This window comes from Anomaloglossus baeobatrachus, chromosome 6 (genome assembly GCF_048569485.1).
Source record: "Anomaloglossus baeobatrachus isolate aAnoBae1 chromosome 6, aAnoBae1.hap1, whole genome shotgun sequence".
Classification (NCBI taxonomy): Eukaryota; Metazoa; Chordata; class Amphibia; order Anura; family Aromobatidae; genus Anomaloglossus; species Anomaloglossus baeobatrachus.
The window spans coordinates 433,399,241-433,953,744 of NC_134358.1; the positions used below are offsets into that span (position 1 = coordinate 433,399,241).

The following is a 554,504-nucleotide window of genomic DNA, read 5'->3' on the forward strand; positions in this document are numbered from 1 at the left end:
ACATAGGGGGTTGGTGAGGAAAAAGTGAGGAAAGTGACAGTTGAGCAGAGAGTGTGGGAGTTGAGCAGTGGAGTTGAGAGGAGGTGAAGTTACTCTCTGAGAAGGAGAGGTCACGGAGGAGAGCTCCTGTGTACTAGGTGGCAGACATTGGTCTGGGCCTGGTAGGAGCTGGAAACCCGGTCGCAGGGGACAGTGTCAAGGGGCATGGACTGTCGAGGAGGGCGGCCAGCGGCGTTGAACTATCACCGGGCAGGGGCCAGGGCATGACGGGGTACGTGGACCCCAGTCCGGGAAGTAGCTTCACGTGTTCCGGTAATTTACCCGACGGGGGTGAAGACTTCAAGTGTCATCCCCAACCCGCTCCAAAATCGGGGTACTAGTGCACCGATGGGATAGGACTTTTCCACTACAGTCCAAAGAAATCCTACGCGTGAACCCTGAGAGCAAGCTCACTTCGCTAGCCATACGGGTGAGCGGGACCCAAAGAGTTTTATACCCACGGGTCCAACAGAGACGAAGGTGCCAAGGACAGGGCCACAGGCGAACAGTAACACCAAAGGCACGGACCCAAGCATGCTCCCTACAAGCTACAATGGTGCTCAGAATTCTGGTTTATAAGCTTTCGGTGTAGTTATTCCGGGACTGAGTGAGTACATTGAAAACCCCTGTTCCTATCCCCAACGGCACCCAAATACTATCTCATCATCAACGGGCCCTGGGACACAAACCCCTTACCCATGGAGGGGTTAAACATCAGGCTGCCACACCATCGTCACCGGGATCCCCAACGGCAGTGGTGGTCTCTCACATTACCACGCACCGTCGGTGGCGTCACAAACTTTCAAAAAAAAATCTGTACATAACTCCCCCTTTTTTAATCGAGTGGCCGCGCGACCCCTGGGGTCGACCTAGAGGGGTCAGACCCCCAGTCGCAGGGGATTGAGGCTAGGTGCCTGGAATCCGTCAAGGAGGACAGTCAGCAGCCTGGTCCTATCATCGGTCCGGGACCAAGGCACGTCGGGGTACACGGATCCTAGGTCGGGGAGAAGCTTCAGGCGACCCGGCAATTAATCAAGCGGAGGACAGGGCCTTTATGGACTGTTCCCACGAAGCTCAGAGATCGGGGCACTAGCGCAACGAGGGGGATAGTGCTTTCCTAGCAAGCGGCCCACTGAAATCCCAAGCGTGAGCTCATGAGAGCAGGCTCCTTCCAAGCTAAAGGGCCACAACGGACAATCTAAATTGGTGCCAGAAGGCAGGTTACAGACCACCAGGCAGTGCTACAGGGTATGGGACCCGGACGAGCTCCCCTCAGGAAACAGCGGTAGTCAGAGACTTGGTTTACCCTGTTGTCAGCGTCTGCTTCATTACTGAGTGAGTACTCGACTGACCCCTGCACTGTACCCCCGCATCACCATCCACAGTCCCGGGGCCTACCCCTACCCGTGGAGGGTAATGTTATCTTGCTGCCCCACTCCATCACCCCGGGTACTCCCAACGGCAGCGGCGATACTCCCAATTACCGTACTCCACGGGTGGCCTCACGAACTATACCAATCCCCTGTAAATAATCCCCTTTTTCGTTTGAGTGTGGCCCCTATCCCCTGGGTCCGGAGACCCTCGAGCCACGGGGGGGAGAGGGGGCAATTAGAATTTCTGCTATGGGGCCCAATGATATCTACTGTATTTACACCCCTGCCTCTCTAGATATGTTTGCATATATATTTAGTCTGCAGAAGAATACAATACCTAAACTGTATCTCAGCAGAGAAGTCTGATAAATCCACATTGCCTTTGGGGCTAATTTAGGCTATGTTTACACAGGGCTTTTTTGGTAATTTTTTCCTGACCAAAACCTGATCTTGGGGCAGAAAATCTCCTTTGAGTCATCTGGGTTTTTGGGGCGTTTTTAGTGGCGTTTTTGGTGTGTTTTTTTAACAAAAGAATTGACATGCTCATTCTTTGAAAACTGCAGCAAAAACGCAGGTATTTGACAAAACAGTCAGGAAAAAAATCTGCAGAAGTTTGTGTGTATGTGTATGAGAATTCAGAAATCTCATAGATTTTGCTGGGACTGGTAAAAGCAGCTTTTTATTAGCATTAATTTGCATTACACCAAGGCAAACCTGCACCTAAAAAATGTAGCAAAAACTTACCCTAAATCTCCAGATCGCAAGAAATAACTGTGACGCCCTGGCCTATCAGGTTGTCACGTCACAGAGTATTGTGCAATCTGCCCTTCAGCACGGTATCCACCCTCCTTGGTTACGGGTCCTGGTCCTTTGGTGTTGCTAACAGCTGAGCCAATCAAAACCCTAGGAAAACTTTACACTGTACCCACCAGACACACCATTGGGGGGCCTGAAGGGAATAGGGCCGCCCACATGGGGGGTTGATAGGGGAGAGAGAAAGTGAGAGGAGAAGTGAAGTGGTAGTGGAAGGAGAAGGAGGTGACGTGACTCTCATGAGGAGAGGTCACAGGTGGAGCATGGCTCCCGAGTACTAGGTGACAGACGTTGGTCTGGGACTGGTAGGAGCTGGAACCCCGGTCGCAGGGGATAGTGTCAGGGGGCACGGACTGCCGAGGAGGGTGGCCGGCGGCCTTGAGCTATCATCGGGCAGGGGCCAGGGCACAACGAGGTATGTGGACCCTAGGCCAGGAAGTGGCTTCACGCGTCCTGGTAATTTACCCGACAAGGGTGAAGACTTCAAGTGTCATCCCCAATCCGCTCCAAAATCGGGGTACTAGCGCACCGATGGGATAGGACTTTCCCAATACAGTCCAAAGAAATCGTACGCGTGAACCCTGAGAGCAAGCTCACTCCGTTAGCCATACGGGTGAGCGGGACCCAAAAAGTTTCAGATTTGAGGGTCCAAAGAAGAAAACACAGGTGCCAAGGAAAGGGTCAAAGACTAACCGCAACACCAAGGGCACGGACCCAAGCGTGCTCCCTCCCAGCTGCAGTGGTGCTCAGAACTTTGGTTTACAAGCTGTCATTGTGGTTATTTCTGGACTGAGCGAGTACACTGAAAACCCTTCTCCTAATCCCCAACGGCACCCCTTCACCACCATCACCGGGCTCCCGAGGCAAAACCCCCTACCCACGGAGGGGTTAAAACACCTTGCTGCCATACCACCGCCACCAGGTGTCCCTAACAGTAGCTGTGGTACCATATCTTACCACGTACCATGGGTGGCGTCACAAACTTTCGTAATCTCTTGTATATACTCCCCCACTTCTTTTTAATTCGAGTGTCCGCGTGGACCCCCTGGGTCCGGAGACCCCTCGAGCCACCGCGGCTCCGGATCCGAGCGGCTCGGCTGCTGCTACGGGGCGGTACATAACCAGATTTTCATTTCAATTGTGCGCAGATTTCAATGTGTTTTCTAATGTAAGATTAAAAGGTTTGCAGCTCCTATTGTTTATGCTCAATGTATAGAATTGATTGTAAAATTCTGTGCACAACACAGATCCTGCCCTGCTTGACTCCATGTTTCTGAATTAGGAAACAAGTGAGAGAGAGAGAAGTAACTCACTGCTTTCATAGCTCAATGAACCATAATCTTGATTTATTCATCTTTATCACTTTAATGTGCCCTAGTTAGATCATTGAACTGTAATACAAAGCTTTAATAATGGATAAATCAGGCAACATAACATGTATTTGTAAAAATACTACATGACATATTCATTATGAGATAGGATCTACATCTGTACATGGTTTCTGTGAAGAAGTAGAATGTTTTTTATGTTTATAATCCTGATAGTGCTGCATGACTTTTCCTAGTCCGACAGCTTCTGTGGGAATGTGTATGAATGCTTTTTGTTTCCTACTTTTCTTATTAGGCTGGCCACCTAATACACTTTTCTCTTCTTGCTCTATGCTGCCAGCTAGGAACAATGTCCCAATACCAGAGAAAATTTTATATATATATATATATATATATATATATATACATCGCAAGGGTTTTTGCCAAGAGATGTAGATGTGGTGCTGAAAAATTTACACCAAATTCCTGCACCCAATCTTCACCTCCTGGCAAAAAAAAGAACAGGATTTTTTTTATGCATTTTTTGTGCTGCTGTTTTCTGCCAGGAGGTGCACATTTGGTGCAGAAATCATCTGCACCAAATTTGCATCTCTTAGTAGAAAAAAAACAAACTTTTTTTGCATTTTTGGGCCAAGAGATGCAAATTTGGTGACCACATTTTTATACCATATTCCTGCACCCAATCTACACCTGAGGTCAGGTTACCACCTGCTATCACAGGTGGAGGACCGTGGGAACTTCCAGCTGTGAGCGCATATCACCTGAGTGATGTCACCGCTGATCGCACAGCTCAGTCATTCTCTGACTGCACTCAAAGCAGGCAGTCATGCTCTCTGGCTGCTCGCTGTAACTCGCTGTAACTTGGACGTACCAGAGCTGAATCGTCGTGGGACCTCGTGTGGATTACGTCAGACTTGCAGGGGTGTTTTGGGGGTTAATAAAGTGGTGAAAGAGGGTGTTTTTTTGTATTTTATCTCAAATAAATTATTTTTTCTGTTTGTGTTTATTTACTTTCACTTGCAGATTAGTGATGTGGTTGTGTCATAGACACTTTCCCATCACTAATCTAGGGCTTAGTAGCAGCTGTGGGCTGTTATTAACCCCTGGTATTATCCTGATCGCCACCGCATCAGGGCAATCGGGAAAAGCTGGGTAAAGCGCCGAGCTTGTCGCATCTAATACGACAATCTTGGGCAGCAACAAGTTGCTATTTTTAGGCTGGGGGGTGGCCTAATAACCATAGACCTCCCCAGTCTGAGAATACCAGCCCCAGCTGTCTGACTTTATCATGGCTGGGTATCAAAACTAGGGGGACCGCACAACGTTTTTTTTTAATTATTTATTTAAATAGCTTTAAAAAAAAAAAAGCCGCATGCAGTTCCTCTTATTTTGATATACAGTTAGGTCCAGAAATATTTGGACAGTGACACAATTTTCACGAGTTGGGCTCTGCATGCCACCACATTGGATTTGAAATGAAATCTCCACAACAGAATTCAAGTGCAGATTGTAACGTTTAATTTGAAGGTTTGAACACAAATATCTGATAGAAATTGTAGGAATTGTACACATTTCTTTACAAACACTCCACATTTTAGGAGGTCAAAAGTAATTGGACAAATAAACCAAACCCAAACAAAATATTTTTATTTTCAATATTTTGTTGCGAATCCTTTGGAGGCAATCACTGCCTTAAGTCTGGAACCCATGGACATCACCAAACGCTGGGTTTCCTCCTTCTTAATGCTTTGCCAGGCCTTTATAGCCACAGCCTTCAGGTCTTGCTTGTTTGTGGGTCTTTCCGTCTTAAGTCTGGATCTGAGAAAGTGAAATGCATGCTCAATTGGGTTAAGATCTGGTGATTGACTTGGCCATTGCAGAATGTTCCACTTTTTTGCACTCATGAACTCCTGGGTAGCTTTGGCTGTATGCTTGGGGTCATTGTCCATCTGTACTATGAAGCGCCGTCCGATCAACTTTGCGGCATTTGGCTGAATCTGGGCTGAAAGTATATCCCGGTACACTTCAGAATTCATCCGGCTACTCTTGTCTGCTGTTATGTCATCAATAAACACAAGTGACCCAGTGCCATTGAAAGCCATGCATGCCCATGCCATCACGTTGCCTCCACCATGTTTTACAGAGGATGTGGTGTGCCTTGGATCATGTGCCGTTCCCTTTCTTCTCCAAACTTTTTTCTTCCCATCATTCTGGTACAGGTTGATCTTTGTCTCATCTGTCCATAGAATACTTTTCCAGAACTGAGCTGGCTTCATGAGGTGTTTTTCAGCAAATTTAACTCTGGCCTGTCTATTTTTGGAATTGATGAATGGTTTGCATCTAGATGTGAACCCTTTGTATTTACTTTCATGGAGTCTTCTCTTTACTGTTGACTTAGAGACAGATAAACCTACTTCACTGAGAGTGTTCTGGACTTCAGTTGATGTTGTGAACGGGTTCTTCTTCCCCAAAGAAAGTATGCGGCGATCATCCACCACTGTTGTCATCCGTGGACGCCCAGGCCTTTTTGAGTTCCCAAGCTCACCAGTCAATTCCTTTTTTCTCAGAATGTACCCGACTGTTGATTTTGCTACTCCAAGCATGTCTGCTAACTCTCTGATGGATTTTTTCTTTTTTTTCAGCCTCAGGATGTTCTGCTTCACCTCAATTGAGAGTTCCTTAGACCGCATGTTGTCTGGTCACAGCAACAGCTTCCAAATGCAAAACCACACACCTGTAATCAACCCCAGACCTTTTAACTACTTCATTGATTACAGGTTAATGAGGGAGACGCCTTCAGAGTTAATTGCAGCCCTTAGAGTCCCTTGTCCAATTACTTTTGGTCCCTTGAAAAAGAGGAGGCTATGCATTACAGAGCTATGATTCCTAAACCCTTTCTCCGATTTGGATGTGAAAACTCTCATATTGCAGCTGGGAGTGTGCACTTTCAGCCCATATTATATATATAATTGTATTTCTGAACATGTTTTTGTAAACAGCTAAAATAACAAAACTTGTGTCACTGTCCAAATATTTCTGGACCTAACTGTACAGCCAAGATAAGAGCATGACTGGGGGCTGCAACCTGTACCTGTCGACTTTATTTTTGCTGGTTTTTCATAATAAGGGGGGACCCTACACCAATTGTTTAATTTATTTATTTATTTTTACTGCACGATTTAGACGCACATAGCGCGTGTGAGTGAAAGCGTCAGAGATGCTAGCACTCAGCGTGTCTGACTGCAAACTATCACAGTCACCAGTGGGCGGGGAAAGCAGGGCATATTCAATTATTGGCTCCGGAACTGAATGCATGACCTGGAAGGAGTATACAGCCATTACGGAGCCTCGATGAGTATAGCGCGTGCGCTGCTATACCCCCATCCCTTTCTCCACCATTTTTAATCGCCGGATTCTGGTTCACATAGACTTATATGGGGATCGGCGTCCGGCCAGATATCCGGGATCAATTCTGGACCAGAACCCCATAGTCTTATATTGGGATCAGATTCCGGATAGGAACCAGATTTTAAAAAAATTTAACAGGGACTCGCCGGTCCCAGTTATCTGCGAGTCCGCTCATCTCTAGTCTCAATTAACAACAATCGGTGTGGATAGTTGTGAAATCTTGTTTTCTGTTCATGGTGTATGGAGCTGCAACAGCCTAATGTACAAGATTTATGTTGTACAGAACATGGACTTTTCTGCTGATATTATTTTTCTTTTGCCGAGGAACAGAATTGTCATAAAATAAACTCCTTTGGAAAATATTTGCATCCTACAGACTCATTTTGAAATCCCATGCTTCACAGTTTCTTACAGCTTTCTGTGAATTAGTGTACAGATGTCATGATTTCCTCATTACATGCAGTGCACAGGGGTTGCTATATCACAGGTGCACACTTACCTGATAAGGGCCTACACAATGACCTGATTTTCTTTTTTCACAATGTATGCTCAAGCAGTCAAATCTAAATTTTTCTCAAGGGCATGGCTTAACATTATACGCTGGGATAATATTTGCCAGGGTTAGGTCTCCTGAGGTTTTGTAAATGTGGCTTGAGGAATAATTTAACATAGTATGCAAAACATTCAAGCAAATGAAGAATGCTGCTATTGTATGCCTGGAAGTCTTATTGCGGCTTTGCACGTTGCGACATCGCACGTGCGATGTCGGTGGGGTAAAATCGAAAGTGACGCACATCCGGCGTCACTTTCGACATCGTACTGTGTAAATGCTAGATGATACGATGAACGAGCGCAAAAATGTCGTTATCGTATCATCGTTGCATTCACCGACATTTCCATAATGCCGGTGCCGCGACAGGTACGATGTTGTTCCTCGTCCCTGCGGCAGCACACATCGCTGTGTATGAAGCCGCAGGAGCGAGTAACATCTCCTTACCTGCCGCCGGCGGCTATACGGAAGGACGGAGGTGGGCGGGATGTTTACATCCTGCTCATCTCCGCCCCTCCGCCGCTATTGGCCGCCTGCCGTGTGACGTCGCTATGACGCCGCACGACCCGCCCACTTAGGAAGGAGGCGGGTTGCCGGCCAGAGCGACGGTCGCAGGGCAGGTGAGTGCATATGAAGCTGGCGTAGCGATAATTTTCGCTACGCCAGCCATCAAACGATATCGTACCTGCGACGGGGGCGGGGACTATCGCGTGCGACATCGCAGCATCGGCTTGCGATGTCGCAACGTGCAAAGCCTGCCTTAGCTCTTAAACTCAAAGGTGTAACTTGAAGTCAATGAAAAATCTGTATCAGGGCATCCTATTGTTACGGAAGAGTCTTTGCTCTTCTACTTCCACAGTCCTAAAACTGTGCCCTGCTTGAAACAGAAAACTCTGTATTTAGCTCATGGAGTACAACTCACTAACAATTCTAACCACATTACAGATGCATTTTTAGTTTCCAATCAGTGGTTGCAGTTATTGAAGAACTTTTATTTGTGAAAAATCTATTTAACTCTTATACATAGCTGGCTATCCTGCTGCTTGTGACAAATATCCAACTGCACACCCCTCCTGACTGTGTCAGTTCTTTCAAACTCCTTTTCCCTTCTATCAATGTTAAAAATAACAATACGGAAGGGAAAGAGGTTGTACATGAGAGGTCAGAGTGTAAAGAGTGAGGAAGGCATCCAGGTTTTCAGGAAGGGCAGATCCCACAGAATTAGCAAAATTAAAATTATGGAGAAAAAGATAAAATATTTTATGGAGTTTCATCTAGTTAAAGAAAGTTGTATTGCTCTCAATGAGAGTACAAGCTGAAATAATAGTCTTATAGTTATGATAATTGATAATTTATTTTACAGTATTTAACTGTTAAATGTAAGTTAACCGGCAGGTTTCTGAGACTGCTGAGATCTCCTCATCTGGCATGATGTAGAATAGTGCACACATGTCAGACTCAGCAGGGGCTGAGAGGTTGAAATCTCTTCAGCATCTTGTCAATGCAAAGTAGACTAGATCCCTAAGCTGTAGAAAGCTGATCTATGATAGCGGTCACACTTCTGTAGGCCGTGGCTGGGCCTGCGGATAAGTAGCCCAGTCGGGGGTAAGTGTTATTGCAGGGGTGGGCAATTAATTTTCCCATGGGGCCGCATGAGAAGTTGGGATGGTGTTAGAGGGCCAGACTAATATAATTAACTCGGTCCTGCTTTTTTTATATATATATATATATATATATATAATTATATATATATATATATGTATATATATATATATATATATATTTATATATATATACAGTCATATGAAAAAGTTTGGGCACCCCTATTAATGTTAACCTTTTTTCTTTATAACAATTTGGGTTTTTGCAACAGCTATTTCAGTTTCATATATCTAATAACTGATGGACTGAGTAATATTTCTGGATTGAAATGAGGTTTATTGTACTAACAGAAAATGTGCAATCCGCATTTAAACAACATTTGACTGGTGCAAAAGTATGGGCACCTCAACATAAAAGTGACATTAATATTTTGTAGATCCTCCTTTTGCAAAAATAACAGCCTCTAGTCGCTTCCTGTAGCTTTTAATGAGTTCCTGGATCCTGGATGAAGGTATATTTGACCATTCCTGTTTACAAAACAATTCCAGTTCAGTTAAGTTTGATGGTCGCTGAGCATGGACAGCACGATTCAAATCATCCCACAGATGTTCAATGATATTCAGGTCTGGGGACTGGGATGGCCATTCCAGAACATTGTAATTGTTCCTCTGCATGAATGCCTGAGTACATTTGGAGCGGTGTTTTGGATCATTTTCTTGCTGAAATATCCATCCCCTGCGTCACGTCAACTTCGTCACTGATTTTTGCACATTATTGTCAAGAATCTGCTGATACTGAGTTCAATCCATGTGACCCTCATCTTTAACAAGATTCCCGGTGACGGCATTGGCCACACAGCCCCAAAGCATGATGGAACCTCCACCAAATTTTACTGTGGGTAGCAAGTGCTTTTCTTGGAATGCCGTGTTTTTTTGCCTCCATGCATAACGCCTTTTTGTATGACCAAACAACTCAATCTTTGTTTCATCAGTCCACAGGACCTTCTTCCAAAATGTAACTGGCTTGTCCAAATGTGCTTTTGCATACCTCAGGCGACTCTGTTTGTGGCGTGCTTGCAGAAACGGCTTCTTTCGCATCACTCTCCCATACAGCTTCTCCTTGTGCAATGTGCGCTGTATTGTTGACCGATGCACATTGACACCATCTGCAGCAAGATGATGCTGCAGGTCTTTAGAGGTGGTCTGTGGTTTGTCTTTGACTGTTCTCAGCATTATTCTCTGCCTTTCTGATATTTTTCTTGGCCTGCCACTTCTGGGCTTAACAAGAACTGTACCTGTGTTCTTCCATTTCCTTACTATGTTCCTCACAGTGGAAACTGACAGTTTAAATCTCTGAGACAACTTTTTGTATCCTTCCCCTGAACAACTATGTTGAATAATCTTTTTTTTTTTCAGATCATTTGAGAGTTGTTTTGAGGAGCCCATGATGCCACTCTTCATAGGAGATTCAAATAGGAGAACAACTTGCAAGTGGCCACCTTAAATACCTTTTCTCATGATTGGATACACCTGCCTATGAAGTTCAAAGCTCAATGAGGTTACAAAACCAATTTAGTGCTTTAGTAAGTCAGTAAAAAGTAGTTAGGAGTGTTCAAATCAAGAAATTGATAAGGGTGCCCATACTTTTGCACCGGTCAAATTTTGTTTAAATGCGGATTGCACATTTTCTGTTAGTACAATAAACCTCATTTCAATCCAGAAATATGACTCAGTCCATCAGTTATTAGATATATGAAACTGAAATAGCTGTTGCAAAAACCCAAATTGTTATAAAGAAAAAAGGTTAACATTAATAGGGGTGCCCAAACTTTTTCATATGACTGTATATATATATATATATATATATATATATATATAATACACACACACGCATATATACTGTGTGTATATAATATATATACACATACACACAATGTATACATACATACACACACAATCCCCATATACTACATCACTACACCCGCCACATACTACACCTTTAATATACATCCCTATACACTACACCTGTAATAAACTACACCTCTATATACTATACCACTATACACTACATCACTACACCCCTATATACACCTGTAATATACTACATCACTATATACTACACCTGTAATAAACTGCACCACTACAACACTATATACTACACCTGTGATAACCTACATCCCTACACCTCTATATACTTCACTTGTATTATACTACAGCACTACACCCCTATATACACCTGTATTATACTACCCTCCTATATACTACACCTGTATTATACTACAGCACTACACCCCTATATACACCTGTATTATACTACACCCCTATATACACCTGTATTATACTACAACACTACACCCCTATATACACCTGTATTATACTACACCCCTATATACATCTGTATTATACTACACCCCTATATACACCTGTATTATACTACACCCCTATATACACCTGTATTATACTACACCCCTATATACACCTGTATTATACTACACCACTATATACTACACCTGTATTATACTACACTCCTATATACTACACCTGTATTATACTACACTCCTATATACTACACCTGTATTATACTACAGCACTACACCGCTATATACACCTGTATTATACAGGTGTATACAGGGGTGTAGTATAATACAGGTGTATATAGGGGTGTAGTGGTGTAGTATAATACAGGTGTATATAGGGGTGTAGTGGTGTAGTATAATACAGGTGTATATAGGGGTGTAGTGGTGTAGTATTATACAGGTGTATATAGGGGTGTAGTATTATACAGGTGTGTGTATAGGGGTGTAGTGGTGTAGTATAATACAGGTGTGTATATAGGGGTGTAGTATAATACAGGTGTCTATAGGGGTGTAGTATAATACAGATGTATATAGGGGTGTAGTATTATACAGGTGTGTATATAGGGGTGTAGTGTTGTAGTATAATACAGGTGTATATAGGGGTGTAGTATTATACAGGTGTATATAGGGGTGTAGTATGATACAGGTGTGTAAATAGGGGTGTAATGGTGTAGTATAATACAGGTGTATATAGGGGTGTAGTGGTGTAGTATAATACAGGTGTATATAGGGGTGTAGTGGTCTAGTATAATACAGGTGTATATAGGGGTGTAGTATTATACAGGTGTGTATATAGGGGTGTAGTGGTGTAGTATAATACAGGTGTATATAGGGATATAGTGGTGTAGTATAATACAGGTGTATATAGGGGTGTAGTATTATACAGGTGTATATAGGGGTGTAGTATTATACAGGTGTGTATATAGGGGTGTAGTATTATGCAGGTGTATATAGGGGTGTAGTGGTGTAGTATAATACAGGTGTATATAGGGGTGTAGTATTATACAGGTGTGTATATAGGGGTGTAGTGGTGTAGTATAATACAGGTGTATATAGGGGTGTAGTGGTCTAGTATAATACAGGTGTATATAGGGGTGTAGTATTATACAGGTGTGTATATAGGGGTGTAGTGGTGTAGTATAATACAGGTGTATATAGGGGTGTAGTGGTGTAGTATAATACAGGTGTATATAGGGGTGTAGTATTATACAGGTGTATATAGGGGTGTAGTATTATACAGGTGTGTATATAGGGGTGTAGTAGATAGTGCAGGTGTAGTATGCAGGTGTAGTATATAGTGGTATAGTGGTGTAGTATAATACAGGTGTATATAGGGGTGTAGTGGTGTAGTATAATACAGGTATATATAGGGGTGTAGTATTATACAGGTGTGTATATAGGGGTGTAGTGGTGTAGTATAATACAGGTGTATATAGGGGTGTAGTGGTGTAGTATAATACAGGTGTGTATATAGGGGTGTAGTATTATACAGGTGTATATAGGGGTGTAGTATTATACAGGTGTGTATATAGGGGTGTAGTGGTGTAGTATAATACAGGTGTATATAGGGGTGTAGTATCATACAGGTGTATATAGGGGTGTAGTATTATACAGGTGTGTATATAGTGGTGTAATATTATACAGGTGTAGTATATAGTGGTGTAGTGATGTAGTATAATACAGGTGTATATAGGGGTGTAGTGGTGTAGTATAATACAGGTGTATATAGGGGTGTAGTATAATATAGGTGTATATAGTGGTGTAGTGGTGTAGTATAATACCGGTGTATATAGGGGTGTAGTATTATACAGGTGTATATAGGGGTGTAGTATGATACAGGTGTGTATATAGGGGTGTAGTGGTGTAGTATAATACAGGTGTATATAGGGGTGTAGTGGTGTAGTATAATACAGGTGTATATAGGGGTGTAGTATTATACAGGTGTATATAGGGGTGTAGTATTATATAGGTGTGTATATAGGGGTGTAGTATTATAAAGGTGTGTATATAGGGGTGTAGTGGTGTAGTATAATACAGGTGTATATAGGGGTGTAGTGGTGTAGTATAATACAGGTGTATATAGGGGTTTAGTATTATACAGGTGTATATAGGGGTGTAGTATTATACAGGTGTGTATATAGGGGTGTAGTATTATACAAGTGTAGTATATAGTGGTATAGTGGTGTAGTATAATACAGGTGTATATAGGGGTGTAGTGGTGTAGTATAATACAGGTGTATATAGGGGTGTAGTATAATACAGGTGTATATAGGGGTGTAGTATTATACAGGTGTGTATATTGGGGTGTAGTGGTGTAGTATAATACAGGTGTATATAGGGGTGTAGTGGTGTAGTATAATACAGGTGTATATAGGGGTGTAGTATTATACAGGTGTATATAGGGGTGTAGTATTATACAGGTGTGTATATAGGGGTGTAGTGGTGTAGTATAATACAGGTGTATATAAGGGTGTAGTATTATACTACACCCCTATATTCACCTGTATTATACTACAATACTACACCCCCCCATATACCACACCTGTAAAACTACATTCCCATATACTAAACCACTACACCCAAAATTTTTGTCAACAGTTAACCCCCTCCCCCCCTCGCCTGCCCCCCATTGTCCCTGCAGGTTACTAGTAACCACTCACCTCTCTTCTTAATGTCCCCTCCTCAGGCACCTCCGTACGTGCCCCCCGCTGAGCGGCTTCTCTTTCACATGCCCAGGCTGCGCCGACGCTGTATTCCTAGCCGCTGTCTTTCTCCGTACGGGCCCCGCCGCTGCACCTTCCTCTCTTGCCGGGCGGGAACTTTTCAAATGACACATGCGCACTGTGCTGATGATATCAGGGCGCGTGTGTCACAGAGAAAAGTGCTGGACAGGGAACAGAGGAGAGATTCCTGCGTTCCGCTGCCTGCACTGACTGTGCGGCACTGCAGGATCTGTCCTCTGTTTCCTACCCAGCACGCAGCGTGTGATGAGGGCAATCTGACCACGGGCCTCCCGGAGCCTGGAGCTCCGGACAACAGGTCAGATTGCCCTCATCACTGACCGGCCAGCAAGGACGCCCTGAGCCAAGCGGGCCGGTCACAGAGAGTAGGCGGGCCGGATGTGGCCCGTGGGCCGCCCCTTGCCCAGGTCTGTGTTTTTGGTACGCCCCGACAGCGGTCGAACCGCTCGGATCCGGATGTCATTGCTCGTGGCTCGAGGGCCTCCGGACCTGCGGGCTTAGGGTCACACCCGAATGAAGAAACACCCGTGTTGTGCGGTTATAGGAAGTACCGCCGCTGCCGTTGGGGAGTACCCGGGGTGATGGAGTGGGGCAGCCGTGAGGCCCACTTCCCGGACAAACCCCCCTCCTCGGTCAGGGTCAAACCACTCTACAAGACCAAGGTACCTCGGTCCTCTGACTCGGGATGTGGCATTCCTCAGATTCTCTTTCGCTTTTTGGGTGCGGGCAGCAATCTCCCGTCGTCGCTGGTCTCGGGTCATTATCTCCAGGTGCAATTTTTGCAGTTGTCGCTCTCTTTCCCAGTTAGGCGCGTCAGCGTCCGGCCTCGCCGGCTTCACTGGTATCTCTCGTAGGTGGACCCCTGCGGCCCCAGCAGCCGCTGGGATGCCGTGTGGCGGCGGAGCTGGCAGCTGCTCAGGCTCTGCCTCCGCCATGATGAACAAAGGAACCGACTGCTCCGCAGTAGAGTCTGGGTGCTCTGTATCGGGGTACGGGTGATGCGGCCGGGTCTGGTCGGGCCGGTGTTGGGGTAACTGCTGTCGTGGCATGGTCAGATGGTAGATTCAGGGTCTCTGCAACTTGCAATTCACAAACGGGGACTGGAGATTCTGGTGTTGGGGTTGGCAGCTCAGCGTCCGCCGAGGACAAGGGTGACGGTGGCGGAGTGCTTGCAGCGGGCGGGGGCAGACAGGACCCCACAGCCGTATAGGCTGGGTCATCCGGGGTTGGTTAGCTGCTTACCCGCTCCTCGCGTGTGACTTCAATCTCACGGGTTTGCACCGCCATTTCCAGGCTCCTCATCTCTTCCCTCCAATGATCCAAGATAAAGAGGAATTGTGTCCGCATCCTACTGCAGAGTTTTTCGGTCTCCTGCTCGATCCAGGCCACAGACCCAGGAGCAGCTCCGGTGACCAGTCTCGTCTTGCCGCCATCTTGCCTCTGCGGTGCCCAGGAACTTTATCGCAGAGTCCTGGTGTCCCTGCTCCACTTCCGCTGCTACATGCCGTCACGCCCCCTTGGTTTTTGTCAGACACTCACTTTCGCGCTGGGGCACTCTGGGAACTTCCAGTTCCGGCCACACTCTCAGAATGAAGGGCGGGGCTTCGGCTTTGCGCGCTTTTGGTCTGGAAGATGGCGGAAAATGGTGGGAACGGGATTTTAACACCGCAGCTTGGATTCTAAGGTGCACGTCACCCAGGTTAGTGGGTCATGTTCGGATCCTGTTCGTGACGCGAAGATTTTTCCAGGATTGTAACGCCCCGGCAGCGGTCGAACCGCTTGGATCCAGATGTCACTGCTCGTGGCCCGAGGATCTCCGGACCCGGGGACTAAGGGTCACACCTGATTGAAGAAAGGGGGTATTTACAGGGGAGATATAGTTTGTGATGCCACCCGTGGTGTGCGGTAATTGGGAGTACCGCCACTGCCGTTGGGGAGTACTCGGGGTGATGGAGTGGGAAAGCCAGATGACGTTACCCTCCATGGGTAGGGGAAGGCCCCGGGACTCTGCGTGGTGGTATGGGGTGCAGGGGGAGCGCAGGCTTGCTGGTTGCAGGGGTTAATCTGGTACTCACTCAGCAATGAAGCAGATGCTGACAACAGGGTAAACCAAGTCTCTGGGTGCTGCTGTCCTCTTGGGGGAGCTCATCCGGGTCCCGTCCCCGCAGCACTGCCTGGTGGTCCATGACCTGCCTCTTGGCATAGTAGTTTGAAAGTGTCCTTTGTGGCCCGTCAGCTTGGAGCTTTCCGGGCCCCGCTCCCCACTGTGGCTAAGTAGAAAAACTTGCTCTCAGAGGCTCACGCTTGGGATTTCAGTCGGGGGCTTGCTTGGAAAGCACTATCCCCCTTGTTGCGCTAGTGCCCCCGATCTCTGAGCTTTGTGGGAACAGTCCATAGAGGCCCTGTCTTCTGCAGCTTAATTGACGGGTTGCCTGAAGCTTCTTCCCGACCTAGGGTCTGTGTACCCCGTCGTTCCTTCGGCCCCAGACCGGTGATTAGGCCCAGGCTGCTGACCGTCCTCCAAGACAGGTCACAGGCACCTAGCCTCAATCCCCTGCGACTGGGGGTCCGACTCCTCTAGGTTAAGACTGTCTGTGACCTAGTCTGCTTTCCCCCAGGGAGCTACAACTCCCAGCTTCCTCTGAGCTCCTAACAGCTCGAGGGCTACCACTCAACTAACTTGACACCTCCCACCTCCCTGCCTGACCCCTAGGTGGACGGCCCTATTCCAACTTAAGCAGCCACTGGTGTGCCTGACAGGGTGTGGTGCAAGGTGTTTCTAGGATTTGTGAATGCTGGTGGAGGCAGTACTGCAGGTTAGATTCCCAGAACCAGGGGGGGTTGAGCCCTGCATGGGGAGAGAAGGGTTCAGGACCCTGTGACGACCTGAGTAGTCCAGGGCGTCACATTATTTTCAAAAGGAGGTGCATTTGTACCACAAAAATGCAACTCCAGCTGCTATATAAATAGAAAAGGAGATTCTAAAAACAGTCTTTTGCACTTATTTGGATAAAAAAAAAAACTAGCGGGCATATTGATCTGTTTTGTCTAATTGCTAGGCAGTGTAAAATTAGACAAAACAGGATTAAAATGCACCAGATTCACACTTCTTGTTAAATCTGGCACATCTTTAGACCATCTATAACGTTACACACCCTGTTACTGGAATGCTTTATACTAGAAATTTGTGCCAAAAATGTTGGCAGGTTGTTTGATGCATGGTGTTTCATTTTTCACAACACCCCTTTTGTACTAAACCACCCTTTTACTGAAAAGTCATTTATAGGTAATTCAAAAATAGTATTTCAATGCAAATTACACCAGAATTCCAACATATTTAACTTGATAAATCTTCTCAAGTGTGTTTAAAAAAACACAAAATTCGAAAGCTTGCTATTATTACCATCTTTTCAGTTAGCCATTAAAAGGTATCAACCACTGAGGACTTCAGTTCTTTTAAACAATTTTTATCTCTACTGGCTAACACGGTACAAAGATATATTTTACCTGTAAAAAAAGACATTCTCTTTACAGGGGTTTTCTCAAAAACAAAACAGGGACTCTGTGTGTTTCAAGCTGCAATTTATGCATATCATTACCTGGGAGACCCACCACCAGTATACTATGCTGGTAAATGGTTCACAATGGACTTTGCTAAGTGCTTTACACAACATGAACTGGTAACAAAAGGGCTCTTAAACTTTATTGACCAAATTGAAGGTTTCCGGGCTTGTAGTGCTTCTTTGCAAAATGTTACTAGAAACTTGGGGTTGTTACACAGGGAAGAAATTGACCTCAGTCAAATATCTGGAAAAAAGTCAGGCGTATGTGACGCCCCAGGGCTGTGGGGTATTCGGTCCCGGGCGCATAGTGTGCAGTGTGGGAGATCAGTCGTGGTCGTGGCCGATGCCCGGTTCTGTGACCCTGGGGTCAGTCCGAAAAAAAGGGGTAAAAATAAAAGAAAAGGGAGAAATAAAAATAAAAAGTTTTTCGACTACGCCACTTGCGGTGTGGGGCCAGGTTATGTGAAGCCGCCACTGCAGGGTCTTGCTGGGGCTGATGGAGTAGTGCAGCTTAGGTGTTTTGGGCCCTCCACAAGCAGGGCTAGGCCCCAGCAGTGGATGATGGGGATTGTAGTGGGGAACCGACTGTGAAAGTGTACGGAGGCTATAAGGAAACAGTCCACACCAGTATTGCAGTTTAACTTGCCTTGTCTTTACTTGGTTTCAGTGCCGGTTCCAGGTGTTCCCAGTCCACTTGTTCTCCGTGCCAGTTGTGACCTGGGTTGGCTGTCCTCCATGCCCACTTGTTGTTGATGGGCTCCTGTGGCCTAGAGCTGCTTGGGAACCCCTCTGTTTCTGTCTTGGTCCTTTTGCAGGCAGCCTGGACTATTTAAGGGGCTGAATCCCCAGTCCCCTCTTTGCTGCTGATGCTTCAGACTCTTTGGTTGGTGATGGACCCTGGAGATCTTCTCGCCTGGAAGATTTAACAGTTGACCATAAAGTGGTCTGTAGTCTAAAGTGGACTTAGGCTGGACTCACACTAGTGTATGGCATCCGATGCAAGAGCTTCGGTTGCGATATGCTAATGACCCCTGGCTCAGGCTCTGCTGCGAGCGTGAACCAAGTGTCATGCGACTGTGAAGCTGAGGGGGAGCGCTGCGGAGGAGAGGGAGGGCTTAATCCCCCCATCTCCTCCATTGTCAGCCTGTGCGTATATCGCACTGCACTGGGATAACATCCGAGTGCAGTCTGATGTATCTCTCGCACCCATTCACTAGGCTAGGAGCCGCCGACAACGGTCAAATCCGAGAGTGACCAGAACCCCAGGGGTTTCCTAACATCCAAGACCCGACAGAAGGCAACCGTCCACATAGTAAAAAGCCACCGCCATAGGCTAGAGATCCAAGGGCCAGCGCCTGCGGGCAAAACGGGCTCCTTCGGTACATATACGCCGGGGAGCAGACTACCGTTGGGCAACCATCGGAGTCAATAAACACACAACGGTGCAGGGAAAGACAGCCACCATCAACCTGTCCGGGGAGAGCAAAGACACTGCAGCCGGCTGCGGGACCCGTCCATCCGGCCGTTTGGTTTACCAGAGACTCTGTGAATTTGTGCCTCAGTGAGTACCACAGTACCATCCGGCACCACGCCGCGCTGCCCCTGCAACCCTGCACCCCAGCTACCCTGCCTCCCTGTATCACTACCGGGCCCCGGGATCACCAACCCCTACCCACGGAGGGGGAACCAACATCCTAGCTGCTCCCTGTCATCGCTCCCAGGATTCCCGTCACCAGCAGCGGTGGTGCCCATTATCACCATGACCCGTGGGTGGCGTCATGGACTATCTCCCCAAACAAACCACCCCCTTTTCACTCGTGGACGAGGAGCGCTGCTCGAGTCCCCCGGGTCCGGCCCACCGCTCAAGCCACCGAGCAGCAGCAGCAGCAGCCGCGTACCCGAGCGTAGCGAGCACAGCCCCTCCGCCCGTGACAGCTTGGCGTCACGAACAGGATAGAACCAATCTACCTACCGGTAGAAGTGCGCCTTGCAGTCCCCGCCGGCGGCGTCCGGCCGCAAAATTTGAAGTTCCGCCATCTTTGGCGCGAAGATTTCCTGCTTGAGCATCTTCCCCGAGCAGGAAAGGCGCGAAAGTGAAGCCCCGCCCCCAGAATAAGGAAGTGCTAGAAAGAACCAAGGGGGGACGGGAAAAAGATGTCTGCGCCCGACGGAGCCGTTGGAGGAGCGGCGGTCGCAGCCGCAGCGGTACCCGCAGATGGAAATGGGGCAGCCCTTGCTCCGGCCGCAAGAGCGGGGGAGGCCGCGGGTCCAGCAGTCGCCCAGGTAATGCCGATCTCCCTGCCCTATGTACCTGGTGCTGCCTGGCTACCGCAATACGATGGGAAGCCTGATGCTTTGCAGACGTTCTGTAAAAATATTAGCCCGGTCCTCGATTTGTATGCCCTGACTGGCAGGCAACGGGCGGCGGTAGTGCTAGGGCAGCTAACCGGCGCGGCTCAGCAGAAGACGGAGACCTGGACCGACGCGGACCGGGCCTCGGTGACTACCATTTTTGAGAAACTCCAAACCGCTTTTGAGACCCGCACGGAAGCAGAATTGCTGATGCAGTTTTATCAGTGCCGACAGCGGCCTGCGGACAATATAAGAGACTATGCCTTGCGCTTGCAAATAGCTTTCCGTGCGCTGAAGTGGGTGGACACTATTAACGATGTGGACAGCAATAAGATGCTAGTAGAACAATTCCTGCAAGGGCTGGGGTCCACGGAAGACCACAAGCAGCTGCGGCTGTGTGCCCTGGAACACCCCGATCTGGACTTTTCAGTATTGAAAGAGCGGGCCATCAAGGCCCTGCAAGCCCCAAAACCAGACGTTCCTTAGGTGGCCCCATGGCCGGCTGAAACCGCTCCCATCTCGGTGTCACCTCCTCTCCCGGCTCTACCGGCCACTGCAGCGCCCGTCGGGATGATGGAGGAGCTGGCTGCCCAGGTCCGCCGCATGGATGGAGACCTAGCCAAGATCCTCGCCGCACTCCAGCTTCCGACGAGAGTCAAGCCCCCAGGGCAGATCCAGCTCGCCGACAGCCCGGAGGACGTCCCCTGGATGCAGAGGAGAAGGACCAATGACTCGCGGTATGGGCCTCCTATTTGTTACAGGTGCAGCAAGCCTGGCCACTACTCCAGGCGATGCCCGTTAAACGAGCAACCCCTGGGGCCAAGGGACAATCCTCAGGAGTAGACCCCAATGGCCCCCCTGATTGGCGAGACCGGTACGTTGGAGCTCACCCCATCATTCCTCTGGCAGTGGACGGCATCCTGCTCATGGCTCTATTGGACACTGGATCACAGGTAACCACTATGCCCTATACATTGTACCAGCAGTATTGGGATAATGGTGAATTTGCCCCCCCTGATGGTAGCCTGACCCTCGTCACGGCCAATGGACTCCCTCTGACCCAGGTGGGATATAAACAAGTGGCCCTGACAGTGGGACGTGCGGAGCTAAAACACCAAGGAATGATTGTGGTGCTGAATGAACCCAGTGACCATAACCCAAAAGTAATTCTCGGGACTAATGTGATGGAGCATTGTATGGGTGAGGTGCTGAGTCTGTTGCAGCAGTTGGCCGCCACTGCAGGAGGAGGCCGACAGAGGGCGGTACAGCGTGAGATCCGGGCCCTCCTACATCGGCAGCAAGTGAACTTGACGGGTGGAGAGATTAGTGGAGTAAGGGTGATGGATATGGCCCCCTTGGTGGTGCCACCAAGAAGCGAGATGATGATTTGGTGCAGGGCAGCAGTAGGTCCCCAGGGGCGCGACTACCCGGCGATGGTGGAACCCATGCCTTCTGAGCACTGACCTACGGTGATGGCGGCCAGAGGGGTGGTTGACGTCAGGAAGGGGAGAGTGCCTGTGAGAGTGCTGAATTGTGGGGAGGAAGAAGTTAGACTTCCCCGTTACTCTACCTTGGCCAAGCTGCTTACCCTAGACCCTCACACCATTCATGAGACCGCCCCTCCTACCTCTGCACCCCCTGCCAGTGACCATATACCCCCCGAACAGTTAGCGGAGTGGTGCCAGGAACTGCATATAGGCACTGAAGCTACACCCACGCATCACAAAAAGGGAGTGTACAGGGTAGTATAGGAGTATGAGCAGGTTTTCAGCAAGCACCCACTAGATTTCGGGAAGATTAAAGGGGTTCAACACCATATCCCTACAGGCATACATCCACCCATTAAAGAAAGGTATAGGCCCATCCCACCAGCAGGCTATCAATGCGCTAAGGACATGTTGAGGAACATGAAGGAGGCAGGGGTCATTCGGGATAGTTGCAGTCCCTGGGCAGCCCCACAGGTACTGCTGAAGAAGAAGGATGGCACCATGCGAATGTGCGTGGATTACCGGAAGATCAACCAGATAATGCATAAAGATGCCTATCCTCTCCCCCGTATCGAGGAGTCGCTGGCTGCGCTGAAAACTGCTAACTTCTTCTCTACCCTTGACCTTACCAGAGGATACTGGCAGGTGGCGGTCGCACCAGAGGACCGGGAGAAAACTGCATTTGCCACTCCCATTGGACTCTGCGAGTTCAATAGCATGCCATTTGGGCTGTGCAATGCCCCTGGAACCTTCCAATGGCTCATGGAGTGCTGCCTGGGATATCTCAATTTCAAAACTGTCTTGCTGTATCTAGATGATGTAATCGTATACTCCCAGACGTACGAGGCTCACCTGGAGCACCTGGCTGAAGTGCTCGCGTCCCTTGCCAGGTATGGGATGAAGCTGAAGCCCTCCAAATGCCACCTGCTGAAGCCCAGGGCACAGTACCTTGGACACGTGGTGAGCGCAGAAGGTGTTGCCCCAGATCCCGAGAAGATCACTGCTATCCAGGACTGGCCGAGGCCAACCACAGTGAGAGAGGTGAGACAGTTCCTGGGCCTGGTGGGCTATTATCGCCGCTTCATCAAGGGGTACACGAAGATGGCTGCACCTATGCAAGATCTCCTCGTGGGACAGACCAAGGGTGGCAGAGCCCCTGGACTCCCGTTTGTGTGGGAAGCAAAGCATGAAGAGTCCTTTCACCAGCTGAAGACAGCCTTAACAGGAGAGGAAATCCTGGTGTACCCCGACTACAACCTCCCATTCGTCCTCTACACCGATGTCAGCAATGTGGGCCTGGGGGCAGTCTTCTCCCAGGTCCAGGACCGGAAGGAAAAGGTGATCGCCTACGCCAGCCGAAAACTCCAGCCCATGGAGAGGAACCCCGAAAATTACAGCTCCTTCAAGCTTGAGTTCCTAGCCCTAGTGTGGGCAATCACCAAGAGGTTCCGACATTACCTTGCGGCAGCAAGATTTACCACCTACACGGACAATAATCCGTTGACCCATCTGGACACGGCCAAGCTAGGTGCTCTGGAGCAACAGTGGGTGGCTAGGCTATCTAACTATGACTTCACTATCAAGTACAGGGACGGCCGCAAGAACACCAACGCAGATGCGTTATCCCGGATGCCCCACCTGCCGGATGGAGGGTCGGAAGACGATGAACTCGAAGAAATCGAGTTGCCCGCGTTCCATTGGCCGCCGGTCGAGAAACTTTATGTCAAACAGCAACAGGTGAACCTGGACCCGCTACCTAGCCAGGGGTGGCAAGAAGCCCAAGACCAGGCGCCTGCCATCCAGTTGGTCAAGACCATGATTGAGCGGGGCTCCTCCAGAATGGATCCTGCAGCTCCCTCTGAAGCCCAGCGGCTGTGTAAAGAAAAAGCCCGGCTGTACCTGCACCAAGGGAAGCTGTATCGGGAGCTGATCAACCCGAAGACTCACAAGAAGGTTCGCCAGCTGGTGGTTCCTCAGGCCAGCATGCCCAAAGTCCTACAGGCATATCACGATAGCGCCGGGCACTTCGGCTGGAAGAAGCTGGAGATGTTGCTGAGAGAGCGGTTCTATTGGAGTGGGATGCGGGAGTCTGTAGAGGCCTGGTGCCGAGAGTGTGGTCCCAGTACACTGAGAAGAAGGGACGAAACCAGCCAGAAAGCCCCTCTACGACCAATCATTACCCATCAACCACTGGAGTTGGTCGCCCTGGACCACGTCAAGCACACACCTAGCCAAAGTGGGTACACCTATGCCTTGACCATCATGGACCACTACTCAAAATTCATGGTGGTTGTTCCAGTCAAAGATCTGACCGGCCGTACTGCAGCTAGAGCATTCCAGGCCTACTTTTGTCGACCGCACGGATATCCAGAGAGGGTGCTTACGGGCCAGGGTTCGGCCTTCGAAGCAGAGGTGTTTCAAGAGTTTTGCCAATTATACGGTTGTAAGAAGATCAGGACCACGCCATACCATGCCCAGACTAATGGGATGTGTGAGAAGATGAACCATCTGGTTCTGTATCTCCTCAAGATACTACCGTTAGAAGAACGGAACCTGTGGCCGGAGAAGCTGCCTGACTTGATAGACATGTACAATAACATCCCCTGTGGTTCTACCAAATGCACATCGGCGTATCTGATGAGAGCCCGACCGGGCCGGCTGCCGGTGGACCTGGAAATGGACCTGGAAGTTCCAGAGGCCCTCCCTTCGACTGCAGACTGGGATACTCGGCGGCAAGCGCAGTACCGACGGATCCAAGAATATGTATAGAAGAATCTGCGTCAGAGCCGAGAAAAAAAACAACAGTGGTTCAACAGGCGGGCTCCAGCCGTTCCCTTTGAGCCCGGAGATGTAGTGCTGAAACGGAAGAGAAGAACCCATAAGCTTGATGATCAGTGGGAGAAGACCCCGTACGTCATACAGCCCACCGAATGGGAGAACGAGAAGACTTATCTAATTAGCTGTGATCAGGGGAAGACCTCGGCTACAGTTTCCAAGGACCACCTGAAGAGGTGCCCACCCCCATTGAGGCTGGCAAACGAAGTTCCGGTTCCCATACTGAACGGGGAGAAAGAAAAAGAGGTGATCCACACAGTGATGGGTGACTTTCCAGCAGACTGGCCTATGCAGAACGGCGCGGTGATTGTTCCGGTGATAATGTTCCCACAACCCGTGGAAGAAATGGAAACGGAAATAACAACCAGTGAACCAAATCCGAAAGTGACCGGAACCCCAGGGGTTTACTAACAACCAAGACCCGACAGAAGGCAACAGTCCACACCGTGAGGATACACAGCCACCGCCATAGGCTAGAGATCCAAGGGCCAGTGCCTGCGGGCAAAACAGGCTCCTCCAGTACCTATACGCCAGGGAGCGGACTACCGTTGGGAAACCATCGGAGTCAACACATATTACACAGGTGCAGGGAAAGACAGCCACCATCACCCTGTCCGGGGAGAGCACAAACACTGCAGCCGGCTGCGGGACCCGTCCATCCAGCCGTTTGGTTTACCAGAGACTCTGTGCATCTGTGTCTGAGTGAGTACCACAGTGCCATCCGGCACCGCGCCGCACTGCCCCTGGAACCCTGCACCCCAGCCATCCAGCCTCCCCGTTACACCACCGGGCCCCGGGATCACCAACCCCTACCCACGGAGGGGACAACATCCTAGCTGCTCCCTACCATCGCTCCCAGGATCCCTGTCACCAGCAGCGGTGATGCCCATCATCACCACGACCCGTGGGTGGCGTCACGAACTATCTCCCAAAACAAACCACCCCCTTTTCACTCGTGGGTGAGGAGTGCAGCTCGAGTTCCCGGGTCCGGCCCACCGCTCGAACCACCGAGCAGCAGCAGCCGCGGACCCGACCGTAGCGAGCGCGGCCCCTCCGACCGTGAGATGTGCACTGTTCAGTTCATCCAATTCCAGTCCCCAGATTGAAAGTAGCCTTATTGCATCACAAGAGAGGAATATAGCAGCCACACAGACATAAGCTTACAGGAACAGGGCAGGTAATAGAAGTATATAAGAAAAATTATTATTAGGATGAGTTAGTTTATATGAGAAGGGGTTAAATTAGTAGTGGAAAACCTCTTTAGGCTTTCAGCCTAATACTCTAAAATAATTTTTAATAACACACCATTTATCTCTACTTTGCCATTGCCAGTGTATGCCATGACCGCTGAGGCCTCATTAGTCTCACCTACTAATCTGTCAAACTGATCCTTGGTGTACCAAATTTTAGTGCCAGAAAAATAACACACCGTTCGGTGATCCTTGTCTTAGTGACAGGTTGCCCTTTCTGTTCCACTAATAATGGAGTCCCTCAATACATGCTTTTCTCTCTGGCCTGCCCTATGCTCCTATTTTCCCCAGTTAAAGGAGCAGATACTCCCCCGACTTTCAGAAGATGTGTTTTTCTGCAGCAATGCTACCTATATACTTACAACCCCCTCATCTGCCAACTTAGAAAACTGGTTGTGGTGTGCCAGAACAGGACTACCCTCCCTCAAACTCTTCCCTCTACCACGCTTTATGTTACCAGACAAGCCAGCTGCATCATTGTCCTACAGCTCCATGCTACCATCCTCTCCCACATTTACCCCAGTAAGTGCTGCTCAGTGAGCAGCAAACTTCATTCCATATTGTCAATGGATTGCCATGTTGCCAGATGTTCATTTAGATGCAGTACCTGCGCTTCCAAATACTCAACATACTTACATCTCACACAGCAGTATGCATCCTCCAATGACTGGTCAAGGATTGAATATATGTGACAAGATGTACACTGGATGACATTGTAAAATATGGAGCACATTTTATTAACGGGCATTGGACAGGACAGAAATAAAATTAGTACGTATAAACAGTGAATTAGTACAAGTCCCTCCCATCTAAGTGAAACGTGTAGAACAAACCACTCGCAAGCTCGTTCACCCGCTATTTCAGATGCTTTAAATACAGATGCTTTTCCTTAGGCTGCTTTCACACTACGTTTTTTTAACATGCGTCATGAACGTTATTTTAACGCAAAAACGGATCCAGTGCAAATGCGTTTTCATTTCAGTGCATTTGCAATGGACTCGTGTCAACATGCGTTCACATGCGTTTGCGTGCGTTATAGTGAGGATCCAGCGACTTGCAGTTTTTTAACTTTTTTCAAAAATGCTACTTGTAGCGTTTTTGAGCTGCGTCCAAATACTGTTTTTCAGTGGATCCTGACTATACTGCACGCAAACGCATGTGAACGCTATCATGCTGATAGACAGGATCCTGCTTGCTCTACTGAGCATCCCCAGAAACCAGCCTGGCGTGATCAGTCTCTCTATCCCCCTCCCTCTCTCCCCCTCCATCTCTCCCCCTCCCTCTCTCCCCCTCCATCTCTCCCCCTCCCTCTCTCCCAATCCCTCTCTCCCCCGCCTGAGAGCTGCGGACACTCGTAACCAAGCAAATATCAGGTAACCAAGCAAAGCGCTTCGCTTAGTTACCCGATGTTTACCTTGGTTACGTGTGCAGGGAGCAGGCAGCCCGGCTCCTAGCAGCTACAGACGCTCGTAACCAAGGTAAATATCGGGTATCCAAGCAAAGCACTTTGCATAGTTACCCGATGTTTACCTTGGTTACCAGCGTCCGTAGCTGTTAGATGCCGGCTCCCAGTCTATCACGTTCAGTTCCCCTCACTCCTGAACACATGACTTCAATGCCTGCCATAAACTTCAAGAGGCAGGATCCTGCAAAATAACACATGCGTTTTTCTTTGTAAAAACAGGATGCACTTTTACACCAAAAAAACGTTCATGACGCATGTTAAAAAAACGTAGTGTGAAAGCAGCCTTAGCTGCAATACAACCTCAAAATCCAAAATTAGTCATGTTTTCTTGCAGGCAATTGGTTCTTAAAAAGAAAAATATGTGAACATGCACATTGACTATAATGGTTATATCTCGAATTTACGAAAAACATGGAAAAAAACATGAATGTCTTAATAAGGGGATACATTTTGAACATTTACTGTAGATACTTCTAGAACTTTTTACTGTAGATAAAGATAGAAACCTATGCAGATTTGTAGTTCCAAGGGAAAAATCAGAGAAGTTAAAAAAAAAAAACAGCCAACGCTAAAAATTTAAAAATACTATAAGAAATAAAAAGCCCACAGCAGTACTTTTGATGATTGTTTTATAGACACAATGTTGTATTGAATTCATGACAATATTTAACATTAACAGATGAAGTGATCAGATAATCCTTCATAACATATCATCATGTTATAAAGGATTTCACATTTGATGGGAGTTCATACAGTCACATCAGAATGCAATACAATTATTTACATGCACTGTTACATGTTAGACACCTCAATGCCATACTTTCAACAAATATATTTTTAAATAGTTCACATTTTTTATTTTCTGTGGGCATAAACATGTATATACACATTTTTTTATAAAATAAAAACATAATAAACAAAAAAGAGACTTGATAAAGTAACCATACAATAGTCACATATTAGCCACAAGAACAACTGCTTGTAAATAATGATGGGAGAACCCGAACTGTAAAGTTCGGGGTTCGGAATAGACAGTTAGTATTTCTGCACGGACCCCGAACACTGACTTCTCATGGAAGCCCGTGTTACAGTTAAGGCTCGGCTACCCGCATAATGATAAAAAAATAAAAAAAGGAAAAGGAAAGAAAATAAGGAATAAAGCAGGACCATTATACGTACCTTCCCCGTGGCTGTAACCCTACTTCCAGGTCTGATCTTTAGCTCCAATTCATATTCACTGCTTCCCCCACCCATAGTCAGGTTCTGGCGTCTGCAACTGGTTGCAGTCAGACCACGCCCCCACCCTGTGTGACAGCGTCTATGATTGGCTGGAATCACAAACGCAGTCTGTGTCCCTATAGTGGGGTAAAATGTAAATAAATAAATAAAAATGCCATAGGGTCCCCCCATATTGTGATACCTACCACATATAAAGCAGAAGGTATTTTGATGTGGTTTTTTTTCCAGGATATGCAGTATTAGTGCAGGAATTTGGTGTACAAATTGCAGCACAAAATATGCATCTCTTGGCAAAAGAAATGCAGTTTTCTGCCAGGAGATGCAGGTCTCATTAAACTCAATGAGTTCACCTGAGGTGAGTTACTGAGTTCAATGAGTTCACCTGAGGTGAGTTCACCTGTGGTCACAGGTGGGGTACGATGGAAACCTCCAGCTGTGACCACAGGTAAATTCCATGATGTCGTCACTCACATCTGTGACTCAGTCATTGTCTGCCTGAAGCCGCAGCGGGTGGTCATGTTCTGTAATATGCTCGCACACTGCGACTTCAGTATGTAGCAAAGCTGGGCCATTGTGTGGATTACATCAGACATGGGTGTTTGCGGTTTAATAAATTGGAGAAAGGAGATACTTTTTTGTATTTTATTTCAAATAAATGATTTTATCAGTGTTTGTGTTCACGTCTTTTCACTTGTAGTGTTAGTAATGGAGGGGTCTCATACATCCCTATCCATTACTAATCTATAGCTTATTGACAGTTGTGAGTTGTCATTAACCCCTTATATTACCCTTATTGCCAGTGCAACAGGGCAATCAGGATGAGCCGGGTAAAGAACCAGAATTGTCGCATCAACAATTTTGAGGCAACTGCAGGCTCATATTTTTAGTTTGGGGGGCCCAATTACCATGGGCCTCCCCAAAAATACCATTCCTCAGCTGTTGGCTTTATCATGGCTGGGTATCAAAATTGGGGGGAAACGCACTGCGGGGTTTTTTTTTCATTATTTTTTTGATCAATTTTTAAAAAGCCGTGATGGGTTCCTCTTATTTTTAAACACAGCCAAGATATGCACATGGCTGGGGCTGCAGCCTGTAGCTATCTGCTTTATCTGTACTGGGTATCCCAATATGGGGGGACCCTATGCCAATTTTTAAATTTATTTATTTATTTTTACACCACTACACGTGGACAGAGTATGATGCCAACCAATCACAGACGCTGTCACTCAGAATGGGGGCACAGTCTAACCAATCACAGATGCCGGGACTGATGGTGAGTGGGGAACGCAGTGAACATGTATGACAGATAACGAGCGGACCTAGAAGCAGTGTGACAGCCGTGCGGTAGACTTGGTATGTGTAACTGTCCTGCCTGCTTTGCAGCCCCCACCTAGCCCTTTCCACCATCATTTTACAGCACAATGTTTAGGTATCCATGTATTTATATGGGGTTCAGCGTTCAGACATATGTTTGGGTTCAAGTCCAGTCCCTAACTGGCCTTTTCTTTTTTTTTATTTTTTGTGTTTAAGACCAGCCGGACCCGCCAAACCCGAACATCTGCTGGTTTACCCATTTCTATTTGTAATGTTTGTCAGGTTATTTCATTGATGACATCAGGGGGCCTTAATAAGTGGCCTGAGGTGCTAATGATGCTGGGCTAAGTATGCCAGCTGACACGAAAAACTAGACTGGATGCCGAACCAGTGCAGCGTGAATCAGTGTGCTCATCTCTTATAGACTCATATAACATAGACATCTTGTGACTTAGTACCACAAAATCATGTTTATTTTAATAGCTGGTCATCTCATGCGATACATTTTGGGTTATATTTGGACAATTGTAAAGCACTCAAATGTACAGTTTTGTGCCATACCACTGTCATAAACAGGCTGGCGATCAGACTGGCTACATGTCAGTGATCCTGACAATATAATGGAAATAAGGGGACCCCAACTGTTCCCCAGTGACTGCCTCCAAAGAAAGAATGATTGGAGATTGGATTTAAATAAATAATATATATATATATATATATATATATATATATATATATATATATATATATATATATATATATATATAAACACTTAGGGAGATCACTTTGTCCTCCCTAAGTATATGCATTTAGAGAGTTGCATGGCAGCAGCTTGTTTTGCTCTCCCTATTAAATACTGCTGAAAATATGGCTGATCCAGGTCTTGTTTCTGGACACTCAGGGTCTTAAACACATAAAATATACATAGAAACACTTGGATTTTAATCATTGTCCCATATAAACATACTCAAAAATTAGCCAATAAACAAGCAAATGGATGATTGCATATCTACTGCAGGCATAAAAATCACTAATAGCTTCTAATACATCCACACTTTTAAAGGGAATCTGTCAGCAGTTTTCTTTGCTATTTAATCTAAGACTAGAATGAGATGACAAGAGCCTGATTCCAGGGATGTGTCACTACTGTCACTACTGTCCACTTCAGAATTTGACTTTCTAGCAACAGTTGGGTCCAAACTTATGGATTTTAGGATCCCAGGAAGCTAAGTGGGATAATACAGTCCTCCAGGGCCCTGTAAAGTGGTGACATCATTAGAGTGGTCACTGTTCGGTAAAGTATGAGGTAGCGCTGAGTTAGGCTGCTTTCACATTGCATTTTTACCTACGTTCACTGGGCCCATCGGGGCATCCATGTTTAGTAGACTACGTTCGGGTGTCTGCCTGCAGAAAGCATATATGCCCGAAAATGGTGCAAGACAGAGCAGCACACGCTGACTCAATCTGTTCCACTATAGTCAATGGCCCCGTCGGTGTATGCGTCCGAAATCCATTTGCGGGGTGGGTGGGAGGGGGCTTCGAACGGATGCCCCGACGGGACCAGTGAGCATTGGTAAAAATGCAATGTGAAAGCGACCTTAGTTCCAAGAGTGATATTTCACAATGACACACGAGATCTTAAGGGTACTTTACACGCTGAATACACCGCCGCTCCTGTCAGCTCCACGCAGCAACTGAAGACAGCCGCGCGATCAGCTGAGCTGTCACTGAGGTTACCTGCGGCCACCGCTGTATCCAGTGACAGCGGGTAACCTTAGTGACAGCTCAGCTCATCACGCTATTCCCTTCATTAGCTGCGTGGAGCTGACAGGAGTGGCGGTGTATTCTGCAGCTCCGGTCACCTTCATGCAGCAGAGCTGGAAGCAACACTGGACCATCCTGGATTACGCCGGACATGGAGGGCTTTTTCGGGCTTATTAAAGTGGTGAACGAGGGTATATGTTTGTGTTTTTTATTTCTAATAAAGGATTTTTTCGTGTGTGTGTGTTTATTTACTGTCACTTACAGATTAATCATGGAAGGTATCTCGGGGAGACGCCTGCCTGACATGATTAATCTAGGAGTTATTGGCAGCTATGGGCTGCCATTAACTCTTTATTACCCTGATTGCCAAAATACCAGGGCAAATCGGGAAGAGCCGGGTACAGTCCCAGAACTGTCGCATCTAATGTATGCGGCAATTCTGGGCGGCTGCTGACTGATATTGTTAGGCTGGGGGGCTCCCCATAACGTGGAGCTCCCCATCCTGAGAATACCAGCCTTCAGCCGTATGGCTTTATCTGGCTGGTTTTAAAATTGGGGGGGACCGCACGCCGTTTTTTTTTAATTATTTAATTATTTATTTCACTGCACAGTATAGACACGCCCACCGGCTGCTGTGATTGGGTGCAGTGAGACACCTGTCACTCAGCGTGGGGGCGTGTCTCACTGCAACCAATCATAGGCGCCGGTGGGCGGGGAAAGCAGGGAATACGAGATTGTTTAATGAACGGCCGGCTTTTTCAAAATTGTACAAGCCGCCGGAGCAGTGTGAATGCCGTGCAGCGCCGCGCAGGTGATCGGGGATCGGTGAGTATAAGAGAGGGGGTAAGAGGGATAGACTGACATGGACAGAAAGAGAGGGACAGAGATAGTGACCGACTGACAGAGATTAGTGAATGACAGACATTGTGAGGTGCTTCAGAACGCAGCTTTTCAGCTGCGCTCTGAAGCGGACCTTTTTTACGCTGCGGTGCAGAGCGCACACCTGCGCACATAGCCTCAGACATCAAAATCGTATGAGGGATGTCACACGTTTCAATTGACTAGGTTCGTACAACAAAACGTCCAATGTATGAGGAATAAACGAAGTGTATGCGATCACCGTATTTGCGTTCAATCTTGATCGCACGTAGGTGTCACACGCAAATACGTCACGAACAATGCCGGATGTGCGTCACATACAACTTTATCCCAACGACGGATTGTGAGATATATTGAAGCGTGTAAAGCGGGCTTAAGAGGGCGGTTCGTGCGGCATCACAGCGATGTCACACTGCAACCATCCAATAGCAGAGGAGGGGAGGAGATGAGCGGCCGGAACATGCCGCCCACCTCCTTCCTTCCTCATTGCCGGTGGATGAAGGTAAGGAAATGTTCGTCATTCCTGCAGTGTCACACATAGTGATGTGTGCTGCAGCAGGAACAACGAACAACATCGTACCTGCAGCAGCAACGATATTTGGAAAAGGAGCGAGTGTCAACGGGCAATGATTTTTCACGTTTTTCGCTCGTTGATCGTCGCTCCTTGGTGTCAGACGCTGCGATGTTGCTAACGGCGTTGGATGTGCGTCACTAACGACGTGACCCCGACGATATATCGTTAGCGATGTTGCAGCATGTAAAGCACTCTTTACTCTTTCACAGCCCTGAATGCCGGGATTCCACAACCGGGAGGTTTGAAGCTGACTTTTTCTACAAAGTTGGGTCCTTCAGCAAGGTCCTTCAATGACCAGTGTAAAGCCTGCTTTACACACTTCAATAGATCTTTCAATCCGTCGTCGGGGTCAAGTTGTAAGTGACGCACATCCGGCATCGTTCGTGATGTATTTGCGTGTGAAACCTACATGCGATCAATATTGAACGAAAATACGGTGATCGCATACACGTCGTTTATTCCTCATACATTGGACGTTTGGTAGTATGAAACTAGTCAATTGTAACGTGTGACATCCCTCATACGATTTTGATGTCTGAGGCTATGTGCGCAGGTGTGCGCTCTGCACCGCAGCTTAAAAAAGGTCTGCTTCAGAGCGCAGCTGAAAAGCTGCGTTCTGAAGCGCCTCACAATGTCTGTCATGCACTAATCTCTGTCAGTCCGTCACTATCTCTGTCCCTCTCTCTCTGTCCATGTCAGTCTATCCCCCTCTCTCATATACTCACCGATCCCCGATCCCCGGCGCTGCACGGCATTCACACTGCTCCGGCGGCTTTTACTGTTTTGAAAAAGCCGGCCGCCCATTAAACAATCTCGTATTCCCTGCTTACCCCGCCCACCGGCGCCTATGATTGGTTACAGTGAGACACGCCCCCCCACGCTGAGTGACAGGTGTCACACTGCACCCAATCACAGCAGCCGGTGGGCGTGTCTATACTGTGTAGTGAAATAAATAATTAAATAATTAAAAAAAACGGCGTGCGGTCCCCCCCAATTTTAAAACCAGCCAGATAAAGCCATACGGCTGAAGGCTGGTATTCTCAGGATGGGGAGCTCCACGTTATGGGGAGCCCCCCAGCCTAACAATATCAGCCAACAGCCGCCCAGAATTGCCGCATACATTATATGTGACAGTTCTGGGACAGTACCCGGCTCTTCCCGATTTGCCCTGGTGCGTTGGCAAATCGGGGTAATAAGGAGTTATTGGCAGCCCATAGCTGCCAATAAGTCCTAGATTAATCATGTCAGGCGTCTATGAGACACCCTCCATGATTAATCTGTAAATTACAGTAAATAAACACACGCCCGAAAAATCCTTTATTAGAAATAAAAAACACACACACATTCCCTGGTTCACCACTTTAATCAGCCCCAAAAAGCCCTCCATGTCCGGCGTAATCCAGGATGCTCCAGCGTCGCATCCAGCGCTGCTGCATGGAGGTGACCGGAGCTGCAGCAGACACAGCCGCTCCGGTCACCTCCACGCAGCTAATGAAGACAGCCGCGCGATCAGCTGAGCTGTCACTGAGGTTACCCGCTGTCACTGGATCCAGCGGTGGATGCAGCGGTGGCCGCGGGTAACCTCAGTGACAGCTCAGCTGATCGCGCTACTCACCTCAGTTGCTGACTGGAGCTGACCGGAGCGGCGGTGAGTAGCGCGATCAGCTGAGCTGTCACTGAGGTTACCCGCGGCCACCGCTGCATCCACCGCTGGATCCAGTGACAGCGGGTAACCTCAGTGACAGATCAGCTGATCGCACGGCTGTCTTCATTAGCTGCGTGGAGGTGACCGGAGCGGCTGTGTCTGCTGCAGCTCCGGTCACCTCCATGCAGCAGCGCTGGATGCGACGCTGGAGCATCCTGGATTACGCCGGACATGGAGGGCTTTTTGGGGCTGATTAAAGTGGTGAACCAGGGAATGTGTGTGTGTTTTTTATTTCTAATAAAGGATTTTTCGGGCGTGTGTTTATTTACTGTAATTTACAGATTAATCATGGAGGGTGTCTCATAGACGCCTGACATGATTAATCTAGGACTTATTGGCAGCTATGGGCTGCCAATAACTCCTTATTACCCCGATTTGCCAACGCACCAGGGCAAATCGGGAAGAGCCGGGTACTGTCCCAGAACTGTCGCATATAATGTATGCGGCAATTCTGGGCGGCTGTTGGCTGATATTGTTAGGCTGGGGGGCTCCCCATAACGTGGAGCTCCCCATCCTGAGAATACCAGCCTTCAGCCGTATGGCTTTATCTGGCTGGTTTTAAAATTGGGGGGGACCGCACGCCGTTTTTTTTTAATTATTTAATTATTTATTTCACTACACAGTATAGACACGCCCACCAGCTGCTGTGATTGGGTGCAGTGTGACACCTGTCACTCAGCGTGGGGGGCGTGTCTCACTGTAACCAATCATAGGCGCCGGTGGCCGGGGTAAGCAGGGAATACGAGATTGTTTAATGGGCGGCTGGCTTTTTCAAAACAGTAAAAGCCGCTGGAGCAGTGTGAACGCCATGCAGCGTCGGGGATCGGTGAGTATATGAGAGAGGGCTGCTCAATTCAGTCACTCAGGAGTTTAGCGGTCACCGGTGATTCTTCACTGGTGACCGCTAATCAGGGCGCGACACAGACAGAGCCGCAGCATGACAATGAAGTCGGGTGAAGTTCACCCGAGTTCATTCTGACAGTGCGGCTCTGTCTGTGTCTGCTGTCATCTGCCATTCACCGCTGCTACATGGCTGTCTGTGTCTGCTGTCAGCGGCCATGTAGCAGAGCTGAATGGCAGATGACATAGTAAAAACGCATCCCTACACATTACACACGCTTGTCAAGTCAATAAATAAAAAAAAAAAAGGTGACCAATGCATACGTCCCAGAACACATGATCTAAAGGATCGCACACAAAATTGACCAATTTAACATAGGCTACTAACGCACGTGTGACAGCAAATGAACGACCTACGTGCAATCTCATTCAATCGCATATGCGACCTGGGCGTGTCACATCGCATACGAGATCGCACACCTAATTGTAAGGTGTAAAGCTGGCTTAAGGCTGCTCACTTTTTTCTTAAATAAAAAGGGCAGCCCTAGTCTGGTGAAAGGTACTCTTTAAGAGAAAACTGATCCAACAATGACTTAAAAATTGTTGGGTCAATGGACTTTTATACAGATACTGTACGTTAACATAGACAATCTGGTACATGAATGAAGTTTGGAAAATGACCTTTTTGTATAGACACCGCCCGTAGCTATGGACTAGAACAGCTGTTGCAGCTCAGTCTTATTACAATGTTTACACATAAGCTTCAATACCTGTTGCAGTCCATAGATATGAGCGGTGCCTTTCTTTTCAGTTAAAAAGAGAAAACTTGCCCCTTTTGGTAATCTCATTCACCACTAATGGAAGCTGACAATATACTGTACAGTTCTGACCACTGACGGACACAGAAATGGACCCCTGTGCAAGAACAATATACAGGCCCTTTGCAGTCTTATAGCTCAACATGAAGCACAATTTCACCTGTTTTGCAGGTGGAATTTGACCCCCCTTAACACTTAAGCGCAGGTTCCACCAATGATATTTCCGCCCCTATGTCTGACAATCAACTGCACACATGACAAGTCCCCATTACCTAATACAGTATACGCTATTTAACTGTAATGTTATGTAATACTGTTGTATCCAGTCAACTAAAACAACATGTAAGTACATTTCAATATGTTCCTTGCCAGAAATTCTCTGTCGAATAGAAGAATATCTGACAGCCAAAGACGTGCAGCTGTAATGTGCCATGCAATCTGTAGCATGTGGAGATGGAGCGTAGTAACACATGCCTGAAAATGACTTTATTCCTCCAGGGGCTATTAGTATCAGCATTTGTCTTGTCTTGATGATGCTGCTGAGAGCTCTTCTTCAAAGTATAGAATCTGGTCCACCAGGAAACACTCACTTGCCCTAGAAACAAGGGTCTCCAGATGCTTCTTCACTTCTTTTTCACTGGTGTTATTTTGACGTGCCTTTTGGAGGTAATTGTAAACTTTTTCAAAGCATTTTTCTCCCATACTTTGAATAGCAGACCTACAAGACAAATCAAAGACGAACATATTATAATGCTAAACCAGACAATCACATTGTATGATTTCTAAATCATCAATTAGTATTTTATTGCATGAAATAAGCATTTGATCACCTACAAACCAGCAAGAACTCTAAAATTGTTTTACAATTTAAAATGACCTCGAAATATGATTCTCCTCATCACTATGATTATGGTGATACCAAACATGTCCAGTTTCTTTTGTTATATTAATGGCAAAAAAACCCCAGAAGTTTTGAAAAAAATATTGGGGGGGGGCTGTGTCGCCACTGTCCATAGCCCATAACATTTTCATGTTTCTGTAGTTGGAGCTGTTTGATGGCTTATCTTTTTTTGAGGCGAGACATTTTTATTGATACCATTTTTGGATAGATATGACGTTTTGATCGCTTGTTACCACATTTTTTGTGGTATTGCAGAGATCAAAAAAATGTAATTTTGGCTTTCTAGAATTTTTTTTTTTGTTTACAGCATTTACAGATCGTGTTAACTATTTTTATATTATGTTAGATCAGACTTTTCTGATCAAGGAGATATCACGTGTATTTTTTTATTATCTTTATTTTTAATGAAGTAAAAGAGGTGATTTCAATTTGTATGGGTTTTTTCATATTTTTAAAATATTTTCTTTTTTACTTTTCAATGTTTTTAATAGCCCCTATATTACCTACAATCATCTGATCGCTTTCGCTATATTAATTGCTTTATATAGCAGAAATTACAATCTCCTTTGAAGTCCGGCCACAGGCAGTGTTTCGAAGGAGCGCTGCTATGACAAGCACAGAAGTTTTTAGCACACACCCTGCTGTCACATCAACTTATCGGTGACCCGCAATCATGTCATGTTTTGGCCGATAGGCACTTAAAATTGTCTGCCCCCATGTCAGCGCACATTAAATCTCACTGTCAGGATTTTACAGCAGGATATAACAGGTTAACAATAACATGTTAACAATAACGGGCAGTGTTCTGCTCAACCCGTGATTGTTAGCGACCCATGATAGGTCCTGGCTGTGACACATACCTGCTGTGCTGCGTATTTAGCAAGCTCACCCTGCAGTGTCAGTTATTAGCAGACACAACTGAACAATGCACACAAAGACTGCTGTATATACATCACAGGAGATATGGGGGCTACAGTATTTACATTAGAAGAGGGGCTTTGGGCAAATACATCACTGGGGGGTACAGACATTACAAGGGAGAGTGGGGGCATAGACATCACAGGGGGCTTAGACATCCCTGGGGTAGAATAGATATTACTGGGAGGGCATAGACATTATTGGGACATAGACGTTACTGGGGAGCATACACAATACTGAGGGGCATATCCATTACTGGGAGCATATAAAGCACTGAGGAACACTGGGGCAGACTTTCTTTATACACATCACATGCTAACTTTGCCCACTGATGAACTCCATCCTTTAATTCATGTGTACACAGCGCGCGTCTGCTCGCAATGAAAGTATGGGTTTAAACGGCCAGCAGGCAGCAAAATACAGCTACCAGCCTGAGCACTGCAGTTCCCAGGAATATGCCGCAGAAAAGGTTACTGCCAGGGGCATTCATAGAAATCATGTGACCCTATAGCAAAAGTTTGAATGAGGTTCACTCAAAAAATGTTCACTAATTAACAGGTATTCTTAAATCCAGGCATGCATGTATTAGTTAGAGGCCAAACACTGTCTAAGAAAGAGCTTGCCCTGAAATAGAAGTTCCATAATACATCATGCCATGTGCCAATATACATCAAGGCATAGCACATCGTGTCATATTTCATTTTGCCATAATACAAGGTTCCATTATATATCATGCCATAATACTGTCACACAATAAGCATTGCGAGCGTGTTCATACCTAAAAGAGTCTGACTAACAACAAAAAAAATCATGAAAACAACACCACAAGCAAGGGGGGACACAAGGGACACAATAACAATGGTGGGCCCTGGTGCTAGTGAGAGGGTAGATAGACACCTCCTATCCTCACCTGTAGCTGTTCCTACTCTCCTAACCAGTTTCATTACAGTCGCAACTGTCGCTGAGCAGCACCTTGAGACCCTGAGAAGACCCCATAGATGCTCTGACTACGGTAGTGAGAGGCTGGTGAGGTAAAACAAAACCCATCACTGCACTAATAGGACAAGAGGGTATGGGAGACAAACAGGGGATAAACAGCAACACAAAAGGATAAAGTCCGGCTTCTGGAACGCTCCAGCTCAGCTCCTTCCACCAAGGGGGCCAGTATACAAATGGATTTGTTTTTTCAGCAGGGATTGCTGGGTGACACCTTTATTAAAACCTGAAGGGCGAGACTACAAATTAATTGCAGCTGCAACACTCTCAGCTAGGAATTGCTAGAAAAGCTGCCAGCAGCAAAACTGACATTACTAGTGATGAGCGAGTACTAAAAAGCTCGGGTGCTCGAAGCTCGGGCCGAGCCTCCCAAGATACTCGTGTACTCGGGCCGAGCAACGAGCCCAATGTTATCCTATGGGAGACCCGAGTATTTTTGTGAAATGACCCCCCGGCAGCATGGAGAAACCCTAAAAATGGCACAAAAGTCTCAGAAGAGTGCTCAAATGACATGGCAACAGCATGGGGAAGACCCCTTGAAGCATTTATCACTGAAAAGTCACAGCTGTGAACAATTTTGTCCGCGTTTTACGCCATTTTTACGGACTCACCAGAAAACCTTCCAAAATGACCCCAAAATGATTTTTCATGGCGGAAATGTTAAGGGCACATACCCAATAGTGAGATAGAGCTGGTGTATGTTACTTTTTGAGATTAATACATGAAAGATTTTACGTGAAAACATTGTGTGGCACTCCGATGTCCCTGAGAAGAGACGTACATGAAGGCCTCTTGAGTCTAATGTGCCCATTTTGAGGAAGTGAGTCTTTGTAGTATTTTCCTTTGCCAGGGCAGTCCAAAATTGTGAGGTTCACCAATGCCCCTGCATACAGACGTGCATGAGGGCCTTAAAACATTAAGTGTCCATTGTCAGGAAGTGGGTGTATTATAGTATAGCCCTTAGGCAGGGCAGCCAAAAATTGGGAGGCTCCACGTTGTCCCTGGATAGAGACGTGCATGAGGGCCTGTAAACCTGAAGTGCCCATTGGAAGGAAGTGGGTGTATTATAGTATAGCCCTTAGGCAGGGCAGCCAAAAATTGGGAGGCTCCACGTTGTCCCTGGATAGAGACGTGCATGAGGGCCTGTAAACCTGAAGTGCCCATTGTAAGGAAGTGGGTGTATTATAGTATAGCCCTTAGGCAGGGCAGCCAAAAATTGGGAGGCTCCACGTTGTCCCTGGATAGAGACGTGCATGAGGGCCTGTAAACCTGAAGTGCCCATTGTAAGGAAGTGGGTGTATTATAGTATAGCCCTTAGGCAGGGCAGCCAAAAATTGGGAGGCTCCACGTTGTCCCTGGATAGAGACGTGCATGAGGGCCTGTAAACCTGAAGTTCCCATTGGAAGGAAGTGGGTGTATTATAGTATAGCCCTTAGGCAGGGCAGCCAAAAATTGGGAGGCTCCACGTTGTCCCTGGATAGAGACGTGCATGAGGGCCTGTAAACCTGAAGTGCCCATTGTAAGGAAGTGGGTGTATTATAGTATAGCCCTTAGGCAGGGCAACCAAAAATTGGGAGGCTCCACGTTGTCCCTGGATAGAGACGTGCATGAGGGCCTGTAAACCTGAAGTGCCCATTGTAAGGAAGTGGGTGTATTATAGTATAGCCCTTAGGCAGGGCAGCCAAAAATTGGGAGGCTCCACGTTGTCCCTGGATAGAGACGTGCATGAGGGCCTGTAAACCTGAAGTGCCCATTGTAAGGAAGTGGGTGTATTATAGTATAGCCCTTAGGCAGGGCAGCCAAAAATTGGGAGGCTCCACATTGTCCCTGGATAGAGACGTGCATGAGGGCCTGTAAACCTGAAGTGCCCATTGTAAGGAAGTGGGTGTATTATAGTATAGCCCTTAGGCAGGGCAGCCAAAAATTGGGAGGCTCCACGTTGTCCCTGGATAGAGACGTGCATGATGGCCTGTAAACCTGAAGTGCCCATTGTAAGGAAGTGGGTGTATTATAGTATAGCCCTTAGGCAGGGCAGCCAAAAATTGGGAGGCTCCACGTTGTCCCTGGATAGAGACGTGCATGATGGCCTGTAAACCTGAAGTGCCCATTGTAAGGAAGTGGGTCTATTGTAGTATAGCCCTTAGGCAGGGCAGCCAAAAATTGGGAGGCTCCACGTTGTCCCTGGATAGAGACGTGCATGATGGCCTGTAAACCTGAAGTGCCCATTGTAAGGAAGTGGGTGTATTATAGTATAGCCCTTAGGCAGGGCAGCCAAAAATTGGGAGGCTCCACATTGTCCCTGGATAGAGACGTGCATGATGGCCTGTAAACCTGAAGTGCCCATTGTAAGGAAGTGGGTCTATTGTAGTATAGCCCTTAGGCAGGGCAGCCAAAAATTGGGAGGCTCCACGTTGTCCCTGGATAGAGACCTGTTAGGTTCTTAGTGCCTCCGTGCTTGCATTTAAAAAACGCACGTGTGTGCCTGTTGGTGGCAGCTTTCCGCTGCATTTGTGTGAGTTTTGCAAAAACTTGGATATAACGCACAAGTCTAGTGAATACACATCAGCACAGCATTGCAAAATGCGCAAGGGCGTTGTCAACGAACAAGGAAGTGGACGTGATGGTGGTGCAGGCAGAGACCGAGGTTGTGTGCAAGCTCTAATTTCGCCACAACAAAGGGCCACATCTAGTCGCTCGCACGTCCTGTCCCAAATTCTTGGGGACCGCAGCAGTACACCGCTCTTGAACCAAGACCAGTGTCAACAGGTTGTTAGTTGGATAGCGGATAATGCTTCCAGTCAGATTGGCACCACCACAAACACTCTGTCTTCCACACGGTCAAGTGTCAGTAGCCGTGATACTGCACCGCACATTTCAGAACCTGATCCTCCTTCCTACCACCAGCCCGAGTACACGTCCACGGACATTACTGATCCCACACTTGGACACTCGGAAGAGCTGTTCGTTCACGTTTCCATTCACAAATTCTGGCCTCTCGCCAGCTCCTGTTGAAGTGGGCCATGACGAGATTGTATGTACAGATGCCCAAATATTTGAGCAGCCACGTTCTCACGAAGTTGGCAACGTGTCTCAACAAGGGGTGGACGATGATGAGACACAATTGTCAGGAAGTCAGGAGGAGGAGCAGGGTGCGGAAGAGGAAGACGACGTGGTGGATGATCCAGTAAATGACCCAACCTGGCAGGAGGATATGCAGAGCGAGGACAGCAGTACACAGGGGGAGGGAGGCGTAGCATCACAACAGGCAGTAAGAAGCAGAGTGGTGGCCCCAGGCAGACGTCAGGCAACTGTTCCCCGGAACAACACGACACAAGGTGCCTGTACAAATGTTAGGTCTTCCCGAGTCTGGCTGTAATACTATTGTATGTATTGAGGATTTCGATTGCGTTAGGGCAATGACAACCAGAGACGAGTTCTTGGTGCAAGACGTTTATAATATGCAACCAGCAAATATGTACATAAACGGAACAAAAACACAGTAGAACATAAATACAGGAAATACCTTCCAGGGACGGAGCGAAAGGGAATTCCCGGGACCGCGCACCGGACTCCCCCAGGGAGACCACCAAGAGCGAACCCCTATACAGGGACTGTCTGGCAATCACCCCAGAAGCCCTAAATGCGCAGCAGCCGGGACACAAAAGGGCAATAGGTAAGTCCAAAAATGTCCGTACGTGATGTGAGTCCAGAGTGGTATTAAACGGAAGGAACCGGGCAGAAGTGCCGACCAAAGACGGCAAACGGAGTCCGGGCACAGCTAGATGATACCAGATGAAGTCCAGAGTCGGTGTCGGTTGTTTTCCAAGAGGATCCGAATAACAATCAGGAACCAAAAGCAGCAGGGCAGGAGCACACAGGAAGCAGTATACTCAGGCACTGGACTAAGCTTTAGGGGCGGCTTTTAAACAGATGGACAGGAAGTAGGGCAACAGAACAGAAAACTCCATGTTAACAAAGGGCAAGCTCTTTCAAAAGAAAACTGGAAAACCCGGAACTCTGACACTGGCAGTTTTTTAAGTTGGCTCCAGATGATTCTAAAAAGGCCATTTGCAACACCTGCCATGCCAGCATCAGCAGGGGTACCAAAACTAGCAGCCTGACCACCAGCAGCATGATCAGGCACATGTCAGCCAAGCACCCGACTTTGTGGGAAGTACAACAGAGTCCAGGAGCAGTGCTTGCTGATGTCACTGCTACGTCTTCGCTGGTTGTGCATGCGAGCCAATCCCTGTCCATGCTGCCTGCGAACAAGCCTCCTCCACTCCTGCACCTGCAGTTGCCTACGCAGAAAGAACACCATCATCAAGCACGTCCTTGTCCCAGCGCAACGTTCAGTTATCCATTCAGCAAACCTTTGAACGCAGGCGCAAATACACTGCCAACACCCCACATGCCACAGTTCTAAATGCTAACATTTCGCGACTGCTTGCGCTGGAAATGTTGCCTTTTAGGCTGGTTGAGACAGAAGCATTCCGTGACCTGATGGTGGCAGCTGTCCCACGTTACTCGGTGCACAGCCGCCACTATTTCTCCCGGTGTGCCGTCCCCGCATTGCATAACCACGTGTCACAAAACATCACACGTGCCCTGAACAACGCTGTTTCAGCCAAAGTCCACCTAACCACAGACACGTGGACAAGTGCATGTGGGCAAGGCCGCTACATCTCGTTGACGTCACACTGGGTTAATATTGTGCAAGCTGGGACCCAGTCTGAGCGAGGGACGGAACACGTCCTTCACACACCAAGTTTTGCAGGCCCTACCTCAGTCAGGGTTTCACACACACTCTACAGCTCCGGAATGTCATGCTCCTCAGCCTCCTCCTCCTCCTGCGCATCCTGATCCACTTTACCCTCCACACCAGTCCCAAGCTGGAAGTGTCGCGGGCGGAGGAGGGGACGGTGCGCTCTCCCACTGCTCGGGTCCGGCTGACGCTGCTCTACGGCTGCTGCTGCTCGTTGGCTCGAGCGATGGCCGGATCCCGGGGACTCGAGCGGCGCTACTCGCCCGTGAGTGAAAAGGGGTGGTTTGGGTTTTGGGGATATTGTCCGTGACGCCACCCACGGTTGTGGTGATTGTGTGGACACCACCGCTGCTCTGGACGGGGATCCCGGGAGCCTGTGACAGGGAGCAGCTTTGTTGTTATTTCTCCCCTCCGTGGGTAGGGGGGTTGGTTGTCCCGGGGCCTGGTGATGGGGTAGACATGGATGACAGGCGGGTTGCGGGGCCTGATGAGGTGCAGGGTCGCAGGGGCAGCGCTGTGCCGCACGGCACGGAGGTACTCACTCAGCCCAATGATGATGACACAGTTCACGGTTAAACAAGTGGCTGGATGGACGGGTCACTCGGACGGCTGCGGTTGTTCCTCCCTGCAGGTTAGTGATGACTGTCTCTCCCTGCACCTAAGTTAAGTGTTGGTAGTGATGGTTTCCCAACGGTAACCCGCTCCCCGACCTGGATATGGGCCGGAGGAGCCCCTTTTGCCCACAGGCGCTGGCCCTGGGAGACGGTTGCCCTTGGCGGTGGCTGTGTCTTCCCTTCACGGTTGTACGGTTGCCTTCTATCTGGACTTGGCTGTTTGGAAACCCTGAGGTTCCCTTCACTAACGGATTTGGCAAATTCACGGCGACACCAAGCCTTGCCGGGATCCGAAAGTCCTCTGCCAATGGTGCTGGCTTCTCTTTGTATACCGGTCCGGTACGGCCGGGTCACCACCCGTCCACGGTCCTTACGGCAGACTCCAATCGGCCTCCACTGCAGACGGTCACCACATCCTGCCAACCTTGCTGTCCTGTCCGGGCCACACACCCGGACCAACTTCAGGCTCTTTGCTGTCACTTTTCTCCTCTCTACTACTTTCCTCCTTCCACTTCCTTTGCTTAACTCTCACTGCCTGTGTTTTCCCTCCTCCTCGGTGGGTGGAGACCAACCGCCTGGCTCCACACCCTGGTGTGGACAACAGCCCCTGGGGAAGGCAACAAGGATTTTGTGTTTTGACTATGATATGCCTGCAGGGAGTGTGGGGTGTTTAAGTGTTGTGCTCTGTGGCCCCTGGCTTGTCCAGGGCGACACAGAAGCACTGCAGCACTGCCTCGGCGAAGCGGCAACAGGCAGTGCTGAAGCTAATCTGCATAGGTGACAACAAACCCCACAATGCAGAAGAGGTGTGGACAGCTCTGAAACAGAAGGCAGATCACTGGCTCACAACTCTGAACCTAAAGCCAGGAAAGGTCGTGTGTGACAATGGCCGGAACCTGGTGTCGGCCTTGAGGCGAGGCCAGCTGACACATGTTCCATGCGTGGCCCATGTGCTCAACCTCGTGGTTCAGCGGTTTCTAAAGTCATACTCAGAGCTGTCTGATCTGCTGGTAAAAGTTCGCCGCCTGTCTGCACATTTTCGAAAGTCACCTACTGCTTCAGCCGGCCTTGCCGGCTTAAGACGCCGTTTGCATCTTCCGGCACACAGACTGGTGTGTGATGTCCCCACGCGTTGGAATTCAACTCTGCACAAGTTGGTCAGGATATGTGAGCAGAAGAGGGCAGTTGTTGAGTACCTGCATCACCTAAGCCGTCGGGAAATGGGTCAAACTCCACACATAACACCTGAGGAGTGGAGATGGATGTCCGACCTATGCACCATCCGCCAAAACTTTGAGGACTCCACCAAGATGGTGAGCGGCGATGACGACATTATTAGCGTCACCATACCGCTTCTCTGCCTTCTAAAATGGTCTCTGCTCAAAAAACAACCATGATGCATTGCAGGCGGAGCGCAATGAGTTTGAGCAAGAAACAGTAGTGGGTGTGGGTGATAACACACAGCCCAACCTCGTCTCATCACAACGTGCAGTGGAGGACTATGACGAGGAGGAGGATGAAGACATGGAGCAACTCTCTGGCCAAATTGAGGATATGACATGCAGTCATATCCTCGGTTCAGCGTGGCTGGCCAGAGGACAGGGTAGATGATGATGAGGAGGAGGAGGAGGACAGCATGTTCAGTCATCGTGTTGGTCAGGATACTGAAGTGATGGCTGTTAAGAGTCTGGCACACATGGCTGACTTTATGGTAAGCTGCCTGTCTCGTGACCCTCGCGTTAAGAACATCTTGGCCGACAATCATTACTGGTTGGTAACACTGTTAGACCCACGCTACAAGGAGAACTTTTTGTCTCTTATTCCCGTGGAGGAGAGGTCAACCAAAATGCAGCAGTTCCGGAAGGCCATAGTCACGGAAGTAGGCAAAGCATTCCCCTCACAAAACGCTAGCGGCATAGGTCAGGAATCAGTGGACAACCGAGGCGTACAGCCGAGAGAGGCACAAGTCCAATCCGCCAGAGGTAGGGGAACAGTCTTTAAGATGTGGGACAGTTTTCTGAGCCCCTCACGTACCACAGCCCCTGAGGTGCGGGGTAGTGCCACAAGAAATCCTAAGTTTGCCCAGATGCTGAAGGAGTACCTTGCAGATCGAACAACTGTACTCCGACATTCCTCTGTGCCTTACAATTATTGGGTATCCAAGCTGGACACGTGACATGAATTGGCTCTCTACGCCTTGGAAGTCCTGGCCTGCCCTGCTGCTAGCGTTTTGTCAGAGCGTGTTTTTAGTGCCGCAGGTGGAATCATTACAGATAAACGCACCCGCCTGTCAACTGAAAATGCTGACAGGCTGACTCTGATCAAGATGAACAAGGGTTGGATTGTGCCAGACTTCACCACACCACCAGCAAATGAGAGCGGAATTTAAAGTTTGCCATGTACGTCCACTCACCCATGGGTACACACTTCTGGACTTTGGATAATCGCTGGACTGCTCCTCCTTCTCCTCAGGCGCCACCATGATGATGACCGTTACAAATTGCAATACTTAGGCCTTTGTTTCAGGTATACCCCCAGTGGTAAATTTTTTCGCCCATTCTTTGCAGAATGGACATTACAACGACAGGAGACCCGCTCCTTTGCAATGGGAACAATGTTTTGAGGCCCTCATGCACGTCTCTACTCAGGGACAACGTGGAGCCTCCCAATTTTTGGCTGCCCTGCCTAAGGGCTATACTACAATAGACCCACTTCCTTCCAATGGGCACTTCAGGTTTACAGGCCCTCATGCACGTCTCTATCCAGGGACAACGTGGAGCCTCCCAATTTTTGGCTGCCCTGCCTAAGGGCTATACTACAATAGACCCACTTCCTTCCAATGGGCACTTCATGTTTACAGGCCCTCATGCACGTCTCTATCCAGGGACAATATGGAGCCTGACGCTGCCACCGACTGCCACACACATGCTGTTTTTAAATGCAAGCACGGACGCAATAAGAACCTAACTGGTTTTTAGGAGCGACAATTACTGAGAAGTCTGACACTATCAGACACTGCTGACTGACGTGTATTATACACTAGACTTGTGCGTTATATAATAGTTTGTGCAAAACGCGCACCTGTCCCCTGCCACCGACTGCCACACACGTGCTGTTTTTAAATGCAACCACGGACGCAATAAGAACCTAACTGGTTTTTAGGAGCGACAATTACTGAGAAGTCTGACACTATCAGACACTGCTGACTGACGTGTATTATACACTAGACTTGTGCGTTATATAATAGTTTGTGCAAAACGCGCACCTGTCCCCTGCCACACACGTGCTGTTTTTAAATGCAACCACGGACGCAATAAGAACCTAACTGGTTTTTAGGAGCGACAATTACTGAGAAGTCTGACACTATCAGACACTGCTGACTGACGTGTATTATTATACACTAGACTTGTGCGTTATATAATAGTTTGTGCAAAACGCGCACCTGTCCCCTGCCACCGACTGCCACACACGTGCTGTTTTTAAATGCAACCACGGACGCAATAAGAACCTAACTGGTTTTTAGGAGCGACAATTACTGAGAAGTCTGACACTATCAGACACTGCTGACTGACGTGTATTATACACTAGACTTGTGCGTTATATAATAGTTTGTGCAAAACGCGCACCTGTCCCCTGCCACCGACTGCCACACACGTGCTGTTTTTAAATGCAACCACGGACGCAATAAGAACCTAACTGGTTTTTAGGAGCGACAATTACTGAGAAGTCTGACACTATCAGACACTGCTGACTGACGTGTATTATTATACACTAGACTTGTGCGTTATATAATAGTTTGTGCAAAACGCGCACCTGTCCCCTGCCACCGACTGCCACACACGTGCTGTTTTTAAATGCAAGCACGGACGCAATAAGAACCTAACTGGTTTTTAGGAGCGACAATTACTGAGAAGTCTGACACTATCAGACACTGCTGACTGACGTGTATTATACACTAGACTTATGCGTTATATAATAGTTTGTGCAAAACGCGCACCTGTCCCCTGCCACCGACTGCCACACACGTGCTGTTTTTAAATGCAAGCACGGACGCAATAAGAACCTAACTGGTTTTTAGGAGCGACAATTACTGAGAAGTCTGACACTATCAGACACTGCTGACTGACGTGTATTATACACTAGACTTGTGCGTTATATAATAGTTTGTGCAAAACGCGCACCTGTACGCTGCCACTGACTGCCACACACGTGCTGTTTTTAAATGCAAGCACGGACGCAATAAGAACCTAACTGGTTTTTAGGAGCGACAATTACTGAGAAGTCTGACACTATCAGACACTGCTGACTGACGTGTATTATACACTAGACTTGTGCGTTATATAATAGTTTGTGCAAAACGCGCACCTGTCCCCTGCCACCGACTGCCACACACGTGCTGTTTTTAAATGCAAGCACGGACGCAATAAGAACCTAACTGGTTTTTAGGAGCGACAATTACTGAGAAGTCTGACACTATCAGACACTGCTGACTGACGTGTATTATACACTAGACTTGTGCGTTATACAATAGTTTGTGCAAAACGCGCACCTGTACGCTGCCACTGACTGCCACACACGTGCTGTTTTTAAATGCAAGCACGGACGCAATAAGAACCTAACTGTTTTTTAGGAGCGACAATTACTGAGAAGTCTGACACTATCAGACACTGCTGACTGACGTGTATTATACACTAGACTTGTGCGTTATATAATAGTTTGTGCAAAACGCGCACCTGTACGCTGCCACTGACTGCCACACACGTGCTGTTTTTAAATGCAAGCACGGACGCAATAAGAACCTAACTGGTTTTTAGGAGCGACAATTACTGAGAAGTCTGACACTATCAGACACTGCTGACTGACGTGTATTATACACTAGACTTGTGCGTTATATAATAGTTTGTGCAAAACGCGCACCTGTACGCTGCCACTGACTGCCACACACGTGCTGTTTTTAAATGCAAGCACGGACGCAATAAGAACCTAACTGGTTTTTAGGAGCGACAATTACTGAGAAGTCTGACACTATCTGGACTGTTTTACACTGTGTACACCAGCCCCAGATATGATGAAGGCTGGTATACGGTCACCACTACCCTGCCTGCCTGCCTGTATACTGCTACAATAGTCCTGACAAGGACTCTTCTGGTCACTAGCCTGTATTCCGACCTGGCTATACCCTGCCTGTATATAGCAACAATAGTCCTGAGAAGGACTCTGCTACTGTACTCCGACCTGGCTATACCCTGCCTGCCTGTATACAACTAGAATAGTCCTGAGAAGGACTTCTGGTCACACTGTTTGCAGCCCTGCTCCGGAACTAACTATAAAGGGCCGCAAAGCTTTCCCTGAATCAGCGACACTCTCCCTGCACTGACTGTCTGGATAGTTGTGAGCAGAGCACAGCGCGCCGGCCGGTATAAAGGCTCGGTCACGCTGTGCAGGCCGGCCAATCACTGCAATTCCACAACTAACAGGGCTGTGGCATTGCAGTGGTCTGCCAGCCAATCCCTGCATGAGGGCTGGCTCTCAAAAGAGCGCCAACATGCAGAAATGAAGACCACGAGTACAGCACGAGTATCGCGAGATTACTCGGTCCCCGCCGAGCAGCCCGAGTACAGCGATACTCGTGCGAGTACCGAGTAGTGACAAGCATGCTCGCTCATCACTAGACATTACCCATTTCAGTACTAAAAGAAATGAAACACATTTAAATGTAGAGCACCAGGTGGAGATGAGAGGCTCCAGTCCAAAGGCTGTCACTAGTCTCCAACAACAGGAAGACAGTAGTAACAAATACATTGTGCCATAATAGATCGTGTCATGTGCCATTATATACATCAAACCATAATACATTGTGTTATGAAACATTGTGCCATATGCCATAGTACATCGTGCCATGTGCAATAATAAACAATGCCATGTGCCATAATACATCATGTCATAAAACATCATACCTTAAAACATTGTACCATAATAGATTGTGCCATGTGCCATTACACATCAAGTCAAAATACATTGTGTCATAAACCATTGTGCCATGTGCCATAATACGCGGTGCCATAACATATAGTGCCACGTATCAAACTACATTGTGTAATGTGTCATTATACATCCTGCCATAATACATTGTGCCATAATACATTTTGCGATGTGCCATAATACACAGTGCCATGTGCTATAATACACGGTGCCGTAATACATGGTGCCATAAAACAATATGCCATAATACATTGTACCATGTGCCATTATGCATCATGTATAATACATTGGGCTATAAAACATTGTTTCATGTGCCATAATACATGGTGCAGCTTGTATATATATTGTTTATATGGCCAGATCCTGGTATATATGGCTCCCTCATGGTATATATGGCCCCCTGCTGGTATATATGGCCCCATCCTAGTGTATATGGGCCCATACTGGTATACATGGCCCTATCCTGGTACATATTTCTCTCATCATGGGCCCATCCTGGTATATATAGCCCCAATCTTGGTATAAATGGCCCCATCTTACTATGTATGGCCCAAACCTCATATATATGGCCCCATCCTGGTACATATGTCCCTCATCTTGGGCCTACCCTGGTATATATGGCCCCACCACACCGCACATTATAAAAAAATAAACAATTATACTCATCTTCTCTCTACTCTCCTGATGCGCGGTGTCCTCCTCTGATGCCGGCAACTTACTTCAGCGTGTAAGCAGTGCAGTGGATGACATCTCGGCCTTGCTTGCCCTCTTACACTGACGTCAGCTGCCGGCATATTCACTGCTCGCCATGTCTGGGATTATGGGCATTCTAGCAGTGACTATTCCTTCTCTTTAATAGCAGGCACATGTGATCACCCAACAGCTGCCAAGAGGTGGGCAGGATTATGGGCATGGAAAGCAGTCAATATTCATTTCCTTAAACAGAGGATATATTTGCAGTGCAGGGACCAGATGAGGCTCTCTGCCGTAATGCATTTCAGCTCGCTGTGCGCCCTCGGACGCACATTGCGCTGAAGCAGATGCTGGGGTCGATGGGCCACTTCAGCTCTTTACATCAGTGACCAGATTAATAAAAGTTAATTTCCCAAAGGAGAAGAAGCGAAAAAGTAAAAAAAAGCTCTAAGGCTATGTGCCCATGTGTGTGCGCTCTGCACCGCAGCGTAAAAGTCACTGCATGTCCGCTTCAGAGCGCAGCTGAAAAGCTCCGTTCTGAAACTTTGGTGACTGCAGAATTCGTGCGCTCTGGATGCTGCCTCTCCCTATAGACAGAATGGAGACAGCATGCAAAGCGCACAAAAGAAGTGACATGTTGCTTTTTAGAACGCAGTGATTTGGCAGCATGCAAATCACTGCGTTCTAAATCGCAACGTGGGCATGGATTATGCACAATCTTCATAGATTATGCAGGGGACGCAGGACGCATGCAGCGTAACTGCATGCAAATACGCAACGTGGGCACATAGCCTTAAAATGTTTTTAAAAAATAAATTACAAAAATATGAAAAAATATAAACCCAATAAACATGCATATTTATGTCAAAACAAAAAATAAACAAAAAAAAAGTACTCATATTTAGTATCACCACATCCGGAACAACCTGATCTATAAGACTGCTATACTAGTGAACAAGATTGAAAAATAAAAGCTGTTTTTGTTTCTTCTGTCTCCCAAAACCTAGAATAAAAAGTGATCAAAAAATGTTATGTACAATAAAAACATCAACTCATGCTGCAAAACCAAGCTCTGACATGATTCTGTTGGCTGAAAATGAAAAAATTGCAGTGCTCAAAATAGGGTCATGCTAACATTTTATTAAAGCGTTGTTTTAGTGTTTAATAGTAGCCAAACATAAAATTCTGATAAAAACCTGGTAACGCTATAATAAAACCGTCTTATCATTTATACTGTATGGTGAATGGCATAATAAATAAATAAAATACATTTTGACCTGCTGTTGATTTGTTTATTCTACCTCCAAAAGATCACAGTAAGGCCGGATTTGCACATTACGACATCGCATGCCGATGCTGCGATGTCGAGTGTGATAGTCCCCGCCCCCGTCGTACGTGCGATATCTTGTGATAGCTGCCGTAGCGAATATTATCGCTACGGCAGCTTCACACGCACTCACCTGTCCTGCGACGTCGATCTGGCCGACGAACCGACTCCTTCCTAAGGGGGCGGACCGTGCGGCATCACAGCGACGTCATACAGCAGGCGGCCAATAGCAACGGAGGGGCGGAGATGAGCAGGATGTAGACATCCCGCCCACCTCCTTCCTTCTCATAGCAGCCGGGACGCAGGTAAGGTGATGTTCCTCGCTCCTGCGGCTTTACACACAGTGATGTGTGCTGCCGCAGGAACGAGGAACAACATCGTACCTGGCGCTGCACCGGTATTATGGAAATGTCGGAGACTACACCGATGATATGATAACGACGCTTTTGCGCTCGTTCATCGTATCAAAAAGGTTTTACACTCTACGACATCGCAAGTGACGCCAGATGTGCGTCACTTTCGATTTGACCCCACTGACATCGCACCTGCGATGTCATAGTGTGCAAAGCCGGCCTAAGGCTCAGACCATTTATCCTGTGCTCTATGCTGAGCACTTACACAGGGGTTTCCATGTAAATCTTTGAAATAAGTAATTCAGATAGCACCCCTGCTGGAACATTCACTATAATGAGGTAGATGGAGACACTGTGAACTCTTTCTGTCCTATAATCTAGTGGTGTCCAGCTTTTTTAAGTGTTCATAAAAGTGCGGTAGGCCACTGTTTTGTGCACTTCTGAAAAGGCAGACAAAACTGAACAGAGGACAGAGTAATTCTGCTGCCTGAATATAGTGAATGGGTGACTCGGGGTGTCATCTGAATTATGTCATTCGGAAATTTAGATGTAAACCCCAAATTGCCCAGCGTAGAGCATAGAATAAAAGTGATCTCAAATGTGATGTAAAATATTCCCAATAAAAGCTTAAATTCAGTCCAAACAAACAATGGGGTATCGGTATACCCATGAAAAATTCCTCAACAAATTGTATGCTGCATTTCTCCTTTTACCCTTGTGAAAAAAAATTATAGGGCTAAAGCAACAATTTTGTTATAAAAATTCAAATTTTCATTTTTTTCCTTCCACATTGCTTCAATTCCTGTGAAACATGTAAAGTGTTATACTTCTTGAATGTGGTTATGAGTACTTCGAGGGATGCAGTTTTTAAAATGACTTTCACTTTTGGGTTTCTGTCACCTAAGCTTCTCAAAGTCACTTGAAATGTGAAGTGGTACTTAAACATATTGGCTTCATAAATTTAGTTTGTGCAATACAGGATAATGTTTTTGTAATTTTCCTGAAGAAGGAGCCTCTGTGCTCTGAAAGCTTGCGAATATAATTTTTCTGGTTAGCCTATAAAGGTATCACTCCTAAAATACTTTTGTCATCCTTGGGACATAGTATTTCAATAAATTTAGTTTGAAAACATTAGAAATTGCTGATAATCTTTTAACCCTTCTAACTTCGTAAAAGAAAAAGAAAAAATTTTCTTTCAAAAATTTTGCTGATGTAAAGTAGATATGTGTGGGAAATGTTATTTATTATTTTGTGTGACATAACTCTCAAGTTTAAGAACATAAAAATAAAAGTTTGAAAATGGCAACATTTTCTAAATTTTTGCCAAAATTCCGATATTTTCACAAATCTCATAATCACTGAGATCTCTTGAAGCGTTCAAGGGTTATTACGACATAAAGTGACAGTGGTCAGAATTGTACAGGCTTTGGTGGTAAACAATTAAACCTAAAAGTCTACACTTCGCTTGCATCTCAGTTGTTTCATTTTCAATCCAAAATTGTGGTCTGCAGAGCTGAAATCACAAATATTCAGTCACTCACCAAATTTTTCTGGACCTAAATATAGATACAGGCACACGTTGCCTGCTCGGCCCCGCCCCCCACACACATTGGCTGATTGGCCCCACCCCCTGCATACATTGGGCACCTATACACCTCACCTCAGGATTACTCCACCTATTAGACATCTCCCCCCAGGACTACTCCACCTATTAGAAACCTCCCCTCAGGACTACTCCTCCTGTTAGACACCTCCCCCCAGGACTACTCCTCCTATTAGACTCCTCTCCCCCCAGGACTACTCCTCCTATTATACTCCTCTCTCCCCAGGACTCCTCCTTCTATTAAACTCCTCTTCCCCAGGACTACTCTCCCTATTATCCTCCTCTCCCCCCAGGACTACTCCCCCTATTATCCTCCTCTCCCCCCAGGACTACTCCTCCTATTATACTCCTCTCCCCCCAGGACTACTCCTCCTATTATACTCCTCTCCCCCCAGGACTACTCCTCCTATTATACTCCTCTCCCCCCAGGACTACTCCTATTATACTCCTCTCCCCCAGGACTACTCCTCTTATTATACTCCTCTCTCCCCAGGACTACTCTTCCTATTATACTCCTCTCCCCCCAGGACTACTCCTCCTATTATACTCCTCCTATTATAGTCCTCCTATTATACTCCTGTCTGAGGGCTGCGCAGCATGGGGGATGAAGCACGATGGGGGGTGCGCAGGATGAGGGGATGAAGCACGATGGGGGTGCAGCATGGGGGATGGAGCATGATGGAGGTGCGCTGCATGGAGGATGGAGCATGATGGGGGTGCGCGGCATGGGGAATGGAGCACGATGGGGGTGCACAGCATTGGGGATGGAGCACGATGGGCGGTGCGCAGCATGGGGGATGGAGCATGATGAGGGTGCACACCTCCCCCCAAAACACACACACACCGCCACACACGCACCGCACAACACACCACACACACACTGGGAACCACAAACACCGCCCTACACTGACACCCACACACAGACAAGGCCACACACACCCAACACCCAACACACAAACACCGCGGCACACACAAATATTCGCACACAACATGCAACAAACACACTTTGCACAAAACATACCTCACCCAAGACACACACACGCACCCCACCCCCACACAAACCGCGCAACACACAAAGCATCACACACACAATGCTGCAGACACACAGCGCTCCACAAACACACACAATGCATTACACAAACAACACCGCTCTCACACACCCCCACACCCAGACAACACCCAGAACATTTACAGCGCCCTACACAAACACTTGGCAACTACACACAACAACATCTATATATATATATATATATATATAACAAAAATCATACATTAACTACACAATAAATTCTAGAATACCCGATGCGTTAGAATTGGGCCACCTTCTAGTATATATATATATATATATATATATATATATATAAAACAATGAAAATATTACTTAACAGATGGTGATTTTCTTTTACAACGAACAGTTTTGTAGCCAAGAATTTCTGTACAGATGTAGCCTATCATACTATCATGCAAGAATGCTAGCACAATGCAGAAGGTTAAGTCTTAAAGGGAATCTGTCACCAGGTTTTTGGTACTTCAACTGGGATCAGTATAATGTAGGAAATGAGACCCTGATTTCAACGATGTATCACTTAGTTTACTCGATGCAACAGTTGTGACACAATCAGCATTCTAAAGGGCGCTTCACACGCAGCGACATCGCTAGCGATGTTGCTCATGAAAGCACCCACCCCCGTCGTTTGTGCGTCACGGGCAAATCGCTGCCCGTGGCGCGCAATATCGCTAGGACGCGTAACACGTACGTACCTTCCTAGCGACGTCGCTGTGGGCGGCGAACAACATCTTTTTTAAGGGGGAGGTTCTTGCGCCGACACAGCGACCTGCCAATAAAAGCGGAGAGGCGGAGACCAGCCGCATTAACAACACGCCCACCTCATTGCCAGAGGACGCAGGTACGTTGTTGTTCGTCATTCCCGGGGTGTCACACGTAGCGATGTGTGCTGCCTCAGGAACGACAAACAACCTGCGTCCAGAACCAGCAATGATTTTTTGAAAATGAACGACGTGCCAACAATCAAAGATTTGGTCAGTATTTTTGATCGTTAACACTCGCTCATAGGTATCACACGCAACGACGTCGCTAACGACGCCGGATGTGCATCACGAATTCATTGACCCTGACGATATATTGTTTGCGATATTGTTGCGTGTAAAGCCCCCTTTAGATGTAACATGAAGCAGAGCTGAGAAAGCTAACCCCGCCCACACCACAGCTGTCTATGTACATTGCCTATTGACAGTGAGCTGCTTCTCATAAGGAGGGGGGTGTCACTAGCCAGCTTGTCACAGCAGGGATAAGGTCCTAGGGGAAATACCATCATTATAAGTAAACAACAGCACACAACTTGATGTAAGACATAGTTGAATTCAGTGTTTAACCCTTAAATTGTGATGTTCTGAGATACATAGCAAAAACCAGCTAACAAATCCTATTTGAAGCCTGCTTTACACGCTGCAATGTATCTTACAATGTGTCGGCGGGGTCACGTCGTTAGTGACGCACATCCGGCATCGTAAGGTACATTGCAGTGTGTGACAGGTACGTGCGATTGCGATTGAACACTAAAACGTTCATCACATACATATCGTACCTTTCTCTAGAATTGAAAAAAAGAGAGAAACTTTCAGCTCACCCATTCCATGTGCTCAGATTTCCTTCTGCTGCTCGGGCTGCAGGTGCTGTTACCTGTGTATAATGAAGAGGGAAGAGTTCTGCCCAGCGCAAGAAGGAGAAATACGTCAGTAAATTTCCAGGTGCTTTATTCTGCTTGGTTTCCAATAAAAACGGTCATATAAACATATGAACAGTTAAGACATAGTCCTCCATGGATAATGACACAACAGCGACGCGTTTCGGCTACTGGAGTGTAGCCTTTGTCAAGTGGCCACTTGACAAATGCTACACTCCAGTAGCTGAAACGCGTCGCTGTTGTGTCATTATCCATGGAGGACTATGTCTTAACTGTTCATATGTTTATATGACCGTTTTTATTGGAAACCAAGCAGAATAAAGCACCTGGAAATTTACTGACGTATTTCTCCTTCTTGCGCTGGGCAGAACTCTTCCCTTTTCTCTAGAATTGCATGTCAGATTGTTCATCATACCCGGGGTAGCACACATTGCAGTGTGTGACACCCCGGGAATGATGAACAGATCTTACCAGCGTCCTGCGGCACCCGGCCCACAATGCGGAAGGAAGGAGGTGGGCGGGATGTTTACGTCCTGCTCATCTCCGCCCCTCCGCTTCTATTGGCCGGCTGCCGCGTGACGTCGATGTGATGCCGAACGTCCCTCCCACTCCAGGAAGTGGACGTTCGCTGCCCACATCGAGGTCTTATGGAAGGTAAGTACGTGTGACGGGGGTTAATCATTTGTGCGGCACGTTCAACAAATTGAACGTGCCACACATACGATGGGGGCGTTGCAAATCGCATACGATATCGTATGCGAAATTGCAACGTGTAAAGCAGGCTTAACACATCAATAGCCAATGAATCTGTAGAGTTAGGTGTTGAGTTACACACTTCTGCATTACGATATCTTTTTGACAACTTTTTCATTTAAGGAAAGGCTACATTTGTAAGTGAAATTAATTAACATCTAAGTCTTGGACCTGGGTTATGCAGCTATGTATAGAAAAATAAGTTTTATAATTGTAGAAATGGAGAGGCTGTTTTATGCTTTAGCAATGGAGACATATTATAATGAAGGAAACAGGATAACAACAAACAACAAAAGTATAAACAAGCAAAACATATACCATAGCACCTATAAATTGTTTGTGCTAGTACTTATATAAGAAGCAGTTTCATTGACATTTGGCAAAGCTGAGTGGGCAAAGCCCTTAAGATTTCTCATCCGGCTCTAAGCATACCTTAGGCAAATTATGTTCTCTTTCAGTAAGTAACTACCATCACTATACAAGCCAAGAACAGTTGGCAGCTGAGATGGATTTGATGTACTAGAGAGTTAAAAGGTAAATGCAGATCACCAACCCTATAAAGAAAGAATTATGCATGTAATGTCCAGAATCATCAAGATATTTCATTCCCAAAGGACACTACGAAGCAGATTGTACTTAGATAATGAGCATATGCTATGGACTACAAAGACATGAAATTAAACAGCAGAGGATGCAAGGACAACGAATAATTTCCATCTGTAAGAAGAATCATCATAGTTTAACAAATGATTCCACATATTCCACATGCGACATAAATGATTATTAAGTTAAAAATAAAGTAATACATAAATATCACCAATAAAATACTCTATATAGGCACACTGCATTAAATGACTGTGAAAATTCCACTATTACTACAATTATTATTACTATTTTTAGTGGCATTTTTGCATTTATTTTTTACAGTATGCCAATGTGTAGTGTTTTTATTTTATGTATGGTTCTTAACAATTAATTTACATATTAGAAAAAAAAGTGGATTACCCTGAAGTAAAACATTGGATCGCAGATATTCAGGTATCATTTATTTCAACTTTCTATCACCTTACATGCCGATATAAGTGGCTTAGGAGAGTTGATTCTACTGACAGATTCCCTTTCAAATATCTTTAGCAAAGAACAGAGATTTCAGTAATCTCAAATGGATCAGTACATAGAGGATATCAAAATTGTCCTTTTTTGTATATTTAGTAGTATGTTAAAAAGGACCTGTTACCTTTTTATTCCCACTGATCCCCTAAGTACTCAGTTTATTTATGTTTTTAAAATCCCCTATCCAGCTTTCAGAGATATCGGCCTTTTTATTTAGCATTCATTTTTGTGACCTTTAGGCCCCCTTCACACGTCCATATAAACAAGGACACGTGTAGAGTCATTGAAATCAATGGGTTTGCTTGCAAGTCCATGTTTTGACATAGTCCGTGTGGAGCACATGTAACATGTCCGTTTTTGGCCAGTAGCACTGATGTCACACGGACCAGACACTGATGTGATCCGTGTGACATCAGTGTGACATGTCCCGGAGGACACCCATTGACTAAAATTAAATGGATTTTTATACTTACCTGTCTCTGGCGCTGCTGTCTCCGGCAGTGGTGTTGCTTCCGGGTCCTGCTTATTATGTGTCATGAATATTCACTGCACTGACTGCGGACCCGGAAGCCAGTGTGACAGCAGTATGGGAGATAGCAGTGCCAGGAACAGGTAAGTATAGAAGTTCATGCTGTCAGTGTGCTATCCGGATGTCACATGGATAGCACACAAACAATACACGAGAACACACAGGGACAAATGGATGGCCATACAGACCTGCACCACGGACCAACACACAAGTGTTTAATGCTTTGCTTAATGTTTTGGCAGCCTGGTTACAGGTCTTCTCTAATATAAATATAAAAAGAGGATCTTTAATCAAATTTTCCATGTTGAACAGAACATACAATGCAATAAAACATTGGGTGTTTTTCATTCACTTCTGCTTTGTAGAGATATTAGCAATCAAGGAATAGATAAGTAAAGATCCATCAGCAGGACTCATAAATCTTTTTTACTGTAGATCAGTAAAACAACTTGGAATAAATCATACAAGAGTTTAAAGCCGCAAATGTCTTTCAGCGCCATGTCCTTAATCATTACATATTAGCAAAGAAAGTATTTGGCACACAATGTATTAATTTTTAAGTCCAAGTGGGAATTTTCACAGGGACTGTGTATTTCTTCCCTCTGTTTAACATGGATCACTTTGTTATGAGTAGGTAGCCAAATTCAGGAGAAAAGAGAACCCCCCCATCACCACCACTACAGCTTAGAGCAGGTTTATCACTGTGAGGCATACAGTGACATACAGACGGATCTCACTACAAAGGGATTACATGTTGCTGTCAGCACAGCACACCTGAGTGTTATTATTTACACCTTTAAGATTTCATCTCTTGGCAGTCCATGTGGTGAGAGGGGTAGTACAGCTGAGTTTAGCTGTGTCACACAACAAACCCCTCTATCAACTCTCCTCCTATAGTGCTGCCAGCTCAGCTGTACTGTCCCTGCCCATACACTGACTACTAGGTGATGAAAGCTAAAACGTGTCAGCAATAACATTCAGTTCTGCTGTGCTCATTTGCCAATATCTTAATATCTGCAATGGAGAATTAAAATTTAATAAATATATATTTTTTAATTTGCTCTGTAGCCATGATTATATTGTTTGACCAATTCAACATAAAAATGTGGTGAAAGATCCTCTTTAATGTCCTATTTGAACAATATAAAACAAAACACGGAGCTTGGAAATCATTCCAAAGACACCTCGGTCTTAAAGAAATATTCCACAAATTGATATACATCTGTATTACATGAATTCTTACTGGTTCAGTGGATCACAAACATGGTGTATTGAAGAATTGGAAATATCACCTATAGCAACAAATCAAATTTCAGATGACAAAGGAACTTTCAGGATGAAATCTAGAATCTGGTTGGTTGCTATGGTTACTGTTCCATTTTAAATTGGCATTAGATTTGATACATCTAATAAGTTGTAGATAGTTTTGATGAGAAAGAATCACAGGACCCTGGTCCAGTGGCCAGGTTAGGAGTCAGTGGCTACTGGACCAATGCACTGTTATCTTTCTACTGTCTGCCATTGACATTGTGTTGTGGTGCGGTGTACACAAGATGTGGCAGGTTCCTAATTAACAGAAAATGCAGAGGGCGTGATGCAGAGAGTATAACATTCAAAGTGCTTGGGTATGGTAGGCTCGGACTACCAAAGTGGCTAATGGACCAGGATCCATGCAATCCTTTTGCTTAAAGGCCCCGTTATACGCATCGACATCGCTAACGAGATGTCGTTGGGGTCACGGAATTTGTGACGCACATCCGGCCTCGTTAGCGACGTCGTTGCGTGTGACACGTACGAGCGACCGCTAACGATGTAAAATACTCACCAAATTGTTGATTGTTGACACGTCGTCCATTTCCCAAATGTTGTTCCTCGTGCAGGACACAGGTTGTTCGTCGTTCCTGAGGCAGCACACATCGCTACGTGTGACACCCCAGGAATGACGAACAACACCGTACCTGCGTCCTCCGGCAATGACGTGCGCGTGACTTCCATGAGGCTGCTCTCCGCCCCTCCGCTTCAATTGGACGCCTGCCGTGTGACGTCGCTATGACGCCGCACTAACTGCCCCCTTAGAAAAGAAGCTGTTCGCTGGCCACAGACACGTCGCTAGAAAGGTAAATACGTGTAGTGGGTACTAGCAATATTGTACGCCATGGGCAGCGATTTTCCCGTGATGCACAAATGACGGGGACGGGTGCTTTCACAAGTGACATCGCTAGCGATGTTGCTGCATGTAAAGCCCCCTTTACTCTAGTTGTAACTATGTATTCTCTAATGAATCAGGATATTGAAGTCATCATTCCTCCTTCTCTTATAAAACAATGGACATGAAAACAATACGCCATTATGGTGATTGGTAACAATATCGTACTTTCCAATAATAAACTTTGTTTTTATTGTGGAATGATACTAATAGTCAATATTCCTGCCATGTGTCTTACAAGTAGGCTAATGCCATAATCGGGGAATAAAATGACCTGAAATCGAGGCAGGACAACTATTAAAATGAAAAGTTAAAAGTGACTGAAGTGAAAATGTAACCATACCATACCAATAATTAATATATGGATATACTTAGATGTAAATCATACAAATTATGCTGGTTCTTAATATTAGGGTTTCACAGTGTTATTTTCATAAACACATTGAGCACTTGGAAAGATTATCTGCTTTCCTTTAAAGTCACTTTCAAAGCCAGTAATTAAGCTGTGACCTCAGAGGCAAATGTTGATTTAATATGCACACGGAAATTACAATTCTGACAGCTAATCAGTGCCAAGAGACGCCCAGGCTCAACGGCAGCCAGCAGCAAAGCAGGTGTTATAGATATAAACATCTGCCATATTGGTAGTAGAAGTGACATTTAGGCTAGCAAGACCTTGTTCTGCTAAAAATGTAGATGGTGTTTAAGAGTTGAAGGCAATCTGTATGTTTTAAAAAAGGTATTTATTAAAAAGAAAAAAAGAAAATAATATAAAGTAATAAATATACTAAGTCATGAGCACTAAAATAATTGAGTGCTCTGTACAGAAATTCAGCAGGTCGGATGCTAGGAGCTCAATTCGAGTAACGAGTGTAATAGAAGTCAATGGGAAACTGGAGTATTTTTATGGAAGACCCCCCCAGGATGGCTAGAGGGGGGGGGAGCAGGAATATCGCAGAAATGGATGGAAACAGCACTGACTCCTAGGTTGTTGCTGGGAACAATGTTGTCAAAGTATTACTTCACTCTTATGGGCTGACATTAAAACATAAAACACCGAAGATAAAATGGATTTCACAGGAAAAAATGTTAGGAAACATTCTTTCCTATATAATAGTTTGTATATAAGGAAAAGTTTTTTAAAAAACACATCCTCCACACCTTAATACTAAGGCCATTTCTCACCATATTTCTCTGTGACCTATGATTAACCCCTTCAGCTCCCGGGTGCTTTCCGTTTTTTCGTTTTTGTTTATTGCTACCCTTCTTCCGAAAGCCGTAACTTTTTTTTTTTTGTATGTCAATCTTGCCATATGAGGGCTTGTTTTTTGAGGGACGAGTTGTACTTTTAATTGAAACCATAAGTTTTACCATATAGTGTACTGTAAAACAGCAAAAAAATTCCAAGTGTGGAAAAACGGCAAAAAAGTGTGATCGCACAATACTTTTTGGGATGTTTTATTCACCGTGTTCACTATATGGTAAAACTGATGTGTTGCTGTGATGCCTGAGGTTGGTGCGAGTTTGTAGACACCAAACATGAATAGGTTTACTTGTATCTAAGGGGTTAAAAAAATTCACAAGCTTGTCCAATAAAAGTGGTGTACGTTTTGCGCCATTTTCCAAAACCCTTAGCGTTCTCATTTTTTGGGATCTATGGCTCAGTGATGGCTTATTTTTTGTGTCTCGAGCTGACATTTTTAATGGTACCATTTTTGCGCAGATGCTACGTTTTGATCGCCTCTTATTGCATTTTGCATAAAACTTGCAGCAACCAAAAAACGTAATTTTGGCATTTGGAATTTTTTTGCCGCTACAGAGTTTACCAATCAGATTAATTGATTTTATATTTTGACAGATCGGGCATTTCTGAACGCGGCGATACCAAATATGTGTATATTTTATTTTTTTTAACCCTTTAATTTTCAATGGGGTGAAAGGGGGCTGATTTGAACTTTTAGGCTGAGACCGCACCTTGCGTTTCCACCTGCGTTTCAGGTGCTTTTTAGGTCCGTTTTGAGAAGCACCTTTTCCATGCCAAAAGGCATGCGTTTTGATTTTACAGCAAAGTCTATGGAAATTGGGGATTTCTAGACCGCACTTTGCGTTTCTAAACGCTGCGTTTAATTTGCATATTTTGTGGCAAAAACCATGCGGTCAAAGAAGCATCATGTCAAGTGTTTTTGCCATTTTGGGTGCGTTTTGCTAACATTGAAGTCAATGAGAAGGAGCAAAAACCAAGATTACTTCAATTTCCTGCGCTTTATCTGCTTTTTATGTGCAGAAAACATGCGTTTTGGACTACCAAAACGCATGCTTTTTGGACATTAAAATAATGATTTCATATGTCCCTTTACACACACACATAGTCCGACAATTAAATTAAAAAAAAATTAAATTTATTGCTATTTTTGCAATAAATAGTATATTACTGCTAGAATTTTATTCAATATTTCTATTTTCTTTATTTCTAAAAATCTATGTGTTCCTTTTTTTCTCTTTTTTTCATTGTGTTTGACAGATTAAACTTTATTTAGCAGTGTCTTGATGTTCAAAACGCATCTATCAAAACGCAGGTGAAAAAGCATGTTAAAAGCGCTGAAAACGCATCTAAAACGCGGTAAATACGCATGCGTTTTCAGCGCTAAATTTCTCAAAAAGGCAACTTTGGTCAAATCAATTAAGCCCAAAATGTGCGTTTAGAACTGCAAGTAGGTGAACGCAAAGTGGGGTCTTAGCCTTAGGTTTTTTTTTTTTGTTTTGTTTTTTTAAACTTTTTTTACTTTTTTATTTTACTAGTCCCTTTAGGGGGCTATAGCGATCAGCAATGCGATCACTCTGCCCTATCTGCTGATCACAGCTACAGAGCTGTAAACAGCAGATATGATCACTTCCTGATTCACTCTGCTCTCTGTGTACACTGTACATTGACAAAAAGCTGCTAATCAATGGTGGGGGCAGGGATATACAGAGCAGTTAACAAGGAGGTAGGAGACACCTAGTCCTGTAGGGATAACCTCCTGCTGATAAAGCAAATATTTTATTGACACAACACAGATCCTAGTAAGTGATACCTCCCTGGAATCAGACTCTCAGCTCAAACATAATGCTCTTCTCAGAGTACAAAAATCTGCTGACTGATTCCTATTAACATTTTTTACTTTTACTATAATTTATTAAAAGTAAAAAGTGACTTATTGGACTGCCTGCAGGACCTGTACAAAAGCATGACAGGTTTTTTTTCTATTCTTTTTAAGATTTCTCTTTGGGTACACCAGCTTCTTTCACAGAAAAAATGTTGTTTTTTTGATAAATTAACACTGTATAAAATTGGGCCTAGTGCTTTTAAAAGAGCTAGAATGGATACCGGAAATAATGTGATTAACCTCTTCATGACGTATATTTACGGTAAAGGTCGTGTCCCTGCTTTTGATATGAGCTCAAACACTGAGCCTGCACATAATGGCTGATCTGATCAGCTGTCATGTGCCTCTAACAGCCACGGGTGGATCCTCTTAGGCTATGTCCGCACGTTGCTTTTTACCTGCTTTTTACCTGCTTTTTTGCTGCTTTTTCAACTGCAGCGTTTAATGCCAAAATGGTTGTGTTCTGCTTTTCAAGCAAAGTCTATGGGAATTTGGGTTTCTTGTCCGCACTATGCAGTTCAAACTGCAGCCTGTTTGTTGCAGAACTTTGGTCAAAAACTCAGCTTTGCAGTGCAAAACCCAAATGGCAAAAACAATTCACATGTCAGTTGTTTTTGCCATTTGGGTTTTGCACTGCAAAGCTGAGTTTTTGACCAAAGTTCTGCAACAAAAAGGCTGCAGTTTGAACTGCATAGTGCGGACAAGAAACCCAAATTCCCATAGACTTTGCTTGAAAAGCAGAACACAACCATTTTGGCATTAAACGCTGCAGTTGAAAAAGCAGCAAAAAAGCAGGTAAAAAGCAGGTAAAAAGCAACGTGCGCACATACCCTTAATCAGTTAAATCTCGCTGTCATTGTCCGACAGTGGGATTTAACACGAGCCGGTGGTGAGTATGTCCTTCTCCTCTTCTTCAGTGACATCATCACAGGGCTTCGACAAGTTGCCATGACAGCTAGGGGTCACCTGATGACCCCTGCCTGTAATGATGATCTTCCTGTGAACGCTGACTGCAATATGAAAAAACAATTTTTTTTGGCTACCAGCCGGCAATTCATAGGATATCATGATTTCAGCTATACAGAGCACTGCCAATGCACTGGTCTGTACAGCAGAAGCAATCAGACGATCACAGCTTCAAGTCCCCTAAGAAAACTAGGAAATACAATTAAAGTAAAAAAAAAGTATTTAACGCTATGAAAAAAATAAGAAAAACACAAAAGTTCAAATCACCCTCTTTTGCATCAAAAATAAAACAATAAAACAATATAAAAGAAGATAAATATTTGGTATAGCTGCTTTCAGAAATGTCTGATCTATCGAAATATAAAATAAATTAATCTGATTGGTAAACAATGTCACAGAAAAATAATAAAAGGAATTAGGTTTTTTTTTTTGTCCGCTGCAACATTGTAATAAAATACAATAAGAAGTGATCAAAACATGACGTCTACCCAAAAATGGTATCAGTAAAAATGTCAGCTCAGGGTGCAAAAAATGAGCCGTCACACAGTCCCAGATGCCGAAAGATGAAAGGTTTTCTGAAGTTGGTGTCAAAAGCAATTTTTATTTTTACAAATGTCTGAATTTTTTATTTACAATTTAAATTAAAAGGAAACTATACATGTTTGGTATCTACAAACTCGTAAGGACCTGGAGAATCATACTGCTAGATCAGTTGTATTATATAGTAAACATGGTAAACAAAACACCCCAAAAACAATTGTGAAATTGCACATTTTTAGCAATTTTATGGTTCTTGGAATTTTTTTTTACAGTTTTCCAGTACATTATATATACATACAAAAGAACAACTCGTCCAAGATAAAAACAAGCCCTATATTAAAGGAAAAGTAAACAAGGGGAGGAATAAATGAAAATGAAAAAAAAAAAACCCCAGAAAATAACAAGGGCATGAAGGGGTTAACGATTTGTATAACCCTATAGAATTTGCAAGCACTATAGAAATGATGGAAAAATTCACAGATATTAATTATATTAATTCACACAATCTCTTCTCTTACTATCAGCTTCTACTTTTGCTGAGCAAAAAATCTCATGATGGGAATACATTTCTAATGGAAGAAGCAAAACGACATTTTAGTTATATAGTAAAAGCCAAGAGTAAAGCCGATATTTGCACTCATGGCCGGTAGAATAATTCTGCGGACAAACTGCTATCTGTGGAAATAATAGAGGCTGTCAAAGGAAAGTAGGCCACATTTCATCTGATCACACTCTCCTGCCTTGGTCTAGTTTATAGTTCCTCGTAAACTGTGTAGTGTTTTAGAATATCTATTAATTTCACATTTTAACTAAGCATTAGGGCTTTCCATTATACCTTTCCAAAGAAAACATAAAAGGGTATGCAAAATAAATGATATAAAAATAGGGTAACAAAGGGAATAAGCATTATGATCAGTTCCATTTTAATTCCATTACCAATTCCTTCCTGCTTTATTTTACATATATTAGCATAACTATACACAGCGCACATCATTCAGGTATCCCTAAAGGGATTAGGATGTAGGTCAAATATACCTGGAATCTTAAAATGTCTTCTCAGAACCTGGATTAAATACTTTGTTGTCCTCCTTAAAATACTTTGGGGAATTTTTCAATAAAAGGAGGTGATATTATAAATCAGGTTGGTCTATACTGATAAACAATAGTGGCTAAAAAGGTAACAAAGAACAAAAGCACATAGATATAGTTAATGGTTGTATTCTGTGTACGTTATTTTTCAATACGCCCCCGTAAAAAACAATTTTTTACAAGTCTAAAGGCCGCTTTACATGCAGCGACATCGCTAACGAGATATCGTTGGGGTCATGGAATTCGTGACCCACATCTGGCCTCGTTAGCGACATCGTTGCGTGTGACACTTACCAGCGACCGCTAACAATCAAAAATACTCACCTAATCGGTGATCGTTGACACTTCGTTCATTTTCAAAATATCGTTGCTCGTTTGGTATGCAGGTTGTTCGTCGTTCCTGAGGCAGCACAAATTGCTACGTGTGACACTCCAGGAACGACGAACAGCGTTCCTGTGTCCTCCGGCAACAGGGTGGGAGTGACTTCCATGCGGCTGCTCTCCGCCCCTCCGCTTCTATTGGTTGCCTGCTGTGTGACATCGCTGTGACGCCACACAAACCGCCCCCTTAGAAAAGAGATTGTTCGCCGGTCACAGCGACGTCGTTAGGCAGGTAAGTATGTGTGACGCGTACCAGCGATTTTGTTCGCCACAGGCAGCGATTTGCCCGTGACGCACAAATGACGGGGGTGTAATCGCTAGTGACATTGCTAGTGATGTCGCAGCGTGTAAATCGCCCTTAATAGTCATGTGCAAAAAGTTGCATAGTGGCACATGGAGTTCTTTGTGAATTTGAGGTCATAGGTAGTCCATATTCTCTTGAAGATGTTTTCCTGTAAAGGGAATATGTCATCAGGTTTTTGCTATCTCATTTGAGAGCAACATGATATAGGGCAGACCCTGATTCCAGTAATGTGACACTAAAGGGGTACTTTGCACACTACGACATCGCAGGTGCGATGTCGGTGGGGTCAAATTGAAAGTGACGCACATCCGGCATCGCAGGCGACATCGTAGTGTGTAAAGCCTAGATGATACGATTAACGAGCGCAAAAGCGTCGTAATCGTATCATCGGTGTAGCGTCGGCGTAATCCATAATTACGCTGACGCGATGGTCCGATGTTGTTCCTCGTTCCTGCGGCAGCACACATCACTGTGTGTGAAGCCGCAGGAGCGAGGAACATCTCCTACCGGCGTCACCGCGGCTCCCATAGGCTTTGCGGAACGGAGAAGGTGGGTGGGATGTTTACATCCCGCTCATCTCCGCCCCTCCGCTCCTATTGGCCGCCTGCCGTGTGACGTCGCTGTGACGCCGTACAACCCGTCCCCTTAATAAGGAGGTGGGTCGCCAGCCAGAGCGACGTCCCAGGACAGGTGAGTCCATGTGAAGCTGCCGTAGCGATAATGATCGCTACGGCAGCTATCACAAGGATATCGCAGCTGCAACGGGGGCGGGGACTATCGCGCTCGGCATCGCAGCATCGGCTTGCGATGTCGCAGCGTGCAAAGTACCCCTTACTGGGCTGCTTTGTGCACTTTTAATAAAATCCCTATTATATTTCCTTCCAATTCTCTGAATTCTGAGCTCTATATAACTCCCCTACAACAATGACTGTGTTTTATGTGCACACTGTGCATAGGCAGAAAGCTGCCAATCAGTGGTTGGATGCAAGGTTATGAATATGAAGGACTAAATGGCAGCAGGTTTACTAGTCCTCTGTAAATAATTTCCTGTTGATAAAACAATGATATTGTTTTCAAAACTACAGCAAGTACCCAGTAAATGAAAAATAGCTGGACTTAGGGTCTTAAGCCTGCTTTACACGTTGCAATTTCGCATACGATATCGTATGCGATTTGCAACGCCCCCATCGTATGTGTGGCACATTCAATTTGTTGAACGTGCCGCACAAACTATTAACCCCCGTCACACATACTTACCTGTCCATACGACCTCGCTGTGGGCGGCGAATGTCCACTTCCTGGAGTGGGAGGGACGTTTGGCGTCACAGCGACGTCACGCGGCAGCCGGCCAATAGAAGCGGAGGGGCGGAGCTGAACGGGACGTAAACATCCTGCCCACCTCCTTCCTTCCGCATTGTGGGCCGGGAGCCGCAGGACGTAGGTAAGATTTGTTCATCGTTCCCGGGGTGTCACACACTGCAATGTGTGCTACCCCGGGTACGATGAACAATCTGACGTTTAATTCTAGAGACAAGTACGATGTGTATGCGATGAACGTTTTAACGTTCAATCTCAATCGCACGTACCTGTGACACACTGTAATGTAACTTACGATGCCGGATGTGCGTCACTTACGACGTGACCCCGCCAACACATTGTAACATACATTGCAGCGTGTAAAGCGGGCTTTAGTCTGTTTGTCTGATTTGTACAATTTTGACCACCATAACATCCCTTTTTTAAAATCAGAGACTTTTATAAATACATCAGGGCTCTATGGGAATCTATATATACCCCATCACAGCTCCGTACAAGCTGACATTTGTACGAGGCCATAATATGGCCATGTAGGAGGGGCTGCTGATAAGTCTTTGGCTTTGTGATCTTTTTTTGTTTCTATGGTAACAAATGTTACATAACATGAAAGCCATATGTGTCTAATATATGCTTTCAAAATTTTCTGTTTGTTGCTTATGCCAACAGTGTTCTAAGCACGCGGGAAAACAAAATGGTGGAGTCTAATGTGATATTCACAGTAACTGAGAGCAGAGGAGTGATAAAATTCTTGTTTCTGCAAGGAAGGTTTGCAAAGGATATTCATGGTGATATGTCGAAGACATTGGGGGATCAATGCTCTTCATATTACACGGTTAAGAACTGTGTTGCCAAATTTAAAATGGGACATTTCAGCACCAATGATGAGGAACGACCTGGATGACCGCTAGTGGTTGTTGTTCCGGAGATCGTTGATGCTGTGCACAACCTCATACTGGAGAATCGATGAATTTCAGCTAAAGCAATAGCAGACATCATGGGGATTTCCCGTGAATCTGTTTGTGTCATTATCCATGAACATTTGGACATGAGGAAGCTATCTGCAAAGTGGGTCCCCAAATGTTTGACAACAGATCAGAGAAGCATGCGAGTGAAGACTCCCGGTCCATTTGTCAGCATTTCCAGACTGACAAGAACTTCCTAGATCGACAGGTCACTATGGATGAGACCTGGATTTATTTGTATGACTCTGAAATCAAGAAGCAGTCAAAAGACTGGTGGCACAGTGGTTGTCCTCGTCCAAAGAAGTTCAGGATGCAAAAATCAGCCACTAAGTTGATGGCATCTGTGTTCTGGGATAAGCGAGCATGCTGCTAGTGGACTACCTTCAAAAGGGTTCCACCATCAATGCAAAGTATTACATTGAACTTTTGGACCAATTGAAGGCAGTTCTGAAGGCCAAAGGAGCGTCCAAAGGAATCTTGTTCCTGCAAGACAACGTCTCTGCCCACTCTGCACAAGTGACCACGGCAAAACTGGCAGAGCTGTGCTTCCAGTTGGTTGAACACCCACCTTATTCACCAGATCTAGCTCCCTCCAACTATCATCTGTTTCCATACCTGAGGAAACACCTCAAGGATACCAAATTTCACACCATTTCTGATGCCATGGCTGCTATAGATGCCTGCTTTGAGGCACAACCAAAATCCTTCTTTTTGCTAGGTGTACAGAACTTGGAATACCAATGTAAAAAGTGCGTTGATATCAGTGGAGAGTATGTGGAATAAATGTAAAGTTTCATCATCCTATCTCGTTTCTTTCTGGGGAAAGCCAAAGACTTATCAGCAGCCCCTCGTACATCATCCAATTGGCAGTAGTTAAAGGAAAAGAAATGAAGATTAATTTAGCTTTTTTTAAAATATCTGCTGAAAGATACTATTTCCTTCTATTATTACTGAGAAAATAGAAAGCATGAAAAGAGCCCCACAACAATGAGTATTTTACACACATAAATGTTTATTATTACATCAAAATGTAAAATATACAAATGTCATACAATTTATTCACAAGAATAGAATATGAAGTAGAAAAAGACAGTGTTGTAATAACTGCATTGGGGGCACAACTACTGATACACCATGCATCCTTTACAAGAAGACTGGTATATACAGTTAGGTCCAGAAATATTTGGACAGTGACACAATTTTCGCGAGTTGGGCTCTGCATGCCACCACATTGGATTTGAAATGAAACCTCTACAACAGAATTCAAGTGCAGATTGTAACGTTTAATTTGAAGGTTTGAACAAAAATATCTGATAGAAATTGTAGGAATTGTACACATTTCTTTACAAACACTCCACATTTTAGGAGGTCAAAAGTAATTGGACAAATAAACCAAACCCAAACAAAATATTTTTATTTTCAATATTTTGTTGCGAATCCTTTGGAGGCAATCACTGCCTTAAGTCTGGAACCCATGGACATCACCAAACGCTGGGTTTCCTCCTTCTTAATGCTTTGCCAGGCCTTTACAGCCGCAGCATTCAGGTCTTGCTTGTTTGTGGGTCTTTCCGTCTTAAGTCTGGATTTGAGCAAGTGAAATGCATGCTCAATTGGGTTAAGATCTGGTGATTGACTTGGCCATTGCAGAATGTTCCACTTTTTTGCACTCATGAACTCCTGGGTAGCTTTGGCTGTATGCTTGGGGTAATTGTCCATCTGTACTATGAAGCGCCGTCCGATCAACTTTGCGGCATTTGGCTGAATCTGGGCTGAAAGTATATCCCGGTACACTTCAGAATTCATCCGGCTACTCTTGTCTGCTGTTATGTCATCAATAAACACAAGTGACCCAGTGCCATTGAAAGCCATGCATGCCCATGCCATCACGTTGCCTCCACCATGTTTTACAGAGGATGTGGTGTGCCTTGGATCATGTGCCGTTCCCTTTCTTCTCCAAACTTTTTTCTTCCCATCATTCTGGTACAGGTTGATCTTTGTCTCATCTGTCCATAGAATACTTTTCCAGAACTGAGCTGGCTTCATGAGGTGTTTTTCAGCAAATTTAACTCTGGCCTGTCTATTTTTGGAATTGATGAATGGTTTGCATCTAGATGTGAACCCTTTGTATTTACTTTCATGGAGTCTTCGCTTTACTGTTGACTTAGAGACAGATACACCTACTTCACTGAGAGTGTTCTGGACTTCAGTTGATGTTGTGAACGGGTTCTTCTTCACCAAAGAAAGTATGCGGCGATCATCCACCACTGTTGTCATCCGTGGATGCTCAGGCATTTTTGAGTTCCCAAGCTCACCAGTCAATTCCTTTTTTCTCAGAATGTACCCGACTGTTGATTTTGCTACTCCAAGCATGTCTGCTATCTCTCTGATGGATTTTTTCTTTTTTTTCAGCCTCAGGATGTTCTGCTTCACCTCAATTGAGAGTTCCTTAGACCGCATGTTGTCTGGTCACAGCAACAGCTTCCAAATGCAAAACCACACACCTGTAATCAACCCCAGACCTTTTAACTACTTCATTGATTACAGGTTAACGAGGGAGACGCCTTCAGAGTTAATTGCAGCCCTTAGAGTCCCTTGTCCAATTACTTTTGGTCCCTTGAAAAAGAGGAGACTATGCATTACAGAGCTATGATTCCTAAACCCTTTCTCCGATTTGGATGTGAAAACTCTCATATTGCAGCTGGGAGTGTGCACTTTCAGCCCATATTATATATATAATTGTATTTCTGAACATGTTTTTGTAAACAGCTAATATAACAAAACTTGTGTCACTGTCCAAATATTTCTGGACCTAACTGTATATAACATGCACCTACACAATATAAAATCTTAAAAAAAACTCCTGACATCTGACAAAAAAGGGTGAAACATGCGTTGGGGTGAAGTAAATACACACAACACCCAAACTACAAGTTTGGCCAAACCATCGCTTGTTCAATTATTTAGTGCTACACTTGACTTTGCACAGGAATCTTTTCCTAATTTTATATTGTGTAGGCACATGTTATATACAATGGGGCTCTTTTCATGCTTTCTAGTTTTTCAGTAATATTATTTATCTAGACTAGAGTTGTATATCCGATATTACTAATGAAGCATCTTTTCTTTGGGAGAATTTTCATGTTTATTTTCTTCTATTATCCGAATATGATTATGGAGATAACCATCCTCTCTTAAATACGGCAAAAGACGTTTTAGAGATTTTCTATAAATGGTGGTTCAGTGGTTAGCACTGCAGTCTTGCAGCACTAGGGTGCTGGGTTCAAATTCCACCAAGGACACCATCTGCAAGGAGTTTGTATGTTCTCCCTGTGTTTGTGTGGGTTTCCTCCAGGTTCTCTGGTTTCCTTCCACACTCCAAAGACATACTGATAGGGAATTTTGATTGTGAGCCTCAATGGGGACAGTGATGATCACGTGGAATTAATAAGTAAATAAGTGAGAAAATAAATAAATAAAAAGTAATAGATTAGTACAAGCAAAAATAAAACAAATTGTAATATATTTAAAGAAATATGCTTTGTCCCCCACTATGAATCCTCCTATTGCCGATTATGGTTAAAACAAGATGAACTGCCAGATTACTGAGGGAACAGATTACAGCCACCTATTGAGGTCCACTGAGAGGGGATGGGGAGCAAGAGCAGACTGAGAGACATAGAAAGTGGCACAGGGTATACTGCTGCTTTCCAGTAACACTGCTCAATACTGCTGTAAAATATCCTCCATGCAGCTGCGCTATTGAAGGTAGGCTAAATAGACACAGGAGAGCAGAAATTCCTCATGGCTCTGTGTACTCTGTATGGGAGACATCATAATACTAGTTTCCACCCTCAAGCACTGAGAGAAATGAAAATTAGAAAAAGAGCCTGAAGAGCAGAAATCTGATGAAAAATGCAGTATATACGTCATGTAATGACCAAAAATAGTCATATACACAAATATAGCAGCTTATTATGAAAAGGTACATAAAACCAAACATAGGAAAGCTCGGTCAGAAAATGACTAATTGCTTTCTATGGGACACTTTTTTAGGTGTGCTGTATGAGAGGTGCAGATGTTACTGTGCTGAAAGGGGAAGATATGAGCTGTGACCACCAATTAATATCAATGTTGTGATCCTAGGCTATCTGCCTCCAGCTTCCTAACACAGGTGTTACCTTATATTGCCTGTGATACTACAAAATGACTGCTTACCCTGCTCCCAGCGTACACATCACAAGCTGAAAAGTGATTGCTCTCAGTGGGAGAAACAAAATAATAATATTGCAGTTATGATACCTTTTAATGACTAACAACAGTAAAATAAATGATGTTATAAAGCAAGCTTTCGAGACTCATTAGTAGAGATGCGTGGACTCGCAGATAACTGGGACCGGTGGGTCCCTGTTATCTTTTTTTATAATCTGAGTCGAGTCCAGAATCTGGTCCCCATATACAGTGGGAGAAAAAAGTATTTAGTCAGACATGAATTGTGCAAGTTCTTCCACTTAAAAAGATGTGGGAGGCCTGTAATTGACATCATAGGTAGACCACAACTATGAGACACAAAATGAGAAAACAAATCCAGAAAATCACTCTGATTTGGCAAGATTTTATTTGCAAATGTGGTGGAAAATAAGTACTTAGTCATCCATAAACATGCAATATTTCCGGCACTCACATACCTCTAACTCCTTCTTTTACAGTCTCCTCTGTCCTCCATTCATTACCTGTATTAATGGCACCTGTTTAGACTTGTTATCAGTATAAAAGACACCTGTCCACAACCTCAAACAGTCAAACCTCAAACTCCACTATGGTGAAGACCAAAGAGTTGTCGAAGGACACCAGAAACAAAATTGTAGCCCTGCACCAGCCTGGGAAGCCTGAATATGGAATAGGCAAGCAGTTTGGTGTCATCAAATCAACTGTGAGAGCAATAATAAGAAAATGGAAGACATACAAGACCACTGATAATTTCCCTCGATCTGGTGCTCCATGCAAGATCTCACCCTTTGGGGTCAAAATCATCACAAGAACGGTGAGCAACAATACCAGAACCACATGGGGGACCTAGTGAATGACGTGCATAGAGCTGGGACCACCATAACAAAGGCTACCATCAGTAACACACTATGCCGCCAGGGACTCAGATCCTGCAGTGCCAGATGTGTTTTCCTGCTTAAGCTAGTACATATCTGGGCTCATTTGACGTTTGCTAGACAGCATCTGGATTATCCAGAAGAGTTTTGGGAGAATGTCATATGCTCTAATGAAACCAAAGTAGAACTGTTTGGTAGAAACACAACTCGTCGTGTTTGGATCAGACCGAATGCTGAGTTGCATCCAAAGAACACCATACCTAAAGTGAACCATGGGGCTGGCAACATCATGCTTTGGGGTTGTTTCTCTGCAAAGGGACCAGGACGACTGATCTATGTACATTAAAGAACAAATGGGGTCATGTATCATGAGGTTTTAAGTGCAAACCTCCTTCCATCAGCAAGAGCATTGAAGATGAAATGTGGCTGGGTCTTTCAGCATGATAATGATCCCAAGCACACCACTAGGGCAACAAAGGTGTGGCTTCGTAAGAAGCATATTAAGGTCCTGGAGTGGCCTAGCCAGTCTCCAGATCTCAACCCCATTGAAAACCTTTGGAGGGAGTTGAAGTCCGTGTTGCCCAGCGACAGGCCAAATTATCACTGCTCTAGAGGAGATCTGCATGGAGGAATGGGCCAACATACCACCAACAGTGTGTGTCAACCTTGTTAAGATGTACAGAAAACGTTTGACCTCTGTCATTGTCAACAAAGCAAATATAACAAAATATTGAGATGAACTTTTGTTATTGACCAAATACTTATTTTCCACCACAATTGTAAAAAAAATCTTGCCAAATCAGACAAGGTGATTTTCTGGATTTGTTTTCTCATTTTGTCTCTCATAGTTGGGGTCTACCTATGATGTCAATTACAGGCCTCTCTAATCTTTCTAAGTGGGAGAACTTGCACAATTGGTGGCTGACTAAATACTTCTTTTCCCCACTGTAAGTCTATGGGGACCAGAATTCGTAGATTAAAAATGTTGGTAGAAGGAATAGGGAGACAGGAGTGCGGGCGCTGTACTTACCGAGGATGTGTCATGGTGTTACATTGCTTCCAGGTCACACATTCACTTCTGCTGCCATGCATTAGGCTCCTCGCATATGCACTGCTTTCCCCACCTACCAGCCGTCCTGGCATCTGTGATTGGTTGCAGTCAGACACCCCCAGCCTGTGTGACAGCGTCTGACTGCAACCACTCACAGGCGCTCTCTGCGGGTCAACATTGTGGTATAAAATTAAATAAATAAAGCAATTGGTGTAGGGTCATCCCGTATTATGATTACACAACACAGATAAAGCCCATGGCTACAGGCTGCATCCTCCAGCCCGGCGCTTATCTTGGCTGTGCATCAAAATAAGAGGAACCCCATGCAGTGCTTTTTTTTTTTAATTACCTAAATAAATAATTTAAAAAAACAACGTAAGGCCCCCAATTTTGATACCCAGCCAAGATAAAGCCAGACAGCTGGGGGCTGGCATTCTCAGACTGGGAGGTGCATGCTTAGTGGACCACGCCCCAGCCTAAAAATAGCAACCTGCAGCTGTCCAAGATTGTCACATCTATTAGATGCGACAAGCTGCACGCTTTACCCAGCTCTTCCCAATTACCCTGGTGCAGTGGCAAACAGGGTAATGAGGGGGTTAATGGCAGCCAACAGCAGCCATTAATGCCGGCGTCACACGGGACGATCTATCGTGCGATTGCATTAGCGATCGTACCCGCCCCCGTCGTTTATGCGTCACAGGCAATTAGTTGCCCGTGGCGCACAAAGTCGTGAACCCCCGTCACACGCACTTACCTCCCGGATGACCTCGCTGTTGGTGGCGAACATCCTCTTCCTGAAGAGGGAGGGATGTTCGGCGTCACAGCGACGTCACACAGCGGCTGGCCAATAAAAGCGGAGAGGCGGAGATGAGTGGGACTTAAACATCCCGCCCACCTTCTTTCTTCCGCATTGCCGGTGAGACGCAGGTAGCTGTGTTCGTTGTTCCCGCGGTGTCACATGGAGCGATGTGTGCTGCCACGGGAACGATGAACAACCGAAGCACAGAAGAAGGACCGACTTTTTGAAAATGAACAACGTGTCAACGAGCAACGATAAGGTGAGTATTTTTGCTCGTTCACAGTCGTTCGTAGCTGTCACACGGTACGATATGTCTAACGATGCCAGATGTGCGTCACTAACGACGTGACCCCGACGACATATCGCCCGATATATCGTACCGTGTGACGCCGTCATAAGTCATAATATGTAAGTGAAAGTAAATAAACACAAACACCAAAAAAATCCTTTATTTGGAATTAAATACAAAAACACCCTCTTTCACCACTTTATAAATCCTAAAACACCTCTGCAGGTCTGATGTAATCCTCACGAGGTCCCATGATAATTCAGCTCTGCTACATGTAAGTCACAGAAAGCGGCCATAGAGCATGACTGCCCGCAGAAGTAAAACACAGTCAAGGATAAGGAGCAAAACAAGAGCAGGGAGGAAACAACAAGATAATGGGTAAACTCCACAACCACTCCACGCAGAAAGCAACACTTTCCAGATAGTCTGGGACACCAAAACATACAGATCAACACAGTATAATCTATGAACAAGAATTTAGCCATATTAAATATAAACCCCATGGAAACACTCAGTAGTGGCCCATAGGGGAATGCCTACTCCGAGGAATATGCAAGACCGGAGGAATTGGAGAATGAGGCAACAGACATATGCAAAAATTATCATTTTATTCATTAAAATACATACAAATTGACATAAAGATTATATTGCATGGGTGGAAGAAGTCAACCCAGCAGTGAGACATAAAAGTAGGGGTAAGAAGAGAAAAGGGAGGGGGGAAAATGGTGGGGCAACCTGCCGACCAGGACCAACCAAGTTGTGGTTAAAGAATGTTATAGTGCCACCACTCACAAAATTGTCATGTGGTGAATTATGACAAGGAGAGCAGACCGGGCAGTATGATGGAATTCAAAAATAATCTGCAGAGTGCATGTACCTGTGTTAATGTATTCCCTAGGGACACGCCGCAGTCCTAGGGAGGTCAACTGGGTCGCCGCACGGAACCACAGGCGAGGATAACCAAAATGAGGTTGTGTCAACAACAATATATGTATATTAATAAATCCAAGCCTGGTGTACCGCGCTATCGACGCAGTATGGAGGGAACAAGGGCTCCTATAGTAAGAGTGCGGCAATGTGATACTGGGAGGACTGCAGAACCATGCACCTGTATATATGCATCATCAGTATACAAGGTGATGTAATTAATCCAAATGCCCATCAGGACTGGTCAACAAAAATGTGGCATATGTGCTGACAGCGTGAAGCTACAGGGAGCCGCAGAGCAGACAGTGAAGATCAATATAGGTAAGATCACTGTGCAGCAACCCGGAGCAGCACGCAGCCAGACAGTGCCTTTCCCATGGTGGAATAATGAAAATAAAAATACCTGTTGGTTGGTACTGGGGGCAGGGAAAACAGCCTCCTGACAGCTGTTTCGCAGCGTTGCTTTTTCGGAAGGAGGTAGGGATGTAAAGTGTATGCAAGACTTTATAGGAAATAAATAAGGTGTGTGGAATTAAACACTGATCGCGATCATGCGTCTGCGCATGCGCCGGCGTCCGAGTACGGAAAGCGAGGGAGAGCAAAAACACCGCTGTGTGTGGCGCACGTGATCTTGTCGTGATCAAGGCAGCGGACAAGGGGGGCAACATAGTAATCTGGCCAACAGAGAAATATGAGAAAGAGGCATTAAGGCAGCTGAGGGACAAATCAACTTACCTCCGTCTCACTCATAATCCTTTGACCGCTTTCTCTGTTGCTCTGAGGAAGATTCTTACACAGGCCCATCACCAGGGGATTATTGACGAGAAGATGCTTCGGGGGTTGCTCACTAGCTGTCCACGTGTTCCCACTTTTTATCTTCTACCCAAAATCCATAAAGATGCCCTCAACCCCCCGGGACGTCCGATTGTGTCCGGCATAGGAGGGTTATGTGAACCTATTTGTAAATTTATTGATTTTTATTTAAAACCCTTAGTTGAAAATTTACCCTCCTATGTCAAGGACACCACGGACGTCCTGAGGCATCTTGATGGCATCTTTATGGATTCGGACATGATCATGGTTTGTGCCGACGTGGAGTCTCTCTATACCTGCATCGGACATGCTGACGGCCTGGAGGCAGCCCGCTTCTACCTCTCAACCTCCGGTCTCGATGGCGCCATGGTCTCACTTGTGATGGAGCTGCTCGACTTTGCCCTGACTCATAATTTTTTCGTTTTCAAAGATGTATTTTATTTACAGCGGCGCGGCACTGCCATGGGCGCTTCCTGCGCACCTGCCTACGCCAACCTCTTCCTAGGATACTGGGAGAGGTTGGTGTTTGGTGACGGTGGTGCTGTGGGGAGCTCCCATGTGCAGTGCTGGCTCCGCTATATTGATGATATTTTTGTCATTTGGCAGGGCACAGTCGGGCAGCTCGATCAATTTATGGATGACCTTAACATCAATCCTTTTAACATCAAGTTGACTTATAGATCCAGTAATACCAGCTTGGATTTCCTTGATATTAATATTTATACGGATGCGGCAGGGGGGATCCAGACTGATGTTTTCCGCAAGGATACGTCGGTCAATGCCCTCCTACACGCATCCTCGGGTCATACCATTTCAACCATACGCGCCATCCCGACCGGACAGTTTTTGAGGATGAAGCGGATCTGTTCTTCTTCTTCCACCTTTGAAACCCAGTCGTCCGATCTCCGATGCAGGTTTAGAGAGAGGGGGTATAGCAATAGATGTATCAAGAAAGGCTATCTACGTGCAAAAAATACCCCCAGGGAACACCTGCTCCAATATAAACAACGTCGGCCAACCATGGACAATCAGATCCGTTTTATTGGGACTTTCAATCACGAGTGGGACACGATGAGGGGAATCCTGGAGAAGCACTGGTCTGTACTTTTTACGGAGCCAACATTGGCTGCAGTGCTTCCTAGGAGACCTCTCATGACGGCTAGGCGGGCAAAAAACCTGGGGGATCTTCTCGTCAAGAGCCACTATGTCCCTCCCAGACAGAACCCCTTTAGTTCCAGGGGCCCACTTCGGGGCTGTTTTCCATGCGGCCATTGTGCCGCATGTGCTAACATCATCAGGGTGTCCTCTTTCACTTCGTCTGATGGCAAAAAAACGTTTTCTATCAACGACTACATCACTTGCAGTACTACACATGTAGTTTATTATGCAACATGCTCGTGCTCCCTGATTTATGTGGGGCTCACGTCCCGTGAGCTCCGCATTAGAGTCAGGGAGCACGTGAGAGATATTATTGCTGCCGCCACTGTGGAAGACGTCACCCTTTTGAAAACCTTGCCCCGCCATTTTAGGGCTGTTCACAAGTGTAGCCCTAAATCTTTGCAGGTCAGGGGCATTGATGTTATTCACGGGGGTGTTCGGGGGGGCGATCTACGGAAGAGTCTTGCGCAGCGGGAGTCGAAGTGGATCGTCTCCCTGAACACCCTCGTTCCTTTCGGTTTAAACGAGGTAGTCAGTTACGCCCCTTTCCTGTAATTATACGGCCCAATCTTTCTCCTGTGTTTGGTTAGGATACCTTGCGGTTGTCTGCTCATGCAATAAAATCCTAATCCCGGATTTTATCCATCCAATTTGTCTTATCCTTCTGTGCTTCCTTTATACCGTCCCCTCCTCCTCTTCCTTTCGGGTCGCTATGCTAATAATGTTTTGCTACTGATACATATATTACTGATATTATATTATTTGTCATATGGGGTGTTCTTGTGGGGCTCTTATTATTTTTTGTATGCTTTACATCATTTTAATAATTGTTTTTATCCTCCCTTCTTTTCTATTCTTATAGGTCTTGTACATATTATCTATTGATTATACAAGTTTTTTATGAATCTCTTCGCTGAACGTGTGGTCCTTTATACAGCAACTCCCTGCTCGCCTCTCATGTGTATTTTCATGTACATTGTCACGTGTTGTATTATTATCCACTTCCTGTCACTCACCCTTGAGCGGTCACGCGCGTCCTCCGGCGTTCTGACTGCGGGTGGCGACGGAGAGCGGGCACGTTGGTGCGCACGCGCGGGTACCATGGTGACGCGTCCCATGGCCCCGCGCGTGCGCCACACACAGCGGTGTTTTTGCTCTCCCTCGCTTTCCGTACTCGGACGCCGGCGCATGCGCAGACGCATGATCGCGATCAGTGTTTAATTCCACACACCTTATTTATTTCCTATAAAGTCTTGCATACACTTTACATCCCTACCTCCTTCCGAAAAAGCAACGCTGCGAAACAGCTGTCAGGAGGCTGTTTTCCCTGCCCCCAGTACCAACCAACAGGTATTTTTATTTTCATTATTCCACCATGGGAAAGGCACTGTCTGGCTGCGTGCTGCTCCGGGTTGCTGCACAGTGATCTTACCTATATTGATCTTCACTGTCTGCTCTGCGGCTCCCTGTAGCTTCACGCTGTCAGCACATATGCCACATTTTTGTTGACCAGTCCTGATGGGCATTTGGATTAATTACATCACCTTGTATACTGATGATGCATATATACAGGTGCATGGTTCTGCAGTCCTCCCAGTATCACATTGCCGCACTCTTACTATAGGAGCCCTTGTTCCCTCCATACTGCGTCGATAGCGCGGTACACCAGGCTTGGATTTATTAATATACATATATTGTTGTTGACACAACCTCATTTTGGTTATCCTCGCCTGTGGTTCCGTGCGGCGACCCAGTTGACCTCCCTAGGACTGCGGCGTGTCCCTAGGGAATACATTAACACAGGTACATGCACTCTGCAGATTATTTTTGAATTCCATCATACTGCCCGGTCTGCTCTCCTTGTCATAATTCACCACATGACAATTTTGTGAGTGGTGGCACTATAACATTCTTTAACCACAACTTGGTTGGTCCTGGTCGGCAGGTTGCCCCACCATTTTCCCCCCTCCCTTTTCTCTTCTTACCCCTACTTTTATGTCTCACTGCTGGGTTGACTTCTTCCACCCATGCAATATAATCTTTATGTCAATTTGTATGTATTTTAATGAATAAAATGATAATTTTTGCATATGTCTGTTGCCTCATTCTCCAATTCCTCCGGTCTTACAGTATAATCTATAGCTGGCATAGGTAGAAGATTTCATCCAGGTTAAATATGAGAGGAGCAGATGTGATTGGCTTCCTCACAACATGTAATCAAAGGAGCCTAACAAGCAGGCTAGCAGAGGTTAACTCTTACTAGCCTGACTATGACTGAGCACACAGCAGGTTGACGCCCAAGTCTGCTTATGTAGATCAAAGACAACAGAGAAACCATTGCGTGGAGTGTCAGAATCTGCAATGTGAACAGAGCCTAACGCCACCATGACAATCTGTGAAGTTGGTGCAAAACTCCATGTGACAAGGACTTCCCACTTTGCAATGCAAATTGTGACATCAGCAGCAAAATGATCACATAACACATGCAACATTTTACTGCAGATATTATGAAAAGAATATTAAAATGTATCATTTTCTTTTTTATTATTCTCAAACTAACACAGAAAATGTAAAAACTGACAGTCTGTAGTGCTCCAGACGTTTGTGCAGAAGAGAACTGGAGAACCAAATTATGATTTGCATCACTTGGATTTTTCTTTTATTTTCTTCATTTTCAGTCTTTCCAACATTAAGCAAAACGTAATTAGAATTGTCCCAAATGCTGAAGCTTCAGTAACACGATAAAAACCTGAATATGATTAACTATGTGACTCAAATAGGAGGCCATTATTACAGTAGGAAGACTAAAATTGCATTAGTCATGCTGCCATGGTTCTTTTTATTAAATACTATTTCTGAGTTATGAAACAATACTAAAGCTCACAACACAAATACGTTAATATCACATTCAGCTAATATTCTTTCTCTATTTTGTACAATGTTAAATGCAATAATATTTATACTTTTTTTTCTATTTCTTAAGTAGAATACTAAAAAATCAACACATTTCTGAAATTGAAGCATAATGTTCTGTCCATAATGACATTTTCATTTTGTACAGAATTTGTATTTTAGTAGCTTCAGACTAGCAAAGCTTTAGGTTCACTGAGGAAAATCATTCTGAGCCCATACAGAAAATATGTTCTCATTTATTTTATTTCCCTAAACTCCATCACAATTAGTCTGGTCCTTAAACTAGAGAACCTTTCATAGTGTGTTTTTATTCTCCGTTTATATTTTGAGCATTAAGACTTCACTAGTGTTCACTATTTGCAATGTGTTGTAGCTTTTTTTTTAAGGTAGCATAATTGTGTGTTTTTTAGTTACACAGTTAAATAGGTTGAAAAAAGACCTGAGTCCATCTAGTTCAACCTTCCTCCACAAATTATAGATTTTGTCATTAAATGATTTATAACCAACAATGTTGTGTGTACTGAGGAAATCATCCAGCCCTTTTTAAAAGCTGTTATGGTATCTGCCATTACTACCTCTTGTGGTAGGGCATTCCACAGTCTGACTGCTCTAACTGTAAAGAACCCTTTCCTATTTAGCTGCCGGAATTGCCTTTCTTCCACCACCAGTGAGCCCTGGTCCTTAGTATTGTCCTTGGAAGGAATAAGGCTAGTTTCACACTTGCGCTATTTTGACGCAAACGGAATCCGTCACTAATGTAGTACAGTTAATTTATTTACAGTGGAAGCGCGTTACTATGGCGCGTGTGTGTGTCATGCAGTACCCGCTTGTGTCCACATGATGTCGCACTTCCACTGTAAATAAATGAACTGTACTACATTAGTGACGGATTCCGTTTGTGTCAAAATAGCGCAAGTGTGAGAGAGCCCTAAGTCATGTGCCAGTCCTTTTCAAGCTCCCGGTCCGACCGCGCCGCCCACCACCCATCGCTCCAACTCCTGGGGCCCCCACTCCCCGCCGAGCCCGCTCTCCTGCTACCCCATCCATACCTTTTCCCTGTCAGTCCCGCCTCCGCGCCGCACACTCACTGCAGCCACCTGTACTCCAGTGTCTTGCCTCTTCTCCTGTGGTCTCAGCTCTGACTTCCAGGTTGTGATCATCACACATGCACACAAGAGGGCGCGCGCGTGCACTCACCTAGACTTAAAGGGCCAGCACTGCTGTCCGGGATTTGACTACTAATTAACCTTGGGTATTTAAGACTTCCTATTCCCCATGGCCAGTGCTTGTTCAACGCGTCCCTGTAGCTTGTCTCTTGTACTAGTTGTTCAGGTCCCTCTATGCCTGTGCTTTGTGTAACTCTGTCTTTGCTTGCAGATCCTGAGTACCGTTCTGAGCACACACTTCAGTCTGATCCCGTTAACCTGCACCAGTCTCTGCTCCTGGACCTCAGCCTAATCCCTGTGACCTGCACCAGTCTTTGGTTCTGGACTTCTGCCTGATCCCGTTAACCTGTACCTGGTTCAGATCGGATCCTGTATCTATAAGACTCTATCCAGTGATTCTTGCTGATCCCGGCTTCTGTGCATATAGGCCCTCTGCGGTTAAGCCTGACCGTCCCTGTATAGGGGTTCGCTCGGACCAGCTTCACAGGGGAGTCCGGTGTACGGTCCAGTGGATCCACTCCCAGGACTATCCTTACAGTTCTTTATATCATGTATTTATACATATAAATAAGGTCTCCTCTGAGACGTCTTTTTTCTAAGCTAAACATATTCATCTTTTTCAACCTTTCATCATATGTGAGGCCTTCCATTCTTTGTAATAATCTAGTTGGCCGCCTTTGAACTGACTCTAACTTCTGAATGTCCTTTTTAAAATGTGAAGCCAAAAACTGGATCCCACATTCCAGATGTGGCCTTTATAGTGGGGTAACAATACACTGGGATCACGGGATCTAATCTCTCTTTTTATACACCCTAAACTCTTGTTTGCTTTAGCAGCTGCTGCTTGGCATTGAGTACTGCTGCTCAGCTTATTTGTAATGAAAATACCCAAGTCTTTCTAATGTTCTGTGGTCCCGAGTTTACTTCCAATTCATGTATATGCAAGAATAGGATTACCCCGACTTAGTTGCATTACTCTTTAAGGATGTTCTGGCCAAAATGTTAATTTCCAATTTTTACAAATGCCATCAATGTAAGACCTTTGAGAATTCGAGAACAATATCGCAACAAAAATGGTGTGAATGAGATAGTGTCGTATTCCAAAATACATTTTTGCGCACAAATCACTGATGCACATGATGAAGCAGTATGTTTAGTGTTTCATGTTTTACAAACTGTATAATAAAGTACCGGTATGTGTCAGATTGACAGTTCATTATATATTATGTCATCCTTATGAGACTATTGATAAATGTACCCTATTTTAATTTGAGAAGGACTTTTTTTAGATGGTGCATACAATTTGTTGCTTCTTTATATTCTAAGCATTTTCTACATTTTTTTATATTCTTAGTATAAGCATTTTTAAAAAAATTTTTAGTATTAGTATTTTTTACTTTACTTTATTTTCTTAGCTGTACCATTTTATTTATTTTTTCATATATATGGTTTGCTATTCTGGAAATTTGATTACTTTGAATAAGAAGAAAAAATGGAAAACCAATAGATTACTGATGTAAACTGTTAACTAAGATTAATAGATAAACACAAACTCTTAAGAACACAGCAGAAGATAGAGCTGATTTCAACGTTTGATCATCGGCCATAGCCTTGATTAAATGAGTCAACCACATAAGATTTTGCCATTATTCTTTTCCTTGAAGTCATCTCAGCAATTAATTCTAGAACTATTTTCCTTTCTTTGACAGTATCAATAAACCACTCCAACTCCCCACATTTCTGAGAATGTGGCATCTAACTTATTGCTGTCACTATTAAACAAGCCACAGTAATGCTTTAATGATTTTTCAGACTCTTTAAAGAAGGCACACAGGCCTTATGTGATTGATCTATACTACTCGTGTTCTCACTTTGAAAAGTGTGGTAATGGTCTCAATCTACACTGAAGACTTCATGTTCTCTAAAACACCATAAGATGGACAAGGCAGAAGCAATATTAAACCAAAATGAAAAATATGTCCCATATGTATTAATATGTCATAGATCAGAAATATTAACCTGGAAAAATTATCATTTTAAATTAATTCGTTTTTAAATAAAAGGGTGGTCCAAGTCTATTTTTTTTTTACTATGTGCCTAAAAATGAAGAGGCAGGTAGATGCTAACAAAGGCAACTATCTGGCTGTTGTACCCTTCACTGAGACACAGCAGTCATTGAGCACTGCTGCCAACAATTTCACTACCCCAAGTCAACAGAGCAGCTCTTCTTCTTCCGCTCTGCTTTGTCAACAGGGCGTGACTGCTGACTCCCCTCAATTAAGCGGCAGGGAGCCGGCTGTTAATCAGCATTATGTCAGAAGTCATGCCCCGTTGACAGAGCAGAGTGGAAAAGATGCTGCCACCTGTCAATGTGACATCGGTGCAAGCCGCTAAATCACTGGCAGGAGCTTTCTGTGATCACTTGTACTTGTGGAGAATGGTGCCAAATAGCACCAACCTGCCTGTTAGCAACTACCTGCCTGTTAGTTCCTAGGTGCAACGTAAAAAAAAATACTGGACAGCCCCTTTAATTAGTGATACATTGTAGCAAACTAGAAGAAAGATTTGTGCTGTTAATAATGTATTTAGTTCACGTTGGTCTGCCTAGGATGGATACAATTATACCTACTCTCCAGCTGTGATGTTTTCAGTCTCTAGATATAAGCAAGAATGCTCTCATTTACTGACAGCAAACAGATATTAGGAAATTCAGAGAAATTGTGATTTTTTTATTATAAAGTGATTGTACTTTTAGGCAACCTGAGCACATTTAACAGTGTATTAAATAGGCAATCTCCAAATTACCCAAATTAATCCAATACCCATAGCACTGGTAGAATGTTAATGCATAGTAACTGCTAAAAAGAGTGGATGACAATTAGGACAGCTCATTGGCGTATTGTATTGGTATCTGCACTAAAAGCAATACCTGCTTTTTGTGGATAATAGGGGAACAAGACCATGCTCTTTTACAGGTTTCACGTCAAAAGACTCATGCTTTCAGCTTTATTTCTATAAAATGGTAAAGACCTACTATACAGCAACTTGTAATCATGAATAGATGAAATGCGTTAACCATTTTAAGAACAAAATGCTGTCAGGGCAGTATACAGTGCCTACAAGTAGTCTTCAACCCCCTGCAGATTTACACATTCGGAATTAACTTGGCATTGTGACATTTGGACTGTAGATCAGCCTGGAAGTGTGAAATGCACTGCAGCAAAAAAGAATGTTATATCTTTTTTTTTTTTTTAAATTGTGAAAAGTTTATTCAGAGGGTCATTTATTATTCAACCCCTCAAACCACCAGAATTCTGTTTGGTTCCCCAAAAGTATTAAGAAGTATTTCAGGCACAAAGAACAATGAGCTTCACATGTTTGGATTAATTATCTCTTTTTCCAGCCTTTTCTGACTAATTAAGACCCTCCCCAAACTTGTGAACAGCACTCATACATGGTCAACATGGGAAAGACAAAGGAGCATTCCAAGGCCATCAGAGACAAGATCGTGGAGGGTCACAAGGCTGGCAAGGGGTACAAAACCCTTTCCAAAGAGTTGGGCCTACCTGTCTCCACTGTTGGGAGCATCATCCGGAAGTGGAAGGCTTATGGAACTACTGTTAGCCTTCCACGGCCTGGACAGCCTTTGAAAGTTTCCTCCCGTGCCGAGGCCAGGCTTGTCCGAAGAGTCAAGGCTAACCCAAGGACAACAAGGAAGGAGCTCCGGGAAGATCTCATGGCAGTGAGGATGTTGGTTTCAGTCAATACGATAAGTAACGTACTCCACCGCAATTGTCTCCGTTCCAGACGAGCCCGTAAGGTACCTTTACTTTCAAAGCGTCATGTCAAGGCTCGTCTACTGTTTGCTCATGATCACTTGGAGGACTCTGAGACAGACTGGTTCAAGGTTCTCTGGTCTGATGAGACCAAGATCAAGATCTTTGGTGCCAACCACACACGTGACGTTTGGAGACTGGATGGCACTGCATACGACCCCAAGAATACCATCCCTACAGTCAAGCATGGTGGTGGCAGCATCATGCTGTGGGGCTGTTTCTCAGCCAAGGGGCCTGGCCATCTGGTCCGCATCCATGGGAAGATGGATAGCACGGCCTACCTGGAGATTTTGGCCAAGAACCTCCGCTCCTCCATCAAGGATCTTAAGATGGGTCGTCATTTCATCTTCCAACAAGACAACGACCCAAAGCACACAGCCAAGAAAACCAAGGCCTGGTTCAAGAGGGAGAAAATCAAGGTGTTGCAGTGGCCTAGTCAGTCTCCTGACCTTAACCCAATTGAAAACTTGTGGAAGGAGCTCAAGATTAAAGTCCACATGAGACACCCAAAGAACCTAGATAACTTGGAGAAGATCTGCATGGAGGAGTGGGCCAAGATAACTCCAGAGACCTGTGCCGGCCTGATCAGGTCTTATAAAAGACGATTATTAGCTGTAATTGCAAACAAGGGTTATTCCACAAAATATTAAACCTAGGGGTTGAATAATAATTGACCCACACTTTTATGTTGAAAATTTATTAAAATTTAACTGAGCAACATAACTTGTTGGTTTGTAAGATTTATGCATCTGTTAATAAATCCTGCTCTTGTTTGAAGTTTGCAGGCTCTAACTTATTTGCTTCTTATCAAACCTGCTAAATCTGCAGGGGGTTGAAGACTACTTGTAGGCACTGTATATACTCTGAGGGTGTTATATACTAATGGGCGCAGAGTCTGCTAAAGTGGTGTGTAATACAGAGACAAACATTTTAAAAAGTTTTAATGCAAAACTGTCACCAGGTTTTCTCCATATAAACTATAGCCACCACCTGTTTGCCCTCATATACAGCATTGTAGAGTATTGTATATATGACCCCAAGCCGATCTGTATGACATTTAAAAGACCTTTTAATATACTCACATGTGGGGCGGTCTAGTCCGATGGGCGTGTCACAGGTGACAGGGGAACACAGGGAAACCTATACTGGCCCTAAGACTGGGGCCCCTGCACTTACTCTAACACCCAGAGGTACCCTTAAAGGTAGGGAGGTCCGGGCCTCCAACCTAGGCTCTATCTCCTGTCCTTGTCCCTGATGATAAGACCCCCCCTGCACAACCCACCACCTGGGGGGGAATGGAGAAGAACCAAAGTCAACCACCCCACCAACAAATATAGACAGGACAGGGGAAATTACTACAACAACTACTCGTACACACGATATCCACACACAAAGGAGCCAGTAAGAGTGCATGAGGGGAAACAACATAAAAGGGGGGAGAAAAACTACTGGGGAACAGCCATACCATTCAACCAGCACGCTTAGAAGTGCTGCAGCAACAACCAATTCTGTAGCCCACAACGAAAGTCTCAGAGAGAGGGTTTCTCCAGCTCCTGGCAAAGCTACCAAATGTATGAAAATAACCGGCACCGTCTGATGAAAGTAGAGGGTGTTTATAAAACCTGGGCATGGTCCCAACTGGAAACACCTGACCAGGAGTCAGGAGCTGCTGGAAGGTAAACTGACATTAACCCTCTCATCACCAAAGGAAAGGGAATCCATTAAATCAGCAGAATCTCACAAGACAAAGTGAGATTCTGACCCAGAACCTGTCACAAAACTCTGCAACAGTGGAAAGACTTGGTCTGGCGTCTCCTATCTTCTTGTGATCAATATTCTCTTCCCCTGCTCCATGTGGATGACGCATCCTACATCATCTACACAGTGTCCTCCATTGTGCTTTTGCGCACGCGCACTTCTCTCTGCCCTGCTGTGGGCAGAGCAAAGTATTCTAATGCGCATGCGCGGGCAGTCTTTGACCTTTCCCCGCACATGCGCATTAAAGTTATCTGCTCTGCCATCAGCACTGCAGAGAGAAGTGCATGTGTGCAAGAGCGCAATGGAGGACACTGTGTAGATGATGTAGGATGTGTCATCCACATGGAGCAGGGAAGGAGGACGGTGATGGCAAAAAGAGAGGAGGCGCTGGCTCAAGACTAGCCATGCTCATCGGACCCGACCGCCCCATATGTGAGTATAATAAAAGGTTTTTGTTATGTCTTGTATGGTCTTATGTTATACAGATCGGTGTGGGAACTTTTCTGCAGTAGTCTAGAATACTGTATATAAGAGCTTACTGGTGGTGACTGCAGCTTATATAGGAAAAACCTGGTGACAGGTTCCCTTTAAAGATAAAGAGGAACAATTTGGCACTTGAATATGAACTTAAAATTATTTACAGTCCCTACGTTTCAAGGGGTTGAAGAAAACGTGACAAGAACTCTATCTGTGCCTTGTAGCGTATCAGAGAGCAGCGTCAATTTTATTTACGTGTTGTATGAAGTGTAATAACCTGAGCTAGTATATATCACTCACATTTACCGCATATTACACTTATTGGCTTCATAAACAATCCTGTCATTTGCATGCTGTTTGTGGCTTTTAGTTAACAAAACAACACTCCGGGGCACAGAAATGATAAGAAGCAATTGAAATCTGAAATATGTGCTTTGATTTAATTACATTACAGAAGTACATTGAGATATTGCTTCTACATCGCAGAAAACCAAGAAATGTAATAATATGCCTGTTTAAATCTTAAGCCTGTTGAATTAATTATGACCCTAATTTTACCATGACGGAAAGACATTGCCACAGGTCATTTTGGAAGAAGGAAAAGTCGATATAATTTGATTAAATGAGGATCAAATAAAAGAAGAGGTCATCTTAGGGCAAAAAAGCACTTAATTATACAGATAAACATTTGTACTGCAGAAAGTGGTGACAATATTTTGCAATTCTTACAAGTATTCAAACCAATAAGGGCAAAGGAACACAGAACGAGGTCTTGTTTTGACATTTAGCTGAGAGAACAGAGGCAAAAATGCAGCTTTTTTCCTTTATTTGTTTTATTCCAATCTCATGTCTGGAAAAGCAGTAGAATGGTAACTATTCTTTAGTAACTCCTCAAAATTTATATTAAGTCCTCAGACCTTGGACTTAAAGTGTAGTCATCATTTAATTTTTATTTCATAAATCAACAGTATACATGAAAATAAGCAACTTTGTACTATATCCTATCAGACATATTTGCTTTTTTTCTCTGCCAGAATTGATCAGTCCTTATCAAAATTCTCAGTTCTGGGGTAAAATCTGTATTCAGTGAAGACTTTCCCATTACAGAGATAGGAGATGGCAGTTGTTACTGATTAAATTCTATGATTAAGGAAAGAGGAAGGCACTAGCGTTCCCCCTCTTCTCTCTACTTTGAATTTTTTGGTGGGTAAAATATATTTTATTTTCTCACCTCATTGTTATAAAACTTGAGGGCTCAAGATGCACACCACACATGTAGATAAATTCATTGAGTAGTCTCATTGCTAAAATGGGGTCAGTTGTGGGTGTTTTCCATTTTTTAGACACATCTGGGATTCTCCAAATGCGACATGGTGCCCACTAACAATTACAGACAATTTTGCGCTCCATAAGTCAAATGGCACTCCTACTATGCGTCCAAACAGTAGATTTCCACCACATAAGGAGTATTGGTGTATTCAGGAGAAGTTGCACAATCTGTGTCCCTTTTCTATGTCATCTTGTACCCATGGAGACCTTTTTCCTCTTTGAGTGCTCACATGGCCTGAGGGTGGTGACATGTCCCCCCTTCTGGCCACTCTGTTTGCGCTTGGAGATGTCCGGTCTCCATGGCGAAGGTTGGGAGCGCTCTCAGAGCTGCAAAATGCTTGCATGCAGTGCCTGATCGCATCCCTAAGGGCACATGCATGGCCTGTTGCCTGCTTGCTGAGATGTGTGCGGCCCCATTCAGCGGGTCCGGATATTCACACTGATGTGTGCTGTGTCTGGTGGCTGCTTTCGGGGGTGCAAGTGCAGTCGGCGTCCACGGCTCTTCCAGGTACATGACGCAATCATGTGACCGATCGTAAGGTCCTTAAAAAGTCCTGGCAGAAGTTGGGGTAGTCATTCTTTCCTCCCAGAAGAAGTGGGCGGTGTCCCACAAAACGGCCGTCAGAGGTCATGTTCTGCCTGAATCTCTGAATCACCAATTGCAATGGGCTAAGCTTACTTAGAGGTGCTAACACTACCTTGGGCTTTGGCACTTCTCACTTTATAAACAATTATATGCATGGTTGGATATTACTCCTGCCCCTTCAACAGCCATCTTATTATTGCTGCTTTATCTTTGGTGATTCTCTGGATCAGTGTGTTAGTCGTTTACAGGCTATGCATTTTTGTCCTTATGTGAGGTCTTTATATCATATATCTAATAAACTGTATTTTTATATGCACTGAAAACTCTAAAGGCCACTTTACACGCAACGACATCGCTAACGAGATGTTGTTGGGGTCACGGAATTCGTGACGCACATCCGGCCTTGTTAGTGAAGTCGTTGCGTGTGAAACACAGGAACAACCGTTAAGGATCAAAAATACTCACCATATAGTTGATCGTTGACACGTCGTTCTAATCTCAAATATCGTTGCTGCTGCAGGTATGAAGTTGTTCGTCATTCCTGCGGCAGCACACATCGCTATGTTTGACACCGCAGGAACGAGGAACAACATCGTACCTGCGGCCGCCGCCAATGAGGAAGGAAGGAGGTGGGCGGGATGTTACGGCCGCTCATCTCCGCCCCTCTGCTTCTATTGGGCGGCCACTTAGTGAGGTCGCTGTGACACCAAATGAACCACCCCCTAGAAAGGAGGAGGTTCGCTGGCTACAGCAACATCGCTAGACAGGTAAGTATGTGTGACGGATTTTAGAGATGTTGTGTGCCACGGGCAGCAATTTGCCCGGGATGCACAACCGACGGGGGCGGGTGCTTTCACTAGAGACATCGCTAGCGATGTCACTGTGTGTAAAGTGGCCTTTACTTTCTTTTCCTTTTGTATTGATTTGTTCCCTGGGAGTGTGCTGTCTTGTGGCCAGACTTTGGGGCCTCCTTGTGCACTTTATTAAGTATGACCACATTAAGGCATATTATTTAGACCATGAGTCTTTTGTGTAGGATGCATGTTAAAGGTATATTACAAATGGAAAATGTATGCAGCACAGTAAATGCCCATAGGGTGCATGGGAGTCATGCTGCTGGGCATTACGTGTAGATTACATATGGAGAACTCATTCAGCACAGTAAAGGCTGAGCTCATTCTAATGTGCTATTTTTCAGCATATTGAAGTGTCAGACATATCCCACTCTCTGCTTTCATCGAGCCCCGCTGCTACTTATTAAATGTTCATTAAAGCATCAGAGAAGTTCCTTGTGCAATGTTATGCTGCTTATTAATGGGGAAACTATTTTCGCCGCTATTTTTGTTATAGTGGGATTCTCTTCTTATCCATGTCTTTTTCAGCGCCTGCTCGGTGCTGTGCCCATCTTCCAGCTAGTAGCATCACTTACTGGGCACATATGTAGTCACTTTAAAGTGCAGAATTCATCAATGTTTTTCATTGCTGTAATAAGGTTTGTGACACAATAAATTCAGTAATACAATGTATGTGTTATTACCATTTGTGTAATATTACTTGGAGTAGCACTTAAAAAAAAAGCATGTCTGAGCTGACTAAATACTTATCGTATGTGCCTGGTAGCCAGAACTATGAACTTTAGGATATATGACTGCTTAAAGGACCTATAAGTAATCTGCTGAGCCTATTCCTAATGATTACCTTTGTTTTCCACATGTCAAATTGCTATAAGGTTATGTGTGCACGTTGCATCTTTGTGGTGTCCACAAAGATGTACGTTTTTAGTCCCAAAAAACACTCCCTCGGCATGCATTTCTTGCAGCGTTTTACTGCGTTTTTGCCCAGTACGTTTTTCAAGTCAAATCTATTGAATGGAAGGGCTCAAAAACGCTGGCAAAGACGCATAAAGAATTGACATGCTGCATCTTTGTGGTCACGACAAAGACACAGCCAAAAGAAAGCTGCAACGTGCGGACAGCATAAATGAAATCTCATAGACTTTGCTAGGGAAGGAAATATATGCAGTTTTTTGACCAAAACTACACCCAAGAAACGCACAAAACCGCTGCAAAAAACGCAGCGTGCGCACATAGCCTAAAAGGAACTTTCTGAAAAGAGGAAGAAAACTAACACAAACTGTGTTCACTTCCTGGTTATTCAGCAGCTCAGTATCTCTTATTAACCTACATTTCCACCTGCATCCCCTGTAGCAGATCTCCCTAATTATTCAGCAACTCACTCATTACCTACTGCAGATACATCTGTGTTGTTTTACATTTAGGGTACAGTTCCTCTTGCGATAAGCTAATGAACCTCTGCTGCAAGGGTCATGCTACTGTGATGTGATCTTGTGATCATATCACAGCTGCAGAGAAGAGGGAGGGAGCACTTTCTCCCCACCTCCTCCGCTCCCTGTCTCTGCGTACATCGCACTGTACTTGGATTACATGCGAGTGCAGTGCGATGTTTCACACGCTCCCATAGACGTGTATGTGGGTGCGTGAGCATTGGACAAAACAAACCAAGCTTATCAGAGTGTAATTTTTTTTTCAACTGAGGAAACAAGTCATTGAATATACTGATGCTTCAATCGCATATTAGAGATCCCATTCATGTAGCAGTTATTGAGCGTCTGCTCTAAAATAGAAAATATTCATTCATCTTGAGACGTGAAGGATATAAAACTTAAAATCTTGCACTTTATAAATCAAGTAGGAGAAGGTCTGATGAGAATCTGCAGTTTTTTAATTCAACAAACAAGCAAGCATGATAAGTCTAACCTTATCATGAAAATGCAAGACAATCCTAAATTAGATAAAGTGAAATCTACAGGACTAAAATATACAGCATTTAAGAGACAGATCTTCAAGTAAGGGCTCGGTTCCACTTGCTCATAACTTTTGATGCGAGAGCATCGGAAGCAATATGCTAATGACCCTCTTCTGCGATCGTGAGCCGAGGTCATGCGATTGTTATCTGATCTTGCGATCGGGTCCAAGCTGCGAAGAAGAGGGAGGGAACACTTTCTCCCATCTACCCGCTGCCTGTATATTACAAATACAACTTGGGAGGAAGATGAGGAGTGCGTCTTAAAATCCGAATATAGCTTACCGGGAGGTGGAGAATTGGCGCAGGGTCTGTCCAGGAGCTATCTGTGTGGCCGGCTGTCAGCGCGGGCAGCTATCCGGGCACGCGGCAAACTGCCTCTTTGTGGGCTCTCTGTGCGGCTAGCTGGCTGTGCCAGCGGCCGGCTGGCTGCCTCTCTGTGCGAGTGGCCGGCTAGCTGCCTCTCTGTTCGAGCGGCCAGCTAGCTGCCTCTTTCTGCGGGTAGCCGGCTGGCTGCCAGTCTGTGCGAGCGAACGCCTGGCTGTGCTGGTGGCTGGCTGTCTGTCTGTGCAGTTGGCAGGCCAGCTGTTTGCCTGTCTGTCTGTGCGGGCTACGGTGGCTGTGTGGGGCAGGGCGGTGCTGTAGGTGTCCCAGATGCTCTGGTTTTAAATGATGGTGCCCGGAGTTGGCGCATGCGCAGATGGAGCTCTTGGCTCAAGATCTTGTCATTGAGCTGAGAGCTCAATCTGCGCCGTCGCCACTCCGAGCGCCATTTCTTTGAAGCCCACACTGCCGACAAAGCATCTGGGACACCGGCCTGCTACACACAGCCAGCACAGCTTCTGCTGCCAGCACAGTCCGCCCGCTACCAGCACAGCCCCCACCGCCCACCGAAGTATGACGGACCCCATTTTTTTTCTTTATCTTTTTTATCTCTAAATTTGGGATGCGTCTTATAATCTGATGTGTCGTATAAAACGAAAAATTCAGTACTTGGCTGTACCACTGAATTTTCTACAATATGATCTCACAGTTGAGAATCCCGCAACCATTGTTTATGGTCATCTAGTTGGATGTATTCTCTCAGAAATTAATCTCTCCATACTTATTCATGGTTATTACTGTATTAATATATACAATGTGCATAATGCTATCCTTTGATTTATAGTATGCATATAATGATGAGAAAAAGGGTAACAATGTTTTGAACTTTTGACTTTCAGGCTTCCTATCTCACCATCCACTTCAGCTTTAAATGAGAAACTACCTTCATATTATAGGCAACCATCTTGGCTATCTCATACATACAATTGACTTGCTTTCTCTTCAACTCTAGCCATAAGTGTTCGATTGGGTTGAGGTCTGGGGGCCAATCCAGTACTTCTACTTTTTTTCATTGAACCATTACTTCGCCAATCTTGACATATGCTTTGGGTGATTGTGCTGCTGAAACTCTATGTTGTCCTTTTCATACCCATAGTATTTGAGTGTAGAAAATAACTCATCTTGTAGATAACTCACATATTGCTCAGCATTGAGACCACCATCATTCGTGCTCAAGTATCCAATGTGTTTGGCTGTGAAACAACCCCATATCATCAGGCTTCCTCCACCGAACTTAATGGTTCCATCAATTTCTCAATCCATTAGCCCCTTTTTCCCTTGTTTATTTCAGACCCATTTCCACTCAGAGCCTATTCTATTGACTATTGTCTCATTTCGCCAAATCACCCTTTTCTAATCTTCTACTGTCCAGTTTTCATAAGGCTTCTTCACCTTTTAATGAGCTACCACTTCAGAATTGCGTAAAGGGCTTGGCATAGTATTTCCATGGATGTCTGTGATTATTACGAAACATACGAGCCACCTCAAGTGCTGTGTTTGTCACTCTAAAACTAATAGACCTTGTGATGAGTTGACTTGTTCGCGCGGATATTTCTCCTGGACACCCACCTCTTGCCTTTTGAATAAATGGCTGGACTTCATTTTGTATTCTTCCAACTGTCATGGCACTCACATGATGCAGTTTGGCAATTTTTTTGGCTTAGAGACTGCTATAGATGACCTGGAAGATGCTGTTTCTTGTTTCTCGGGAAATCTTCTTCATGGCTGCTAATCATTTCAAACCTTCCACTTGGGAATCAACCTAAAAACACACTGAGCTATTAGGAACTCTGCAAAAAGGTTGTAATTTGTAATATACAGGAAGAAAAAGATTTTTCCACAACCAGGAGCAAAACAGTAACAATGCAAAACTACTGTAATCAAATGCTAAATAGTTGCAAGTCAAATTTATGCATGAGGTAGCCAAGATGATTGTCTGTAAAATGAAGGTAGTCTCACACTCAAAGCTGTAGTGGATGGTGAGATATGGAGCTTAAAATTCTAAAGTTCAAAACATTGTTACTAGTGCTGGTCGAACTCACATTAAAAACCGGGACCGTCGGGTCCCTGTTAAATTTAAAAAAAACCCCGATCAGCTCCGGAATCTATGGGGACCAGAGATTAAAAACGTTGGTTGAAAGGATAGGGGGTAGAAGTGCGCGTGGTGTACTCAATGAGGCTGTGTCATGGCGGCACGTTCCTTCCGGGTCAGGTTTTCCTTTCCGGAGCCGACCATTAAATATTCACTGCTTTGCCCGCCCACCGGGGCGTGTAATTGGTTGCAGTTAGACGCGCCCCCACCCTGAGTGGCAGCATGCCAGCTGACTGCAACCAATCTCAGGCGCCAGGACGGCCAGTGGGCGGGGAAAGCAGTGTAAGTGTCTGCGGGTCAGTATAGTGGTATAAAAATAAATTAATAAATAAAATAATAGGCGCAGGGTCCCTCTATTCTCATACCAGCACAGATAAGCCCACAGCTGCATCCCCCAGCTGTCGGGCTTTAACTGTGCTGTGTATCAAAATAAGCCCAGAGTCCTACGTGGGAGGGACTCGCATCACATCACCCAGCAGCTGGATATTCTCCTGACAGGAGCGTGCAGGTACATAGAAACACATGCTGCCGACCCGCTCCTGTCAGGAGAGTAGGCAGCTGTGCCGGGTGATGCGATGCGAGACTTGTGCAAGTCTGGCATCACATCCCCGGCATGGCCTACCGCTCCCCAAACATGAGCGTGCAGATACATAGAAACACAACGGCCGACCCACTCCTGTTAGGAGAGTATGTGGCTGTGCCGAGTGATGCGACGCAAGACCCGTGCGAGTATCTCACAGGTGTAGTTCTGGCTTAAGAGAAACCGCATGAAGCTTTTTTTTTTTTAATTTAAATAAATAATAATAAAACAATACGACGCTCCCCCCCCTCCCCCCCATTTTGACACCCAGCCAAGATAAAGCCAGCTGGTGGCTGGTATTCTCAGCCCGCAGCTGCCCGGTAGTTTAGCATCCATTAGAAGTGACAATCCCGATGCTTTACTGGCTCTTCCCATTTGCCCTGGTGTGGTGGCAATCAGGGTAATAGCAGGGGTTAATAACAGCGCACAGCTGCAACTAAACCCAAGGCTATTAATGGCACAGGCATCTATGAGATACCTGTATCACTAATCTGTAAATTAAAGTAAATAAGTACAAACACAGAGAAAAAATCCTTTATTTGGAATAAAATACAAAAACACACCCTCTTTCACCACTTTGTCCGGTGTAATCCCCACGAGGTCCCATGCTGCTTTTAGCTCTGCTACCTCTCACAGCAAGCAGCCATAGAACAAGACTATTCTTGTTTGTGAGTGCAGAAAATGACTGAGCCACAATGAACGATGACTGCAGGCAGACAGTGTCACAGGCTGGGGGTGCGTCTCACTGCAGCCAATCACAGACGAGAGGACGGCCAGTGGGCGGGGAAAGCACAGAAGGCTGTGTGTATGCGATGAGCCTAATGCGCAGTACAGGAATTAAATGTGTGACCCGAAAGCAGTTTGCTGCCATGACAGCGAGTCTCCGTAAGTATGAAATGCTCGCTTAATTCTTTTTTTTCTCTATTTTTCCTTTCATTTTCCCAGTGCCGAATCCGGATCGTACACCCGGGCATCTTTGCAACTGCGCGGATCCGGACTATAACAGTCCGGGTCCGCTCAGCCCTAATTGTTACCCTTTTGCTCATCAGTGTACATGTATTGTAAATACTTCTTTTTTGTTATACACAATTTTTGTTAGAATTTCTTATTTTTATTTTATACTAGCTGTACTACCCAGCTTCACCCGGGTTAATAACTGTTGTTAACAAAATAGAATGTATTAACAAAAATTTATTCTGCACCCAAATACCACAAAACAAATAGATAGAAATGTAATTATTAAAAGGCAAAAACTAAGCTAATAGAAGCATTTCACAACATATATTTCAACACCCCAGATATTCCACACAGATTTAACTAAATTGGCGAAGTAATGTGCTCCGTCTGTCTCATTCCAGGTCTGACTCTTTCCAGGTCTGTCTCTTTCCCCATCTGTCTCTTTCCCTGTCTGTCTCTTTCCCTGTCTGTCTCTTTCCCCGTCTATCTCTTTCCCCGTCTGTCTCTTTCCCCGTCTGCCTGTCTCTGTCTGTCTTTTTTTGTCTGTCTCTATCTCTCTGTTTCTTTCCCCATCTGTCTCTTTCTAGGTCTGTCTCTTTCCCAGGTCTGTCTCTTTCCCCGTCTGTCTCCCCGTATCTTTGTCTGTGTTTTTTCCTGTCTGTCTCTTTCTCCATCTGCCTGTCTCTGTCTGTCTCTTTCCTTGTCTGTCTCTATTTCTCTGTCTCTTTCCCCGTCTGTCTCTATCAAGGTCTGTGTCTTTCCCCATCTATCTTTGTCTGTCTCTCTGGCTTTCTCCTTCTTCCCTGCCTGCCTGTCTCTGTCCTTGTCTGCATGTCTGTCTATCTCTTTCCCCATCTGTCTCTTTCCCCATCTGTCTCTTTCCTCATCTGTCTCTTTCCCAATCTGTCTCTTTCCCCGTCTGTCTCTTTCCAGGTCTGTCTATTTCCCGGTCTGTCTATTTCCCGGTCTTTCTCTTTCCAGGTCTGTCTCTTTCCAGGTATGTCTCTTTCCATCTCTCGGTCTCTTTCCAGGTCTGTCTCTGTCTGTCTCTCTGTCTGTCTCTGTGTCTGTCTCTCTGTCTGTCTCTGTGTCTGTCTCTCTGTCTGTCTCTCTGTCTGTCTCTCTGTCTGTCTCTGTGTCTCTCTCTGTGTCTCTCTCTGTGTCTCTCTCTGTGTCTCTCTCTGTCTCTCTCCATCTCTCTCTGTCTCTCTCTATCCGTCTCCCCACCGACATCTTATTACCTCATATATAAGCTTTCTATACTATGAATGTCTTTTGTTCCTATAGCAACCAATCACAGCTCCTACTAATAACCTGTAGTTCCAGGCTCCATTTACTTTAATGGAGGCATGTTTTTTGGAGAGTAACTGTAAAGCGTGGGGTTAAATTTTCCTGTCAAAACATAGTCTACGACATTCCCTGGGTCACATGAGGTGTCTGTGAAAAATTTTGTGATTGTAAATGCGACGGTGCGGATACACTTTTCGTTTCACTTTTTCACCATTATGTAGATAGGGTCAAAATTGATTGGTAAATTGGAACGCGTAGGGTTAAAATTTTGCCTCACAACATAGCCTATGTGTCACGCTCCCCGGGTCCCCTGCCACGCTCCCCGGCTCACCTGCCACGCTCCCCGGCTTCCCTGCCTCGCTCCCCGGCTCCTCTGTCAGGCGTCCCCCGCTCCACAGCCTCCAGGCCCCATCACCGGCGGTCCCCAGGCGGCCCGGTCCCCGCTCCCGGCGCCCGTCGGCAGCTCTGCTCCAGGCCGGCTCTCCTACCTCCTGTTCACCGCTCCCTGCCCTGGCTTCTGGCACCCGGGCCTCGCGCATGCGCATTAGGGCGCGCGCGCGGTCATTGACCCTTTCTTAAAGGGCCAGTGTCCTCCAACAGGATATTGAAGGATCAGGTACTGGGTATATAGGGGGATCCTTTCCAAGTGGGCGGGGCCTGTTCTTTGTGTTTTCTAAGCTAGGAGTCAGGTCTCCTTGTGTCTGTGATATATTCACCTATCTCTCTCGTAGAGCCGCTCCTGCCTCGCCAACCGGTCCTGACGATACCCGAACCCCGAACGGTGACGGCCTGCCATCCCGTCAGTTCCGGCCATCTCCGATCCCTGTGGTGACCCGCCTTCTCGCTCCATTGGTTCCGGACTCTGCCTGACGACATCTCGGCCTCCGAACCTGAGCTCCGTCACCCGGACTACCATCAGAGACCCCATGGTCCCAGGGACTTCTTTACTCCACTCCTCTAAACGGACTGTCCTACTAGTGCTCCGGCTACCGGGCACCTTGCCCTCGGTGAGGTGTTCAGCCCAGTGGATCCACCTCCTGGGTCTGCCCGTCCACCTGGCCCTAACAGTTAGAACAGGCCATGGATCCCGCCGAAGCACTAGCGGCCTTGCAGCAGGAACTCACACGCCAGCGCGAGACCCAGACCCGCATGCTGAACTTCATGTCTTCTGTGGATACCCGCCTGAACACGCTACAAGCGACAGCCACATCCTTGGCATCTCAGGTTTCCACTGTACAATCCATGGCCACAGCTCCCGTGGCAGCCTCCTCGGATGCTTCCAGACTTCGTTTGGCCTCACCACCCCGGTACGCCGGAGATCCCAAGACCTGCAGGGGATTCCTAAACCAGTGCTCCCTTCATTTCAAGCTGCTTCCGCACTTGTTTGCCTCCGACCAAGCCAAGGTGGCGTTTGTGATGTCCCATCTAGAGGGTGAGGCACTGGCCTGGATGAACCCCTTGTGGGAAAAGGAGGACCCTGTGACTACCAACATCCAGGACTTCCTGCAGGCATTTAGAAACACCTTTGACGAACCTGGACGTGCCGCTGCATCCGCCTCATCACTCCTCAGGCTACGTCAGGGGACTATGACGGTAGGGCAGTATGCCATTCGCTTCCGCACTTTGGCCTCAGAATTGGGATGGAACAATGAAGCCCTCACCGCCGCCTTCTGGGAAGGACTCTCCAGCCGTATTAAGGACGAGCTGGCAGGCCGCGATGTTCCTTCCACCCTGGATGCCCTGATCGCACTAGCCACCCGCGTGGACCTCAGATTCCAGGAACGATCCAAAGAGGTGTCCCGTGAGAGACGTCCGATACGGCATTCCTCTCCTCCGCAGAAGCCCGCCGTACTTCAGTCAGCGTCGTCTGGTGTCTCTGTCCACGAGCCCATGCAGATTGACCGTTTGCGGCAGTCCGAACAACGCCGAGCAGAACGGCTCGCCAAGGGCCTCTGCTTCTACTGCGGAGAGGGCACACACCTTCTACGCTCCTGTCCAGAGAGGCCGGGAAACTCCAAAGCCTAGGGTTGGTAGGAGAGGCCACCCTAGGTGCTGGGACTCTCTCAGACCCGGTTACGTGGACTGTTCAAGTGACGACGGGAGAGACGCGGTTCACGGCCGAGGCGTACCTCAATTCCGGGGCAGCAGGCAATTTCATCCAGCAGGCCACGGTGGACAAGTACCAGGTGCCTGTTACTCCACTCGACAAACCCCTCGTGATTGCCTCTGTAGATGGGAGACCCCTCTCTGACACCATCTCGTGGATCACCAAGCCGGTGGAACTACGTATTGGTGCCCTGCACACCGAGAACATCGCTCTCTACGTCCTCCCACACATGTCCCATCAAATTCTGCTGGAACTCCCCTGGTTACGGACACACGAACTGTCAGTCAGCTGGGGTACTGGTGACATCACCCGATGGGGCTCCTCTTGCCACGAGAACTGCCTGAAGACCATACAGCCCATCCGACGACCTCCGGTTCCGAAGTCCCTACCGGGATTGCCCTCGGCCTATTGGTCCTTCGCTGACGTCTTTGTTAAAAAGGAATCAGAGGTACTTCCGCCACATCGTCCTTATGACTGTGCCATCGACCTACTCCCGGGAACTACACCCCCTCGAGGATGGATATATCCACTGTCTCCTGCTGAAACAAGGGCCATGTCTGCCTACATCACGGAGAACCTGGCAAGGGGATTCATTCGGAGGTCCTCCTCTCCTGCAGGAGCAGGCTTCTTCTTCGTTAAGAAGAAAGAGGGCGATCTACGCCCATGCATTGACTACCGGGGTTTGAACCAAATCACCGTGAAAAATAAATACCCCCTGCCGCTCATCCCCGAATTGTTTGATTGGCTTAGAGGAGCTCGTGTGTTTACCAAGTTGGATCTTCGGGGTGCCTACAACCTGGTCCGCATCCGCTCTGGGAACGAATGGAAGACCGCATTCAATACTCGCGATGGGCACTATGAATACTGTGTGATGCCCTTCGGCCTCTGTAACGCACCAGCAGTGTTTCAGGAATTGGTGAACGATGTGTTCCGGGACCTTCTCTACGTCTGTGTAGTGGTGTATCTTGACGATATCCTGGTATTCTCTCCGGACCTCCAGACCCACAGAGAGAACGTGCAGCTGGTACTACAAAGACTGAGAGAGAATCGTCTGTACGCCAAGTACGAAAAGTGTGTATTCGAGCAGTCTTCTCTTCCCTTCTTGGGTTACGTGATCTCCGATACCGGTCTGCAGATGGACCCGGAGAAGGTCTCTTCCATTCTCAACTGGCCCCCTCCTTCCGGACAGAAGGCAATCCAACGCTTTCTGGGATTCGCAAACTATTACCGTCAGTTCATCCCTCACTTCTCTGCTCTGACTGCACCTCTCTCCGCCTTGACCAAGAAGGGGGCTAATCCAAAGGACTGGTCACCTGCGGCCGACGCCGCGTTTGGCTCCCTGAAACAGGCATTTGCTTCTTCCCCTGTGCTCCACCGTCCTGAGTTAAACCGACAGTTTACCTTGGAGGTGGATGCCTCCTCCTCGGGAGCCGGAGCAGTGCTCATGCAGAAGTCCTCCTCCGGGAAGATGGTTACTTGCGGTTTCTTCTCCAAGAGCTTCTCAGCGCCTGAACGAAACTACACCATCGGTGACCGAGAGCTATTGGCAGTCAAACTGGCTCTGGAAGAATGGCGCTACCTTCTGGAGGGAGCAGTGTACCCCGTGATCATTTACACGGACCACAAGAACCTGGAATACCTGCGGTCCGCTCAGCGGCTGAACCCACGGCAGGCCAGGTGGTCCTTGTTCTTTGCCAGGTTCGATTTTCAGCTCCATTTTCGACCCGCGGACAAGAATGTACGAGCAGATGCTTTGTCCAGGTCATTCATGCCCATGGAGCAGGAGGAGGAGACATCCCAGCCCATCATCTGTCCAAGTAAGATTATTCCGGTGGCTCCTGTCACCCTGGCCCAGATACCGCCTGGGAAGACCTATGTCTCTGAGACTGACAGGCAAAAAGTGTTGCACTGGGGCCATGCCTCGAAAATAGCCGGCCATGCTGGTCAGAAGAAAACATGGAGTACAATTGTACGTCACTACTGGTGGCCATCCCTTCGCACGGACGTCGCTTCTTTTGTCTCAGCCTGCTCCTCTTGTGCCAGGAACAAGACGCCCAAACACCTGCCATATGGTCGTCTTCTACCTCTGCCTATACCCTCCGTTCCGTGGCAACACATTGCAATGGACTTTATTACGGACTTGCCCCTGTCCTCCGGACACACAGTCATATGGGTCGTGGTGGATCGGTTCTCCAAAATGGCTCATTTCGTCCCTATGGCTGGACTGCCCTCTGCCCAGGAACTCGCTGACGCTTACATACAGCACATCTTCCGGTTGCATGGCTTTCCATCACACATTGTGTCCGACAGAGGAACTCAGTTTACCTCCCGCTTCTGGAGGGCTCTCTGCAAACATCTGGGAGTGACTCTGGACTTTTCTTCAGCCTACTATCCTCAATCTAATGGCCAAGTGGAACGAGTCAATCAGATCTTGACCTCCTTCTTACGTCACTACGTCAACGCCCATCACGACGACTGCTCCACGCTTCTTCCTTGGGCTGAATTCTCCCATAACCACCACGTCAGTGAGTCCTCCTCCAGCTCTCCCTTCCATGTCGTTTACGGACTTCAGCCTTCCGTCCCGTTACCTGTATCCTCTTCCTCGGATGTCCCTGCTGCTGATGCTGTAGTCCGTGACTTTGCAACCATTTGGGACACTGTCAAGGCGTCCCTTGGACGTGCTTCCCTGCGGATGAAGAGACACGCAGACAAGAGGCGTCTGGATCCTCCGTGTTTCTCTTCAGGAGATCTGGTCTGGCTTGCTTCCAAGTACGTCCGATTGATGCTAGCATCGTACAAGCTGGGTCCTCGCTACATCGGGCCGTTTAAAGTCATTGGCAAGATCAATGAGGTCTCCTACAAGCTGCAGCTCCCGGCCACGATGAGGATACCCAACTCCTTCCACGTCTCCCTGCTCAAGCCGGTTGTCCTTGGTCCCTTCTCCGCTGCTGCCAGTTCTGCTCCTCCTTCTATTGCTGATGATGACATCTATGCGGTAAGGGATATCATGGCCATGAAGACCGTACGGGGCCGACAGTTCTTCCTGGTGGACTGGGCAGTGTATGGTCCTGAGGATAGGTCCTGGGAGCCTCGGGAGAATGTGGGTACTCCTCTGATTCGTGCCTTCCTGACCCGGTTGCGGGGAAGGGGGCGTGGGGGGGGTACTGTCACGCTCCCTGGGTCCCCTGCCTTGCTTCCCGGCTCCCCTGCCACGCTCCCCGGCTCACCTGCCATGCTCCCCGGTTTCCCTGCCTCGCTCCCCGGCTCCTCTGTCAGGCATCCCCCGCTCCACAGCCTCCAGGCCCCATCACCGGCGGTCCCCAGGCGGCCCGGTCCCCGCTCCCGGCGCCCGTCGGCAGCTCTGCTCCAGGCCAGCTCTCCTACCTCCTGTTCACCGCTCCCTGCCCTGGCTTCTGGCACCCGGGCCTCGCGCATGCGCATTAGGGCGCTTGCGCGGTCATTGACCCTTTCTTAAAGGGCCAGTGTCCTCCAACAGGATATTGAAGGATCAGGTACTGGGTATATAGGGGGATCCTTTCCAAGTGGGCGGGGCCTGTTCTTCGTGTTTTCTAAGCTAGGAGTCAGGTCTCCTTGTGTCTGTGATATACTCACCTATCTCTCTCGTAGAGCCGCTCATGCCTCGCCAACCGGTCCTGACGATACCCGAACCCCGAACGGTGACGGCCTGCCATCCCGTCAGTTCCGGCCATCTCCGATCCCTGTGGTGACCCGCCTTCTCGCTCCATTGGTTCCGGACTCTGCCTGACGACATCTCGGCCTCCGAACCTGAGCTCCGTCACCCGGACTACCATCAGAGACCCCATGGTCCCAGGGACTTCTTTACTCCACTCCTCTAAACGGACTGTCCTACTAGTGCTCCGGCTACTGGGCACCTTGCCCTCGGTGAGGTGTTCAGCCCAGTGGATCCACCTCCTGGGTCTGCCCGTCCACCTGGCCCTAACACTATGACGCTCTCGGGGTCCAGATGTGTGAGTGTGCAAAATTTTGTGGCTGTAGCTGTGGCGGTGCAGATGCCAATCCCGGACATACACACACACATACATACATACACACGCACACATTCAGCTTTATATATTAGATTTAGAAAACCTTGAAAAAGGCCTTAAGGTTATAAAGCTAAAACGTTGGTCCTATCTCTGTTCTACATGGGTCACATTTAAGTATAAAAACAGATTCAACACAACATATCTTCATCATTCGTGTGCCAACGTATTTTCTTATTATTATGTAAGATTCTAGTAGCCCTGTTCGGTTCCAGGGGCATAGATACATTTATGCAGCAGAGAATATTAAAATCTTCTTCATCACTAAGTTCTACTCCAGACAGTCTGTTTTATCCCAATCTAAACAAACTGCTTTTCTTTGTTTGGAGGATGAAAAATTCATCTCTCTCTCAAAAAATCAACACCTTAGTATTCTTGAAAGACTTCTAGTAATAGTCAGATGTCTGGAAGAAATTCTGTTTTTATTGTGCTTGAATTTCTGCAATATGGTTTCCATAAGCATCTCAGAACCACGACACTTCTAGCACTCGTTACTGCCAACAACTTATAGATGGGGACTTTTACTGTCAGAAATCCTTGAATAACCTCCTTATCTGAACCTCTTTACTGAAGTTGACATTTTATTTTGTTCTTTAACCTCTTTACCCTGTTTTTGTTTTTTTTTTTATTATTTTTGTATTTTCTTCCCCATTTTCTAAGACCCATAACTTTTTTTCATTTTTTCCTCCACATAACCGTATGATGGTTTGTTTTTTGCGGGATGAGTTGAATGACTCCATTCGTAAACAGGAAAAAAAATTCAAGTGCTTTGAAATTGCAAAAAAAGTACAATTGTTTATTTTTTATTAACCATAAAGTACATGTTGTTCACAACTGTATACAGTAAAATTGGCTTGACATTATGATTCCCCAGGTCAGTATGAGGACGCAGGTACCAAACATGTATAGGTTTTTTTTTAATGTGGTGAAAAATTTTTCAGAAATTTATAAAAAAAAAAAAAATAATAATAATAACTTGCTTTTGTAGAAGTCCCATGCTTCGTGATGGCTGGCTACCCTGTCTGCCCTAGTCCAACCCCCCTGTGAGTAAGCACCTGCTGTTGTTTGTGTGTGTTTCGTGAAGGCACCGGCAGGTTAACCCTCTCCTGACCCGGGATAGATATTACCACTGAAAAGTGGTGTAATACCCTGTGGAGCCTGAAGCCCAAGTGTGCCACACATGTCCATACATTTAGGGAGGTGGAGCTTACAGATTCTTGTTAAGATTTTTTTTTTTTATTCAGAGAAGATACACTTTGGGACAGAATACTGTTTTACAATTAAAGAGGTTGTCCACCATTGGATAATTTCCCTTAATAAAGGTTTGAAAAAAATAAAAAAAAATATAGTAACCGACTGGACCAGTGCTATTCCTCAATACCTAGCACTGCATCATCCATGGGTCTGCTGGAATCAACATCCCACACTGCTATCATGGGAGAACTTAAGCTGATTGGTAGCCACTGATTGGCTGCAGCGCTCATGTGAATCCGTATCTCTCACATCCATACATTATATCAGTTTTCTGTTTCCCAATAAGCTCTTGAGTTCACTGTATGTAGCTCACCAGTTATTAACTCTAGAAACTACTGTCGATAAATGGCATCAAGTTTTTCATTGTATAATAACAACTTAGAGCTAAAATGGAATTGATATCACTCTGGCAAAGGCTACTGTTCAGTGCAGCTAGCACCATCTTTCGTAAGTGAACAGGAACATATAACATTATGGTTTGGTGAATTACAAAATTGGAGATCTATTTAATGATTAGACGAAAGCTCTTTATTCTGGCTATCAACCATGGGATATCCTAATAGAGCATCTAGATAATGCAACATTCTCACCATAAGGAAACCTATGTGGAAATGGACAGTGTGCTATGATTTATATATACTTATCATATACTACCTATTGGGTAGAGACATTGTAGTCTGATACTATATGAATTGTGTTGTAACAGACAATGTGTGATTTGTACATTTATTTCATACTTTGTTTATAGAGTTTTAAAGGGAATCTGTCAACTACTAATCTTCGGGGTGGTCCGTTCCAATGGGCGTTGCTGGTCTTAACCCGACACCTCCTCTATCCTTGCGATCTCCGTCTCCTTCTTGCCTTGTGTGGTTGACATGTCCTACATCATCCCCACAGTGTCCTTCATTGCACTTTTGCGCACGCGCACTTCTCTCTGACCTGCTGAGGGCAGATCAAAGTATTGTAGTGAGCAACCATAGGTGCTTTTTGACCTTTCCCTGCGTCTGCACATTACAGTACTTGCTCTGCTCGCAACAGGGCACAGAAGCGCAAAGGAGGACACTGTGTGGATGACGTAGGACACATTATCCACACAAATCAAGAAGGAGGACAGCGGTCACAAGCAGAAAGGAGGCACGGGATCAAGATTAGCAATGCCCAGTAGAGCGGTGAACCCTGCAGGTGAGTAGATGACAGGTCCCTCTAAGGTAGCCTAGGTGTAGTTGGACCATGGCTAGTTCAATTCATATAAACTTCCAGCGGTGGCCGACCAATATACTCCACGAATATCTGATACACTGATGTCATGTTACCATCCGTAGTTATAATATCCAGTGATTCAGGCCTGTTACTGGCTGTATTGTAAATTCATGTTTTGTACGGTCTGCTGTGGCTGCAGCTGATTCATTACAATTTGTAAAGTAAGAGTCCTGTTTTATGGTTTTTCATATGTAGGTTGTACTTATTGACTGTATAGAATTTCTTGGCTGCTTGATTATTAAGCTTCTTTTTTTTTATAATGATAAACTATTAAATTTACTTTTTCTTTCATCTTATATATGTAACTTCTCACTTTGCTTGGTGCAGCAAATTCCAGTGAAATGAAATTATTTTTTCTTTATATCATGAAACCTGACACAATGTAAAAAAAAATATTCATATAAACGGACATGACTGATAACTAATCAAGAAAACTGATAACCTTGAAGGATTTATAAAGACAATAGGGAGATGACAGTCTACAAACCAAGGAAAATGGTAATTATTCTGCGAACATTCTCCAAATGCATCTTTCCTAATCCCTCTACATATGATTTCATATTTTACTTCGTAGTGTACAAGGCAAGATTGTATAGGAATAGACTACAATAACCTGTCCTGCACACAACAAAAAATAAGCCTCTAAGAATTCAGACTGACATATACCTTGGCTTTCCAATTATCCCAACAAAATGGTAATAACACTTACTCTCTCATGCGCTTCAGCTTAGTCTGTGCCATAGTGTCGTTGATATCACTTGATGGCCTGGGAATTGATGGAGACACTTTGGTGGCAGTCTGAGTATCTACAAATCAATGTGTAGAGAGACAATGCAATTCAATGTTCATTTTAATGGCATTATGGCGCACTGGAAGCCTAGCAGAAAATATAATGAGAAATTGCCTTGTTAGAGTGGTACATAAAAGCAGATTACAGGCAATGTGTAAAGTGTCTGGAGGACAGGAATTCCACCACAAGATGTTCATTCATTAAAGAGAGGAAACTTGAGCACTTGGAAAAAAACAAAATAGAAGTAAAAAGCAGCATATCAAGTAAGATATATATCCAACAGGCAACCTAAACAGTCATTTATTTCAATGATTAAAACAAGATCTAAAAAATATGAATTAAAGAAAATGTGTGAAATACTTGAGCTGTTTACTTTTATGATTTTTTCTAATATTCTTTACAGTTATTTTTGATTTATACATAGGTCACACATAAGAAGCGATAAAAATTAATGGCCATTACCGTGCTCATAGGAATTTTTTATTGCAAAACATTAAAGAAACTAGATAAACGACAATGAAAAAGGAATTGGATAAAGGAATGTTAGCGAATGGTGTCAGGCAGCTGCTAATAAAGGCAAATATGAGCATAGGATGTATCAAATGCTTAGATGCACCAGACTAGAATAGTGTGACAATGCAATCATATATAGAATTTTTTGGTGTAGTTATTGTGGCAGTTTTTAAAAGAAGTGGATTAAAAAAAAGTAATATTAATTAATAATATTTGCGAGTAGCAAATAGTGCTGAATTCAGGTTACTCGTTACTTTGCGAATTTTCCCCATTGCACACGCTATTAGGAATGAATACGCGAGTAGTAGACAGTACTCATTATGAGTATACTGAATACGAATAGTTAGGTACTCGCTCAAATGTAAATATGACCTGTCATCAATATCAGAGCAGTCACAGTGGGGGTCCATCACCCCCACCAAACAGTTGTTATTTTCCTTGGTCGCCATGGGTTATAAACCTTTTGAACAGATAAATCTTCAGTTGTCCTCGACTTAGGAAAAATACACTATTTAAAATACAGTATATCACAAAAGTGAGTACACACCTCACATTTTTGTAATATTTTATTATATCTGGGACAACACTCAAGATCTCACACTTTGATGCAATGTAAAGTAGTCAATGTACAGCTTATATAACAGTGTAATTTTGGTGTGCCCTGTAAATAACTCAACAACCAGCTATTAATATCTAAAACACAGGCAACAAATGTGAATACACCCTCAAGTGGAAATGGCCAACTTGTTCCCAATTAGCAATTTTCAATCCCTGGTGTCATGTGACTCATTAGTAGTGATGTCAGTGCTCAGACCATACGCCGCACACAGCATCAAATTGGTCTGTATGGCTTTCGCCATGGAGGCCGATTCTAAAGATAATGCCCAAGAAAACACAAACAGTTTGATGAAGAAAAACATACTAAGGACATGGATTACTGGAACCAGGTCCTGTGGTCTGGTGATACCAAGCATGTGGGGTGGCATCCAGGTGAGGAGTACAAAGACAAGTGTGTCTTGCCTACGGTTTGGGGCTGCATAAGTGCTGCCAGCTTTGGGGAGCGACAGTTCCTTAAGGGAACCATGAATGCCAACATGTACTGTGACATACTGAAGCAGAGTTTGATCCCCTCCCTTTGGAAACTGGGATGTAGAACAGTATTCCAACATGATCGCGACCCCAAACACTAATTCAAGACGACCACTGCCTTGCTAAAGAAACTGAGGGTAAAGGTGCTGGACTGGCCAAACATGTCTCCAGATCTAAACCCTATTGAGCATCTGTGAGGCATCCTCAAAAGGAAGGTGGAAGAGGGCAAGGTCTCTAACATCTACCTGCTCTATGATACTGTCATGGAGGAGTCGAAGACTATTCCAGTGGCTCCTTTGAAACTCTAGTGGACTCCATACTCAAGAGGGTTAAAGCTGCACTTAAAAATAATGGTGGCAACTGGCCACACAAAATATTGACACTTTGGAAACAATTTGGCCATTTTCATTTAAGGGTGTACTCACTTATTCACCATTGGTTTTGACATTAATGGCTGTGTGTTGAGTTATTTAGAGGGCACACTAAATTTACACTGTTATACAAGCAAAACAAGCACACTGACTACAAAGTGTGTTCAATGTGTCATATCTTCAATGTTGTCCCATGAAAAGATAAAACAAAATATTTAAAAAATGTGACAGGTGTGTTCACTTTTGTGATATACTGTAAATCCCATCATACATTACCACTTTTATAATCTACTACAGTTGCTTAGAAAGACAATGGCTGTCACAAAGTTGTTTGCTTTACCTTACTATTAGTGATGAGCAAGAATTAAAGTGATCGAGTGCTCATTAATTGAATTGAGTGGGTCCAAAGCTCTTAACCACTGGATTAGAGTAATGAGAATAATGGAAGTCTATGGTGAACTTGAGCATTTTGTCGGCAGACGCCGCTAGAGGGCAGGGGAAGCCGGAAAAATGCATGGGGAAGTTATTTGGACGCATCTTTGATTCCAAGATCACTGCTAGGAAGTAAAAAATTAAATAATTGAAAAAGAAGCATGGGGTCCCCCCTATTTTTGGTAACCAGCCAAGCTAAAGCAGACAGCTGCAGGCTGGCATTATCATGCTAGGAAGGTCCATGGTTATTAGGCCCTTCTCAGCCTAAAATTAGCAGCACGCGCCGTCCCAGAATTGGCACATCACATTAAATGTACCAATTCTGACGCTTTGCCCAATTGCCCTGATGCGTTGGCAACCAGCATTATACATTAATGGGGTTGATGCCAGCTGTGTAATGTCAACTGGCATCAAGGCCATTGGTAAATAATGGAGAGGTGTCTATCAAACAGCCCCCCATTACTAACCTTGTAAGTGTAAAGTAAAAAAAATGCAAAGGAAAAAAAAATAGATTATTTGAATAGATACTCCCCACACTTTCCATCATTCACCAATTTGTTAAAAAAAATCCTCAAAAAGCTCCAAAGTAATCTAGGACTAAAACGCTGTCTATTAACAGACACCAGGTAACGATAACTCTCTTTTCTTTTCAATATTATTTTTATTATAGTGAAAAATAGCATATGAAACACAATGCACACCTTCCAAGTAATGTTCAGAACAAAAAAATTAATATAACGTAACATAAAACAATGATTAAATGTGAGAAAATATAAGGCACTCGAATCTTGGAGGGAAGGATTTAGATCCAAAGTTCGGGCCACAGTTCTGGATAATTTTTCTTCCCTTGTCGGAAGTACCTCAGTTAGGTGTGTTTACCATTGCAGTCCATGTGAAATCAACAATAAACGTTTGTGAATAATTAACATTAGTGAAATGAACATATGTAAAACATGTCAATAGTATGATGGGGGGTGTAAAGAAAGGTAAGGATGGTTTCAAGAAGATATTGAGAGACAGGAGGTGTGAGTGGGGTTTAATCTAGATGAGAAATATATCATGGCTGGTTCAGGGGAGGGGGGTGGGAGCAGGTCAAGATGCCACCAATTCAAAGTACTCAGAGGATTCTCGAAAATTCAACCAGGGGGCCCAGATGAGTCTAAATTTATTTTGAGAGTGATAAGCTAAAGCTGCCAGCTCTTCAATATGATATAACTGGTCAATTTTGAGCATCCAATTTTGGATAGTAGGTATACTTGTCGAGCGCCAAAGGGGGGGATGAGCAGTTTGGCCGCCGCTAGTAGGAATAGGAGGAGAGTTTTGTTCGGAGTGTTTTGTAGGTTGCTGATCAAGTTCATGAAGATTAGGCTGGGTTGGGGGTTAAAGGACAGTTTACAGATCCGCTTGGTGTAGGTAATTACATTTTCCCAGAAGGACTGCAACTAATCGCACTGCCACCAAATGTGGAAGTATGTACCTCGTTCTCTTTTGCACCTCCAACATGACTCTGATGAGGAAGGGAACCATGTGCTAATTTGAGAAGGTGATACATACCATCTGGTAACTAATTTGTATGAGTTTTCCTGTACCTTCACACAATGTGATGGGCCAAAGGATCTCTTATAAATTTGGATCAAATCTCCTTCTGTAAAATTCCTGCCTAGATCTTTTTCCCATAATGATATGAATGCCCTTTTCTGCGGGAGCTATTTAAGACCAATATTTGATATAATTTAGACAGCACTTTTTGAGGGCATTTTGTTTGCGTAATCATAGATTCAAAAGTGGAAAGGTCCCTTCAGGGCAGCCCATTTGGTAAGTGATCCCGTACCGCTAACTTTAGTCTTTCATATTGAAGGAAGTTGAGTGAGTTTGGGGCTATGATCTTATTAAGCTGAGTCAGGGGTGTTAATGTTCTATCCTCTAACACTAGTTCCACTGGCGTAGTGAGTGTATGAAGCTGATCAGGAGTGCGTGATTGTGTGCTGTCTGAGTACAGCCCCGGCAAATCCATTATTCAGATTATCAGGGAAGGTGGAGGAATAAGATAATCTGCATGTTTTGTCCAAGTTTGAAGCGCATTCTTAAAGATTAAATTACCCGTCGTCGAGTCTCGAAGAAAATGTTTTGCCGAGTGAAGGATGGGTCTGAAGTTCATCGGACTGATGGAGTCTGCGATCAAGGTCCAAAGTTTGTTTGGAGATTTGCGAGTCCAATCTATTATCATTGATAGTATTGCTGCTGTGTGATATTTTTCTGGGTCTGGTGTCCCCATTCCTCCTTTGGACCTAGGTAGTACTAGGGTATTATAATTCAACCTCGGGCGCCTACCCTTCCAAATATAGTTGATGAAGAGGGTTATAGCTTTATCGAAAAAGGTCTGTGGTACCTGAATTGGTAACATCTGTGACACATAACTAAATTTTGGTAACACAAAGCTTTTTAATAGTTTTTACGTCCCATCCATGAGACAAATGGGGCTGACCATGAGGCTATTACTTTTAACAAAGATTTTAATAACGGGAAAAAGTTTAAAGAGACTAAAGAAGGCCAATGTGAGCATATCTTTATTCCCAGGTAGGTAATAAACTTGGGGGGGCCACTTAAAGGGGTATTTATTTTTTAGGGTATTAATTGTTGCTTGAGGGAGCTGTATACCCAAAGCCTCCGATTTGTCCAAATTAATTTTGAAATTTGACAGTGAGCCAAAATGTTCGAAGATTTCCAAGATAGCCGGAAATTCTTTGAGGGGTTCCGTCAACAGGAGAAGAAGGTCGTCGGTGAAGGCTGCCGCTTTATGTGTAGTTCCAGCTTTGGAAGCCCCTTTTATGTCCGGATGCTGTCGGATTCGTTGAATGAGGGTCTCCTTCACTAAAGCTGGTGTCACACACAGCGACAACGACAATGACGTCGCTGCTACGTCACCATTTTCTGTGACGTTGCAGCGACGTCCCGTCGCTGTCGCTGTGTGTGACATCCAGCAACGACCTGGCCCCTGCTGTGAGGTCGCCGGTCGTTGCTGAATGTCCAGCTTCATTTTTTGGTCGTCACTCTCCCGCTGTGACACACACATCGCTGTGTGTGACAGCGAGAGAGCGACGAAATGAAGCGAGCAGGGAGCAGGAGCCGGCGTCTGGCAGCTGCGGAAAGCTGTAACCAGTGTAAACATCGGGTAACCAAGGGAAGACCTTTCCCTGGTTACCCGATATTTACCTTCGTTACCAGCCTCCGCCCTTGCTGCCAGCGCCGGCTCCTGCTCTGTGCACATGTGGTTGTAGTACACATCGGGTAATTAACCCGATGTATACTGTAGCAAGGAGAGCAAGGAGCCAGCGCTAAGCAGTGTGCGCGGCTCCCTGCTCTCTGCACTGTGACATGTAGCTGCAGTATACATCGGGTTAATTAACCCGATGTGTACTGTACCTAGGAGAGCAAGGAGCCAGCGCTAAGCGCGGCTCCCTGCTCTCTGCACATGTAGCACAGCGACGTTATGATCGCTGCTGCGTCGTTGTGTTTGACAGCTAAGCAGCGATCATAACAGCGACTTACAAGGTCGCTGTTACGTCACAGAAAATGGTGACGTAACAGCGACGTCGTTGTCGCTGTCGCTTAGTGTGAACCCAGCTTTAGATGAACAGAGATGGAGAAAGCGGGCAGCCCTGCCGAGTTCCATTGTTAATGTTGAATGGGCTAGAAAGATCCCCATTTATCCTAATACGCGCTGTCGGGTGTGTATACATCTGAAAAATTGCCTCTATGAATGGGGTAGGAAAGGCGAAGCGCCGTAGTGTTTCTCTCATAAATATCCAATCGATCCTGTCAAAAGCCTTTTCCGCATCAGTGCCTAATAGCACTAAGGGTCTGCTGTGAGTAAGGGCATGCTGCATTAGATGGAGTATGCATATGGAGTTATCTCGTCCCTCTCTTCCCTTCACAAAACTCACTTGTTTGGGCGAGATAAGTGTAGGTAGAATGGTACTTAAACGGTCTGCTAAAAGGCTCGCAAATAATTTCAAATCATTATTCAGCAGTGAAATCGGTCTGTAGTTGCTACAGATTTCAGGGTCTTTTCCCTCCTTATGTATGAGGGTAATATGTGCTTCTGATTGTTTTGGAAAAGGGGAGCCCTGTAGCATAGCATTAAAGAGGTGAAGGAGATGAGGTAGTAGAGTTTCTTTAAAGGTCTTGTAATAAGAGATCGGTAGGCCATCTGGGCCAGGGCTTTTCCCTGTGGGGCACTTTGACAGGATCGACTGGAGCTCCTCAATAGAAAATGGCCTGTTCAGATTTGTTATATGGGTTGTGTTGAGCGTTGGAAGACGTAGTTCTGACAGAAAAGAGATTATGTCCTGTTGTCTCTTATCTGCTTGTTCTGGTGTCTCATGCTCTCAAATGTGATACAAGGAGGAACAATATTTGCTAAAGGCATCAGCAATAGCTTCAGTGTCTGCAAGTTTTTTTTATTTGAATCTTTTAAAGAATAAATGTACGTACGTGCTTTCCTTTTTTTGATCAGGGAAACCATAAGCTTAGATACTTTGTCTCCATGTACAAAGAGGCGATTCCTCCAGTTCATGTAGAACTTTGCAGACTGTTTGTTTAAGATATCTCTGAGCCTTTGTCTTAATTGTGTTAAGGGACTGAGGCTATGTGCGCACGTTGCGTAAATACATGCAGTTACGCTGCGCTTTGTAGCGCAGCGTAACTGCATGCGTCCTGCGTCCCCTGCACAGTCTATGGAGAGATTGTGCAGGGGCCGTGCGCACGTGGCGTTTTAGAGCGCAGCGCTTCGGCTACTGCCGAAGCGCTGCGTTCTAAGAAGTGACATGTCACTTCTTCCGTGCGCTTTGCCGGCAGCTCCTGCTCTGTCTATGGCAGGAGCTGCAGGCAGAGCGCATGGAATCGGCTTTTTTTTTTTTCACTACGGACATTTCTGCAGCGATTTAAAGAGCACATGTGCTCTTCAGATCGCTGCAAAAATGTCTGCAGTGACTGTATGCAACGTGCGCACATAGCCTGAGGATGTTTGGTGACTGAGAGGTTTTATGTTGCAGTTCCATTTTTTGTATCTCGGAATACAATGATGCCACCTCATCTTTTCTGGATTTATTTAAGAACGAGGATATGGAGATAAAGTCTCATATTACTGCCTTGTGCGCTTCCTACACTGTAGGAAAAGGGACTGTATCTTGAGTGTTAATATCAAAGTAATTTTTCAGGGCTTTCGTAACACGTGTTTTATACTAAGATTGAGACAAGAGAGATTCATTCAATCTCCATGTCCTGTTCCGGACCCTCTCCCCAAGTGTGATTTCCAGTTTTAAGATACAATGGTCCGAGTGGATGCTAGTAATAAGTTTGGCATGTTGTATCATGGACAGAGCTAAGAAAGGAACAAATATGTAGTAATGAGAGTAATCTCTTTCTGTTGGGTGGAGGTGTCTCCAGGCATCGACCAGTTGGGCCGAATGCAAGGATTTATGTATACGCATCAGCGCCGTTTTAGGATTAAAGGATCTGTTTGTGGAGGAATCAAGTTCCGGATTAAGGGCCACATTTATATCACCTCCCAGGATGAACGTACCCTCAATAAAATATTTAGCTTCCCTCAAAACCTTCGATGTCCAGACATCCTGCTTAGTGTTCGGGGCGTAGATATTTCCTATTGTTACTAGTGTATGTGCTATTTTCCCTTTGATAAATACAAATCAGCCCATATTGTCTGAAAAGGTATCCAGCAATTGAAAGGGTGTGTGCTTTGAGAAGACAATGGCTACTCCCCTGGCTTTTTTCGTAGTTGAGTATGAGTGAAACCATGTGTTGTAAAATGCTTTATCAAAGTTCGGTGACGTCTCTAGCATTAAGTGCGTTTCTTGTAGCAGAAGTATGTCTATCTTTTCTTTTTTAAGGTGGGCTAGAATTTGTGAGCGCTTGATGGGAGAGTTAAGGCCTCTTACATTGTAAGAGGCGAGTGTCAGCAGGTTGTGTTGTTTAGCCATAGTTAAACTGTGTGGATGCCCAGCTCAACCCACTCCAACCTTAGATCTCGAGCCAATGTAAAAGTGATACACAGAGAAAGGCAAGAGAGAGAGTATTAAGAGAAGGGGTATAGAGGGGGGAAGGTGTGACATAGAAGGAGAGGAGAATGGTGTGTATAGCAATCTTGTCCTTGTGAACCGTAACCATGGGGGATTTGTTGGGGTTTGTTGGGGTTCATTCAAATAAGCGGACAATTTTGGTCTGCCAGGGAGAACCCAATAATTAAATATAACAATATATGCAGAAGTTCAACCTAAATGAAAAACATTTTAAATCTGTAGCATGATAAGAGGGAGAGAACAAGAGACAACAGGTCAAATATTAAAATTTGTCAGAGGTATACTCATCACATATGCAGTCTTTATTCAGATGGAACAGGCGCCTTCCGTCAAACAGCCTCATGTCTGGTTTCAGACAGAGGTGGCTTGGTAGGTCTTGGTCTGGGGCGTTGATTTTTCGGATATTCCACGGTTTCCCATGGCTGCTGCGTGGGGAGTGGTGGAAGATGTAGAGCAGGTTGGAGGAGATTCAGATATGGAGTAGATCCTGGTGGGATGTCCAGTTCCGCGCAAAGGTTGGAGAAGTCCTTGGCAGATCTTGCAGTGAACTTCTTCCCCTTGGCCGAAACCAAAGTACCGAAGGGGAACAGCCAACGGAATTGGAATTGTTGTTTCCTCAGTTCGTCCGTGAGAGGTTCAAGGAGGCGCCTCTTGGCTAATGTAGAAGGGGCTATGTCTTGGAAGATTGCAATGTTAGATCCTTCATGTTGGATGTTAGGGTCTGATCTGGATTTTTGGAAGATTTTGTCCTTAAGGCGGAAATCTAGAATTCGGCAGATAACATCTCTGGGAGGATCGTTGGGATTGGGTTTTGGGCGTAGTGCTCTGTGTGCCCTCTCTATGATTAACTGGTGTTTTCTTCAGCATCCAAATAGTTTGAGAAGAGGGCAGTTAGTGTTTTAGAGATGTCCTCCGTGATTACCGTTTCCGGAAGACCCCGTATCCGGAGATTGTTTTGTCTGTTCCGGTTTTCCAGGTCCCCCATTGCGGCATATATTTTCTAGATGTGATCATCATGTATATGAAGGTTGGTTTCCAGCTCTTGGGCATGGGATATGATGGCCGTCTGAGACTGCTCCAGCTCCTCCACTCTGTGACCCAGTTGGTGAATGTCTCTTTTAATGTCAGATAGATCTTTTGCCAGAGGTGCTAAGGCTGTTTTGAGTATTCTGGTAATAAATGCCCTGGAGATTGGCTTGTCTGGGCTATCAAGCAGTTCTGTTTCTGTGTCAGACATCTGAATTGTGGTCAGGTGTATGTTGTCCTCCTTTGTTCTGCTCTGTTTGTTGTTTATTTTTCTGTTGCTTGTTAACGAATTTGTCCATCTCTTTCTTGTGGGGTTTGGATGCGTGATATACCTCTGTTGATGCGGATTTCTGGCCAAACGTAACCATGTTATATCCTGTTCATCTGTAGGTTGAGCTGGGGTTCTCCCAGGTAGCAGAGAGATTGATTTATTGCATTCCTCTAAGACCCAGTACCTGCTAGTCCGTTTAAGTTAGGTGCTTGGTTCTGGTGAATGTATGACCCTGGTGTCCCAGGGGGTATGTTCAGTGACCAGGCTTCCTGAGACAAGCAGTAAAGAGATCTACGTATGGGGATATCTTCTTATGATCTACTTGCTAGGATGTAGATCGTTTCCCCTTCACAATATAATCAGGTGTGTTCCCTTTAAGAGTCACTGAGTACTGGACCTTATCTGGTTAATATTTGTTTAAGCTGCTCCAAGGAGGAAAAGGGGGGGAGGTGTATGCCTGTATATCTGCTCCTCAGTGTCTCAAAGTGCAGGACAGCATTTTCCTGCTTCCAGTCACCATCTACTGGACCCAATCACATACGGTAGATAAGTCACTACAGGGGGGAGGATTGACAAGGCCCTGTCTGCTACGGCCTCAGCAGCCGCTCTCACTAGGTGATGATAACTCTCATCAGAACTGCTGGGTCTCGCTGAGCTTAGTGTTGAGGCGACTGCTCTCATGAGCATTGTTGTCATACCTAGAGTTTGGAAATTGCTGTACTTTACTGCTATTTATAGATGCTGGGTGACAATAACTTTCATCAATGCTGCCATCTCAACATTGCACTCAGCGAGACCAGGCAGTTCCCATGAAAGTTATCATCACCCCGTGACTGTGAATAGCTGTACTTTACTGTTGCGCACAGTCACCAGAGTTGAAGTTCTGGATCATGGATTACGTCAGAGCTTCTTGGGAAATATTTTTGTAAAGAATTAGTGAACGAGAAAAAGTGTGGAGGGAGTCTTTATTCAAATAATCTATTTGTTTTCCTGTGACTGTGTGTTTTTATTCTTTACACTTACTGGGTTAGTAATGGGGGTGTCTGATAGACACCTCTCCATTACTAACCCAGGAGCTTGATGTCAGTTGACATTACATCAACCTTATTAGTTATTAACGTATTAACCCAATTGCCAATATACCAGGGCAATTGGGAAGAGCCGGGCAAAGCACCAGAATTGGCAAATCTAATGTGATGTGCCAATTCTGGTGCGGCTGCGTGCTGCTATTTTTAGCCTTGGAAGAGTCAAAAACCATGGGCCTTCTCAGCCTGATAATACCAGCACACAGCTGTCTACTTTGCCTTAGCTGGTGATCACAAATGGGGGGATCTTATGCTATTTTGCTAAATTGTTTATTTATTTGGTTAAACCAGGTTAAACATTGTTTATCTAGGATTAAACCTAATAAATAAATAAATGAATGAATTAAAACATGGCATGGGGTTCTCCCTATTTTTGAGTACCAGCCAAGGTAAAGCAGACAGCTTCGATCTGCATATTACTTCATTTAAGACCTGATGATGCAATGCGACCAGCCAATCACAGTAATGCCAGTAGGCAAAATGTATATGACATTTTGACAGGAAAACCCCACATGTTTAGTAGCAGAAAATCAGCCACAAAACATGTGGTGCAGGGACACGAGCATGGCGATTGAGCACCCCTGATACTTGGCCGAGTAATGAGCAATGCTGTGCACGCTCGCTCAACACTATGTACTATATAATTCCAGCTACAAAAATAAGGTTTTAATTACAAGCTAAGCCTGATTTTCTTTTATTTCCCCAGTTCAGATGAGCCCTGGTTTGGCACATGGAGAGGTAAGACATTAGTGAAAGGGACCTTCCATATTTAGGTAGACCTTGACAAGATTGGATGGCTTTAGCACTCTTTGATGCACCTGCACATTAATTTAATACTAAAGGTATTTGGGTCCCATATTGTCTTTTTTGTACTACATATTGGGGAAGGTGGCTCCTTCTAGGGCTCCGCACCCTTATCCACTCATCTTTCTCACATACAACTTTAACTGCAAGCTTATTAGCCTGTTTTTCTTTCAGTATCCCAATTCAGATAAAGCCTAGGTTGGCACATAGAGAAATTAAACATTAGTGAATAGGGACAATCCATATAAAATGTAACCCTTGAAGTGGTTGTATGAGTTTTTACACTCTTTTAAAAAAAAATAAATAAAAAATTAATTAATTGCAGTGTGCTGCTTCATAGTGTATGTAAGAGTTACTATTTTATCAATAGTTTGATGACAACTCATAAGAACATTATACAACCCTAATTCCAAAAAAAGATGGGATGCTGCATAAAATGTAAAGAAAACAAGAATGTAATGATTTGGAAATCTGTTATCGCCACATTTTCACAACAAAACATAATAGGGCACAATCAGAAGTTGATTTTAATTTAATTAAATAATTTATGGCAACAACCCAACTCAGAAAAGTTGGGACAGGGTTAACAAATGGCTTAAAACGCAAATGGTACTAATAAAAAAAGCCAGGCCAGAGGGTCAGTTTTCTACTAACTCACTGCGTATAAAAAGAGCATGTTAGAGAGGCAGGGTCTCTCAGAAGCAAAGATGGTCAGAAATGCACTAATCTGTGAACAACTGTCTAAAACTTATGGAATAATTTTAGAAATATTGGATGTTAGTGATCTAGGGGCCCTTACATGGCACTCTAATAAAAACAGGCCTATTTGGTCATGAATGCTGGAGTTGTAATTACTATTAGAAATTGCTACCAATACTACTTTTTTAAGACTATTTAAGGTTACAGGAATAAAGGAAGCCGAACACTTTCATATAGACACATATACAGATTTGCAAGCATAAGCATTAAAAATGTGTCAGGTCATAACTGACAGTAAGGAGTGTCAGTGTAATTGTACCATCTTTTACTATCTTACCATTATGCTTTTGTTTGAGATATATAGCAATATAAAAATATATCTCATACTTGAAGTAAAGCATTGTGTGCAAATGGGAAATCATTATATATTGTAAGCCTCCAAAGCAGTCAACTTTGACCACAAATACATTAAAAATGTATGATACTACTACAGAGTATTTATCTTAAACATATGATCCAATAAATTCCCGTTATTAGATTAAAAGTATTTCATTATAGATTTCATCTCATTTCCATTCAGGCCACCGGCACTTACCTTGGTATATCCTAGGTAATTCCTTCCTAATTCAATTTGTATTACATTTTCTAAGTAGATCTTATATCTTATATAATACATTAGGTGAGCTGCAGCAGAGAAAATACTATAGCCTGGAATATACCTCTTGGTCTTTTTTGCCTATTGTTATTCTCGCAGACAATTTTAATAATTTTATATGGCATTTTGATCACTATCTTGATTCCAAGAACGACAAGCCAATTGTACTGACAACATACTGTACATTATAGCCTCTACAGTCTAAGTGGTCTCACCCAAACAACTGGAAGCCAGTACGTTTTGCAGATGAAGCATCATGTCCTTCATGTCTGTATCCTGTTCAATGTTGGAAAAAAAAAAGAAAAAAAAAAAAAAAAGAGGTCAATTTTGCTACAATTAAGTCACTCTAAATTCGCCGGATTATATGAAAAATAAGGTTTTCATCCACCTCCCCCAAAATTGACACTTTCTCATCATTATGGTCTTATATGTACCATTTTTACCCCATATGCAATCTGTATTGCATCCGTATGCCCATTTTTATATCTGACATCTGTATGGTCTCAGTTTTATACGTCAGCAGTTAATAGAAAAATACTAAATACAGTTTACTATATTAACCCTTTACTTCCAAAGCCTGTTTTCACCTTCCTGACAAGGCCAATTTTTTCAATTCTGATCAATTTATGAGGTAATAACTCTGAAACGCTTCAATGGATCCCAGTAATTCTGAGATTTTTTTTGTGACATATTGTACTTTATGTTAGTGGCAAACTTAGGTAGAATTTTTTTGCATCTATTTGTGAAAATATCGAAATTTTGGCAAATATTTTGAAAATGTTGCGCAGTTATCAAACTTTGAATTTGTATGCCCTTAAACCAGAGAGTTATATCACACAAAATAGTTGATAAATTAAATTAATTTCCCACATGTCTATTGTACATGAGCATCATACTTGAAACATATTTTTTTTGTTAGGAAGTTAGAGGGGTTAAAAGTTTATAAGCAATTTCTCATTTTTCCACCAAACTTTACAAAACCAATTTTTTGAGGGACCACATCACATTTGAAGTAACTTTGAGGAGCATATATGACAGGAAATACTGAAAAGTGACACTACTTTAAAAACTTCACCCCTTAAAGCACTCAAAATCACATTCAACAAGTTTATTAACCCTTTAGGTGCATCACAGGAACTGAAGCAGTGTGGAAAGAAAAAAATGAAAATTTTACTTTTTTCCACAATAATGTTGCTTTAGCTCCAAAATCTGCATTTTCACAAGGGTAGCAGGAAAAAATGGACCATAAAATTTGTTGTGCAATTTCTCCTCAGTTTATATATAACCTATATGTGGTGTAAAATTACTGTTTGGGTGCACAGCAGGGTTTGGAAGGGAAAGAGCATCATTTGACTTCAGAAGAGCAAAATTGGCTGAAATAGGCAGTGGGTGCCATGTCACATTTGGAGAGCCCATGATGTGACTAAACAGAGGAAACGTCTCACAATTGACCCAATTTTGGAAACTAGACCACTTAGGAAATATATCTATATGTGTGGTGAGCACCATAAACCCCCAGGTGCTTCACAGAATTTTGTCTTTTTTTTTACAATGGTAACAGGAGAAAATGCACAAAATAATTTAATTGTGCAATTTCTCCTTAGTGTGCCGATACCCCGTATGCGGTGGAAAACTACTGCTTGGGCACATGGCAGGGCTCAGTAGGGAATAAGCATCATTTTACTACTGGAATGCAAAATTGACCAGAATTGATAAGGAATGCTATATCACGACTGGAGAGATGTTCATGTGGCTACAAAGTGGAAATGCCTCCACAAGTCACCCCATTTTGCAAAAATATACTACTAAATTAATTTATCTAGATGTGTGGTGAGCACTTTTTACTCCACAGGTGCTTCACTGAATTTTACAACACTGAGCCATCTTACCACAGAAATGTTGCTTTAACCACAATTTCTCTATTTTCACAAGAGTAACAGAAGAATTTTGTTGTGCAATTTCTCCATCTGTTTGGGTGTATAGCAGGGCTAGGAAGGTAAGGAGCACTGTTTGATTTTTGGAGCGCAAAATTAGCTGTAAAAGATAGCGGATGCCATGTCACGTTTGCAGAGCCCCTGATGCACCAAAACTGTGGAAACCCCCCAGAAATTACCTCGTTTTAGAAACTACATCTCTTAAGGGATATATCCAGTCATGATGAGCACCTTGAGCCCACAGGTGTTTCACAGAATTTTATAAGGATGAGCCATGAGAATGAAAAAATACAATTTTACCACAAAAATGTTTCTTTAATTCCAAACTATTTCATTTTCACAAGAGTAAGTGTGACGCCCTGGCCAGCCAGGTAGTCACAGATAGGGCTCCGCATTACACCGTTCCCTAACAAGGTGACAGGAGCCAAACATATAAAACCCTAGTCACTCCCCTCAGTGCTTGATGGACACACCAGGGGGGCGGAACCAGGCAGTTGGAAGATGCCCACCAAGGAGTCACAGACAGCCTGGGGCAGGAAAGTTTAGTCGAGTCGTAAAGTTCAAGTCTAGAGGTCAAGAGGAGAGGTGTGTGGGCTGGAGCTGTGTGCAGCTCCAGCAAAGGAAAGACCCAAACTGAACCGGTGCCAGGGTAGGAGCCCTGGTACTGCTGGCTAGGAGGCAGATGGAGGCCTCTGTCTGCAGGAGCCGGGAAGACGGCGCGGTGGAAGCGTGGTGGACCGGGACAGGGCAGTGGCCCGCCAGTACCAACCTGGGGAACCGACCCGGAAACCGCACAAAGGGGGGTACTCAGACCCTGAAGCTAGGGCTACTGGGGGCTAGCTAATTAACTGATTGCGGCCAGGACTAGAGGTCCTGTCCCACCCAAAGTCCCGACTGAAGGCAACAGCCCAACAAGGTGGATAGAAAGCCACCGCCATGGCACAGAGATCCCACGGGCCAGCGTCTACGGGCAAAGGGCTCCTCAAGCAACCAAAAGCCGGGAGCGGACTCCTGAAGTTGCAAGCGCAGGTAGTCCACCATCACAAACAGGTGCAGGAGAAAGGCAGAGACCACCAACCGGGTGGGGGACCAGACTGCGGCCGGCTGCGGCACCGACCACCATCACCTTGGTTTACCAGAGACTCGTGTGTTTACTAATCATGAGTACATCAGTGCCCTCCGGCCGCCCACCTCCCTGCACCGCCAAACACCCCCAACGGGTCCCGGGGCCACCATCCCTGCCCACGGAGGGGTTAACAACTTGCTGCGCAACATCTCCCCCGGGCGCCCCGTAACTGCAGCAGTGGTGTCTACCTTCACCACATCCCGTGGGTGGCGTCATGAACTTAAACACGGCTCCGGCCGTACACATACATCCCCAAACCGCAAACCCCTTTATGATCGACGTGACCGCAGGACCCCCGGGTCCGGAGACCCTCGAGCCACCCACTGAAGGTCTGGATCCGAGCGGCTCGGCTGCCGAGCACGGGGCGGTATATAAGAAGAGAAAATGGATCACAAAATTTGTTGTGCAATTTCTCATGAGTACAGTGATGCCCCACATGTGGTGAAAAGCTACTATTTGGGCATACGGCAGAGCTCGGAAGGGAAGGAGTGCTCTCTTGGCTGAAATATTGGAATTTGCTGGAATGGTTTGCGGGTGCCATGTCCCATCAGCAAAGCCCCTGAGGTGCCAGAACAGGAGAACTCCCCCACAAGTGACTCCATTTTACAAAGTGCACCCCTCAATTAATTAATGCAGGGGTACAGTGAACATATTGACACCATAGGTGTGTCACAAAATGTAATACTATTGGACGATGAAGAAAAAAATAATTTAATTTTTACCACTAAAATGCTGTTTTAGCCCCAGATTTCCAATTTTTACAAGGGAAATAGGTAAAAAAATGCCCCATAATGTGTTGAACAATTTATCCTAAATGTGGAAATATACAACAATTCACTGTACAGTACTGTTTTGCTGACGTACAAGCATGGGAGGGAAGGAGTGTCACTTGATTTTTGGACCACAGATTTTCCTAGTGCCAGAACAGAATTAATCCCGTCAGTTGACCAAATTTTGGAAATTACATCCTTCTGGGAATTCATCTATGGGTGTCGCGACGATTTAGTCACTGAAAAACACCCATGGACTCAAATACAGTGAATGTTACAGAATTAAGAAATTTAAAAAAGCCCTTGTAATGCCCAGTACATTGTAGTGCCCGTCCAGGGTGCCCAGCTCATGCTTCTGGAGACACACACAATGTAAATTAAGCTGGCTTTCCTTCTACAATAATGCTAAACACGTGTACTTTAACTATGGTTTAGACACATTGTGGTGCTGAGAAGGGATTGGGGCATTTGGATTTGAGAGGGCAGATTTTGCTGAATTTCTTTTTTTGGGGGAGCCATAGCGCTTTTTCAAAGCTTTTGTGCTACCAATAACGTGGACGCCCCATATATTTCCATTAACAGATGACAGACCTGAGTAGGGAATTGTTTTTTTGTGGCTTGAGTTGTATGCTATAGGTGGCAATTTGGGGTGCATAACACTTTGGATCAGCTCACATTTATCCTATGCTCTATATTGAAGACTTACATCGGTGTTTCCATCAACATGTTTGAAATACGTGATTTAGGTGAAACCCCCGATGGATCCATTCGCTATAATGAAACAGCATAGCTCCATTAGACACTGTTTGGCTTCTGTTCAGCTGTGTTCTTCTTTTCAAAAGGTGCATAAAACTGTTGCTGACCGCACTTTTTTGAATGCCTAAAAAGACAAGTAAAAATATGGACACTACAGGATCACAGGCCAAACGGGAGTTTAAAATGACTCCATCAGCCTCATTACAGTGAATTTTTCATTGGGAATTTTGAATTACGTTTTTCTGAGATTTACATCTAAACCCCGGTGTAAGCGCTCAACATAGAGCACAGGATTAATGTGATTTACATCATACTGCGATCATTGGGAGAGGCAGAATGAACAAATCAACAGCAGTTGAAGAATTTGCTTTATTTATGTGTTACAAGTAATAAGGCAGCTGTATTCCTTAGTTCAGTACAATTACAGAAATACCAGATTTATAATTTTTTTTTACTTTTGGCTACTATCACATTAAAAAAATGCTTTTTTTTTTACAAAATAAAGGTTTATTGCAAATACCGAATTTTGAAGGCTATAGTTTTTTATGTTTCTGCTGAGTCATGTGAAATCTTGGTGCGGGATGAGGTAACATTTTTATTGGTTCTATTTTGGGCCACATAATATTTTTTTTTATTACTTTCTATTATGCTTTTTGTGAGGCAGACTCAATAAGAGACAACAATTCAAGAATTTTTTTTATTATTATTTTTTTTGTGTCATTCACCATGTCGTAAAAGTGATAAGAAAGCTTTATTATTTGGCTCAGTAAGATCACAGCAATACTACATTTACATTTTTATGTGTGTTTTGCCAGTTTTACACAATAAAACAATTTTATAGCAAAAAAATAGTTTTTCCATTGCTGTATTCTGAGATTTATAGCTTTTTTATTTTTTTTCACATACAGAGCTATATGGTGGCTTGTTTTATGAAGGACAAGATAACATTTTCAGATAAATGTTTTTTTATTTACATATAACTTTTCGATCACGTTTTATTCCACTTTTTTGTCAGCTATATGATGAAAACGTTGCTTATGATGCTACGTTTCTTATTAATATTTTTACAGTGTTCACTGAAGGGGTTAACTAGTGTGCCAATTTTATAGATCAGGTTGTTCTGAACACCGAAATACCAAATACAGTATGTGTACTTTTCTTGTTTATTTGTATTTCTACATAAATATATGTATTTATAGGTATAATTTTTTTTCATTTTTTAATTCTTTATTTTCTGATTTATTTTTTTTTAGATCTTTACATTTTTTTCACTCTTTTTTTACTAAGTCTCTATATAAAACATTAATTTTTATTAATCTGATCGCTGGTATAAGCTATTGCAATGCACAAACATTGCAATGCATTATACATGTGTGTGTGGCCCTGACAGATCGCCTCTTAGACCATCCTCCTGGCATGGTCTAACAGGCCGTCCGTCATAGCCAGGTATCCTGTATGTCGTCATCTGATCTTGGGTTGCCATGGAAATGATGAAGCCCTTGTGATCACGTTGTGGGGTTCCCAAATGGGTGGTAAAGATAGAGCACTCCCTCTCCTAAATGTTGCGATCGATATCGATTGTGGAATCTAGGGGGTTGAACGGCTGTGAGAGCTGGGTTTCAGCTGTCATGTAAGTCGAGCTCCCGGCGGGGATTGGGCAGACACAGCTCCTGTGCCAGCATAATCACCAGGATGTACATTCATTTGCAGGAATGCACTGCAATTTAGGACGTACCAGTACATACAATGTCAGGAAGAAGTTAATAATTGCAAAATGTCCGTAAAAATTGGATTTAACCCCTTCACGACCGCGGGCAGTAAAATTACGTCCTATTTTAACGTGACTTAACGACCAGGGACGTAATTTTACTGCCTAAACTTCATTTGATTGCCGTGGCCATAGCAACGGCTTTCAAATGATGTCCCCTGCTGTTTCTTACAGCAGGGGACCTTTGCTTGACCCCAGGGGGGGTGGCATCGCCACCCCCTATCGACGATCGATGTGATTGGCTGTTCAAATCTGAACCGCCAACCACATCGATCGCACTAATTTCGGCAAAAATAATGCCCGAATTAGTGCGATCCTGTGAGATCCAGCTATGAGATGCCGCAGCTGCTGCAGCATATCATAGGTGGACCTCAAACATGCCGCCCCCAGCCCCTGCAGCACTGATTGGAGCGATCGTGCTATGACGCGCAATCGCTCCAATCAGTGTGCAGTGGGGCGGTCTGATCTGCCGGTGGCCGCCCTCCCCAGGCCTGTACTGCTCTGGGGACCCTCCCCCAACATGGCTGCAGCGTGGAGTGGCTGGTACTTTTGGTACCACGCCACCGCTGCTGCCGCCGCAGACGCCGCCTCTGCTGTCACCGCGCCAGCTCCAAAGGTAAGTATTGCGCTCCGGCGATGGCCCCTGTGCGCTCCCGTGAAGGCCCCTGCGCGCTCCCGTGAAGGCCCCTGCCCGTGCCCCCCCAGATCTGCCCCCCTACGCCCCGATCTGCCCCCCTACGCCCCGATCTGCCCCCCGGCATCCCGATCTGCTCCCCACGCGATCTGCCTGCCTCCTCTGTCATCTGCTTCCAAGGTTCCTTCCTTCTGCCTTTGCTTCTCCGCCCCCTCTGCTCTCCCTCTAACCCCCCCCCATCTGCCCCCCCTCTGCCCCCCCCTCTCCCCATCCCCCCCTGCCCCCCCCGACGTCCTCTTACCTGCCTTCACGGGTCGTCCGAGGTCTTCACTGGCCCGATCACATCTGCCTCCATCTGGGTCCTTCTGCCTTCTGCTGATCTGTCCAACGTCCTGCCTGCTGCTGGTGTAAAGCTGTCTATCTCACTGCCTTCTTGTTCCTCTGCAACTCTTCTGGTCAGTGATCCTCTTGGTACTGTGAGTATAACTTTTTTTTTTTTTTTTTTTTATTGTATCCTGTCCATTTTTACACTTCATCTGTCCGTGCGTCCCGCCAAGCGCTGATCAGGGATGCAGATAACGGATCTGCATCCGTGGTCAGTTTTTGGCATGACTTTTTTCCGTATTCGCGACGCTTTTTGTATCGCGTCCGTCCGTGCGTCCCGCCGAGCAGGGATGCAGATAACGGATCGGCATCCCTGCTCAATTTTTGGCGTGACTTTTTTCCGTATTCCCGACGCTTTTTGTATCGCATCCGTCCGTGCGTCCCGCCGAGCGCTGATCAGGGATGCAGATAACGGATCGGCATCCCTGCTCAATTTTTGGCGTGACTTTTTTCCGTATTCGCGACAATTTTTGTATGGCATCTGTCTGTGCGTCCCGCCGAGCGCTGATCAGGGATGCACATAACATATCTGCATCCATGGTCAATTTTTGGCGTGACTTTTTTTTTTATGTATCCCCGACGCTTTTTTTATCGCATCCGACCGTGCGTCCTGCAGCGACCGATCAGTGCACTGCGTCTGTGCGTTTGAAAAGTCAAATGGCGCTCCTTCTCTTCTGAGCCCCGCCATGCGCCCAAACAATTACTTTCCACCACATATGAGGTATCTGCGTACTCAGGAGAAAATGCACAATACGTTTTATGGTGCATTTTTTCCTGATAGCCTTGTGAAAAAAAAAGCTACCTAGTTGAAGCAACCGTTTTGTGGTAAAAAAAAATTTTTTCTTTTCACGGCTCAACGCTATAAACTTCTGTGAAGCCCCCAGGTGTTCAAAGTGCTCACCAAACATCTAGAAAAATTATTTGAGGGCTCTAGTTTCCAAAATGGTGTCACTTGTGGGGGAGCTCCACTGTTTAGGCACCATAGGGGGTCTCCAAACGTGACATGGCGTCCGCTAATGATTCCAACCAATTTTGCTGTCAAATGGCGCTCCTTCTCTTCTGAGCCCCGCCATGCGCCCAAACAATTACTTTCCACCACATATGATGTATCTGCGTACTCAGGAGAAAATGCACAATACATTTTATGGTGCATTTTTTCCTGTTACCCTTGTGAAAAAAAAAGCTACCTAATTGAAGCAACCGTTTTGTGGTAAAAAATTTTTTTTTTCTTTTCACGGCTCAACGCTATAAACTTCTGTGAAGCCCCCAGGTGTTCAAAGTGCTCACCAAACATCTAGAAAAATTATTTGAGGGCTCTAGTTTCCAAAATGGGGTCACTTGTGGGGGAGCTCCATTGTTTAGGCACCTCAGGGGGTCTTCAAACCTGACATGGCGTCCGCTAATGAGTGCAGCTAATTTTGCATTTAAATGGCGCTCCTTGCCTTCCGAGCACTGCCGTGTGTCCAAACATTTGATTTCCACCACATATGAGGTATCTGCGTACTCAGGAGAAAATGGACAATACATTTTATGTTGCATTTTTTCCCGATACCCTTGTGAAAAAAAAAGCTACCTAGTTGAAGCAACAGTTTTGTGGTAAAAAAAAATTTTTTTTCTTTTCACGGCTCAACGTTATAAACTTCTGTGAAGCCCCCAGGTGTTCAAAGTGCTCATCAAACATCTAGAAAAAATATTTGAGGGCTCTAGTTTCCAAAATGGGGTCACTTGTGGGGGAGCTCCATTGTTTAGGCACCTCAGGGGGTCTTCAAACCCGACATGGCGTCCGCTAATTAGTGCAGCTAATTTTGCGTTCAAAAATTCAAATGGCGCTCCTTGCATTCCGAGCACTGCCGTGTGTCCAAACATTTGATTTCCACCACATATGAGGTATCTGCGTACTCAGGAGAAAATGGACAATATATTTTATGTTGCATTTTTTCCCAATACCCTTGTGAAAAAAAAAGCTACCTAGTTGAAGCAACAGTTTTGTGGTAAAAAAAAATTTTTTTCTTTTCACGGCTCAACGTTATAAACTTCTGTGAAGCCCCCAGGTGTTCAAAGTGCTCATCAAACATCTAGAAAAAATATTTGAGGGCTCTAGTTTCCAAAATGGGGTCACTTGTGGGGGAGCTCCATTGTTTAGGCACCTCAGGGGGTCTTCAAACCCGACATGGCGTCCGCTAATGAGTGCAGCTAATTTTGCGTTCAAAAATTCAAATGGCGCTCCTTCCCTTCCGAGCTCCGCTGTGCACCCAAACAATTGATTTTTACCACATATGGGGTATCGGCGTACTCAGGAGAAAATGCACAATAAATTGTAGGGTGCACTTTCTCTTTTCTCCCTTGTGAAAATGAAAATTTTATGGCTAAAGTAACATTTTTGTGTTAAAAAGTAAAATTTTCATTTTTTCCTTCCACATTGCTTTGGTTCCTGTGAAGCACCTAAAGGGTTAATAAACTTTTTGGATGTGGTTTTGAGCAGAGTGAGGGGTGCAGTTTTTAGAATGGGGTCACTTTTGGGTATTTTCTGTCACCTCGGTCTCTCAAAGTCACCTCAAATGTGATGTGGTCCCTAAAAAAAATTATTTTCTAAATTTTGTTGGAAAAATGAGAAATTGCTGATGAACTTTGACCCCTTCTAACTTCCTAACGAAAAAAAAATTTGTTTCGAAAATTGCGCTGATGTAAAGTAGACAAGTGGGAAATGTTATTTAGTAACTATTTTGTGTGACATATTTCTCAGATTTATGGGCATAAATTTTCAAAGTTTGAAAATTGCGAAATTTTCAAAATTTTCGCCAAATTTCCTAAATTTTCACAAATAAACGCAAAAAATATCGGCCTAAATTTACCACTGACATGAAGTACAATATGTCACGAAAAAACAATCTCAGAATCGCCAGGATCCGTTGAAGCGTTCCAGAGTTATAACCTGTCAAAGTGACACTGGTCAGAATTGCAAAAAATGGCCCGGTCATTAGGGTGTTTTAGTGGCCGGGGGTGAAGGGGTTAATACAGTCAAACCAATTTTTTTTTTGTGTACCAGAAACATGAAGACCAGTACACATCCCTTCTGTTTGCACTGCTGATGTGGCAGTCCTGTTTAATTCTTGGTATTTTTGGTGTTGCTCAGCCAGGAAACTAAGGAGATAATTCCTGGCTGTTGTTCCTTTCTGGGCAGGGCAGTCTTCTAGTTAGAGAGAACCAGCAGGATTTTCATATGTAAAGTAAAGTCAGTGCTATACTGGTGCTAGGAGGCTGAATGTAAGCATGCCTTCTGTTCAGAGAGTGAATGTTTTATTTCAGGAATATGTGCAAGTAAAGTTCCAGCAATGCACTGCTTTATAATTGACAGATGCACAGAAAGGGAATACGTGGGTTGGGTCTTGCCATCTATTCCCGCCCCCTTCTGTTTGTGTGTGCTGAAATTAATGTCTATGATGGCAACAGGGGAAGTAAGGCCAGACAGGCAGACAGGGGCGGGAAAAGATAGCAAAATCCGGCCCACAAATTCCCTTCCTGTTGCACCTGTCAATCAAATAGCAGTGCATTGCTGGAACTTTACTTGCACATATTTCTAAAATAAAACATCCAATCTAAGAACAAAAGCTAAGCTTACATTCAGCATCCTAATGCCAGTATAGCGCTGGCTTTACTTTATATATTAAAATCCTGCTGGCTGGTTGCCTTTAAATATCTTAATCTCTGACTCCAATTCCAGTTAAAAATGTATCTTCTCTTGTTCAGTCCTTTGCTTTCAAATCGTGCTTAGCTTGTTGGTATTTCTGAGATTTGTTTCTCGACACCTCCTTTGCCTTCTGATTTCTATCATGGTTCTGACCTGGCTACCTGGTGTAATGCTGCCACCAGGGAGAGCCAGAGCTCTGTAGCATAATACACTACACAGAGCTATGAGAACCAGGAAGTGAATTCACAGCGTTCTCATGCATTACCTCAAAGCACAGGCTTTCCAGGATACTTTCGGTGGAAAGCCGTAATTAACCGATCGGCCCGCACGGATTGAGCCGGCACCCAGGACCGGTCCTCCGGACCGTAACCCTTCCAATGAATCAGATACTGGAGGGAACTACGAACCCAACGAGAGTCGATAATACGCTGAATTTCGTACTCCTCCTCGCCGTCCAGCAGTATCGGAGCCAGAGAGGTCTGAGAATCCACCACCGAAGAAACAAATGGAGGTAAGCAAGGAGGTATGAAACACATTGGGAATATGCAAGGTCTGGGGCAGTTGCAACCGAAAGGCCACCGGGTTGATCACTTCGATGATCTCATAGGGCCCTATAAACTTAGGACCCAACTTAGCAGACGGAACCCTGAGCCTGATATTCCGAGTGGACAACCACACTTTGTCCCCCACGTGAAAGGGGGGTCCCAGAGAACGGCGTTTGTCCGCTTGGCGTTTCTGAGACTGTTGAGCCGTCACGATGCACCGCCGTACCTCCTTCCACACCTCCCCCAGATGCTGAACGATGGAGTCGGCCCCTGGACACCCCGAATCCACTCTAGAGAAGGTCCCGAAGTGAGGGTGAAACCCGTAATTACAGAAGAAGGGAGAAGTTCCCGTAGACTGATGGACTCTGCTATTGAATGCAAACTCAGCAAGGGGCAAAAACGTACACCAATCCTCCTGTTGAGCAGAAACCAAGCACCGCAGGATTTGCTCAAGGGTCTGATTTGTCCTTTCCGTCTGCCCATTGGACTCGGGATGATAGGCGGACGAGAAAGACAACTCAATTCCCAACCGCCTGCACAAGGCCCTCGAAAAACCGAGAAATGAATTGTACCCCCCTGTCAGACACAATATTCAGGGGCAACCCATGTAACCGAACCACCTGGTCAATAAAGTGGTTGGCAAGGGCCGCAGCAAAAGGTAGACCGGAGAGGGGAACAAAATGTGCCTGTTTACTAAAACGATTCACCACCACCCAGATCACAGTCATACCATTTGAGACAGGGAGGTCCGTAATGAAATCCATGGACAAGTGGGTCCATGGTCTTTCAGGAACAGGTAATGGAACCAGTAACCTGGCCGGCCGGTTACGACATACCTTAGCACGGGCACATGTAGCACAGTCAGACACAAACCGAGCAACATCTGAGTGAAGAGATGGCCACCAAAACAGTCGAGCAACAGCCCTGCGAGTGGCTGTAACTCCAGGATGGCCACTAAGTACGGACTCATGGAACTCTTGAAGTACCCGTAACCGGAGGTGCAAAGGGACAAACAGTTTAGTGTCTGGAGCGGAAGATGGCGCTAAGGACTGGGCCTCCCTGACCTCAGCTTCCAAATCGGATGACAAGGCAGCGACCACCACCCCTCGCGGAAGAATGGAGGAAGGAGGCTCTGGAGGTGACACCGGGTCCAAACTACGAGACAGTGCATCTGCCCTCACGTTTTTAGACCCCGGCCTAGGAATCTAGAAAAGAAAAGAGCCCACCTTGCTTGTCGAGGCGTCAATTTCTTGGCGGACTCGATATACGCGAGGTTTTTATGATCAGTGATGACAGTAATACGGTGAACAGCACCCTCCAAAAAATGCCTCCATTCTTCGAATGCCAACTTTACCGCCAATAATTCACGGTTACCCACATCATAGTTCCTCTCAGCCGGAGTGAATTTCTTGGAAAAGAACGCACATGGTCGCAGATTAGTCAGAGTAGCAGGGCCCTGAGAGAGAACAGCTCCCACCCACACCTCTGAGGCGTCCACCTCCACAATAAATGGCGCCTCGAGGTCAGGCTGTACCAGGACCGGTGCGGACATGAACCGGTCCTTTAACTCAAGAAAGGCCTGGACAGCCGTTTGCGACCAGTTCTGCAGATCTGCCCCTTTCCGTGCAAGGTCAGTCAATGGCTTGGCAATTTGAGACAACCCCTTAATGAACCTTCGATAATAATTTGCGAAACCCAAAAAGCATTGTAGCGCCTTGATATCCCTGGGTTGCACCCAATCCACGATAGCCTGCACCTTTCCTGGGTCCATTTTAAACCCATCACGAGAAAGGAGTAACCCAAGAAAGGCTATTTCCTGAACAGAGAAAACACATTTTTCAAGCTTGGCAAACAGATGGTTATCACGTAATCTCTGTAATACTGAGCGAACATGCATAATATGCGTATCTCTATAGGCAGAATAAATCAAAATGTCATCGAGATAGATGACCACAAAACGACCAAGAAAATCAGAGAAGATATCGTTGATGAAATTTTGAAACACCGCAGGGGCATTTGTTAGACCAAAAGGCATCACCAAATTCTCGAATAACCCCTCTGATGTCAGAAAGGCCGTTTTCCACTCATCCCCTTCTCTAATACGGATAAGATTATAGGCCCCCCTGAGATCTAGTTTAGTAAACTACCGGGCTTCAGAGAGTTGGTTGTAGAGATCAGGGATGAGTGGAAGCGGATACGTGTTTTTCACAGTAATTTTGTTTAATTCTCGGAAATCGAGACATGGCCTTAATCCTCCGTCCTTCTTCTTTACAAAAAAGAACCCAGCAGCCACAGGGGAAGAAGAAGGACGGATATGCCCTTTACGTATACTATCAGATATGTATGATTTCATAGCAGCCCTTTCTGGACCCGAGAGGTGATATAAACGGGCCTTGGGCAATTTGGTATTGGGAAGTAAATCGATGGCACAGTCATATGGGCGATGAGGCGGCAAAACCTCGGCCTCTGTTTCCGAGAATACGTCTCCGTAGTCCCTCAGGTATTCCGGAAGACCCTCAGGACTTACGGAGAACACAGGTACAGATTGTAAACACCTTTTATGACAAGCAGGACTCCATTTGACTATGGTACGACACTCCCAATCAATAACGGGATTATGTAACCTTAACCATGGATACCCCAACACTAATCCAGCAGGGAGATTGGCCATTACAAAACAAGAAATAGTTTCAGAATGCAGAGACCCAATCACAAGAGTAAATTTTTTAGTAGCAAACCGAATGAGGTTTTGAGGCAGCGGTGTTTTATCAATTGCCAGGAGTTGAATGGGTCCTTCTAACCTCACTGTCCCTAACTCTAATCTTTGGACCAACTCAAAGTAAATGAAGTTCATAGCGGACCCACAGTCAACAAAGGCAGTAGCAGACCAGACCGACTCCTTGACCCGGAGGTCGACATTCAGAAGTATCTTATTGGAGGAGAGGAAAGGTACCTGATAGTCTGGGCAACCTCCTAGACCGTTACCCAGACTTAGAAGTTTCCTGACGACTGTTTAGCGGAGGGGCAAGCCGGGCAGTCTTTCCTCCAGTGTCCATGGTGTCCACAATAGAAGCACAGCTTGAGATCCCGGCGTCTTCTCCTCTCCTTCTCATCCGGACTGATGGCTCCAACTTCCATCTGTTCCATAGCCGGCAAAGAAGGTGCCCTAGGTAGAGGGGGCAGAATCTCACACATGGTGCCCCTTCTTTCCCGTAATCTGCGGTCCATACGAACTGCCTCAGTCATCGCATCATCCAAGGTGCTGGGAGGAGGGTGCAGAGCCAAAGTGTCTTTCAGGGAGTCCGAAAGACCTCTCCGGAATTGGCACCTGAGTGCAGAATCATTCCATCGTACCTCAGTGGACCACTGCCGAAACTCTGAACAATATAGCTCAGCAGTGTGATTTCCCTGAGTGAGACACATGATCCTGTCCTCAGCCACCCATACACGGTCTGGTTCGTCATATATCACCCCGAGGGAGTCAAGGAAGAGGTCAACCGAATGCTGTTCCGGGGCCGAAGGGGGTAGGGAAAACGCCCAGGTCTGGGGACCCCCTCTAAGTAACGACATGATGATCCCCACCCGCTGGGTCTCATTCCCCGAGGACCGAGGCCGGAGAGTGAAGAGAAGCCTGCAACTCTCCCTAAATGTCTGAAATAGGTTTTTCTCCCCCGAGAATTTATCGGGGAGCATCACCGTGGGTTCGGGGGAGGTCAGTTGGACATCAGTGGGACTATGCTGTCCTATGGTTTGTGAGGTAGCTGCCACTGAGGTGGCCCTCGCAGAAGCGCAGACCTCACTCTGCAGCATATTGTGTGAAGCTACCAGGGTGCGATGCTCTGCAGCCAAATCCTGCACCAGCTGCGTAAGGTTGGCTACTTGCTCGCACAAGGTACTGAGTGGATCCATTACAGTTTTTTATGCTGTAAAGTTGGATCCCACTACCAAGAAATAAATGTCTTTTTTTTTTTTTTCTCTATGGGAGATAAAGCCTATAAAGGCCGGCTATACTGTAATGCTGCCACCAGGGGGAGCCAGAGCTCTGTAGCATAATATACTACACAGAGCTATGAGAACCAGGAAGTGAATTCACAGCGTTCTCATGCATTACCTCAAAGCACAGTTGACAAGCAGAGCTGCAGACCATGCAAGGGAATAGTCACACAGGCTGGGTCAAACACCGTACGGGCAGAAGCAGGACCGGAGGGACGAGCAAAAGCGGAGTCAAAGTCAGGCCAAGATCAGTACCGAGGAAGCAACCGAGTGGGGAAATAGGAGAGGGGACAGAGGACAGGAGGGACGACCAGGGGATGGAACACAGACAAGGGCACGGAGGCACAGGAACAGACAGATCAGGATATCACTCACAGGACCAGCAATCACAGGCAAAGCAGTGCTAAGCTTATAGCCGGCACTGGTTCACTGGAAATGCTAGCTTTTAAGGCATCCAGGGTCTGGAAGTGAGGCTCGAGAGAAGGCTCCGCCCCCTAGCCATGTGGACAGGGAGGCGAACCATAACACCTGGCTTATCCTTCCAGCCTGCCCCATTGGCAAGCAGCTGACTCCATAGTCCCAAACTATGAGCCCCTGGGATCTGGTAAATAGAGTGACATGTGCCAAATCTGTCTGTGGTAGCCATTTTTTAGAGCTGCCAGGTGACCACTGACTGAGATGGCAGTAAAAGCATCTATTGACCTGAATAGACAAGGCTCATCTGAAATACAGAAGAGACTAGCGCATGCTGCAATTTTTGTTGCATGGATATTTGGCTGAATGAAAACATTGTCATCTGTATAGATCGAATGAATATGGGGTACTTTGAACGCTGCGACATCGCAAGCCGATGCTGCGATGCTGAGCGCGATAGTCCCCACCCCCGTCGCAGCTGCGATATCATTGTGATAGCTGTCGTAGCGAATATTATCGCTACGGCTGCTTCACATGCACTCACCTACCGTGTGATGTCACTCTGGCCGGCGAACCGCCTCCTTATTAAGAGGGCGGGTTGTGCGGCGTCACTGCGACGTCACACGGCAGGCGGCCAATAGGAGCGGAGGGGTGGAGATGAGCGGGATGTAAACATCCCGCCCACCTCCTTCCTTACGCATAGCCACCGGGAGCCGTGGTGACACAGGTAGGAGATGTTCCTCGCTCCTGCGACTTCACACACAGCGATGTGTGCTGCCGCAGGAGCGAAGAACAACATCGGACCTTCACGTCAGCGTAATTATGGAATTTGCCAACGCTACACCGATGATACGATTACGACGCTTTTGTGCTCGTTAATCGTATCATCTAGGATTTACACACTACGATGTTGTCACGCTCCTCGGGTCCCCTGCCTTGCTTCCCGGCTCCCCTGCCTCGCTCCCCGGCTCACCTGCCACGCTCCCCGGCTTCCCTGCCTCGCTCCCCGGCTCCTCTGTCAGGCGTCCCCCGCTCCACAGCCGCCAGCCCCCATCACCTGCGGTCCCCAGGCGGCCCGGTCCCCGCTCCCGGCGCCCGTCGGCAGCTCTGCTCCAGGCCGGCTCCCCTGCCTCCTGTTCACCGCTCCCTGCCTTGGCTTCTGGCACCCGGGCCTCGCGCATGCGCATTAGGGCGCGCGCGCGGTCATTGACCCTTTCTTAAAGGGCCAGTGTCCTCCAACAGGATATTGAAGGATCAGGTACTGGGTATATAGGGGGATCCTTTCCAAGTGGGCGGGGCCTGTTCTTCGTGTTTTCTAAGCTAGGAGTCAGGTCTCCTTGTGTCTGTGATATAGTCACCTATCTCTCTCGTAGAGCCGCTCCTGCCTCGCCAACCGGTCCTGACGATACACGAACCCTGAACGGTGACGGCCTGCCATCCCGTCAGTTCCTGCCATCTCCGATCCCTGTGGTGACCCGTCTTCTCGCTCCATTGGTTCCGGACTCTGCCTGACGACATCTCGGCCTCCGAACCTGAGCTCCGTCACCCGGACTACCATCAGAGACCCCGTGGTCCCAGGGACTTCTTTACTCCACTCCTCTAAACGGACTGTCCTGCTAGTGCTCTGGCTACCGGGCACCTTGCCCTCGGTGAGGTGTTCAGCCCAGTGGATCCACCTCCTGGGTCTGCCCGTCCACCTGGCCCTAACAGATGTCGAGAGTGACGCAGGAAGTGCGTCACTTTCGACATGACCCCACCGACATCGCACCTGCGATGTCGTAGTGTGCAAAGCCCGCCTAACACTGATCTGTGTGCTGTGTGTCAGGTTTGTTTATTATAAGGACAACACTCTCACTAAAGATACATTAATGTGAACATACTCTAAGGCCACGTGCACACGCTGAGTATTTGGTGAGTTTTTTTCTCAGTATTCGTAGCCAAAACCATGATTGGGCGGAGGGCTTATTTTTGCATGGCAAGATATCATTTTTATTGATCACATTTTGGGGTTAAAATCACTTTTTATTACACTTATTAGGCTGTGTGGCCACTATGAGTTTTTGATGCTGTGTATTTTCGTTGTTCAGCAGAGTGGATGGGATTTATAGAAATCTCCTGCCCTCTCTGCTTCTTATTTTCACTCAGTATAAACTGTCCTGTGGTGCGTGTTTCAATTCTGCAACATGTCAGTTTCTCTTACGCATTCACTTAAGGTCACTTTACACACAGAGATAAATCTTTCGCAGATCTGTGGTTGCAGTGAAATCATGGACATATTGTTCCATTTGTACACAGCCACAAACCTGGCACTGATTGTCCACAATTTCACTGTAAACACAGATCTGCCGCAGATTTATCTCTGTGTGTAAAGTGGCCTTTAGTTTTCTGTGCAGATTTTCCCCATAGGGTTGGCTGAGGTGTGGAAAATCCGCAGGTAAAATTGCATATGCACTTTTAGTGCTTTTCCACTGCAGAAACACACAGAAAGCTCATGTAATTCGTATATAACTTTATCAATAAAATTTTGACAAAGCCAGATACCAGGAAGTATATAAAACAAAACAGCTTTATTTAAAGCATGACAAAACAAAAACAGACAAAAGAGGTAGTGTGCCGCACCCGTGCCAGCAGCCGGTGCTGCTCAGATCCGGATCTACGGTGCGGCTCGAGGGGTCCTCCGGACCCGGGGGTCGCGCGGACACTCTGAATATTAGGGGGACGTATTTATATGAGATTGTTTGTAGAATGTCTGTGACACCACCCTCGGTGTGTGGTGAGATGTAGCACCACCACTGCCGTTGCGGGGCTCCCGGGGACATTGGGCTGGCAGCTGGATGTCAACCCCTCCGTGGGTAGGGATTGATGTCCTGGGGGCCCAGTGTCTCTATGCTGAGGATGGTGATTGCAAGGGCCGGCGCACCCGGCCAGACCGGGGATGTTACTCACGGTCGAATAAAGCACACAAGTCCTGTGGTAAACCAAGGTGATGGTGGCAAGCTGCCGCAGATGGGTGTATCTGATCCCACACCAGGGCTGGTAGTCAAAGTCTATCTCCTATGCACTCAGTGTGTTGTAGGTAGGACTTCCCGGTGTGAAACACGGGAGTCCACTCCCGGTCCTTTGGTTGGGAGCCGTGCCCATCTGACACTGACCCTTGGGATCTACGGGCCCTGGCGGTTACCCTATCCCTTTCTGTGGGTGGTTTTCTACTTTTCGGGACTTAGGTTGGGACAGGACCTAAAATCCTGCCCTCAATTGGTTAATTAGCTAGGCCGTTGGTGCCGGTCCTGGCTTCAGGGTCCAAGTACCCCCTCTGTGCACATGGTTTCCGGGTCGGTTCTCCGGTGTCGGTAGCGGTGGGCTACAACCCTGTCCCGGTCCACCTTGGATCTCTGCAGCCATCTTCCCGTCTCCTGCAGACTCTGGCTACCGTCTGCCACCTAACCAAGGTGTCAGGGCTCCGACCCTGGCACCTGCCAGACTTCACTCCTCACTTGAACTCTACCTTACTGATCTGCTCTGTTTTCCCGCCCGAGGCTCTCCAGACCCCTAAGTGAGCGTTTCCTAACCACCTGGTCCCGCCCACTGGTGTGTCCGTCCTTCCCTGAGGGGGGTGACTAGGATTTCAGGTTGGCTGATTTAACCCTTCGTGGGATAGGTGTTGTGCGGGGGCCTACATGTACAACTATCTGGGTTTCCAGGGCACTACATTAGCGTCACAAATGCAGTTCAAATACATGTGAAAAAATGCAAGTAACCGTATTTATATAATAGGTGTGTAAATGATGCTGAAATTCCGCAACATCAAAAACTCACCAAAAGCTCATTGTGGGAACATTATGGAGGAATTTCTAATAAGAGTTAATTTGTGATTTGTTTTTACAAGCAATTTGCAATAATACTCATTTAATAAGGTGAGAACACTCAATTAACCAAGGAAAGAGTGGCCCCCTGTCTGGCAGACCAGTCTAACCATGTATTACATGAACAACATTAGTTTGTAAATAATTAAATAATAAAATGTATAGTCCTCAGGAGACTCCACGATTTGGCTGGAGTATGGAGAAAGTGTTTATTTTCATGAAACATCCTTTCATTAGGCATGTCCACTACCAGTAAATCACTTTTTTTAATGTACCAGGGGTAAAAAATAACAGTATTTCTTATGGCCCATTAAAAAAAAAAAGTTTAAAAGTAAATCATAACCCCTTTAAAGGGAATCTGTCAGCAGGTTTTTGGTATGTAAGCTGAAGCCAGCTGCAAGATTTAACACAGAATTCAGGAATGCCTGTCTTGTCAAGGTCTAATCTGTTTTTCATTTGCCATATTTGTTTAAGCAGGGCCCTTATCATTGCTCAAGTCTGGCACACAGCAGTCCAACATGCCCCATCCTCTGACTGACATCCTACTGTCAATGTACAGTCTCTATAGAGAGCCTGCAGTGGATGGAACAACTCTCTCAGCTCTGCTACATGACTAAATCTAAAAATTCTGAATGTGTCAGAACAGCTGCACCCAGTAATCTAAGTGATACATCATTGGATTTAGGATCTCTTTGCCTACATCATGCTGCTCTCAGATAAGATTCACTTTACAGACAGAACTGCAAAAAGGATTGTGCTTAAATGTCTACATATTTTTATGCAGTTATTACAGTTACAATGGACATATGGATGGACTTTTTCATTTCCTATAAACGTAAAAACTGTTAAGTCTCATTTTTTGTCTATTTTTACATTGTGTTTAACAAATCAGAAAACATTCAACATGACAACTATGCTATAACAGATGACATCCGGAGGGGGTTAATATTTTTTCACAGCACGGTATGTGTGGGGCATACTGTATAATTCAGTGGACTGTCTAAGCATCTCTACTTCATCTATCTTTCCCATTACAGCACAACCAATATATTCTGTACTAGGAACATAAATAGGTCATGGTCAAGAGTCTTCACTTCCAGCAGTCATCCGAATACACCTCTTTATACATCACATTATACTTCGTGTCATCCCTTATATGCCAATTTTTTTTCTAGTTCATATATTATATATGTCGGCATTCACATTTATCGGTACAGGGTATACACGAGGCAGTTATCCGTTCTGCACCAACATTAAGACCACCCTTTGTTGTCCACATCTAAGGCTACCATATTTGTGAAAGGTACAAAGATACTGCTGCAAAAGTCCAGTCATTGGGCAGGAAAGATTTGTAATATTTAGGATATCAGAAAGCAATTTTAATTGTATTAAACTGCACCCTGATCCACCTATCAACCATCCAAAACTAAGGTACATCTATTTGGATTTTTTTTTCATTTGTTGATAAAAAAAAAATGACATTGGCTTATGTGATATTCCTACTGGGCTTTATAAGGGTTGTTCACTACCTGGACACCCTCCTTTTAAAGAGAACCTGTCAGGTGTATTTCTAAAGATCCTTTATGATATGCTAATGAGGGCAGGGACTAGTCACAAGGCGTTATTTCACCTGACTAGTCTGCCCTCTTAGCATGTTAACATATGTATAGGGTGTGCGAACATGCCATTTAATGCCCCTTGCCCAACGTACCTATGTCCCTTGTCACCGCTTCAGAACACCGGGTTTTGGGTCAGTGAGTATGATCAGAATGCCGCCACTTCCGGTCATGGGTACTAGACCTCTCTGAAGTTAGGACACATACACCCAGCTTCATAGTGCGCATGACCTGCCGTTTTGAGCATTCTGGTCATGCACACTGACCCTAAACCAGGTATTCTGAAGTGATGACAATGGACACAGGTACATGCGTTACCACTGATGACGCTGATTGCCCATTGAATTTGCATTCAATAGTATTGAATAGCATGTTAGTACGCCCCTGTGGGCATGCTAACATGCTAAGAGGGCGGACTAGTCGGGGGAAATAACTCCCTTGCGACTAGTCACTAGCTTCATTAGCTTATCATAAAGTATGTTTAGAAATACTTTTTCTAAAGATCTCTTTATGTATTGTCCCTTACAAAACAAGGATTAAGCCAGAACACATATGTAGGCATAGGATATACTATACTAGAGACTGTACGTAAAGTCTATTTACTAACCTGAAGTGACATATGCACCCAATCTAAGCAGCATCTGTATGCAAAAGAATGCATTGAAGTGATATGTCACATCGAATCAAAATGTAATGGCTCCTTGCCGCTATCACTTTTACGGGAACATGTTATGTATGTTTTCAAAGAAACTTATCTGTGTTATAAATGGTCCCCATACAATCACAAAACTTGATCTCATTTCATAGCTTACGTGCAAAATAAGCTACAAACAATTAAAGGGGTTATCCACTACTAGGACAGCCCTTCTCATTCCTCATGTTTGGCCCCATTAAAATAAAAAAGCTTATACCAACCTTGTCTGCCGACACCTTTCCAGCGCCTGTTCTCAGGCTCCTAAGCGCGTACTCAGTAAAGCATCAGGAATTACCGTATATAAGAGCAAAAATTGTCCACTTTGGACATAGTGACAGGTCCCTTTTAAGCAGGTATGTCAGGTAGTTTTTAGATTTCTGAACTCTCGTAATGGTTTCATGTTGCTGTATGTATTTATAATGTTGACTCCATGTCTTCCACTAGTTGGTTAAGTACTAACTGTGCTGGTATCTACATTGTAGAAAATGAATTATGACGGTTTTACGTAGTTTCTCTCAGCTCTGCTAAAATGGTCAGGGCTGGAGCATGATGGGGGCGCAGCGAGGAGTGACGCCAGTTTGTTTAATTCATGACAAGCTTTGGTGTTCCTTAGGCCACAAATCTTACTCTAGTTAAGGATCGGAGTACGTTTTCTGGCGAGGCGCACGTAGGCACATGTCACTCGCAAAGATTACAGTTTCTCAACAAAGATGTTAGAGGTAAGCTTTTCAGCAAAGTATTGCTGTTAAATGATAAAGAGTAAAGGCTGCTTTACACACAACGATATCGCTAGCGATCTCGTTAGCGATGTGACATGCCCAGATCGTTGTTACAATGTGCCGAGATCGCTCATAGGTCTTTTTGTAGCGGACACACGTACACATCTCACAAACGACGGTACATCGTTCAGCGATATATTGTTTGACCAAGGCGGTCGTGTGGATGTTGTTCGTCGTTGGCAGGGTGTCAAACGTAGCAATATGTCTGCTGCGTTCCAAACGACGAACAATATTTTGAAACTGAACGACGTGTCAATGATCAACGATTTTCACCCTATTTGCGATCGTTCGGAGTCGCACATAGGTGTCACACGCAACGACGTCGCTTACGATGACGGAAGTGCGTCACGAAAACCGAGACCCCGACGACATATCGTCAGATAAATCGTAGCGTGTAAAGCAGCCTTTACTCTCCGTTTCTTAAAGGCTAAAATTGTAAAGAGCTTGTATAAACAATTTAGCTATTAAAAATCCTCTCTGTTCAATAGAATGTTTTTTTCTCATTTTATTGTTTACTGCTCATTTCTAAGGTTACCGGCCACTGCTGCAATCCAACAGCAGTGGTTGAACATGGATAGTACTTACATACTGTTTCCCACAGAATAGAAGAAAAAGTGGTAATCCAGCGCCACAAAATTAGTAAAAAAGACAACCTTTATTCCATAATTGTCTCCATGCAGAATAAAAATTCTATAGTGAACAATAAAAGGCTTTCACACATTTCAAACTTCTCAGAGTTCTTACTCATACAAATGATCACTTCATAAGATTAAGAACTCTGAGAAGTTTGAAACGTGTGAAAGCCTTTTCTTGTTCACTTTGTAATTTTTATTCTGGATGGAGACAATTATGGAATAAATATCGTCTTTTTAACTAATTTTGTGATGCTGGGTTTCCATTTGTTTTCTATTTTTACTATTTCCCAAGGAGCAGGTCTGGGCACCCTGTTCATAACTACTTTTATTGGGATTCCTGCATCTGTGGTGAGCTGATAAATTCCCTTTTCCTTGTTTTCCACACAGCTTATAAACGATGCTCTGAAGCTGGGTGGATGGCTGGATTGGATTGTTAGCTCCTAATCCATACAGTTTCAGTGCCCCTGTTCTCTTCCAAACCTGCCTCAACTTGCAGCATTGGAGAACACACAATTGGAACTGCACTGTCAATCAAGTAGGAGCGCTCCACCCCAAGTGCAAGCAGGAAGCCTGGGGCGCTCTGGGTTTACATGAAACAACCCCTTTCCGTAACAACCATTAGAATTTAGAACATAAATGGTAACTTGTATCCAAACCTGCTGATATGTTCTTTGGGTGATCAGTGTCTCCTCGTCATTGTCTTCTTCTTCGTCTATGGATTCTATATCACTTTCTTCTGAGCAAGATTCAAAACCATCTTCATAATATTCTTCTGCTACTTGTGGGTCTTCTGGAATATCTTCAAAATCAAAATACAAACTATTAAACATCTATACTGATTAAAGCCATTATAACTCCTAACATATGTGTTGCAGCATATGTGAATTCATGCCCTGCCAACTTCATTCAGACTAAAATGGTAATGTAGCAGATTTTTAACAGAATGGCATGTGGGTGAAGGTAGCGTATGGTGGCATAATGGAGGAAAATTGTGTCTTGGGGGCTTATAAGGTCAAAACAATATCAGCATCATTCAGACATGCGTGATTTTTCAAGTACGCAAAAAATAATACTAGTGACATCAGTGTTTTGGATCCGAATTTCATCAGATTGGTCTGTGTGTCAGGTTTTACCATCAGTATTTAATCTATGATTTTCACGTATGAAAAAAAAAATTACAAAGCTTTTCCTATATATTGTAATCTTAAATAATCACAAACTGCATTCTGATGTCATCTGCTGTGTACTGTCTGTGATTTTCATGGACCCCGTAGTCTTGTACTGCTCTTTTTTCTGCCCTTAACCTAATATGCGTCGATCCAGGCTTCAAGCCTACAATTTAATGGGTAGACAGGAACCTACTTAAATTAAAATTGAAAACTCTCTCAAGATTGTGGGAGGAGCGCTTAGTCAGAAAGAAATGAACTACAACATGAATCTCGTCATTTTATGAGCTAGGTATCTCATTTTTAAAACTTATTTTCAATAGCAGTAATACAGTTCCAAAATTCCTATATTCGATGTTGGCATACTTTAGCGTTTCAGAGTGCAGCTGTATATTTTAAGCAGTACATTCTGTGACGCCCCTGGACTATTCAGGTCGTCACAGGGTACTGCACAAACTGCCCTCCCCATGCAGTATTCAACCCCCATGGTTCTGGGTCTCTATCCTGCAGTACTGCCTCCACCAGCATTCATAAACCCTAGATACACTTTGCACCACACCTGTCAGGCACACCAGTGGGCTGCTTCAGCAGGAATAGGGCTGCCCACCTAGGGGTCAGACAGGGAGGTGGGAGGTGTCGAGTTCAGTTCAGTGGTTGCCCTCGAGCTGTGAGGAGCTCTGAGGAAGCTGGGAGTTGGAGCTTCCAGGGGAGAAGTAAACTAAGTTGCAGACTGTAGTCTGGACCTAGAGGAGTCAGACCCCCGGTCGTAGGGGATTGAGGCTAGGTGCCTGGAACCCGTCAAGGAGGATGGTCAGCAGCCTGGCCCTATCACCAGTCCAGGACTGAAGGCACGTCGGTGTACACGGACCCTAGGTCGGGGAGAAGCTTCAGGCGACCTGGCAATTAACCTGCGGAGTACAGGGCCTTTATGGACCCAGCTCAGAGATCGGGGGCACTACGCGCAACGAGGGGGATAGAGCTTTCCTAGCAAGCAGCCCACTGAAATCCCAAGCGTGAGCTCCTGAGAGCAGGCTCCTTCACTTAGCCATAGTGGGGAGCGGGGCCCGGAAAGCTCCAAGCTACTGGGCCACAACAGACAATATAAACTTTTGTGCCAGGAGGCAGGTTACGGACCACCATGCAGTGCTGCAGAGGTACGGGACCCGGACGCGCTCCCCTCGAGAGGCAACGGCAGTCAGAAACTTGGTTTACCCTTTTGTCAGCGTCTGCTTCATTGCTGAGTGAGTACCCGACTGACCCCTGCACTGCGTCCCCGCATGACCATCCAAAGTCCCGGGGCCTACCCCTACCCATGGAGGGTAAAGTCATCTAGCTGCCCCACTCCATCACCCTGGGTACTCCCAACGGCAGTGGTGGTACACCCAATTACCGTACACCACGGGTGGCGTCACAAACTATACCAAATCCCCTGTAAATACTCCCTTTTCCATTTGAGTAGGGCCCCTAGCCCCCGGGTCCGGAGACCCTCCAGCCACGAGTAAGCACCACCCCTGGATCCGAGCGGTTCGATCCGCTGCAGGGGGCGGCACACCTCTATTTTTAGTTTGCACCTGTTCACATTTGTCTGTTTGGATGTGCTTGTCAGTTTTTTCTTTCATGTTGTAGTTCATTTCTTTTTCTTGGTGACTGAGAAATAGAAAAAAGCCAGCTCATCGTGGTTGCTCAGTTCAGAATATATCACAGTGCTCGATTGGAGATGCCCTGGCCAGGGCTGAAGACACTCCAATAAGAAACAGTAGGAATCCAGCAAAAATAGCAGGCAAGGAATATATAAAACTTGACTTTATTAAACTTGTTAAAATAACAACCGCACTTCCACCAACAGATTTGAAAAGATGGTTAAAACCAACACGTTTTGGCACAAAACTATGCCTTAAGCGGGCTTTACACGCTACGACATCGCTAATGCGGAGTCGTTGGGGTCACGGAATTCGTGACGCACATCCGGCCGCATTAGCGATGCAGTTGCGTGTGACATCGATAAGCGATTTTGCATCGTTGCAAAAACGTGCAAAATCGCTAATCGGCGACACGGGGGTCCATTCTCAAATCTCGTTACTGCAGCAGTAACGAGGTTGTTCCTCGTTCCTGCGGCAGCACACATCGCTGCGTGTGACGCCGCAGGAACGAGGAAGCTCCCCTTACCTGCCTCCCGGCCGCTATGCGGAAGGAAGGAGGTGGGCGGGATGTTACGTCCCGCTCATCTCCGCCCCTCCGCTGCTATTGGGCGGCGGTTCAGTGACGTTTCAGTGACGTCGCTGTGACGCCGCACGGACCGCCCCCTTAGAAAGGAGGCGGTTCGCCGGTCACAGCGACGTCGCTGGACAGGTAAGTATGTGTGACGGCTGTGGGCGATGTTGTGCGGCACGGGCAGCGATATGCCCGTGTCGCGCAACAGATGGGGGCGGGTACCCACACTAGCGATATCGGGACCGAGATCGCAGTGTGTAAAGTAGCCTTAATTCATAGACTAGTGAAGTCAGTTTTTTGCTGAAACACATTGGTTTAACCATCTTTTCAGATCTGTTAGTGTCAGTGCAGTTGTTATTTTAACAAGTTTCATAAATTCAAGTTTTATACATTCCTTAACGGCTATTTTTGCTGGATTTCTATTGTTTCCTTTTTGGTTGAGCACTCCTTCAATCAGCTTGAATCGGTTTTAAATTTGAATTTAAGTAAGCTCCTGCCTGTCCATAAAATTGTAGGCTTTCAGCCCTGCAACACAGTGAAGGGTGTGGTGCTGGATAGAACTTACATTTCTCCCAGCAAGTGTCTTTCACACTGGTAGCAGCAGGAGGTAAAGTCTGGGGCAACACCTAAGTTGCTCAGATGTAGGCGTTAAGACTACATAAAGGCAGCCAGAGTGGATCAGTATGGCTGGAGTCACACTTGCGAGAGACTCGCTCGAGTCTCGCATCGCATCACCTGGCATGGCCTGACAGGAGTGGTTCGGCTGCATGTATATCTATGAAACTGAGACGCTCTAGTCCAGAGAGATGCAGGCCGTGCCGGGTGATGCGACGCAAGACTAGTGCGAGTCTCTTGCTAGTGTGACTCCGGCCTATGAGTGTATTAGGGATGAGGGAAGTTGGAGAGTTCTATACTTCTGTTGACCTAGAGTTAACCTGCCTGTGGCTGACCTCATCCGCTCAGCCGTCGCATACCCCAGGAGCTGCCCTGGGAGTTGCACCTGGAAGCTATCTGTGGCCCAAGTCTATCCACACCTTCAGTAGCTCTAGCAAACAACCAGCCATTTAGTTATGCCCCTCCCATGACAGGTTAAGCTCGACCTCTGTGGCCCCATGGTACTGTTTACATTTGTAACAGTGAATGTATCTAAGTTTGTGTTTTTGTTTATACCAGTGCCTTTGCTTACCACAGCTGATCCCTACAGCCAAGATAAAGGCTTAATAGGTTAGGAACTAGTGATGGGCGGAGCCGGACTATAAAAGTGCTTGCATTCAAAGGTAACCAGGTGCCGGGCGCGGGCCTGGGATTCCGGGTGTTTGATCCGGATCCGACACTACAGAAATTTAAAAAAATAAAGGAAAAATATGGAAAATAAGAATGAAGCAAGCGTTTAATACTTACCAAGGCTCCGGCGTGGCTGTACACTGCTCCCGTAGCCTCTCATTCCCTTACTAGACCACTCATTAGGCTCATCCATATGCACTGCTTTCCCCAGCCACTGGCTGACCTAGCGTCTGTGATTGGTTGCAGTCAGATACGCCCCCAGCCCCCAGCCAGTGTGACAGTGTGACTGCAACCAATCATAGGCACTGTCTGCACATCAGTATCGTGGTATAATAATATACCACGTTGTTAGTTTAATTATTTATTTAAACAATTAAAAAAAAAAAAGAGCCGCATGTGGTTCCTTTTATTTTAAAACACAGCCAAAATGAGGACACGGCCAAATATTTTATTTATTTATTTTTACTGTACGATATAGACAGACACAGCACCTGTGATTGGAAGCAGTCAGCTGACATGCTGCCACTCAGGGTGGGGGCGCGTCTGACTGCAACCAATCACAGGCGCCAGTGGGTGGGGAAAGCAGTGAATATTCAATGAAGGTTAATTAACGGCCCAGGAAATGACCAATGCTCGGTAAGTAGAGCACACATGCTCCTATTCCCCTATCCCTTCTACTAACATTTTTAATAGCCAAATTCTGGTCCCAATAGACTTATCCGGGATCCGTACTGGAACCGGATTTTAAAAAAAACAGATAACGGGGACCGATCATTCCCGGTTATCCCGGTTATCTGCGAATCCACCCATTACTATTAGGGACCCAACAAAAAGATATGCCTTGTTGCTAGCTGTTGGGGTCTCATAAACTGAATATTTTTTCATGGAACTATATGTAATAAGTATACTATATCTAATTGTTCCGATATTTCGTTAAACAAATGATGTAGACAAGCTTCACTTTCAGTACCTAAGCACAAGAGTATCTATGTGTACATTCCAGTTATCACAGTGTTTTAGTACATCATTTAAAGGTTATTTGTAATTGATTTTTTTTATTACTAATGGCCACATTGCTCTGCTGATATCATGAGAATTCACTAGAAAAGTGAATTGAGAGCCCCAATATAGATTTTACATTACAGCATACCTGTTGTTTCAGGTAATTTTTCAGAATAAGTGGTTGTGTACGTACATGATGAATAACACTAATTCTAGACATTATATGATATGTGTGCTGCATTTTTCCTGGGTTTTCCCTCTGCAGGCTTTATGTAATTTTCATATATATCTCAAAAAAAGCTTAAGGTATAAGAAAAAAATTCACAACCAAGTATATTGTGCCCAAAAATATTATTTATTGTAACAAAACATTTAATTACTTCACAAACTTATTAAAAATATATATATATATTAAACGCTTAAGGGCACTTTACACACAGCGACATCGCTAGCGATGTCGCTGGTGAAAGCACCCGGCCCCGTCGGTTGTGCTTCATGGGCAAATCGCTGCCCGTGGCACACAACATCGCTAACAGCCGATACATGTACCTTCCTAGCGAGGTCGCTGTTGCCGGCAAACCGCCTCCTTTCTAAGGGGGTGGTCCGTGCGGTGTCACAGCGGCCTCACTAAGCGGCCGCCCAATTGAAGCGTAGCGGCGGAGATGAGCGGCCAAAACATCCCGCTCACCTCCTGCCTTCCTCATTGCTGAAGGACGCAGGTAAGGTGATGTTCCTCGTGCCTACGGTGTCACACATAGCGATGTGTGCTGCCCCAGGAACGACGAACAACATCGTACCTGCAGCAGCAACGATATTTGTGATTAGAGCGACGTGTCAACGATCAACGATATGGTGAGTATTTTTGATCGTTAACGGTCGTTCCTGCGTTTCACACGCAACAACGTCGCTAACGAGACCGGATGTGCGTCACGAATTCCGTGACCCCAATGACATCTCGTTAGCAATGTCATTGCGTGTAAAGTGGCCTTTAGTGCCACAAATTTGCTTTTATAAGAAGACACAAGAGAGTATACAAAACCCTTTATAAGTATGCATAAGCTTCCCACAGTGGTATGCCACACTATATGCTTAGTGAAGGTAAAAATCCCATATAAGAGCGTGATAGGTAGGTAATTATCCAATGGATTATATTCTAAGTGAATAAAATTACATATGGGTCGGTATTCTTCGTGTCCGTATCGCATCAACACGTTTAGCCCTTTTTTATACTAGTTTCTGTCCTGATGAAGGAGTTTACACTTCGGAACGCGCAGACTTAATAAACTACTTATGTTATACTTACCTGACTTGTTCTCTTCACATCCATCAGCAGCGCGGATTTGAACCCTTCAATTCCTGTCTCCTTAGCTCTATTATCTGAGAGCCTGCAGCAGCCATGATATTAAGCAATTCTCTGTGGGTGTGCATACAACTCCTACCTCCTGGTGAGCACTCTCCCTTCAATACCACTAACATTATATGAGGGGTTGCTGATAAGTCTTTGGCTTTACCAAGAAAGAAACGATATAGGGTGATGAAACTTTATATTTATCCCACATACTCTCCACTGATGTCAACACACATCGATATTTCAAGTTCTGTAAGCCGAGCAAAAATAAAGATTCCGGTTGTGCCTCAAACCAGGCATCCGTAGCAGCCATGCCATCAGAAATGGTGTGCAATTTGATACCATTGAGGTGTTTCTTCAGGTTTGGAAACAGATGAGAGTCGGAGGGAGCTAGATCTGGTGAATAAGGTGAGTGGTCAACGAGCTCTGCCAGTTTTGCCGTGGTCGCTTGTGCAGTGTGAGTCGAGGCGTTGTCTTGTAGGAACAAGATTCCTTTAGACAGATTTCCGAGCCTTTTGGCCTTCAGACCTGCCTCCAATTAGTCCAAAAGTTCAATGTAATACTTTGCATTGATGGTGGGACCCTTTTGAAGGTAGTCCACTAGCAGCACACCCTCCTTATGCCAATACACAGATGCTATCACTTTAGTAGCTGATATTTGCACCCTGAACTTCTTTGGATGAGGAGAACCACTGTGCCTCCACTCTTTTGACTGCTCCTTGTTTTCAGGGTCATACAAATAAATCTAGGTCACATCCATAGTGACCAGTGGATCCAAGAAGTTCTTATCAGTCTGTAAATGCTGACAAATGGACCAGGAAGTTTTCACTCGCATGCTTCTCTGATCTCTTGTCAAACATTTGGGAACCCGCTTTGCAGATAGCTTCCTCATGTCCAAATGTTCATGAATAGTGACACAAACACATTCACGGGAAATCCCCATGATGTCTGCTATTGCTTTAGCTGAAATTTGTTGATTCTCCAGTATGACGTTGTGCACAGCATCGATGATCTCCGGAACAACAACCACTCTCAGTTGTCCACGACGTTCCTCATCATTGGTGCTGAAGTGGTCCATTTTAAATTTGCCAACCCAGTTCTTAACTGTGGAATATGAAGGGCATTGATCCTCCAATGTCTGCGACATATCACCATGAATATCCTTTGTGGCTTTCCTTGAAGAAACAAGAATTTTATCACTCCTCTGCTCTCAGTTGCTGTGAATGTTGCATTAGACTAGGCCATTTTGTTTTCCCTCATGCGTATAACACTGTTGCCAAAAGCAACAAAAACAAAATTTTGAAAATATATATTAGATACAGTGCTGGCCAAAAGTATTGGCACCCCTGCAATTCTGTCAGATAATACTCAGTTTCTTCTTGAAAATGATTGCAATCACAAATTCTTTGGTATTATTATCTTCATTTAATTTGTCTTCAGTGAAAAAAAATAAAAAAAATTGTCATAAAGCCAAATTGGATATAATTTCACACCAAACATAAAAAAGGGGGTGGACAAAAGTATTGGCACTGTTTGAAAAATCATGTGATGCTTCTCCAATTTGTGTAATTAACAGCACCTGTAACTTTCCTGTGGCACCTAAAAGGTGTTGGCAATAACTAAATCACACTTTCAGCCAGTTGACATGGATTAAAGTTGACTCAACCTCTGTCCTGTGTCCTTGTGTGTAGCACATTGAGCATGGAGAAAAGAAAGAAGAACAAAGAACTGTCTGATGACTTGAGAATCCAAATTGTGAGGAAGCATGAGCAATATCAAGGCTACAAGTCCATCTCCAAAGACCTGAAAGTTCCTGTGTTTACGGTGCGCAGTGTCATCAAGAAGTTTAAAGCCCATGGCACTGTGGCTAACCTCACTAGATGTAGAAGGAAAAGAAAAATTGATGAGAGATTTCAACGCAAAATTGTGCGGATGGTGGATAAAGAACCTCGACTAACATCCAAACAAGTTCAAGCTGCCCTGCAGTCCAAGGGTACAACAGTGTCAACCCGTACTATCCGTTGGTGTCTGAATGAAAAGGAACTGTATGGTAGGATGCCCAGGAAGACCCCCCTTCTTACCCCGAGCCATAAAAAAGCCAGGCTGGAGTTTGCCAAAACTTACCTGAGAGAGCCTAAAACGTTTTGGAAGAATGTTCTCTGGTCAGATGAGACAAAAGTAGAGCTTTTTGGGAAAAGCCATCAACATAGAGTTTACAGGAAAAAAAAGAGGCATTCAAAGACAAGAACACGGTCCCTACAGTCAAACATGGTGGAGGTTCCCTGATGTTTTGGGGTTGCTTTGCTGCCTCTGGCACTGGACTGCTTGACCGTGTGCATAGTATGAAGTCTGAAGACTACCAACAAATTTTGATGCATAATGTAGGGCCCAGTGTGAGAAAGCTGGGTCTCCCTCAGAGGTCATGGGTCTTCCAGCAGGACAATGACCCAAAACAGACTTCAATAAGCACTAGAAAATGGTTTGAGAGAAAGCACTGGAGACTACTAAAGTGGCCAGCAATGAGTCCAGACCTGAATCCCATAGAACACCTGTGGAGAGATCTCAAAATGGCAGTTTGGAGAAGGCACCCTTCAAATCTCAGGAACCTGGAGTAGTTTGCCGAAGAAGAATGATCTAAAATTCCAGCAGAGCATTGTAAGAAACTCATTGATGGTTACCGGAAGCGGTTGTTCGCAGTTATTTTGGCTAAAGGTTGTGCAACCAAGTATTAGGCTAAGGGTGTCAATAATTTTGTCTGGCCAATTTTTGGAGTTTTGTGTGAAATGATCAATAATTTGATTTTTGTTTCATTCTCTTTTGTATTTTTTCATTGCAAGCAAAATAAATCAAGATAATAATACCAAAGAATTTGTGATTGCAATAATTTTCAAGAAGAAACTGAGTATTATCTGACAGAATTGCAGGGGTGCCAATACTTTTGGCCAGCACTGTACATGTGATATAACATTCGTTACCATAGAAACAAAAAAAAGATGACAAAGCCAAAGACTTATCAGCAGCTCTTCATATAGTTAAAGGGAATCTGTCAGGTGATTTTGTAGTACAATACTAATGTTATCTTTAAATAGGGTTTAAGGAAACCTTTTCAGGATTAGTAATTTTTATAGCTGTATATTATCTTGTTATCTTATTTTGAGATCCATAGAATTCAGTGTGACATCATAGCTAGTCAAGAATAAATGTAAATACAATTTGCGTATTCACTGCTCCCCCCTCCCACTTCTCAGTGCATTCACTATAACTGCTGAGAGATAGGAGGAGGGAGCAGTGATTATGCAGTTTGTATTTACATATGCTTTACCAGCTAATATGTCACACTAAATTCTATGAAGCTTAAAATAAGATAACAAGATAACGTACAGCTATAAAATTTACTGATCCTGAAAGGTCTTCTTAAGCCCTATTGGAAGATAACATTAGTATTGTGCTACGAAATCACCTGACAGATTCCCTTTAAGACCATACTGCCCTTGTTTCCCTCTTTGGTTGGAGTCACACTTGCGTGTGACTCGCTCAAGGATCGCATCGCATTGCCCGGACTGGTCGCCTCTACCAACAGGAGCTTGCCAGCTTCATGCATTTCTATGCAGCAGACATGCTCCTGTTAGGAGAGCCGTGGCCAGTCCTGGTTAGGCGATGCTCGCACGAGTCACATGCAAGTGTGATTCCAACCAAAAATGGAAACAAGCGCTGTAGGCTTAACTGTATAATGATAGTGGTAGTTTAATAGGGTGTGTCAGCAGTCTAAGATGGGTTTGAACTGTTTTTCAGAATGGATCAAGAGTTGAGGAGGCAGGGGGAGAGATAGAAATGGCTTATAAATGGAAAAACAAGCACATTTCTCTAATAAGATATATTACAAAGTTTCTGATATTTGCTTGTACTATTTGACTTCTTTAGCGGACACTCAATAAGTGCAACTTTATTGCATATAGTGCCCATTGGATTTCCATTGGAGTAGGACAGTAGGAGATAAAGGGATAATATTTTTGAGGTAAGCACTGCATTTTTTTATGTTTACCGATACGTGAAGGCTAAATTTAATTTGACTAAATACATTATAAGCAAAGCTCAAGGGTAAATCTTTGAATATATACTTTCAATACAATATAGTCCTGATCAGATGTGCAGTACAGAAATGTAAGGAAACAATTCTAAGAAATGTGTCAATGATTACATCCGGATGCATCCCTACACAGTCAACGTCAACTCTGACTGACAGGAATATAACTAGGGTGGGCAAAAGGCGAATGTGCCTTAAGGTGCAGGAGGCTCTTAGGAGCTCAAACAAGCCATTGATAAAGTATGTGCATGCATGTGTGCCTTGGGTGAAGACATGCCTATGTACACATCTACTGGTTGGACAATTTGAATTTATTTCTAAATTTCTAGGTGGAATAATGGAAGAGCTGTAGCGTTATTTCTTATTACACGTAATTCTTTCTTAAAAGTAGACAAGTCAGGAGACCCCCAGAATCTTTTTAAACTGTTTTAACATCTAGCGAGAATATTTACATATATTGATTGGAGCGGTTTCCATATCTTATGTGATGCTTCTTCCCTTACAACGCTCTGTGTGCAGTAGATACACACTCCATAGTAAGGAGCAAACATTTTCTTGCAGTAGCTGCAGGTGACAGAGTTACTGTGTGATAAATAGTTTTAATTTCCCCTTTACCCCTGAGTCTGGTTTATAATAAACGTGTTAATATACTGAGCTTCCTACAGACCCAGATGGAAATGTGGAATATATTTGAGGAATAATGCCGCACTTGCATCATTTCACAGATCACACAGCCTGTAGGTAACTATCAAACGTGTCAAGTAAAAGAATTGCAAGAGTTTAGATTAACAACTTTTCACATTCTAAATCAGATAGAAGCCTTTGATATGTACTGCAGGGTGGCAGGATGAGTTCATTTCAAAGATTCGCTTACTGAGAATATTCTGAAGAAAGGAAATTATTTTTAGCATATATCACATTTTACGAAATATTTGCTTTCAGAAGATTGTTTTATATGCCTTTAAATTAGGTTACTCCAAAGTCGTAAACAAGTTTAAATATTATATTGTCATTTTTGGCAACAAAATAGAAAAAAAAATTGTTTATAGCATCCATCACACCGCTTATAATATTATTTGTTTTTTGACCTCAGATAAACCAGAATATAAAATATAGAAGCAACAATCTAGTGCTACAAATATAGGGAGATATGGAACAGGCAGCAGAGGAGCAAGTGGTGCATACAGGATTGTTAGCAAAGCTAATAGATACTGCGGATCAACAGAGAGGCAAAAAGCAGTGATTATGAGCACTGTACACACATGCATACATACAGTGCTCAGCATTAACCCCTGTATCCCAGGACGATTTTACATTTTTCTTTTTTGCTCCCCTTCTTCCGAGAGCCGTAACTGTTTTATTTTTCCATCAATCTTGCCATATGAGGGCTCAATTTTTGTGGGACGAGTTGTAATTTTGAATGAATCCATTAATTTAACCATTTAGTGTACTGAAAACAGGAAAAAAATCCAAGGTCGGGTAAATTGCAAAAAAATTGTTTTGGGATATTTTATTCACGATATTCACTATATGGTAAAACTGATGAGCCGGAATGATGCCTCAGGTCGGTAGAGTTCATAGATACCAAACATGTATACTTTTACTTTTATCTAAAGGGTTAAAAAAATTCAGAGGTTTGTCCCAAAAAATTGCACTTTTTGGGCCATTTTCTGAGACCAGTAGCATTCTCATTTTTCGGGATCTGGGGCTTAGTAATGGCTTATTTTTTGCATCTTGAGTTGATATTTTTAATTATACCATTTTTGAGCAGATGCTACGTTTTCATCGCCTGTTATTACATTTTAAAAAATCTTTGCAGCGACCAAAAACCATAATTTTGGTGTTTGGATTTTTTTCTCGCCATGCAGTATGCTGATCAAATTATTGGATTTTATATTTTGATAGATTGGGTATTTCTGAATGCAGCGATAGTAAATATGTGTATATTTTATATTTTATATTTTTTAACAGTATTATTTTCAATGGGGCAAATGGTGGGGTGATTTCAACTTTTAGGTTTTTTTATTTTTTCATATTTTTAAAAACTATTTTTATTATTTATTTTACTAGTCTCCCTAGTGGACTTTATGGTTCAGCAGTCTGGTCGCATGCTCATTTCTGTTGATCAGACCTGCACTGCTCTCATCAGCAGAATTGTTGCTTTCCTGTTAGAGCCGCCGCTTTGTCGGCTTTAACAGGAAATACGTCATGATAGCAACAGTGGTCATCCCATAATCCGTTGCTACCATGACAACCATCGGTCCCCCGTGATCACGTCATGGGGCCGCCGATGATGGCGGGGAATGGCACAATCTCCGCTGCATACATTTATATTGCACCGTCAGTATTTGACAGCGCGATCTAAGTGACAAGCAGGCACGGGTGAATAGCAGATCCACCTGTGCCTGTTTGCCCCAAATGTCTGATGATCAAATCAGCAGACATTTGCAGGGATCACCTCCGACTCACTACAGCAGCTGGCAGTGATTACCCAGACATGACCAAGGATGTATCAGTACATCCTTAATTGTAAAGGGGTTAATGAATACAGTCACTTTGAAAGTAAGAATTTAATCAATATCACACTGAACACAAAAATAATATTCAAAATTTTTCATAGAACATTGCAACATCTATCTTTTTCCATTCTTTAAAAATGACCCCTTTTATATGCTGAATGGTCGGTGATGTTCATCTTGTCTCTTCAGAATTCTGCACAAGTGTTCGGTTGGGTTTGGATCAGGAGACATACTTGGCCACTGAATCCCTTTAACCCTGTTTAACCCTAAATTCATGGTGATTACAGTTAAATATGACTGCTGGCATCGGGGAACTACATTTCATTGATGGTATCATGAATTCAGAGACGTACTGCTCTATATTGAAAGAGAAAATGCTACCATCACTCCATGGCCTTGGTAGATGTGCACTTTTTTCCAACGTGAAAATGATCCAAAACACACTTCTGTTACATTATTGAAGAAGAACATGGGAAAGTGAATCAGTGACCAAGTATGTCTCCAGATCTCAATACGACTGAAACATATAAGGAGTTCTGAAGAGAGAAGTTGAGCATCACTGACCAACCAACATGTACGCAAGAAGTTGTCTTTGAAGGATGCAAAAAGATGTTGCAATAAGTCACCAATTTGTTCATTCCATGCCTAGAAGACTTGGTGCTATCCTTAAAAATCATGGTGGTCATACAAAATACAAGATGTAGTACTTTTTTATGTGGGGTGTATTGATTTTTGAATTCAACAAATTTGAGTAAAACTGAAGATTTTGGAATGAAAATTATATTATTAACCTTACTTTCTTATTATGGGTTACAAAAAAATTGATCTTATGTAAATGATAAAGCTTACTTTTCAAAAAGCACTAACATTAAACAGGTTTGCTACAGGTTTATACAGAAAAGGCAGCAGACTCACAAGCCTAATGGTACCATGTGAAATACCAGTGGCATAAAGTACATCACTACTGGTCTCAAAAGCAGTAGAAATGTGTTCTCTGAAGTTGGTACCTGGAGAATGCTTGCTACCAAAATGCATAGCGCCTCTTGTAAATAGTGATGGAGCTGCAATGATGGTTTAGTTCTGTTTTTTAGGGTTTGGGATAGATGTCTTATTTCCAGTGAGGGGTAATGTAAATTCTATACCATAATAGGACATTTAGATATTTAATTGCTTCCAAGCCCATAAAGACAATTAGAGAAAGGCCCTGTTTCCCCCACGACTATCTAGGGCACACTCCAAGACATTATTTGATTAGTTTGATGTGAAGGAACACAACTTTGAGCCAAACCTTCTCACCCAACATTATTGCAGATCATATAAATACTTTTTTTGGTTATTGTGCACACATTGTCCCAGGCTACACTATAAAATCCTGAAAAAAGTAAGTGTTCCAAAAAAGTAGTAAAAAAGGGGCCATATTCCATTTTACCATCCATTTGGAATAAGATGTCAAACATGTTCATGTAAATATCACATAGATATTATGGTAAGGTATCCATTTACTTTTGATATAAAGCCTCTGATTCATTAAAGTGTTTTCACCACTTTTCATTAGTGCCTGGATCATTAAGGATCATGCCCTTCTTAAAGGGATTATCCGGTGGAAGTCCATTAGCCTGAAGTCACTCTATGTGACTGCAGACTTATGAATCCTCACCCGCATTCACTGGTTTCAAAGCTGGGAATGACGGACACGTAGCCATGAGTATGCGATATACATACACCCAGCCACATTCCGACTAGAGGGGCGCAGCCTCTCTCAATACACTTGTATTACTCAGAATGTGACCACGAGCATGCATAGCTCTTTGGTTACTCCACTGCTCACAATCTATTCCTCTTCTTCCACCATCATGCACTGCCCTTCTAAGACTTATGGCCACGCCCAGGCCCTGGAGTTCTCACACTATGTCATATGCTAGCGATGCTGATGGTGCAACCTTATAACACGCAATAATGTCCGAGGTCAGGACATGGCCAGAAGTCCTGGTCTATAATGAAAAGGATGGAGATGCAGCACACCAAGTTGGAAAGAAGAGGACCAGATGGTGGGCAGTGAGTAATGGGGTGGCTACAGTGGTCAGTGGTGAGGTATTTATTTATCTTTTTTCCAGCCCTGTTCCAACTTACATACAGTGCCTACAAGTAGTATTCAACCCCCTGCAGATTTAGCAGGTTTACACATTCGGAATTGTGACATTTGGACTGTAGATCAGCCTGGAAGTGTGAAATGCACTGCAGCAAAAAAGAATGTTATTTCTTTTTTTATTTTATTTTTTAAATTGTGAAAAGTTTATTCAGAGGGTCATTTATTATTCAATATTATTCAACCCCTCAAACCACAAGAATTCTGTTTGGTTCCCCTAAAGTATTAAGAAGTATTTCAGGCACAAAGAACAATGAGCTTCACATGTTTGGATTAATTATCTCTTTTTCCAGCCTTTTCTGACTAATTAAGACTCTCATATAGAAATAGCAAATGTGAACAGGAATGATTACGCCTAAAACTTAGCCTTTAATCTAATAATTTATAAAAATCCAAGAGTGGACCTATAAAAGGACAATCAGACCAATAAAACAGCCAATACACTCAAACAAGGTAGAGGACCAATTGGCTGATCACACAAATTGATATGTGGACAATGATATTCATATATGTAGTTGTCAAAAATGTACCGCAAAATGTATCAGCAGTATAAATCATGTCATGAAAGATACATACTATGCAGCCACAAGAAACACCTGCCAGAACCGCAGCTGGCGGTGAGTAAAAGGTGGAAAAAGGAACGGTCTTACCCCGTCTGCCGTGTCACCCTTTCCCTGTACCAAATGGAGCACTTATTGCCGGATGTTTTTGGTAACCATAACACATGAGATCGCCTGGTCCTTTATCTGGATGACTCAGGGTCTCCACAGGTTCCAATTATATGTCCAGCAGTCGTGCAAGATTCTCCCAACGCGTTTTCTTTACATCATCAGGGGAGGATAGAAATCCAGTATTCAGGTCACAATAAGACCCATGCAAAACGGCATAGATTACTCCATCGATACCAGGAAAACTCCTGGGCAGAGTGCACTCTGCCCAGGAGTTTTCCTGGTATCGATGGAGTAATCTATGCCGTTTTGCATGGGTCTTATTGTGACCTGAATACTGGATTTCTATCCTCCCCTGATGATGTAAAGAAAACGCGTTGGGAGAATCTTGCACGACTGCTGGACATATAATTGGAACCTGTGGAGACCCTGAGTCATCCAGATAAAGGACCAGGCGATCTCATGTGTTATGGTTACCAAAAACATCCGGCAATAAGTGCTCCATTTGGTACAGGGAAAGGGTGACACGGCAGACGGGGTAAGACCGTTCCTTTTTCCACCTTTTACTCACCGCCAGCTGCGGTTCTGGCAGGTGTTTCTTGTGGCTGCATAGTATGTATCTTTCATGACATGATTTATACTGCTGATACATTTTGCGGTACATTTTTGACAACTACATATGTGAATATCATTGTCCACATATCAATTTGTGTGATCAGCCAATTGGTCCTCTACCTTGTTTGAGTGTATTGGCTGTTTTATTGGTCTGATTGTCCTTTTATAGGTCCACTCTTGGATTTTTATAAATTATTAGATTAAAGGCTAAGTTTTAGGCGTAATCATTCCTGTTCACATTTGCTATTTCTATATACTTACCAGTGAATTGATACCCAGTAGCTATTCTACTAATTAAGACTCTCCCCAAACTTGTGAACAGCACTCATACTTGGTCAACATGGGAAAGACAAAGGAGCATTCCAAGGCCATCAGAGACAAGATCGTGGAGGGTCACAAGGCTGGCAAGGGGTACAAAACCCTTTCCAAGGAGTTGGGCCTACCTGTCTCCACTGTTGGGAGCATCATCCGGAAGTGGAAGGCTTATGGAACTACTGTTAGCCTTCCAAGGCCTGGACAGGCTTTGAAAGTTTCCACCCGTGCCGATGCCAGGCTTGTCCGAAGAGTCAAGGCTAACCCAAGGACAACAAGGAAGGAGCTCTGGGAAGATCTCATGGCAGTGGGGACATTGGTTTCAGTCAATACCATAAGTAACGTACTCCACCGCAATCGTCTCCATTCCAGACGAGCCCGTGAGGTACCTTTACTTTCAAAGCGTCATGTCAAGGCTCGTCTACAGTTTGCTCATGATCACTTGGAGGACTCTGAGACAGACTGGTTCAAGGTTCTCTGATCTGATGAGACCAAGATCGAGATCTTTGGTGCCAACCACACACGTGACGTCTGGAGACTGGATGGCACTGCATACGACCCCAAGAATACCATGCCTACAGTCAAGCATGGTGGTGGCAGCATCATGCTGTGGGGCTGTTTCTCAGCCAAGGGGCCTGGCCATCTGGTCCGCATCCATGGGAAGATGGATAGCACATCCTACCTGGAGATTTTGGCCAAGAATCTCCGCTCCTCCATCAAGGATCTTAAGATGGGTCGTCATTTCATCTTCCAACAAGACAATGACCCAAAGCACACAGCCAAGAAAACCAAGGCCTGGTTCAAGAGGGAAAAAATCAAGGTGTTGCAGTGGCCTAGTCAGTCTCCTGACCTTAACCCAATTGAAAACTTGTGGAAGGATCTCAAGATTAAAGTCCACATGAGACACCCAAAGAACCTAGATAACTTGGAGAAGATCTGCATGGAGGAGTGGGCCAAGATAACTCCAGAGACCTGTGCCGGCCTGATCAGGTCTTATAAAAGACGATTATTAGCTGTAATTGCAAACAAGGGTTATTCCACAAAATATTAAACCTAGGGGTTGAATAATAATTGACCCACACTTTTATGTTGAAAATTTATTAAAATTTAACTGAGCAACATAACTTGTTGGTTTGTAAGATTTATGCATCTGTTAATAAATCCTGCTCTTGTTTGAAGTTTGCAGGCTCTAACTTATTTGCATCTTATCAAACCTGCTAAATCTGCAGGGGGGTTGAATACTTCTTGTAGGCACTGTACATATCCGGGTTACAAACAAAGCTACAGAAGGTATCCAGTTCATAACCCAGGGACTGCCTGTATGTCAATAGAGTCTAAGCCAATATTTCCTATGCAGACCGCAGTGTATATACCACTGTGTGTATTTACAAGCAAAAATTAGAGCCACGATTTTTGTTGAGTGAGATGTCCAGAAGTAAATGAATACACTTAATCTAAAGATTTATGGTTTTACTTTATGTCTGTGTTGTTATGTCTTTGGGTCTATTCTATCTATATCATTAAATGCTTATTCTCATCAACATAAATAATTAAAACAGCAAAATGCATGGTATTTTTTTGCACTTTGCTTGTAATTAAAAATCCTCTCTTTCATGAAAGGATGGAGTTTTAATTTGATTGTTTACTGCTTATTGCCTTGGTTATCGGACACCAGCGCAGTCTATCAGAGGTGGACTCTTCTCAAGGAAAGGAGCACGGGTTTTTTCCAACAGATGTGCAATCACTGCTCTGAACCTGGCAAGACTGGCCCAGCTTTAGTGCGATCCTTTGCTCCTGCAGAGAAAAAGCTTCTTATGCTTACAGTATTGGAGAATGCATAGTTTAAATCAGTGGTATCATGATGCTGGTCTGACCTGTCTATGAAGCAGAAGCAGGAAGCCGGTAGCCAGGGAAGCGGAGTGCTCCTGCAGAACATGATGAGGAAACACCTTTACGCTTAATAACATCATGAAAGGTCTGAATCATGGGGACAAAATATTGGAATTCTACCTAACTAATAAACCATCTGCCAAACACCGTTAACTGACATGATGTTATATAATGAAATACTCTCTTTCTTAGCTGTGGCTGACTTCCCATACTGTACATAAATAGGCCAGGAATCCTGAGTTGCTGCTGTGGAAATGCTACCATGTGTTATGAAAACCACTTTACTATCTATAGGCATGGCTCATTTTCATATCATTTTAACACTTTATTTTGTCATCTATTTGCAGCAAAGCTTTTTAAATGACTAATTAAATGAAATCAGTGGTAAGATTCTACATCTGGCAATATGAGGAACACATTTTAATTGCAGAATAGATTCCTCCAGTAAGTCAGCTGTATACTTTACATAATGCATTTCTGTTACTTTTTTCGTTTTTTCCCTATATTGGAGCTTCTAAATGAAATTATGCATGGCTGCATAAATAAATTGAACATTAAGTCACGAATGGCTTGTTGTGAATGCCTAGAAAACGAGGGCTCGGCTGTTGTTCTGTCTACATTTCAAGTAAACACAGCAAAAATGATTACTGAAATGTTGAAAGCCAATCTAGCGATAATAGATTCTCATTTCTAGTGTCTACACAGCTTTTTACCTCCATTTAAAGCATTCACATTCTGTACACTGGCCTCTCTCTCTGTTAGCCCAATCTCTTTAAAGAGGTAATTGGCAATCAACAGATATAATACAGCACATATGTCAAAGGCTGAAACTGTAAACCCACACATGGGAGTAGTTGCCAGACACGTAGACCATTAAGATGGTGAATAAAAATGTCTCCCATTTACTTAATGTATGTAATAGTATTCTTACCAAGAATTCCCCATAAACAGTGGCTTGTAGATGCATTTATTAGAGTATGTCATATTACAATACATAATCATATGAACAGCCATTTATGGAGGGCAAGAAGTTTACAAAAATGTAATAAAGTTGAAATATTCTTCTCAAGGGTCTGGTTTCTTTGGAGCAACTGAAAGATATTAGTTAAACCAATGGGCTCCATTATGGGTTTTTTTTTTCAATTTGTTACTAAGGGAGGCATTTGAGAATTTTTATATAACAACTGTATACCTGTTTATTGCTTTTTTTCTTATTATTGTTTTTCCTATTATTACCATTTCATAGTTTGATCTTCACTTCTAGTATATATAGAATCGGTCTATTAATTAAATTATAGGCTTCTAATGAGCAAAGTTTTCTAGGGTCAAACAACTTCCTTCAAGAATGAATTTAGCAAGCTTTTTAGCCATCTCATAAGACATACAGAAAAACATACATCGGAGAAAGGGCCCCATAGAAAATGTTTAAAGCTCTAGTCGTGCTCTAACTTCCATTTTGCCTCCAGTCCTACGACTTAAAGATTTGGTCAGTTGAATCTGATACTGTAAACTGTATGGGGAAGAGGATGTATAACTGGCAAATAGTGAGGCGGGGTACTGATAATACTTCTTTTTATTCAATGTCACAAAATTTCCCTATGGGAGAACCTGAGAAGTTCTAAAACACTTCTAAACTAGTTTTATGACCACAGAGTCATTCAGGGATATCTCCACAAGAAAAGATCTCGAGCCTATTTGGATTAAAATGTCGTGAAATATATTTCAACAGCTTTAACCAAGTACATTAAAATGTGGCAATAAGACACACCAATGCGTTTTGGACAAAGAACTGTCCTTTGTCATGTTATATGCTCCCATGCTACAAAAATGTTTTAAATAGAATAAGTAATCCCTTATGTTTCATGATTTATTCTTCAAAATGGAGCTTTGTTGATTATGTATGCATTTTTGTTATACAATACATACTTTTTGTGCCTGGATGAGTCTGGACTTTGAAATCCATAGAGTTAACCTTATCACGTGTGATTTATTTGTCTTTAGCGTAGGGCTTCTATAACACCAGCATTCCCTGCACTCACCACGCTGCTCTTCTGCTCAGCTGTTCCTCTTCCTGCAGCTCCCAGGCCCTGCGCTCTCCACATGGGTTCCCCTGCCATGTGTGCTCCCTATTTCTTAAAGGGTCAGCGCACATACACCTGATGTGTTCCCAGCCTAGTGCTGGGAAGTACCAGGTAAGTCCAATCATCAACTAACTGATGGCTAGAGTACAACACCCCGAAAGTCAAAGTAAAAAAACTGAACACACAGGTCAACTCACTTTGCATGCTTTTTTTTCATGGCAACTCTTAAAGTTATTGAGTAATGTGTATGACACCCAAATGTCTGTACGCACTCCTGACAAAATCAGATCATGCTTCAGCTCTCGTTTAGAGAACTGGTGAGTTCCTGAACAGTCTGTGGTGGTCTTGTATCATGGTCTGACTCAGAGGCTCGATCTGGTGACTTCTGATTGTGTGGTCAGGTTCCCTCTCTATTGGACCCCAGCCTGTATTGTCTCAATCCAACTGCTGTTAGCTCTCTTGTCTTTCCTTGCCTTTCTGTTCTATTTCTACTTAGGTGTGTTCAGTTCCTTGTTTTATTTGCCCTATCACATCTTGGCAGGGGTTATTTAAACTTGTCTGCATATGCCTTTAGTGCTGACTATATTCCAAGTTGGATGGTTGTTTGGAGTCCCAGCTCCTCAGTTTAGGATAATATTGCTGAGTAATCTCTTTTGCTATTCTCTGTGGTTTGTTTATGTATTTCCATTTCCAGCATTTTTCCATTCTGTTTCATTTAGGGTTTGGAGGGGTTCCACTCATTTAGTAAGTCATTTTGGTTTCAGTTTCTTCTGCCTTCCCTGTATGACTGTGTGAACATGTCTTTAGCCCTGTGTCTCACCCTCTTCTTTTATGTTTATTGGTGTTTTGTGTTACACTTTTATAGTTTAGGGCACAGTTTGTGTTACTTTAGGGTGCCATCATCCGCGGTCAGGCAGGGACAAAACAAGATCAGGATAAAGTTATGTCTAGTCTACATAAGGACCTGTGATTAAAATCTCCTCTGGTTTATTCATCCCTATGTGTGTGGAAGGGCTCAGTCATAACACTTGACTATGTTGGATGCACGAATACATATCTTATAGGTGGGTAATGTAAGTGTCAGTCAGTGGCATCAATGTATTTGTGATCTAGGAACTGCTTACACACTGCCTCAGGATCAGAGGAAACTGAGGGCCCAGTGCGCCAGAACTGATATTTTAATTATCATGGTTCAGGACTTCTCTAATAATGACTAATGTCTTATGTCCATTGGTGACCTGCAGGCGCCTATATAATCCTAAAAGTCGCAATTCACTACTGTGGAGGTGTGCCGCCCCTGCAGCGGACCAAACCGCTCGGATCCGGGGGTGGTGATTACTCGTGGCTCGAGGGTCTCTGGACCCAGGGGCTAGGGGTCACACTCAAATGAAAAAGGGGACTATTTACAGGGGACAAATATAGTTTGTGACGCCATCCGTGGTGTACGGTAATTAGAAGTACCGCCACTGCCGTTGGGAGTACCCGGGGTGATGGTGTGGGGCAGCAAGATGATGCTACTCTCCATGGGTAGGGGTAGGCCCCGTGACTCTGGATGGTGATGCGGGGACACAGTGCAGGGGTCAGTCGGGTACTCACTCAGCGATGAAGCAGACGCTGACAACAGGGTAAACCAAGTCTCTGACTACCGTTGCCTCTCAAGGGGAGCTCATATGGGTTCCTTCTCCTGCAGCACTGCCGTTGGTCCGTAACCTGCCTCCTGGCACAAATTTAGATAGTCCGTTGTGGACCAGTAGCCTGGAGCTTTCCAGGCCCCGCTCCTTACTATGGCTAAGTGAAGGAGCCTGCATTCAGGATCTCACGCTTGAGATTTCAGTAGGCCCCTTGTTTGGAAAGCCCTATCCCTCTCATTGCTCTAGTGCCCCCGATCTCTGAGCTGGTGGGAACAGTCCATCCTCCGCAGGTTAATTGCCGGGTCGCCTGAAGCTTCTCCCCGACCTAGGGTCCGTGTACCCGAATGTGCCTTCGGTCCCGGACTGGTGATAGGATCAGGCTGCTGACCGTCCTCCAAGACAGGTCCCAGGCACTTAGCCTCAATCCCTGCGACCGGGGGTCCGACTCCTCTAAGTCCGGACCACCATCTGCGACTTAGTTTACTTCTCCCCTGGGAGCTACAACTCCCAGCTTCCTCAGAGCTCCTCACGGCTTGAGGGCTACCACTCAACTAACTTGACACCTCCCACCTCCCTGCCTGACCCCTAGGTGGGTGGCCCTATTCCTGCTTAAGCAGCCCACTGGTGTACCTGACAGGTGTGGTGCAAAGTGTATCTGTAGCGCCCCTGAGACTGGTCGCTACAGGGTATATCATTATATCCTTCCCTGGAAGGTCAAGATGTTAATCTAATCTAGTAAATTCTACACACACCTCACACCACCATACAGCAGGGAGAAGCAGTTACTAGGAAAGGGTTAACAATGTTTCTACAAACATAGTCAGGAAGTGACTCAGCTAGAATCTAGCTGGCCCATGTTGTCATAGCAACTTGGGAAAGTGGTGGGGGCAGGAGCAGTTAGGTGTAGAAAACAGATAGTTTCACTTTAGCCAGGCAGAACAGCTTGGACACATGACAGAGCAGATGTGTGCAGCTCCTTGAAGGGAAGCTATCAGGCCTTCAGGGAGGCAGTGCAGAGCTGTCTGGATGTAACACCGAGCAGTAAGTACCACCAAGCTGGGGCCAGTAACATCTATAGAGACGGGACCCGGTACCTGTAATCGTGGACCAGAAGAGAGTAGTCGCCAGAGAATGGGACTGAGTACAAGAGAGAGGTACAGAGTCCTAGTCACGGTGGCCGTGGCGACAGCAGAGAAGGAGCCTAGGGAAAGGGATAGGAGTCCAACCCACGAGAGGCTCAGGCTGCCGGCCGTTCGGGTCAGGACCGGGGGAGAGTACAGAGTTGTGCATGGAGGAGAGAAGTCATAGATTATCAAACCGGATCCAGCCTCTGACCTGTCCGGGAAGCAACCGGAGTCTCTGATGGCGAGGACCAGCACCCGGGGTGCGATACCACCTGAGCCAGTAAATAAAGTGACTGGAACCCGCACCTGGTGACTCTGTGAGTAACTCCCGCCGCCCTGCACTCCGGCGCTCCTATGGACTGCCGCCCCCATTCTCACCAACCTCCTGGGGTACCCCACTCCGCCCGTGGGGAGCGATACCATCCCAACTGCACATAACACCTTCCCTGGAGAGAGAGACTGTGCAGTGGCGGCTAGTTCCTGGCCGCATACCATGGGTGGCGCTGTGAAGCATCCCCACTCCCCATCCAGTACTGCCCTTGGGAGAGGAATAGTCGCAGAAAGGGTCAGCGGTGGAGGAGGCCGAGACGCCAGTCACCGCTGCAACTGGTGACATGCTTCCCAGGGGCCCGTCACCCTCCTTCCATCCCCATCTGTATTGGACACTTGTCCATTTGCTGTTCTTATTTAACATATAGCCGACGGGGTCATGAAACCAAGTCAGGCCAGCCACAGCTACCCCAAGGAAGCACTGGCCCGGTGATGAGTACCCTAAGGCCCCATGGACGCTACATATCTAGGATTTGTGAATGCTGGTGGAGGCAGAACTGCAGGATGGAGACCCAGAACCATGGGGGTTTGAGTCCTGCACGGGTAGGGCAGATTGTGCAGAACCCTGAAACGACCCGAATAGTCGAGGGCGTCAAAAAAGGCTATAGAGCATACCCATTTATGCTAGAATGAGATATAACTCCGGAACCCTGTTAATTTTAATGCTTCCTAAACATTGTAATGAATGTCCAATAAAGGTTAAGTTTTATAATACAAATAATAAAGTGATTTTTTAAATTGGGTTTTAAGTTGCCTAAAGGGGGCTTTACACGGAATGACATCACTAACGAGATGTCGTTAGGGTCACGGAATTCGTGACGCACATCTGGCCTCGTTAGCGACGTTGTTGCATGTGAAACTTACGAATGACCGCTAACGATCAAAAATACTCACCTAATCGTTGATCGTTGACACATCGTTCAAATCCCAAATATCGTTGCTGGGGCAGGACGCAGGTTGTTCGTCGTTCCTGAGGCAGCACACATCGCTACGTGTGACACCCCAGGAACGACGAACAACACCGTACCTGCGTCCTCCGGCAATGAGGTGGGCATGACTTTCCTTCAGCTGCTCTCCGCCCCTCCGCTTCTATTGGCCGCCTTCCGTGTGACGTCACTGTGACGCCGCACGAACCACCCCCTTAGAAGAGAGGCAGTTCGCCGCCCACAGTGACGTCTCTAGGAAGGTAAGTATAGTGTGACGGGTCCTAGCGATGTTGTGCGCCACGGGCAGTGATTTGCCCGTGACGCACAAATGACGGGGGAGGGTGCTTTCACGAGGAACATCATTAGCGATGTCGCTGCGTGTAAAGCAGCCTTTAGTCAAAACAGTGATTGACTATAGATTCATTAACCCTCCAGATGTCATTGTGACTTCCTCCTGTTTTTCCTTGCATGGATACTGAACCTTCAGCTGGGTTAATGCCCTTCCTGTCCAGCTCCATCTGATCTATACTCATGATGAGATTGTGCTGGAACACAGCAAACCTTTTCTGGAATGGATGTGCCATTCTCTAGGAGCTGGACTACCTTTGCTACCTGCATGGCCTGCAAGTACCACCTCATGCTACCTGTAGGGACAAGAAAACTATCAAAAAGCACAACTACAGAAGAATAATCAGTCAGGAATGATAAAGAGAAAGTAAAGGGTGCTTTACACGCTGCGACATTGCTAACGATATATCGTCGGGGTCGCGGTGTTTGTGACGCACATCCGGCATTGTTAGCGACATCGCAGCGTGTGACAGCTAGGAGCGATGATCAACGATGGCAAAAATGTCATAAATGGTTGATCATTGACACGTTGCTCCTTTTCATAACATCGTTGGTGGTGCATGCCGCTGGTTGTTCGTCGTTCCCGAGGCAGCACACATCGCTATGTGTGACACCGCAGGAACGACGAACATCTTCTTACCTGCGTCCAGCGGCAATGAGGAAGGAAGGAGGTGGGCAGCATGTTCCGGCCGCTCATCTCCGCCCCTCCTCTGCTATTGGGCGGCTGCTTAGTGATGCCGCTGTGATGCCGAACAAACCTCCCCCTTAAAAGAGAGATTGTTCGGTGTCTCCAGCGACGTCGCTAAGCAGGTATGTGTGTGTGACGCTGCCGTAGCAATATTGTTCGCTACGGCAGTGATCACCACATGTCGCACGAACGACGTGGGCGGGTGCTATCGCACACGACATCGCTGGCAACCGCTAACGATGTTGCAGCCTGTAAAGCACCCTTTACTGTCTGTGGTGCCAATCTGCAAAATCATTCCCTTTTCAGGGGTAACCTGTTACCTCTCTAGTGCACCTATTGTCATTTCATTTGCACCAAAGCAGGTGAAACTGATTCACAAATTTTATACTCCTAACCGGATGAAGTTAGGATGAAGTTTAACTTGGGGTTATACAGTTTTTTTTGAGAAGTGAATATTGATTGTCAGTGCTGGGATTTTGCTGTGCTACATGCAATTTTTATTGATTTTATCTGTATTAAAAAAATATGTAAATCAACCATGCACAGGCTTTTATATCTTTTGATATAGGATTATTTATTTATTTTTTTTTTTAAATTGGTACTTTTATTACTAGTAGGATCCTTTTTACTAACTTTCCTACCTTATGATGCTACATTACGTAGTGCCACACCATATTGACCACAATGTGATATCCAGTTGTCAGTTTATCTCTACAATTCCAATAGAAATAACAAAGCATAACAAATTTCTAAGAAATTTTTTTAGATCACTAAAATTGGGTTAGATCATCCACCACACCTGCAATTTATATATTATTTTTCTATAGCACTTATATTTTGTTACCCTTAATTCTCATTCACTATTTTACTTTTATTAAGCCACGGATGTTGCTGTTTACAAGAGTCCAGGCTGCTCTCTTCTGTCATCTCGGCAGATTTAATATTTAACGCGCTCCAGGTATCCTTGGCCTAAAAAGCAGCAGCCGCGATTACAGGATTTTTACTAGCTTACGAGTTAAAAGAGATAATTCTTTTTATTGAGCGTCCTCTCTGAAGAAATGCTGAGAACCCATAAGTAAATTACATCCATACCCATAAACAATTAAATATAGAGATAAGTGTTCACTGGAAGTATTACGTTCTGCCTTCTGCTGCACAGAGGATTTTCAAAAGCATTAAAGTATGTGAAAACCGGGTCTTAAATGGCTTCTCCCTTCCGGGGATATGCCAATTAGGCTTTATAAAAAGAATAACTTGTTGTTACTTCATAAACTTAGTTTTTCCTTCTTAACTTTTTAATAAGAAGCATTATTAGCCAATAAAGATATAATGTCATTTTTTCATTTCTTTTTGTGACTTTGCACATTACAATATTGCAGTTATAAAATTTAATTTTATAATATTCAAGGTCTTTTCATGAGAATCTTTTCGGCAACTGAATCTCTAGAGGCAATAAATGACATATTTTGTAAGCTTCAGATCAGAAAGCTTCATAACATTATATTCAGAACTTTTGGAAGTAGCAGCTCTTAAAAAAACTGGAATCAATTCATTCTAAATCAGAAATGATGTGTTTCTTAAATAGCTATTTTTTTGTATTTCAGAAAAGTTTCTACTTTTTAACAAATAAGGCGCATAGTAAGTGTTATACTGAGCTTACTGACTGATGTTAATATTGTCAAAGAGTGAAAAATTTCTTTTGCGGATTGTGTTGATTCCTAGTCCTCACGGGACATCACGACAGCAACTTCAAAGTATGCTAGGCCAAAGATGCCAGATGAAGACCGACAGCCAAGGGGGAGCAGACTAAACACCAGACTGGTGCAAGGAGAATCAAATTGTTCATTTATAGTTACTATATTTTATTAATTTTATTCTTCTTCTTGGACTTTATGAGGAATCTGGCAAGTCTAAAGAGGGCTTCCATAGATAGTCTTTGCACTAGCCACTCCACTTAGCAGGTTCCAGAGGTCATATATAGACGGAGGAGAAGTTTGCTTCCAATGAGAAGATATGAAATATCATGCAGCCATAACAAATTTGTAGAAGTTTAACAGTCCTCTTAGATAAATTCTCTGGAAATACATTAAGTTAAAAAGACTTAGGTTCTAGGTATAAGTCCAAATCAAAGACCTGTCTAACCACAGTTTGAACTTTTGTCCAAAATGGTCTTATCAAACAGCATTCCCAAAAAAGATGGAAGATAGATCCCCTCGACGAAGCACATCTCCAACACAAAGGAGATATTGCTGAATTTAACTTATGTAGGAACTCAGAAGTGTGATATAAAAAAATGGAGGATCTTTTATTAATTTTCCTTATAGGGTATAGAAGATGCCAAAATGGATACTCTGGGCCAAACGAACCTCCAGTGAGCGTTACTTAGGGTTCCACCCAAACATTTTTTCCACCTGAGCATGTATGGTTGCCTAGTCAAAGAGTCTGTCGGGATTTTGCATGATATTATAGACATCAGAGATTAATCCTTTCGTTGAAGAACTGTTTCTATATAGTCTTTCAAATGGCATTAGGACAGAAAACCGTAAACTGTGAAATAAGGATGGGGCAAAATGCCTAATCTTATTGTAGTAGAATAACAGGAACAGATATTTTTTATCTCATCATAGAGGAATACAGTCCTTGTTTTATAATCAGTCATGTCTGCAAAATTAATCAGACCAGTGTGAGCCTATATTCGCATTACTGAGGAAGTCAGAATTTCAGGGAAAATTGGATGAAATAGGAAGGAGGTAAGGGGGAGTTTTTAAATAACTTACATTTTTTACAGCAGGTCCTCCATATGTCTCTAGAAAGGTTTATTGGGCCTAGAAGTTCATTTGACAGATGATTATAAGAACCATAACAAGTCAGAGAGTTAGGGTGAGCCGGGGCAAGCCAAAGTTTTTCAATTTTCATCCATTTTGTATAGGTAGGTTTAGATGTCCAGGCAGATATTCTGCGTAGTTGGGTAGCCCATAATAATGGCTGAAATGAGAGATCCCAAGACCTCCCATATTCTTACTATTTAACAAAATTAACTTTGTGAGTTTGTGATGTTTACCTGCCAATATGAATTTTTCAGGGTAGTCACCTAGAGTGACCGCAAGTCTCTAAGTGATATGTCTATGAGTAGAGTTTCAAACAAATATAGTAATTTAGGAAGACTAGACAGGAAAACCCCTTCTAATTCCACATTTCCCCCAAGTAAAATAATAAAGCCTAAACTCACTCTCCCTACCTGTCCCATTCCAATTTGTGGTGTCGGGGGTCACAAGGGGTTGTGACATCATGCGAACCCACGTCCAATCAATGCTGGCTTTTGTCTCCACGCCTTCAAAGCAAACTAGTTTATCAACAGAAATTTAGCACTGAGGCTGCGCTCACTTCCTGTTGATTGTACGCCTGGTCCGAAGGACGGGAGACAGAAGCCGGCTAATTGGACGCGGGGCTGACATGATGTCACAACCCAAAGTGAGCTGTGGCACCGCTGGAACGATGCAAGTACGGGAGGTGAATATAAGCTATACTATTTTACTTGGGGAAAAAAAGTGGCATCAGAAGGGTTTGTCCTAGTAGTAGACAACCCCTTTAATTGCTGAGATATAGCCAAATAGAGATAAGGGTAGAGACATTGATGGCAATTTGTATTTTTGATTAATATTTTTATTATTAAAGAACTACAGTGCTACCGGTCAATCCAAAAAGTTAATAAACTTGAAACCAGAGTATTTAAAGCATAATCGTCATTTTAACTTTTATTTAATGAATCAATGGTACGCATGAAAATAAGCAACTTTGTAATATATCTTATCAGAGAAATTTGCTCCTTTTTAGTCCTGGGGTCATCTTGCAGTCTCAAAATTCTCAATTTCCAGCTAAAATCTGTCTTTAGTGAATTCAAATTTTTATATTACCAAGATAGGAGATGGGAAGGGAGAAGGAGGAAGAAGGAGCTCTGCCTTTCGCGCCTCACTCTGCCTCTTGCGCCTCACTCTTCCTCTTGCGCCTCACTCTGCCTCTTGCTCCTCACTCGGCCTCTTGCTCCTCACTCTGCCTCTTGCTCCTCACTCTGCCTCTTGCTCCTCACTCTGCCTCTTGCTCCTCACTCTGCCTCTTGCTCCTCTGTCCTCCCTGCCCCTCCCTTTTACAATAACATTTTGTCAGTAGCACCTGCCATTTTACTTGGGAAGTGAGAATTTTGAAAATGAAAGTTAAGTCCAGGAGGAGAAAGAAGCTAAATGGTAAGATATATTACAAAGTTGCTTATTTTCATATGAATATTGGTTATGAAATAAAAATTAAAATCACGATTACGATTTAAAAACAGAAAAGTTTTGTCTTTCTTTGGAGAATATTTATGTATGCAGAATGTACTGGACAACTAATACTGCATAGTTATTATTCAACTGAGTGAAAAACACATTTTACCATCTCAATTATTTAATTTCATTTGTTAAAGTGAGAATAGCAAAACAAACAAATTAAAATGTACAAAAATACATTTCTGACATGTAATATAAATATACGTAAAAAAGAGAGAAAAAAAGAAGGGGGGCTATATTGTATTGGATATATATATTTGATACAATATCTTCCCCCTTCTTTTCAATAACTACAATGTCTTCCATTCATGGAGTCTGTCAGGTTCCTAATTTGTTAAAAAGCAACTTTTTGGGCAGCAACAACCACAGCCTCCCAGACACTGCTCAGGAAGGTGTACTGTTTTTTTTTTTATTTCACTGAAAAATTTAAGACTGGCACACAAGTTCTTAATAAAGTTTAGGTCAGTTGAGTTCATGTAAGCAAGGGGGGGGGGACATTCTTTCATCTTTAAAGCCTGTAATGGCAGGAAAAGTGGATGCGATGGAGCATTATTCTTCATAAAAATCATGGTTTTCTTGGAAGATGTAGACTTTTTTCTGTATCATTGCTTGAAGAAAGAGTCTTCTGGCAGCAGGTGTCGGAGTTAATTTTCAGATCATGTTCAACCTGAAAACGACTAACTAGCTCATCTTTAATAATACTAGCCAATAGCAGTATCCTCCTCCACCTTTTTAGTGTCTGAGTCAAAGTGGAGGTGTGTGCTCGTCACTGATCCAGTCATCTGGTCCATCAAGAGTCACTCTACTCTCATCATTGCGTAAAACCTTTGAAAAATCTGCCTTCATGCGTTTTTTCGCCCACTCTTGACATTTCAAGTTATGTGTCTTGTTTAGTACTGATTGGTTTCAGCTTACCTTACCCTGACCATGTTTGTGAGCACATTGTACTTCTGGGCACTGCTGGGAGGTTGCAGTTCTGGAACATGACACTCTAGGATAATGGGTTCCAGGTTGCTTCACATTTGATTCTTCTCAAATCTTAGGCAGCAATGTGTGGCTTTTTTTCTCATCAAGTTTTTTGGTACCCTGTTGGCTAAGTATTTGCAACAAAACTTTTTATAGTTCTGTGATCACACTCCAATATTTTAGTGATTTCAAATCTGCTGCATACCCCTGTAAGACTTTTATCACATATTTGAATTTCAAGGTCAGTTAAATCTCTTTTTTTGGCACATTCTGCCTGAGCAAAACTAGCTGTCTAATAATTCTGAACACCTTGATAAAGGTTATTGATATCCTTAGGCTACAGCCTCCCTTATTACACAAATATATATAACCTGATCTGCTTCATCCAACAAGTATTGAAGTTTATACACCTTGACATGGAAAAGCTACATAAAAAGATGATGAGGTCAAAATACTAGGCTGCCTAATAATTGTGCACACAGGGTAGGCAGCAATCATTACTCTAAATTAACGACAATATGGGAGGTGAACACTCCACCCATGTATTGATGTGGATGCCACCCCAACATTATCAATATCAATCAGAGGTGCCCGATAGTAGAGGAGACAACACAGGAGCAAGGTAAGGTGGTTAAATGACAATTAGTGATTAAATATTCTGCTGAAGACATGTAATAGTAGTGCAATAGGTCATCATATCAAAATATGTAGCTGATCTTTCATCACTGGTGTTTTGTAGGTCCCATTTGTGCTGTTGAGGTAAAATCTATGACAAAAGCTGTAATCATCATGCAGGCTGAGGTTAAGAACAAAAGTATATGTGCGATGGTAGACACTTTGCCTTCATTAAGACGTTAGTCATTTTCTATATAATGCAACTAATTGATTCTAAGGCGGGCTTTGCACACTACGACATCGCAGGTGTGATGTCGATGGGGTCAAATTGAAAATGATGTACTTCCGGCATCGCATGCGACATCGTAGTGTGTAAAGGTTCGATGATACAATTAACGAGCGCAAAAGCGTCGTAATCGTATCATCGGTGCAGCGTCGGCGTAATCCATACTTACGCTGACGCGACGGTCTGCTGTTGTTCCTCGCTACTGCGGCAGCACACATCGCTGTGTGTGAAGTCGCAGGAGCGAGGAACATCTCCTACCGGCGTCACCGCGGCTTCCGTAGGATATGTGGAAGGAAGGAGGTGGGCAGGATGTTTACATCCCGCTCATCTCCGCCCCTCCGCTCCTATTGGCCGCCTGCCGTGTGACGTCGCAGTGACGCCGCACGACCCGTCCCCTTAATAAGGAGGCGGGTCGCCGGCCAGAGCGATGTCGCAGGGCGGGTGAGTCCATGTGAAGCTTCCGTAGCAATAATGTTCACTACGGCAGCTATCACAATGATATCGCAGCTGCGACGGGGCGGGGACTATCGCGCTCGGCATCGCAGCATCGGCTTGCGATGTCGCAGCGTGCAAAGTACCCCTAAGTCTACCCATGGTAACGGTTAAGGATGACCTATCAGAATACATGTTAATCTGTTGAGTATCCAGTATTGACCTTGACTACTTACCATGACATGGAGGTTCTGATTCACAAAGTCTATCTGGTATTTCATTACTTTCTTCACTGTGGTCATGAGAGTTGTATTTTCTTGCACTTATTGGCTCTGACTGTATAAGGTGCTTTGGGGTGGCATCAACTTGCTGTATTACAAAAGAAAATAAAAAAAAAAGAATAATATACATAAAAAACATAATCAGAAATTTACTACTGCCATTCCAGCTTAGTGAGCGGTGGAGCTCTGAGGTCAGACTTCTCTTGTAACATATCTAATTGATGGGACATATACAGTTAGGTCCAGAAATATTTGGACAGTGACACAATTTTCGTGAGTTGGGCTCTGCATGCCACCACATTGGATTTGAAATGAAACCTCTACAACAGAATTCAAGTGCAGATTGTAACGTTTAATTTGAAGGTTTGAACAAAAATATCTGATAGAAATTGTAGGAATTGTACACATTTGTTTACAAACACTCCACATTTTAGGAGGTCAAAAGTAATTGGACAAATAAACCAAACCCAAACAAAATATTTTTATTTTCAATATTTTGTTGCGAATCCTTTGGAGGCAATCACAGCCTTAAGTCTTGAACCCATGGACATCACCAAACGCTGGGTTTCCTCCTTCTTAATGCTTTGCCAGGCCTTTACAGCCGCAGCCTTCAGGTCTTGCTTGTTTGTGGGTCTTTCCGTCTTAAGTCTGGATTTGAGCAAGTGAAATGCATGCTCAATTGGGTTAAGATCTGGTGATTGACTTGGCCATTGCAGAATGTTCCACTTTTTTGCACTCATGAACTCCTGGGTAGCTTTGGCTGTATGCTTGGGGTCATTGTCCATCTGTACTATGAAGCGCCGTCCGATCAACTTTGCGGCATTTGGCTGAATCTGGGCTGAAAGTATATCCCGGTACACTTCAGAATTCATCCGGCTACTCTTGTCTGCTGTTATGTCATCAATAAACACAAGTGACCCAGTGCCATTGAAAGCCATGCATGCCCATGCCATCACGTTGCCTCCCCCATGTTTTACAGAGGATGTGGTGTGCCTTGGATCATGTGCCGTTCCCTTTCTTCTCCAAACTTTTTTCTTCCCATCATTCTGGTACAGGTTGATCTTTGTCTCATCTGTCCATAGAATACTTTTCCAGAACTGAGCTGGCTTCATGAGGTGTTTTTCAGCAAATTTAACTCTGGCCTGTTTATTTTTGGAATTGATGAATGGTTTGCATCTAGATGTGAACCCTTTGTATTTATTTTCATGGAGTCTTCTCTTTACTGTTGACTTAGAGACAGATACACCTACTTCACTGAGAGTGTTCTGGACTTCAGTTGATGTTGTGAACGGGTTCTTCTTCACCAAAGAAAGTATGCGGCGATCATCCACCACTGTTGTCATCCGTGGACGCCCAGGCCTTTTTGAGTTCCCAAGCTCACCAGTCAATTCCTTTTTTCTCAGAATGTACCCGACTGTTGATTTTGCTACTCCAAGCATGTCTGCTATCTCTCTGATGGATTTTTTCTTTTTTTTCAGCCTCAGGATGTTCTGCTTCAACTCAATTGAGAGTTCCTTAGACCGCATGTTGTCTGGTCACAGCAACAGCTTCCAAATGCAAAACCACACACCTGTAATCAACCCCAGACCTTTTAACTACTTCATTGATTACAGGTTAATGAGGGAGACGCCTTCAGAGTTAATTGCAGCCCTTAGAGTCCCTTGTCCAATTACTTTTGGTCCCTTTAAAAAGAGGAGGCTATGCATTACAGAGCTATGATTCCTAAACCCTTTCTCCGATTTGGATGTGAAAACTCTCATATTGCAGCTGGGAGTGTGCACTTTCAGCCCATATTATATATATAATTGTATTTCTGAACATGTTTTTGTAAACAGCTAAAACAACAAAACTTGTGTCACTGTCCAAATATTTCTGGACCTAACTGTATGTATCTGGTAGAAAAATAAACTTTAGATCATATGTTGAATTTGTAACATTTTTCTATAATAATTAAAGGGAACCTATCAGTTGATTAATGCTGACTGAACCACTGGCAGCATAAATCAGAACTTGGCAGAACTTGGAGCTTTGGAGTCTTCACCTTTTACCGATGCCACTCCAGTCCCGCAGTGACATTTTGTAACCACTAGTTCTGAACGGAAGTCACAAGTTACACTACAAGTTCTCAATGCAAGTCTATAAGAGCCAAAACAACCACAGAACAATGCTATCATAGACATATTAAGTTGTGACCTTTGACTCGCTCCATGAGCCACTGGAGCAATAAGCAGGTCACAAACTGCAGAAGACCTATCGAAGCAGTGGTGGTAACACATGAAGATGCTGGAGGTTGAGTATAAGTCTAGGGGCAGGGGACTTAGATTTAAAGCACTACTTCAGTGGTGAAATAAAAAAAAACGCTGAAGAGGGACTTTTAAGATCTAGTTGATTGACATGTTTTCACGTCTCCACCAGAGTCCACTCCTGCAACTTTTGCTTTGATCACCAGATGCCAACGTATTCCCACCGTGGGCAGTGCTGGTGATGGGGGAGGAGTCAGTGGCTCTGGTTGGCACAGGCTCTGCTCATCCATTAAGCTGGGCTTTACTAGGACCTGCAGTACCACTAACTGACTGTGGTGGAGTGTGCCTTCCAGCTGAAGTCACCACCTTTCAGCCATGGCCAATTGGAAGGCACCACACCCTTCTTATTCCTCCTCCAGTCTGCTAGTAGCTGCCAGATAGTCTTATAGTTTACTGCTGCTGCCTGGTTCGCATCCTGCTTTTGTACTATTGATACCTGTGTTTTCACTTCTGCCTGTTCTTTGACCACTCGCCTGCTTGTACTTCGCTGCCATCTCCGGTTTGACCTTAACTTATTTAACTGACCACTCTCTTGGCTGCCGATTTTGTCCCTTTTGTATCTCCTGGTTTTGACCCTGCCTGGCAACTACTCTTCTCTTCTCTCTAGTATTTACTATTTTAAGCACAGAAATATAGACATACTATAGCTTTTTTTGTTGTTAATTTTCATAGAAATTAATACACTAACAATCTAAACCAAAAATTCATATTTCTAATAAGTTGTGGGTGTATTTATCTTCTTTAGATTTTCACTAATCTAAATAAAATTATATTAAATCGAATGAAAAATGTATAGTGTATAGTATAAAAGTTATTTATAGGAGCTGGAACACCAATGCTCACACAAAGCATTAGGAAACCACAATTCAGTATATATATCTATTGAGTGGTTGAAGCTAAAAGAATGAAAGATTTGTTAGGCAATATTCCTAGCACGGCACAAAAACGAAATAATCTATAAAACTATTTGCATGTTGGCTTTGTGTCATGCTGCCTTGAGACCGGGACGGGATGTATCTAAACATCTGATGGATGTAGATACAATAGTTGCTGATGTTGGAGAAGATATATTGTACAATAAGCAACTGATCTGTATCAATGAACAGATCTGCAGTTCTGTGATAGAGCAATTTAGCGCTGTTTCTTCATCCCTAATTGAATACGGTATGTTAACATCCAATTTGGGAAGTTAAGAAAAACAACAAAAGAAATAGCATGATTAATAGAAAATTTTAATAAATAGCAATATGGTTAAAAAACACTATCCCCTTATTGCTCCCCTGTTCTAAGTTGATAATTTATTGCATCTTCATATAGGAGAACGGGAATAGGTAACAAGCAATATCACTGTTCTCACGGACCCTCTATGCAGTTGTGTAGCTAAAAGGGGCAATCAGAGCATTAGCATTAGGTATTGGATGTCAGTAACGGGGCCAGGCAGTTCCATTGCCAGCGCAAGGTAGTGTTAATAGCTCATGTTTATCAATAACAAAATGCAAAGTAAATGAACCAAAGGGGCAAAATTAAAATCAATATGTGATGTAAGAACCCTGTGCCTTCCAAAGAGCATCAATTCATCTAGGTACAATCGCAAACAGTTTAAAGGGAATCTGTCAGCAGGTTTTTGCTATGTAATCTGAAGCCAGCATGCTGAAAGGGTTAAAATTCAGGGATACCTGTGTTGTCAAGGTCCACTCTGTGGTTTATTTGCTATGTTTGTTAAAGCAGCAGGATTTATCTTTGCTCGGCCTACAATGTCACACCGTCACTAGGAGTTTTGCACAAAAATGACCGATTGTCATGGTGCCATCAGGCGCTGTTCACTCTACAGACCCTGAAACTTCACCCTATGGATTCTCTGCTGCTTCTAAGCTACACAGGCAAGATCAAGCATTGACCAGCTGTGGACTCATTCACGACCAGGCTGGCAAGAGTTATCCTCTGCTAGCCTGCTTGTTACTTCTTGGATCACAAGTTATTGGAAGCCTATCACATTGGTTCCCTTCCTTTCTAAGATGGTGGAACCTGTCCTCTCACACCGACTATAGTTTACTGCTGTGTTGCTCTGTGTGCTGTTGTGTCTCAGTCCTGCTGGTTATTGTATTGCTCGTGTATTGTATTGTTATGCTGAAGATAGTTCTTAATGACATTGCCTATCTGTTTGGGATCGTCCTGTTGCAGAATAATTGGTAGTCAGATAGGTCCATGTTGGTACTGCATGACGGATAAATATCTGCCTCTATTTCCCAGCATTCAGTACTTCATTAATACTGACGAACTCCCCAACTCCAATTTCTGAAATGCAGGTCCATGTTGGTACTGCATGACGGATAAATATCTGCCTCTATTTCCCAGCATTCAGTACTTCATTAATACTGACGAAATCCCCAACTCCAATTTCTGAAATGCAGCCACAAACTTGCAAGGAACTTGCACCATGCTGTACTGTTGCCTGCAGACTCTCATTTTTGTACCATTCTCCAGACTTTTGCGGATTAACTGTCTTCTGTTACAGTCAAATATTTAACATTTTAACTCATCACTCTAGAGAACCTGCTGCCATTTTGTTTTCTACAAGCTAGTTCCTAGGTGTTTGTGCATAGTTGATTCACTTGGCTTTGTTTCCATGAAAAAGAAATGCCTTGTTGTCCACAATTCTTCAATGAAGATCAGTTGTGGCCAGTCTAAAACGTAGAGTGCAGCTGGAAGCTGCTAGTTCTAAGCTAATGTTACTGTTGGACATCTGATTTTGAAGGTTGAAGGGGGTAAGCATATTGTGTCTTTCATTCCCAGTCTAAGTTGCCTTGGTCAACCACTATGTCTATGGTTCTCAACATGGTACAGGCAGATACTTATCCATCATGCAATATCATCAGAGAGGTGTTTGGTATTTTGTCAGAACAGTCCCAAACATTCGGTTATTAAGGACTACCTTCAGCATCAAGAACAAGTAGACTCGCAAGTAACAATATGACCTCCACTGTTTCCAACATCAAATCTGTCTGGGATTACATGAAGAGACAGATAGATTTGCACAAGCCTCATACACAGAAGATCTGTGGTTAGTTCCCCAGGATATCTGGAACAACATCCCTGCCAAGTTTCTTCAAAATCCATTTGCAAGTGTACTTAGAAGATTTGATGCTGTATTACTATTTTGAAGACCAAGAGGGAGGGGGGTCACATGAAATATTAATTTGATTTAGATTTCTCTTTTATTTATTCACTTTGCATTTTGTTGTTTGATAAAATTAAACTATTAACACTTCAATTTTTTAATTGCATTCTTACTTTGCAGGAATTTTTCCATACTCGTCTAAAACAGTATTGTATATATATATATATATATATATATATATATATATTTGTAGATATACAATCATGGCCGAAATTTGGCATCCTTGAAATTGTTACAGAAAATGAAGTATTTCTTCCAGACAATTTCTGCAATTATGCATGCTTTGTTATATACATTTTTATTTCCTTTGTGTGTATTGAAACAACAACAAAAAAAACAAACAGAGAAAAGGTAAATTGGACATAATTTCACACAAAACTCCCAAAATAGGCCAGACAAAATTGTTGTCCCGTTTTCAAAATTGTGGGTAAACAACTTTGTTTCAACCATGTGATTCTTGTTCAAAATCAGCAGTGGCAAATAACAGGTGTGGGCAATATGAAAATCACACCTGATGAATATGAAAATCCCACTTGGGTATGCTATGGCAGGAAACCCAGAAGGACTCCACTGTTGACATAGAGAAATAAAAAAGCTAGACTGTAGCTTGCCAACTTGTATGTGAGTAAGCCAAAATCCTTGTGGGAAAGGATCTAGTGGACAGATGAGACCAAGGTAGAGCTTTTTGGTAAAGCACATCATTTTACCATTTACCGAAAACGGAATGAGGCGTACACAGAAAAGGACACAATACCTACAGTAAAATGTGATGGCGGTTCAAAGATAATTTTGGGTTGTTTGCTGCTTCTGACACTGGGTGCAAGGCATCATGAAATCTAAAGATTTTGTAGCAAAACAAACTGTCATGATCCAGGCCAGCTTTTTCCTGCTGCTGGTTACACCCAGCTCTGGCCTGGTCATGTCAGGGGTTAACTTCCCTTGCCTCGTTCTAGATCCCAGGACGCTATATATTGCCTCTCTACCTAGGGCTCAGTGCCAGTGATATTTCTGCCTTGCAGCATGTATACTGACTCTGGTGAGTGGTCCCGATCTGTCCTGCCTCCCTGCTACTGTGTCCTGACTTTGACCCTCCCCCGTTTGTCTGCCTGTCCCAGCCACTGACTTCCCTCTCCTGTCTGTTGTTTGTGTTTCTGCATACCTGATTTCCCGGCTTCTGACTCGGTTCTGCTTTCTGACTTTGATATTGATCCTCTCTTTGCAGTGACTCAACTTTCCTGGATAGACCCTGACTGTTTGACTACTCTTTTTCTCCCTGGTGATTCGCCTGGTAACATTGCTGAAGTTACTCTGCTGTACTTCAGCTGCCTTTCCATTACAGTGTTTCTTTGTTTCTCATTCACTACCCTGCTGCCATCTAGTGGGGATTACGCTATACTGCATCTTACTAGCCTTTGTACACATTGACACAAAGAAACTATAGTTCCAGCACTGTTATTAAAACTTTAAATTTATTAGAAAACTTGAAAATAGAGGACATCTACACATGATATTTGCAGAACCCAAACCTATGCATTTGAGCGAGGTGCCTTAATCATGGTAAATACAATCATAAAGGCACTTAACTGAGATGCATAGGTTGGGTTCTGTAAATATCAGTTTTGGATGTCCTCTATTTTTAATTTTTCTACTAAATGTGAAATGTTAATGACTGCTGGAGCAACATTTTTTTCATTTTGCTACATTGGCTACTGCAGCTTCTGACTAGCGTGGCGCCAAGCACAAGTCTACTCATTACTGAAGGAGTGCTGGACCGGAAGAGCTGATCTGCCTTTTCCCTTCCCTGGCTGAGCATAGCAAACAATTTTGGTTCGCAAGGTAGTGCCCAGTGTCAGAAAGTTGGTCATGGGTCTTCCAGCAGGACAATGATCCCAAACATACTTCAAGAAGCAATGAGAAATGGATAGAAACAAAGAGCTGGAGAGTTCTGAAGTAGCAGAAATGAGTCTGGATCTAAAGCTCATTGAAAACCTGTGGAGAGATCTTAAAATTGCTGTTGGGAGAAGGCGTCCTTCAAATATGAAAGACCCGGAGCAGTTTGCAACAGAACAGTGATCCAAAATTGCAGTTGAGAGGTGTAAAGGCCCATTTACACGCTACGATATCGCTAGCGATATTGCTAGCGAGCGTACCCGCCCCCGTCGTTTGTGTGTCACGGGCAAATCGCTGCCCATGGCGCACAATATCGCTAACACCCGTCACACATACTTACCTTCCTAGCGACGTCGCTGTGGGCGGCGAACAACCTCTTTGTTAAGGGGGAGGTTCGTGCGCCATCACAGCGACGTCACACAGCGGCCAACCAATAGAAGTGGAGGGGCGGAGACCAGCCGCATTAACGACACGCCCACCTGTTTGCCAGAGGACGCAGGTAAGCTGTTGTTCCTAGTTCCTGTGTCACACGTAGCGATGTGTGCTGCCTCAGGAACGACGAACAACCTACGTCCACAACGACCAACGAGATTTTGAAAATGAACGACGTGTCAACGATCAACGATTAGGTGAGTATTTTTGATCGTTAACACTTGCTCGGAGCTGTTACACGCAGCGACGTCGCCAACGACGCCGGATGTGCATCACGAATTCCGTGACCCTGATGACATATCGTTAGCGATATCGTTGTGTGTAAATGCGCCTTAAGAAGCTAGTTGATGGTTATAGGAAGTGATTGCAGGTATTTATTCCAAAGGTTGTGCAACCAAATATTTTGTTGAGGGTGCCAACAATTTTGTCTGGTCCATTTTTGGGGCTTTTATGTGAAATTATGTCCAATTTGCCTTTTTTTCAGTTTTGCTTTTTTGTATTATTCCAATACACACAATGGAAATAAATATGTATATAACAAAACATGTAATTACAATAACTTTCTGGGAGAAATACTTAATTTTCTGGAACAATTTCAGGGGTGCTAACACTTTCGGCCATGACTGTATAGATTTATAGTGCATTTGAAGAGAGTAAAGATGAACATAATACATACATGAAGGACATCGATGTTAAGACGTTGAAAGTTTCGAGACCTGAGTTCCTGCATTCGTTTCTGATTTTCTTCATATTTTTCTTCTGCAAGTCGTCTGAAATGCATAATAACACTGTCGAAATTCCATTTCAGACATATATTATTGATTTTTATTATAAAGATGCTACAGTACTGCCTGAAAATTGCAACTCGCTTACACCACTTAACTGAAAAGGTGATCTAAATATTAAAGGTAATGTGTCGCATTTTATTATTTTTGTATTAAAAATAGTGATTATGAAGTCAAGTATTTTTAATACAAAATGAAAATCGCAGCTTATTTTGTTTTTATGTAATTCTAATTTTACTGGAGGCACTGGGGGCTGCCATGGATTTGCTGTGTGTATAACGACAGTTACTCACTCCTTTATGGCAGCCCCTATGTATAGAGAACAGTGGTTGGGATCCGACTCCTTCAGTAACGTTACAGTGGGCGTCTGCTGTGAACTGGACGCACCCCCTGGGCTGTCCAGATCACAGCAGAGGGAGGAGATCAGCGCCATCATTGTGGAGCTCACAGCCATGCTGTTTGCTCCACTTTACACCTGTCACCCGCCGGGATGTGTGAGTACGAGCCGCCTCCACTCCCCTCCCTCCGTTATTGTATCCGATGACACCCCCTCCCTCCCTCCACTCTCCGCAGCCCCCGCTTTGTCCCTGCTACTGCCACCAAAAGTTACCGTCTCTAATGACACCCCCTACTTCCGCTCTACCCAGCCCCCACTCTGCCCGCAGCCGCTGCTGTGTGTGCGTGTGTGTTTGTGTGCCACTGCATGTGAGTACCGCCGCTGCTACTGTCTCCAAAAACACCCCTCGTTCAACCCTCCCCCCTTCCGCCTGCCACCTGTCGGCCTGTGTGTACCGGTAATACTGTCTGCAGGGTTGTGTATCTAATCCTCCTGTGTGAAACTGTGGAGCCGTGTATCTAATCCTATCCTGTGTGATACTGTCTGCTGAGCCATGTATCTAATCCTATCGCGTGATACTGTCTGTAGAGCTGTGTATCTAATCCTATCCTGTGTGATACTGTCTGCTGAGCTGTGTATCTAATCCTATCGTGTGATACTGCCTGCACGGCTGTGTATCTAATCCTCTCCTGTGTGATACTGTCTGCACGGCTGTGTATCTAATCCTATCCTGTGTGATACTGTCTGCACGGCTGTGTATCTAATCCTATCTTGTGATACTGTCTGCATGGCTGTGTATCTAATCCTATCCTGTGTGATACTGTCTGCACGGCTGTGTATCTAATCCTATCCTGTGTAATACTGTCTGCTGAGCCATTTATCTAATCCTATCGTGTGATACTGTCTGCAGGGCTGTGTATCTAATCCTATCCTGTGTGATACTGTCTGCACGGCTGTGTATCTAATCCTCTCCTGTGTGATACTGTCTGCACGGCTGTTTTTCTAATTCTATCGTGTGATACTGTCTGCATGGCTGTGTATCTAATCCTATCCTGTGATACTTTCTGCACGGCTGTGTATCTAATCCTATCCTGTGTGATACTGTCTGCTGAGCCATGTATCTAATCCTATCGTGTAATACTGTCTGCAGGGATGTGTATCTAATCCTCTCCTGTGTGATACTGTCTGCTGAGCCGTGTATCTAATGCTATCCTGTGGGATACTGTCTGCACAGCTGTGTATCTAATCCTCTCATGTGTGATACTGTCGGCACGGCTGTGTATCTAATTCTATCGTGTGATACTGTCTTCACGGCTGTGTATCTAATCCTATCCTGTGTGATACTGTCTGCAAGGCTGTGTATCTAATCCTATTCTGTGTGATACTGTCTGCTGAGCCGTGTATCTAATCCTATCGTGTGATACTGTCTGCAGGGCTGTGTATCTAATCCTATCCTGTGTGATACTGTCTGCATGGCTGTGTATCTAATCCTCTCCTGTGTGATACTGTCTGCTGAGCCGTGTATCTAATGCTATCCTGTGTGATACTGTCTGCACAGCTGTGTCTCTAATCCTCTCCTGTGTGATACTGTCTGCACGGCTGTGTACCTAATCCTATCGTGTGATACTGTCTGCACGGCTGTGTATCTAATCCTCTCCTGTGTGATACTGTCTGCACGGCTGTTTTTCTAATTCTATCGTGTGATACTGTCTGCATGGCTGTGTATCTAATCCTATCCTGTGATACTTTCTGCACGGCTGTGTATCTAATCCTATCCTGTGTGATACTGTCTGCTGAGCCATGTATCTAATCCTATCGTGTAATACTGTCTGCAGGGATGTGTATCTAATCCTCTCCTGTGTGATACTGTCTGCTGAGCCGTGTATCTAATGCTATCCTGTGGGATACTGTCTGCACATCTGTGTATCTAATCCTCTCATGTGTGATACTGTCGGCACGGCTGTGTATCTAATTCTATCGTGTGATACTGTCTTCACGGCTGTGTATCTAATCCTATCCTGTGTGATACTGTCTGCAAGGCTGTGTATCTAATCCTATTCTGTGTGATACTGTCTGCTGAGCCGTGTATCTAATCCTATCGTGTGATACTGTCTGCAGGGCTGTGTATCTAATCCTATCCTGTGTGATACTGTCTGCATGGCTGTGTATCTAATCCTCTCCTGTGTGATACTGTCTGCTGAGCCGTGTATCTAATGCTATCCTGTGTGATACTGTCTGCACAGCTGTGTCTCTAATCCTCTCCTGTGTGATACTGTCTGCACGGCTGTGTACCTAATCCTATCGTGTGATACTGTCTGCACGGCTGTGTATCTAATCCTATCCTGTGTGATACTGTCTGCATGGCTGTGTATCTAATCCTCTCCTGTGTGATACTGTCTGCTGAGCCGTGTATCTAATGCTATCCTGTGTGATACTGTCTGCACAGCTGTGTCTCTAATCCTCTCCTGTGTGATACTGTCTGCACGGCTGTGTACCTAATCCTATCGTGTGATACTGTCTGCACGGCTGTGTATCTAATCCTATCGTGTGATACTGTCTGCACAGCTGTGTATCTAATCCTATCCTGTGTGATACTATCTGCTGAGCCGTGTATCTAATCCTATCATGTGATACTGTCTGCAGGGCTGTGTATCTAATCCTAACCTGTGTGATACTGTCTGCACTGCTGTGTATCTAATCCTGTCCTGGGTGATATTCCTGCTGTCCTTGGTGACACTTTAGACATTTCTGGTCACCTCTGCACTATGTGCCTACATGTCATTCTCTGTTATCTGTTGTAAACACTCAGATTAGGAGGGGGAAGACATGCCATCACACACAGGAGAGCAGACTCTGCCCACTTTACTGCAGCTGTAATCTGAGTTTTTTCTACAGTTGGATTTCTGTAGGATTTCAAAAGCTGCTACCCTAGTGTTTAACAGTGGAAACAGTGGAACATATCAAACTTTTTATTTTTTTTTTATGTGTTGCTCAATTAAAAAAAATAATAATATTTAAACAAAACATTAAAACATTATTTCTTTACATTTTTTTCAGTTATTGAATTTTTTTTTCTTCTGACAATACATTCCCTTTAAGGATAAATAGGTGGTGACTAAAGTGGTTGTGACCACTGAGGTCAGTGATTAACTGCAGTAGTCACATCACATGTGTAGATGGGATATCATTGCTACAGCAAAGTAAACACAAACCTTTGGGGAGCACAGGAGTGTCAGATTTCACAATTAAAGGGGTTATCCACTGCATTTTATTAATGTATAAATGGACCCGTGATATTAGTAACATACAGTGCCTACAAGTAGTATTCAACCCCCTGCAGATTTAGCAGGTTTACACATTCGGAATTAACTTGGCATTGTGACATTTGGACTAGCCTAGATCAGCCTGGAAGTGTGAAATGCACTGCAGCAAAAAAGAATGTTATTTCTTTTTTTATTTTTTTTTTCAAATTGTGAAAAGTTTATTCAGAGGGTCATTTATTATTCAACCCCTCAAACCACAAGAATTCTGTTTGGTTCCCCTAAAGTATTAAGAAGTATTTCAGGCACAAAGAACAATGAGCTTCACATGTTTGGATTAATTATCTCTTTTTCCCGCCTTTTCTGACTAATTAAGACCCTCCCCAAACTTGTGAACAGCATTCATACTTGGTCAACATGGGAAAGACAAAGGAGCATTCCAAGGCCATCAGAGACAAGATCGTGGAGGGTCACAAGGCTGGCAAGGGGTACAAAACCCTTTCCAAGGAGTTGGGTCTACCTGTCTCCACTGTTGGGAGCATCATCCGGAAGTGGAAGGCTTATGGAACTACTGTTAGCCTTCCACGGCCTGGACAGCCTTTGAAAGTTTCCACCCGTGCCGAGGCCAGGCTTGTCCGAAGAGTCAAGGCTAACCCAAGGACAACAAGGAAGGACCTCCGGGAAGATCTCATGGCAGTGGGGACATTGGTTTCAGTCAATACCATAAGTAACGTACTCCACCGCAATGGTCTCCGTTCCAGACGAGCCCGTAAGGTACCTTTACTTTCAAAGCGTCATGGCAAGGCTCGTCTACAGTTTGCTCATGATCACTTGGAGGACTCTGAGACAGACTGGTTCAAGGTTCTCTGGTCTGATGAGACCAAGATCGAGATCTTTGGTGCCAACCACACACGTGACGTTTGGAGACTGGATGGCACTGCATACGACCCCAAGAATACCATCCCTACAGTCAAGCATGGTGGTGGCAGCATCATGCTGTGGGGCTGTTTCTCAGCCAAGGGGCCTGGCCATCTGGTCCGCATCCATGGGAAGATGGATAGCATGGCTTACCTGGAGATTTTGGCCAAGAACCTCCGCTCTTCCATCAAGGATCTTAAGATGGGTCGTCATTTCATCTTCCAACAAGACAACTACCCAAAGCACACAGCCAAGAAAACCAAGGCCTGGTTCAAGAGGGAAAAAAATCAAGGTGTTGCAGTGGCCTAGTCAGTCTCCTGACCTTAACCCAATTGAAAACTTGTGGAAGGAGCTCAAGATTAAAGTCCACATGAGACACCCAAAGAACCTAGATAACTTGGAGAAGATCTGCATGGAGGAGTGGGCCAAGATAACTCCAGAGACCTGTGCCGGCCTGATCAGGTCTTATAAAAGACGATTATTAGCTGTAATTGCAAACAAGGGTTATTCCACAAAATATTAAACCTAGGGGTTGAATAATAATTGACCCACACTTTTATGTTGAAAATTTATTAAAATTTAACTGAGCAACATAACTTGTTGGTTTGTAAGATTTATGCATCTGTTAATAAATCCTGCTCTTGTTTGAAGTTTGCAGGCTCTAACTTATTTGCATCTTATCAAACCTGCTAAATCTGCAGGGGGTTGAATACTACTTGTAGGCACTGTAAAAAACCTTGCATACTCAACTACGGGATCAGCATTGTTGCTAAATATTCAACCCAAGGAGCCGCGCCTCTCTCCTGAATGTTTCTTCTGACTTGGACCACAGCATCTAATCAGTACATGACCACTACATTTGATCAGGTTACACTTTGCATGCTATGTCAAGTGTATGCTATGCTATGGAGAGAAAGCCAGGAGACACCTTGTGAAGAATAAAAAAAAATTTTCAGCTCACCCCAATGATTATTGCTGCAGCTGGCTCCTTGATCCAGGACGGTGCAAGGAATTAGACTCCGTGTCCAGGAGTGCAACGCAAGAAACTGTAGGAATGTGTTCCAATCCAGCAACACGTCCAGGAAAATTCTTTATAAATAAAACTTCATTTTATTGAAAATCTTTTAAAACTAACATACGTTAGCAGGACATCCAAGATAAAAAACAGCGTCTTACGCGTTTCAGGCCATGTGGCCCTTAGTCATAGACATAAGTTAACCAAATGAAACACATCATATATAGGAAAAAATACCAAGTCACTCCCTGTGATTCTGCATCCGGTTGAAATTACACAGGTTCATCTAATTAAGACATTTCAGAGACAGCCTCAGTTTTAACACAAGTAAGGGTGGTGTCACACACAGCGACGACGACAACGACGTCGCTGCTACGTCACCATTTTCTGTGACGTTGCAGCGACGTCCCGTCGCTGTCACTGTGTGTGACATCCAGCAATGAGCTGGCCCCTGCTGTGAGGTCGCCGGTCGTTGCTGAATGTCCAGCTTCATTTTTTGGTCGTCGCTCACCCGCTGTGACGCACACATCGCTGTGTGTGACAGTGAGAGAGCGACGAAATGAAGCGAGCAGGGAGCAGGAGCCGGCTTCTGGAAGCCTGCGGTAAGCTGTAACCACGGTAAACATCGGGTAACCAAGGGAAGACCTTTCCCTGGTTACCCGATATTTACCTTCGTTACCAGCATCCGCCACTCTAGCTGCCAGTGCCGGCTCCTGCTCTCTGCAGATGTAGCTGCAGTACACATCGGGTAATTAACCCGATGTGTACTGTAGCTAGGAGTGCAGGGAGCCAGCACTAAGCAGTGTGCGCGGCTCCCTGCTCTCTGCACATGTAGCTGCAGTACACATTGGGTAATTAACCCGATGTGTACTGTAGCTAGGAGTGCAGGGAGCCAGCGCTAAGCAGTGTGCGCGGCTCCCTGCTCTCTGCACATGTAGCACAGCGACGCGTGTCGTTATGATCGCTGCTGCTTCTGCTGTGTTTGACTGCTAAGCAGTGATCATAACAGCGACTTACAAGGTCGCTGTTGCGTCACAGAAAATAGTGATGTAACAGCAACGTCGTTGTCATTGTCGCTATGTGTGAACCTAGCTTTAGCTTTCACAATCTATTTAACCCATCAAAACACAGCTGTGTTTTGATGGGTTAAATAGATTGTGAAGGCTTACTTGTGTTAAAACTGAGGCTGTCTCTGAAATGTCTTAATTAGATGAACCTGTGTAGTTTCAACCGGATGCAGAATCACAGGGAGTGACTTGGTATTTTTTCCTATATATGATGGGTTTCATTTGGTTAACATATGTCTATGACTAAGGGCCACATGGCCTGAAACGCGTAAGACGCTTTTTTTTATCTTGGATGTCCTTCTAACGCATGTTAGTTTTAAAAGATTTTCAATAAAATTAAGTTTTATTTATAAATAATTTTCCTGGACGTGTTGCTGGATTGAAACACATTCCTACAGTTTCTTACCTTGTGAAGAATGCAGGAGCAGTGCCAGATGGGTAGGGGTGTATATAGTTTTTTTTCGTATGTAGCCTGTTTTTTCCTTAATAAAGACGACCCTTTTAGAGGATATTCAGGATCAAAAATGCTTTCAGATCTTTGTCTTAAATCAATTTTATGTCATTTTGTGGAGATATTTTGAAGTACAAAAATATGTGTATTTTCTATTCTTCAGAAAATGTAAAAAATGTGCAAAATGTACAGTATATTTTATCATTTAAAAGGTTGTTCCAATATCATAGAATCATAGAATATTAGAGTTGGAAGGGACCTCCTGGGTCATCTAGTCCAACCCCCTGCTCAAAGCAGGATTCACTAAATCATCCCAGACAGATGTCCGTCCAACCTCTTTTTAAAGACTTCCATTGAAGGAGAACTGATCACCTCTCATGGCAGCCTGTTCCATTGGTTGATCACCCTCACTGTCAAAACATTTTTTCTAATCTCTAATCTGTGTCTCCTCCCCATCAGTTTCATCCCATTGCTTCTAGTATTTCCTTGTGAAAATGAGAATAAAACTGATCCCTCTATAGTGTGACAGCCTTTAAGATATTTGTAGACATCTATTAAGTCTCCTCTCAGTCTTCTCTTTTGCAAGCTAAACAATCCTAAACCTGTAACCGTTCCTCATAGGACATGGTTTGCAGACCAGTTACCATTCTGGTCACTCTTCTCTGAGCTTGCTCCAGTTTGTTGATGTCTTTTTTAAAATGTGGTGCCCAGAACTGGACACAATATTCCAGATGAGGTCTGACCAAAGAGGAGTAAAGGGGGATAATGACTTCACGTGATCTAGACTGTATGCTTCTGTTAATACATCCTAGAATGGTGTTTGCCTTTTTTGCTGCTGCGTCACACTGTTGACTCATGTTCAGTCTGTGATCTATTAGTATACCTAAGTCTTTTTCACACATGCTTTTGGATAGCTCTATTCCTCCTATGCTGTATATGCTCATTTCATTATTCTTGCCAAGATGTATGACTTTGCATTTCTCTCTGTTAAAAACCATTATATTAGTTACTGCCCATTGTTCCAGCTTATTTAGATCTTGTTGAATCCTCTCTCTCTTCTCTAGTATTAGCTATTTCTCCTAGCTTTGTGTCATCAGCAAATTTAATCAGTTTACCTTTAATACCTTCATCTAAATCATTGATAAAGATGTTGAACAACACAGGGCCCAGGACAGAGCCCTGTGGTACCCCACTTGAGACAGTCTTCCAACTGGATGTGCAGTCATTTATGACCACTCTTTGACTCCGATCACTAAGCCAGTTACGAATCCATATACATATAAAGCCCTTAGAAATTCCTATCTTTAAGCCCTAAATTCCCTACACTTGACTCTATTCTGCTATTTCCTTTATGTGTTTTTTTTTCTTGAAATACTGTGATGTTTTGTTTGAGAGGAGTCTCAAACAGGAAGTCACAGGAGGCTGGGGCTGCACTCACTTCTCTGCAGCGTCTATCACCCTTCCTGGAGCAAGATGTCATCATGAGGCAGCGCTGCGGTCACTTACCACAGTTAATGCCACTGCCACCCCCTGATGAAATACTGGTTCAGTAGAAATTATCAAGAAGTATTGTAAATATTTATCTAATAGTATGTATACGATTGCCGTGGTTGCACTATATAGAGTTGCCATATTTGTTATATCTTACCACTTTCTTGTTGCAGTTTAAATTCTTCTTTACTTTAATTTTACTTAATTACAGATATTACATTATATTAATCAAGATATAGAATACTCTATACCAGAAAGGACCGCCAGTGACTAGTACTAGGTCTCATGATGTATCATGGAGTTAAATCCTGGTCACTGCCTGCCATTTATTAAATCCAAGGAATGACAGTGATTGTCCTTTCTACCAAGCTTCTTCTGATGAGCATCTTGTAACAGTTTGGCTGTGTAGCAACCTTACCAGCATCCTCCCTCTTTCCTGCCCCTCTCTCTTGGTGGGGACGCTGGCAATCTTACCTTCCCCACTGTACTGTTATGTCCCCAGTCCTTGCTGCTGTCTCCTGGGACCTGTGCATGCAGTACAGGCCTCCTGGGAGTGTTCTTAGTGCACGTGTGTGCGCACCTCTTTTATTAAAAAGACAGTACGCCCTAACCCGGAACAGAAGTATCTCAGCCTATCACTAAGAGACATCAGGTATTTAAGGCACCCTCCTCTTAAGTGAGGTGCCTGAGCAATGTGGTCTAGCCATTGCTAGTTGTCAGATCCCTTGATGCTTCTGTTACTGTGCTGTACATCTAATTCATATCTGTGTTCTAGTGCATGTCAAATCTGCTGCTGCTATTATCCATAATGCCTGCTGCTTCCAACCACCCAGATTGGCTGCACCCCCGATACCAGCCATTGCTGCTGCAATTACCCACACTGGCCGCACCTATGATACTGGCCCCAGCTGCTGCAATTATCCACACCGGCCGCTCCCATGATACTGCTATCCAGTTCAGCTGCTGCTACTACGTCCATCCATCTCGGCTGAACCTACGATACCAGCTGTTGCTCTTATTAACAGAGACTGTTGTGTCCATACATGTGGCGCCAGCTGCTGAGGTACCGTGATCCTCTGGGGCTGCCCTTGTCAGCTATCTGGCAGTGTGTTAGCCTATCTCCACCATCTGTGACTTTGGTAAAGACTCGGTAGCTATTTACGTACGTCCTCCAGTTCAGTGATTGTTGCATTGGACCAGTGGATCCACTAACCCCTTGCTCACCCTGCGAGCCTTACAGGCTTAACATGACATCTGAAACTCCTGTGTTATTACAATGGGCACAGTCATAGCACAGGTAACAGATTTACACCATGTTGTGGTGTAAAAAGTAAACCAGCGAAAAGAGGAACACATACATCCATTTGCTCAGAGGGTTTAAAAATTCAAATCTTTATTTGTGACAAATGACAACAGGGAAGTCAGGTATTTTAAAGTTAAAAGTAAAGTATAGAACACCTTCTGTCTACATGGATCAATTATTAACCACAAAAAGATCTAGGGACTGCGAGTCAAGAATATGACAAACTGCCACATAGTAGAATAAGGAAGAAGATATAGAAAGACCTTCAGTTATAATAGTGTGTCTAGAACTAAAAATCAGCTTCAAAACTTTTCTCGCCTAAATCTTTTTTGTGGTAGTGAAAGGTGGGTAGACCCAATTCGGAGATTATGTGCTTGATAAGAATATCTGAACTGTGCACTGCAATATGTTGCCAATATATTAGGAACAGAAAATAAAATACAAGGCTGATGATTTAGTTTCCTTAAAGAAGAGGAGGAATATTTGGAGAATACACTATATGATCATGGTCAAACTTGTAAGTATAGTATTCGCTTTTTGCAAGGTGAATAAAGTGATCGGCCAGGACAGAGTGGCATGTACAAGTGATAGTGACATTTTTTTCCCCTGTTCCTTTCCTAAATGTCCAAGTGTCCTTTCCACAGTGCTGCAGTATGTGCACACAATGTCTTTGAGACATAAGTGTACTGCATTGCTTTTAAAGCAGTAACGGTGTTTTCCATGAATTATCTAGATTTCCAGTTTTATGTCCTTATAATGTTGTGCCCGGAAAAAGTCATACCCTGCGAATGTTTCCACAGTTTTTCACGTTACACCCACAAACTTAAATGTAATTTATTGGGATTTTATATGATATACCAACACTAAGTAGCAAGTATTTGTGAAGTGTAAAGGAAATGACACTAGGTTTTCTAAATATTTTAAAAATATAAATTTGCAAATTGTAACATGCATTTGTATTCAGCCCCCTGTAGTCTGATACCCTTAAATAAAATCCTGAGTGACCAATTGACTGCAAATATCAAATAATTAGTAAAAATTTGTCTGCCTCTCTGTAATTTATTCTCAGTATAACTTCAGTTGTTCTGTAAAAGCCTCAGAGGTTTGTTTGAGAACATTAGGGATCAAACAACATTATGAAAACCAAGGAACACACCAGACAGGTCAGAGATAAAGTTCTGGAGAAGAGTAAAGCTGGATTAGACTATAGACAAATAACCCAAGCTCTGAATATCTCACAGAGCACTGTTCAATCCATCATCAAAAATTGGAAGGAGTATGGCACAACTGCAAACCTACCAAGACATGGTCGTCCACCTAAACTGACATCCTAAGCAAGGAGCTAATTAGAGAAGCAGCCAAGAGGCCCATAGCCACTATAGAGGAGCTGAAGAGATCCACAGGTCGGAGAATCTGACAACTATTAATCATACACACCACAATTCTTGACCTTTATGGAAGACTGGCAAGAAAGGCATTTTTGAAAGCAGGTCATAATAAGAAGCATTTGCAATTTACAAAAATCCATATAAGGGGCCTGCTAGCATGTAGAAGAAAGTGCTGTGGTCAGATGTAACCTAAGTAGAAATTTTGGGCTAAAAGCAAAAAACGATTTGTGTTGTTTGAAAGTTAACACTGCACATGACCTTGAAAGCACTATTTCTACCGTCAATCATAGTGGTGGCAGCATCATGCTGAGGGTATGCTTTCCTTCAGCAGGGACAGGAAAGCTGGTGAGAGTTGAAGGGAAAATGGATGAAGCTAAATGCAGTGCAATTCTGGGGAAAATCTGTTAGAGCCTACAAGAGATTTGAGACTGGGGTGTAGGTTCACCTTCCAGCAGGACAACAAGACTAAACATAGCCTCTGGATATGCAAAACAGGTAAACAGATATCCCAAAAAACTTGCAGCAGTAATTGCAGTGAAAGGTGGTCCTACAAAGTGCTGATTTGATTGGAGCTGAATACAAATTCATGTCACAATTTTCAGACTTACATTTTCAAAATATTTTTTTAAAAATACAACGTATCATTTTCTTTACGCTTCATAAATCTATGCAACTTTACATTGGTATATCACATAAGAACCTAATAAAATACAACTTGAAAAAATGTGTAAAAGTTCATGAGGTATCATACTTTTTCAAGGCACTGTATACTATATATATAGGTGAATTTGTATGGACTGAGTGTCTGTCCTTCTGAATAATATAAGTAATAAAGAAATTGCCAGATACCTAAAGCAATGTTTTCCTGTTGTGTTTGTCTGCATATTTTACGCAGGTATCTACACCACAAAAGAAAATAAAAGTCTACTAATTTTACTGCTTTTTTGTTGACATTTTTGATGAGTTTTTCCTTTTTAGGCCACATGCACAGGAGTGTTTGGTGAGTTTTTTACATCAGTATTTACATGTCTTTTCCATATGGCAAATAGAAATGTATAGTTGGGATACATTTTAGAGGTTTTGGAAGGAAGCATAGAGACCTGAAATCTGTTAGAATTTGCCTTTTTTTATTTAAACTGACTAAAAAGGGTTTGAGTCAAGTCCTGAAAAAGGCAAAAATCACACAGCATTTTCATCATGGTTACAGTTACCTGAATCGCTCTACACTTGTTCCATTAATTTGATTTATAGCGACCGGCAGGGGTCCTGTTAACTATAGAGTGCGCGCCTTTGAACAAACACTGAAAGCAAGGTTTATATTTAATCTGTACCTTCTATACTTGGAAGCATTTTAAAAGTCAAAGACACAGTAAAAAAAAAAAAGTTCTACAAGAATTAGTTAAGTGTTCAAGGACATGAGAATATATATATAAGGAACTGTTCCTGGTGGAGATCAATATTTGTTTCCAAATGCAAAATCAGTGCATTTTGTACAGAACATCTCTTGCTTAAATTGAAATAAAAATGGTCTAAACGTGATCAAGATTGATTTAGCTTTAGGTCACCTTCGAAAGGAAAAAAATGTTATTTTTGGTCTAGACAAAGTAAGCTATACTGTAAGCCCATGTCAAAAGAAGTAAAAAAAAATCTAAGAAACGAGCAAACAGTATACATACACCAACTAAGGATATATACCTGCAGACTGGCTTATGATTTCCATACAAAAATCATAGTGTTGTTTGACTATGTAAGAGGCCACATTAACTGGTCAATGCCCTTTGCAAAAATATGGAGGGGTGGCCATACGTCACCAGATGCTGGAAAATACAAAGGAACATTTTTGGAGAGATGATAAGGTACATCTTAATGACATTGGCATTGATATATGGATGTTGGGAATACAAGAAGGAGTAGAACGAGCCATTAAGTTGTGGAGGAACTCACTCTTGTAAGGTGTCACAAGAGCGAGTCTTGGCGGGATGTGGTTGTTTAAACCCCCTCTTTGTTGGTTGGAGAATTATGTTTTTAATGGGGTCCCTGGGCCAGAGCTCAGCGGACAGTGGAATATGGGTCCCTGGGGAGGAGCTCAGTGGACAGTGGAATAGATGGGTCCCTGGGGAGGAGCTCAGCGGACACAAGGAAAATGATCAAGGGGTATACCCAGATTCCCCCTTGAGCTAGGTGTACACGGCGGAGGGGGATATGGGGCTGGGATTTATAACAACCACATCTCTGGGCCGATAATCTTGTTTTTCTTGTTGATGTTTTTTCTTATAAAATAAAGGGCTGCTGTGGCCAAAATTTTAATCCATGTCACGCAGTGTGTGGTGTCTTATTTATTAGGTTACCAGGAGCGCAATTCACTAGTCCATCAGTCAAGCAGAGTGAAGGCAGATAGCCGTAACGTACATGACTGAGGCAGTGATAGATCCAGGAAAGGGTTAAGGAGTAAGGGATGGGGTTTTTACCTAAGGAATGTGGTGGTGGTCAGCAAGCAGGAGGAGAGATGGGGGCAGGGGCCATATAAGAAATAGGTCCCATGTTAAGGTGTCATTCCTTTGTCCTGGACTCAAAGACTGAACCAGCAGTTCAGACTCCAGTTCAAAACATTAACCATGACATACAAAGCCATGCACAACCTGTCTCCTCCCTACATCTGTGACCTAGTCTCCCAGTACCTACCTGCACGCAACCTTAGATCCTCACAAGATCTCCTTCTCTGCTCCTCTCTTATCTCCTCTTCCCACAATCGTGTACAAGATTTCTCCCGTGCATCCCCCATACTCTGGAACGCTCTACCTCAGCACATCAGACTCTCCCCTACCGTGGAAAGCTTCAAGAGGAACCTCAAGACCCACCTCTTCCAACAAGCCTACAACCTACAATAGCCCTCAGCCCAGTAGACCACTGCGCAACCAGTTCTGTCCTCACCTATTGTACCCTCACCCATTCCCTGTAGACTGTGAGCCCTCGCGGGCAGGGTCCTCTCTCCTCCTATACCAGTCTGTCTTGTACTGTTAATGATTGTTGTACGTATACCCTCTTTCACTTGTAAAGCGCCATGGAATAAATGGCGCTATAATAATAAATAATAATAATAATAATAATAATAATAATAATAAAATATGCAACTACTTCTCCATAGCCACGTCACACGTTGAAAATTTTGTTGTTTTTTTCCTCAGTATTTACAGCCCAAACCATGGATGGATCAATCTGGGGAAAAGTATAATAAACACACAGGCACCACTTCTGCATTTTTTACCCACTCGTGGTTTGGGCTTATAAATACTAAGGTAAAAAACTCACCGAATACTCAACGTGTGCATGCGGCCTTAAGGGAGAAAGTCCCACTAATATCTCAAAAGGGGTACTTTTTGGTGTACCATGTCCAACTGAAACAGGTGTATCTACTACTAAGGTCACATGAGAATGTACAAAAAGTGTCCAATTTTCATCCAGAAAACGTTGGCAATTTTGTTTCCTCCTTTTTTCATCTACTTACAATCTGTTTTTATACAGCAGCAGTTATTACAAATTTACAAGACTAAATACAGTTTCCTGTGTTAAAGAATAGCAATGTATCTGTAAAATCTGGATGTTATACTGTCGCTTCGTATGGAATCCAATGTGTTTTTGTGCACCCATAGACTGGAATGGCGGAGTCTCATCCGCAATATTATTTTCATGTACAAATTCAGTCTGTGAAAAAAAAATCGCTGATCTGAACTGCCCATTGAGAAACATTGGTCTGAGTGCTGTTCGTTTTTGTCACAGACAGCACAGATAATACACTTGTATGAACTTGCCTTAAAGCAGCACTCCAGTGGTTTTATTTTTATTGCACCGCTGGAGTGGTGCTTTAATTTTAAGTCCTCTGACTGCTGTCTTAGGGTATGTACCCTCCATTAGGACCCGCTGTGTCCTGGACGTGGTGGGTCCTGACCTGAGGGGCCATGAGACTCCTTCATAGGAGACCGCAGTTGCTCGTACCCACGATCAGGGCTCAGGCAGCTGCAGTCTCTCACTTGTGTTCTCCCTATGGAGTACGCTTGCAACTCCGCAGCAAAGAATTGAAATGCTTGCGGCTCAAAAAGTCGCACTGCGGGTCAGTTTTAGCTGCGAGCTGGACACGCACAGTGGCCATGGGAGTTCTAGAAATTCCATCTACTGTGCTTGTACTATACAACACAGTGTTTTGGACGCAGAGAAAACACGCTGTATCCAGAATGCTGCAAACACTGATCGTGGGCACACACCCTTATACTCACTCCCCGGCAGCTTCATCTTCTAACACCGCCGATCCAGCCAGTCTCTGGCGATTTGTGTATGCTGGAGCGCACCACAGGTCATAAATCAATACAACTCTATGAGTGCCTAATTCTGGCTCTCATAGAGTTGTATTGAGAGCTTGTGGCATAATTTATGACTTTCGGCCAGTCAGATGTTACAGTCACAAGATGGTGCCGTGGGACCAGAAAGATGTCGAAAAAGCTAAAAATGCCAGAGGGTGAGAATAAGACAGTGGGCAGGGGGCTTACATTTAAAGCTCCACTCAAGTGGTGGAAAAAAATGGAAATAAATGCTGGAGTGGTGCTTTAAGAGGACAACTATTACATGTATCATATACTGTATATTATTAGCTCTCCTCACGCAAGACTCCCGTATTTTACCACATGGTAGTTCTGGTTTTCTCCTTATCTTTATATTTAATGCTTTGTGCACTGGTGGATTGCCAGCACCCATCGGTGGGATTACTCAGAGCCATATCTTTATAGCAACAGCAAGGGATGGTAAGCTATTTCCCCAGACAGTTATAAGTTCCCCGTTGCAAGACAAGGAGGGTACACATTTCTGATAATACCAATTTAGTTGCCATCCAGTAAACTGTTGTGCTGAAATTTGCATATGACTAAAGCATAAAAGTCAACATCCTCAGTTCCTCTTCACTTTACCGTCCCCGCTTCTGATTGACAGTGAAGATAAGAGGCTCTTCAACAGGACACCTCCCCAGCTCTGCATGCCTAATAATGAAGAGGGGGGCAGAGCCAAGGAATGATAGGTTCACGTCCACCAGTGCACTTGCGAGTCTAATTTGCAAATGAATAAAACATTAATTTTGGTGTGATGGATGGCAATGAAATAGGTAACATTGGAGATGTTTTTCTCAGCCCCATCCTGCAGTACTTCAGTTTTCAAAGTCTTTAGGTACAAAAGTTTCATATAACAATGGACATCTCATTTGGATTAATGTTGGGACTGAGTGCTTGGACCTCCACTCTTTTGGCAATTTTACTAGAAACCTTGTCAGATAGTGAACACACATAATCAAGGTATTTATGGTAGACCTCATCTCCATCTCATCTCTCTCTGGATGACCTCATCTCCAGAATCAGGAGAAACCGCTATCTCCACTATCGCACTTCCACTATCAGTGGTGTTTGAAGATATGGGTAACTGTTAATGCCATTTAGAATTATTTTCTTACTTTAGTCTTTTTGCTTTCTCATCTGCGGCGTTCAGCTTTCTCAGTCTCATTCTTTCTCTGGGGGTCATTTTCTGCACTTCTGATAATTCCCGAAGTGTCTGAAGGTGTAATTTCCTCTGACTATAAGAACACAGAAATATATAGTGATAAACTTGTAATCTTTTCCAAATTATTGATCACCATTCCCCAAATCACTGCTCGCATGACTCCAGAATATTATACCTTACTTCACAGCTTAGTCTGCATATTATGAGGCTTAGCCGACAAAGACACCAAGCATTAATAATGACACTGCAGGTGAACCATGAATAATGCGCAAGTATCATTTACATGGAAAACTTACATTTCATTCTAACCAGTTTAAATCCTACTTTGAAAATCACATTGTGTAAAAATAATTATGGTAAAATCAAGTTAAATCTGAATAATGACAGTCCCGTAACAAGTCTGTAAGTCAGTAAAATGTAATATTTACACATGTTAGCAGTTTTCTTAGGATCCTGGTCATTTCTATACATGATAGTGACCCTGCAAAAACTATTATAGAGGGAGATCATAATGTAATCTAATATATAAAGCTGAGTGTGTGTGTGTGTGTGTATGTGTGTGTGTGTGTGTGTGTGTGTGTGTGTGTGTGTGTGTGTGTGTGTGTGTATGTCCGGGATTGGCATCTGCACCGTCGCCGCTACAGCCACAAAATTTTGCACACTCACACGTCTGGACCCCGAGAGCATCATAGGCTATATTGTGAGGTGAAATTTTAACCCCGCGAGTTCCAATTTGTCAATCAATTTTGCCCCTATCTACATAATGGGGAAAAAGTGAAACGAAAAGTGTATCCGCACCGTCGCATTTACAATCACGAAATTTTGCACAGACACCTCATGTGACCCAGGGAACGTTGTAGACTATGATTTGACAGGAAAATTTAACCCCGCGCTTTACAGTTACTCTCCAAAAAACATGCCCCATTAAAGTAAATCGAGTCTGGAACTACAGGTTATTAGTAGGAGCTGTGATTGGTTGCTATAGGAACAAAAGACATTCATAGTATAAGAATCTTATATGTGAGGTAATAAGATGTCGGTGGGGAGACAGATAGAGAGAGACAGACAGAGAGACAGACAGACAGAGAGACAGACAGGGAAAGAGACAGAGATAGAGACAGACAGGGAAAGAGACAGACAGAGTCAAACGATGAAAGAGACAGACAGAGACAGACGGTGAAAGAGACAGACAGAGACAGACGGTGAAAGAGACAGACAGAGACAGACCTGGAAAGAGACAGACAGAGACAGACCTGGAAAGAGACTGACCTGGAAAGAGACTGACCTGGAAAGAGACAGACCTGGAAAGAGACAGACCTGGAAAGAGACAGACCTGGAAAGAGACAGATGGGGAAAGAGACAGACAGACATGCAGACAGGGACAGAGACAGGCAGACAGGGAAGGAGGAGACAGCCAGAAATACAGATAAAGATAGATGGGGAAAGACACAGACCTTGATAGAGACAGACGGGGAAAGAGACAGAGAAATAGAGACAGACAAGGAAAGAGACAGACAGAGACAGGCAGACAGGGAAAGAGACAGACAGGAAAAGACACAAAGAGACGGTGAGACAGACCTGGGAAAGAGACAGACCTAGAAAGAGACAGATGGGGAAAGAAACAGAGAGATAGAGACAGACAAAAAAAGAGACAGACAGAGACAGGCAGACGGGGAAAGAGACAGACGGGGAAAGAGACAGACGGGAAAAGAGACAGACGGGGAAAGAGATAGACGGGGAAAGAGACAGACGGAGAAAGAGACAGACCTGGAAAGAGGCAGACCTGGAATGAGACACCTCAAAAGAGACAGACGGGGAAAGAGACAGACGGGGAAAGAGACAGGCGGGGAAAGAGACAGACGGGGAAAGAGACAGACGGGGAAAGAGACAGACGGGGAAAGAGACAGATGGGAAAAGAGACAGGCAGGAAAAGAGACAGACCTGGAAAGAGGCAGACCTGGAAAGAGACAGACGGGGAAAGAGACAGACGGGGAAAGAGACAGATGGGGAAAGAGACAGACCGGGAAAGAGACAGACCGGGAAAGAGACAGACCGGGAAAGAGACAGACCGGGAAAGAGACAGACCCCGAAAGAGACAGACCTGGAAAGAGACAGACGGAGCACATTACTTGGCCAATTTAGTTAAATCTGTGTGGAATATCTGGGGCATTGAAATATATGTTGTGAAATGCTTCTATTAGCTTAGTTTTTGCCTTTTAATAATTACATTTCTATTTGTTTTGTGGTTTATGTGTGCAGAATAAATTTTTGTTAATACATTCTGTTTTGTTAACAGCAGTTATTAACCCGGGCGCTTCCGGGCAGTACAGCTAGTAATACTATAATTATAATGATGAAAAATTTTAAGGGATTAGACAAGATTAAAAAACATGGTGGATTTCTTCCAAAAACATTGCCACAACTGTCTCCAACACATTTGTAAAAATAAATATAAAGTGACCAACCCCTTAAAGTATGCTTTAAGGGTCTCCCCTTCAGTGAACAATAAAATGACTTAATTATACATTATTCACTAAGCCTAGCTAACCCATCAAGGTTGTAGTGAATGAGTAAATGTATATTACCCTCTTGGACTGTCTGTGATGCCACACCTTAAAGAGGTGGCCCACTACAAAGCAAAGTGGCCACATCAAACTAAAGCTGTGACAAAATGCTTTTTTTAAATACCTTCTCTTGTCAATTCTGCCTGTGAGCAGTGCTATTGCTATCTGCTCATCCCATCACATGACCCAGGCTGCAGTGACCTCTGATGTCTGGTGATGTCATGTCAACTTCCATAATTGGAAGTTGACCCGGTATCACCAAGGTGGGACCCAGTCTCCGTGAGTGACTGGGCTGTGGGCGGAATTTCATCGCACATCACAGCCCAGCGTCACTTGTGCTAGCGGCGCTCTGAAGTGAAAAAGAGAGAGCGCGAGATGCTGGGCTGTGATGTGCGGTGAAACTCCACCCACAGACCAGCCACTCACGGAGACTGGGTTCCGCTTTGTTAATGGCAGGTCTACTTCCAATTCCGGAAGTTCACGTGACATCACGGGACATCAGAGGTCACTGCAGCCCGGGTTACGTGATGGAGATTAGAGAACAGCGATAGCGCCACTCACAGGCAGAATGGGCAAAAGAAGGTATTTAGAAAAAGCCTTCTATCTTTACATCGATGTGACTGCTATGCTTTGTAGTGGACCACTGCTTTAAATGCAGATTTCTGGCATAAGATTTGAGATTGTCCAATTATTCTCTCCTTCTGGTAAAGTATAATCAGTAATTACATTTCAATCTTCCTTAATATCTATTCCCACTCCACTAGAAGCTAAAATATGTTTATTTGGGCTACTAGAGGAGGTAATATGGAGTCATTATACCAGAATCCTTCTTAGAGAAACTTTATTTCTTGCCAGGAGATTGATAGCTACAAAATGGATGGGTAATTCTCCCTCAACATTAAGGGCCTGGGTTGATTCCAGAAACACAATAATCTCATATAAAAAACTGTGTATCATAATTGAGGATGTTCTCAGAAATTTGATAAGGAATGGAACTCATCGCCACATACGGTCTTTCACAATTGAAATATAATTTATACTACCAGTTAAAGGTTACATATTGTTTTGAGATGTAAAGGGGCATCTTCCATTGGGCATCAAAAGGTTTATAGTTAGATACACTACATTTGAGCCTATGACTAGCGGTAAACCATATGCCGTTGCTCAGACTCAGATATGTGTACCTTAAGGCACAACGGATTCACAGTAATTTCATGTAGGACAACACTTTTTCATTCGTATTATCTAATATATAAAGCTGAGTGTATGTGTGTGTGTATGTATGTTTGTATGTATGTCCGCTAAAGGAATCCGCACCGTCACATTTACAATCACGAAATTTTGCACAGACGAGTCATGTGACCCAGGGAGCGTCATAGACTATGTTTTGACAGAAAAATGTAACCCTGTGCTTTACAGTTAGTCTCTAAAATCCTGCCGCCATTAAACTGAATGGAGGTGGGAGCTATAGGTTATTAATAGCAACTGTCAGTGGCTGCTATAGGAACAAAATAATCTGTTAGTTGAAGCCTATGCGTGAGGTTATATGATGTCTTTGGAGAGATGGATAGAGAGACAGAAAAAGACAGACGGACAGAGACACAGACAGAGACAGATGGGGAAAGAGACAGGTCTGGAAAGAGACAGCTCTGGAAAGAGACAGCCCTGGAAAGAGACAGACAAGCAAAGAGACAAACGGGCAAAGAGACAGCCCTGGAAAGAGACAGACCTGGAAAGAGACAGCCCTGGAAAGAGACAGACAAGCAAAGAGACAAACGGGCAAAGACAGACAGGCAAAGAGACAGCCCTGGAAAGAGACAGCCCTGGAAAGAGACAGCCCTGGAAAGAGACAGACCTGGAAAGAGACAGCCCTGGAAAGAGACAGCCAGGGAAAGACACAGACCTGGAAAGTCACAGACCTGGAAAGACACAGACCTGGAAAGAGACAGACCTGGAAAGAGACAGACGGGGAAAGAAAGAAACAGATGGGGAAAGAAACAGACGGGGAAAGGGACAGATGGGGATAGAGACAGCCCGGGAAAGAGACAGCCGGGGAAAGAGACAGACCTGGAAAGAGACAGACCTGGAAAGAGACAGCCCTGGAAAGAGACAGCTGGGGAAAGAGACAGCCGGGCAAAGAGACAGCCGGGCAAAGAAACAGCCGGGCAAAGAGACAGCCCTGGAAAGAGTCAGCCAGGCAAAGAAACAGCCCTGGAAAGAGAGAGCCCTGGAAAGAGAGAGCCAGGGAAAGAGACAGACAGGGAAAGAGACAGACAGGGAAAGAGACAGACAGACACATACCTAGAGACAGACACAGAGATAGAGAGAGACAGACAGACACAGAGATGGAGACCGATAGACTGATACAAATACAGACAGAGATAAAATAGTCAGACAGAGACATAGATACAGACAGACACGAAAAGAGACAGACAGAGAGACAGACAGACAGTGACTGGGAGAGAGACAGAGAGACAGTTACTATCCCGGGCAACGCCCGGGTACTACAGCTAGTATGAACTAAAAGGGAACCTGTCACATTGGACATGTGGACGTTTCTCTGGGCAGCATGTTGTACAGAAGGAGAAGCTGAGTAGTTTATAGTTTATTATACAGTTTTGTGCCAGGAGAAGTTGTATTTTATTAATTCTAGGCTTAGAGGTCCATAGGGTGGTCCCAGTTAAATTTCTGTAATTAGTCACACAGGAATAGCTGTGAATTACCGACTAGAACTGCCCACTGGACTGCTAGGCAAAGATTTACATAAGTAAAATGTAATTAATAAAAATATTTTTCCCTATAAACCTACATATTATTTTCCTCTGATTCTACATGTCTATAACTTGCTTTCAGCAGATTAGACACCATGTTCAACATGATACGTTCCTTATAACTAAGTTGTTAGAAGTTTGTCAAACTTGTTGACTGTTTTCAAAATCAGATCTGGACTATAACACTTTAAGTTATCTAAGTGATACCCTAATGAAATATTAGTGAGTGTAATAACATCCACTAAACAGCTACTAATAAGGTGACTGAAAAGAAAGCTCATGTATCGGCACAGTCACATTAAGCATCAGAAAACATATACTCCACAAATTCTCAAGAAAACAAGCTCTTCAGTTTGATCTTTCTCAAAGCTCTGGCAGGTTGAGAATTATTAGTTCTTTTTTTTAATAGGTATGTCATAATGACAAGCTCTCATTACATGAATTGAAAAAGGTGCTAAACCTTTTATGTAACATACCTGATAATAATTGAGCAAAGTTAAATAGGTAAAACCCAGGAAAATAATTTATTGAAATAAGCAAAAAATATCAAGAGAGCCCAATGGCCCCACTAGCCTTTCTCTAATGGGTATTCAAGATTTACATATTTACATACTGTATATTTGCAATATTAAAGGGAATCTGTGAGCAGGTTTTTGCTATGTAAGCTGACAGCATGCAGTAAGAGTTGAAAAACAAAAATCAACTGTGCTTCTCTTATCAGTGTGAGTACAATTCTTTACATAAACTAAAGGGTTTATTAGCCTGTGATTACCTTTACTAGATTAGAAACTCATGCACTTGTCAGTCTGACACGCTCCCTGCTGTGATTGACACCTCACAGTAAATGCACAATCTCTATTGAGAGCCTGGTGTGCACAGGACAGCTCCCTGCTGTGTTCCTGAATCTAAACTCTTTAATTGTTTCAGAAGGGCTTCAGCCAGTAATTTATGTAATACACCATTGGATTCAGAATCTCCTTGCCTACATTGTGTTGCTGTCAGATGAAATAGCAAAAATCTGTTGACAGATTCCCTTTAACAGTGAATTTTGTCAAAATATAATGGGTTAAAATTATTTTGTCTTGTGTGATTAGCTTTATATACTGTTTTATAGTGTGCACAATTTTTAGGCAATTTGTTTTTGATGAATATTTTTTTTATTAAAAACTACAGTGCTGTCAGTGAATCCAAAAGGTCAATAAACCTGAAATATTTTAGAAAATAATTGAGGTGTTATCTTTCTCAGGAGAATATCTATGTGCACAGAATTATAGGGCAACTATTAGTGTACATAATTACTATGCAACTAAATGAAAAACATAAATTGTCCCATCTAAATTGTTTTTTTTTAATCTGTTAAACTGAGAATAATAACCAAACAACTCAAAATGTAGAAATTTAAATATCTGATATTTCAATAAAATATCAGTGACCAATATTGGCACTTACCCCTATTTTCTCTTCTAATTGAATAAAATTCATGCACGTTCTATGGATCTATGGAGCTTGTCAGTTTCTTGATCTGTTGCTGATCAACTTATTGGGCAGCACCAACCACAGCCTCCCAACACTATCCAGAGAGGCGACTGTTTTCCTTCACCATAAATCTCCCATTTAAGAAGGGCCTGTGACGACCTGGACTCTGTCAATGCTTAGCATGGGTTAACTTTCTTAACATTCAGCCAGACATGAAGACAGTTTGTCTATAGCCGGGTATAAGCCCTCATTGTTTTTACAAGACTCTTGTTGAGTCATGTAATTGTTTTGGCCACTGAAGGCCAGACACCCAGATATCTCAATTATGCGAACTTCCCATTGTATTACTAAGTGAATTGCTAGATGTGATGTAATTTACCTGTCTCACCCTTATCTCTGGATATTTGAATATAGCTTGAAATTCATCCAATAAGAGAAGCAACCTTGCACAACCAATCCGATAAGGGCACAGTATTTACTAAGGGAAGGCTATGGCTATAAAAGGTGACTTCTTGGAGTCACCAGGTTGTTGATGGATGTTGCATGATCCAGTGTAAGCTCTTAGGAGCTGGCTAGGGGATCAGAACCAGGATGCTTTGTGGACTCAATCTAGGGACTTTGGCTTCGACTTCAGGATCACTTGGCTATATAGCTTCAATCTAAGGACTTCGATTCCGATTGGAGACCATATTCACAGTCTAGGGATTTCGACTCCGGCTGCCAGGATTATATCACATTATCACACAAGAGACTACTTAAGGAAGAAACCCAGGTTGGGACAATTTGGTCACCTGGCTAAAGACTTTGCAGACCTAAGCCAGCTTCCTAAATCTGGCGCTATTCCAGTCTCGGTGGGTGCCTGCCGAAAGCGGGGTGCTGCTGGATTGGAGTAAGTAGCCCTGGAAGCTCTGAGGCACGGACATTCTAATCCCTGGGGAGCCAGCGGAAGGGTGAGACTGTTGCCTGTTACATTTGTGTGTTTTGCTGGTTATGTGTTATGTGCCGTTAATTGTTTGGGGATCCAATAAAGTCTTAATATTGTGATTCCCTCATCCTGTATTGTCTGAGTAGTGTTCGGCCCATGGTTAAGGAGGTCGGCGGTCAGTTGGGATGAGCCCTGGGCCAAGCTGTCTTTCTAAAGGCGGCCAGGCAAGCGGACAAGAGCACCCACTGACCACAAGTTCTCAATTGGGTTTCAGTCAGGTGCGGAATGGACCATGTCATTATTCTTTCATCTGTAAGGCCTTTCTGGCTAGAAAAGCAGTGAAGGACTTTGATGCATGCAATCAAGCCTTGTTCTGCTCAAAAAAATGAAAGTTTTCTTGAAAGATATATATTTTTTTCCTCTACCACTGTTAGAAGAGAGTGTCTTCTAGAAACTGGCAGTAGGTTTGGGAGTTGATTTTGAGTCAATCTTCAGCACAAAATAGTCCAACTGGCACAACCAGTCCGTAGCAACACCTCACCTCCAACTTGCTGGCATCTGAGTTTAAGTGGCCCATTACTGATCCAGCCAGTGACCCATTCTTCTAGTCTGTTAAGAGTCACCCTCTTCTCATCATAAAACCTTTGAAAAATCTGTCTTCAGATATTTCTTGTCTCAGTATTGACATTGAAACTTCTATGTCTTGTTCAGTGCTGGTCAGTTTCAGCGCCTTCCTTACCTTAGCCATGTCTCTGAGCACTGAACATCTTATACTTCTGAGCACTGATGGGAAGTTGTAGTTCTGGAATATGACAGCTCTGGAGGATAAAGGGTTCCTGGTCGCTTCACGTTTGATTCTTCTCAAATCTTTGCCAGTTAATATGCATCTTTTTTTCCTCAAAACATTTTTTTTGCAAGCTTGTGGACTATTTATAACAAACATTTGATGGTTCCGTGATCATGCCTCAATAGTTTAGCAATTGAAGAGTGCTGCATCCCTCTGTAAGAGTTATAACAATTATGACTTTTCAGAATCAGTTAAATCTAATTTCTGGCCCATTTTGCCTGAGGGAAAAAAAGCTGCCTAATAATTCTGAACACCTCCGTCTGCACCATTACACCATTATAGTCAATGGCCTCGTCGGCACATGTGTCCAAAACATGTTCTGTGGGGGATTCGGACGGAGGCCCCGACGGGACCAATGAAGAGAGGTCAGAACGCAATGTGAAAGGGGCCTAAGGATTAGGAATGAAAAGTGTTTCAGGTGATCGGGAGCATCTCAGCATGTATGACATATATACTTATTGTGTAGATACTGTGCATATACTGATAACATAAATTTTCTTCTGAACTCAACTTGATCTTGTCAGAATTTTAATATATCTATTGTGTAAAAGAAAGCAAAATAATGTCATCCAGTTTGTACTTACACAGCATTTCTAATTTGGTCGGCTTCTTTTTGGCAGATTATAGTTTTGTCGTCTTGCAGAACAGAACCATAGAGTCTTAAATTTACTTTCTGAAAGCAAAGCACAGAAGACAATAAATGACCTGAAAATCACCTATCATTTAGACCATGTTCTTACTTTGAACAGTGCTGCTTATTTAATTTCTGAATTAAAAAAAACCTAGAAATATTCCTGATTTTTTATAACTATTGCTTGTATATGAACCTCTGAATTGTAAAGCGCTGGGGAATATGTTGGCGCTGTAGAAATAAAGATTATTATTATTTATTATTATTATGGTCACAAAAGCAGCCAACAATGAGCCAGCACTGCTTTTCTGTAGCTCGCTTAATAGATTTGCTGTATAGCCCAGGACAAAATGAGCAGGGTTGTCTCATTATGACTAGAAGGTAGAAAAGTTATTGACATCTCAAATGTATTGCTAGAGGTCTAAACAGACAGCGCCAAAATACACACAGAGGGGGTTCTGTGCACATCTTTGCTGTTAAGTGATTACTTTACACTGTATAATCTATGTTATCAATTAACTCCTATTAACTGCATCTGGTATAAAGCACATATATCCTACTGTACTGTCTATACAGAAAATGTAATAGTAGCAATGAATCCAGGTCACTATTTCTATATCCACTCTCTGTTCAGAGCCCAGAGAAAGGCCCTGCCATGGCCTGATAATCCAACACCTAAGACTGGAAATTGTGACAAGGATCTGTATCCAGCTCTCTGTGTCAATAATTTGTAGGACCACCTTTCACTGCAATTACTGAGGCAAGTTTTTTGTGGTATATCTCTACCAGCTTGGCCCATCTACAGGTTGAAATTATTTCCAATTTTCTTTTTGCATACTAGCTCTAGCTCAGTGAGATTGGATGGATGTGTCTGTGAACAGCAATTTTCAAGTCTTGTCACAGATTCTCAATGGGATTTAGGTCTGGGCTGTGACTGGCCACTCACACACATGAGTACGCTTTGATTTAAACCATCCATTGTAGCTCTTACAGTATGTTCATAGTCGTTGTCCTGCTAGAAAGAGAACCTGTGCCCTAGTCTCAAGGCTTTTGCAGCCTCTAACAGTTTTTCCTCAAGGATTACCTTGTATTTAGCTCCATACATCTTTCCATCAACTCTGGCCTGCATCTCTGTCCCTGCTAGTGTTTTCAGGTTGATGTACAATGTAAGTTTTCAGCCACACATAGCATTTTGAATGTAGCAATGTCTGATATGTCCAGAGCACCTTCTTCCACACTCTAGCTGTGTATTCTACATGGCATTTGTAAACTACAAATGGGACTTTGTATAGCTTGTTTTCAAAAGTGTCTGTCTTCTTTTCACTCTCCAATAAAGGCCAGATTTGAGGAGTATATGACTAATAATTGTCCTGTAGACAGATTTTCCCACCTGAACTGTGGACCTCTGCGGCTCCACCATAGTGTACATGGGCCTCTTGGCTGCTTCTATAATTAGTGTTCTCCTTGCTCTAGATGTCAGTTTAGGGGCATGGCCATGTTCATGTGTAGGTTTGCAGTTGTGCCATACTTCTTCCATTTTTGGATGATGCTCCGTGAAATATTCAGAGTTGGGCTACATATTTTTAGAACCTAAACCTAATCTATCTTTACTCTTCCCCACAACCCTGACCTGTCTGGTGTGTTCCATGGTTTTCATGATACTGTTTGATCCGTAATGATCTCAAACAAACCTGTGTAGCCTTCAAAGAACAGCTGTAGTTATACTGAGAATAAATTACACACAGGTAGACTCATTTTACTAATTACGTGACTTTTTGAGGCAATTGGTCACTCAGAATGACTGCAGCAGTAATTGCAGTAAAAAATAGTCCTTAAAAGTACTGACTTAGGGGGAACGCAAAAAAGGAGGGGAGCCAGCACTACTTATGAGTGGCATGCAACAATGAGAAAATAAAAAGTGCAATATTCACAAATTCATTCCTACTGTAACAATTCAATGAGATTTTTTGCAAATAATTGATCAATGATTTGAGCACCCCTGCCCCGTCATGGCAAATCTCTATAGGGGGGTCCCTACACTATATTTATAATGTAAAAAACAGCTTTATTTATCATACTATTAAAATCAATGACAAAACAGTATACAAATATCTGACATGCAATAAAAGCTGCAAACATGGAATGACATGTGAGGAGAGGTGAAAAAAGCCTGTGCCAGTGCTGGCAATATACCGAGTGAAATGCACCCAAAATTACCTCCTGACAATGGGGTCAGCCCGAGGGCGGACAATAAATCCCAGCAGGAAAGAGGGGAACAGACCGGGGGTCTGTGGTTACCAACTCCCAAAAATGACCTCCTAAAAATCAGATCAGCCCAGTGGCGAACAATGAGTCCCAGCAGGAGGGAGGGAGGGAAACCATAGGGTCTATAATTACCAGTCAGGGGTGGCACTGGAACAGGCAGGCGGTAGGCAAGGGAAACCCCCCAAGGCATCCGACGTACGTTTCGCTGTCGCTATACTATTTGCTTAATCATGGATGATCATAGACCCTATGGTTTCCCTCCCTCCCTCCTGCTGGGACTCATTGTTCGCCACTGGGCTGATCTGATTTTTAGGAGGTCATTTTTGGGAGTTGGTAACCACAGACCCCCGGTCTGTTCCCCTCTTTCCTGCTGGGATTTATTGTCCGCCCTCGGGCTGACCCCATTGTCAGGAGGTAATTTTGGGTGCATTTCACTCGGTATATTGCCAGCACTGGCACAGGCTTTTTTCACCTCTCCTCACATGTCATTCCATGTTTGCAGCTTTTATTGCATGTCAGATATTTGTATACTGTTTTGTCATTGATTTTAATAGTATGATAAATAAAGCTGTTTTTTACCTTTTTTGAAAACTACTCCTTTCTCCTCTGGTTCCTCAATTCAATGGAGTAAACAGTGAGCCTTTGCTCTCATGGTATTGCAGGGCCACTGTCACTTTGCATTATGTGTCATAAGTTTTTCGTTTTACTATATTTATAATGTATATACGTACCATAAGGTCTCGTGTAATGCGCAGGACCATATAAGAACACCACCTACCTGAGAAATTTCTGAACCGCTCCCATGCTGCAAGGACTGACAACTGCGAGTAAAAGGGTAGCTCAGGTTCCAGTGTGTGTGGCATAACCACACACACCAGCACAATGTCAGAACTGGCCCCCACAGTGCCAGACCAGCAAACATGGATGAGGGCAGAACAGCCTCAGGCAGGTGGTGCCTAAGTAATAATGCCTATCGAACAGGGGGCGGTGGCTGTATGTGAACAGGCACCAACATAAATTTTGATGGCAACAGAAGGAATTTGCAAACCCCACTGGGCGTGCACCACCTGCCTGAGGCTGTTCTGCCCTTCATCCATGTTTGCTGGTCTGGCACTGTGGGGGCCAGAACAAGAGTGGTTAATCCAAGGTTCTACCATATTAAAAAGGGCGGACATCACTAGGATAGGTCTCCTGCAACATGTGACTCCAGCAGCAATCCCCAGGCTAGCAGAAATTAACTCCTGCAAGCCCAATTATTAACAATAGGACAGCTGGTCGATGACCAAGCCTGTCTGTGCAACTCAAAAGCAGCATCATGTGGAGTGTCCAATTCTGCCTCGTGAACAGTGTCAGATGTAGTCCTGACACTTGATGAGATGTGAGCCATACACTGTGTGACAAAACATTCACAGGGTATGAGTAATTTTTCAAGGCACTGTATATCAATACTTTGCCTTGAAAAATTACTCATACCCTGTGAATATCAATACTTCATGTAAAAAAAGTGCAATATATTTCTATGTACCTGCAGCTGTTGTGCTATATATGGAATGTGCAGAATTTCTCCAGCTGCTGGACGATCAGAGGGGTCTTTACTGAGCAACCTGAAATATGAAATTCGCAATGCAGCTATATAAATCATGTATGAAAACTAAAGCAATCATTAATACAACACTTGGAATGTATGAGATTCACCATACCTATTCATCAGTAAATTAAGATCAGTAGAGTAACGGTCAGGTAAAGATGGTGTTGGACCTTCTACAATTTTCAGAACAACAGCTAAGAAACTGTAGCCAGTGAAAGCATGTTCCAAGCAGCACATTTCATGAAGAATGCAACCCACAGACCTATAAAACACATAAAGAGTGAGCTGCAGCTTTCATTAGATGATACATGTGTATAGGAACATCTTTTAGGATGTATAAATTATTACAAAATATTACAGTGTGAGCATATAAAATGTAGTTGATGTTTTGGAGTTTTTACAAAGTTTTAATTGGTATACCTATCTTCAAAAGATGTCTTTATGGTGGAATTTTTGGAAGCAAGAACGGTAAAACGTAAATGTGTAATGATTGCAGCAACATGACAAAAGCCAAATTGTGGTTGCCAAATGACGGGTTGAGAACATCTTCAAAAAGACAGGTCTCGTGGCATTTACCTGATTGAAAATGATGAGTGCAAGCAAACAGTTGCAAGAAGGATAGCCTTAGAATAAGCAACAGGATCAAGGGTGACCAAGGTTCAATGATATGCATAGATTGGATCTTGGCCCATCTGGTCCAATCATACTACAAAGCTGTTGCAGCTAGTGATGGGCGGACCTGTAGATACCCGGGATCAGCAGATCCAACCGAGTTTAATGGAAAAACCAGTTCCGGCCCGGAATTCATTCAGGGTCGGTTCTCATATAAGTCAAAGGGGATCAGAATCCAGCTCTTTAAAATGGTGGTAGAGGGGATAGGGGAATTAGAGCAGGAGTGGTATACTTACTAGTCTCAGGGAACTACGGGAGCCTATATGGATCCGGCAACCTGGGTAATTAAAAAAATTGGCATGAGCTGGGTAAAGTTCTGGGATTGTCACATCTAATGGATGTGACAATCCTGGGTGGCTGCAAGCTGCTATTTTTAGGTGGGGGGGGAGTTATCATTTTATAATGGCTGGGTATCAAAATTGGGGGGACAATACGCCATTTTTTTAAATTATTTATTTAAATAATTTAAAAAAAAGCCGCATGCAGGGCCTCTTATTTTAACATACACCCAATAAGATAAGTGCCCGGTTGGGGGCTGCAGCCTGTAGCTGCATGCTTTATCTGTACTGGGTATCATAATATGGAAGAACCCTACTCAAATTTATATATTTATTTTTACACTATACATAAGCACACAGTGTCAGGGTGGGTGCGCATCTAACTGCAATCAGAGACGCCGGGACAGCTGGTAGGCGAGCGAAGCAGTGCATATGTATGTAGGATAAAGAGCAGCCCCAGAAGTAGTATGAGCGCCTCGGTAATTATAATGCGCCTGCTTTTCCCTTGTTTTCTTTATTTTTCCTTTATTTTTTTAATTACCCTAGTTGCAGGATCTGTTAGGCACCTGGAGTTCCTGGAGGGGTCGGTGCTCAGGTACTTTTGAACCAGCAAGGATCTGGACTTTTACAGTCCGGGTCCACCCAACATTAATTGTAGCACAAAAATCTTAAAAAGTTCATGCTGATGTTGGAACACACAGCTTGTTATGTAACCAAAGACCAGACAGAGTGCTGTACAAGAGGGACCTCCACCATATTAGACCCATGGTTCCCTTTTCAATTGCCAGATTTAATTTGGGACGTTAGATTGTAAGCAATTAAATGCATAGGTATAGAGAGGCTCAAGATTTTATAGTACAGGCAATAAAAAGTCTAAAGGAGTTGTCCTATGGCACAAAAATACTGTTAATTGTATATGAAAAAAGATGACAATACTGATATACTTTCTTATCAGACCTGCTTAGATCGTGCCATTTGGGACTCTTGTTTCTGCATTTGTTCTGGCATGGCTGTGTGTACAAGGTACTTGAAGAGAGCTGTCTATTTGGAGAAGGAGCCTAGCTACTGAAATAAGCTGGAAAGCCAGCCCCCTTCTAACTACTCACCAACACAGACTGCGTCAAAACTAAAGTAAAAGTAGAGGTTCCAAACCTCGGAGAAGGGGCTGAAATAGCACATTCCAAGGATAATTGATTAATAAAGTATATTTCTTACATTTTTGTTACCTTTGACTAACAATAAACACTAAATAATAGTTTTGCAACTGGGTAAACACTTTTTGGGTGGTATAGATTGTGGAGTTTAAATTCAGAAGGTCACTATCCTATAAACACCTGTATATATTCGGCGGGTCAATACAGATGTTGGTTAATAGTGCTGTCCTAAAAAAGTTACTGAGTCTGCAAACATAGAAGAGCTAATCAAAATCAAATGACTATCATTGGGCAGTAATGAAGGCATAGACTCCTGTTGTGCCCATGCCAGCTCCCCTGCTATTAACATATTCTTTGAGGTTTCCTTTGAGTTATTTAATGTTACACGCATAGCAAGCTTTTGTACCTGCATTTAGTTGGCTGTGTAGAAAAACTGACTGTCAATTGTTCCTTCGAGTTTAGAATGAGCAAGCATAGTGCAATCTACTACATTACTATGAGGGATACTGACCTAAATATCTCTGTAATAATAGAGCATTGGAGGTAATATCAAATTCTTGCTAACAGCTAAAAGCTGTGGAGGCTAACAGTTTATATGCAGTGCTTTGGGTATAGAGATTGCGGTCATAGCAGGACGCCTCAGGTGGTCCATATTAGCAGATCACACTATTAAAGACCCATGATAGTTGGTGCCATGTTGATTGGTATTGGAGCCCATGAGCTTTAAGTTATATCACTGCTTTGGGTCCTCTTTATTATAGCATTGTGCAATGCTCACGTGTTATGAAGGGCTTTTTAATATTATAAAGCTGTATCAATGGTGTAATTTAATCAGTAATTATAGTCCACTGATTTACCATAGCATGAACAAGAAATCCGAAATATCGACCCTCATGTAATGAAACGCTATGCTAAAACGGGAAAGAGATAGGCACCTACTGCATCTACATACAATAGCATTGATTAAATACATCTATAATAATAATAGCATGTGCAAAAATATAGAAAGAATGATATGCAATTTACATTATAGCATATATAAGCATTACTAAGATATCTTACTAAACAGCGCTATAGTGTTTATAGCCAAGTAAAACATTTGAGAAAAACTATAAGGACCGCTTTACATAACCCTGTTAACAACACACTTGCCATACTAAACATTATTACTGTATAATATTCATATAGTTAGATAGACTGCATGAAAATAAGCAAGTTATAAATTGACTTGCTTTTTCTATCAGATGTGGATCTCCTGTTGCAAGAACCTTTATCTTACATTGTTTACAGCTTGTTGCCCAGCAGATCGACCACCAAAGCTTGGCTGAGTATGTGCTGTAGTTACATTCCAGGCTGAGGAGTCAACTTACTAGATTCCAGTCAGTGCTTTCTGTCCATACATTTCTATACACCAGTTAGACAACAGCTCACCTCCCCCTTTTTGTCAGCTCCTGATCCAGAGTTGTCATTTTTAGTCCTGCAAAATCACACTCTCTCCAATCATCAGCTGATCTCCTATTCATTGTTCAAGTGAGTTCTGTGCTTGTTATATCTACATGCAAGTATAAGGAAAAAAATTAAGGAGGCAGCACTTCATAGATTGTAAAAGAGAGAGACCTTTATTGGCCCATAATTTGTGGTAGCAAGGTTTCGGTTCCTAAAAACTGAAACATTGCTACCACAGCTCATGGGCCAATAAAGGTCTCTCTTTTTTGCACTCTATGGAGTGCTTCCTGCTTCATTTTTACCTTATATGTTGTCAATTGAATTGTTTCTTGTAGGCCTTGCACCCACAACAAAAGGAATATTTTGTGCTGCTCTTATTTTTTTCATGTCTACTGTATATATGCAATTATAGTGATAACTAGAGATGAGCGAACATTTGGAAGTTTGGTTCGGCAGGTATGGTTGAACCTTTAAACAGTTTGTTTTTTGACCCCAACTTGATCTGAACCTCAATGGTAGTCTGTAATTGGCCAGTCCGTGGCATACTGCCAGCCATAAGTAGATCACTTCTGGGGGAGGGTGGGTGGAGTTTTCATTTTTTTTATTGTGTGTGCACTCTACATCTGGTGACGCTGATTTTACCCCCAGTGCGAGCCATTCAAACACTCATTCTGCACTTAGTAAACTTGTTCACTTTTTGCAGTCAGCAAGTGTTTTGTTGTCGTCCATTTAAATTCTGGATTTCCAGTGTATTTATGGTCAAGCTGTGCCCTATTTCCCATAAATTTTGTGTGCCATTTGTCTATTTATATATGGGTGGTAGCACGCTTCCATTTTAATTTGGGTGGTGCCATCTCTAATAGGTTGTATTCAACCATTCAAACACTGCACGTGGCTCACACAGAGCTGAGAATCACTCATACCCAAGCACAGCGCTTGAGTGGCTGCACTTGTAACTCACTCGAACTTCGAACCCAAACTTTGTTTTCTTTTGGAAGATGGTTTCGAAACCTGAACTATGAACATCAAACCTCAGGTTCACTCATCTCTCGTGATAACAGTGTAAGCTTCAGAACAAGCCCACAACAGAAAGTTAATGTGTAGCCTGATAAGCTCCCTTAGGCCGGTTTCACACATCAGTTTTTTGCCATCAGGCACAACCCGCTGAAAAAACTGATGCGACGGATCCGGGGAAAAAAGGATCAGTCGCATCAGTTTTTTCCATCCGTGTTTTCCGTTTTTTGACGGATCCATTTTGATACTGAGCATGCTCAGTGTAAAAAAACAGAATTTGGCACCGGATTCCGGCATATGACAGATGACGCCGGATTCGGCGTCCATAGGCTTCCATTATAAAAAACGCCGGCGCGATCTGTTTTTTCGCCGGAGACAAAAAAACGTTCACTTCAACATTCCATCCGGCCACCGGACGGCGCAATCCGGCGATAATAGACGTCTATAGGGGAAAAAACGCATCCGGTGGTAATAGACGCCGGATGCGTTTTTTCAGGTTTTTGCCAGATTGTGCCTGATGGAAAAAAATTGATGTGTGAAACCAGCCTTAATGAGTTGTTCTTGACTCCCCAGCAACAAAAAAGTGAAAGAGACTGTAGAGCAGTGTGCTGTTGAAGACACATTAAACAAATTATAGTAAATCCAATTACATAAAACAACACTAAGCAAAATATTTTGGCCACTAAACACTACACCTCATATCGTAATAATAAGTATAAAGAATAGGTACATAGAAATGAATGCACAAAACAGACTTACTACTAAGAGACCCAATTGTCAATGGTACACAGAGTGCAAAACACATCAGCACATACGCAAAACTAAATCATGAATATTTAGCAATCACATTCTTACCTATTTAAGTGTATTTTGGTAGTTGCTAACAAAGTGTAACACTGGCATTCAGCCCCAACATACATTTCACATACATAGATTTTGTTTCCTCAGGGGGATGTGGTATACTAAAATGTCCCTCATGGCATTAAATAAACTAAAATCTAAGGGCGTGGCTAACTATGGAAGTGTGAGGAGGCACTTTCTGGAGCTCCTGCAGCACAGAAACTAATCCATCGGCATCCACAAGAACCATGGGCAAAACAAACAAGAAAACTAAGGCTAGAGCATCCTCTCAGCCCCCTGCTACTAAAGGGAACATTGCACAGCTGCTCACCCGCTCAAATCCTCCCGGGATTTCCAGCAGGCGACACCGGGAGATCAGACTCAGGACATCCACACAGCGGAGCATGCGTCTCCTGGAGTCGGCTGCCTACCTAACATACCGGGCCAAACAGTGCTGAATCCACCGACCCCATCTGATGTAGAAACCAGTCGGCAGCCGCCCATGAGACCGGAGGATGGAGGAACAGCAGCATGGCAAGATGGCGACTCCCCATGCGGCGACGCAGATGGCGACGTAAATGGGAACGCACCTGCGTTCCCAAAGAAGGTAACGGCCGGCGGAATCGGAGAGGGAGCCCTCCAGGGAGACCGCAGTTGCGCTGGTGACGGAGGGGGGAGCGGACGGGCTGCGTCGGCCCTCGATGAGGTGAGAAGCAGGGGGGAGGGGAATGGCGGCGCTTCCCCCATCCACGATGCGGGAGACGGCGACGCTGCACACACCCCCCCAGCAGGCCCACAAACACCGATAAAACCGCAGGGAAGCGGAGAAACCCATGTGATAACGAGTCCCCCCCCCTCACCCGACATACATGAGATGGAGCCACAGGGGAAAGAAGGAGCTGATGGGAGGCGGCGTTCCCATGCTGTCCTGCACTCACCTGCAGAGATAACCATAACACCTCATAAGTTGTCAGGCGCAGTAATGGGATCGCCTGTGAGACCCACAATGGAGCACACTACACAGGGGCTGTGGTCTGACCCCCCCCGTCACGCATTCCTCTGGGTCCTCAGCCAAATGGTCACCTGGCTCTTCCTGGCTCTCGGCCTCCCCCAGAGATGGTGGTACATTAGAGGCCGAGCTAAAAGCACCTTCACCTCGAAAAGAGGCACTGGGAGATAGAATGACACCAGAATGCATAGGCACCCCCATGGAATTGTCAGACAGAATCACGGCCACCACCAGACCTGACCACCAACTACCTGAGAATAAGCAACTGTTTATGCACACTCCTATAGAGGAAGACAGATCAACCACTCTGGCAGATATACGTAGACTACTAGAATCAATTCCCACCAAACAGGACATAACTAACCTAACAACTAAGATTGTCTCTGAATGCAAGCAAGAATTCTCCCAGTTCCGCTCGGAGTTAACAGATCTTTCATCAAAAGTGGGCTCCCTATCTCAAGCTCATGACTCCACGACGAAAACCATACAAACACTGACGGATACCGTTAAACGCCACTCCTAACTAATACAAAATCTTCAATCTTCATTGGATGATCTTGAAAACAGAAATAAGAGAAATAATTTGAGAATTAGAGGCCTCCCTGAATCCATTACCACTACAGATATTCCATCAACACTGACTACCATCTTTAATGGATTGCTAAGACGCCCACCGGACACTTTCATTGAACTTGATAGGGCCCATAGAGCACTACAGCCCCCAGACCCAAATAACCCCCAACCAAGAGACATAATCTGCCGGATTCACTTCTACCAACTTAAGGAATCAATTCTGCAGGCGGCACGCAAGAAACAAACCATCTCCCACCAAGGTCACCCCATCCGAATCATGCCAGATTTATCACGATTTACACTGGCCCAAAGAGCGACCCTCAAACCCCTAACGAGCCTTCTACAGGAAAGGGAGATCCCCTTTAGATGGGGGTTCCCCTTTTCTTTATCGGTTCGGAGGGGCCTAAAAACCTTCACAATAAGAACCCCGGGAGACATACGAGGTTTCCTGTCCGGATTGGGACTACCGAACATTAATTTGCCTGAGTGGGTGAAGCTAATTGAAAATGGCACGGTTTTAACTGGGAGACCCCCAAAATCCCGAGATCACCCCCTTGTAGGCCCTCCCTCCAGAGAAACACTGAAGGGAGGTGACAAAAGAGGACCGACTGCGAGCCGTCGCATTACACCCTAGCGACCGAATCCAGTTAACTTGTCTGTAAAACGGTAACTATCGAGGGAATTGTTTCCCATTTGGACACTCCAGCTTCCCAACAAGAACCCGGGACTCCGTGACTTTCATATGTTGCAGAGATGCTCTTGAAAGAATAGTTAAACACTATTAGTTTATAACTAAAATTTGCCTCACGCCCAGAGACTTATTACCTTATCCAATAGCCGATGGATACTCAGTTACTTCAAGTTATATGGTTAAACCAGTTAAAGTGTTACGCAGGCTCCTGTGCCACCTTGCCACTTGCTGGACCAGACTTCGCCCCACATAGGGTGGGAGCCTCTGTCCGGCCTACCAAGGTTGCACAAGCTCCTGTTTCACATTAGTACCTCTCCTAGGTTGTTTGTTGCACAGAGGCTATACCTCTGAGCCTTTAAGTTTGCTGAATCTCTATTTCTCTATCCCCTTTCTACATTCTAATCTTTCTATCTTTACTTATTTCACGGCATTGCACGAAGCTTCCCACTCACCGGTGTTGCACTATCGTTTACCCTGAATGACGGAATTAAGAATCGCCTCCTTCAACGCTAAGGGTCTGAACACTCCGGAGAAACGGGTGCAGGTCCTGCACCATTTCCATCGACATAAGGTACAGATAATCTGCTTCCAAGAAACACACTTTAAAGAAAACCACACTCCTATCATCAACCATAAACAATACACATACGCATTTTGCCAACAATCCTAGCAACAAATCTAAGGGGGTTGCAGTCGCCATACATAAATCCCTCCCCCACCAAATTCTTAGCTGTACAATAGATAAAGAGGCGAGATATATTATTCTTTCCCTAAAGGTCGAGGGTCAGATATTAACCCTATTAAATGTATACGCCCCTAACCAGGACCAAGCTAACTACATCTCAAATCTGATAGACGAGTCCTCCCCCTTGGTACAGGGGTCGGTAATTTTATGCACTGACCTCCACCTTACTTTAAACCCGGTATTGGACAACTCAAAGAAAAAGTCTCACTTATCATACAAAGCTATCAAATATGTTAAAAAAGCTCTCCTCAGGTTACAGTTATGTGACGTGTGGAGACTACAACATCCCGAGGTCAGAGACTATACCTTTTACTCAACACCGCACGATTCCTATAGTAGGATTGATTATATCATGGTCCAACACTCAGCTCTCCCCTGGGTGTCCTCTACGGCAATCGGTAACATACTGTGGTCCGACCACGCTCCAGTTTACTGCTCTTTAACGATCCCTTCCATTTCTAAAACGGTGCGCCCATGGCGGTTGAATGAGAGCTTGCTGGAGGACCCGGTGTGTGTGGCGGATGTACGGGAATCCATAGGACACTTTCTCTCAGACCACATTACTGACACGACTGCCCCAATTCTCAAATGGGAAGCACTTAAATGTGTTTTGAGAGGGGTCCTTATTAAACATGGCTCCCGTTTGAAGAAGGCCAAAGCCCAAGCCCTTGGTTCTGCCCTACAAACAGTTACCAAATTGGAATTAGCCCATAAAAATGCACTCTCGACAGAAACACTAAGACATCTCCTCAAAGCAAGACAAGACGTAAAACATTTGCTAGACGAATCTTATAAGCGGTATCTCCAAATTGGGCGCAGCAGATTCTATGAATTTGGTAACAAACCGGGGAGAATGGTTGCGAGAGCCCTTCGCGCTCAGTGCACCCAGAATTTTATCCCCTGTATCAAGGGGGTCAACGACTCCTTGGTCCACACAACGGCAGAGATCTCCGACACGTTCCACTCATACTACGAAGCTTATATAATCTCCCCAAACCAGTGAGCCAGCCACTCCCAATCACGTCCCCTTTCAACGCCCCTAGACCAGAAATCATAGCCGAACTAGACAACCCATTTGCCCACACTGAACTGTTAAATGTAATAAAGAACCTACCAAATAACAAAAGCCCAGGACCAGATGGGTTCACAGGGAAATTCTACAAAACACTGGTAGACCTTCTATCCCCTGTGATGCTGGTCGCATTTAATTCCATCTCCGAGTCCTGTCTGTTCCCTGCCCAATCGACGGCTGTGTTTGTCACCGTGATCCCTAAACCGGGAAAAGACCCAAATGTTTGCAAAAGCTACCGCCCAATTTCCCTCCTGAACACGGACCTAAAAATTTTTGCAAAATTAATAGCAAATAGATTGAGCCCACTACTCCCCTCGCTGATCCACCCTGACCAAGTGGGCTTTGTCCCAGGGAGAGAGGCGCGGGACAACACCCTAAAAACCTTAGATATTATACATCACACTAAAACCCACAAAATACCGATGATGGTCCTTTCCCTTGACGCCGAGAAGGCATTCGATAGAATTTCTTGGTCCTCTCTCGTGCAAACCCTTGCACATATTGGCTTCGGTCCCTCCTTCCTTGCTAAAATTCTTTCTCTATATAACCACCAATTCGCTAACCTAAAAATTAATGGCTCATTATCAAACCCCTTCACCATCCACAACGGTACCCGACAGGGATGCCCACTATCCCCTCTTCTCTACATACTTATCATGGAACACCTCCTGGTGGCCATTCGTAACCACACTGAGATTCGCGGAATTAAATTAGCTGGCAAAGAATATAAATGGTCAGCGTTCGCAGATGATGTACTAATTTATATAACAAATCCGGTGACTTCACTCCCTAATTTACTGGATCTGTTGGAGAGATTCGGTAGGTGGTCCAACTTTAAGATCAATATGGACAAATCCGAGGCTCTCAATGTAACTCTCACTGATGAGATGGTGCACGATCTGAAGTCGCACTACCCATTTAGGTGGCCCCCGGGCAATGTCATTACCTATTTGGGCATCCGTCTACCCTCGGATAGCTCCAGATTGTTTGCGTTGAACTTTCAGCCATTTCTCTCCAAATTAGAAAATAACTTAACCACCTGGGAGCGGGTGAGTTTCTCCTGGTTCGGGCGCATTAATATATTAAAAATGACAATCCTCCCCAGGCTGTTATACCTATTACACACAATTCCAACTCACATCCCAACGACATTTTGGGAGGGAATCAGGCGACAATTTAAGAACTTTGTATGGGCGTCAAAACACCCGAGACTATGATGGGAGACTCTAACGCGTCCTAAGGAGGCTGGAGGAACGGACTTACCAGACTGCCGTCGTTATTATTTCGCGGCAGCACATGCTCGAATACTGGACTTAATACATAGCTATAAGACGAAGTTATGGGTGCGCCTGGCAACTGACATATGTCCGTTCCCGGCTGGAACCCTGCCTTGGTTACGCCCGTCCATAGTTCCAAAGAATCTGGAAATATCCTACACAACAACTAACACGTTAAAGACCTTAAGCGCTCCTTCTCTGAAAAAAGGACTGGTAGATGGGATTGGCCCCTTGTTTCCCATATCGGGTAACCCTAAGTTCAAACCGGGATGTGGAGCCCCGGCATTTTTAAGTAGCTCCAAGTCCCGCCCTCTATGTTTTCACCAGGTGGCCCCAAGCGGTGTACTATTGCCACTCAGTGCGATCCTGGGAGAAACCCCCACCACTCCACGTCATGAATATGAATACACCCAACTCCAGCACTTTTTTATATCAATCCCTGAGAAACCAGCTTTGACACGCCCCCCTTCAACGTTTGAAACGCTGTGCCTCGCTAAAACTATTATACCGCATGCGACTTCGGTGGTGTACAAATTGCTCTCGGAAAAAGATCTGCTCTCCCTCCCCTCATACTGTAAGGCCTGGGAGTCAGAACTAAACAAAACTTTGACAAAATCCCAATGGAACAAATGTTTTTTGCTTTCACACAAATCAATCATAGCATCTAAGTCGCAAGAAACAAGCTACAAGATAATATCAAGATGGTACAGGGTCCCAGTCACAATAAATAAATGGTTTCCAGGGGGTTCCGGATACGTGCTGGCGCTGCGGTGCAGAATTGGGATCGATGACTCACATATGGTGGTCCTGCCCGACACTGAGCGCCTTTTGGAACGGAGTCCTCAGGACGGTGTTGGAAGTAACAGGGATCTCAATACCACAGACCCCAGAAGCAATCTTGCTCTATATGTTCCCCATATCCGCTTCCAGATTTAAAAAATCCCTGCTCAGACACCTACTACAGGCTGCGAAAACTGTAATCCCCAGACACTGGAGATCCATGGATCCCCCGTCTTTGGAGGAGTGGTTTGCAGAGGTGGACCTAGTGCACCGTATGGAGTCCCTGGTGGCTTACTCACAACAAGAAAGAGACACAGTTGCCCGGACGTGGTTTCACTGGGAGGCGTTCCGGTCCTCTCCTCTTTACCGCCAGATCTTGAAATAAAGTGCAATGCTCTAAACTTCTTTTTCTGTTTTTCCTTCCTTCCTTTACAGCTTAATTTTTTCTTCCCCCCTCACACGTTCTTTTCCTTTTCATTCATGGTAGAGAGATCCCCGAATTGAGGGGATGAGGTTGAAAAATTTATAGGATTCTATATATGATTGTTATAACCTTGACTACCTTTTCACCCTAAAGATAGATGATGGGTGCTGTTGATAGTATTAGTTCTGGTTAATGTGATTTGACTGGACTGCTTTCATTATTAATTCTTAACATATAGTCATATCAAAGATTTATGAAAACACCCAACATCTAAGGGATTTTATATATTTTCTTGAATGTCTATGTTTTCTTTTGTTTGTGAATATCTTGAAAATCAATAAAAATCTATTGTTTAAATAAACTGAAATCTGGTCATGTGACCGGAAAACAGCTGGTGCGTTCAGCGAAAGTGGCGCAAGCAAACTGCCGGGCGTGTCAACCACCTAGTCCATGGCTGTCAAGGCATACCACGCATGACAGGCAACCAGGGACGCATCATGTACCTATTCTTTATATCTAATATTATTATATGATGTGTACGGTTCAGTTGCTAAAACATTCTGCTTGTTGTCTTATATAATTGGATTTACCATAATTGCTATGCATGTTTCTTTAATAAAGCAAAAAAAAAATCTACAAAACCTCCCTTTTTCTTTTTGCTTCATGCTGAAGACACATGTACAAAAAAATCCTTTAAATCATTGCAACATTTAAAAAAAAAAAAAATTTGTATACAATTCCTATGCAGAGCTCAATGATATAACCTACTAAAGCAACCCTCTGATTTTTGACCCTGGCACTATGTTTATTCTTTCCACTAATCTTTGCTTAACAACTAAATACACTTTAGGAAAAATAGAAGGCCTGAAAGAAAGGAATATGGCTCCCGGATCAGACTACGCAGATCGTTTGTAGTCTGTCACCATGGAGACAAGAGTTGTGGATATTAGTAATGTTTTTATCTCATGTTTAGATTTAGAGACATAGATAAAACTCTAATCCTCAATGTCTTGGAATACATTTTCTTTTTCACATAAGACAAATATATGCTGAAGTAAAACATGAATAAACATTTAAACAAATTTGGGAAAACTACACATTTAATAAAACTGCATAGAATATCCCATTTGACACATCAGTTGAAAATATTATGTATTATGTGACGGCCTGAGCCTGTAGAGTTCCCAAAGAAATCAAATCTGATTTGGAACTACAACAATTATAATGAGACCCAGGGGGAAGATGTTGTCACTGTCTTCTTTATCAATGTTTGGGGTTGGAAGTATAGTGTCATTTTTGTATTTATTCCCAAACACCAAGAAAAATGTAACTGTAGGGTCTTTTGTGCCAAATAAATGCTACCATATTGAATAGGATATGTTGTATCTCGTAAGGAATTTCCACTCTAATATCGATAGATGTGCTCTCATTATTTATATCCTCTTATATATTAAGAAGGATTACCACTGAGGTTTGAAGGCCCTGAAGCAACACAATGTCAAATTCCTCTATAAAAGTATAGACAAGTAAATGAAGAAATATTCATTACTTATAGTACTGTGGTACCATAGCTATACATAATTTACTATAAAAATGTGACTTGAATGCACCATTATATGCTTAAAAATCAGGACAATATTTGCAAAAACTTTGTCCCAAAGTTTACCAATAGAAATAAGTAATGGAAAGATGGATGAAAGGAAACAGAATTATCTAAAAGTCTCAAGTCCAAAATAATGGGATTGAAACAGAACCCCATCATAACAAAGACATTAACAATAACAAGACAAATGTAGTTAATGAGTCTAAGGGGTACTTTACACGCTGCGACATCGCTAGCAATTGCTAGCAATGTCGAGTGCGATAGCACCCGCCACGTAGCACAGCCGATATGTGGTGATCGCTGCCGTAGCGAACATTATCGCTACGGCAGCGTCACACGCACATACCTGCTCTGCGACGTCGCTCTGACCGGCGAACTGCCTCCTTTCTAAGGGGGCAGTTCATTCAGCGTCACAGCGACGTCACAGCAGCGTCACTGAACCGCCGCCCAATAGAAAAGGAGGGGCGGAGATGAGCGGCCGGAACATGCCGCCCACCTCCTTCCTTCCTCCTTTTCCAGTGGACGGAGGTAAGGTGATGGTTGTCGCTCCTACGGTGTCACACACAGCGATGTGTGGTGCCGCAGAAGCGACGAACCACATTGCTACTGAGCAGAAAATGATATTTTGTTTTAGGACAACCTCTCCATGACCACCGATTTTTCCCTCTTTTGCGATCGTTTACAGTCTCTCAGAGGAGTCACACGCTGCAATCTCGCTAACGAGGCCGGATGTGCGTCACAACCACCGTGCCCCCGACAATATCTCCTTAGCAATATCGCAGCGTGTAAAGCACCCTTAAGACACCATAGCATAGTTTTCTGCACAAGAAAATGAATCAAACTGATTCCAGAATTTCAGACTTTGGCCTCTATTTGCCGCATTATACTCAATGGATTGCTCGGAACCAGCCATAGTCTTAATGCACCCCTCGTTTTTCATGTTTAAGCTGTTGTGATGGAATAAAGAATAAATTTCCATGAGTGCCATTTATGCCCTTTGAAACATTTTACAAGGCTAAGTTTATTTCTGGAATAAACTAATAGCATGACACCCTAAATCTTACAGGGCAGTATTCCAACAAGATAATAACCCCAAACACATCTCCAAGATGACCACTGCCTTGCTAACGAAACTGAGGGTAAAGGTGCTGGATTGGCCAAGCATGTCTTTGCAATGCTTTTTTGGTGCATTTTCCTGTGAGGAGATGCAGATTTTCTGCAACCAAATCCACAATGAGTGCACATAGCTTAAGCCAGTAATCTGCCATTGAGTTCACCTCAGGTGAGTACATAGTGCTGAAATTTGTACACCGTATTAATGCACCAAATCTGCATTTCCTAGCAAAAAATAGCATCACAATTGCATCAAAATCGCATTGTCTTTTGATGCGGTTTTTGCGAGAACATGCAGATTTGGTGCAGGAATATGGTGCATAACTTTCAGCACCAAATCTGCACCTCTTGCATAAAAACATGGTTTTCTCCTGGGAGATGCAGGTCTATGAACTCAGTGACCTCACCTGAGGTGAGGTCACTGAGTTTAATGAAGTCACGTGAGGTCAGTTTACCTGTGGTCAAAGCTGGGGTACCATGGGAACCTCTAGCTGTGACCACAAATAAACTGAGTGACGTCACCCCTCATCAGTGTGGCTCAGTCAGCCTCAGCCTGAAGCCACAGTGCCCGGGCATGTTCTGTGCCCACGTGCTGTGCCTTCAGAGCTGGAATTGTTGTGAGACCTCATGTAGATTATGTCAGAACTGGGTGTCGGTCACGGTTATTACTGATTACAAAAATCTGATGTATCTTGAGTTAGCCAAAAGACTTACTGTAATTCTAGGCAAGGTAGACGGGTCATGTTCTTCTCTAGGTTTGATTTTCTAGTGACAAAAAGCATGCACACCTTTGCTCTATTCATTTTTTACGGGAGCCAGAGATAGCGGAATGCTATTCTTGGCTGTCTTCTGCATGCATTAGGAGGGCGTTCTCTGGATTGATAGAGATTGCAGCAGTTGGAACCCCTATGGAAAGCCACACAGAACTCTCACTCATTGCTTGAGTATTGTGTCTAGCATTTAGTTTAGTTCCAGTCTCCATCTCTTGAGAATTGTTACTCAGACCATTCCCACTCCTCTTCGGATTGTTTCTACTATTCCTAGTGCGACTTTCAATAACTCCAACGACTACTTGCTGTGCCTTGCTCATGCTCATGCTCCTTCAGCCACTGGTTTCCAGGTGTACTCCACCAGTATCATAAGACAGAAATGTATCCCTATGCTGTGGATACACACTTTCAGAACAAAAATTCAAATAACCAAGGACTTTAGATACAGCAGATTGGCATTGGAGTTTATATTTAATTACAGGATTAAAGGGAATCTGTCAGCAGGTTTTTGTTACCTCATCTGAAAGCAGCATGAAGTAGGCAAAAAGAGCCTGAATCCAACAATGTATAACTTAGTTTACTGGGTACAGTGGTTCTGACAATGAGAAGAATTTTCAGATTTAGCATGTAGCAGAACTCAGAACGCTAACCTCACCGACATCACAGCTGTATGTGTACAATGTAAGGCAATGTAGACAATAAGCTGTTTGCCACTCGAGTGGGCATGTTGGACTACCAGGCACAAGGCAACAAGTCTGAGCAATGATAAGGTCCTGGTGCTAAAACAATCACTAATAAGAGACGAATTGCTGAATTTTGTGTTCTAACTCCTACAGAATGCGGTCTTCAGATTACATAGTAAAATGTTGCTGACAGATTTATTTTAAAGTGATTGTACAGCAAGTAAGTAATTAGTTTCAGAATGACAGATATAAAAACAAATATTTTGCTTTTGTACAAAAATTTAAAATGTTTGTTTTTTTTACCCTTGTATGTTTAGTTTAGGGTGAAACAGGTTTTGTTATAGGAGAAATATTTTGGCTCATATAATGACCTAAACACTGCGAAGCTTGATGTCTATAAATCCACAGAAAGCTCTTCTAATACCAATTTAATCAGGTACAAACAAGATAAAAAGTAATGGTCCTAGTATAGATTTTCATGTTTCAATATGAGACATTTCCAGTCTTGTTGATTGGGCATGTTGGAATCAGAGACACCCAATTCATAAGGAGGTGCAAGCCTGTTAATTAATCAGGTGGGTCAAAAAAGTGGCATGTGTCTCCTTGCGCCTCACCACAAATCTACCTCCTGTTAGAAACTGGAGAAAAATTGATGGCTTAACCCCTTAAAGAACAGGTAATTTTTTGGTTTTGGGCTGTCCTTTTTTCCTCCCCTTATTCTAAGAGCCATAACTTTTTTATTTTTCTATGGGCTTGTTTTTTGCGGGATGAGTTCTACTTTTGAAAGACACCATTCATTTTATCATATGATGTAATGGTTAGCGGAAAATAATTCCAAGTGTGGCATAATAGCAAAAAAATTGAACTTCTGCAATTATTTTGTTTTTTTTATTTGCAGCATTAATTTTACCATAAAATGACCTTGCAATATGATTCTCCAATGTTTAGTTTTTATTTAATTTAAGTGGTGAAATTTTTTTTGAAATTTTGAAAAAAAAATCTTGCTTGTATCACGACTTTCTAAGAGCTGCATCGTTTTCAATTTTTTGGATCTGGAGCAGTGTAGGGATTGTTTTTGTGGCTCGAGCTGATGTTTTATTGCTACTATTTGGGATATTATGTTTTGATCTTTTGTTGTAATAAAAACTGCAATTCTGTGGTTTTGATGTTATTTCTCATTACGCACTTTACCGATGGTTTAATTTATTTTATATTTTGGTAGATTGGATTTTTACAAATGCAGCGATACTAACTATGTGTATTTATTATTTACTTTTTTATTCCTTAATTTTTAATGTGGTAAAAGGGGATGATCTAAGCTTTTATATATCTATTTATTTTTATGTTTTTTAAAACATTTTTTTCTCCTTTATACTGCATTTAATAGTCTCTTTAGGGGCCTTGAACCTGCAATACTCTGATCACTTGTTCTATGTACTCCAATGTCACAGTCTCGTATGAACTCCAGTCACAGGCTAGTTTTCCCAGGAGCACTGTGATGACAAACCTAGGGGTCATCAGCTGACTCCTGGCTGTCATAGCAACTCATCAATATTCCGCGATTGCTTTGGGGGGGCAACGATGAGGGCTCAGAACAGCGTGCCACTGTCAGAGATTGCATATAAAGGGAACCTGTCACCGGATGTTTATAATACTCACCTCCTCTTTTGTCCATCTTTATCCTCCTGCTGAAGCTAGTGTGGATGACACATTCTACGTCATACACACAAGCGGAAATGATGTAGAACGCGTTATCCACACTAGCTTCAGAAGAAGGAGGATAAAGATGGCCAAAAGAGGAGATGCAGACGCAGAGAACAGAGACGCCCATCCGACCAGTCTGCTCTGCACCGACCGTTAGGTAAGTATTATAAACATCCAGTGACAGGTTCCCTTTAACAGGTTAACAGCCACGGGTGGAGAGCTGATCCACTCATGTTGGAGCTGTTGGAGGCAGATGAAAGCTGGATGATTCAGCATTCATCTGCAGGGAAATATGTCGGTTCAGCATGTGAGCCCACACCAAAGGCAGGGAAACAACTCATGACGTACGTTGCACATCATGAGTTGGGAAGAGGTTAAAGTGCTCCACATTTCGCCATGAATTAGATGAGCAGAGGTCACCATGCCACATCCTCCTACCATCCCACCCCAGGTCCACCTATTTTGATGGAGCTGACCAAAAAGGTCAAAAGTTGCAACACGCTAGCTCAGACTTTCATTGTGAAAAATGTTACTGACTTTCTTTCACCATGTTTCTGATGTAAACACTTGAATCAAGGGCCTAAAGCCTGCTTTACACGCTGCAATATATCTTACAATGTGTCGGCGGGCTCACGTTGTAAGTGACGCACATCCGGCATTGTGAGTTACATTGCAGTGTGTGACAGGTACGTGCGATTGCGATTGAACGTTAAAACGTTCATCGCATACACATCGTACCTGTCTCTAGAATTGCACGTCAGATTGTTCATCGTACCCGGGGTAGCACACATTGCAGTGTGTGACACCCCGGGAACGATGAACAGATCTTACCAGCGTCCTGCGGTTCCCGGCCCACAATGCGGAATGAAGGAGGTGGGCGGGATGTTTACGTCCCGCTCAGCTCCGCCCCTCCGCTTCTATTGGCCGGCTTCCGCGTGATGTCAATGTGACGCCGAACTTCCCTCCCACTCCAGGAAGTGGACGTTCGCCGCCCACATCGAGGTCGTATGGACGGGTAAGTACGTGTGACGAGGGGTTACTCGTATGTGCGGCACGTTCAACAAATTGAACGTGCCACACATACGATGGGGGCGTTGGAAATCGCATACGAAATCGTATGTGAAATTGCAACATGTAAAGCAGGCTTTAGTCTTTTAACCAACTTGTCTATTTTTTTCAAATTGCACTAATGCCAATTTTATTTTTTCTTTCATATAATTGTGTGGGGTTTTTTTGCATATGAATGTCGTGCTTTATTATTATAACTCATCTTTATTTGTACAATGTAATTAGCCATAAATCAGTGCCATTGCAGAGCATTAATGTTGGCGATTTTTGTTTTTAATGGACTATTGATTAGCAGTTTTGTGCCAGTTTAACATCTGCTGGATAAGGCTTTCATTTTTGAAAATTCTACACAATTATAAATAAATGCTAGCATCTCCACACATAATTACAGTGTGCCACAAAAAAATAATATATGGAAATTAAGTAGATCTTCAAAAAGAGAAGTTTATCCTTGGTCACTTGTGCTTGGTTTAGGTCCACAACCTCCTCCCAATCATCTTTTATGTTTTAAAATGTCAATTTTAATTAGAAAACATCTCCGAGCTGAAGAAACCTGATTAGATGTTCAGCAAGGACTTAATGAATACATTGCTGTAATTTAGAAGTTTGCTTTAAATAACTGTTTTATAAAAGCAGATTGTAATAACATATGCATGGTTAAATCTAGGACTACAGAAATAAGGCTGCAATGTGCATCTGTCTTTCTACATAGAACGGAGTTTTCACTGTTGATGTTTCAGGCATCAGTGAAAGTTAATTTAGTTATTAGGGTAATAGTTTATTTTAGGTTACTAATTTACTTGCTAAGTTTTTGAACTGTAAAGGCAAAAACTATAAGCATATTATACACACTAGCAATTAGTGGGTTCAATAATTCCAGCATTGCTATATATTTATATCAAGTGCAGAAAAATCCAGTGTTTAGGCAAACTGTGTATTCTAATATTAGCAGTAAAATGTGTTATGTGACATCTCACTATTGTAAATTGCTACCTTACCAAGTTTTTTCACTAGAGATGGGCGACTAGTGAAATATTTGGGTTCGGATTATGCTATCCGTATATTAAGTACTATTCCAGTATTCATCACTAATAACTAATCTGATGCAAGTCAATGGGGAACCCGAGCATTCTTCTTGAAGATTTCCCAGAAAAACCCTTGCGTTCCCTATTGTACTTGATATACGAATGTCTTAATCCAAATCCGAATATTTCACTTTTCGCCCATCTTTATTGTTCACTAAATGTTTGCTATAACAATACTGTAGTTAAGGCTGGGGCCACACGGGGATTACTGCGATCCCCTTGCATGAGACTCGGCTCGTGCTGGCAGTACAGCAGAGCCGAGTCTCATGCTTGTGTCCTTGCAACTGAGGTCCGTTCGTGCGAGCAGACCTCAGCTGCGGGGGGCGGGCCGGCACTCAGGAGGGGAGGGAGGGATTTCTCTCCCTCTCTCCTGCGTAGTCAGCTATAGCCATTCTCGCATTGCACTGGCAGTACACCGGTGTACCGCGAGTGCAGTGCGATTTTTCTCTCGCCCCATTCACTTGAATGGGTGCGAGAGAAAGAGTCTCGGATTACAATCGCAGCATGCTGCGATTGTTTTCTCAGTCCGATTAGGGCTGAGAAAATAATCGCCCATGTGTGCTGACACACAGGCTAGAATTGGTCCGAGTGGAATGCGATGTTTTATCGCACTCCACTCGCACCGATTTTCTCGCCGTGTGGCTTAGCCCTTATAAGCACTCTAATTTAAAGGAACCTATCACCAGGTTTTCCCAATATACACTAATGAGCAAAAAGGTAATAATGTTTTGAACATTTGACTTTCAGGCTCCATGTTTCACCATCCACTACAGTTTCGAACATGAGACTACCTTTATTTTGTAAACAATCATCTTGGCTGTTCCATACATAGTTTTGACTTACAAATGTTTAGTATATGATTAGTTATGCAGATTCTTGTCATATCACTACATTGTTACTGTTTTGCTCCTAAAAATCTAAATTTACATTTTTTCTTATTTTGTTACTATTTTGTAAATTCAACTTTGGCTTTCAATACTGCCTGAATTCTTCTGGGCATGCTCTCAATCAGATTCAAGCCTGTCTCACCCACAATGCAAGTTCTCTTTTACAATGTTATGGTATACTGGCTGACTCACTTGGGTATGTATACAGCTTTTTTTTCAACACTACTCACAAGTGTTTCAATTGGGTTGAAGCCTAAGGGACTGTGGGAGCCAATCCAACACCTCTACTTCATTGTGATTGAATCATTTCTTTGCCAATCTCTACATATGGTTCGGGTCATTGTCCTGCTGGAACACTATGTCGTTCTTTTCATACCTATATTACTCGAGTGGATGAAATAACTCTTCATGTAGGATTTTCACATATACCTCATTATTGAGACCACCAACGATCCTGGTCACGCCTTTCGTTGTGAAACAACCCCATATATTCAGACTTCCTCCACCTAACTTGACAGTTCCTTCAAATATTGTTAGCCCCCTTTTCCCTTGTTTCTTCCAGACTCATTTGCACCAATCAAAGCCTAGTCTATTGACTTTTGTCTTATCACTCCAAATCACACGTTTCCAATCTTCTACTGTCCACTTTTCATTCTCTTTTGCAAACTTGAGCAGACGCTTCTTATAGCAATATCTTTTTTCAGGCCACCATTCCAGATTTGTGTAACGTGCATTACACGGTGCTTGCTTCAATGTCTGTGATGTCACTATAATGAAGTTTACAAGCCACCCCACTGCCGTGTTTGTTGCGCCAGAACTGATAGACCTTGTGAGGAGCCAACTTGTTGACTCCAATATTTTGCCTGGACGTCCACCTCTTGGATTTTAAATGGATTGTTTCAACTGTCATGGCGCTCACATGATGCAGTTTGGCAAGTTTCTTGGCACAGAGACCACTATTGATGAGCTAAATGATGGTGCTCTCATTTTTTGGAAAATCTTCTTCATGGCTGCTTCTCGATTTGAACTAGTGACCTTTCACTTGGGAGTCAACCTAATAACACACTGAGCTATTAGGGAATGTGAGAACAGGTTTTAATTTGTAGTATACAGGAAGGAAAACATTTTTCCACCATCAGGAGCAAAACAGTAACAATGCAGTGATATAACAAGAATCTGCATAGCTATTTGTATGTTTAATAGTTGCAAGTCAAATTTATGTCTGAGATAGCCAAGATGATTATCTATAAAAAAAAAAGGGTAGTCTAATGTTTAAAGCTGTAGTGGATGGTGAGATATGGAGACTGAAAGTCAAAGTTCAAACTGTTGTAACCCTTTTGATCATTGGTGGAAATTAAAGCCACCATCTGTGATGCTTCTTTTCAAGAGATGTACAACCTTATATACAGATTGCTAAGCTACTATCCAAGAGATATTAAAGGTGGTGGCCTTAGTTTATATCGGGAAAACCTAGTTACAGGTTTCATTTAAACCTTTTTTCACATTCTTGAGCATGCCAAATTCTGAACAATGTGGTACATTATGAGGTAATGACTCGGGTCGCCTCAACATATCCTAGTGATTCCGAGATTATTTTTTTGTGCACATTGTACTAACCACATATTAGTGGTTAATTTAGGTTGATATGATTTGCATTTATGTATGAAAAAAAATCAACATTTTATGAAACATTCATAATTTTTTTACTTTGAATTTTTATGCCCTTATAACAGTCATACCACTAAAAATAATTAATAAATAACACTTCCCACTTGCCTACTTTACATAGACAATTTTTTATACATATATTTTTTGTTAGAAATGTAAAATATTATTATTGTTAGGCACCTCTGCATTCCATTGTGACGCATGCGCATTTTAACAACGGGGCACATGCGAAACACAAAATATTTCTTGTCAAACATCAAGGGCATGATATTGCGAATGTGAGTGATTTCTCTGTTTAATACTACAATTTGGGCCTTTGTATTGCTTTGCTTATAGCAGTGGCTCCATTTTTTTTTAGGTCACATGATGTGTTGCATGCCTTAATTTTATCATCTGGGTCACATGATGTGATTCAAGCCTCAATCTTCATCATTTGAGGTCACATGATGTGTTGCAAGCCTCATTCTAATCATCTGGGTCACATGATGTGGTGCGAGCCTCAATTTTCATTATTTGAGGTCACATGATGTGTTGCAAGTTTTAGTTTCATCATCTGGGTCATATGATGTGGTGCAAGCCTCAATTTCAACATTTGAGGGCTATAAATGGTGCCTATATTTGGACACATTTACGGATTGTCCTCTCTCTGTCTGGGATGCTATATTGCTGACTCTGGACAATATTTTCAGTTGTTCCCTGATGAACCCAATATACCCCATATATCGTGGGGGGAAACGCATCAGGACGTGGGACTAAAGATGAGTAACTGATTTTATATTTATTTACTTTATTGCTAATTTGTCACGTGTTCTGCTGCGGTTAGACTAGACACTTAATGGGGCTATTCAGGGAGTCTAGTTAGTAAATGGGGTCACCGGTCACCACAAACCTTTAGGGCAGGGGTGGGGAACTTTTTTTCTGCCGGGGGCCATTTGGAAATTTCTACCAACCTTCGGGGGCAACACCAAATTATCAGCTTGAAAATTACCCTAATATATTTTGTCAAACAATAAATTAATTCACCCCTACATGCCTATGGTGGTGGCTGGAGCTGCTTCTCTTTGGTGCAGCTGTGATGTTTGGTGATATTGATCATGTTACTTCTCACAACTGCTTTTCCAGGTTTGTCTCAGTCTGGAGCACAGTCAACAAATTGGTAGATCATATACATCATGTACGAGACGCTGGAGGCACATACATCACAGGAGGGGCTGGTGGCATGTATATATATATATATATATATATATATACACACACACATCACTGGAGGGGCTGGGGGCATATATATATATATATATATATATATACATCCCAGGAGGGGCTGTGGACATATATATATACATCACGGGAGGGGCTGGGAACATATATATACATCACAGGAGGGGCTGGGGGCATATATATACATCACAGGAAGGGCTGGGGACATATATACATCACAGGAGGGGATGGGGCATATACACATCACAGGAGGGACTGGGGGCATATACACATCACAGAAGGGGATGGGACATATACACATCACAGGAGTTGCTAGAGACATATACACATCACAGGAGTGGCTGGGGGCATATACACATCACAGGAGGGGTTGGGGCTCGGACATACCTGGGGGGCACAGACAGTACTGCTGGGCACAGACTGCACTGGTGGTGGCACGGACAGCACTAGAGGGCTGCGAATAGGACTGGGGGACACGGACAGGACTAAGGGGGCATAAACATCACCAAGGGGGCACAGACAACATTTGGGGGGTGGCACACAGCACTGAGGGGTGGCACACAGCACTGGGAGGAAGGCACATAGCACTTGTCGGCATTCACAGTACTAGGGAGGTACACAACACTGGGTGGAGGGCTAACAGCAGCAGGAAGCAGGACATTCACAGCAGCGGAGGCAGGAGGCTCACAGCACCGTGGGAGGCAGGAGGCTCACAGCACTGTGGGAGGAAAAAGGCAGGATGCTCACAGCACCATGGGAGGCAGGAGGCTCACAGCACCTCAGGAGGCAGGAGGCTCACAGCACCACGGGAGGCAGGAGGCTCACATCTACGCAGGAGGCTCACATCACCGCGGGAGGCAGGATGCAGAAGGATCTCAGCACCGTAGGAGGCAGGAGGCTTATATCATCACAGGAGGTTCACAGCACCACGGGAGGCAGGAGGCTCACATCACCGTGCGAGGCAGGACGGTCACATCACCGTGGGAGGCAGGAGGCTCACATCACTATGGGAGGCAGGAGGCTCACATCACTGTGGGAGGCCGGAGGCTCACATCACCGTGGGAGGCAGGAGGCTAACATCAATGCAGGAGGCTCACGTCACCGCAGGAGGCAAGAGTCACACAGCACCATGGGAGGCAGGAGGCTCACAGAACCGCAGGAGGTAGGAGTCTCACTTCACTGTGGGAGGCAGGAGTTTCACTGCAGAGTCTTTTTGATTGCTATGCATTTTTTTCTGTCTGAGAACCCAGTCCCATCCTTTAGTCATGTGTATTCGATTTCCTATATAGTCAGGTCCCTGGCTTCCCATACACAAGCAGGTTTCAACTGCATATAGAGGTAACATTTGGTTAGGGACCCATACACACCAGCAGGTTTTAACCGCATATAGAGGTAACATTTGATTAGGGACCCCATTAATAAGAGATTACCGTGAAGTGGTTATGGGGCAGTAATGAATTGATCAATACATTAGCTAAATATCTCTTTTTTCAAATAATCCTCAGCAGTTATGCAATGTCACATTTTACTTTATTCAATTTTTCATATGGCTAACTGTGTTTTTCATTCCTTATGTATTATTAAGCAGTCATGCTTGTTCATATTTCTCTGAATTTGGTGTACAGCTCTTACTTCATATAGATTGTGTATATTTTGCCTAGCACCCTGTTCACTTTACAATGGTGTTCCAGCAGTCTTTTTGATTGTTATGCAGTTTTTTCTGTCTGAGAACCCAGTCCCGCCCTTTAGTCATGTTTATTCAATTTTCTATATAGCCAGGTCCCTGGCTTCCTATACACAAGCAGGTTTCAACTGCACATAGAGGTAACTTTTGGTTAGGGGCCCATACACACAAGCAGGTTTTAACTGCATATAGAGGTAACATTTGGTTAGGGACCCCATAAATAAGAGATTACCATCAAGTGGTTATGCGCAGTAATGAATTGATCAATACATTACCTAAATATCTCTTTTTTTTTTTCAAATAATTCTCAGCAGTTATGCAATGTCAAATTTCAATTTTTTCAATTTTTTATATGGCTAATTGTATTTTTCATTCCTTATGTATTATAAAGCAGTCATGCTTGTTCATATTTCTCTGAATTTGGGGTGCAGCTTTTACTTTATATAGCACTGTGGGAGGCGGGAGGCCGGATGCTCACAGCACCGTGGGAGGCAGGAGGCTCATAGCACCTCGGGAGGCAGGAGGCTCACATCACCGCAGGAGGCTCACAGCACCCCGGGAGGCAGGAGGCTCACATCACCATGGGAAGCAGGAGGCTGACATCACCGTGGGAGGCAGGAGGCTCACATCACCGCAGGAGGAAGGAGGTTAACATCAATGCAGGAGGCTCACGTCACCGTAAGAGGCAAGAGTCACACATCACCACGGGAGGCAGGAGGCTCACAGAACTGGGGGAGGTAGGAGTCTCACTTCACTGCGGGAGGCAGGACTTTCACTGCAGAGCAGGAGGCAGGAGGCTCAGTGCACCTCGGGAGGCAGGAGGCTCATAGCACCACAGGAGGCATGAGGCTCACATCTATGCAGGAGGCTCACATCACCGCGGGAGGCAGGATGCAGGAGGATCTCAGCACCGCGGGACGCAGGAGTCTCACAGCAGTGGGAGGCAGAAGGCTTACATCATCGCAGGACGGTCACATCACCGTGGGAGGCAGGAAGCTCACATCACCGTGGGAGGCAGGAGGCTCACATCACCGCAGGAGGCAGGAGGCTAACATCAATGCAGGAGGCTCACGTCACCGCAGGAGGCAAGAGTCACACAGCACCATGGGAAGCAGGAGGCTCACAGAACCGCGGGAGGTAGGAATCTCACTTCACTGCGGGAGGCAGGAGTTTCACTGCAGAGTCTTTTTGATTGCTATGCAGTTTTTTCTGTCGGAGAACCACACATAGAGGTAACATTTGGTTAGGGACACTTTACTGCGGGAGGCAGGAGTTTCACTGCAGAGCAGGAAACAGGAGGCTCAGTACACCATGGGAGGCAGGAGGCTCACATCAACGCAGGAAGCTCACATCACCACGGGAGGCAGGAGGCAGGAGGCTCACATCACTGTAGGAGGAAGGAAGCAGGAGGCTCACAGCACCGTGGGAGGTAGGAGTCTCACTTCATTGCGGGAGGCAGGAGTTTCACTGCAGAGCAGGAGGCAAGAGGCTCAGTGCACCACGGGAGGCAGGAGGCTCATATCAACGCAGGAAGCTCACATCACCACAGGAGAAATAGAGCAAGTGACAAAACCTCTTAACTGCAAACCAAAAAGATAGAAGCAAAGGTAAAAGACAATCAGAATTGGTCAGGGACCGACCAGGCTGTGGCTCAACAGGGAAGGAAACTAACCACGCAGCACAAGGTCACCAAATCGACTCCTGAACCCAAGGCATGACAAATAGCTAGACAAACTGTGCAATTTCACTTTGTGCAATTTCACTTTGGGTACATGGAAGAGAAGGAGTGTTATTTAAATTTTGGAGCACCAATTTGGCTGCAATTGTGTCATGTACACAATGTTAGTAGTCACCTCATAGCTCCAAAATGACTACCATGAATAGGCTTGGCGCAAGATACTCCATTTCCCAGTATCCAAGAGTTGCCCTGGCCTTCACCCTTTACCCTCTGTACAGGGATCTAGATCTAAGCAGGGCTCCCATGGTAAAGGCCACAGAGTCAGGTGCTGTTGGGTAGCACAAGCTGGCAAAAAGGATAATAAGGAAGCCAGGTCATATCCAGGAGATCATGTCAGGGATAGTTTCAAAAACAAGCGAGTAGTCAAATATCAAGGTGAGATCAATGACCAGTTATTAACAGGTTAAAACACAGGACAGAGGCACAAACCAGGATATAATTTTAAATAGCAGTGGGAGCTGGGTTTAAATAGAACAGACCCACCCAGTGCTGACAGCAGACAGAAACCAAAACAACAAATAACCCCATAGCTTCCAGACTGGACACCACCACAAGTCCCATGAATAAAATAGGATTGATTTTATCAAGTATCACCTATAACAACAGCGTGGAGCTATCTAGCGGCTGAAGCAGAAACTGCACAGATGTTACAGTATCCCCCCCTCTCTTATGAGCGGCCTCTGGACACGTAGGACGAGGCTTACCAGGGAAAGAATGATGGAACTTTCTCATTAGATTGTCAGTATTAATGTCAGTAGCTCACACCCACGATCTTTCTTCTGGTTTAAAGCTTTTCCAATGATCAAGTTACTGCAACGATTGCCTTCCTATCCTGGAATCAAGGATTTTTTTCCACTTTATACTTAAAGCTGCTTCCAACCAACATAGGTAGAGAGTGTTATCAACAGGGTGCACAGGTAAATAATATCTGTTAAGCAAAAATTTGTGAAAGACATTGGGAATCCGGAATAAGGGGGGGATTTTCAAATGGAAAGCTATTGGATTGACCACCTCAATAATTTCATAGGACCAATGATACTGGGACCCAACTTAGCAGACGGAATCTTGAATTTGCTATTGGGGACAAGCTGTGGTTATCTACTAGAAATATCAAAGCTCGGCCAGTCAGTCCACCTCTTATTAGGATCTGTGCATTCCATGCACTTTTCAAGTTTTCTCTGACTTCAGCCCAGACAAGGTTCAATTAGTCTATACATTTATAAGTCACTGGAGTGACAACTTCAAAGGTCACAAATAGAAATGAGCACACCTAAGGTTCGAGTTCAGAAACCGACTTCCAAAAAAACAAGCCTTGGGTTCGAAGTTCGAGTGAGTTACGAGTGCAAATCACTCAAGCGAGCAGCTCTGTGCTTGCGTATGAGTGATGCTCAGCCCTGTACCAGTCACGTGCAGTGTTTGAACATCTCCCATTTGGGGTAAAATCAACTTGATTAGATGCAGTGTGCACACACAAACAAACAAAAAAAATTGAAAAACCCCGCCCACCTTCCTTGGGACGTGTTTTGCTTATGGCTGGCTGCATGTGGGTGGAGACACAAACTCCACAATTAGTGACTGCCATTGAGGTTCGGTTCAGGTCATAGTCACAAACCGAACCTTGTCTAAGGTTTAAATGTACCTGGCGAACCAAACCTCCAAAGGTTCATTCATCTCTACTCACAAAGGAACCAAACTGTGGATGATACCCATGATTACAGAAGAATGGAGATGTCTTATTGGATTTTTTACATTATAGCAAACTCAGCTAAAAGCAAATGTTCTACCCAGGCAGACAGATGGTCAGAGACATAACACAGAAGAAATTGCTGAAGTGTTGACTGACACTGATTGGTTGACAGTGTTTCAGTCTAACCGTTAATCTCTGGGTAAAAAGTTGATGAAAAGGACAATTCAATATTAATTTTACTACAGAAAGCCCTATAGAGTTTAGAATCAAACTGAGTTCTATCGAAACAATATTTTCTCGAATCTCATGAAAAAGTTCAATGTGTTTGATAAACAACTTAAAGTTTCACAGTTTGGCAACCCAGACAAGAAAACAAAATTATACTGCTTGTTAAAATTGTCCACCACTATTCAAATTATAGTTTTTCCCTCTGAAGGTGGAAGATCAGTAATGAAAATCCATGGAGAGGTTGGTCTATAGACTTATTGGAATGGGTAAAGACTGAAGAAGGCCTGCTTGGCAGGTTTGGGGAGTTTTCGTTTGGGCAAAATTATGCATGCGTTAAGTTATTATTCACAATCTCGAAGAATGGTTGGCCACAAAAATTACTGCTTATTAGTCAGACAGTATTGCTAATGCCAGGGTGAGTTGGAAGGACAGAATCATGAGACTCTAGGAGTACTTGCAGACAAAACTGGGGAAGAACAAATAATTTTTGTGAAGGAGTAATGTCAGGGGCTAATTCTTCACTTTTACTAATCTCTTCAACAAGCTTTAGAGAGACCTCGGACACAACTATACCCTCAACTAGAGTGGGAACTTGTCCTGAGTCTGTAGTTTGGAATGGGCAGAAACCTTAGGAGAGAGCATCGGCTTTCATGGTTTTTGTCTCAGCCCCCACTCCACTGAGAAATCTCTGAGTAGTACCAATAGTGTATGATTGCTCCATGGAGCCCAGAGATGGTCCAAGAACACTAATTTACCAAGGTGATCTTTATTCACATATCTAGAATTTATCAAAGGATCAGTTTAATCCATTATTATTGAAAATATCTTCCTTCGTTCTCCCTTTAATAATCAGTCAACATAACAGTCATTATAGTTTATAGATGCAAATTGTTATATATGAAAGCAAGCAATCATTTATAAACTAATATCACAAACAGCAAAATCTATTAGTAGTCAGACAAATATATGGATTTGGAAAGAACTGCATATGAGAAAGCATCAGGTGCATAGGGATCTCACTACTGTATACCTGAACTCCAGACTTACCATCTGCTGTATCACCCTGAGGCTCTACGCAGTGAATACGCATGGATGATGATTAATTGCATCTGCAACTGGGACATCAAACCTAGCACTCGTTGAGTAAACTTGATTTTCCAATATAACTTCTGTATGCTGACTTATTATTTCTAAATAACTGTAAGCTATTTTTTTCAATTTTGAATCTTTTATATCAGGAAAACAGAAAACTAATAAAAAAAAGAATAAATGAAGTCTGAGGAAGTAATACGTAATAGTATATTTGCAATTACATAATGCCTATAAAAGAAATCTCACAAGGTCTCATAATTTTCTGGCAAATACTTTGAATATACAGTATATATTATTTTAGACGACTTCATACCTACTCTTGCCACTCCCAGCAAAGCCTTACCTCAATAATGCAATGTTTTATTTCGTGGATATGTATAAATAAGTAACAGTTTACAATAGATCACATTCATAGAAATGTCAATTAGTGGACAGTTTTGGTGCATAAAACTTAATATGTCATTCCTTGATTTTTCTTTTCAACTTTACTGCTTCTTCGTCACAGGTGGTCCTGCATTATTGTCAATTTAGGCCTACACCATTTTCGCACCGCTGGCCCAAACTGTGCCCTCTCTAATGCTGCAAGTAGAGTCAGCTTTGTCTCTACAGCATCGGAAGAGCACAGTGGTACTGAAGCTAGCCAGATTCAACAATCCAGCTTTAGAGCAATGTGTACAAGTTCTGCAGTCTACGACCACCACTGATAGACTGCAGAAGTGGTAACTTAGGCAAAGAGTAGTACATGAGTACATGTAGTAGAATGAAATTAAAAATCCCTGAAAGGAAATGATTAGAGATGAGTAGCGATGAGCGGACCCGTGGAAGTTCCGGTTCTGCAGGTTCAGTCCGACTTTAGATAAGGTTCTGTTCTGGACCTCAACTTGACCCAAAGCTCATTGGAAGTTACTGATTGGGCAGTTCAGGTCTCCGCCCAAATAGAGCCAGGCATAAACAGAACCTTTTTGACCGTGGGCGGGGTTTTTTAATTTTTTTTTTTTGGTGCACATTATATCCGATAACGCTGTTGTTTTCCCCAGTGAGATCCATTCAAACACTGAAAGCGTCTCGCACTGGTCCGAGCACTAAGTGTACCCAATCACAACGATGCTCAATCGAGTGGTTTGCATATGTAAAGCACTCGAACTCTGAGCTCGAATACTGATTTTTCTGTAATGTTGGTGTTTGGTATGAAAATAAAAATTTAAATTTCTGGTTCGCTCATCTCTAGAGATGAGCTGACCCATGGAAGTTTGTGTTTACCAGAATCAGCTGAACTTTAGATAAAGTTCAGTTCGGGCTTTGACCTGAACCCCAATGGCAGCTAATGATTAGGTAGTTTGGCTTCCTGCCCCCATGCAGCCAGCATAAACAGAACAATTCCGTGGGAGGGCAGGTTTTTTTGACACATTACATCCCAAAACATTATTTTCAGCCCCAGTGAGAGCCATTCAGGGACTGCATGGGACTCGCACTGGGCCGAGCACCGAACGTACCCGAGCACACCGATCCTTGATCGAGTGGTTAGCATACGTAATATGTAAAGCACCCAAACTCAGAACTCGGATCCTGATTTTTTTTATTTTTTTTTTAAAAAAAAAACCTGTGTTCAGTATGAACTCCGAACTTTACAACTGGGTTCGCTCATCTCTAGAAAGGATTTTTAATAACAAGTAAATAGCACATTGACTTGTGCAATTTTACTGATTTAACATAATGAAAAAAAATTGAATTGAGGTTGCAAAATGCCCAGAAGATCTACTGGAGGATAGAAATGACAAAAAAAAATAATTTATAACAACAGATTTATCAAAATGTCCTCCATCAGACAGCTATTACAGTGTAGTTCTTATTTGACAGCAGTTTGACCCTTTAAGAATTAGGCAATTTATTTTGTCCCCTTTTTTCAACTGCCATAACATTGTATTTTTCTATTGACATAGCTATAAAAGGGCTTGATATTTTTACAGGACAAAGTGTAGTTTTGAATGCCATCATTCATTTTACCATATAACAACCAAAACCACTAATTGTTGCGTTTTGATTTTATCGCCATTCAGCGTTTACCATGCAGCATTAATGTGTTTAGACTTTATTAGCTTGGGCCATTATGTGTGTGGCAATACAAAATATGTTAGTAATTTTTATGATTTACATTTAAGTAAAAGCGGAGATTTAAACTTCTATATTTTTATTATATTTTGTTTTATACAGTATATTGTACTGGGAAAAAAATTTAGGCAGGTGTAAGTAAAAATATTCCAAGTAAAATGCTTTAAAAAACCAGAAGTGTTAATAGTTTACTTTTATCAACTAACAGAATAAAAAGTGAATAAACAAAAGAGAAATCTAAATCAAATCAATATTTTGTGTGACAGCCTTTCCCTTCAAAATAGATTCTTCTAGGTACACTTGCTCACAGTTTTTGAAGGAATTCAGCAGGAAGGGGCTCCAAACATCTTGGAGAAGTAACCAAAGATTATCTGAGGATGTAGGCTTGTTGAAATCCTTTATTCTCTTCTTGTAACCCCACACAGACTCGATAATAGCAAGATGAGGGCTAAAGGGTGCTTTACACGCTGCGACATCGCTAACGATATATCGTCGGGGTCACGTTGTTAGTGACGCACATCCGGCGTCGTTAGCGACATCGCAGTGTGTGACACCAAGGAGCGATGATCAACAAGTGCAAAAACGTGAAAAATCGTTGCTCGTTGACACGTCGCTCCTTTTCCAAATATTGTTGTTGCTGCAGGTACGATGTTGTTCGTCGTTCATGCGGTAGCACACATCGCTATGTGTGACACCGCTGGAACGACGAACATCTCCTTACCTGCGTCCACCGGCAATGAGGAAGGAAGGAGGTGGGCGGCATGTTCCGGCCGCTCATCTCCGCCCCTCCCCTGCTATTGGACGGCTGCCGTGTGACGTTGCTGTGACACTGCACAAACCGCCCCCTTAAAAAGGAGGCGGATCACCGGCCAGAGAAACGTCGCAGGGAAGGTAAGTCAGTGTGACGGGTGTAAGCGATGTTGTACGCCATGGACAGTGTTTTGCCTGTGAAGCACAACCGACGGGGGCGGGTACGCTCGCTAGCGATATCGGTACCGATATTGCAGCGTGTAAAGTACCCTTAAGTGGGGGCTATATCATGACCTAATTTGCAGTGCCTTCAAAAACCTTTTCGTACCACTTGACCTTTAACCATTTTTAATGTTACATCCACAAATGTTAGTGTATTTTCTTGGGTTTTTTTGTAATATCCCAATACTAAGTAGGGCTCATTTGTAAAGTGTATAGGAAATGATACTGGGTTTTCTAAATATTTGAAAATAGAAATCTGAAAATTGTAATGTGTATTTGTATTCAGCCCCCCTGTAGGACTTTGTAGGACCACCTGCAGTTACTGCTGTAAATCTTTTGGGCTAGGTCTCTACCAGCTCTGCACATCTAGAGGCTGAAATTATTGCCCATTCTTCTTTGCAAAATAGCTCTAGCTCAGTGACATTGGATTCAGGCATCTGTGATCAGCAATTTTCAAGTCTTACCACAGAATCTCAATGGGATTTAGGTCTGAACTGTGACTGGGCCATTCACACACATGAATATTCTTTGATCTAAACCATTTACTGTAGCTCTGGCAGTATGTTTAGGGTCATTTTCCTGCTGGAAGATAAACCAAAGCTTTAGTCCTAAGTATGTTGCAGCCTTTAATAAGTTTTCCTCCAGGATTTCCCTGTATTGAGCTCCAACCATCTTCCCATCAACTCTGACCAGCTTCCTTGTGCCTGCTGAAGAAAAGTATCCCCACAGCATGATGCTACCACCATATTTGATACTGGAGATTGTGTTTTTAGGGTGATGCGTAGTTTTTGTCTTCCACCACACATAGCATTTTGCATTTAGTCCAAAAAATCTTTTTGAGATCATCTAATCATAGCACCTTCTTCCACATGCTAGCTGCATCCCCTTTTTGAAAACTGCAAACAGTATTTCTCATGGCTTGCTTTCAAAAATGGCTTGTTCTTGCCACTTTTCCATAAAGGCCAGATTTGTGGTGCATATGACTAATTGACCAATAGTAGTCTTGTGGACAGATTCTCCCACCTGAGCTGTGGATCTCTGCAGATCCTCCAGAGCATGGGTCCCCAATTCCAGTCCACAAGGGCCGCCAACAGTGCATGTTTTCAGGATTTCCTTAGTATTGCACATGGGATAATTTAATCACCTGCACAGTTGATGATTCCAACACCCATGCAATGCTAAGGAAATCCTGAAAATATGCACTGTTGGCGGCTCTCGAGGACTGGAGTTGGGGAACCCTGCTCCAGAGTGACCATGGGACTTTTGGCTGCTTCTCTAATCTATGCTCTCCTTGCTTGAGATGTAATTTTAGGTGAGCATCCATGCCTTAGGAGGTTTGCAGTTGTTCCAAACTCCCTCCATTTTTGTATGATGGATTGTTGAACAGTGTTCCTTGAGATGTTCAGAGTTTGGGCAATTTTTTTATTTTTTTTTTTAATAACCTAACCCTGCTTTATTTTTTTCCATAACTTTATCCCTGACCTGTCTGGTGTGTTCTTTGCTTTTCATGATGCTGTTTGATCCCTAATGTTCTCAAATAAACCTCTGAAGCCTTTACAGAATAGCTATAGTTATACTAAGAAAAAATTACACACAGATGGATTTAAGGGTACTTTACATGCTGCAACATCGCTAGCGATCTCGTTAGCGATGTGAAATTCTAGATAGCAAGTGCGATCTTTTGAGATCGCACATGCGTAAAATGACTTATGTGTGATCTCTATAGATCACACTTGCGATCTAGAATTTCACATCGCTAATGAGATCGCTAGCGATTTCGCAGCATGTAAAGTACCCTTTAGTTTACTAATTAGGTGACTTCTGGAGGCAATTTGCCACTCGGATTTTTATTTAGGGGTATCAAACTACAGGGGGCTGAAAACAAATGTACATCCCAATATTCAGATTAAAATTTTTAAAATATTTAGAAAACCATGTATCATTTCCTTTACACTTTTAAATGTGAAATATTTGCTACTTAGAGTTGATAAATCACATAAAACCAATAAAATAAATTTAAGTTTGTAGGTATAATGTGAAGAAATGTGGGTATGAATACTTTTGCAAGGCACTGTAGCTGTTAATGACATTGGTTGTATGTTTGGGGTCATTGTCCTGTTAGCAGAATAAATTTAGGGCTACTCAAACACCTCACTGGTGATATTGCATAATGAATAAGTATCTGCTTATGTATCTCAGCATTGAGGACTCTTCATTTTCATTTTTTTTGCACTCACCGGGCTGCTGTGAAGAATCTTATTTAATCCAACATGAAATTACAGGTGATATAAAACCCTGTGGGGGAGAGAGGTGCAAGGAGCACGCGGGACGACGGCCGTTTCGTGGCTATACAGCCCTTCGACAGGTGAGGATTTGAACAATATTGATCCAGCAACAACCCCTTTAGACCAAGAATACGAAGAGGCCGGGGCAAGCGCAGGCGCAGGTGTTCCAGGCAAGAGGAAACAGGTTTCTTGGAGGGCATAAATGACTCTACTAACCAAAAAATCTTTAATTTAACCGATCATGTACTTGATGTAAATACGCTTGCAGATCAGATTCAATATGCTCTTTACCCATGTCTTTGATACTGAATCAATTGAGGTTTTGGATGTAAAATTTTCTGCTAGAAAAGGCAAGATCGTACGTGAGTTGTATAGAAAACCAACGGCAGTTAATATGCTCCTTCATCATGACAGTACGCACCCATGGCATATAAAGAAATCTGTTCCATACAGTCAATTCATGCAATTAAATAGAATAATAAATGATCCGATCAAATTACAAGAGCAAACAGCTGATTTAAAAAAAACTATTCAAAGAACGCGGCTACCCTGATAAGAGTATAGAGGAAGCACATAAAAAAGCATTAATAGTTTGTCCCCCTAGTGGTCAAATGAGGAGAGAAAGAAAAAAAGAAAACCCAAATAGGTTTGTATTTAATTTTAGATTTGGCCCACTAGAGAACACAATTCGAATGGTTATCAATAAGAATTGGTTCTTGATTGAAAAAGATAAAGATTTAATGGAATTGGGAAAATATAAACCTATTAGAGCTTGCAGAAGATGCAAAAATTTGGGAGGCGTACTGGTCAGAAAACGATATACACCACCTCAGACATGGTTGCATAGGTCAAGTCCCAAGGGAAATTACAGGTGTCGCAATTGCTCATTTTGTAATTTTCATTATATTGAGAAAGCAATAAAAATTGGACACAAATGACATGTTACTAAACAACTAAACACTTGTAAAACAAAAATGGTGGTGTATATCGTTTTCTGTCCGTGTGGCATGTTTTATATAGGAAAAACTATTCGCCCACTTTTTATTAGATTTAGCGAGCATCGCAACTCTATTGAAACCGGCATAGGAGCTACTAAAATAATTGCTCATGTCAAAGAAGTTCATAAGGCAGATAAGAATGTTTTAAAATTTGCCGGATTAGAACGAGTAGAGCCCATGGCAGAAGGAGGAGATCCCCATAAAATTTTATTACAGAAGGAATAGCAGTATATATTTAAATATAATGCTATAATCCCCTAGGTTTCAATGAGAAAAATGATCTCATAGTGTTCTTGTACAAAATATAATTGTTGATTGCTGCTAATACATCGTTTTCAATATAATGCTGAATGTTGCTATCCATATTTTGTTTTTTAATTGTTTTTACCATGATTAACATTTATTAACCAAGTGTAGTGCCTATAAAAAATAGGAACTGATGGCATGAGTTGTGGCCCTGTCGAAGGGCCGTATAGGCACGAAACGGCCGTCGTTCCGCATGCTCCGTGCATCTCCCTCCCCCACAGGCTTTTATATCACCTGTAATTTCATGTTGGATTAAATAAGATTCTTCACAACAGCCCAGGGAGTGCCTTTCTTTTTCTTTTTTGGATTGTTCATGAATCTCTCAAGCTTTGAAGTGAGCACCACACGATACGGTTGTTTATTTTACTGCCTTGCTAAGCGGGACTGTCTGGCAGTTGGAGATAGCTTGACTAACGGAATTGCTCTATTGATAGAAACAGTGAAGAGGACTGAATAGTGCCCAGTGTTCTGTCTTTGTTTTTGTTATATGTTTTGTGCATAGTTGAGTCATTTGGCTATAGGCTAGTTTCACACTTCCATTGAATGGCATGCATTGCATTGCGTTGTGTGACGGATGCAATGGATGTGTTGCATATAGTGGCACAACGGATGCAACAGATCGTACAAAACAACGGAATCTGCTTTTTTTTTTTTACAGTTTTAATGGCGGCAGACTATTGTGAACGATCAGCTGATCTCCCGGCCGCCGGGGGATCAGCTGATCGTTCAGAATAGTCTGCCGCTGGGTGATCAGCTGATCGCTCACAGCAACCAGCCGCCGGGTGATTGTAACGCCTGCCTGGATCCACAGACTCAGACTCAGGCTGTAAGGGGGAGGCTAGAGGGAAGCCACTCACCAAGCAGGACACCCAGAACCCTGAAACCCTTTAACCCCTATACAGGGATTTGGAATTACAGAGGGCCCTGGAGATCACTACCTGTGGAAGGCTGCAGTCCGATGAGAGTAGTAGTCAGGCAGGGTCAAACTAGGAATTGCGGAACAGGGACATAATCGGCAGGCAATGACGTAGTCAGCAAACGTAGCAGAGTTCAAATCCGGATCGGGCAGCGAGGTACAAAAACAGTAGGCAGGAGGGTAGTCAGAAAACACGCAGAAGTCAACACACAGGAATCACCAAACAGAATAGGACGTAACAGGAGCCAGGAAAATCAGAACTATCTCTGGCAGTGATCATGTGACAGGAGGGGGAATAAGAAGGGTGCGGTGTCTTCCCATTGGCTGTAGCTGAACGCTGGTAACTTCAGCTGGAAGACACATGCCACCCACAGTCAGCCAGCAGTACTGCAGATCCCAAGATAACCCAGCCCAGTGGAAGATCGGAGCCTGCGCCCACCGGTGCCGCTGGCATCGACTCCTCTCCCATCACCAGTACCATCCACGGCAGGAACACGGCGTCGCCTGGCGATCGGAGCAGAAGTCGCTGGAGCAGACTCTGGCGGTGACGTAACAGTGATCAGCTGATTGTTCGGCCGCCGAAAATGTGTGCGGGGGGCGGAGTGCGGGGGGCGAAGTGCTGGGTGGGTGGAGCCGAGCGGGGCCATGGCGCTGAAGACGTCAGTGCAGCGAGGAATACATGGGGACAGGTGAGTGTGAGTACATGCATAGTGGAGTGCGGGAGGGGGCGGAGCCAAGCGGGGAAGTGTCGGCCTTCACACGTAGCTAGGGTAAATATCGGGTAACTAAGCAAAGCCCTTTGCTTGGTTACCCGATATTTACCTTGGTTACCAGTGTACACCGCTTAGCGCTAGCTCCTTGCACACGTAGCCAGGGTAAATATCGGGTTTCTAAGCAAAGCGCTTTGCTTACTAACCTGATGTGTACCTTGGTTATGTGTGCAAGGAGCCAGAGAGAGCATGCACAGCGAAATCCTAAGGATTCCGCTGCTCAAAAAACGTTACATGCTGCATTCCTTCCGCCCAGCGGAAGCAACGCAGCGTCGGTCAGTGGAAGCAACGCAGGTACTTCTGTCACAATCCGTCGTCCATACAAGTCTATGGGAAGCAGGGGAATACGTTAACGAATTCCGCTGTTTTCCAAAACGGCGTATTGCGACTGAAGGAAAACAACGCGAGTGTGAAACTAGCTTTATTTCCATGCTGAAAGTATGATTTTTTGTCACCATTCATCCATGAAGACCGCTTAGGCCAGACTTCTCCAAACGGAAGATGGGTATAGCTTGGTTCCAGTGATTGTTGTCAGTTCTGTGCTGATGGCACTGAACGACATCTTCCGATTTCGAGGGGAAGTAAGCATGATGTGCAGATGTGCAGGGTGCAGCCAAACCCATCTATATTGTCCTTGTAAATTAGGGTGTCTATCTCAATGGGGTTCACTTATATAGTGTAGGGCGTCAATGATAGGCTGTAAGCCAGACACTGTGCACTACATGTGTGTGACCAGCGCCCTATGAAAGCTCAATAAGGAGTAGTGGAAGTGATGATACAACCCAAACAGAGCTCTGATCTCAACATCATCTATTTTGTATGGAACTACATGAAAACACAAAAGGATTTGCACAAGCCTACATCCACAGAGATTTGTGGCTGGTTCTTCAACATGTATGGAAAACCTCCCTGCCGAGTTCCTTGAAAAAATGTCTTCAAATGTACTTACAAGAATTGGTGCTTTGACGATGTTTCGAAGGCAAAGGATGCTCACACCAAATATTGGTTTGATTTGAGCTTTCTCTTTGTTCATTCACTTTGTAATTTGTTGATTCATAAAAAATATTTTTACTTTGCAGCATTTTTACACACCTGCCCAGAATATATAGATAAATGTATATGTGTATATAATTTTTTGTCTTGTTTTTTTCATATATACATATATTCATATAGGACGAAGGCTAGCGCCGAAACGTGAGTAGGCGGGACTTGGCGTCATCTCAGCGGTGAGTAAAGTGAACTCCGGCTTTGTACTTCTCTATATTATATACATGCCACTCTGGGTTTTCTCAACTACCACGGGGTTATATACTTTGACCGATTTCTGTGGTTTAGATGTCTTCCCTGAGGCTGTATTGAGCTTCATTGTGTAGTAACCGGACACTATGTTATTTCCTTCACCGCTCAGGTACGCCACCTTGTGCACTATCTTGTAATTACACCCCTTGTTTTATCTTTTACTTTGGTTTCAATAAAGATTTACCTTTACACTTTGTTTTCTGATTCGTTTTGTGTGTGAATTGGTGGTATATCAATCGTTGAATCAGCTCTATATCCATCTACTACAACCATGGGGTGGTGGTACTATCTCTTATTTGAGTGACCACTGAACCTTCTCTCTTTGGTTTTGCTAATTGAATGTTGGCTGAAAATTTGATTGACATATATTCATATATACACTATAGTTCAATACGTTCAATACAGTATAAAACAAAATATAATAAAAATATAGAAGTTTAAATCTCAGCTTTTACTGAAATGTATATCTATCTATATATATATATATATATATATATATATATATATATATATATATCTCGATAGATATATAATATGCACACACACTACAGTTCAAAACTATAGGGTCACTTAGATATTTCCTTATTTTTGAAAGGAAAGCACATTTTTTTTCAATGAAGCTAACATTAAATGAAACAGAAATACATTCTATACATTGTTAATGTGGTAAATGACTATTCTAGCTTCAAACATCCGGTTTTTAATGCAATATCTACATAGGTGTATAGTGTGTCCACCGCCATTAACTTGAGAACGGCGGCAGCTATAAGCATAGAAGTGGTGTCTAGGTATAGTAAAGTAGCCATGCGCTACGCAATGAAACCACCTATAGCGCCACCTGGTAGAAAACAACAGAGTTAGCATTTTTATCTCGAAAACGGAACGAGAGAGAGAAAAAAAGTGAATTAAAAAATTGTAGGGCATCCTCAATTCATTACGAATCGACACCTTGCATACAGAAATGCTATGATATGAAGCCCATGACACCCCCAAAACATTGAATGCTGGTCACGCCTATGGCGCTCATTTAACTTTGATGCTCAAAGTGGCCACCGTCAGCTGCAATGCACATCTGGACTCTGGACAGCATACTGTATCTTACTACAGTGTTTACTAAGTACCCTATGCACTATGCTTTTATTTAGTTACAGCAGGGTATGTTTTCACAATTTTTTCCTTGGTTTCTCTTTGTCTCATGGCCAGTGTGAACATGGTCTCACAAGTTCCATGTATACCATCTCATACTCCGGCTCACTTTTTTGTTTTTATGTAGTTTTTTTGTATTCAGTACAAACAGAGAGTGGCCCCCTTCTCAGCGAGCTGGACATTTCATTCTGTGAATCCCCCTGACTGTGTGTGTCCTGTTGGGACCCGGTCGCTCTCAGCCCTTAGCCACATTGAGGCCTATTTTAGACCCATGGTAAGGTTTTAATATTAGAGAGTGTAGGTACTATCCCAACTGGGTACACCTTGACGTTTGGTGGGATAGCTTTATGCTTTTTTTGATCAAAAACCGTGTTTACTAAGTACCCTATGTTTATATGCACTATGCTTTTATTTAGTTACAGCAGGGTATGTTTTCACAATTTTTTCCTTGGTTTCTCTTTGTCTCATGGCCAGTGTGAACATGGTCTCACAAGTTCCATGTATACCATCTCATACTCCGGCTCACTTTTTTGTTTTTATGTAGTTTTTTTGTATTCAGTACAAACAGGGAGTGGCCCCCTTCTCAGCGAGCTGGACATTTCATTCTGTGAATCCCCCTGACTGTGTGTGTCCTCTTGGGACCCGGTCGCTCTCAGCCCTTAGCCACATTGAGGCCTATTTTAGACCCAAGGTAAGGTTTTAATATTAGAGAGTGTAGGTACTATCCCAACTGGGTACACCTTGATGTTTGGTGGGATAGCTTTATGCTTTTTTTGATCAAAAACAGTGTTTACTAAGTACCCTATGTTTATATGCACTATGCTTTTATTTAGTTACAGCAGGGTATGTTTTCACAATTTTTTCCTTGGTTTCTCTTTGTCTCATGGCCAGTGTGAACATGGTCTCACAAGTTCCATGTATACCATCTCATACTCCGGCTCACTTTTTTGTTTTTATGTATCTTACTGCACGTTGTGCAATATGGTAGGTAACACATTTGCACAAGCATCTGTGATACGTCGTCGTAGGTCCTGTAATGTTGGTGGAGGGGTCGCATACACCTGCTGTTTGATGTGACCTCACAGAAAGAAGTCCAATGGGGTCAGGTCAGGTGAGCTTGGAGGCCACTCCATGCAGCCACCATGCCCAATGACTTGTAGGAAGGTCTCCATGAGGTATTGCTTCACGTCCGCAGCCTTGTGAGTTTTACACATTCTAATCATAACATTTCTGTATGCAAGGTGTCGATTCATATTGAATTGATGATGCCCTACAACTTTGTACTTCACTTTTTTCTCTATCTCGTTCCGTTTTCGAGATAAAAATGCTAACTCCGTTGCTTTCCACCAGGTGGCGCTATAGGTGGAGATTTGCCGTGACGTGGCGGGGTAGCTCAAGAAATTGCAATTTTTTTGCCAAAAATATTAAATTTTATTAACAAGTACAGTTTGGAATTTTTAGTGCAGTAGTGCACATTTAGTGTTGGCTATCTTGTTTTTTTCATTGAATTGGTCGGTGGCTGACCCCCACCTTGCCGTGCCCCCAATTTGGGTTGTATTCCATCTGTCTTGATTTTGGCAATTGGTGGCTGTTTACATTCAGTCATCATGCCCTGTCCACAGGCTATTTACTTCCAGCAGCATTTGCTTGGGCCTGTCCCGCCCACAGCCATGATTCAGTCATGGGTACGGGATTGAAAAGCACCAAGTAAGTGCTGCTAAAAACAGTTCTACTTTTCATATGTGAGGCCGTATGGCACATTTTATATAAAAATATTTTTAGAGTAGGACTGCCCTAATGAGATTTGCCGTGACGTGGCGGCTCAAGAAATTGCAATTTTTTGCCAAAAATCTCAAATTTTATAAATAAGTACAGTTTGGAATTTTTAGTGCAGTAGTGCACATTTATTGCTGGCTATCTTGTTTTTTTCAGGTGGTTTCATTGCGTAGCGCATGGATACTTTATTATACCTAGACACCACCTCTATGCCTATAGCTGCAGCCGTTCTCAAGTTAATGGCGGTGGACAGGATATGGGTGGACACACTTTATAGAGGCCCATTTCCCACAACCACCACTCCAGTGTTCTAATGGTACATTGAGTTTGCTAACTGTGCTAGAAGGCTAATGGATGTTTAGAAATCCCTTGAAAACCAGCTGATTAGAGAAGTTATAAAACTGACCTTCCTTTGAGCTAGTTGAGAATCTAAAGAATTACATTTGTTGGTTCCATTAAACTCTCAAAATGGCCATAAAAAGAGAACTTTCAAGTGAAACTCGACAGTCTATTATTGTTCTTAGAAATGAAGGATATTTCATGCGAGAAATTGCCAAGAAACTGAAGATTTCCTACAATGGTTTGTACGACTCCCTTCAGAGGAGAGCACTAACAGGCTCTAACCAGAGTCTTTAGTTTGAGAAATCAACGCCTCACAGGTCTTCAACTGGCAGCTTCATTATATAGTACCCGCAAAACTCCAGTGTCAACATCTACAGTGAAGAGGCGACTCTGGGATGCTGGCCTTCAGGGCAGAGTGGCAAAGAAAAAGCCATATCTGAGACTGGCTAATAAAAGGAAAAGATTAATATGGGCAAAAGAACACAGACACTGGACAGAGGGAGATTGGAAAAAGTGTTATGGCCAGGCGAATCAAGGTTTGAGGTGTTTTGATCACACAGAACAACATTTGTGAGATGCAGAACAACTGAAAAGATGCTGGAAGAGTGCCTGATGCCATCTGTCAAGCATTGTGGAGGTAATGTGATGGTCTGGGGTTGCTTTGGTGCTGGTAAAGAGATTTGTACAAGGTAAAAGGGATTTTGAATAAGGAAGGCTATCACTCCACTTTGCAACACCATGCCACACCCTGTGGACAGTGCTTGATTGGAGCCAATTTCATCCTACAACAGGACAATGACTAACGCACACCTCCAAATTCTGCATAAATTATTTAGGGAAGAAACAGGCAGCTGGTATTCAATCTGTAATGGAGTGGCCAGCCCAGTCACCAGATCTCAACCCTATTGAGCTGTTGTGGGAGGAGCTTGACCATATGGTACGCAAAAAGTGCCCATCAAGCCAATCCAATTTGTGGAAGGCACTTCTGGAAGCATGGGGTGAAATATCTCCAGATTACATCAGCAAATTAAAAGCTAGAATGCCAAATGTCTGCAAAGCTGTAATTGCTGCAAAGTAGCATTCTGTGACGAAAGCAAAGTCTGAAGGAGAAAATTATTATTTCAAGTAAAAATCATTACTTCTAACCTAGTCAATGTCTGGACTATATTTTCTATTCATTTTTGCAACTCATTTGATAAATAAAATTATGATTTTTCATGGAAAAGACAAAATTGTCTGGGTGACCCCAAACATTTGAACTATAGTGTATATATATATATATATATATATATATATATATATATATATATATATTCATACAGTACAGACCAAAGGTTTGGATACACCTTCACATTCAAAGAGTTTTCTTTATTTTCATGACTCTTAAAACTGTAGATTAACATTGAGGGCTTCAAAACTATGAATTAACACATGTGGAATGAAATACAGTCAGGTCCAGAAATATTTGGACAGTGACACAAGTTTTGTTATTTTAGCTGTTTACAAAAACATGTTCAGAAATACAATTATATATATAATATGGGCTGAAAGTGCACACTCCCAGCTGCAATATGAGAGTTTTCACATCCAAGTCGGAGAAAGGGTTTAGGAATCATAGCTCTGTAATGCATAGCCTCCTCTTTTTCAAGGGACCAAAAGTAATTGGACAAGGGACTCTAAGGGCTGCAATTAACTCTGAAGGCGTCTCCCTCGTTAACCTGTAATCAATGAAGTAGTTAAAAGGTCTGGGGTTGATTACAGGTGTGTTGTTTTGCATTTGGAAGCTGTTGCTGTGACCAGACAACATGCGGTCTAAGGAACTCTCAATTGAGGTGAAGCAGAACATCCTGAGGCTGAAAAAAAAGAAAAAATCCATCAGAGAGATAGCAGACATGCTTGGAGTAGCAAAATCAACAGTCGGGTACATTCTGAGAAAAAAGGAATTGACTGGTGAGCTTGGGAACTCAAAAAGGCCTGGGCGTCCACGGATGACAACAGTGGTGGATGATCACCGCATACTTTCTTTGGTGAAGAAGAACCCATTCACAACATCAACTGAAGTCCAGAACACTCTCAGTGAAGTAGGTGTATCTGTCTCTAAGTCAACAGTAAAGAGAAGACTCCATGAAAGTAAATACAAAGGGTTCACATCTAGATGCAAACCATACATCAATTCCAAAAATAGACAGGCCAGAGTTAAATTTGCTGAAAAACACCTCATGAAGCCAGCTCAGTTCTGGAAAAGTATTCTATGGACAGATGAGACCAAGATCAACCTGTACCAGAATGATGGGAAGAAAAAAGTTTGGAGAAGAAAGGGAACGGCACATGATCCAAGGCACACCACATCCTCTGTAAAACATGGTGGAGGCAACGTGATGGCATGGGCATGCATGGCTTTCAATGGCACTGGGTCACTTGTGTTTATTGATGACATAACAGCAGACAAGAGTAGCCGGATGAATTCTGAAGTGTACCGGGATATACTTTCAGCCCAGATTCAGCCAAATGCCGCAAAGTTGATCGGATGGCGCTTCATAGTACAGATGGACAATGACCCCAAGCATACAGCCAAAGCTACCCAGGAGTTCATGAGTGCAAAAAAGTGGAACATTCTGCAATGGCCAAGTCAATCACCAGATCTTAACCCAATTGAGCATGCATTTCACTTGCTCAAATCCAGACTTAAGACGGAAAGACCCACAAACAAGCAAGACCTGAAGGCTGCGGCTGTAAAGGCCTGGCAAAGCATTAAGAAGGAGGAAACCCAGCGTTTGGTGATGTCCATGGGTTCCAGACTTAAGGCAGTGATTGCCTCCAAAGGATTCGCAACAAAATATTGAAAATAAAAAATGTTTGTTTGGGTTTGGTTTATTTGTCCAATTACTTTTGACCTCCTAAAATATGGAGTGTTTGTAAAGAAATGTGTACAATTCCTACAATTTCTATCACATATTTTTGTTCAAACCTTCAAATTAAACGTTACAATCTGCACTTGAATTCTGTTGTAGATGTTTCATTTCAAATCCAATGTGGTGGCATGCAGAGCCCAACTCGCGAAAATTGTGTCACTGTCCAAATATTTCTGGACCTAACTGTACTTAAAAAAAAGTGTGAAACAACTGAAAATATGTCTTATATTCTAGGTTCTTCAAAGTAGCCACCTTTTGCTTTGATTACTGCTTTGCACACTCTTGGCATTGTCTTGATGAGCTTCAAGAGGTAGTCACTGGAAATGGTTTTCACTTCACAGGTGTGCCCTGTAAGGTTTAATAAGTGGGATTTCTTCCCTTATAAATGGCGTTGGGACCATCAGTTGTGTTGTGCAGAAGTCTGGTGGATACACAGCTGATAGTCCTACTGAATAGACTGTTAGAATGTGTATTATGGCAAGAAGAAAGCAGCTGAGTGAAGAAAAACGAGTGGCCATTATTACTTTAAGAAATGAAGGTCAGTCAGTCCGAAAAATTGGGAAAACTTTGAAAGTTTCCCCAAGTGCAGTGGCAAAAACCATCAAACGCTACAAAGAAACTGGCTTTTATAAGGACCGCCCCAGGAAAGGAAAATCAAGAGTCACCTCTGCTGCAGAGGATAAGTTTATCCAAGTCACCAGCCTCAGAAATCGCAGGTTAACAGCAGCTCAAATTAGAGACCAAGTCAATGCCACACAGAGTTCTAGCAGCAGACACATCTCTAGAACAACTGTTAAGAGGAGATTTTGTGAAACAACTGAAAATATGTCTTATATTCTAGGTTCTTCAAAGTAGCCACCTTTTGCTTTGATTACTGCTTTGCACACTCTTGGCATTCTCTTGATGAGCTTCAAGAGGTAGTCAACACCACAAATTCTAACAGTCTATTCAGTAGGACTATCAGCTGTGTACCCACCAGACTTCTGCACAACACAACTGATGGTCCCAACACCATTTATAAGGCAAGAAATCCCACTTATTAAACCTGACAGGGCACACCTGTGAAGTGAAAACCATTTCCAGTGACTACCTCTTGAGTACAAACTTATGATGACCTTTGACACATTCAGAGAAGGAATGAATGTGTCTCATGGATTCATGTCTTTTTACATCAGTTAAAAGATGTGCTCCTCTGACCATCCGAGCGTGTCCCAGCCCTAGACCAGACACTTATCAGAGGACAATAAAACTTTCACACTGAACTGCAGCAGTATTTATGGCTAGAACAGCTTGTCCCCCTGCCATAGAGATAGTTCTGTTTCATATAACTTGTTCTTTTTTTTTTTTTTTTTTTTTTTACTGCACTATTCTAAGTCCTGTTGTGTATAAATACGTGACTCTTCAGATTTTGTGTTATACCATGCCTGATGAAGAGACCTGAGTAGTCTCGAAAGCTTGCAATTATTACCATCTTTTCAGTTAGCCATTAAAAGGTATCAACCACTGAGGACTCTCTGTTCTTTTAAACAATTTTTTTTGGTGACAATTTATGGAAGTTATTCTAATCCATCACCTTTTTAAGGTGATATTTCAAAAGATTGCTGCACTATGCAATCTACAAGACCAATATCCAGGCTGTGGCTAATATACTTGGTGATCAAACCTTAGCGAGATACCAATAAATTACGTTTCCGATCATGGAAAACACCATTTACTATCAGCCCATCTGATGTTGCTTTATAATGTCAGTAGTGGGGTTAAGATCCCCAAGTCATTGCCTGATGGATTGCCTATCAGTGCAGAACATACTACCATGTATTTAAAAGCAGTTTAGAAGTAATCAATTGTAAAGCCATTAAAATTATTTTTTTTAATAGAGTTTTATGTAGAAAAACAAAAAAAAACATCCACCTTTACCCAAGAAAATGAAAGAACTAAAAAATATCATTCTTTTTTAATAATTCACCATTAGTGATGGGAACCCGAACTGTAAAATCCAGGATCTGTACCGAATACCTACTCTGTATAGATGCACCGGCTGCAAACATGGAGTTCTCAGGGAACTCTGTATAACCATCTAGACTCAGCCACCTGAATAATTAAAAAAAAGAAAGAAAATAGGGAAAAAACAACGTTATACTTACTGAGTCTCCCACGATGCTGTAACACTACTTCCATGGCCGCTTATTAACCTCATACATATTCCTGCTTCCCCCCTCGTCCAAGGGCTGTCCCGGCAACTCTGATTGGTTGCAGTCAGACCACTCCCCTAAGCTGTGTGACAGCATGTGCGATTGCTTGGAATCACATACACTGTCTGCGTTTATTTAGTGGTGTAAAAATAAATAAGTAAAAAAATTGTTGTAGAGTCCCCAGGCTACAACCCCGAGCTGTGTCCATATTTTGGCTGTGTATCGAAATAAGAGGGACCACATGCAGCTTTTTTTTATTAATTATTTAAATAAATAATTTAAAAAAATTACATGCGGTCGCCCACAATTTTGATACCCAGCCATGATAAAACCGACAGCTAGTGGCTGGTATTCTCAGGTTGGGGAGAAACATGGTTATTGTGCTCTCCCCAGTCTAAAAATAGCAGCCTGTAGTTGCCCAGAATTGTCGCATCCATTAGATGCGACAATTCCAGCACTTTACCCGGCTCATCACGATAGCCTTGGTGCGGTGGCAATATGGCTAGTATTAATGGTTAATGACAGCTCACAGCTGCCTCTAAGTTAAATTAGTAATAGGAGGCGTCTATGAGAACCCCCAAAATTACTAATCTGTAAGAGAATGGAAAAAACACAAACACCAAAAAAATTCTTTATTTAAAATAAAATACAAAAAAACACCCTATGCACTGTTGTCAATCTAATCAGGAGCTGTGTTCACTCCAACACTGATCCTCAAGGCTTACGTGGTGCCTATGTCTAGGTGACATAGAGTATATATATACAAAAGTGCAAACCTTTTGCAAAGAAGTAAACTCACTCTTCAACATTAATATGCCAACAAATAGGTTAGGTCAGGTTTTGCATGATGTCGACAGTCGATTTGCACACTAAGGCACTAAGAAGTGTCTTAATGTATTAAATGGCCTTCGCCATGAGATAACTAGGGCTGAGGGGATCTGAACTGTAAAAGTCCGAATCCGCGCAGTTTCAAAGATTTCCAGGTGCCTGATCCAGATCCGGGATTCTGGGTGCACAATCCGGATACGGCACTGGGGAAAATAATTGAAAAATAAAGAAAAACAGAAAGAAAACAGCGTTTCACAGGTATCGAGACTCGGTGTCATGGCGGCACACTTCTTCTGGGTCGCACATTAACTTCCTGTACAGTGCATTGTATAAACACAGCTTTCCGAGTTTTCCCGCCCACCGGATGTCCTCTCGTCTGTGATTGGTTGCAGGCAGACTCACCCCCAGCCTGTGACAGTATCTGCATGCCGTGCAGTCATCGAAGCTCAGTCATTGTCTGCACAGCCAATGGTTGTGCTCTATGGCCGCTGGCTGTGTTATGTAGAGAGCAGAAGCAGCGTGGGACCTCGTGTGGATTACGTCAGACCTGCAGGGTGTTGGGGGTTAATAAAGAGTTGAAGGAGGGTGTGTGTTTTGTACTTTATTCCAAATAAAGGATTTTTCTCTGTGTTTGTGCTTATTTACTTTCATTTACAGGTTAGTGTGATGCAGGTATCACATAAACACCTGTTCCATCACTAACCTAGGGCTTAGTAGCAGCTATGCGCTGCTATTAATCTCTTATTACCCCGATTGCCACCGCTCCAATGCAATCGAGAAGAGGCGGTAAGGCACCGGGATTGTAAAATCTAATAGATGCGGCAATACCAGGTGGCTGCGGGCTAAGAATACCAGTCCCCAGCTGGCTTTATCTTGGCTGGGGATGAAAATTAGGGGGGAACGCAAATCAATTTTTTAAAAAATGTATTTAAATAATAAAAAAAGCTGCACCACCGGCACAGCCGCGCACACTTCTGACAGGAACGTGCATGTATTTCTAGGTACATGCACGCTCATGTTCAGAGAGTGGCAAGCCATGCCGGGTGCTGTCATGGCAGCCACACACACTTCTGACAGGAGCGTGCATGTGTTTCTAAAACATATGCAAGGTCACCATACTGACCCGCAGACACTTGCACTGCTTTCTCCGTCCACCGGCTGTCCTGCCGCCTGTGATTGGTTGCAGTCAGCTGACATGCTGCCACTCAGGGTAGGGGCATGTCTAACTGCACCCAATTACACGCGCCAGTGGGTGGGCAAAACAATGAATATTGAATTGTCGGATCCTGAAGAGAAAAGCGTGACGCGGAAGGAGTGTGCTGCCATGACACATCCTCAGGTGAGTGCACATCACACGCTCCTACCCCTCTATCCTCTCCACAAATGTTTTTAATCTCTGTATTCTGGTCCCCATAGACTTATATGGGCACCGAAATCCAGAGCGGATCCAGATTTTTTTTTGTCAATCCGTCAGTGATCCGCCGGTCCCGGATTTTGGCGGATTCGATCAACTGTAGAGATAACCCATGAGCTCCCACTTAGTCTGTTTATTTGTATTGTCATGTTAAAAAATAAATGAATGAAATTTTAAGACGAATGGTGCTGCTTCTTCAGAAAGACTTTTTTTGTACTTATGTGCAAAATATAAAAAAAAATAATAGATGCGGCAATACCAGGTGGCTGCGGGCTAAAGTACATTTTTTATTTTACTCCACAGTAGTGGAATAAAGTGAATCAGGAAAACAAAACCCAATAGTGATTTTTTTTTTCTTACAACCAACCACTTAAAAAAAAAAAGCAAAACATAATATATACCATAACAACTAAAACTATGCAAAATGATTTGTCTTTAACTTATAAAACCTACAAAATGTCACTTTAGAATTTCTGTCCAAATTGTTCAACTGAAAATAAACGAAAAAACGGATGTAAAAAAATTGTGATCGATCCATTTTCATTTACTGCGAGTTTTAAAACTATATTTTGTGTGAATTCACTATTAAGTGTTCTATCACAGCAAAAAAACAATGTTTAAAGATGCAGGATTTAAAATAAATGTTATAAGATACTATTTATGTTCCGTCATTAGTTACCTAAATGAATCATGCAAATAGATTCAGTATACAGCTTTTTCCAAATTCTTTAAAGATTAAAATTTGAAAAATGTGTTATTTTCAATCATTTGCTGCTTTTCTAATTATTTTACAAAAAGTCAGAAAACCCCTTTAAGTATACAGCCAGAGATGTGAAAAAAGGACACTTGTACACAGGAGAATTAGTTGATATATCTGAATGAACATAATGTCTACTCACCAAATGTCGGACTTTGAGTCATATCCCTGGTGCTTTAATGCTTCAGGACTCATATAGTAAGGCGTCCCAGTAAATGTCGTTGCTAGGTCACACGAGCCCATCAAGAGACGTGAAACCCCAAAATCCCCTGGAAACAGTTGGAAGAAATATTTATATAATGAACACGTTCTCCAGTAATTTGGCATTAAACATTGTAGAATCTCAACAAAGTCAACCTGTTTTTTTATTTGGAAGGGACCATGTGTTTATTTTGCTGTTGAGGTTTAAAAGGAATTTAGCAGGATTACAACTACACTGTCTAAAATCATTTATATATGCAAGTCTGGATATACCTTTACATGGTCAATGCACTCCTCCGTTACTGAGAAATCAATATTTAAATTGATATGTAAATGATGATGGAGATCTGAAGCCTCTGTCACTCCAGCTCTATTCCTCCACTCAGCACTACCTTCTCCTGTTCCATAAACAATTCACTTGCCTGAAGTCACACAGCATAGAAACTCTCAGACAAGCAGGGGGAGGTGGCGCTGGGTGGGAAATAGAGCTGGAGTGACAACACTGGTGATAGAAAGTGATAACTGTTCAGCCTACTTTGTATATCAATTCAGACATTGATTTCTCAGTAAGGGAGATGTAAACTGGCCATGTAAAGGTATTGCTAGACTTGCAATTGAAAGACCTATGTGTATATGAGCATTTAAATAGTATGGGGTAGGGGGGAAATTCTGCTGACAGAGTAAAGGGTGCTTTACATGCTGCGATATCGCTAACGATATATCGTCGGGGTCACGTCGTTAGTCACGCACATCTGGCGCCGTTAGCGACATCACAGCGTGTGACACCAAGGAGTGACAATCAACGATCGCAAAAACGTCAAAAAACGTTTATCGTTGACAAGTCGCTCCTTTTCAAAATATAATTGGTGGTACATGCCGCTGGTTGTTCGTCGTTCCTGCGGCATCACACATCGCTATGTGTGACGCCGCAGGAACGACGAACATCTCCTTACCTTCGTCCACCGTGAATGCGGAAAGAAGGAGGTGGGCGGCATATTCTGTCCTCTCATCTTCGCCCCTCCTCTGCTATTAGCCGGCCGCTTAGTGACGCTGCAGTGACATCGCTATGACGCCGAACGCACCTCCCCCTTGAAGGAGAGATTGTTCGGCGGTCACAGCGACGTCGCTAAAAAGGTATGTGCATGTGACGCTGGCGTAGCGATAATGTTCGCTATGGCAGCGATCACCAAATGTCGTACGAACGACGGGGGCGGGTGCTATCGGGCATGACATAGCTAGCGATGTCGCACTGTGTAAAGTACCCTTATGGCCCTTTGCGCACACTGCGTTTTTACCCATTTTTTTTGTGGCGTTTTTGCTGCAGAAATTTCTTGAGAAAATGGTTGTAACCTTTCTGCAGACATCCCCCAGTAAAAGCTATGAAAAAAAAAATAGCTGTGTGCACACTGCGTTTTTTTCTCAAGAACATTCTTAGTGCAGAATTTCTTGAAAAAGAATGGGCATGTCACTTCTTTTCTGCAGGTACCTGCGTTTTTTGCCATAGATAATGGTAAAAAATCGCAGGGACCAACCTGTGGGAAAAAACACATCAACCACGCGTCAAAAAGCGTCAAAAACGTTGTAAAAATAAGTTTTCGGTGCGTTATTGGTGCGTTTTTTGAACGCAAGTGCGCTAATCTTTCAGACTCTCAAGAAATTTCTTGTGAAAAATCCTTTTTCTAGTGCGCACAGGGCCTAAGGACTATTCATTGGGAAAACCTTATCAATAACAGCTCTTTTACTACATAACAGAACATCTACAACAACTATTTCTCATCAGTTATGAATATTTACTTGTTATCAATTTACCATAGAGTGATTTAAAAAAGTATTCATATCTCATGAACTTTTCCACATTTTTTCATATTACACCAACAACTTATGTTATTGGGATTTTATGTGATATATCAACACAAAGTAGCAAGTGTTTTTGTGATTTTCTAAATATTTTAAAAATATAAATCTGAAAATTGTGACAAGCATTTGTATTCAACCACCTGTAGTTTGAAATCCCTAAAAAAATCCTGATTGCCTAGTTGCCTCCACACGTCACCTAATAGTAAAATTAGTAAATTGAGTCCAAATGTGTGTAATTTATTCTTAGTATAACTACAGCTGTTTTGTGAAGACCTCAGAGGTTTGTTTGAGAATATTAGGGATCAAACAGCAGCATGAAAATCAAGGAACAAAAAAGACAGGTCTGGGATAAAGTTGTGGAGAAGAGTAAAGCAGGGTTAGGTTATTAAAAATAGCCTCAGCTCTAAACATCTTAAGGAGCACTGTTCAATCTGTCATCCAAAAATGGAAGGAGTATGGCACAACCGCAAATCTACCAAGACATGGCTGTCCTGCTCAAATGATATTCCAAGCAAGGAGAGAACTAATTAGAGAAGCAGCCAAGAGGCCTATGGTCATTCTGGAGGAGCTGCAGAGATCCACAGCTCAGGTGGGAGAACCTGTCCACAGGACAACTTATCTGAACTCCACAAATCTGGCTTTTAAGGAAGACTGGCAACAAAAAAGCAATTTTTGAAAGCAAGCCATAAGAAGTCCCATTTGCATCTTGCATAACGTCAAGTAGGGGACACAGCTACCATGTGGAAGAAGGTGCTCTGGTCAGATGAGGCCAAAGTATTTGCATTTGGGCTAAATGCAAAATGTTATATATAGCGGAAATCTAATACTGCACATTACCCTGAAAACACCATGGCAGTATCATGATCTGGAGATGTTTTATTTTCACAGGAAGAGGGAAACTGGTCAGAATTGATGGGAAGATGGACAGAGCTAAATACAGGGCAATCTTGGAGGAAAACCTGAGAGGCTGCAAAAGACTCAAGACTGGGACATGGGTTCACCTTCCAGTAGGACAACAAACCTAAACATACTGCCAGAGCTAGAATGCAATGGTTTAGGTAAAATTGTATTCATGTGTGCTAAATGGAATCTGTCACCAGGTTTTTGCTGCCTCGTGTGAAAGCAGCATGATGTAGGGGCAGAGACCCTGATTCCAGCGATGTCACTGAGCTGTTTGCTGTCATTTTGATAAAAATCAATGTTTTCTCTGCTGCAGATCTAGCAGTTATACAAAACTCATGAATATGCTGGACTACCTGGCAGCAGGTCAAGTAGTCCTCCAATGATAATCTACTGCTGAATAAACAGTGATTGTATCAAAACTGCACTAAGCAGCCCAGTACGGTAAGTTACACATCGCTGGAAACAAGATCTCTGCCCCCACGTTATGCTGCTCTCAGATTAGGGGGCCAAAACCTGGTGAGAGACTACCTTTAATGTCACAGTCATAATCCAGATCTAAATCCTATTGAGAATCTGTGGCAAAACTTGAAAATTGCTGTTCACGGACGCCTCCATCACTGCAGCAATTTTGCAAAGAAGAATGGCAATAATTTAAGAATCTAGATGTGCAAAGCTGATAGAGACATAGCCCAAAAGATTTGCAGCAGTAAGTTAAGTGAAAAATGGTCCTACAAAGTACTGACAAAGTAGGGCTGCATACAAATGCATATCACAACTTTCACATTTATATTTTTAAAATATTTACCATATATAAGTTCCACTTTACATTTACCCCCAAAAAAGCAGACCCCCCTTCCCAGGATCGTCATACTTACCAGACCCGGACGTTTGTGTGGCTCCTAGGTCCTCCCTGTGATCTCCAAAGGAGGCTGCACGTCGTCCTCCCCTGCTGCTGACTCGCTGACATACACACACACAACAGATCGCACATACATCACATCACATTACATCCAGCGCTTCCCGACGCAGTCAGGGAATGATGGGAGGAAGTCACGTGTGTCTGCAGCTCCTGTTGCGGCAGATCCTTGCGCTCCACTGCCTCTCAGGATTCTGCCGGCAAGAAGAGACCGGTGTCACTGGATGTGGTATGTGTGCGATCCGATGTGTGTGTGTGATGGGATGTTTGTGTGTTCGATCTGATGTTAAGGCTACATGCACACGCTGCTTTTTTTGCTGCTTTTTTGCTGCTTTTTTGGCTGCAGTTTTGTCAGCAAAACTTTCTGACATCTGACTTCCCAGCAAAGTCTATGAGAAGTCAGATTTGTCATGTGCACATTGCAGTTTATTTGTCAGCGTTTTCTTTGTCAAAAGTTTGTGACAAAAAAAATGCAGCATGTTCATTCTTCCTGCGTTTTTGTCAACATTTGTCACCCATTGAAATCAATGAGGGCATCAAAAACACAGGAAAAATGCATGCTAATCAAAAGTGGTGCATTTTACCTGCCTTTTACCTGCGTTTTTGGCACCAAAAACGCAGGTGATTTGTCAGGAAGTGAGGTCAGGCAAGTGGTCCCGTCCTGTCCTCCACGTGTTCCCCAAAGTACCGCTGTCCCCAGGGGAGATGATGTGGAGGACGGGGACTATCAGCGGCGGCGGCAGCGAGAGGGAAAAATCAATGTTTTCAGCTGCCAATGTCCATCCCCCTCTCGCTGCCGCCGTCGCTAATAGTCCCGTCCTCCACATCATCTCCCCTGTGCGTGCACGCTGGGGACAGCGGTACTTCGGGGAACACGTGGAGGACGGGACTATCAGCGGCGGCAGCGAGAGGGGGATGGACATTGGCAGCTGAAAACATTGATTTTTCCCTCTCGCTGCCACCGCCGCTGATAGTCCCATCCTTCACATGTTCCCCGAAGTACCGCTGTCCCCAGCGTGCACGCACAGGGGAGATGATGTGGAGGACGGGATTATAAGCGGCGGTGGCAGCGAGAGGGAAAAATCAATGTTTTCAGCTGCCAATGTCCATCCCCCTCTCGCTGCCGCCACTGATAGTCCCATCCTCCACGTGTTCCCCGAAGTACCGCTGTCCCCAGCGTGCACGCACAGGGGAGATGATGGACCCCTCTCGCTGCCACCGCCGCCGCTGATAGTCCCGTCCTCCACGCTCCTGTCAGCTCCACGCAGTAGCGCGGTCAGCTGAGCTGTCACTGAGGTTACTCACGGCCACCGCTGGATTCAGCGGTGGCCGCGGGTAACCTCAGTGACAGCTCAGCTGATCGCGCGGCTCTCTTCAGTTGCTGCGTGGAGCTGACCGGAGTGGCGGTGTCTGCTGCTTCTCCGGTCACCTCCATGCAGCAGAGCTGGAAGCGACGCTGGACCATCCTGGATTACGCCGGACATGGAGGGCTTTGTCGGGCTTATTAAATGGGAGAACGAGGGAATTTGTTAGTGTTTTTTATTTCTAATAAAGGATTTTTTCAGGTGGGTGTTTATTTACTGTAACTTAAAGATTAATCATGGAAGGTATCTCATAGACGCCTGACATGATTAATCTAGGACTTATTGGAAGCTATGGGCTGCCAATAACTCCTTATTACCCCGATTTGCCAACGCACCAGGGCCAATCGGGAAGAGCCGGGTACTGTCCGAGAACAGCCGCATCTAATGGATGCGGCCATTCTGGGCGGCTGCTGACTGATATTGTTAGGCTGGGGGGTTCCCCATAACGTGGAGCTCCCCATCCTGAGAATACCAGCCTTCAGCCGTATGGCTTTATCTGGCTGGCATTAAAATTGGGGGGGACCGCACGCCAGTTTTTTTTAATTATTTATTTCTAATTTTTTTTTTTTTTCAATTCAACAAGCTTTATGGGCTTGTTTGAACTGAAAAATACATGAAACAATTGTTGACAAAACTGCAGCCAAAAACGCACCAAAAAAGCAGCAAAAACGCACCAAAAAAGCACCTACATTTTTTGTGACATTTCCAGGCTCTCTCTGACAAGGTGCAGTTTTGGCTGCAGTTTTGGCTGCAGTTTGTGAACACGAAAAAGAAGCAGCGTGCGCATGTAGCCTTATGTGTATGATCCAATGTTTGTGTGTGTGATCTGATTGTGTCTGCGATCTGATTGTGTGTGTGATCTGATTGTGTTTGCGATCTGATTGTGTGTGTGATCGGATGTGTGTGTGTGAGATAGGATGTGTGTGTATGAGAGCTGATGTGTGCGGGGGTGCGATCACTGCAGGTCCTGCCGCTCAACGTCGGGTGAGTGTGATTGTGGGTGCCCGCTGTCTATAATGAAGTGTCCTGCAGTATCTGTAACTTTTTTAGCTGCACGGACACTTCATTATTGATCCACGACTAGGGCTTAATTTCAGGGGAGGGCTTATATTTAAGCCTTGCTCCGAAAATGCTGAAAATCCTTGCTAGGGCTTATTTTTGGGGGAGGGCTTATTTTTGGAAAAACACAGTGTTCCTTTACAAATAAGTTTTACTTTGTGTTGTTATATCACATAAAACCCCCAAAAAATATATTTATGTTTGTAGGTGTAACATGAAATAATGTGAAGTTCACATACGTAAATTTTGGCACTTTTCCGGGCTCTTCTCAATTGCCCTGGTGCGTTGGCAATAGCGGTAATACTTACTGGGTTGATGTCACCTGTGAACTGACAGGTGACATAAAGCCCAGGGGTTAGTAATGGAGAGGCATCTATCAGACACCCCCATTATTAACCCAATAAGTATAGCGTTAAAAAAAATACACACAGGGAAAAAAAAGATTATTTGAATAAACACTCCCCAACATACCCTTGTTCACCAATTTATTGAATTAAAAAAATCATTGACGTTTCGATGTAATTCAATTGGTGAATAAAGATTCCCACACAATCCGATATTTAACAATTTATTAATTGAAAAGAAATCCTGGACGTGCCGACTTAATCCAATGTAGTAATTCCCCATGTGAGAGAATAAAAGCCATTTTGTATTGTACAGAAACCATCTTGTCTTATAACTGAATGATGCCATAGGGTTCAGCAAACACTGATGGGCGGGGAAGAGTCAAATTTATACACCCCTGCAGCTCTCATTGTTGCACAGTAATTTCTTTGTTTGGGATACTATATAAGCTGGTCACATGATGTAATAAAGCAGAAACTCTCAGTACACCATGCTAGGCTGTGCTATATTGATTTCTCCATTTGCTTGTAAAACAAATCTTATTAATTTGGAGTTCCAAGAGCATAGAAGGAGTGGATTTTGCTCACAAAGACGACTCCCATCGATTCCTATGTAGCTCCGTTTGTAACAACCATATAGTAAAGAGTTGTGGTTTAAAGTGAACTGTTGGTTCTCTTGGTCAGTGCGAGTCAATATTCGGTCTTGGCTAGCTGACGTCAGCGGCAGTATGTGGCCTCCATTGGTTCCCAGGCTGCATGGCAAAAGTCCACACACCCAGCTAAGACTAGGTATTTCATGTAGCGTGCTGGGGTGTCCGGAGTCAATCTCTTGCCTGCGATTAAAGCCCCATGCCACTCTCCATACTTACAAGAATTGATGCTGTTGAAGTCAAAGGATAGTCACCCCATATATTGATTTGATTTAGATTTCTCTTTTCTTAATTTACATTGCATTTTGTTAACTGACAAAAATAAGCTATTAACACGACTATTTTTTAATGCATTCTTACTTTGCTTTTTCAAAACCTGGCTAAAACTTTTGCACAGTGGTGTATACAGTATTTTAAAATCATATATTCACTTTGATTTGGTAGGACGTTATCAAGGACAGGATTCTTGCTCAGCTATCTTTGGAACTATTACAGAAGTGAGTGGCGACAGCGGTAGATGCATGACCGCCTATGCATTCCTGTTATGTGAGATGGGGCTCTGTTCACAAGACAGGTGCTGGTACTTGAGATGTGACGCACATCTATCAGACATTTATGGTATATGCTGTGAACAGACCGTACATTATTGATAATGGTAATAACTCATTAAAAATAAAATTTAATAAAAAATTTTACAAAGTTATGATGCTTGTTTACAAAGCAATTCATACTATGAAGGAAGCAGGAAAAATAACCTAAATCATATACAAATCTTACCAATTTTAAGAAGATTGTTTTTCAAAAAGATATTCTTTGCTTTCAAATCTCTGTGAAGTATTCTCCTAGAAATGCAAATAAAAGGAGGTCACATTAAATTACTAACACAAATCTGTTTTGTTAAATGCTTATGTCTCAGTGTAAAGCACACATGAACCTGCGCCAGGAATCTTGTCAAGCTAATAATCAGGTGATCGGGTCACGAGGAAACATGATGAATAGGAAACAAATCTATATAATTAAACAGACACTGGAAAACAAGGACAAGAAAAAGCCGCAGCTAGCAATGAGCTCCGTGACCTAAAAAGAAAAATCAACAAATAATCCAAGGAATTTATGCTGCACGATAGGGCTTAGTAGTGGATTTGAGAAACACAATATAAGCCATATATACAAAGATGATTAATGTCTGATGTAAATTTATACAAAATCTTTGGAGCATTTAAATTCAATGATAAAGCTAATCCAAAACACATACAATAAATCCAAAATCAAAACTAACGCTACATTAATTAAAATCTAAAAATACATTTTCATGTTACATGCAAAGTTTTCTTTGTCTTAGATTTCTCCACTGTGGTCTGTGGTTTACCAGTGTATGTACAGTAAATACTCATGGTCCACATGCTGGTAGAATAATACTACCAATATTAGCCGGTAAAACATCACACAGTGCTCAAATAACAGCGCCATATGGCATGATATACAGCCAAATATCTATCCTCATCAATGTCCACCTGATGACTGATTTGAATAAAAGCATACAGAATGTTCCATTTCATCCATTTAGTACACTTAAAAGGGTTTTCCATTTTCAATTCTATTTCACCCAGAGATGTGGACAACGGTGATGTATTCCTTTAGCTCCCATCATTGTTGATTGGTTTCAATAGTGACTTCAGATCTACAATGCACATTTTTCCTGCAGCCAATCACTGAGCTCAGCGGTTGTCACAAGTGTCTCCCATCCTTAGGAGAATTGTGACAGCTCTGGTATTTGAGCTCCACATGAACTTGTGAGACTCTGGATTTTAAATCTATTTGCTTTCTGTTGGTGCAGCAATGGTTAATGACACTTTCCTTGCTGGTAGCTCCTGGTTAGTTTATCTCAGCAGCAGTGAGTTTCTGACCATTCCCCTTCCCTTTAAATAGTCTCATGATCCATCACCTGATGTCAGTAATAGATTCAGTCTGTAGTGACCACCTTGAAGGAAGGAAGTCTTTAGTAGCTGCTAGAGTTCTACACTGGAGTTCCACTATTGGAGCCATGTCGTTGGCAGTCCTGATGTTTGGCTGCAACAGTGAAGTTTTGTTAAATATCCTTAGTCTGTTCTGATTCCGATGTGTATTATTACAGTAGTGGTGACATCTAGTGTACTCATTGGCCTTGGCACTATTCAGGGCGAGTGGAGGGACATATAGGGACTAGGCACGTAACGACGACAAGGGGCAGGCTTTTTTAGGGAAGTTTGGGGAGCTTAGGGTTCACTACCCCAGTTTCCTATCATTAGGGTCTTCTTCTCCCTTTCCATCCCCGCTGTACCTCTGTGTTGCACCATGCACTGGACATTCCCTTATCCGAGCATCACAGCAGTTCTGTCAATGTAGATGGCATGAGCAATTCAGCTCATTCATTGGCTGTAGTGATGATGTACAATGTAGTCATGATGGCACTGCTGTCGTCAATCAACAAAGATAAAAGGAAACTCTAGACCCTGTGAGGTTGAGTATATCAATGTTTGTTATTTTACACCTGTGTACATTTATAACACAAAACAAATTGGAAAAATACCACCCCTTAAAGACTATACAGGTATGTGGCAGTTCAAGGTGAGAATGGTGAAAATATGTGCTTGGGAGATGGCAATAACGCTGGATGAGTAAAAGCTTTGTAGTCCTAAATCTTCATACAAGTTTGTTGTGGTCCAAGGCTCCAGGGTTATACTGAGCCAGAGGATCTTCCAGTGAGCAAGGGCTCTAACATTATTTTTGTATTAATGTACATCTCACATCTACACATACTGACAAACTAAAGAAAATAATGAACATTTACCCAAAAACACAAAGATAACTCATAATCGGAACAATCTTCACATGTAAAAATCATTCTGGTCTTACACAAGATGGATTACACTTAAAGGGATTGCTCTGGTTTATGGTTTTACCAACTTCGAATTGTGTCCAAAAATATTTTCAATCTGACCTCATCAATTTCATATGAGTTTTTCAATTTGTGATATACACTGAGCAAAAATATAAACACAACACTTTTGTTTTTGCTCCCATTTTCAATGAGCTGAACTTGAAGATCTAAAGGCTGCTTCACATGTGTCGATTACTCGTGCGATCGCATTTGCGATCGCACCCGCCCCTTTCATTTGTGCGGCAGGGGCAATTTCTTGCTCGTGTCGCACAATGTTGTAACTCCCCGTCACACGTACTTACCTTCCAAACGAGCTCGCTGTGGGCGGCGAACATTCACTTCCTGAAGGGCGAGGGACGTTTGGCGTCACAGCGACGTCACACAGCGGCCGGCCAATAGAAGCGGAGGGGCGGAGATGAGTGGGACGTAAACATCCCGCCCACCTCCTTCCTTCAGCATTGCCGGCGGGACGCAGGTAAGCTGCAGTTCATCGTTCCCGGGGTGTCACATGGAGCAATGTGTGCTGCCTCGGGAACAATGAACAACAGGACGTTAGATTTTTTGAAAATGAGCAACGTGTCAACGATGAACGAGAAGGTGAGTATTTCTGCTCGTTTATAGCTGTCACATGCTACGATATCACTAACGATGCCAGATGTGCATCCCTTACGACGTGACCCCGCCGACATCTCGTTAGATATATCGTAGCGTGTAAAGCCCGCTTAAGACTTTTCTATGTACACAAAAGTTTTTTTCTCTCAAATATTGCTCACAAACTTGTCTAATTCTGTGTCAGTGAGCACTGCTCCTTTGCCGGGATAATTCATTCACCTCAACAGTCAAACTTGTAACATCTGTGGTTTTCTGCTGTGTGATAAAACTGCACATTTTGGAGTGGCCTTTTATTGTGGCCAGCCTAAGGCACCCCTGTGAAATAATTATGCTGTGTAATCAGCATCTTGATATGCCACACCTGTGGGGTGGATGGATTTTCTGGATGGAGAAGTGCTCACTAACACAAATTAGATAAACTTGGAACAATATTTGAGAGAAAAAAAGGTATTTTGTGTACATAGAAAAAGTCTTAAGGCCACTTTACACAAAGCGACATCGCTAGCGATGTCGCTGCCGATTACACCCGCCCCGTCGTTTGTGCGTCACGGGCAAATCGCTGGCCGTGGCGCTTGTGTATCGTTAGTCCCTGTCACACATACTTACCTGCCTAGCGACGTCGCTGTGGTCGGCGAGCTGCCTCTTTTCTAAGGGGGCGGATCGTGTGGTGTCACAGCGACGTCACACAGCAGGCGGCCAATAGAAGCGGAGGGGCGTAGAGCAGCTGAAGGAAAGACACGCCCACCTCGTTTCCGGAGGACGCAGGTACGGTGTTGTTCGTCATTCCTGGGGTATACACGTAGCGATGTGTGCTGCCTCAGGAACGACGAACAACCTGCGTTCTGCACCAGCAACGATATTTGGGATTTGAACGACGTGTCAACGATCAATAATTAGGTGAGAATTTTTGATCGTTAGCGGTCGTTCGTACGTTTCACACGCAAAGATCTTTAGATCTTAAGGGGGCTTTACACACAACGACATCGCTAACGAGATGTCGTTGGGGGTCACGGAATTCATGACGCACATCTGGCTTCGTTAATGACATCTTTGCGTGTGAAACATACGAACGACCGCTAACGATCAAAATTACTCACCTAATCGATCGTTGACACGTTGTTCAAATCCCAAATATCGTTGCTGGTGCAGGACGCAGGTTGTTCGTCGTTCCTGAGGCAGCACTGTTCTGTCCCCACTTAAAGGCGATGGAAGGTGCGTAGTTGTGAGAGGTTGTGAGAATCTTACCTTCGTTTTTCCTATAGGTGGAGCAGACAGGACCAGAGCGCTCCAGAGTGAAACATGCACATGCTGAGATGAAACAATGGTGGTTTATTTTCTCCAAAGGTTAGGACATGCAGAGTGCAGTAATCCAAGTACTTGGCATTGTAATTCTCCCGCGATGCTTGCCTCTGAAGCTACTACGTGGTCAGAAGACTTTGCTCCTAGTAGCTCCAATAAGGGATGTTGTTCTCACAAGCTCTGGTTTTGAATGCACATGCCAGGATGTGATGCAAGAGGGTCACCAGACACTCCCATGGGCTGGACAAAAGAAACAGAGGAGCCGAAAGGTCTGACCAGTAGATGGCAGCAGAGACAAGCATGAAAAACATTAAATAACAGTTTTAACTAAGACAAATAGAAACAGCACACTCCCCGTCTGAAATTCACTTTGGGGATTTCACTATTGAGTCCATAATACAACCTGAAAGGAAAGGCATGTTAAATGCAAAAACAAGCTCAATTGAGTCCAAAACAAGAAGGATGGCTCAAAGTTCAGGTCCGGTAGCGTTCATCCTGTAGGGATGCTCTCTATGGGCAAAAGCAGAACAAGTTCATGGATTGGCCTTGCAAAGGTCTTCGTCTCACCTTTCCTGATGACCTTTAGCTCCACCTTCCGAACATTGCTGTCCTGACTAGGCAGTATCCTAGTAATTAGTCCCATAAGCCAGTCAGTCCTTTCTGTGGTCTGATCTTTCATGAGGACTAGGTCTCCTTCCTTGAGGTTCGGCTTGGGATGTCGCCACTTCTTTCTTCCTTGAAGAATGGTGAGGTATTCCTTCCTCCATCGGTTCCAGAAGTAGTCAGTCAAGTATTGAACCCGTTTCCAGTGTTTTTGATAAGTGTTCGCGTGGGTGAACTCTCTGCTGGGCATTACCGCGTTGTCAGTTTTTTGGTTAATGAGAATAGTAGGAGTTAATATGGTAGGTGTTTCTGGATCCATGGTCACCGGCACAAGGGGTCTTGAATTGATAATGGCTGAGACTTCAGCTAAAAGAGTGACTACAGTCTCATGTGTGAGTCTTGAGGAATTAACGTCCATTAGCATGGAGTTCAAGATGTTGCGTGAAATCCCGATCATCCTCTCCCAGGAGCCTCCCATGTGAGAACTGTGAGGGGGATTGAAGATCCAGGTGCAACCTTTCTCTGCCAGCTGATCTTGGATAGGCTTAGTGTCGATGTTCAGTTCTCTACATGCACCGACGAAGTTGCTTCCACGGTCAGACCTCAGCTGTTTCACTGGTCCTCTGATGGCAAGGAACCTTCTCAAGGCGTTGATTAGGCTGGAGGTATCCATGGACTCTAACACCTCAATGTGAACGGCTCGAACACTCATGCAGGTGAATAACACAGCCCACCGCTTGCTGTTTGCTTGGCCTCCGCGAGTTCTGCGTGTGGACACCATCCATGGTCCGAAAACGTCTAGGCCCACGTAGGTGAAAGGTGGCTCTGTAGAAAGTCTGTCTGTAGGCAAGTCAGCCATTTGCTGGTACAGTTGTTTTCCTCTCGCTTTATGACAGTGCACACAATCGTGTAGTATTTGTGCTACACGTCTCTTCATTCCAAGAATCCAGAGGCCTCCAGACCGTAAAGCACCTTCTGTAATTTGCCTGCCTTGGTGTTCAGTCTTTTCATGGTGGTGTCGGATCAGCAAGACTGTAACATGGTGTTTGTTGGGAATGATGAGAGGATTTTGTTCTGCAACTCCAAGATGAGCCTGATTCAAACGACCGCCAACTCTCAGTAAGCCGAAACTGTCGATGACTGGGTTTAAATTGGCGAGAGGACTTCTTAATGGAATCTGCTGTTTGTTGTATAAACACTTCCATTCTATGGCGAATTCACTCTGTTGGAGGTGGCGTATTATGAGGGACTCGCTATAGGAGATGTCCTCAGCAGTAAGGGGTTTGTGGCAGACATGCCAGCGATGACAGTCTTTGTTTTTAAGGTCCGTATGATAGCATCTGGCGATGTGCACTAACCTAGCGACAGTCCTGACGAGCCTCATCCAGCTGGAGAAACGTTCAAAACGTTGGCAACCGAGGTTGGAAGTTTTTTCTGCACTGGTGGCCAGGGTATTGTCTTCAGCTCGGACATCTGGATCGTTGTCTGGATCTAGGATGCTGAAGGCTTCCTGGACACCTTCTTCTGACTGTCTCAGCAGGAACTCTGGACCTGTAAGCCAAGAAGAGTTAGCGAAAGAACTTATAGACATAGGTCTGGTTGCGTGATCTGCTGTATTCAGTTCAGTTGGTACAGGTTCTGCTAGGTTGTTACAGACTTCCTTGTCCATAAAGGCAACAATATGTTCTCTCATTTCAGGTTTGCTGTTCATAGAACGCTGAAGAGAGTTAAATCTGGTCTGAGCTTGATCTCGGTTGTTTGGGAGTCTTACCCTGGTAGATCGGAAGGGTAATGGAGAGACCCAATGGTTGGTTTTGTCTTTAGAAAACTCACAGTCCATTATTCCGATGAATTCTCTGTCCTCTACTGACAAGGCTACTTTATCGTCATCCTTGGTTGTGTGAAAGACTGATCTTCCCAAGTTGTCGATATGCAGAGAAGAAGTGATGTCAGGTAGCTGTATTGTGTCTGGATACTTCTCTTTCACTCCATAGTGATGAGGACATGGCTTTAAGCAGGTTGTGCGCCCATCTCCATGCACATAAGTCTTGAAGGAATCAATTTCTGATCGATCAACGCACACATTTCCTATGACTACCCATCCCAAGTCCAGTCTCTGGGCGTATGGTGCATAGTCAGGCCCATTACACTGCTGTCGCAGCTTGTGTACCCTTAGATTGTCTCTGCCGAGCAGGAGTAGAATCTCTGTGCTATTGTCCAGAGGTGGGAAAACACTAGCGAGGTGTCTTAGGTGTGGTTGATGAAATGCAGCTTCTGGGGTAGGAATTTCATTCCTGTGGCTGGGTATTTGGTCACATTCAACGAGCGTTGGTAGAGGTATTTCAGTCTTCCCATTGATAGGAGAAGCAATGAATCCCTGGGCTCTTCTGCCGCTAGTCTCTATGCGACCCGAGCAGGTGTTCAAGGTGTAGGGTTCTGATGGTCCATTAATTCCGAAGGCTTCAAAGAATTTGGTTCCTGCTAGGGACCGGTTGCTTTGGTCATCTATGATGGCATACACCTTCATTGCCTTTTCTGGATGTCCTTCGGGATAAACCTTGATGAGGCATATTCGGGCACAACATTTCTGTGTTTGGCCCTCTCCACATACCTCTGAGCATGAGCAGGAGACGGCTGTGGTGGTGTCAGTCTGATTCTTGGGCTCCCCGCCATGACTTGGAGTAGGAGTGGTGGTGACTGCAGCCGGTGTGTCTCTAGCTAGCTGGGTTGGGTGCATGGCTGAAATGTGTTTTTCACTATGACACTCCTCACACTTGACGATGGATTTACAGTCCTTGGCCATGTGCTCAAGTGATGTGCAGCATTTGAAACAAATCCCAAGCTCTTTGAGGACTTTTTTGCGCTCCTGTAGGGTTTTGGATCTAAACCCTCTGCAGTTGTTCAGTGAATGCGTTTTTTTATGGATGGGACATTCTTGATTGAAAGACTTATCTCGTGATGAGATGGTGTTCTGTTTATCTGTGCGTGCTGAAGGTGATGGTAGCTCAGTCTTCCTAACTCTCACAGTGTTCTTAATGTCTCTGCGTTTGTGTATGGCACCTTCATACCTTGATGATGATGTTGCAGCTGCCGAAGTGTTGAACTCTAGGAAGTCGAGGCTGGGGTCGTTCCTCATCTGGGCCTGCTCGTCGATGAACTTGCAGAACTGAATAAATGGGGGAAAGGTGACGTCATGCATTCTTTTGTACCTTGAGACTGACGTTGCCCATTTCTCCTGCAGACTGTATGGCAGCTTCACCACGATTGGATTCACTCCATGGGCTGTATCCAGGTAGCACAGCCCAGACAGACGAGGATCTCTTTTGGCGAGCTCCAGCTCCATGAGCAAATCACTTAGGTCTTGAAGCTTGTGGACTTCTTTAAGGTTGATCTTTGGGATGTCCTGCAGTCTCTTGAATAGGGCTTTCTCTATTGCTTCTGCGCTGCCAAAGGTGCGTTCCAGTCTCTGCCATGCAGCAGCGAGACCTGCTTCTGCTTGTCCCACAAAGACGGTTCTGAGGCTCTTGATACGGTTTGTAGAGCCTGGGGACAACCACTTGATCAGGAGGTCGAGCTCCTGTTCTGCAGTGAAGTTGAGATTGGCGATGGCTGCCTTGAAAGTTGCTTTCCAGGCCCTGTAGCTCTCTGCACGATCATCAAATTTCGTGAGACTAGTGTTGATTAGCTCTCTGCTCACCATGAACGTGGCAAACTCAGACATATCTGATTTCTCACCACTTGTTGCCACGACGACTCGTGATGCCCCTGGGGCGTATGGGCTGCCTGGCGTGAATGGATGAGATGTTCCCGGGTAAAATGACGTTGCTGCAGGGTTGAGCTGTGGTTTAGCCTCTGTAGATTCTGATGACCGCTGCTTGAGCTGTGGAAGTGGGTCAGGAAACACTTGGTTGCCATCTTGCCATGGTGACTGTGTTTGAGAGGGCACCTCTTGGTGACTGTTATTAATTTGCTCGGGTGCTTTAGGTGGCACTGGCACTGGTAGAGGTAAGTTGGAGGTTTCGGTGTTGTCGGCTTGGACGGTACTGCAAACTGGGGTTGCTACAGGTAACTGATTCAGTACATAGTCTCTTGTGCGATCAACTGGATTGTCTGCTTCCAGTGGTGGCGAGTCAGCTGGATCAGGACCTTGGATCAATGCTTGCTCAAGTAGTCTCACTTTAGCTAGCGCAACTTCCTCTTCCATCTGTGACCGAAGAATCTTTATCCGAGCCTCCGCTCCTGCCCTTGTGGCTTCTGCTTTAGCGGCTTCTGCTTTTGCAAGGGCTTCTGCTTCTGCCCTTTTGGCTTCCACTTTAGCAGCTTCTGCTTTTGCAAGGGCTTCTGCTTCTGCCCTTTTGGCTTCCACTTTAGCAGCTTCTGCTTTTGCAAGGTCTTCTGCTTCTGTCCTTTTGGCTTCTGCTTCTGCCCTTTTGGCTTCTTCTTCTACTTCTCTTTCTGTGAAGGAACGTCTCACCTTGGACTCCTCTGCTCTTATGCGGGCCTCTAGTATCCTGTCGCTCAGGGCTGAGCTTCTTGAGGATGATGACCCGGATGACCGAGAGGAACGTCTAGATGAGGTTGATCAGTGTGATCTGGTTTCTTGCTGGTGAGAGATACGGTGTTCGGCCTTGTCTATGGCATCTTGCACCTTGGCATCTCTTTCCTTGTCTACCTCTTCTGCCTTGCTCAGGTCTGAAAGAGCTTCATCAATTTTAGAGTCTTTTAGAAAGGTAATGTACCTTGTTGACAGTCTCTTGTATCTTTCATGAGCTGTGTTCAGCTGTTCCAGAGCGGCTTGTAAGCATGCGGCATCACCTGATGAGGATTCAAGTCTTGACATGTAATAGGTGACTCATTCCCACTGTTCTTCCAGGTGTTCACATGACTCATCTTTCATAGTGTGATAGTTTTCAGTGACTTTTATCATAGGTTTGGAAGAGTGCTTCGGTCGGACAACTTGGTCTGCTGAAAGCGTGGGCTCTGCCTCCTGGGCTTCATAATGGACAGTATCAGGTTGTATTTGCTCTGTTTCAGCAGTGGGGGACTGTCCAAGGTCTTTTTCGGCCATTTTGATTTAAGGTGTACTGTCTCTTTAAGAAACTTGACTTTTGAATAGGGGTCCCAAAATCGTTGTGCAGCTCTGCAAGGACTCCCTGATGAGATTCCCAAGGTGTCTTTAGCAAAACTTGGGGTTCGCAGTGCAGCGATGTGCAGTAATGAGGTATAATGTACTGCAAGTCTATAGGTATAATGTACTGCAAGTCTAGGTATGGCTAGAGGGAAACAGCAGGTGCATAAACTGTCCCTTTACAATGCAAGCAGAGGTGACACAGGATGTGGCAGATGGGAGAGCTTCCCCTTAGGCTTGTCCAGGCATGCACTGTGCAGGCAGACTAGTGCACAAGGCTTGTTGCTAGGCAGATTACATGGGACGTTACAGGGTTCTTAGGGATCTGTAGCCGGGGTATTGAGCTCTTAAGCAGTCTTCTGACTGTTCTGTCCCCACTTAAAGGCGATGGAAGGTGCGTAGTTGTGAGAGGTTGTGAGAATCTTACCTTCGTTTTTCCTATAGGTGGGGCAGACAGGACCAGAGCGCTCCAGAGTGAAACATGCAGATGCTGAGATGAAACAATGGTGGTTTATTTTCTCCAAAGGTTAGGACATGCAGAGTGCAGTAATCCAAGTACTTGGCATTGTAATTCTCCCGCGATGCTTGCCTCTGAAGCTACTATGTGGTCAGAAGACTTTACTCCTAGTAGCTCCAATAAGGGATGTTGGTCTCACAAGCTCTGGTTTTGAATGCACATGCCAGGATGTGATGCAAGAGGGTCACCAGACACTTCCATGGGCTGGACAAAAGAAACAGAGGAGCCGAAAGGTCTGACCAGTAGATGGCAGCAGAGACAAGCATGAAAAACATTAAATAACAGTTTTAACTAAGACAAATAGAAACAGCACAAGCACACATCGCTACGTGTGACAACCCAGGAATAAGGAACAACACCTTACCTACGTCCTCCGGCAAAGAGGTGGGCGTCACTTTCTTTCGGCTGCTCTCCGCCCCTCCGCTTCTATTGGACGGCTGCCGTGTGACGTCGCTGTGACGCCGCACGAACCGCCCCCTTAGAAAGGAGGCGGTTCGCCGGCCACAGCGACGTCGCTAGGCAGGTAAGTAGTGTGACGTGTCCTAGCGATGTTGTGTGCCACGGGCAGTGATTTGCCCGTGACGCACAAACGACAGGGGAGGTTGCTGTCACTAGCGACATCGCTAGCGATGTTGCTGCGTGTAAAACAGCCTTTAGAGTTCAGTTCAGCAAAAATGGGAGCAAAAACAAAAGTGTTACGTTTATATTTTTGTTTAGTGTACTTTAAGTGAACATATATTTAAGCGCAACACATTAGAGGACAGAATGGTCTGGTTTTAAATGCAATTATCACTTTCTTTAAAGATGAACTATTAAAATTGTAGCAATGAGAAACAGGAACTAACTGGCCATAAACTATAGTATATTTTTCAAATGTAATGTGATACTACAAAAAAGAAATATTGGATTCTCAACCTTCACCGAATGGATTGTTTGTATTCAAAGGCCTAACAATGCATCATAGAGAACAGTGAAAAATTCTCCTTATAGTATTCTATCATTCCTATGCAAGTTCCTTGTCCATGGTGCTGGAATACTGCGCTATATAGCACTGTGTAGGAAGATTCCAATTGTACAGCTGCATGATCACATAATGAATACTGACTTAGGAATAGCTTTATCTAGCTATATATTTTACTGTGTTAATTATTAAATATTACAAAAAATACAACCTCATTTTGTGCATGCAGAATAAAATTGAAAAGATAAAGGGGTTGTCCGATACCTACTGTATAATGCCCTTTATAAATATCTTATCTTTAAGACCTAACCACTCTTTAATTAATTAATTTAATTAATTGTAAAATTACCTACTATTCTCCCTATACAGCGAATCCCTATATCTGTCATTTTTTTCTTTACTTCCGGTGACGTTTTGTTTGAGGAGAGTCTCAATCAAAAGGGAAGAGGATGTCCCTGCAGACACTTCCCTGCAGCTTCTATACCCCATCTATGAAACATGATGTCATCAGGAGGCGACGCTGTGATCCCTTACCACAGGTACTGTCACTGCCGTTTCCTGATTATATCCTGTTTCAGGGATTGATGGAGAAGTTACCACAGCTTCTTTTGTGCCCCACTATCTGCATCTTCAATGGCTGCAGACACACTTTATCTGTGCTCTTCGACTGCATCTTCATTGGCAGCCACAGTCTCTGCTTCTATCACTGCAATTTCTCAAAATAGAGGCAGGGTGAATGACAGCAGCACTGCCTCACAGCCTGTATCACCACCCTCAAACAATTTGTCATGAGGTACCGATGCTGGTGTCACTCACCCTGCTCCTATCAGGGACAGTGGTGGGGCCACTGAATATGTGGACGGTGGCAAAGGAGTATGGTGGTGGCCACTGAATCTGCGGTCACTTCTCTATCATCCCCACAAAACAGAAAATAATCAGGGGATGGTGGTGACAGTAGATGTGGTAAGTCACCACAGTGCTGCACCATGATGTCTTTTTTGAGGACGAGGTGATAGAAGCAGTGTGGAAGTGACTGCAGGGCTGGCTTTCTGTAATATTAAGTTTGAGACTCCCCCCAAACAAAACATCACAGGGAATAAAGAAAAATATGACAAATATTGGGAACAGCAGGATAAAGAGAATGATAGGGATTATTATAATAAAGTAATTTACAAAAGTAGTTAGGTAATAAACATAGATATTTATAAAGGCCATTATGAATATTGGATCAACCTTTTAAATTAAAAAAAAAGAATGTATAAATAAATATATATATATATATATATATATATTTAAGACTAGTAACACTTGAAGAAAAATATATAATAAATTTACATATTTACCTCTCATGCATATAATGTACCCCAAGAAGTAGCTGAATAAACCATTCTGTCACTTGATCTTCAGAGATTACTTCATCGTTATTCTTTATTTCTTTTATTTTACAATCAAGGTCGCTGCCCTAAAAGTCACAAACAACAACATATCAAAAAGTAAGAGACAATAAGTCTACAAAAAAAAGTATACACTGTCGAAAATCTGTTACACAACATTGATGAAAATAGGTAAATGTTTTACACATTAGTCTAAATGAGGTCCAAATCGCAGGCTTTTAAACCAAAGAAATAAGTTCGAGTCTTCATTAGTTTTCATTCAGTTTTCATTAGTACTATATTAAGTCTTTTAACAAACCTCTTAAATAATTTTTATCTCTATATAGCAGCCACATGCAATTGTTTGCATATGTCATCTTTGTTACTGTACAGTAAAAAGTATTGTGATATATCTTTTATTGTGACCCTAAAGACCGCTTTACACGCTGCGTACCCGCCCCCATCGGTTGTGCAACACGGGCAAATCGTAGCTCGAGGAGCTCAACATCGCACGGACCCGTCATACTACTTACCTGCCTAGCGACGTCGCTGTGACCGGCGAACCGCCTCTTTTCTAAGGGGGCGGTTCGTTCAGCGTCACAACGACGTCACAGCAGCGTTACTGAACCGCCGCCCAATAGAAGACGAGGGGCGGAGATGAGCGGGACGTAACATCCCGCCCACCTCCTTCCTTCCTCATTGCGGGCGGGCGCAGGTAAGGTGAGGTTCCTCAATCCTGCGGTGTCACACGTAGCGATGTGACAGCAGCAACGAGAAACTACATCGCTAGCTGCAGCAGCGATAATCGAGAATAGGGGGGCATGTCACCAATGTGCGATTTTGAACGTTTTTGCGACGATTCAAAATCGCTCATAGGTGTCACACGCAACGACATCTCTAAAGCGGCCGGATGTGCGTCACAAATTCCGTGACCCCCAACGAGATCGCTTGAGCGATGTTGCACCGTGCAAAGCGGCTTTTAGAGATCTATGAATACATTCAGAGTATATCGCGAGGTACTTTGCATTGCACATTTGTACACACTGAACATGGTTCAAATAGTCTGCTCTTGTTAAAGGGAAACCATCACAAGTAGTGATGGGCGAACGCAAGCTGTAAAGTTCAGGGTTTGAACCGGATACCTAGTGTCCGTGCATGGACCCAGATCATTGACTTCTCAGGGAAGTCAGTGTTACTATTCGGGTTCGGCCACCTACCCCTGGAACTGTTCATTTTATGGCTGGTTGCATGTGGGCGGAGAGACGAAATGCCCAATTAGTGACTTTGATTAGAGTTCAGATAAAGTCCGGGTCACAAACCGAACTATATCTAAAGCGAGGATGAAGTTAACAATTCAAACTTTAACGGGTCTGCTCATCTCTACTCATGAATATTCACCGCTTCCCCTGCCCACCCTCTGTGACAGCTTCTGTGATTGGTTGCTGTCAGACTGTGCCGCTGCCCTCTGTGCCGGCATCTGTGATTGATTGCCCTCACACTAGCTGTCTGTCTCCCCGAAGTGGAGTGTAAAACTAAACAACTGGAAAAAATGTCTTAAGGTTCCCCCAGCTGCGGAGCTTCATGTTGGCTGTATATCAAAATACGAGGAACTTCCTGCTGATTTTTAGTAATTATTTAAATAAATAATTTAAAAAACAGTGTGCAGTCCCCCTGAATTTTGATACCCAGCGCAGATAAAGTAGACAGCTGGGGGCTGGTATTTTCAGGCTGAGGATGCCCATAGTTATTGGACCCAACCCCAGCCTAAATTTAGCAATCTGCAGCTCTTTCAGAATTGGCCCATCCATTAGATGCACCAATCCTGGTACTTACCAGGCTCATCACGATTGCCCTGGAGTAGTGGCAATCGGTCTAATATAAGGGGTTAATGACAGCTGGGATTTGTCAAAAAATCATAGCTGTCATAAAGCCCAAGGTTAGTAATGAGGAGGGTCTATGAGATTCCCCCCATTACTAATAGTGTAAGTTAAAATAAATACATGCAAACCACAGAAGAAAAAAAAGCTGGGACCTCAGTTGAACTCAATCCCAGATTACCGGAATGTGTGTGCATTCCAGTAATTCAGCATTCAGTTCAATGCTGCCAGATTATTGACTTCAATGGTGTAAGGTTATCAGGTAATCCGGCACCATTTAAGTCAATAATCCGGTAATCCTTGACCATTGAACTTAATGCCAAATTACTGGAATTTAGTTCACCTGAGGTCACAGCTGGGACACCGAGGTAAACTAACTTATGTCACCGAGCTCACAGCGGCAGCTCCGTCAGTGTGTCCTGTCGGTCACAGTGATTGGTCACATTTTGTAATGTGACCTTGCATTGTGACATCAGGATGTGGCAGTACCGGTATCATTCTGGGATGTCGTGTCTGTGGATTATGTTGGACCTGCATGGGTGTTGGAGGTTAATAAATTGGAGAAAGAGGGGTTTTTGGGTTGTTGTTTTTAATAAAGGATATTTCTTTGCTTTGTGTTTTTGTTGTTTTTTTGTACTTACACGATTAGTAAATGTGGAGTCTCATAGACCCTTCCGCATTACTAACCTCGGGTGTGATGACAGCTGTAATATTTTGGGGTGGCTGTGGGCTGCTCTTTTTAGGCTGGGAAAGGCCCAATAACCATGGATCTCCCCACCCTGATAATATCAGCCCCCAGCAGGAAATTTCAACTACAAATAATTTAAGATACATTTCCTTCAACTAGATTCTCTTAGATTCTCTACATTAACCTGTTCCTATATTATTCTTGTATTCTCTATTCAAAAATAATACGTTACCATAAACTACCATACATTTACCCATTTTCTCTCATTTCTTAGCAATAGGCTTTCTTTTTTATAACTGATTACTTTTGTTTGGTTAAGCACGGACAACCGAATGTAACATACATTAATTAAATTCATTGATTTCAGAACAAATCATTTCATAATGTCTATTTAAATGTGCAATGTCAAGTTCACATTAGACCTAGGTGTGGTTTTTGTATTCTGCCATAAGCCTAGTGCTCTAATACCAATATACAATTTAATATTTCTGCATTGACATAACAGCTAGACTAAAAGTTTAAAACATAAAGGTAGAAAACCTTCTGAAAGACCAAAAGAAAATCTTAAGACAGAATATTTAATTATAAACATGCGTTTTTTGTAAATCCAAAGTCTTGTGCTTCTAGTCTTATCATCTTATCAGATTTGACAATCTATTGCAGCAGTATTAGATTTTCTATGTTATCTGAAGCTGCATTCAAAGACTTTCATTTTAGTGGCATTGTAAATAAAGATTATAGGCGCATTTCTATGCTTAAAGAGGTTTTCCAGCAAAAAAATGATCAGGCTGTACCTGTAATAAGCCTCCAAACTCCCTCTCTCTTACCTTTATTTCCCTCAGCCCTCCTTGTAAGTTATTGTTTACATTTTGAACTTCCTTTCAATTCTTCCTTTTGTGTTTCTAGTTTTCCAAAAAGAGAGATGTATCTGTCCAACAGCTCATTCACTCCCACCCTCAGTACTTGCCCACTTCACCTGCAAAGCACCATCCTGAGACTGGTATACAGTCTCAAGATGGATAAATCAGTGCCTATTGTTTATCCTTAATGTCATCTCTCGGATGCACTGTCTTGAGGTTCTCTCACGGACAATAATGTTACAGATGCTGACAATGGCACTACACAGGCTCAGTGTACTGTTGGGGAGCAAAGAGTCAGATAACGTATACATTCATTATTAGGAATAGAAAAATCCAGCATCCGCAAGCTGAATGAAGTAGTTAAATCTTGACTGAATCGCCATAAAAATAGGGGTGGTACAAAGGTTATAAAAACATGGGGAAAAGTAGACAATAGATGTTTCAAGCAGACAACTCTGCTCTTACTCATGACCAAGATTGATTGACCATGATTAAAAGCAGGGTTGTCTGCTCGAAACGCGTAGACCATTGTCTAGTTTTCCCCATGTTTTTAAAACCTTGTATCACCCCTATTTTTATGGCGATTCATTAAAGTCAAGTTTTAACTACTTCATTGAATTTGCAGATGCTGGACGTTTTTATTTTTGATTGAGCTATCACCTGGATGCTGGCCCAGAGCTTCCGTGCACTGCACTACAATTATCCCTGTGTCTGGTGAGTTGTCTGTTGTTCTCTTACTCATATATTCACTATACTGTAATCTAGCACTCTGGAATGCCAATCACCATGCCCTTTAGTCAACAGATTTAAGATTATTTGCTTTTTGTGGAGTTTTCACTTTTTATGAAGCTTCTCTTCTTTTCTCTCTAGAAAACTTCCAATTCCCCCCATAACATCACCGTTCAGAGCAAACTGCAGGCTAAGTCTAAACTACTCTCCATTCAAAGCACAGATAAGAACTCTATTACTAGATATGAGCGATCCTGATCGGCAAAGATCGCAAAATGTTAAAATCGTATGATCTTTGGCCAGATCAGACATTCGAGCATTTACCGCAAAAGTCGACGATCCTGCCAAAGATCGGTAAATGATCGGATGGCGAAAATCATCCTCTCGCTGCCCATCACAGTCATGTCATCTATTTGCATGGCTGTGATTGGCCACGGTAAAAAAAAAGGAAGCAAAACGGTTAAAGCAGTACATACTTACCGAGTTCCCATGGCTACAGCGCTACTTCCGGGTCCGACAATTATCACTAATGCATATTCACTGCTTTCCACTTCCACCAGTGTCTCTTATTGGCTGCCATTGGACCACGCCTCCACCCTCTGAGACAGCATTGGTGATTGGTTGGAATCACACACACTGTGTCCTTATACTGTTGATAAAAAATAAATAAAACAATTGCTGTAGGGTCCCCCATCTATTGATACCAGCACAGATACAGCATACAGCTATACACAGCAGTGCCCAGCTATGTGCTTATCTTGTCTGTGTATCAAACCAAGAGGAACTGCATGCAGCTTTTTTTTTTTTTTTAAATAAAAAAAATAAAATATTTAAATAAATAATTTCCAAAAACCGAGGTACGGTGCCCTCCAATTTTGATACTCAGCTATGATAAAGCCCTTCATCTGGGGGCTGGTATTCTCAAACTGGGGAGATCCATGCTTATTGTGAGCCCCCCAGTCTAAACATAGCAGCCTGCAGCCTTCCAAGATTGTCGCATCCATTAGATGTGATGATCCCGGCACTTTACTCAGCTCTTCCTGATTGCCCTGGTGCAGTGGCAATCAGGGTATTAAGGGGTTAGTGGCAGCCCAAAGCTGCTACTAAGCAATGGATTAGTGATGAGGAGGGTCTATGAGATCCCCACCACTTTTCTGATAAGTAAAAAGAAATAAACACAAATACACAGAAAAATCCTTTATTTAAAAAAATATAAAAAAAATAAAAAACCTGTTTCACCAATTTATTAACCCCCAAAAAACGCAGGTCTGATGTAATCCACACTACGAGATCCCACAACGCTTCCATCTCTGCTACATCTGAATTCCTTATTATGAAAAATGATGAGCCCATGGGGTAAAATTTAGAAAAGATGCTAGCAAAGACGGTCCTAAGGCCCCAATGTACTAATGTCCAAAAATTTGCATCATACTTTATATGGAATGCAGAAAAATTATAGATTTATTTAGAGTGGTGAGATAACAAAAAATAGAACAATTGGTATATATATCATGGGCGACATGAATTGACGTTTCTAACTAGCCGGACTTACTCATAAAGTCACTCCCTAGGTTCAAAATAATGTAGAACATGTATCTAGATACCAATATGAGAAGAGACTCAAGGCCAAGTCAAAGGTAGTTTATGAAATAGCAAGTGGGTGCCTGGTGGGACCCATGGGTCTCCCCAGTCTGAGAATACCGGCCCCCAGCTGTAGGGCTTTATCTTGGCTGGGTATCAAAATTGTCGGGAACTGCACGCTGTTTTTTTTTATATTATTTATTTATTTAAACAATTTAAAAAAAAATAAAAAAAAAAGCTGCTTGCGGTTCCTCTTAATTTGATACACAGCCAAGATAAGTGCACGGCTGTCAGCTGCAGCCTGTAGCCGTATGCTTTATCTATGCTGGTATCAATACGGCGGGACCCTACGCTGATTGTTTTATTTATTCATCACCAGTATAAGGACTCAGAGAGCATGTGTGATTCTAACTAATCACAGACGCTGTCTCAGAGGGTGGGGCGTGCTCCAATGGCAGCCTGTGACACCAGTGTAAGGGGAAAGCAGTGAATATGCATTAGTGTTAATTGCTGGACCCGGAAGTAGCGTTGCAGCTGTGGGGACTCGGTAAGTCTTTACTGCTTTAACCCTTTATTTTATTTCTTTTATAGCTCCCTACACCATTTTCCAACATATTACTTTTGCCTCCCATTGAATTTAATGGGTTTGGCTAGGATCAACAATCGAATCGGCTAGGATCGTCGATCTGATCATGATCTCAGGAGGGATTGGCAATCCTTAACTAATCCAATCGTTGGCAGGATCACTCATCTCTAACTATGACTGTTGTTTTGAATGGACTGTAGCAGTAAGTCTGCAACCGGTGGTCCCATCACCACATGTGACAGCTCAGCAACAGAGCAAAATTTTAACAACAAATAATTACATTTCTTCAATTCATGTAAGTTTCACAATGTTTTAATAATCTGTGTGCCTGGAAAGCCCCTTTAAGTGTCTCTTCATTAAAGCTGAGCAACCCTCTTGCGGTTCTGTTTGCTGAACCGAACAAGAGCTGCGTTCGCCGAACCTTTATCAAACTGAACCTTGAACTTTTAGTGAACCTGTCCGAGCCCCACTGGATTTAAAGGAAGGCAAAACGTAAGGTACAGAAAACACCTTTAGGGGGGGTCGAAAAGCTTCCAAAAGAACAAATATATGTTTTACAGCCCAGCAACACTGTTTTGGCATAGCCATTAGCTTCCTAGGCTATTAACAGAAGAAATATAGAGGTGGATGAGAGACAGGTGTATGGCTGGTGCTCCCACACCCCTGCCAGTACAGACAAGACACAACTTGGAGACCTATGTAGTAGTCTCGACATTAAAAATCCTTTCAGGAACACAGCGGTACAGTAGCATCAATTGCTCCCCCTCCCCCATAGTCGTTAAAAGAGCAGGGAAAAACAGTCCATGCAACACACATGCATGTTGTCTGGCATTAGAAATAGAAAAAGGAAGACATGCTACAGTGACCGGTCTATGCCTCTTGGTCACAGAAGCATGGCATTACTCACAAGACTTAAGTTTCACCACCATTTTGTAGCCTGGACATTAAAAATCCTTCCAGGGACACAGCGGTACAATACCATCAATTGGCCCCCTCTACATGCTACAATGACCGGTCTAAGCCTCTTTGTCACAGAATCCTGATACTACCCACAAGACATAAGTTTCCCCCCTTTTTGTAGTCTGGACATTACAAATCCTTCCAGGGACACAGAGGTACAATACCATCAATTGCCCCCCTCCCCATGGGGCTTAAAAAGAGCAGGGAGGTACGGTCCATGCAACACAGCAACACAGTCTGCTAATGTTTTTTGTTTGTTTGTTTTCTAAATGTACACATGCATTAGGGGCAGGCGTAGGCCTCTGTTTTCTGTTTCCAAGAACACTGGCAGTAACCTCTACACAATATATGGAGACATATCTCTTAGTCTCTGCCTTCCAAACCAGCAGTACATTACCATCAATTGCCCCCTCCCCATAGGGCTTGAAAACACCAGGGAGTTACGGTTCATGCAACATACAGGCTGTGGGCCGGTACTTATTTATTTATTTTTAAAATCAAGATATGCATTAGTGGGCCAGTGGCAGGCATAGACCTCTGTTTCCAACAACACTGGCAGTAACCTCTACACAACATTTGGAGACACATCTTTTAGTCTCTGTCTTCCAAAATAGCAGTACATTACCATCAATTGCCCCCTCCCCATAGGGAATTGCCCCCCTCCCCATAGGGCTTTAAAATACCAGGGAGTTATGGTCCATACAAAACAGGCTGTGGACCGTTTGGGTTTTTTTTTAATCAAGACATGCATTAGTGGGGTAGCTATGTCGCAACGTGTAAAGTACCCCTTACGGTCCATGCAACACAGACTGTGGGCTGGCATTTTAATTTGAAAAAGTGATCACACACTGACCATGCCTTCTGCAGCAATGCATCTAGGACATAATACTGGTCTAGAGATTGCTGTACAACCAGGTTGATCCATGCAGTGCATATGTGATGTTGCCCAAATGTAGTGTCGCCCAGACTTAGTGCTGCCACTAGGTTTGCACTCTTATCGCACATGGCCTTCCCTATCTCTATGTTCTGTGGAGCCAGCTATTTATCAAAGTCGGTCAACAATGTACCGAGAGAGGTCCATGTAACACACAGGTCTATGGTCCAGCATTAGAAATAAAAAAGTAAGACATGCTACAGTGACCGGTCTACGCCTCTTGGTCACAGAAGCCTGGCACTACCTACAAGACATAAGTTTCACACCCATTTTGCAGTCTGGACATTAAAAATCCTTCCAGGGACAAAGCGGTACAATACCATCAATTGTCCCCCTCCCCATAGGGCTTTAAAAGAGCACAGAGGTCAGAACGTGAACCATGCAAGGCACATGTTTGATGTTGTCCAGGTGTAGGGCCGCTAACAGGTTTGCACCATTGTCGCACATCGTCTTCCCTGGCTCTAGGTTCAGTAGAGCCATCCATTGATCAAACACGACCCGGATAGCAGTCCACAACTCTACAGCTGTGCAGATTAGTTTCAGCACTGCCTAACTGCGTTAAGCCCTGGCTAAGTTGTACGGAGGTGGGGGGAAATTCTCTTTGCACTCTTGGAACGCGTGTTACATTAAGGGAGAGGTTGATGGAGCAGATGGAGGCCCTAGAGAGGGTGGAGGAAGCAAAAGAGGAAGAAATAGATCCAGAACTTTTGCCCGCAAGCCTTGTGGATTTCAACACTTGGGAAGCAGCCTCTTCCACACCTGCCCCGCAGCCACCAGAGTAACTTAGTCCCCAGTCAGTGAAATGTAATGACCCTGTCCATTCTTGCTCATCCAGGTGTCAGTGGTGACATGTAATCTTGGCTGCGACTTGATGGTGTAGCACAGGCACAGCTTTATTAGAGAAGTAATGGTGACTGGGCAACTAGTACTGGGGGACTGCAATGGCAAGGAGGATCGGAAACCATCTGTATCCACCAGCCAGAAAGGCAGATTTTTCATGGACAACAGTTTCGATATGGTGAGGTTCAAGCACTTTGCTTTCTCATGTGTGGGAGGAAATGCTCTATTACGTGACCAAAACTGCATGACCGTGGGCTGGCTGCTATGCTGAGAGAGGGTGGAGGAAGGTGTGCAGGACCGACTGGTGGACTGTGCTGGAAGTGTAGGGGTAGATCTAATGCTGGATTCAGAACCATGTGATGTGCTCAATGTCTCACATGGATCTAAAACACCAGACATAGTCACTTACATAAAACCAACCTGATGGTCCCTCACTCACCCCCACTGTAGCAGGTACAGAAGAGGAAGTTCTGCAGTCGAGACCTGTGTTACAATAGTTTTGCCGGTGATGCAGGAGGAGGAAGAAGTGTCAGACAATGTTAATTTGGCGGCCAGTGGCTGGGTAGGCTCATTAGTCTGCATTTTAGTGCAGTGAGATTCCCACAGTAATGCATGTTGGTTCACCATGTGCTTGTTCATGCATGTAGTAGTCAAAGTATAACTATTTCTGCCTTTACTTAGTCATTCTTTACAAAGCTGGCAGATGACGGAAGTTTGGTTACCTTTTGTGGTCTCAAAAAATGCCCAGGCTAGGCAAACTTTCCTGTAAACTGCAGACCCTCAACTGCTGCTGGCCACAGCCAGAGCTGTGGCTGATAATGCAGTGATTCTCATGGTTGCACCACTACGTGTTTGTGTGGAAATCGTCACTGTAACATCCTCAGCTTCCTCCTCCTCGTCATCTGCTAATCTATTCAGCTGCAAACCTGTGAATTAAGAGTAATTGGGATCTCCAACTTCGTTGTCATGCTCTATGTTGTCCCTCTCCTCCTCTTCTTGACCTGACATCACAGCACAGTATGCGTGCACCTCAGTTACAGGTATCTGAGTCTCGTCATGATCACCTCCATCCCCGGAGCTTAATGTCAGTTGACGAGGGTCGGGATCCTGCTGGGACCTTACTTCGCCTGAGCCAGGATCCAACTCACAAAGATTTTGGGCATTGGTGCAAATGCTTTCCTCCTCAAGGGTCTGGGAATCTTTGGAGTGGATCTGTGATTCCCATGGGATAGAATGCGTGAACAGCTCTGCACACCCGCATATGTGGTTCCCCACAGTCAGTTTGCCGGTTGGACATTTGTGACGTGGCCACAAACAAGTGTAATTGAGGTGGCACCTCTAGGGAATGAAGTGTGTGTCATGTTGAGGTGGAAAGGCCACTTGATACAGTACTTGCCATCCACTCTAGCACCTGCTGTTTATCAGCCTCAAGTTGAAGCGATGTGCGGCTGTCAAAGAAATCAAGTTGTATAGACTGCCCACTAACAGAAGTTGTTCTCATTTCTCTTGGGATAGGATGAGCTGATGTTTGCTCACTAGACCTTTCACTAACAGAACATCCCACACGTACACCTCCAACACCTCTGCCGCCTATTCCTCTTTGTACAACAACCTCGTCGTGATTTAACACTCATGGTTAATGTACTTTTTCCCTTTGAAACAGATGTTTCACAAACCTATCCCCACACTTGTCAGACACCTGACACAAAAAATAAATTATTTAGTTACTAAAAGTTTGAAGAACACTGTTTTATCTTGTTCAATAGCAATTTCTTAGCAGGCACCGCTACCAATACTTATAAATTTATTTCAGTGCGTCATTTAGAGCGGACCCAGAAAAGTGGCAATAACCACTTTTTAGATACTGCACAAATAAATTTATTTGGCCCGCCAATAATACACGGTTATTCCCAGAGAGGTGTTTTTACAATTTTCTAAAGGCAATTTATGTTGCCAAGATGTAGTGTGTAGATACTGCACTAAAAATTTTTTTTACGACCAACAATAATACGTGGTTATACCCAGAGTGCTGTTTTTAAAATTTTCGAAAGGCAATTTAAATTGCGAAGATGTAGTGTGTAGATACTGCACTAACAATTTTTTTAAGACCACCAATAATACGTGCTGATAATACCCAGAACGGTGTTTCTAAATTTTTGTAAAGGAAATTAAAATTGCCAAGATGCAGTGTGTAGATACTCCACTAACAATACCTATTAATGTGTTGGCCTGTGTATTTTGGAGCCGGCAGCAATACCTATTTGGATGCCTCACTGGTAATTGTTTTTCACGCACTACAAGTACCTGCAAGCCCTATTTCTATAATTTAATGTGCTGATTTGTGGAACAACAACACCTCTCCCTACAGTGCATGTCCCTAGTCTAAACTATCGCTGGCCTATGTAGTTGAACTACCTAGCATTAAACCCCTAATCTCACTGTCTAGCAGCACCTTCCAGGATGAGCAACATTCTATTTATATGCACACTGACATGTGATTTTGCAAGCCAATCACAGAAGCCCTTCTGTCTCCACCTTGAGAATGTTTGCTGCGCCGTGATTTGCTGCAGGAACATCCGCAAATAAAGATAAGAAAAAAAAACATGGCGCCGCGCGCATCTGGCTTCTCCCGTCTCCTCCACTGATTTTACACATCCCCACATCAAACAGCACCGCAATCCTATCCAAAATCAGAATATGCTATTAAAAAAGCATTTTTGGAAACGTGGCCAGCGTTCGGGGCGCAAAAAGAACTTAAACGAACATTACCGACTTTTGGTGGAGGGACTTGGGTTTTTCCGAGCCCGAACTAATAAGCTTAGGCTTGTACCGAATTTGAAATTGGCAAACCTTTATCGAATAGGTTCGCTCATCTGTATTCTTCATTTTACACTATGGGAAACATAATGCAAATACAATGTTACATATGCTATACTAAACTGTATTATATGAAGGGTTAATTTAAAATAATTGACACAGCCCATGGTGAAACATAACTCTGTTCTTGGTAAAAAAAAAATAATAATTTTTTTAAACCTGGAACAATCCCTTTATTTAAACCTTCATTGTATATAGACTAAATATGTAAAAAAAAATCTTAATTGGAGCAATGGGCCTATTTACTATTATTTTATTGTGATCGAATAGTCAAGATGAAATTTATCTATCAAATACATATATTGTTCTATTGTCATGACCCTGAAAAATGTATTAAAAATCAACCTTGAAAATAGACACATCTTGTGGATTTTTGACAGCTTAATCAGGTTAAAGCAATACTATTCATAAATCATGCTTAAATATGATTAATAGTCTGTAAGTGTCAAAAGACTGTATTGGACTTCTCATTTTGCCACTCATGCATCTGAAGAAACTGCTGACAATGATTACGTATCAGAAAATAGCAGAATTGTTTTTACTTTTACGCACTTATTTTCTTATTTTCTGTTACTTTGCTTTCTGAGAGTGATATTCTTATTTAACACTATGACCATTGGTTTTTAGCAATGGTGACCACAGATAGATGACCCATTAACAAAAATGCGCAATCATTTTCTATTCCTAAATTATTTATTTATATTTTTTTTTTTTTACAATTATATGCTATAATCATCTATTATAGTAAAAGAAACGTGTGGATTATGCCCTGATAAGAATCTTTGCCCACTCTCTATTCTTTATATTGTTCCAGTCTAGCCTTGACCTGAAGACTAGTGGAATCTGAGATGCAAGATTTGTTGTTTTTTGACCAGCATTAAAAAAAAATGTTATAGAGTTGGTTCACCCCTTTTCATTACAGGCCACATCGATATTGTGTTGAGAAACAAGGTTTCTCGCAAATACCTTGTGTTGCCAATAGTGCCTGTGAAAGGCGCTATTGCGGTCCACTGACCCTCTTTGTGTGACCCCCGGGCTCCATGACCTCTGATGTCTGGTGAGGTCACGTCAACTTCCTGTTGACCTGATATCACCGCAGCAGGCCCCAGTCTCCATGAGTCACTGGGCTGTGGGCAGCATTTCACTGCTTATCACAGCCCAGTGTTGCTTCTGCTTGCAGCGTTCTGCAGTGAAAGAGAGGGCAGGGAGATGCTGGGCTGTGGTGAAACATCGCCCACAGCTCAGTCACTCAGGTAGACTGCGGCCCACCTCATTTGACGTGACATCACCAGACATGAGAGGTTGGGGGTCAAACAAAGGGGGTGTGTGGACTTCAATAGCGCTGCTCACAGGCACTATTGGCAACACAAGGTATTTGAGAGCAACCTTGTTTCTCAACATAATATCGATGTGGCCTGTAATGAAAAGGAGTGAACCACTCCTTTAAGGCGCTGTATACCTAGAAACCAGACTGCCCAACATTTCCACTTCAGTAGCCAAGGGAGGATAGTTGGTACTCAATAGAACGAATGGTGACCACTGAGTACAAGACTGCTTTAAAGGGAATGTCAGCAGTATTTCAACACCCAAACTATTGATGTATACTTGTAGCGCTTTCAAAAACAAGTCCAGCAATCCCTTTGCATTACCATTTCATTCCTCCGTTACTGAGAAATCAGTATTTTAATTTATATGTAAATGAGGCTGAAGAGGTATTTGCAGCTCTGAAGCCTCTGTCAATCCAGCTCTATTCCCCACCCAGGTCTCTATGCTGTGTGACTTCAGGCAAAGGAGCTGTCAATCAAGCAGGAGGAGGCAGAGCTGGTAGGAGAAAAGCGCTGGAGTGACAGAAGCTTCAGATCTACCATTACCATTTGAATATCAATTCAAACGTTGATTTCTCAGTAACGGGAACTGGCCATGCAAAGGTATTGCAGGACTTGTCTTTCAATAGCTACATGGATATATAAATAGTTTGGGTTGTGAAATCCTGCTGACAGCTTTTAATCACAGCTATGGTCAAATAATGACAGATTAACCCCTTCAGCCCCCGGGCACTTTCCGTTTTTGCGTTTTTGTTTTTTGCTCCCCTTCTTCCGAGAGGCATAACATTTTTACTTTTCCATCAATCTTGCCATATGAGGGCTTGTTTTTTGCGGGACGAGTTGTACTTTTAAATGAAACCATAAGTTTTACCATATAGTGTACTGGAAAACGTCAAAAAAATTCCAAGTGCGGAAAAATTGCTAAAAAAGTGTGATCATACAATCGTTTTTGGGATATTTTATTCACTGTGTTCACTATATGGTAAAACTGAGGTATCTATGTGATGCCTCAGGTCAGGGCGAATTTGTAGACACCAAACATGTATAGGTTTACTTGTATCTAAGGGGTTAAAAAAATTCACAAGCCTGTCCAAAAAAAGTGGCGCACGTTTTGCGCCATTTTCCAAAACCCGTAGCGTTCTCATTTTTCGGGATCTGAGGCTCAGTGATGGCTTATTTTTTGCGTCTTACCTGACGTTTTTAACGGTACCATTTTTGCGCAGATGCTACGTTTTGATCGCCTGTTATTGCATTCTGCGCAAAATTTGCGGCGACCAAAAATCGTAATTTTGGCGTTTGGATTTTTTTTGCCGCTACGCCGTTTACTGATCAGATTCATTGATTTTATATTTTGATATATCGGGCATTTATGAACGCGGCGATACCAAATATGTGTGTATTTTTATTTTTTTAACCCTTTAATTTTCAATGGGGTGAAAGAGGGGTGATTTGAACTTTTAGGTTTTTTTATTTTTTTTAATTTTTTAAAACTTTTTTTTTACTTTATTTTTATTTTCCTAGTCCCCCTAGAGGGCTATAGCGATCAGCAATCTGATCGCTCTGCACTATCTGCAGATCTCAGCTACAGAGCTGAGAACTGCAGATTTGGTGCTTTACTTTCAATGCCGGCTGTATTCCGGCATTGAGAGGAAGTGCGTCATGTTAGCTACAGGCGTCATCACATGACCCTGTGCTACCATGGCAACCACCGAAAGTCACGTGATCATGTCACGTGACTTCCGTTGGGGGCGGGGTAAGTGACTGTCATGGCGGCGCCCATATACATATCACTGCCAGATTTTGGCAGTGAAATGTAAGGGGTTAATGGCCGCGGGTGGAAGCGATTCCACCCGCGGCTAGCAGGCACACATGTCAGCTGTTGATAACAGCTGATATGTGCGTGGATCGCCGCCGCCTGCCGGCGGCAGGGGGCGGGGCTTACCGGCACACGGTCCATGACGTACCCAGTACGTCATGGGTTTTTAAGGGGTTAATTAATTCAAGTTTTTGTGTTACATGAATTATTCAAAAAATGTTAGCAGTTTTTATTTTACATTACAATCTTTATTAAAAAAAAATAAATAAATAAATTATAAATCTTGGAAATTTCACATTTGTCAATGGTGATTTTTTAGATTCATCTTAACTCTCCTCTCAGGAAGAGTTTTCAATAAGGCACCTTAAAAGCAGAGGCAGGATTACAATTATAGGTAACCTCTATACAGAGCTAATAACAAAGGATCTACTATTCACAATAGGTGATGTCACAGATGACTCCTCTTCCCCTCACTGTACAGTGACATTTGCATTAGCTCATTAAACATTTAAAAAAATAGAGTTTGGATGTGATCATTGCGGCTATGTACATGTGTTGTTTCCTGAAACAATAGGAAGTCTAAACAATTCCCAATGGGCAATGTAAAAATTATAATATTAAATTTTTTATTTTTAATACAGATTGTGATATGTAAAAAAAAACACACCAAACATTTCATACAGAAACTTGATTAAACTATAGGTTATTTTCTGATGATTAGAGATGAACAGACCCATGGAAATTCGGTTTGGCGCTGTCAGCCGAACTTTAAGTTTGGTTTGGGACCCGAACTTGACCTGAACCCCAATGGAAGTCAATAATTGGGCAGTTCGGGTCTCCGCCCACATGCAGCCAGCCATAAACAGATCACTTCCGAGGGTGGGTGTATGAGGTTTTTCCTTTTCTTTTGGGAAGCTGCACACTACATCTGACCATGCTGTTGTTACCCCCAGTGCGAGCCGTTCAAACATTTATATTGGGCTGTGCACCAAGCGTAGTGGTGTTCATATGTAAAGCACTCGAACTTCAAAAAGTCCGAACACTGAACCTTATCTCTACTGATGATAGCTTTCCTTTAAAGTATGACTTTAGTTTCATATGACTTTTTTGAATAATACGTCATATGTGTGTACTTGAGTTATAACACTATTTCAGGTTATTGTATGTCTTGACTCCTGCATTTTTTATCAGTCTTCTCTTTATGTCTCTATCTAAAGTTTCATCTTTCTCTTCCCCTCTCCATAGACATCTTAATGCAGCAACTGTAGTCAGATCAATCAGTAAGCTGATAGTGGCCAGTTAAATCAGAAAAGAAAAATCTAAGATACATTATAAAGTTTCTTATTTTTACTAGTATTTTACATTTATTTATTATTTATTTATTAAAAAAAAAAAAGTTAAACAATGATGGCTTTAAAGTTTTTTGATACATACCCCATCCAAAAAAATGTGGTATGAATTAGAAATCAAATACAAGCATGTTCTAGACACCTTAGTGCTCTTCCTTGAACACAGTGCCTACCTTAAGGCCTCTTTCACACGTTCGTGAAAATCACGCACGTTTTTCACGGACGTGTCAACGGTGCGTATTGCCCTGCGTGAGTCGTGTTTATGGCACACCTGTGTTCTCCGTGTGTTATCCATGATAATACCCGGAGAACGGGAACTTTCTGCTCACCTGTCCTTGGCATCGCTGTCCGTGGTGCTGATCTTCGGTCTCCAGTCCTGCCGACTCCCCGATGCTGCTGCTTCCGGCCGCAATGATGTGAATATTAAATGAGCATAATGAGCGGCGGTCGGAAGCAAGTGACAGCAGCGGCAGAGACAGGAGGGCTGGAGAAGGTGAGTAAAGGTTTTTTTTTTTCCTCAAACACGTGTGTTTTTTCCGGCGCGTGTCACACGGAACACCTCCGTGTGGTCCGTTTGCGTTCAGTGTGACACCCGTGATGCTGGAGAAAAACGAACATGTTGACGTGTGGAGCACACGGACACACGTATGCTCCACACGTACACACGGTCCATGGCAGAACATGCACGTGAGCGCAGACCCATTGATTTTAATGGGTCTACGTGTGCCCATGTCTCCGTTACGTGAGGAAAAGGACCAAACACGTACCGGAGACACGGACGTGTGAAAGAGGCCTAAAGCATAGGTGTGAAAAATTATAAACTGAGATTTGGTGTAGGTTGGAAAGTTGCTTATTGCTGTCTGTAGATACAGAACCTCTTTAATGCAGTATGGTGTCTGAGACATTATTATATTAATACTTATTTTGGCATAAAGAAAATACAGTGATTATGGGTTTCCATTATATATCATAAATACTGCAAATTGGCAGCTCTGCTAAGTGCAGGGTATAGTGGTGTAGTCATAAACAGAGCTTTATTAATTTTATCTATATGAAAATTGCAGTTTACATAACATTTTGCAAAATATGTCACTCCCATACTGGATTCATGTGAATGCTTAGCGAAATTAGGTAGAATCATAACATTCGATACAGTAATGTCGACAAGCAATGGGCATTCCATTAAATGATAAGGAATTCTAATTCAAAATTGGGGGTCTCACATTCAAGACCTCAAGATGGGGGGAGATGTTGATAGGGCATGTCCTATTTTTGACTGCTGATCGCTTTGTCCTCCTAGAGATACAATAAGTAGCCGACACAAATGTCTGTTGGCATATGACAACACTGGAACACTTGGCTGAGAGCACGCTTCTATGTACCGAAGCATCGTTTGGTAGTTAGTCATCTAGTGTGTATGGCTGACTTTACACCATCTCCCGAGATCCTACTTTGATGTAACTGTAACTCACGCAGTCCATACAAAGGAGAAGTGACAAGTGGTTTGTAGGCAAGCCTGGAGCTCATGCTTCCCCTTATACACTTTCGGATATGATCCAATTTTCCTGGTGCAGATGTGGCACCCCAGAGGCTTCAGTCGCCACAGAGTATTGCATCTGTTTTAAGATTGTAATTCTCTCCTGGGTGAGAAGAGGTTAATCACTGGTTTGTTTCACTTACACTAAATCCTGAGCTCATAACTTACATAAACACCCAGATAGTGAGCCAGTCACCACACACAGGAAACCAGCTGGGAAATCCCCCAGCACTGCTGAGTCATTCCTGAGGTGGGGGAAGCTCTCAGTGAGTAGAAAGACAAGCAGTTTCATTTTCTAAGTCAGAAAACCCCAGGACAGAGAACCGAGCAGACAGCCTTGAGAGAGGAGCGTATAACAGGCTGGCCCTGGGACGGGAGATAGGTGGAGATAGTCCCAGGGCCAGGGGCCACAACACCGCACTGAGTCTGCAGGAATGAGACTGAAAGACGGCGAGAGACAGAGGCAGCTGGTGGAGATGTTGGAACAAGAGGAGATGGTAGCTGAGGTCGAGCCTAAATGTTCCCACAGTGCCAGCACAAGTCAGGGTGCAGGACCCTCAGTTGGGGACACCTTCACAGACTCCAAAAAATCTGCAGGAGATGGGGATTTCAAGTCCCATCGTCCACTACCCACTTTCCCGGAGCACAGTGACATATAGGATCTGGGGTCAGGGCTACGGTCGGACACCATGGCGAGGACCCGCGTCACCTGCATACGGGACGGGACACTTAACACCAACAGCGGGGTTCATAAATTGCTTCAAGCTACAGGGTACTGTGTGTCAGAGCAAGGAGGAAGGTCTCACACATTTCCACAGACACGGGTGATTGCCTCTGATTCACCCGGGACCGGCTGGAGTTTATCCATGGCGGTGGAGAGCGGCACCTCTGGGGCACCTTAGGAACTGTGAGTAAACAGAACTTTGAACTGTAGCCCCCTGTGTCTTCCTTGTCATTGCCAGTGCCACTGCCCTGCGCTTTGATGCCATCAGCCGTCCCCATCTTCCTCATCCTCCCTGAGGCTCGCTCCACCTGTGGGGAGCTGAACTATCTGGGCTGCGTTAACATCAGGCCCAGAGGAGAGCAACATCTCACAGCAGCAGCCGATTCCTGGCCACACACCACGGGTGGCACTGCAAAGCATCCCCCATGGGAATCCAACACCACCCCTGGAAGAGGAAAAGTCGCAGGTAGGGTCGGCGGCGGAGGAGGCCGAGACCCCAGTCACCGCTGCAACCAATAACACGCTTCCCAGGGACCCTTCACCCTCCTTCCATCCCCCTCTACACCTTGCACCTGTTTGTTTGTCATTTACATGTAGCCGACGGGGCCATGGAGTCGGATCAGGACAGTCACAGCAACCCCACAAAACCGCTGGCCCGGTGACGAGTAACCCCTTTGGCCCCGTGGGGCTCTACATAGACAGAATACTGCTGTGTTCCTTGATTTAGACTGTTGGGACTTCTGTCACCACACATTGTGACATCAAACAGTAATCTCTCATGAGTGTTAATGATACATAAAGAGTCAGAAAGGCTCATGATCACTCCCCACACCACAAGCAATAATGGCTGTCAGTTTTAGCATTAGGGGGACATGTCATCACCTCTGTGAACCCTTAAGTATTGGGAGATTTTACATTTTTAAGCTTCCATTTTCTTATTCCTAGACCCATGATTATATTTTCCTGTCAACATAGCCATATGACGTCTTGTACTTTTGAAGGATGAGTTGACATTTTTAATGGCTTTATACAATTCCAAATGTGGTAAAATGGTGAATAACACTTCCACATTTATTTACATCCGTCATGGAGCATAGTTAATGAATAAAACAAGTTGGAAATGTCAGTGTAAAAAACTGCGAGTGCCACTAATGCGGGCTTCACACAAGATGATCTATCGTGCGATTGCACGAGCGATCGCACCCGCCCCCGTCGTTCGTGCGTCATGGGCAATTAGTTGCTCGTGGCGCACAAAGTCATTAAACCCCTGTCACACGCACTTACCTGCTGAGCGACGTCGCTGTGGGCGGCGAACATCCACTTCCTGAAGGGGGTGGGACGTTCAGCGTCACAGTGACGTCACACAGCGGCCGGCCAATAGAAGCGGAGGGGCAGAGATGAGCGGGACGTAAACATCCCGCCCACCTCCTTCCTTCAGCATTGCCGGCGGGACGCAGGTAAGCTGTGTTCATCGTTCCCGGGGTGTCACACGGAGTGATGTGTGCTAACCCGGGTACGATGAACAAAAGAGAATAAACGACTTTTTAAAAATGAACGACGTGTCAACGATACACGATTTGTAACAGATTTGTGAACGTTCTGAGTCGCTCGGAGGTGTCACACGCAACAACGTTGCAAATGATGCCGGATGTGCGTCACAAAAACCGTGACCCTGACGACATATCGCATGATAGATCATCTCGTGTGACGCCCGCATAAGACATCTCTAGTATAATTAGTACAAATTAGTATCTGCTGCTTGCCAGCAGCAAGAAACCCTAAAAGAGTCCAAGTAACGTCTTAAAGAGAATATGTCATCAGAAAATGATTCATTTAATCAAATTACATTTTTATGTGTAAAAAACATTTTTTTTTTATTTTTCTGAATCACTATCTATCTTGAAAAATGCTCAAATCTTGCAATTTTCAATGTGGTCATCAAGCATAAAGGGTAATCGTACTTTCAAGTAACTTTCAGAATAAGCTGTCATATGTACTTTTTCAAGTAACTTTTCAGAAGCTGTTCTGTGTGTGTATACATGAGAAATAACTAACTATGGCCATTAGACTTATATCCTGCCTTTCCACCAGTTTCCCCTCTGCATGCTCTCTCTCTTAGGCTATGTACCCACAGGGAAAGTGTCCTGCGGATATATCCGCAGGACATTCCGCAGGTGCTCCCAGAAAACCGCAGCACAACTTTGTCTGTTTACATGCTGCGGATGTATTGCGGAATGTCCTGCGGGTATGCTGTGGTCATTCTGCATTGAGGATACAGTACCATGGCTTCGGCACTGCATTCTCAATGCAGAACAAGTGCTGGAGTGATCGGGGCGTTCATACTTACCTCCATCACTCAGCACTTCACTTTCTGGCCGTGTCTGTCTGCACTCTGCAGGAGAAGTTTGGCGGGCCTGAACTAGCTCTGGTTGTCACATGACCAGAGTTCGTGCAGGCCCCGCCCACCTCCTGCTTCCCGCTTCTGGCTCCACTGCACTCCTCTGCACCAAAGGATGTGACTCCGGTGTTTCCAATCAAGGCAGGTAAGTATGGGATCGTGCGGAAAAATTCGCAGGAATAATTCACATGCTGTAGATTTTTCCGCAAGGAAATCTGCACTATTTCCGCTGCGGAAAAATCCGTAGCATGGGCACAACACTTCCAAAATGCCATAGAAATAGCTGGGGACACACTGTACTGCGGATTTAAGAGAAATCCACGGCAATTACGCGAAAAAATCGCCGCAAATTCCACAAAAATTCCACAGCGTGGGCACATAACCTTAATGTGCATTTGACTCTAAGTTGGTGGGAGGAGACTAACTGCTATGATATATCTTATACACAGCACAACACACAAAGAGGGAATTCTGCTCTTCATTTTTTATAGCACACAAAGACAAACAACAGCAATGTGGAGGAAATTATACAGCAGTCCTTAGCTATCTGGATGTGAATCATCTCCGGGGTGAGGTAAATGACTTGAGGTAAATGACTCTCCATGATCATTGTTTCCCCAAGTTTCTTATATTCGCCTGTCCTATTAATTTATGCAAAGTTTGTTGAAAGTTCAGTTCAGTTTTACTATTAGGTTGAAACCTACAGTTCTGAACAGATTGTTTCTCTGCGGTCAACTCAGTATTATTATAAATAGGATAACACAGGATCCACCATTCCCAATAGATTATAGTCAAAGCTCACCTGTTCTCCCCTCGCTGCATTATGACCTCTCTCCAGATCAGAGCATACTGAGAAAGCTCTCTTATATTTGTCAGTAAATTCAGAACCAGTGTATTGTTGTTGATGGTTCATGTAGCTGCCATGAAGACTATTTTCTAATGCTGCTAACCAAAGCTCAGGCAAAATGTCTGCCCCCATTATCACAGGATGAAAATATTCTACAATCTAATATATAAAGCTCAGTGTATGTGTATGTGTGTGTGTGTGTCTGTGTGTGTGTGTGTGTGTGTCCTCTAAAGGAATCCGCACCGTCGCATTTACAATCACGAAATTTTGCACAGACGCCTCATGTGACCCAGGGAACGTCATAGACTATGTTTTGACAGGAAAATGTAACCCCGAGCATTACAGTTACTTTCCAAAAAACATGCCTCCATTAAAGTAAATGGAGCCTGGAACTACTGGTTTTAATAGCAGCTGTGATTGGTTGCTATAGGAACAAAAGACATTGTTAGTATAACAAGCTTATGTGTGAGGTAATATGATGTCGGTGGGGAGACAGATAGAGAGAGAAAGAGACACAGACACAGACAGAGACAGACAGGGAAAGAGACAGAGAGATAGAGACAGACAGACGGATGGTGAAAGAGGCAGACCGAGACAGACGGGGAAAGAGACAGACGAGGAATGAGACAGACTGGGAAAGAGACAGACCTGGAAAGAGACAGATGGGGAAAGAGACACATATAAATACAAAAAAATTTATAAGAAAATCAAATACCGGTGTTTAGCTAGCAGATCACGCCGCGCGTTCAGCGTATCAGATGATGTGCTTCTCTCTTATGTTGTACTACCTTCCCCTGATGAAGCCCTTGTCATAGGGCGACACGCGTTGGGTCGGTGCTTACCTGTTTGACGCCTTATCATGGCCTAATCTTGCCTTCATTCTTGTAAGCTTTCCCCTTGGACCCTCTTAATTGGTGGCGTATTTCAGGTTTCTGCATTTGTAGGACTATTGTCCTCCTTAGGTAACTGACTTGGGTTACCTTAGGCCTTACTACCCATTTTTGTCTTTTACATTGTGTATGATCATGCATGTATGTATATGCCCCTTGCATTAGCACTTTATTTTGGGGTCCATGGGACAGGTGTCTGTGTTTTTAAGTGTTTTTAATGGTGGTTTTGCACTGTTATGTGTTTAATAAATCTTGTGTTATTTTTTGAAATCAATTGATGAGTTGAGTGCTCCATGCCTACACTTTTTCTCCTTGTTCTACACATGAGAGAGGTAGAAACAGACAGACAGAGACATAGAAACAGACAGACAAGGAAAGAGACAGACAGAGAGACAGACAGCAACAGAGACAGAGACTGGGAGAGAAAAAGAGTGGCAGTTACTATCCCGGGCAACGCCCTGGGTACTACAGCTAGTCAGTATATAAATCAGATTAAGAAAATAAAAAGAATATATATCACTATCTGGGATCACATTGTCTCTTCAGGGAGGAAGTAGACGAACTCTAGTGCCACCTACTGGAAGTAGAAATCCTAAAAGTCAAAAGTGACCGTTTAACGCGCTTACTTGCAATAGGTGGCACTAGAGTTTGTCTCCTTCCTTCCTGAAGAGACAATTTGAATATTTCCCAGGGAAGCATTGCAGCTATAAGACTCCTTACTGGCAGCCAGATTGGTTTGTCAGTCTCTGCAAGGAGAAAAGTTTTGCCCTATCTGGGTTCAAGTATTCTAAAATGATATATTTGATGCATTCCCTTTAAGTGTCATCTGAACCACTGGTTAAAGAACAGTAATACGCAGCCTTGGGTGAATTATATAAGCACTATTGTGTTGGGTATACTACACCATTCAGATGAATAAAGCAAAATAATTTCTTCCCTTTTTTTCTATAAAAATCTTTGCTCTGCCATTATATACCTGACATGTCACTGGAAAAAAAATGGTGCATGTTCTAATAAATATAAATTCTATAGGTCTATTAATATAAAGAATTCGATCTGTATTAACTTTGGGAGATAACCTTGTCACAGAACAGCTTGACCATGTACCCCATGAATAAGTGAGTCAAACGTCTAAAGTGAGGTTATTAATCTTGCATGTCAGCCGTCATGGTATATAGAATAGTACATACAAGTGCGCATATTCATTTAAATGCTGAAGTTATAGTTAGATTTTCTTCTATTATTACTAGACTAATCTGAGTTTTATACCTAATTACTGTATTCATTTATATGTACATTTCTGTAAATATTTATTGAATTATATAAATCACCTTTTCTTAGGCTACTTTCACACATCAGTTTTCTGTATTCAGGCACAGTCCTTTTTTTTGCCGTATCCAACGTTTCCGTTTTTGTTGTGCAAACCGGAGCCAACCGGACCCACCGGATCCGTTTTTTTGCGGATCCGTTTAGGACGGATCCGTTAAAAAACGGATCCGGTGGGTCCGGTTTGCATCCGTTTTGCATCCGTTATGTCCGTTTTTTAACGGATCCGTTTTTTTAACACTAAACAAACAATTAACGAGTTCCGTATTCTGATTGGCTATTGGGAACATATAGTATATATACAGTATTTTGAAGCATATATTACAGAATGAAGACAGAGACAAGCAGAAACCATGGATGCTATTCTTGCAAATTACACAAAGATCGCTGCAGATTTTATATTTGAGGCAAATCGCTTGGCTATCATCGTCAGAGAAAAGGAGCGACAGCGACTGAGGCGTCAGCGACATCGACGCTTTTGGATCCATCCCCTGACTGCCCAGAGACTGACACGTGGGGTGTTTTCAACCCTATACCTGGAGCTCCGTGGAAACCATGAAAAATTCACAAGCTATGTCCGGATGGCAGTGAATAATTTTGACGTCCTCCTTGGCCTTGTTGCGGACAACATCCGTAAAACGGACACCTACAGCCGGTTCTCTATAACACCCGAGGAGCGTTTGCTGGTTACGCTTAGGTAAGTTTTTTTTTTTTTAAATTGTATCCTCCTGTAAATTGACTTTTAACTGTAATGTGTTTGCTATTATTTTTTTATAATTATTGTCTTTCCTTTACAGATTCCTTGCAACTGGAGAGTCGCTTTCATCCCTCCACTACCAGTTTCGACTAGGAATTTCCACCATCTCGGGAATCATTAGAGACACTTGCCAAGCCTTGTGGGATTGCCTCCATGAGGATTTCATCCCCCAGCCCACCAGGGAAAGATGGCTTGCAATTGCTGAACAATACTATAACATTTGTCAGTTTCCAAATTGCCTTGGCTCAGTGGACGGCAAACATATCAGAATTGTGAAACCTGCTGCTTCGGGGTCAGAATACTACAATTATAAAAAGTATTTTTCAATTGTCCTAATGGCAATAACGGATGCGGAATACAAATTCATCTCAGTGGACATTGGCGCATATGGGAGATCCAATGACTCTCAGGTCTTTAAAATGTCCCCAATGGGGCGGCGAATCTATGGGAATACTTTTGATTTCCCTCCTGCAAGACCTCTTCCTGGCACATGTGAGCCCCCAATGCCCTTTGTTTTTGTGGCCGACGAAGCCTTTCAACTATCCCAACATCTATTGAAGCCATATGCAAGCCGTGGATTGACGCAAACACAAAAAATATATAATTACAGATTATCCAGAGCCAGAAGAATGGTGGAATGCTCCTTTGGGATACTAACCAGCAAATGGCGAGTCTTGTTAACAGCCATTAATTTAAACATTGAAACTGTTGATGAAATAGTGAAAGCATGTGTGGTACTGCACAATTTTGTTTTAACAAAGGAACCTTTGTCGTTGGATGACCAGAGTTTGGAATCCACCTCTTTGTCAGACTACACCAGTCCTGGATTTAGGAGTAGTGTTGCCTGTTCAACAATCCGTGACATATATGCTAACTATTTTGTGTCCCCAGAAGGTAGAGTAGATTGGCAAGATCAAATGGTGTAAGATTTTTCTTCAGTTTTATAACAAATAAAAATAATTATAAATAAATTAAATAATATCTTGTTAACCTTGTTAATTTTAATCTTTCACTCGCTTTAAAAATTTGTAATTTTTACCCCGTCAAATTACAACATGTTATGTTTTTGTATTACCTTATTATTAACTTAACTTGCTAAATAATATTCACACCAAAAAAAACAAGAACAAATAAATACTTTTCAACCAAAAACTTTTATTTTTTATTACATAGATAAATAAATTATAAATTTGTAAATCTTGGGCTTGGGGTGGAGATAGTACTGGAGGGGCTGACAGGTGGGAACACACGCACAGTTGGAGTATTGAGGGTGGAAAGTGGTGTTGGTGGTGGTGGTGGGGAAGTAACAGAAGATGAAGGTGTGGTAGAGAAACCAAGAGGGAAACCAGGAGATGGGATGGGATTTGGTAAGGATTGAGGGGTGGAGTGGAGGGATTGGGAGACAGAAGAGGTGGCGGGTGAATTAGTGGTTTGAGTTGGGGTCATGATGGTTGTGGAAGGCGAGATGTGGTAGTGGGTAGGAAGTGTAGGGGCAGATGTGGTTGGGAGCTGGTACTGGCCCGCAGGCTGGTACTGGGCCGCAGGCTGGTACTGGGCCGCAGGCTGGTACTGGGCAGCAGGCTGGTACTGGGCAGCAGGCTGGTACTGGGCAGCAGGCTGGTACTGGGCAGCAGGCTGGTACTGGGCTGCAGGCTGGTACTGGGCTGCAGGCTGGTACTGGGCAGCAGGCTGGTACTGGGCAGCAGGGGGAGTAGGGACAATGGCTGGAGGGGGGGCAGGTGGTCTTGTAGGGGTGGGTGGAGGTGGTTGGGAGTCAACCTGCCCCAGAGCCTTCCGTGTGGCTTGCATTACATGCATCTGCTGGTCAAGAGATAGCTTTTCCATGCGCTCTAGTACGGCTTGAAAAAAACAATGATTGGGAGATTTACTTGCATCTAAATGCAGCCTGTCCAGACGCGTGCACAATTCGTGTGTATTTTTTTCCATATTTGCATTTAGGAAGCTAAAAGATGCACGATTTTGTTCGGATAATAATTGAATGGCGTTCTGGAAGGCTGCATTTAGATGCAAGAACTCTGGCGCATAGCTCTTTTCCTGACCCCTATGACGCTGACGCCCAGAACCCAAAGGTGTTCTACTGAGGGCAGCAGTGTCAGAGGGGTGGGGTAGGGGAAAAGCTATCTCATCACCAGCAGCTTCAGGTAATGAAGTCTCACGGGAAGCTCCAGCGCAGGTGGATGGGACAGATGTAGATGGAAGGGAAGGTTCAGATGGGTGGGGTCTGTGCGTGTGTTCACCAGTGGCGGACTGTTCAGGGATCGCTCCTGTCGGGTTCGATGCAGGCTCCTGAGTGCTGCAGACGGTGCTGTTAAAAAGAGGAAAAACAAAACAATAATTAATTTAATTGCTATACATTGGCCCTGACTAAAAAAAAAAAGCAAAAAAAAACAGACATAAAATATTATACTTTGTACATATTGTGTGGAATATTTACCTTCTGCACACCATAGTTGTCCGGAGGAACGACAACGCTCTAAAGTAACGGTACTTCGATCTGCGTCCTCCGGATCCACTCGGGGCCTGCATCTCTTGATTTAACTCCTTTTTGAAGCGATCCCTGATAGACCGCCACCGCTTCTGAAGTTTGTCACCTGAAAGTGGAAAGCAGAAAGTGGTTATTATACAACACATTACATCATGCAGCATAACCTACTGAACTGTGAATACTTACGCTGTTTCTTCTGGCCACGAGAATTGAGCTCCCCCCAACCTTCTACCGCTGCGTGGCATACCTCGTCCCAGAGTCGACGGGTTACGATCGAATCAGCGTGGCGGCGGTCAGCCATGTTCCACAGCGGCTCCCTCTCTCTAACTTCATCGATGAGGAGGTCGATGTTGATAAATCCGGCCTCCTCACCGTCAGAATCGGGAGCACGCTGGGATGCCTGTTCAAAGAAAGAAAAAAGAAATTAAAAAAAAAAATAGACAAAAATTCACACTGACATGAAAAAAAAAAAAAATAAAAAAAAAAAAAAACCTTACACTATGACCACCGCCACCTCGACGACGACCCTGGGACGGTCTTGGGGGAGCTCTATCATGAGCCCTAGAAGTTGAAGCCTTTAGTGAAGAAAACAAAAAAAAATTATTTACTTATATGTTTGGTGTGCTGTGGTAAACAATTCCTGTATGAAACTTACACTATGATCGCCCGCTCCGTGTCTTTCTCCACCCCTTCCGTCCTCTTCTGGCAGCATCTCCTGTGATGTTTCGGCCACCTGTGTAAATGTCGTTGATTTAAAAAAATGTTTTTTTTTGTATTTTTTACAAAAAAACCAAAAAAAAAAAAATACCTCAGTTTGTGAACCGAAGGGCGGGCTACCAGAAGACGACATTTTTTTGATTACAGGCCACGCACAACAGGACCTCAACCTCAGGAACACTCTTGCACTGCCACGGAAGATAAAAGGACCCAGCAACAGGCTGCCCAGAAATGTACCGCAACACTGCACCTGCAAAAAAAGAAAAAAAAATGTCTAAGTACATGTACGCAGCTCACAGCAGTGATCTGTGGACAGTACTGTGGACATTACCTCAGGAACACTCTTGCACTGCCACGGAAGATAAAAGGACCCAGCAACAGGCTGCCCAGAAATGTACCGCAACACTGCACCTGCAAAAAAAGAAAAAAAAATGTCTAAGTACATGTACGCAGCTCACAGCAGTGATCTGTGGACAGTACTGTGGACATTACCTCAGGAACACTCTTGCACTGCCACGGAAGATAAAAGGACCCAGCAACAGGCTGCCCAGAAATGTACCGCAACACTGCACCTGCAAAAAAAGAAAAAAAAATGTCTAAGTACATGTACGCAGCTCACAGCAGTGATCTGTGGACAGTACTGTGGACATTACCTCAGGAACACTCTTGCACTGCCACGGAAGATAAAAGGACCCAGCAACAGGATGCCCAGAAATGTACCGCAACACTGCACCTGCAAAAAAAGAAAAAAAAATGTCTAAGTACATGTACGCAGCTCACAGCAGTGATCTGTGGACAGTACTGTGGACATTACCTCAGGAACACTCTTGCACTGCCACGGAAGATAAAAGGACCCAGCAACAGGATGCCCAGAAATGTACCGCAACACTGCACCTGCAAAAAAAGAAAAAAAAATGTCTAAGTACATGTACGCAGCTCACAGCAGTGATCTGTGGACAGTACTGTGGACATTACCTCAGGAACACTCTTGCACTGCCACGGAAGATAAAAGGACCCAGCAACAGGATGCCCAGAAATGTACCGCAACACTGCACCTGCAAAAAAAGAAAAAAAAATGTCTAAGTACATGTACGCAGCTCACAGCAGTGATCTGTGGACAGTACTGTGGACATACCTCTTCCCTGGAGCACTGGACTGGAGGACAGCAGAAGTTGAAGTCAGGAGCCGGCAGGAAGTGTGTAGAATGTGCTGGATCCTTTTATAAGTTTTGTGATGAGGAAAAAAAAAAATTTGCGCATGCTCTGTTTAACAAACCGGATGCGGTCACCGCATCCGGTTTAAACCGCATTGCGCCGGATCCGGCATGCATAGACACCCATTGTATACAATGCCGTATTGCGCCGGATCCGGCAGAATGCGTTTTTTTTAAGGGGACAAAAAACGTTACATGATACGTTCTATCCGGCCGCCGCATTCAATTATTTTGCCGCATCCGGAAAAAAACGGATGCAACGCAAAGCCATCAGGTACAATCCGGCAACAATGCAAGTCTATGGGGGATAAACGGATGCGGTACCGGATCCGTTTTACCCGTTTTTTTCCGGATTGAACCTGATGGCAAAAAACTGATGTGTGAAAGTAGCCTTAGTCCATGTATTAATGGTTGTGTCTCCGCTTCCTCTATGTTCTAGGTTTTTTATGTGTTCCACCTTGCTTGCATGATGAAGCCTTTTGACGCACCAAGGCTGTATATTATGGAATAATTACTTGCTAAGCAGCTAAAACTATTTATGTTTAACAAAAGTAAGAGTAACACAACCATTAAGAAAAAGAAGTATATTACATAGTAGCCTACTATTAACAAAGCTATTAATGTACTTTTATGCTAAAACCCAGGCAAGATATAATAATAGATGCCAAAGAACTTCACAAATCTGCTGGAGAAATTCTTTTCTTCTGAATAGTTAATAACACCCGGAGCACAAGCGTTTTAATGAGCAAAGGGACAGTAACTCTTAATAACTGCTGCTGTCATTGTAAAATGTGCATGACACGGAAATAACAGAATAGCTGGTTGTATAGAAAATATTTATCTGATTCATGAGATTGTAAAGACAAAAGTTTTAGGACACTTACACCTACAGCTGCTTTTAAGACATCCCATTTTAAATTTTTATAGAGATGGTCCTCCCTTTGCAGTTAAAACAGCTCCTGCTCTTCTAGGAAGGCTTTTTGCAAGATTTTCAAGGCGTTTGTGGGAATTTGTGCCCCTTCATCTAGAAACAAATTTGTAAGTTTAGATAATGATGTTGGACAATAGGGCCTGGCTCACAATTTCCATTCGTATGCATCCCATAAGTGTTCAAAACCATTCCTTTAAAGGAACTCTGTCACCAGGTTTTTTCCCCCTAATCTGAGAGCAGAGATCCTGATTCCAGCGATGTGTCACTTACTGGGCTGCTTAGTGTAGTTTTGATAAAATCATTGTGTAATGCCTGATTGGAGCCACAGACTCAGACTGGCTGTAAGGGGAGTCTAGAGAAAAGCCGCTCACAAAGCAGGACCCCAAGAACTCTGCAACCCTTTAACCCCTATACAGGGGTTTGGAATTACACAGAGCCCCAGAGATCACTACCTGTGGTAGGCTGTAGTCAGTTGTCGTCAGGCAGGGTCAAAAACCAGGAGATGCTAAATAGGAACAGAATCGGCAGGCAAGGGCGTAGTGAGGAGACAAAGCAGAGGTCAAATCCGGAACTGGCAGCGAGGTACAAAAACGATAGGTAGGAGGGTAGTCAAACAAAAAGCAAAGGTCAGCGAACAGGACTCAAAATACTAACAGCACATGAACCAGGAGTACAGAACTATCTCTGGCAGTGGTCATGTGACAGGAGGGGGAATAAGAAGGGTGTGGTGTCTTCCCATTGGCTGCAGGTGAATGTTGGCAATTTCAGCTGGAAGACACACGCCACCTACAGTCAGCCAGTGGTACTGCAGGTTCCAGGGAAACCCAGCCTAGTGGATGAGCGGAACCTGTCCTCCGCAGAGCCACGGGCACCGACTCCTCTCCCATCACCAGCACTATCCATGGTGGGAACATGGCGTCGTCTGGCGATTGGAGCAGAAGTCGCAGGAGCGGACTCCGGTGGGGACGTGACACATTGTTTAATCAGCAGTAGATTGTCATTATAGGACTACGTGGCGTGCTGCCAGGTAGTCCAGCATATTCATGAACTCTGTATAACTGCTAGATCTGCAGCAGAGAAAACATTGATTTGATCAAAATTACAGCAAACTGCACAGTAACTGACACATCGCTGGAATCAGAGTCTCTGTCTCTACATTATGATGATCTCAGATGAGGGAGCAAAAACCTGGTGAATAGGGCTGGGAGGACCTGGACTGTACAAGTCCGTATCCACGCGGTTTCAAAGATGTCCGGGTGCTGGGCCCGGGATTCCGGTTGTTTGATCCGGATTCAGCACTGGGGAAATTAAAAAGAAAATAAAGAAAACAAGAATGAAGCAAGCGCTTCATACTTATCGAGGCTTTGTGTCTTGGCGGCACACTGCTTCCAGGTTGGGCATTCACTTTCTGTGCCACGCATTAGGCTCATCACATACACACAGCTTTCCCCGCCCACCCGCCCACCTGCCATCCTGTCATCTGTGATTGGTTCCAGTCAGTTGCGCCCCAAGCCTGTGACAGTGTCTGCCTGAAATCACTGGCTGACGCTGTATGTGGGTCAGTACAGAGGTATAAAAATAAATAAATAAAACAATTGGTGCAGGGTCCCCCTGGTATTCTGATACCCAGCACAGATAAAGCCCATGACTACAGGCTACCAACCTAGTCCTGCGCTTATCTTGGGTGTGTATCAAAAGAAGAGGAACCGCATGCGGCTTTTTTTTCAAGTACTTATAATTTAAAAAACTGATGTGCAGTCCCCCCAATTTTCATACCCAGCCATGATAAAGCCAGCTGGGGACTGGTATTATCAGGCTGGGAAGACCCAGCCTAAAAATATCAGCCTCCAGATGCCCGATATTGTCACATCCATTAGATGCGACAAGCCTGGCGCTTTATTGGCCTATTGGCTCTTCCCGAATGCTCTGGTGCGGTGGCAATTGGGATAATAAGGGGTTAATAACAGCCCACAGCTGCAACTAAACCCTAGATTAGTTATGGCAGGCGTCTATGACACCCGCATCACTATACTGTAAGTGAAAGTAAGTAAACACAAACACCAAAAAAAATCCTTTATTTGGAATAAAAGACAAAAAACACTTTCACCCCTTTATTAACTCCCAAACACACCTGCAGGACCAAAGTTATCCACACGAGATCCCACAGCGATTCAGCTTTGCTACATCTGAATCGCAAAGCGAGCGCCATATAATATGACTGCCGGCTGTGAGTGCAGACAGACAATGACTGAGCAACGATGACGTCACTCAGGATATTTGCGGTTACAGCAGAAGATTTTCACAGTCCTCCACCTGTAACAGCAGGTAACCCGACCTCAGGTGACCTCAGTTAAGTCAGTGACCTCACCTCAGGTAAGACCTGCATCTCCTGGCAGAAAACTGCGGGGAGTTTTTTGCCAAGAGATGTAGTTTTGGTGGTGAAAATTTTACACCATATTCCTGCACCAAATCTACAACTCCTAGCAAAAACCCGCGTTTTTTTATGTATTTTTCCCCCGCGGCTTTTTGACATAATTTTTGCCGCAGTATTCTGTCAGGAGGTTCACATTTGGTGCTGAAGTTGTCTGCACCAGATTTCAGCATCAAATTTGCACATCCTGGCAGTAAAAAAAAACCTTTTTTGCACTTATGGGCTAAGGGGTACTTTGCACACTACGACATCGCAAGCCGATGCTTGCGATGCTGAGCGCGATAGTACCCGCCCCTGTCGCAGCAGCGATATCTTGTGATCGCTGCCATAGCGAACATTATTGCTACGGCAGCTTCACATGCACTCACCTGCCCTGCGACGTCGCTCTGGCCGGCGACCCGCCTCCTTCCTAAGGGGGCGAGTCGTGCGGCGTCACAGCGACATCACACGGCAGGCGGCAAATAGAAGCGGAGGGGCGGTGATGAGCGGGACGTAAACATCACGCCCACCTTTGTCCTTCCGCATAGCCGGCGTGAGCCACGGTGACGCAGGTAAGCTGATGTTACTCGCTCCTGCGGCTTCTCACACAGCGATGTGTGCTGCCGCAGGGGAACGAGGAACAACATCGTACCGTCGCTGCCACGCAATTATGAAAATGTCGGACACTACACCGATGATATGATTACGATCCTTTTGCGCTCGTTAATCGTATCAAAAACGCTTTACACACTACGATATCAACAGCGACGCCGGATGTGCGTCACTTTCGATTTGACCCCACCGACATCGCAGCTGCGAAGTCGTAGTGTGCAAAGTACCTCTAAGGGATACAAATTTGGTGCTGAAATTTTTACACCATATTCTTGCACCCAATCTACACCTCCTGGCAAATAAAGCATCACTACCACATTATACAGCATGCGGTATTGATGCGTTTTTGGGGTTTTTTTGCCAGGAGGTGTATATTGGGTGCAGGAATATGGTGTAAAAATGTTAGCACCAAATTTGCATCCCTTGGCCCATAAATGCAAAAAAACCTTTATTCTGCCAGGAGTCGCAAATTTTCGGGCATATACGTTTTCTGTAATCTACTACGTTCGGATGTCCGCCTGCAGAAAACATATATGCCCGAAAATGGTGCAAGACAGGGCACACGCTGACTTTGTCTGCTCCAATATAGTCAATGGCACCGTCAGCGTATGTGTCCGAAACACGTTTTACGGGGGAAAGGGGTGAAAATGGCCTAAGAGACTGCGGATGTGTACCGCCCTGCGCTCGGCCACAGCCGAGCCGCTCAGATCCGGGACCCAGGGGGTGTCACGTCGCTCTGAAAGGGGGATGCTGGCGCTACTTGAGGTGTGGTGTTCGGTGGAGAGGTCCACGGCCGGGGCCGCGGTTGTTTGGGGATTAAGTTTGTGATGCCACCCACGGGTTGTGGTGAATGGATGGACACCACCGCTGCCGTTGACTAGGCTCCTGGGGACGGTGTTGCGCAGCTTGGTGTTGACCCCTCTGTGGGTAGGGGGATGATGGTCCCGGGGGCCCACGGGAGGTGCTGAGGCGGGGGAATGGATGCGTGCTGGCGTGTCAGTATGATGTAGCGCGGTGCGCGGCCCAAAGGCACTTTTGTACTCACTATTACAGACACGCTGGAGTCTCTGGTAAACTAAAGAAGATGGTGGATGGTGTCCGCAGCCGGCTGCGCTTTTCCTCTTTTCAGGTTGGTGGTTTCCGCCTTTCTCCTGCACCTCACTTTTGGTAGAAATGATGACTCCTATGCCTGAGCAACAGTAGTCCGCTCCACAGCCTTGTGTGTGCCGGTAGAGCCCGATTCCTCGCAAATGCTGGCCCGTGGGATCTCGATGCCTGGGCGGTGTTTTTCTATCCCTATGGTTGGGCTGTTGGAAAGGACCTAAAGTCCAGTCCTCAATCAGTGGATTCGACTCGGTCCAGTGGTTTCTGGGCCTTGTACTGGGTATGAGTACCCCTCCTGGTGCTCCGGTTTCCAATCAGTTCCCCGGTTCGGTACCGGTGGGCCACTACACGGTCCCGGTCCCTTACGGTTCCCCTGGCTGTAATCCCAGCTCCTGCAGATGGCCACCACCGACTACCTCCTTGCCACAGTACCAGGGCTACGACCCCGGAACCGGTCAGTGTTGACGCTGCAGACCTGACAGCTCAGGCCTGCTGCACTTGAACTTGACTACACTCCGAACTGACCAAACTCAACTCTCTAACTGTTTCCTGTCTCAGGCTCTCCGGACTCCTAGGTGGGCGTGGCCAACCACCTGGCTCCGTCCCCCTGGTGTGACCATTGAACACTGAGAGAGGTGACAAGGGTTTTGTAGGTTGGCTGCTGTCACCTTATTAAGGGGGGGGAGGTGTTTGTGTAAGGGCCTACCTGTGACTACCTAGCTAATCCAGGGCGTCATATTCACACTACTTTTCACCCTGGCTTTCTAATGCTCATCAGCTGCTGTAACATGAAAATATCTACAAGCTTACATATAGCTATGTTGATGGACAATAAAAAACACCATGGCTCATGGAAGAAGGAAGGAGAAAAAAATACACATGCAAAAGGGAACATTGTCTGGTTATGAAAGGGCTGAAAAGGAGGGAAGAGCTTAGATGCTTTGGCAGTACATCATAGAGATGGCAAAATACCCTCCTTTTCCCTCATCCTTATTTTGCCAAAGGCCATAGTTTTGCCTGATTCTAGTGATCTACATTTAGGAAAAATCAGGCAAGATATAAATTATGTCCACTAACTTTCCATGCATATTTATGAAATAATTTCTACATTTGAGGTTTTCATAGCAATCTGCCTATAAGAATGTTATTTTTCATGCATAGGTTAACAAAGCATTTCAAGTGAAAGCCGTGTTTTGCATGTTTAGGGAGAAAGAGCTGCTTAATTCAATATTCTGTCAAATTACTCCAATCATGTGAACCACTTCAGCTGCAAGAAAAGTTAAGTGACCTCTTTGGAATTACCTATATTTCTGCATTGATTGCTGGTAAAATGTGGTCTGATTACCATCCAAGTCTAAAGGGTGCATTACACGCTGCAACATCGCTACCGATATATCGTCGGGGTTACGTCGTTAGTGTCGCATATCCAGCGCCGGTAGCAACATCGCAGCATGTGACACCAAGCAGCGACGATCATCGATCGCAAAAACGTTCAAGATGGTTGATTGTTGACACATCGCTCCTTTTCATAATATCGTTGCTGGTGCTTGCCGCTGGTGGTTCGTCGTTCCTGCGGCATCACACATCGCTATGTGTGACACCGCAAGAACGATGAACATCCTTACCTGCGTCCACCGGCAATGAGGAAGGAAGGATGTGGGCGGCATGTTCCGGCCGCTCATCTCCGCTCCTGCTCTGCTATTGGATGGCTGCCATGTGACGTCGCAGTGACGTCGCTATGACGCCGAACGCACCTCCCACTTGAGGGAGGGATTGTTCGGCGGTCACAGCGACGTCGCTGACAATGTATGTGCGTGTGACGCTGCCGTATCGATAATGTTCGCTATGGCAGTGATCACAAAATGTCGCACGAACGACGGGGGCGGGTGCTATCGTGCACGACATCACTAGCAATCGCTAGTGATGTCACAGCGTGTAAAGCACCCTTTAATTATAGGCAAACACAATCTAACTGTACTCCTAACACGCAAACAGTCGTAGTGTGCATGTTTTTTATTGAGCGCAATGAAGGGAGAAAAAAAGTTAGTGAACCCTTAACCTATAGATTAGTAGCCATCACTTCCATTAAGTGTTTTCTCTAGATACAAATAAGATTTCCACAATGTTGAGGAGGAAATTTAGCCCGATACTCCCTGACAATCTTTTTTTAGTCGTTCAATGATGACGAAGTAGCGACAGACCTACTAATCAAAAGAGGAGCTAAGGATGTGTGTTATTAGTTTAGTTAGATTGTGTTTTTTAATAATTCTGACAGATACAAATCACAACACATTGTATAAGTAATCAATACAGAAATTAACGTATTTCAAAGGGTTGACTTACTTATTCTTGCACGGTATACTGTACTTTAAATCACTCTGTTCAGAATCTGTCATCAAGTACTTGAATGTCTGTTGCAGACACATGGACCCTCTATTGGGCCACATTTACACAATCATAGTTTACTGAGCATTTCATAGTTCTCAAAAAGTACATACAGGGGGTGAAATAAGTATTAAACACGTCACCAATTTTCTAAGTAAATATATTTCTAAAGGTGCTATTGATATGAATTTCTCACCATATGTCAGTGATAACCCATCCAATCCACACAGGCAAAGACATCAAACAAAAGATGTCCTTAAATTAAGTTATCTGTAATAATGAGAAATGACACAGGGAGAAAGTATTGAATACATGAAAAAACAGATGTGCAAAAAGCTATAGAAAGTCATGACACCAGGTGAAATCTATCAGTAATAAGAAAGCAATCCTGCCACTTAGTGAAAAATAATATAAGCTGGTTCAACTGATGGGCTATAAAAAGATGTCTCATTACCAAGATGCCACACAAGAAACATCTCATGATGGGAAAAAACAGTGAGCTCTTTCAAGACAGCAAAACATACTGATGGCATTGGTTACAGAATTTCTAAACTACTGAAGGCTTCAGTGAGCACTGCTGGGGTCATAATCCAGAAGTGTTATGAACTTCATTTCCTAATAAATCAGCTACAACCAGGTGGTCCCTGCAAGATTTCAGACAGAGGAGTGAAAAAAACAAAAAAGAAACAGAAAAGTTCTCCAAAAACACTCATGGAGAGCTACAGAAAGACCTGAAATCGTCAGGTACAATTTTTTCAAAGAAAACAACAAGTAATGCACTCAAGCTCCATGGCCTGTATGCACGGTCACCAAGCAAGATTCCATTGCTTAACAAAAAAGCATGCTAAACAGCACAATTAAAGTTTGCTCACCAACATTTAGAAATACTGGGAAAATATAGTCTGGTCAGATGAGGCCAAAATTGAACTCTTTGGATGCCATGATATATCTTATTTGCAAGCCAAAATGAATTGCATATCACTACAAAAACAGTATACCAACAACAAAGTTTGGAAGTGGGAACATCATGGTGTTAGGCTGTTTTTCAGCATACGGCAATGGCAAATTTCATATGAAGGAAGGATGAATGAACAAATGTACCAAGACATTCTTGATAAAAATCTGCTACCATTGACCAGGATGATGAAAATGAAACAGGGGTCGACATTTCAACAATATGATCCCAAACACACAGCCAAGGAAACTCTCAATTGGTTTCTGAGAAAGAAAATAAAGCTGCTAGAATGGCCCAGCCAATCATCTGACCTGAATCCAATAGAGAATATATGTAAGGAACTAACGTTCAGAGTTCACAGAAGAAGCCCACAAAACCTTCAGGTTATGAAGAGTGTTTGTATGGAAGAATGGGCCAAAATCACACCTGAGCAATACTTGCAACTAGTTTCTCCATACAGGAGGCATCTTGAAACTGTCATCACCAACAATGATTTTTGTACAAAGTACTAAATAAATTTCAGTACTTTTTCCCTGTTTCATTTCTCATTATTGCACATCACAAAATGTATGCACATCTATGGTTTTATTTCTTTATCTAAGTAGATTGGATTGATTTTTACTTCGAAAATTGGTGATATTTTCAATACACTGTGTGCAGAATTATTAGGCAAGTTGTATTTTAGAGGATTTTTTTTATTCTTGATCAACAACTATGTTCTCAATCAACCCAAAAGACTCATAAATATCAAAGCTTAACCTTCGTCCGGCTGAATAGGTACAATTGTAACTATTCCCTTTTTAAATTGCAATAATTTTTTTTTCGAAAAGCTGTAGAGGGCAGAAATTTCGTGACATCTTAGCAGTTTTGGTCCAGAATATATTAGCCAAATTTCAATAAAATATCTCCACCCCCTTCCAAGATAAGGGGTCGAGAAATTTTGGCAAAATTATGCAGCCTGACAAAAGTTAATATTTTTGGAAGTTGGAGTGGGGTTTTTTTTAGATTTGTCTATCTTAAGAGGATATCTGTTGTGCAGGTAACAATTACTGTGCAGAATTATTAGGCAACCTAATAAAAACCAAATATATTCCCATCTCACTTGTTTATTTTCACCAGGTAAACCAATATAACTGCACAAAATTTAGAAATAAACATTTCTGACATGCCAAAACAAAACCCCCAAAAAATTAGAAACCAATATAGCCACCTTTCTTTATGATGACACTCAACAGCCTACCATCCATAGATTCTGTCAGTTGCTTGAGCTGTTTATGATCATCATTGCATGCAGCAGCCACCACAGCCTCCCAGACAGTGTTCCGAAAGGTGTACTGTTTTCCATCCCTGTAGATCTTACATTTTATGAGGGACTACAGGTTCTCTATGGGGTTTAGATCAGGTGAACAAGGGCCATGTCATTATTTATTCATTTTTTAGATCTTTAATGGCCAGACACGCTGTGGAGTAGTTGGATACATGTGATGGAACATTGTCCTGCATGAAAATCATCTTTTTCTTGAATGATACCGACTTCTTCCTGTACCACTGCTTGAAGAAGTTGTCTTCTAGAAACTGGCAGTAGGTCTGGGAGTTGAGCTTCACTCCATCCTCAACCTAAAAAGGTCCCACAAGTTCATCTTTGATGATACCACCCCATACAAGTATCCCTCCTCCACCTTGTAGGCGTCTGAGTCGGAGTGGAGCTCCCTGGCCTTTACTGATCCAGCCTCTGGCCCATCTATCTGGCCCATCAAGAGTCACTCTCATTTCATCAGTCCATAAAACCTTTGAAAAATCAGTCTTAAGATATTTCTTGGCCCAGTCTTGACGTTTTATCTAATGTTTCTTGTTCAAAAAGTGCTCGTTTTTCAGCCTTCCTTACCTTGGCCATGTCCCTGAGTATGGCACACCTTATGCTTTTTGATACTCCAGTAACGTTGCAGCTCTAAAATATGGCCAAACTGGTGGCAAATGGCATCTTGGTAGCTTCACGCTTGATTTTCCTCAATTCATGGGCAGTTATTTTGCGTCTTTTTTGCCCAACACACTTCTTGCGACCCTGTTGGCTATTTGCCATGAAACGCTTGATTGTTCGGTGATCACGCTTCAAAAGTTTGGCAATTTCAAAACTGCTGCATCCTTCTGCAAGACACCTCACAATTTTGGACTTTTCAGAGCCCGTCAAAACTCTTCTGACCCATTTTGCCAAAGGAAAGAAAGTTGGCTAAAAATTAAGCACACCTTATATAGGGTGTTGATGTCAGTACACCACACCCCTCCTCATTACAGAGATGCACATCACCTGATTTACTTAATTGGTAGTTGGCTCTCAAGCCTATACAGCTTGGAGTAGGACATGTATAAAAATTATCATGTGATCAAAATACTCATTTGCCTAATAATTCTGCACATAGTGTAATTATTTCATATGCTGTATATTTCTAAAATTCCTCTTTAGTATGCAGCAGTAAGCCTTCCTTAAAACATATTTTTATTTAGACATTGCTAAAACCTCATTGATATTACAGCAAAGAGACAATTAATACTAATCAATTGAAGCTTAAAGGGTTATTCCCATCTCCAAGATCCCATACAAATATGTAGTAAGTTTAATAAAAAATAATATTAGCAAATACCTACAATTAAGAAATCTAGTATAGCTCTTCTAGTTTGCTTGCCTCATGTGCAGGGCATTGGAGGACCTTAGGTATCCATAGTTATGACCACTAGCAACTAACTAATTAATTAACTGTGACTATATGTATGGTGATAACCATGGATACCTAAGGTCCTGCAATGCTCTGAACATGAGATAAGTGACATAGTGAATCAGAATAACTATACTACATTTCTACTTGGAGGTATTTCCTAATATTATTATTACATCTACTACATATTGGGATGGGATCTTGGAGATGGGAATGACCCTTTAAATATAACACAATGCTTCACAAAGGTAAGAAAAGCTAAGTTTATTGTACATACCGTAATTTATCTGTCCAGGCTCATACACTAGTTTTTAGCTTGTAAAACCTCTGAATCATATTATTTGTGCCTTGCAACATATTTGTGTTTAAAAGAGGACCGTACTTTCAATACATTTTGCATAAATCAAAGTATATAAGGAACTTTGTAATACATATTATCTGAGAAGTGTGTCTTTCTCCACTTTTTTAGCCATTTCTTCCCATTGCCCCTGCCTTCTGAACTTGTCATACAGTTTATAAAAACAATTGAGGACTTTTTCAGGATAAGACTGACTGTCAGCACAGTGAGGTGTAAGGTTACAACTCCCATTAAAAAAACAGGAAGAGAAAACAGAAACATTATGAGATGCTTTCTAACAAGTCTTTTACCAAGGCTGGAGTCACATCTACACTGCTCAGTATGCAGGATAATTTCTTCCATGCTGCTGCTTCTCTCTGTGTGCTAACTAAGGAACAAAGAGCAGGAATATAATTCTGTGTGCTGTGAATAAGATACATCATAGCAGTAAGTCTCCTCCCACCAGCTCAGAGTCAATTACAAGTTAAGGGATAAAGCCTGCAGAGGAGAAAACTGGTGAAAATGCAAGATTCAAGTCATATAATGACCAAAAACAGCGTTATTCCTCATGCACACATTGGAAAGCTTATTCTCAAAAGCTGCTTGAAATTAGCATTTAACTGTCCATTTAGTAGGAATATGGTTTAACTACTTATGTTACAGTTAGGTCCAGAAATATTTGGACAGTGACACAATTTTCGCGAGTTGGGCTCTGCATGCCACCACATTGGATTTGAAATGAAACCTCTACAACAGAAAATTCAAGTGCAGATTGTAACGTTTAATTTGAAGGTTTGAACAAAAATATCTGATAGAAATTGTAGGAATTGTACACATTTCTTTACAAACACTCCACATTTTAGGAGGTCAAAAGTAATTGGACAAATAAACCAAACCCAAACAAAATATTTTTATTTTCAATATTTTGTTGCAAATCCTTTGGAGGCAATCACTGCCTTAAGTCTGGAACCCATGGACATCACCAAACGCTGGGTTTCCTCCTTCTTAATGCTTTGCCAGGCCTTTACAGCCGCAGCCTTCAGGTCTTGCTTGTTTGTGGGTCTTTCCGTCTTAAGTCTGGATTTGAGCAAGTGAAATGCATGCTCAATTGGGTTAAGATCTGGTGATTGACTTGGCCATTGCAGAATGTTCCACTTTTTTGCACTCATGAACTCCTGGGTAGCTTTGGCTGTATGCTTGGGGTCATTGTCCATCTGTACTATGAAGCACCATCCGATCAACTTTGCGGCATTTGGCTGAATCTGGGCTGAAAGTATATCCCGGTACACTTCAGAATTCATCCGGCTACTCTTGTCTGCTGTTATGTCATCAATAAACACAAGTGACCCAGTGCCATTGAAAGCCATGCATGCCCATGCCATCACGTTGCCTCCACCATGTTTTACAGAGGATGTGGTGTGCCTTGGATCATGTGCCGTTCCCTTTCTTCTCCAAACTTTTTTCTTCCCATCATTCTGGTACAGGTTGATCTTTGTCTCATCTGTCCATAGAATACTTTTCCAGAACTGAGCTGGCTTCATGAGGTGTTTTTCAGCAAATTTAACTCTGGCCTGTCTATTTTTGGAATTGATGAATGGTTTGCATCTAGATGTGAACCCTTTGTATTTACTTTCATGGAGTCTTCTCTTTACAGTTGACTTAGAGACAGGTACACCTACTTCACTGAGAGTGTTCTGGACTTCAGTTGATGTTGTGAACGGGTTCTTCTTCACCAAAGAAAGTATGCGGCGATCATCCACCACTGTTGTCATCCGTGGACGCCCAGGCCTTTTTGAGTTCCCAAGCTCGCCAGTCAATTCCTTTTTTCTCAGAATGTACCCGACTGTTGATTTTGCTACTCCAAGCATGTCTGCTATCTCTCTGATGGATTTTTTCTTTTTTTTCAGCCTCAGGATGTTCTGCTTCACCTCAATTGAGAGTTCCTTAGACCGCATGTTGTCTGGTCACAGCAACAGCTTCCAAATGCAAAACCACACACCTGTAATCAACCCCAGACCTTTTAACTACTTCATTGATTACAGGTTAACGAGGGAGATGCCTTCAGAGTTAATTGCAGCCCTTAGAGTCCCTTGTCCAATTACTTTTGGTCCCTTGAAAAAGAGGAGGCTATGCATTACAGAGCTATGATTCCTAAACCCTTTCTCCGATTTGGATGTGAAAACTCTCATATTGCAGCTGGGAGTGTGCACTTTCAGCCCATATTATATATATATAATTGTATTTCTGAACATGTTTTTGTAAACAGCTAAAATAACAAAACTTGTGTCACTGTCCAAATATTTCTGGACCTAACTGTATATGTTATATAAGCTATGGACAAATTTTCTCTTGATGTCTAGCTTTATACAATATCAAAATGTCTATAATGATGTGATCTTCTTTATTTAGCATGGCAATTAATGAGACAATATTAAAGAATAACTGTAGTTTCAAGTAATTTTTCAGAATAAGTTGTCCCGTATATATATGAGAATAAATAAATACTTTTGGTCATTATATGACTTGTATCCTGCATTTTACCAGTTTTCCTCTCTGCACACTCTATGTCTTAATTTGCCAACACCTTTAAGCTGGGGGAGAAGAGACTAGCTGCCATGCTGTCTCCCATACACAAACCGATTGCAGCACTTTATTCTCCTTATTTCTTTTTTAGCACACGCAGAAGCAGCAGTAGCATGGAGGACAATATACACTAGTAATGAGCTGTGTGGATGTTAATAGAACAACTCTGGAGTAAGGTTAAAGACTTGTTAGAAAGCTCAACACAATCTTTCTGTATTTTTCTTTGCCTGTTTCTTCCTAACTCGGAGATTGAAGTTGTCATAAACAGTAACAATGATCAAAATGATCCTCACATTTGTCACAGATATACGTAAAAACATCGGTTAAGTAAGATCTCAGATCTAGACTATTTTCTAGAAAGGGATTTAGAGAACCTTCAAAACCCCTTTGGTAATGGTAATATATTTTGTTATTGGAAATCTAACACAACACGTTAAGCTAATGGCCATGTGCACAAAATGTTTTGTCAAATTTTGTTAACAAAACCCCTTAGGTTGTAAGTTTGGTTTATCTCAGGATGACTTACCTCACAGTATTCTGTGATGATGCAAAAACTTGTATTTTCTAGGAAGCTTGAGTGAAATTTGACAATCGCAGGGTGATCTAGCTTTGACAGCAGCTGTGCTTCCAGGTTAGCTTGTACAGTTTCATTTGGGTTCAGTTCTCCTACAGCGATATCCTTTAGAACTTTTCTGTAAGAAACAATACATATTTTCAAGAATCTGATCCATATTTCACTGTATTTGTTTTAACTGTATTGGTACACAGCTTAATCCACAAACAGCTGACTAGAAAGATGAGAGGGTCATGGGGGAAAGTTATGGTTCCCATTGAAGAGATCCAGATGGTATATGGCCATTTTTTTGTAGGAAATGATTCATGGAAAAAAATGGCAAATTAGTTTTCCTACAGAAGGAAGAAAACTATCTTCAGAAGACGGGTCAAAGAAACTAAATTAGGTTAGTTTTTTTGCAAAAGAGAAGAAACAACAACTTTTTGTCATCCGTGTGCTGGACCAATTTCCATCCATTTTTGGTCCAGGTGACCATTTTTATCATAAGTATGATATCAGTTTTCGAGTTTCCAAAAAATAAAGTAAATAAAAAAGCAAATTTCATCCACCCATTAAAAAATAAACCGCACTCCGATGACAGACAGATGGCATCCATGTGGTGTCCCTTTTTTTCATGGAATTACTGATTTGAAAGGAAGTTTAATCGTTGACCAAGTTAAAAAAAAAGTTTTAATATTTCTTTTTTTTCCACATACTTGGTCCTTACAAAATATACAAAGATGTGAGCACTAGAGATGGGCGAATAGTAACTATTCGTGTTCGGCTTATGCTTACCGAATACCGAGTACTATTCCAGTATTCGTCACGACAAATAAAAATGCTCTGGTTAGAATACTCTGAACACGAATAGTTACTATTCGCCCAACCCTAGTGAGCACCCCTTAAGACTATAATATTTCTATAAGGGGACTATATTGGGTATTATCAAGTTTGTTCAGAAACATGGATACAACATGCACCTGAAAAACAAATGCCTGAATGAGAACTTAGTCTTCATGCAGACGTCCGTGTTTGTTAATGTAGGCAAAAAAATGGTACCAGTATCGTGAATGTTTTGGATCCGATTTTTATCAGTGTTTTGTCCGGGTGTCAAGTTTTACCATCAGTGACTTTAACATATGACAAAATAAAAGAATTAACGACTTACAAAGTGTCTCATATCCTTTGAGATGTCAATCACAGACAAGCACATGGATTACACTGTGATGCCATCCGTTCCGTGTGCTGTCTCTGATTTTCATGGACCGCTTGGATTGGGACTTTTTATCTAAAAAGACAAGTCTTCGTGATTTTTGCACAGACACACGGTCTGCAAGAAAACACGGACATGTGAATGGCCCAATAGACTATAATGGGTACATTTTCTATCTATGAATAACAGATGTCTGAATGAGGCCTCAAATTAAGGATTTTTAACACATCAGTAGGATTTGTGCAAAACATGAACCTGAGATAAATTCAGTTTCTAGCGATAAGGTAACAGCAGAAGCTCTCTTCATTGCTCTATTTATAAGGGTACATACACGCGATCAGGACTGCCAGCATGCTTTCTCTTCTGGAGCTACTGTCCTGTGTGGTAGAATGTACTGTCTATGTACCCAATCAGGATTGTTGACAAAGAATATTTTTACTGTGTTCTCCCACTGAAAACACTAGCATCTCAACAAGAATTAATTGATATGCTGAGGCTCAGAAAGCCATGCCACATGTTACTGTCACTCTGAATTGAGCTGAAACTCGCCGAGTGTCATGGCGGCATCAGATGCTGTTCACACTACAGATTCTGACACTCTGCACGATGGTTTCTCTGGTGTTTCTTAGTTACACAGACAGGCTCGGATGTTGACCGGGTGTGTGCTTGTTAATGATCAGGCTAGCAAGAGTTAAACTCTGCTAGCCTGCTGGTTACCTTTGGGATCACATTTTGTTGGAAACCTATCACAGTTACTCCCCGCCTTTTTAAGATGGTGGAATTTGTCTTCTCACACCGACTATAGCTTTGCTGTGTGGGTCTGTTTGCTGTTGTGTGCCAGTCCTGCTGGTGATTATATTGTGTGGTGCTTAGAGTTGTTGTGGAATCCTCTTGCCATCCTGTTGTTTCCCCCTTGTTCCTATTTTACTCCTTACCTCTTATTGTCTTATATCTTTGTGTGAGCAGGCTGTGAGATAGACTTTTGGTTTCCCCTATTTGTCTATCTCTGTTGGTTTTATCACACTTCTGTCTTGTCCCTTCCCCAGGATAGGGAGTGGGTATAAGATCAGGGCTGGCCAGGAGCAGGGTCAGGTTGGCAGCTCAGACATCCTCACATTTAGCAGTAACTCTGAGATGAGGGATAGCTAGAGTTCCCCTAGTTTGAGGGCCGATTCAGGAACCCCAGTCCCCTGCTCTCCCTATTCACCGTGACAATCAGTTTACGGAGCGTCTAAAAAAAGTAGGCAGAAGATTTCTATAAATCTCATCGACTGTGCTTGTACTTACTATGCAACATATTTTGGACACAGCAAAAACACGCCGCGTCACAACACTGCTAACAGTGATCGTGTGCACTCATACCTAATTGAAGACCAAAAACGCATGTATATATAAATATATATAATGTAGCTTTTAATAACTGACATTATAAACCAAACTTCAATTCTTGCACCAGGCCAATGATTATTGTGAAATGATGTATTAGAAATCTGTAAAGCTTGCTATAGGCTATTAAAAAGCTGACAATTTGCTATTGTGTAGATTCTATTTTCTGTAAAACAAATTGTATTTCATGTTGAATGATCCTGAAATAAATCGCAGACCTTTGTTAGAGAGTAAATGCCGTATTCAGAGGTGTACTTAAAAGTAATGTTAAATATAATTGCACAACTATTATGTAAGGCATGAATAATAAATTCATTGTAGAACTTCGGAGTACAATTGTCTTGAAGTATATAAAATAGGTCTCATTTATGAAAAGCGGTTGTGCATTGTTCTGTTATCTCTTAGACAGAAAGGAATAGCCAACGGCGTGGCTGTATGAGACACCCAGAGAGACTCCATTCTTCCCTGGTGATAAAAGGCCCTCGTTCATTTAAATATTTACAAGTCTTTTCTTCAAGTAAAATGCCTCATTTGGAAAATCACCATAAAGTAAAGGTCAATAAGAAATCAAAATAAACTATGCCGCCAGAGAAAACTGAGAAATTGCAATGCTATAGCCAGGGATTAACATAATACAGAAGACAAAAAAACTATAACATGCCGGAGATTCTGGACCAAAATGTGTAATGAAATAACATCTAATTAATAGGAATACTCTGGTATACAGCCAAAGCAAAACTAGTTTGGAAAAGATCGGCCATGTCTTTTCAGAGTGTGTCACGCTGTACCAAGGGCTGGTAAGATGTAGTACAGCGTATTCCCCACTAGGTGGCAGCAGAATAGTGAAGGAGAGTCAAAGTAACTCTATAACAGACAGGAGGCTGAAGTACAGCAGAGTAACTTCAGCAGGCAGTTCACAGGCGAACCACCAGGGGGCAATAGAGTAGTCAAGCAGTCAAGGTCTAGCCAGGAAAGTCAAGTCACTGCAAAGCGAGGATGAAAATCAGGTCAGAAAACAGAACCGAGTCGGAAGCCGGGAGATCAGGTATGCAGAGGGAAACACAAACAACAGACAGGTGCGGGAAGTCAGGGACTGGGACAAACAGATGAATGGCAAAGGGTACAGGTCAGGGCACGATAACTAGGAGTCAGATCAAACATGAAATCTCACAAGAGCCAATCACAGGCTGCAGAGCAAAACTATAACCAGCACAGGAATGCAGGTGCAGTGACCAGATATAGTGACTCCTGAAACCAGAACAAGGCTGATGGGAGTTAACCCCTGACATGACCAGGCCGGGTCGGGAAACTCTGGAGCACAGAATATGGTCCATGATCATGACAGTGTGATTGTCAGGTGACATCCACAGCAAATAGTTCAGCTCTAGGCAGTGAACTGATGGGAGGAAATGTGCTATAAGCACAAATGTGTCAATCTCCTACTCTTGCATTAACAATATTATGGACAAAATAAACCTTGGTGCCACCTTAATTTAAGGCTCCATATTTCAGAGGCTTCTATTTCTGCCTATGACATTGGGCAGGATTTACACAGAATAACCCCAGATCATTTTGGACTAGTCAATGTAAATTGTGATTTTCTATGATGGAGTAATCACCAGTCCTTGGCATATATCCACGAAGGTGATGAGGAGCTTTTGAGTAAAGCTCCTTCATTCTATCATGAATTTCTAACCCCATTACAGATCTACTTTGATGAGACTTTGTATCTTTTTATTTTTTGGATTAGGATTACATATTTTTGAGTCAGGGAAGAGGGATAGCAAGCTTTTGGAAAAGAATTTCCTAATCTGAAAAAATGCATTCAACATCTTTGGCTTTAAACTAGTAAAGTAGCACTCCATTATTTTTTCTTGTTGTTGCCACTGTTAATCAGTAATTTGTGCGTACAAAGTATATTGCCTACACAATTAGAAAAAATAAAGTGGCACTCACCATCCATAAAAGATCATAATTTATTAATATTAAAAAAACATGTGGGAACCAGCAGAGTGTGTAAGGACAAGGCTATTTTGTCTTTACACGCCATGCTGCTGTCACACTAGGTATGTGAGAGTACCAAGTAAATGGTGAAAGAAAAGGAAAACCCTTCGTCTAGGGAAGGGGGGGATGGTGACCCCTGACCAAATGTACTGCTGGCCTCTGGGGTCCCTCACTACCCTAGCTAGGTACTGCACCTATGCGCCAAGCAGGATACCTGCCATAGGATGATCCTATAACTGGGCCCTAGATAGGGAACGGATGGGATGAGCTCTTCATCAACTCCACTAAACACAAAGGAAGACACAGGGAGTACACACATGGGAAAAGCATATGAACAAATTTATCTCCAGATGCTTCAGGAAGACGATTAGCAAAGAGCAGCAATGATCCTACAGGTGAATGCAAGCCACCTGCTTGCATCCAGAGCTCGTGAAGGAACTGAATATCACCAGCACAAGTTCAGGGAAAATGAGAGTATTTAACCCCAAGGGGAAATACAGATGATTAGCAGCTGAAGGGAAGAGGAGCTCCCCATGGTCCTAAAGGGAAAAGGATGAAAACCAAGCAGAGGAAGTACCACTGAATACTAACAGCAGGAATAATAGAAAGTCAGGGAGCATTTAATATTAGAAAGTCAGGGAGCATTTTGTGCACCCAAATGCTGTGACCGTCTATTGCTGGATTCCACAGGACTGCCTGTCATCCGTGACAGCTGACTCCTGCAAGTTTTTTAATTTCTGCCAAAAAATTATGGTCTTTTATGGATGGACAGTGCCACTTCATTTTTTTTTTATTTTGTTAGGATTTTTCTACGACTTTTTGGAAGTGCAGCACCTACATCCACTTCATGAAGGGAGAATCCTACACTAGTTTACAGATATGTTTGTGAGTAGTACCGTAGTATTCTTTTTTTCTTTGGTTCTGTAGTGCATTACAATACTTACCGGTCCCCAATCTCATATCATGGGACCTCATTTGTGACATAAAGCAACCTCTGTGTGGAGCGAAGGGCACTTACTTTGTGTAACTATATGAGGCTCTCCTAGACTCGTACTGAGTCTCATAGACTTACAATGAAAAAGTGAAACCTCCGATTACAGAATACGCTGTGTAAGCCGGCAGGTGACAAATGAGATCACATGATGCCGGAGTGCACTAGAGTGACATTGGAGTAACATACAATTCTGACTACTAACAAAAGGGACAATTAAAGAAAAAACATCAGAATGCTCCTTTAAACTTACTGTACGGCTCTTGCATGAAACTGTAATATGGTCAAATGTTTGTAGCAACAAAAGGAGTTTTAGTAAAAACTGTAAAAAAAAAATCCTACAAACTTGGCAACAGTAATAACTTTAATGATGAAAACAATTTGCCAGTTAGAGATCTGCACCGATTCAGTCGTCCTTGAAATCGAATGAGAAAGGTAAAATTGAACGAATCAGCCTGCAGCCTCTTTATAATGTGTGTGTGTAAATATATTTATACAGCAATACATTTCGCAGACCAGTTTTAGGCTATGTGCGCACTAGAAAGTGCCTTTTTCTTAAGAAAAAAACGGACCCTCTTAAAGAATCCCGCACCCGCGGTAAAAAACTGCACCAAAACCTCAACGAAATTCGCTTGCGTTTTTACCGCGGTTTGCGCGGATTTACAGCGGATTTTCCGCGGGTTCATCCCTGCAGATTTTTACCATTATCTATGGCAAAAACTGCAGGTACCTGTACAAAAGAAGTGACATGCACATTAATTCTGCAGCGGAAAATCCGCGGGTAAATCCGCGGGTATAATAAAACGCAGTGTGCACACAGCATTTTTTAAAACCCATAGGTTTTGCTGGGCAATGACTGCAGCAATGTTAGACACATTTTCTGCAGCAAATCCGCGGCAAAATCTGCCATAAATCTGCAGCGTGCGCACAGGGCCTTAAGCTTCCCTCCCTAGTAAAGGGGTTTACCCACAAAATACATTTAACACAAAATAGGTGTTAAATGTCTGAACATTGGAGAATTCACTGGGACCCCCAGTAATTCCTAAAGTGGAGTTTCCAATCCCTCTTTTCCCTTCGCTATGGTTGTGATTGAAAAGAGCAGCAAAATTGAACATTCCCTTTGTCGTTCCATTCAGTATCTAAAGGACTGATGGCAATAGCTGAGGACTGCTCTTATTGTCAGTCCTACAGTGGCCACGTGCAACCAAGAGATATGGTGACCTATGTCACTCATAGGGTCCATTGTAAACAAATTTACACATTTACCATAGTTTGTTTTTCCTATAAACCGTTATATTTAAAGCAGTGTATTCTATTCTTCTACGCTCTAATTTTTTTACATGTATACTGACACAGCAAGTGAAATAAGCATTTAACACATCACCAATTTTCTAATAAATACATTTCTATAGGTGCTATTGACATGAATTTCTCACCAGATGTCAGTAACAACTCATCCACTCCAGACAGGAAAATAAATTAAACCATGGATGTTCATAAGTTTTGTGATGTGTAATAATAATGGGAAATGACACAGGGGAAAAGTATTGAACATGCTTAGTGAAATGTATTTAATACTTTGTGCAAAAGGCTTTGCTGGTGATGACAGCTTCAAGATGCATCCTGTATGGAGAAACAACTCGCATGCATTGCTCAGGTGTGATTTTGGTCCATTCTTCAACACAAACACTCTTAAAATCCTGAAGATTACTTGGGCTCCTTATTTGAATTCTGAGCTTTATTACCTTTCATACATTTTCTATTGGATTCAGGTCAGGTGATTGGTTGGGCAATTCCAGCAGCTTTATTTTATTTCTCTGAAACCAATAGAGAGTTTCCTTGGCTGTGTGTTTAGGATCATTGTCTTGCTGAAATGTCCACCCTCATTTCACCTTCATTACTGGTAGATACCAGCAGATTTTTATTAATAATGTCTCCGTACATTTGTCCATTCAACCTTCCTCCAGTCATATGAAGTTTGCAAGTGCTGCATGCGGAAAAACAGCCCCACACCATGATGCTCCTCTCTCTAAATTGCACTGTTAGTATGGTGTTTTTGGATGGATATGCAGTGCCTTTTGGTCTTCAAACAAGGTGTGTATTATGGCATCCAAAGAGTTCAATTTTGGACCCATCTGACCACACTATATTCCCCCCCGTATTTCACAGGCATATCTAAATGTTGTTCAGTAAACACGCTTGAACATGGGTTTTTTTTCAGCATTGAAGTCTTGTGTGGGGACCATGCACACAGGCCATGGAGGTTGAGTGCATTGCTTATGTTTTTTTAAAAAAACAATTGTACCTGCTGATTCCAGAACTTTCTGTAATTTTGCACAGGTGGTTCTTGACTCTTGGACAACCCATTTAATAATTATTTTCCCTCCTCTGTCTGAAATCTTGTGGGTACCAACTGGTCTTGGCTGGTTTATGGTGAAATTATGTACTTTTAACTTCCGGATTAAGGCCCCAACAGTGCTCACTGGAACCTTCAGTAGTTTAGAAATTGTTCTGTAACCAAAGCCAACAGTATGTTTTGCAACAATAAGGTTGTGAAGGTCTTGTGACAGCTCATTCGTTTTACCCATCATGAGATGTTTCTTGTGTGGCATCTTGGTAGTGAGACACCTTTTTATAGGCTATCAGCTTATCCAGCTGATATTATTTTTCACTTAATGGCAGGATTGCTTTCAAATTACTGATAGATTTCAGCTGGTGTCATGCCTTTTTATAGCTTTTTTTCTGCTCTTTTTCTTCATATGTTCAATACTTTAAAGTTAACTTAATTTAGAGACATCTATGGTTTTATTTCTTTGCCTGTGTGGATTGGATGGGTTGTTACCAACATCTGTGAGAAATTCATGTCTACAGCACCTTTAGAAATATATTTACTTATAAAATTGGTGAAGTGTTCAATACTTAATTCACCCACTGTCTATAAGAAGACACCGGAGTCACTTACTCCGGTGCAGAGGAGCGCAGTGGAGCCAGGAGCAGGAAGCAGGAGGTGTGCGGGGCCTGCACAAGCTCCAGTCATGTGACAGCCAGAGCTATTTCAGGCCCGCCCACCTTCTCCTGCAAAGTGCAGACACTGACAGACACGGCCGGAAAGTGAAGTGCTGTGTGATGGAGGCAAGTATGAACTCCCCGATCACTCCAGCACTTGTTCTGCATTCTGGATACAGTGCCGAAGCCATGGTACTGTATCCTCAATGCAGAATGCCTGCAGCATAGCCGCAGGACATTCCGCAATACATCCGCAGCATGAAAACAGACAAAGTTGTGCTGCGGATTTCTGGGAGCTCCTCCAGAATCTCCTGCGGATATATCCGCAGAACACTTTCCCTGTGGGCACATAGCCTAAAGGGAACTTTACACGCTATGATATCGCTATCGATATCGCTAGCATGCGTACTCGGCCCCATCGGTTGTGCGTCACGGGCAAATCGCTGCCCGTAGCGCACAGCCGCACAACATCGCTTACACCCGTCACACGTACTTACCTGCCTAGCGATGTCGCTGTTGCCGGCGAACCGCCTCCTTTCTAAGGGGGTGGTTCGTTCGGCGTCACAGCGGCATCACTAAGCGGCCGCCCAATTGAAGCGGAGGGTAGGAGATGAGAAGCCGAACATCCCGCCCACCTCCTTCCTTCCTCATTTTGGGCGGACGCAGGTAAGGTGAGGTTCCTCGTTCCTGCGGTGTCACACATAGCGATGTGTGCTGCCGCAGGAACGACGAACAACCTGCGTCCTGCAACAGCAACGATATTTGGGAATGGAGGAGCGTGTCAACGATTCAAGATTTTGCACGATTTTGCGACCTTTTTTGATCGCTCGTGTCACACGCAACGACATCGCTAACGAGGCCAGATGTGCGTCACGAATTCCGTGACTCCAACAACATCGATTTAGCGATGTCGCTGCGTGTAAAGCGGCCTTTACTCTAAAATTGTGAGCTTCTTTTTTTTCATATTTTTGGGTAAATTGTATGCAGCGTTAACTGGCTTTTAAAGGGGTTGCCTGATCACAATTTATTGATACCCTAGTCAGACGAAATGTTATCAATATCAGATCAATGAGGGGTCTACATCTGGCACTCCCACCGATCATCTGTTATGAGCTCTGGCAGAATTCGGATGGAAATATATTGAAAGAAGCTGCACTACACAGCTCCACTACATTCAATGTGATGTGGCAGCTCTTGGATACTGCAGATTATCTCCTATTGAAAAAAACAGGAGCTGATCTGCGGTACCCTGCTGCAAATGAGTATGCAACTCCATTCATGATTTTACATAATGTTACCGCTAGAGCTTGTAACAGCTGATCTGTGGAAGTGGCGGGTATCGGACCTGATTTTGATGACCTATCTATCTGATGGATAGGTTATCAATATATTATGAAGGTACAACCCCTTTAAAAACTTCTTGGCCAGAAACAAACCAGTTATCCTTGGGATAATGGCAATTGCAAGGGCTAATGTTCTTGAGACTAAATTAAGGAACTAATTAACAAAGCACAATGAAAAAAAACCCACTAACATTATTAAAAAATGAAACTAGACATATTAAAAATGTGCCGCTTTCATGTTGGCCACTAGCTGCATATAGTTCAGATAATCATCTGGATTTCCTAATTACTAAACTATAGCTATTATTCTAGCATCTCATTTACTGATAAAGTATGATTTTTAAATTTAGGGTAGATATTGTTATTTTCATTGCACCAAAAACAGAATATCCTTTGTTTATGAGAGTTTTTATTGTAAGGCAATGCAAATTAATATTTTAGGGAGACAATCCATCCCGTCATAACAAAATAATGGTGTATGGCCCTCAAGCAAAATTGATCTTATAATGAAAAATATAACAATTGTCTGAAAAAAGTAAAATTGTTACACCTCTGTTTATCTTTGGAGGGGTAATAATCAAACTGAAATTTCTGATTATTGTTCTCACACATAGCCATAAGCAGTTTTATCATCTTTACTGAGCATTATAGCAATCTGGCGGCACAAGCAAGGCAGGGGAATCCGGAGAGTTGGCTGAAAAGTTGTTGCTTCGTTATAGGTTGTTGCAATAATTTTTAGCATTTCCACACATTATTATTAAAAAAAAAACTGTCATAAAACAAAACAAAACAGTATTTACCTACAACCATAGTGATAATATGTAGATAAATACCATTATTTTAGCTATATTGTCCTGTGTGGATAATACTTGGCTATCTTAGGCCCCCTTCACACATCCGTGCAAAAAACTAACATTTTGCATTATCCATTGTGGAGTTCTGTGTGTCATTGTTTGTGTTATTAGTGTGCTGTCTGTGTGCTAGCCATGTGACATTCGGATAGCACATAGCCAGCATGAAATTGTATACTTACCTGCCTCCGCTGCTGCTGTCTCCGGCGCTGCTGTCACACTTGCTTATGGGTCTGTAGTCAATGTATTGAATATTCATAAGGCATAATGAGCAGGACCCAGAAACAACAGCAGCACCGGAGACAGGTAAGTATATAAATTCATTTAATTTCAGTGAGGCATTCTCCGGTATGTGTCACACTGATGTCACATTGGATCCCATCAGTGTGCGGTCCATGTGACATCTGTACTGCCATCCAAATACAGACATATCACTGAATGTGGAGCACATGGACACGCGTGTGCTCCACACGGACACCCAGTGCATATCAAAACATGGAAGTGTGAGCAAATCCATTGATTTTAACGGGTCTACGTGTGTCTCTGGTACGTGTGGAATCAGAAGCCACATATACTGAAAACACAGACGTGTGAAGGGGCCTTACTGCAACTTTGGGTGCGGATAGAAAATTGCAAGCAGATGCAAAGAGAATATGACTTTATTTCCTTCTTACAGCTGAATTTCTACGTAGACACCCACATATACTGTATGCACAATTATTAGGTCATTTGTATTTTTGATCATTAATTTTATTATTGAACAACTATAATGCTGTCGGTTAATCAAAAAGTATAATAAAGCTGAAACCTGAATATGTAAGAAAGTAAAAGTGAGATTTTTTTTTCTCCAGTTTAAAGTTTTATTAACTTTAAGAAAGTAAGAAAACACATGACAGTTAACCAACTTATCAAAGAGGTATTATACAAAGAGCCCTCACACTATATCAAAGCAGCGGGCTCAATCACAGTGCAAATATAGTTACATAAATATATGGTTAACATGTTAAATCAAGAGTAATAGAATAAAAAGGGTAAGAAAGAAAAGGAAGAAAGGACACGATTAAAGGAGTAACAAGAAAGAAGCTGGCAAAGAAAAGAAAGAAGAAAAAAGGGGGGAGGGGGCATGTTGTCCGGGTCTGGTAAGTCGTTCGTTGGGCTGTAAACTAGAAAAGAGAGAATATATGGCTACTGTAAATAATACATGCCATGGGGTCAATTGTCGAGGAGATTAGTTTAGTGCAAGGAACCTTGGACCAGAAAGAAATGATTCCCAATTGAACCACTTAGTGACTATCTCTGCAATCTGTCCTCACGACTTTGCCATCACCATCTCCATTCGGTGAATCACGTTCACCTCCAGCACCCATTCCTCCAGGGTTGGGGGTCAGATACTCTCCACTTCCATGGGATTACTGTCTTGGCGGCCTGAAGGAGATGTCCCAGCAGGAATTTCTTGTAGGTCTTTTCCGATACTTTGAACATAAATAATAAGGCTGCCTCGGGGTGTTTAGGTATTCCCTGTGACCTCCTGTATAGCCTCCAACACCTTCTCCCAGAAGGCTGCCAAGCTCAGGCAATATCACCAGATATGGGACATGGTGCCCCCTTGTGCTCCAACAGGAGTCAGCTATCTCCGGGCACCATGCATGAAGAGATGCAGGAACCCTATACCAAGTAGAAAGGATTTTGTAACTGGTCTCTTGCATCCTTCTGGCCACCATGGATTTGTGGGTGAGGCAGAAGCAACGCTCCCATTGATCTTCAGGAAACACCTGGTTAAGCTCTGCCTCTTACGCTGCACAGAAAAAGGGAGGGGACTTCGCCGCCTCACATGTCATAATCCCATAAATCTTCGAAATAGCATGTCTAGTATGGATGGCCATGCTGAAAAGATTTTCAAAAGGGGTTGGAGGAGGGGAATGGGCCATGTCGTGGCCTTGTGGGGATAGGAAATGTTTTAATTGGGCATATTCAAAGTGAAACCGTGTCCTAAAACTGTGGTTCACTACAATCTCCAAGAGTGAGAGGAGAACCCCATCTGGAGCTACCTGCCTCAATCTCAGAGGGCTCTGTTTTGAGCATCCAAGAAAGTTGTTGGACGAAGCCCCTGGCTAAAAATCAGGGTTATCCGTCAGTGGCATAAGAGGTTCCGAGGGCTGAAGCATACGATTGCGCAATATTGTGGCGTGAACCATTTTTAATGTTTGTTTAATGCTGAAGGACATCCTAATCTTGTGTCTTGTGAGCAGTGGCCACGTCAATGGCAGGGTTGGTAGTGAAAAGGACATAAATTGTTTTGCTAGATGGACCCACAGTTTTGACCCAAAATTATGTAGAAGATCTAGGACTCTGGCATGGGCCAGGTAATACCGCTGACAGTCAGGCAGCCCCACACCCCCTGTACCCTTGGTCCTAGTCAGGACGCTACTCATGAGATGGGAACGCCCCTTTGACCATACAAATTGGTTGAAAAAGTGCTTCATCTTTACCCAGTAGGACGCTGGGACATATACCGGAACCGTCTGCAGCAAGTACAGCAGTCTGAGAAGGGCTGTCATTCTGAGGGCGCTAATCCCTCCGAACCATGAGAGGGTGCTTTGGTGCCAGGAAGCCAGATCTCTTTCAAGTTTAGATAAAAAACCTTGAAAGTTTAATTGAAAGAGCCTGGATATGTCGGATGGTATGGTGATGCCCAGGTATCCAATACTGCCGTGAGGAGGCCACTTGAAGGGAAAATTTGGTTTTATAGCATTGGCTATTGTCTGAGGAACAGAGACATTCAGGGCCTCTGATTTATCAAAATTGATTTTTAAAATTGGACTACTAAATCGGTTTAGTTCCATCATTAAGGACTGGAGAGAGGTAAGAGGGCTTTGCAAATATATGAGGAGATCACTGGCGAAAGCGGCGCATTTATATTCCCGGTTAGCGACTTTAATTCCCTGAAAATTGGGATTAGCGCGAATGGATGATAACAGATGCTCCATAACTAGGATAAAGAGCAATGGGGGCAGGAGACACCCTTGTCTGGTCCCATTATGAATAGAAAAGGGCCTCGACAGGGTGCCATTAATTTTAAGATGAGCAGTCGGGGAGCGATATAGGGCCAAGATTTTCGACGAAAAATTGGACCAATACCGATGTGGGTCAGTGTCTGTGAAAGTGAGCGCCAGGAAATTCTGTCAAAAGCCTTTTCAGCATCTAATGATAATAACATTAAGAGGAGTTTTTGAGTGCGTGTATGGTGGATTAGGTCCAGGGTCTTTAGGGTACTGTCCCTTGCTTCTCTGCCAGGAACGAAGCCAACCTGAGCCAAGTGCACTATATCAGGCAGAAGGGGATTAAGTCTGTTACCGATGAGTTTAGCGTAGATCTTTAAATCAACGTTAAGTAGCGAGATCGGTGTAAAGCTGCTACACGCAATGGGATCCATTCCAGTCTTATGGAGCAGAGCGACATGGGCCGTCATGGAATGGGGCGGGAATGGGGCATCATCCGATATAGAGTTAAATGATAAGAGCATCAAGGGAGCTAACTGCTCTGCAAAGGCTTTGTACAATTTGGCAGGGAACCCGTCTGGACCAGGGCTTTTATTATCAGGCGTATCCCGGATTACTGCTAGGATATCTTCTAATGAAAATAAGGTCTCTATGACCTCTATTATAGAATTATTAAGTAGTTTAAAGGGGGAGGGCATCGCATGAGTCATACCATCCCTCTCGGAGGGCTCGGGGGTTAGGTTATTAAGCTTGAAATAGAAGGTATGGAAGGCATTGGAGATGTCAGGGCTAGCATAAAGTAGCTTGTTGTGTGAGTTCTTGACACAAGGGATTAGGGTGTGGGCTTTCCCCTCCCTTAAAACATTAGCCAGCAATCTGCCTGGCTTGTCTGCAAATTCGTAGAACTTCCCCTTCCCCACCTGCATCAAACACTGATATGAAGAGTTCATTAGCTTCTTGACCTTCAGTCTTGCCTGTAAAGGTGGCTTTACACACTGCAACATCTCAAACGACATCGCTGTAACGTCACCGGTTTTGTGACGTTACAGCGACCTCCCCAGCGACATTGCAGTGTGTGAAACACATCAGCGACCTGGCCCCTGCTGTGAAGTTGTGATCGCTACAAATCGTTCAGGACCATTCTTAGGTCCTTTGTTTCCCGCTGTGCAGCATGCATCGCTAGAAAGTTTCAGTGTGTAAAGGGGACTTTACAGCGACTTCCCTTTCAAAAAGCTGCTTTACAACGTCCACAACAACCAGCTAGGTCGCTCTGCAGGTCCGGATCGCTGTTGCGTCGTTGGCCAGGTCTGCCTGTTTGACAGCTCACCAGAGACTTTGTAGCGATCCCGGCCAGGTTGGGATCGCTGGTGGGATCGCTAGAAAGTTTCAGTGTGTAAACCCAGCTTTAGAGGGCCTGAAAAGTTATGGCTGATAAGGCCCGCTTGTGGATGAGCTCTAGTTCAGGGACTTTGTTGAGGGCTTCTACCATATCATGGGCCCTTTCTTTTTTAATACGTGATCCATCTTTAATGACGATGCCTCGCAAGACACACTTCAGTGCTTCCCATTTATAGGCGGGGGAGCTGTGTCGTCGGCTGAGTGATCCTCCATAAATTGAGTAATGGAGGTCTGTACATCAGAGACACAGCGCTCATCCAATAGCAGCGCCTCATTAAGCCACCATGACCCTATGGGGACCGGGAGGGAGGGAGGCAATCACGACCGTACAATAGACTGGTGCGTGGTCTGACCACAATATGTTACCCATCCCAGTGTGTTGAAGACAAGGGAGTGCATTATGTTGTATGAGAATATAATCTATGCGACTATATGAGTCTTGTGACTGAGAATAGAAACTACAGTCTCTGTCAGATGGGTGTTTCAATCTCCACGTATCAAACAGTTGTATAAGTAGAAGAGCCTTTTTAATACGTTTTATGGTGGCGTAAGGGATGCTAGATTCCCCTTTGGAGTTATCCAGCGTTGGGTCAAGGGTGACATTAAAGTCACCACATAGGATTGCTGTACCCCAAATCAGGGGTATCGCAGTATTGCCAAGGTTAACAATGAAATTATCCTGCCTCTGATTTGAGGCATACACATTTATGATTGTTAGGGTTTGATTCCCAGCAGTTAGTGAGAGGATAATAGATCTGCCCACACTGTCCGATGTGCAGTTTAGAATTTGATGTAGGAGGGACTTGTGAATGGCAATCGCCACTCCTTTGGAGCGGGATTCTGGGTTGTCTGAAAAGAACCAGGTCTAATAGTATGTGTTCTTTAAGGTGGGGGCATGCCCTTGTTTAAAATGGGTTTCCTGAAAGCACACCACCTTTACCTTACGTTTATGGAAATGGTAGAGGATCTGTGCCCACTTCTCCGGAACATTGAGACCTCTGGCATTAAAGGAGGCGATAGTCAGGTCAGCCATCTATAATAGAGTGAGGAATTAATAAAACATGAGATATAGGATCTGACTAGACCAGCCCGGCCATTGTGAACAGGAAAAAGGGGGACCATAAAGTATAGAAAACAGAAAGAGTACAGAAACAGAGACAGCAAGAACAGCAGGTATAGTATCCCTGCACAAAACTCTAATTCGGAACAACCATTCCTGGGGACCATATCCGCCTCATCTAGGCAAGACAGAGGGTCCCAACCTACTTGGGGGAGAAAGAAGTCAGACATAACCAGGCATAGCTCTAGAATACACGATAAACCTTAAAATTAGCCACAAACACCGGCAAGGATATCAAAAAACTTTGAGCAATACGGACATTAAGTAAACAATAATGCAACATGTGAACGTCAGTTGTAGTGTAGTCCAGCGTGGCTTCTGCACCTGTCTAGGTCAGTCGCCGAGGACGTCTAAATCTACGGCCACATTCCCCTCTCGGGGGCAGTCCCAAAGCGGGGCCAGGAGGGGAAGACACCTGGGAGGAGACAGTACGTCTCCTCGGGGCCCATGGTTACAGGAGGGTGGTGGGCCATTGAGGAATGGAAATTGTAGGTAATCCCAAATTTGAAGTGAATGATGGCAGGTCTTCCGGGGATCGCAAAACCCACCACCGTGACTCCTTTTGCACCACCAGGGAGAAGGGAAAACCCCACTGAAACGGGAGGCCCCTGTCTTTTAGGACATCCAGCAAGGGCTTGAGGGTGGCCTGCTGGGCCAGTGTGTGTGTGTCAAGAGGTCCGGCATGATGCGGATGTTAGAGCCATTATATGATAGATTCTGTCTCCTCTGTGCTGCTTGAAGGATTGCTTCTTTTGCGGCAAAGAAATGCACCCTATACATGACGTCCCTTGGGCGAGGGTCCTCCGGATCCAGCGGGCGCAATGCCCTATGAGCTCTATCAAGTTCAATGGAGGCACCGGGTGGTCGATTCAGCAAATTATTAAAGATTGAGATAAGAACCGAGGAAATATAATTTTTGGTGGGTATTGCCTGTAAGAGGGATCGTAGGTCTGCCAGAGATGCTGGATGGTCCATTGAAGTAACCGAGAAAGGCGTTGTGGAGTGTGCACAGAAAGAGTCCTGCAGGGCCGGATCATATATTATTTGCAGACCAGGAGAATTAGTTGCGCCGCCTCCTACATGCGACACAGCGGTGATTCGAAGTGGGAGGCTCCCAAGCACCATGGTCCCCCGGTCCGGGGACCCCTGCGGAGTTCCTCTCTAGCCTCTGCCTGGGCCTGTCAGGCTGACTGCCCAGGAGGAACCTGTGGAGCATTTTGCTGAGGGTGTAGGGGAAGATTCTCTGTGGGGAAGCTCCCAGGACTAACTAAAGGTATCCATTGTGGCACGGGACCCCACCCTCCCCACCACAAGTTCCCAGGGGTGAAGGTAATGCCAGTGGCAGAGTGAGACTGAGGCTGGCATAGGGATCAAGACCAGTAAAGTTGCTATCATGCTCCAAGGTGGGTCCCCCCCCCCCCCAGGCCACCCGCTGTACCTGCGGGGCAGGATGACAGACATGAGGTGCTGTGAAGGTGCCTGAGACAACTGCGGGAGTGTCTATTGAATGCTGCGCTCTAGAGTTCAGCAGGGTCGGCGGCTCCACGTGCGAGGAGAGTGACTGCAGGGGCGCGGTGTTGAGGTCTGCCTACACGTGTACCACTCTTTGGGAAGATGCAGGACCCGAGGTTGCACTGAGGATTGCTGCAGGTGAGGGTGATTGCTGAGGCGTGCAGAGGTCTCCAGACCAGACAGGTCCTCAGGCTGTACAGTGGCTGAGAGCACAACGGTCGAGGAGATTGCAGGGTGCAGTGTGAACTGCAAGGCTCGGTCTGGAGGCATGCGGCGGCAATCTTGGAATGGCGCCGTGGGCTCACAATCCCATCCTGTCTTCCTCACATCCGCGGGCACATGTCCTGCCAAGCCACGTGGGGTTCCCGTTGTCGCGACGGTCCCCAATGTGTCCCCCTCACTCACACTTCCGGATACAGGGTTGGTGGACCGTATCTCCGGCTCTGGATGTAGGGAAGGACCGGGATCTCGGGAATGGGTAAGGTATGACCCGATATCATTCTGTGAGGTGGAAAGTCGCGTTGGGGCACGGGACCCAGTATTTTTACCGGAGTTTTTGCCCATCTTGTCACAAAATGCCACTGTTATGGGGTAATATAGAGAGGAGCTCAGGGAAGCAGCTTCCTTATCCAGTCATGTCCGGCTCTACCCCCCCTAAAAGTGAGATTTTGTCTTTCTTAGGACAATATCTATGTGTGCAGAATTTTTAGGCAACTATTACCGTATTTCCATGAAAATAGGCTGTATCACAAAAATAAGCCCTAGAAGGAATTTTCAGCCTTTCGGAGTAAGGCTTAAATATAAGCTCAACATAGTAGTAGAAAAAAACATGAACACACATCCAAAATTCATAAGTTGATCTAAAGCCGCTAGGGAAAATTTAAATACCTGAACATGAGGTTCTTGGTTTAACAGTCTGATCAGACTGTATGAAGCCCACTGCCACGTCAAACCTCTAAGTGGGTCCCTAAGCTATGCCTTAAGCGGGCTTTACACGCACGAGCGTATCTCTTTTTGCTGGGTCGCTTCCTAAATGTCTCCACCCGGGCTGAAAAAGCCTACAATTTTATGGGTGGGCATGAACCTACTAAAAGAAAATTGAAAAATTGCCTAAAGCTGGTGGGAAAGTAGTGCTCAGTCAGAAGGCATAACCCTATAATCTAAAATAAAGAAACTGACGTGTATTTTTGAACATTTTGGTTATTTGTTTGGTTGTTATTCTCACTTTATCAGATGAAAAATAAACACCTGAGATGGATTTCATTTACTTGCATAATAATCCTGCACACTACTGTGTTTCCTCAAAAATAAGACCCTATCTTATACTATTTTTCCCCCAAAATTACGCTATGGCTTATTATAGTTCTCCATATATTATAAATTACCCCATAGTTCTCCAATTCACCCCATAGTTCTCCATATATTGTAAAAGTACCGCTTAGTACTCCATATATTATACTGCACCACATAGTCCTCCATATATTATAATGCATCCCCATAGTCCTCCATGTATAAAGTAGCCCTCATAGCCCTCCAATTATTATAATGAATTTCCCATAGTTTTCCATGTATTATAATTCACCCCATAGTTCTCCATATATTATAATTCACCCCATAGTTCTCCATATATTATAATTTACCCCATAGTTCTCCAATTCACCCCATAGTTCTCCATATATTATAATGTACCCCATAGTACTCCATATATTATACTGCATTACATAGTCCTCCATGTTTTATAATGCAACTCCATAGTCCATGTATAAGGTAGCCTCCATAGTCCTCCATATATTATAATGTAGCCCCCATAGTCCTATATGTATTATAATGCAGCCCCATAAACCTTCATATTGTATTTTACAGCCCCATACTCCTCCATGTATCATGCACCCCTATATTCCATGTATAAGATGTCTTTCATATTGTATTATGCAGCCCCATACTCCTCCATGTATAATGCTCCCCTATAGTACATGTATAAGGTGTCCTCATGTTGTATAATGCATCCCTATTGACCTCCATGTATAATGTAGCCCCGTAGACCTCCATGTATAATACAGCCCCATAGACCTCCATGTATAATGCACCCCTATAGTCCATGTATAAGGTGTCCTTCATGTTTATTATGCAGCCCCATAGACCTCCATGTATAAAGCAGCCCCCTAGGCCTCCATGTATAATGCAGCCCTCCAGGCCTCTGTGTATAATGCAGCCCCCCAGGCCTCCATGTATAATGCAGCACCCCAGACCTCCATGTATAATGCAGCACCCCCAGGCCTCCATGTATAATGCAGAACCCCCAGGCCTCCATGTATAATGCTGCCCCCCATGTTTCCATGTATAACCAGGCCTCCATATATAATGAAACCAGCCCCCCCCCCCCAGGCCTCCATGTATAATGCAGCCAAACACCAAGGCCTTCATGTATCATGCAGCCCCCCAGGTCTCCATGTAACATGCAGCCCCCCCAGGTCTCCATGTATCATGCAGCCCCCAGGTTTCCATGTATAAAGCAGCACCCCCAGGTCTCCATGTATAAAGCAGCACCCCCAGCCCAGGTCTCTGTCCACCGTGTACTCACTGATTTATAAAAAAAACAACAACAAACAAGTACTCACCTTTTTCTCATCGTTCCACTGCTGCTCTGTGCTTCCCTCTCTCCTCCGTTCCCCCGCTGAGCCGGTCCTCCCATCCTGCGCTCTGTGCTCTGCATGCCTCAACACAGCAGTTGCACACGAGTGACGTCACCGCGCAGGCACAGAGGGAGAATGATGGAGCATGGATTAGTACGGGCTTTGATGCTTTATCATTGCTGTGTGCGATGACGGGCCCAGGCTTGCCAGGTCTGGTCACAATGGCGACCTCTGCGGCCGCGGTAGTTACGCCCCTGGATGTAACAATGCAGAATATCCTAAATAAACGCCCCAATGTATCCTGTGAGCCACACCCCGTTGGCATAAAACATGAATTAGAACTTAATGAAAATAACAAAAACTAGACACTTTTGAATTGATGACGGGTTCTTTTTGATTCCTATGCCGCATGTTTTTCCCTGACCCTGATTTCACTTTCAGTCCACAAATCCAGCATTTTTTCCACCTCGCTTTAGATTTTATCTTCGATAGATTGAAAGGGTGAAATCCTAGGTGAAATTCACATTCTGCTGAATCCCAAATCTGCAGGTAAAATTCCCAGCATTTTCATCCTGTGTATTCAATGGCTATGAACGATGCCATAACCCATATGTCAGTAAGAACTCATACACTTAAAAGGCTAAAATAAGCAGAGGAGAAGCAATTATTTTTGCTCTGCATCCAATTCTTTTGAAAAAAAGAATAATTTTATCATACCGACCAAAATGTCAATTTGTAGATACAATTTCCTGAGAACTGTCTATTAGGAAAAACATGCTGAGCTTTTGTTTCTGCATACTTCATCAATGCTGATATGGCAGGTAGTATCTGCGGAGATCTTCTCATCCATGGTGATATCATGTCTTTTAATGTTCCCTGCTTCACACAGATCATGTCACATACACATCTGCAAGACTCTCCGAGGCCGTTGTTAAATATCACTTAATGCATGTTCTTCCAGGCTGAGGATGGAAGTGTAAGTGAACGTGGCAGGATAGCTTGTCGCCTTTCCCAGATATGGACTTTGATGATGTGGGTGATGTGACAGGTGCTTGGCTTGTTAGGTGGCCACATTTTGCTCAATGACCTCGGTAATTTTTACATCTCCTGATATGTACACTTCATACTGTGGCTTTGAATTATTGCAGTCGAGGCTGTCTGTCAATGGTCCCTTGAAAATGATTAAATGAAATAATAATACCTGCTCCCATGTCGAGCTGCTTTGTAGGACTGACAGGTGTGTTGAGCGCCATCAATAGCTCGAAGATAGATAGTGTTTAGTCTGAACCACGAAGAGGTGAAAGTGACCAGCGATCACACACAAAGAAAATTCCTGCAAAGGATTTATGTCATGAAAAGACATGGCCTCAAATGAACCGAATTAAACCTGTGATTTAAAGGTAAGAGACACAATGATAATGACCATGAAGGCCATGACAGCATATACAGAGTGCGTTCCTTATCTTACATTAATGCACAGTAATGAGATTACTGTCATAACACTATGAACAAATCAGGCTGGCTGAAAATCTCATGAGAGAAGAGACGCTTGGTTTGTCAGAATGTAGGGACGTAGCCAAGGGGTAGTTTAGATGATGGTCAGCCATAAAATTAAAACCATATGCATAGTATTGTGACAATTGTCACAGCTTGTGCCAGCAAAGCAGTTCTCATCGGCATGGACTCCACAAGACCCCTAGAGTTATGTTCCCTTGATAAATTTCTGGTGAGTTTTTGATTATGCATATTTTTTTTCGGAGCAAAAAAGTGGAGCATCTTATATTTCCATCAAAGTGGATGGGATTTATAGAAATCTTCTGTCCCCTGAGCTTCTTTCCTACTCGGAGTAAACTGACCGGCGTTGCGTGTTTTAAATCCACAACATGTAAATTTCTCTTGCGTGTACAATGAGATTTATGTGTAGATTTTCCTCATAGACTTGCATAAAAGCAGAAAATCTGCAGGTAAAAAATGCATATCCATTTATTAGTGTGTATCTGTGGTGTAAGCGCATGTCATCCACACTTGAGATTTTGGGTACACTAGAGTATAACTCGTGTTATCAACAGCATTCACTCCAATGTTATGCTATGGAGCAGTGCCGATTAGCATTTTGGCATGAGAAAAAAAATCACTGTATACTGCGATTGGCAGCGCACATCAGGCGTTATCCACCCATTTAGGTCTATGAGTGTGGACAAAACATCATACTGCATTCGCAGGTCATCTGAGTGCAGTCTGATATATGTCAAGACAGACAATGGAGAAGACTTAGAAATTAAGATCTCCATCTTCTGCTGACCTGTGCTCTGATTTTTGCATTCGAGAGAATCAAATTGCAGTAACATGACACTCGGCTAACGCTCACAGCAGAGTTTGAGCAGAGTGTCATTAGCATATAGCATGAGAGATTCATCGGATGCTATATTCTAGTGTGAGTAAACCATTTGTCAAAGTCACATATCAGAAAGTATCAAACAAAAAGCTGTTTAATGTAAGAATTTACATTAAAAGAGACAAAAATCGCAGCGTGAAAACATGGTAAAATGCATGTTAAAAAAACACAATGAAAATAATCTAAGTAACCTAATTTACCTTATAGGTGCAATAATACTGCTGAAAATCTGCAACATCAAAAACTCAGCAATGGCTAAAGGGCCATTTACACGGTGCGACATCGCTAACGATATATCGTCGGGTCAAGGTGTTTGTGCCGCACATCTGGCGTCGTTAGCGACATCGCAGCGTGTGATAGGCAGGAGCGACCTTAAACGATCGCAAAGGAGACAAAAATCGTTGGTATATGAGAGGTCGTTCATTTACCAAAAATCGTTGTCTCGTACGTAGCGAGGTTGTTCCTAGTTCCTGCGGCAGCACACATCACTATGTGTGACACCGCAGGAGCAACGATCAACTCCTTACCTGCGTCCACCGGCAATGAGGAAGGAAGGAGGTGGGCCCCTCCTCTGCTATTGGACGGCCGTTTTGTGACGTCGCTGTGATGCTGAACGCACCGCTCCCTTGAAGGAGGGATTGTGCGGCATCAACAGCGATATCACAGAACAGGTATGTGCGTGTGACGCTGCCGTAGTGATAATGTTCCACATATCGCACCAACGAAGGGGGCGGGTGCTAATCGCTAGCGATGTCACAGCGTGTAAAGCACCCTTAAGTGTGTGAAGGTAACCTAAAGTTATCCTTTGGTATCTGGCACCAAAATCCTAGTTACTGCGTACTATAAGTTGTGAGGTTAAGACAAGTGTTTATAGTGCATCTGATAATTGCCTGAGCATACTTCCGTCAAAGATTTTGGAGGTCAGTTTAGCACTTTGACTTGTTGTCAGATTCATAGAACAATCCTGTACAATTTTTGCAGTGTGTCAGGACCCATTATTCTTCTGTGACCATTGGTGTGGGGTGTTCTTGTTCAGCAAGAATGTTTATGTATTGGATGCATTTTCAGAAGTTAACGGGTCAGAATGGATGCTCTCGCCAGTCACTGTACGTTCTTTATCAAATCTTTCACAGCAATATGTTTTTCAGCAATTTGTGCTTTTGTAGTACTTGTGTAATATGAGAACAAATAGGCTAGCCTTTACACCCCACACACATGAATGAGCCAAACCCTGGGCACCCATAAACCTTTCCCAGGTTATATAGTTACATAGTGTGAGGTTTCTGACATTAATGGGTGCTTTACACGCTGCGACATCGCTAACGATTTATCGTCGGGGTCACGGTGTTTGTAAAGCACATCCAGCGTTGTCAGTGACATCGCAGTGTGTGACACGTACGAGTGATCTTCAACGATCGCAAAAGTGGTTAAAATCGTTGGTGTTGGAGAGGTCGTCCAAACACCAAATATCGTTGTCTGGTGAGTAGTGATGTTGTTCTTCGTTCCCGCGGCATCACACATCGCTATGTGTGACACCGCAGGAGCGACGAACATCTCCTTACCTCCATCCACCGGAAAAGAAGGAAGGAAGGAGGTGGGCGGCATGTTCCAGCCGTTCATCTTCCGCCTATCCTCTGCTATTGTACGGTTGCCGTGTGACGTCGCTGTGATGCCGCACGAACCGCCACCTTAGAAAGGAGGCGGTTCACGGGCAACAGCTACGTCGCAGGGAAGGTAAGTAGTGTGACGGGTGTTAGAGATGTTGTGCAGCGATTTGCCCGTGACGCACAACCGACGGGGGCAGGTACGCACGCTAGCGATATCGATACCGATATCGCAGCGTGTAAAGTACCCCTTAGGCTATATGCGCACGTTGCGTTCTGTACCTTGCAGAAATGAATGCATCCTCTGGCAGAATTTGTCATTGTCAAATTTGGTTTTGACCACATAAACGCTGGAAATACGCATGTGTTTTTCTTGCGTTTTTGCCGCGTTTTACATGCATTTTCAGTGCTTAAAATGGGATGCGTTTTCAATATAAAGACACTACTAAATAAAGTTTGAACATTCAAACAGTAGGAAAAAAAGGTTAAAAAAAGAAATCATTCTTTAAATCATACACTATAATGATAATTTTCATAAAAAGATTATTGAGATATAATATTTATGTTAAAAATAAATTTTACTTATTGTTTGACTCTTTGTTTTAAGTCGGGCTGGATGTGAGGGCAAAAGGAAACCTCTTGACCTCACTATGATTCCAAAAACGCATGTTTAAATTCTGACAAAAAAGCATACGTTTTGCATCAAAAATGCATGTAAAACGCTTGAATTTTGATTTTGAATGCGTTTTCACAACCGTCATTGACTTCAATGTTATCAAAACGCTGCCAAAACGCTCAAAAGAACTGACATGTTGCTTTTTCAAACGCAGAGATTTTGAAAAATTTTTGTCACAAAAAACGCTGTGTTTTTGGACGCATAGTGCACACAAAATATGCCTATTTCCCATAGACTTTGCTTGGAAATCAAAACGCAAGCATTTTTGCATTAAAACGCTGCAGTTCAAAATGCTGTGGAAATGCATGAAAAAACGCAACGTGCGCACATAGCCTAAAGGGAACCTGTCACCACTTTTTTGGCGTATAAGCTGCAGCCACCACCACAGGGCTCTTATATACAGCATTCTACCTACCTATCAGTATCTGCCCAGTATTCATACCTGCCCTCATCTACAGTACTGTCTGCCTCAGCCGTCCCGCCTGCACGTGTCACCATTAGAGACGCTGTCTGTCTGTACCTGAGCCTGTGCCTGCCACAGTCCCGGACTCTGCCCTGGGAGTAGTATCTGGCATCTACCCTGTTGGCACTTAGTCAAGCCAATCCCACGCAAGGGTAAGCCCGGGTCCCCCCTGTGGTCCAGTGAGTTCACTCCAGCTCGCTGCTTCACCAAAGGTGAGCGTTATAGAAGTTATGCATAAATAGGATATAACATTTAATATTATTATTATTTACAAAAAACATCCAGCTTTTCTACTTCATTTATTTTAAGTATCTGGTGTAAACACTTTCTCCATTAATAGATTTGGTTTCTAAAAGGTGACTTGTTTAGGTCTGGAAAGATCCAGGAATCTCCCAGGTACACTAACAATAACTATAGACAGCAAGACACCTATAATAAAGACAGCTACTGGGCTTAGGAAAAGGTAATTTGGCCAGTTTTGTAATTGTGCTGGTTTATACAGTATAGGTATATACAGTATCTATGTTTTCTGCTCACTGCTGTTTTATAGTCATTCTTTTATTTTTGGGGGAGAGGGGTTCCTTTCCATTTCTTGTCTCAGGCCTCCGACACACATCCGTGCCGCTGGCACGTGTTTGCCATTTTTTTGCACGTACCGGCAGCACGGAGACACGTTCAGCAATGCTACCCTATTGTAGCAGGCACACATACGTAAAACCACACGGAACGTGTGTCCGTGTGCGTTTGTACGTGTGTGCGTTTTTCTACACGCTGACATGTCCACGTATTCTCCGGCAGCACGGGTGTCACACGGCCCGCACCCGTACCACACGGATGTAGTGTGGATGCGGTGCCGTGTGACATACGCTGGACAAAACACACGTGTCAGTGAAAAAAAACAAAAACATTTATTCACCTTCTGCAGCCCTCCTGTCTCTGCCGCTGCTGCCACTTGCTGCCGACCGCCGCTCATTATTCTCATTTAATATTCACTTCACTGCGGCCGGCAGCAGCGGGGAGACGGGAGGGCTGGAGACCGAAGATCAGCACCACGGACAGCAGCGCGGACCACATGAGTATGCAAATTACCGGTTCTACGTGTGCTATTGCGGATAGCACACGTAGAACACACGTGGACCGCACGTACCCGAGACACGTACTTACCACACGCAACACGCAGGGTAAATACGTGTCTCGCGGCACTTGCGTGTTTTTAACGGAAGTGTGTTTCAGGCCTCAGGCAGCAGAAAAGCTAGAATCCGCCCTGATCTATAGAATATATGAGGCTATGACATGCACTAGTGTGGAATGAAGGTTTTATAATTTAAAGGGGTTGTTTGGTCTTTTGTGGAAAGTCTTAGGGGTACTTTGCACGTTGCGACATCGCTACTGCGATATCGTCGGGGTCAAATCGAAAGTGACGCACATCCGGTGCCGGTAACGACGTCGCAACGTGTAAAGCCTAGTTGCGCCGGTAAACGATCGCAAAAGCGTCGTAAATCGGTGATCTGTGTAGCGTCGGACATTTTCATAAAGTTGCACCAATAGGAGATACGATGTTGTTTCTCGTTCCTGCGGCAGCACACATCGCTGTGTGTGAAGCCGCAGGAGCGAGGAACATCTCCTTACCTGCCTCTACCGGCTATGCAGAAGGAAGGAGGTGGGCGGGATGTTTACGTCCCGCTCATCTCCGCTCCTCCGCTTCAATTGGCTGCCTGCCGTGTGACGTCGCTGTGACGCCGCACAACCCGCCCCCTTAGGAAGGAGGCGGGTCACCGGCCAGAGCGAAGTCGCAGGGCAGGTAAGTGCGTGCGAAGCTGCCGTAGAGATAATGTTCGCTACGGCAGCTATCACAAGATATCGCATGTGCGACAGGGGCAGGTACTATCGCGCTCGGCATCGCTAGCATTGGCTAGCGATGTTGCAGCGTGCAAAGTACCCCTTAAAGCAATATATGTGACTGCAGACTTCTGAATCCTCAGAGAGTGCGCATCACAAGCTGTGAGGAGTCTCTGGTGTCTGTGATGAGACACATGACCAGAAGTTACATACTTCTGGCCACGTTCCTACTAAACAAGCTTGGCTTAGCTAAGTGAATTGATCAAGGCGGTGCACGTCTAGTCTGAATGTGGCCAGAAGTACACAAATCATGCACTTTGAGTGTGAGGAGTCAGAAGTTTCCAGTCACATATAGAGACTGCAGACTTTTAGCAGAAAAAAGACAACCCCTTTGAAATCAGTACTGAACCAGGATTCTGAGTATGTCAGCACGTATCCTCTGAGTACAGTACATGCCTCTCTAAATGAGCATACTTCAAGTGATCAGTGAATCACCTTGTGTCCCTTCTTACAAATGTGACCATGAATCCACTTTTGTAACTGACATTTGAAAGGTATTCTCTTAACTCTTAAGTCAAGAGCATGTAGAGAGGACAGGAAAAGAGGTTTATTCCACCCAAACAGGACCAATAAAACTATATTTCACTTCGTGACTTCTAGGGCACAATGTGCTCTGTAAGAATATCAGAATCAACAGCATTTTATTTATCTGAATCACTTATGTATGCAAGAATATGTCACAAAGGCCTTGAAGAACATGACATTTTCTGCATTATTGGGTTCAATGTTAAAGACAAGCAATTCTGTAAGACTGCCCAGAAATGGCTACTTGAAAGGAGTTATTTAGTTGAGAAAAAAAAGTTAGAGTACTCTGAATTAAGAAGAAATCTATTTTATTTTTCTTTTAAAGCCTGCCTGTTTTTTCAGGTAACTTTTCAGTATAAGCTGTTATGTGTACATGAGGAATAACTCTATTTCTGGCTATTATATGACTTGTGTCCTGCATTTGTCATGAGTTTTCACCTATGCAGGCCGTCTCCCTAATTTTTAGTTGTTGCTAACCAAGTGGGGAGAGAATTGTTTTTACGATGTGTCCTATGAACAGTATAAAGTGATGGACTCCTACATCTTTTCCTTTTTTATTTCAGCAAATTATTTTTATTCAACGATTTCAAGGGTACAAACAGTGCACAAAAAAATAATAAACACCTACTCCCCACCAATCTGAATAAAACCCCGGTTCACACTACCCTCCCTTGATGCAGAATCACATTGTTAGGCGTAGACACTATTGGCCAACGTGCACAAACAATCAATGCATATTCTCACTGAACATACCATTCACTATTTATATCGCTAGTCAAAGAACACATAATAGAGGGTAAAGATTACAAAGTATCATTCATTATAAGTCTTAATGACCTTTTCCACACATAGCTGGATATCCAGTTCCACATATGACTACACCGATCCCCTATAACTAGTGATGGGCGAACTGGAACTGTAAAGTTTGGGGTCTGTACACGGATCCTGAACACTGACTTCTCAGGGAAGTCCGTGTTACTGATTGGGTTCAGCCACCTGGATAAAAATTTGAAAAGTAGGAGGCAAAATGGGGATTAAAGGAGGACAGTAATACTTACCAAGTTTCTGTGCAGCTGTGCTGTCACTCTGCTTACCGGTCTGCTCAGTAACCCTTATGAATATTCACTGCTTCCCCACGCCCACCATCTGTGATAGTGTCTGATTAGCTGCAGTCAGACTGACGGCGTCTGTGATTGCTTGCCCTTTTACTAGCTGTCTGGGTCACCGAAGTGGAGTGTAAAAATAAATAAAATTGGATATTGTAAAAAATGGTGTAGGGTCCCCTGTATTTTGATATCCAGCGCAGATAAAGCAGACAGCTGGAGGCTGCAGCCCCCAGCTGTGTGCTTCATCTTTGCTGTGTATCAAAATACACGGAACCCCTTTTTTTAATTAATTAATTAATTTCATTTTGATAGTCAAGATAAAGCAACTGGGAGCTAGTATTTTCAGGCTGAGGAGGCCCATGGTTATTGGCCTCTCCCTAGCCTAAAATTGGCAACCTGGAGCCGCCCCAGAATTGGCGGATCTATTAGGTGTGCAAATCCTGATGCTTACCCGGCTCATATTAATTGCCATGGTGTGGTGGTAAACAGGGTAATATATGGGGTTAATGACAGCTATGACTTGTCAAAAAATCACAGGTGCCACAAAGATTAGAAATGGATAGGGGTCTATGAGACCGTCTCATTACTAATCGTGTAAGTAAAAGAAATAAACAAAAAACACCACATTTATCCAATTTATTAACCTCCCCAAACACCCCTGCAGGTCCGACGAAATCCACAGACACAATGTCCCACGATGATTCCGGCTATCCTACATCCTGAGGTCGCAGTGCGCGGTCACATTATAAAACATGTCCAAGCACTGTGATGTCAGTGACACACTTACAAAGCCGCAGCTGTGAGTGGTGATGTCAGTGAGTTCACCTGAGGTCACAGCTGTTGGTTCCTATGGTACTCCAGCTGTGATCTCAGGTGAACTCAATGAATTTAGTGAACTCATCTTAGGTGAACTCTATAAACTCACCTGAGATTAACTAAATTCCAGATTACCAGCTTAAGCTATGTGCGTACATTGAGTATTTGGTTGCAGAAAATCTGCATCTCCTGCCAGAAAAACACTCCAAAAACGCAATACGGTTTTGAAGTATTTTTCTGCCAGATAATGCATATTTGTGCAGGTCTGACATAATCCACAGACAATACAATCCATGACGATCCTGGCTCTGCTATATCCTGAGATATTAGTGCTTGGTAACATTAGAAAACATGATTGTGCACTATGGCCTCAGGGACACACTGGTAAACCAGCAGCTATGAGAGCGGTGACATCAGTGAGTTCACCTGAAGTCACAGATGGCATTTCCAACAGTATCCCAGGTGATCTCAATGAACTCAATGAATGACTATTATTTCTCTCTCTATCATCCTATGTGCCTTTACAGTCCACTTTCACCACCCTGTCCCCCCTCCATCATCACTCAATCCACATTAGTCCCTCTCTCCTCCCCTCTCCTATGCACAGCTCCCAGGCTCTTTTCACCTATCTGAATAACCTCAATCCTTCATGCTCCAGGGTATCACACAAAAAGACATGCCACACGTCCAAAAACCATCTGACCTTTCTCCTTCTACTCCTACTTCTATCAGGTGATATCTCTCCTAATCCCGGTCCACCTCATGCTAACTTTACCCCCTCCCCCACCTCCCATAGAAACCCTGATAATATTATTAACATTCCCTGTACACCCTCACTTCCCTCTTTTAACTGTGCTCTCTGGAATCCACGGTCTGTATGTAACAAGCTTCCTTACATCCATAACCTCTTTCTCAATAACTCTCTTAACTTACTAGGCCTCACTGAAACCTGGATTCAGGATTCTGACACTGCTTCCCCTGCTGCCATCTCTCACGGTTGTTTACACTTTTCCCATTCACCAAGACCTGGAAACAGACATGGTGGTGGAGTCGGCTTACTCCTGTCCCCACAGTGCACTTTTCAGGTCATCCCCCCAGCTCCATCACTCTCATTCCCATCCTTTGAGGTTCACACCATCAGGCTCTTCCATCCCCTTCCCCTCAGAGTAGCTGTCATATACTGTCCACCAGGCTCACCCACCCAGTTCAGCCTGGCTGCCACACTTCATGTCCTCTGAATTGCCAACCCTTATCCTAGGAGACTTCAACATACCCATGAACAGCCCCTCCTCCCCATCTGCATCCCAGCTTCTATCTCTCACCACCTCCCTTGGCCTCTCACAGCTCTCATCCTCTGAGACACATGAAGATGGTAACACCCTTGACCCGGTCTTTTTCCGCCTCTGCTCAATCTCTCACTTTGACAACTCACCTCTTCCCCTCTCTGACCACAACATCCTCTCCTTCAAGCTCACAAACCCTTGCCCACCCCAGCACACTCCCACCTATCGCACATTCAGAAACCTACAGGCCATTGACTCTCAAACACTTACAGACTCTCTACTATTAGCACTATCCCCTATCTCCTCACTTTCCTGTCCTAATCTGGCTGTAAAGCACAACAATGACACACTCAGAAGCACCCTGGACCAAGTAGCACCCCTCACCCTCAGAACCTCCAAACACCGAGTAAAACAACCTTGGCTCACATCACAAACTCGATTTCTCCAGCGATGCTCTAGGAGTGCCAAGCGCCTATGGAGGAAATCCCGCACACCAGAAAACTTTATCCACTACAAATTCATGTTAAGGACCTACAACTCTTCCCTTCACCTTGCCAAACAGACCTACTTCACCACCCTTATCTCCTCACTATCCAACAATCCAAAAAAGCTCTTTGACACCTTTCACTCCCTCCTCAGTCCCAAAGCACAGACCCCCATCACAGACCTTCATGCTGACGACCTGGCCTCATATTTCACAGAGAAAATAGAAAACATCCGCCGAGAGATCAGCTCCCAGCCACCAAGCTTTGTGAATCCCATCCCTCCCCATATCCCATCCAGCTCACTTTCCACATTTGACCCAGTCACAGAGGAGGAAGTCTCCAGGCTCCTCTCTTCTTCTCGTCCTACCACTTGCTCTACTGATCCCTTTCCCTCACACCTACTCCAGACACTCTCTCCGGTTGTCACCACTCACCTAACTAAAATCTTCAATCTCTCTCTCTCTTCTGGTATCTTCCCCTGTTCCCTCAAACACTCTATCATTACTCCATTATTAAAAAAACCTTCCCTTGATCCGTCCTGCACAAGCAACTACAGACCAGTCTCCAATCTCTCCTTCATATCTAAACTCTTGGAGCGCCTGGTCTACTCTCGTCTCACCCACTACCTTTCCACTCACTCTCTTCTAGATCCTTTACAGTCTGGCTTCCGCCCTTTACACTCAACAGAAACTGCCCTTGTCAAAGTGACCAATGACCTATTGACAGCAAAACGTAACGGTGACCACTCTCTGCTTATTCTTCTTGACCTATCTGCCGCCTTCGACACTGTTGACCACCATCTCCTTCTCTCTATGCTCCATTCTATCGGCCTAAAGGACACTGTTCTTTCCTGGTTCTCTTCCTATCTTTCTGGCCGCTCATTCAGCGTATCATTTGCTGGCTCCACATCTTATCCTCTTTCTCTCACTGTTGGGGTCCCTCAAGGTTCAGTCCTTGGCCCTCTTCTTTTCTCCCTGTACACTGCCCCAATTGGAATGACCATCAGCAGATTTGGCTTTCAGTACCATCTTTATGCTGATGACACACAGCTATACACCTCATCCCCTGAGCTCACCCCCGCTGTACTACAGAACACAAGTGACTGCCTGACTGCAGTTTGCAATGTCATGTTTGCTCTCTATCTGAAACTTAACCTTTCCAAAACTGAACTTCTGCTTTTCCCTCCATCTCCCAACCTTTCTAAACCTGACATTTCCCTCTCTGTGTGTGGCACAACGATAAGTCCTAGGCAGCAGGCCCGCTGTCTGGGTGTTATACTTGACACTGATCTCTCCTTCACCTCCCACATACAATCTCTTGCCCGCTCCTGCCGCTTGCACCTCAAGAACATCTCTAGAATCCGCCCCTTTCTCACAATGGAAACGACAAAAACCCTCACCGTGGCCCTGATCCACTCTCGCCTTGACTACTGTAACTCTCTATTAATTGGTCTACCCGTAACTAGACTCTCCCCTCTACAGTCCATCCTTAATGCAGCAGCCAGGGTCACCTATCTGGCTAACCGCTAATCGTATGCCTCTGCTCTTTGCCAGTCCTTGCACTGGCTGACCATATATCACAGGATCCAATTCAAACTGCTTGTTCTCACCCACAAAGCTCTCCACAGTGCAGCACCCCCCTACATCTCCACCCTCCTCTCTGTCTATCATCCCACCCGTCCTCTACGCTCTGCAAATGACTTTCGACTAACATCCACACTAATTCGAACCTCCCACTCCCGAATCCAAGACTTCTTCCTGAGCTGCACCAAACCTCTGGAACGCTCTACCCCAAGAAGTTAGGACAAATCAATACTTACTCAGCTTCAGACGCTCCCTAAAAACGCATCTTTTTAGGGCGGCCTATCACACTCCCTAGCCAAACTAATTTCACCTAATCCCTCTACAACTTCTCAGAACATAACCCCACGTCAAACTCCATGGCACCCAAATGCATCTCAAGGCTCTGGCCAACTGGTCCAGGAAGCCATTATCTATCCCCCATGAGATGGCTGGATTGTCATTGTAAATAAGCACTTGTACCTTGCCCCTCCCCCCATCTCATTGTAGATTGTAAGCTCTCACGAGCAGGGTTGCCATTTTTCCCTTTAAATATTGTATCTTCTATAATTGTTACTTGTTTATATATGTTTATGTATATGATATGTATATGTATATGAGCATCCTGAATTGTATAGCGCTGCAGCGCTGCGGAATATGTTGGCGCTATAGAAATAAAGATTATTATTATTATTATTATTAACTCACCTCGGGTGAACTCTATGAACTCACCTCAGGTGAACTCAATGCTTAGGATTACCAGCTTAGGCTATGTGCGCACATTGAGTATTTGGTTGCAGAAAATCTGCATCTCCTGGCACAAAAAAACACACTAAAACACAATGCGGTTTTGATGTCATTTTCCTCCAGGAGATGCAGTTAGTGCAACACCAAAATTGCAATTCCTGGCAGAAAACCAGCTCAAAACTGTGTGAAAACCACATTGGATTTTTTTTTGGTGCATTTTTCTGCCTGGAGATACAGATTTCTGCAACCAATTTTTGCAGCAAATCTGCATCTCGTGGCAGAAAAATACCCCCAAAAAATGCACTAAAAACTATGATGTGGTTTTTATGAGTTTTTGATGCATTTTTCTGCCAGGAGATGCAAATTTGTTGCAGAAATTTGATTCAGAAACTTCTGCATCAAAGCTCCATACCTTGGCAAATAAAAGCACCAAAAAATGCAATGTGGTATTGATGCATTTTTCTGCAAGGAGATGCAGATTTGGTACAGAAATGTCTGCAACAAATTTCTGCACCAAATATGCATCTCCTGGAAGAAAAACAAATCAAAACTGCATTGCATTTTTGGTTGGTTCAATTTTTTTGCCTGGAGGTGCAAAATTTCTGCAACCAAATACCAAATGTGCACACATTGCCTAAACCAGTAATCCGGCACTGAGTTCACCTCAGGTGAGTTCATAGAGTTGCTCCACAGCTAACCCTCCTTTCCGAGGTGATGTGAGTGCCCCAGCTCCATTGGCAACTTCCTCCTCCTCTGCCTTGTGCTTCCACTGAGCCCCTGCTCTTTGGTGGGAACATCATCATTAGTGCCCCTACCGGTATGCGCTTGCAAGTGATCTGCGTCAAACCGGCTAGGCCCAGAGTTGTTACAAGAATTTGCCCTTAATCGCACACCCCCAGGCTGGGATTCAGGTTCAACAGCATCAACGACTCATCGGTCTGTTGTTCGATCCCATCCACAGCTCTTGCACGGTGTGGGATTTGTCCCCCAAACAGATGAGTTTCAAAGCAGCCTGCTGTTGTTTCCCTTTGGCTGTGTGGAAGTTGGTTTTGTAGGTGTTGCACTGACCAGATGAGGAGGAGGCAACTCAGACAGAGACATGTCCAGCAATTCTTGGTGGCAGAAGGACATGCGCCAAAACGATTTCCGCCTCAGTTTCATCCGCAGGGATGACCTGCATAAAAAAAGTAGTGGAAGCTGGGAACAGCCACCGCCATAAGTTTTTTAAAAGTGTCTGTCTCCACCAGCCGTAATTTCAGCATTTCAAAGACCATGAATTTGGAAATGCTGCCATTCAGGACTAGAGCTCGTGTAAGGGTAGGGGGGGGGGTACTTCCTCTTTTTTTCAGTGTTTGGGGGATGGACAGCTGAACGCTTCAATGGGACAGTGTGGAGATGCTTGGTGACACTACTGGTGTTGCTGCTGTCGCTTCCTGTCTTTGCAGGAGCCAGGTGGTCCTGTTGCTTGGGAGGGGGAGAGAGGGTAGGAGACCGCAGCAGAAGAGGGAGCAGGAGGAACCTCATATTTTTCCTAGTTTTTCAGATATGTACTATACTGCAGCTCGTGCTTTGCATTCAGATGCCTCGTCATGCATGTGATGCTCAGGTTAAGAACATTTATGCCTCGGTTCAGGTTCTGAGCACAAACCACCAGTGTCTTATCGTCAACACATTGCCATGTGAAGAAATGCCATGCCAGGGAGCTCCTTTGAGCTGCCTTTGGTGTGCTCAGTCTATTGGCGCGGCAGGACAGTAGCAGCGAAAGGACTGGCTAACAGCTGCCACTGTGCTTTTGCACTCTGCTCCCTTTTTTTCCTGTTCAACTGGGGCAGCGTGAGAGCCACCTTTTCCTTCAAACTTGGCACATCACTTGAATGGCTTTGACTCCCATGTGGGATGTAGGACCACATCATTCCCAGCATCATCTTCTACCCAAACCTCACCCCTGCCCTCCTTGTCGGTCTACACAATGTAGAAAGCTGCAGCAGTTGGAACCTGTGTTTTATCATCATTAGAGATGAGCTGCGGTGGTCCGCTGACTGTTTACTAGCCCTCCCATGTCCTCATCCTAAAACTGAACAAGTGATTGGGCATCAGTGCACTCGATCTCTGCTACGTCTGTGGTAGGGTCAGGTAGATGGCCCACAAAACCCAATCTAGCGGAGTCATCAAAAATCATAATTGACTGCTGCATCACTTGGGGCTCATAATATCTGCCTGATTTGCTAGGGAGTGTGTGGTGGAACACAGATGCCCATGGGGGAGCTAACATTAAAGGGAAAGACACAACTTTGGACGTACGACCAAGGTTGAGTAAGTGTTAAGAGTACCACCACAGAGTCTTTTTTTAATAGTACTGCCATAGAGCCTGTTTTATTAGTATGCAGAGAGCGGAGTAAGAGGAGTAAGCTATCACTGTCCCTCACTCAATGTCCTGTCCCTTTTCTAGTCAGAGTGTCGCGGGTGGAGGAGGGGACGCTGCGCTCTCCCACTGCTCGGGTCCGGCTGCCGCTGCTGCTGCGGCCTGCTGCTGCTCGGTGGCTCGAGCGATGGGCCGGATCCCGGGGACTCGAGCGGCGCTCCTCGCCCGTGAGTGAAAGGGGTTTGGTTGTTGGGACGGTTGTGGTGATTGAGTGGACACCACCGCTGCTCTGTCTGGGGAGCCCGGGAGTGATGGTATGGAGCAGCCAGTTGTTGATTTGCCCCTCCGTGGGTAGGGGGTTTGGTGGTCTCGGGGCCCAGTGATGGGGTTGGGATGGTGGACAGGCGGGTTATGGGGCCTGTGGAGGTGCAGGGGCGCAGGGGCAGCGCTGTGCTGCACGGCACGGAGGTACTCACTCAGCCAAAGGATGATGACAAAGTTCTCGGTAAACAAACGGCTGGTTGGACGGGTCCCTCGGACGGCTACGGTGCTGATGTTCCCTGCAGTTAGCGGTGACGGTCTCTTCCCTGCACCTATGTATAGTCTTTTGGTAGCGATGGATTCCCACCGGTAACCCGCTCCCCGACCTGGATATGAGCCGGAGGAGCCCCTCTCTTGCCCGCAGGTGCTGGCCCTGGGAAACTGGTGCCTTGGCGGTGGCAGTGACTCCCCTTAACGGTCGGACTGTTGCCTTCAATCGGGACTTGGTTGTTGGGAGACTCAGTGGTCCCCTTCACTGACGGATTTGGCAAATTATGGCGACTCCTAGCCTTGCCGGGATCCAAAAGGCCCCTGCCCTGGTGCTGACTGTTTTTTGTATACCGCTCCGGTACCCGTCCATGGTCCTTTCGGCAACCTCCGAGCAATCTCTCCTGCAGACGGTCACCGCCGTCTGCCAACCTTGCTGTCTCAGTCCGGGGCACACACCCGGACTAACTTCAGGCTTCTTGCTGTCACTTTTCTCTGTCACTTCTTCCTTCTCTTACTACAACTCCACTGTTTACTCCTTCAAACTCCAACTCTATCTGCCTGGTGTTCCCACCTCCAGAGCTGTGAACTCCTCGGTGGGTGGAGCCAACCGCTTGGCCCACCCCCTGGTGTGGACACCAGCCCCTGGAGGAAGGCAACAAGGATTTCTGTTTTGACTTTGGTGTACCTGCAGGGAGTGTGGGGTGCGTGTGGTGTTGTGACCTGTGACCCCTGGCTTGCCCAGGGCGTCACAAGAGCACAATGGTGGCGCCAACCGTGATCCAACGGTTATACAGGCAGGGTCACATGGTGCGCCGGTCAATCTCAGCCATACCAATACCTGGCATGGTTGTGATGGCTGCAGAAGTGTAAACAGCCGGAAAGCTTGTTGATTGGCTGCATTGCAGTCTATCAACAATTAGCATCCGAACACCAAACTTGACCACGGACTTCAGTTGGGTTTGCTCATCCCTAATCTTCAGCTTTAAAATCATCCCTTTAAAGAAGCTTAAAGGGGTATTCCCATCTCTAAGATCCTATCCCAATATGTAGTAGGTATTAAAATAATATTAGCAAATACCTCCAACTAGAAATGTAGTATAGTTCTCCTGATATAGCCATGACTCTTACCTCATGTAAGGTATCCATGATTATATCCACTCATATATTCAGTTAGTTGCTAGTGCTCATAACCATGGATACTGAAACTGCAATGTCCTGCACATGAGGTAGGAGACTTGGCTATATCAGGAGGACTATACTACATTTCTAATTGGATATATTTGCTATTTTTATTATTATTATTATTATTATTATTAATAATAATAATAATATTACACCTACTACATATTGGGATAACATTTTTAACACGAGAATACCACTTTAAATAATTTGTAGACAAAATCAGGCTTAACAGCATGGAGCAACACAAAGAAATTTGCTTCTGTGTTCCTAGCCCGGATGGTACTCAAAGTCCCAGTGAACACAGGGCTAGTGCTGTCCCCCCGTGTCCCCGCGCAATGAAAGAGCTGTGCCACATGGTGACAGAAGCAGAGGCAGGAACCTTAGATATCACAGTAAGTGTTGTTGGAACTTTTTGACTATGGTTTATTTATAGCCTTTACTTTTTTGATATGACAATTCCCCTATGCACAAAAAGCTTCCCTTGTAAAAATGGTTGAATTTGCTGAGGTAGAATCTGACTGGCCTACAGGATGCTAATACTCCAATGTCTGAAAAATGTCCGATAGCCAAGGGTGTCCTTGGGCAGAGAAAATCTGCAATCTCCATTCCCCATGGTCCGACCTCTTGTTTCTGACTGTTTCTTCCTTGTCTTCATTATTTTATATCCTTAAGCTGCATCATTTCTTAAGGTACCGTACCTTCTCAAAACTTCTGTTAGTGAGGAGTCCAAAATGCACATGTATATCATAATCCACACATTCTACAGTAAATACAATAACATTGTGTGGAGTACAATAATGCACATATCAATAAAGGCTGCAGTGACAAATAAAATCAAACTTTGGAACAGATAAACTAAGGGTATTTGGCATTATTTTATTGTAAGATGTTTCAATGCAATACAAATAAAATTACATTTTAGGAGAGAAACTGTGATTCTTTGTGACTTTCTGCGGTTCCAGGGTTAAGCTTCATGGAAGGTGTCGTGTGGTGCTCCAAGCATTGTGTATTGTGTTTTTAATATTATATGTTTAGATTGTGTAGATCATTATACCCAGGTGTTTTTATAGTCCTTGTCACTAGGACAGCAGAAATCAAGAGACAATAGCTCAAAAATACCTAATATCTATTCGGATTAGTGGATTTACTGCAAGACGGCAGGCTTTCCATTTACTTGAAGATAAGGACGGGTGTAATTTACTGAATGTTTGGAGCCGTGAGCCTTTATTATTGTTTTCACAGCAAGAAAAGGTGTTGGGTCAAGAGAGGGAATAAGCCGGTAAGACATATTCCCATACAGATAAACTTAGGACTTCTCACCAGGTCAAAAGTAGTCTTATTTTTTTCACTGAATTCATTCCTGTTGTTCCTCTGACTATTCAGGGTTTTTTTTGTAATTTAGAGCTAATTTTATGGCCTTTACAAGTAGGTGTTGCTCACAAGGTAATAATGCAGAGCACCGTAAAGACATGTGTGGCGCCCTGGACAAGCCAGGGACCACAGGTAACAACACACACACACACCCCCACCCCCAGCAGTTCACAGCAGTCATCCCCAGTGAGACCTGATTTCTTCCCTCGGGTTCAGACAGACACACCAGGGGGCGGAGTCAGGCAGATGGGCACGCCCACCGAGGGGTCTAGCTGGCCTGAAGCAAAAACCAGCTCAGACAAGTCCAGGCAGAGGAAGAGAGGGGAGGTCTGCAGAGAGGCAGACACAGACTGGGGCCTAGGTTGGAGCCTAGGTCCCTCGTGTAGCCAGTGAGGCAGACGGTAGTGGCCGTCTGCGGGAGCCGGGAAGACAGTCTTGGTGTAACCGTAGGCAGCCGGGGCTGGGCGGTGGCCCACCGGTACCGAACCAGGGAGCCAGCTGGAAACCGGAGCACAGGAAGAGCATACACGAAGGTGCAGGAAAGGACTTACACTACCAACCTGGGGTCAGGGGAAAAACACCGCAGCCGCCTGTGGGACCCGTCCATCCAGCCGTTTGTTTGACCAGAGACTCCGTGTAAATTACTGGCTGAGTGAGTACCACCGTGCCGTGCGGCACAGCGCTGCCCCCGCGACCCTGCACCTCACCAGGCCCCGTAACCCGCCCGCCATCCATCCCTACCCCTCACCAGGCCCCGGGACAACCAACCCCCCTACCCACGGAGGGGAGAACCAACATCCAAGCTGCTCCCTATCATCGCTCCCGGGATCCCCGTCCAGAGCAGCGGTGGTGTCACAACCTCACCACAGCCGTGGGTGGCGTCACGGACAATATCCCTAAACCAAACCACCCTTTTTCACTCACGGGCAAGGAGCGCCGCTCGAGTCCCCGGGATCCGGCCCACCGCTCGAGCCACCGACCAAGCGAGCAGCAGCAGCAGCCGGACCCGAGCAGTGGGTGAGCGCAGCGTCCCCTCTTCCGCCCGTGACACATGCTCACAAAGGCTCCTATGAACAATGCCTCTTGATAAGATCATAAATATGAGCACTAAATAAAAAGGATATGAACTAGGGCTGAGCGGATCAGAACTGTAAATGTCTGGATCTGCGCAGCTGTGGGTTGAGAATACCAGCCCCCAGCCGACATTATCATGGCTGGGGATGAAAATTAGGGGGGGACCACATCGCACGTCGGTCGTTTTTTTAAATTATTTATTTAAATTAAAAAAAAGCTGCGCAAATTAAAAAACAACCGCGCACACTTCTGACAAGAGCGTGCGTTTCTAAGTACATGCACGCTCATGCTCAGAGAGCACAGACTGTGCCGGGTGATGTCATGTCAAGCTTATACGAGTCTAATAGATCATCACCGGCACAGCCGCACACTCTTCTGACAACAGCGTGCATGTGTTTCTAGGTACATGCACGCTCATGTTCAGAGAGCGCAGGCTGTGCCGGCTGATGTCATGTCAGATTTGTACGAGTCTAACAGAGCATCATTGGCAGAGCCGCACACTCTTCTGACAGGAGCATGCATGTGTTTCTGAAAGACATGCACGTTCACCATACTGACCCACAGACACTTGCACTGCTTTCCCTGCCCACCGGCCTTCCTGCCACCTGTGATTGGTTGCAGTTAGCTGACATGCTGCCACTCAGGGTGGGGGCGCGTCTAACTGCAACCAATTACAAGCGTCGGTGGGTGGGCAAAACAATGACTATTGAATTGTCGGCTCCGGAAGGGAAAAGCGTGACTTGGAAGGAGTTTGCTGCCATGACACAGGCTTGGGTGAGTACACCGCACGCGCTCCTACCCCCGTATCCCTTCCACAAACGTTTTTAATCTCCGGATTCTGGTCCCCTATAGACTTACTGTATATGGGCACCAGAATCCGGAGCAGATCTGGATTTTTTTTTCAATCCGGCAGGGATCTGCCAGTCCAGGATTTTGGCGGATTCAATCAACCTAATAGGAACGCTAAGACCGTATGGCGAATTATAAAAAACAGAATTATAAAAAACAACTGAGTACTCAGGGAGCAGCAGGAATAAATAAGAACTAAAACTGGACACTTTTGACATGGTGACAGATGCTTTTTAATGTGCAAACTTACAACATTCTTAACTGATCAGTAATCCATATTTGTACTTACTCCTTCCACTTATGTTTCTGTCACTCGGAGGTTTCGTAACTTTATTGCAGGAAACACGTGGCGACACTTAAGCAAATCTATTTAGCATTTTAGGACTTGTGGTGCCATCCAGGCATGGGTAATGTTGAGAGTTAATTCCTCAACTCTGTTGTCTCCTTACCTCCCTCCTCTGAGCTATGTAAACCCTTAGCACCCTGCTTACAGTTGTCAGTTATAAGTGTTACTAACTCTGGTTCACTTCTTCATGATGTTTTATCTTAGTTTGCTATACTCCTCCCTGATCTCAGCTTGTTTTTTGACTCCCCTTCCAACTTAAAGGGGCTATATGGCTTATTATGGGTGGCACAGTGGCTCAGTGGTTAGCACTGCAGTCTTGCAGCACTGGGGTCCTGAGTTCAATTCTCACCAAGGACAATATCTGCAAGGAATTTGTATGTTCTCCCCGTGTTTTCGTGGGTTTCCTCCCACACTCCAAAAACATACTGACAGGGAATTTAGATTGTGAGCCCCAATGGGGACAGAGTTGCCAAAGTATGCAAAGTGCTGTGGAATTAACATCGCTATATAAATGAATACATATTATTATTATTTTGCCTGTTTCTTGTCATTACACTATTGGGCTGAGGAGGTGAGTAGATAGTGACTACTTACCTGCCCTGCTGTCAGCCCCTCTCCCCTGGCTCAGAGCGGTCACATGACCGCTCCTGCTGTGATTTTGCTGCTTCCTGTGTCGTCACGACGACAGGGCAGGAGCTTATACTCGCCTTGTGAACAGGCATCACAGAAGACATGATGTAGCCGCCCTCCTGGGCAGGTACAGTGCGTGGCATCCCCGCCCCCCTTCTCTGTACCCTCCCACACATCCCATAGTGCAGTGGTCTCGCTGCCTGTATGCTGCATGCAGCCCCCATGCTGCTGGTGGCGCGCAGGCTAATGGCCCCTTGCTAAACGCTCCCTGTGCTGGGGGCCCATGCGGTCAGCACTGAATATCAGATGACTGATTCACTGGCGCTGCACAGATGGGAGCGCTGTATACAGCTATGATCAGTCACTAACCAATCAGAGGCCAGCAGCGGATCATTGCAGTAGCTGTATACAGAGCTGTATACAGAGCTGTATACAGACATCTGATATAAAGCGCTGTTAGCTGCTGCTCCTGATGCTGCTTGCGGCGTGCAGGCCCCTTGCTGATCATGGCCTCTGCAGGGGGCTGTGCAGCCAGCACTTTATAGCAGATGACAGATTACCGAGCACTCTGAGGAGCTGAGCTCTGTATACACTATACAGCTATGATCAGCCGCTGGCCAATCAGAGGCCAGCAGCTGATCACTGGAGAAGCTGCATAGAGAGCGCGTCCCTGCACAGTGCCTCGAAATCAGTCCTCTGCTATAAAGTGCTGACTGCACAGCCCCCTGCAGAGGCCGCGATCAGGAAGGAGGGGGCTGTGGCCTGGGAATGAGGACAGGTGAGAAGGATTTGTGTTTGGTTTTTTTGTGTGTGTGAAGAATGGCAGACTAAGGGCAATTCTACAGGACAGAGCATTACTACAAGAAGAGGAGCCCAAGGGGACATTACTACAGGATGGGCACAAGGAGAGGGGATATTACTGCAGTATGGGGACAGGGATGGGCACATACTACATTATATGTGCGGTGGATGTGAGGTGATTGTGCTGTCACAGATTAGAGAAGCAGGATCACTGCTATGTACTACCAATGATTGGAAATACAGAGCAGTGATATCTTATCTGTGACTGCACAATCACCTCACATCCACCGCACATATAATATAGTAATGTGCTGGAGTGATGAGAGGTCAGTGCTGGGGCAGAATACTGACAGCTAATGAGTTTGCAGAGGACGGACAGAGGGCGGAGCTGGACAATGAGGCCGGGGCGGTGCCAGCTGTGACTGTGAGGTTTGGCACAGGAAGATGTCATGTTTGGTTGAGCCGCAGGTAAAGTGTCTACAGAGAATAAAAGGATAATTCAAGAGGAACAAAAGTTAGAAAACAAAAAAAATAATGTAGGAGTGTTTTATATGACAATACAGCACAGGTTAGCTTAAAATAGTTTTTGCAGTTTATGTCGGACAACTCCTTTAAGTTTTTGTTCCTAATCTGGAACTCTTGGTAATGAGACCATCCTCTGCCAGCCTGCTCCACCTACTATCAGGCATTCCATAGGCTCATCCAAATGGTCCCTGCATAAGTCCAAATGCTTATATAGTAGGTAAAGGGTATCTGTCACCAGGTTTTTGCTACACCAACTGAAAGCAGCATTATGTAGGGGCAGAAACCCTGATTCCAGTGATGTGTCACTTACTTTACTGGGTACTGCAGATTTGATTAAAAACTGTCTTATTTGCAGCAGATCTACCAGTTCTCTGAATGCTGAGCTCTGTATAACACTGCCTAGTCCACTGATAGGCACCTTACTGTGTACACTTTTTCATAAGCAGACAGCTGCCAATCAGTGGTGGGTAAAGGGTTGGACTTCGGATTCGTTTTCTAGTGATAATTTCCTGCTGATAAAACAGTAATTTTATAAAAAAACTACACTAAGCAAAACACTAAGTGATACATCGCTGGAATCAGGGTCTTTGTCTCTACATTATGCTGCTCTCAGAATAGGTAGAAAAAACTTGACAATAATTCACTTTAACCCCTTCATGATATTTGACGGTGGTTGCTGCTATTACATTTTTTATTGCACAATTTTCTGCAGGATGCAGCCGGGCCCTTTGGAGCGTCTGTCCTGTGGGGTGCACTTATATAGTGCTGGGCAGCTCGCCTGATCTAATAGTATGGGAATCAATAGACTGTAAGCCAGACACTGTGGATCACACGTACCTGTGTGACTAGCGCCCTATGCAAACATCATCTGTGTGCATGTTTAATACTAGCAGCCACCCCCTAGGCTGAGAGTGGTGTCCTCAGCGATATTCTGCACCTGTCTGACCCCTTCCTTTAACATAGGGGCCTGCTGCATCCTGCGAGTGCGTTTGCTATTTGACCCTTGTTGGCTAATGACTTTTTCTGGTGATTTTTTTTTTTCGAATTTATGTCCTTTGCTTGAAAATGGTACTAATAAAAACATCAACTTGTCCTGCAAAAAACAAGCCCTCACATGACTCTTTCTGCAGAAATACAGAAAAATTCTAGCTCTCAAAATATGACAATACAAAAACTTATTTTGTACAAAAAAAAGCGTTTCCTAGTGTCTGATAGCAGCCAAACATAAAAAAATATAAATCTGGTCTCACTGAAATCACACTGACCCGAAGAATAACGTCACTTATACTGCACAAGACATGGTGTATAAAAGAAATAAAACCAATTTGAGAACTGCTGATGTTTTTTATTCTGCCTCCTAAAGATTGCAGTAAGGTTCTGCTCACATTTATCCTGCACTCTATGCTGAGCACTTACATTGGGGTTTCCATGTATATCTCTGACTTAAGTGATTTGGACAGAACCTGCAGTGGAAGATTCTGTATAATAAGGTAGGTGTAGACACTGTGGTTGCTGTCTGGCCTATGATCCAGTGGTCTCCCTCTTTTTAGACATGTTTTTAGGCATCCACAAAAGCGCGGTCAGCCAAACAGAGTCTGAAATAACACTGCTGCCTCAATAGTAAATGGATCTGTCAGGGCTTTCATCTGAATCATGTGTTTCAGATATTTAGATGGAAACCCCGATGTAAGTGCTCATCATACAGCACCGGATGCATGTGAAGCGATCAAAACTGTTCTCTACCCCAAAATGCCACCAATAAAAGCTTCAACTCAACCCTCAAAAAACAAGTTCCCAGTCAGGTCCATCACCTGTTGGCAGGAAAATAGGGGGTGTCCAAGTTACTGGTAGCACAAAGGCACTTGAAAAGCGGCATGGCTCCCACGAAAAGAAATCCAGTGAAGTTTGCGCTCCTAAATCCAAATGTCCCCCTTCCTTCTGAGCTCCACAAAGTGCCTAAAGCACAGTTAGCATCCACATGTATGACATTACAATAGTGAGAAGAGCCCACTTATTTTAGGGGTGCATAGCTTAGGAAGCACAAGCTGGGCACAGTGTATTGGGCACTACAATGTACTGGGCACAAGAATGACAGATTTGCAATTTCCACTCAGCGACTTCCACTGCATGTTTGTTTCGGGACTACACCCATAGATGAATCCCCAGAGGGGTGTGTCAATTCTAATAAGGGGTCACTTGAGGGAGATGTTCACTGTTCACACACATCAGAGGCTTTGTAAATGCAACATGGTATACCTTCCAGGCCCTGCCATACACCCAAACTGTAGTATTTCACCACATATGGGGTATCAATGTACTCAGAAGAAATTGGACAAATTGTATGGTCCACTTTCTCCTGTTACCCTTATGAAATTGAAATTTTGGGATTAAAGCAAAATTTTTGTGGTAAATTTGTATTTTTTCATTTTCACAGTTCAATGTGATAAAATTCTGTGAAGCACCTGTGTGTTCAACGTGCTCACAACAACTGTAGATTAAATTCTTGAGGATTGTAGTTTCCAAATAGGGTGATTTGTGGGGGGTCTGCTATTTAGGCATATTAGGGGCTTTGCAAACATGACATGGCGTCTGCTATCTGATCTAGCTAATTTTGTGCTACAAAATTCAAATAGTGCTCCTCCCACTCCAAGCCCTGTCATATGCCAAAACAGTAGTTTTCCACCACATATGGGGTATTAGTATTAGCCAAACATTCTCATTTCACCTCTTTTTCTGACACTTATAGCCTGACACCTAGTATGTATTCTTCACCTAAACCAATCCATATCTCTTGGCTCACCACAAAAGATTTTTACAAGTGTGGATGCCATCCTTGTAAGACCTGTTTGTATGCTAAAAGCACAACATTTTTAATGATTCAACAAATTCAACTAAACATCAAATTAAATGTTAATCTATTATATATAAATTGTTAATCTGCAATTCTGATTGTGTTATCTACATAATAGAATGTATTGTGTGTTACCTAAACTATGTAGGCAGCACCATACGTAGCTTCAAAACATGCTTCAGAGAACATCTCAATGATATGAGCAACTTATCATTGAGAAACGTAATGTAGGAAAAGAAACACTGATATCACTTAGTTTACTGGGTGCAGCAGTTGTGACATACTCAGAGTTCTTATATGTAGCATGAAGCAGAGCTCAGAAAGCTGACACCACCCACAGAACAGCTTTGACTATACCTTGTCTATTAACAGTGAGCTGCTTATCAAAGGAAGGGGTGGTCGGATGACTTGTCATGAGACAACTAGTCCCAGCAAAGATAATGTCCTATTGATAAAACCTTCACTGTAAGTAAACACCAGTACACAGCTTAATAAATGACACATAACTGAAATGTGCGTTTCAGCCCGTTTCCTGCTATCTTCAGATTACACAGCAAACATCTGCTGACAAATTCCCTTAAAGAATGCATATAGAATTTAAAATGCGTTGATGATCAGTATCTATGCACAACTTTTCTATTTCAAATGTTGTAAATAGAGTGTTAAGGCTGCTTTACACCTTACAATTTCTCGTGCGATCGCATTTGCAATCGCACCCGCCCCCATCGTTTGTGCGGCACGGGCAATTTGTTGCCGGTGTCGTGCAATGCTGTAACCCCCCTTCACGCGTACTTACCTTCCAAACAACCTCGCTGTGGGCGGCGAACATCCACTTCCTGAAGTGGGAGGGACGTTCGGCATCACAGCGACGTCACACAGCGGCCGCCCAATAGAAGCAGAGGGATGGAGATGAGCGGGACGTAAACATCCCACCCACCTCCTTCCTTCAGCATTGCCGGCGGCCGCAGGTAAGCTGCAGTTCATCGTTCCCGGGGTGTCACACGGAGCGATGTGTGCTGCCCCGGGTACGATGAACAACAGGACGTGCGATTTTTAGAAAATGAGTGACGTGTCAGCGATGAACGAGAAGGTGAGATATTTCTGGTCATTCATAGCTGTCACACGATATCACTAACGATGCCGGATGTGCGTCACTTACGACATGAGCCTGCCGACATCTCGTTAGATATATCGTAGCGTGTAAAGCCCGCTTTAATTTGAACCAATTTGGATCTAGATGGCAACTCTACCTTTTTTTTCATACAACTACTATATCATGTCTCATTTTTGGTAAAGGTTTACTACAATTCACATCTCTGGTTTATTTCAAATATCACCAAAATTGCAAAGAAACTGAAGTGTTCTTTAACACTACTTTAGAATATGTCCAAATTGGAGAGGAGAGCAGGGACACTGAAGCTGGTCAGATCCAGTCAGCTTCATAGCAATACTGGTAGCTAGAGATGGGCAAACCCGTAGATATGTAGCTTCTTCATGTAGAATCATGGGAAAAGTAAAAAAAAAAATCAGCCAAGATCTCTGGAAGAGAATTGTGTACTACACAAGTCTGGTTCTTCCTTGGGTGCAATCTCCAGATACCTGAAGGTGCCTCTTTCATCTGTACAATTATACCCATGTACAATCAAGATGGGAATGTCCAGCCATCATACCGCTCAGGAAGGAGACAGGTTCTGTGTACCAGAGATAAATGTGCTTTGGTTAGACATGAACAAGCTGTGGATATAAGGAGCGCAATAGGGTCTTACCGATGTATAATATGGAACTTTAAAGGAAAACCGCTAACCTGGATTAGTTGTGTGTCTCACAATCAATATAGAAACATATACAATCAATATAGAAACATATACAGTGCCTACAAGTAGTATTCAACCCCCTGCAGATTTAGCAGGTTTACACATTCGGAATTAACTTGGCATTGTGACATTTGGACTGTAGATCAGCCTGGACGTGTGAAATGCACTGCAGCAAAAAATAATGTTATTTTATTTATTTTTTTTTTTAAATTGTGAAACGCTTATTCAGAGGGTCATTTATTATTCAACCCCTCAAACCACCAGAATTCTGTTTGGTTCCCCTAAAGTATTAAGAAGTATTTCAGGCACAAAGAACAATGAGCTTCACATGTTATGTTTGGATTAATTATCTCTTTTTCCAGCCTTTTCTGACTAATTAAGACCCTCCCCAAACTTGTGAACAGCACTCATACTTGGTCAACATGGGAAAGACAAAGGAGCATTCCAAGGCCATCAGAGACAAGATCGTGGAGGGTCACAAGGCTGGCAAGGGGTACAAAACCCTTTCCAAGGAGTTGGGCCTACCTGTCTCCACTGTTGGGAGCATCATCCGGAAGTGGAAGGCTTATCGAACTACTGTTAGCCTTCCACGGCCTGGACAGCCCATAAGGTACCTTTACTTTCAAAGCGTCATGTCAAGGCTCGTCTACAGTTTGCTCATGATCACTTGGAGGACTCTGAGACAGACTGGTTCAAGGTTCTCTGGTCTGATGAGACCAAGATCGAGATCTTTGGTGCCAACCACACACGAGACGTTTGGAGACTGGATGGCACTGCATACGACCCCAAGAATACCATCCCTACAGTCAAGCATGGTGGTGGCAGCATCATGCTGTGGGGCTGTTTCTCAGCCAAGGGGCCTGGCCATCTGGTCCGCATCCATGGGAAGATGGATAGCACGGCCTACCTGGAGATTTTGGCCAAGAACCTCCGCTCCTCCATCAAGGATCTTAAGATGGGTCGTCATTTCATCTTCCAACAAGACAACGACCCAAAGCACACAGCCAAGAAAACCAAGGCCTGGTTCAAGAGGGAAAAAATCAAGGTGTTGCAGTGGCCTAGTCAGTCTCCTGACCTTAGCCCAATTGAAAACTTGTGGAAGGAGCTCAAGATTAAAGTCCACATGAGACACCCAAAGAACCTAGATAACTTGGAGAAGATCTGCATGGAGGAGTGGGCCAAGATAACTCCAGAGACCTGTGCCGGCCTGATCAGGTCTTATAAAAGACGATCATTAGCTGTAATTGCAAACAAGGGTTATTCCACAAAATATTAAACCTAGGGGTTGAATAATAATTGACCCACACTTTTATGTTGAAAATTTATTAAAATTTAACTGAGCAACATAACTTGTTGGTTTGTAAGATTTATGCATCTGTTAATAAATCCTGCTCTTGTTTGAAGTTTGCAGGCTCTAACTTATTTGCATCTTATCAAACCTGCTAAATCTGCAGGGGGTTGAAGACTACTTGTAGGCACTGTAACAGCTGCAGCCGATCCCATGTGCCAAAGACAGAAGCAAAACAAAAACTGGATAATTGTGGTGTACTCCACGCTGCTGTACAAAGAATCACTCCAAGTGATAAGCAATGTGGGTGGTTTATTCTACGCTTTTCGAAGAGATATCCCCTCTTCTTTCTCAGGAAAATCCACCAAATCAAATCCAAATGGTGGTTTTTGTGTCTCTAATTAACTCAGATGTTGCCAATACACCAGATCAGAATCAGAAGCTTCCATAAACATGACATCATCATATGGCCTGTCCCATAATGTTTAAAGGCATAGTACTCTTAAGGGTGCTTTACACGCTGCGACATCGCTAACGATATATCGTCGGGGTCACGTCGTTAGTGACGCACATCCGGCGCTGTTAGGGACATCGCAGCGTGTGACAGTAAGGAGCGACAATCAACAATCGCAAAAACGTCAAAAATCGTTAATTGTTGACACGTCGTTCCTTTTCATAATATCGTTGATGGTGCATGCCGCTGGTTGTTCGTCGTTCCTGCAGCGTCACACATCGCTGTGTGTGACACCGCAGGAACGACGAACATCTCCTTACCTGTGTCCACCGGCAATGAGGAAGGAAGGAGGTGAGCGGCATGTTCCGGACGCTCATCTCCGCCCCTCCTCTGCTATTGGGCGGCCGCTTAATGACGCCGCAGTGACGTCGTTATGACGCCGAACGCACCTTGAAGGAGGGATTGTTCGGGGGTCACTGCGACGTCGCTGAACAGGTATGTGCGTGTGACGCTGCCATAGCGATAATGTTCGCTACGGCAGCGATCACCAAATGTCGCACGAACGACGGGGGCGGGTGCTGTCGCGCACGACATCGCTAGCTATCGCTAGCGATGTCGCAGCGTGTAAAGCACCCTTTAGTGTATGTAAACTTTTGACTTTACAGAAATTAGTACTCTGACATTTGGCTATATAAATAATTTTGGGAATCTTAATTGAACTAAAACAGGAAAGATTTCATGTCAGATAGTGAGAAAAACATGCATATGTGTTGTTGTAGATTGTGTATGTAAACTTCTGGTTTCATCTGCATCTCTACGAGGCTGTGAAGCTCGGATTGGGATTGCTGTGGCCTGCACGGTCTAAGATCCGACCGATGTACAGAGACGTCTGGATGAGCCTTTATTTGGGTGGGTATATTTTATTCCAAGGATTTTTACATATTGTTAAATTCCCACTGGAAAAAATCTTTAATAAAATTTCACACTTACACCATGTGGCATTTTGTAAAAAATTACAGTGGAAAAAATGTACCAAAGGTAAGCAAAACCATGATGAAATACTATGTGTAGTGTGCTACTTATTCACTAATAGATAACATATTGTTGCAGTGGTGGGGGAGGGGGCATTGTAATGCAGGAAAAATGCAGGAAAAAAAATGTCATTTTTGGATGGAATAATATTAACTTATTTTTTCTTAGATCTAGATGCTGAATGAAACGTATTTATTTATTTAAAATCTCCTGATGCTCGTTATATTACAATCTAAGATCTATTAGCTTGTTTCACTTTGATAATCTGACTACTTCAATTCAAATAATCATAAAACGAAAATAAAAAATTTAACAAAGATGCATATATACAGCGAGCAATAGCACAATACAACTGCACAGCTTGAGTATTTCCTCTGTCCATATTTAAATGGATGACCTGATAATTTTAGGATTAGCAAACCGGGCATAAACGGCGAACCATCCACAGAGAACGTAAGGATATGAATATGACACACTATCCCCATCTAGCGTTTCTACAGAGCCGATGCAACAATATATTTTGATGACAAAAGAAATAAATAATCTGATATAGCTGTTGCCAGGTAGATTCATTTACTGTTCTAATTAAAGAGAATAGGAAAAGAAAGTGATATTGTATCAAATAATTCTACTTCCCCTACTAGTCACATTCAGCATTGTCATAACATGCTAACCAAGTCTCCTCAATGGTTATTCTTTAGGACAGCCTGTCATCAGGATTATGAATGTTAACGTAAATGTATGGCCTTAATGGCGCTGTTTCGCTGATTCAGGAGATACCTTCAGTGAAGAAATCCACAGCCTGGTTGTTGATTAATAAGCATTTGAAGTTTGGGTTTCCCAAGCTTTCGGTGCGTTGGGGTGAGACTTTGGGACAGGTCTTCGACTTTGCCCCGATCCTCAGTCTACCTCTCATGTCTTTATCCTCCTCCTGTTTCTTTGGCGAACTGATATTCCAGGGCGAGTTTCAGTAAAATGGCGCCAGTGGAAGTGACCTTCTGGCAATCTTACCTAAAATAGCACCAGTGGAGGCACATGCTTGGATCTCAGTTCATCATTGAGTCCAGATGTAAATTTGCGCATGTACCATTACTGGCGCCATTTTCCTGACGCATATAGAGAGATCAATCTGTGTAAATGCCGCCCTTAGGTAGTTGGCAGTGCATGCACAGATTGACCTCCTGGCGCTCTTCAGTAAAATGGCACCAGTGGCGGCGCATGCTGAGATTGAGATCTTCGTTTATCATTGAGTCCAGATGTAAATCTGCGTCATTTTCCTGAAGCATGCAGGGCGATCAATCTGCGTAACTGCAGGTGGGACAGCACTTTTAAAAAAGGAGGAAGATATAGACACAAGAGGCAGGCAGAGACACGGGGGCAGAGCCGATAACCCGGCCCACCTTCCTGCCCCAATGCACGAAATCTTATGAATCCCAAACTTCAAATGCTGGCTAAACAATGACCAGGATTTGGATGTATTCACTAAAGATATCTGCTGAATCAGTATAACAGTGCCATTATGGCCATATCTTTATGTTAACATGCATAATCCTGATGAGAGGTTCTCTTTAAAGGGAATCTGTCAGGTGATTTTCTGGTAGAATACTAGTGGTATCCTGAAATAGGGTTTAGGCAGCACTTTTAGAAAATGTAACTTTTATTGCTGTAACTTCTCCGGTTCTCTTGATGTAAGCTCCTTAGAATTCAGTGGCTAGTCAAGTGTATGTAAATCCAAACGGATTATAAACTATCTATTCCCCATGCCCATAGTCCCGCTGTAACGCCTGCCTGAATCAACAGACTCTGACTGGCTGTAATGGACAGGCTAGAGGAAAGCCGCTCACAAAGCAGGACACCAAGAACCTGAAACCTTTTAACCCCTATACAGGGTTTTGAAATTGCACAGGGTCCTGGAGATCACTACCAGTGGTAGGCTGCAGTTCGATGAGAGTAGTAGCCAGGCAGGGCCGAACCAGGAAATGCAAAACAGGGACAGAATCACGCAGGCAAGGACGTAATCAGAAAACAAAGCAGAGGTCAAATCCGGATCGGGCAGCGAGGTACATAAACAGCAGGCAGGAAGGTAGTCAGGAAACAAGCAAGTCATAACACCAGAATCACTAAACAGAACAAGGCGGGACAGGAACCAGGAATACAGAACTATCTCTGGCAGTGGTCAACAGACAGGAGGGGAAATAAGAAGGGTGTGGTGTCTTCCCATTGGTTGTAGCTGAATGATGGTAACTTCATCTGGAAGACACACACCACCTACAGTCAGCCAGTGGTACTGCAGATCCCAAGGAAACCCATCCCAGTGGATATACAGAGCCTGTGCCCACCAGCACCGCTGGCATCGACTCCTCTCCCACCACCAGCACTATCCACGGCAGGAACACGGCGTCGCCTGGTGATCGAAGCAGAAGTCGCAGGAGCGGACTCCGGTGGGGACGTAACACTCGCCCACATCTCGGCAGTGGCAGTAAATGACAGTGAAGATTTTTACTATCGCTGGCACCGAGTATTAGTATTATATTGAAAAATTATCTGACAAATTCCCTTTAAGGAGAATGTGTCACCAGAAAATTGCTACTGTTTGGAACAGGTTTTATGTTAAATGTACTTTCAAAATGTATAGGCCCCATTCATTAAAACTTACATTTCAGTCTTAAAGGGAACCTGTCATCAGAAATTTCGCCCAAAAGCTAAAAGATTCCCCCTCTGCAGCTCCTGGGCTGCATTCTAGGAAGGTCCCTGTTATTATTGTGCCCCATGTGAGACCAAAATAAAGCCTTTATAAAGTTCTACCTTTTTGTATGCAGCTTCTGTAAATCCGTCACGGGGGCGGGCTCTCTGCCGTCCGTTATTCTGCCCCCTGGTCCTGTATGCCGCCCCCATCGCTCCTTTCCATATCTGATGCACCGCCCACTGCTCCAGCCATCCCCGCGCATGCCCAGTGCCAGTCTCACAGGACTGAGCAGTTTGACCGCTGGTGACGTGTGCGCAGGCAAGTGATTATGGACGGGACTGTGACTGTTATCAGCAAGTACCCGGCCATAATCTCTTGAGCGCGCAAATCTCTCCAGCATTCACACTGAGCTCAGTGTAGATGCTAGACTGTATGGGCTGCTTCCAGGAATGACGTCCCTTTGTCACGTGATAGTATTTCGAACACGCCCCTATCACATGACAAAGGGACGTCATCCCTGGAAGCAGCCCATACAGTCTAGCATCTACACTGAGCTCAGTGTGAACGCTGGAGAGGTTTGCGCGCTCAAGAGATTATGGCCGGGTACTTGCTGATAACAGTCACAGTCCCGTCCATAATCACTTGCCTGCGCACACGTCACCAGCGGTCACACTGCTCAGTCCTGTGAGACTGGCACTGGGCATGCGCGGGGATGGCTGGAGCAGTGGGCGGTGCATCAGATATGGAAAGGAGCGATGGGGGCGGCATACAGGACCAGGAGGCAGAATAACGGACGGCAGAGAGCCCGCCCCCGTGACGGATTTACAGAAGCTGCATACAAAAAGGTAGAACTTTATAAAGGCTTTATTTTGGTCTCACATGGGGCACAATAATAACAGGGACCTTCCTAGAATGCAGCCCAGGAGCTGCAGAGGGGGAATCTTTTAGGTTTTGGGCGAAATTTCTGATGACAGGTTCCCTTTAAGGGGTGTGCAAGAATGAGATGTGTCAAACTCTTTAAGAGGGGCACGCTACTTCCTAAATTTAGTGCAGCTTATCAGTGGTTTGCTTCTTGCCAAAACTGTTACTCCAGTCAGAGATTAGAGTAACAATTTTTATGTAATAAGTGCATCTTTGTATTGTGGAAAAATGTTGCTACTTTTAAAAAGTGTTTTATGCCACACTTTGAGGAAAAGAACAGAAACTATGGCCCTGATTTATCAGATGCATGCGCATGAATGGAGTGGCTATGAGCCTATTGGTTTGAAAAAAAGTTTTTTTCAGTATACTGTCATTTGCCCTTAGGTAATTGTGTAAGGAGCTGAGCTGTTACCATCACCTATTGTGAAATGCAATTTCTAGTTATCTAATGTATGTAGAATTGTTTTATCTGTCATTGCAATCTTGTCTGTGATAATAATGAGAATGCTGAAAAGCATTACCGGACTGCTGTGCCGCCTTGTCTAGCAATGCGACAGTCAGGTTACTGAGGGGCTGCCCACAATGAACTCAGTTGAACCTGCTGCCGGATTGCAGGTCATGGCTGCACAACAGTCAGACAATCTGGCAGCAGGTTCAACTGAGTTCACACCATGGGAACCTTGCTGGACTGCTGTGCTGCCGTGTCAGGCAATCTAACAGTCTGGAAATAGTTCAACAGAGTCCACAGCTGGATGTTCCCAAGGTGTGAACTCAGTTGAACCCGCTGCCGGATTGCCGGACTGCTGTGCCATCATGTCCCACAATCCGGCAGCGGATTCAACTGAGTTCAATGAAGGTAGCGGGGAAGTCCTCGGCTATGAACTCCAGTAAACTCAGTGAAGTCACCGCTTATTACAGCCAAGGGTTGCCCACTGCCCTCAGTGTGTCCCAGAGGCTATAGTGACCGGTAACATTTTCCATCACTGCAGACTCTGGATGTTACACAGGCAAGATTGTCATGGGATGTCATGTGGATTACTTCAGACCTGCAGGGGTGTTTTGGTGGCTAATAACTGGATGGAACAGGGTGTGTGTATTTTTTATTTTAAATAAAGGATTTTTCTGTGTATTTATTACCTTTGACTTACAGGTTAATAATGGGGGTGTCTGATAGACTCATCCCTATTACTAACCTTGGGCTTGAAGACAGCTGTGATTTTTGACAAATTACAGCTCACATCAACTCCATATATTACCCCGATTTACCAGGGAAATCCGGATTAGCCAGGTAAACACCAGAATTGGCACATCATATGGATGCAGCACTTCTGGGGTGACTGTGGGTTAGTATTTTTAGGAAGGAAGGGGCAATATTCATGGCTCTTTTCACCCTGATAATACCAGCACTCAACTGTCAGCTATACTGTGGCTGGTTATCAAAAATGGAGGGAGACCATGCAATTTTTTAAATTATGAAATATCCTCTACATTTGATAACCAGTCACGGTAAAGCAGATCACTGGGAGTTACAGCCTATAGTTGTCTGTTTTACTGGCGTGTAATATCAAAAATATGGGGGGAGCCAACACCAATTATTTTATTATTATTTATTTCATTTTACACTAGCACACAGCAAACTCGTCTGCAACCAATAAAAGATGCTGACACAGAGAGTCAGGAGCATGCATAGCAGTCTACAACCAATCACAAACACTGGCACAAAGGGTGGGTGGGGGAAGCAGTGAATATTCATGAAACTTAATGAGCGGGCCTGGAAAAGAGTCTGACTGCAGTATTATCTTCTGGGAAACACAGTATGTAAAACTCTCCTGCTCTTATTCCCATTTAGCTTATTTTTGTAGCCAACTAGTCCTTACTAGGACCATTTTACAACACAGAATGTCTTGTCCCAATTGACTTGTATGACGTTCGTTATCCAGGGCCAAGTTAAGGTTACGTTTGGCTCCCGAACCTGACTTTTTTTTTTGTCCGTGCGGATTCAGTGAATTCAGTGAGTATCCACGGGTCCGCTCATCACTAGTGATATTAAAGACGTAAAAAATTCTGAAATTATTCTTCTTTATATCATTTATTTATGTGACAAACACTGCCATTTTACCAGGAGTGATGGAAAAAATCTAAAATCCAAAAAATAGCAGCACAGTATAAGTGGATGCAAAACTCTTCCCGAGGTAACATTTTGGTACAGTATCTTAAAAATGAAAAAATTCAAAATCAAACAAGGTATCATATCTAATGAAGTAAAAAAATGTTAAGATCCATTATTCACCCACATCAGCTACAATTTTGATGTCTCACTGCAACCTATCTCAGGCAATCTTGAGAAAGATTCCATATAGAAAGCTGAAACATTGTTGGTATGGGCGAAGATAGGATGCTTAGACTTTATTGGACGTGCTGTGTCATATATAGTGTTATATTATATATACACACACAAATATATATATTTCAATAAAATGTAAGAAAATAAGACTGCAATGATATGGAAATCTTTTACAGCCATATTTTTTTCATAACACAACACAGAACAAATATCAGAAATTGAAATTTATGTACATTTTAATTTCATTTGAAAACATTAACTCATTTAGAAATTGATGGCCGCAAAACATCTTCAAAGAATTGGGACAGGGTTAACAAGAGGCTGGAAAAGGAACAAGACCGATGGCAAATATTGGATGTTCTTCGTCTACGGGTCTTCAGTCGACACTGCGTTAAAAACAGGCATTATTCAATATTCAGTCATGCAAATCACTGTATAGGCTCAAAAATACTTCCAGAAATCATTGCCTGTGAATGTAGTTCATTGTGCAAGCCACAAAAAAGCAAGGAATAAGGCTTGTAAAGAAGCCAAATGTCAGCACAATCCATAAACACTGCTGTATTTTTGGGCCAAATAAAATAGACTAAGGCAAATTGAAAAAAATATTTCTGTGGTCAGATGAATCAAATTTTAAAATTATTTATGACAACCATGGATGCTATATCCTTTGGATTCAAGAGGAGAGGGACCATCCAGCTTGTTATCATCATACAGTTCACAATTATTCATTTCTGATGGTATGGAGCTGCATTAGTGCCTATAGTTTTAGCAGCTTACATATCTTGAAAGGTACTATCAATAACAATTTATAGAGGTTTTAGAACAACATATGCTCCCATCCAGATGTCTGGTTCAGGGAAGGTCTTGCATATTTCAGCAAGACAATGCTAAACCACATTCTGCATCCATCACACCAGCATGGCTTCACAGAAAGAAAGGTCAGCTAATGAACTGGTTTACATGCAGTCCAGACCTTTCATCTTTGCTTCCCCCTCCATTCTCTTAGTGTACAGGTAAAATATATCTTTGTATCGTGTTAGCTAGGAGATGGAAAAATTTTTTCTATTACATCAACAAAAATTAAGAATGGATTAATCAGTAAGAATCCAAAGGTCATTAAGACCAGGATTGTAGTCTACTTTACTGAGTTGTGCAGATCAGATGTGGGGTAAATCAATAAGGATGTTCTTGAGTAAATTAAATGTGAATTTAAGGTGCATTTACACTACATGATTGTGGTGAACAAGCATCTATAGAAATGTTTGTTTCACAGTAATCGTGCAGCTAAGCAGACTGCTGATCACCCGGAGAACAAGTAAAACGCTTGTTCATTGGGTGAAATGATCTTTTGGGTGCCTAAAAGATCGGTGCTTTTTGCCATGGATTGTCAGGGCCTGCACCACCAACAATGCCTATATACACTGAACAATCTATTGAAATTCGTTTACTGCACATCTAAAATGGGTTTGGCCTGTGTAAACATACTAAAAAACGAAGATTGGCAAAATGTTGCTGGTCTGCAGTAATGTAATGCTGTGCATGCCACAATGCACATACACCCTAAAGTCCCATAGTTGTCTTCTGAACGATAGTTTAGTGGATTGTTTGAACAGTAGCTATCTGCCCCGACTCTCTAATACCCAAGAGCTTTCACTCTGCTGAATGTTACGGTGTTCTTTATGACAGAGTTGCTGCCATACTCCTCTGGTGGTAGCTTATCTCTCAAAGAACAAAGGGATCTTGACGATGAAATCGCACTTGCCGAATATTTATCCAACCGAACATACACATTAGACTGCTGGCTGAATCCATCAATATCAATTTAATTCCACAACTTTAGTCTATTATGTATGGGGGCCTTTAGAAAGAAAAATTAGTTTTCCCAACATGAGGTACCTTCAAGTACTTTGGCATTTGGATGTATGAAAAATTCAAAGATTGCACAGAGTTTTATATGGCCCCTTTTAGCTAGCAAAATATCAAAAATGCCAAAAATTGAGCTAAACTGATTTCCAAAGCTGACAAGATTGCATCAATAAGAATGGTTATGATTTCACAACTAAACTACAGGTGACTGCTACTCACTTCCTGTTAATTACTCCTGTGTCCAAAAGCGGGGAGACAGAAGCCAACGCTAATTGGGCGCGGGGCTTACATGTCATAACATTGTCACGTGAGCCCCAGGAACATCAGCTCCAACATTGCTGAAATAGCCCCAGCACCGGGGCGAGTATAAGCATTTTTATGGAGGCTCACATGAGGATGAGAAGGCGTTGTCTAAGTAGAGGATAACCCCTTCAAAGAGTTTTTTTTCCTACTATGAGTTTTATTTGTGAGTTCTCACAGACACTAGGCAGCAGCGACTATTATTGTTAAGAAGGTACCCCATATCCTCCTAGGTGACCAAAACAATATTTTTTCTCCTCTAATAGGGTCACCTTATTGTGTGCCATTTATTTCCCTTTACAGTGTATCCTGAAGATAGAATATTTTACATACCTTAAGAACAAAGGAGTTCTTCCAAATTTTAAACTGTAATATTTGTTGGCCCAACTGGATTATTTAATGAAATGCAACGATTCAAACTTTTTGAAACACCTGTTAGTAGTGATGACGGAGCACTACCATTTTCAGGTGCTCAATACTGAACAGCTGGATACTCAGGTGGGCGCCACTTGAGTACCTAAGTATAATGGAAGTCAATGGGGAAGTCAACCATTTTACCAGAAGATTTACCAGAAAAATATTCAAGTTCCTCATTGATTTCGATTATACTTGGTACTCGAGTCCTCCCCATCTGACTGCCCAACTGCTCATTACGAGTACCAAGCACCTGAGCATGGTAGTGTTTGCTCATCAATACCTGATAGAAATGAGATGGGGATGGATTACAACATTTTAGAAGCTGTTGGAAACCATAATGTTTGGAGCCCCTTTTAGAACTGGCTGTTATACTCCTGAAATTTTGGGGGAAAAAAATAGAAAAATTAAAAGAAGTTGAAGACTTTTTCCCTACTATTTCAAAAAGGTCTACAAACTGATTAGGTTGTGAAAAATTGAGAAAATTGGCATTCAGTTTATAAACAATGTGATGGGGAATGGTAAACTAATTGAAATAGGTGAACTACACAAGGTACTCCTCGTCTGTACATATTTTAATATATCCATTAATCCATTAATATATCAGGATAAATTAGAGAACTCCATTATGGAAATTTGTAGCTACATAAATATGTCAAACACTGGGCTACATTGCAGTTAGTTACCATACGATAAGCTAAATAATTAATACGGAGCAATAAATAATGTAGATGAGAGAGGAGCTTCCAAGGATTCATCCTGAGCCTAGGACCAAGACATTGGCTGACACCCCACAATGACCACATGCAGCCTAAATGCAAGAGTTTTAACTCTCCTCGGCATGAGGCATCCACTGAGGGACAGATTAATGCTACATAAATATTTATCATGCACAAGTCCCCACTGTGTACTTCTGTTGCTTATCCAATTGCTCTAGTAAAATAGATTTACCTTGCCCACAATTTACCTTTACATTAAAATGATATGGTGACTGCATCAATAAATGTTGGCATTTCATTCTCTTTCAATGGGAATGAAGGGCATCAAAACAACACTAAGTTCCCTTATAAATTGTGGATTCCTGATAAATAAACCATATAAAGTGTATTGTGGAAAACATCTTTTATATTCATATAATCGAATAAAATGATGTGACCTAGAGACTGAGAAAAAGACGGTGAAATTGTTGCCAATTGGAGTTAAAACTTTTAAGCCCGTTTACATAACTGGTTATATTTTCCGTTTGTTTCATTTAGACCAAACCAACAAAGTTAGCAATCTATGAATTCCCTTTGCAAACAAAAGCCCCATTGATTTATATGTGGAGCTTTCCATTAGTTGTTTATTTTTAGAATGGACAAAAAACCCACATGGAGAATTTTTTCTTCTGTTGTAAACAACAAACAGGAACCAGAGGGACCCCATATACAGTATATCAATGTTGTACTGCTGTTTGAAATAAGAAAACATAGGATGCTAATCTGTTTATCTGTTCCATTTGTCTGCTCTGAACAGATCAGAGAAATGGAAAAGCATAACAGACAATGAAGGGAATGTGAACAGAGCCCGACCAGTTTCAACAATAGAGAGAAAAACAGGGTCTAGCTAAATGGTATAAATTATCACATTAAGGGTACGCTCACACGAGCGACAAATACGGACGAGAGCAATGCGAGAAATTCTCGCATTACACTCGAACCAATGTTATTCTATGAGTGTGAGCTGTTGGTCAGCTTTTCTCGCATCCAGATTCTGGATGCCAGAAAAGTAGCAGCATGCTGCATTTGCTGCTACCGCCGTATCTCTCGCACCCGTTCAAGTGAATGGATGCGAGAGATACATTGGACTGCACTCAGATGTTATCCCAGTGCAGTGCGATATACGCACAGGCTGACAGTGGAGGAGATGGGAGGATTAACCCCTCCCTCTCCTCAGCAGCGCCCGCACTCAGCTTCACAGCTGTGACCGGATCGCAAGATCGGGTTACAGTCGCATGACACTCGGCTCGTGCTCGCAGCAGAGCCTGAGCCAGGGGTCATTAGCATATCGCATCCGATGCTCTCGCATCGAATGCCATACGCTCGTATGAGTCCAGCCTAAATCTCAATGGTAAAGACGACATGACGACATGTATGTACAGTCAACATATATATACCGTATATATATATATATATTTCAATAGTCGCTGTGTCAAAAAATCCCCATTAAGGTGCAGGTGAATAACACCAAATAAAGGGATAGTGACCAAGACAACTATGCTGATAAAATAACAAATTTTATTGATAAAACATATTCAAACCAAGTCATGCAAATTATCATACAGTGCTGAATATAGACGAAGATATTCCCTATTACAAGCAAATGTACAGGTATATGTACCTGCACATTTGCTGCTAATAGGGAATATCTTTGTATATAAAGTACAAAGTGCAAACACCGACCACTTACTGTATACTACCTAACGGGTATATCTTTCACAATGTGAGATCACATTATATAATGTGCTTGTGTTCTGGTGCAAAATCAACAAAGTGCCCTTTGCAACCAATCAGAAATGATCTGTGTGAAAACCGGTAAAGTGAATGAGCAGTATATAAAAAATATATATGTAACAGCACGATACATTGGTAGATGGTCTGGTGGTCCTGCTCGCTTTGTACTTTATATATACCTGTACATTTGCTGCTAATAGGGAATATTTTGGTCTATATTCAGCACTTGATAATAATTTGCTTGACTTGGCTTTAATATATTTTTTCAATAAAATTTGTTATTTTATCGGCATAGTTGTCTTGGTCACTGTCCCATTATTTGTTTTATATATATATATATATATATATGCAAATTGTCTCTCCAGTAAAGGAGACAAACTCTAGCACAGCGCCACCTATTGGAAGTAGCGATCCTAAAAGTCACAAGTGGATTTTTGACAATCCTTTGCAATATGACTCAGGATATATAAGCCAGATCAGAATCCCAATTTGCAGACACGGTGTTTCGGGGTGCTTGCCCCTCGTCAGTGCAAAGTATGGGGGTGTCTGATCTGGCTCATGAGAAAGCTATATATATATGCATACGTATACACCATATCATTGAAGTGAGTACACACCTCACATTTTTGTAAATATTTTATTATATATTTAAATGGGACAACACTGAAGTTCTGACACTTTGATCCAATTTATACACCGTGTGCAGAATTATTAGGCAAGTTGTATTTTAGAGGATTTTTTTTATTGTTGATCAACAACTATGTTCTCAATCAACCCAAAAGACTCATAAATATCAAAGCTTAATATTTTTGGTAGTTGGAGTGGGTTTTTTTTAGATTGGCTATCTTAGGAGGATATCTGTTTGTGCAGGTAACTATTACTGTGCAGAATTATTAGGCAACTTAATAAAAACCAAAATATATTCCCATCTCACTTGATTATTTTCACCAGGTAAACCAATATAACTGCACAAAATTTAGAAATAAACCTTTCTGACATGCAAAAACAAAACCCCCCAAAAATGAGTGACCAATATAGCCACCTTTCTTTATGATGACACTCAACAGCCTACCATCCATAGATTCTGTCAGTTGCTTGATCTGTTTACGATCAACATTGCATGCAGCAGCCACCACAGCCTCCCAGACACTGTTCCATGAGGTGTACTGTTTTCCCTCCCTGTAGATCTCACATTTTATGAGGGACCACAGGATCTCTATATGGTTCAGATCAGGTGAACATGGGGGCCATGTCATTATTTTTTTATCTTTTAGACCTTTACTGGCCAGCCACGCTGTGGAGTAGTTGGATGCATGTGATGGAGCATTGTCCTGCATGAAAATCATGTTTTTCTTGAACGATACCAACTTCTTCCTGTACCAATGCTTGAAGAAGTTGTTGTAATGCCTGCCTGGATCAACAGACTCAGGGGGATGTAATAGACAGACTAGAGGGAAGCCACTCACTAAGCAGTACCCCTAGAACCATGAAACCCTTTAACCCCTATACAGGGATTTGGAATTACACAGGGCCCTGGAGATCACTACCTGTGGAAGGCAGCAGTCCGATGAGAGTAGTCGTCAGGCAGGGTCAAACCAGGAATAGCAGAACAGGGACAGAATTGGCAGACAAGGACGTAATCAGAAAACAGAGCAGAGGTCAAATCCGGATATCGGGCAGCGAGGTACAAAAACAGCAGGCAGAAGGGTAGTCAGAAAACACACAGAAGTCAGCACACAGGAATCATAAAACAGAATAGGGCGGACCAGGAGCCAGGAAATGAGAACTATCTCTGGCAGTGGTCATGTGACAGGAGGGGGAATAATAAGGGTGTGGTGTCTTCCCATTGGCTGTAGCTGAATGCTGGCAACTTCAGCTGGAAGACACACGCCACCCACAGTCAGCCAGCGGTACTGCAGATCCCAAGATAACCCAGCCCAGTGGATGATCGGAGCCTGCGCCCACCGGTGCTGCTGGCATCGACTCCTCTCCCATCACCAGCACCATTCACGGCAGGAACACGGCGTCGCCTGGGGATCGAAGCAGAAGTCGCTGGAGCAGACTCCGGCGGTGACGTAACAGTTGTCTTTCAAAAACTGGCAGTAGCTCTGAGAGTTGAGCTTCACTCCATCCTCAATCCAAAAAGGTCCCACAAGTTCATCTTTGATGATACCAACCCATACCAGCACCCCACCTCCACCTTGCTGGGGTCTGAGTCAGAGTGGAGTGGAGCTCTCTGCCCTTTACAGATCCAGCCTCTGGCCCATCAAGAGTCACTCTCATTTCATCAGTCCATAAAACCTTTGAAAAATCAGTATTAAGATATTTCTTGGCCCAGTCTTGACATAAATGGGAAGCAGGTATGTAAAATCTGATGTTATCACTCACACACTCTCTCATATTGGTTACTGGAAGTATAACATGGCATCTCATGGAAAAGAATTCTCTGAGGAACTGCAAAAATAAATTGTTACTCTACATAAAGATGGCCTAGACTAAAGATGGCGAAGATTGCCAACACCCTGACACTGAGCTGCAGAATGGTGGAGAAGACTATACAGAGGTTTCACATGGCATGTTCCACTCAGAACAGGCATCGCCATGGTTGACCAAAGAATTTGACTGCATGTGCTCAGCATCGTATCCACAAGTTGTCTTTTCAAAACAGATGCATTAGTGCTGCCAGCATTGCTGCAGAGGTTAAAGGGGGAATCAGCCTGTCAGTGCTCAGACCATATGTCGCAGACTGCATCAAATTGTTCTGCATGGCTGTCATCCCAAAAGGAAGCCTCTTCTAAAGATGATGCATAAAAAGACCCACAGTTTGCTGAAGATAAGCAGACTAAGGACATGGATTACTGGAACCCTGTTCTGTGGTCTGATGAGATTTAGTTCATATGATATCAAGCGGGTGTGGCTACAACCAGGTGAGGAGTACAAAGATAAGTGTGTCTCGCCTATAGTCAAGCATGGATGATGGGGATGTCATGGTTTGGGGCTGCGTGAGTGTTGCCAGCTGTGGGGAGCTACAGTTCATTGAGAGAACCATGAATGCCAACATGTACTGTGACATACTGAAGCTAAGCATCATGGCCGGCGTCAGCACCCGGCAAACCCGGTCAAATGCCAGGGCCCTGGGCTGCCGGGGGGCCCACTGGTGGCAGAAGTAGCATACCGCTAGTCAGGGGGGCCCAGTGCCTGCACTGTCCCGTCCTCCCTCTGCTGAGGATCGCGCTTTCAATTTTATCGGCATTGCAGTTGCTGATACAATAGAGAGCATTGATGAGATAGAGCGGCGCGCTCCCTCTCTAATCATTTTTCCCGCTGTGTCTGACTCTGTCTGCACTCTGACAGCGGAGCACGGTGACGTCATCACTGCGCACCTGCTGAAAGGTCAGAGCAACAGCAGTGGACGCGCGATGAGGAGACTGTCTAGATTTATGTCTATTTATATGTGTTTTTGTGAATTTCTCTTTAAATATACATGTGTACGTATGCCTGTATGTGTATGTACCTGTGCATGTCTATATGTGGATGGGGCCCACTGAGACTATTTCGCCCAGGGCCCACAAAAACCTGGAGCTATGCATGATCCCCTCCCTTCGGATACTGTGCTTCAAGGCAGTATTCCAACATAACTAAACATAATGATTACATTACAGTAAATTACATTATTCTGAAAAAGCAAGTGATCATCCATTGTTCTCTAATTTTGATCTCCAGTGTAGAAGTAGGAAAACTAAAAAGTCTGTCTCACATTAAGCGATAATAGCTCAGGCCATTTAAGAAAGAGGGCGAAGTTAAATTTCTCAGCTGTCTCATAATTTGACAGCTGGGAGATATCACTGTGGTTTGGAGAGAATGGCAATGTGCAGCATGGAAACATTGGAAAGGTACTTCCATGAGTGGTGCAGTTATCGTCATACTGGATGTAGTTAGGAAAGATGATATGTAAGATAGATTCCTGAGTGTTGTGGCGTAGCAGAAAGGCAAAGGCTAAAAACAGCAGCTGCAATCCTGCCACAGCTTCTCCTTCTATTCCATTACAGGCAACTGATTCCTTCTTTTAAAGCATACACAGGGACATTTTCTTTAATGACTAACAAATAACAATTTTCAGTTTAATGTAAAGTTTAGGCGCCTGGTCAAAGGTAAGGTAACTTTTTTGCCAGATTTAACTTTTCCTTTTTTTTAATTGTTAGTAAATTTATGAAAACAAATAATATGAACAACATGTTAACAAAGTGGTGACAAAGACAAAATCATGGCATATCTAAGCACAAGAGTACACATTAAGATGCATTATCTCTTCTCCCCGTGCTCTCTCTTCTTGCAGTGCTCTCTTTCCCCATGCTCTCTCTTCTCCCCATGCTTTCTCATCTCCCCCCATGCTCTCTCTTCTTCTCTGTGCTCTCACCCCCATTCTCTCTCTTCTTCTCTCATGATCTCTCTTCTTCCCCGTGCTCTCTACCCCATTCTCTCTCTTCTACCCTCATACTCTCTCTTCGTCACCGTGCTCTCTCTTCAGCCATTGTCTCTCTTTCCCAGGCTCTCTTCTCCCCAATGCTCTCTCTTCATCCTGTGCACTCTCTCTCCCCGGTGCTCTCTCTTCTTCTCTTGCTATCTGTGCTATCTGTCCCCAATGCTCTCTTTCCTTCCCCAAGGCTCTCTCTTCTCCCCTGTGCTATCTCTTTTCCTCTTGTGCTCTCTTTCCCTCATGCTCTCCTTCCCTCGTGCTCTCTCTTCTACCCCCGTGCTCTCTGTTCTCCCTGTGCTCTGTTCTCGCTGTGCTCTTTTCCTGCCCCATGCTCTCTTTTCCCCATGCTCTCTCTTCTCCCTGTGCTCTCTATTTCCCCCATGCTCTCTCTTCTCCCTATGATCTCTCATCCCACACATGCTCGCAGCTATTTTTAAATTATTTATTTAACATAATTTGTTTAAAAATGCTGCATGCAGTTCCTCTAATTTTGATACACAACCAAGATAAGCGCACAACTGGGGGCTGCAGCCTGTAGCCGTATACTTTATCTGTGCTAGTTATCATGTTACGGGGGCACCCTACACCAATTCCATTATTTATTTATTTTTATACCACGATAGTAACCTGCAGACAGGGTCTGTGATCACAAGCAGTCAGACGCTGTCACACAGGCTGTGGGCGAGTCTGATTGCAACCAATCACTGACACCAGGACTGTCGGTGGCCAGGGAAAGCAGTGAATATGGATGGGCAATAATGAGCGGCCTTGGGAGCAGTTACACTCTGTAAGTATAGTGTGCTTGCTCTAATCACCCTATCCCTTCTACCACCATTGTTAAGTGCTTCAGTCAGGTCCTCATAGACTTCTCTGGGGACCGGCGTCTGGCCAGATATCCAGGATCAATTCCGGGCAAGAGCTAATTATTTTTTTTTAAAGTCCGGTTAGTGTTGTCAATCTCAGATATCTGTGAGTTCGCCCATCACTAATAATGAGTAAATGCAAACGTTCCAAGCAGTTGTGGAGAAAACTTCTGCAATGTAAGCATGGTTAAAAAAAAGAAAAAAAAAAGAAATTTATTTTATTGTTTAACCACATTGACAGTTAATAAGTATAAAGGAAAAACAGCCTTAATTCTTCTAGATACACTTACCTACAGTTTTTCAAGGAACTCATCAGAGAAGTTGCTCTAAACATCTTGAAGGACTAACCACAGATCTTCTGTGGATATAGACTTGTTAAAACTCTTCTGTCTCCTCATGTAATTCCAAGCAGACTAGACGATGTTGAGATCAGGGTTCTATGGTGGTCATATCATTACTTCCAGGACTCCTTGTTCTTCTTTACACTGAAGATAGTTCTTAATGACATTGGCTGTATGATGGGGCCTTTGTCAGGCTCCAGAATTTATTTATTATATAGTGCCATAATTTTCCACAGCGCTTTACAGACATACCCCATAGAGTCTCAGAATCTAAATTCCCTATAAGTCCTTTGGAGTGTGGGAACAAACTGGAAGAAACCCATGCAAACATGTGGAGAACATGCAAACCAAGTTCAGATGTTATCCTTGGTGGGATTTGAACCCAGGAACTCAGCGCTGCACACCAACAGTGCTAACTACTGAACCACCGTGGTTAAATTTGTAACCAGATGCTTGTGTGATGGTACTGCATGATGGATAAATATATGAATTTATTTCTCAGCATTAAATTTATCCTTAATTCCATTTATTGCAACTGAAATGCGGGTCCAAACTTGCAAGAAACCTCCACAATGCTTCATTTTTGACACTCATTATTATACTTCTCTCCAGACCTTCGGCAACAAACAGCCTTCTGTTACTGCAAAATATTTAAAATTTTGGCTCATGAGTCCAAGGCACATGCTGCTCTTTTTCTGCACTTTAATTCCTATGTTTTCCTGCATAGTTGAGTCACTCGGCCTTGTTTCTATGTTCAAGTTAAGGCTTTTTCGACGCAATTCTTCCATGAAAACTTTTACTGGCCAGACATCTTTATACAGTAGATAGATGTAGCCGGGTGCTGTCAGTTCTGAGCTGGTGGCACTGCTGAACATTCTCCAAATTTTAAGGGAAGAATGATGTGTTTTTCATCTCCTTTGCTAAGGTTCCTTCACTATCCACTGTGTCTACATTCCTAATGTTGCCCATTTCTTGGTACTTCTTCAAAATAGCTTAAGCAGCAGATCTTGAAATCTGATAAGCCCTGATGGAATATTGATGTTCATTGGCTGCACCTTGCGCAGGAAACAAGTCATGTCTTTCTCAGGGAATAGTGGCTGAAATGGGACTGCCGCACGAGGTAAGTATACACTGTTCTTAATTAGGGACCCAAGTTGATGAAGATTTAATACTGCCAAATTTGTGTTAGATTTTGTATTATTTTTTATTTTGTAAAGGAAAAAAATTGATATATTATATATATATATATATAGATATATATATATATATATATATATATACAGTGCCTACAAGTAGTATTCAACCCCCTGCAGATTTAGCAGGTTTACACATTCGGAATTAACTTGGCATTGTGATATTTGGACTGTAGATCAGCCTGGAAGTGTGAAATGCACGGCAGCAAAAAAGAATGTTATTTCTTTTTTTTTTTTTTTTTTTTAAAAATTGTGAAAAGTTTATTCAGAGGGTCATTTATTATTCAACCCCTCAATCCACCAGAATTCTGTTTGGTTCCCCTAAAGTATTAAGAAGTATTTCGTATTTCAGGCACAAAGAACAATGAGCTTCACATGTTTGGATTAATTATCTCTTTTTCCAGCCTTTTCTGACTAATTAAGACCCTCCCCAAACTTGTGAACAGCACTCATACTTGGTCAACATGGGAAAGACAAAGGAGCATTCCAAGGCCATCAGAGACAAGATCGTGGAGGGTCACAAGGCTGGCAAGGGGTACAAAACACTTTCCAAGGAGTTGGGCCTACCTGTCTCCACTGTTGGGAGCATCATCCAGAAGTGGAAGGCTTATGGAACTACTGTTAGCCTTCCACGGCCTGGACAGCCTTTGAAAGTTTCCACCCGTGCCGAGGCCAGGCTTGTCCGAAGAGTCAAGGCTAACCCAAGGACAACAAGGAAGGAGCTCCGGGAAGATCTCATGGCAGTGGGGACATTGGTTTCAGTCAATACCATAAGTAACGTACTCCACCGCAATGGTCTCCGTTCCAGACGAGCCCGTTAGGTACCTTTACTTTCAAAGCGTCATGTCAAGGCTCGTCTACAGTTTGCTCATGATCACTTGGAGGACTCTGAGACAGACTGGTTCAAGGTTCTCTGGTCTGATGAGACCAAGATCGAGATCTTTGGTGCCAACCACACACGTGACGTTTGGAGACTGGATGGCACTGCATAAGACCCCAAGAATACCATCCCTACAGTCAAGCATGGTGGTGGCAGCATCATGCTGTGGGGCTGTTTCTCAGCCAAGGGGCCTGGCCATCTGGTCCGCATCCATGGGAAGATGGATACCACGGCCTACCTGGAGATTTTGGCCAAGAACCTCCGCTCCTCCATCAAGGATCTTAAGATGGGTCGTCATTTCATCTTCCAACAAGACAATGACCCAAAGCACACAGCCAAGAAAACCAAGGCCTGGTTCAAGAGGGAAAAAATCAAGGTGTTGCAGTGGCCTAGTCTCCTGACCTTAACCCAATTGAAAACTTGTGGAAGGAGCTCAAGATTAAAGTCCACATGAGACACCCGAAGAACATAGATAACTTGGAGAAGATATGCATGGAGGAGTGGGCCAAGATAACTCCAGAGACCTGTGCCGGCCTGATCAGGTCTTATAAAAGACGATTATTAGCTGTAATTGCAAACAAGGGTTATTCCACAAAATATTAAACCTAGGGGTTGAATAATAATTGACCCACACTTTTATGTTGAAAATTTATTAAAATTTAACTGAGCAACATAACTTGTTGGTTTGTAAGATTTATGCATCTGTTCATAAATCCTGCTCTTGTTTGAAGTTTGCAGGCTCTAACTTATTTGCATCTTATCAAACCTGCTAAATCTGCAGGGGGTTGAATACTACTGTAGGCACTGTATATTGTCACGCTCCCCGGGTCCCGTCGCCGCCAGTCACTCACCGCTCCGGTCTCCGGTGCTCTTGCCCGTGGCGGTCCCTCTCACTCCCCCTCCTGTACGTCCTCTGTGCCCTCCGTCAGCCGGTCCCGGCATTCCCCTGCGACCCTGGACACTCCCTCTGGCTCCCCTGCATCTCCTTCACCTTCCCCGCCACTTCCTGCTCTGGTCTCTGGCATTCGGCCCTCGCGCATGCGCATTAGGGTGCGCGCGCGCTCACTCACCTCTTCTTAAAGGGCCAGCATCCCGGGAACAGGATATGGCTAATTACAGGTACTGGGTATATAAGACTTCCTTTTTCCTGTGGGCGGTGCCTGTTCAACGTGTTCCCATAGCTAGGTGTTCAGGTCCCTCTGTGCCTTGTACCCAGATTAACCCTGTCTCTTCCGCAGAGCCCGTCTGCCGCCCTGACCTGGTCTCAGAGTGCCGATTACCCAGGAAGTGCCCTGGTAACTGTTTGCTGAGGATCCCGCCATCTCCCGTCAGCCGGAACCCGTCACCTGGACTTCACCTGGAAGCTCCAGCCTGCACGTCCCGCTGGATCCGGACTCCGTCGGCTATGACTACTCGGCACCTGTACCCGGTTCCCGTCATCTGTCCTGCCTCCGGTTCCCGTTGGACTATTAGTCATCTCCCGTGCCGATCTCTGAAGGACCCGTACCCCGTACTCCCTGTGTTCCGGCTGCCGTGCATTTAGGCCTTCTGGTGGGGTGACCAGACAGTCCCTGTATAGGGGTTAGCTTTTGGTTGCCTCTCTGGGGGAGTCCGGTGCACGGTCCCGTGAATCCACCTCCAGGACGTTACATTATATATATATATATATATGTATATATATATATATATATATATATATAGGCCCTCTGGGATTGCTCCTAGGGCATGCGCATGTGCTTCTCTTATCTGCAGCAGTGAAAGTTACAGTTTGATCAGGCCATGGACTCCACTGCCTCCGGCTCTCTGCCTCTGTTGGAAATAGACCAAGAGATGTTGCAGATGCGGGAACAGCAAAATCAAATTGTGGCCCATGTACGGTCAATGAATATCTGCCTGAATGCCCCAGCTCCTGCTCCGTTTGTATCCGCATCCGGTTTGTCTGCCTCACTTTGCTTTGCCGATGACCCCAAGCAATGCAAAGGTTTCATCAGGTACTTTGAACTGCTAGCCCACCAGTTTTCTTCAGACAGGTTCAAAGTGGCACTTCTGATACCGCACCTCAATGGGGAAGCTCTTGCTTGGGTCAATCCCCTGTGGGAAAGTAATGACACAATTACCACTGAAATTCTGGAATTTCTGCAGACCTTCCAAAAAGTTTTTGATGAGCCAGGTCATATCATGTCTGCGGTATCTTCTCTTCTGCAGTTGCACCAAGGAATCCAGACTGTGGTTCAATTCTGCACTGTCTCTTCTAAACTTGGATGGAATAATCAGGCACTGGTGTCTACCTTTTGGAAAGGTTTATCCGGGAAAATCAAGGAGAAAGTGGCTGGATGTGACAATCCCATTACTCTGGATGATCTTATCTTCTTAGCCACACGGGTTGATCGCAGGTTAAAGAAACAATTCAAGGAAATCTCCCATGAAAGGAGATCTACGGCTTCAGCATTCCAGAGACCATTGGCTCCTCAGGCTTCAGCTTCCACCCCAGTTCCTGAACCCATGCAAGTGGATAATATCAAGATGTGTGAACACTATTGAGGACTTGAGGGTTGTGCTTCTACTGTGGAGGAGCAGAGCACTTCATCCAGGTCTGTGCTTTGAGACCAGAACCCTCTTACCTTGGCTCAGTAAGGGGTGTCTGCCTTGGCAAAAGCAGTTCTTCTTCATTGGCCTTGTCTGTGGCCGTTTCATATGGAGGAGAAAAGTTCTCCGAAATGGCTTATCTGGACTCCGGTTCAGTGTTGGAAGTTTTGTTCAGCCAGCTGTAGTGGATCATTACCAGATTCCCATATGACACCTCCTGAAACCCTTGTCAGTGTTGTCTGTGAATGGACTGCTCCTGTCCGAACCCATATTCTTTGTTTCTGAGCCCGTGGAACTACGTGTGGGAGATACACATCCGGAGAAGATCTCCTTCCTTGTTCTTCCAAATTTGTCTTGCCCATTTCTTCTAGGTGTTCCTTGACTCTGTGCTCCTGAGCTCATACTGGATTGGAAATCTGGTGAGGTACTCTGGTGGGGGCAGAGATGCCATGAGAAGTGTCTGGTTAATGTCCATCCATCCAGGTCTTCTGAAGTACCATCTTGCCATCCGGTCCTATCTTCTGCTTGCCAGCTGGCTACCATTGTCTTCGTTGAGAGGAAAGAGGAATCTTAAGGTGTTCCTGAATCCTCTGTGATGTCCGTCCTAGTTAACTGTTCCGTATCTTAGAGAAAGCCTTCTAAACAAAGGTCACCCAGTCTACCCCTTCCACCAGCTATTTCTTCTTCTATCAAATCTGAGGACATCATTGTGCAGAAGAGTCCTCCTTCTGGCCTGGTGAAGAATGGGCATAAGGGGGGTACTGTAGCACCGATGTCTCTGCACCACTCGCCCTCCTCTCTGCAGGGATGCCCACCCACTCACTGCCATTGCCGGCCCACACCACATGGCTTTCCCGCGGTGCTCTACGTGGGTGTTCTCTGCTTCTCTTTCCCAGGAACTATGATATAAAAACTAAATATTTTACTAATCATGGAAAGAACTGTATCAGTTCGAAATAGAAGGTACTAGAACGGCTAAAGTAGATAATTCAGGCAAAAGCCACGCACCGACACCTAGTGTTGTATTCAAGTGCAATCTAACTTGTTCTGAACTCCAAAGTTTTCTAGTTTAGAAGACAAATTTTGACTATATTATTTAAGCCCTCTGGGAGTACTCCTAGGGCGCACATGCGCGCACCACTGCACTTCTCTTAAAGGGCCAGTGTGTCATTTCCTGGTGCCTCTCAGCGTATTGCTGAGAGGCACTAAGTTCTTAAGGCAGTCTCCCACTAAGGGAGGTGCCTGATCAACGTGATTAGTTAGTGGTTTGTTCCCTAGCCAGCTAATTGTCAGGGCCCCTTGTTCGCTGTGTTTTCCCGTTACAGAGTACAGTGCCCTTTCCTGTCTCCTGGTCCCGTTGGTTCCCTGGTGTCTGGTCTTCCTGACCGTGTCATTTGCTACCCCAGTGGTCTCAACTTTACTAGTGACTGTGCCCATCCACACTGGCCGTGCCATCTGCCTCAGACTTCCCAGTGGTCTTTGCTGCCCTAAAGACTCTGCCCTGTTTGTCCACGTGTCCGTTTCTGCCCCTTCCCTGAGAGTTGCACCAGGCATATACCTTGCGGTGGGCGCTTAGTCAAACCCCACCCACTAAAGGGTAAGCCCAGGGTCCCTCTGTAGTCCAGTGGGCCCACTCCTGCTCCTCGCTTTACTATCTGCAGTGGTGAGCGTTACAATTGTGTGTGTATATGTATATATACGAGTATATATATATATATATATATATATATATATATATGGATTTATTTCTTTTAAAATCAATGGTAGAAAAAATATTTAATGTAGAACAAGTTGGTACAATGAAGTAGAGAATAAATACATTTAAAGGGAAGTGTAGGGCAAATATCAGGAGCTATCCAGTCAATGAGTGATGGGTTTCTTTGCATGTGTTAATTTGCTTTTCCTGAGTTGATGTAGGAACATGTTGTTATGTTCAAAGGAAACACATCAAACCTGACATTTTAGTCAAAGCAGTGTTTGTCGTATGATCGTGAAATTCTCATCTGCTAGTTTGGTGATCCCAAATTCACAGGAATTTGCTGATGATTAGAGGGTTCAGAAGAGCTTTGAACGCAGGTAGATTGACTGTTATCTAGCCCCGTCTGTATGGAGATACTGCACTATTCCAATGTATATGAATAGTGCTCTAACAATAACCAAAAGGGGGGGGGGTCAGAAATAAGCACTTGTATCTTATGGTCCTAGCTATTTTATGCAACCACCTTGGGTGGGTGATTACTTGCAAATGTGGGCACAGTTAAGCACAGAGGGGATAGCTCTGAAATGATAACATACTGAGTGCTTGGTTTGCATTGCTATTACATGAAAATCAAAAAATAAATAATTCTTCAGCCCCAATTCCACATTAGGACCAGGCTTCTGTGACCCACAACAGAAGGGGAGCACTGTTTTCTAACCCTGTTTTTTCTAACCTGTTTTGCATCCTGCGTAGTTTCTGCTATACACTAAGTGGCACATACTGTATATCATTGTAACATTGTAACATACAAATATGCCCTGTGCAGCGGTATAGCAGAGCACCCCAGCAGCACTGATCACATCTTTTTTGCTTTTCAGGAGGTGTACAGTTGAAATAACATTGTTTGCATAATACATAATACTACCCCTGATTGTGATTAGAAATAGTATTCACACTAAGAGCAACAAATAACATAGCTGCGGCTGTGCATTCTAGTCGTTAAAGCAAGTATTTGGAGTTCAGTATTTAAATTAAAGAAAAAAGAAACTCCTGTAATATATTCCATATTATGTTTAGATAATAAAACATTATTTTGGACTATTCAAGATAATAAAAAGTTGCTATTAGGTATGAAAATGTGACATTGCTAAGGAATGGTACAATACTGCCCTCCAGTGGTAAAACTATGAACTACACCCATCATGTTGTAATAGCGGATTTTCATGAGGCTCATAAAATACATGCTGTAGAAGTGCCACAACTGCCTATAATTGACATCTTTATTACTCCTGCACAACAGACTAGGTAAATTACTGTATAAGTGATATATTGTCACTACAAAATAAGCTTTGAATCCTTTATAGTCATATATAACAAACTGTCAGTACCTACTTTGTCCTATGAAAAAGGGGATAGATAAAATGCTGGGCGTGGGTGGGTATGTCAGTCTCTCTGGGCTGGATATGAAGTGCAGGGAGCGATCGATCACATTTGTATAAAAATAATGGTATGACTTTTTATTCAGAATGCTTGAAAGATAAGTTCTACTCCAAAAATAAGCCATAGTTACAGTCCATAAAAAAAAATCAATTGAAATAGTGTCCAGGCAGCTGCTCATGTAAAAAAGAACAATCAAGTGGCTATAGAATGCAGCAAGATAGATAGACCCTTCACCATGGAAAGCAGACACCCCCAAAAGAATTGAACTTTAAAGAACAATAAGGAATGGCAAGTGCTGGACTGTAACACACAGACCACTTAGTCCCGCTAGCGTCACTCCACTCCCAAGTACTCCCAAGTCCATGATAGTAGAGCATTGTGGATGCTTCCATTCCCCAGGTGTCATGGGTGTGTCATGTGTGACAGACAGTCATGTGGTTTCTGGCCATAGAAGGTCACAGTGTTTGGCTGCGCAGAATGCTCCCTGACTTTCCATTGCTCCTGCAGTCAGTATTCATTGGTATATATATATGCCCTCCCTTGACCCATCCTCTGTGTCAAACTATCGCCCCATATCACTTCTCCCCTATGCCTCAAAACTACTGGAACAGCATGTCCATCTTGAACTGTCCTCATACCTCCCTTCCTGCTCTCTCTTTGATCGGCTACAATCTGGCTTCCGACCCCATCATTCCACTGAAACTGCCCTGACCAAAGTCGCTAACGACCTACTAACCGCAAAAGCCAAGCGACACTACTCTGTCCTCCTCCTCCTCCTGGACCTGTCCTCTGCCTTTGACACAGTAGACCACTCCCTTCTATTACAAATTCTCCCATCTCTGGGCATCACAGACTTGGCGCTATCTTGGATCTCCTCATACTTATCCAACCGAACTTTCAACGTCTCCCACTCTCACACCACTTCCTCATCTCGCCCCCTATCTGTCGGGGTCCCCCAAGGTTCAGTTCTTGGACCCCTGCTGTTCTCCATTTACACCTTCAGCCTGGGACAGCTCATAGAGTCCCATGGCTTTCAGTATCATCTCTATGCTGATGATACGCAGATCTACCTCTCTGGACCTGACATTACCTCTCTACTAACCAGAATCCCACAATGTCTGTCTGCTATTTCATCCTTTTTCTCTGCTCGATTCCTAAAACTGCACATGGACAAAACAGAATTCATTGTCTTTCCTCCTCCTCACTCAACTCCCCCACTTGACATATCCATCAATGTCAATGGCTGCTCACTTTCCCCAGTGCCATGCGCTCGCTGCCTGGGAGTAATCCTAGACTCTGATCTCTCTTTCAAGCCACACATCCAAGCCCTTTTCACCTCCTGCCGCCTCCAACTCAAAAAAAATTTTCCAAGAAGCTGCAAAAACCCTAATACATGCCCTTATTATCTCCCGTCTGGATTATTGCAACCTCCTGCTCTGTGGCCTCCCTTCTAACAGTCTCGCACCCCTACAATCTATTCTAAACTATGCTGCTCGGCTAATCCACCTTTCCCCCCGCTACTCCCCGACCTCTCCTCTCTGCCAATCCCTTCACTGGCTTCCCATTGCCCAACGACTCCAGTTCAAAACACTAACCATGACCTACAAGGCCATCCACAACCTGTCTCCTCCCTACATCTGTGACCTAGTCTCCCGGTACTTACCTACACGTAACCTCCGATCCTCACAAGATCTCCTTCTCTACTCCCCTCTCATCTCCTCTACCCACCATCGCATCCAAGATTTCGCCCGTGCCTCCCCCATACTCTGGAATGCTCTGCCACAACACATCAGACTCTCGCCTACCTTGCCAAGCTTCAAAAGGAACATCAAGACCCAATACTTCCGACAAGCCTACAACCTGCCGTAACCCTCAGCTCTACCCTAACCTACTGTATCCTCACCTATTCCTTGTAGACTGTGAGCCCTCGCGGGCAGGGACCTCTCTCCTCCTGTACCTGTCTGTGTCTTGTACTGTTTATGATTATTGTACTTGTCCCTATTATGTATACCCCTTTCACATATAAAGGGTCATGGAATTGATGGTGCTATAATAATAAATAATAATAATAATATATATAGCTTCCCCCTGGATTCATCCCTCTGCCTTTTGGATCCAGCAAGAGCTCAACTTCCACCCAGCTGTTCATTATCAGTATTCCCTTGGTGTTTAAATACCCCTTCCTTCCTTTGGACTGGTGTTGGTGAGATTTTCAGTTCCTTCAAGTCGAGGTTGCAAGCAGGTGGTCTGTACTACTCTGTGGTATCTTTGCTGAAAGCTCTGCTGAACTCTTACCTGAGTCATCTAATGATAAGTAGTTCATGCTTTCCTCCCTGTGTGTTCCCCTTGTGTCTTGTGTCTTCCTTCGAGTATGGTATGCAAACAGATGAGCAAGAAATATATTGTACTAGAATTTTGACCCCCTGGAAACATCAGTGCAAAAACTAAGAGGTAATCCGTTGAGTACAATAAATGAATCGTGGTGGACTATCAGGGCAAAAAGTGAGTCAATGGGACACGAGTATCTTTGGCACTACACAAATATCTGGGACCACTTAGGCGGGCTTTGCACACTACGACATCGCAGGTGCGATGTCGGTGGGGTCAAATCGAAAGTGACGCACATCCGGCGTCACTTGCGATGTCGTAGTGTGTAAATCCTAGATGATACGATGAACGAGCGCAAAATCGTCGTCATCGTATCATCGCTGCAGCCTCCGACATTTCCATAATGCCGGGGGAGCGACAGGTACGATGTAGTTCCTCGTTCCTGCGGCCGCACACATCGCTGTGTGTGAAGCCGCAGGAGCGAGGAACTTCACCTTACCTGCCTCCCGGCTGCAATGAGAAGGACGGAGGTGGGCGGGATGTTTACATCCTGCTCATCTCCGCCCCTCCACTTCAATTGGCCGCCTGCCGTGTGACGTCACTGTGACGCCGCACGACCCGCCCCCTAAGGAAGGAGGCGGGTCGCCGGCCAGAGGGACGTCGCACGGCAGGTATGTGCGTGTAAAGCTGCCGTAGCGATAATAATCGCTACGGCAGCTTTCACTAGATATCGCACGTGCGACGGGGGCGGGACTATCGCTGCAGCATCGGTAACACATTGTTACCGATGTTGCAACGTGCAAAGCCCGCCTTAGAGTACACACCCCAGACACATTTACATAGTGCTATACTTGAAAAAGTCAACTTCAAAGAAAAAAAAGAATCAAGTAACACTCATCATCCATAAAAATCTATATTTATTAAACTATCATTAAAACACTGAAGGAGTAAGCAGGGTGCATAGAGATGATGGCCAGTTTGAGTCCATGCACACTTCAATGGGTCCCACTAATGGGTTCCATGAGGGAGGACCCATTGAAGCGTGCTCAGACACAAAATGGCTGTCGTCCTAAAGCACCCTGCTTCATTCATCCCTCACTGTGTCAATGATACTTTAATAAATATGGATTTTTATGGTTGGTGTTAATTTATTTTTTTTATCAGGGCAAAAATCTTACGGCTTTCTGCAAAGAGAAGATGTTGGAAATTAATAATGGCAAGCAGAGAATGATAACCTCAGTCAACAGGTTACAAAGGAAATGCTAAGAAGCGCAATTGTGGATCAGGCCGGCAACACTTATTTCCTGAGTTGGAAAGCATGGTCTGTGAATGGGTTGCTTTGGTTTGGTTTTGGTTATGACTATATTTGAATTAATGTTCATTTTTTTGTTAAAGAATAAATGTAGATTGTTGTAGCACCGGCGTCCCTCACCGACCCGGCTGGGTTGCTTCCTTCCTACTGACCTGCAGTCATCCACGTGTGCTCCTGCTTCCTCCTCCTCCCGAGGCCTGTGCAGGTCTCCTGGGAGTGTGCTTAGGGCACGCATGCACACCAGTACTCCTCTTAAAGTGCCAGCGTGCTATTTCTAGTAAATGCCTCTCAACCTGTGGCTGAGAGGCACTATGTACTTAAGGCACCCTCCTATTAGGGAGGTGTGTGTGCAATGTTGTTAGTTAGTTTGGCTACCGGTCTGCTAGCTAGTTGTCAGGTCCCGAGCTCCTGTCCCGTTATCCCTGTGTCCGTCACCTGTACCTACAACACCATACTTATCTGTCATTGCCGTGCCCACCATACCTGTCCGTTCCCACCTGCCTGTCTAGCACAGTCATCCTCATTGTACCTGAGTTTGTCATCTGTCCTGGCGGTCAGCTGCCACAGTTCTGGTTACTGCCCTGGGAGTGGTACCAGGTGTCCGCCTTGCGGTAGGTGCCTAGTTAAGCCCCTCACACTAAAGGGTAAGCCCGGGCTACCCCTGTGGTCCAGTGGGTCACTACACCGACCACGAGCGTTACAATTGTTATTCATGGAAGAATAGGACATCCCCTGAAAATAAGCCCTAATGCATATTTGGAGAATAAATTAATATAAGACTGTCTTATTTCTGGGCAAACACTGTACCTACTGTACTTGCCACATTGTGAACTTTTCTTTGCGGAGAAAACTTTTTGGCTGGCTCAAATAGTCACTTATGAACAAGGCAGCAGAAAATTGGTTCCATTTGTACAAACTACAGGTGGTTTTTGATGTCGTAAAATGTATATTTTTGAGGGATATGTGATAAGTGGTATAACTTTGTTTAAAATGTCACAATGCCTAGTGTGGAGCATCAGAAATACATTTCTATCAAATACATGTTTATCCGAGGAATTTTTCATAACTGGAGTCTGGATGGTAGAAAGATTGCTTCCTGCAAATAGCCAAATAATACAATTTCTGCTGACAATATATTGATGTCAGTAGAAAATATACCCAATTCTGGTAAAAGAGATGTACATGGTAAAAGACAATAGACATTTTTGAATGCACACAATTTCCATGAAAAATAGGGTTGTTATAAGGAGAAAGTACACTACTACATCAGCTACAGTCATATGAAAAAGTTTGGGCACCCCTATTAATGTTAATCTTTTTTCTTTATAACAATTTGGGTTTTTGCAACAGCTATTTCAGTTTCATATATCTAATAACTGATGGACTGAGTAATATTTCTGGATTGAAATGAGGTTTATTGTACTAACAGAAAATGTGCAATCCGCATTTAAACAAAATTTGACCGGTGCAAAAGTATGGGCACCTCAACATAAGAGTGACATTAATATTTTGTAGATCCTCCTTTTGCAAAAATAACAGCCTCTAGTCGCTTCCTGTAGCTTTTAATGAGTTCCTGGATCCTGGATGAGGGTATATTTGACCATTCCTGTTTACAAAACAATTCCAGTTCAGTTAAGTTTGATGGTCGCCGAGCATGGACAGCACGCTTCAAATCCTCCCACAGATTTTCAATGATATTCAGGTCTGGGGACTGGGATGGCCATTCCAGAACATTGTAATTGTTCCTTTGCATGAATGCCTGAGTAGATTTGGAGCGGTATTTTGGATCATTGTCTTGCTGAAATATCCATCCCCTGCGTAACTTCAACTTCGTCACTGATTCTTGCACATTATTGTCAAGAATCTGCTGATACTGAGTTGAATCCATGCGACCCTCAACTTTAACAAGATTCCCGGTGCTGGCATTGGCCACACAGCCCCAAAGCATGATGGAACCTCCACCAAATTTTACTGTGGGTAGCAAGTGCTTTTCTTGGAATGCCGTGTTTTTTTGCCTCCATGCATAACGCCTTTTTGTATGACCAAACAACTCAATCTTTCTTTCATCAGTCCACAGGAACTTCTTTCAAAATGTTACTGGCTTGTCAAAATGTGCTTTTGCATACCTCAGGCGACTCTGTCTGTGGCGTGCTTGCAGAAACGGCTTCTTTCGCATCACTCTCCCATACAGCTTCTCCTTGTGCAACGTGCGCTGTATTGTTGACCGATGCACATTGACAACCTCTGCAGCAAGATGATGCTGCAGGTCTTTGCAGGTGATCTGTGGATTGTCCTTGACTTTTCTCACTATTCTTCTTCTCTGCCTCTCTGATATTTTTCTTGGCCTGCCACTTCTGGGCTTAACAAGAACTGTACCTGTGTTCTTCCATTTCCTTACTATGTTCCTCACAGTGGAAACTGACTGTTTAAATCTCTGAGACAACTTTTTGTATCCTTCCCCTGAACAACTATGTTGAATAATTTTTGTTTTCAGATCATTTGAGAGTTGTTTTGAGGAGCCCATGATGCCACTCTTCACAGGAGATTCAAATAGGAGAACAACTTGCAAGTGGCCACCTTAAATACCTTTTCTCATGATTGGATACATCTGCCTATTAAGTTCAAAGCTCAATGAGGTTACAAAACCAATTTAGTGCTTTAGTAAGTCAGTAAAAAGTAGTTAGGAGTGTTCAAATCAAGAAATTGATAAGGGTGCCCATACTTTTGCACCGGTCAAATTTTGTTTAAATGCGCATTGCACATTTTCTGTTAGTACAATAAACCTAATTTCAATCCAGAAATATTACTCAGTCCATCAGATTAGATATATGAAACTGAAATAGCTGTTGCAAAAACCCAAATTGTTATAAAGAAAAAAGGTTAACATTAATAGGGGTGCCCAAACTTTTTCATATGACTGTATCTATCAAAGATTATCTGATCTCCAGCTACACTTAAAACCAGAGAGGAATGACTACAATCATATTGCTGCTTGTCAGAACCGCTCCCATGCTGCAAGGACTGACAACTGCGAATAAAGGCAGCCCAGGTGCCAGTGTGTTTGGCAGAACCGCCCTTCATCCATGCTTGCTGGTCTGGCACTGTGAGGGCCAGTCCTGACATTGTGCTGGTGTGTGTGGTTCTGCCACACACGCTGGCACCTGGGCTGCCTTTATTCGCAGTTGTCAGTCCTTGCAGCATGGGAGCGGTTCTGACATTCCCCGGGTAAGTGGTGTTCTTATATGGTCCTGTTCAAGTCATTATATGAGACCTTATGGTACGAAATTAATTTATAACATAGTGTAGGGACCCCCCTATAGAGATTTGCCGTGACGGGGCAGGGGGGCTCAAATCATTGATCAATAATTTGCAAAAAATCTCATTGAATTGTTACAGTAGGAATGAATTTGTGAATTTTACACTTTTTATTTTTTCATTGTTACATGCCATTCATGAGCAGTGCTGGCTCCCCTCTTCTTTGCGTTTATTGGTCGGTGGTTGACCGCCACCTTGACGTGCACGCCCAGTGTGGTTTGCAAATTCCTTCTGTTGCCATCAAAATTCATGTTGGTGCCTGTTCACACACAGCCACCGCCCCCTGGTCCATAGGCATCATTATTTAAGCACCACCTGCCTGAGGTTATTCCGCCCTTGATCCATGCTTGCTGGTCTGGCACTGTGAGGGCCAGTTCTGACATTGTGCTGGTGTGTGTGGTTCTGCCACACACGCTGGCACCTGGGCTGCCTTTGTTCGCAGTTGTCAGTCCTTGCAGCATGAGAGCAGTTCTGACATTCCCCGGGTAAGTGGTGTTCTTATATGGTCCTGTTCAAGTCATTATATGAGACCTTATGGTACGACATTAATTTATAACATAGTGTAGGGACCCCCCTTATAGAGATTTGCCGTGACAGGGCAGGGGGGCTCAAATCATTGATCAATAAGTTGCAAAAAATCTCATTGAATTGTTACAGTAGGAATGAATTTGTGAATTTTACACTTTTTATTTTTTCATTGTTGCATGCCATTCATGAGCAGTGCTGGCTCCCCTCTTCTTTGCGCATATTGGACTGTCAGTATATCCAGCTGATATCGGAGTTTTCAGAAGGCTTTAGTCTAATATGTATGGAGCTATAACAGATGAGGGTGCGGAACATGACGGACGCCCATCAGTCAGAATGGGTGTTCTACACCAATCACCGTAAGGGCCAGTAACTTGGTCACTTTGAGGTTAGCTATCTTGTGAATGTAAATAAATCTAATTAAACAGAATAATGAACGCTTATTTGTCATACAGCTTTTCTTTCCCTGCTTCATACACATGAAAATACAACTGTGTGTTATCTACAAGAAGAGCGGAGTAAGTCACTATTATAGCAGATCATCTACCTGCAGAACAAAAGGTCCAAATGACTGAATTCAAATCTCCAGATACCAATCTTTTCCAGGAGGCCTCCATAGCAGTTAGATGGTTAACAGATTACTCAACGTGTATTAAGTGTAAAGTGAGGGGCATTAGATTTATGGTGCCTAGTGGCAGTATGTTCAGCCATTATGACCTCTCACCATCACTAATCTAGGGCTTAGTGGCAGCTCACGGCTGCCATTAATCCCTTATTAACCCGATTGCCACCACACCAGGGCAATCGGGAAGAGCCAGGTAAAGTGCCGGGATTGTAGCAACTAATTGCTGTGACAATCCTGGACGGCTGCAGGCTGCTATTTTTAGGCTGTGGGTGCCCAATAAACATGGGTCTCCCCAGCCTGAGAATACCAGCCCCCAGCTGTCGAGTTTTATTGTGGCTGGGTATCAAAATGGGGGGAACCCCAAGCAGGTTTTTTAAATTATTTCTTTATTTAAATAATTATAAAAAAAAAAGCTGCATGCAGTTCTTCTTATTTTGATACACAGCCATGATAAGCTCATAGCTAGGGGCTGCAATCTGAAGCCGTGGCTTTATCTGTGCTGGTATCAATACGGGGCGGACCCTACAACATTTTTTTCATTTATTCATTTATTTATTAATCAACATTATAAGGATACAGACAGCATTTATGATTTCAACCAATCACAGACACTGTCTCAGAGGGTGGGGCATGTCCAGCGGTAGCCAATCAGAAACGCCGGTGGAAGAGGAATGCAGTGAATATGCATTAGGGATAATTATCGGCACCAGAAGTAGCAATGCAGAACTGGGGAGACTCGGTAAATATGTACTGCTTTAACCCTTTTTTTATTTTCATTCTGTACAGTCTCCCCACACCATTTTGGAACACATCAGTTTTGCCTCCCATTGAATTTAATGGGTTCGGCTAGGCTCAACGATCGGATCGGCTAGGATCGCCATCGGATAAGCTAGGTTTGGCGACCCTGAACCGTTTCAATTCTTGGCAGGATCGCTCATATATATTTAAGACACATTTTGCTCTGGGCTAATTCTAGGTACAGTATGTTAACCTTGCCACAGGATAAACAAGAGTTATGAGGAATAAGTGAAGAGGAAATATGTTTTGGTGATACAGTGCTGTATTATAAAGGCTAACTTTTGCACTGATGAAACTGTACTGAAATTGTTGTGCAAGTAGCGAGTACAATACAGTACTTAACACTGGTATCTGCATTGGATTCCACTTTCCCACTCATTGTCACCCATTCATGCTATATGTAGTTGCAGCAGCTATCCTTAGATATAAGAAGACCGGTGGGTGTCCAACACTAGGGACCCTCAACAATCAGCGGTTATGTAAACATTGAATGAAATTGCATTGAGGAGATTAGGTTCTATTAATGGAAATAGAAACTGATCTGCAGTATCCAGTAGTAGCTTCTACATACTGAATGGAACATCTTTGTGAGATGTTTACATAAAGCCATTGCCAGGGCGAATAACAGCCTGATGTGGTACCCCCAAGATCAGATATTGAAGACCTGGTGATAGGTCATCAATGCCTAATAACTCGTGACTATGGTTAATTAAATATTAAATTAAGCAGAGGATTCTCAACACACTGATTGTCCTTTATGGTGCCTGATCATGCAGATGCATCTTCTGAGATGTCACACAACAGAATGCAATGACCGAGAACAACCATTTCTGAAGCAGCTTGGTGACAGTAAGGACATTACAGCCCATATTTGTAAAGGATGGTAGGAAGAAGTGTGCTGCCTCAGTCAGAAGCCTAACTTGAAGCTTCTCAATCACAATGTAATCTGTAAAGGAACCCCATGTACCATTTTAAATGATAGTGTCTTCTGATGCGCCAGAGGAGTTTTGGCTTCCACACATTGATAACATGCTTGAATTTAATACTAAATTCTCAATAGGCATTAACTTTTTTGATCCAAGGTTAGTCAGATTCGGATCTCCAGAAACCCTCAAAGGAAATATCCCAAACTGCCTCCATGTTCAATGGTGGAATACTAAGCTTTTCTAATAAAACCAGGACGTTCAGTTGTCTATTTATCTATGAAACTAACAAAACTTGTCTATTAGCTAGAGAAATCTGAATACACGCCATAAATCATAAGTACGTAATGTATTATGGATCAGTTGGGAAACAAAATGAAAAGCTTTGTAGACGCTGAAGTGACGGTCCTGCTGGCAATGGAGCACTTGCTTCCTATTCCTTATTCAGGAATACACTCCTGGGGGAAGATAGCATGCTGTCCTCTGGCATTGTCGTACAACTTATTCTCATATTTCATACTGGATTCTTTCCAATTGTCATAAATTGTTACCGGGGGTCTCACGATATCAGACTCGGCCATATTTTACATAAGGTTCGCTAACACCTGCAAAACTCTGATCATCCAGCCTCCGTGTTTTATTGGTGTCTCAATCAGGTCCCTGGATGAACCTGACAATGCATTTGAAAGGCATGATGGAACATGTAGATATTTGATTGAAAGCAACCTCTAGTGTTTAATGGTAGAAAGTATTAGAAATCCTCTGTGCCCTCCAGAATACCAATAATTGACAAATAAATTCACCGACCTGGTAAAAATGGAAAGATTCAGGAAAGAAAATGCACATGATAGTTCAATTCAAATATTAAAAAAGGTATCATAATAAAACTTTGCGTTTTTCTATCTACTGTATCTATCTATCTATCTATCTATCTATCTATCTATCTATCTATCTACAGTGCCTACAAGTAGTATTCAACCCCCTGCAGATTTAGCAGGTTTACACATTCGGAATTAACTTGGCATTGTGACATTTGGACTGTAGATCAGCCTGGAAGTGTGAAATGCACTGCAGCAAAAAGAATGTTATTTCTTTTTTTTTTTTTTTTTTTTAAATTGTGAAAAGTTTATTCAGAGGGTCATTTATTATTCAACCCCTCAATCCACCAGAATTCTATTTGGTTCCCATAAAGTATTAAGAAGTATTTCAGGCACAAAGAACAATGAGCTTCACATGTTTGGATTAGTTATCTATTTTTCCAGCCTTTTCTGACTAATTAAGACCCTCCCCAAACTTGTGAACAGCACTCAAACTTGGTCAACATGGGAAAGACAAAGGAGCATTCCAAGGCCATCAGAGACAAGATCGTGGAGGGTCACAAGGCTGGCAAGAGGTACAAAACCCTTTCCAAGGAGTTGGGCCTACCTGTCTCCACTGTTGGGAGCATCATCCGGAAGTGGAAGGCTTATGGAATTACTGTTAGCCTTCCACAGCCTGGACAGCCTTTGAAAGTTTCCACCAGTGCCAAGGCCAGGCTTGTCCGAAGAGTCAAGGCTAGCCCAAGGACAACAAGGAAGGAGCTCCTGGAAGATCTCATGGCAGTGGGGACATTGGTTTCAGTCAATACCATAAGTAACGTACTCCTCCGCAATGGTCTCCGTTCCAGACGAGCCCGTAAGGTACCTTTACTTTCAAAGCGTCATGTCAAGGCTCGTCTACAGTTTGCTCATGATCACTTGGAGGACTCTGAGACAGACTGGTTCAAGGTTCTCTGGTCTGATGAGACCAAGATCGAGATCTTTGGTGCCAACCACACACGTGACGTTTGGAGACTGGATGGCACTGCATACGACCCCAAGAATACCATTCCTACAGTCAAGCATGGTGGTGGCAGCATCATGCTGTGGGGCAGTTTCTCAGCCAAGGGGCCTGGCCATCTGGTCCGCATCCATGGGAAGTTGGATAGCACGGCCTACCTGGAGATTTTGGCCAAGAACCTCCGCTCCTCCATCAAGCATCTTAAGATGGGTTGTTATTTCATCTTCCAACAAGACAACGACCCAAAGCACACAGCCAAGAAAACCAAGGCCTGGTTCAAGAGGGAAAAAATCAAGGTGTTGCAGTGGCCTAGTCAGTCTCCTGACCTTAACCCAATTGAAAACTTGTGGAAGGAGCTCAAGATTAAAGTCCACATGAGACACCCAAAGAACCTAGATAACTTGGAGAAGATCTGCATGGAGGAGTGGGCCAAGATAACTCCAAAGATCTGTGCCGGCCTGATCAGGTCTTATAAAAGACGATTATTAGCTGTAATTGCAAACAAGGGTTATTCCACAAATTATTAAACCTAGGGGTTGAATAATAATTGACCCACACTTTTATGTTGAAAATGTATTAAAATTTAACTGAGCAACATAACTTGTTGGTTTGTAAGATTTATGCATCTGTTAATAAATCCTGCTCTTGTTTGAAGTTTGCAGGCTCTAACTTATTTGCATCTTATCAAACCTGCTAAATCTGCAGGGGGTTGAATACTACTTGTAGGCACTGTATCTATCTATGTGTGTGTGTATATATATATATATATATATATATATATATATATATATATATATATATATATATATATATATACATACATATATATATATATATATATATATATACACACATATACATATACACATATATATATATATATGTATATATATATATATATATAGATATATATATACATACATATATATATATATATATATATATATATATATATATATAATATATAAAGCTGAATTAGGCCCGAATTGGGCCGGAAGCGACCGGAAGGTAACTGGATACATAGTCAAAGTAAACAATGTCTGTATGTGTTTTTATTTTCACTCCTATAATACTTCACTTTCTATCTTCCCCTCTAATCCCTACACCCAGTAATGAGCTATTCATCTCTCCCTCCATCCTCCCCACCCATCTCACCCTCTCCTCAGATCTGTTCCTCCACTTTACACCCAGTGTATCCAGACAAACACGGGCACCTCATGGCCTCTCCTGCTCCCACCTACTAACACTCTCACTGCTTCTCCTCACTGCTGGGGATATCTCCCCAAATCCCGGCCCTCCTCACCACATCCCCATTGTCACATCTAACTGCCATCCACACTCTAACACCAATTTCCGCAACCTCTCTAACCTTATACATATTCACCCAGCCCCCACTCCCCCAGTCCCACTAACAGGAGCTCTATGGAACGCTCGCTCTGTCTGCAACAAACTATCCTACATTCATGATCTTTTCATCACTAATAAACTTTCCTTCCTTGGCATCACAGAAACCTGGCTCACCCCCTCTGACACTGCCTCTCCTGCTGCACTTTCTTATGGTGGTCTCCAACTCTCTCACACACCCCGCCCCAGTAACAAGCATGGTGGAGGAGTTGGTTTGCTCCTGTCCAACCAATGCTCCTTTACCTCAATTCCACTACCACCCTCGGTTACTCGCCCCTCTTTTGAGGTGCACTCCGTACGCATCTACTCCCCCTCCAACCTCCAACTGGCTGTCATTTACCGCCCTCCAGGGCCAGCCACTGCCTTTTTTGACCATTTCACCACCTGGCTACTACATTTCCTTTCCACCGACATCCCCACCATCATCATGGGTGACTTTAACATCCCCATTGCCACTTCTCACTCATCTGTCGCTAAACTTCTAACACTCGCCTCCTCCTTCGGCCTCACTCAGTGGTCCTCTGTAGCTACTCACAAAGATGGCCACACGCTGGACCTCATCTTCACTCGTCTCTGTTCCCTATCTAACCTCTCTAACTCACCTCTCCCCCTGTCTGACCACAACCTACTCACATTCTCTTCCCTCTCTTCTCCAAGTACACAACCCCCCCTACACAAACCTTCACACCCCCGCAGAAATCTCAATCACCTTGACTTACACTCACTTTCTCAGTCTCTTTTCCCTCTTGCAGACATTGCTTCTTCAAACAATGCAGATGCTGCTGCCACTTTATACAACACCACTATCTCTGCAGCTCTCGAATCAGCTGCCCCCCTCACACACACCAAAACCCGCACAATCAACAGGCAACCCTGGCACACGAGTCAGACTAAAGAATTGAGACGGGCTTCCAGAACTGCTGAGCGCAGATGGAAGAGGTCTCATTCCACTGAGCACTTCGTTATATACAAACAAGCTCTCACCACTTTCAAGTCTGCACTCACCGCTGCAAAACAAGCCTACTTCTCATCCCTCATATCCTCTCTATCCCACAACCCTAAACAGCTATTCAACACTTTCAACTCTCTCCTCCGTCCTCCAGCACCACCTCCCTCTTCCCTCATCTCAGCTGAAGACTTTGCCTCTTTCTTCAAGCAGAAGATTGACAACATTGGCAAGCTTTGGCGCACAATCCCCACAGCCACTCCTCACAACTACTCAGCCTTCTTCCTCAAAATCCAGCTTCTCCACCATGACAGAAGAACATCTTTCCACTCTACTCTCAAGATCACACCTAACCACCTGTGCACTTGACCCTCTCCCATCGTATCTCATCCCCAACATCACCGCAGTCCTCATCCCAGCCCTAACCCATCTCTTCAACCTATCACTAACAACTGGTGTATTCCCTTCATGCTTTAAACATGCCTCAATCACACCCATCCTCAAAAAGCCCTCACTTGACCCATCCTCTGTGTCAAACTATTGACCCATATCACTTCTCCACTATGCCTCAAAATTACTGGAACAGCATGTCCATCTTGAACTGTCCTCATACCTCTCTTCCTGCTCTCTCTTTGATCAGTTTTGATCAGTTACAATCTGGCTTCCGACCCCATCATTCCACTGAAACTGCCCTGACCAAAGTCGCTAACGACCTACTAACTGCAAAAGCCAAGCGACACTACTCTGTCCTCCTCCTCCTGGACCTGTCCTCTGCCTTTGACACAGTAGACCACTCCCTTCTATTACAAACTCTCTCATCTCTGGGCATCACAGACTTGGCACTATCTTGGATCTCCTCATACTTATCCAACCGAACTTTCAATGTCTCCCACTCTCACACCACTTCCTCATCTCGCCCCCTATCTGTCGGGGTCCCCCAAGGTTCAGTTCTTGGACCCCTGCTGTTTTCCATTTACACCTTCGGCCTGGGACAGCTCATAGAGTCCCACGGTTTTCAGTATCACCTCTATGCTGATGATACCTCTCTGGACCTGACATCACCTCCCTACTAACCAGAATCCCACAATGTCTGTCTGCTATTTCATCCTTTTTCTCTGCTCGATTCCTAAAACTGAATATGGACAAAACAGAATTCATTGTCTTTCCTCCTCACTCAACTCCCCCACTTGACATATCCATCAATGTCAATGGCTGCTCACTTTCCCCAGTGCCACACACTCGCTGCATGGGAGTAATCCTAGACTCTGATCTCTCTTTCAAGCCACACATCCAAGCCCTTTTCACCTCCTGTCGCCTCCAACTCAAAAATATTTCCCGGATCCGTACATTCCTTTTCCAAGAAGCTGCAAAAACCCTAATACATGCCCTTATTTTCTCCCGTCTGGATTATTGCAACCTCCTGCTCTGTGGCCTCCCTTCTAACAGTCTCGCACCCCTACAATCTATTCTAAACTATGCTGCCCGGCTAATCCACCTGTCCCCCCGCTACTCCCTGACCTCTCCTCTCTGCCAATCCCTTCACTGGCTTCCCATTGCCCAACGACTCTAGTTCAAAACACTAACCATGACATACAAAGCCATCCACAACCTGTCTCCTCCCTACATCTATGACCTAGTCTCCCGGTACTTACCTACATGTAACCTCCGATCCTCACAAGATCTCCTTCTCTACTCCCCTCTCATCTCCTCTTCCCACCATCGCATCCAAGATTTCTCCTGTGCCTCCCCCATACTCTGGAATGCTCTGCCACAACACATCAGACTCTCACCTACCTTGCCAAACTTCAAAAGGAACCTGAAGACCCACCTCTTCCGACAAGCCTACAACCTGCCGTAACCCTCAGTCTGATACAGCGCCGGACAATCAGCTCTACCCTAACCTACTGTATCCTCATCTATCCCTTGTAGACTGTGAGCCCTCGCGGGCAGGGACCTCTCTCCTCCTGTACCAGTCTGTGCCTTGTATTGTTTATGATTATTGTACTTGTCCCTATTATGTATACCCCTTTCACATATAAAGCGCCATGGAATTGATGGCGCTATAATAATAAATAATAATATTAATAATAATAATGTGTGTATGTATGTGTGTGTGTGTGTGTGTGTGTGTGTGTGTGTGTGTGTGTGTGTGTGTGTGCGTGCGTGTGTGTGTGTGTGTCTGGGATTGGCATCTGCACCGTCGCAGCTACAGCCACAAAATTTTGCACACTCACACGTCTGGACCCCGGGAGCGTCATAGGCTATGTTGAGGCGAAATTTTAACCCCGCACATTCCAATTTACCAATCAATTTTGCCCCTATCTACATAATGGGGAAAAAGTGAAACGAAAAGTGTATCCACACCGTCGCATTTACAATCACGAAATTTTGCACAGACACCTCATGTGACCCGGGGAACGTCGTAGACTATGTTTTGACAGGAAAATTTAACCCCGCGCTTTACAGTTACTCTCCAAAAAACATGCCTCCATTAAAGTAAATGGAGCCTGGAACTACAGGTTATTAGTAGGAGCTGTGATTGGTTGCTATAGGAACTAAAGACATTCATAGTATAAGAAGCTTATATGTGAGGTAATAAGATGTTGGTGGGGAGACGGATAGAGAGAGACAGACAGAGAGACAGACAGAGACAGACAGAGAGACAGACAGGGAAAGAGACAGAGAGATAGAGACAGACAGGGAAAGAGACAGAGACAAACGGGGAAAGAGACAGACAGAGACAGACGGGGAAAGAGACAGACAGAGACTGACCTGGAAAGAGACTGACCTGGAAAGAGACTGACCTGGAAAGAGACAGACCTGGAAAGAGACAGACGGGGAAAGAGACAGACGGGGAAAGACACAGATGGGGAAAGAGACAGATGGGGAAAGAGACATATGGGGAAAGAGACAGACCTGGAAAGAGACAGACTGAGCACATTACTTGGCCAATTTAGTTAAATCTGTGTGGAATATCTGTGGTGTTGAAATATATGTACTCGTATATTAGCTTAGTTTTTGCCTTTTAATAATTACATTTCTATCTATTTGTTTTGTGGTTCTTGTGTGCAGAATAAATTTAATAAATTTTTGTTAATACATTCTATTTTGTTAACAACAGTTATTAACCCGGGCGAAGCCGGGTAGTACAGCTAGTAAATAAATATATATATATATATATATATATATATATATACAGTTAGGTCCAGAAATATTTGGACAGTGACACAAGTTTTGTTATTTTAGCTTGTGAGGTAAATCCTGGGATATGAAGAGGAATTATGACTAGAAGTCATAATTGCTCTCATCACTCCCTGGCAGTGCCCCCCTCCCTTCTTGTGCTCAAATGTCCAGCATCTGTGAAGGTGTCACATCCCACTTACACCTCCAACAGCCATCTCCTCTGATATGGAGATGAGATGATGTGAGGACAATGGACCCAGGATGACTCCCTGCCGTCACCCTGTAACAAGAGTTGTATCTCATTAGCAAGGCTTGGAAGTAGCCAGACAGAACGACTCCAGTAAAAAATGGTTCATATCTCGCAAGCCATATTTCCGATAAATATGGCAACCATAAAAATGGTGTCTCCGCATGTGGACGATGCCGGCACCCCCTTTTTATGGGAGCAGGACATTGGGAAATGCCCCAGGCGTGATATCAGCCAATGGGGAACTGGCAGACAGGTCATGAGTCCCCTCGTTCTGTAGCTAAATTCATAACTGTCACAATGAGAGCATTGGCGTCCGCCTACGACGCTCCCAGGCAAAGTTATGGCCAATATCCCCTTTGCTGGATAATTCTGATCCATGCAGGGGGAGTGGCAGTGCTTCCCTGTGAGGTCACTAAGGTAGGAGGGGACCTGGATCTGCCCAGGTTGATAACCCTACTTCGGCCATTTTCCAGTGTTCTTCTGCTCGGGGGCCTGGTTGGGAAACATCTGTGGGAAGAATCCTAGAAACCTGGTCTACAGCGCCCCCCTGTGGCCAGACACACAAGGTAACTGATGTAATTGTATACCTGTTTGTAACCCATGCTTTATCTGTAACTGTACTCTGACATATGTATATTCTGTAGATTCCCTATTGTATATATTGTAGTTCTAGTGTGCTTTAGGCTGATTAAATTATATAATTAATCTTGGGCTGTTCTGTTATCTCGATCTTGAATCCCACGTCTGTGTGTTCGGCTAATAGTTACCGTGAAGCGGTTGGTGGCAGCGAGTTGTGCCAAGGATTATTGTGGGGAGGCCAGTGAGACTCGGGAAGATATTATATATTCCGCCCGCGGAGGTCGGGGGAATATATACCTTACTCTCACCGGGGACCCTTCAATAATCGGCATAAGTAGTATAGCGGCCTCCTTGCTTATTGTCGGGCAATTCCATAATTGGCCTGACTATAAGAGGGGCGCTAGAGAGCGCGTCACGTGCTCTGTCTGTCGGTCGGGAGGTATAAAGGAGGGGTGACCCCACTTGTTACCCCCCGATTGTGACGTACTGGTAGCCAGCGCGGGGGACTTCTGAGTGACCCCCCCGGTGGTTTGTGACATATTGGTGGCATAGCGGTGGGATCGAGATAATAGTGTGTGTGAGTGTGAGACCCATACTCCCAGACACTAAAGACTGCCTGCAGCAGCTGTGGCTGCTGGGGTCTTCAGACTAGCTCAACACTAGAGTGTCAGAGTGCAGATACTGTAAGGTGTGTGGAGGCATCAGGTGTCAGTTCTGTGTCAGTGACCAAAAGTCTGCAAGAATGGCTGAGAGCACCAGGAGCAAAGCCAAAGGAATGGCCGATGCTCAGGCCAGAGACGATGAGGAGGTTGTCCACGAGTCCTCCAGGAGCTCGACGCCAGAAAACAGCTCTGCAGAGGACATTGCACAACCGGGCACTGCTGGACAAGATGAGGAGCAGCTCGCCCAAGGGTCCTCAACGAGCCAGACGCCAGCCCTCCGCTCTGCAATGGACAGTGAAGCACCAGGCTCCGCAGCGGGCCGCAGATCACCACGTGCCATTCCACCGAGCCTGGGAGGCTCGGATAGCCTTCTTCAAATGGCTATGGCCCTACGCCAGGCTGGAGACCGGGAGGGCTACAAGGAACTCATGGCCGAGCGTGAGCGGCAAGCAGCGCGTGAAGAGCGCCAGGCAGAGCGTAACTACCAGCTGCAGCTAGCTCAGCTCCGGCCCTCATCAGCCACACGTGACCTTCAAGACACCAAACTTCCAAAGGTCCGTGTTGAGGACTTCCCAGTGCTGGAGAAGGATGGAGACTTGGACTCTTTCTTGACTGCTTTTGAACGGACTTGCTTGCAGCACCATCTGGACAAGGACCAGTGGGCCAAATACCTGACCCCCCGTTTAAGGGGTAAGGCCCTGGATATCCTTGGGGACTTGCCTGCTGAGGCAGATCAGGGCTACGACACCATCAAGCGGGCCCTGATCCAACAGTACAACCTCACTCCAGAGTCCTACCGCAAGAAGTTCCGGAGCCTACAGAAGGGACCAAAGGACTCCTGGGCTGACCACCGGCGGGCACTTGCCCGAGCTGCCGACCACTGGACCCAAGGCCTGCAGCCTTCCACCGGACCGGAGATCCTGGACTTGTTCATCACGGAGCAACTCTTGTGGAACTGCCCTGAGGATCTCCGCCAGTTCATCCGAGACCAGAAGCCAAAGGGGTCCACGGCTACAGCTGCCCTTGCCGATGACTACACCAACAACCGGGCCCCTGAGGCCAGGAGAGCGGCCACCAGCAGCACCTGGAGAGGGGGTAAGATGAATTCTGCGACTGCCCCACCTGCCCCTAGACTGCAGGGGGTGTCCCCCTCAACTCCCCTCTCCAGGCCCGTGGCGGAACCAAGACGGTGCCACCAGTGCAACCTACCTGGACACTTCAAGGCCATGTGCCCTCAGCGTCCCAAGGCCCCGGCTCCGTCCCCGTCCCAAGGGCCGCCCAAGGTGTATTGTGTGGGTGGGGGTGGTGGTAGGTCCCTGGACAGCTTCCAACCTGTCACCGTCGGCCAGTCTGTGACCATAGGACTGCGAGACAGCGCCTCGGAGGTGACTCTGGTGCGGCCTGAGATGGTGTCCCCCCAAGACTTGATCCCTGGAAAAACCCTCGCTGTCTCCGGGATTGGAGGCATTGACCCGGCGCTGCCTGTTGCTGACATTTATGTGGACTGGGGCGCAGGGCGAGGGGTGAGGGAGGTGGGGGTAACTGATCGGATCCCTGCAAACGTGCTACTTGGGACAGATTTGGGGCAAATAACCTCCCAGTTTGGCCCCGCCCCAAAGGCTGAACCTTCAGCCAGTGCTGACGTGCCTCCGGACAATGTTAATGTGTTATCTATGAATGATGTAAGGGAGGAGGGAGTGAACTCTGATATTTCTGCTTGCATAGACACCATAGACACACACTCAGCTGCAGCTGTGACAGGGGAGGGGGTCAGAGAAAGGTGTGACCATGCCTCTACAAGTAACCAGCCTGTGAGCTGGGATCTGCTGCCCTCTGCAGGGATAAGCAGAGAGCAGGGTGCTGCAGGGGGAGGACCAGTGTGTGGGGTGGGGGCTACCACAGCAAATGTGGGGTCCCCAGAGATTTCACAGCGGGGTTCTGTTGCTGCAGAGGGGGAACAGGCCGGTGAGATTGGGGCCGGTCCAGGAGCGGAAGTGCTCCCAGGTAAGATCTCGGTGCAGGGTTCCCCCACAACCGGGGTGTCAGGAAGCCAGGTAGGTCTGCCTGAACCGGCGACTTGGTCAGGAACGGAGGAGGAGCAGGCACGACCCACGGTCGCAGCGGCTGTGGCCGCTGTCACCCGCAGTGGGAGTGCTGGAAGCCAAGGGGCCTCCCGGAGGTCCGATAGCTCTTCCCCTTCTGACCAAGTGGCAGCCGAGTCAGGTGGAGGCCAGGACACAGGTCCCGGGGTACTGACCGAAGATGTGACAGTCTCGTCGATTCTGGCCACATCTGGTCAGGGGTTTCAGGCAGCGTTAGAAGCTGACGACAGCCTGAAAGCTCTAAAGGAGCAGGCGGCACAGCCTCCCTCGGACTCGGACCCGGAGCGAGTGGTCTGGGACCAAGGACGGCTGTACCGGGCCACGGTCCAGCAGGGTTCACCGGAGGCGTGGCCCAGGGACCGACAGTTGGTGGTACCCTATCCGTTCCGGACGGAGTTGTTGCGGATCGCACATGAGATTCCGATGGCCGGACACCTAGGGATCGCTAAGACCAAGGCCAGGTTAAACCAGCATTTCTACTGGCCAAAAATGGGGGCCGATGTGGCTGCCTACTGCCGTTCGTGTGAAACCTGTCAGAGAGTGGGGAAGGCGGGGCCACGCCCCAAAGCCCCACTAGTATCTCTGCCAATCATCGATGAGCCTTTCAGGAGGGTGGCTGTGGATCTGGTCGGCCCGCTGGCCATCCCCAGCAGCTCCGGGAAACGCTTCATACTGACGGTAGTGGACTATGCCACCCGGTACCCAGAAGCAGTGGCCTTGTCGTCCATTCGGGCTGACAAGGTGGCCACCGCATTGCTGGAGATTTTCTCCCGAGTGGGTTTTCCCCAGGAAATGCTCACTGACCGGGGGACCCAATTCATGTCCCAGCTGATGGAGGCCCTCTGTAAGCAAGTCCAGGTGCGACATCTGGTGGCCAGCCCGTACCATCCACAGACTAATGGCCTGTGCGAGCGGTTCAATGGCACCTTAAAGCAGATGCTTAAGATGTTGGTCGACTCCCATGGGCGTGACTGGGAGCGGTATCTCCCACACCTGTTATTTGCTTACCGGGAGGTTCCACAGGCCTCAACAGGATTCTCACCGTTTGAGCTCCTGTACGGGCGACGTGTGCGGGGCCCCCTGGCTCTGGTGAAAGAGGCTTGGGAAGGGGATTTGGCCACCCCTGGAGTGTCGGTTATCGAGTATGTCATGCGCTTCCGGGACAAAATGCAGGCCTTGACGCAACTGGTACACGACAATATGGCTCAAGCCCAGGCCGATCAGAAGCGTTGGTACGACCAGAACGCTTGTGAGAGGACCTACCAAGTGGGTCAAAAGGTGTGGGTACTGGTCCCCGTACCACAGGACAAGCTTCAGGCAGCCTGGGAAGGCCCATACCTCGTGTACCAGCAGCTCAACCCTGTAACGTACCTGGTCACCCTGGACCCTGCCCGTGGAAGGCGAAAGCCCTTCCATGTGAACATGATGAAGGCACATCATGAGCGGGAGGCATGTGCGCTCCCCGTGTGCAACCTGCCCGAGGAGGGAGAAGCGGAAACCCTCTTGGATATGCTAGCCCAGGTTAGGGCAGGCGGATCCATTGAGGATGTGGAGGTTGGCCACCAGCTCTTGGAGGACCAACGGTCCCAGCTGTGGGCCACCCTCCTCCCCTTCCGGGGGTTGTTTACCAACCAGCCCGGAAGGACTGACTTGGCTGTCCATCACGTGGACACTGGGGATCATCCCCCGATCCGGCGTTCAGCATATCGGGTCTCCCTGGAGGTGCAGCAACACATGCGCCAGGAGATTGACGAGATGCTGGAGCTGGGGGTGATCCAGGCATCCAACAGCGCTTGGGCCTCGCCTGTAGTCCTCGTCCCTAAGAAGGACCGAACCACTCGGTTCTGCGTGGACTACAGGGGGCTCAATGCTGTCACGGTCGCCGATGCGTACCCAATGCCACGCATCGATGACCTGCTCGATAAGTTGGCCGGGGCTCAGTACCTGACCATCATGGACCTGAGCCGGGGATATTGGCAGATCCCCCTGACTCGCAAGGCCAGGGAACGCTCTGCCTTTATTACCCCATTTGGACTGTACGAGTCCACGGTGATGCCATTCGGGATGAGGAATGCCCCTGCCACTTTCCAGCGGATGGTCAACACCCTGCTCAAGGGACTTGAAGGGTACGCGGCCGCGTACCTGGATGACATTGCCGTCTTCAGTCCCACCTGGGAGGACCACCTAGAGCATCTAGCACAGGTGCTCAGGCGGATCCACCGGGCAGGTTTGACCATCAAGCCGGGAAAGTGTCAGCTGGCCATGAGCGAGGTCCAGTACCTCGGTCACCGGGTAGGTGGGGGAACGCTGAAGCCCGAGCCTGAGAAAGTGGAGGCCATCGCATCCTGGCCCACCCCCAGGACCAAGAAGCAGGTGATGTCCTTCTTGGGGACCGCTGGGTACTATAGGAGGTTTGTTCCATGCTATAGTAGCCTGGCAAAGCCCTTGACGGACCTCACCAAGAAGAAGCTGCCCTCTGCAGTCGATTGGACAATGGACTGCGAGACAGCCTTCCGGGCCCTAAAGGACGCCCTGTCCAGCCCGCCCGTGCTACAGGCAGCCGACTTCACGCGGCCGTTTGTAGTACAGACCGACGCCAGTGACTTCGGCCTCGGTGCGGTGCTCAGCCAGGTGGACTCTGCGAGCCAAGAGCACCCAGTCTTGTACCTGAGCAGGAAGCTGTTACCAAGGGAAGTGGCCTATTCTACAATGGAGAAGGAGTGCCTGGCCATAGTGTGGGCCCTGCAGCGTCTGCAACCCTATCTATACGGGCGCCACTTCATCGTGGAGACGGACCACAATCCCCTCAGCTGGTTGCACACCGTCTCTGGGACGAATGGGCGATGGTTGCGATGGAGCCTTGCGCTCCAGCAATACGACTTCACCATTCGCCACAAAAGGGGCCGTGACCACGGTAACGCAGACGGGCTGTCCCGACAAGGAGAGGTCGCGGACGGGCGCACGGGGGAACACCGGAGTGTGCTGCCCCCTAGCGCCCTCAAAAGGGGGGAGGTGTGAGGTAAATCCTGGGATATGAAGAGGAATTATGACTAGAAGTCATAATTGCTCTCATCACTCCCTGGCAGTGCCCCCCTCCCTTCTTGTGCTCAAATGTCCAGCATCTGTGAAGGTGTCACATCCCACTTACACCTCCAACAGCCATCTCCTCTGATATGGAGATGAGATGATGTGAGGACAATGGACCCAGGATGACTCCCTGCCGTCACCCTGTAACAAGAGTTGTATCTCATTAGCAAGGCTTGGAAGTAGCCAGACAGAACAACTCCAGTAAAAAATGGTTCATATCTCGCAAGCCATATTTCCGATAAATATGGCAACCATAAAAATGGTGTCTCCGCATGTGGACGATGCCGGCACCCCCTTTTTATGGGAGCAGGACATTGGGAAATGCCCCAGGCGTGATATCAGCCAATGGGGAACTGGCAGACAGGTCATGAGTCCCCTCGTTCTGTAGCTAAATTCATAACTGTCACAATGAGAGCATTGGCGTCCGCCTACGACGCTCCCAGGCAAAGTTATGGCCAATATCCCCTTTGCTGGATAATTCTGATCCATGCAGGGGGAGTGGCAGTGCTTCCCTGTGAGGTCACTAAGGTAGGAGGGGACCTGGATCTGCCCAGGTTGATAACCCTACTTCGGCCATTTTCCAGTGTTCTTCTGCTCGGGGGCCTGGTTGGGAAACATCTGTGGGAAGAATCCTAGAAACCTGGTCTACAGCGCCCCCCTGTGGCCAGACACACAAGGTAACTGATGTAATTGTATACCTGTTTGTAACCCATGCTTTATCTGTAACTGTACTCTGACATATGTATATTCTGTAGATTCCCTATTGTATATATTGTAGTTCTAGTGTGCTTTAGGCTGATTAAATTATATAATTAATCTTGGGCTGTTCTGTTATCTCGATCTTGAATCCCACGTCTGTGTGTTCGGCTAATAGTTACCGTGAAGCGGTTGGTGGCAGCGAGTTGTGCCAAGGATTATTGTGGGGAGGCCAGTGAGACTCGGGAAGATATTATATATTCCGCCCGCGGAGGTCGGGGGAATATATACCTTACTCTCACCGGGGACCCTTCAATAATCGGCATAAGTAGTATAGCGGCCTCCTTGCTTATTGTCGGGCAATTCCATAATTGGCCTGACTATAAGAGGGGCGCTAGAGAGCGCGTCACGTGCTCTGTCTGTCGGTCGGGAGGTATAAAGGAGGGGTGACCCCACTTGTTACCCCCCGATTGTGACGTACTGGTAGCCAGCGCGGGGGACTTCTGAGTGACCCCCCCGGTGGTTTGTGACATAGCTGTTTACAAAAACATGTTCAGAAATACAATTATATATATAATATGGGCTGAAAGTGCACACTCCCAGCTGCAATATGAGAGTTTTCACATCCAAATCGGAGAAAGGGTTTAGGAATCATAGCTCTGTAATGCATAGCCTCCTCTTTTTCAAGGGACCAAAAGTAATTGGACAAGGGACTCTAAGGGCTGCAATTAACTCTGAAGGCGTCTCCCTTGTTAACCTGTAAGCAATGAAGTAGTTAAAAGGTCTGGGGTTGATTACAGGTGTGTGGTTTTGCATTTGGAAGCTGTTGCTGTAACCAGACAACATGCGGTCTAAGGAACTCTCAATTGAGGTGAAGCAGAACATCCTGAGGCTGAAAAAAAAGAAAAAATCCATCAGAGAGATAGCAGACATGCTTGGAGTAGCAAAATCAACAGTCGGGTACATTCTGAGAAAAAAGGAATTGACTGGTGAGCTTGGGAACTCAAAAAGGCCTGGGCGTCCACGGATGACAACAGTGGTGGATGATCGCCGCATACTTTCTTTGGTGAAGAAGAACCCATTCACAACATCAACTGAAGTCCAGAACACTCTCAGTGAAGTAGGTGTATCTGTCTCTAAGTCAACAGTAAAGAGAAGACTCCATGAAAGTAAATACAAAGGGTTCACATCTAGATGCAAACCATTCATCAATTCCAAAAATAGACAGGCCAGAGTTAAATTTGCTGAAAAACACCTCATGAAGCCAGCTCAGTTCTGGAAAAGTATTCTATGGACAGATGACACAAAGATCAACCTGTACCAGAATGATGGGAAGAAAAAAGTTTGGAGAAGAAAGGGAACGGCACATGATCCAAGGCACACCACATCCTCTGTAAAACATGGTGGAGGCAACGTGATGGCATGAGCATGCATGGCTTTCAATGGCACTGGGTCACTTGTGTTTATTGATGACATAACAGCAGACAAGAGTAGCCGGATGAATTCTGAAGTGTACCGGGATATGCTTTCAGCCCAGATTCAGCCAAATGCCACAAAGTTGATCGGACGGCGCTTCATAGTACAGATAGACAATGACCCCAAGCATACAGCCAAAGCTACCCAGGAGTTCATGAGTGCAAAAAAGTGGAACATTCTGCAATGGCCAAGTCAATCACCAGATCTTAACCCAATTGAGCATGCATTTAACTTGCTCAAATCCAGACTTAAGACGGAAAGACCCACAAACAAGCAAGACCTGAAGGCTGTGGCTGTAAAGGCCTGGCAAAGCATTAAGAAGGAGGAAACCCAGCGTTTGGTGATGTCCATGGATTCCAGACTTAAGGCAGTGATTGCCTCCAAATGATTGACCTCCTAAAATGTGGAGTATTTGTAAAGAAATGTGTACAATTCCTAAAATTTCTATCAGATATTTTTGTTCAAACCTTCAAATTAAACGTTACAATCTGCACTTGAATTCTGTTGTAGAGATTTCATTTCAAATCCAATGTGGTGGCATGCAGAGCCCAACTCGCGAAAATTGTGTCACTGTCCAAATATTTCTGGACCTAACTGTAAATACTGTACGGTATTTACAAAAAAAAAACATTGATTGTTTTCAATTCGTTGGGGATGTTGGAGGGTCAGAGATTTGTGAGCCTCCTTTCTATCCACCAGGTATCATTTACTTAAACTCTGGGCCAAAGACCTGCAAATCAATCTGTTAATCTCTAGTTATTTATATCATACTGTGTTAAATAACATGTAATTTTTAAATATCAAAATTTCATAAACGCGGTAATACCAAATATGCTTATTTTGTTTTTTCCCGGTTGGGAAAAGTGGGGTGATTTGAATTTTTTTTCATTTGTGGTTATTATCTTTCACTTGTCTTTATCCCCTTAGGGGATCTGAGAACCCTAGATATGTTGTAAGATGTGAAGACTGGCCACTTAACTGGATGCTACTTTTTTAAAGAAAAATTGGAAGGAAGAGGGGTGACGAGTGCATCCATTGCTCAGAGATTGCACTACTGAGTAGCGTTAAAAGCAATCATTATCCTTATTGAATAAGGGCTAAAACCACATCAGTTTTTCACAGATAGCACTCATACCGTGAAAAATTGGAGAGCACTCAGATGCCACCCTTCTGATTTCCGTTTTTCACTGACTGATAGGAGAAGGTGGAGAAAGATTTTTTTTCTCATCAGTGAAAATAACTAAAGAAACTCTGACCAAAATCTGATGAAATTCTGATGAAAATCACTGATGAAACTGATGAAGTCCATTTTTCTTGTATGTCTTGTATGCAATTCTGTACACCATATTTGGAGGACAAAAGGCACTGCATATCACCTCAAAAACACTATACAAGTAGTGAAGTTTGGAGGTGGGAGCATCAAGGTGTTGGTTAGTTTTTCATCATATGGCACGGGCAAACTTCATATTGAAGGAAAGATAAATGGACAAATGTACTGACACAGTCTTGATATGCCATCTACCAGGATGATGAAGATGAAACAAGGGTAGACATTTCAGTAAGACAATGATCCCAACCACACAGCCAAGGAAACTCTCAAATGGTTTCAGAGAAAGAAAATAAAGCTGCCAGAATGGCCCAAACAATCACATAAGATGAGTGAGCCTCTGAAATAATTAAAAAAAAAAGGACGTGGGCTTCGCCCAATTGTGTCCAGCCAGGTACAACTAGGCAGCTGGGGATTGGAATCCGCAGCTCAGGGTGCCCAAGCTTTCTGGGCACCCCTGCTGCGAATTGCAGTCCGCAGCCGCTCCATAAAAGGGCGCTTTCACAGAGGCGCCATCTTCTGGCGCTGTATCCAACTCTACCAGCTGCCCTGGTGACAGGTGGCTCGCTGGGTAATAATGGGGTTAGGGCTAGCTGTATATTATCAACTGGCCCTAAGCCCGAAATTCCTGGTGTCACGACAATATTAGACATGGCCACCATGAATTTCTAGTACAGATAAAAAAAAACACAACACAGAAAAATATTTTATTAGAAATAAAACACAACACAATTAGTGACTCCATCTTTATTGAAATAAAGAACTCCCCTCCGCAGTAATCCTGGGTCAAGGGTCTCGTGCCGTCCAATCCGGATCCAATATCATTTGATCGGTTTGCTGGAAGGCAAAGCGATCAGATGATGTGTCAGGTTCAAAGGCCTGAATCACATGACACAGCAACTGATTGTATAAATGGCTTTTATACAGTCAGATGATGCATGAGTGCAAAAAAAAACAAAACAAACTACACAGTTCTGTGAAGACTCCTGTCCGACAGCATCATCAGCTGAGAGTTTAGCTGGCCGGGCGGTAAAATGCCGGCCTCACCGCTCGACTTATAGTGTCAGCTGATTCTGTCAGGTGACCGCATCAGCTGATCATCGCCAGGTCTGAGAGAGAGAGAAAGAAGAGAGAGAAAAAAGAGAGAGAAGAGAGAGAGAAAAAAGAGAGAGAAAAGAGAGAGAGGGAGAGAGAGGAGAGAGAAGAGAGAGAAGAGAGAGAGGAGAGAAAAGAGAGAGAGGAGAGAGAGAGAGGAGAGAGGGTAAAAGAGAAAAAGAGAGACTGAGAAAAAGAGAGAGTAAAAGAGAGCGAAAGGGGAGAGAGAGAGGGAGAGAGAGAGAGGGAGAAGAGAGAGGAGAGAGAGAGAGAAAGAGAGAGAGAGAGGGAAAAAAGAGAAAAAGAGAGACTGAGAAAAAGAGAGAGGGAAAAAGAGAGAATAAAAAGAAAAAGAGAGAGGGAGAGAGAGAAGAGAGAGAAGAGAGAGAGGAGAGAGGAGAGAGAGAGAAAAGAGAGAGAGAGGGGAGAGAGAGAGAAAGAGAGAGAAAGAGAGAGAAAGAGAGAGAGAGAAAAAGAGAGAGAGAAAAAGAGAGAGGGAGAGAGAGAAGAGAGAGAAGAGAACAAAGCAGCCTCATTCCGTGATCTGCTCCGATTTTAGAGGTGTGTCCCGCGGCTCACAACTGATGTTCGGCTCCTCCCCTCAGTGCATAATTAAATTAAATCATAATTATAAATATATAATAATTATAATTTAAAATAAAAAAATAAATAAATTCAATTTTTTACCGGGATCGGGACTAGAACTCGTGAAGTTAGGCGAGCGCTCTATCCACTGAGCTACTGCCTCTAATGATAAAAATAAGCAGATTTGGTAATCTTGAAGACTGCATTGCTGAAGTCTCTTCTGACCGCGCAATTCACTTCATTGCTACATGCAGCTGATACAGAGCACTCGTGTTCTGTAGCAGAGCTGACAGTGTCGTGTGGATTACGTCGGACCTGGAGGGGTATTTGGGGATTTTAATAAAATGGTGAAACAGGGTGTTTTTTGTCTTTTATTTCAAATAAAGGATTTTTCGCTGTGTGTGTTTCTTTACTTTCACTTTCAGTTTAATCATGGAAGGTGTCGGGAAGACACCTGCCATGATTAACTCATTATTACCCCGATTGCCACCGCACCAGGGCAATTCGGGATGAGCTGGGTGGAGTCCCGGACTGTTGCATCTAATGGATGCGGCAATTCCGGGCGGCTGCTGGGTGATATTGTTAGGGTGGTGGGCTCCCCATAATGTGGCGCTCCCCATCCTGACAATACCAGCCTCCAGCCGTGTGGCTTTATCCTGGCTGGTATCAAATATGGGGGGAACCGCATTTTTTTTTTAATTTATTTATTTTACTGCACAATATCATTTAAAATTAAAAATAAAAAAATAAAAAAAAATACAAATTAAATTCTTTCGCGGACTAAAACTCGTGAACTAATGCTTCTTAGGCGAGCGGTCTAACCATTCAGCTCCTGCCTTTAATGATAAAGATAGGCAGATTTGGTAATCTTGAAGTCTGCATTGCTGAAGTCTATGGTGACAGCGCGATTCACTTCATTGCTACGTAGAGAGAACACAACGCGATTGTGTTCTACGGTGCTTCTGCATCTTCATGTAGCAGAGCTGACAGTGTCGTGTGGATTACGTCAGACCTGGATGTGTATTTGGGGATTAATAAACTGGTAAAAGAGGGTGTTTTTTTGTCTTTTATTCCAAATAAAGGATTTTTCGCTCTGTGTGTTTCTTTACTTTTACTTTCAGGTTGATCATGGAAGGTGTCTCGGGGAGACGCCTGTCATGATTAACCTCTTATTTCCCCGATTGCCACTGCACCAGGACAATTCGGGATGAGCTGGGTGGAGACCCGGGACTGTCGCATCGAATGGATGCGGTAATTCCGGGCGGCTGCTGGGTGATATTGTTAGGGTGGTGGGCTCCCAATAACGTGGTGCTCTCCATCCTGACAATACCAGCCTCCAGCCGTGTGGCTTTATTCTGGCTGGTATCAAATATGGGGGGAACCGCATTTTTTTTTTTTTATTATTATTTATTTATTTATTTTACTGCACGATATAGACCCGCCCGCCGGAGGCTGTGATTGGTTGCAGTGAGACAGCTGTCACTCAGCGTGGGGGCGTGTCTGACTGCAACCAATCATGGGCACCGGTGTGCGGGGAAAGCACGGAATACCTGATTGAATAATGAAGCGACAGCCATTTTCAAAAGAGGAAAAGACACCGCAGATTTCTGACAGCTGTGCAGCGAGATGCCCGTGATCGGTGAGTAGGAAAGGGAGAGGGATTGTGCTGGGGACGCAGGACGCATGCAGATAGCAACGTGTGCACATAGCCTTACTGTGAAAAGCCAGGTTTTTGTTGATCGAACCGTTCTCGAACCTAACTTGAACTGTCAAGCTTTTAGCAAAAAGCCCGAGTTCGACGAACCTCTCGAAAACCCCCCAAAATCACTCGAACATGAAATTGGCGAACCTCGAACCTCGCTCATCTCTACACATGACCTGAATCCAATAGAAAATGTATTGAAGGATCTACAGCTCAGAGTTCATAGAAGGAGCCCATGGAAGCTTTAGGATTTGAAGAGTGTTTGTGTGGAAGAATGGGGCAAAACCACACCTGAGCAATGCATGCGAAAAGTCTCTCCATACAGGAGGCGTCTTGAAGCTGTCATCACCAGCAAAGGTTTTTATACATAGTATTTCAGTGTCATTTCTCATTATTACACATCACTAAATTTATGGACTGTAAAGAGCAGGAGAGAGGCAGCCATGGGCAACTGTCATGACGGACCTCAACCCACCCCAGCAGAGTACAGACACCGGGGACAGAGTGGAGTGGGTGTTATGTGGTGTGGAGGTGGTACCTGCTGACTGCTGCTGTTTGCCTTCTGGGTCCTGTTCACTCCTATGGGCCTTGAGCCCCGCTCAGTCAGGAAGAAGACAGAAACCTGGTAACATTTGCTTCACTTTACTAAACAGCTTGCAGGCAGACAGTTTCACAATAGTCTTAGGGGCACTTTGCACACTACGACATCGCAAGCCGATGCTTGCGATGCCGAGCGCGATAGTCCCCGCCCCCGTTGCAGCTGCGATTTCATGGTGATAGCTGCCGTAGCGAACATTATCGCTACGGCAGCTTCACATGCACTCACCTGCCCTGCGATGTCGCTCTGGCCGGCGAACCGCATCCTTATTAAGGGGGCGGATCGTGCGGCGTCATAGCGACGTCACACGGCAGGCGGCCAATAGAAACGGAGGGACGGAGATGAGCAGGACATAAACATCCCGCCCACCTCCTTCCTTCCGCATAGCCGGCGTGAGCCGCAGGACGCAGGTAAGAGATGTTCCTCGCTCCTGCGGCTTCACACACAGCAATGTGTGCTGCCGCAGGAACGAGGAACAACATCGTACCATCGGTATTTCCCAATTAATGGAAATGACCGATGCTACACCGATGATACGATTACGACGCTTTTGCGCTCGTTAATCGTATCATAAAGGATTTACACACTACGATGTCGAGAGCGACGCCGGATGTGGGATATATATAGCGATGTGTGACGCAGCAGGAGCGACGAACATCTCCTTACCTGGGTCCACCGGCAATGAGGAAGGAAGGAGGTGGGCGTCATTTTCATCTCCGCCCCTCCTCTGCTATTGGGCGGCCGCTTAGTGACGTGTCGCTATGACGCCGAACGCACCTCCTCCTTGAAGGAGGGATTGCTCGGCGGTCACAGCGACGTCGCTGAAAAGGTATGTGCGTGTGACGCTGACGTAGCAATAATGTTCGCTACGGCAGCGATCACCAAATGTCGCACGAATGACGGGGGCGGGTGTTATCGCGCACGACATCGCTAGCGATGTTGCAGCGTGTAAAGCACCCTTTAGACTCAGGTCAGGTACACAAGCGATGTAGCAATGCTGTGTGCTTCTGAGCGCACCATGTCAGGCTTATGCACTCATTGCTACCTGAAGCTTGTAGCTGCTTAACGCTAAATCATAGTGGTGCACTGCTTCTAATCTGCCAGGAGGACCCTAGTATGTGACTATAATTTGAGGGCCAGGGAATTGGGGCTGTTGGGGAGGAAGGCTGCCATCTAAGTGATGATTAGTGCTGCAAATTATGCTTACTCAGATAATAACCCACCGGATGGTAGGAGATGGGATCTGTGGGATAATTACTGCTCAAAATTATTTAACCTTGACAATAAAAAAAAATGCAGAAAAATATGTTTGTACATAAGTAAAAGTATGCTGATTAGCTCCTACTGCTAATGCATGTTACGACAAGGCTTATCCTATCATATATCCTTACCAGCAGCGGCTAATCAAAACCATATAATTGACTGCTTTTTATAAACTTTATGATTAGCTGCTACTGGTGAAAAGCAGTTAATTATATGGTTTGATTAGCCGCTACAGGTAAGAATACATGTTAGGATAACAGTAGTTGGTAATCAACAAACTTAACACTGCTCAATTTTTAGTAATACATGAACAGAATTAAGCCCATCCAATTGGTTCAGACCTCCACAGTTTCTCATTGGCGCCTTGGCAAAATGAATTGGGCACCTCCGCTCAATATGTTCAAACATCGCGGTTGTACAAACAGTAGATAAGTGCTACAGTTTAGTCTATGAAACACTCGGAATTACTTACAGTTTTTCTTCCTCCTTTGCCTTCTTGTCTAACACAAGATAAACTGTTCCAAAACTTCCTCTGCCGAGCCGCTGCTGTATCAAATATCTCTTTGCAATTAAGGTATCTGTACAGGCTGAGAGGGGTCGGGCATCCGCTCTCCCCAGAGATTCCTTGTAGTTTGGCATTACAGCGAATGTAATAAACCAATCTTTTTAGAAACTTCTAAGACAGAGTGCAGTCCATATTTTTCAGTGTGTGAATGAGAATATAGCCTAAGAGAAGCACAAAGAAAATATATTAAAAAATGTTACAGAACAACATGACGCCATGGTAGACTACACCTCACATAGATATTCCACAAGCTACTGGACAAATATCTTTTACATGCTTTATTTAGACCAAATGAAGGAGCTGATCTTTTGTTTTATCTATTGGTCTTTATCTACTTAAGAGGGGTTTCACTACTCCTTCATTGGATTATAAAACCAGCAAACAAAGGGTTAAAGGGGACCTGTCAGGTGCATATTTAAAGGGAACCAGGAGCAGTTCTGGGTGCATATTGCTAATCCCTGCCTGACTGTCCCTGTATCTAGTAGCATAGATAAAGAGATCTTTAGAAAAGGTATTTCTAAAGATCCTTTATGATAGGCTTATGAGCACAGGTACAAATCACAAGGGAGTTAGTGCCTGGGTTCATTCCGCCCTCTTAGCATGTTAACATACCTATAGGGGTATACTGTACTAACATTCTATTCAATGCCAATGGCCCAGCATCATCAGCGGCAGTGACGCGCGTACCTGTGTCTGTTGCACCGCCTCAGACGCTGGTCTTAGGGTCAGTGCGAATGCATCAGAAATCACAGCACTTCCGGTCATGCGAACTAGACCTCTCTGAAGCTGGGACACATACACCCGACTCATAGTGTGCAAGACTGGAAGTGTGGGGGATTCTGATCATGTGCACTGACCCTATGCCCAGCGTTCTGTGGCAGTCCAACAGACACAGGTATGCGGGCCACTGCCGATGATGACAATGGGCATTGAATAATGTGTTAGCTCGCCCCTACCATGCTAAGAGGGCAGAAATGAGCACAGGAACCAACACCCTTGCGACTAGTCCCTGGCCTCATTAGCATATTATAAAGGATCTTTAGAAATACTTTTTCTAAAGATCTCTTTATCTATGCTACTTTAGGCTGGTACAGTCAGGCAGGGATAAGCAATATGCACCCAGAACTGCTCGTAGTTCTGGGTGCATATTACACCTGACAGGTTCCCTTTAAGCAACTACAACTAATTAAATAGAGAGCAACTAGTGAAGACAACTAGATATTGCTGTTTCTCTTGTAATAGGGGTGTGTCCCTGTACAGTCTATCATGTCAGCACTAACTGGACAACATCAGGATGTGAGTGGACATGACCCCGAACAGTAACACCTAGTTGTCAATTTATGCGTAAATTACCAGGAGGAGGAACAAAGGAACAATGCAATGCTTTACCAAAACAGACATGTTAGGAATGGAGACATATCTACTTTAAATGTGCAGTTCCAAAGGATGTAATATGTATGGGGGTGAATCCCAGACGTATTACCACAAAATTCCAGAAAAATGTTTCTACAACCTGTAAACCATTAAACCGTTCCTTCCTCAAAGAAGCCTTGTATAAAGTCAGGTAATGTATTCTGTAATTCTTGTCCGGTGCTATACTTGTTCTCAGATATTTTTACTGCTTCGTAAAATATCTTTAAGCTGAAAGTAGTTTGGCTTTCCAATTGTAAATGTGGCAAGTCTAAATTTTGAATTTTGGAGATCATCTGATCAGGGCTCAAAGAACAACGGAGTTCCTAGAAATCTTGGGGGGGAATACTGACCCACGAAATGAGGAAAAAGACTTTTGGGTGCGGATTAAATGATAGAGTAAAAAAATAAATCAAAGCAGATATATTCTACAATAGCCATTCATTGATTTGTAGTTAACAAGTACAACAGATGGCGGACATTGCTTTCTACTTAGCTATACCTGAGCAATGTCAGCTTCGAGGAGAGAGTGATTTGTGTGCTCACACCTACAGTAAAGTAATAGAAGAGGAGTCGATCAATGAAAACAGCGAGCAGAGAGTGATTTATGTGCTTACTCCTACAGAGAATAACACAGGAGACGAGAGATAGCAACAGTGAGGAGAGAGTGATTTGTGTGCTTACTAGTGATGAGCGAGTACTAAAAAGCTCGGGTGCTCGAGGCTCGGGCCGAGCATCCCAAGATACTCGTGTACTCGGCCCGAGCACCGAGCCCAATGTTATCCTATGGGAGACCCGAGTATTTTTGTGAAATGACCACCGGCAGCATGTAGAAACCCTAAAAATGTCACAAAAGTCTCAGAAAAGTGCTCAAATGACATGGCAACAGCATGGGGAAGACCCCTTGAAGCATTTATCACTCAAAAGTCACAGCTGTGAACAATTTTGTCCGCGTTTTACGCCATTTTTACGGACTCACCAGAAAACCTTCCAAAATGACACCAAAATGAATTTTCATGGCGGAAATGTTAAGGGCACATACCCAATAGTGAGATAGAGCTAATGTATGTTACTTTTTGAGATCAATACATGAAAGATTTTACGTAAAACATTGTGTGGCACCCCGATGTCCAAAACGCACGTTTTGTGCTTTTTACTAGCGATGTCGGTCATTTTTTTTTTCATTCTATCTCCCGTCGGTCGGTCTCGCTCTGTCTGTCTCTCTCTGTCTTGTCTGTCCCCCTCTCACAGTCTGTCGGTCATTCTCCCCCCTCTCTCTTACTTACCGTTCCCCGATCACTGCTGCGGCGCTGCACGGCTGTTCACTAAACTCCGGCGGCTTTTCCTCTTTAGAAAAAGCCGGCCGCTCATTAAACAATCTCGTAATCCCTGTTTTCCTGCTTTTCGGCGCCTATGATTGGTTGCAGTGAGACATGCCCCCCACGCTGAGTGACAGGTGTCTCACTGCACCCAAACACAGCAGCCGGTGTGTGTGTGTGTGTATACTGTGCAGTGAAATAAATAATTAAATAATTTAAAAAAACGGCGTGCGGTCCCCCCAATTTTAATACCAGCCAGATAAAGCCATACGGCTGAAGGCTGGTATTCTCAGGATGGGGAGCTCCACGTTATGGGGAGCCACCCACCCTAACAATATCAGTCAGCAGCCGCCCAGAATTGCCGTATACATTATATGCGACAGATCTGGGACTGTACCCGGCTCTTCCCGATTTACCCTAGTGCGTTGGCAAATCGGGGTAATAAGGAGTTAATGGCAGCCCATAGCTGCCACTAAATCCTAGATTAATCATGTCAGGCGTCTCCCCGAGATTCCTTCCATGATTAATCTGTAAATTACAGTTAAAAAACACACACACCCGAAAAATCCTTTATTAGAAATAAAAAACACTAACAAAGTCCCTCATCACCAATTTATTAACCCCGACAAACCCTCCTTGTCCGGCGTACTCCACGGTCCTCCAGCGTCGCGTCCAGCTCTGCTACATTGAGGTGACAGGAGCTGCAGAAAACACCGCCGCTCCGGTCACCTCCACGCAGCTAATGAGGTGAGTATAGCGATCAGCTGAGCTGTCACTGAGGTTACCTGGATGCAGCGGTGGATGCAGCGGTGGCCGCGGGTAACCTCAGTGACAGCTCAGCTGATCGCGCTACTCACCTCATTAGCTGCGTGGAGGTGACCGGAGCGGCGGTGAGTAGCGCGATCAGCTGAGCTGTCACTGAGGTTACCCGCGGCCACCGCTGCATCCACCGCTGCATCCAGGTAACCTCAGTGACAGCTCAGCTGATCGCTATACTCACCTCATTAGCTGCGTGGAGGTGACCGGAGCGGCGGTGTATTCTGCAGCTCCTGTCACCTCAATGTAGCAGAGCTGGACGCGACGCTGGAGGTCCGTGGAGTACGCCGGACATGGAGGGTTTGTCGGGGTTAATAAATTGGTAATGAGGGACTTTGTTAGTGTTTTTTATTTCTAATAAAGGATTTTTCGGGTGTGTGTTTTTTAACTGTAATTTACAGATTAATCATGGAAGGAATCTCGGGGAGACGCCTGACATGATTAATCTAGGATTTAGTGGCAGCTATGGGCTGCCATTAACTCCTTATTACCCCGATTTGCCAACGCACTAGGGTAAATCGGGAAGAGCCGGGTACAGTCCCAGATCTGTCGCATATAATGTATGCGGCAATTCTGGGCGGCTGCTGACTGATATTGTTAGGGTGGGGGGCTCCCCATAACGTGGAGCTCCCCATCCTGAGAATACCAGCCTTCAGCCGTATGGCTTTATCTGGCTGGTATTAAAATTGGGGGGACCGCACGCCGGTTTTTTTAATTATTTATTTATTTATTTTACTGCACAGTATAGACACGCCCACCGGCTGCTGTGATTGGGTGCAGTGAGACACCTGTCACTCAGCGTGGGGGCGTGTCTCACTGCAACCAACCATAGGCGCCTGTGGGCGGGGATAGCAGGGAATATGAGATGGCTATGTGCAGAGCACAGCGCGCCCGCCGGTATAAAGGCTCGGTCACGCTGTGCAGGCCGGCCAATCACTGCAATTCCACAACTAACAGGGCTGTGGCATTGCAGTGGTCTGCCAGCCAATCCCTGCATGAGGGCTGGCTCTCAAAAGAGCGCCAACATGCAGGGATGAAGACCACGAGTACAGCACGAGTATTGCAAAATTACTCGGTCCCCGCCGAGTAGCCCGAGTACAGTGATACTCGTGCGAGTACCGAGTAGTAACAAGCATACTCGCTCATCACTAGTGCTTACTCCTACAGAAAATAGCAGAGGAGACGAGCGATGTAAACAGCAAGAAGAGAGTGATTTGTGTGCTCACTCCTACAAGAAGTAATACAAAATGAGTTGGCCAATGACAACAGTGAGGAGAGAGTGATTTGTTGTCACAGAGATTTTCAATAACTTTGCCAATTGTCATGGAGGTGTCAGGTCCTGATCAGATTGCAGATTCTGACACTCTGCCTGAGACATCCTCTGGTGTCTGGGAGCAAAGCAGGCAGACTAGGGCGTCGACCTGCTGTGTGCTAATTCATAGGCAGGCAAGCAAAAGCTAATCTCTGCTAGTATGCTTGTTTGCTCACCTGTTGTGAGAGAGCCTATCACATCCATGAATTTATGACCCACTACAAAATTTGAGAGGTCTGCTCCAGAGACAGCAGACCACTGATCCTACATGAATATTGGGACAATAAAACTTTCACATCACTAATCAAAGCTAATTAAGGATTCACTCTCTAAGCTTTAAGCTGGGTTTACACACTGCAACATCGCAAAGGACATCGCTGTAACGTCACCGGTTTTGTGACGCAATAGCGACCTCCCTAAGTCTCTGCTAAGTCTCTGGTGAGCGTTCAAACAGGCAAACCTGGCCAACAACGCAACAGCGATCCGGACCTGCAGAGCGACCTAGCTGGTTGTTGGGGACGTTGATAAGCAGCCTTTTGAAAGGGAAGTTGCTAACAAAGTCGCTGCAAAGTCTTCACACACTGAAACTTCATGCTGCACAGCGGGAAACAAAGGACCTAGGAATGGTCCTGAACGATTTGTAACGATTACAACTTCACAGCAGGGGCCGGGTCGCTGATAGGTTTCACACACTGCAACATCGCAAACAACATCGCTATTGCGTCACAAAACCGGTGACGTTACAGCGATGTCGTTTGAGATGTTGCAGTGTGTAAACCCAGCTTTTGCTCAGTGTTTGTTTATTTAAATGTCCTTTTATTATGCCATCTCTTTGCTCTGTTTGTGTATATATGTTTCTTCAGATATTTTGTTATAACCAGCCTGATGAAGGGACCTGAGATGTCTTGAAAGCTTGCTTTGTAACATCATTTTATTTTATTTTACTTAGCCATTAAAAAGGTATCACAACAAGATTATAATTTTGTTTCTCTCACTGAGAACAATCAATCATTTTAGTGTTTGAGTTTTGGTTTTCCCTGGCCTGTCTTTACTGTGCTTAATATATAATCAAAGGGAAAACGGGTATTTATCTGTGCTTAACATCACACTCCTGCCCTATCCTTCCCTAGTGGGAAGAAGAGGGGGAAAATCAGACTGGGTTTGGTCAGGAATGGGACGGAGATGTCTCCACTATTAGGTCCCTGAGATTAGGGATAGCATAGGCCCCCCTAGCATGAGGGACAGCATAGAGGCCCCTATCCCTCATTATCCAACAAGTCACATTGTGACATTTGTGTGCTTACTCCTACAGAGAATAACAGAGGAGATGAGAGATGGCAACAGCTAGGAGACAGTGATTTGTGTACGTACTCCTACAGAGAAGTAATAGAAGAGGAGACGAGTGATGTCAACAGCGAGGAGACAGTGATTTGTGTAGGAGTACTACAGAGAAGTAATAGCAGAGGGGACGAGTGATGGCAACAGCGAGGAGAGAGTGATTTGTATGCTTACTTCTATAGAGAAGTAATAGCAGAGGGGACGAATGATGGCAACAGTGATTTGTGAGCTCACTCTTAGGGGTGCTTCCACACAGCGAGATCGCTGCTGAGATCGCTGCTGAGTCACGGTTTTTGTGACGCAGCAGTGACCTCATTAGCGATCTCGCTGTGTGTGACACTGAGCAGCGATCTGGCCCCTGCTGTGAGATCGCTGCTCGTTACACTCAGCCCTGGTTCGTTTTTTTATTGTTGCTCTCCCGCTGTGACGCACAGATCGCTGTGTGTGACAGCGAGAGAGCGACGAAATGAAGCGAGCAGAGAGCAGAAGCCGGCGTCTGACAACTGCGGTAAGCTGTAACCAGGGTAAACATCGGGTAACCAAGGTGGTTACCCGATATTTACCTTCGTTACCAGCCTCCGCCGCTCTCACGCTGCCAGTGCCGGCTCCCTGCACATGTAGCTGCAGTACACATCGGGTTAATTAACACGATGTGTACTGTAGCTAGGAGAGCAGGGAGCCAGCGCTAAGCAGTGTGTGCGGCTCCCTGCTTTCTGCACATGTAGCGACGTTATGATCGCTGCTGCGTCTCTGTGTTTGACAGCTAAGCAGCGATCATAACAGCGACATACAAGGTCGCTGTTGCGTCACAGAAAATGGTGACGTAACAGCGACGTCGCTGTCGCTATGTGTGAACCCAGCCTTACACAGAAGCAATAGTAGTCGATTGATGACAACAGCGAGGAAAGGGTGATTTGGGTGATCTCTGCTTCTCAGGGACAGTATGTACACAAGAAAGGTTTATTTTCGGACAGGCTAGCTCTGGGAAATATATGTGTCAATCAACAATAGAAGGAGTGGCCATAATCTAAAGTGGAACGGTGCTCTGAGGCATTTAGCTTTACTATGGGTACAATGAACATTGAGCACTCTTATTTGTATATTATAGTAAAATTGTGTAATGGGCTAATGGGTAAACAGATTTCAAAACGAAAAGAATGATTTTTCATTGCTGCTATATCTCCTACATGTGGCTAGTTTGAAATGTAAATTTGGGGTATCACCGGTAATCAGTTTTTGCTCTTCTTTTATTTTTATTGTACATGTGAGTATGCCATTTTACTATGTTGTTTGCTTTTCTTGAAATCCGATATACCATTCCAGAGATATGGGCCTTTTTCTTAATGCTATTACATATGGTCTCTACCAAGGGAGCATTGCTCATTGTGTAATAATGAAGAGCAACATAATGACACACCCCAGGGAATCCTACAAGGCAGACCACCATAGTAAAGGCAACAACAATTTGAAACCCCCCTCAAAAAACAGAATTCTAAGGGGAGCAGTGAGAATATAATAAGAGCAAACAGTGGCCACCTTTGATCTGATGACAGACGTAGCATAGTAATACTTGCAAAATCAGATTACAGCTTTCAAGCATAAAAAGAAAGAAGGTCCGTGAAAGCGGAGAGGAATTAGGGGAACTGTAGTCTGTTACTTTGGTAATTCGGAAAAACCAAAAAAAAAGAAGAATACACAAAACAGGATCATTTTCAAGAATTCAAAAAATAATCAAAGGTTTATTAACACATATGTCAAACACACATAATTATAAAAAAAAAAACACTTTAAAAATGCCAAATGGGCATGATCATGTACATACCATAACTTTATAATAAAACTTGAAGGCAACCCTGACTGCTTAAACAAGGAACCTCATGTACACAACAGTAAAATGAATCCCAAACAAATGGTGAACTACAATAAATGTGCAGGATTAAAGCACACAAATATATCCTGAAGCCCTGAGATGACCCTAGTCATCTGGCTAAGGAGTGGGCAGGTGAAGGACGCTAGCCTCACCGCTGCACTGAAACAACACACCAGGAAAGGAAGAAAGACGGGGAAACACAACAGCAGAATGCTGCAGTCAGCACCAAGACTACAGCCACACCAGCAACTACAGCAGAGGATAACAGCAGCTCTTTTCCTCCAAGACCAAAATCCAAATGAATCAAGAATAACCGGCACCCTCTGTTGGTAACAGCGGGTATATAAAACCGGAAATACTTGGGATGGTAATTGGTCTGCTTGCTGTCAAGGAATACTGCCATTAACCCTACAACTTTCAAAACAAAGGAAAACACATTTAAATAGCAGAGTCTCACAGGGGAAAGTGAGACTCAGACCCAAAACCTGTGACTAAACTCCTATAGCATAGAGAGAACTATGACAGCTATGTTGGCATTATCTGCGAAATATTCAAATAAGTATTTATCTGCATATTTCATAAGCTCCAAAACTTCTTGAATACTTCCTTATTTAACAAAGAAATAATGCCTCTCAAACTCTTTGCTGGGTTTGTTATTGCACCTCAGATCCATTCAAGCAGACTGTCATTGACCCTCTTGTGAGTAATATACCGCTCGACAACAATAGTTTTTTTCAAGTGAAAAATTAGATTTTCTTCTTTTTTTTTTTAAATATCTTTTTTATTTTTTATAAAATCAACAAATAACAGGCGAAAAAAAGATTCAGCATTAAAATATTCAAGCCGTAAGCATTTTAAGTCATCAACATTTCTTAACTTCTCAGTTACTCAACATTCTACTTCATAGCAAGGAAGGCAGCAGCCCCATAACCATACCATTCCCCCCTCTTATAGTCTGCGGAATCTTGAATCACCTCCCAATTGCCTCCTTGTCACATCAGGTCTTCAATTCATGATCTTCCTCCCACACTTCCCAGTCCCACCTCCAAACCTTCCAGTGTACCCTATATTTTCTCAGTGTGGTACCAAACTGTATCTTTAAAAGGCAGCATTAGCCTATCGATTTCAGCCCGACTATAATAGGCTAATATAATTTTTTTCCATTTTTTTAAAATGGTATCGCATTCTGCCTGCTCCTTTTTCTACATCTAAACTCTCTATTTCAAGGAGATATTTAAGATGACCCAATACGTCTTCAAAGGTAGGGACCTTGGGGTCCAGCCAATTCTTGAGCAACGCTCTTGTGACTGAGAGCAATAGCATGGGTGGGCTTGACATCCTACCCTCCTCGTCATTCTCCTCCTCCCAATAATAAAAAAGAACAAGGTTGGGAGAGGCGAATCTCCATACCCCAGACCTTCCAAACACAACTTATGACTTGTGACCACAAGGGCTTCAGATGGGAACAAGTCCACGACCCAAGAAAGAGGTCGGTGGCATCTACTTTACATTTTGGACAGTAGGTGATCCTATCAGGTTTCAGCACCGTTGGTGGAAGATTAAATGCATAAATTGCCTTATGCATTATTTTAAATTGAGATTCTCGCCATAACTCTTTTAAGATCTTTGACTACATTTGGATCCTCTAACTGTTTTTCCCAGGATTTAAAAAAAGACTTCCGGATGATGACTTATGAGCAAATCTAGCATTTCACCATAAAGTAAGGAAATAGCTGATGATGAAATGGAGTGTTTTAACAAGCAGTCAAATGAGTTAAAGGTTACCTCTTAAGAAACATCCTGTAGATGGGTAATAATATTATGTCTCACCTCATCGTACTGGATTATTTGATTAGGATTCAGGTCACACTTAGCTTTTAATTTTGTCTCTATTCAACCATCAAATAAAAAAAAAAAAGTATTTTTTGCCAGCTTACCAGTGTTCTTCGATGTCTGTGGAATCCCATCAAACGTAGATTGCAGTCCACAAGGAAAGAGGGTGGGAGCCAGCCACACAGTTCAGTTATATGAAGAAATGTACAAAATCAAGCGGAAAGATCCAAGACAAGTTCTTATCTTCAAATATAAAAAACTGTTAATTTCACAACTTCATTAAAATGTCCATATTTCCACAGGTTAGGGCAAAAAGCATATACAGAGAAGTAGTAGTCCCACTGGTAGGTAATCCGGTGAGCCTACTACCCCCCTCTGTATATGCTTTTTGCCCTAACCTGTGGAAATATGGAAATTTTAATGAAGTTGTGAAATAAACTTTTATTTATATTTGAAGATAAGAACTTGTCTTGGATCTTTCCGATGGATTTTGTATATTTCTTCGTATTCAACCATCTAGATTCGGAGGGGAGCAGAAGATGGGCGACAGTCCTTATGCCCCTCACCCTCCACTCCTCAAATAATTTATCAACCCCCTGTAAAAACTCAGGATTTTCCCAAATAGGTAAATGCTTAGATACTTTATGCGAAAGCTTGCAGATTTTTCTCACCACTTTCCATTGTATTTGTAGAAGAATGTTTGATTTTCAGAGGTAGCTTGGCCTGGCTAGTGTGAAGCAAAGCCTTTAGATGCCACGGTTGCCCGTAGTCTTTTTCGAGTTCTAATGCTGAATACTACCTAGAATCCTGAATCCAATCTAGCATGTATCTAGTCAAGCAGGCGATATCGTACCCCCTAATGTTAGGTAGACTCAGACCTCCATGATCTCTAGAAGCCATTAACTTCTTCAACCCTATATGTGGGCGCCTCCCTATCCAGATAAAGATTTTCCTATTATTTTAGTGGTGTATATGGATAATATCATGTCTAATGCTCATTACTCAACTAAAGAACTTGGACATATAGAATGGAACATGGAGTGCTGTGATAGAAAATGCATGTGATAAGATATCAGGATATTGCCTATGGAGAACCTGTTAATCTATATCACATATGTCAAACTATGGTCTGTGAGCTGATTTTATTTGTCCTGCGATGTCAGGTGTCCATTATTCTGTATGGAGGACTACGTGGGGCCCATTATTCTGTATGGAGGACTACGTGGGGCCCATTATTCTGTATGGAGGACTATGTGGAGCCCATTATTCTGTATGGAGGACTATGTGGAGCCCATTATTCTGTATGGAGGACTATGTGGCACTCATTCTGTATGGAGGACTATGTAGTATCCATTATTCAGTATTGAGGACTATATGGGCCCATTATTCTCCTTGGAGGGCTATGTGGGGCCCATTATTCTACCTGGAGGGCTATGTGGGGCCCATTATTCTACCTGGAGGGCTATGTGGGGCCCATTATTCTACCTAGAGGACTATGTGGCACCCATTGTTATGTATGGAGGACTATGTGAGGCCCATTATTATGTATGGAGGACTATGACAGGCCCATTACTTTTATGGAGGGCTACGTGGGGCCCATTATTCTGTATGGAGAACTATGTAGTGTTTGCAGATGACAATATATGTGACATAAAGTAGTCTATTTTTTTGATTGGCATTTTTTGGCAGTGATTTTTAGCTCAAATTGAACTATATATAGTGTCCCTTTAAATTGGGCAAGTCCTATTCTGGTCACTCCTTTACAACAAGGTGAGAGGAGGCTGATGTCACCTCTACTGATACTTAACAGAACACATGGCTCATCGACTGGTAACAATTGCCCAATTCTAATAGTCAGGAATCAGTTGATGTGACTTTCACCTCTTGAGTGGAGCAGCTCTGACCCGTTCAGAGATAGCAGCAGATCTGGACATCATAAAGTGACGTGAAGCGAGTTTACTAGTACAGAATGTTTTATCCTACTGCAGCTGATGGCTAATATATGCTTAGATTATCCCAATAATAAGCACCTCTCATTGTGTTTAGATTTATTCAGTCCCTGACTAATGGCATGCTATTACAAAGTCATTAACAGGAACTTGCTTGCGGAGCGACTGGATGCAGCAGAGAAACCAGTGATTACTAACTCACAAAGGAACTTAATGTTTCAACGGAGTTTTATAAACTAATTTCACCTTTTTTTTTTGTACTATGTTAATAGCTGCCATGACATGTTGGAATTTACACAGATAAATCATTGCAATGTTTAACTGAACAGAAATTGGGTAAAATAACATTACGGGGGGCCGGATTTCTAAATTATAGATGTAATAAAGTGACATTAATTGCACTGTACAGTACGAGCACTCATTGCCTGCTCTCCAGCAGAGTCACAATGTTAAATTGGTAAATTCAGAAATCATTTTCCAACGGGTGAAGGAAAGACGCAAGCTCTGTAATTAGATCCTGTGGTTACAACGGTTGTTGTAAAATGAGTAATCAATGGATATGAGCACAATGGGCTATCTAATCATACAGTAGAAACAAAGGGACAGATTATTCCTATCACTGTCAAAATGTTAGCAAGTTACAGCTGGCGGGATCAGCAATAATGTGCGCTTTTGGGAGATGTGACAAAGGGCCGCCATGATGTCCGGTGGGTGTAAGAATGCAGTTATAACTACGTGTTCTCTCCATAGAGGTCAGTGATGTCCTGGAGGGAAGAATTACCAGGCCAATAGTGGGCACCCTCCCACCACGAACAACAATACAGACTGGCCAACAGGAGAAACATCATTTTATTGTATTTCAAAAGAAATAAAAATTGAAATTATTTGTCGTAAATCTACACTTTGTGAAGTACCAATAATAATAATATTTATTCACATATATATATATATATATATATATATATATATATATATATATATATATATATATATATAAATAGAGTGCACCATTAATTTCATACCGCTTTACATACATCAGCAACACTGTCCTCATTGGGGTTCACAATGACAAGGTAGGGCGGACACTAGAGCCTGAAATAATGTACCCTGTTGAATCTCTCCTTCCCCTGATAGTAAATATTGGGGGAATGTTTTGGAGCAGTGTCGACAGATTGAAGTTTTAGGCCTATGGCTAGTTCAGGAGATAATGTAAATAATGATAAGGTTCTTTAATTTATTAATCTTTCCCTCAAAATCAGTTGTGCGTAAGCCTACCCCTCAGACCTTTCCGCTTAATACAATTAAGATCTGACCAAGTGCAATTTGAAAGCTCCAGACAACTCTAATGGTCCGTTAACACAGACCAACCAGCAGCCGGATGCAACCGCCGATCAGTAAAGTTTTACCGATCAGTGATTGTTCAGTGAACATTGTTTAACATTGCCTGCCAGTGTGAACAGGCACTTAAACAATCTATAATAGATCGATCAGAGCACATAGGCTGCCATGGTGTTTGGCGGTGCGAGTCCTGTTTACACAAGATGATGGATGAACAATGATCTTTTGAAATGCCTGATGAATGAGCATTTTTAAGAATGCTTGTTCATGATTGTCATGTAGTGTAAATACAGTCTTTATGTGGCAGTCTGAAGGCTGAAGAAATTTCAATCTAAATCCATATCTATTTATTGACCCAATCTAAACAGATTTCTAATACGGCTGTTTTAAAAATTCCCTACCCTTCCCTGACTACACTATTTAACTAATATTGTTTTTTTTTCTATTTCCTGTCTGATGGTTCTTTGTTTGAGAATTCCAGTGCATGCTGGGACACGGAAGCCCCATCAGTGGCAGAGGCTGCGGTCACTGCAGCAGCCTCTGCCTCTCCCTGAAATGAAGTGTCATCAGTGACGCTCGTTTCATGTGCTGTTCTAGTCCCTGCTCTGCCCATGTGCTCTGACATTATGTGATCTGCACAGTGACAGCGCGCTCTGTGTTACTGGCTCACATCAGTAGTGCCAGCAAGAGAGCAACATGCACTGCATAAATTATTTTAGATTGGGGAAATAGAGATTTAGACTGAAATTTTTCAGCCTCTGGACCACCCCTTTAAGGTTCCATTCACATGTTCGTGTTTCACAGTCTGTACATGGACCGTGATGCTCCTGACCAAACTGAACAGACTCACGATCTGTGCACAGTCAGTAACACAAAGTCATGTGAATCTAAGTTACAGTCATATGGAAAAGTGTGGGCACCCCTATTAATATTAACCTTTTTTCTTTATAACAAATTGGGTTTTTGCAACAGTTATTTCTGTTTCATATATCTAATAACTGATGGACTGAGTAATATTTCTGGATTGAAATGAGCTTTATTGTACTAACAGAAAATGTGCAATCCGCATTTAAACAAAATTTGACTGGTGCAAAAGTATGGCCACCCTTATCAGTTTCTTGATTTGAACACTCCTAACTACTTTTTACTGACTTACTAAAGCACTAAATTGGTTTTGTAACCTCATTGAGCTTTGAACTTCATAGGCAGGTGTATCCAATCATGAGAAAAGGTATTTAAGGTGGCGACTTGCAAGTTGTTCTCCTATTTGAATCTCCTATGAAGAGTGTCATCATGGGCTCCTCAAAACAACTCTCAAATGATCTGAAGACATAGATTATTCAACATAGTTGTTCAGGGGAAGGATACAAAAAGTTGTCTCAGGGATTTAAACTGTCAGTTTCCACTGTGAGGAACATAGTAAGGAAATGGAAGCACACAGGTACAGTTCTTGATAAGCCCAGAAGTGGCAGGCCAAGAAAAATATCAGAAAGGCAGAGAAGAAGAATGGTGAGAACAGTCAAGGACAATCCACAGACCACCTCCAAAGACCTGCAGCATCATCTTGCTGCAGATGGTGTCAATGTGCATCAGTCAACAATACAGCGCACGTTGCACAAGGAGAAGCTGTATGGGAGAGTGATGCGAAATAAGCCGTTTCTGAAAGCACGCCACAAACAGAGTCGCCTGAGGTATGCAAAAGCACATTTGGACAAGCCAGTTACATTTTGGAAGAAGGTCCTGTGGACTGATGAAACAAAGATTGAGTTGTTTGGTCATACAAAAAGGCGTTATGCATGGAGGCAAAAAACACGGCATTCCAAGAAAAGCACTTGCTACTCACAGTAAAATTTGGTGGAGGTTCCATCATGCTTTGGGGCTGTGTGGCCAATGCCGGCACCAGGAATCTTGTTAAAGTTGAGGGTCACATGGATTCAACTCAGTATCAGCAGATTCTTGACAATAATGTGCAAGAATCAGTGACGAAGTTGAAGTTACGCAGGGGATGGATATTTCAGCAAGACAATGATCCAAAACACCGCTCCAAATCTACTCAGGCATTCATGCAGAGGAACAATTACAATGTTCTGGAATGGCCATCCCAGTCCCCAGACCTGAATATCATTGAACATCTGTGGGATGATTTGAAGCGTGCTGTCCATGCTCAGCGACCATCAAACTTAACTGAACTGGAATTGTTTTGTAAACAGGAATGGTCAAATATACCTTCATCCAGGATCCAGGAACTCATTAAAAGCTACAGGAAGCGACTAGAGGCTGTTATTTTTGCAAAAGGAGGATCTACAAAATATTAATGTCACTTTTATGTTGAGGTGCCAATACTTTTGCACCGGTCAAATTTTGTTTAAATGCGGATTGCACATTTTCTGTTAGTACAATAAACCTCATTTCAATCCAGAAATATTACTCAGTCCATCAGTTATTAGATCTATGAAACTGAAATAGCTGTTGCAAAACCCCAAATTGTTATAAAGAAAAAAGGTTAACATTAATAGGGGTGCCCAAACTTTTTCATATGACTGTAAGGTCTGGTTCACACGTGTTTGTGAAGCATTTTTTTATTCACATTTTCATCATAGAAAAAAGCGGTTTACCGTATCAGCAAAGTGAATGAGATTTTTTAAATCTCATGCACAGGCTGCTTATATTTTTCTTGAACCTTCAGGCCACACATTGAGTATTTGGAGAGTTTTTTCCTCAGTATTTGTAGCCAAACCAGGAGTGGGTAATAAATACAGCAGTGGAGACATATTATACTTTTCCTCTGATTGTTCCACTCCTGGTTTTGGTTACAAATACTGAGGTAAAAACCTCACCAAATACTGAACGTGTGCACGTGGTCATAAAGCATTTTCTCACATCTATAGAATCTCAATTCTTTCCATATTTTTCATCCGTTCTAATGAAAGAGGAGTAAAATAACATAAATAAATGACCATATTTTAAACATCTACTTGCATTTTTACATCTTTGAGAATCACACCATTTTATTCTGTCATTTGTTTTGGTTCCACTTTTTCTCATCTATTTTTAAAAACGGAGGGAGGTAAACTACTTTTTTTATCCATTGACACTTAGCAATAGATCATTTAAAAACTGATGTAAGGGTACCTGACCCGCGGGGCCACGAGTCTCCTCTGCAGGAGACCGTAGCTGGTTGTACCCACGATCAGGGTTCGGGGCACTGAGGTCTCTCGCTTGTGTTCTCCCTATGGAGGACACTTGCGACTCTGCAGCAAACAATTGACATGCTGTGGCCTCAGAAAGCCGCACCGCAGGGCATGGCACCCATCCACAATGCTTGTACTGTACTTCACAGCATTTTGGACGCAGCAGAAGCATGCTACGGTATATCAAAAACGCTATGAACACCGATCGTGGGCACGCAGCCTTGGAAGGATGTCATACATTTGAATAGCTCAATCTGATCCACAAAAATGGATAAGAATGGGACATGTACTGAGTGTAACAGATACACAGATCCAATATAATAAAAAAAAACCCACAAACGATGTGTGAATAGATTAATTTAAAATCCATGGACCTGATTCATCAAAGTTTTTACAACAGAATTCTAGCAAATAAAAGACTTTAAAAGGTTGCAAAATTTAGTTGCAGTGCAGGGCTGCAGTAACATTTTGCAACTCGTGAACGTCTCTCACCCCATTTTCGCTCAACTCTGAAAAAGTGAATAGAGCTGGGGTGGGATGGGGGCATGGTAACCCCCTATTGTCAAATTCATGATGAGCAGCGGCATTGCTCTGCCACAAATCTTACTCCAGACCCCTAGTGGAGTGTGATTAACGAGCCGCATGCCACTCGTTAGACACTCCTTATTCATTAAGAGACGTGAGCCTCTTAATGAGGAGCGGCAGACACCATCATACCCATTCATTGAGATCAGTGTGAAAATCTACAGTCCTAATGAATTAGGGCCAGAGGGTTTAAAAACAAATGGCACATGGATGACAAAAACAGATGTGTGAATGTGGCCTACACTGACTTTTGCGTTGATAATTATGTATGCAAGTCTAGTAACCGCCATGCACAAAATGCCCCTACATCCATTAGCTGTAAAGGTTGACCTACATGGACTGACCGGTGGCACTAAACGACTGCTGATTGGTAAAATGTGAACAGACTTCTGATGGCTTTTTGAGCAGTGATAAGTAAGCACTACCTTGCTCGGGTGTTCGGTAGTCATCCTGTGCAGCTGGATGCTTAGATGGACTCAACTCAAGTACCCGAGTATAATGGAAGTCAATGGGGGATTCAAGCAAATTTCCGGAAAAATGCTTGAGTCCTCAATTGACTTCCATTATACTCGGGTACTTGAGTCCCGTCCATCTGAGCATCCAGCTGCTAGTTACGAGTACCGAAACATGGTAGTGCTCACTCATCATTACCTATCAGTAGTCGTTTAACAGCCTGGTAACAAAGGCCAGACAACGGTAAAGAGTACACGCTGAGCAATTTGTAATAGATCGCTCAGTGCCCATAGGCCACCTTGTTCTCTGTACAGTGGGTCCTGCTATCAGAGAACAATGCCCCGCTGAAGGCGATGATCTATTTGTGCTGCGCAGTAGATCATTTTACCCAGTGAGTGTTTTGCAGCTTATTTACACTGAAAGATTATTGTGAACGGGTGTCCTTAAGAACAATAATCTTTAGTGTAAATGCAGCCTCAGTGTTGTGGTGCAATACGTCCGATTGTGGACTTGTCAAGCATTCAGTCCGCAACAAACACCTATTATACCTGTGTGGTCATTACAAAGGGATGTTTATTCCGAGCTGACTGACAATGGAATATGACCTAAAGCTGTAACGTCTTCTGTTCAGCTGTAATTATATTCTATAATTTCCCGTAATACGGGACAGACTGATTATTACGCTATCAGGGACTTATAATGATTGTGGGGGAAACAGGACAGGGACTAAGGGGTACTTTGCATGCTGCGACATCGCAAGCCTATGCTGCGATGTTGAGCGCGATAGTCCCCGCCCCCGTCGCAGCAGCGATATCTTGTGATTGCTGGTGTAGCGAACATTATCGCTACGCCAGCTTCACATGCACTCACCTGCCCTGGGACGTCGCTCTGGCCGGCGATCCGCCTCCTTCCTAAGGGGGCGGGTCGTGCGGCTTCACAGCGACGTCACACGGCATGCGGCCAATAGCAGCAGAGGGGCGGAGATGAGCAGGATGTAAACATCCCACCCACCTCCTTCCTTCCGCATTGCAGCTGGGACGCAGGTAGGTAATGTTCCTCGCTCCTGCGGCTTCATACACAGCGATGTGTGCTGCCGCAGGAACGAGAAACAACATCGTACCTGTCGCTGCACCGGCATTATGGAAAAGTCGGACCCTACACCGATGATACGATAACAACGCTTTTGCGCTCGTTAATCGTATCAAAAAGGATTTGCACACTACGATATTGACTGCGAAGCTGGATGTGCGTCACTTTCGATTTGACCCCACCGACATCGCACCTGCGATGTCGTAGTGTGCAAAGCCCACCTAACGCTGTGAGCACAGGATGAGGATATGCAGCAGAAAATTACGTTGCAAATTGTGATGTGATTGCAGGAAAAACGCTGCATAAAATATGCATTTTTGCCAAGTTTTTTTACATGCGTTTTTTTGTGTAAATTTCCTCATTCTTTAGTATGGGTGAAATAAGATGCAAAAACATTGCAAGAATTGATACACTGCAGACCTGAATATGCTAAATGTCTGCAAGGAGAAATTAAGCAACGAGTGCAAGAAATTTCATTCATTTGATTGTACTGTAAAACATTGCATATTTTCAGCAGCAAAAACACAACGTGCGCACAAAAAGCCTTGACTTGGGGTGAAGGATCATAGTGAGCGATTTAATTTATATTTATTGGGCGGTGGATATGATAGATAAGGTGGGGCACAGTGCCGGATTATCCCTTTATATTTTGAATGGTGCGTGTATTATTGTATATTAATGGTGGGGTATATAGTTGTATTCAGGGGCACAGTCTGGGCAATTTTTTATTCAGGACGTAAATGTATATATACAATATTTTTTTAATCGGACAGAACCCAGACTCAGAGTTTCATAGATCCATTCACATTTCAGTGAAAATCATGGATCTCAGAATAAGATCTGCGAGACTCAGATCATGCGAGGTTCTGAGGATCAAAATGGGACATACTCAAAAGGTCTGTGCAAGAAAAAAAATCAGGCAGCACACCAACAGTGCACACAGATACAGGAATGTAGCCTTATTATGTATAGCACAGTCCCTTAGTATATAGTGTACTTTCTTGTTATATACAGCACCATCCTCAATTAGATTCCTTTGTTATTATATATAACATCATCCCTTATTATGTACTATCCTCTCTAGTTATGTATGTGGCCTTTCCTTATTATATAGCATCCTCTCCTGTTATGTACAGCACCATCCATTATTACATAGTATCATCTCTTGTCATGTATAGCACCGTCCCTTACACAGCACAGTCTCATTATTTTTGTTAATCACAGCGCCCTCTATGTTACATAATCCTCTCTTGTTAGCTATAAATTAAAATGACTGCTGATGGAGCAGCATCTGTGGAGAAGACCAGTCTATCAGCTCCTCCATTAGAAAAGAAGCTTTACCATGTTCCATCAGTAGCAGAGGTGAACTTTTTTCCCCAGAGCCCCGGATTTCCAAAGGTCGGCGCATTGAACTGTATCGGCATCAACATGACGCCAGCACCGTTAAGTTCCATGATAGATCACGAGGCAAAAGCTCCAACCTCTATGACTGCCTATCTCCTAAGCCACAGACCGCTACCGGCCTGCAATTTACGAGACGACAGTGTGTCCATGTAGGCAGAGCGATGACGTCATTGCATCACGCTAACTCTGCAGGTCCGCCATAAAAGATATGCAGCCTGTGGTGCCAGGAATCAGGATTAGGTGAGTATAATCTTTACTGTTTATATTCTACGTTTGTTGGGACCATAATAAAGCATATAAGAGGTTGTGGAGGCCATCATACTAGATATATGGAGAAGCGGGGGCCATCATGAAGTATATAAAAGGCTGTAGGGGCCATCAGATGATATATAGGGAGCTGTGTGGGGCCATTAACCCCATTCACAATCTTTGATGTATTGGTATGTCAAAAGTCATGTCCCTGCCTTTGATGTGGTCTTGTACACCAAGCCTGCATCTTTCCCGGCAGATGATGGCTGATTTTATCAGCCAATACGTGCATCTAGCAGAGATCAACCAGTTTAATATTACTGTCAATCTATGACAGCTACATTTAACATGCACTGGCAGAGGGGAGTACATGGTTTTCTCTGCCCAATGGCGAGCCCATGACATGATCGAGGTGCGCTGATGGGTTCCTATGACAGCTGGGGGTCTGCTGATGACAAAGCGCCTGTCATTATGAATCTCCTGTGAATTCCGGCCCGTGGTTGGTGTTCATAGGAGATCGTGATTTCTGCTATACATAGCAGTATTGTAATACTGCATACTGCTATGTGTAGCCCAGGCAATCAGATGATCGCAGCGTCCAGTTCCCTAGAGAATCTATTAAATACAATAAAAATTAGGTTAAAAAAAGTTAATAAAATTATAATAAAAAAAAATCAAAAACACAAGTTTAGATCCCCCTCCCCTTTACCTGATTAAAATCAAACAATTTAAAAAAAAACAAACATATTTGGTATCGCTGTGCTCACAACAGTCTGATCTATCAAAATATAAATGAACTTAATCCGATTGGTGAACGCGGTAATGAGAAAAAAACCCTAAAAGTGCCAGAATTACGTTTTTTAGTTGGTGCAAAGCTGCAATAAGAGGTGATCAAAACATCGCATCTACCCAGAAATAGTATCAGTGAAAACATCAGCAGGGTCATACTATATACCGTCATGATTGAAAGTGTTGGCACCCTTAAATTTGTTCCAGAAAATGAAGTATTTCTCTAAGAAAATTATTGCAATTACACGTTTGGGTATACAAGTTATGTCCTTGTATGTTGTGTGTATTGGAACAACAGCAAAAAAAAAAAGCAAATTGGCCATAATTTCACACAAAACCCCCAAATGGGCCGGACAAAATAGTTGGCACCCTCAACTTAACATTTGGTTGCACAACCTTTGGAGTAAATAACTGCAATCAATCACTTCCTATAACCATCAACAAGCTTCTTACATTTCCAATTTTGGGTCACTCTTCTTTTGCAAATTGCTCCAGGTCTCATATTTGAAGGAACCTTCTCCCAACAGGAATCTTAAGATCTCTCCACAGGTGTTCAATGGCATTTAGATCCAGACTCATTGCTGCCACTTCAGAACTCTCCAGCGCTTTGTTTCCATCCATTTCTGGGGCTTCTTGAAGTATGTTTGGTGCCACTGTCCTGCTGGAAGATCCATGACCTAGGAAACAAACCCAACTTTCTGACACTGGGCACTACGTAGTGACACAAAATCTTTTGGTAATCTTCTGATTTCATGATGCCTTGCACACAGTCAAGTCTCCCAGTGCCATATGAAGCAAAACAAGCCCAAAACATCCTTGAACCTCCACCATATTTGACTGTAGGTACTGTGCTCTTTTCTTTGTAGGCCTTGTTCTGTTTTCAGTAAACAGTAGAATGGTCCGTTTACAAAAAAGCTCTATCTTGGTCTCCTCTGTCCACAAGACGCTTTCCAAGCAGGATTTTGCCATACTTGCATTCATTTTGGTAAACTGCAGTCTAGCTTTTTTGTATCTCTGTGTCAGCAGTGGGGTCATCATAGGTCTCCTGGCGTAACGTTTCATTTCATTCACATGTTGATGGATAGTACGCCTTTATACTGATGCACCCTGAGCCTTCAGGACAGCTTGAATCTCTTTGCAACTTGATTGGGGCTGTGAATCCACCAAACGAACTATCCAGCTTTACAACCTTTCATCATTTTTTTCTCTGCCATCCACATCCTGGGAGATTTGCTATAGTGGCATAGGTTGTGAACTTCTTGATTATATTTCACATCGGGGACAAAAAAAATATCAAGATTTCTGGAGATGGACATGGTAACCTTGAGATTGTTAATTTTTTTTCTCCAAAATTTGTGTTTCAAATCTTCAGACAGTTCTCTTCTCTTTCAGTTCTCGATGCGTAGTGTGATACACACAGACAGACACACAATGCAAAGATGAGTCAACTTCTCCCCTTTTTATCTGGTTTCAGGTGTGATTTTCATATTGCCCACGCCTGTTACTTGCCACAGGTGACTTTGAACGAGCATCACATGCTTGAAACAAAGTTGATTACCTACAATTTTGGAAAGGTGGCAATAATTTTGTCCAGGCCTATTTTTGTGGTTTTGTGTGGTTATGTCCTATTCGCCTTTTTTTCTCTTGTTCCAATATACACAAAGGAAATGACATGATTATAACAAAACGTGTAATTGCAATAATGTTCTATAGCTTTGTTGCCATAAAAGCAGAGGGGCCCAAAGACACTTCTTACACAGGGCCCCAAGCTGCATGTACCTACATAAACAATTATTACTACGTTTTGCTATGCAGTTAATACAACCTGACTCTAGTGTCCTCTGTTATCAGCCAGGCTTTTAGTGCTGACCAGCTGGATGACATGGTAACATTGCTCCCCCATGATCCTACCATCACACACTGTAGTAGATACAAGCTCACACAATCCCCCTTCGGTCTCCTGTGATGATATTGGTATCGCTATCTATATCGCGATATAACTATTTACCTTTCTATTCCAGGATTCAGCACGAGTCATCTGTTTTCTGCGCTGTCCCTGATCTTTGTTTACACTTCAGTATCTATGGAAACCGTTCGTCAGCAGGAGGCTTCCACATGCGTGTATAGAGCTGTTTCGTGATGACGTCATCAAGCTGCGCGCTGGTGTTCGGTTCCCTGGACTCGCTGGATCGTTCCTGTTTGTGGTGAGGGAGGGTCTTGGTGTGGACCCCCAGTGTACGAACCGTACGGTGTCCTGGTGCCTGAGATGTTACCTGCTGCGTCCTCCCCCAGGTGTCGGTTCTGATGGCGGCGGGCAGGAGCCGCTCCTGTACTGCACTCACATCATCATGTCACCTGACATCACAAGTCTCCAGTACACTGGATGGTAAGTGCAGCATGATATATTAATAATAAAAGTGTGTGATTGTTGCATGGATCAGCTTCATTTCTTGTGGAAGCAGGAGAGATCTAGTGACAGGAAACATAACTATGTTCACACAGTGCGTTTTTGCGGCATTTTTTTCTGCAGCAAAAGCTGCTCTTTTGGCAGTAAGGCTATGTGCCCAGCGTAAAGTCACTGCATGTCCGCTTCAGAGCGCAGCTGAAAAGCTCCGTTCTGAAACTTCGGTGACTGCAGAATTCGTGCGCTCTGGATCCTGCCTCTACCTATAGACAGAATGGAGACAGCATGCAGAGCGCACGAAAGAAGTGACATGTTGCTTTTTAGAATGCAGCGATTTGGCAGCATGCAAATCACCACGTTCTAAAATGCAACGTGGCCATGGATTAGGCACAATCTCCATAGATTGTGCAGGGGACGCAGGACGCATGCAGTTACGCTGCGATGCAATACGCAGCGTAACTGCATGCAAATACGCAACGTGGGTACAGAGCCTAAAGGCCCCGTTACACACGTCGATTTATCGTGCGATCGCACATGCCCCCATCGTTTGTGCGTTACGTGCAATTTGTTGCCCGTGTCGCACAAAGTCGGTTACCCCCATCACACGTACTTACCTTCCAAACGACCTCGCTGTGGGCGGCAAACATCCTCTTCCTGAAGGGGGAGGGACGTTCGGCGTCACAGCGACGTCACTCAGCGGCCGCCCAATAGAAGCGGAGGGGCGGAGATGAGCGGGACGTAACATCCCACCCACCTCCTTCCTTCCGCATTGCCGGTGGCTGCAGGTAAGCTGTAGTTCGTCAGTCTCGAGGTGTCACACTTAGCGATGTGTGGTGCCTCGGGAACGATGAACCTGCGTCCTCCACAATCAACGATTTTTTAAAAATGTGTCAACGATGGACGATAAGGTGAGTATTTTCCATCGTTAACGCTTGTTCGTTGGTGTCACACGCAACGACATCGCTAACGATGCCAGATGTGCGTCACGGAATCCGTGACCCCGGCGATATAACGTTAGATACATCGCTGCGTGTGACGGGGCCTTAAGGCTGTGTGCCCACATGTGCGTATTGCATGCAGTTACACTGTGCATTGCATTGCAGCGTAACTGCATGCGTCCTGCGTCCCCAGCACAATCTATGATTGTGCCTAATCCATGCCCATGTGGCGTTGTAGAATACAGCGATTTGCATGCTGCCAAATCGCTGCGTTCTAAAAAGCAACATGTCACTTCTTTCGTGCGCTCTTTTTGTACTCTCTCATTGCTTTCTATGGTGGAAAAACTGCAAAAACGCTGAAAGAGCTGACACGCTGCATCTTTCAGAAACACAGCAGTTTTTTATTAGCGTCAGAAAAAAACCCAAGTGTGTAATTTCTTAAATCTGATCACTTGTTAGCATAAAAGCAATGAAGAAAAACTCAACATGTGAACATAGCCTAATGAGGGTAGCTTAACATGGAGTTCTTTTTTTATGTGGATTTTGAAGCAGATCCCCTTCAGATACTTTTTAAATCCCCATACTATTAAAGGGCTTGTCCACTACTCGGACAGCCTCTTCCCGATTCCCGTGGGACAGCCCCTTCCCGATTCCCGTGGGACAGCCCCTTCCCGATTCCCGTGGGACAGCCCCTTCCCGATTCCCGTGGGACAGCCCCTTCCCGATTCCCGTGGGACAGCCCCTTCCCGATTCCCGTGGGACAGCCCCTTCCCGATTCCCGTGGGACAGCCCCTTCCCACTGCCCGTGGGACAGCCTCTTCCCATTGCTCGTGGGTCAGCCCCTTCCCAATGCCCGTGGGTCAGCCCCTTCCCAATGCCCGTGGGTCAGCCCCTTCCCAATGCCCGTGGGACAGCCCCTTCCCAATGCCCGTGGGACAGCCCCTTCCCAATGCCCGTGGGACAGCCCCTTCCCAATGCCCGTGGGACAGCCCCTTCCCAATGCCCGTGGGACAGCTCCTTCCCAATGCCCGAGGGAAAGCCCCTTCCCAATGCCCGTGGGACAGCCCCTTCCCATTGTCCGTGGGACAGCCCCTTCCCCTTGCCCGTGGGACAGCCCCTTCCCCTTGCCCGTGGGACAGCCCCTTCCCATTGCCCGTGGGACAGCCCCTTCCCATTGCCTGTGGGACAGCCCCTTCCCATTGCCCGTGGGACAGCCCCTTCCCAATCCTGTGTTTCCCCTCAGTAAAGTGGTAACACTTAGGCCAGGTTCACACGATCAGATTTCCGGTCCGAGTGCAATCTGTGAAAATAAAAAAACAGCACTCAGACCAATGTTATTCAGTGGGGGAATGCAGATGAATAATTTAAAATAGAAAAATCTCCCATCTGCCCCAATTGAGTAACATTAGCCCGAGTGCTGTCTGTTTTTCCTTGGATAACACTCGGACCGGAAATCTGGCAGTCTGCACGGGGCTTATACTGACCCTCGGTGCTGGCGCCGGCTCTCCCAAGAACAGGTAGCTGGTTAGCTACAATGGCCCTGATGGCCTATTTTTAGTGGGGAGTTTAACCTCTATGGAACTTCCACCAATCCTCAGTAAGAAGACGCTATTTCCCTGTTGTGTCCTCCATGACTGTGGGATCGCACACATCAGTGGCGCCTTCCATTGCTGATCGGTGGGGGCACAGATACATGTATCACAGTATGTGAATTGTTATTGGGGGCCATGTAAGTAATGTCTTCTATTCTTTAGATTTCAGACCCCTGTGATCTTATCCTCAACATGGGAATCCAAGGATTTATGACCTTCGTGTCTTCTCACAGTAATTTCTTCCACGAGTTAAAGCTGAAAAACACAAAATTGATCATTGATGGTAACAACCTGTACCACAAATTATACTTTGATTCTGGCCTGGATCTTGTTCACGGCGGGGACTATGACAAATTCACCGACGTCCTTAGTAAATTCTTTCAGAGCTTGTCTGTATGCCGTATACAAGCCTATGTCGTGTTTGATGGCGGCTGCGACATTTCTGATAAGAAACTGGAAACCCAAAAGCAGCGCTTTAGGGAGAAGATTAGAATGGCGCAAAGCCTTTCACATGGCAAGGGTGGCAGCGTGCTTCCTCTGCTGAGCAGAGACGTCTGCATCCAGGTCTTGAGAAACCTCCAAGTGCCCTTCGTCCAGTGCTTCTCAGAAGCCGATAGAGAAATAGTTGCCCTCGCCAATCTGTGGAACTGCCCCATACTTTCTTTTGACAGTGACTTCTGCATCTTTGATGTAAAGGCTGGATATTGCCCCCAAACTTCCTTCCAATGGAAAAACATTGTGTCCATGAAGGAGACTCGTGACTGCTATATTTCAGTCCGGAGTTTTTCAGCTCAGAAATTGTGCCAGTTTTATAATAACATGAATCTGGTTCTGTTACCGCTCTTTGCTGTTCTGACGGGCAATGATTATATCAGCTTGCCGGTCTTAGAAACGTTCTTCAGTAAGGTCCATTTACCAGTAGGCAATGCCAGTCACGGTGGCCGAAGACACTCTCGAATACATGGCCTACTGAACTGGTTGTCTAGATTTGCAGATGTGGAAGAAGCCATGGAAAATGTTCTGAGCCATCTGAGGGTGAAGGACCGTGACTCGGTCAGGCAGCTCCTGTATTGTGCCATGGAAGAATATAGCCTTTGTGATACTATAAACCTTGAGCAATATTTTCTAAGAGGCGCTTATACCTCTCCAACCGCAGTGAAGCTCACCGTCCCTGACTGGGTGCAGGTTGCTTTAGCAGGAGGGGAGCTGTCCCCATTGCTTAGTGATGCTTTAGTATTGAGAAGAGTGTTTCTTCATGCTCAAGTTGAGGATATTAAGAAGCCATCCTCTCATTTTGTTACAAAACCGGTGCGTAAATTGATCTATGCCCTGCTTCTAAATGCATCCAGTGATGAGGCGAAAAGAAGTAAGGAACTCCGAGTTCAGGAATTTGACAGACTGGAGACTAACGTCAGAAGATCCACGGTGGAGATAAGTTCTGATGAGATCAGTGAAAACCTCACACTTTGTAAACTTCCACAGGTAAGATTGTAAGTATGGGTTCAGATTACCGCTCTAACAAATATCAGTAGTTTGTGTGGATACATCTAAATGTCTCATTTATCCTTTGTGGAGCATGTTTCATCTGCAGGAGCACATGCTCCCCTGTCTATCAGTTCTGTTTTCCGTTAGAGTAGTGCGCTTCTAAAGATTAGCAATTCAGACCCAAGGCATGATTGCACCCCTGGCCTAAACTGTGCACTCACTGGTGCTGTAGCTGAATCAGAGGAGCGTTGGGACACTAAATCTAGCTGGATTGTAGACTTCTGAAGATTCACATTTTGGGCCAAAGGAATGGTGAAACCACTGGCCCTAACTGTACACACTCGATGTTACAGCAGGGTCACTAAATCTGGTTTCATTTTGCGCTCCATCAATCCTGCCAGGTTTAGGCCAGTTCCCACAGGCTCTATGAAAAATTGCGCATGCTGTATGAAAAAAAAGCCTACACGGGGCTGCTGATAAGTCTTTGGCTTTGTGATATTTTTTTGTTTCTATGGTAATAAATGTTCCATCACATAAAAAAGCCTTATGTGTCTAATATATGTTTTCAAAATTTTGTGTTTGTTGCTTATGACAACAGTGTTCTCCACACGCGGGAAAACAAAATGGCGGAGTCTAATGCGATATTCACAGCAACTGAGAGCAGAGGAGTGATTAAATTCATGTTTCTGCAAAGAAAGTCCGCTAAGGATATTCATGGTGATATGTCTCAGACATTGGGGGATCAATGTCCTTCATATTCCACAGTTAAGAACTGGGTTGTCAAATTTAAAACGGGCCACTTCAGCACCAATGATGAGGAATGTCCTGGACGACCGAGAGTGGTTGTTGTTCTAGTGATCATTGATGCTGTGCACAACCTCATACTGGAGAATTGACACATTTCAGCTAAAGCAATAACAGACATCATGGGGATTTCCCGTGAACGTGTTTGTCAGTATCCATGATCATTTGGACATGGGGAAGCTATCTGCAAAGTGGGTCCCCAAATGTTTGACAACAGATCAGAGAAGCATGCGAGTGAAAACTTCCCAGTCCATTTGTCAGTGTTTCCAGACTGATAAGAACTTCCTGCATCGACAAGTCACTATGGATGAGACCTGGATTTATCTGTATGAGCCTGAAAACAATCAGCAGTCAAAAGAGTGGACGCACAGTGGTTCTCATCCAAAGAAGTTCAGGGTGCAAAAATCAGCCACTAAGGTGATGGCGTCTGTGTTCTGGGATAAGGAGGGTGTGCTGCTAGTGGACTACCTTCAAAAGGGTTCCACCATCAATGCAAGGTATTACACTGAATGTTTGGACCAATTGAAGGCAGCTGGTTCCATCTGTTTCCAAATCTGAAGAAACACCTCAAGTAAACCAAATTTCACACCATTTCTGCTGCCATGGCTGCTACGGATGCCTGGTTTGAGGCACAACTGAAATCCTTCCGTTTGCTAGACTTACAGAACTTGGAATACCGATGTAAGAAGTGTGTTGACATCAGTGGAGAGTATGTGGAATAAATGTAAAGTTTCATCATCCTATCCCGTTTTTTTCTGGGTAAAGCCAAAGACTTATCAGCAGCCCCTTGTATAATTAGAGATGAGTGAACACAGACTTTAAAATAAAAAAAATGTGTGCATATATAGATTTTCAACCACTGCGCAAGCATCTCGGTGCTCAGGTATGCTCAGTCTTCAGCCCAGTACAGCAGCTTGCAGTGTTTGAACGGCTGGCACTGGCTGTAACAACAGCGTGATCGGACGTAGTGTGAACCAGAAGAGGGGGGAAAAAAAACATCCACCCTCTGTTTATGGCTGGCTTCATGTGGGCGAAGATCCGAACTGCCCAATCAGTGACTTCCATTGAGGTTCAGGTCAAGTCTGGATCCCAAGCCAAACTTTATCTAAAGTCCGGCTGAACCCACCAAACCAAACCACGGGCCCACTCATCTCTACCTATAACCACTACGCATGTTGAAAGAGGATTTCTAGACAAATAGTTACCATTAGATGCCATTAGCTCTCCAATATGGCTTGGTGAGATAAAGTTCTTCTACCAATCCACATATCCTATGAGCCCTAAGAGGGGATGAAGGTGGCCGTTATATGCAGACAGTGACATTATCATTTTATGATACTCGTATTTGCTCACATATTCAATTAGAGGGACATTCTACTTTCAGCAAATATTATTTTTTGTATAACACAAAGTTATTCATTTTTCAGATATAAAGTTTTATGCCTGTGTATTGCTGATTTCAGGACCTCTGCTTGCTTTTCTTTAGCAGCCTTCAGTATTTATCATCTGGTTGCACAGCTCACTACAGTACATATACCTTGTTTTTTCAAAAATAAGCCCTCCACCAAAAATAACCCCAGTCGCGGTTCAGTAATGAAATGTCCATGCAGATAAAAAAGTTAAAGAATCCTGCAGGACACTTCATTATTGAAAGCGGGCACCCCGTAATCATACTCTCCAGACGCCGAGCAGAGGACCTGCAGTGATCGCACCCCCGCACCCATCAGATCGCACCCATCAGATCGCACCCACACCCACCACATCCAGCAATACTGATTTCTTCTGGCTGGCAGAATCCTGAGACGCAGTGTGGTGGAGCACAAGCATAACTTCCTCCCATTTTCCCCTGCAGCCGAAGGCATTCTGTACCGCCGGATGTGGTGAGTGACGAGTGTGTGTGTGCGCGATCTGATCGGTGATTGTGTGTGTGATCTTATATGTGTGTGTGTGTGTGTGTCTGTGCACACAATCTGATGTGAGTGTATAAGTGTGTGTGTGATCTGATGTGTGTGAGTGTGTCAGCCAAAAGCGGGGGATGCAGCGTGCAGCACACCTGCTGGGAGCGCCCGCTGGAAATCACTGGAGGACCTGAGAGCCACGCAGACGTCCAGGCCCTGGTAAGTATGAGTCTCCTGGGAAGTATAATACACTGTCTTATTTTTGCAAAAACATGGTATCTGAGCTGTGGTTTCTAACAAGCAATGTGTCCATTAGTTGTCTATAGTGAAATTTTCTATTGAAGCTGTTGGATACTACTTTAACATTGATGTCCTACCCTTAATATACGTCGTCAATGTCTGATTGGCCGGGGTCCAACACCCCTGCACCTCCGCTGATCAGCTGTTCAAAGTGCAGATGGCAGCAGCAGGCGGCCAGAAATGTTCAGTTCCGGAGCTGCCCTGTCAACTGATAGCGGTCGGGTACTGCACATCCGCCTCCTATTCAACTCAATGGCAGGTGGATGTGCAGTACATGGTCTGTGCCATTATCAAAAGACAGAGCAGCGCCGGAACTGAGCATTTCCTGCTGCCACCATCTGCACTGAGAACAGCTGATCGGCGGGGGTGTGGACTGTCGGACCCCGACCGATCAGATAGTGATGACCTATCCTAAGGGAAGAACATCAATGTAAAAGTAGTACACAAACCCTTTAATTGATTGCAAGCAGCGATCTTGATGGCTGTGAGGCATCGATAGAAAAAGTATATAGACAATTGTATAAATCAGGGCTGTGGAGTCGGTAAGCCAAACCTTCGACTCCGACTCCGACTCCTCAAATTCTCTTGCACCGACTCCGACTCCGGCTCCGACTCCGACTCCGGCTCCGACTCCGACTCCTACATATATTGCTTAGTTAGGTGAAAAATTTATTGTAGTACATGAATATGTGTATGTGAACATCAGACATTTAATAATTTTTATGATACGATAATCAAGATATTTGGATAGAACATAAAATATATTTATTGGAATACAACTTTAGAACACAAAAAACTGTAATAAATTGTAAATATGTAATACACTATGTAATATACAGTAGATTACATATATATCTTGTGTGTGTATATACACTGTGTGTATATATATATATATATATTACATATTTACAATTTATTAGTTTTTTGTGTTCTAAAGTTGTATTCCAATAAATATTTTATGTTCTATCCAAATATCTTGATTATTGTATCATAAAAACAATTAAATGTCTGATGTTCACATTGTACTACAATAAATTTTTCACTTAAATATAAGCATTATACTAAATGTTATTATTTAGTAAAATATTCAGCACATTCTGCATTGCACTCCTGTCCCCAATTTATTATATATTTTAAGAGTCGGAGTCGGTGCATTTTATACCGACTCCGACTCCGACTCCGACTCCACCAAAATGAGCTCCGACTCCGACTCCACGACTCCGACTCCGACTCCACAGCCCTGGTATAAATTTGAATTTTAGAATAACAGATGTAGATGTGTAAGATGTAAGCAGCAATGATTGCCACGTCTTTGTTGGATTTGGATTCACTTCTATGTTCTATCCCTTTCAGCTTCCATTAGAAACACGCTTAAACCTTCTGCTGCGGAGCCTCGATGTGAAAATGAAGGACCTGGAGCTTGTGCCGCCTCCCTATAGACTTGTCCTGGCTATAATCTGTTACTGGAGTAGACGAGCAGAACCCAAAGTCAAGCCGCATCACATAAAAGCGCTGATCATGGGGATGGTTTGTGGTGTAGCAGGCAACGCTCATAATCAACCAGGCAAGAAAATGTTTCCTTTGTCTAGAAATCACTTTTATTCCAATTTCCAGGTGTATTCATCTGTGCAAAAGACCAGCAGCCCCTAAACCTGGATTTAGGGGGTCCAGATGAATACAAACACTATGCACCAGCTCTCCGCAGGCATTCTATACAGGAACTCCATTATTGCTACACGGAAAACCTTGAGGTTCTTAGTGCACGAGACCTGCTGCTTAGGCCAGTTTCACACATCCGGCTTTTCGCCGGTTAGACGGATGCGGTGCACGCCAGTACAGTGTATACAGTACACTGGCAGCGCAACAAGCGCCGGTCACATGCTGTCATGTGACCAGAGCATGTGACCCGGATTTTGCGGCGCTGCCACTGTACTGAATCATACTGTAATGACGTGTGCCGCATCTATCAAACCGGCAAAAAGCCGGATGTGTGAAACCGGCCTTAGCTAGCAAAGTATGTACCGCGGGGTGAAATGGTCGTCTACAGCTTCAGTCACATCTCAGTGATTTTTCTTGTATGCTGAAAAATGGTCGGAGTGTCATCAGCAAAGTGGAAGAGATTTAGTTCACGGGCATTGTATTTTTTGGAGCGGTCAAGTCTGCAGGTTGTGGGCTTTACTGGCTCCAGGTGCCACTCCATGTGCTTATCCACGGATGGATGCAAGAGATGGCTGATATTTACATGCACCAGTCAGATCCAAAGTCAGCCTGGACTGGCACATGCTGCAAATTTTGCCATTTTGGCCCTTTTGCACTAGCACACAGGCTGACATTGCTCCGTTTCCTCACACAGACTGTGGATGTAAACTTATCCTTAATCAAATCTTTTCTACATGGAACAAAATAAAAATTCGCCAGAAATTGTAGATCTTAAAATTGAAGTGACATGCTGTGGATTTTCACTGTGGATTACGCTCCTGTCAATGAAGAGATCATGTCCTGGATATTGATATGTGACCAATTTGTGCCTTCTCAGATGACCATGAAGAGGCCCTCTCATCACTGTGTGAGCAGATCAAGAGACTGCGGATAGAAGGAGCCCAGCACGGACGGCTGATTCTGGAGGACGTACATATATTGTGCCAGTGGCAGTGCTGTCTGCAGATATTCCTGCACCTCAATCAGCTGCTCTGCACACCACTCCCAGAGCCCGACATCACCAGGTCAGAGAGAACTAAGTCTATTGTACTTAGGAGGATCAACAACTGCAGGGGGTTAGATGGGTCCTACACACCCCATATCCAATATAGGCCTAGGATACAAAAATTAACCAAACTCCCCCAGTATGTGTGAGCTACAACCCAAAGGAACCCAGATGGCTGAGAACCGAGGTACCTGTATACACCAAGAGCAGATCATAAAGGCAGACCTCTAATTCTCACTACAATCCATGTGAGCCCTGGATGGGTGTAGGTAATAATTATACAAAATTATTACCTATAGGGTATAGTGTATGGTCTATAAAAACTGAGCACAGTAAAATACAATCCAAAAGGTCCAGTCATACAGATGGCCATTACAAGTCCCACTGGTAGGGTCTCCAGCCAGCAGCGTCTCCGGAAATAACGTGTATCCAGTCCAGGCATTAGCATGTGATGTCATTCACATGAAGGTACTTGCACAGCTGTGCTACATGTACATTTACAGACATGCATAGCTTTGTTACATTTACATTTCTGCTACATGTACATTTGGACATTTACACACAAACAGCTGTGCTACATGCACAGTTATATACACAGCTCTGCTCCATGCACATTTACTCATACACACAGCATTGCTCCATGCACAGTTAGACACACACAGCTCTGCTCCATGCACATTTACTCATACACACACAGCTTTGCTACATGTACATTTACTGATGCACACACAGCTTTGCTACATGCACATTTACTCATACACACACAGCTTTGCTACATGCACATTTACTCATACACACACAGCTTTGCTACATTCACATTTACTCATGCACACACAGCTTTGCCTCATGCACATTTGCACACACTAAACATTATCACATATTGCAGTTCCTGATGAGATCTGAACAGCAGTTGCAGAAGCTGAGCAGCTGAAGGACCTTTGACCTTGAGCAGTCACATGATCTTAAAGATCTTTGAGTTATTCGATTGGAAGGTCCTTCAGCTGCTCAGCTCCTGCAGTCTCCATTCAGCTCCAGGCAGCTTCCTCTCCTGTTTGGAACCAATCACACAGATCAGTGTGCGGCAGGAGGGTAGCCCCCTGCGATCGGGGAAGACACGCACGGTGTCAGCGTTTTCCATCACAGGAAGCTGCACACTCTATATATAATATAAAAATAAAACTTTTTTAGATGATGTTTTTTCACTGACGACAGGATAAACAATTAGTGATGAATTTATTTAAACATGAAAGCCAAGATACAGTCCAGGTTTTTGTGCAGTATCATCAGTGATCACCATTCAGAATTCATAAAAGGGAAGCCTGCTAGTTACCGTACCCCTACAGAAATAGAACCTGGTCTTCTGAAATGAGTAGGTCCTTTTGATCTATCCAGCCCACCGTACCTTCAGTGAGTGACCTCAAGCGCTAACGCTAGGACTTGACACACATACACTGTGTACATAATTATTAGGGGAGTTTTTTGACCATATCATCATTTTATGTAGATTTTCCAACCTCCGGTTGTATAAACCTGAATGCTTATTGGATGAAGCAGGTCAGGTGGTATATATTTCTGTAATGGGTGAGGATGGGGCTTAAGGATTTTAGCGCCTTTAATCAAGTTGTGCAGAATAATTAGGCAGCTTGTTTTCCTCAGGCAAAATGGTCCAAAAAGAGAATTATCGGTCTCTGATAAGACAAAATGTATTAAGTCTTACTGAGGGATTCTTAAAATAGTATTTCTTTTGTCGCTCCATTGGGAGACCCAGACAATTGGGTGTATAGCTTCTGCCTCCGGAGGCCACACAAAGTATTACACTTTAAAAAGTGTAACCCCTCCCCTCTGCCTATACACCCTCCCGTGCATCACGGGCTCCTCAGTTTTATGCTTTGTGTGGAAGGAGGCACACATCCACTCATCATCTCATTTTAGTTATATCGGTTGGAAGAAAAGTGGGCCCCCACGGGGCCCCCGGCATGTTCCCTTCTCACCCCACTATGTCGGCGGTGCTGTTAAGGTTGAGGTACCCATTGTGGGTACAAAGGCAGGAGCCTCATGCCGTCTCCTTCACCATCTCTTAGCGGCTCTGGGAGAAGTGGGATCCTGAGCGGTCATCCAGTCACTGGGACCGTGCTCCCTCCGCAGCCCCTGGGGGAATCTGTCGGACAGGAGTTTGTTTATCCTCAGGGACCGGGCCCTGCATCACTAAGGTACTCTGTACCCCCATGGGGGATGTGCATGGAGCGCCTTCATCCCGGACGCTGCAGCAGCTGCTTATTTGTGACGGCCGGCGGACTTCCGCGCCGACCGCGCCTGTTTGTCGGCCGCGGTATTAAATTTAGTCCCCGGCTTCAATTGCGGCCTAGTAGCAAAACTCCCGCCCCCGGGCCTGTCTATCAGGGATAAGGGCGGGACTGCCGACCTGACGTCGGCTGTGAGGGCCAGGGCATCCTGTATGTTCCTCCCCCCCTCACTGATCACTGTGGGGACTCCAGATTCCCGCACTTTTCTAACGCCGCCCACGGCTCCTCTCCTCCCCTGAGAGCTCCGGCAGCCATTTCTTTGGCATTCTGCCTGTGAAAGATTTCCTGGAAAGAGCTCTGCAACGCTGGGAGACCTAAGGCAGGAAATCTGGAGGGGACACACTCCGCTTTTTAGCGGTCGGTAAGCCACACCGGTCACCCAGTGCTGGTCCCCTTAGGGTGCCGGAATAGATACTATATATATTTATATATTTCTGTTCAGTCGGGCTGTATACCCTTCCCAATTACACTCAGTGATCACTCTCCTAGGAGACAACAGCATGTCGTCCACAAGGAGCAAGGGTGCCAAGACACAGGGTTATTTTGCGACCTGTACCTCTTGTGCGGCTAAGTTACCTGCGGGTTCCACCTACCCTCACTGTGAGCAATGCTCAACCCCTGTTTTGCTTCCACAACCGGAGCCTCGGTCACTAGTTGGCCCCTCGGCTCAGGTAGAATCCCTTGCTCCCCCTGTCCAGGCAACAGGGACAGAGTTTGCAGTTTTTGCTGAAAAACTCTGAGTCACTCTCACAATCCATGGCTCAGTCTATGGACAAATGGTCTGCCAAGCTGCTTGAAGCTTTGCAGTCCAGACCGGTCCCTACACAGGCCCCGGGCCCTGTTGGATCTTCACCCCCAGGCCCCTCTCTGCCCGCGCCGCAGCACGTTCCCAGGGGGGGCCCTAGGTCTCACGTGGAGGACTCCGGCCCGGACCACAGTCCCAAGCATTGTTGACCTTAGGGAGATCAACATATCCACTGCGGAGACACCATCACGTGTTTCTCAACGCAGTGATTCTAGAGCATTGCCCCCTGGGAAGTATGCAAATAAGAAAGCCGCGGAGACACCATCACGTGTTTCTCAACGCTGGCAGGAAACTAGCCAGGTCTTTCACCGGGAAGGAACAACCACGGGAAGGGCAGTCTCCAGTCAAGGAGACCACCTATACCAAACATGGTATCCATCCACAGACAGCCGTTTCAGGGTATTTGCCCCTCATCAGTGTGGAGTAGGAATCTGGCTAGTGGGGGCAATGCCTAGTAAAAGACTACTTAAGCAAGCATTGTTGACCTTAGGGAGATCAACATATCCACTGCGGAGACACCATCACGCGTTTCTCAACGCAGTGATTCTAGAGCATTGCCCCCTGGGAAGTATGCAAATAAGAAAGCCGCGGAGACACCATCACGTGTTTCTCAACGCTGGCAGGAAACTAGCCAGGTCTTTCACCGGGAAGGAACAACCACGGGAAGGGCAGTCTCCAGTCAAGGAGACCACCTATACCAAACATGGTATCCATCCACAGACAGCCGTTTCAGGGTATTTGCCCCTCATCAGTGTGGAGTAGGAATCTGGCTAGTGGGGGCAATGCCTAGTAAAAGACTACTTAAGCAAGCATTGTTGACCTTAGGGAGATCAACATATCCACTGCGGAGACACCATCACGTGTTTCTCAACGCAGTGATTCTAGAGCATTGCCCCCTGGGAAGTATGCAAATAAGAAAGCCGCGGAGACACCATCACGTGTTTCTCAACGCTGGCAGGAAACTAGCCAGGTCTTTCACCGGGAAGGAACAACCACGGGAAGGGCAGTCTCCAGTCAAGGAGACCACCTATACCAAACATGGTATCCATCCACAGACAGCCGTTTCAGGGTATTTGCCCCTCATCAGTGTGGAGTAGGAATCTGGCTAGTGGGGGCAATGCCTAGTAAAAGACTACTTAAGCAAGCATTGTTGACCTTAGGGAGATCAACATATCCACTGCGGAGACACCATCACGTGTTTCTCAACGCAGTGATTCTAGAGCATTGCCCCCTGGGAAGTATGCAAATAAGAAAGCCGCGGAGACACCATCACGTGTTTCTCAACGCTGGCAGGAAACTAGCCAGGTCTTTCACCGGGAAGGAACAACCACCCTGAAACGGCTGTCTGTGGATGGATACCATGTTTGGTATAGGTGGTCTCCTTGACTGGAGACTGCCCTTCCCGTGGTTGTTCCTTCCCGGTGAAAGACCTGGCTAGTTTCCTGCCAGCGTTGAGAAACACGTGATGGTGTCTCCGCGGTTTTCTTATTTGCATACTTCCCAGGGGGCAATGCTCTAGAATCACTGCGTTGAGAAACACGTGATGGTGTCTCCGCAGTGGATATGTTGATCTCCCTAAGGTCAACAATGCTTGCTTAAGTAGTCTTTTACTAGGCATTGCCCCCACTAGCCAGATTCCTACTCCACACTGATGAGGGGCAAATACCCTGAAACGGCTGTCTGTGGATGGATACCATGTTTGGTATAGGTGGTCTCCTTGACTGGAGACTGCCCTTCCCGTGGTTGTTCCTTCCCGGTGAAAGACCTGGCTAGTTTCCTGCCAGCGTTGAGAAACACGTGATGGTGTCTCCGCGGTTTTCTTATTTGCATACTTCCCAGGGGGCAATGCTCTAGAATCACTGCGTTGAGAAACACGTGATGGTGTCTCCGCAGTGGATATGTTGATCTCCCTAAGGTCAACAATGCTTGCTTAAGTAGTCTTTTACTAGGCATTGCCCCCACTAGCCAGATTCCTACTCCACACTGATGAGGGGCAAATACCCTGAAACGGCTGTCTGTGGATGGATACCATGTTTGGTATAGGTGGTCTCCTTGACTGGAGACTGCCCTTCCCGTGGTTGTTCCTTCCCGGTGAAAGACCTGGCTAGTTTCCTGCCAGCGTTGAGAAACACGTGATGGTGTCTCCGCGGCTTTCTTATTTGCATACTTCCCAGGGGGCAATGCTCTAGAATCACTGCGTTGAGAAACACGTGATGGTGTCTCCGCAGTGGATATGTTGATCTCCCTAAGGTCAACAATGCTTGCTTAAGTAGTCTTTTACTAGGCATTGCCCCCACTAGCCAGATTCCTACTCCACACTGATGAGGGGCAAATACCCTGAAACGGCTGTCTGTGGATGGATACCATGTTTGGAATAGGTGGTCTCCTTGACTGGAGACTGCCCTTCCCGTGGTTGTTCCTTCCCGGTGAAAGACCTGGCTAGTTTCCTGCCAGCGTTGAGAAACACGTGATGGTGTCTCCGCGGCTTTCTTATTTGCGGACCACAGTCCCAGACCGGCTAAGCGGGCACACTGGGAATCTTCCCCGACTTCTTCACGCTGCTCAGGTTCCCAGCGTGAGGACTCTCTGGAGGACGAGGCGGACGTCGCAGCTCAGGGCTCTGACACTGACGTTGCCCTCAATCTTGATACACCTGAAGGGGATGCCATAGTAAATGATCTTATCTCGTCCATCAACCAGGTGTTAGATATCTCTCCCCCACCGCCACCTGTAGAGGAGTCGACTTCTCAGCAGGAGAAACACCAGTTTCGGTTCCCTAAACGTACACGGAGTGCGTTTTTCGATCACTCTAACTTCAGAGATGCTGTCCAGAAGCCCAGAGCGGTTCCGGACAAGCGCTTTACTAAGCGCCTTACTGACACACGTTACCCCTTCCCTTCTGACGTTGTTAAGGGTTGGGCTCAATGTCCCAAGGTGGATCCCCCAGTCTCTAGATTGGCGGCTAGATCTGTGGTATCGGTTGCAGATGGATCATCGCTAAAGGATGCCACTGACAGGCAGATAGAGCTCCTGGTGAAATCCACCTATGAAGCCACGGGCGCGTCTTTTGCCCCGGCCTTTGCAGCCGTGTGGGCACTACAAGCTATCTCAGCTTCTCTGGCTGAGATTAATGCGGTTACACGTAATTCTGCTCCGCAGGTTACGTCTTTGACTTCCCAGGCGTCAGCTTTTTCTTCCTACGCCATGAACGCAGTTTTAGACTCTGCTAGCCGTACAGCGGTGGCATCCGCTAACTCTGTGGCAGTCCGCAGGGCCATGTGGCTGCGCGAATGGAAGGCAGACTCGGCTTCCAAGAGGTTCTTAACCGGTTTGCCGTTTGCTGGCGACCGATTGTTTGGCGAACGATTGGATGAGATTATTAAGGAATCTAAGGGAAAGGACTCCTCCTTACCCCAGTCCAAACCAAAGAGACCTCAGCAACGACAGATACAATCGAGGTTTCGGTCCTTTCGTCCCTCCGCCAAGCCCCAATCCTCTTCGTCCAGCAGGTCGGAGAAAGGCCAGAAGAACTCCTATGCGTGGCGGGCTAAGTCACGCCCCCAAAAGGCCGCAGGAGGCACTGCTTCCAAGGCGGCCTCCTCATGACTCTCGGCATCCCCGAACCGCATCCTCGGTCGGTGGCAGGCTCTCCCGCTTTTGCGACGCCTGGTGGCCACATGTTCAAGACCGATGGGTGAGAGACATTCTGTCTCATGGTTACAGGATAGAGTTCAGCTCTCGTCCTCCGACTCGTTTCTTCAGAACATCTCCGCCCTCCGAGCGAGCCGATGCACTTTTTCAGGCGGTGAACGCTCTGAAAACAGAAGGAGTTGTGATCCCTGTTCCCCTCCAGGAACATGGTCGCGGCTTTTACTCCAACTTGTTTGTGGTGCCAAAGAAGGACGGCTCGTTCCGTCCCGTTCTGGACCTCAAACTACTCAACAGACATGTGAGCACCAGACGATTTCGGATGGAATCTCTCCGCTCTGTCATCGCTTCAATGTCACAAGGAGACTTCCTAGCATCGATCGACATCAAGGATGCTTATCTCCATGTGCCGATCGCACCCGAACATCAACGCTTTTTGCGCTTCGCCATCAGGGACGAACACCTTCAGTTCGTGGCATTGCCTTTCGGCCTGGCGACAGCCCCACGGGTGTTCACCAAGGTCATGGCATCTGTTGTGGCGGTCCTACACTCTCAGGGACACTCGGTGATTCCCTACTTAGACGATCTTCTGGTCAGGGCACCCTCTCAGTTGGCGTGTCAAAACAGCCTTTCCGTCGCTCTGGCGACTCTCCAGCAGTTCGGATGGATCATCAACTTTCCAAAATCCAAGTTGACACCGACCCAATCACTGACGTACCTTGGGATGGAGTTTCATACTCAGTCAGCGGTAGTCATGCTACCGCTGGACAAACAGCTTTCTCTGCAGGCAGGGGTGCAATCTCTTCTTCGGGGTCAGTCACACCCCTTGAGGCGCCTCATGCACTTCCTGGGGAAGATGGTGGCAGCGATGGAGGCAGTGCCCTTCGCGCAATTCCATCTGCGGCCACTCCAGTGGGACATTCTCCGAAAATGGGACAGGAGGTCGACTTCACTCGACAGGAACGTCTCTCTTTCCCTTGCAACCAAGACGTCACTTCAGTGGTGGCTCCTTCCCAACTCTCTGTCGCAGGGGAAATCCTTCCTACCCCCCACCTGGGCTGTGGTCACGACGGACGCGAGCCTGTCAGGGTGGGGGGCGGTTTTTCTCCACCACAGGGCTCAGGGAACCTGGACTCCGATGGAGTCATCTCTTCAGATCAATATTCTGGAGATAAGGGCAGTGTATCTAGCCCTATTGGCCTTTCATCGGTGGCTGGAGGGCAGGCAGATCCGAATCCAGTCGGACAACGCCACGGCCGTCGCTTACATCAACCACCAAGGCGGCACTCGCAGTCGTCAAGCCTTCCAGGAAGTCCGACGAATTCTGCAGTGGGTGGAAGCCACAGCTTCCACCATCTCCGCAGTTCACATCCCGGGCGTAGAAAACTGGGAAGCAGATTTTCTCAGCCGACAGGGCATGGACGCGGGGGAATGGTCTCTTCACCCAGACGTGTTTCGAGAGATCTGTCGCCGCTGGGGAACGCCGGACGTCGATCTCATGGCGTCACGGCACAACAACAAAGTCCCGGCATTCATGGCCCGGTCTCAAGATCACAGAGCTCTGGCGGCGGACGCATTAGTTCAGGATTGGTCGCAGTTTCGACTTCCCTATGTGTTTCCTCCTCTGGCGATGCTCCCCAGAGTGCTGCGCAAAATCAGGTCCGACTGTCGTCGCGCCATTCTCGTCGCTCCAGATTAGCCGAGGCGGTCGTGGTACCCGGATCTGTGGCATCTCACGGTGGGTCAACCGTGGGCGCTCCCAGACCGCCCAGACTTGCTGTCTCAAGGGCCGTTTTTCCATCTGAATTCTGCGGCCCTCAGCCTGACTGTGTGGCCATTGGGACACATATTTAAGATTTATCTCAGTACAGGAACATTATTTTTTAGCACATCCAATTGTGGGACTTTTTTTTTTTTCGAGGGTCATGAGTAAACTGTACTTTGTTTGTGGGAAAGCCCATTCTCTGAAAAACGATGTATGCAGTGAGACAACTCCTTTTAAATAAATCACATTTTGGTACAACCAAGGCTATGACAATTAATCTCGAGCTGGTCTTCAGTGGCATTTAACCCATGTGTAGGGTTTGTCACAGACGACCACCATTCTTATTCACACCCGTAAACAAGTGTTACTAAATGAAGGACTTTATTAGGACCATTTTAGTTGTTTACAAGCAAACCTTTAAAATGACTCAAAAAAAAATAACATTTGTGACGTCTTTCACTTCAGACTTTACAGTGGTTCTCTTGTGTATCGCATGGTCCAGAAGCTAAAGACTCCATCCGCTGCAGCAGACATCTTTACATCATGTCCATGTCTGCAGAAGCTGTACCAGGACTGTAATCATGCTGTAATGGCTACCCTCCCTCAGGATCACTTCCAGAGTTGTACTAAGGTGCCATCAGGAAAGTCCAAGAAAAAAGGAAAAACAGGCAAAAAAGGTGTAAATCCCCAAGTGGTCAGTGTGGTGGAAAATCAGCCACAGTGTGAATTCAGCAACAGGTTTGCAGGCCTGGTCCTGGAAGACTGAGCTCTATCCTTAGTGGCACGGAAAGATGGATGCACTTCACAACTGGCCACAAGAACTAAGTCATTTTAATTTGCTGGGTTTTTTTTTTTTAACTAAATGAACCTATTGATAGATATCTGGATTACCAGCACCCCCATTGTATGTAAGGTCTTAGATCAGGGGGATCAGAGACATTTACACAGCCTCTGATTTACAAAATATCCACACACTGCAAAGAAAGTCCCATGTGTAAGGGAGAAGCAACACAGCCAAGGATCGCAACGCAATGTTCAGCCCAGCCGATGGCTGTCCCGACCAAAGTGGATGGCAGGGATTTCTGTGCAGTCCCCGCACTGCATTATCATCCTCGTTTGAATTATTTGGCCATGTGCTTCTTACCGTAACCTAACCAGCAGTGCCGCATGTCAGTTTCTGCTGCAAATCTACACTGCAAAGGGTGAACGCTGCTGGAAATACTGTGGGATTTCTTGCAGTGGATGTGTCCTGTGTGGACATACCTTTAATGTAATACCCTTTAAGCCTCTTTCACACGTCCGTATTTCCGAAATGTGTGCCATCACGCGTACTTGAGACACGGACACACACAGACCCATTAAATTCAATATGTTTGCACACACGGATTGTGTGTCCGTTTTTCTTCGGCAACACGAGTGTCACATGGACAGCACACTGATATGATCCGTGTGACATACCAGAGAAACTACAGGGGACATAAAAATAAAGAATTTTTATACTTACAGTACCTGTCTGCCTCTGCTATTGCTTCCGATCCCCCCCCTCATTATACTCATTGCATATTCACTGCACTAACTGCGGACCCGGAAGTAACAGCAGTGCCGAGGACAGGTAAGTATACAAGTTCATGCTGTCTCTGTGCTATCCGGATGTCACACGGATAACACACGAACACACACACCTTCACTACGGACTGTGAATACGTGTGTTTTACGTGGGCATGTGAAAGAGGCTTTATACGGTACAAACCCCTCACCCAAGACGTAAGGTTATGTGCACGCAGAGGTTTGAGAAACTCTGCTTAACTCCTTTCTGCCACGGTAAAACTCAGGTTTTTTCCTCCACTTCTTCCAAGAGCTATAACTACTTTTCCCCCCATATAACCATATGAGGGCTTATTTTTTTGCGGGATGAGTTGAACTTTTCAATGCCAAAATTAACTTTACCACATAGTGTACTGGAAAACGGGAAAAAAATTCCAAGTGCGGTGAAAGTGCAAAAAATAACCTACCATTCAGACTGTTTTTGGGAATTATTTTTACAGTATACTTTGTGTAGCCGTAAGATTCTCCTCAACAGTACGACTACACCAATACCAAGCTTGTACAGTTTTTATTCTTTTAGCAATGAAAAAAAAATTGTACATTTTGTAAAACAAAATAAATAAATTTAAAATTTTTAGATTGTGTCACCATATTCCAATACTCTTAATGTTTTAGTTTTTTGAGTCAGTGCAGCTGTGTGTTTCTATTGATGCCGTTTTGGAATAATTTTTATATTATATAATATATCTAATATATAAAGCTGTGTGTGTGTTTATATGTCCGCTCAAGGAATCTGCACCATCGCATTTACAATCACAACATTTTGCACAAACACGTAATTTGACTCAGGGAACATAATAGACTATGTTTTGAGGGAAAATTTTAACCCCGCACTTTAGTTATTCACCAAAAAACCTGCTTACATTAAAGTCAATGGAGCTGGGAGCTACAGGTCATTAATAGGAGCTGTGATTGGTTGCTATAGGCAACAAAGGACATTCTTAGCTTGTATGTAAGGTAATATATCGGTGGAGAGATGGACAGAGATAGAGACAGACAGGGAAAGAGGCAGGCAGTGAAACAGAGACAGACAGAGGCAAACAGAGAGACGGACAAAGACAGACAGAAAAAAAAGAGAGAAACAGAGACATAAAGAGACAGAGAGAGAGTGGGAGAGACAGACAGTTACTATCCTGGGCAACGCCGGGTACTACAGCTAATATATATAATTAATATGTATATATAAAGTTTAATTGCTCCTCATGGCATTTTTTTTTTTTTTACAGATTTACAGCCACCAAGTGATCGTTTTAGTGCCGATGGGTGCATAGACTGACTCGCCCCCATGCTGGCATGCTGCTAAAGGTCACTGTCAAACTCTTACAGCAGCATTAATAGGTTAACATTCACAGGTGGAGCTTTGCTAATCCCACGACTGTTAGTCAGGCCCTGGCTGTGTGTCACAGCCATTATCTGCCAGGTATTGGATGGTGTCACCCCATGAGCCCACTCCCTACCCCCAATACCGACTTGTGCCATACATGGCTGCACTCTGTAGCACTAAAGCATGCAAACATTAAATAAGAGCATTATGGACCTGCATTACTGCTATTGAAAACTGAAATATTGATATGGGGACCCAGCAAAGAGATACGCCTTGTTGCAGGCTGCTGGGCTCTTAAACTGGCCACTTTATATGCTAAATAGCGCAATTTTTCTCTTTTCAATAGCAATAATGCAGGTTGATAATTCCCTTATTTAATGATTGCCTGCTTTAGCACTACAGAGGGCAGCTGTCTATTATTTTTAAAGTTTATAGTATTTACAGTTTGCACCTGTTCACATTTGTCTGTTAAGATGTGCGGGTCAGTTTTTTATTTCATACAATACCATCTATGTAGAGTGGATGTTGGTAAAGGGTTTTAAAAAAGAAAAAAAAAATGCCCGGTGGGGAAAAATATGCATGTTACTTTGTTGAAGCATCTGTGGATAGAATCTGCTCCAAACTAGGTACTGAACAATCGAGAGGCAGCAATGAAACGATAAATAAAAAAAAAAATTCCAAAATGCTTCAAAAAGCTAAAAATGCTGCAAAAGGAGTATTTTCTGAAAATGTTTCCGCAAAAAAAAACCCCTTGTATACACTTACCCTAGTCATTACCCCAGTCATTAATATCTGATGTTTGGTCTAGCTAAGGCTAGTTTCACACTTGCGCTATTTTGATGCAAACGGAATCCGTCACTAATGTAGTACAGTTCATTTTACAGTGGAAGCGCGTTACTATGGCGCGTGTGTGTCATGCAGTACCCGCTTGTGTCCACATGATGTCGCGCTTCCACTGTAAATAAATGAACTGTACTACATTAGTGACGGATTCCGTTTGCGTCAAAATAGCGCAAGTGTGAGTGAGCCCTAAGGCGGGTATTGATACAATTTATTAGCAGATTAACCTGGCTGTGGTGGAATGTGCTGTTAACATAACCTGAATTGTACATAGAATAGGGTATGTTAACAGCAGCTCCATCTAAACTGCCTGAACATGGCAGCAAATATCAGTCTATGGCCACCTCTATGTAATTTGTGCCATACTGGAGCAGTATTGACACTTACCACATTTTGATCACAATGTCTCAGATTCCATATCTCCAGGAGATCCAGGTATCACGGATTGCACATGGACAACCCACGTGTGCGGTGAATCACAGCACATGGAGGAACATATGCATTTTTAACACGCCAGTGAAAAAAGTCTGTCTTTCACCGACGTGTGCAACAGGCCTTACGCAGATTTTTTTTTTTTTCCCCGGTAACTAATGTATTTGCTTTTGTGTTGAGATAAAGAATACATTTTGTGGAAGTAAAAAAAAAATCCTAAATATATACGGTAGATTTTCCATTTGATACAAATGACATTTTGAAGACGTGCGCTGAATTCCAGCACAGGGCACATCCCACAGCACATTCTGGGGGTCTGTATAGGGGAGTGCTAAACAGAGATTTCTATTGGATGCTCATTAAAGGATATAAACACTTAATGGAAAGGGGGGGGGGGCTTCTCCCCTTTTTAAATGTATTAAAAATAATCAGTGCAAAATTTTTAATGAAACATCATTTATCTTCTATACTGTGTTGCACTGTCGGCTGCAAAACCAGTTGTCTAAGACTCCGTCCCTTCTAACAGTGTTTGTAACTTCTGCCTCTTACCGAGCATCTGTCAGCTGATGTATAACCATAGACCACATCGGAGTTTAGTAAGCATCAAGTTTTATTCCTAGATTACAGGATTGGTTCATCACCTAAAATGTCCTTTCTAAATATCGCTTTACTTTTGTAATTAGCTTTATGATACCATATCCTACACTTCTCCCTATCTTGCTAATCCTTAAGTGGGTTGTTTTTTTTTTCTTTCACTTCCTGTGATGTTTCGTTTGAGAAGTCTCAAATTGGACTTCACAGAAGGCTGGAGCTGCACTCACTTCCCGCAGCGGCCATAAGGCATCAAGGCTGTAATTACTTACTACAATTTCTTGCATCGCGACCCTCTGAAAATGACCTAGATCCATGATGATTGATGCTGTGAGAGATGTGAATGCAGCACCGGCACTCTGCTTCTATCTCCGCCACTGTAGCTTCTGTAAAAAATGCCATCAGCGAGTGGAGATTGAAGCAGTGACAGCAGCGCTGCCCCACAGCTCCACTTTCAAGTGATTATTCATCAGGATACGAAGGCAGAAGCAGCGAGTGACACCAGGCCTGCCCCCTGATGACAGTTTGCGAGCAGAGCTAGATGTACAGCTGTGTTAGTGTACAATAGGAAGAATCACTTCGCTGACCATGTGCAAAAAGATCCAAGTCGTGAAGACATTAAGTGGTTATTCTAAAATGGTATCAATAGGATAATGATAGTTATCATAACTGTGCAATAATATCTAAAACAGGAATTTTTTTTTTATTTTTTTTTTGGAGGGTGAGCCACAGTTTTCAGACACTTTGGTCACTATGGCTCAGATTAATCATTACCAGGGTTTGGGTTTTTTTTCCACCCCTTAGCGACCATACTACTACTTTAAACCAGGGCTATGGAGTCAGTAAGCCAAACCTCCAACTCCATGACTCAGACTCCCTCATACAGTTGAAACAGAAATTTACAAACACAATCTATAGACACATCTGCATGTTTTTCTCACTATGACATGAATAAACCTTTCCTGTTTTAGGTCAATTTGAATTACCAAAATTATTTATATTTGCCGAATACCAGAATAATGAGAGAGAGAAAAGGTTTTAAGGCATTTTTTTTATTACTTTATGGAAACTCAAAAGTTTCCATCCATTTCATTAGTATTAGGTACGATTGCCCTTAAATTGTATGACTTGGGTCAAACATTTAGGATCTCCTTCCACAAGCTTCTCCCAATAACTGGTAGGAATTTTGAGACCATTCCTCCTTACAGATCTGGTGTAACTGAGCCATGTATGTAGGTCGCTTTGCTCGCACCTGTCTTTTCAGCTTTGCCCATACATTTTTAATAGGATTAGGATCAGAAATTTGTTATGGCCACTCCAAAACATTGACTTTATTAGGCCCGTTTCACACATCCGGAACTCTCCACTACAGTGTAAATACTGCACAATGGCATCGCGGCAAGCTCCGGTCACATGACAGCATGTGACCGGAGTTTGCCGCAATGCCATTGTACTGTATTACACTGTACTGGAGTGTGACGGATCTGTCAATCCGGTGAAATGCCAGATGCCTAAGCCACTTTGTAACCTGTCTGGTAGCATGCTTCGGGTCATTGTCCATTTGGAAGACCCATTTGCTCCCTAGCTTTAAGTTCATGTCTTGAGATGTTGCTTCAGTATTACCACATAATCTTATTTCCTCACAATGCCATCTATTTTGAGAAGCGCACCAGTACCTCCTGCAGCAAAACAACCCCACAACATGTAGCTGCCACCCCGATGTTTCACAGTTGGGATGGTATTCTTAGGCTTACGCTTCTTCCTCCAACTGTAACGATTGTCATTATGGCCAAACAGTTCAATTTTAGTTTTGTCAGACCACAGGACAGGAATCAAGAAATTAAGGTTTTTAGTCCAGTGTGCATTTGCAAACAATCTGGCTTTTTTGTGTTTCTTTTGGAGTAATGGCTTCTTCCTGGCAGAGTGGCCTTTCAGTCCATGTTGATACAGTACTCGTTTCACTGTGGATAAGATCACAATCTTACCAGCTCCTGCCAGCATCTTCACAAGGTGTTTTGTTTTGGGTTAATACGGTATGCACATCTGACCAAAGCACATTTATCTCTGGTACACAGAATCTTTCTCCTTCCTGAGTGGTATGATGGCTGGATATTCCCATCTTGATTGTACTTGCGTATAATTGTTTGTACAAATGAACAAGGCACCTTCAGGTATCTGGAAATTGCACACAAGGATGAACCAGACTTGTGCAATTCATAATTCTCTTTCTGAGATCTTGGCTGATTTTTTCTGACTTTCCCATGATGCTACACAAAGAAGCAGTGTGATTCAGGTGTGCAATAAAATACATTCACAGGTTACCTCCAATAAACCAGACGCTTCCAAAGACATGACAATCATTTGGGCTGTCCCATATTGTTTAAAGGCATAGTACTCTTAGTATATATAAACTTTTGACTCTTTAGAGGGTAATAAAAATGCCTTAAAACACATTTTCTCTCATTATTCTGGCATTTTGCAAATATAAATTTTGGTTCCTGATTGACCTAAAATGGGAAAGGATTATTCTGATGTCATCTCAGGTAGTTAGAAAAACATGCAGATGTGTCTTTTTAGCTAGTGTATGTAAACTTCTGATTTCAACTGCACATGACTCAGGTTTGTGAAACTTACTGTAGTAAAATAACATCACTACTTGTATCACATGGAGATGAAGTGCAGCACAGATTCATCTCCACTAAAAGCCTAGATTCTTTGATCAGGAATAGAACAGACATTTATAGGTCATTTAATAACTTTCCCAAATTCTTATGAATAAAATATTCAGCACATAATGCACTGAACCGATGCACCCAAATGTATTATATATTTTAAAAGTCTGAATTGGTCCATTTTATACAAACTCCAACAAAATGGACACTGACTCCAAAGTCTTGCTTGAAACGGATTCATTTTTCATATACAGATGCCACAGCAGGTTTACTAATATATCTCCTCCATGATCTTTTTTGTACTGGGCTGGTGATATGCTTTATGACCTTGTGTGTACTGTGCTCGTAATATGCTTTATTCAGGCCTGTGATTTCATACCAAACGTTTTGCGTATTCACCATCAAGTGGTATTCATATGCACTATTCTTTTCTGCACAGTATTTTTTTCTTCCTCTTATGCATGTTTCAAGCAATATACCTGCTATTATGACATCTCTTAGGTTAAGCTATACATTTTTTCATGATAGTCTCGGTGGTGTACTGGTAATATTCATTCAGGCTTGTGACTCGACACCAAGCTGTTTTGTATTGTTTGCACTTGCTGGGTTCTTTATGGGCTTTTTTCCCCCCATTATTATCATACCTCTTTGGCCATGTTCACACAGGGTGGTTTTCTGTGTAATTTTTTTGTCATTGGTTTTATGCAAATACATGCTAATAAAAGGCTGCTTGTAATAGTACCAGAAAAGTATAAGATTCCAGAAATCAAATGCACATGCATTTTTTCCTTAGTGACATGGCAAAATGCTGCGTTGTTGAAAGAAGCCGCATGTGAATTTTTTGTGTTTTGCTGCGTTTTCACTGGAGAAAAGGAATGAGTGAAAAAACAAAAAAAACAAAAAGCAGTGCTTTTTTGGTGAATGAAACTAAATATATTTAGACATGTACTGTAGAAAACTTACACCAAAAACACAGCTTATTTGGTGCCTAAACACAGTGTGAACATAAATGTAAGGCTAAAGCTGGGTTCACACATAGCGACAACCTTGTAAGTCGCTGTTATGATTGCTGCTTAGCTGTCAAACACAGCAGAAGCAGCAGCGATCATAACGACACGCATCGCTGTACTTCATGTGCAGAGAGCAGGGAGCCGCGCACACTGCTTAACGCTGGCTCCCTGCACTCCTAGCTGCAGTACACATCGGGTTAATTACCCGATGTGTACAGAGCAGGGAGCCGGCACTGGCAGCAAGAGCGGCGGACGCTGGTAACGAAGTTAAATATCGGGTAACCAGGGAAAGGTCTTCCCTTGGTTAGCCGATTTTTACCCTTGTTACAGCTTACCGCAGCTGCCGGCTCCTGCTCGCTTCATTTCGTCGCTCTCTCACTGTCACACAGCGATGTGTGCGTCACAGCGGGAGAGCGACGACCAAAAAATGAAGCTGGACATTCAGCAACCACCGGCGACCTCGCAGCAGGGGCCAGGTAGTTGCTGGATGTCACACAGCGATAGCGACGGGACGTCGCCGCAACATGACAGAAAATGGTGACGTAGGAGCGACGTCGATGTCGTCGCTGTGTGTGACACCACCCTAAGTGTTATTTATATGTAAAGGAAAAATAGATGGCTCCAGTGAGGTGTAAAATCTCTTGAGTGATGACTGTTGCTGTAAATGGATTTTAATATGTGTTAAAACAATAAATTTGAAGATTTAATTCATCACTAAAACCATTCATTTTTTCTTTCTGTATTGACCACTAGTAAGCGCTCTAGGACGAGCACTCAGTGCTATACACACCGCGAGAGCAGCAATATATCTATATATACGGTGAGGCAATTCTTTTTTACACTGTGATGTATGTATTTACGTCTTCTACTCTTAGTAAATTTTCTTCCTATTTTTTTACACTTTAAGAAACATACTAGCCATTTATGACATCCCAAGGATTATTTATGTGGTCTTGCCTTTTGTATATTTAGACAGATGAGGTGGACTTAAGCCAAAAGACGATAAGAAAAAAAAAAAAAAAAAAAAAAAGATAAGTCAGTGATAAGACTTTGTTTTTAAAAATGTTTGCCTCAATTGTGAATTAATAAAATGTATATGCCGTGTATAGTAGTGTATAAGCTGAGACCCCTAATTTTACCACAAAACTCTGGGAAGACTTATTGGCTCGAATACAAGTCTAGGGTGGGAAATGCAGCAGCTACTGGTAAATTTCAAAAATAAAAATAGATACCAATAAAATGTAATGTGCCCCATCCTATAATGTACCCATCCTTGCCTCCCTCCCTGTAGTAATGTGCCCATCCTTTAGTAATGTCTTCATTCCAGGCCCCTACGATGCCGTTGTGTACACACACACACACACACACACACACACACACACTATTCTCACTGTCTTCCGTTCCTGTGGTGTCCTCTTACCTGCTTCTTACATAGGCACATATACCCCCTCGGTGATCGCGTGCACGGTGCCGCCGTTATAGTCAGCGATTTACTTCACTTGAATCATTTGCTGAGCCGCAAAGCATTCAACTGCAGTAAAGCACCTGCACTGTGTATTGGACGCAATCATCGAGGGGTGCTTCTTGCAGACCACAGGCACATAGACCCCTCCATAAAGCATTCAACTGCAGTATAGCAATGACGGCAGCCCCGTTCACTGGACTCGATCGTGGAAGGGTCTATGTGCCTGCAGTCCGCAAGAAGCAGGTAAGAGGACAAGTGAGAATCATTTTTAGTGGGAACCTCACTCAAGTATAAGCCGAGGGGGCATTTTCAGCATAAAAAAAAATGGGCTGAACACCTCAGCTTATACTAGAGTATATACGGAATATATTATAAAAGGTGATTCCTTGTATTGTGCATACTTTTTTCTTTCTACAAAGTAAAGTTCTTTTTCCCTATCATTTTTCCCCACCTTTTTAACAAAATGTTTCAAAAATGTTTCAAAATGTTGCAAAACAAGTGAGATAATTTAAGTGTATAAAATCACTCCATGGGAAGACTGGAGTAGCTCCAAAATCTGCAACTTTATAAAAATGGCAATTGAGTCAGATAAAGAAAAAAAAATCTAGAATTTATAAACTTTGCCCTCAATGAGCGGGGGTGGGGGGGGGCACACACAAAATGGTTGAGCACATATAAAATAGACTTCAGAAAAAAAAAGGGCAAACACTAATGAATTAGTTGCAAACAAAAAAATGTTGAAAAACACAAAAACAGATAAATGGGCACAAGGGTTATGATGAGCTGGGGCCAAAGTACCTATACCATGTTAGTTGGTTATTTTAAACCACATGCATACTTTTCATTTCTTTTAGCATTTTATTAAAAAACGGAATCCAAACATAAGTATCTTCGTGACCTTTTTAAAGTAATAAATAACCATGAAGGCAATATTTTTTTACGAAAGTTCAAAATTTATGGGCATCAGCCGGGTGAGATACAATATGATTAAACAAATAGTGCAGAAGAACAGTAACCAAGATATAGTACAACTAGAGCTTTGCAAACATCGGGAAATAAAATAAGGACTAAACCAGACAGTAAAACAATATACCAGTAAAGCAATTAGACCTGACCCTTAACAGTTGTATTACTACAGTAATCCTGGGTGTCCGGCAGCAATAATGGGCACCCTGATTAGTTTTTGCCCGCTACCACTCAAATATGGGCAACTCATTGAAGAAACGTTAAAATAAAATTACAGTGGAAAAAGCTTGTGGTACTGTGCAGCTGTATGAGGGCAACATCAAATATCTGAAATCAGGTTAATGGCATAATCCAGAAAATAAATATGATCATGGGAAGCATGGCACGTCCTGTGCCTTTCACTCCAACAGCGTTCTAAACATTAGAAAAACATAGTTTTGTAATAAAAACCCACCAAGAAGCGGAATAGAATTATAGAATTATGTACATATTTATATAAAAAGAATATTCAACTACAGAAGAAAACCATTAACTTTACAAAACCCTCAAACCTACATTTTGGTGGAGAGAAAAGGCAGAAACAAAACACAATGATTTTTTTTGTTTGTTTTTTTTCCTTTGAGAAGTCACTTATGGAGAACATCAGAAGACCTTGTCAATACTTAAAATGGTTCCAAAAACTTAAGTTACACTTGTTAGAAGCACCCTGCTGCATATGTCGCCTCCGAGGGCTATACCCTTGTCCTGCCACTGTCAATCCATCATGGAAATCCTCTGAATTGAAGCCATACGTCTCCATTAGCACTTTAAAACAATGCAATATGCATCATACATCAAGGAACAAAGAAGACGGCGATCCTTTGCGTTTCTGGAGCCCTTCTTGGCTGCGTTCCACTTTCTTAATGATTTCAGACACAACACATACAGAAGATGTAAGTCCTATCAAGAACAGGAGGTCTGGAAAACAAAATAAGAGGATATTAAATACAGCTAATTCTAAATCCATCACTTTTGTGTATTTTCATGAATATACAAACAGAGATTGGTAAAAAAACAAAAAAAAAAAAACAACAAAAAAAACTGACAAGTGAGCATAACCCAGATGGAAAGACTCCAATTAATGAATACCATTGTCTCCTCCCATGTACAGCCCCTGAGGGACTGTAGAGGGTCACCTACTTATTGTCACATCTGTGGACTACTAATTGTCATATCCATTTTTAGGATGTGTATATAACACATTCTAAAAAAGAATTCCGAGCTAAAATCTGGACTTTTCAAACATACCTTGAACTAAATTTTACAATTTTAATGCATGAAGACAACCATGACTGTAAAGAGCCAAGTGGCATGTTCACAATCTGCCAGGTGTCTACCAATAATATATTGGGGAAGTTTTATTAATTTAGATTTATTTGTATACGCCAAAATGTGAAAATTGCCCTCACAGTAAGGGTATATTCAGACGACCATATAAAATCGGACCACAATGGTCTGACTGGCCACGTTTCCCAACTAGAGCGTGACCGCTGCATAGAAATATGAGGTGGTCATGCTCGGATCAGGAGAGCCACAGTCATCTGAATGCAGCCTAAAATGTCTAAATTTGCTTGAACACTGGTGTCTTTTTTTTGGAAGAAAATGAATATAACTATAGAGAGTATCAATCTTATCCTAAAATTACATTTAAGGCCCTTCCCCCAAGCCAATCTGTGTTGAAGTCAAAACGATGGTTGGACTCTAGAACAAAGCAGAGATGAAACAATACTTCAGGGTATGTTTCTCCTTTCCAAAATACAATTTTTCATTTGAGCTAAAAAAGGGAAGAAAATGGAACTTGTGAATGTTTTGTAAAAGGGGTTGTCCAGATTTGGCACAAAAGTCTGCACTCACTTTATGCAAGTTCAGACTTTTAAATCATCACAATGCACGCGATCAGGATTCTTAAGTGCTGGTGGTGAGACCAGGCATTCACGTGACCGCAAGTATGAATTATCCATACTTCCGGCCACATTCCTACTGGATGTGCATGGCCTCACTCAAAATCACTTATATTGCGCAAGGCTGTGCACGTCTAGTCTGAATATCACATACTTGTGTGGAACTACAGTCATTGAGTCACCCCTAAAACATCTCTATTTTTTTTTTTATACTGCGATTTTCCTTTCTCCCGGCACCTGAGAACCCTGACAGTGCACAATATGCATGATATGATTATATTCACAAGACTGTACACTTTCATGTCAAACCTGGACAACCCCTTCAACTAGTTATTTTCAAGAAAGATTTTCGATATGGCCCTTGCAGTATTTTCCTTATAGCCATGTTATAGTTTGAGTTGATTACTTACCTTGAATGCTGAGACTTTCTGTCTGAAAAACTTTCTGTAGAGGGGGGAAATAAATGACGAGTAACTGCCCCATGATGGATCCCAGGACAGCGTAGCAGAACATTTTGTTACTACACAGGCCAATCTCAAAAACAGACTTGGTCTGTAATATAAAAAAATAAATAACTTAAAAATACTAAAACCGATAAGGCCAACATCAACATTATAAAGCCATTTTCTGTGTAACCAAACTGACTCCTGATATAAATGTTGCAATTACTTCTTTAAATAGTTCTGTTTTTCAAGATTCAATCTGTAGATTACATTATGGATCCACAGGAGAGGGTCAATGTGTCGGGTTTTGTTTTTACTTGTGTTTTTTTTTTTTTTTAAAGTTATTTTAGGGTGAGTTTTTTTTCACAATATAAAAACCACCCCTAGCTCCAGCCTAAAATTCTGCATTGAAATGTTCATGCGTTGTGTGGATTACATCCATTGTAATGCAATTGGTGTTATTCCCACCACCTCGGAAATAATTAAGCTCATTAATACACACCAAGAATATGAGAGAAAGTATGCAATATACAATAATCTTTTCAGTTCATACTACAAAAGATGGAGTCTATGGCCTACAAACATCAGTAATGCCTCAACGTAAATTGAATGAACCCCTTCCCCCCTTTTTTCTTTTTTTATATCTTTATTTTTCTCTCTTCTCTTTTTCATTCTTTGCTTGTTACACAATTTAAATATGTCTTCACACAGTCAAATAATGATGTAAATTATAGCAAATGTTATGGGTGTCAACATCTGCAAGTCTACAATATTCACTAGTCCGATACGATTTTTGTAAATAGTTTAATCCTGTATGTTCTCCCATTTCCCTCCTCCTGTGGTTTTCCCTATACATTTCCAAAATTCCCCCAAAAAAAGCCAATTTCCTTATTTTTCCTCCCTCCCTTCCAATATCCTCCTCCCCCTTAAATTTCAATGGTTAAACATATTTATGATTACTTATCTACTTTTGGATATATTTACATAAGTCATAGAATTTCAAACACTCTTATGTAATAAAAATATTGAAACACGCAATTGTTGTAATCTGCAGAAAATGTCTGTAACAGATCGGTATGCCATATCTTAGAAACTGAAAACTTTTGATCTGGAAATTGTGCTTTAACTTTTAATATACGCTGTTAACCCCTTCCTCTAGCAACCAATTTTTTTTTTTTCACCCCCTTCTTCCAAGCGCCTTAAGTTTCTTTTTCCTTAACGTAGCCGTTTGAGGGTTTGTTTTTTGCATGACGGTCTGTGGGTTTGGAATACTGCCAATAAATGTACTAAAAAAATGAGGACATTTTTTGTTGTGAGGGGTGGTGGTGGAGGGGGAGGGGAGGGTTGACAAAAGAAAAAGCCACCATTTTTGCAAAGATTAAACTTATGACATTCACTGGTGCAGTAAAGATGGCTTGTTAAATCATACTAACCTACAGAATAAAGATAATATATAAATAAAGTATATTATATATTGGTATATCAGTTTGTTCCCCCCCTCCACCCCCACAGCAATATTTCCATTTTTAGACATTTCTGAGAGCCATAATTTCTTTGTATATTTTTCTATTAGTTGGGCCTAGTTAGTGGTTGATTATTGCTAGAGAAGATGTAGTTTTTACTGGTATATATGACTTTTTATACTTATGCAGTCATTGATGTGCATTATAATATTATTGATCTTCCACGAAACCTTTCCCATGGCAAACACACGGGCCTGTGGTACTGCAGCTCAGCCGTCCTCATCCATTTACTAATAATTACCCAAATTATCTTGCTAAAGGAATATTACATTGTGTCCCTTACATCATTAAAATTCATTTCACTAACCTGTGATCTGGAGCTTAAAGCATTGAACATGTCAAAAAACACAAAGCATGTGAAGGTCATTGTGGTGTCTCGTGGAGTAATGACATTATCCCGCAGCTGAAAAATAAAACCAGAGCAGACATTACAAAACCTTTTAAAGCTGCACTTGTCTTTGCATACTCATTACAGGGTAACTAAATACGATTTTATTTTATGTCAATACTTATTTTTGCGCTATCGACAGATCATTAGGGTGACAAGATGCAGAATTAACCCTTCAAAAGGGAATGTTTAATCAGAAAATGACCTATTTAAATTAGGTTTTTGTGTTACATGTTGTCAATGTACTGATGGAACATTTGGAAATGAAAACAGAGCTACCACTCTAACACCATCTGGCCCCTGCCCAGCTAAGACCCCCGGGTGTGAACAGGTAACTGAACTGATACAACTGTTGAATATTGGATGCAAAGCCCAGTCACTGTATAATCACAGGATACATTTTGCTTCACTTTCACACACGGGATTTGGACGCAGTGTCTTGAGAATATACATTCTTTAAAGGGAACCAATCACCAGGATTTTCGTATATAACCTAAAGCCAGTGCTATACTGGCACTATCAGGCTGCTTATCTACATACCATTAGTGGTCAGCTCGGATGTTTAGGTTTTCAAATCCAAGAAAGTAAACTTTAAAAAAATCAGCAGCTTCTTGATTGGCATTTGCAACTGAGCAGATAACTGGGTTGGTATTCATCTGGAATCCTGCCCCCTGCCCGTTGTTCCTCCCTCTCTGTTCACTATGGTATTATACAAACGATTCACTTTGCTTAAGGACCTGTGGTGAGGTCATACCCATGTGATCTGGTATCCAGCTTTGTTGGCTGAGGCCCCGTCCCTTCTGGTCACATGGGCATGACCTCACCACAGGTCCTTAAGCAAAGTGAATCGTTTGTGTAATACCATAGTGAACAGAGAGGGAGGAACAGGCAGGGGGGCGGGATTCCATATGAATACCCACCCAGTTATCTGCTCAGTTGCAAATTCCAATCAACAAGCTGATGATTTTTTTAAACTTCACTTTCTTGGATTTGAAAGCCTAAACATCCGAGCTGACTACTACAGGTATAAGCAGCCTGATAGTGCCAGTATAGCACTGGCTTTAGCTTATATATGAAAATCCTGGTGATTGGTTCCCTTTAAGGACCTGCCCAAAAAATATTTCTTATAGGGCTATTTCTGCCAAGCTGACTTCCACATTAGTCAGTGGAGTGAGGCAGGTGACGTCATAACCGAAATCTGCCAGAACGGGAGCATTCTAATGAATGAGTAAAGAGCTGTATTTTTTTCTTTGACAAACAAAAGTAATATATACATTATAAAAGGGGCTGTCCAGCAGGATTTTTACATTGATTGATCAATGGAGATGCAACACCCTTCACCATCAGCTCTTCCGGGTGCCAGCAGAAGTGCACATTCATACAGCTGCACAAGCACAGCTCAGTTAGCTTTATGTAACCACGGCTGTGTACTGCATATCCACCCCTATGCAGATCAATAGGACGCAGATACGCACTACCCAACCACGGCCACTGTTGAAGCAGAAGAGCTCTGCAAATGAGCATGTACATCAATCGATGGCACTCGAGACAGGGATGCCAGGTATCGCACCCACCTGGAACAGATATTGATTGCCTATCCCTAGGATAGGTAATTATAAAAGTCCTGTACAACCCCCTTTAAAGGGTTTATACCAAGATGAGAAGTTATCCCCTTCAAATAAGATGAAGAACCTCCTGATTGCTTAGGATCTGACTGCTGGGATCCCGACCAATCCCATCTGAATGGAAGGGAGGTTGAGCATGTGCACTTACTTTCCATAACTTCTTAATAGGAGCAGCACTCTGTTTCTGGCCATCAAAATAAGAATAAATGGAGCAGTGGCGTGCATGCTCAATCATTGCTCCATTCAGCTGGGACTCTTCAAAACCCCGTCCTCAGAATCGCAGTGCAGTCCCAAGAAATTAGGACGTCATCCCACATCCTGTGGGGATTACAGCTCTTCTTGCACAAACACTTTAAGTAGGTGGTACATGTTATAGTAACAGCCACAGAAATGCCAGGATCAATATTTCTCAGCACAACATTGTCCGCACCATCACTGCCTCTGCTGTTTTCCTCTCTTAGTACATGCTGCTTCCATCTGATCTCCATGGAGTAGACACGCATGCACTCAGCCATCCACATGATAGTAATTATTCCTCAGACCAGACCACCTTCTTCCATAACTCCATTTCTAATGATCAGGTTGTTAATGCATCCCATTTTGTTATTCTTCATCAATGGCTGTGTTAAGATTTCAGCCTGCGCTACAGTAACCTTTTAGTAGGATCACACAGAATGACTGAACTCTGTTCTGCAAATGCAAAGTTTGTCTTGGGCATGCATGGCATTGGTTTACGAGGTGTCCTTTCTTGGGCCACTTTTGATGGTGTTAGCCACTGCACATCAAGAACACCCCTGAGACCTACAGGTGAGGAGATGCTCTGATCGAGTTGTCTAGCCATCATCCTTTCTATCACAACAGAGATTTGATAATTGTTTTGCTCAGATATTGATGGCTTATCCTAAGGTTATAAGTAGATTGATACATAAGATGCACTACATACCTCCCTCCAGAAAACAAACAGGGTGCCACATACTATGATGATAGAAGAAATAAGAATTTTGATAATTAGGTTCTTGGTGAGAATGCTATCTTTCAGGTTTCTTGGTGGCTTTCGTATAACATCTTTATCCACTGGCTCCACTCCAAGACTAAAATTAAAAAACAAATTAAAATAAGTTAAAAACAACAACGGTGCTGAAGTTAGTTTTAAAGTACCTTTTAAAAAAATGGATCTTGGAATAATAGTACTATCCACAATTGGATGTGTTTAACAAAAAAAAAAAATAATTTTTTTTTTCCTGTGTTGAGATAATCTTATATACGTATGTGCCCCTGCTATGTACTGTGTAATGGCTGCGTCTGACTGTCTGACCGTCTGACCGTACAGGGACATGGTTTGATCATACCACAGCTCCTAGACAGGGGAGGAAGAAATAAAGTATACAGACATTATAGTGCGAGATCATAGCTGATTCTTTTTGTGAGGTAAAACATTTCCCTGCCAGTTTTTAAAAAAATATTTTGCCTCATAGAAAGAATAATTTGTGATCCCGTGATGTAATGTCTGTATGCTTGTTTTTCTTATCTCCTGCAAAGGAGATGTGGTATGATCAGACCATGTTCCTGTACAGTCAGACACATCCATTACACAGTACATAGCAGGGGCACATGTATAAGATTATCTTGGCACAGGAATATTTTTTTTTTTTTAAAAAAAAAAAAAAACACATCCAATTGTGGAAGTTATCCAAGATCTACTGACTAAAATCAACTTTGTTTGTGGGGAAAATCCCTTTATAGGTCTAGCAATTTATCAATGTAATACGGCAGCTATAACATTTTGGTGTTACGTTCCTGTAGCTTTAGGAGGACATGTTTTGCAGCACAAATTGCATTTTAATGGCCCCATTTTGGGGTTTATATATCATTTATTGACTAGCTTTTATGACTGAGCATTTTGTGGGTTTTTTGGATACTTGTTTTACAGCATTCACTTCGTAGTGCATAGGACATTAACTATTCCACAGGTCAGCATGATTACCAAAGGTTGTATAAAATTTATTATTTCAGGTCTATTTATAATTTGGTACAATAATAACTTTAAGGAAATGTGGCACAAAATTATTTATTAGCAGAATATAACTGTATCTGTAGATAGCTGTGAGAGCTGGTTTATACGGACCGAGTTGACCTTAGTATTATTTAGACTAAATACAACTGAAGGCTTTGTATGTCCTTTTGTAAGATGGTAAAAAACAGCAATTCTGCCACTGGTTTTACAAAATTTAAAAGAAGGGAATTTTGTTTACTTACCGTAAATTCCTTTTCTTCTAGCTCCAATTGGGAGACCCAGACAATTGGGTGTATAGCTATTGCCTCCGGAGGCCACACAAAGTATTACACTTAAAAGTGTAAGGCCCCTCCCCTTCTGGCTATACACCCCCAGTGGGATCACTGGCTCACCAGTTTTAGTGCCAAAGCAAGAAGGAGGAAAGCCAATAACTGGTTTAAAGACCAATTCAATCCGAGGAAACATCGGAGAACTGAACCATACCACATGAACAACATGTGTACCCGAAAAAACAGAAAAACCCCGAGAAAACAGGGCGGGTGCTGGGTCTCCCAATTGGAGCTAGAAGAAAAGGAATTTACGGTAAGTAAACAAAATTCCCTTCTTCTTTGTCGCTCCATTGGGAGACCCAGACAATTGGGATGTCCAAAAGCAATCCCTGGGTGGGTAAAAGAATACCTCATGATAGGGCCGTCAAACGGCCCTCTCCTACAGGTGGCCAACCGCCGCCTGAATGACTTATCTACCTAGGCTGGCGTCTGCCGAAGCGTAGGTATGCATCTGATAATGCTTGGTAAAAGTAAGTAGACTCGACCAGGTGGGTGCCTGACACACCTGCTGAGCCGTAGCCTGGTGCCGTAATGCCCAGGATGCACCCACGGCTCTGGTAGAATGGGCCTTCGGCCTTGAGAGAACCAGAAGCCCAGTAGAACTGTAGGTTTCAAGAATTGGTTCCTCGATCCCCCGAGCAAGGGTGGATCTGGAAGCTTGCGACTGTTTACGCCGACCAGCGACAAGGACAAAGAGTGCATCCGGGTGGCGCAGGAGCGCCATGCGGGAAGTAGAACCTGAGTGCTCTCACCAGAACCAACAGATGCAAATCTTTCTGAAATTGATGGACTGGACGAGGACACAAAGAAGGTGAGGTGATATCCTGATTGATATGAAAATGGGATACCACCTTAGGGAGAAATTCCGGAACCGGACGCAGAACTACCCTGTCCTGGTGAAGGACCAGGAAGAGAGTTTGTATAAGAGCGTTGCTAGCTCGGAAACTCTCCTAAGAGACGAGAACGTTAGTAGAAGGCCACTTCCCGTGAAAAACGGGAAGGGAGACATCCTTCAAAGGCTCGAAAGGCGGCATCTGGAGAGCAATTAGAACCTTGTTCAGATCTCAGGGCTCAAACAGCCGCTTGTACGGAGTGCTGAGAAGACAAACTCCCCGTAGGAACGTGCGTACCTGAGGAAGTCGTCGTTTCTGAAAAAAATACAGATAGCGCTGAGACTTGTCCCTAAAGGGAACTGAGCGACAACCCATTTTCCTACCTAGATTGCAGGAAGGAAGGAAACATAGACGATGCAACCGGCCAGGGAGAAACACCCTGCGCCGAGCACCGAGATAAGAACATCTTCCACGTCCTGTGGTCAATCTTGGCGGACGTTGGTATGCTAGCCTGTCTCATGGTGGCAACCACGTCCAGAGGTAATCCTAACGACACTAGGTTCCAGGACTCAATGCCACACCATCCGGTTGAGAGCCGTAGAATTCAAATGGAAGAATGGCCCTTGAGACAGCCAGTCTGATTGGTCTGGTAGTGCCCCCGGTTAGCCTACCGTGAGGCACCACAGAACCGAGTACCACAACATCCTCGGCCAATTTGTAGCGACGAGGATGGCGCGGCCGCAGTCGGTCTTGATCTAGCGCAGTACTCTGGGCAACAATGCCAGAGATGGCACCTAAGGGAGCTGGAACTGCGACCAATGCTGAACTAAGGCGTTTGCCGCCAGAGCTCGATGATTGTGAAACCGTGCCATGAAGCTGGCACATTGTTGTTGTGCCGTGACGCCATTAGATCGACGTCCGGCCTCTGTCAGCGGCGCCAGATCTCCTGAAACCCGTCCGGGTGAGGAGACCATACTCTTTCGGCCACACCTCAGCGACTTAGAAAGTCAGCTTCCTAGTTTCCACACTTGGGATGTGAATTGTGGATATGGTGGATGCCGTGTCATCCACCCACATCAAACCTGCCGGACTTCCTGGAAGGCTTGCCGGTTGCGCGTTCTTCCTTGGTGGTTGATGTATGCCACCGCTGTGGAGCTGTCCGACTGAAGTCGGATATGCTTGCTTTCCAATTGCTGTTGGAAGGTTTGTAGGGCAAGATACACTGCTCTGTGTCAAGAACATTGATCTGAAGAGTGGACCCTTGCTGAGTCCACGTACCCTGAGCGCTGTAGTGGAGAAAAACTGCTCCCCACCCTGATAGACTCGCGTCTGTCGTAACTATCGCCCAGGACGGGGATAGAAAGGACCTTCTTTTTGACCAAGAGGTGAGAAGAAGCCACCACCGTAGAGATTCCTTGGCCGCCTGAGAAAGAACGACGACTCTGTTGAGGGACGTCGACTCCTTGACCCATTGGCGGAGAATGTCCCATTGTAGTGGACGCAGTAAAACTGCGCGAAAGGAACTGCCTCCATTGCTACCATCTTACGTAGGAAGTGCATGAGGCGTCTCAATGTGTGCGACTGGTTCTTAAAGAAGAGCTTGCAGCCCGTAGGAATGCTGTTTGTCTAGCGGCAGCTTCACTATCGCTGAGAGAGTAAGAAACTCTATGCCTAGATATGTTATCGATAGGGTCGGGGTCGGATCTGACTTTAAAAAGTTGATGATCCACCCAAAACTCTAGAGAGTCTCCAGCGCAACGTTCGGGCAGAGTTGGCATGTTTCCTAAGAGAGTGCCTTGACAAGTAGATCGTCTAAATACGGGACCACAGAGTGACCCTGAGAGTGCAGGACTGTGACTACTGCTGCCCTGACCTTGGCGAAGACCAGTTGGACTGTCGCTAGCCGGAAGGTAGAGCTACGAACAGAAGGTGTTCGTTTCCTATAACGAAGCGTAGAAACGCTAGTGCTCTGGATCAATCGGCACGTGTGGATAAGCATCCTTGATGCCTAACGATGCTAGGAAATATCCTTGGGACCTTGAGGCGATGACATGGCGGAGGGATTCCATCCGGAACCGCCTGGTGTCCACGAGCTTGCTGAGCATTTTTAGATCCAGAACGGGACGGAACGGCCCGTTGTTATAGGTACCGCAAAGAATTTGGGGTAAACCGTGACCTTGTTCCTGAAGAGGAACGGGGGACATCACTCTTTCTGCCTATAGAGTGCACCCTGTTTGCAGAAGAGCAGCGGCCCGGCCGGGAGGTGTCATTGACCTATGGCAGCTAAATATCGCCAAGGCGGGAGAGCCTGCTACCGACCGAGGCCGCAAGTCATGAGGAAGCCGCCTTGGAAGCGGGTTTTCAGACTGTCGCTTTTTTGGGCGAGACTGAGCCCGCTAAGAATCTTAGCTCCTCTAATCCTTTTGAGTCCACATTGGACGAGGAAAAATGGGACCTGCCCGAGCCTCGAAAAAGCCGAAAACCCCGACTGCCTCTTGCTCTGTTGGGGTTTGTTGTGTCCGGGCTGAGGAAAGGATGAATCCTTACCTCTGGACTGTTTAATGGTTACATCCAACGCTCACCAAACAGTCGGTCAGCAGAAAAAGGCAACTGGTTAGGCAACCTTTTTTGGAAGCAGATCTGCCTTCCATTCACTTAACGCGTAGACCAGGCTCTGCTTAAAAACACGGAGTAGCGGAGGCTACCGCCGCACGGTTCGCAGAGTCCAGGACAACCTGAATCGCGTAAGAAACAAATGCAGACATTTGAGAGGTTAAGGATGCCACCTGCGGCACAGATGTACGTGTAACCGTATCAATCTGTGTAAGGCAAGCTGAAATAGCTTGGAGTGCCCCAAGGGAGAGAATGCCGGAGCCAACGCCGACAGCCTCATAGATGGCTTTCGACCAGAGATCCATCTGTCTGTCAGCAGCATCTTTGATTTTGCAGTTCCATCTCCCACTGCAACTATGGATCTAGCTACAAGCCTAGAGATTGGAGGATGCCGCTCGGGACATTGGGTCCAGTGCTTGACCAAGTCAGGGGACAGGGATAACATGTATCCTAAGCCGTTTGGGGAAGCGCATATCTGGATAAGCGTGGTGTTCCTGGACTGCCTCTCTGAAGGCAGAGTGGTCCAGAAAAATACGTGAAGCTGACTCCTCCACTGGAGGAGCTGTGAGAAATAACCCACATTCTATAGATGGACGCTATAAGATTATTTACTATGGCGTCACAATCAGGTGTATCCAGATTGAGAGCGGTCTCAGGATCAGAATCCTGAGCCGCTACTTCCGCCTCATTACACAGCGAGTCCTTCTGTTAGGACCCTGAGAAACCGAGGCCGCTGATAGCGAGCCCACTTAGGCTGTCTGGGACTGACGTCCTTGCAGAGCCGTGACTCTGGGATGCGTGTGACATTCCCGGAGCTGTTAGTTATTCACACTGAGGGGGGCCATGGATCAGTGATTCAACAGTGCCCATATTGTGAGAGACATGTCCGGACTGCTAGGCTTCTAGTATCATAGCCATAGTCTCAGAAAAACTGTCAGTAAATACTGCAGACACCGTCCTCATCCCCTGGCCATTAGTGCATATAATGGGAGTCTATGTGACCTGCCGGCCGTATAGCCGTACATGCTGTACCAGCTGTATAGAAAAACATGTGGTTCTGCACTTTTGTTTTACACAGAGAATATGCTGATAACTCCTCCGCCTAATCCAGGAGGGTATATACAACGTGCGACCAAAGTGTGCAATGTATATAGTACAAGCATATCTATAAGTGCACTTCTGCACTAGTGGGGTTAGCACCACAGGTGCTGCTTAACGCCTGTTACAGCGATTGTGTGACTATCAGAATGCCAGGGTCTTCCACACTTGTCTCTGTATCGTACAGAAACTGCACTAATGGCTGCCAGCGTCCTTGTAGAGAAGGAAGCCGTGGGCGTGCCTGAGAAAGTGCGGGAATCCGGATTCACAGTGCACACAGTGAGAGGGGTGGAGTATGCAAAACATACTCCAGCTCTCAGCGCTGCTCTATGCAGCGTCACGCCCCTACCCTGACTGTCAGGGCTGTGGGCGGTAACGAAGGGAGACTAGGCCCAGAAGCCGGGGACTCGAGTTAACAGCGCGGCCGCCGTAAAAGCGCGGGCCGCGCTGAAGTCCCCGGCGCACCACAAGTGCCAGCCGCGCCGCCGTTCCAGCGGCCGGCGCGACCGATTCATAAAAGTGGCCAGCGTCCCGCCCCTCTCCTGACTGGCAGGTCTGGGGGCGGGAACGAACGGAAGCAGGCCGCAAAAGCCGGGGACTCTAGTTATCAGCGCGGCCGCCGTAAAAGCGCGGGCCGCGCTGAAGTCCCCGGCGCACCACAAGTGCCAGCCGCGCCGCTGCCAGCGGCCGGCGCGACCGATTACTGGAAGCGGCCAGCGTCCCGCCCCTCTCCTGACTGGCAGGTCTGGGGGCGGGAACGAACGGAAGCAGGCCGCAAAAGCCGGGGACTCTAGTTATCAGCGCGGCCGCCGTAAAAGCGCAGGCCGCGCTGAAGTCCCCGGCGCACTACAAGTGCCAGCCGCGCCGCAGTCCCAGCGGCCGGCGCGACCAGTTCCCATAAATGAGCCTGCTTCAGCGAGGCTGAATGAGGCCATGGCACAGGCGCCGCAGCGCTGATGTCCCCTGGCGCACTACAACACCCAGCATGCTGCGGTGTGAGCGCCAAATGCACGGGGACACAGAGTACCTTGAGGAAGCAGGGCCATGTCCCTGATGTACTCCGCTCCATCCAGCATCTTCTCCAGGGGCTGTAGATGGAGCACGGTCTCAGTGCCTGGAGACCGGTAAATCCCACTTCACCCAGGGCCCTGTAAAAAGGGATGGGGAAGGAATCAGCATGTGGGCTCCTGCCGCCGTACCCGCAATGGGTACCTCAACCTTACAAACACCTCCGACACAGTGGGGTGAGAAGGGAGCATGCTGGGGACACTATATGTGTCCTCTTTTCTTCCATCCGACATAGTCAGCAGCTGCTGCTGACTAAAAAGTGGAGCTATGCGTGGATGTGTTGCCTCCTTCGCACAAAGCACAAAACTGGTGAGCCAGTGATCCCACTGGGGGTGTATAGCCAGAAGGGGAGGGGCCTTACACTTTTAAGTGTAATACTTTGTGTGGCCTCCGGAGGCAATAGCTATACACCCAATTGTCTGGGTCTCCCAATGGAGCGACAAAGAAAAGGTGTTTCATGTGATGCTAAAATCAGGGTCATAAAAGACATGGCAAGTTGTTCCCCTATTTTCTTTTCATATAATAACATAATTGGCAGGAAAAAAAATATACAATATTACTTAGAAGTAGCAATGTCACTGCCCTGGCGACAGGGGCCGCAGTGGACTTGTGGGGGAAGGCGCAGTATAGCCGTGTTAACTCAGACTTTGGCCGCAGTCACACTGCGTTCCGATCTCCGTTCAGTGGTCCCGTTGTGGCTCCCATCCAAACCAGTTTCGCAGGGGTTCGGACAGACGCTCAGACGGTACCACTTAATGAAAATTGGAACGCAGTGTGAAAGCGGCCTTATAGAAAATAGTAAAAATTGTACTATTTCTTATTGAATGTCATTTTAAGGTTAGCACCAAAAGTCTGGTGAAACGATCTTGGAGATTTGGGGTTGGCAAAACCAACTTGGTGACTTGACTAATGTTATAAAGACGCTCTACATTCATCAAACGGCATAAACCGCTTTGATAAAAGGGCCACATGTTAGCGCTGTCTTGCATTATACAGCATTGAGAAACTTGCATGCGTGTCTTTTCTCCAATACTTAGATTTGTAGCCTTGCTGTGAGGCGTCTTAATTTGCAGCTTCATATGGCCCGTCATGCACAGGAACATTAGCTGTAGTGCCTTCGAGTGTTCTTTACCTTTGAGCAGGAGGACCATCCATAATTATATTTATCCACAAAATTTGCATGGCATTTAAAGGATTTGGAAAGTTCATCAATGTAGCAAGGGATATTAAAGTCAATGCTGCAATGCTCCTACAGATACAAGCAAAACAAAAAAATGTAAACGTCATGAAACTCTATACACTAATGTCTTATATCACATTGATACCCAAGTCCAGAAGATCTAAAAAATGTCCCACTGTACGCCTTGTCTTTTAACCTGTACCTATAGTTCTCTAAGAAAGGAAGAAGATCTCTCCTCCTTAGGCATCTGTAGGAGGTTTACTAAATGTGGAGATGCGTGAAATGCACAACCTGTATCTTTGTTCTTTCCTTTCGGGTTCCGTTATCTCTCTCTTCATGGTTATCGAGCATGGGGGAAATGCTTAGCAAATCACATGTCCTCCTTTTCACTTAAATATTGGGTGACAGACTCCGGATGCATACGCTACCATGCTCGGGTTCTCGGTACTGGTGAAGAGCAGTCGGATGCTCGGATAAGCGCGACTCGAGTACCCGAGTATAATAGAAGTCATGGGGGAACTTATATTTCACCCCCTAACAACCCAAAAGTACCATATTTATTCCCCTTATAAAAAATATATCTTAACATATTTAAAAGGGGCACCTTTTGCTACAAAAACTATCACAAACCTTCCAAAATAATAAACAACCTTATGCACAAAAAAAATTTGTGATTAACTTTTTTTCTCTGACTTGGTTAAAACGGAAAAATTTCCAAGTTAAAGTGAATCAGTCACCAGGATTTTGCTCCCCTGATTCCAGTGATGTGTCACTTACTGGGCTGTTTGCTGTCATTTTGATAAAAATCAATGGTTTTCTCTGCTGCAGATCTAGCAATTATACAGAGATCATGAATATGCTGGACTACCTGCAGCACGCCAAGTAGTCCCGTAGAGATAATCTACCGCTTATTAATAGTGATTTTATCAAAACTACACTAAGCAGCCCAGTAAGTGACACATCGCTGGATTCAGGATCTATGCACCTACGTTATTCTGCTCTCAGATTTGGTGGAAAGAACCTGGTGGCAGACTCCTTTTAAGAGCTGGTTTACATAATGTCATTTTTAAGTTTTGTGGGCTATGCACTTATTTATATACTATAACAGACATATATTTATATACTGTAACACAGTCATTGTAAATGGAGAGCATGGTTTCAAGTACATACATACAGATTCCTAGCTGAAAAGGCAAGCAAAGCTCGTATGTGGAAAGTGAAAAGCCTTCCTTCTGTGGAGCTATTTCCAATTACAGGAATGGAGGACCAGTCAAACATACGGTGTTTGGCCAAATATATAAAGAAAACCAGCACTTTAATAAAGTTACTCTTTTAGCAGGCAAAAAAACCTATGTGGTTCGAACAAAACAAATTGTTCTTAAAAAGGAACCAACCACCAGGTTTTTACCACAGGATGCTAATTAAAATGATACCTTTCGTTCAGAAATCCGAGGCTTGATTGCGGAATAATTCTTCTTCAAACCTTCAGATATGATGTAATTTGTGCAGTGTTTTGAGCATTGGGACGGGACTTTGTGGGTCAGGTCCTCTGTGAGGATTTCTTCGCCTGCCTTGCCTTCTTTTCTTCATTTAAATTGTGCCACTGCCGCCAATACTGCTGTTGATGGCACATGCACATTGCTATTGCGACGCTGTATTCAATAAAATGGCATCAGAATAAGCGCACACGCGTACCACGATCTCCGGCGCTATTTTACTGAGGACACTGTGGAGATGCCAAAGCCGTGCATGCCTTGAGCAGCCGTTCGAGGGTGAATATGTCTGCACTCGATGAAAGCATGTTGCGTATTTGGAAGCCAAGGTAACTAATCTAAATAAGCAGCTTGCAACACTAAGGGGCATTGCAAACCTGGAGAGGAGTTTAGAGCTCACTGAGCTTTCTCTGGCTGGGGCCAGTGATATGGAGGAGGGTGGAAGTGGGGAAGATCAGGACCCAGAGGTAGGTAGCTGGGTAACAGTTAGAAGAAGAGGTAGGGGGAAAAGTGTCAGGGAGCCTAGTCCTGACCTGGCACAACCTAGTAAATATGCCTGTTTGACTGATATTAGGAATGAAGGGCCAGGACTAGGGTCACTACAGCAGGATGTTGCTCCTAGCAACCAGGAAAACAACTGCTGTAGGAAGGTGGGAAATAGGAGTGCAGCAAAGCCTAGACAGATGTTGGTGGTAGGGGACTCTATAATTAGGCGGACAGACAGGGTCATCTGTCGCCGAGACCGTGAATGCCGAACAGTGTGTTGTCTGCCGGGTGCTCGGGTTCGGCATATTGTGGATCGGATAGACAGATTGCTGGGTGGGGCTGGGGAAAACCCAGCGGTCATGGTGCACATTGGTACTAATGACAAAGTTAGAGGCAGGTGGAAGGTCCTTAAAAATGATTACAGGGAACTAGGAGAGAAGCTGAAGTCCAGGACCTCCAAGGTGGTGTTTTCAGAAATACTACCGGTGCCACGAGCGTCACTAGAAAGACAGCGGGAGCTTAGGGAGATAAATATGTGGCTTAGAAATTGGTGCAGGAAGGAAGGGTTCGGGTTCATGGAGAACTGGGCCGACTTCTCAGTCGGCTACAGGCTCTACGGTAGGGACGGGCTGCACCTCAATGGGGAAGGTGCAGCTGTGCTGGGGGAGAAAATGGTCAGACGGATGGAGGAGCTTTTAAACTAGGATCGGGGAGGGAGGGAGGGTAGTGGAGCAAATAAGGGGATAGATAGAGCAGATAGAGACAGGGAAACGGTAGGGGTCAATGAAGGATTAGGGGGGGATGGGACATACAAGGAACGTAGGGAGGCTAGGAGTAATAAAGGTGTTAATAGGATTAAATGTCTACTGGCAAATGCAAGAAGTCTTGCAAACAAAATGAATGAATTGGAGACTCTTATGTCAACCATGGATTATGATGTGGTGGGCATTACGGAAACCTGGCTGGATGAAAGCCATGACTGGGTGACAAACATACAGGGTTATAGTACATTTAGGAAGGACAGGAAAGGCCAAAAAGGTGGTGGGGTGTGTATATTTATTAAATCTAACCTAAAACCTGTGTTGTATGATGACATTGAGGGGAACAGCAACAATGTAGAGTCAGTATGGGTAAATGTACATGGGGAGGGGAATAATGGAAAAATGCTAATTGGAGTTTGCTATAAGCCTCCAAACATACCTGAACAAATAGAGGGTGAAATGCTGGAACAAATTGAAAAGGCAGCTAATAATAATCGGGTTCTTATTATGGGGGATTTCAACTATCCAGACATACAGTGGGACATAGAATCTTCTGGTTGTGCTAAAAGCTGTAAGTTCTTATCTACCAGTCAAGACAAATACCTCTCTCAGATGGTAGGTGAACCGACGAGGGGAGATAATTTGCTAGATCTGGTCCTGTCAAATAGACCGGATACAATTTCAGATCTACAGGTCCGGGAGCACTTGGGCACCAGCGATCATAATATGGTAAGCTTCGACGTAATATTCAATAGAACATTTCAAAGGGGGAATGCTAAAACCTGGAATTTTAGGAAAGCTGATTTCAACAAATTAAGGGAAGAGCTTAAATGTGTAGATTGGGACAGAGTCATGGTAACTGGGGATACCGAACATAAATGGGGTAAGTTTAAGGATATACTACTAGAGTCCTGTAAAAAACGTATACCCTCTGGTAATAAAATGTCCAGGAATAAAAAGAAACCACTATGGATAAATAAGACTGTACAAAGTATAATAAAACAAAAACAAAGGGCGTTTAAAATCTTAAAGGCTGAGAATACAGAAATAGCATTGCAGGAGTATAAAGATATCAATAGGCAATGCAAAAAAGAAATCAAACAAGCAAAACTAGCTACTGAAACAAAAATCGCCAATGACATTAAAATAAATCCCAAAATCTTTTATAAATACATTAATGCCAAAAGGAAAACAAAGGATAGTATCGGACCCTTAAAATATAATAACAAGTTCGTTATAGAGGACAATCAAAAGACTGAGATATTAAATAGGCATTTCTCATCTGTATTCACCAAGGAACTGACTGTACCAGGGATCATTCAACAAGTGAAAAATCAAAGTCCACCACCCGATATAATTAATTTAACACAAGATGAAGTACGCCTACGTCTGAGTAAATTAAACATTGACAAATCCCCAGGGCCAGATGGCATTCATCCACGAATATTGAGGGAATTGAGCTCCGTAATCGACAGACCGCTGTATCTCATCTTTTTAGACTCACTTGTAACAGGGTTGGTGCCTCAGGATTGGAGGATTGCTGATGTGGTACCGATATTTAAGAAAGGTAAGAGGGTAGATCCAGGCAACTACCGTCCAGTAAGCCTGACATCAGTAGTATGCAAAGTTTTTGAGGGCATTTTAAGGGATGACATGCAAAAATATATTGCAGAAAATAATATGATAACTGACAGACAGCATGGATTCATGAAAGATAAGTCGTGTCTAACCAACCTGTTGGGGTTCTATGAGGGGGTAAGTTCAAACCTGGATATTGGTAATGCAGCTGATGTGATTTATTTGGACTTTGCAAAGGCATTTGATACTGTACCACATAATAGCCTTATACTAAAGCTCCAGAAGCAAGGACTAGGGGACACAATATGCAACTGGGTAAGGAATTGGCTAAGAGATAGGAAACAAAGAGTAGTCATAAATGGTACATTCTCTAAATGGGCTATAGTTAGCAGTGGGGTGCCGCAGGGATCTGTGCTTGGACCGATTCTTTTTACTCTCTTTATTAATGACCTTGTGGATGGGATTGATAGTACAGTGTCAGTCTTTGCCGATGACACCAAACTATGTAGGATATTAAAAACTGACCTGGATAGTACAATATTACAAAAAGATCTGGATAAGATGTCAGAATGGGCAGATACTTGGCAAATGAGATTTAATGTTGATAAATGTAAAGTAATGCACCTAGGACGGAGTAATCCTATAGCTGCGTATACATTAAATGGAAGTAAACTCGGGACTACAGAACAGGAGAAGGACTTGGGTATTCTCATTACAAATAAGCTGAGCAGCAGCACTCAATGTCAAGCAGCAGCTGCTAAAGCAAACAAGATTTTAGGGTGTATAAAAAGAGAGATTAGATCCCGTGATCCCAACGTATTGTTACCCCTCTATAAATCACTTGTAAGACCACATCTGGAATACGGGATCCAGTTTTGGGCTCCACATTTTAAAAAGGACATTCAGAAGTTAGAGTCAGTTCAAAGGCGGGCAACTAGACTATTACAAGGAATGGAAGGCCTCCCATATGATGGCAGGTTGAAAAAGTTAGATATGTTTAGCTTAGAAAAAAGACGTCTCAGAGGAGATCTCATTTATATGTATAAATACATGTGTGGTCAATATAAAGGACTGGCACATGACTTATTTCTTCCAAAAACAATACTAAGGACCAGGGGGCACTCACTGCGAGTGGAAGAAAAGCGATTCCGACACCTAAATAGGAAAGGGTTCTTTACAGTTAGAGCGGTCAGACTGTGGAATGCCCTACCACAAGAGGTAGTAATGGCAGATACTATAACAGCTTTTAAAAAAGGGCTGGATGATTTCCTCAGTACACAAAACATTGTTGGTTATAAATGACTTAGTGACTAAATGTAGAACTGGTGGAGGAAGGTTGAACTAGATGGACCTAGGTCTTTTTTCAACCTAAGTAACTATGTAACTATGTAAAAAACTATTTTTCCCAGCAACACAGGCGGCGCCACCACTCACATTTGTCTCCAGTGTGCTTTCAATAAAATGGTGCCGGAAATCGTGGTATGCGCATGCACTGATTCTGGTGCCACTTTATTGAAGACAACATCACAATAACAATGTCACCAACAGCGGTATTGGCGGCTACGCAAAATTTAAAAGAAAAAGAGGCAAGGCAGGAGGAAAAAAAAAATCAGAGAGGTTCCTACTCACAAAGTCCCGTCCCGATGCTCAAGACACTGCACAAATTACAACTAAAGGTATGATATTAATCAGCATCCTAGCACCATGATGGCATTGTCTAGTTCATAGGGAAGAAACCACGTGGTTGTTTCCCTTTAAGCATGGTATTTGTTTTAATACCATGTATAAGAACAACTTTTTAGCAGGCACCTCCCAGTTTGAGCACGTTAAACTGCCCAACATCAAGAAATAGTGGCTGCAGCGTTGAAGTAACACTAGAAGTCCCAGGAATTTCGAGCTCCATAGGGTTCCAATGGTAGAAATGTTAAATGACCCCTCTCTGGGACTTCTAGTGTTAAATGTAATTTATTTTTTATATTTAACCACTCCATTGTAGAGTTATTAGCTTGTAAGCTATAATTTATAAGTTGAACACAGCATTAGCAGAGATTGGTTTCTGGGGTAATATACTTCTTTCCTTGCATGATGTTGAAAAATCATATGCAGGTGGTGTTATTCAGGGAGAAACAAAAAACAACATGTGCCCATTAGGTCAGAGGAGCATGTATTCTCCTGTGAGGACAGACTCATCTCAGCTCTGATCTTTGCAGCTATGTTGATGTATAGCGAAAAGCTGAATGAAATTACAAACACTGCCAGATCTCCTTTCACAGCAGTCAGTATGGGGGGAGAGGCAATACAACAGAAATGAATGAGATTACAAACCAAAACACCTGTGCAACTGCAGTTTCTCCACTCTCAGCTCTGCCCCTCTCCTCACTTTGATACTACCATGAGAGAAAAATCACTCAACTTTCTTTTCCCTCCCACACACTGACTGCAGTGATCGGTGAGAGAGTTGTTTTTCATCAAACTGATCTCTGCTCTATACTACTATACTAGACAGTAGCTGCAGATGTCAGGGCTAAGAGGAAGGCTGTTTGTCATTACATGTCACAGGGGAAAATATTTTTCTAACTTTGAGGGGGTATGGTTGTTTTCCCCTTAATGAGATGTCTTCCTAATGACCGGTCAAGGTCATGCAAGTATAAAAGTACACACCCTTGGATAGAAATCTCTGGTAACGCCCAGTTGGGTTTATAAATTATACTGTAAACTTTACATGCTTATATCTCCACAACCAAGATGAAAAAGAAAAAAAAAAAAAAAAAAAAAAAGATTGTATTCAGCCTTGTAGCCACTATTTCACGTTTATAATGCTACAACTTGTTACTGATCCTGTTTAAGCTGCATTGAATAAAGAAGACTGCTTTTTATCCTTCGATTTGGCTGAATACATATTCCTTTGGGCTGTACCATGGATAACATTCTCCCCAGATCTTGCTGAACTTACGTGCTGAGCTGGAAGCGAACAAAATTTTTAATGTTGTTGTAGATTCCTTTCCCCTCTTCAATTGCAGACCTGAAATAGAAATCATTTCCCATCCTGTTTAGTCTGTACAATATCATTGCCAAAGTGCAAATGAAAATATCTCAATGGCAAACTAAAGGACATGTCCCAAAAAAAGCTGTACCTGAACCTAATATGTTCTAGAAATCCCAGCATTTGAGTAATAACATACAGTACTTAGGAGAAACGAATCCTGACGGCAGCTCGATCAGTGACAGGTCATCTAGAAGCCTCAGATTGCTTTTATACATAAGCTAACAAGACTACATAGTGTGTCTATTTAGTAGTAGCTGGATTGAAGTCTAAGGCCAGAATCACACTTGCTAGTGCCTCGCGCGAGTCTCTCATGGTAGAACCCGGCATGGCCGCACACTCCCCTGACAGGAGCGGGTCGGTTGCATGTATCTATGCAGCTCAGACGCTCCTGTATGCATAGTGTGCGGCCATGCCGGGTGATTCATTGAGAGACTCGCGCGAGTTACACGCAAGGCACTAGCAAGTGTGATTCTGGCCTTAAAGATAGGTAACCACTATGCCTGTGGTACCAGAAAATAGAGAAAGTGATAAATACACAAATCAGGTAAATATTTGAGAGGAGTGGGCACTACCATGCTTAAGTGCTAGGTCTTTGTAACGAGCAGTTGGACGCTCGGATGGGTGCAACTAGAGTACTCTAATACAATGGATCTTAAATGGGAAACACAAGCATTTTTCTGGAACATTTCCCGTAAAAATGCTTGAGTCCCCCACTGACTTTCTTTATACTCAAATACTCGAGTCGTGTCCATCCGAGCATCCAACTCCTCGTCACGGGGACAGAGCATGGTAGTGCTCTCTCATCCCTAGTTATGAGTACTGAGCACCCGAGCAAGGTATTTCTCGCTCATCCCTAGTTACGAGTACTGAGCACCCGAGCATGGTAGTGCTCACTCATCACTAGTTACGAGTACCAAGCCCCCGAGCATGGTAGTGCCCGCTCATCACTAGTAAATATGTGAAGCCAATACCATGAGTTAATATACTGATCTAGATTTAGCTGCAATATTAGAAAAAAAAATATCTGAAAATCTACAACCTGTACATTATAAATGTGCAATCGAGTAAAACAGACTGAACATTTGTTTGTTCACAAAATTTTTAATGCTTAATAAATATCAATTTTCAAAGAAATATCAAAGAGTACAAATAGGACTCACATAATTGTATGAAAATCATCCTCCACCAGGATCATGTCGGCTGCCTCTTTGCAGACATCTGTTCCAGTTTTTCCCATTGCAACCCCAATGTCCGCAGCTTTCAAGGCCACTGCGTCGTTCACACCATCTCCCGTCATTGCTACAACTGCACCAATATTCTGCAAGCTCTGAAGTACACAAACAGAATTTCATTTACATTGACCATTTAACTTAAAGGGGCTCCTCGGGTATTTGTGATTGATGATTGCTCTTCAGGATAGGTCATCAATATGAGATCGGTGAATGTCTAATATCTGGCACTCCCCCAATCAGCTGCTAAAAGCCGATCCGCAGTACCCAGGTCAGATACATCACAATGAACAGAGCAGCACAGTTTAGCTGTATTCAATGTTTCCATCCGATCGCCCCCAGAGGGTGTCCAGTGTTTCACCCCCAATCAAATACTGGTGACCTACTTTATGATCAGTTTCAGAGCAGCGCACCATCTTTGCAAGGGAAACATGCACCTTTGACTACAGTAGTGACCGGTACCTTAGGCAATAAGCTATACAATTAACCCCTATCTGACATTGCTATATTTTGTTTCTTTAATTTTTGTTTCCCTCTCCTTCCAAGAGGCACAACTTTTTTATTTTTCCATCAACACAGCCATGAGAGAGTTGTACTTTTGATGACACAATTAAATTTATTATGTGATGTACTGTAAGCGAGAAAAAATAAATTACAACGCCGGTACAACGGTCAGGGAAAAAAAAGGGGTTTTTGGGTCTTTTATACAAAGTATTCCCTTTGTGACTTGGCAATAGGATTCTCCATGTTAGTGCAATTGTATAAGATACCAAACATGCATAGTTGTTTTTTTTTTGGGGGGGGAGGGGGGTATTTTATTTTTAAGTGGTGAATAAAATGTTAATTTTGTAAAGGTAAAAAAAAAATTGCTTGTGTCGCTATTTCCCCGAGTCCTGTAGCGCTTTCATTTTTCGGTTGCTGGCGGTGTGTGAAGGATTGTTTTACATATAGTATACATACAGTAAAATGTTTTAAACAACATAGGCCTGGAATTTTACAGTAAAAAGTTACTGAAAAAGCCGCTCTCACATGACACTAGACATCTGTGCTTTACAAAAGTATTCTGCCACCTCCATTGCCTTCTGTATGTGGACGCTCAGAGTAAACTAATAGCAGTAATACACTATATAATATACAGTTCTGCAAACACACAAATTACTGAAATGCACATTGAAAGACAAACTTACCTTCACAATTTTTAACTTGTGCCTCGGACTGGCTCGGTAAAACACGGATACCTTGAATAAATAATTAAAATGGAGCGGATTACACAATAAAAAGAGAAAGACAAAAAAACCAAAAAAAACACAGAACAGTATTGTAAGTATCATGTAATGTGAGCAGACGGCTGGTGTAACATCCTCACACTGCAGGTGTACGGACCTTCGGGACCATCTGGGAGAGCTGCTGAATGTCCATGGTGTCCACCTCCTCTCCAGAAAGCGACTGCAGGCCATTGGAATAGAAGCCCAGACGACTCGCTGTGGAGAGGAATAAATATAGGTCTTCACCAAGAGAAAGCGCTATAAAAGATCAAGTGTGGGTTTTGCGGTAGTTTGGGGAATCTTTCTTTAAGCGCTTACAGTTCAGCAGATTTCTAGTGTGTGCTTAGTTGGTTAAGATGGTCTGGGCCACAATTCTTGTCATGACTATATAGTGCTGTGGCCACGATTGTGCAGAGCCATCTGGCCAAAAGGCCATGGAAGGGAATTAGAATTAAGACCATTCAAAATAATTCCTTTTTAAAAGATATTGTGACTATCACTACAAACAGATAACGGTCAGTCATGGAAAGGAATGAAGAAAATCTCATAGGGTTTTTCCCCTTTCTAGAAACTTTTGGACATTTACTCAGTTACTTGTCAAAAAATAAACTGAACTTTACTTACCCTCCCCGGGTCTAGTGTGGGGACTCTGCTGCTGTTTAAGTATGTGTTTAGCTGCAGAGGTGGGTTCAATTTGATAGCACTGCAGGCAATCACTGATCTAAATGGCTGCCAACATAGAAGGCATGAGTTGCTGAGCTCAGGTACTTCTGCAGCGCTGTTATTGTGATGTCATCGAAACAGCCGGAGACTCTGGCAGTGGTGGAAAAACAGCGCTGTTTGGGTTACAATTCTTTTCATGACTATAGTGCTGTGGCCATGACCATGCTGTGCCATCTGGCCAATCAGGCCATGGAAGGGATTTAGAAATAAGACCGTTGTTCCAGTCTTTGTTTAGCTACCAAGGTGGCATCAAGTTGACAGCGGTGTGACCAATCACTAAGAACTGCGGCTGCCATCATAGAAGGTACGATCTCAGTTACTGCTGCAGCGCTGTTAATGTGATGCGCCAATACAGCCGGAGACTGGTGCAGTGGTGTAAGTAAAGCTTAGTTTATTTTTTGCTTTTACAAGTGAGCAAATGACCAAACCTTTCGTAAAAGGGGACAACCAATTAATCCTGGTGTTTTATAACATTACATCTATTATTTATATGTCTATGTTTGCAGTCTCCATCAACACTTAATGATGCCCTCCCATGTAATTTCCAATAAAGTTTGGCTAACAGGCTTGCATAGTTTTTCGCCAGTCTATAGCCAGACCTACTGACAGCCTATAGACAGGCGTCCTCTGTTAATGAATGAAACCAGCAACATTTGTCTGCAATCCAGAGAAATCGGGAATCATGCAGGGTGCAACTAATCAAGCAACGCGACGTGTCCATGAAGCTCGATTAGTAGAGGAAAGTGTCAATAATTCTACCGGCATTTTAAGAGGCCGGCTGGGAGGGAGAAGCCATTTAATCCACTAAAGTAAAATAGAGTTTTAATGAGAAAAATGCACTTGATAATTCAAGTGGAGAGTGAGCGAAGAAGAAATCGTTTTCTGTAAGAAAAGCTCTTATTACTACGCCACATGCTCATTTATTGTATATACTTTAACAGGGCAATCGACCTTGGCGAGTCAAGCGACGTAAATGCACTTAATGCAAGAGGGAGCTTCCAGTAAATTATTCCACTTAACTCATCTCCACAACGTAAGGAAACTGTTCATAAAAAAATGAAGCTGGCATGTTAACATTATTACTACTCCGAGGACTGCAAAAGAAGCCAAGTGCAAAAGAAGCCAAGTGCAATAGTCACAACGTTTCATTCTCCGCATATTCTTTCTTTCCATACCAATAGCCACAGCGGTTTCTTGTGAATCCCCAGTGATCATTTTAATGGCGACACCAGAGCGAATAAGAGTAGTGACCGCTTCCTTTACGCCGGTTCGAGGAGGGTCGATTATACCCACTAGGCCCAAAAAGGTCAGCTGTCCCAACTCCGGACCAGACGCCAGTGCAATAACTGCAAGGAAAGATACGAATCAGGAATATTAGGGAAAGGATGGAGACATATGCCTTATAAATAGCTCTCATTGAAAATATTAAACTGGTAAGTCTACAGCTTCTACGTAAACCTATGCGTCTTCATAGTTACAGATTGCAAACAATCTCTGATGCAAAAGTTATAAAAAGGAACTTTTCTGTCTCAAACTTATAATAAATGGTGTGTAGGACTAGACATGGGGACAGATAGGGGGCAATAAAAATATATTTTCAGACTACACAGCATTCGTTTGCAGTCTGTTACCATGGAAACCAGGAAAGACTTATTGAAAGCTGTAGATCCGTAGCTCCTAAGTGGTGGGAATTCACCATACGGACCATCAGTATGGTATCAGATTTATACTGTTACATTACGATTCTGTAATATGGGAAACTGTACATGGTCTTGCAAGTGATATATAGCTGCTCAGTTAACAAATAAATAAATAAATAAATAAATAAATAAATGGATAGCATATGGTCAGAACACTGATTACGAAAAAATTGCCGATCTTTTCTGGATGAGAGTGGGATCGAATTTTATATGCAGATGTGACTCAGGCCTTCATTTTAGATCTATTACAACAATTATAAATAGGTTTCAAATTAAAGAATGGTGGTGATTTAGAAAACTGTCTATGGGTCTGTTCACACCACCTGGTCAAATCTAGTGTCTACATTGGGCAGTCCGGCTCTTTTTGGTGAGCAGGATCATTTGACTCAGGTTATCCAAAATTGCCAGCTCTATTGTATTCCTATGTAATGTGTGTTCAACTGCAGGTGAACATATACTGTAGTTATGGTAAAAGCAACGTAGTCTGATGCGTTTGAAACCTAATCAGACTTTAACGGAGCATTTTTTTACGGCTGGCTTTCAGTTTAATTGGAATTCAAATACAGTCATTTTACCTCCACCAGTGAGGGCCATTATAGACTACAAGCGTCTCTCACTAGCATGCCCGGCTCCCATCATTCAGTGAAAGGAGCCAGATCTGTGTTCTGGATCAGTCACGAACGACCCATCACTAATTGGGAATCCTCTGGATGGCCATGCTAAACATGTCCAGAAAACGCCAGACAGATTGAGGTCAAAAGAGTGTCTATATGGCCTCCGTAGATTTGGTGTACATCTGTATACTCAAGGTGCACACAGTGTACTTTTCTATTTAATAACATGGTGACCTATGTGTGATGGAAGCCAGTGGAAAGTGACCAGTTAGGTAGCACAGATTTCACTGATAGTATTCTTCAAAAATTAAATCTGTGCCATGACTGGCTACTTGGAGTTTAATTTTTATTTCTTCTTTCATTCAATGTCTTTTTCAAAAAGAAAAATGTTCCTGTGAACACTCCTTACCTCGAAGGCCCGCCGTGCCCATGTATGCCGTCTCCTGATGGTACAGCTCCTTTTGTTGCTGAGTGAGGGGTAAATTGTGGCCTTTGCTGCTGTATGTTGTGCAGTACCGGACCACCTGCTCGTAGGCCCCTTTCATATAGCAAATCTCTGCCTTATCCTTCAAATAATGACAATAAAATACTGATAGTATTTAACACAGAGGACAGAACACTTGTGGATACATGCTGGCAAGGTTTATTTTTACATGCAATAATTTCAATATTTCAGTACAATCCTCCTAATTTTATCAAAGTAGAAGTAGTAATAATAATAATAATAATAATAATAATAATAATAACAAAACAATAATCATAACAACAACAACACTAATACAATACAATAATAAAACAATAAAACAATATAAATAATAAAACAATAACAAAACAATAATAAGTATAACAACAACAATAACAAAACAATAATGCTAATAAAATAAAGCGAATAATAAAACAATAATGCTAATAATAACAAAAAAATAATGCTAATAACATAAAATAATAATAATAATAATAATAATAATCATAATAATAATAATAATATTATTATTAATAATATGTGATGGTTGTCTGTGTGTCTAATTAGGATGGGTCATCAATAACGGATTGCTGGGGGTCTGACTCCCGGCAGCACCCCCAACCAGCTGTAATTAGGAACTAGCAGGAGCCAGATAAAACCTGTGAATGTATCTGAGTATCCCGGCTCCGTTCTATGAGCCATAGCTGAGAACTGCACATCAGCTCCTATATAAAGGGAGTACAACATCAATATTAGATGCCCAGACAGCCCTTTAAAGTAGGGTACTTTGCTTTTGAAGCCCACAATACATGAACCCCGGCTGCACAGTGAACACACAGTCTGAATACAGCACTGTTCACACAAACTCCCATTCTGTTACATAGGATTTCTTATTCCAAGCTTTCTGGAGCAAGTGTAGGGGAGCGGGCATTACAAAATAGCTTACAAAACAAGTAAAAGTTACCCAGAGAACTAATCTGAGATCTTCTGCTGTCACTGAGCCAAGCACAACATGTAGACCTGCTTTACCTACAGGCATTTCTGCAGTGCTGTAATGAGCCACGTACCTGCTGAGTTCGGTGCACGCATTTCACAGCCATCCACTTCTGTTCGGAGCTGAATGGGTATTCTGCCTTCCGGATATAATCATGTCGAAGTCCCTCGAGGCCCATCTACAAATAATGCCTCAATTATTCTAATGGTCATAATACAAAATGAAAATGCATTTCAGAAGAAGTACATGCACTGATTAATTAGAGAAAGTCTCGGAGGTTCTGGTCTGTACTTGAGACACATTTCAAATCGGTTTCTCCCATCTAACTGGATGTCAGATGTAATCCTATGGCAGCAGAGACACCAGGACGTGGGCATGCACTCCGCTCTCCGCTCAAACTGCATTCACCCAAATTAGAAGTCCTTTCAGTTAATGGGGTACAAAGTGTTGAACACATGTAAGGCACAGAGCATACTGTGACGTTACAAAGGTTGAAAAAAGCCCTAAGTCCATCTAGTTCAACCTTCTTCCACCAATTATACATTTTGTCATTAAGTCATTTATAACCAACAATGTTGTGTGCACTGAGGAAATCATCAGCCCTTTTTTAAAAGCTGTTATGGTATCTGCCATTACTACCTCTTGTGGTAGGGCATTCCATAGTCTAGCTACTCTAACTGTAAAGAACCCTTTCCTATTTAGCTGCTGAAAGAATTTCCAGTCCCTATATTACTGGCAGAATGCTGGTGAAGAGGTTACAAAGTATAAAAGTATAGAAACAGGGCAGTTCTCTGTCATATGAGAATGCCATCATTGGGATAAGGGCAGCAGGCCCCCCCCCCAAAAAAAATATAAAAAAAAACCAAAAACATAAAAAGATCACTTCTATATACAAAAAGTAAGCCATACAGTAAATATGGACAAAAGACAAACAATATTCATGCCGGTGGTCATAGTCTGGTAGTGATACAAAAGGAGCCTTGTATACAATAGTATATGTTGTACAGTTTCATAGGAGGCTGACACTTGTCATAAGAATACATGAAAATTATTGTTTTCTATAGAAATATTACTAGAAAAAAAAATTACATTTATTCCACTGTCCACTAGATGGCAGCAATCACCTGAGCAGAGAGCGGGACACAATCAGCCTGAGAACAATTACCAATCAGCACCTGAATTACATTTACTACAACAGATCAATACAGAGACTGGTTTATAGCTTTAGGACAAGTTATTGCAGTAATATTGATTATGGGACGGCATATTTTATCCTATAACCACACTCCAACTATCACCGCGCGTATATGTGCAGTTTAGGTTTATCTTCTGGATCTGACAGTAACTTTATTTTTCATTAAAGGAGCTGTGCGGAACAAACACTGATGATGTATCCTTTTAAAAGCAACTAATGACTGAGCACAGTGATTGGCTGCAGCGCTGTCCATGTCATGCTACCCCATAAATTATACAGAAGGGCAATTTGAAGGAACAACACTAATAAACACACTGATCTGCGAGAACACTAGAAGAAGTGCTGACCAGTGACGGGAATGGTCAAGGAGTGCGATATGTTGATAGCGGGAAAATGGGCAAGTGTAATGATCAACTGACCAGATACATATTATAATGACTAGACAGCCAGATCAGAGTGTATACAGCTGTAGGTGCAAGGGTATGTGCACACCTTCAGCAATCCCAGCAAGAAAAATGTGCTGAAAATACCGGATGTGTACGCAGGAAAAACGCTGTGTAAGGCCCTGTGCGCACGCTGCATTTTTGCACCATTTTCACTGCATTTCATGTCAAGTCTTTCTGTCTTTGTGGCCTGCGTTTTTCCATTAAATATAGTATTAAAAAAAAAAAAAAAAAAACACACAAAATTAGCAAAAACACTAAAAAACGCACAGAAACGCTGCAAAATTATTTTTTGTTTATGCGTTTTTCGGCCAAAGGTGTTTTTTTCGCTGAAGAAACAAAACTGCAGCGTGCGCGCATAGTCTAAAATACACTTTTTTCACGTGCATTTCTGGTGCTTTTTGTCCCCCAAATCATAAATATGGGTGAAAACTACTGCAAGAACACAAAGGGAATCTGTCACCAGGTTTTTCCTCCCCCGAGAGCAGCATAATGTAGGGATAGAGACCCTGATTCCAACGATGTGTCACTTACTGAGTTGTTTGCTGTCATTTTGATAAAATCAATGTTTTCTCTTCTGCAGATCTAGCAGTTAAAAAAAGATCACGTCCGACGGCAAGCCAAGTGGTCCTGTAATGATAATCTATTGCTGATTAACCAGTGATTTTATCAAAACTACACTAAGCAGCCTAGTAAGTGACACTGCTGGAATCAGGGTCTCTGTCTCTACAATATGCTGCTCTCAGATTTGGTGGAAAAAACACCTGGTGACAGATTCCCTTGAAGAAGTTAAAACTTTTTCAAATGCTCAAGGGAGTCTGTCTGATCTTTTGACAAGCTGACCAGAAAAAATAAGAAGTAAAGGTGGCAACCCTGCCCTCGAGAGTGTTCTTGATATGCAGTGACGAGTCGACACCATCAAAAATGGCCCAAGAAAAGACACATGACAAACCAGCATTCTGGAAGGTCATGGATGCTCAAGCTGTTGGGCAGCAATGCCTACTCCATCTGGTGTGATCATATTGTAAGGTTACAGCAGCGCAAACTGCTGTCATATATGATAAAGTGGTTACAATAAGAACGTGAGCATTAGTAGTGGACCATGGTGTTATGGATGAAGGTGACCTGATAACGCCTTCTCATTGATATCAAGTGTCTAGTAGATGAAGACCAGATGGAAGCAGCATGTATGACGAGAGGACACATGTCAGCAGAGGCAGGGATGATGTGGACAACGTTCAGCTGGGAAATATTGATCCTGGTATTTATGTTGATGTTACTTTGACATGTATCATCTACTTAAGGGGTTTGTACCAAGATGAAAAGTAATCATCACTATTCATATCCCAATTGTTGGGACCCCCTGCAATCTAAAAAAATGGGACATTGAAGAGTCCCAGCTGAGTGGAGATCGAGCATGAGCACCACTGATCTATCCATTCCTAATGGGATGGCCAGAAACAGCCACTGAGAACGTATTGGGGATGGTGGAAGGGATGCACATGCTCTACATCCATACCATTCAGGTGGGAGTCCCGGGGAGGAGACCCCATGCAATTTGCACGTTATTCCCTATCCTATGGAAACGGGATAACGTCTAATTTTTGTACAAATCCATTAACCATTGTGGCAGAGCAAGAACACTCCTTCACAGCAACAGTATTTTCTAATGGCACCTGCGTACTTCAGTAGGAGAACACATCCAGCAACACTACAAAATCGTCCAGGGAGGAGAGTACAGGGTGCTAAGGTGGCCTCCAAAATCTCAAACTGTGCCGGATACACATTTACAATCCATGGAGGTCTTACAGGATCTTCTGCTGAATGTTGGAGCCAGATATCACAGACCGGCAAGAGTGGTCTTATGGAGTTTATGCCTCGGGTCTGCTGTTATGAGGAGGAGGGACAATATTATGCAGGTGGTTTTTAGGTTATGGCTGACTAGTGTATATAGTGTGTGGTCTTTCAGTAGGAAGACTTATCAGTAAGATGTACACATACAAATCCCAGACATCTCCTCTGACTGCTCTTAAACTAACCTACTATATAAGTCACGTGTTGTGAGGACAGGAGTTCATTTTCAGCCATTACATTCTGCAATCCCCAAAGTCTGCAGCAATACGGCAATTTACGTGAGTAAATGTGAATGCGGTCCTAACAAATGGTCCTCAGTATAGATTTCATGTAGTAGAATGTGACACAAGATACAATTTAGTTTGAAGGAGAATTCTGTATCTGCAGCACCTGAGAAAACACTGCACTTAAAGTGTCAGCGCCTCCCCGATTAATTACTAGGTCATTTACAGAAATCTGCCAAGATCCCCTTCCACACACTGTGCTCCTATTCTACTTATCATCCATTATCGGGCACAGCACACATACCTGCCAGCTTTCTGTCAGCCTGAATCAATGCTTTTGGTGACAGTATCTACATCTCCTGGCAGATAAACTGCATTTAGCATTGCAGGTGGCATATAGCCATAAAAACATACATCTCCAGAGAATGGGAGTGTGGGGGTGGGGGAGGGAGAGGGGTGGTGGGATTATTAGAGGAATTCCAGGATTCAGCAGACAGGATTAGCATGAAAACGATATTAAATTAGCTTTTGTGATCAGATAAACCTAAAAGATGTTCTCCGCTACAGGAAAATCCCTTTCTAAAGGGAATCTGTCAGCAGGTTTTTGCTATCTTATCTGAGAGCAGCATGATTAAAGGTACCGTCACACACAACGAGATCGCTAGCGAGATCGCAGCTGAGTCACGGTTTCTGTGACGCAGTAGCGATCCAGTTAGCGATCTTGTTATGTGTGACACCTACCAGCGATCAGGCCCCTGCTGTGAGATAGTCGTTGCAGAATGGTCCAGGCCATTTTCTTCAAAAGGCGATGTCCTGCTGGGCAGGACACATCGCTGTGTGTGACACTGTGTGACAGGGTGACTGCATAGATCGTTATACAGGTCACTACTGCGACCTGTATCATTCCTGCATCGCTGGTAAGATCTGACTGACATCTCACCAGTGACCTCCCAGCGACTTACCAGCGATCCCTATCAGGTCGCATCATTTTCGGGATCGCTGGTAAGTCGTTGTGTGTGACTGGGCCTTAAGGCAATAAGGCCCTGAATTCAATGATTTATCACAGATTACTGGGTGCAGCGGTTCTGGCACTATCAGAGTTTTTAGATTTAACATTTAGCAGAGCTGAGAAATCTGCCCCATCCACACCTGGCTCCCTATGTACAATATCTATAGACAGTGAGCTGCCATCACAGCTGGGTGCATCAGACTAATCGGTCACAAGGCAATGTAGTGCAGAAATGAATATTTCCTTGTGCTAAAAAAAAAAAAAAAAACAAAAAAAAACAAAAAAAAAAACACTGCAGATAAACAACAGAACAGACCATAAGAGAGGCATGGCTGAAATCTGGGTTTTAACCCCTACACCAGGATGTATTCAGATTACATAGCAAAATCCTGCTGACAGATTCACTTTAATAAGTCCACTCGGCAGCACAAACTAAAAAATGGAATACTTGTGTGGACCAACTATTCCTCTGATCATGTGATATCGTGGACACATACCGTTATTTATGTCACATGAATGCCAGGGGAGAGTTTTGAGATTGTGGTTCGAAGCGGTAACTATTGACTTTTTAACTTTGTGCCGCAGAGTGGACTGTTTAAAATTAACATTGTGGGAAAACCTCTTTAAAGTTGATTTTAATCAATAGATCTTGTAATAATAATAATAATAATAATAATAATAATAATAATAATAATATTATTATTATTATTATTATTATTAAGTTCCACAATTAGATGATGTACTTAAAAAAATAAAAAAAAAACAACATTCCTGTGCTGAGATAAAAAAAAGTTTGCTTTTTAACCATTAAAAAGGTATCAACTACTGAGGACTCTCAGTTCTTTTAAGGCCCCGTCACACTAAGCAACATCGCTAGCAACATGGCTGCTAACGAACAACTTTTGTGACGTTGCTAGCGATGTTGCTTAGTGTGACATCCAGCAACAACCTGGCCCCTGCTGTGAGGTCGTTGGTTGTTGCTGAATGTCCTGGGCCATTTTTTAGTTGTTGCTGTCCCGCTGTGAAGCGCACATCGCTGTGTGCGACAGCGAGACAGCAACAACTAAATGTGCAGGCAGCAGGAGCCGGCTTCTGCGGAGGCTGGTAACCACAGTAAACATCGGGTAACCAAGAAGCCCTGTCCTTGGTTACCCGATATTTACCTTTGTTACCAGCCTCCGACGCTCTCCCTGTCAGTGCCGGCTCCTGCTCTGTGCACATGTAGCTGCAGGACACATCGGGTTAATTAACCCGATGTGTGCTGTAGCTATGAGAGCAAGGAGCCAGTGCTAAGCAGTGTGCGCTGCTCCCTGCTCTGTGCACATGTAGCTGCAGCACACATCGGGTAATTAACCCGATGTGTGCTGTAACTAGGAGAGCAGGGAGCCAGCGCTCAGTGTGCGCTGCTCCCTGCTCTCTGCACGTGTAGCTCAGTGCGCTGGTAACCAAGGTAAATATCGGGTTGGTTACCCGATATTTACCTTAGTTACCAAGCGCAGCATCTTCCACGCGGCGCTGGGGGCTGGTCACTGGTTGCTGGTGAGCTCACCAGCAACTCGTGTAGCCACGCTCCAGCGATCCCTGCCAGGTCAGGTTGCTGGTGGGATCGCTGGAGCGTCGCAGTGTGACATCTCACCAGCAACCTCCTAGCAACTTACCAGCGATCCCTATCGTTGTTGGGATCGCTGGTAAGTTGCTTAGTGTGACTGGACCTCTAAACAAACTTTTTTATCTCTGCTGGCTAACCTGTACGAAGATATATTTTACCTATATCAAAATATGCTGAGATAATCTTATATATTTGTCCCTGCTATGTACTGTGTAATGGCCGTGTCTGACTTTACAGGGACACAGATCATACCACATCACCTGGGGAGGGGGGACGCAAAAGAGTATAAAGATCATAGCTGATTCTTTTTATGCGGTAAAACATTTCTCTTCCTGTTTTCTTAAAAAATGTTTTACCTCAAAGAATGAATAATTTGCGATCCCATGCTGTATGTCTGTATACTTTTTTTTTTTTTTCATCCATCCCTGCCCAGGAGATGTGGTGTGATCAGACCATGTCCCTGTACGGTCAGACACGGCCGTTACACAGCACATAGCAGGGGCTCATTCATAAGATTACCTCATCACAGGAACATTTTTTTTTTTCTTATTCCAAGCTCTATTGATTGAAAGGAACTTTGTTCATGGGTAAAGCCCTTTAAGGGTAAGTTTACACAGTGCGTTTTTCGGGTGTGTTTTTGCTCAGAAAACTGCATGACTTAGCTTCCCCAGCAAAGTCTATGAGTTTTCATTTTTGCTGTCTGCACACGTTTTTTTTTTAGCTGCGTTTTTGTGGTGCCCAAACAAACGCAGCATGTCAATTTCCGCATTTTTCACCGCGTTTTTCATCCATTGAGTGCAATGGGATGTTGAAAAACGCAATGAGAAACGCAAATTGCAAATATAGCTGCGTTTTAGTGCGGTTTTATAACTAAAACCGCAGCTATAAAACGCAAGGGGTGGGTACTATAGTGACATGTACAGGAAGAGGATTCCATCTGTCAGTAAACACAGAAGCGTGAATCCTCCCGGTACCGCCACCGCTGCTTCCATTTCCCGCCCTGTGCCATGTGAGCTCCCGTGCGGCGGGAGATGGAAGCGGCTGCTAAATCAAAAGTGAACAGTAGAAAAATGTCATACTCACCTGTCTGCAGACTCCCGGTGCCATGTCCGCTCCCAGCTTCTCTCCCGATACCGTCACCCCCACTCCGGCTGTGTGCCGGCTCCCAGGCACGTACGATGGCTGCAGGACCTGGCGGTGGATCACCTGATGCAATCACCTGACGCATCTGCTGATCGTAAGTCTCGCGGTGACGCCGGCTTTTTACAGCCGGCCGGGCGATCAGCTGATGCAGTCAGGAGACTTCATCAGATGATTACCGGCAGTTCCATGTGTAGTGTTTTTTCTGGGGGGGGGGGGTTTGCACCGATGCATCAGCCTAGACTGTACAGCTAGCGAGTGCCGAGTGACTGATTCCCCGGCGCTTGCAGTCAGTTCCTGACAGCTGCAGACATCCCGGGCTAATCTCTGGAGTTCAGGTAAGAGCACCGGAGATCACCCCGGCCTGTCTGCAGCTGTCATGAACTGACTGCAAGTGCCGGGAAATCAATCACTCGCCGCTCACTGTACAGTCTTCGGCTGCACGCCGGAGCTCAGGTGAGAGCTCCGGAGTGTAGTGCAGGTACCTGAATCCAGGCCTGCCATTACTGGAGTTTCCTCCGGTAGCCAGTCCAACGCTGCACTGAAGTGTGGATTTTTTTATTTTTTTTTTGCACTGATGCATCAGCTGATTGTATAACCGGCTTTTATACAATCAGCTGCAGTGTCATGTGATTCATATCCTTGATCCTGACACATCATCTGATCGCTTAACCTTCCAGCAAACCGATCAGATGATATTGGATCCGGATTGGACGGCGCGGGACCCTTGACCCAGGATTACTGTGGAAGGGGGTTCTTTATTTCAATAAAGATGGAGTCACTGTGTTGTGTTTTATTTTTAATAAAAATATTTTTCCGTGTGTTGTGTTTTTTTTTTATCTTTACTAGAAATTCATGGTGGCCATGTCTAATACTGGTGTGACACCATGAATTTCGGGCTTAGGACCAGGTGATAATACACAGCTAGCCCTAACCCCATTATTACCCAGTGAGCCACCCGACATCAGGGCAGTTGGAAGAGTTGGATACAGCGCCAGAAGATGGCGCGTATATGAAAGCGCCATTTTCTGGGGCGTCTGCAGAGTTCAATTCGCAGCAGGGGTGCCCAGAAAGCTTGGGCACCCTGAGCTGCGGATTCCAATCCCCAGCTTCCTAGTTGTACCTGGCTGGACACAAAAATTGGACGAAGCCCACGTCATTTTTTTTTTTTTTTTTTTTTTTATTTCATGAATTAAAAAAAAAAAAAAAAAAAGGCTTCCCTATATTTTTGATTCCCAGCCGGGTACAAATAGGCAGCTGGGGGTTGGGGCAGCCCGTACCTGCCTGCTGTACCCGGCTAGCATACAAAAATATGGCGAAGCCCACGTCATTTTTTGGGGGGGGGAGGGGAGGGGGCAAGAAATCCTGCATACAGTCCTGGATGGAGGATGCTGAGCCTTGTAGTTCGACAGCTGCTGTCTGCTCTCCTGCATACACTATTGGATGGAGGATGCAGAGTCTTGTAGTTCTGCTCCCCCTGCCTCTCCCTCCAGCATACAGTCCTTCTTGATGGAGCATGCTGAGCCTTGTAGTTCTGCAGCTGTCTGCTCTCCTGCATACACTAGTGGAGAATGAAGAACATATTGAAAAAGGAAATTACATCAGACCTTTTTTCTTTTTTTTTTTTTTTCAACACTCTTTAATGGCATTGTTCACTGATAAACGCATAAAAACAGTGAGCAAAGAAGGGAATTTTGTTTACTTACCGTAAATTCCTTTTCTTCTAGCTCCAATTGGGAGACCCAGACAGTGGGTGTATAGCTACTGCCCTCTGGAGGCCGCACAAAGAACTACACTTAAAAGTGTAAGGCCCCTCCCCTTCTGGCTATACACCCTCCCGTAGGAGTACAGATTCCTCAGTTTTAGTACCAAAGCAAGAAGGAGGAAAGCCAATAACAGTTTCAAAAACAAATTCAATCCGATAACACGATCGGAGAACTTAAGAAACAACATGAACAACATGTGCACCCGAAAAAACGAAACCCTAAGAACAAATAGGGCGGGTGCTGGGTCTCCCAATTGGAGCTAGAAGAAAAGGAATTTACGGTAAGTAAACAAAATTCCCTTCTTTTTCGCTCCTAATTGGGAGACCCAGACAGTGGGACGTCCAAAAGCAGTCCCTGGGTGGGTAAAAAGATACCACATGAACGGGCTGTCAGACAGCCTCTTCCTACAGGTGGGCCACCGCCGCCTGAAGGACCTGTCTACCTAGGCTGGCATCTGCCGAAGCGTAGGTATGCACTTGATAGTGTTTGGTAAACGTGTGCAGACTCGACCAGGTAGCCGCTTGGCACACTTGCTGAGCCGTAGCCTGATGCCGCAATGCCCAGGACGCACCCACGGCTCTGGTAGAATGGGCCTTCAGTCCAGATGGAATCGGAAGCCCAGCAGAACGGTATGTGTGAAGAATTGGTTCCTTGATCCACCGCGCCAGGGTGGATTTGGAAGCTTGCGATCCCTTATGCTGACCAGCGACTAGGACAAAGAGCGCATCAGAACGGCGTAGAGCCGCCGTGCGAGAAATGTAAATCCTGAGTGCTCTCACCAGGTCCAACAGATGTAAACCCTTTTCAAATTGGTGAACTGGATGCGGACACAAAGATGGCAAAGTGATATCCTGATTGAGATGAAAGGAAGAAACCACCTTGGGAGAAAACTCTGGAATTGGACGCAGTACTACCTTGTCTTGGTGAAACACCAGGAAGGGAGATTTGCAAGATAACGCCGCCAGCTCGGACACTCTTCGAAGAGACGTGACCGCCACAAGAAAAACTACCTTTTGTGAAAGCCGAGAAAGGGGAACTTCTTTCAAAGGCTCGAAAGGCGGCTTCTGGAGAGCAATGAGAACCTTGTTCAGATCCCAGGGTTCCAATGGCCGTCTGTAAGGAGGAACGATATGACAAACTCCTTGGAGAAACGTGCGTACTTTAGAAAGCCGTGCCAAGCGCTTCTGAAAGAATACGGATAGCGCGGAGACTTGACCCTTAAGAGAGCTAAGCGACAAACCTTTTTCCAACCCAGACTGCAGGAAGGAAAGAAAAATTGGCAATGCAAATGGCCAGGGAGAAAACCCTTGAGCCAAGCACCACGCTAAGAATATCTTCCACGTTCTGTGATAGATCTTAGCTGAGGATGGTTTTCTAGCCTGTCTCATTGTGGCAACAACCTCATGAGATAAACCTGAGGCCGCTAGGATCCAGGACTCAATGGCCACACAGTCAGGTTCAGGGCCGCAGAATTCAGATGGAAAAACGGCCCTTGAGACAGCAAATCTGGACGGTCTGGTAGTGTCCACGGTTGGCCTACCGTGAGATGCCACAGATCCGGGTACCACGACCTTCTTGGCCAATCTGGAGCGACGAGTATGGCTCGATGGCAGTCGGACCTGATTTTCCGGAGAACTCTGGGTAACAATGCTAGAGGTGGGAACACATAGGGGAGTCGGAATTGCGACCAATCCTGAACCAAGGCGTCTGCCGCCAGTGCTCGGTGATCGTGAGACCGTGCCATGAAAACTGGGACCTTGTTGTTGTGCCGTGACGCCATCAGATCGACGTCCGGCGTCCCCCAGCGGCAACAGATCTGCTGAAACACGTCCGGGTGAAGGGACCATTCTCCTGCGTCCATGCCCTGGCGACTGAGAAAGTCTGCTTCCCAGTTTTCCACGCCTGGGATGTGAACTGCGGATATGGTGGACGCTCTGCTTTCCACCCACGTCAAAATCCGTTGGACTTCTTGAAAAGCTTGGCGACTGCGTGTTCCCCCTTGGTGGTTGATGTACGCCACCGCCGTGGAATTGTCCGACTGAATCCGAATCTGCTTGCCTTCCAGCCATTGTTGGAAGGCTCGCAGGGCAAGATAGATTGCTCTGATTTCCAGAACATTGATCTGCAGGGTGGACTCTTCCAGAGTCCACATCCCCTGAGCCCTGTGGTGGAGATACACCGCTCCCCACCCTGATAGGCTCGCATCTGTCGTGACCACTGCCCAGGACGGGGGAAGGAACGACTTTCCCTGTGACAATGAGGTGGGGAGAAGCCACCAACGCAGAGAGTCCTTGGCAGTCTGAGAGAGGGAGACAGTCCTGTCGAGGGACGTCGATTTCCCGTCCCATTGGCGTAGAATGTCCCATTGTAGAGGGCGCAGATGAAACTGCGCGAACGGGACTGCCTCCATTGCTGCTACCATCTTTCCTAGGAAATGCATGAGGCGCCTCAGTGAGTGCGACTGGCTCTGAAGGAGAGATTGCACTCCAGTCCGTAGCGAGCACTGCTTGTCCAGTGGAAGCTTCACTATCGCTGAGAGAGTATGAAACTCCATGCCAAGATAAGTCAGAGATTGGGTCGGGGTTAGATGAGACTTTGGAAAGTTGATAATCCACCCGAAACTCTGGAGAGTGTCTAGTGCCACCTTCAGACTGTGTTGGCATGCCTCTTGAGAGGGTGCCTTTATAAGCAGGTCGTCTAGATACGGGATGACCGAGTGACCCTGCGAGTGCAGAACAGCTACTACTGCCGCCATGACTTTGGTGAAGACCCGGGGGGCTGTTGCCAGACCGAAAGGTAACCCTACGAACTGCAGGTGTTCGTCGTGTATGACGAAGCGTAGGAAACGCTGATGCTCTGGTGCGATCGGCACGTGGAGATACGCATCTTTGATATCTATTGATGCTAGAAAATCTCCTTGAGACATTGAGGCTATGACGGAGCGTAGGGATTCCATCCGGAACCTCCTGACTTTTACGTGTCTGTTGAGCAACTTTAGATCCAGGACGGGCCGATACGATCCGTCCTTTTTTGGGACCACAAACAGATTGGAGTAAAAACCGTGACCTTGTTCCTGAAGAGGGACGGAGGTCACCACTCCTTCCGCCTTTAGAGCGGCCACCGCCTGGAACAGAGCATCGGCTCGGTCTGGTGGTGGAGAAGTTCTGAAGAAACGAGTTGGCGGACGAGAACTGAACTCTATCCTGTACCCGTGAGACAGAATATCCCTCACCCAACGGTCTTTGACGTGTGACAGCCAGATGTCGCCAAAGTGGGAAAGCCTCCCACCGACCGCGGGTGTGGGAATCGGAGACCGCAAGTCAGGAGGACGCCGTCTTGGCAACGGTTCCTCCGGCTGTCCTTTTTGGGCGTGACTGAGACCTCCAAGAATCTGAGCGTCTCTGGTCTTTTTGAGTCTTTTTTGACGAGGCGAATTGGGACCTGCCCGGTCCTCGAAAGGACCGATAACCAGACTGACCCTTCCTCTGTTGGGGTCTGTTTTGTCTGTGTTGCGGTAAGGATGAGTCCTTACCCTTGGAGTGTTTGATGATTTCATCCAAACGCTCTCCAAACAATCGGTCACGAGAAAAAGGCAAATTGGTTAAGCACTTCTTGGAATGAGAATCTGCTTTCCAATGTCTCAACCACAGGGCCCTACGCAAAACAACGGAGTTGGCTGACGCCACTGCCGTGCGGCTTGTAGCGTCAAGAACAGCATTAATCGCGTACGACGCGAATGCCGCCATTTGCGAGGTCAATGGTGCTACCTGCGGGGCAAATGCACGTGTGACGGAGTCAACTCGCGCAAGCCCGGCTGAGATAGCTTGGAGTGCCCATACGGCTGCAAAAGAAGGCGCTAATGACGCTCCAATCGCTTCATAGATGGATTTCAGCCAGAGCTCCATCTGCCTGTCAGTGGCATCTTTAAGTGCCGCTCCATCTTCAACTGCAACCAAGGATCTAGCTGCAAGCCTGGAAATTGGAGGATCCACTTTTGGACACTGGGTCCAACCCTTGACCACCTCAGGGGGAAAAGGATAGCGTGTATCTTTAAGCCGTTTAGGAAAACGCCTTTCAGGATAAGCGTGGGGTTTCTGGATTGCGTCTCTAAAGTCAGCGTGGTCCAGAAAAGTGCTTAAAGTACGCTTAGGGTATCTGAAATGGATTCTCTCGTGCTGCGAAGCTGACTCCTCCACAAGAGGAGCTGGTGGGGAAATATTTAACATCTTATTGATGTTAAATATAAGATCATTAACTATGGCGTCACCATCTGGTGTATCTAGATTGAGAGCGGTCCCAGGATCAGAATCCTGATCAGTTACGTCCGCCTCATCACCCATAGATTCATCTCGCTGGGATCCTGACCATTGAGATGAATGTGAAGGCCCGTCATAGCGAGCCCGCTTAGGCTGCCCGGGGCCATCGTCCGAGTCAGAGTCTTCACCCTGAGGTGTATATGCCCGTCCCGGAGCTTGGAGCTGAGGGGGACCAGGGGGCAATGATTGCACAGTGTCCGTGGCCTGAAGTACAGGCCTAGCTCGCAATGTGTCAAGAATTTGTGACATAGTGAGAGACATTCTGTCAGCAAAAGCTGCAAACTCAGTTCCTGTCACCTGGACAGCATTCACAGGTGGTACACCCTGGGTCACGTCCAGCAGAGGTCCCGACTGCGCAAGCGCCGCAGGGGCCGAGCACTGCACACAATGGGGGTCCGTGGAGCCTGCCGGTAGAAAAGTCCCACATGCGGTGCAGGAAGCATATAATGTCTGCGCCTTGGCACCCTTGCGTTTTACGGGCGACATGCTGCTGGCTCTCTGCAATGTGAGAGAGTCTATAGCCAAAGGGCGACCAGCGCTATGCAATACAAAGTATTTGTAGAAACAAAATACTAAGAATACTACTGGCACAAGAGGGGGTGAGCCCTGAGGGCTGCTTACCGCCCGCTGAATAGCGGGTAAGAGGCTGCAGAATTCCTTGTCTGGGTCTCCCCGGCTCCCCTCTGCAGCGCAGCGTGTCAGCAGGAATGGCTGCCGGCGTCTGTGGAGAGGGGCGGTCCGTGGGAGTTCCCAAACAAAAGTGCGGGAAACAGTGTCCCCTCTGTGCCGATTGTGAGGGCTGGAGTATGTAAAAACGACTCCAGCCCTCGGCGCTGATGCACTGGCCAGCGTCCCGCCCCTCTCCTGACTGGCAGGTCTGGGGGCGGGAACGAACGGAAGCAGGCCGCAAAAGCCGGGGACTCGAGTTATCAGCGCGGCCGCCGTAAAAGCGCGGGCCGCGCTGAAGTCCCCGGCGCACCACAAGTGCCAGCCGCGCCGCAGTCCCAGCGGCCGGCGTGACCGAGTCCTAGACGTGGCCAGCGTCCCGCCCCTCTCCTGACTGGCAGGTCCGGGGGCGGGAACGAACGGAAGCAGGCCGCAAAAGCCGGGGACTCGAGTTATCAGCGCGGCCGCCGTAAAAGCGCGGGCCGCGCTGAAGTCCCCGGCGCACCACAAGTGCCAGCCGCGCCGCAGTCCCAGCGGCCGGCGCGACCGATTCCTATAAGTGTGCCTGCTTCAGCGAAGCTGAATGAGGCCATGGCACAAGCGCCGTAGCGCTGATGTCCCCCGGCGCACTACAACACCCAGCATGCTGCGGTGTGAGCGCCAAATGCACGGGGACACAGAGTACCTTGAGGAAGCAGGGCCATGTCCCTGATGTACTCCGCTCCATCCAGCATCTTCTCCAGGGGCTGTAGATGGAGCCCGGTCTCAGTGCCTGGAGACCAGTAAATCCCACTTCACCCAGAGCCCTGTAAAAAGGGATGGGGAAGGAATCAGCATGTGGGCTCCTGCCGCCGTACCCGCAATGGGTACCTCAACCTTACAAACACCTCCGACATACAGTGGGGTGAGAAGGGAGCATGCTGGGAGCCCTGTATGGGCCCTCTTTTCTTCCATCCGACATAGTCAGCAGCTGCTGCTGACTAAAAACAATGGAGCTATGCGTGCGTGTCTGACCTCCTTGCGCACAAAGCTAAAACTGAGGAATCTGTACTCCTACGGGAGGGTGTATAGCCAGAAGGGGAGGGGCCTTACACTTTTAAGTGTAGTTCTTTGTGCGGCCTCCAGAGGGCAGTAGCTATACACCCACTGTCTGGGTCTCCCAATTAGGAGCGAAAAAGAAATGCGTTTTTTGCCACAAAAACCGCACAAAAACGCAGCGTCAAAAAAACGCAGTGTGTGTAGCCTAAGGATGTGTTGTCCAGTAATGGATTATCCCTTTAAACCTAATGTTTTCTCAGAAGCCCATTGCCATGATGTATTCTTTTTTACCCAGTCTTTCACATACATAGTACAGTTAAAGCTCAACTTTCTCTCCTACATTCTCTAAAACAAATTTTTCCTTATATCTGTTCTTTTCTTATCTTTGAAGCCACACATTGTAGTACAAGACCTCACCATCCCCAGCTTTCATCTAGCACTCCTGCACCTCTCCAATCCACTGTTACCTCTGCTACCTGGCTAATTCATCTCTCCCCTCCTCCATCACAATCCCTTCATTGTCTACTCATTGCCCAGAGATTTCAGTGAGATATAAGACTGTCTATAATGACTAACAAGACTGTCTAATAGGTCCCCTTCATAAATCTCTGAACTAACCTACCAATACTTCCCGAAGAATAATAATCTCTGATCCTCAAGAGACTCCTTTGTTTTTCTACATCTCAAACAACCATCTCCAGTGCTTCCCCCACAGTCTGGACCTACAACTAATCAGTCACTCAACTTTGCAATCATCCAAAACAATCTGGAAGCCCATCTGAAACCCTGCAGTCAGTACGCCGCCAAAGGGGCAGCTTCTACCCTCATCGACCATCCCCCTGCCAAGTAGCCCACATTAGAAGGGTTCTTTCTTCCTCTGTAGTAATCTGCGGCTATGTGACCACATTGATTTTCTTTGTCGCTCCATTGGGAGACCCAGACAATTGGGTGTATAGGCTATGCCTCCGGAGGCCGCACAAAGTATTACACTAAAAGTGTAAAGCCCCTCCCCTTCTGCCTATACACCCCCCGTGCTCCCACGGGCTCCTCAGTTTTTTGCTTTGTGCGAAGGAGGCAGACCTGCACACATAGCTCCACAGATTAGTCAGCAGCAGCTGCTGACTATGTCGGATGGAAGAAAAGTGGGCCCATATAGGGCCCCCAGCATGCTCCCTTCTCACCCCACTCTTGTCGGCGGTGTTGTTAAGGTTGAGGTATCCATTGCGGGTACGGAGGCTGGAGCCCACATGCTGTTTTCCTTCCCCATCCCCCTTAGGGCTCTGGGTGAAGTGGGATCCTAATCGGTCTCCAGGCACTGAGACCGTGCTTCATCCACAACTCCTGAGGAGCCTGCTGGATAGGAGCCGAGTATCGTTCAGGGACATGGCCCTGCTACTTTGAGGTACTCTGTGTCCCCGTGGGGACCGCGCACAGCAACACTCCAGCATTGCTGGGTGTGCTAGTGCACCGGGGACCGCGGCGCTGACCGCGTTTGTGCCATTATACACTGCAGCGTCGCTGAGTGTGTTTGTGTATGGGGACTACCGCGCTGACCGCCGCTGCCATTGTTATTACTGAGGCGCGGCTGGGACTGTTAGTGCGCCGGGGACTCTGCGCCGGCCGCGCTTATACGGCGGCCGCGCTTATAACTCGAGTCCCCGGCTTTTGGGCCTAGTCTCCGTTTCTTCCCGCCCCCAGCCCTGCCAGTCAGGGGAAGGGCGGGACGCTGTACAGCACGGCAGCACTGAGGGCTGGAGCATGCTTTGCATACTCCACCCCCCTCACTGTGCACAGTGGGGCACCAGTTCCCGCACTTTCTGGGTCACGCCCACGGCTCCCTCCTCTCCTCAGGACGCCGGCAGCCATTCCTGTCAGCTCCTCGGACGCTGCAGAGGGGAGACAAACTCTGGGGGACCCAGGCAGGGATTCTGGTGGCCACACAACCGCTTTAAGCGGGCGGTAAGCAGCACCTGAGGTGCTGGCCCCACTTGTGCAGAAGTGTAATTATAGTTTATATGTTTACAGGCTATACTTTACACTGTATGGTGCACAGTTGATTTCTGGCTATATACCCTGTTGTGTGGCTCAAAAGGAGACAACAACATGGCGCCCACAAGAAGCAGGGGTGCCAAAACACAGGCTTACCATGCTGCCTGCGCCGCATGTACAACCTCGCTACCGGCAGGTTCCACTGACCCTCATTGTGTGCACTGCTCGGCCCCTGTGGCACTTACTCAGCCGGAGCCTCTGCTAAGGGGGGCCCAGGGGGAACAACCAGCTAACACTGTCCAGGTGACAGGGACGGAGTTTGCAGTTTTTACTGACAGACTTTCTGAGACTATGGCTAAGATTCTAGAAGCTTTGCAGTCCAGACCGGTATCTCAGACCATGGGCACTGTGGAATCACTGCCCCCTGGTTCCCCTCAGTTGGAACAACAATGTTCCCCCGGGGTGTCTCATAGATCCCAGGGTGAGGTCTCCAACACGGACCGCAGTCCCAGACCGCCTAAGCGAGCTCGCTTGGAAATCCCCTCGACCTCATCACATTGTTCAGGGTCTCAGAGGGATGGCTCTCCGTATGAGGAAGCGGAGGTAGCTGATCAGGATTCTAATCCTGAGGCCGCTCTCAACCTTGATACTCCTGATGGTGACGCCATAGTGAATGATCTTATCGCGTCCATACATCAAATGCTGGATATTTCTCCCTCGGCTCCTCCAGCGGAGGAGTCAGCCTCTCAGCAGGAGAAATTCCGTTTCAGGTTCCCCAAGCGTACAACGAGTATGTTTCTGGATCACTCCGATTTCAGAGAGGCAGTCCAGAAACACCGAGTTTTTCCAGATAAGCGTTTTTCCAAGCGCCTTAAGGATACACGTTATCCCTTCCCCCCTGACGTGGTCAAGGGCTGGACTCAGTGTCCCAAGGTGGATCCTCCAATCTCCAGACTGGCGGCTAGATCCTTAGTTGCAGTGGAAGATGGGGCTTCACTCAAAGATGCCACTGACAGACAGATGGAGCTCTGGTTGAAATCCATCTATGAGGCTATCGGCGCGTCTTTTGCTCCAGCATTCGCAGCCGTATGGGCACTCCAAGCTATCTCAGCGGGTCAAGCGCAAATTGACGCACTCACACGTACGTCTGCGCCGCAAGTGGCGTCCATAACTTCTCAAACGTCGGCATTTGCGTCCTACGCTATTAAGGCTGTCCTGGACTCTGCGAGCCGTACGGCGGTTGCAGCCGACAATTCGGTGACAATACGCAGGGCCTTGTGGCTACGGGAATGGAAGGCAGATTCGGCTTCCAAACAGTCCTTAACCGGTTTGCCATTTTCTGGCGACCGTTTGTTTGGTGAGAGACTGGATGAGATCATCAAACAATCCAAGGGAAAGGAAACATCCTTACCCCAGGCCAATCCAAAATTACCCCAACAGAGGAGGGGACAGTCGAGGTTTCGGTCCTTTCGGGGTGCGGGCAGGTCCCAATTCTCCTCGTATAAAAGGCCTCAGAAGGATCAGAGGAACTCCGATCCATGGCGGTCTAAGTCACGCCCTAAAAAGACCGCTGGAGGTGCCGCTACCAAGGCGGCTTCCTCATGACTTACGGCCTCCTCACACCGCATCCTCGGTCGGTGGCAGGCTCTCCCGCTTTTCCGACATTTGGCTGCCACTGGTAAAAGACCGTTGGGTGAGAGACATCCTGTCTCACGGTTACAGGATAGAGTTCAGCTCTAGTCCTCCGACTCGATTTTTCAGAACATCTCCGCCTCCCGAGCGAGCCGATGCTCTTCGGCAGGCGCTGGGCACTCTGAAGGCAGAAGGAGTGGTGGTCCCCGTTCCTCTTCAGCAACAGGGTCACGGTTTTTACTCCAACCTGTTTGTGGTTCCAAAGAAGGACGGGTCTTTCCGTCCTGTCCTGGACCTAAAACTGCTCAACAAACACGTAAAGACCAGGCGGTTCCGGATGGAATCCCTCCGCTCCGTCATCGCCTCAATGTCCCAAGGAGATTTCCTTGCATTGATCGATATCAAAGATGCTTATCTCCACGTACCGATTGCTCCAGAGCATCAGCGCTTCCTGTGCTTCGCCATAGGAGACGAACACCTTCAGTTCGTGGCACTGCCGTTCGGCCTGGCGACAGCCCCACGGGTTTTCACCAAGGTCATGGCTGCAGTAGTGGCGGTCCTCCACTCTCAGGGTCACTCGGTGATCCCTTACTTAGACGATCTGCTGGTCAAGGCTCCCTCTCAAGAGGCATGCCAGCACAGCCTCACCGCTACTCTGGAGACTCTCCAGAGTTTCGGGTGGATCATCAATTTCCCAAAGTCAAATCTGACAACGGCCCAATCGCTGACATATCTTGGCATGGAGTTTCATACCCTCTCAGCGATAGTGAAGCTTCCGCTGATCAAGCAGCGTTCACTACAGACGGGGGTGCAATCTCTCCTTCAGGGTCAGTCACACCCCTTGAGGCGCCTCATGCACTTCCTGGGGAAGATGGTGGCAGCAATGGAGGCAGTCCCTTTCGCGCAGTTTCACCTGCGTCCTCTTCAATGGGACATCCTACGCAAATGGGACAGGAAGCCGACGTCCCTCGACAGGAACGTCTCCCTCTCTCAGGCGACCAAAGCTTCCCTTCGGTGGTGGCTTCTTCCCACTTCATTATCGAAGGGGAAATCCTTCCTACCCCCATCCTGGGCGGTGGTCACGACGGACGCGAGTCTGTCAGGGTGGGGAGCAGTTTTTCTCCACCACAGGGCTCAGGGTACGTGGACTCAGCAAGAGTCCTCACTTCAGATCAATGTTCTGGAGATCAGGGCAGTGTATCTTGCCCTCAAAGCGTTAAAGCAGTGGCTGGAAGGCAAGCAGATCCGAATTCAGTCGGACAACTCCACAGCGGTGGCTTACATCAACCACCAAGGCGGAACACGCAGTCGGCAAGCCTTCCAGGACGTCCGGCGGATTTTGATGTGGGTGGAAGCCACGGCCTCCACCATCTCCGCAGTTCACATCCCGGGCGTGGAAAACTGGGAAGCAGACTTTCTCAGTCGCCAGGGCATGGACGCAGGGGAATGGTCCCTTCACCCGGACGTGTTTCAGGAGATCTGTTGCCGCTGGGGGATGCCGGACGTCGACCTAATGGCGTCCCGGCACAACAACAAGGTCACGGCATTCATGGCACGATCTCACGATCACAGAGCTCTGGCGGCAGACGCCTTAGTTCAGGATTGGTCGCAGTTTCAACTCCCTTATGTGTTTCCTCCTCTGGCACTGTTGCCCAGAGTGTTACGCAAGATCAGGGCCGACTGCCGCCGCGCCATCCTCGTCGCTCCAGACTGGCCGAGGAGGTCGTGGTACCCGGATCTGTGGCATCTCACGGTCGGCCAACCGTGGGCACTACCAGACCGACCAGACTTGCTGTCTCAAGGGCCGTTTTTCCATCTGAATTCTGCGGCCCTCAACCTGACTGTGTGGCCATTGAGTCCTGGATCTTAGCGTCTTCAGGATTATCTCAAGAGGTTATTGCCACTATGAGACAGGCTAGGAAACCAACGTCCGCCAAGATCTACCACAGGACGTGGAAAATATTCCTGTCGTGGTGCTCTGCTCAGGGTTTTCCTCCCTGGCCATTTGCCTTGCCCACTTTTCTGTCCTTTCTTCAATCCGGATTGGAAAAGGGTTTGTCGCTCGGCTCCCTTAAGGGACAAGTCTCTGCGCTCTCTGTGTTTTTTCAGAAGCGCCTAGCCAGACTTCCACAGGTACGCACGTTCCTGCAGGGGGTTTGTCACATCGTCCCTCCTTACAAACGTCCGTTAGAACCCTGGGATCTGCACAGGGTGCTGATGGTTCTTCAGAAACCACCGTTCGAGCCAATGAGGGATATTTCTCTCGCACGCCTTTCGCAGAAAGTGGTTTTCCTAGTTGCAGTCACTTCACTTCGGAGAGTGTCTGAGCTAGCAGCGTTGTCATGCAAAGCCCCTTTCCTGGTATTTCACCAGGACAAGGTGGTCCTGCGTCCGGTTCCGGAATTTCTCCCTAAGGTGGTATCCCCCTTTCATCTCAATCAGGATATCTCCTTACCCTCTTTTTGTCCTCATCCAGTTCACCAATGTGAAAAGGATTTGCACTTGTTAGATCTGGTGAGAGCACTCAGATTCTACATTTCTCGTACGGCGCCCCTGCGCCGCTTGGATGCACTCTTTGTCCTTGTCGCTGGCCAGCGTAAAGGGACACAAGCTTCCAAATCAACCCTGGCTCGGTGGATCAAGGAACCAATTCTCGAAGCTTATCGTTCCTCGGGGCCTCCGGTTCCCTCAGGGCTGAAGGCCCATTCTACCAGGGCCGTGGGAGCGTCCTGGGCCTTGCGGCACCAGGCTACGGCTCAGCAGGTGTGTCAGGCAGCTACCTGGTCGAGCCTGCACACTTTCACGAAACACTATCAGGTGCATACCTATGCTTCGGCGGATGCCAGCCTAGGTAGGCGAGTCCTTCAGGCGGCGGTTGCCCACCTGTAGGACGGAGCAGTTACGGCTCTATTATGAGGTATTATTTACCCACCCAGGGACTGCTTTTGGACGTCCCAATTGTCTGGGTCTCCCAATGGAGCGACAAAGAAGAAGGGAATTTTGTTTACTTACCGTAAATTCCTTTTCTTCTAGCTCCAATTGGGAGACCCAGCACCCGCCCCTGTTTTTTTGTGTACACATGTTGTTCATGTTGAATGGTTTCAGTTCTCCGATATTCCTTCGGATTGAATTTACTTTAAACCAGTTTATAATTTTTTTCCTCCTTCTTGCTTTTGCACCAAAACTGAGGAGCCCGTGGGAGCACGGGGGGGGGTGTATAGGCAGAAGGGGAGGGGCTTTACACTTTTAGTGTAATACTTTGTGCGGCCTCCGGAGGCATAGCCTATACACCCAATTGTCTGGGTCTCCCAATTGGAGCTAGAAGAAAAGGAATTTACGGTAAGTAAACAAAATTCCCTTCTTTATGTGCGTCTTTTCTGCACATATAAAGGCATATTTTGGCAGGAAACATGCAGCAGAAAAAAAACATGTACTTTTTATTGTGTTTGTGTATTTTTTCACTTTCACTTTTTATGCTTCTTTTTGTGCTTTTTGTCATGGCGATTGTGGGGGTTCAGGTGTGACTGCCGGGTCTCTGGCTGATGTTACAGTTGGGACCCGGCTCTCACTGGTTGGAGAGGACGCCAGTTTAACGATAGCAGCAATCAGGAGGTAGGGAGAGGGATTGCTTACCTCTCCCTGGCGATAAGGTCCCTGTAATGACATCAAAAGGGACCCAATCACTGCCACAGTAAAGGTCCAGTCACACTAAGCAACTTACCAGCGATCCCAACAACGATAGGGATCGCTGGTAAGTTGCTAGGAGGTTGCTGGTGAGATATCACACTGCGACGCTCCAGCGATCCCACCAGCAACCTGACCTGGCAGGGATCGCTGGAGCGTGGATACACGAGTTGCTGGTGAGCTCACCAGCAACCAGTGACCAGCCCCCCAGCGCCGCGTGGAAGATGCTGCGCTTGGTAACTAAGGTAAATATCGGGTAACCAACCCGATATTTACCTTGGTTACCAGCACACGGAGCTACACGTGCAGAGAACAGGGAGCAGCGCACACTGAGCGCTGGCTGCCTACTCTCCTAGTTACAGCACACATCGGGTTAATTACCCGATGTGTACTGCAGCTAAATGTGCACAGAGCAGGGAGCAGCGCACAATGCTTAGCGCTGGCTCCCTGCTCTCCTAGCTACAGCACACATCGGGTTAATTAACCCGATGTGTCCTGCAGCTACATGTGCACAGAGCAGGAGCCGGCACTGACAGTGAGAGCGGCGGAGGCTGGTAACGAAGGTAAATATCGGGTAACCAAGGACAGGGCTTCTTGGTTACCCGATGTTTACTGTGGTTACCAGCCTCCGCAGAAGCCGGCTCCTGCTGCCTGCACATTTAGTTGTTGCTGTCTCGCTGTCACACACAGCGATCTGTGCTTCACAGCGGGACAGCAACAACTAAAAAATGGCCCAGGACATTCAGCAACAACCAACGACCTCACAGCAGGGGCCAGGTTGTTGCTGGATGTCACACACAGCAACATCGCTAGCAACGTCACAAAAGTTGTTCTTTAGCAGCGATGTTGCTAGCGATGTTGCTTAGTGTGACGGGGCCTTAAGGCGGGCTTTACACATTGCGACATCACTAGCAATTGCTAGCGATGTCCAGCTCGATAGTATCCGCCACCGTCGCACATTCGATATGTGGTGACTGCTGCCGTAGCGAACATTATCGCTACGACAGCATCACACGCCCATACCTGTGACTGCCGAACAATCACTCCTTCAAGGGGAAGGTGCGTTCGGCGTCACCGCGACGTCCCTAATCGGCCGGCCAATAGAAGCGGAGGGGCAGAGATGAGCGGGACATAACATCCCGCCCACCTTCTCCCTTCCGCATTGCCGTCGGGACGCAGGTAAGGAGATGTTTGACGCTCCAGCGGGTTTACACATAGCGATGTGTGGAGCTGCAGGAACGACAAACAACATCATACCTGCGGCCGAACAGACATTATGGAAATGAACAACGTTACACAGATGAGCGATATTGTACGCTTCTGTGCTCGTTCATCGTCGCACCTAGGATTTACACGTTGTGATGTCGCTATCGGCGCCGGATGTGCGTCACTAAAGACGTGAACTCAACAATATATCGGTAGCTATGTCGCAAAGTGTAAAGCCCCCCTAAGGCTGTGCGAGCAAACAGCGATTTTTTGATGCTGTGTTTTTGGTTGCACCCGCGGCAAAGACGCACCGGTAAAAAACACCTGCGTTTTTACCGCATTTCGGTGAGTTTTTGATCACTGCGTTTTTCCAATGCATTGCATGGGTAAAAAACGCAGGAAAGAATTGACATGTCTTTTTTTTTTTAGCTCAAAAAAACACAGCTTTAAGAAAAACAAACAAAAAAAAACAAAAAAAACACACACACACCGTAGTGTGCGGACAGCAAAAATGAAAAGTCATAGACTTTGCTGGGGAAGCAGTCATGCAGTTTTGAGCCCAAAAACGCACCCGAAAAACGCTCAGAAAAGCCGCGAAAAAACACTCAGTGCGCACATGGCCTAAGACTTTGCTGGGATGTTTCTCCTTGCTGTTATTGATTAAAATAAGCAAGAAATAAAACGCAGAAAAAAAAAAAAATGCAAAAAAAGGCCACATTGCCTGACACTTATGACATATTTACTGTACTTTGCTACCCTATACTTGTGTGTTGTTCTAGGCCACTTATGGACATTATAAACATACTCATTTAAAAATTAATAAAAAAAAAAGATACAAAAAGAAAGCTGAAAAAAACTCTTCTAAAAAGGAAAAGCCGCAAAACATGCTGCCAAAATCATATGTACAACTGTTAATTGAAAATGCTTAAAACCCATCAATCCGATAAACAAAGTATTACTATAGAATGTATATATTGTGCAACATTACAAAAAATAACTCTCTCTGCAGCTCAATGAAGTCATTGCATCTTATTACCTTCATAGAAAGGGCAATTAGAGCCCCTTCGGTCGGCTTGCCCATTAAGGTGTTATTTCTTATCTCAGCATCATTACAAACGCACCCCGCCTGCGAAAACAAATAAAAGATTATAAAAATCACACAACTGAGCTATATCCTGAAAATTAACCGTAATAGTCACTGAACACTAAAAGTGATTCATAGATTTATCCCATGAATGTTTTACAGAATAAAAGCACATTTAGATGTAGCCGTGTGTGATTATATTATATATGTGCACAAGTGAATGGTAATTGACAATATTAAAGTCTATACGATAATGCTGAACAAGATAAACAGTGCTATAAGGCAGAGTGGGGAAAATGCGGCCAGAGACCACATCAAGCCCGCCGACCGGGCCAGCCAAGGAGCTGGATAATGGCCTATGTCACCAAGCATCTGCACCACACCAGATATCGACATTTAAAGGGAACCTGTCAGGTGCAATATGCTAATATATATTTATCAATCTAGCTGTAATGCGGAAAAGTACTTGGCGCTTTGGCAATAAACATATGCAGCAACAAGGGGTTAACTAATCTAGTTAACATGGAAACCCCAGGGAACACCATTTTCCATACAGAATTAGATTTTCACGGCGTTTGTTAACCTTCGTTGTATTGACCCAGAAGAAATAACAGTCTGAACAAATCCAGGTATTGACCACAGTACATGCACATGATCTCCATTTATCATTAATACTTTCCAATTTCTTCTCAGCGATTTGCTATTTTATATGAAGCAATTCACTAAGGCTAATTTCACACTTGCGTTGGACGGGATCCGTAGCATTGCGTTATGTGACAGATGCAACGGATGCGCTGCATATAGTGGCACAATGGATGCTACAGATCGTACAAAATAACGCAATCCGCTATAGGTTTTTTTTCCTTGACTTTACACATCTGAGCATGCGCAGTTGTGTAAAGACGGTTGCGTTAACGGAATCCGTCAAATGACGGATTCTAACGGAATCCGCCACCATAGACATCCATTATAAAAACAATGGACGCCAACGGATTCCTGCAGGTTGCATTTTTTTTTTACACTCCGCCAAGCACAGAAAAACGCTACATGCAGCGTTCCATCCGCCCGACGGTCACTCGGTCAGCGTCAAAACAACTGATGCGCCGCGGGACGGATGCAATGCAAGACCATCCGTTGCTATCCGTAGCTAATAGAAGTCTATGAGGAATATAACGGATTCCTGCAACGGTTACCGTAATTCCTCAAGGCTGCGGATAGCAACGGAAGCCGTCCAACGCAAGTGTGAAAGTAGCCTAAGCCTTCTAGCGCAGATTTCCCCATCTGTGCGAGCGCAGGCAGGGAGCAGACATACTCCAGCCATTCATAATAAATAATACATTAACTATACAGAAGGTCATGGTGATAAATGTTTTACAAGCTGCAGTGTAGTCTAAATTCATTTATACAGTTAATGCTCTGTCTCAGGGTCAGGCCTGTGCCCGGAATTAATCAGCCCGACAACATATGAGAGGCTGACAGTCTTGGACGACACTTACTTCTACCACTCTGCTTATTGATGTGTTACAGAAGCCATGAATAATGTCACCATCGACAGTCACTTCACCAAATCGGTTATATCCAACACCAGAAACCTAAGAAAAAAAAAAAAAAAAATATTCCTTACTTTTTGAGCAGTATACATCCTAAATGGAACATAAAGCAGAAGTCAGACTTGGCCTTGGATTTTCTCAAACTTCCCTGCACCTTATGGTCAGCTCTGGCCACCTTTACACATCACAATGATCACAAGCTGAATGAGGAGAAACTATCTAAAACCACATTTTAATACAATATTTTTTGGAGTATTGTGGTTTTCTTCTTACTCTAGGAATGAAATTAGGTAATGTAAGCTATTCTATCAGCCTAAGATTATTGATCGGCTTTTCCTTGTACATGAATTTATTCAAGTAGAAAACCACATTCAAAAGGAAAGGAGTGCAGCAAGTAGTGAGGGCTACAGTCACCTCAATGAAGGCAACTGGGCTCAGTTTCAGAAAATGTGTGGAGTATAAAACGAGGTAGCTGGTAAGTTCAAGGGAAATCGCTCAGTAGGAAAGGGAAAGGTCCAGCACCAAAATTTTCCATAAAAAAATTCTGTCTTTATTGAGAAATCACATACACGATAAAAATCAAATGTCCCATGATGTGGACCTAATAAGGCCTTCACCTTACGTGTTTTGGAGAGGACTTGTTACTCATAGGACTAGGAGTAAGGAGTCCTCTCCGAAAGGCGTAAGATGGGGGCCTTATTCATGCCACATGGGCATATTTGATTTTATCATGTATGTGATTTCTCAATAAAGACGACAGAATTTATGGAAAATGTTGGTGCTTGACCTTTCCTTTTTTTCTATTTGACGTGTGGTAGCAAGCCATGTCCGCGCACCTGTGGGTCTGCAGAAACAATCAGCTCTCTCTCCACCCCCGTTTTCCTTTGGATTACGAGGGGCTGCTAATAAGTCTTGGCTTTGTGATTTTTTTTTTTGTTTCTATGGTATTGAATGTTACATCACATGAAAGCCTTATGTGTCTAATATATGTTTTTCAAAATTTAGTGTTTGTTGCTTATGGCAACAGTGTTCTACACACGCAGGAAAACAAAATGGCGGCGTCTAATGCGATATTCACAGCAACAGAGCAGAGGAGGGATAAAATTCTTGTTTCTGCAAGGAAGTCGGCGTGAAGGATATTAATGGTGATATCTCGCAGACATTGGGGGATCAATGCCCTTCATCTTCCACAGTTTAAGAACTGGGTTGCAAAGTTTAAAATGGGCCACTTCAGCACCAATGATGAGGGAAAGTCCTGGACGACCAAGAGTGGGGTGGTTTTCCGGAAATTGTCGATGCTGTGCACAACCACTGGAGAATAGACGAATTTAAGGTAAAGCAATAGCAACACCATGAGGATTTCCCATGAACGTGTTTGTGTCATTATCCATGAACATTTGGGACCATGAGGAAGCTATCTGCAAATGTTTGACATCAGATCAAAAGAAGCATGCGAGTGAAAACTTCCCGGTCCATCTGTCAGCGTTTCCGCACTGATAAGAACTTCCTAGATCGAATGGTAACTGTGGATGAGACCTGGATATATTTTGTATGACCCAGAAAAACAAGGAGCAGTCAAAAAAAAAAAAAAAAAAAAAAAAAAGTGGAGGCACAGTGGTTCTCCTCGTCCAAAGAAGTTTTAGGGTGCAAAAATCAGCCAATAAGGTGATTGTGTCTGTGTTCTCGGAAAAGAAGGGCGTGCTGCTAGTGAACTACCTTCAAAAGGGTTCCACCATCAATGCAAGGTATTACATTGAACTTTTGCACCACGGCAAGCTGTCCAAAGGAATCTTGTTTCCTGCAAGATAACGCCTCTGCACACACTGCACAAGAGAGCATGGCAAAACTGGCAGAGCTGGGCTTTCAGCTGGTTGACCACCCACCTTCTTCACCAGAATCTAGCTCCCTCTGACCATCATCTGTTTTCCAAACCTGAAGAAACACCTCAAGGGTACCAAATTTCCCACCATTTTTGATGCCATGGCTGCTACCGAAGACTGGTTTGAGGCACAAGCAAAATCCTTCTTTTTGCTAGAAGTATGTTGACATCAGTGGAGAGTGTGGAATAAATGTAAAATTTAATCTTGAAATCTAGTTTCTTTCTCGGTAAACTCAAAGACTTATCAGCAGCCCCTTGTACAATTTGTCAATAGGTCTCCTAAGCAGTCTATATGGACACACAGGTCATAAGCTGCATAAAATGATACCTTGATATCAGATCTATTATTTCCAGTGATATCCACGTTTTTTCTTATTGTAAAAAGAGCCGTTCAAATCATATTTCCCTGAGAATCTGCCTCACTACTATGAGACATGTAATAACTTACACTTTGCTCTCAATCACACACAGCTCTGCATTGAGATCAAGGCTAACGCGATGCAGCCGGGCTAACAGTACAGTAAAAGATGAACCTTGTCTCATTACAAACTTTTTCAGCAGCCCCTATCCTCTCGTAATGCTGACCGCTCTGCCTGATTATAATTAACAGTACAACAGAGTTGAAATTTGTCTTATTACAAACAACAACCACCACATTTGCAGCTTTCTTCTCAGTGCAGTCACCTCTGTTGTATTAGCTCTGCTCTAACTGCAGAGCTGTGTGTGAATATTAAAGCAAAGTGTCATTATGAACAAAAGGCAGCATTACCAATGTGAGACAAGTCATGACAAACCACTGGACGCTTTTGTGATTTTTTGTCCGGCCCATAGATCTCAACAGCTCATTTACATATAAGAATAACGTGGATATCTCTGCAATAAAACATCAAACAACAGATCTCAATCTCTCATTTTATTTAGCTTCCTATGACCTACAAGCCCATATAGATGGCTTAGGAGGGATGATTCTACTGACAGATTCCCTTTTAAGGGATCCTGTCTGGTGGTTTATGCTGCTCGAACCATGAAAGAAAGACTGGCTTCCTCATCTCATGTATTCTTGTAATAGCGTGAATGC

The 554,504-nt window shown here is 44.2% G+C and overlaps 3 protein-coding genes across 3 annotated transcripts in view; 1 reads left to right on the top strand and 2 right to left on the bottom strand.

Annotated features, from left to right (window-relative positions):
* Positions 1 to 35,817: 35,817 nt before the first annotated feature.
* On the bottom strand, positions 35,818 to 466,484 carry NEK11 (NIMA related kinase 11). The gene is made up of 16 exons (XM_075315207.1): positions 466,194 to 466,484; positions 443,148 to 443,401; positions 334,424 to 334,589; positions 290,503 to 290,621; positions 277,897 to 277,961; positions 269,968 to 270,094; positions 218,713 to 218,862; positions 218,538 to 218,616; positions 214,701 to 214,789; positions 205,487 to 205,606; positions 188,660 to 188,753; positions 180,136 to 180,268; positions 147,562 to 147,704; positions 123,522 to 123,582; positions 110,183 to 110,279; positions 35,818 to 37,013 (listed from the first exon to the last, which is right to left on the bottom strand). Exons 2-16 carry the CDS (start codon positions 443,312 to 443,314, stop codon positions 36,806 to 36,808), a joined length of 1,818 nt encoding a protein of 605 aa, XP_075171322.1. The 5' UTR covers positions 443,315 to 443,401; positions 466,194 to 466,484; the 3' UTR covers positions 35,818 to 36,805.
* Positions 466,335 to 487,084, top strand: ASTE1 (asteroid structure-specific endonuclease 1). Its single transcript, XM_075315206.1, has 5 exons — positions 466,335 to 466,571; positions 469,282 to 470,601; positions 474,960 to 475,170; positions 476,143 to 476,329; positions 485,297 to 487,084. The coding sequence occupies exons 1-5, from the start codon at positions 466,569 to 466,571 to the stop codon at positions 485,595 to 485,597; spliced, it is 2,022 nt and encodes a 673-aa protein (XP_075171321.1). The 5' UTR covers positions 466,335 to 466,568; the 3' UTR covers positions 485,598 to 487,084.
* A 9,118-nt stretch (positions 487,085 to 496,202) lies between these two features.
* The window catches only part of ATP2C1 (ATPase secretory pathway Ca2+ transporting 1), a 183,836-nt gene continuing 125,534 nt past the window's right edge, over positions 496,203 to 554,504 (bottom strand). The window contains exons 13-27 of the mRNA XM_075316144.1: positions 554,196 to 554,299; positions 551,494 to 551,589; positions 549,950 to 550,039; positions 525,216 to 525,320; positions 524,095 to 524,251; positions 522,547 to 522,717; positions 520,767 to 520,864; positions 520,571 to 520,621; positions 519,315 to 519,481; positions 518,062 to 518,130; positions 510,743 to 510,859; positions 502,599 to 502,746; positions 499,950 to 500,045; positions 498,087 to 498,228; positions 496,203 to 496,693 (exon numbers count right to left, since the gene is read on the bottom strand). Coding sequence (XP_075172259.1) covers positions 496,563 to 496,693; positions 498,087 to 498,228; positions 499,950 to 500,045; positions 502,599 to 502,746; positions 510,743 to 510,859; positions 518,062 to 518,130; positions 519,315 to 519,481; positions 520,571 to 520,621; positions 520,767 to 520,864; positions 522,547 to 522,717; positions 524,095 to 524,251; positions 525,216 to 525,320; positions 549,950 to 550,039; positions 551,494 to 551,589; positions 554,196 to 554,299 — 1,742 coding nt within the window. The 3' untranslated portion in view covers positions 496,203 to 496,562. The remainder of the gene's footprint in view (positions 496,694 to 498,086; positions 498,229 to 499,949; positions 500,046 to 502,598; positions 502,747 to 510,742; positions 510,860 to 518,061; positions 518,131 to 519,314; positions 519,482 to 520,570; positions 520,622 to 520,766; positions 520,865 to 522,546; positions 522,718 to 524,094; positions 524,252 to 525,215; positions 525,321 to 549,949; positions 550,040 to 551,493; positions 551,590 to 554,195; positions 554,300 to 554,504) is intronic.

Excerpts from the sequence above, each read along its gene's own strand:
- NEK11 (XM_075315207.1), bottom strand. The coding sequence starts at position 443,314 with ATGCCAAACTACAAGGAATCTCTGGGGAGAGCGGATGCCCGACCCCTC. Across the intron at positions 188,754-205,486 it reads GAGAAAGCAAAAAGACTAAA|ACGACTTGCAGAAGAAAAAT; the intron begins GTAAGAAAATAA and ends TATGCATTTCAG. Across the intron at positions 37,014-110,182 it reads AAGCTGAAGCGCATGAGAGA|GTCTGCTATTCAAAGTATGG; the intron begins GTAAGTGTTATT and ends TTTGTCTTGTAG.
- ASTE1 (XM_075315206.1), top strand. Across the intron at positions 470,602-474,959 it reads CACTTTGTAAACTTCCACAG|CTTCCATTAGAAACACGCTT; the intron begins GTAAGATTGTAA and ends TATCCCTTTCAG. Across the intron at positions 476,330-485,296 it reads CCAGAGCCCGACATCACCAG|ACTTTACAGTGGTTCTCTTG; the intron begins GTCAGAGAGAAC and ends CTTTCACTTCAG.